General features: G+C 43.9%; 1 protein-coding gene and 1 pseudogene across 2 annotated transcripts; both read right to left on the bottom strand.

The window, feature by feature from the left end:
• Positions 1–151,220: 151,220 nt before the first annotated feature.
• On the bottom strand, positions 151,221–471,605 carry ADGRL4 (adhesion G protein-coupled receptor L4). Of its 2 annotated transcripts, XM_073593680.1 has the most exons (16): positions 471,505–471,605; positions 453,455–453,595; positions 346,994–347,143; positions 324,024–324,170; positions 298,813–298,883; positions 287,470–287,649; positions 284,681–284,864; positions 255,064–255,180; positions 237,301–237,503; positions 234,801–234,980; positions 230,481–230,684; positions 204,400–204,620; positions 204,243–204,309; positions 174,502–174,593; positions 166,327–166,495; positions 151,221–152,865 (listed from the first exon to the last, which is right to left on the bottom strand). In XM_073593680.1, exons 1-16 carry the CDS (start codon positions 471,524–471,526, stop codon positions 152,803–152,805), a joined length of 2,211 nt encoding a protein of 736 aa, XP_073449781.1. In that variant the 5' UTR covers positions 471,527–471,605; the 3' UTR covers positions 151,221–152,802. The 2 variants fall into 2 exon arrangements, with proteins under 2 accessions (XP_073449781.1, XP_073449782.1); XM_073593681.1 differs by lacking the exon at positions 151,221–152,865 and having other exon boundaries at positions 165,928–166,495.
• On the bottom strand, positions 437,034–437,138 carry LOC141103998 (U2 spliceosomal RNA; annotated as a pseudogene).
• Positions 471,606–576,716: the final 105,111 nt, after the last annotated feature.

Here is a 576,716-nt window from a genome sequence, read left to right as displayed (position 1 = left end):
AGGCAAATCTGGAGACCGGGAGGTCTTTGCTGGGAGGAAGCTCAGCTGAGCGAACGTGTTGTCTTTGCTGAGCCTAAACCGAGACCAAGTGTTCTCACTGTGTCTGTCAGGGCCTGAGGACTGAGCCACAGAGGGGTCACTTGCTGTGCCTTGGGACCAGAGCTGAGAGACCCGCTGTCGTGAGTGCCTACACCAGAGCTGTGGACACCACTGAGCCTTGTAAGGATCTGAGCAGAGAGACTGACTTTGTGGGACCTTTAAAGTATTACTAAAGGCAATTTTTTTTTGGATAGAGTGGAGAGGGATTAGAAAACCTGTCAGTTTCATTGCTGTCTGTTCCCCTGTTGAGGAGATTCACCCTCTCTGTTTGTCCTGTTTACTGTTATCATTGAAAGTAAAGGAAAATCCAAAATTTTGGATTGTCCCCAGAAAATCAACAGGGGGAAAATCTTTCAATTGGGACACAACACTGGTTCTGGTGACCTGGGGGGGGGGGCAAGGAATTCCCTTAATTTGCAGGGATTTCCTCTCAGTTCCTGTTTGGCAATGGGACAGGAAGTGAAATCTCCGCAATGGGACACAGATGGCAACAAATGAAACAACCTTTCTTTGTTCTATCTAAAATGAAAAAAAAGCTTTGCCTATTGTTCTGCTGCAAAGGGGCAACTTTACGTGCACCACCTGAAAAAGGGCCCCATCATAAGCCAGCCAATGCAGACAATCAGGCACCAGGTACTTTCAGGGGTACCCCTTAATCAGGAATGCTTATGCCCACCTGCTATTCGGGCTGTATGCATAGTGTGCACACGAGGATCTTTGAATTCTTGAATTAGTTGACACTATTACTTTAATCCTGTTGCACCGGTTATTAACTTTGTTCAACATTTCTATAGTTAGATCTACTGCCGGCTTATAGGTTTTTGCTTATTTACCTAGTACAGTATCTCTGAATCTGTTTATTTGAATGTTGATTGATTTGTGCATTGTTAATCTACATTTCATAGTTTAATAGTAGGTAAGGTGAATAAAGATAGTCCATCCAGTGCAACCTGTGTAGGTGTATATGTGTGTCAGTGTCAATAATCATTTCTCATATCCCTGTATGTTGTGTTCACTAAGATGCACGTACAAGAGTACTTTAAAAATATCAATACTCCTTGCTGACACCACCGATTGTGGAAGAGAGATCCACGTCCTTATTGCCCTGACAGTGAAAAACGCCTTACGCAGCTTAAGTTTAAACTGTATCTCCTGCAATCATTGTGTAGCCCCGTGTCCTCTTACACTCCCTGAGACTGAAAAGTTTTCTTCCTACGCTTGGATCACCTTTAGGTATTTTTGTATATTACTATCATATCTCCTCTTAAGCGTCTCTTCTCCAGGGAAAATGCATTTAGTGCTTGTAACCGTTCCTCATAATTGAAGTCTTCCAATCTCCATATTCATTTTGTTGCTGGACTCTCTCCAGTACACCCTTCCCGAAGACTGGTCACCAGAACTGGACGGAATACTCCAGATGTGGCCGAACCACATTTCTTCAATACATTTATGTAATCTACCACCAGTCTCTTGGCCTGTTTCCTATGTAATGTTATAGAGTGCAGCATACTAACACTTATGCTACATAGATGTGAGTGGCCTTCTACCTATAACCAGGTGTGTCATAGGGGAAGGAGCAGCTTCAAGAGTTGTGGCAGAACAGAGAACCCATCATCGCCAGCAGCTCCTGTGGGGATAAGCGCTACATAATGACTCTGTTCTGCCCTCACTATACGTGGCAGAGGTATAATTAGACAGACAGCTAACTCTCCTCCCATAACTGGGAAAAAAATGCAGGGCTAAGAAATATTAGGAAGTTAGGGTGTAGTGAAACAATTAGGTAAGAGATGCTGTACTGAACAGTAAAGCATATGTGCAAAAACCATAAGTGAAATGAAATGAACAAACACAGTATAAAGTGTCCACATATGGTAAATGGATGATTCCAAACTCAAATTAATAAGAGGAACTGGTATGGACCAAAAAATGATGTGAGACTGGAAATTAAAGTCAATGGTGCACGGTGTGGATCTGTGACTGTGAGTCAACAACGTGGTACAGAACTTCCGTAGCTGTAAACCAACATCTCGATATGGGGCATCACAATGAAAACATCAGGAAGTAAGATAAGATGGGTACTCTTACCAGATAACGTGGACTCCACTGTCATATGACATGGAGTCAATGGTGCATGGAGCCAAACCTAGGCTGGAAAACGATATCCGGAACGGTGGAACCTCTGTCTCACTTCTCGACTTCTCTGGTGGGGCGAAGAAACATCAGGAAGGGCCGCCAACTGGATATCAGCCAATAGACCTCAAGGATGTGTTCCAAGGAGAAGCCGGGGACAGATTTGATTCAGACCCCGTGATGGAAGTAGGGCTACTGGAAGGCAGTTTCTTGCATCGGGGTAATATGCAAATAAAAAATAAAAAGCTTCTGCATAGTGCAGGTAAACCAGGGATTTTTATTTCTAAAAATACCATAAAAAATGGATAAAAGTGATCACAATTGAAATAAAATCTAAGCAACGTAAGGAAGGGGAGATCGCCCGATGCGTTTCGACCAAGAGTGTCTTCAACAGGGGCATGAGCTTCCCCCTTCACGCTGCTCCTATATATTAATATCTAATCCAATAAGATAACCCCTATAGCCAATCACAGTGGAGCTACAAAGGTCAAGTAATCAGGAACTGGATCCTGTTGATCGCTAGGCCAATCAGAATCATGAATAAAACAGCCGGTGAGTGTAGGACCCAATAGCGCACTCTAATAGTGAGACTGACGCCTGGAGACCTCCCCACCGCATGGCAAACAATAGTGGACATCACTTCCTGGTAATGCATCATTTCCTGGTCATGTGATGTGGTGTGAAGGGGCGGTGTCCCGGCTCCCTGACCCAATCAACAACCACCAAAAGGTGCACAGGATGGGAGAGGGTAGTCACGGAAACCGAATCTCCTCAGCTCAAGTCCCGATCACATGATCGGATCTGGTGCTGTCACATTGCTAACATGGCTTTCCGTGACTACCCTCTCCCATCCTGTGCACCTTTTGGTGGTTGTTGATTGGGTCAGGGAGCCGGGACACCGCCCCTTCACACAGTTAACCCCTTGATCGCCCCCCTAGTGTTAATCCCTTCCCTGCCAGTGACATTTTTACAGTAATCAGTGCATTTTTATAGCACTGATTGCTGTATAAATGACAATGGTCCCAAAAATGTGTCAAAAGTGTCCGATGTGTCTGCCATAATGTCGCAGTCCTGATTTAAAAATGCAGATCACCGCCATTACTAGTTTTTTTTACAAAAAAAAAAAAAAATAATAATAATAAAAATGCTATAAATCTATCCCCTATTTTGTAGACACTATAACTTTTGCGCAAACCAATGAATATACTCTTATTGCAAAATATGTAGACGACTATATATCGACCTACACTGAGAAAATAATTCCTTAAAAAAAAAAAAAAAAAAAGGGAGGATATTTATTATAGCAAATAGTACAAAATATTGTGTTTTTTTCAAAATTGTCGCTGTTTTTTGTTTATAGCGCAAAAAATAAAAACTGCAGAGGTGAGCAAATACCCCCAAAAAAAAAACTCTGTGGGAAAAAAAGGACTTAAATTTTGTAATTTTGTTTGGGTGCAGCGTTGCACAACTGAGCACTTGTCAGTTAAAGCGATGCAGTGCCGAATAGCAAAAAATGGTCCGGTCATTCAGCAGCCAAATCTTCCGGGGCTGAAGTGGTTAAGCAACAATCTCTACCTACCTTCAGTAAATTATTCACAGATACAGTATAACCTGCGAGCATAATTCGATCCAGAAACATGCTTGTAATCCAAAGCACTTGTATATCAAAGCAAATTTCCCCATAAGAAATAATGGAAACTCAAATGATTCGTTCCACAACCATTTATTCAGAAGTCCTTCAGTCTTTAGTCCATATAAAAATATTATAGCAATGTGACCAGGTTGTGTAAGCATAAATGTCCATCCACAAATGGAAGCCTCCACAAGGGGATTAGAAGCAAAATCCAGCAGGAGCTCCAGAGTATAAAAGAGAAGAGAGGCGCCTCTAAGTGTAGCAATATGTTGCTAAATGTTGTAACTTCAATAAATGTAACCATATTGCTACACTTAGAGGCGCCTCTCTTCTCTTTAATACCCAGTTGTGACATGAATCTACTTGTATATCAAGACATCGCTTGTATATCAAGTCCAAATTTATAAAAAAAAATTTGCTTGCCGTGCAAAACGCTCTCAAACCAAGTTACTATCAAACCAAGGTTTTACTGTACTAAGTACGCAAAAGAACCACTAGATGGCGATAGTATAATTTATTTTACATACCATTAGCATATTCAACAATTAAACAAAGGAGCATAAGAAACATTTGCTGAAGGCATGAAAGACTCAAAATTTGTTCTCACTAAAAATGGTCTATACCTTATTTTATTTTTCTTCATAGTAAGTTGACTATACTTTATTTTGAAGTTAAAATTATGGGTCCGCTTTAAATCTCCAGCTAAAAACAGCTTTTGTACGAACCCTAAACCAGCGAAAAAATGATTACAGATATTTCAAAAGCTTGGCAACCAAAGTCAATGATTACTTACATTTTATCTTTTCCTTTTTTTAAAACTTGACCCCCTCCCCCCCCCCCCCCCCCTTTATGAAATTGACGTATTACAAGAAGGGACAAATGGTCTCAATTATATGGCATTGTGTTTGAAAATAGTTTTGACATTTTCTCCCCTCATACAGAGATACAACAAAATACAGGCTTGTCATTTTCAAATACATTTCAATATCAGCCCTCTAGATCCGACGTACTTATTTTCTCAAAAATGAATATGCCACTTCTGGCGTCGTCTTTGTGAATTATTCATGGACGACTCAAAAGGCAAGAGAATGAAAATCACACTAGCTAGTGTTTATCTTCCTGCGTGATTCTTTCTGACTCATATCTGCCGACGAACAGGCATCATATATGTGTTAATAATTAAATAAAGACCTCAAAGGGGGATTTCAGTTTTCTTCTCCTGTTTGAATTTACATGTGTAGACATACTCCCCAAAGAAAGGGTCTTTGCAGATGTTTCAATGTCTCCAGCGATTCCTATTGTTCATGAAGCAAATTTAGTGTTTACTTAAGTAACTACTTGACTTTTGTGTGTTCCATGGGCTCTTTTTTTTTAAATCATGCTTATGTTACATCTGCTATTCATTTGACTATTAATGGGGGTGGCATCCCTAGTGGGCTCAAGATGTTGGATTTTGATGCTGACATCACAGAAGTAAAATAGACGTGAAAATTAAACCAGACATGAATAAAATTTATTGTTGCATTAGTTCAGATGGCGGTAATTAGAAACAGTTATTAATATTTATTTTTTTCAATATCAAACAGCAGACAAAAACCATTAATAGAGGTCTAGCTTGAAATGCTGACCACTGGGCCTGTATAGTCTTCATAAAACAGAAAATCATATGCGATTGGTGTACCACGAAATTGCAATACTAGTACATATATTCGGAGTACAGGAGTATTAAAGCGCAGTCCCACCCATTTTTTTTCTCTTTGGCTGTGCTGCATGCCCTTAGCTCCTAGTTTTCACAATGGCCATTTTTTATTTATTTTTTTATGATAAATACCTATTTTTTTTTTGTATGTTAACATTACTTTCGCCTTGCGATCGCCTAGGTGATTGTGTCACTAGTTCATGGGATAGCGGCGTCATGTAGCTCCTGACTCCTTGAGAATCGCCTACTGCCGAAATCTCACGTATGCAGGGAGAGAGGAGCTGTCAGAATTCATCGGTGATGTCGGGGGTGGGCGGGACTGAGCAGCTATCGAAGACCAGCCAATAGGATGGGGTCAGGGCGGGCCGCTACGTGTATGCTGCTCCGCCCCCTTTCTTAAGAAGCCCAATAATTGGCTGGTGTTCGATTGCTGCTCGGTCCCGCCCACCCCCGACATCACCGATGAATTCTGACAGTTCCTCTCTGTCCCTGCACACAGTTACATTACAAGTCTGCTCAATGTTATACGGTCTCAGCGTGGGCTACACATTATCACTATATCAAGTATATATATATATATATATATATATATATATATATATATATATATATATATATAAATATAGACAGATGGGTAGACAGCCGCGCAGAAATCCAGGTAATTAACACGAGATGGCTTCAGATGCCCACAACTAAAATAGAACCTGCCTGCTTCCAAGATCAGTAAGTAACTATTTTAAAAGAAAGTAAAAGCACAAAAAATATGACATGTTAGAAATGTTCATTTACAGGTTGAGACAGTTACAGAGCAGTCTTTAAAAAAAAAATGTTTGGGGGACTGGAACTCCGCTTTAAAGTGTTTGTAAAGCCTTAAAGTCTTACTAAACCAACAACAGTAAAATCAGTCTGTATTTGTAGTAAAGCATGCTTGTTATACTCACTGTTGAACCAAAAGGGTTAATCCTCCTCATTGTGTAAAAAGGCTGTTTGATCCTGTCTGCTCTGATCCTTCCCTCCTTCCACTGTCCCCAATCCATCTCCTGATAGAAGCCTTGGGGGAACATGGTCAGTTTGGTGTGCATTGCTAGAGAGTGGGTTTTTTTTTTTTTTTTTTTGGGAGGGTGCATGTGATCAGCACAGGGCCAATCAGCACTGTCCAGACATAGGGTGAAGGGTCCTGCAGCCTCACAGGACAGTCAGAGGAGAATGAAAACTCCTCCTTTAAGCGTTAACTAGACACTGATAGAAGTCACAAGACTGCTATATTCGGCTGTTGAGAAAAGGTATTTAGCAGTTTATATTTACTAAAATAATTGCATTTCCATGTTCTGTGTACTGTGGGAAACCAGATATAGTGAATGCAGGGTCCTAGGTTTAGTAACAATTTAGGGTCTTTCACCTTAATGCATTCTATGCATTAAGGTGAAAAACCTTCTGTGCTGCCCCCCAGACTCCCCCTTTTTTTACCTGAGCCCTATCAGATCAAGCAATATGCACGAGTGCAGCGGCTCCAGCCACTGCCGCTCTTCTCATTGGCCAGATTGATAGCATCAGGAGCCATTGAGGGTTTTCTTTAATGTGGATACTTAACCCCATCTGTCACACTGGCTCTACCCACTTTGGTCGAGAGTGGGCGGTGTGATCTGTATTGATGGATATTTAAGGAAGGATGTGAGCCCTGCTTTGGTTTAGCTCTGAGGAAGGGAACTCTTCTCCCAAAACCTGTAGTCTGCCAATTGAATTGAGGGCTTGGTGACATTGCCCCACAGTTGGACCTTCTTCTAGTGTGAGTATTCATAATGCTCTTATATAAGTATTTTTGAGAGTATGTTTTTGGAGTTTTGAATTTTAATAAAGTGTCACTAGGACTTTGTGCCCTTCCTTTTTATTTTTACAGTTTCTGTTAAGATTTCCCAGTCTAGGGCAGCATTGGCAGAGTGTGTGACTTTTGAAGACGATACTGGAGATTACCTGGATTGCAGTCCAATTTTGTGATGTCTATGCTTTTGTTTTGTTTGTTTTTTTTCATTCTTTATTTTAAAAGCAACAGTGTTTCGATTCCACACAAAAGAAAAAAAGAAAACATAACATCTCACAATCATGACATGACATTTATCATGAAACTTGCCAATCCCATGGCTAACAAAATTTACTATTACAAATACTGCTATACTGCATTGTCATTAAATTGTGTAATATCTTAATGCGGTTACCTTGTAGACCACACCATTTCTCCTTTTATATTTTCCTTAACCAAGTAGCATCTTGGTTAAGACCCAAGAACAGGAAAACAAAAAAACCCATAAATAATTAAATAAATACAAAATAAAATATAGGGGAAAAAAAAAAGGCCCCAAACACAATCGCCCATCTGCCCCTCTATTCCCTGCTAGCTAAGCTCTACTGGGTATATCAGTAGTCTGCTACTATTAGTAGTAATTACTGCTGAGAGACTAGAGAGGTCAGTTCTATCTGTTCCTTATAGATAAAATAAGGAGTCCAATATATCTCCTCCTGCTCTTTCAGCATCATAGTAAAGGTTTTCCATTTGTTGGATTTCTGTTACCCTGGTAAGCCAATGTGATCTAGTTGGGGGGAGGGGGGTAGTGCTCTTCCACAATGCCGGTATGCATGCCCTTGCTGCCGTAAGGAGATGTTTTAGGAGTGAATTTTTGTATTTTTTTAATAGAGGGGTATCATGTAGTAAAAAAACTGACGAGTTTTCCCCAAGGGATACACCTGTAATTGTTTTAACCAATTCAGCAACCATTAACCAAAACTCTTTCAGCTTTGGACATTACCAAAATATGTGCAACGAGGTGCCCTCAGACTCAAGACATCGCCAACAAACGTTTGAAACCTGTGGAAACATCCGATGCAGTACAGCCGGTGTTCTATACCATCTAGTAAGGATTTTATACCCTCCCTCTGGATACCTACTCGCCAATGATGCCTTATGTGCGAACTGTAAGTTCCTGTGGGCCTTTGAAAATATAATGCCCAAATCCCTTTCCCACGATTGTAGGAAAGCAAGTTCTTGTGGTGCTTCCAGCCTAGTCAACGAAGCATAGAAATATGACAGCGAGTGTCTCAATGGTTCCCCCTTTAAGCATAATTGTTCAAACACAGAAGGTTTGCGTACTACAGTAAGTGTTGTTGGCAACGACTGGAGGAACATACTAAGCTGTGCCCGTCGAAGAAAGTCCAGGTCTGAGGAGCTACACTCCACCTCTTTACTCGTCACCAACCGATTTCCTAATGAAAAATATAAAAGTCTACTAAAGCCCTGCTGTAGCAGGGCTGCAAAGTAAGGGTCTACTAGGCACGGCTGGAAAGCTGGAGTACCCAGAATTGGAATTAGAGGGCACGGATATGGCGAACTAGTGGTAGTTTTAAAAATCTTTTTCGTAATCCGTACCCCGGCTCCCACAGTTGGATGCACCTTCACCGATCGTCGGATATCCACATCTGTAAGCCACGGGAGACCTTCCGAGGGCAAAGCAATTATCGCTTGCTCCATGTGGACCCAAGGCTTCCTATTTTGATGCACATACCAGTCAGTCACCCTTGCCAAATGCACAGCTTCGTGATATTTACAGTGGGGACGGAAAGTATTCAGACCCCCTTAAATTTTTTACTCTTAGTTATATTCCAGCCATTTGCTAAAATCATTTAAGTTCATTTTTTTCCTCATTAATGTACACACAGCACCCCATATTGACAGAAAAACACAGAATTGTTGACATTTTTGCAGATTTATTAAAAAAGAAAAACTGAAATATCACATGGTCCTAAGTATTCAGACCCTTTGCTCAGTATTTAGTAGAAGCACCCTTTTGATCTAATACAGCCATGAGTCTTTTTGGGAAAGATGCAACATGTTTTTCACACCTGGATTTGGGGATCCTCTGCCATTCCCCCTTGCAGATTCTCTCCAGTTCTGTCAGGCTGGATGGTAAACGTTGGTGGACAGCCATTTTTAGGTCTCTCCAGAGATGCTCAATTGGGTTTAAGTCAGGGCTCTGGCTAGGCCATTCAAGAACAGTCACGGAGTTGTTGTGAAGCCACTCCTTCGTTATTTTAGCTGTGTGCGTAGGGTCAATTTCTTGTTGGAAGGTAAACTTTCGGCCCAGTCTGAGGTCCTGAGCACTCTGGAGAATGTTTTCATCCAGGATATCCCTGTAATTGGCCGCCTTCATCTTTCCCTCGATTGCAACCAGTTGTCCTGTCCCTGCAGCTGAAAAACACCCCCACAGCATGATGCTGCCACCACCATGCTTCACTTTTGGGACTGTATTGGACAGGTGATGAGCAGTGCCTGGTTTTCTCCACACATACCGCTTAGAATTAAGGCCAAAAAGTTCTATCTTGGTCTCATCAGACCAAAGAATCTTATTTCTCACCATCTTGGAGTCCTTCAGGTGTTTTTTTAGCAAACTCCATGTGTCATGCACTGAGGAGAGGCTTCCGTCAGGCCACTCTGCCATAAAGCCCCGGCTGGTGGAGGGCTGCAGTGATGGTTGACTTTCTACAACTTTCTCCCATCTCCCAACTGCATCTCTAGAGCTCAGCCACAGTGATCTTTGGTTTCTTTTTTACCTCTCTCACCAAGGCTCTTCTCCACCAGTTTGCTCAGTTTGTCTGGATGGCCAGCTCTAGGAAGGGTTCTGGTCTTCCCAAATGTCTTCCATTAAGGGATTATGGAGGCCACTGTGCTCTTAGGAACCTTAAGTGCAGCAGAATTTTTTTGTGACCATGGATCTGTGCCTTGCCACAATTCTGTCTCTGAGCTCTTCAGGCAGTTCCTTTGACCTCATGATTCTCATTTGCTCTGACATGCACTGTGAGCTATAAGGTCTTATATAGACAGGTGTGTGGCTTTCCTAATCAAGTCCAATCAGTATAATCAAACACAGCTGGACTCAAATGAGTGTAGAACCATCTCAGGGATGATCAGAAGAAATGGACAGCACCTGAGTTAAATATATAAGTGTCACAGCAAAGGGTCTGAATACTTAGGACCATGTGATATTTCAGTTTTTCTTTTCTAATAAATCTGCAAAAATGTCAACAATTCTGTGTTTTTCTGTCAATATGGGGTGCTGTACATTAATGAGGAAAAAAAATGAACTTAAATGATTTTAGCAAATGGCTGCAATATAACAAATAGTGAAAAATGTATGGGGGTCTGAATACTTTCCGTCCCCTCTGTAACTGGGACGGGAAACCCAATCCCTCCATTTACCTTAGGGAGCGACAAAATCACCCTACGCACTCTTGGTGGTTTTCCAGCCCAGATAAATCTAAAGAGTCTTGGACAAAGTTCTCTCAGAAAACCTGGAGGAATTTTAATGGGCAAGGTCTGTAGTAAATATAAAAGTCTTGGCATCACATTCATCTTTATGATATTGGTCTATCAAAACATATAAAAACCTCCCTATCCCAGCTTTGAAAGTCAAGTTTGAACTGTCTTGCCATCGGGGCAAAATTAAGTTCAAATACCCTATTCAGTTTGTTTGGGATATTAGTTCCCAAGTATCCTATATGGGAATCTGTCCATTTAAATTTAGTCAGTTCCATAAATATTGGGACATCAACACAATTCTAATCTTTTTGGCTCTATACACCACCACAATGGATTTGAAATGAAACAAACAAGATGTGCTTTATCTGCAGACTTTCAGCTTTAATTTGAGGGTATTTACATCCAAATCAGGTGAACGGTGTAGGGATTACAACAGTTTGTATATGTGCCTCCCACTTTTTAACCGATTCCCGACCGATTATGGACCTGAATGTAAATTAGGTAACTATCTGATGTTGAAGGGTCATATTCAGCTCCACTCCCATTGCCTCAGTTTACTATAATACACCCTAAAATTGGAGAGAGCTCCATATGTGCGTAATTCTGAGAAAAGTGAAGGGAGGGACAAGAATAGGGAGGTTATAAAAAATATCAAATCGTCCGCATAAGCAGCGAGTTTCTGTTCCCCTCCTTTTGTTGGAATGTCCCAATATCTGAATGGGCGCGGATAGTTCTTAAGGGTTCCAATGTGAGAATAAAGATAATGGGCAATAATGTACAACCCTGGGGCGTCCCATTACATATGGGGAAGGCATGTGACATTATGTCATTAATCTTGACTCTAGCTGACGGAGCAGAATAAAAACTTGTAACCCAACTTTGCATCCCAGTTCCTAATCCTATATGTTGTAACATAGCTTTTAAAAATATCCAATCAACCCTGTCAAATGCTTTCTCTGCATTGGTGGATATAAGAACTAAGGGTTTATGATAGATTTGGGAGAAATGCATGGCACTCAGAACGCATTGCGTATTGTCTCTGCCTTCTCTATCAGAGTGAAGCCCACTTGATCTGGGTGCACTAAAGAGGGGATATGGCTCAACAGTCTGGTGGCTAGAATCTTTGTGAAAATTTTGAGATCCACATTGAGTAGCGAGATTGGGCGATAGCTAGGGCACAGGGATGGATCTTTCCCCTCTTTAGGGATTACTGTTATATGAGCTAGGAGCATGTCTGCCGGTATTGCCTGCTCATCGCGTAAAGAGTTAAAAGCCTCTATAAATCTCTGTGCCAATTTATCAGAATAGGTCTTATAATAAGACAGAGTATACCCATCAGGGCCAAGGGCTTTACCAGGTTTCAGTGATTTAAGGGCTCCTAGAAACTCGTCCACCATAAGTGGGGCATCTAAATGTCTATGCCTTTGGAGCGCTGGGTGCATGAACCTTTATCTATCCATTAGAATGCATGTGCTTCCACTGTAGAGACTCTCATAAATTTACATGAGTTAGGACTGCAGAAGTATTGGGGTGCCTTGGAATGGCTCTGCAGCTTACGCATGTATTTAAAAATGTGTGCTAACAAAACCCCTGTTTTTAATGCAAACTGTTATGCCCTGTACACACGGTCGGATTTTCCGACGGAAAATATGCGATCGGAGTGTGTTGTCGGAAATTCCGACCGTGTGGGGACTCCATCGGACTTTTTCCATCGGATTTTCCGACACACAAAGTCTGAGAGGAGGTTATAAAATTTTCCGACAACAAAATCCGTTGTCGGAATTTCCGATTGTGTGTACAAAAATCCGACGCACAAAGTGCCACACATGCTCAGAATAAATAAAGAGATGAAAGCTATTGGCTACTGCCCCGTTTATAGTCCCGACGTGTGTGTTTTACGTCACCACATTCAGAACGATCGGATATTCCGACAACTTTGTGTGACCGTGTGTATGCATGACAAGTTTGAGCCAACATCCGTCGGAAAAAATCCATGGATTTTGTTGTCGGAATGTCCGACCGTGTGTACGGGGAATTAGACAGGATAGTAGCTGACTGGTTGGTACGTTGAGCTGGGAGTTTTCTTTGGTTTTGTTTTGCATGTGCTACCCTTTCATGTGCTCCTTGCTGTAAAGGCCAGTTATAGGTGGGGGCAGGGGCCATTTGTTTGTTACTGATGTAATATTGGTGAGGGGACACACCTTTGCTGCCATTGTGCTTTGTGCTCGGTGCTCAGTCCTTGTGCCTTTAACTACCTCCCACCCGCCGTATGACGGCGAGCAGGATCTTCTCTCGTTCTGGGGCGATATCATATGGTGCCCGATGACGTGGCTCTTTACCCATGTGATCAGCTGTGTCCAATCACAGCTGATCACATGTAAACAAGGAAATGCAGTTTATCGGCTCTCTTCGCCTCACACTGACAGAGTGTGAGGACAGAAGAGCCGATCAGCAACATCTACAGTACTCACAGGGGAGATCTGTACAGATAATCAGGGCACTGATCATCAGGGCACTGATTATCTGTGCAGCCCCAACAGTGCCTAGCAGGGATGCCAGCCAGTGCCCATTGGTGATGCCAATCTGTGCCCATCCGTATTGTCAATATGTGCCCATCAGTAATGTCAATATGTGCCCATCAGTAATGTCAAATTTTGCCCATCAGTGATGTCAATTTGTGTTCAGCAGAAATGCCAGTCAGTGCTGCCTTTCAGTGCCCATCTGTGCCGCCCATCAGTGTCCATCAGTGCTGCCTATCCATGCCACCTATCATTGCCATTAATTGCCACTTATGAGTGCCCAGCAGTGCCACCTATCATGGCTCATCAGTGCTGCATATCAGTGCCATCTATCAGTGCCCATCAGTGCTGCATATTACTGCTTTCTCATCAGTGCCTTTCAGTGCTGTCTCATCAGTTCCCATCAATGCAGCCTATCAGTGCAGCCTCATCAGCGCACGAGAAAAATTTCTTATTTACAAAATTTTCTGACAGAAACTAAGAAACTTTTTTTTTTTTTCAAATTTTTTGCTTTTTTTAGAAAAAAACTTTCCTTTAGGTACAGGAGAAGGGAAGGCGAATGGCTAACCTAAGCTTAGGAGTGCCACATTCAATATTCAAGACAAAAGCAAAAGGGGGTTCCCCTAAGTGGACTTTTAAGGCACCTGATATTATCTTATGTAAAAGTCTACAAAAATATACAAGGTAATATAATAATAAACACATTTTATTAATGATTAAACAAGATTAAAAATGAAACAAAATATTGTTTAGTCTGAACAATCGATTTCTATCACCATAGAAAAGGGTATATATGAAGGGACCTCCTTACCCCCAACACGTTTCGGTTTACAGTTTAATCTTTCTTCAGGGTACAGTGTTGCATGACCGCGCAATTGTCATTCAAAGTGTGACAGCACTGAAAGCGGAAAATTGGCCTGGGCAGGAAGGGGTTAAAGTGCTGATATTGAAGCGTTTAAGGAGAGGTGGGCTACCTCCAGGCTCACCTGTCCTCTGTCTATCCATTAGAATGCATGTGCTTCTAATGTGTGCTAACCAAACCTCTGTTTTTAAAGCATACTGTTAGACAGGATAGTTTGGTTGGTAGCAGACTGGTTGGTAAGTTGAGATGGGAATTTTGTTTTGCATGACTGTACTACATTAACAGAAAGCCATACTTTGTTGAGTCATGATATCTGACATTTTGTACCTTAGACATGACTTTTTGTAAGTAACCTGTGTTATACTGCTATCATGTCTGTATCTTGTGCTCTAATAAAAACAGTTTGTAATAAAAAAAAAACATGAAGCCCAACCTAGATACCTTTGGTATGAATAGAACCTTGGATACTTGTATTGCACAGTAAGACTAATAAACACCAGCCAGAGGATGCTGGTATGTATAAAATACAGCAGCTCACATGGGGTAGCAATCCTTAATTCATACAGTTCACATTTCCGAATACAATAATGATTTACAAGTAATTTCACATCGTCAATGAATTGTGAATTTCTCCAAATAATACAGTGTGGTTTAGAATTACTAATTGAATTTTATTTTTATAAACTGCTAATAGCATCCACTCAGCTTGGCATCTGTTATTTCCCCTTTTACTTTAGGAACAGACTTGCTGACAAGAGGCTAAACCTCGCTGAGGACACCGTGCTGGTAATTTTCAGGCTGTGGAACATGCTATGGTACAGAGACTTTGGATATTACAGTGAGGACAATGTTTCCAAAATCCCATTCTAAAAAAGAAAAAAAGCTTTGATTAAAAAATGTAATAGTTCTAGTTTAACTGGAGTACAATTTCTCACCCTGTTAAGCAGGTAATGGGATTTATATAGATGTCCACACGCCAGTACTGAAAGCCTCTGCTTTGTATTAACGCATATTTACAAGGAAAATAAGCTTGAAATATAACTCTGGAAAAAAAACCTATGAACGTGTCCTTCTGCAATATTTTTGCATGTGGCATCTGCAGATGGTGGATGGTGGGTAGAGGTACTAAGTGGGGATTATGGGAGGAGAGAGTGGACATCCCTAGGGTGTTGCATAGCTAACAAGGTTGAAAATAGACTGATGTCCATCAAGTTAAACTTTTTCCAGCTCCTGCAGCTATACTCCAGAGGAAGGCAAAACAAACCTCCGAGGGGAAAGTCCTTATAGCCCAATTCCAGGCAACTAAAATATTAACCCTTGCTGTGGGGCTGTTCCTGCACTGCAAGGGTTTATTGCTCATTTAGGACTAGGGGAACAATTAAGGAAGATTTACTTACTCTCTGCTGCTGCGCTGCTAGATTGATCCCTGCAGCATCTTCCCCAGCATGCTCCAATGATCTAGGGCAGGGGTCTCCAAACTTTTGCCCTCCAGTTGTTCAGGAACTACAATTCCCATCATGTCTAGCCATGTCTGTTAATGCCAGAGTTTTACAATGCCTCATGGAACGTGTGGTTCCTCAACAGCTGGAGGACCGTAGTTTGGAGACCTCTAATCTAGGGTTTTGACGTCATCATGACCAATGCATGGTCCTTAGTGCTGGATGTGTTGAGGCTGAGGGGCAGTCTACCGCCAGATCGTCGGGGAGCACCATCTGCTGGGGGAGTGGAGGATCAGTAAGTAAAAGTGTTTCTCCCCTTCCCTAGAAAAAACAACAAAATGAGCATTTGACCCCTGCAGTGCAGATCAGGGATTTGGACTTTAATGACCTTGGATAACAGTTGACCCTGGTTTGCCACCACTGATCTCAGATAAGCACAAGAGGTCCTGGCAGTGATATACTTTGTCTCTACTCCTAACATAGTCACTTTCTGCTGAACATCTTGATTTGCATGTAAATCTGGAAAAAATATACATTTTAAATACCTCAAGCATCCCTCTCACCGAATCCAGTGCTATCTTTGAGTCATCTCAAATGCTATAACTTCCTAGATCTTATCTTCCTCTCAGGGAATTCCTGTTAGCCAGCTGGCTTATACATTTCTGCAAGTGCATAGCTCTGTGCGCAGCTCTGCATTTAGAGTGATGGCCAGGCGTACGTGTGCATATAGGAATGTGCACACACCACAGTGTGTGTGCAGGCATGTGGGTACGCCTTGATTCAACATTGGCACCAGTCGGCCTATTTAAGGTATGCTGTATCGCAGTTTGGGGGCTGACTGGTCTTCAGCATGTTCCTTGCTTCCTGACTCAGGTTCTGCATATGTTTTCTGTTATTGACCTAACTTCCTTCAAGCTTGAATTTTAATCCTGCTCTGTGCTATTGCTCAACCAATTTCTGACCTCGCTTTCGTCCCTGACCTTGATCCAGCCTTTAATTTGGTACAGCATTGCCCACTCATTGCTGACCTTGGTTTGATCTGCAACTTCAATTCTACTCCACACCATTGCCAAGTGCCTTACCCAATGTTCATATTTAGTTGTGACTTCTATGTATAGTCCTGCTACATGCCATTGATGAACTTTGCCATCCTAAACCCTCAGACAAGCCAGAGTTCTCCTTCTGACTCCACACCTGACACTCTTTCTCGCATGTTCTGCTGGATCTTCCTGGTCAGCAAGCATCTCCATTTTGGGGTTCTGCAATCTACATCATCCAGCACTCATATTCCTCCTGTCCCTTTGTACCCTCTGTTTCACTTTCAGGGGTGTTTGAGCAGGAGATACAAGAGAGGCTGCCCATGTCTCCAAATCCCCAATCAAGTACATCACACTTCTATTATCCATAGAGGATACCAACAAATCCCACGTATGTTCAGTATAACTGACATCATCCCGGCTAGGTTCTCTGTGAATCCTGGCATGGCAAAGATGCTGAGAATGCAGCAGAGACTGGATATGCACAGCTCTATATCATCAGCTATAATAAAGACAGCAAAACTGGAATGGTAAAGTTTTGGAGAGTATGGAAATTTTGCTTTGATGGTATCCAAAATGCATTCTGAGGGATTAAGTATAGCTTTGACATCATTTACCTAAGCTTCTACACACGTGCTGTCAATCTAAAGGGCTATGGGCCCTATGAGATAGGCGGGACTAGGAATGACTAGGCATGACTGTTCACTGATAGGGCTATCAAAGGGCTCAGTCACACAGGTGCTCATTCCTGTATAACGTGAGCCATGGCGAGCTGTAAGCAGGCATCCCAGAACAGCACGGACCTAGATACACAAGCTCTGCATCAGGGGCCAATGCCATGCACCCTTCCCTGCGTACTTGTCAGACTTGGCTGTACAGTTTGTCTGTACAGCTTCCGGCACCGGCTGATGTAAAGCTGAGATCATTTTTATTCTTTTTTTAATCTCAGGCTTTCTAGCCTAGAGGAGAGATCTGGGCACTTATAGACCCCACATCTCTTTATAAAGAGGACCTGCCATGCCATATTCCTATTACAAGGGATGTTTACATTTGTTGTAATAGGAAGAAAAGTGATAAAAAAAAATGTAAAGAGAAAGTGCAAAAATAAAAAAATTTAAATAAAATAAACAGTAACAAAAATTGCCCCCATCCCCACGTCATGCAGAAGCGAACGCATACGTAGGTCGCTTCTGCATATGTAAATGACGTTCAAACCACATATGTGAGGTATCGCCACAAACGAGCAAGTGCAATAATTCTAACACTAGACCTCCTCTGTACCTCTAAACTGGTAACATGTAAAAATTTTATACTGTCGCCTATGGAGATTTTTTAAGTACCGAAGTTTGGCGCCATCCTATGAGTGTGCGCAATTTTAAAGCATGCCATGTTAGGTATCTATTTACTCAGCATAACATCACCTTTCACATTATACAAAAAAACTGGCCTAACTTTAGTGTTTTTTTTTTTTTTTTTTAATTCAGGAAAATGTTTTTTTTTCCAAAAAAAAAAAACGCCTTTGAAAAATTGCGCAAATACCGTGTGACATAAAAAATTGCAACAAGGCCATTTTATTCCCTGGGGTCTCTGCTATAAAAGTATAGTAAAATGTTTGGGGGGTTCTGAGTAATTTTCTAGCAAAAAAATTATGATTTTTACATGTAGGAGAGGAATGCCAAAATTGGCCCGTTATGGAAGCGCTTAAAGTCTGTGCAAAACCAGACGGGTAGCCAGTGCAAGCACACCAGGATAAGGGTTATAAGATCACTTGTACCAGACCTAGTCAGGATTCTGGCTGCAGAATTTTGAACATATTGAAGTTGACTAATAGTGGATTTCGGCACACCAGTGGCATAGAGCATTGTAGTAGTCAAGTCAGGAGAACACAAACGTATGAACAGCTTTTCAGCTACAGTGTGTGATAGCATAGGAATCACCCGAGCAATGTTTCTCAAGTGGAAACAAGATGTTCTGACAACATTTTGTACATGTGGATCAAAGGTTAAATTAGCATCAAATATCACCCCTAGATTTTTCAATTTAGGAAAAGAGTTGTCACCCTATGAAAAAAGGTGCCTATCCAATGATCCTATAGGTAATATAAACATGAATTTACAAAATGTTCCAGTGGATGACTAGATAATTAGAGATACTGATCTAAGTCGTATGAGCAGTCTACAATGCATTTTTTATTTTATAGTTTGACTATAGCTCTACCTTAAAGAGATTGTAAAGTCAGAAGTTTTTTTTTATCTTAATGCATTCTATGCATTAAGATAATAAGCCTTCTGTGTGCAGCAGCCACCCTAATGCTTACCTGAGGTCCCTCTCTGTCCACGGGTGTCTCAGCTATCCAAAATTCTCCCTTCTGAGTGGCTGAGACACCGCAGCAGTGCCATTGGCTCCCGCTGCTGTCAGTCAAAGTCAGCTAGCCAATCAGGGGAGAGAGAGGGCGGGGCCCAGTCAAGGCTCTGTATCTGAATGGACCCAGGGAGCTGTGACTCGGCTTGGGTGCCCCCATAGCAAGCTGGCTGCTGTGGGGGCACTCAACAGGAGGGAGGGCCCAGGAGCACAGAAGAGGAGGATCTGGGTTGCTCTGTGTAAATCCATTACACAGAGCAGTTAATTATAACATGATTGTTATTTTTATAGGAAAAAACTTTACAATCACTTTAAATTGAAGATGAAACAATAAGAAGCCATCATAAGCGCCTACATTTACCACTACTTGAGAAGCTGGACTCTACTTTAAAGGGTGTCCCTGAACATACCCAGATAAACCCATTAAAGGAAAAAAAAGATGAGTCTCATCGGTTTCTGGCACCATTCTCCTGTTGCAGCCCTTTTATACTCTCATGTCACCCAGTTAATAAGCAGCTCGGAGAGAAAACTTAAAGCAGGAGACATGCAAATTCTCTCAATGAATTTCTCACTTTTTTGGCTTTACATCCATCCTGCAGCCTTCAATATTTCCCAGGAGACTCCTACACTGTATTACAAATCTTGCTGAGTTCAAGAGATAAAGAACTGGAATAAGCAACCCATAATTATATCCTGCTATTTGACTAGTTATTTCGATGGTTCCTGATTCTGCCATATGAGCCTCATAATGAAAAGAAAAATTGAAATGTGATTATAATATTAGAAAGAGTGGCTGGGAAGGTAACAAGATAAGATGATGTTCGGTGTATTTCTCTAAGATTTCAGAAGCTTTGCTTAAAAGAAGAGCCAGGCTGAAAAATTAAATAAATAGAGAAAATGTACTTAAGAAGGAGTAAAATAAATAACTTATTTTAGGAATTGAAATGATGATATGAAGGTATAAAGATTCAAGCTAACTGTAATGGTGTAGCTACAGATCATTAGGCATGATAGTCACCATTACTGCACAGATTGTGATGCATTGTATTATGGGATGATATAATTGTGTGTGATACAACAACATTATTAAAAACATAAGTACTGTAGGTTTTCCTGACAGTTGCTGTACTGGGCACATGACAATTTCAACCACTGTCTATCACTTTTTGATGGCAAGAATTACTGAATGACTAATAAAGATGCGCAATCCAAAAAAATCAAAGGAGGAGGCACATACAAAGTATGTGCCTCCTCCTTTGATTTTTTGGATTGCACATCTTTATTAGTTATACACGTTTATGGACTGAATATTTAGTTTTTTTTTATATGCAGCACCTTTTCTTTTATACATGTATTTGACATATTTATATATATATGCACTACAACCGTGCACTGCGGGCGCCACCCCCCCCCCATCCATGCACCCGGCCCCTTTCAGGACGCCGGACGCATGGACTTCTATGGCGGGGGGTGGTATTTTTTGAAGCACTTGATTAGAGCCAGAGGCTCTAATAGGCTTCAAAATAGGGAGAGAGTGCGCCCTGATCCCACCCAATTGTGTGACCATAGCAAATTAATTTTCGCTATTTTCACACTAACCTTCCTCCCCGCCAATCAGGAGGCAGGACGTCAGACCTTCTTCCTGATTGGCCAAAGCGCCAGGCCACCCTATTGGATGCCTGGCGCTTAGGAAGAGGAGCGAGGAGACCCATGCTGGAGCGGAGGTCGCCGCCGCTCTGAGAGGATCTGCTGCAGACAGTGCTGCGGTAAGTCCCCTCGGCTCTGTCAAAGTCACAGGGGAGGGGGGGTGCCAGAGCCGCGATCCGGGGGGGGGGGGGGGGTGGTGGTTGGCAGGGGATGCTGCCAGAGCCACAAACCCTGAGAGTGGGGGAGGGGTCGTGAGCACAGTGGCTGCATTTGATGGGCTCAGTGGCTGCATTTGATGGACAAGTGGCTGCATATAATGGGCACAGGTGGCTGCATTTGATGGGCACAGGTGGCTGCATATGATGGGCACAAGTGGCTGCATTTGATGGGCACAGGTGGCTGCATATGATGGGCACAAGTGGCTGAACTTGATGGGCACAGGTGGCTGCATATGATGGGCACAAGTGGCTGCACTTGATGGGCACAGGTGGCTGCATATGATGGGCACAAGTGGCTGCATTTGATGGGCACAGGTGGCTGCACTTGATGGGCACAGGTGGCTGCATATGATGGGCACAAGTGGCTGAACTTGATGGGCACAGGTGGCTGCATATGATGGGCACAAGTGGCTGCACTTGATGGGCACAGGTGGCTGCATATGATGGGCACAAGTGGCTGCATTTGATGGGCACAGGTGGCTGCACTTGATGGGCACAGGTGGCTGCATATGATGGGCACAAGTGGCTGCACTTGATGGGCACAGGTGGCTGCATATGATGGGCACAAGTGGTTGCATTTGATGGGCACAGGTGGCTGCATATGATGGGCACAAGTGGTTGCATTTGATGGGCACAGGTGGCTGCCTTTGATGGGCACAGGTGGCTGCATATGATGGGCAAAAGTGGCTGCATTTACTGTTGCCAACTATGCACTTTGCAAGTGAATATACAATTGTTTATGGAAAAGGATGCACTACAAGAATGTAAAATGCTTGATTTTCACCTTTTAAGCGTTTTAAGTTGCTAACAGAGTCTCTTTAAGAAGAGAAACTTTTAACATTTTCCATGGGAAGTATAATTACCAGGGACTACTTGTATCTAATGTCTACAGATCTGAACATATTCATCGGCACCGGAAAAAAAAAATCATTGCTCAGTTTCCATAGATTGCATTATGGAGAGTGCGTTCAATGCCTCCCGTTGGACGGGAATGGGCTGGTTGGGTGTAAATACAGGGTAGTAAGGATGGAAAAATGAATGGACAGGAAAGTAATTGGTTTATTCAGTGCACTGCAGGGACTTGTAGATATGGCGGAATGAAGTGCCTACTCTGACAGCCTATTACATCAAATGTATAATTAAGGAATCCATTAAATGAGGCTGGGTAAATACTGAGATGTCCTTCACAACTTAACAGACACACAACCGAATCTTCACAAGTAGAAAAGTTTAAATAATCAGCTTGACAAATTCCAAACTTTTTCTGCAAAGATTATACCTGTCAGACAAAAAAGGTATGTTCATTATCTGCCGTCATCCCGCGCCAAGGATTTATATAGGGGGTTAAAGATCGCTGTGGGGGAGGAAGTTTCAAATAAATTATTTAAATTAGTATATAAAGAGATGACAGGACCTCTTCACAGGTGGAGTGGTGATCAGGTCTGAAAGGGCTTACACTTGTAATTGGAGGGGGGGGGGGGGGGGGCAATAAAAAATGTTTGCTTAAAGTTGAAATAATCTAATCAATTTAATAGTTAAAAAAAAAATTCCCCACATGCCAGGGATGCTAACTGTCACATTTGCTTTTGCCTCAACCAGGCTGTCATACTGGTGTCATTACTGATGCATACTAGCACATTAGGACATTAACCAACAGGGGGGGGGGTTATTTTGCAACAGAGTTTACTACTGTATTAAAACAGACACTAAGGAGGAGGATTGCTCTTCAGAGGGCACTGCAAGTGTAAACAAGCCCTTAAAGTATTCTTTTATTCCATACACATAATGTACATAAATGCCCAGGACAGTATATAAATACACTGATAAAGGTCAAGAAACACTCCCCATGAAATCCTGTTAAAGCTGTATCCTCCTGCTTGCTTTGCTCCACTTCTAGCAATACACACTAAACTGAGCATGTGCAGAGTGCCCCCAAGGCTCTGTACTATAAGGAGATGGATTGGGGACAGTGGAAGAAGGGGAGGATCAGAGTAGACAGGATCAAACAGCCTTTTTACACAATGCAGAGGATTAGCCCTTTAGGTTCCACAGTGAGTATAACAATCATGCCTTCCTGCATATACTTTAAGGAAATGTCACTTGTGATATTTCAATGAAGTTCTAACAAAAAAAAAAAGGGATGGGCTCTTCAAGCATAGGCTTAAAGCGCATCAAAACTCAAGAACAAAACTGTGATATATTATAGCTTACTAGTCCTTACCTGTGATGCCTGCATTCCTTTTTCCTTTTTTTTTAAGACCTTTTTTTTCCTTTCCTTTCACCTGGTGATCCTGACAACCACTTCCTGTCCTCGTGTGGCAACGCTGCTCCTCCATAGACACAGTTTAGTAAAAAAGTGTTGTCACCCTAGGGCGGGAAACGTATTACTTGACTACAAAACACCTTCCCCTCTTCTCAGCTGTATAATACATAGGGAAGGTGTTCTTTAGTCCAGGGGTCGTCAACCACTTTCTGCAGCTGGGCCGCGGGCGGCTGACATGAGACTCCTGGGCGGGCGGCATGAAAGAGCCAGGAGGCCGATATAGCATGCTCTCAATCTTTTGCTGGCAAAAGACCGATGGAGCATACACACGGTCGCATTTTCCGATGAAAAACTCTCATCGGTCTTTTGCAGGCCGAAATTCCGATCGTGTGTACGCAGCATAATACGTCTCAGACCCTCTTCATTAGGCATGACAAAAGGAAGATACTAGGAGTTTATGACTTTCATTACCGTAGGTCCTTGAGCTATTTTACCCGCTTACTATACCCTGTAGCAAGAATCAAGCCAGGGAAACAGTTGCATTTTGCATATTGTATATCATACATATATTTGCTTACATCTTGTATGGCTTCACTATTTATATAAAAAAAAAAACGTATGTGACTTATAGGAAGATGGCAGCTAGCAAGGCAAATAATAAGAATGATGGATGGCGAGGGAAAATATTGCCAGGGGCAGCTTCCTAAGTAGGAAAGAATATAGCTATAGCTTCGAAGAAATCCCACCTTACGAGAGACTAAATGGCCAGTGTGGCATGGCGGGGGTAAAGGAAATGATGAAACCCCCTTGCAGTGGCCAAAGGTGGGCAGAGCTGGGAATTAAGGTGCTGAAGTCTTCAGCTGTCCTCGGCTTTAGCTGTCCTAAGATATCAAAAAGCCGCGCTGATGAAATAGTGATAATGAAAATTATTGATTATAAAAAATATTTTTACAATATTGATTAGATAGCGTAATAATAATATAGAGTGTCCACACAACAGTGGCGGCTGGTGTTTTTTTTGGGGGGGGGGGCAGTAAACGATTAAACGAATCAACCCACCACCAACAATCCCCCCTTCATACCGGTCGAATCGTGTCACGGGCGGCACCCACCACCCACCCAGGTTGGTCGATCAGCTGGGTCACAGGCAGCACCCCCCCCCAGGGTCGGTCAGTCAGTAGGTCGGGGCCCCGCACCCTACCCCATCTCGCGGGCAGCACTCTGGGCTGTTCTCTCCGGCTGCTTTCTCGCTGCTCCTGCATCTCCTCCCTCCTCCTCCTGGTGGATTGCCTTTCGGCCAATCGGGTGACGGGTCTCACGACCCGCTTTCTGATTGGCCCGCCCGGAGGAGAATCAGTGTTACAATAGAGAATATTAATTCGCTATTGTCACACAACTGAGTGGGCTCAGAGCGCAGTGCTATGCGCCCCGAGCCCATCCATTTTTGAAGCCTGGTAGAACCTCTAGCTCTAATCACATGCTTCAACCCCCCCCCCATTGGAATCCATGCTTCTGGCACCCTGCATGTAGATCAGTGGGCCGGACGCATTGACAGGGGTGGTGGCGCCCATGCGCCCCTAATAGACGGGCTGCCACTGCCATACAATTGTCTTTCTTTATGAAATAACCGTGCAAAATAAAGTCCAAAAACAAACAAAATATGGTTGGTAGTACCCTGCGAGGCACCTCCATCATTTTTTTCTTTCTAGCCACCATCCTGGCAAGCCAGGCTGGGTAGTTCTATTTGCCCGCTTTTCGATCTGTCTTGTTTTGCGCGGCCAGCCCATTTTGGATCCATTACCCCCAGCTCCCGGGTCAGACGTCTACAGTGGCTACTGGTGGGACTTTGGCATGCAGCATCCTGCATCTCTGTGAGTATGGATCCCTCAGTCTGATTCCCACATTTCAATCTACCTGATACATTTCCATGTTCATTACCATGTTATATCTTTTACCCTTTTCACTTTATAGATTATGCCTATGCATCAACCCCTGAAGAGTGAGACTGAACTCACAAAATGCGTTGGGCCACCATAGATGCTATGACATACTTACTATGGACTGTTTGATTACTTTATGTAACCATGTAATGGATCTGTATATTTGGGCCAACCGTTTGGCATTATGACACCTTTTTTCCAGTGTTATTGCTGGCATATACTCAATAAACCTGTACTTTGTTTTTATTACTGGCTGTGTGGCGCTTCATCTAAAGTCCCAATGGGCAAAACTCTGCATTTGAATATACAGAAATGTAATCCTCTTCAGAAATGTTCAATAATGACCATATTGATAGTGAACATCCATCACCATTAAAGAGCCCCAACCATGACACCGCCACCTCGATATGGAATGCAGGCTTATCAAATTTAGAGGACCCTCTATTGAAAGAGAGGTCAATAGAACATGTGGCCAAGCACCCAGGCCAGGGTATTCCCAAAGCTCTACTACAGGATCCACTCGAGGGCAGAAGTATGGTCTGTGTTGGTCACCTCAATAGTATCCCATTGGAAACATGATAAGGACATAAAAGGGAAAATTCCACATAGTGTAAAACCCTTAGTTCAGGGGTCTAAAACTGGCGGCCCTCCAGCTGTTGCGAAACTACAAGTCCCATGAGGCATTGCAAGACTGACAGTTACAAGCATGACTCCCACAGTCAGAGGCATAATGGGACTTGTAGTTTCGCAACAGCTGGAGCCCCGCCAGTTTGAGACCCCTGCCTTAGTTGCTTCATTAAAAAAATAAGGTTGCACTTACATCAACAAACATCATGTATCGTTTTTTAAAAATCTCGCCGGCCAGCTTACAGCAAGAAATGTCCCACACTTCCGGGAACACATGATGACATCAGCACATCGCCCCTCCCTATGTGTTCCGCCACATGTGACGTTGTCTGGGGCAAGGGTGCCATGCTGCACCATCGCTGCATATATACAGACTGCATAACCAAGCCTCGCTCTGAGCCAGAGGCTGGTCATTTGGAGCGGCAACCAAGCCTAAGCCCGGTTGCTGCAGACCAGTGTCAGAAACCATGAAATCAGGCCGAGACAGAAGTACAGTTAATTCACACTTGTTTAATAATAAAAGTAAAAAGAACAAACGTAGTCAAAACATAGCCAAAACTCAGTAACCGGAACAAATAGTCAGCCAAGCCAGAAGTCAGGGATCAATGTAGTGGAACAGCAAGCAGGATCTGGAGCCAGAAGGGATGTCAGCAAAGCAAGTCTTGAACAGGATCGCAGGAGAAAGTTTCTGTGATGCTGACCAAGGCGAAGGCAGAGATCCTCTCGACTGGATGGCTTAATTAGGCAGGACTGATGAGCAGGATATCATCAACAGCTGAGTAACTGTGGAGAGAGATGGGAGCTGGCAATTAGCCAACAGCTGAGCGGCCAGCTCAGAGAAGGAAGGGCTGAGCCCAGCCCTGACAACCAGGAAATAACCATAAACCAATTTGACCATACCTCAATATGAATGCCAAATCGTTATATAATTCACTAAAGACTTGAAGGGCACCAACATACCCTAATTAACTCAATTAGTGGAATGCAATTTCCCATCCACACCAGTAACAACACATAGAGAATCCTTTAAACTCCATTAGTGTAAATAGGTTTAAACCTTCATATGGAGACACCGGATGACATGATTGGATTGAGACCATCTAGTGGACAAAAATATAACCATTGCCAAAGTAAATATTGGTTTTAAAGTGGAAAATAATAGAAAGCCTGCTCACAAAAAAAGAGGAATAAAACCTGCCTTTAGGTCATAAATGCATCTCAGAGGGAGAATTGGTCACACTTTAAAATAATTCTAATGTAATAAATGCATAATAAAAACCTATGTGTTAAATTAGGTTACATAGCGACCCACATGTGTCACAATTCTAAAATCCTACCCATAATAACAAATAAATCTTAAAAAAGATAACTGTAAAACATCACAAATGTTGCATAAGACATAATTCATCCTCAAAAAAGGAGAACCTGCACAAAATAAATATAAAACCTACTAAAAAGATAAAAAGGGGAGGGAAAAAAGGATATGAGGAGAGAAGAAAGCCATGTCATATGAATTGTCAATAAAGGCATTTACATCTACATCCACGTTTAATCCATGTGGAGTAAGTGATCTGACCCTATGGATCCATTTCATCTCCAATTTGGAGATTTTCCTGACTAGAGAGCTCCCTCTCCAGTTCGGGGTATATTTTTCAATGTCCAAAAAAACATATTAGAAAGGTCTCTATTATTTTTGCTTGCATAATGTTTAGAGACAGAATGGTTCTTAAAGCCTTTCCTGATATTGCTTATATGTTCATTAAATCTAGCTTGCAGTGCCCACTTGGTCCTCCCCACGTACTGGAGACCACATGGACATTGGAGCATATAGACAACTCCAGTGGTGGAACATGTAATGAATGGTTTTATACTCAAAGTTTGTGAGGTACTAGTTGAAACAAAAGTATTAGTCCATCTATTTTTACACCCATTAATGGCACACACTTGGCATCTCCTACACTGATAATACCCAGAGATATTATGGAAGAAAGAAGTGGCATTTGATGGATTGAAAACATTTGGAGCAACCTTATCTCTCAGAGAGACTTCAGCTGTCCTACTTGTATATCCCCATGGAGCAGAACATTTTTTACATTTCCAATTTTTTTAAAATAATTTTTCAATAGTTTTATAATTCGTCAATTACATTACTTTAGATAAAAGTACTTCATAGCTTGTTTTTTTTTGTGTGGACTAACTAGGCTTTCTTTTGACAAGACTGTTTTGTAAAAAAATTATTTTCTAATTTGACAAGTGTTCATGTTATTAAAAAAAGTTGTTTTTCTGTAAAAAAAAAAAATGTATACATTTTATTCTAAACCTTTTTTATGTTAAAATGACAGTAAAATAATGTATCTAGTACAAAGCACAACAATGTTATTTGCAAATTAAAATATGCATTTTTTTAAAATGTATCATATTTTATGTTATGTGTATATTCTGTTTTCTGGTAATGTGTAGTGCTCACCCCCGAAAGGGCATGCAGACTTGCCCCAGGTTCCTTTCCCCAGTTGCTTTAGTGGCAGCCAGACACACAGCGACAGTCACTCTTTCTGGCTCAGTAAGCAGTGTTTTTTTATGCTTTATTACTAAATGAACGTTGGTAGGGTGACGGGAGCTGTGGTATACTCCAGCAACACTGTACAGTCATAAAAGGATATTCTTCTCTTCGTCAAACCATCTCAGTACAGTCCCTATAGTAGCTAAAGGAATGAGCAGCACAGAGACACCATGATAAATGCCATAGCCCAAGCAAGCACTGGCACTGATGCACAGGGGATAGTAGCAGCAAACAGTCACCAAGATCCTGCACTCAGGTCTGTACCCACAATGTCCCTGGATACTTGGATACCTCCTTCCAGAATCAGCCAAACATCTCTTCCATGAACTCTCCAGACCATATCCTCAGTAAAATCCCTAAGTTAGTTCCAGAAATTCTCAGCACCACAGGCCCCCAGCTCTGGCACAGCTGGGACCTTGATGAGCATATATATAACTTCAGCTGGGCTGCCTAGAAGGGCAGTAGCCCTTCAGGCTGGGAGCTTCTCCTCCCGGACAAGAACCAGGCTACCCCAGACCCAGCCATCTACTGGCCACTCTTCCCCAGGGAGACAACATAAAAAATCAGTCTATTCATTTGCCTCTTCCAGCCCACTACATTTCAGAATCCTCTAGATAGCCGGGGGAAGCAGTCGAACCTATAGCTATTTAAACCCAGAGCAGCCCAAAACAATCACAAACAGCTCCACTGATTATAGGGGAGCCAAAAAAAAATAAAATTTACCTAGCATATTCAGCAACTTACCTAGGAGGGTGCTACGAATGCAACACTAAAAAACGGTTATTGTTAATAAAAACAAATTTCAGAAAATTAATAGCTAAGGAGAGAAGGGTAAAAAGGTGTTGATTAGGGCAGATTATGGTTAAAGTGGACCTTCAGTCATTTTTTCAACTTTCCATCTAATAAATCTTCTGCCCTTGTTGTTTTTTTCTGCCAGTAAATACTGTACCTTATACAGCCCACTTCCTGTTTCTTGTCTGGTAAAAAGCCTAGGCTTATGACATCATTCACAGCTCTCTCTCTCACTCTCCTGAGAGTTTGCCAGGAAGGGAGGGGGGGTGAGTCATAAGAGGGACAATGAAAGCTGCAGAGCTGGAGGTGTGCCTCTGTGTGTCTGTGTAAATCCAGGAAGTGAACAGGCAGCAGCTTCAGCTGCCCACAGTTAAAATGGATGCAGCCAGACTCAGTGGAGGGAGATTTCTGCAGCATATTTGGCAAGTACAGAATCCCAGTATATATAAATAATATGCAAAGTGGTTGGAGGGAAGCTTCAGAACGGCAAAGATGTTTTTATTACAAATTGTGTGAGCCGACAACAGTTCATCTTTAACTGAGTGTTAACTGTTGGAAGAACAACAGCAAGTTGTCTATGCAGCAGGTGGCGCTGTAGTGTTATAGTGTAATGTGCATGTAAATCTATTGTATGATGCAATGAGAGGAAGTACTTTTCTCAGTGTTCTGTTGTGTTCCTGTTTCTATGCTGTTAAGATATACAGTAATTCCTCGGATTTACGTTTCGCAATACAAGCTGTTATTTTTTTTTAAATCCTGACTCGGATTTGCATCATTGCCTTGCAAAACCAGCAGGATTCGAGCCTCTGGGGTGTGCAGTACCACATTTTGCCAGAGGTGCGGGTGCGCCGGTGACACTCGGAGCCGCTCGGAAACACTCGGAAACACTCGGCTCCTGAGTGTTTCCGAGCCTCTCTGAGTGCATCCGATCGGCTCCGAGTGCTCTCCGAGTGTTTCCAAATGTCTCCGGCGCCCCGCCTCTGGTTACATGTGGTACTGCATACACTAGCAGTGCCACTGGAACTGATTATCTGAGTTTCTATTATTTCCTATGGGGAAACTCGCTTTGATATACGAGTGCTTTGGATTACAAGCATTCTTCTTGAATGAATTATGCTCATAATCCAAGGTACCGCTGTACTGCTATCCTCCATGCAAGTAAAGTTGTTTCATGTATTCAAGAAGCTTCCAGCGCATCATATTAATACTCAACCAACATTAACAGGGTGTTAAAAAGGAATACACTTTGTTTACATTTTTTTTTGTTACATGTAAATCTTCTTTAGGAGCCCTTGCACACTGGGGCGGTTTGCAGGCGCTATTGCGCTAATAATAGCGCCTGCAAACCGCCCCGAAAGTGCCGCTGCTGTGTATCCAGTGTGCAAGCCCCGAGGGCTTACACACTGGAGCGATGCGCTGGCAGGACGGTAAAAAAAGTCCTGCCAGCAGCATCTTCGGAGCGGTGAAGGAGCGGTGTGTATACCGCTCCCTTACCGCTCCTGCCCATTGAAATCAATGGGACGGCGCGGCTATACCGCCGGCAAAGCGCCTCTGCAGAGGCGCTTTGCGGTGGTATTTAACCCTTTCTCGGCCGCTTGCGGGGGGTAAAACCGCCCCGCTAGCGGCCGCATACCGACGGTAAAACGCCGCTAACAATAGCGGCGTTTTACCGCCGACGCCGCCCCCCGCTCCAGTGTGCAAGGGCTCTTATCAATGTCATCTCAGATCGAACCTTTTATCTACTTATGCAAGTTATGATAAATACAATAAAACCATATATCGTTACATTTTATTTACTCAATGACACTTGCAGACTGTCATTTTCCATAAGAACAGCTGTTCTTTTAGACAGTGGCTCATGCTGTACAAGTGACTGGAGAAAATAGCTGAACCGCAGTTCATGGACTTTATAGGCACAACCAAACAGAGTCGCTCATGCTTTGTAAGGCCTCATTCACATGGGCGCACTATACTGTACACCAGTTCAAGGGCAATGTTTACCTACATGCATACTTGCCAACATTGCAAAAAAAATTTGTGGGACACTTTTTTGGCTCTAGGCGGAGCATGCGTTTGTAGTCGTGGCATAGGAATGAAAAAGGAAACTGCACGCCGTGGCAAAAAATGGGTGTGGTTTATGAGAAATAGTGGGTGTGGCTTAAATGGGCATGGCTCAAAGGGGGTGTGGTTAGAGTCTGAGATGAATGAGGGATGGAGAGGGAAAGGGGGACAGAGGAATGGAGGGACAGCAGGCCCAGATCGTACACAACAATAGAAATATGTGTATTCTAGAAAGTTTAACAATCAGCAGATAAAGATACTCCAAACACCTGGTGTTAGCGCTTCAATCATCCCGGCACCATAGTTGTTATGGTGTCAGGATGATTGAAGTGCATTATTTCTATTATTACATTGTAATATAAAATGAAATCATTCAACTCACCATAATGCCGAATAAGTGGGATCCCTGAGCGTGTCACTAGCCACATCGCCTGCCACCAGCAGAGTCCTTCCTTGCATCAGGTGCCCCCAGCAGAGTCCGTCCTTGCATCAGGTGTCCTCAGCAGAGTCCGTCCTTGCACCAGGTGTCCCCAGCAGATCTGTCCTCGTATCAGGTGCCCCCGGCAGAGTCCCTCCTTGCATCAGGTGCCCCCAGCAGAGTCCCTCCTTGCATCAGGTGCCCCCAGCAGAGTCCCTCCTTGCATCAGGTGCCCCCAGCAGAGTCCTTCCTTGCATCAGGTGCCACCAGCAGAGTCAGTCTTTACACCAGTGCTCCCAGCCTCAGTCCTTAAATCAGTGTCCCAGGCAGAGCCATAGTTACCCCCCCACGTACATAGTTACCCCCTCCCCCTGTACATAGTTTCCCCTCTCCCCCTAGTTACCCCCCTGTACATAGTTACTCCCCTGTGCATAGTTACCCCCTCCTGTACATAGTATCCCCCCTGTACATAGTCCCCCCCCTGTACATAGTAACCCCTCCTGTACATAGTTAACCCCCCTCCTGTAAATAGTTAACCCCCTCCTGTAAATAGTTACCCCCCCTCCTGTATATAGTTAACCCCTCTCCTGTACATAGTTAACCCTCCCCCCTCCTGTATATAGTTAATCCCCCTCCTGTATATAGTTAACCCTCCCCTTCTGTATATAGTTAACCCTCCCCCTCCTGTATATAGTTAACCCCACTCCTCCTGTATATAGCTAACCCCCCTCCTGTATATACATAACCCCCCTCCTCCTGTATATAGTTACCCCCCCCTATACATTATAGTTAAATTGCTGCAGAGACAAGAGCCAGTGGCGTCACTACAGCTGGCGTCACCCGGTGCGGAAAAAAAATGGTGTCACCCCCCCCCACCAACTATGGCCCCCTTCAGTACTGACCCCCTCCCTCAGGAAAGACCCCCTCACTAAGTACAGACCGCCCCTCCAGCAGTATAGATCCTCCTCCCTCAGTACAGACCCCCCCACTAAGTACAGACCCCCTCCATCAGTTTAGACCCCCCTCAGTATAGACCCCCCTCATCAGTATAGACCCACTCAGTACAGACCCCTCTCCCTCAATACAGACCCCCCTCAGTGCGGTCCCCCATCTATCAGTATAGACCCCCTCAGTGCAAACCCCCCTCCATCAGTGCAGACCCCCTCAGTGCAGACCCCCCTCAGTGCAGACCCCCTCAGTGCAGACCCCCTCAGAGCAGACCCCCCTCCATCAGTGCAGACCCCCTCAGTGCAGACCCTCCTCAGTGCAGACCCCCCTCCATCAGTGCAGACCCCCTCAGTGCAGACCCCCCTCCATCAGTGCAGACCCCCTCAGTGCAGACCCCCCTCAGTGCAGACCCCCCTCCATCAGTTCAGACCCCCTCAGTGCAGATCCCCCTCCATCAGTGCAGACCCCCCTCAGTGCAGATCCCCTCAGTGCAGACCCCCTCAGTACAGACCCCCCTCCTTCAGTACAGACCCCCCTCAATGCAGATCCCCTCAGTGCAGACCCCCTCAGTGCAGACCCCCCTCCATCAGTGCAGACTCCCTCAGTGCAGACCCCCCTCCATCAGTACAGATCCCCTCAGTGCAGACCCCCTCAGTTCAGACCCCCCTTCATCAGTGCAGACCCCCCCTCTATCAGTGCCAGTGCAGACCCTCCCCTCCCATAATGCCCCCCCAGCACATGTCCATTAGAGCTGAATGGAGCACTATGTGATAATGAACCCAAAATTTGGTGTGTTAACACAGTGGAACTAGCACTACAACATATCCAAATGACAAGTGGCCCCAAGATATGGGGCCCCAAAGTCGGGTCGCAAAATGTCAAGCACTTGTGACATTTTGTGACCCGACTTTGGGGCCCCATATCTCAGGGCCACTTAGTGCTGGGAACCCCAAATTTGGATATGTTATAGTGTTAGCTAGAAGTGTCTGCAGAGCAGAGAATGACATTTTGTGACCCGACTTTGGGGCCCCATATCTCGGGGCCACTTGGTGCTAGGAATCCCAAATTTGGATATGCTATAGTGTGAGTCCAACTGTGTTGGGGTTCCTAGCACCAAAATGGCCCCGAGATATGGGGCCCCAAATTCAGGTTGTAAAAAACACTTATAAACGCAAACGCGGCTAAACGCGGTACCGACGTTTAGCCGCGTTTGGCGTCTGAAAAGTGGAAAACGTTTGCGTCTGAACCCATTTTTTTGCTTCTGGAAAAACGAGGTTAAACCAACTGCCTAAAAACGCTAAAAAACGAGACTGTGTACATGGACACATAGGATAACATTGAATGGGTTCAGGGGCAGTTGAAAAAAGTGTCCAACTGCCTCTGAACGCGAGTTTAACAGCGTCTCGTGTGCATGAGGCCTAAGGGCAACTGATTCATGTAGAATTTAGTTCCTGGGATCCATCTGCCTTTAGCTCAGGCATGCAGGCAGGAGGGTGTACTTAGCTGAGAAAGCCCCTTCTCCTCTGCTCCAATAAAGACTCCTGGGATGTAAGACATCATTTTGGCCTAGTCCAGAAACCAGGAAGCAACTGAAGACATGTAAAAAAAAAAAAAAAGGTTAAAATAAGTAAATATATTATATATCTTGCTATCTATTTATCAATGCTGGCAGCTAAAGAAAATAGGTAAATATAAATTAAAATTAAAATAGTTGATTGAGAAAGTGTAGTTCCTCTTTAACCAGCTTTCCTCAGTGGGGACATGCACATAATCAGTGCAATGATTATCAGTGCAACCCCATCAGTGATACCAAACAGTGCCCATCAGTGCTGCCTTTCAGTGCCCATCAGTAATGCCTGTCAGTGCCACCTATCAGTGCCCATTAGTACTGCCTATTAGTGCCCATCAGTGCCCATCACTGCTGCCTATCAGTACCCATCAGTACTGCATATCAGTGCCACCTCATCAGTGCCTCCTCCTCAGTGCTGCCTTATCAGTGCCCATCAGAGATGCCTGTCAGTGCCACCTGTCAGTGCCCATTAGTACTGCCTATTAGTGTCCATCAGTGCCCATCACTGCAGCCTATCAGCATAGCTCCCAACTGTCCCTGATTTCGAGGGACTGTTCCTGATTTGGGGCAATGTCCTTCTGTCCCTCTTTCCTCCTCATTTTTCCCTCATTTTGATCTGATCTATATAGATGTATATAAAATGCACTTTTTATCTATCAAAAAGTGTTTCCCAGTGCTAAACTTTGCATCCAAATTCTAAATGGCTGCATTTGTCAATTTTAAAAGCCAATATAAAGTAATATTGGTGGTAAAAAAAAAGCACTTGTGGATTTAACCCCCCTGGCGGTATTCCTGAGTGTGGCTCGCGGTGAGATTTCAGTACCATTAGCGGTAACCCTGAGCCACACTCGGAAGATCCTGGAAGAGGTTACTTACCTTGTCCCCGGGATCCCGCGATGTACGCCCGCTGTGTACGGCGGCCGCATCTTCCTCCTGATGCACTGTGTGCCCTATGTGCCCTGGCCTCCGTTCCCTGCGAGCGTTGCGATGCAGGGGGGTGGAACCAGCGGCAAATTCAAAATGTATAAAGCACAAACACACTGATACATTGTAATCCTATTGGATTACATCACTAAATAAAATTGAATTGAATTGACCTTAGTTTGCCCCCCAGTGCTTTGTCCAGTGCCCCTGCCTGCAGTTTTACTGTACTTTCTGTCTGGAAACTGCAGAACGACCATGGAATCAAAAAAGCGTGCCTCTACTTCAAAAGCGACATATGACCTGCTGGAAAACAGCGACAGCGATACAGAATCACTTGCAGAAGTGAGTGATAGCAATTTGTGGGGAAGTTCGTCATCAGGTATGGAAAGCGATTTCAGCGATGATCCTGCGACTGTGCCCAGTGATGTGCGGACTTGGTGCTCGATTGACTGCGTTACGGAGCACGCAGCTCCCCCAAGATTCCCGTTTACCGGAGCACCTGGTAACAAAGTGGAGGTTGAAGATGACAACCCATTGGCATACCTCCAATTCTTTTTGACTGATGAGGTTATAGAAAGAATTGTTATGGAGACAAATCGGTACCAGGAGCAACAAGCTTCTCATCAGAGGTTTTCAAGGAGCAGAAAGTGGGAACCAGTGACCAAAGAGGACATCTGGAAGTTTCTGGGCCTCATAATTCTTCAGGAAGTGGTGGGGAAACCCCTGCAGAAGTGGTATTGGACAACCAACAAATTACTAGCCACTCCTTTTTTTTGGCACCGTCATGTCGGAGTACAAATTTTCTCTCATAATGAAATATCTGCACTTTCAAAATAATGAAAAATTTGATGAGACTTCTCATCCAGCACCAAAACTGAAAAAGATTTGGGAGGTGTATCAAATTATTCAGAAAAATTTCCAGCAGACCTATGTACCAGATAGAGACATCAGTATCGATGAAAGTCTAATGGCCTACAAAGGAAGACTCAGCTGGATACAGTATATCGCGTCTAAGAGAGCACGATTTGGCATAAAATCATTCATGCTCTGTGAAACCAGCACTGGTTACATATGGAATTCGGTCCTTTACACCAGGAAAGGCACCAAATTCAATGAAAGATTCAGTAATTATAGAATGGCAGCCACTTCCGTTCTTACTTTGATTGAGCCATTGCTGAATCAGGGCTACTGTGTAACCACAGATAATTTTTACACTTCTCCAGAACTCTATGAGTTCCTTCTACAGCACAAGACGGATGCATATTGGACCGTTAGAGCTAACCGTCATGACATGCTGCTAACCTTTGGCAATAAAAAGCTCAAGGCAGGAGAAATAGTTGCCTGGCAGAAAGGCAAAATGATGGCACTGAGATGGCGCGACAAAAAAGATGTGTGCCTAATGAGTACTGTTCACAACACCTCTACTGTCATGGTACACACAAATGGTGGAAAAGACATAATGAAACCACAAGTCATGATGGACTACAACAACACCATGGGAGGTGTTGACAGAGCTGACCAGGCCATGACTTTTTATCCTGCTATGAGAAAGCAACAAAAAAAATATTACAAAAAAATCTTCAGGCATCTTTTTGAACAGTCCCTGTGCCTGTGAAATGCTTTTATTCCTCTAAAAAAAAAAAGAGTAACAAGCCTGTGGTTCATGCAGACTTTTTTTGGAAAGTTGCCGAACGTATATTTCTCAAGCACCAAACACCAACGACTGTAAATAGATCTGGACGTCGTGCTGCTGGTGTTGTGAACCCGGAACGCCTGACTGGTCGTCACTTTATGGACCACATTCCACCAACGGAAAAGAAGTCAGCACCCACAAGGATGTGTGTGGTTTGCTGCTCTAAACGTGACGACACTGGAAGGAAAATCAGAAAAGAAACCAGGTTTTATTGTCCTGATTGTGACGTCGACTTTGTGCTGTACCGTGTTTTAAAATTTTCCATACCTGAGACGTTTACTGAAGAAATATGACTACTAAAATTGCACCCTTGTTTGGCCAAAAAAAATGTCAGTGTTTTTGATTATTTACTAAAATGTACTGAATAAAAAGTATTATTACTATTATATTATTATTTGTTATTATTTATAGTTATTTATTATATTATAATTTATGATTTTGTGTTTCAAACTTTATCATACTCGGGATGTCTACTAGACTCTTGTTTGGACAGATTTCAGCGTACATAACGCTGGGGGCGGAGCATATGGATCCACCGTGGGTTTATCTGGGTGCATGGCACGGCTGCAGTTCGCATTCAATCTTTATTGGTCTGACGTTATGGTTATAGGTCTGGGAGTGCACCGTTCAGGTTGGGGTCGCTTTAATTCTCATCAGGTATTATTTTACTTTCCACACTCATTGTGTGGGTGACATTATTCCCTCACACTATATAGAGTTTGTCCATTCATTTTTTATTACCTACTCCCACACTCTCATTAACCTTTTTCATTTATTTTTAGTTCATTTTAATTTTTTTATTTTTTACTTTACCCCACAGCCTCCCTACCCACACCCCTTGCCAATCCTTTTGAGTTTTCACGTTACGGTTCAGACCAGTTTACCCCACATATATATATGTATATGTTTGAGACCTACATATCTCTATATACATCCTACTATATATTTTTTAGATACGCTTTTGGGCTATATCGTACATCTTTCATTGCATGTCCCATGCAGTCCTTGCCATGCATCTGGATCCTCCTCATTGTGGTTTCCGTTCGCTGGGCCCCTTCAGCTCCCAAGCTGGACTTCCCTTCATCACCGTCTTGACATCAACGTTCGGTGACCCAACCCAGTGGAGTGGTAAGTAGGAGGTCTCCTTTATCTCTGACCTCTTCTGCCAACTACCACACTCCCCCCACTCTTACTTTCTCATTTATCCATACATACCCATTTACCCTATCATATTTTGTTTCAGATATTATATTGATGCATCTGCCCCTGAAGAGCGAGCAGAGACTTGCGAAACGCGTAGGGCACTATCGATGCTCTTTATATGCTTTCTACTGCTGGGTTGTTGTTGTGTTGTTGGTATTATTACTCACACATTGCTCTATTCATGTATGTATAATTTACCCATCTCTCACTTTGTATGTTTACCAACTGATGCAGCAACTTACTATGTACTGTATTGTTGTCTTATAGATATGTATTGTGTGTAATGATTGATGTTTTGTTTTTGCTTTTGCTGATAACTTGGCCACTATGCCGGGTAACGCACACTCATTGCTATTCCCATTTGGTTATACAGCATTTTGTAATCAATAAAATGATTTTATTACACTTTTATGTATGTGTGCCTAATCTCTCCCACCTCACTCAAAGTCCCAGGGCGATCTCCCCCCCCTTTTTTCTGTGTATTTAGGGATGGAGGTGGTTGAGTGGTCACTCCAGACCTTAACCCTCTTCTTTTGGACATATTTCAGTGAGTTGTTCCTAAAAATGACAGGCCTGCAATATAAAACGCCAAATTTCCATGCAAAATAATGGTACCGCTTTCAGCACCTAAAATCTGAAATAATCATACCGCCAGGGAGGTTAATTAATCCTTTTTTTTGGATGTGTCCCCTTTAAAGTGCGTGGCAAGGGGGGCGTGCTCTATGCCCACATACGTTTGCTAGTAGGTGTCCCTCATTCCCATCTCAAAATGTTGGGAGGTATGCATCAGTGCCCATCAGTGCTGCATATCAGTACCTCCTCATCAGTGCCCATCAGTGAAGGAGAAAAATTACTTATTTACAAACTGTTATAACAGAAACTAAGAAAAAACTTTTTTAAAAAAAAAACATTTTGGTCTTTTTTCGTTTATTTAGCAAAAAATAAAAAACCCAGCGGTGATTAAATACCACCAAAAGAAAGTTCTACATGTCTCAAAAAAAATGATAAAAATGTTGTTCAGGTACAGCGTTGCATGACCACGCAATTGTCATTCAAAGCATGACAGAGCTGAAAAATGAACATTGGCCTGGGCAGGAAAGAGTATAAGTGCCTAGTAGGCAAGTGATTAAAAGAGGATGCCATAGACTTCGCAGCTAAACTCATTCCCCTCCTCCGTAGCTTCTGGGCAAACCAACACAATGATAATTCCAGATGAATAATCAGATACTTGTATGAGCATGACCGCTCCTCTTTTTTTATTGACAGGTTCATGGTAGGATTGGAGCAATGGTTAGATTTTATGTCCTCTGTGTGATTACACAACATATTTTACCTTTTTAAGCCCCTTCCCCATCCCTCCCTCAGATCTCCGAGATAAAAGGACGGATTTTAGTGAAAACTCAGAGTTCCTGTATGGGTAGTGCAGGTTTTTTTTTTGTCGGGGGTAAATGTGATTATAGTTTTGCTGATTTAAAAGCAGTTCAAGAGCTTAAGTCAATTCATTTTGACACACTGATGTTTGGAAGAACAGAGAGAGCCGGGATGATGTGTTTTGGGTCCGATCCATCCTGACAGGAGGACATGAAGACCTTGAAACGCACTGACACGATAACAGTATTCTGTGTGAAGGGGTACTCTCCTTCCCAGATCTTAATTGAAGGGTGGGAAAAAAATCTTTTTTTTTTTTTATTCAATATATTTCATTATTGTTTACAGTGTTTTTTTATTTATACACAAAAATGGTCCCTCTTTTAAGCTTAATTTGACCCCAAAAATTTAAATGGGGGTATTAAGGGGTTCATGGGCACCTGGGGTGCATTTATGCAAGTACTAGCATATTCTCGCATACAGCCGTGTACAGCCATTGATTTCCATGGGCGACAGCACCTGTGGTTGAGTAAATACGCCCAAATTTCATATCATGCGGTCCCAGACATCTGTGTACATGAAGCTCTATTGTGGGGGGGTTTAAGGCCTCGTTTACACTTGCGTTGCCCTCTGAATCGTGGTCTGCATTGTGTTTGTAGGCAGGTAGTGGTTAACGTTGTCCCAGAGTTAATTGTGTTTCTTAGTTCTTTTCTTGGTGGGCTTTCCTGAGTCCGAGCTGCGCCGTGAGCTATCGAAAGTCTAAGGTTGCTGCTGTTGCCGTTAACAGACTCCATCCTGTTGGCCTGTTGAAGATGCAGAGTCCGGGATGATAGATGATGCACATTTGCCCTCAGGACCCTGCTACTGTCTGAAGGAGCCGCTGGGACTTGCGGTCCAACCTGAAGATGCCAATCCTGGATACTTCCACTCTACCATAAAATGCTCTCTTTTCTGTGCAGGTATGCTGGGGCAGCCACAAGCCTGAGTTAGGGACTAGGGATGTTAGGAAAAGACTGTACTTTATGTTGAACTGCCACCCCTCTATCACTGCTCCCTCTCTCCTGCCACCCCTCTATCACCAATAGATAGATTGATGCATTGCATCAATCTATCTATGGCCACCGCTGCCACCCCATTTCGGGCGCGGGGCGCCTGAATCACAGTGGCGGGGGTTGTTTTTTGAAGCACCTGATTAGAGCCATAGGCTCTAATAGGCGTCAAAAAAGGTGACCGCGAGCGTCATGCTGGGCGCTCGCAGGTCACTCAGCTGTGTGAGAAAAGCGAATGAATATTTGCTTTCCTAACACTAAACCGTCTCTCAGCCAATCAGGTGCTCCGATCTGTTATGCGTCACCCGATTGGCTGAAACGACAGGCGCTGTGATTGGACAGCAGGCGTCCAATCATAGCAGAGGATGGGGAGAAGACATCGAGGAGCTGTCCCACCGAGACAGGTGAGTGCAGACGGCAGGCCGGCAGCGGGTACACTGGCAGCATTTGATATGGCACAGTGGCTGCGTTTGATGGGGCACAGAGGGAGCAATAGATGGGCACAGTGGCGGCAATTGATGAGCAAAAGTGGCTGCATATGGTGGGCACAAGTGGCTGCATATGAGGGGCACAAGTGGCTGTATTTGACGGGCACAAGTGGCTGCATTTGACGGCACAAGTGGCTGCATTTGACGGCACAAGTGGCTGCATTTGATGGGCACAAGTGGCTGCATTTGATGGGCATAGTGTCTGCGTTTGATGGGCACAATGGCTGCATATGATGGGCACAAGTGGCTGCATATGATGGGCACAAGTGGCTGCATATGATGGGCACAAGTGGCTGCATTTGACTGCACAAGTGGCTGCATTTGATGGGCACAAGACAAGTGGCTGCATATGATGGGCACAGTGGCTGCATATGATGGGCACATTGGCTGCAATTGATGGGCACAGTGGCTGCATTTGATGGGCACAGTGAGGCAGCAATTGATGGGGGTTTCAGTGCTTTTCAGTTTTTTTGCACCCCCCCCAAAAAAAAAAAATTTTGAGCACCAGCCGCCACTGACAGATACCCTATCCAAAGTGCCTAGCATAGCCCAGAAGAACACACCCTGGGGTAGGCCTCTCCTGTGACGCTTGCTTGGCACCCAACGAGGATGGAAACATGGAGTAGGTACCACCTGCTTACCCTACATGTTGCATCCTCACCACCTGTTTCAACTCCTTAAACCCTGCACCAGCACACGCGATTGTGGGATGGTTGTGGGGTGTCCCCATTAAGTTGAATGGGTTGCATTAAGTGGGTAAAACTGCCCACCAAACGTCACAATGGGGATAAGTTTTGCAAAGCAGCTTAAGGGGGAGTGGTTCGGGGCGGTAAACACACGTCCTGCAACCACAAGTGTAAAAAGAGTCCTAATAGAAAGGGCTACCTTGTCCTACGGACCTGCAGACTTCCTCCCTGCCAGTCCTGGTATTGATCCCTGAAGTTGCTCATCTTCTCTGGTTGAATCACCATCTATCTTGCTATATTTGTGGGCGAGAAGAAGACCAAAACGCAGGCTGCCATGGGACCACAAATTAAAATGTATTTAAACTCAAAGATAATATTTTAATTCATTGTGGCTTAGTCCTTAGATATGGTGGCTGCATTAGTTGCCCGTTTTTAGGCTTTTTTCCTTAATGTTCAGCTTGTGATCCTACCAGTAACCAACATCCTGTCCTAGGGAGACAACGTTCACTGTACTGTATCTAAGGTGTTGTCATCCTAAAACAGAAAGTGTCTAAGGACACGTTCTGCCTGAGCAAGGGGTCCTCAGTGACCTCAAATCATTGCTTTGTCTTATAGTGGGCAATAAGTGTTTTGTTTATTAATTGTTCTAATTCTATAATTCTTGTAGATGGTGTGCTAGTAAAACCTTTATGTACAGGCTTTGAATTTTTATGCCTTTCCCAACCATCAGAATACAATGATTAGTGCTGCTGGTTATAGTGGGCAGCATTGATTGTTCGGGATAAAACCATGAGGCTGATTGTACACAAGTCGACCGAGAGATTAATCTGTGTACAACCAGCCTGATCAAAATTCTTCTGGTTCCTTCTGAAGCCGGCTTTAGAGGAGGAGGACCTTGAGGCCTACTAAAGGAGGACCTTGTCTCCATTAGGTAGCAGGTTAACCACTTACGGACTGCCCGCCGCCATTATACGTCGGCAATTTGAAGAGGAATATGGTTGTTATGGAAGTAGATAGCTGCCATAACCCCGGTATCCTCTTCTTCAGCGGCCGGTCTGCTTTCAGATACAAGTGGTCTCTGCGGCAGATTCGCCACAAGATCACTTTCACCGGAGGCGGGAGAGGGCCCTCCCATCCCGTCGCACTCTGGGGGTCTCCGCCACTTACTGGACCTGCCGGTAGCAGCGGAGACAATCGTGTCCTCTCACAGTAACAGCCTGGAGCCAAGTGAGGGGAAGATGGCCCCCACTCAGCTTCATGGCATTGACTGGCGCCCAATGCTCTTAAAGGAGAATTTATTAATTTTTTTTTTCAAATTACATTTTTTAATTTTTTTTTTTAGTGCATTTTAGTGTAAATATGAGATGTGAGGTCTTTTTGACCCCAGATCTCATATTTTAAGAGGTCCTATCATGCTTTTTTTCTATTACTTCTGCCACAGTCCCCAATCCATCTCCTGATAGTACAGAGCCTTGGATGCACTCTGCACATGATCAGTTTGGTGTGTATTGCTAGAGAGTTTTTTTTTTCTTGGGAAGGTGCATGTGATCAGCACAAGGCCAATCAGCACTGTCCAGACAGAAGGTCAGGGGTCCTGCAGCCTCCTAGTACAGTCAGAGGAGAATGAAAACTCCTCCTACAAGCTTTAACCAGACACTGATAGAAGTCAAAAGACTGCTATATACTGCTGATGAGAAAAAGTATTTAGCAGTTTCTTCACTTCAGCCCCGGAAGATTTTACCCCCTTCCTGACCAGAGCACTTTTTACAATTTGGCACTGCGTCTCTTTAACTGACAATTACGCGGTCGTTCGACGCCGTACCCAAAAGAAATTTGCATACTTTTTTCCTCACAAATAGAGCTTTCTTTTGGTGGTATTTGATCACCTCTGCAGTTTTTATTTTTTGCGCTATAAACGAAAAAAGAGCGACAATTTTGAAATAAAAACAATATTTTTTAACTTCTTGCTATAATAAATTTCCCACAATTTAAAAAAAAAAACAGTTTAGGCCAATATATATTCTTCTACATATTTTTGGTTAAAAAAATTGTAATAAGCATATATTGATTGGTTTGCGCAAAAGTTATAGCGTCTGCAAACTATGGGAAATATTTATGGCCCTTTTATGGCAATTTTATATTTTTTCTTTTGTTTTTACTACTAATGGCGGTGATCTGCGATTTTTAGCGGTACTGCGACAGATCGGAGACCTTTGACACTTTTTTTGGGAAAATTGGCATTTATACAGCGATCAGTGCTATAAAAATTCACTGATTACTGTGTAAATGTCACTGGCAGGGAAGGGGTTAACACTATGGGGGCTATCAAGAGGTTAATTGTATGTTTCCTCAGCATGTTCTAACTGTGTGGGGATGTGAGTGACTAGGAGTGACTAGGAGACATATCGTTTTTCCTACTTAGCAGGAACAAACAATATGGCTCCTCTCCTGTGACAGTAAACACACAAATCCCCATGCTGGCGCTCGTGCATGCGATTGCGCATCGGATCCCTCGCTGCGCAGCGGGAGCACGCGGGCCCTCTGGTGGCTGAAAAAGGGTAGGACGTACCCATATGGGATTTCGCCCAGGAGAGCCATTGTGCCGCAGTATCTGCGTGACATGGTCGGGAACCCGTTAAAATAATTGCATTTCTATGTTCTGTGTACTGTGGGGGATCAGATTCAGTGAATGCAGGGTCCTGGGTTTAGTTACACTTTGAATCAATGGTGCAATTCTATTTACTCAAATAATTAGTGTTGTTGCTCATACTGTAATGTGTTTCCCACATTCACCAATATGCAGTGTATCAAATAGTGCCGTGCCGCATTATTTGATGCATTGCATATTAGGTAGGAGGTGATGGCTGTTAAACTGGAAGTCATCCAGTCATTGCAAAGGGAATATTTCCCTTTGGAGAAGCATCAGCAGGGTTCGGAGCTCTTTGTGTTGTTCCTTTCTTGGCCATTTCACTTGGAATAGTAGGTGTGAGAGCTCAATAAGTTCACCTCCAAAACGAAAGAATCAGGAGGTATGGGACAATCTGCAGGAAGGACTTTGTCTAGTCTTCGACTTTAGGCTAATGTGGCCACTTCTTGTGCGGTAGCAATACCGGTCATGAATGGTAGGCTGTTGTGCTGTGTGATAGATCTGATGTCACTACTATGGACCATGCCTATTATCAACAGCAAACAGCCTCAGATTTTGGACTTTCCTCAGAAAGCTTTGGAGGCCACCAGTAAGGTAGCTACTATCCCTGTGGTAGAGGTCACCTAATAAGCATTTAAGTGTCCAATCAGCGAAAGTGTCTCACTGAAGAAATTTCCAAATGACATAAGAAGCCACAGAAAAATGATTTCCACCAGGATCCACCAAAAACTTCAGTATCATTTTTGGATGGATTTAGCCTCTACATGCAGCGTTTATGATGATTTAGCCAGATCATTTTATTAGAGAAAAAAAAAGTTGTCTCCACTTCCTTCTTAATGGTTAGCCAACATTTGGAAGTAATTATTAAATTTTAAATGCCGTCTTCTGCATCCATATTATTGGAGAGACACTCCTACAGAGTCAATTGCTGTATTCACAGACGATTCATGAATGATACAAATAAGCTGCAATATGAGCCCGGGATCATGCCCCATCAGTAACCTTAGCCAACCCCCCTTAGCGGCGCGCTCGTGCCATCAATCATAATGTGAAAGCTGCTTCTAAAGAGGAGAAAGTGCGATGTATTATGTCTTTTGTTTATATATTTAGTGTGATGCCTTTTGGGAACCATGTCAGAAGTAGCCAGTTAATTTGCAACTTGACATGTGGAGCAATCTTTAGGATAATGAGGGGCTGCCGATTTGCCTTTGCCGCCTGCATTTTAATAAACTTCACTGAACAGAAAGGTTTCCAGGTAGCAAAATAAAGGAAAAGACAATCCGCTTGGCCTGTGATCTTGTGCTCCGTCCTAGCTGAAATATACAATTTGGTAAAGTTAAAGTCCAACTATAGGGTTAAACCTCAACTGTCCAACTATCCAACTATCTATTAACTGTCCAAATGGGTGGCTGTCCACCTATCTGTTCAGGTCATCACTATAAATCAAGAATCCAACCCCAAGGTGGAATGTCAGCCAACCTCACCACTGGTGGTACCTAATATGGATGAGCCCTGTTTTGTGTGGGTCAATCACCAATAGTATGTGTGTATGTGAGATACAGACTTTAGATTGTAAGCTCCTTGAGGGCAGGGACTGATGTGAACGTACAATATACATTATATTGTCAAAAGTATTGGGACGCTTGCCTTTACACGCACATAAACTTTAATGACATCCCAGTCTTAGTCCGTAGGGTTCAATATTGAGTCGGCCCACCCTTTTCAGCTATAACAGCTTCAACTCTTCTGGGAAGGCCGTCCACAAGGTTTAGGAGTGTGTCTATGGGAATGTTTGACCATTCTTCCAGAAGTGCATTTGTGAGGTCAGGCACTGTTGTTGGATGAGAAGGCCTGGCTCGCAGTCTCCACTCTAATTCATCCCAAAGGTGTTCTATCGGGTTGAGGTCAGGATTGTCCAGCAGTGCTCAGCCCAACTCAATCTTGTTCAGTGAGTGAGATGGGAAGTTCCAGTCCCGCTGCCTGAACACAGCACTGTATACTGCATGTAGCTGAGGCTATATACCATTTATACAATGCACACAGTGGGCACATCTAGTAAGGTAATAGCTCATTTGGACCAGCTTTGTCCAAACAAACTGATTAAATGTTACCAAAAGCTGGAGGTCAGCTTTAACCACTTCAATACTGTGCATTTTCACCCCCTTCCTGCCCAGGCCGATCGTCAGCTTTCAGTGCTATCGCTCTTTGAATGACAATTGCGTGGTCATGCAGCACCGAAACCCATATGAAATGTTTATAATTTGTCTGAGAAAGAACGTTTTTCATAGTTTCTGTTATACAATTTTGCAAATAAGTAATTTTTCATCTTCACTGATGGGCACTGATGAGGCTGCACTGATGAGACTGCACTGATGAGACTGCACTGATGAGGCTGCACTGATGGGCATTGATGAGGTGGCACTGATGGGCACCGATAAGTTGCACTGATGGGCACTGATAAGGCTGCACTGATGAGGCTGCACTGATGGGCATTGATGAGGCGGCACTGATAGACACTGATAAGCTGCACTGATTGGAAATCATGGGGCTGCACTGATCATCGGACACTGTCAGACTTGCTGGTTATTGATCTCCTTTCTTCATGCTGTGGACACAGCTGATCACATGGTAAAGGCCTGCTGTAATTGGCCCTTTACCCCGATCTGTGATCAGTTGTGTCTGAAGGACACAATGGTTAAAGATCGTGCCTGCTACACGGCGCAGGGGGCGAGGTTCTGGAAGGAGATCTATGGGCGCCATCCCAAAACTATAGTACCATGCTGTAGCCATCTTTTGGCTATAGCGTGGTACTGAAGTGGTTAAGCACCAGTATTCTGTTGCCTGGCCTTGCTTGTACTCTCAACCTAACTGCCAAGCCATCAAATGGCTGGTGTCATAACTGAGCAACACCAAAGCAATTGCAGACTAAACATAGCCCAAGATGGCAGCTATGATCTTAAAGGGACATTATTTTATTTATTTTTTTGAATGACAACATTTTTATTTATTTATTTTTTTTATTGCATTTTAGTATAAATATGAGATCTGAGGACTTTTTGACCCCATGTCTCATATTTAAGAGGTCCTGTCATGCTTTTTTTTCTATTACAAGGGATGTTTACATTTCTTGTAATAGGAATAAAAGTGACACTTTTTTTTTTTTTTTTTTAAGAACAGTGTAAAAATAAAAGGTAAAATAAATAATAAAAATTTTTTTTTAAGCGCGCCCTGTCCCGAAGAGCTCGCGTGCAGAAGCGAACGCATACGTGAGTAGCGCCCGCATATGAAAACGGTGTTCAAACCACACATGCGAGGTATCGCCGCAATCAGTAGAGCGAGAGCAATAATTCTAGCCCTAGACCTCCTCTATAATTCAAAACATGTAACCTATAGAATTTTTTAAACGTCGCCTATGGAGATTTTTAAGGGTAAAAATGTGTCGCTATTCCACGAGCGGGCGCAATTTTGTGTGACATGTTGGGTATCAATTTACTCGGTGTAACATTATCCATCACAATATAAAAAAAGAAAATTGGGCTAACTTTACTGTTGTTTTATTTTTTAATTCAAAAAAGTGTATTTTTTCCAAAAAAGTGCGATTGTAAGACCGCTGCGCAAATATGGTGCGACAGAAAGTATTGTAACGACCGCCATTTTATTCTCTAGGATGTTAGGAAAAAAAATGTATAACGTTTGGGGGTTCTAAGTAATTTTCTAGCAAAAAAAAACAACAAATCTCAGAAAGAGGCTTAAGTGGTTAAAGGAAGGAAGAAAGAAAGGAAAGAAGGAGGAAGAAAGGAAGCAAGGAAGAAAAAAGAAAGCAAAGCAAAGTGCAGAGAAAAGAACATTCTAATTATTATTATCATGTAGACAGGACAGGGGCATCTCAGCAATGATCTGCTCTGTGATAACTGAAGCAAGCAGTCTCTGTCATGATGATTGCCAACGATTTCATTAGCGTCTTGGTAATGAGCCAACATCTTCCCCTACATGCTAGGCACAGTGGTCCCTGGGAGGTGAAGGAAGGATGCCAGGCATTAGATGTGTCTCTCCTCACAGGTTTCCTAAGGCATAACAAGGCATCTCCAGTCAAGCAGCAGGTAAAAGGCACATACAGGAACTGTTTTACCTGCCAAAAGATTTGTGAAGCAACGCATGCACTCCGACGATCGGCCTAGCTGTACTGCACATTCCCATGTAGAGATAACACAGAGTGTGACAACACTTTGCTAAGCATACAGTTCTGCAGACTCTATGCCTGGTGATGAGCAGGTCAGCCCAAACCAGCATACACCTACAGACTGGACTGATTGTCGATGGATTGGATGAGCGATGGCAGCGATGTGACAGTAAGAGGGAGAGCACATGGTGCATGTGCGGCGAAGTGAAATACAGAGAATGTTCCTGCCTTTGATGTAGGGCTGCCACCTTTTCTTCAAGTCAAACCTGAACACTTTTGCGGCGCAAAAGCAATTTTTTTATAGTATAAACTATACATATATTTTGCTACTAAATAACATTTCTAATCTCTGCGAGTTCAGATGTAAAAGGGGAACTCTGTGGACTCTGATGTAAAGGGGGACTCTTGTAATTAACAAGAGTCCCCCTTTACATCAGAGTCCACAGAGTTCCCCTTTTACATCTGAACTGGCAGAGTTCCCTTTCACTGTAATGCCCCGTACACACGGCCGGACATTGATCGGAAAATCCGACAATAAAATCCATGGATTTTTTCCGACGGATGTTGGCTCAAACTTGTCTTGCATACAAACGGTTGCACAAAGTCGGAATTTCCAATCGTTCTGAACGCGGTGACGTAAAACACGTACGTCGGGACTATAAACGGGGCAGTAGCCAATAGCTTTCGTCTCTTAATTTTTTTTGAGCATGCGTGGCACTTTGTGCGTCGGATTTGTGTACACACAATCAGAATTTCCGACAACGGATTTTGTTGTCGGAAAATTTTATAGCCTGCTCTCAAACTTTGTGTGTCGGAAAATTTTATATCCTGCTCTCAAACTTTGTGTGTCGGAAATTCCGATGGAAAATGTGTGATGGAGCCTACACACGGTCGGAATTTCCGACAACAAGGTCCTATCACACATTTCGACAATCCGACCGTGTGTACAGGGCATAAGAGGGGACTCTGCAGACTCTGATGTAAGGGAGAATTCTGGGGACTCTGACGTAAGGGATGCTCTGGGAACCCTGATTTAAGGGGGAACACTGAGAGCTCTGATGTAAGGGGGAACACTGTGGCCTCTGATGTAAAGGGGAACTCTGATGTAAGGGGGGACACTGAGAGCTCTGATGTAAAGGGGAACTCTGATGTAAGGGGTGCTCTGAGAACCCTGATTTGCCTTGGTGTACTTACTCAGAGGCAGGAGAGAGAATGGGGAGACTTCAGTCACATATAGGGATGAATGGATGGTGAGCTCACTCACCCCTTGGCAGTCAGCACCTCTCATCTGTATCTGAGGCCGCTGGACTTCAAATTTCCGGCCCCAACTTTCCTTTTCTGAGGTACAGTGTTGGGGATTGGAGTGTGGGCAGACAAAGAGGGGTAGGGGAGGGGGGAAAAGGTGCAGATCGCGCCCTCTCTCCTCGCCTGTCTGTATGTTTTTTTCGGGGGGGGGGGTGGTTTGTTAGTGTTGGCTTTGGCCTGTGTGAAAAAGTGTAACAGACACACTCAGCTGAGACAACTGCAGCCAGCAACCCTGCTGGGAAGCCATAGTCCAGACTCCAGTCTGAATAATGTGTCCGGGTCTCAGACAGTCCGAAACCCGGACACATGATTCCAAACCTGAACTGTCCGGGTGAATCCTGGACAGGTGGCAACCCTACTTTGATGCTGGGGATGTACTGTACTTTACAGACCTCATGCCCTGGCTCCTATGTAGGGTAGGATAGATTACTTTGAATGGTTGTGTATGGCCAGGCTTCTGGAAGGCAGCACTAGGCCTAAAGGTTTGCAGACATCCCAACCTGCAAAAACTAATTTCAGGGAGGTGGCGCTTTGCGCCTGCAAACACCCCCCCGCGACAAAATATTTTTTAAATCACTTTCTCAATATTTTTTCACAGTGCTTCTGGGGAAGGGGGTGGGGTGGGTGGTATGTGGACAGTGTCAGTAGTTTTTTTATTTTTAATAATTGATGTTTTTACAATTTAATTTGTTTTTAATTTTTTTTTCACAATGCATTTTGGGGGGAGGGGGTTGGGGCAGTGGACAGTGTTGGTAAGACAGGGGAGAGTGGTGTCTGTAGTTTATTTTATTTATTTACACTGTTTAATTTTTTAGAATTTTTTTACAATATTTTTTTTATATTTTTGGGGGGCTTTGGTGAGATGTCAGGGGTCTAAACAGACCCCTAACATCTCCCCTTTGAGACAGACAAAGGGACTGAGGACACAGATTCCCCAGTCCCTTTCTCAGCACTAAAGATGAATGAACAGGAGGCAGAGGCTCCTCTTCATTCATAAACTGAGCAGAGTAAACACAGTTTACTCTGTTCAGTGATCACAGGACACAGGAGCGATCTCGCTCACTGTGTCCTATTACTAGTTCCCCCCACAGCTGGCGGGAGAGGAGAGGAGGGGAGCCGGTTTGCGGGGGACGAGGGGGGGGGGGGCGGAGAAGGACACAGAGAGGGATGGGGGAGGAGTACACAGAGCAGCTGGGGATGATCGGTGCGGCTGGAGGGACAGCTGTGATCACCGATCTCCCTGTATAGCTTTTTAGCCGTCAGCCGCGGGAGGGAGAGAAGGAGAAGTGGCTGTCAGCTAAAAATCTATACAAAGGAGATCGTGAACACAGCTGATCCCCGCCGCACCGATCAATCCGGGAGATCGGGAGGAGCTTGCGGGTGTGAGGGAGCCGCCGCAGAAATGCGAGAGTCTCCCGCACCTTCCCGGGAGACTTGAGATGTCTGGGTTTGTCATCTAAAGTAAGCTTAAATTGTCTAAAGCTGGTCATACACTGCAAGATTTAACTTGAAAACTCTGTCACTTCCCCCATCCTTGCTAAACAGTGTGGATGGAGGAATCTCCTCTGCCAACAATCAGCTAGTTCCAGTGGCTGTCAGAATACCTGAACAGTGCTAACTGGATGCATGTAGGCTGGTGCAGTCTGTAGACTCCACTGTAGGTGGTACTGGATCGCAGCGGCAATGCAGTGGGAGGAGGAAGTTGTGAGGGACTTGGTTCCTCTATGATTTCCTAAGTTACAGGGAGAGAGCTATCCGATTGGATGCTGACAGCCCATGTGACTTTGGTGGCCATCTTGGGTGAGGACAGAGCCTATTTAGGACCCTGGTTCCTTGCTTTGGTGTGCATTGTGCAAGTGGTCCCCATCTGTCAGGGACAGTGCAAAACGGCAGGGAGGGGTTCCAAAGGAGTAGGGAAAACCTCCCATTTGGGTGTGGACGGACCAGGTTGTGGTGGTTTCCCGTCAGGCGTGCCTTCCCACTGGGCCTGCTTGTACCATGCTGAACTTTTCTACAATATATTGCTTCAGCCTAGCTTGCAGTCTGTGTGTTTACTACCCGCCACACCAAGCTGCACCTAGCCCACATGCAGCCGCTGTTCAGCCAACAGTTTTTCCACCTAGCTCCTTCGATTTTCAGATAGATGGTGACATCAGGATTTTATTCCTTCATGAAAAGCTAACAAAAGGTCCACTTTAAAATGTCTCTTCAGGCAAAACTCAAAGCTCCATTGTGCCAAGTTACCATCATGCATGAACAATAAAAGTATTCTCTGTATAATTTTCCTTATGTAACCTCCCCAAATCACCTGCCAATCCCGCAGTTTTCATGGTTCTGGCACTATTTCCGTCTTTGTCCTAACAACGCTATGAAGCCTCATTACAAATGGCTTCTCCCCCCAGGGTTGTTAGGACCTGTAGTCAAGCATTCTCTGATTGAATGAGGTGGAGGGGCAGGGAGGTGAAGCCATGTTTTCCACCTTCTCCAATCAGAGAATGCTTTGCATGACCAGCCTCCTGTGTTCAGAGGGCTGAAGAAGAGGAGTAGTCCTCAAAACGCGCCCCGCGATCCCCAACATTTTACAGGAGACCAACGTCCACTGAGAGCTGTCCTTGGGATTGAAGGAACTGAGCAGGAGCAGCAGAGACTTCTGGCATCCAGCCCAGCTCTTCACTAGGGATGAGCCCGATGTTCAAGTCGAACGTAAGTTTAACTCGAACATCAGGTGTTCGCCTGTTCACTGAACAGCGAACATTATGCGGTGTTCGCAGCAAATTTGAAAGCTGCGGAACACCATTAAAGTCTATGGGACACTAACATGAAAAACCAAAAGTGCTAATTTTAAAGGCTTATATGCAAGTTATTGTCATAAAAAGTGTTTGGGGACCCGGGTCCTGCCCCAGGGGACATGGATCAATGCAAAAAAAGTTTTAAAAATGGCCGTTTTTTTCGGGAGCAGTGATTTTAATAATGCTTAAAGTGAAACAATAAAAATGAAATATTCCTTTAAATATTGTGCCTGCGTCCCCCCTCTTTTCCTGCGGCCTGCCAGGTTGCGTGCTTTGGATAAGGGTCTGGTATGGATTTTGGGGGGGACCCCTACGCCATTTTTAAAAAAAAAATTGCCACAGTGTTCCCTTTAATACCCATACCAGACCTGAAGGGCCTGGTATAGATTTTGGGGGGACCCCCACGCAATTTTTTTTTTTACATTTTGGTTCGAGGTTCCCCTTAATTTTCCTACCAGACCCAAAGGGCCTAGTAATGGCCCGAGGGGGAACCCATGCCTTTTTTTTTCCAATGAGTTTTAACTATATTGCCGAGACCCAACAATTCATTACAGCTGCAATCAGTTTTAAATGACTTCTTTCCTTTAGAAATGTCATTTTGCTGTGGTATTGTTCTAAACACGGGAAAACTGCGCCACTTTACAGGCATACTATATGAAGCTGAAATCAAAGGCCCTACTTAGAAATAGAATTGGGAACTGACTGTTTTTTTCTTAACAGGCAAATATGCATAAATGTATTCTCATTTCAAAGTGTTTAAAAAAGTGGAGACCTTAGCTGTTTCCACAGTCTGGTATTACTTCTTTTGAAAGGGGAACCAAACTGTATATGAGCACCACAAACTGAAAACGCCATTTCATTATTTTTTAATATTCAAAGCAAACTCACCCATCCATCCATGTCTCCATGCTTTACCTTGCTAAAAAATTCCTTTGAAAGACACCCACTAGCATTTCTAGCCGCAGCCATCTTGAGTAAGGGCAGATGATTCACATAGCTCCCAACTGTCCCTGATTTTGAGGGACTGTCCCTCATTCGGAAACAAAGGCCCTTTGTCCCTCTTTCCTCCTCATTTGTCCCTCATTTTAGTCTGATCTATATAGTTGTATATAAAATGCATTATTTATCTGTCAAAAAATAGTCTGTATTTAGAGTGCTAAACCTTTCATCTCATTTCTAAATTGCTGCATTTGTAAATTCCAAAAGCCAGTATAAAGGAATAGTAGTGGTCAGTGACCCGTCCATTAGGTGTGCAGGGGCGTTACCCCCCTAATCAAGGCGCCAGGTCTCTAATCTACATGCAGGGCGCCAGATGCATGGATTTCAATGGGTTTTTTCTTTTGTTTTTTTTTTAAGCACATGATTAGAGCCCGAAGCTCTAATTGGCTTCAAAAAATGGATGGGCTCAGGGCAAAAATATGTAGCAGAATACATATTGGCCTAAATTGATGAAGAAATTAGATTTTTTTTTAGTTTTTTTATTGGATATGTTTTATAGCAGATATTGTTTTTTTTTTGTTTTTTGTTTTTTTTTTTTTCAAAATTGTCATCCTTATTTTGTTTATAGTGCAAAAAATAAAAAACACAGAGGTGATCAAATTCCACCAAAAGAAAGCTCTATTTGTGGGAAAAAAGTACAAACATTTATTATGTACAGCATTGCATGACCGCACAATTTTCAGTTAAAGTAAACTAGTGCATGAAGGGGGGTAAATCTTCAAATCCTCCGGAGGTTAAGTGGTTAAAGGGAGAGGGAGTGTCCTATGCCTACATACTTTTGCTAATAGGTGTCCCTCATTCCCATCTCAGAAAGTTGTCAGCTATGGATTCATGTAGCATTTACTCCCTGAAATCCATCTGCCCTTATCTCAGGCACACAGTCAGGAAGGTTTGCTTAATTGAGAAAGTCCCTCCTTCCCTCCTGAAGTCTCCTGGGATGTATGACATCATTTTGGCCCAGGCCAGGAACCAAGAAGCAACAGAAGTACAAAAGTTTAAAACAAGTAAATATGATATACTTTCCTATCTATTAACCACATGCCGACCAGCACACGACGATGTACATTGGCACAATGGCACAGCTGTGCAAATGGGCTTACAGGTACGCCCCCTTTAAATCGCGGCATTATGGGCCCGCGCCGCGAACTCCGTGACCATGCCCGCGGGCCCCGCGGACTCGATGTCCGCTAGGGGCCCCCGATCGTGTCACGGAGCGGCAGAACAGGGAGATGCCTATGTAAACAAGGCATTTTCCTGTTCTGCCTAGTGACATGACATAGATCACTGCTCTCTGTCATTGGGAGCAGTGATCGCCGTCATGTCAGTGGTAGCCCATCCCCCCCACAGTTAGAATCACTCCCTAGGGCACACTTCACCCCTTCATCGCCCCCTAGTGTTTAACCCCTTCCCTGCCAGTGTCATTTACACAGTAATCAGTGCATTTTTATAGCACTGATCGCTGTATAAATGACAATGATCCCAAAATAGTGTCAAAAGTGTCCAATGTGTCCGCCATAATGTCACAGTCACAATAAAAATCGCAGATCGCCGCCATTACTAATAAAATAAAAAAAATAATAAAAATGCCATAAATCTACCCCCTATTTGGTTGACGTGATAACTTTTGCGCAAACCAATCAATATACGCTTATTGTGATTTTTTTTTTTTACCAAAAATATGTAGAAGAATACATATCGGCCTAAACTGAGAAATAATTTTTCTTTATATATATTTTTTGGGGATATTCATTATAGCTTATATTGCTTTTTTTTTTTTTTTAATTGTCGCTCTTGTTTTGTTTATAGTGCAAAAAAAAAAAAAAAACGCAGAGGTGATCAAATACCGCCAAAAGAAAGCTCTATTTGTGGGAAAAAAAAGGACATCAATTTTGTTTGGGTGCAACGTCGCACAACCGCGCAATTGTCAGTTAAATCAACGTGGTGCCGAATCGCAAAAAGTGCTCTGGTCAGAAAGGGGGTAAATCCTTCCGGGGCTGAAGTGGTTAACAATAGTCAATGATTGAGAGATTTTAGTTCCACTTTGGGATCCTCCTAACTTTTTGAGGTGGGAACGAGGGACACCTATTAGAAAAAAGCATGTAGGCATAGGACACACCCCCTGCCATGTCCCCTTAATAACTTAAGGATGGGAAGGATTTGCCCCCTTAAAGCGGTTGTATACCTGCACATGCATAGGTGTGCGCAGCCTATTGCATTAGGGTGTGCCCCCAAAGTTCAAACACACCACCTGCTGTCACAGGGAGGAGGCTCTGGTGGTCGGTGCCAGTTGATTAGGAGCATATTACACTACACCCTAAATACAGGTGTAACGTGTTCCTAAAGTCGAACCTAGCCTTTAATATAATGGGGGCATTTACGTGCCCACTGACACCCCCAACCACCCACCTGGCTGCCGCCTCTGGATAATGCTAATTCATATGGGGTGATTAGGGTGTGCCCAGGCACACCCGGCATACCCTGTGCGCACGCCTATGCGCACATGTAAAAAAAAAAACGAAAAAAGAAAACGGTAAGGCAAAGGCATGAAATACTTACCTTAGAACAAGGTCCCCATAACGCAGCCCGGTCCACACTGAGGAAGCTGACATTTTGTCACTCCCACGCATGCTCGCGGGAGTCTTCTTACCGGCAAGGTCCGGCAGCCAGGCATTTACAGCGCATACGCTGCTGACGTCAGTGGCTGCATGCAAACTGAATATCTCCTAAACCATACAGGTTTAGGAGATACTCATTTTACCTACAGGTAAGCCTTATTATAGGCGCCGCTATGCCTAAATATTTCCATTCTTACATAACAGGTATTGCAAGCCTGTTTTCTGATTTCAGCTAGGTTGTGGCAACTTATTATAGAATCAGCTTTCAGATAGTACCATCAGCTGAATTCAAAAGCTGATTTCGGGGCTTTCAAAAAAAAAGAAGAGAACTAAAAGACGTCGTTGTAGATTTGCCTGCGGTTATACTTTAGGAGGCTGGAAAAACAATTGCTCCCGTACGCCGCCGCTCGTAGCCCATCATGTCCCCTCTCCAGCGAAATACGTGAGTGTATTTGGCTGATGTTCACCTTGAACAGCTCTGTACACAGATAAAGCGCTGAATTTAAATATAACGCAATTAAGTAAACACACCTTACCCCGCGATTGTCCTGAGCACAGCGGAAAAAGCAAACAATCAATTTTGGCAAGAGAGACGGGTCAAAATGGCCTGTTGAAAGTTTGCTTTCAGCAAAGGTCACCGGCACAAGGCCCCTGTCTCCGATCAGCAGCAGCCCTGACTGATAGAGCTCGCAGACAATGAATGGAATCATTCAGATAGATGGCTGCTTGTCTGGTGCAGGCTCCAGCCTTTCACTGGGAGAAACCGATTATTGTGTTGCTATTATTTTAAAAAAGATCGGTGTGCAATATGTGTTTGCCTTGAATGATTCATGGGAATAATAAATCTACCTTGATATTCACAGCAGAGACAGCCAGGACCCAGCCAGAAGGATTTTTTTTTCTCTGCATAGTGAGACCCCCGTTTGTGTAATGCAACCATTGAAGTGAACCACAATATCATCAAATCTATAGGATTACCAGGGAGGGAGGAAGAAGGTGGGGGAGAAGGAGGGAAGAGACTGGATAGGAAAGAGAAAGGGAATGAGAGAGAGAGAGAGAGAGAGAGAGAGAGAGAGAGAGAGAGAGAGACGCAGAATCAGGGGAGAGAGATAGATGATAGATAGATAGATAGATAGATAGATAGATAGATAGATAGATAGATAGATAGATAGATAGATAGATAGATAGATAGATAGAAAAGGGAGAGGAGAGGAAGAGGAGGGGGAGGTGAGGAGAGGAAGGGGAGAGGTGAGGAGAGGAAAAGGGAGAGGAGGGGAAAGGGAGAGGAAGTGGTGAGGAGAGAAGAGGAGAGGAGAGGAAGGAGAGAGGAGAGGAGAGGAGAGGAGAGGAGAGAAGAGGATAGATGAGGAGAGGAAAGGGAGAGGATAGGAAGGGGAGAGAAAGGGAGAGGAGAGGAAAGGGAGAGGAGAGGAAAGGGAGAGGAGAGAAAATGGAGAGGAGAGTAAGGGGAGAGGAGAGTAAGGGGAGAGGAGAGGAGAGGAGAGGAAGGGGAGAGGGGAGGAAAAGGAGAGGAGAGGAGAGGAGAGGAAGGGGAGAGGAGATGATGAGGAGAGGAAAAGAAGAGGAGAGGAAGGGGAGGGGAGAGGAAGGGGAATGGAGAGGAAGGGGAGAGGAGAGGAGAAGAAGCGGAGAGAAGGGGAGAGGAAGGAGGAGGAGAGGAGATGGGAGGGAATGGGAAGGAAGGAATAAGTAGAGAAGGAGAGGAGAAGTGGAGTGGATGTGTTGGGGAGAGGTTGGGGAGAAGGGGGAGGGGAGGGAAGGAATGAGTAGACAAGGAGATGAGAGGAGAGGAGAGGAGAAGGGAATGGGAGAGAAGGAATAAGTAGACGAGGAGAGGGGTAAGGGAATGGATGTGTTGGGGAGAAGAGATGAGAGGGGTATAGGAGGAAAGGTATGAGTAGACCAGACAGATCACCAAAGAAGGAAAAAAAGTGTAGATTTTCTAAGAACAATTACAAATTCATAATCAAATGAGAAAGAAAAGAAGAAAAGAAAAAGAAAAAAAAAGAAAAAGAAAAAGATAGAAAGAGAATGAGAAAGAGAAACAAAGTAAGAAAGGGGGGTTGATAGATAGGAGAATCAGAAGGAGAGAAATAAAGAGATGAAGAAGGAGACAAAGACACACAGAAAGAGACACAAAGAGACCCAAAGAGAGGTAGAAGTAGAAAGTGGAAAGAGAGAGAAAAGGGAAACAAGAGAGATAGAGATAGCGAGAGGCAAAGAAAAAGAGAGACAGACTGACAAAGAATAAGCCTATTATATATATATATATATATATATATATATATATATATATATATATATATATATAAACACATAATTGTATAACCACAAAAGGTGAACAGAGAAAAACAGAGGGGTTGGGAAGAGGGGAGGGGAGGAAGAGGAGAAAGTGGAGAGGAAAGGAAAGGAAAGGAAGAAGAGAAGGGGAGAGGAAGGGAAGAGGATAGGAAAGGAAAGAATAGAAGAGGAGAGGAGAGGAGAAGAAGGGGAGAGGAAGGGAAGAGGATAGGAAAGGAAAGAATAGAAGAGGAGAAGAAAGAAAGAGGAGAAAGGGGAGAGAAAGAGAAGAGGAGAAGAAAGGGAGAGGAGATGAAGAGGAGAGAAGGGGAGAGGAAGGGAAGAGGATAGGTGTCAGGGAAATTGCCACAGGACTGGCAATGTCACCAATACTCATCATGGAATCACTAGGCAAACTTCCAGGCACGTTGGTGCACGTAGACACGCGATGACGCGAACTGGCGCACGCAGATGTGCGATGGTGCAAACGCGCATCTCATGACAGATGGCCTATATAAACCTGCTGCTGGGATCCCTGAATTGCTGGATTATTGTCAGCTCCCCAGTGTTCTCTGTTTTTCTGTATTCTGATCTTGGACTTTCTGTTACCGACCCGGCTTCCTTCACCTGCTTATCCTGATCTACTGGTTTGACCCCTCTCCTCTGCACTCTGACCTTCTTCTTCCTGCCTTAATGCTTGATCCCAGCTTGGCTCACCTACTCTACTTCTGCCTGCTCTTATCGTGAATAACCCCCGGCTTGTTTCAGTACTGCTGCCTGAATCCTCAATCAATCCTGCTATTGACTGATCTTCCGGTGTATGACCCCTGGCCTGGCTTCTGATTCTCCATCCGGACTACCTAGCCGCATGTTACCTCTGGAGCCTTCCAAGCATGATTGCCATACAGTGCATCCCACTTGTCCCAGCCGCCTCACAGTGATCAAGCCATCAAGCCAAGGCCACTGGCAAACCGTGCTTCTCTTGGCACCGCATTCCCTGTCCCACCTTCAGGGTTGCGCTGCACTTAGCTGCAAGGGGAGCCCTCTCAGCACCTTGGCCTACAACCAGACTCCTGACAACAGGAGAGGAAGGGGAGAGGAGATGAAGAGGAGAGAAGGGGAGAGGAAGGGAAGAGGATAGGGAAGAGGATAGGAGAAGGGGAGAGGAAGAGGAGAGCAAAGGAGAGGAGAGGAAGGATAGAGGAAGGGGAGAGGAGAGGAGAGGAGAGGAGAGGAGAGGAAAGGAAAAGGAGAGAAGAGATGAGGAAGAGGAGAGGAAGGGGAGATGATAGGATAGGAGAGGGGAGGGGAGGGTGGGGAATGGGAGGGAATGAATAAGTAGATGAGGAGGCAAGGAGAGGAGAAGGGGAGTGGATGTGTTGGGAAGAAGGAAAGAAGGGGGGAATGGGAGGAAAGGAATGAGTAGACAAGGAGAGGAGAGTAGAATGGGGAGGGAAGGAATAGGTAGACGAGGAGAGGGGAAGGGCAGTGGATGTGTTGGGGAGAGAGAGGGGAGAGGTTGGGGAGAAGAGATGAGAGGGAAATGGGAGGGATGGTATGAGTAGACCAAACAGAAAACCAAAGAAGGAAAAAAGTTTAGATTTTCTAAGAACAATTACAAATCCATAATCAAATGAGTAAGAAAGAAAGAAAAAGAAAGAAAGAAAGAAAGAAAGAAAGAAAGAAAGAAAGAAAGAAAGAAAGAAAGAAAGAAAGAAAGACAACAGGAGGACAGAAAGAAAGAAGAAAGGAAATGATAGAGCCATTATGACTATATCTGGTCAGAAATGACCATCAAAGTATTTAAATCAACTGACAAAATTCATGAGAAATTTAAACTTTTCTATCTAGATTGGCTACATTATTCCTGTAGAATTTCATAAAACAAGAATACTGTATTTATTGGCGCATAACACGCACCTTTTCACCATGAAAATCCGGTGCAAATAGCGCGTGCGTGTTATACGCCGATACTTCAATTTTAGCTGTCTTGGAGGGGACAGAGAGGGGGGGCGGGACGAGCGCCATCAGATTACATACAGTGAGAATCTCCTGTTTAATTGGCAGCCTCTGTAATAGGAAGTCCCGTCTTCTGGGCAGCCATTGGACCACTGTTCTGTCTATCATAGGAGATTCTCACTGTATGTAATCTGTCGGCGCTTGTCCTGTCCCCTCCCTGTCCCCTCTAGGCTGCAGATGGACATCGATCAGACTGCATTGATGGCAATGGTGAGGCTGCTGCACTGATGGCAATGGTGAGGCTGCTGCATTGATGGCAATGGTGAGGCTGCTGCATTGATGGCAATGGTGAGGCTGCATTGATGTGGACTGATGAGGCTGCATTGATGGCAATGGTGAGGCTGCAGATGGGCACTGACCCTTATTTTGCTTCAGAGCTCCTTATTTAAAATTTCAGTTTTTTTTCCTGAAACTCCCCTTTTAAAATGAATGTGCATGTTATACCCCTGTGCGTGTTATACACCGATAAATACGGGTAACTAAAATGAATTTAGGACCTGTGCATTGTCCTTTATCTTCCTTGTCATAGCTAAACCAGGTGAAAGAAAGAACCTTATCCTATTCTGCGTAGTGTAACACTGTCAGTCTATATAATGCATATATATATATATATATATATATATATATATATATATATACTGTATATATATAGATACATTGTATATATATTGAGTTTAGCAGTTTCTCATGTTAACAATATCTTGCTTTTGCATTAGAAGAATTAAACAGTTGATTTTCGATAACACACTTTAACACAAGCACCTTTAAACCAGAGTCTTGACACATAATTCAAACCATTACGCAATGGTCGTCATGACCCTTTTTGTAGCTTGTTCATTTTTGCTCTGTTTACGCGATTCATAATTCTGAATTTCCTGCAGAGAGATCACTGAAAGGACAACGCAGATTTACCGTTCCTGGCTCGGCTGGATTTAGCATTTGTATTCTTTTGAAACAAAAACATTTTATGTTATCGTAAAACTCTTGGAAAGGTTTAGTTGAGTTTAAGGTTCATATATAAAGATTTGGCAGGCGATATCTATGCGGTGCTCTTCGCGGCAGCTGACAGTAGATGGCAGTGTGGTGCAGCCCATGCTTTTAAGGATGCGGGCACGTTGCAAAAGAAAAAAATGAAAAAAAAAAAAAAAAGGCACAGTACAGAAAATGTGGATTATCTGAACAATGAAACGACAACATGGAGATAGCAGCTGAATTATTTTGCAGCTTTATTTCTCCCTAATAAAATAAAGGGGTGAAGAAATAAATAGTATTAAGAAAAATGAGGCTGTTGTTAGGAGTGGATCAGCCTCTGACATTTATGTAATGTTTCTGCAAAATATAAAAAAAATAAAGCCTTCTCAATCAGCGCAGACAAGCAGCTTGTGTTCCAGCAGGCAATGCTGCGAATGACCTTTCATACCAACACAATGGTAAAACAGGACAAAACACAAATGTGTATACATTCACTTAATCATAGTGTTCCACTTTCCTGAATAGCCATCATTCTCTACACTTTCTGGTTAGTCGTGTTCATCTGCAAAGACCAATGACAGAGTGCAAAGTGCAGTAACCCATACCAGCCAATCAGGTTTCGCCTTTCATGGCTATAGAGTATAGGCCGTTGGCCAGTGGTCCATGTACCCCGGGGGAGAAGAGACTTTGGTTTATTATTAAAAATTTATAACAGTTTTAAATATTGAGCCAAGTGTAAAACAGGTTTTGTTCAGAAATTATAGCTGCAGGAAGCAAATCTGAAGGGCTGTTTAGAAATAATTTTTAGGGGTGCTAGAAATAAATGCCTGCATGCAATGGCATAGCTCCCAACTGTCCCTGATTTTGAGGGACTGTCCCTGATTTGGAACAATGTCCCTCTGTCCCTCATTCCTCCTCATTTGTCCCTCATTCTGGTCTGATCTATATAGTTGTATATAAAATGCACTATTTATCTGTCAAAAAGTGTTTCCCAGCGCTAAACCTTTCATCCAATTTCAAAATTGCTACATTTGTAAATTCCACAAGCCAATATAAAGGAATAGTAGTGGTAAAAAAGTACTTGTGGGTTTAACCAATCTTGTTCTTTTGTACAATTCTCCTTTAAGGGGGTGTGGCAGGGGGCGTGTCCTATGCCTGCATACTTTTGCTAATCCCATCTCAAAAATTTGGGAGGTATGCAATGGAGATAAGAAAACCCACATTAAAGTGAGCATTTAGGCCAAGTTCACAGCAGCGGTTCAAGTGCGATTCAGGTCTGAATTTTTTCCTGAATTCGCACCTGAACTGGACCCATAGACAAACAGGACCCTTCTACAATCTGGACCGCTCCAGACATGCGTTAACCTGGCTCCATTCCCCGCATCCAATTCGCATACAGGCATACCCCACTTTTAAGTACACAATGGGGTTAATTTACTAAAGCTGGAAAGTGCAAAATCAGGCTCACTTTTGCATAGAAACCAATGAGCTTCCAGGTTTTATTACAAAAGCTTAATTGAACAAGCTGGGGTTAGAAACTCATTGGTTTCTATACAGAAGTGAGCCTGATTTTGCACTTTTCAGCATTAGTAAATAAACCCCATTGTGTACTTAAAAGGGGGTATGCCTGTATATGTGAACCTGGCCTTAATGGGACCCTGTTGCAATGCTGAATCTTTCAAGGAATGCTGCACCTGTTAAAGAGGAGAGGAAACATTTACCACTTTGATCCCAGTGCTGGTTCACACTTGTGCACTGCGAATTCGCAGAAAATTCAGTGTGGATACCGCTCCGCATCCAAATCACACCCCGTTCATGCGAACCGCTGCGGGTGTGCATGTTAATGACACCCAAAAATCAGTTGGATTTGCAGGATCAGATCTCATGAGTTTGAACACCCATGTGATCCAATTCTAGTGCGGCCAAAAAAAGGAGCGCATTTTTGGTGCCTATTCGCTGCAATTTGAGCCACACAAAATGATGGCTCAAATCCCACAGCTGGAGAATTGCATGTGATTTGAACAGGAATGCGGTGCGATTTCTGTTCAAAATCGCATGCGGTTCCCGCACCACATGGTGTGAATCAGCACTCAAATGTCTGCTGGGAAACAATACTTCCAGGAATGTCAATCTGCTGGTCTCTTCTCTCCTCCTGCTGACTTTCACATTAACAATGTCTCCTGTAATTTCTCTTTAATGCAAACTTGTCTTTTGACCATGCACGGTAAAGCAACAGGTTTGCTGTAGCCTCCCTGGCGGTTTTCCCGAGTGTGGCTCGGGGTTAAAATTCAGTACCATTAGCGGTAACCCCGAGCCACACTCGGGATCGCATTGCAGGATCCTGGGGCGGCGTTACTTACCTTGTCCCCGGGATCCTGCGATGTCCCCCGCAGTGTCCGAGGGCTCCGTCCTCCTCCGAAGCCTCTCCGTGCCAGGCTCCGTTCCCTGCAAGTGGCGCGACGCACGGGGGCGGAGCCTGGCGGCAAATTCAAAAAAAGCAAAAATCATAACACATACAGTACTGGAATCTTACAGATTCCAGTACTGTATGAAATGATTTCACATCCCTTTTGTCCCCAGTGCTTTGTCCCATACCCTGCATGCAGTTTTATATGATATACACTGTTCTTTCTGCCTGGAAACTGGAGATTGTCCATAGCAACCAAAAAGTGTCCCTTTACGTCAAAAGTGGCTTTAGACCAGCTAGAAAACAGCGATAGTAAATTAGAACACTTGCAGAATTGAGCGATAGTGAATTGTGGGGAAATTTATTTTATTACTATTTTTTTAATTTTTTTTTTAATTATTTATTTTTATTTATTATATTATAATTTATGTTTTTGTGTTTCAAACTTTATCATACCCGGGATATCTACTAGACTCTGGTTTGGACAGATTTAAGTGTGTTATTGTTAAGATTTACAGACCTACAATATAAAACGCCAAATTTCCATGCAAAATAATTGTACCGCTTTCAGCACCTAAAATCCGAAATAATCATACCGCCAGGGAGGTTAAAGGGTTTGTAAAGGTTCGTTGTTTGTTTTTTTTAAAAAAACAAATATGTCATACTTACCTGCTCTGTGCAAGGGTTTTGCACAAGGCGGCCCCGATCCTCCTTTTCTGGGGTGCCCCGGCGGCACTCCTGGCTCCTCCTCTTCATCGAGTGCCCCCACGGAAAGCCACTTTCGATGGGGGCACCCATGCGGGCGCACTTACAAGTCCAGCTGCTGCGTCCATTGACACAGGAAGCAGGATTTGGCCCCTCCCCTGGCTCCCGTGTCACTGGATTTGATTGACAGCGGGAGCCAATGCATCTATCCAATGAGGAGCTGAGACAGCAGCTGGAGTCACTGGGCTCATGCACATTGCTGGAACGATCGGATTCAGGTAAGAAAAAGGGGGGCTCTGGGGGCAGCCTCAGCAAAGAACGTTTTTCACCTCAATGCATAGAATGTATTAAGGTGGAAAACCATGAGACTTTACAGCTCCTTCAAAGCAGTATTAAAGGAGAAGTACAACCAAAGCTCATTTGGCTGTACTTCTCCTATGGATCACAGGAGTGCAGTTTGTTTTGCACTCTTGTGACCCAGTTTCAGCAGACAGCGGGCTGAAGTCTGCTGTCTGCTGATGTCACAGAGCCAGTCCTGGCTTGGGCAAGATCGTGACACTGGTTTCGGTATCCGCCCACATGCCTGGACCGGCACCCAGCTCGGCCTCTCACCGAGCCGCTGAGAGGCTGAGCCAGATGCCCCCACCCCCTCCACAGCCCAGCGCTCCAGTGAGCGAGCAGGGGGCGGGAGCAGAGAGCGGTGACTGACAGTCGGCAGATCTCTGTTCGGGGAGCTGTGAGATTCGAGAGATCTGTGGTGTTAGATCACTCAGTTCTCAGTGTTAGAGCCAGCGGGGGACGGATGCTGCATCTACCTAGGTAGGTTTAAATGTGCAATAACCCTGATTCCCATACTTCTCTTTCAAACCCAAAAGCCAACATTTATTATATTGCAGTTTACCAATTCTATGATGGCTGCATTCATATATATATATATATTTTGGCTTTCTGTTTTTAATTTTTACCTGGTGATCTGGCCAGTAAGTCGGTTGTTTTTCAAAAGAACAAGCTGTCCAGCAGAATGTATCAGTTACAGAGATGAGACACACCACTTAACACTGGCAGGGGTACTTAAAATGATCAGCTGTTATTTATTTATGTAAAACCTTTATCCCAAAAGGAAAAAAGCTGTTTGCCGTAATTTATCCACTTGCCGACCGACTCACGCACAGGCATATTAACGTACCTGTAAGTTGCCCTTTAAGACGCGGCATTGTGGGTGCGCGCGTGCCACGAGCACCGTGAGTGTGATTGCGGGTCCCGCGGACTCAATGTATCGATCGTCTCACAAAGAGGAAGAACAGGGAAATGCTGATGTAAACAAGCATTTCCCCATTCTTCCTAGAGACACTGACACTGATCACAGCTCCCTGTGATGGGGAGCGTTGACCAGTGTCATGACACACATAGACCCTCCCCCCCACAGTTAGAACACATCCCTAGGACCCATTTAACCCCTTCAGCTCCCCCTCCTGGTTAACCGCTCCACTGCCAGTCACATTTACACAGTAATCAATGCATTTTTAATCGCACTGATCACTGTATACGCAGCCACTGTGCCCATCAATTGCTGCCACTGTGCCATCAAACGCAGCCACTGTGCCCATCAATGGCCGCCACTGTACCATCAAACACAGCCACTGTGCCATCAACGCAGCCACTGTGCCCATCAATTGCCGCCACTGTACCATCAAACACAGCCACTGTGCCATCAAACGCAGCCACTGTGCCCATCAATTGCCGTCACTGTGCCATCAAACGCAGACATTGTGTCCATCAAACGCAAAAAACTGTGCCCATCAAACGCAGACACTGTGCCCATCAAATGCAGCCACTGTGCCATCAAATACAGCCACTGTGCCATATCAAATGTGCCCACTGTGCCATCAAATGCTGCCACTGTACCATCAAATGCTGCCACTATGCCCATCAAACACAACTACTGTGCCCATCAAATGCAGCCACTGTGCCCATCTTATGCAGCCACTGTGCCCCATCAAATGCAGCCTCACTGTGCCCATCATATGCAGCCTCACTGTGCCCCATCATCTACAACCTCACTGTGTCCCATCATATGCACCCTCACTGTGTCCCATCATATGCAGCCTCACTGTGCCCCATCATATGCAGCCTCACTGTGCCCCATCATATGCAGCCTCACTGTGCCCCATCATATGCAGCCTCACTGTGCCCCATCATATGCAGCCTCACTGTGCTCCATCATATGTAGCCTCGCATATGATGGGACGCTTTGGAATGCGCCGCAAAGCAGGTCAAAAGCCTGCAAATGAAGCACCTCCCCCCACAGTTAGAACACATCCCTAGGACATATTTAACCCCTTCAGCTCCCCCTCCTGGTTAACCCCTTCACTGACAGTCACATGTACACAGTAATCAATGCATTTTTAATCTGATCACTGTATACGCAGCCACTGTGCCCATCAATTGCTGCCACTGTGCCAATCAAACGCAGCCACTGTGCCAATCAAACGCAGCCACTGTGCCCATCATTGGCTGCCACTGTACCATCAAACACAGCCACTGTGCCATCAAACACAGCCACTGTGCCCATCAATTGCTGCCACTGTGCCATCAAACACAGACATTGTGCCCATCAAACGCAGACACTGTGCCCATCAAATGCAGCCACTGTGCCATCAAATGCAGCCACTGTGCCATATCAAATGCGCCCACTGTGCCATCAAATGCTGCCACTGTGCCATCTAATGCTGCCACTATGCCCCATCTAATACAACTACTGTGCCCATCAAATGCAACCACTGTGCCCATCAAATGCAGTCACTGTGCCCATCGTATGCAGCCACTGTGCCCCATCAAATGCAGCCACTGTGGCCCATCATATGCAGCCTCACTGTGCCCATCATATGCAGCCTCACTGTGCCCCATCATATGCAGCCTTACTGTGCCCCATCATCTACAGCCTCACTGTGCCCCATCATATGCAGCCTCAATGTGCCCCATCATATGCAGCCTTACTGTGCCCCATCATCTACAGCCTCACTGTGCCCCATCATATGCAGCCTCAATGTGCCCCATCATATGCAGGTCAAAAGCCTGTAAATGAAGCGCCTCTTCTGCAATCTCGGTATTGCATTGACGTAGTGCTTCCCATAGTGCACTGTGTCCGGCGCCCAAACACAGTGCACGTAAAGAACATTTTTTTCTATTTTTTTTTTTTAAAGGGGCCTTTGTAAAAAAAAAAAAAAAAAAAAAATATATATATATATATATATATATATATATATATATATATATATATATATATATATATATATATATATATATATATATATATATATATTTTGTGACTGCTGGCTGGGGGGGCGGCCGCCACTGCTGACAAGGGCAAGGGTACCCCTGACCCCATATACTCACCTTACTTGCACTCCCTTGCAGATCCTTGCTCCTCCACAGCTGGTGAGAGCATGTGACCTGCTCCCTTTTTCAGCACTGGTAAATGACCAGGGAAGTGACTGACACAGTTGACTGTGATCAATGGCCCATCCCTGGAGTGGGACACATGCTCCTCCATACTTGAAAGTCCTGGGTAATTCCTTTAAAGTCTGGTTCAAAACAAAGATGAACAAAGGTATGTGCAACACACAGTAAGAAGAAATGAGTAACAAAAGATGATAAGCAGTCCACTGTGTCATACAATTCTTTAATTCTATGTAGGGTTACCCCCCCGAAGGAGCTGAAAGTAATATTGAGTCCTCTACTCCTTCTCTGGCCCTAGGCGGAAGCTCCCTTCTGCTGACACTGCCAGAATTCCTTACCTGGGAGTTCTCAGCAGTCACACAAAGATGGCACACACTGACCGTTAGAATGTCAACAGATTGTATCGGCTGACCAAAGTAAGGTAAAAAAGTAAAAAAGATAACACAGCAGATCATTAGTTCAAGATTAACGTATGAGAAAACGAGTGCAATACAAATACAATGCAATTAACCCAGTTACATTTAAGGATAGATTTAGCATGTACTGCAGTACCAACGAGAGATTACACTCCAAGTGACTCTGAAGGACTAACAATAGGTACGACAGGCTAGCTCACTTGAGGGCTTTCAGACAAGAGGGGTTAAGCTTAGGCCTGTGAGTTTGATACACTACCAGCAACTCAGTTCTGCCCCCAGGTAAGTAACAAGTTCTGAGCAATCCTTGGATGTTAGCTTCTGCCGGCACAGCTGGGGCCCTTTAATGTTGAAATGTTGGCGCGCCAAAGCAATGTGATTTTTTTTTGAGAATGAAGTGCAAGAATAGTTAAATGAGGAGTCGGCTAGGTGAAAATAAACACGTTCAAAAGAAAGAGGAATGCAATGTTGTGAGCAGATTGGGAGGAGTTAACATTGGGGTATTATGCAGCAAGTAGTGGTGCACAAGGGGTAATCAAAGTCAGCAGTCTGCAGTAATGGCTGCTTTGATGACTGTCTCTGGTGTGATTAGCTGCTGCTGACAGAGGAAAGTGACAGCAAGTTAGTTTCTTTCTTTTTTTCTTTCTTTCTTTCTTTCTTTCTTTCTTTCTTTCTTTCTTTCTTTCTTTCTTTCTTTCTTTCTTTCTTTCTTTCTTTCCTTTCTTTCTTCCCTTCCTTCCTTTCCTTCCTTTCTTCCCTTCCTTTGCTTTTCTTTTCTTTTTTTTCTTTATTTCCTTTTTTCTTTCGTTTATTTCTTTTTTTTTTTCTTTTCTTTCTTTCTTTTTTTTTTCTTTCCTTTCTTACTTCCCTTCCTTCCTTTCCTTTCTTTCTTTCTTTCTTTCTTTCTTTCTTTCTTTCTTTCTTTCTTTCTTTCTTTCTTTCTTTCTTTCGCTTTTAAACAGGATCTCTGAGATAGAATATTTATACAACTCTAAGTGTTTAAAGCATTTGATTATGGATGTGTAATTGTTCCTAGAAAATCTACACGCTTCCTCTTGACTTCCAGCAATGGATTTTGTTCAAATGACATAAAGGATATCATATTCAGGTATTTATACATTGCGACAGAAATGGTGCCGGAGGCTTTAAATGAACCAGAAAACAAAGGCAAAATCGCTATAAGAAAGTCTTTGACTTCCAACTCAGCAGAAGAGATAGCTGGCCTTGAAGTGACCTTAGAATTTGTCAATTAGAGGAGATATCAGTTTGAAGTTGAATCTGAAGACAAACCGGTGTAATATGTGAAAAAGAAATTAAAATTCATTCCTTCTATACAGTATGGAAAGAAAGTGCTAAACGTGCTTCAAAGAGCACATACATTCCAGATATACTGTAGTAGGCGAACGGAGCAGGATGTTCTAATACTGAGACTTCGCTCAGCATAGGAAGGTAGGTGTTGTATTTAAAACCAAATACATAAATATTATATATTGTAGTTTTCCAGTCCTTAGTCCTTAGTTTATTGGCTAAGAACATTTTCAGCAAATACAGAAAATACTCGTTGATCCTGCCAAAAATGTGGTGTCCTTTAGATTTGTGTACGAAAATTTTTGTTCCGTTTCATTTTCATTCATAAAATACATAATTTCGTTCTGTTGTATTTGTTATGTTGCGTTAATTTGTTTTCGGATAATTCGTTATTTCTGTACAGTATAGATATTTGTAATAACAAATCCATTTGTTTTCTTGTTTAATTGTTTTATTTTAGGATAATTAGTTATCTATGTGTGTATATATATTCGTGATAATGATTCGTAATTCGGAAAGTGGTTGTTTATTAACATTGGAGCTACAATGGGGGACATTATTCATTTTTAATACAGGACTTGTCAAAAACCGTCTCATGTTTTTGTTATACTACACTGATTTTTGGGTGCGAATGGGTAGGGGTACAATGTACCCCATACTCATTCATATAGGGGGGGCCGGGATCCGGAGGCCCTCCTTCTTAAAGGGGGTTTCCAGATTCCCATAAGCTCCCTGCCCGCAGACCCCTACAACCATCGCCCATAAACATGGGGACAAGGTGCCACCCCTGCCCCAAAGCATCCTCTCCCATGTTGAGGGCATGTGGCTTGGTATGGTTCAGGAGGGGGGGGCGCTTGCTCGTCCCTTCCCTTTCCTGACCTGCTGGGCTGCATGTTTGGATAATGGTCGGGTATGGTCTTGGGGGGACCCCATGCTGTTTTTTAAAAATAAATTTTGGCCTTGGTTCCCCCTCAACATCCATACTCAAAGGGCCATTTATTTTTTGGATAAATTGACGTGAGGTTTTATCCATACCAGAACCAAAGGAATTGTTTTGATTGGTCAAAGGACAAGTCGTATTCATCTCAAAGTCGGATCAAACTCGCATGGAAGTCAGGCAAAAGTTGCAGGGCAAAGTCAGATCTAAAGTCACGCGAATTTCATGTCTGTGTGAACCGGGCCCAAGATTTACTCTGAGTCGACCTGCTGTTTCATTAGACCTTAAGGCTGCATTCACACCTGAGCGTTTCAAAGTTGCGCGTTTTAACTGCGTTTTACCGCGATTTTGTTCAGGTCACCCATGTTAAAGGCAGAAAAACACCTGTAATCTGCCCCAAAGAAGCTCATGTTCTTTTTTGAGATTAGGGCGTTTTTCTGGCGTTTTGCTTCAGGTGATAGAACGCTCAGATGTTTACAGGTGCTATTGAAATGAATGGGATTTTGGTTGTTGGGTGTTTTTCTGGCGTTTTTCCAGGCATTTTACAAGCGTTTTATGAGCTGAAAACGCTCAGGTGTGAATGCAGCCTTAATAAATTAACGAATCACGCCAAATTTATTCATTATTTTCTTTAAAATTTCTTTCGTTTTAGTTGAAATGTTGTTATTTTTTTCAACGGACGTTTAAATGCATTCGAATATCTGAAAGATGCAAAATGTGGCCGAATTTCGATTTGTTACAAAATAAATTGCACATGCCTAGTGTCCTTGACATTTCCTATGAGGTGAACTGAAAGCATAAAGAATCGTATCTTTATTGTGTCAATTACTAACTCAATCAATCCACCATATAATGGAGATGAGCAAAAGTAGATGTTTCTGAAGTCCAGCCTGTGGCTCATAAATTAAGCCAGTCCAGACCTTATCACCACTCTATCTGTAAAGAAGCCCTGTTATCTTATTATATATTCATTTAAATAAGGTTTGATTGGTTTATAGGGAGAGGTACTGTTAGTATTAGGATTAGTGTGTTAGTTTGAGGGTTAGGCCCCTTTCACACTGGGGCGGTGGGGGCGTCGGCGGTACAACAGCGCTATTTTTAGCGCTGCTGTACCGTCGTTCTTGCAGCGGTATTCGGCCGTTAGCGGTGCGGTTTTAACCCCCCGCTGGTGGCCGAAAAAGGGTTAAAAACCTCGTACAGCGCGGCTATAGCCGCGGTATTACCGCGGTATAGCCGCGCTGTCCCATTGATTTCAATGGGCAGGAGCGGTGAAGGAGCGGTGAATACACCGCTCCTTCCCCGCTCCAAAGAAGCGGTTTGCAGGAATTTTTTCACTGTCCTGCCACCGCACCGCTTCAGTGTGAAAGCCCTCAGGCTTTCACACTGAACAAACAGCGGCGGCTGTTTAGGGGCGGTTTTCAGGCGGTATTTTTAGCGCAATACCGCCTGAAAACCGCCCCAGTGTGAAAGGGGTCTTAATGTTAGGGTTACACAAAGGAACAGTGTAAGTGTTACTATCAGGAATATAGGAAGGGTTAGGGTAATGCCGCGTACACACGAGCGAACTTTTCGACCGGACTGGTCCGACGGACCGAGTCCTGCGGACAGTTCGACCGTGTGTGGGCTTCATCAGACCTACAGCTGACTTTTTCGGTCGAAAATCTGACGGACTTTAGATTTGGAACATGCTTCAAATCTTTACGTCGGAACTCTGCCGGACCCAGTTCCTATCGAGAAGTCCGCTCGTCTGTATGCTAGTCCGATGGACGAAAACCGAAGCTAGGGCAGCTATTGGCTACTGGCTATCAACTTCCTTATTGTCGTTTGTCATCATGTACAAATCCGTCTGACTTTGTTGTGATCGTGTGTAGGCAAGTCCGTTCATTCGGAAAGTCCATGTGAAGTCCGTCGGATAGACCGTCGGACCAGTCCGGATAAAAAGTCTGCTCGTGTGTACACGGCATTAGAGCAAGGGTCATTGTTAGCCATCATAGGGTTGGATAGTCCTAGGGGTACAGAGATAGTTTGTGTAGTTTTTGTAAGTGTAAGTGCTATGGTTGGTGTAAGGGTTAATGTGGGTTATAGGCTTAGTGTTAGGGTTCTAGGGAAAGTTTGTGTTAGGCTCCGTTCACATCTGTATCTTTCCTGGAAAACATGCAGAAGTACACTCTTCATACACGCGTTACCAGAATACATGAAATACGCATATCACACTAGCAGTGCTATCAATTATAAATGGCACCCCAAACATAGGAAACAGACATACATTTTGGCGTGCACAAGAACACGCAACAAATGTGGTATAACATGCTGTAAAAAACGCAAACATAGCAAAAAGCTCCATGGGCTACTTTGCCACAATTATTGCATGTAAGGAAGCCCACGGAAATCAATGACCAGCCCTATGCATAGTGTGTGAAAAACAAACAAACATGTGTTTCAAAATCACTAGATGTGAATGGGGCCTAAGGGTTAGTGTGGGTGATAGGGTTAGTGTTAGGGTTATAGTTAGTGCTTGTGTTAGGGTTAGTGTGAGTGGTAGGGTAAAGCCTCGTACACACGATTGGACTTTCCGATGGGAAATGTGTGATGACAGGCTGTTGGCGGTAAATCCAACCGTGTATATGCTCCATTGGACTTTCCGCCAACAAATGCTGGTTAGCATGTTTTCAAATTTTCTGCCAACAAATGTGTGTTGTCGGACTTTCCCATCGTGTGTACACAAGTCCGTCGGACAAAAGTCCAAAGTCCAAACACGCATGCTCGGAAGCAAGGACGAGCCAGAAGCGGTCGGTCTTGTAAACTAGCGCTCGTAATGAAGACTTAACATTTGTTACGTGGCAAATTATGAAATCTCGAAATGCAGCGCACAATTCTCTTCTTCTTTAATGGGATAATAATGAAGCTGCTTTGCTGGAGATTCTGATGGAGTTATTGCAAACAAATTTCCAAAGGCTTTTTTTTTTCTAGTGATATCAAGAATAATATTATTATGTTTTTTTTTTGTTTTTTTTTACCACAACACCATTATCCGTAGTTTTTAAGAACAAAGATACAACTATGTTGGTGTCTCTTGTCAATTTTACAATTTTCAATTTTTTGCATTTTTTAAAAATGTAACTGCCTACTCCCAAACTGTCAATTGAAGTAAAAGCCAAGTATTATTTTACACAATTTTTTTTATTGTGCTATTAAAAAAAAAAAAAAAAAAAATAGACATGTTATCTGCCATTAGAACTTAACAAAAAAGTGCATTCTATGCATCCAAAAATATAGAAAACATACCAAATCAAATCATTATTATTCAACCAAAAAAAATAAAAAATGTCAAAGCAATAACTCCAAGGCCAATAATAAATAACACGTTATCTCCTCCGATTCTTCAACATGTCTGGTTGACGAACGGCTGTTCAGAAACGAACTGAAAAGCACAAAATGAAAAGCGCAAAATGAAAAACACGAAAAGAAAAGCGCAAATCAACACTCACCAAACTTCTGCTAACACAAAATTAGCAGAAGGAGCCCAAAGGGTGGCGCTAAAGAGCTGAAAAATCACATAGTACGTCTAGTACGTCATTACATTCATAATTGTTGGCCAACATTTGTGTGAACGTGTGTATGCAAGACAAGTTACACAATTCCGAAGCACAAAGTTTCACGCATGCTCAGAATCAAGCAGAAGAGCCGCACTGGCTCGTCGTACGTGTTGTACGTCACCGTGTTCTTGACATTCGGAATTTCCGACAAGATTTGTGTGACCGTGTGTATGCAAGACAAGTTTGAGCCAACATCTGTCAGAAAAAAAACATGAGTAAAAGTAAAATATAGCTTAGAAGGCTTAGCCGTATGATAAAGATGGAACACAAAATCCCTTAGAAGAATTTTTGAGAAAAAACGAAAAATTCATGAATTATGAGTGAGGAGGACCTAAAAGAGCTGGAATTTGAAGATTAAAGGAGTTTACCAGGAGCCTTCGAGAGCTGCAGTGTCATAGAGAAAGAGAGGGAGATATTTGTAGCACAAAGTTCTCGGACTGTTTTTTGGAGTTGGTGCAGCCGCTAAATCAAATGCTTATTTATGTAGCTACAATTTGGTGGGACAGTAGATTCCTGCATAGGATCTCAGTGCTGGCATCCTAAGATGAAGATGGGTTATTCTTTGGCAAAGAAGATTCCAGGATAGGACAGATGAGTACGCAGGCAAAAAACAGATTAGTGTGGGAATTGGAGTTACAGGGATAATTAGTGCAAGGGTTGGTATTAGGAATACAAGGAGGGTTAAAGCTGCAAAAAAGCTACAAACACTGTAGCTTCTGACTTTTAATAAGGACACTTACCTGTCCAGGGAGCCTGTGATGTTGGCCCCCCGAGGCCGATCCATCCATCAGAAGGACATAAGGTCATAAGAACTAAGGTATGCGTGAGTCGCGCAGGGCTTCCTAAATGGCCCCTCATCTTGGGACGTACTAAGGCCCCAGAAGGAGGTGGGGGAGAAGAGGACGTGACGCACTGGGCCACGGTGATGCTGGGGAGGAAGTACACAAGGTACTTCATAAAAGGTAGGTAAGGAAAAAAATAATCCAAAATCAGGTGGTGAGGGGTTGTCATTCCTTTAAGATAAAGTTGTGGGTGGAACTTCACTTTAAGGTTAGTTTTATGGTTAGTGTTGGCCTCATAGGATGGGATAGAGTTAGGGGTACAGGGAGAGTTTATGTTAGGGTTAGTGTAAGTGTTAGAGTGGTTTTAGGGTTACAGGATTGATTAATGTGACGCTTAATAAATGAATAATTTTTTTGGCACAGGGTTCCCTTATATTCCATACCAGACCTGAGGGGCCTGGTATGGATTTTGGGGGGACCTCCGCGCTATTTTTTGTAAAAAAAAAAAAACTGGTGCGGGGCTCCCCTTCATGTCCATACCAGACCCAAAGGACCTGGTAATGGGCTGGGGGGGGGGGGGGAGAGATCCATGCTTTTTTTTTCAATGATTTTTATTTGTATTGCTTATATTAAATTTTTTCCTTTAGAAATGTCATTTTGCTGTGGTACTGTTCTAAACACGGGAAGGATGTGCTAATTTACAGGCAGACTAAGGGGACCCCCCTGGCACGATATTTAAAGGAACATTTCATTTTTATTGTTTCACTTTAAGCATTATTAAAATCAAATGCCCCTGAAAAAACGTCTGTTTTTAAAACTTTTTTTTGCATTAATACATGTCCCCTGGGGCAGGACCCGGGTCCCCAAACACTTTTTATGACAATAACTTGCATATAAGCCTTTAAAATGAGCAGTTTAAAGGTGTTCGCACAAATTTTTTGCCTGTTCGCAAGTTCTGCTGCAAACCAAACCGGGGAGTGTTCCTAATAGGCAGGGATGATTAGTGTGAGGGTTAAAGGAATGGTTAGTGATATAGTCATAGTCACATGACGGCGTCCCAGAACGGCCGCTCTCGAGCGCCCGCGGGGGCACGCAGCGCGGCCGCGCCGTGTTTCTAGGACACGGCGTGACCCACGATCTGTGTAAAGAACCATGTGATCGGCTGTGTCCAATCACAGCCGGTGACATGTAAACACAGAGATGCCGGCAATCGTGTGAGGAGAAGAGAGCCGATCAGCGGCATCTCCTCACAGGGGGACAACTAGGGTTGCAATCAGGGCACTGATCATCAGTGCCCTAATTACAATAAAGAAATAAAGTGTAACAATACAGTGCCCACCAATGCCAGCATACAGTGCCCACCAGTGGCAGCAATCAGTGCCCACCACTTCCCACAAGTGCCACAAATCAGTGCCCATTAACCATGCCAGTTAGTGCTGGCATCAGTGCCGCCTATCAGTTCTGCCCATCAATGCCCATCACTGCTGTCAATCAATGCCCATCAGTGTCGCCCCTCAGTGCCACCCATCAATGCCCATCAGTGCCCATCTGTACCGCCTATCCATGCCGCCTATCCGTGCCCACCAGTGCCGCCTATTAGTGTCCATCAGTACCGCCTATCAGTGCTCATCAGTGCCACATATCAGTGCCGCCTATCAGTGCCCATAAGTGCGCCATATTAGTGCCTCCTCATCAGTGCCACCTCATCAATGCCCACCAGTTCTGCCTATCAGTGCCCATCGGTGCCGCCTCATAAGCGCACATCAGTGAAGGCGGAAAAATTACTTAGTTACAAAATTTACTGACAGAAAAAAGTAAAAAACCTTTTTTTTTCCAAAATTTTTGTTTTTTTATTTTTTTTTGTAAAAAATAAAAAACTCAGAAGTGATTAAATACCACCAAAAGAAAGCTCTATTTGTATGAAGAAAATGATAAAAAATGTGTTTGGGTACAGTGTAGCATGACTGCGCAATTGTTATTTAAAGTGCGACAGCGCCGAAAGCTGAAAAATGGCCTGGGCAGGAAGGGGGTATAAGTGCCCAGTAGGCAAGTGGTCAAGTGTGATCTAACTGTACTTCTGTCTTGATCTGCTTTCATGGTTTCTGACAGGCTGTCACTGAAAATCATGGTGTCCACTGAATAGCGGATGTGGATGTACAACCTATACACAAGGATAATATTCCTCAACAGATAGAATATTTGTATGCACTGATAATAAGGTCTTGTAATCCTGCAGTACACAGCAATAGTCCTAATCACGGATCTATAGGAGACTGTGCGGTATCCCACATGTGAGCAGATGGAACACTGGAGCTGGGGGGAGAGAGAGAAAGACCATAGACCGCTGAATAAATGGGCTCATCAAAGCAATTCACACTGTCATTTTCTATCAGCACACCGGTCAGGTTGGAAAGAGACGTCACGTGACGCAGGTGACGTCAACGCGTTTCGCAAATGGATCACGTAGCTTCATCTGGACACTGGGGTGGGCCTCCAGCTGTTCCTTATCACAGCGTCATCGCCACGGCAGGTAACCACCCCCAATCTATTCATTAAAGGAACATTTCAATTTTTGTTTCTTGCAATGTATCTATTTCGGTTAGTCTCAATTTCATGACATTCTTTCCATAATGGATAAAGGGGAATCTTAGGGAATTGGAAAGATATATAGAAGAAGAATATGACACTTCTGAACAGGGATGGAATATTACAATGAAATCAAAACATCAAAAAATCCAAATTCAAATGTCCATTACAAACAAAGAGATAGAAGTGGGGAGTAAAGAATTTGAGAGAGAGAAAAAAAAAAGTGATAGGGTTACATGGATGATTAGTGTGAGGGTTAGTGATAGGGTTAAAGGAAAGATTAGTGTGAGGGTTAGTGGTATAATTACCAGGATGGCTAGCATAGCGGTAACAGATACGGTAAGTGTACTGGTAAGGTTACTAGGAGGGCTGATTTATCAAGTGGTATTGCCTACATGCAGTTAGAAAGGATTCAATGCTATGTCTGGAAAAGTTACCTGGATCACCAAACTAGCAGAACAGAATTAGAAATCTTATAGCTGGAAGAAAGTTCACATATTTGTATTTCAGCTGTGTATTTAGCTGTTGGCCCGGGTGCAGCTTTAACCACTTGCCGCCGGTGTCTTGCCGAGAAAGTTCCCCCGGGGATAAGGACCCCCCTGTACTGCGCAGGCGCAGCGCTTGCGCAGTACGAACGACTACGGAGCCGCCGAAAATAGCCGAAGCTGAAAACCTTGAGTCAGCTGTACACAGCGCCTGCGCCCTGAGTCCAGGTTCAAGCCCCACCATCCAGGTGGACATAGAGGTAGAATAAAAAAGTGCAGAGCGAAGCGAGGACTGCCCGAGGCACGGCGAGTGTAGCGAGCCCATGAGGGGCCCTGTTACAGGCGCCGTGTACAGCTGACTTACAGCTATTCAGCTTTGGCTATTTCCGGCGGCTCGTACTGCGCAAACGCCTGCGCAGTACAGGGGGGTCCTTATGCGCCGAGGGGAACTTTCTTGGCAGAACACCGGGCCGCCATCAAATGAAGGCTGGGCGGTGCGGTTCTCGTTCTGGGTGGACGTCATATAACGGCCTCCCAGAGCGACCGCTCTAGCGCGCCCGTGGGGGCGCGCAGCACAGCGATCTAGGCCGCAGCATGATGAGTCAGTGCTGCCCATCACTGCTGCCTATCAATGCCACCCATCAGTGCCCATCACACATAGGTTGGACTTGATGGACTTGGGTCTTTTTTTCAACCTCACCTACTATGTAACTATGTAGTGCTGCCCATCAGTGCCGCCTACCTGTGCCGCCTATCTGTGCCCACCAATGCCGCCTATCTGTGCCCACCGGTGCCACCTATCAGTGCCCATCAGTGCCACCCATCAGTGCCACCTATCAGTGTCCATAAGTGTGGCATATTAGTGCCTTCTCATTGTTGCCACCTAATCAGTGCCCATAAGTGCCGCCTCATCAGCGCCCATCAATGCTGCCTCATCAGCGCCCAACAGTGAAGGAGAAACATTACTTATTTACAAAATTATAGACAAAAACTAAAAAATAAATTTTTCATTTTTCAAAATTTTTTTTTTTTTTAGGAAAAAATAAAAAACCCAGAAGTGATTAAATGCCACCAAAAGAAAGCTCTATTTGTGTGAAGAAAATGATACAAAATTCACATGGTTACAATGTAGCATGGGCGCGCAATTGTCATTCAAAATGTGACAGCGCTGAAAGCTGAAAAAATGGCCTGGGCGGGAAGGGGGTGAATGTGCCCTGTATTCAGGTGGTTAACCAACAAGACACTTTTGCTGAAAAATAAATCTTTTCCAGATCCCAAACATCTCTAAAACAATACACTTTTCCAGTTAAAGGCCATTCAAATAATCACGTTTTTTTTTAAAAAAAAAAAGAAAAAATAGCTCTTTGGACATGTCGGTGGGTACTCAGCCCAGAAAATAATGGCTCACTTGTGCCACATCATTCTATTTTGTGCTTGAAAATGGATGTTAAATTATATGTTATAAGTATAGACACACATTCCCAAAACTGTCATAGACTGATAGCTGGCAAATCACACTTACTCAGTGTCCTGCTAGATTTACCATTAATTTCTTTCTTTGTCATAGACATATTACTGGTGCGTCCACTTGCTGCTGAAACACCGTGTGACCTGGCAATTCACACATATTAAATGTCATCTGCTGATCAGAGGTATATAAGTGAGAGAAATAAAAGGAAACAATAGAATGGAGTCTTAAATGGTCGCTATTGTCCAACCAATGAGCAATATATCTAAAATATAATATATACACAGCACCAAGGCCACCACATCTGCACTAATATAGGTCAGCGCAACTTGGTACATTTGTCATACAGCCTCGAAGACTGCATAACAACAAAATCATTTGTCACACGAGTGACAATGGGGGTTATTTACAAAAGAAAAATCCACTTTGCACTACAAGTGCACTTGGAAGTGCAGTCGCTGTAAATCTAAGGGGTAGATCTGAAATGAGTGGAAGCTCTGCTGATTTTATCATCCAGTCATGTGCAAGCTAAAATGCTGTTTTTTATTTTCCTTGCATGTCCCCCTCGGATCTACAGCGACTTTACTTCCAAGTGCACTTCCAGTGCAAAGTGGATTTTCCTTTAGTAAATAACCCCCAATGTGTCAGAAGAGGTTAAATGGCTCCAGATGTAATTTTTTGTGTGGACACTAGAGGGCTCTTTTTCCCCAAGAGAGGGGGCTGTGGAGGAACGGGTATGGGTGGATTTGGGTGCCGGAGAGCAAAATTTGTACCCATTCTTCTTTGCAAAATAGCTCAAGCTCTGTCAGATTGGATGGAGAGCGTCTGTGAACAGCAATTTTCAAGTCTTGCCACAGATTCTCAATTGGATTTAGGTCTGGACTTTGACTGGGCTGTTCCAGCACATGAATATGCTTTGATCTAAACCATTCCATTGTAGCTCTGGCTGTATGTTTAGGCCTCATGTACATTGCTGCTGGTAAACGGACGTTCAGAGGATGCTTTTTTCAGCTGCCCCTGAACTCGTCCAATGTTATCTTATGTGTACATGTACACAGGTTCGTTTAATGTCGTTTTTAGGCAGTTGAGTTTAGAGGCCTTTATTTGGAAAGCAAAAAAATAAGTTCAGATGCTGAGTTTAGAGGCATTTCCAAAGCCAAAAGCTTCTAAACGCGCTTGAACGTGGCTAAACGCGGTAACTCGTGTTTAGCCACATTTCGTTTACAGGCCTTTTTTATTTTTGGCTGTTTTGAAAAGAAACAAATATTTTTTTTTCAAGCGCTTCTAAACGCAAACACAGCTAAACGCGGCATGTAAATGCGGCAAAACTAACGTTTAAAACGTGGGTTACTATCTGTTAAGTTAAAGCATTCAGGAGAGGTTGTAAAAACATCCAGTGTACATTAAGCCTTAGGGTCGTTGTCCTGCTGGGAGGTGAACCTCCGCCCCAGTCTCAAGTAATTTGTAGAGTAATAGGTTTTCTTCTAAGATTGCCCTATATTTGGCTCCTTCCATCTTCCCTTTAACTCTGACCAGCTTCCCTGTCCCTGCTGAAGAAAAACATCCCCACAACATGATGCTGCCACCACCATGTTTCACGGTGGGGATGGTGTGTTCAGGGTGATGTGCAGTGTTAGTTTTCCTGCTATACAGTAGGTGACCGCGATATTGTGTCAATCTCGCCTCTGTTATCGGCGAGATTTGACACCTGCCAGCCCCGTCGCGGGAGGTAGCGCTGAGCTGGCTCGCTCATCAGGAAAAGAAAACTTTTTTTTCCTTTCACGATGAGCGACAGGCAGTGCTGACAGCTGTCTGGTATGAATCATGAGGGGGAACGCCGCACCATATTTTAAATTAAAAAACGGCATGGGTTCCCCCAGGGGCATACCAGGCCCTTAGGTCTGGTATGAATTTTTACCCATTCACCTGGGGGAAAAAGTGTCAAAGAAAACCCACACTAGACAGGTTTTTAAAGCAATTTATTAGGCAGCTCTGGGGGTCTTCTTCCGACTTCGGGGGTCTTCTTCTGACTTCGGGGGTCTTCTTCCGACTTCAGTGGTCTTCTTCCGACTTCTCCGCTCTGTCCGGCCTCTTCTCCCGGTGTCCCGTTCTTCTGCTGGGCTCCTCCGCTATCTTCTGCTCTTTTGCCGCTCTTTTGCTAGCAGTGGCCTGGTCTTCTCCGCCGTCTTGTTCCTTCTTCTCTTCTTCCGATGTTGACATGACGCTCTCTCCCACTGTAATGCTGTGTGAGCTGTGCGCAATGACTTATATAGGCATGGGCGTGGTCACCGGGTGCCCCTGCCCCCTTATGATGTCACAGTCCCGGGGCATGATGGGACTGTGACGACATTACGGGCGGGGTCACCGGGTGAACCAGCAGAAAAACCGGACACCGGGAGAAGAGGCTGGAGAGTGTGGAGAAGTCGGAAGAAGACCCCCGAAGTCAGAAGAAGACCCCCAAAGCTGCCTAAAAAATTACTTTAAAAATCTGTCTAGTGTGTTTTTTTTTTTAATTGACACTTTTTCCCCCAGGTGAAAGGGTAGGGGTACGATGTACCCCATACTCATTCACATAGGGTGGGGGGCCGGGATCTGGGGGCCCCATTATTAAAGGAGGCTCCCGGATTCTGATAAGCCCTCTGCCCGCAGACCCTGACAACCAACGGCCAGGGTTGTCGAGAAGAGGCCCTTGTCCTCATCAACATGGGGACAAGGTGCTTTGGGGTGGGGGCCGCAGGGCGCCCCCCTGCCCTAAAGCGCCCACCCCCCATGTTGAGGGCATGCGGCCTGGTACGGTTCAGGAGGGGGGGTGCTCGCTCATCCCCACCCCCTTTCCTGACCAGCCAGGCTGCGTGCTCGGTTAAGGGTCTGGTATGGATTTTGGGGGGACCCCCATGCCGCTTTTTCGGCGTAGGGGGTTCCCCTTAAAATCCATACCAGACCTAAGGGCCTGCTATGCCCCTGGGGGGGAACCCATGCCGGTTTTTTATTTAAAATTTGGTGCGGCGTTCCCCCTCATGATTCATACCAGACAGCTGTCAGCACTGCCTGTCACTCATTGGGAAAGGAAAAAAAGTTTTCCTTTCCCGATGAGCGAGCCAGCGCGACATGCACAGTACCCTGTCGCCGAGAACCAGCGTGATGGGATCGCGCTGGAAACACATTCTCGCGGTCAGGTACTGTACATAGCATTTTGCTTTTAGGCCAAAAAGTTCAATTTTGGTCTCATCTGACCAGAGCACCTTCTTCTACATGTTTGCTGTGTCCTCCACATGGCTTCTCACAAACTGCAAACTGAACTTCTTATGGCTTTCTTTCAACAATGGCTTTCTTCTTGTCACTCTTCCATAAAGGACAGATTTGTGGAGAACACGACTAATGGTTGTCCTGTGGACAGATTCTCCCACCTGAGCTGTGGATCTCTGCAGCTCCTCCAGAGTTACCATGGGCCTCTTGGCTGCTTCTCTGATGTATGCTCTCCTTGCCCCGGCCTGACAGTTTAGGTGGACGGCCATGTCTTGGTAGGTTTGCAGTTGTGCCATACTCTTTCCATTTTTGGATGATGGATTGAACAGTGCTCCATGAGATGTTCAAAGCTTGGGATATTTTTTTATAACCTAACCCTGCTTTAAACTTCTCCACAACTTTATCCCTGACAAGTCTGGTGTGTTCCTTGGCCTTCATGATGCTGTTTGTTCACTAAGGTTCTCTAACAAACCTCTGAGGGCTTCACAGAACAGCTGTATTTATACTGAGATTAAATTACACACAGGTGGACTCTATTTACTAATTAGGTAACTTCTGAAGGCAATTGGTTCCACTAGATTTTAGTTAGGGGTATCAGAGTAAAGGGGGCTGAATTCAAATACACGCCCCACTTTTCACATATTTATTTGTAAAAAATATTGAAAACCATTTATTATTTTCCTATCACACAAAATCCCAGTAAAATAGATTTACGTTTTTGATTGTAACATGAAAAAATGTGGAAAATGTCAAGGGGTATGAATACTTTTTCAAGGCACTGTACATATCTATCTATATATACATAGTTCATCCAGCATATGTATTATCTATCTATATGTACATATTTCATCACTCTTCCCTCTCTTTGTAGAAGCAGTGATTTCTCTTGAGAGGTCTGGCATACCCCCAATATTCTTTCCAATTAGTGTGAAGTATGATCCTTGCTGATTTAAGAGCTAAGGCCAGCAAAGAGGCATGCTGGACCTCTGCAGAGGGTCCACTGCTTCTACACAGAGAGAAAGAGTCCTTCTCTGCAGCTTGCTGGCAGGAAACAGGCTTTATTATTCAGTCTGTGGTTACTTTCTAAAGAAAACAAACTCTAAGACTTTGCAAACCTTTTGTTTTGTTGCACCTGGAATGCATTTAGCTGATTTAAGCTGAGAATTCAATTGGGCTCTAATCAGTGGCGTCGCTAGGGGGTGGCTACTGGGGCTATAGCCCCGAATCTGGGGCCCATAGCCCCGAGTCTCTTACCTAGGGTTGGCTCCAGGCTCCATCTGGTCAGCTGGTGCTAGGGGAGGAACATGACTAGTTAATGTTATCAGGCACAAGTTCTTATCTATATTCAGCAGTTCCAACAATTTAATCATTGTCCCGATGTCCACATCTGTACCAATCTGCCGGGCAATGTAAGGGAACCGCAGCCCTCTCCTGATGTAATGGGGGGCTCTCTGGGTACCCTGATGTATTGAGGGGGACTGTGATTTAAGTGGGGATCCACATTCAGATATGTAACAATATTTTATATATAATATATATCTATATATATCTATATCTATATATATCGATATAGATATATATATATATTTTTTTATATTTATATATATATATATATATATATATATATATATATATATATATATATATATATATATATATATAGATATATACACACACATGTATATTATATACATGTGTATGCCCGCCCAAGCATATGACTTTCTTTACTTCGCTGCTATGGGCTCTAGCCCCAGGTCTTTTGTAGACCTAGCAACGCCCCTGGCTCTAATAATAATAATAGCTCCCTGATTGACTCCAGTTGTTGCTTCTGTTCTGATGGACAAAAGATTGATTACAAGGCAATTTTTTGCTATACGATCTAAACGCACTGTGATTGATTCCAGAGCGGTGTAAAGAACTAATGTCCATGCTTCAGACGCCATGCATAGATTTGCCTGTCGATTAACCACTTACAGACCAGAAGATATGCCCCCTTAATGACCAGGCCATTTTTTGCGATACGGCACTGCTTCACTTAAAATGACAATTGCGCTGTCGTACGACGCTGTGCCCAAACAAAATTTATTTTGGTGGTATTTGATCACCTCTGTGGTTTTTATTTTTTGCGCTATAAACAAAAAAAGAGCGACAATTTTGAAAGAAAAACAATATTTTTTACTTTTTGCTATATATTGACTGGTATATTGATTGGTTTGCGCAAAAGTTATAGCATCTACAAACTATGAGAAAGATTTATGGCATTTATATGTATATATAGATATATATATTATATATACATTTATAAAAATGCACTGATTACTGTGTAAATGTCACTGGCAGGGAAGCCGTTAACACTAGGGGGCGATCAAGGGGCTAAAAGTGTTCCCTGGGAGGTGTTTCTTACTGTGGGGGGGGGATGGGACTGACTGGGGGGGGAGACATATTGCTGTTCCTTCTTACTAGAAACAAACAATCTGTCTCCTCTCCCCTGTCAGACCAGGGACTTGTGTGTTTACACACACAAATCCCCGTCCTGGCTCTCGTGCCCGCGATCACGGGTGGCCGTCGGCGATCGAGCCCGCAGGCCACGCACATCGGGCCCCCCCGCCGTGCAGCGCGCGAGCGTGCGCGCCTGATTTGGCTCTTAAAGGGTAAGACGTACCCATATGTAGTTTTGCGGGAACGCGCCACTTTGCCGACGTATATTAGCATGAGCCGGTTGGCAAATGGTTAAGCACTTGCTGACTGCTGCACGCCGATATACGTCGGCACAATGGCAGCGGTGGGCATACCTGTACGTCCCCTTTAGCAGGCGGGGCTAGCGGGCGCACGCCCGCCGCGTACAGCATATCCGTGCCCGCGATCGTGTCACAGAGCCGCAGAACAGGGAAGTGCAAACAAGGCATTTGGCCGTTCTGCCTTGTGACATGTAATAAGTAGTGGAGATTGTTTGGGACTTTAACTAAGCCATGGCCTGGTAACGTCATGTATTTCCATCCCAGGGGACTTTAAATGAAACCATGGCCTGGTGAGGTGATGTGTTTCCATCCCTATTGAGTTCAAAGAAAGGGAGCAAAGGGGAAAGGGGGGGCATTGGGACTTTACATGAAGCACGTGGTAGCTGAGCTGCCTGCCACGGCTCCTGGTTGGAGGTGCCTACAGATGGCTTGCAGCACCCACCCACCATACCACCAATACACTTACCTGAGTAAGTAAGCATGTACCAAGTGTGGGGTTTCTTTTTACCCCACCTCCATTCATGCCCTTTATTTATTTTACTTTTGATTATCATACAACTCCTTTATTATAGATTTATCACGTGCTTTGCTCCTGACGAGTGGTATAAAGGCCACGAAACGCGTAGAGCTATCAAATGCCGTGCTTCTATCAAATATACCCAGGCTTTCAAGCTATTATGTATTACCTTAACAGGAGCAAGAGGCCATGGTTCTGCAGGCATTATTTTGCTAATGTTTATATCCAATCATGCTTTGGTGAACCCTGGACTTTTATTATGATTCTACTATGTGATACTTATATTATTACCATGATTACTATGTTTCGCTATCCCCTTGCTTACCATTGCTACCAACATCTTATGTGATTATAACTGCAACAATCAATAAAATTCCTATCTGTTCATCATTTTATTCCTTTGCTACCACGTGCTTCATGTAAAGTCCCAATGCCCCCCCCCTTCCCCTTTGTTCCCTTTCTCTGCCTTGACATGACACAGATCAGTGCTCCCTGTCATCGGGAGCAGTGATCGCTGTCATGTGAGTTGAAGCCCATCCCCCCCCCACAGTTAGAATCACTCCCTAGGACACACTTAACCCCTTCATCGCCCCCTAGTGTTTAATCCCTTCCCTGACAGTGTCATTTACACAGTAATCAGTGCATTTTTATAGCACTGATCGCTATATAAATGACAATGGTCACAAAATAGTGTCAAAAGTGTCCGATGTGTCCGCCATAATGTCGCAGTCACGATAAAAATCGCAGATCGACGCCATTACTAGTAAAAAAAAAATAATAATAAAAATGCCATAAATCTATCCCCTATTTTGTAGACGCGATAACTTTTGCGCAAACCAATCAATATACGCTTGCGGTTTTTTTTAACCAAAAATATGTAGAAGAATACATATCGGCCTAAACTGAGGAAAAAAATGTTTTTTTATATATTTTTGGGGGATATACAATGGGGACGGAAAGTATTCAGACCCCCTTAAATTTTTCACTCTTTGTTATATTGCAGCCATTTGCTAAAATCATTTAAGTTCATTTTTTTTCCTCATTAATGTACACACAGCACCCCATATTGACAGAAAAACACAGAATTGTTGACATTTTTGCAGATTTATTAACCACTTCAGCCCCGGAAGGATTTACCCCCTTCCTGACCAGAGCACTTTTTACAATTTGGCACTGCGTCGCTTTAACTGCTAATTGCGCGGTCATGCAATGCTGTACCCAAACGAAATTTGCGTCCTTTTCTTCCCACAAATAGAGCTTTCTTTTGATGGTATTTGATCACCTCTGCCATTTTTATTTTTTGCGCTATAAACGGAAAAAGACCGAAAATTTTGAAAAAAAATGATATTTTCTACTTTTTGTTATAAAAAAAATCCAATAAACTCAATTTTAGTCATACATTTAGGCCAAAATGTATTCGGCCACATGTCTTTGGTAAAAAAAATGTCAATAAGTGTATATTTATTGGTTTGCGCAAAAGTTATAGCGTCTACAAACTAGGGTACATTTTCTGGAATTTACACAGCTTTTAGTTTATGACTGCCTATGTCATTTCTTGAGGTGCTAAAATGGCAGGGCAGTACAAAACCCCCCCCAAATGACCCCATTTTGGAAAGTAGACACCCCAAGGAAATTGCTGAGAGGCATGTTGAACCCATTGAATATTTATTTTTTTTGTCCCAGGTGATTGAATAACGACAAAAAAATAAAAAAAAAATAAAAAAAAAAAATTTACAAAAAGTTTCCACTAAATGATATATTGCTCACACAGGCCATGGGCATATGTGGAATTGCACCCCAAAATACATTCAGCTGCTTCTCCTGAGTATGGGGATACCACATGTGTGGGACTTTTTGGGAGCCTAGCCGCGTACGGGGCCCCGAAAACCCAGCACCGCCTTCAGGATTTCTAAGGGCATAAATTTTTGATTTCACTCCTCACTACCTATCACAGTTTTGAAGGCCATAAAATGCCAAGATAGCACAAAACCCCCCAAAATGACCCCATTTTGGAAAGTAGACACCCCAAGCTATTTGCTGAGAGGCATGTTGAGTCCATGGAATATTTTATTTTTTGACACAAGTTGCGGGAAAGTGAGAAATTTTTTTTTTTTGCACAAAGTTGTCACTAAATGATATATTGCTCACACAGGCCATGGGCATATGTGGAATTGCACCCCAAAATACATTCTGTTGATTCTCCTGAGTATGGGGATACCACATGTGTGGGACTTTTTGGGAGCCTAGCTGCGTACGGGGCCCCGAAAACCCAGCACCGCCTTCAGGATTTCTAAGGGCGTAAAGTTGTGATTTCACTCCTCACTACCTATCACAGTTTTGAAGGCCATAAAATGCCAAGGTGGCACAAAACCCCCCCAAATGACCCCTATTTGCTGAGAGGCATGGTGAGTATTTTGCAGCTCTCATTTGTTTTTTAAAATGAATTAAGACAAAAAAAAACGTATTTTTTTTCTTTTTTCAATTTTCAAAAAGTTTGTGACAAAAAGTGAGGTCTGCAAAATACTCACTATACCTCTCAGCAAATAGCTTTGGGTGTCTATTTTCCAAAATGGGGTCATTTGGGGGGGGTTTGTGCCATCTGAGCATTCCATGGCCTCCGAAACTGTGATAGGCAGTGAAGAGTGAAATCAAAAATTTACGCCCTTAGAAAGCCTGAAGGCGGGGCTTGGTTTTCGGGGTCCCGTACACGGCTAGGCTCCCAAAAAGTCTCACACATGTGGTATCCCCGTACTCAGGAGAAGCAACAGAATGTATTTTGGGGTGTAATTTCACATATTCTCATGGCATGTTTGAGTAATATATCATTTAGTGACAACTTTGTGCAAAAAAAAAAAAAAAAAAAAAATTTGTCTTTTTCCCGCAACTTGTGTCACAATATAAAATATTCCATGGACTCGACATGCCTCTCAGCAAATAGCTTGGGGTGTCTACTTTCCAAAATGGGGTCATTTGGGGGGATTTTGAACTGTCCTGGCATTTTATGCACAACATTTAGAAGCTTATGTCACACATCACCCACTCTTCTAACCACTTGAAGACAAAGCCCTTTCTGACACTTTTTGTTTACATGAAAAAATTATTTTTTTTTGCAAAAAAATTACTTTGAACCCCCAAACATTATATATTTTTTTAAAGCAAATGCCCTATAGATTAAAATGGTGGGTGTTTAATTTTTTTTTTTTCACACAGTATTTGCGCAGCGATTTTTCAAACACATTTTTTGGGGAAAAAACACACTTTTTTAAATTTTAATACACTAAAACACACTATCTTGTCAAAATATTTGATGAAATAAAAAAGATGATCTTAGGCCGAGTACATGGATACCAAACATGACATGCTTTAAAATTGCGCACAAACGTGCAGTGGCGACAAACTAAATACATTTTTAAAAGCCTTTAAAAGCCTTTACAGGTTACCACTTTAGATTTACAGAGGAGGTCTACTGCTAAAATTACTGCCCTCGATCTGTCCTTTGCGGTGATACCTCACATGCATGGTGCAATTGCTGTTTACATTTGACGCCAGACCGACGCTTGCGTTCGCCTTTGTGCGAGAGCAGGGGGGGCAGGGGTGCTTTTTTTTTTTTTTTTTTTTTATTATTTTTTTGCTTTTTTATCTTATTTTTAAACTGTTCCTTTCATTTTTATTTTTTTTTTAATCATTTTTATTGTTATCTCAGGGAATGTAAATATCCCATATGATAGCAATAGGTAGTGACAGGTACTCTTTTTAGAAAAAATTGGGGTCTATTAGACCCTAGATCTCTCCTCTGCCCTCAAAGCATCTGACCACACCAAGATCGGTGTGATAAAATGCTTTCCCAATTTCCCAATGGCGCTGTTTACATCCGGCGAAATCTAAGTCATGAAATGCTCGTAGCTTCCGGTTTCTTAGGCCATAGAGATGTTTGGAGCCATTCTGGTCTCTGATCAGCTCTATGGTCAGCTGGCTAAATCACCGGCTGCATTCTCAAGTTCCCTGTTGGGACAGGAGAGCCAGAGAAAAACATGGAAGACGGTGGGGGGGGGGGCATTCCCTCCCACTGCTTGTAAAAGCAGTCTAGAGGCTAATTAGCTGCTAGGATTGCTTTTACATGAAAGCCGACCACTGGCTGAAAAGAATGATACCAAGATGATACCTAAACCTGCAGGCATCATTCTGGTATAACCACTCAAAGTCCAGCAACATACCAGTACATTGCTGGTCCTTGTTGGGCATACATTGTAAACTTTTTTTTCATGCAGCCTGTGGGCTGAACGAAAAAAAGATATTGATCGGTGGGTATGCCCACCATTAGAATACCTCCCTTCATCCACCCACTTCTAATGATGGGCATACATGCACCGTATATATATGCCGAAGCATGGGGGCATCCTCCCGCAAAAGGCAGGAGCAAATCGCTCCTCCACCCACTGCTGCCCCCACGCTTCGGCATATATGCTGAAGTATGTAACTGTGGTGGTGAAATCACCTCCGACAGCGCTGGAGTCACGGCTTTATGTATCGTGGGAGCAAACGCTGTTGCTGTCAAGATAAATAAATCTGTGCTGCAACTGAATGGCGTACCTGCTAAGCAAATGATGGTTAACAAAAAAACAAAGTAACATTACAGTATAACAGTAATACTTACCATACCTGCAAAGCAAAATACAAAAAAACATAGTAAAAAATAAAACATTTAACGCAACCTGTGCCTACCTAAAATATATATATGCCGAAGCATGGGGGCATCCTCCCGCAAAAGGCAGGAGCAAATCGCTCCTCCACCCACTGCTGCCCCCACGCTTCGGCATATATGCTGAAGTATGTAACTGTGGTGGTGAAATCACCTCCGACAGCGCTGGAGTCACGGCTTTATGTATCGTGGGAGCAAACGCTGTTGCTGTCAAGATAAATAAATCCGCTCTGCAGCTGAATGGCGTACCTGAAAACAAAAAAGTGGTTAACAATAAAAAAACAAAGTATAAAAAAATTGCATACCTATAAAGCAAACATGATAAAAACATAACAATAAAACATTGCAGTATAGAATGCAGAACAATAGAGAGAGAATAGAGAGAGAACAATAAAACAACAACTATTTTTGTTTTTTTTACTTTATATATTTTTTTGTGTTTTTTTCTTTTTTTTTACTTTTTTTTGTTTTTTTTACACTTTTTTTTGTAACTTTAACTTTTTTAACTGGTACCAGGTTTGGGTCTCTCAAAATGCGACAGCATCTTGGGAGACCCTGTGAAAGTGTGTCCTAGTCTGTGCAGTGCTGTACCCTACGCTAATACCCCACTAGTGTATGGTAGCGTTCAAAACATTCAACAATGCAAAGACCAGGATTGCCAGGACAGAGGGGACAATAATACCGGGTGTCACGCCTAAATCCGCGCTTGCTGCAGACACGACATCTTTTTTGGGGGGTTTGTTGGGTAGGGGTACTCGGGAGGGCATAAAGAAAATGCCTCTCATGCAGCCGGCTTACTGCATTTGGTTGGGGATGGTGAGGTGGAGCACCGTCTGGATACAGAAGGGCTCTGACGATCTCTTCCTGGAATTTAAGGAAGGATCCAGTCCGTCCTGAAGCTCTGTATAGCACATAAGCATTCAGCAAAGCCAATTGAAATAAATAAACAGACACTTTTTTGTACCAGCGCCTGGCCTTACGGGCAATTAGTTACGGCGCCAACAACTGGTCGTTGAGGTCCACCCCTCCCATATTAAGGTTATATTCGTGGACACAGAGGGGTTTCTCCACAACACCAGTCGCCGTAGGAATTTGGACCATCGTGTCTGCATGAAGGGAGGTGAGAACGAAAACATTCTTCTTATCCCTCCACTTCATAGCGAGCAAGTTATTACACTTCAAGCAGGTTCTCTCCCCCAGCCTAAGACGGGAATCTACAAGCCGCTGGGGAAAGCCCCGGCGATTAGGTCGCACGGTGCCACATGCTCCAATCTGATGATCAAAAAGGTGGCTAAAAAGTGGCACGCTCGTATAATAATTGTCCACGTACAAGTGGTACCCCTTTCCGAATAAGGGTGACACCAAGTCCCACACTATCTTGCCAGCGCTTCCTATGTAGTCAGGGCAGTTTGTCGGCTCTACGTGACTATCTTTGCCCTCGTAAACCATAAAACTACATGTATAGTCTGTGGCCCTGTCACAGAGCTTATACATCTTGACCCCGTATCTGGCACGCTTGCTGGGAAGGTACTGTTTGAATGACAAGCGGCCAGAAAATTTAACCAGGGACTCATCAACGCAGACAACTTGATGGGGAGTAAACAAGTCTGCAAAACGTTGGTTGAAGTAGTTTACGAGGGGCCGAATTTTGTAGAGCCGATCGTATGCAGGGTCTCCACGAGGACGACAGAGTTCATTGTCGTTGAAGTGCATGAACCGCAAAATCTGCTCGTATTGTGCCCTGGCCATGGAGGCAGAGAACACGGGCATATGGTGAATTGGGTCAGTGGACCAATATGACCGCAACTCACTCTTTTTATGCAACCCCATGAGGAGGGAAAGGCCCAGAAAGATCTTAAATTCGGAAACCGTAATTGGTTTCCAATCTCTGGCAAGGGAGGACTGGGGAATAGTGGCGATGTGTTGACCAGCGTACAAATTGCTTTGGTCCACAATAGATCTATAGAGATCTTCGGTGAAAAACAGCGAATAAAAATCCAGTGGTGTAAAATCAACTGTTTCCACCTGAATTCCGGGTTGGCCAGTGAAAGGGGGAAGTACGGGTGCTGCAGAAGTGGTGGGTACCCAATTCGGATTGGCGAATGCAGCAGGAAGGTCACTATGGGCACGACGGTCCTGTGTTCGTCTTCTTGGTGGCAGCGGGACACTACTTGTGCTTGCCACCTCGCCAGCTTGAACTGCACTTATGGGACTTGCCACGTCACCAAGTGTTACTGCAGTGCTGGATGTACGACCAGGGTGTACTAGGCCGCTGGTGCTTGCCAGTTCACCAGAAGGAATAGCGGCACTAGTACTTTTCTGCTCCATACGAGAGCCCTGCGGTTCTTGCACTTCAAGGACAGAATAAGTTCGGGGTCTGGTACGCCTGACCTTAGCAGGGACCACAACTCCGTCGTCAGAGCTATCTGTCATGGAGCCGCTGTCCTCTACAGGATCGTATTCTGAGCCTGAATCTGACAGATGAGTGACTTCCTCTTCACTATCTGTCATGCTCAGAAACCTGTAGGCCTCTTCACTAGTGTACCTTCGATTTGCCATTTTGGGCTCTAAATTTAGGGGTACACTAGTGAGACTCACAGGCAAAAAAGCTCCTGACTGTCAGCGACTGATTCAAAACACTACCAAAAAACTATTAGCGATCGCAGGGATCAGGCTTGACTCTGCGAACGCTGCAGTTATGTGTGCTTAGTGTTTTGTAAGTGACAGTTATCGATCGATACTGCACTTGGGTGGGCTGGGCTGGGCTGGGCCGAGGAGCAAAACGCAGGTGCTAGCAGGTATCTGGGCTGATCCCGCTAACACTGCGTTTCAGGGAACCCTAAACTGCTGGGGAGTATAGATCTGATCGGATCAGATATCGATCCGTTTAGATACTATAGCACTAAGGGAGGTGTATGCTGCGTGCGTGGGTTTTAGCGGTACTGGCACTAACCTGACGCTGCCTGGGGCGACGCAGACCTTATCTGATCCTAAAAACTTAACTTCTATCACCGCCGGGCAATTAGGGGGTTAAACCTTTATAAGGTAATAAACGGCGGGTGCCCTAAAACTATAATAAACTATAATAAACTACAAAAAACAAACTATCTAACCAGCGTCACCCGTAACACTTATACGGTGATCGCTGGTGAAAGGGTTAACTAGGGGGCAATCAGGGGGTTAAAACCTTTAGCAGGTAGTATATGGGGGTCCCTGTCGCTATAAAACACTGACAGCGAACCTATATACTTACCTCCCTAAACTAGCGTCACCTGTGTCACTAATATAGCGATCAGAAAAACGATCGCTTAGCGACACTGGTGACGGGGGGTGATCACGGGGTTAACCTTTATTAGGGGGGGTTAGGGGGGTACCCTGGACCTAAAGGGGGGTACCCTAGACCTAAAGGGGGCTAACCTAACTGCCCTAACACTTATAACTGTCACAAAAACTGACACCAATGCAAAAAAAAAAAAACACTGCTATTGGTGTCAGAGTGACAGGGGGTACAGGGGGGTGATCGGGGGGTGATCGGGGGGTGACTGGGGGGTGAAAAGTGTGCCTGCGTGTTCTACTGGAAGTGTAGTGTTGGTGCACTTACTTGGATGTCTTCTCTCCTTGGCGCCGGATCAAAAAGACCGACTCGAGGAGGGATGACATCACTTCCTCTCCCTCTGTTTACATTACAGAGGGAGAAGAAGCATTTGATTCGCTGGGAGCGATTGGGAGGGGGTGGCCATCAATGGATGACCTCCCCCTGACCTCTCATCGCCCGCGAACAAGAGCCGACCGCCTACGGCACTGGGGGGGGTCCGATCGGACCCCCCGCCCGCGGGAAGGCATCACGTATCAGGTACGTGATTTTGCCTGCCCGTGCCGCTCTGTTGACGTATATAGACGTGAGGCGGTCGGCAAGTGGTTAAAAAAGAAAAACTGAAATATCACATGGTCCTAAGTATTCAGACCCTTTGCTGTGACACTCATATATTTAACTCAGGTACTGTCCATTTCTTCTGATCATCCTTGAGATGGTTCTACACCTTCATTTGAGTCCAGCTGTGTTTGATTATACTGATTGGACTTGATTAGGAAAGCCACACACCTGTCTATATAAGACCTTACAGCTCACAGTGCATGTCAGAGCAAATGAGAATCATGAGGTCAAAGGAACTGCCTGAAGAGCTCAGAGACAGAATTGTGGCAAGGCACAGATCTGGCCAAGGTTACAAAAATTCTGCTGCACTTAAAGAGGAGTTCCCATTAAAAAAAAAAAATTAAAAGTCAGCAGCTACAAATACTGCAGCTGCTGACTTTTAATTGGACACTTACCTGTCTCAGGGTCCAGCGATGTGGGGGATCGAAGCCCCGCTCGTCTCCCCCTCCGTTCGGCGGCGCCGGCATTGCAACTGTGGGCGGCGGGCTGTGGCTTCACAGCCGGGCACCCACTGCGCATGCGCAAATGGCGCCGCGCGCCGTGATTGGCCGCTCAGTCATCTGGGACCTGTAATGGGTCCCAGATGATTGACAAGAGGGAGGGAGCAGAGCTGAGCCCTTCCTGTGCCGATGGGAAGTGATGTCACCAGCCCAGGCACTGAAAGAGGCAGACTACGAGGGACCCCCTAGCAACAGGCATTTAGAGGTAAGTAAAAAAAAAAAATTCCAAATGTTTTTTTAAATTTTTTTTTAGGCACATTCCTCTTTTTTTTTTTAGGGTGGAACACCACTTTAAGGTGGCCTCCATAATCCTTAAATGGAAGACGTTTGGGATGACCAGAACCCTTCCTAGAGCTGACCGTCTGGCCAAACTGAGCTATCGGGGGAGAAGAGCCTTGGTGAGAGAGGTAAAGAAGAACCCAGAGATCACTGTGGCTGAGCTCCAGAGATGCAGTCGGGAGATGGGAGAAAGTTGTAGAAAGTCAACCATCACTGCAGCCCTCCACCAGTCGGGGCTTTATGGCAGAGTGCATAGTTGCCTACATTGAAAAAAAATATGTGGGGCACTCTTTTGGCTGTAGGCGGAGCCATGCAATAATTAGGGGGTGGGGCATTCGTTTGTAGGCGTGGCTTAGCAAAAATCTATAAGTGCGCCACGCAAAGCGCGCCGCAGCGAAAAATGGGTGTGGTTTGCTTGAAAAGTGGGTGTGGCTTACGTGAAAGTAGGCGTGACCTTCATGAAAGTGGGTGTGGCTTAAATGGGCGTGGTTCAAGAGGGTGTGGTTAGAGTCTGAGACGAATGAGGGATGGAGAGGGAAAGTGGGAGAAGGAAAGGGGGAGAAGGAAAGGTGGAGAGGGGAATGACGGGACAGCAGCCCCAGATCCTACACAATAGAAATATGTGTATTCTAGAAAGTTTAACAATCAGCAGATAAAGATACTCCAAATGCCTGGTGTTAACGCTTCAATCATCCCGGCACCATGGTTGTTATGGTGTCAGGATGATTGAAGCGCATTATTTCTATTATTACATTGTAATATAAAATTAAATCATTCAACTCACCATAATACCGAATCAGTGGGATCCCTGAGCGTGTCACTAGCCACGTCGCCTGCCACCAGCAGAGTCTGTCCTTGCATCAGGTGCCCCCGGCAGAGTCTGTCCTTGCATCAGGTGCCCCCGGCAGAGTCTGTCCTTGCAACAGATGCCCCCGGCAGAGTCTGTCCTTGCATCAGGTGCCCCCGGCAGAGTCTGTCCTTGCATCAGGTGCTCCCGCCAGAGTCTGTCCTTGCATCAGGTGCCCCCGCCAGAGTCTGTATAGACCCCCTCAGTGCAGACCCCCTCCATCAGTGCAGATCCCCTCCATCAGTGCAGATCCCCTCCATCAGTGCAGATCCCCTCCATCAGTGCAGATCCCCTCCATCAGTGCAGATTCCCTCCATCAGTGCAGACCCCCTCCATCAGTGCAGACCCCCTCCATCAGTGCAGACCCCCCTCTATTAGTGCAGACCCCCCTCAGTGCAGCCCTCTCTATTAGTGCAGACCCCCCTCAGTGCAGCCCCCCTCTATTAGTGCAGGCCCCCCTCAGTGCAGCCCCCCTCTATTAGTGCAGCCCCCCCCCTCAGTGCAGCCCCCCCTATTAGTGCAGACCCCCCCTCAGTGTAGCCCCCCTCTATTAGTGCAGCCCCCTCTCAGTGCAGCCCCCCTCTATAAGTGCAGCCCCCCTCTATTAGTGCAGCCCCCCCTCAGTGCAGTCCCCCTCTATTAGTGCAGCCCCCCCTCAGTGCAGTCCCCCTCTATTAGTGCAGACCCCCCCTCAGTGCAGTCCCCCTCTATTAGTGCAGACCCCCCCTCAGTGCAGCCCCCCCTATTAGTGCAGACCCCCCCTCAGTGCAGCCCCCCCTCTATTAGTGCAGACCCCCCCTCAATTAGTGCAGACCCCCCTCAGTGCAGCCCCCCTCTATTAGTGCAGACCCCCCTCAGTGCAGCCCCCCTCAGTTAGTGCAGCCCCCCCCTCAGTGCAGTCCCCCCTCAATGCAGCCCGGCCCCCGCTCAGTGCAGGAGCGGCCGGTGTTCTGCCGAGAAAATTGTCCTCGGCAATGGAGGACACCCTGTACTGCGCTGGTGCAGCGCTTGCGCAGTACGGGGCTGGGGAACTTTCAGCAAGACACGGCGACGGCGCCATGTCTTCTGCTTGTATCAGTGGAGAGGGAAGGGGCTGTGCAGCTAAAGAAGCCGCTTAATTGGCTGCACGGATCGAGCCCCCTTCCTCTCTCCACTCAACACTAGGGGAAGATAGAGCGGCGGCGCCGGCCGCCATTTTGCTGGAGCCCGCTGCTCCAAAAACAAAAAAAACAACATTCCCGATTTTCCTTATGGAAAATCCCAATTCAGGACAGCCTCCAATCGGGACGAGGGTCCCAAAATCGGGATTGTCCCGGGAAAATCGGGACTGTTGGCAACTATGAGAGTGGTCCGATGGAAGCCTCTCCTCAGTGCAAGACACATGAAAGCCCGCATGGAGTTTGCTAAAAAACACCTGAAGGACTCCAAGATGGTGAAAAATAAGATTCTTTGGTCTGATGAGACCAAGATAGAACTTTTTGGCCTTAATTCTAAGCGGTATGTGTGGAGAAAACCAGGCACTGCTCATCACCTGTCCAATACAGTCCCAACAGTGAAGCATGGTGGTGGCAGCATCATGCTGTGGGGGTGTTTTACAGCTGCAGGGACAGGACGACTGGTTGCAATCGAGGGAAAGATGAATGCGGCCAAGTACAGGGATATCCTGGATGAAAACCTTCTCCAGAGTGCTCAGGACCTCAGACTGGGCCGAAGGTTTACCTTCCAACAAGACAATGACCCTAAGCACACAGCTAAAATAACGATGGAGTGGCTTCACAACAACTCCGTGACTGTTCTTGAATGGCCCAGCCAGAGCCCTGACTTAAACCCAATTGAGCATCTCTGGAGAGACCTAAAAATGGCCGTCCACCAACGTTTACCATCCAACCTGACAGAACTGGAGAGGATCTGCAAGGAGGAATGGCAGAGGATCCCCAAATCCAGGTGTGAAAAACTTGTAGCATCTTTCCCAAAAAGACTCATGGCTGTATTAGATCAAAAGGGGGCTTCTACTAAATACTGAGCAAAGGGTCTGAATACTTAGGACCATGTGATATTTCAGTTTTTCTTTTTTAATAAATCTGCAAAAATGTCAACAATTCTGTGTTTTTCTGTCAATATGGGGTGCTGTGTGTACATTAATGAGGAAAAAAATGAACTTAAATGATTTTAGCAAATGGCTGCAATATAACAAAGAGTGAAAAATTTAGGAGGGTCTGAATACTTTCCGTCCCCACTGTATATTAGCAAAAAGTAAATTATATTGCTTTTTTTTCATAATTGTCGCTCTTTTTTTTTTTATAGCACAAAAAATAAAAAACGCAGAGGTGATCAAATACCACCAAAAAAAAGCTCTATTTGTGGGAAAAAAAAGGACGTCAATATTGTTTGGGAGCAACGTCGCACGACCGCGCAATTGTCAGTTAAAGCGACGCAGTGCCGAATCGCAAAAAGTGCTCTGGTCAGGAAGGGGGGTAGAATCTTCCGGGGCTGAAGTGGTTAAAGAGGTATCTGCACAACTGTGCTCCCAGCAAATGAGTTTTCAACAAAGGTTAAAGAGGAATTTGCAGGGACAATGTAAAAAAAGTGTTCGGGGAAGAATCTTGTGTGTGAAAACAGACTGATAAGTACTCTATGGCCTTGTACATAACTGTCATTGATGACTCTTATACAGCGAGCCATTATGTGGCACTGACATCGTGTTCTGCGGTGCTGCATTTTCCAAGTCAATTCAATTAAATCAAATCACTGTGTTATGTGAAAAGGACATTGAGTGGTACATGGCAAGCTATATATTAGTAACCCTATATGGAAGCGTTGCCTACCTCTTTCCCACTAACTCTAGCACATTACGTCCAATTACGTGTGCTATGTTTATTTCAGTGCAATAAATGTTTCCAGGTGGTGTATTAGAGAGATACATCGAAATAATGAAAATATAATAAAATAAACACCTACACAGGTCACCATTAAATGTATGTGACCTTACTGTACTGCTTAGTCTTCGGAACTTAATGTTCTCCATCAGATTACAACTTTATAATGTCATCCCACTTAGACACTGCTGTGAAAGTAGACTGTGAACCCTAAACGAACGACTAGTTTAATCTGCTACAGCACTGGGCTTAATAAACAATGGTTATTTTTATTTTATAGAAAATACTTGTTTTTACATATCCTGTTTCAAATGCCACTTTATGCATTGGCATGCCTTCTTAGAACCCAGTCTGTCCGGGCAGTACTGTTGCTTGCTGACTTGGCACCCTCCACAGGCAGGTTAATGCTTCAATAGGACACAGTAGTTGAACCCAACACAATTTTAGTTCAGATAATTGCAATGAACAGAGGAAGTTTTGTCTTTTGAAGTGTAACTTGACAGTGGGGTTGATTTACTAAAACTGGAGGGTGCAAAATCTGGTGCAGCTCTGCAAAGAAATCAATCAGCTTCCAGGTTTTTTTTGTCAAAGCTTAACCGCTTTCCGCCCGCCCACTGTCATATTACAGGCGGTGCGGCTCTCGTTCTGGGTGGACATCATATGACGGCCCTCCAGAACGACCGCCTTCGCACGCCCGTGGGGCAAGCATCATGGCGATTGGTGGTGCTACACCGATCTTGGTAAAGAGGCTCTTTACCACGTAATCAGCCGTGTCCGAATCACGACTGATCACAATGTAAACAGGAATAGCTGATGATCGGCTTTTCCTCACTCGCGTCTAACAGACGCTAGTAGAGAAGAGCCGATCAGCTGCACTCCTGACGGGGGGGGGGTGTCTGTGCTGATTGTTTATCAGCGCAACCCCCCCTTGGATGCCCACCCAGGACCACCTGGATGCCACCACACTGGACCACCAGGTATGCCACCCTAGACCACCAGGCAAATGCCAATCAATGCCCAGGCAGCTGCCAATCAGTGCTTATCCCTAATGCCTGCCAGTGCTAGTGCCATCAGTGATGCCTATCAATGCCATCTATCAGTGCCACAAATCAGTGCCCACGAGTGCTGCCTATCAGTGCCCAGCAGTGCCGCCTATCAATGCCACCCATAAGTGCCCATCAGTGCAGCCTTTCAGTGCTCATCGGTGTTGCCTATCAGTGCCCACCAGTGCCACCCATGAGTGCCGATCAGTGCCACCTATCAATGCCTTTCAGTGCTGCATATCAGTGCCACCCATCTGTGCCGCCTACCAGTGCCCATCAGTGCCGCCTATCAGTGCCCATCGTCAGTGCCCATCAGTGCAACCTCATCGGTGCCGCCTTATCAGTGCCCGTCAGTGCCGCCTTATCAGTGCCCATCAGTGAAGGAGAAAACTTATTTATTTACAAAATTTTATAACAAAACAAAAGAAAAACTTTTTTTTTTTCAAAATTTTCGGTGTTTAGCAAAAAAATAAAAACCACAGAGGTGATCAAATACCACCAAAAGCTCTATTTGTGGGAACAAAATTATAAAAAATCTGTTTGGGTACAGTGTAGCATGACCGCACAATTGCCATTTAAACAGCGACAGCGCTGAAAGCTGAAAATTGGCCTGGGCAGGAAGGGGGTGTAAATGCCTGGTATTGAAAAAGTTAAAGAGGTTGTAATCCCCCCTGTATTCGTTATACCTATAAGTAAACCTATAATAAGGCTTACCTATAGGTACTGTAAATATCTCCTAAATGTGTGCCGTTTAGGAGATATTTACTGTATACTGCGCCGATGATGTCATTGGCACATGTGTTCGGAAAAAACGGGCACCCGTGCCATTTCTTTAGAAGACAGTCCTGTGACCGGCGCCTCCCACTCACACGCGAGGGAGTGACGTCATGCGGCTCCGGCCAGTCACAGAGCTGGAGTCTGCGGCCCCGAAAGGAAGACGGGCAAAGATGGATGCGGCCTGCAGTAGGGACGACGCGGGTTTCGTTTGCAGGTAAGTTTACATAATGTGCTAGTATGCGATGCATACTAGCACATTATGCCTTTACTGTGCAGGGGAGGGAAAATATTTTTTTTTTTTCAAGAGTTTACTTCCTCTTTAATTGAACAAGCTGAAATTAGAAGCTGATTGGCTACCATGCAGAGCTGCACCAGATTTTGCACTTTTCAGTTTTAGTAAATTAACCACTTCCCGCCCGCCCTGTAGCGGATTAACGTCCGGGAAGTGGTTCTGTTATCCTGACTGGACGTCATATGACGTCCAGCAGGATAACATGCCGCAGCGCGCCCCCGGGGGCGCGCATCGCGGCGATCGGTGGAGCGGTGTGTCAGTCTGACACACCGCTACACTGATCTTGGTAAAAAGCCTCCGGCGGAGGCTCTTTACCACGTGATCAGCCGTGTCCAATCACGGCTGATCGCGCTGTCAATAGGAAGAGCCGTTGATCGGCTCTTCCTCACTCGCGTCTGACAGACGCAAGTAGAGGAGAGCCGATCGGCGGCTCTACTGGCAGGGGGGGTCTGCGCTGATTGTTTATCAGCGCAGCCCCCCCTCAGATCACCCCACTGGACCACCAGGGATGCCACTAGGACCAACAGGGAAGGGGCAACGTGGATGGCCAGGTATGTACCCCATGGCCATCCACATGTGCCCAATCTGTGCCAATCAGTGCCCCCAAATGGGCACTGATTGGCACTATTATGTCCATGATCTGCCCAGCAATGCCCAGATCTGCCCAGCAATGCTTTTTTCAGTGCCACCTGTCATTGCCCATCTGTGCCAACTGTCATTGCCCATCGGTGCCACCTGTCAGCGCCCATCTGTGCCCATCTGTGCCCATCAGTGCCCACCTATCAGTGCCCATCAGTGCCACACATCAGTGCCACACATAAGTACCCATCAGTGCCACCCATATATACCAATCAATGCCACCTACAAGTGCCCATCAGTGCCGCCTCATTAGTGCCACCTCATCGGTGCCCATCAGTGCCGCCGTATCAGTGCCCATCAGTGCAGCCATATCAGTGCCCATTATTGAAGGAGAAAGCGTACTCATTTACAAAAAAATTTAACAGAAACAAAGAAAAACTTGTTTTTTTTCGAAATTTTTGGTCTTTTTTTATTTGTTGCGCAAAAAATAAAAACCGCAGAGGTGATCAAATACCACCAAAAGAAAGCTCTATTTGTGGGAACAAAATGATAAAAAATTTGTTTGGGTACAGTGTAGCATGATCGCGCAATTGTCATTCAAATTGCAACAGCGCTGAAAGGTGAAAATTGGGCTGGGCGGGAAGGTGTCTAAGTGCCTGGTATTGAAGTGGTTAATTTACATTTCTGTATATGGATAAAGGCACTGTAATTATTTTAATTAAAAAAAAAAAGTACCTTTTTCCTAATCGATATACAGATGTTACATAATCCAGCTCTTTCTCAGCCTGTCTGCAGGGAAACATAAGTAGGAGGAGCTTATAGTCCTCTGCTGTTGGTCACATGTTCAAATAGAAAAAACAGCCTTTGAAATACAGAGTAAAAATAAATAATTAATATCAATAAACTGTTTTCAATTGTCATACAAATATATATTTTACATCAAATCTTTATTATTTTGTGGCAATAATATGGTGTGGGTGGATTTATGCCAGTCACAGGCTGTGTCACGCCCCTCCATGTCTTAGAATAAGAGGGAGGTGAAGCCTCCATTAATCTACATGTAATATCCCGCCCCCATTGTGTTTAGCTGGTTAGTGTGCATGGAGGAGGAGGGAGGGAGTGGGCTGTCATTTACCTCTGTGTATAAGCCCACATGTTCTATAGTCACATGGGCTGCTCAGATGTGATAGGGAGGAAATGCTCAGCAAAGAAACTCACTGAAAACTGAGCATGTGCAGAGCTGCCACCACAGCTGCAAAATCCCTAGCTAAATTGGGGACATGAACAAAAGGTGAAGATAGAGAGCAGCAGGATCAACCAGGTTTTTTGCAGAATACAGAAAACAAATCTCATAGTGACCCAGTGAGTATGAACAGCATGTAATACACCATTGGCTGATATTTTTTTATGATGTGGGTTTAGTGACACTGCTGCACCAGATTTTTCACTCTCCAATTTTAGCAAATCAACCTAAATGACTTTCCTGAGCACTTTTTCTAAGAATTACTAACACTGACTGAGGGAACATAAAATAAATGGGGAGGGTATAGCTAGGACAGAACTAACTATCACTAAACAGGGGGAAAGGCAGAGGCAGATATCATTACAGGTAGTAGTCAAGTTGCAATGGTCCAAAGCCACCACTAGATATCTTCATACTACAAAAAAATGATAACCTCATGCAGCTCAATAAATAGCATGTAAAATAAAAATAAATAAATAAATAATAAAAACATGTATGATAGTGGACATACCTCCCAACTTTTTGAGATGGGAATGAGGGACACCTATCAGCAAAAGTATGCAGGCATAGGACACACCCCTTGCCACGCCCCCTTAAAGGAGAATTGTACAAAAAAAACAAGATTGGTTAAACCCACAAGTGCTTTTTTTACCACTACTATTCCTTTATATTGGCTTTTGGAATTTGCAAATGCAGCAATTTAGGAATCAGATGAAAGGTTTAGCACTAGGAAATACTTTTTGATAGATAAAAAGTGCATTTTATATACATCTATAAAGATCAGACCAAAATGAGGGACAAATGAGGAGGAAAGAGGAACAGAGGGACATTGCTCCAAATCAGGGACAGTCCCTTGAAATCAGGGACAGTCCCTTGAAATCAGGGACAGTTGGAACTATTCAGTGGGGCACATTTTTAATCCTTTGTTAAATCTCATTGTTGATGCTCTCATTGTTGATGCTCTTCTGCAGCCTTTTGCAACCACTTCCCATCTACACCTGTGATGGCCGTATCATATTTCTCAGGGTGGCTTTTGAGATGGTGACACATTGGATCATGCCTGTGTAATGTGTGCTACAATGGCCACTCATATGCCCCGTACACACGGTCGGATTTTCCGATGGAAAATGTCCGATCGGAGCGTGTTGTCGGAAATTCCGACCGTGTGTAGGCTCCATCAGACATTTTCCATCGGATTTTCCGACACACAAAGTTGGAGAGCAGGAGATAAAATTTTCCGACAACAAAATCCGTTGTCGGAAATTCCGATCGTGTGTACACAAATCCGACGGACAAAGTGCCACGCATGCTCAGAATAAATAAAGAGATGAAAGCTATTGGCCACTGCCCCGTTTATAGTCCCGACGTACGTGTTTTACGTCACCGCGTTTAGAACAATCGGATTTTCTGACAACTTTGTGTGACCGTGTGTATGCAAGACAAGTTTGAGCCAACATCCGTCGGAAAAAATCCTAGGATTTTGTTGTCGGAATGTCCGAACAAAGTCCGACCGTGTGTACGCCCTATAAGTCTTCTTTTTGGAAGCCCGTGTGACAGGGTGACAATGCGGGAGCACAGATGGAGAAGAGTGATAGAGTTTTGTAACCATATCACAGAAAGTGCCTGAGCATGGACCTTCTTGGCGGGATCACCAGGTGTTATTTTAGGTCTCTATCACATGGGTGGCCAAGGAGGGTGGTAGAAACAGGCAGTTAAGCCATGGTTTTACCGGCCCCATCTAAAACATAAGCAGCATCCAGAAGGGACTGCACATATGCCACAGCCACAATGCTTTTGTCTTGAACTCAGCATGTGGAGTCTGACAGACAGCAACACCTGACAAACTCACCAATTAAAGTGGTTTTAAAGGCTCAAGGTTTTTTTTTTACCTTATTGAATTCTATGCATTAAAGTGGAGCTCCAGTCTGGGCAAAAATACAAAAAAACCAAAAACAAATACTGTAGATGCTGACTTTTAGACCCCTTGCACACTGGGGCTGCCCGTGCGTTAACGGTAAAGCGGCGTTTGTTTTAGGGGCGCTTTACCGCAGTTTAAGTGGGGCTTTTCGGCCGCTAGCGGAGCGCTTTTAACCTCCGCTAGCAACCGAAGAAGGGTTTAAAACTGCCCGTGTTGCAGGGCTTCGGAATTGCTTTTCAGGGGCAATGGGCAGGGCGTTTTGGGAACACTGTATAGAGCGCTCCCAAACCCCCCAAAGGATGCTGCTTGCAGGACTTTTTCTAACGCCCCGCAGGTGCACCATTTGGATGGCATGGGAGGCAGTTTTCAGTCGCTTTACAGGCGCTATTTCTATCGCTAAAACGCCTGAAAACTGCCTCAGTGTGGAAGGAGTCTCAATATAAGGACACTTACCTGTCCAGGGATCCAACGATGTGGGCGCTGATTCTTCTGTTTCAATAGTTTTTATTTGGTTTTAACAAATAGTGAACACAAAAGTTACGCCCACGCAGGGGCTGGCATTGAAGTGGTAACAAGAGTCACCTCACATGGAAGGCAAAAAAATGGGGTGATACATGAACAGAAGAAACAAGAGCTAACATAACAGCAATGAATAGGAGTGTTCATGGTCCCATGAGAACCAAGGGGTCCCGGAGAGGCTCCCAACAACTATGGGGTGTCCCCTAGGCCCTCCATAATCCAAAAGTTAATGCAATATTTAACCTAGACAGATTTAAAAGGGACTGGAAATCAGAAGAACGTTAGGCGGAAAGGTAAGGCTAGAAGGAAGGAGCTTGTAAACCAACCGAATAGGGAGCTAGACAAGAGAAAGAGGAGTCTAGGAGGGGGAGGGAGGCTAGAAGATTAGAGACCGGGAGATGGGGGGGGGGAGTTAAGGGCTTGGGAGCATTGGGATTGTCTGTCACAGGTGGTCCAAGCTGGCTGGGGGCAGGGTAGGAAAGGCATATGACAGCCATGGTGCCTAAATTTTGAGAAACTTGGCATGAGAGTCACTGCAGATGCTCAACATCTGTTCGTTGAGTATCAACCCAAGCCGATTCTTCAATCAGCTTCAGGTGCAGGCATTTTCAATAGGGGAAACCACTGTCTTATGGGACCTTTTGTGTGTCCCAGAATGTAGGGGGGGAGGGGCCGGAAATACTCAGAGATCGCCATGGCAATCTACGCCAGAAGTGGGATCGGAAGTTGAAACAGATACCCCCCAAGTGTCAAATGTGGCAGTGGAGGAGGAAGGGTGTAAACAAGCTTCCCTTTTGGGTGAAGCTCTTCTTTAAGGTAAAAAAACCTTCTGGGTAGGTGCAGCTCCTTCCCCCAGCCCCTGCTTATACTTACCTGAGCCCCATCTTGATCCAGTGATGTGCATGAGTGCAACGGCTCTCCAAGGTCTCTCCCTCCTCATTTGCTCCAACTGCTGTCAATCACAGCCAAGTGAGCTGAGCCAATGAGGAGAGAGCGGGGGGTGGAATGGACACCCAGAGCACGGCTCGAATGCCCCCTTAGCAAGCGGCTTGTTATTGGGGGCACTTGGTAGCAGAAAGGGGCCAGGATCGCTGGCGGGGGAACCAAAAAGAGGAGGATTAGGGCTGCTCTGTGCAAAACCATTACACAGAGCAGGGATAACATGTTTGTTATTAAAAAAAACTAACTAGTATTTCGTTTAGAATCACTTTAGGTGTATGGGTCCACAACTGATAGCTGAAAACCTCCTCACAAATTCTGGAAGTGGGAGGATCACCTCCTGAACGCATAGAAGACACTATTCTGCCATGGAGGATCGCTTTTCCGAGGGCAGTAGAAACTGCTACCTATGCAAAAGAGGCCCCAATGAAAGCTCAGGATTTAAAATAATTGAAAATTACTTTTAAAATCACATTAATGTGTTAAAGCTTTTTAAGTGATTAAGTGAAACTCATACTGAACTCCAGGAATTCAGCCACTTTTTAAAACATGCTGGATTACTAAGATTTGACCCAACAAGGTGTTTGCCACCTTGTGGACTTTTCTCTTGTATTTACGTGTTTTTTCTCAATGGGAATGCGGGGGAACACAGTTCCGGCTTCTCCAGTACTGAATGTATCTAATGGCAAGGGGTGCACTGGAGGGTCCATTGGTGCTGGCTGCTGGAGGATCTATTGTTGAGGGAGGGGCCTATTGTTGCTAGGGGGATCTTATGTTGCTGGCGGGGTCTTATGTTGGTGGGAGGGACCTAGTGTTGAGGGAGGGGTCTATTGTTGCTGACTGCTGAAGGGTCTATTAATGCATGGCTGTTGGGAGATCTGTTGTTGCTGGCTGGGGTCTATTGTTCCTGTAGTTGTTGTTGGGGGGTAGTTTGTTCCAGTGGATCTATTGTTACTAGGGGGACCATTGTTGCTGGAGGGATCTATTGTTTCGGGGGGGGGGGCTATTGTTGCTGGGGATGTATTTTATTGTTTTTTATTCTATCCAGTGGGCCAAACTGCTTCTGCATGAGAAAGCGGCATCTCTCCTGTTAGAGTGCCAGGAGTATAGCAATAGCTGTACTCCTGGCACTCATTATAACTTTCAGATTCAAATAAAAAAAGTTCACAAGCGAGCATGTGCCTTGTTGAACTTAATCCATAGTAAGCCAGAACATGTTATAAAGTGGAGGCAAATAGTGAGCTACTAAAGCTATCCAGAATACCTTGCAGCCTTACATCTGCACTGGTGTGATCACCTGCATCCACAAACACACACGGCTCCATGGAGGATTAGTAGTAGGAGACATAGGCGTGCGCAGGGGGTGTGCCAGGTGGGCCTGGGCACACCCTAATGTGTCATTAAAAAATTATTGCAGCGCTAAGGAAGTCTGAAGAGTGGGAGGAATCTGATCACCAGATGTAGTGTGAAGATGTAGAGAAGTCACTCGTCACCACGTGATAATGTAGTCTGCTTACCAGAAGGTAATAAGGATAAGGCATTCATGCCAGTGACATTACATTACAGTTTCACTCACTGAGCGGCTCTTACATGCCTAGCTGACTGCTCAATGGGAAACTTCCCCTCTCCTAGATCATTGCCAATCGGTGCCGCCTATCAATGCCCATCAGTGCCACCTATCATTACCAACCAATACCACCTATCAGTGCCGCCAATCAGTGCCACCTGTCAGTGCCCATTACTGCCACCTGTCTGTGCCCATCAGTGCCACATGTCAGTGCCAATCTGTGCCCACCAGTGCCACCTGTCAGTGCCAATCAGTGCCCACCAGTGCCACATGTCAGTGCCCATCAGTGCCCACCAGTGCCACCTGTCAGTTCCAATCATTGCTCATCAATTGCACCTGTCAGTGCCAATCAGTGCCCACCAGTGCCACCTGTCAGTGCCCATCAGTGCCACCTGTCAGTGCCAACCAATGCCACCTATCAGTGCCAATCAGTGCCCAACAGTGCTTCCAATCAGTGCCACCTATAAGTGCTGCCTATCAGTGCCCATCAGTGCTGTCTATCAGTACCCATCAGTTTTGCCTATCAGTGCCCATCAGTGCTGCCAATGAGTGCCCATAATTGCTGCCTATCAGTGCCACCTATCAGTGCCAACCAATGCCATAAATCAGTGCCCATCAGTGCTGCCTATCAGTGCCCACCTGTGCTGCCAATCAGAGAAGTCTATTAGTGCCAACCAATGCCACCTATCAGTGCCAATCAGTGCTGCCTATCAGTGCCAATCAGTGCTTCCAATCAGTGCTGCCTATCAGTGCTTCCAATCAGTGTCACCTATCAGTGCCCATTAGTGTTGCCTATCAGTGCCCATCAGTGCTGCCAAGCAGTGTCATCTATCAGTGACAATCAGTGCCCATCAGTGCTGCCTATTGTTTCAGCCTATCAAAGCCCATCAGTGCTGCCTATCAATGCCCATCAGTGCCACCTATCAGTGCTGCATATAAGTGCCCATCAGTGCCGCCCATCAGTGCTGCCTATCAATGCCAATCAGTGCTGCCAATTAGTGCCAATTAGTGCCACCTATCAGTGCCACCATGCAGTGCCTATCAGTGCTGCCAATCAGTGCTGCCAACCAGTACCACCTATCAGTGCTGCCAATCAGTGCTGCCTATCAGTGCCCATGAAAGCTGCCAATCAGTGTCACCTATCAGTGCCAATCAGTGCTGGCTATCAGTGCTGCCTATCAGTGCCTATGAGTGCTGCCTATCAGTGCTTCCAATCAGTGCCCATCAGTGCACTGAGTGCAGGGATGGGCAGTTGAACTCAGCAGCTAGGCACATTGTCTATGGGGGCTAGCCTGGTGGGGCACAACTGAAATCCGTCTGTTTATTAATGCCACATTCCGATCTTTAGTATAATACGTAATCACCACACTACTATTTACAATAAACTACTGGAGGTAAATTAAAAAAGTGTCAGTAAAAGGCCTGCCGCTAAGCACTGTTATGTGTTCCCACACCACAAAAAAAAAGTGCAGCGCTAACTTACTAATCAATACAGATAATTGCAATACAAACTAACTTCAAGTGCAACAACCGTTTAGTTGGGAGGTTCACACCATTATAGCACTTTGGAATTTTTATTCCCTTGCTCAGTCCATATCTTTATGGACCTTGCTTTGTGCACTGGTGTGCAGTCATGTTAGAACAGGAAGAGGCCATCCCCAAACTGTTCCCACAAAGTTGGGAGTATAAAATTATCCAAAATGTCTTCTTATGCAGATGTCTTAAGAGTTCCCTTCACTGGAACTAAGGGGCCAAGCCCAACCCCTGAAAAACAACCCCACACCATAATCCCTCCTCCACCAAATGATTTGGACCAGTGCACAAAGCAAAGTCCATAAAGATATGGATGAGCAAGTTTGGGGTGGAGGAACTTGACTGGCCTTCACATTAAAGTGGAGACTGCGAGCCAGGCCTTCTCATCCAACATCAGTGCCTGGCCTCACAAATGCACTTCTGGAAGAATGGTCAAACATTTCCATAGACACACTCCTAAACCTTGAGGACAGCCTTCCCAGAAGAGTTGAAACTGATATAGCTGCAAAGGGTGGGCCAACTCAATATTGAACCCTACGGACTAAGACTGGGATGCCATTAAAGTTCATGTGCGTGTAAAGGCAGGCGTCCCAATACTTCTGGTAATACAGTGTATATGTGTGTACATATATATTTTTATATATATATATATATATATATATATATATATATATATATATATATATATATACATGTGTGTTTGAGCTTTGGGGTGCACAGCCTAATGCAATAGGCTGCGCACACCTATGGTAGGAGAGTACTTCCCAATCACATCCAAAAAATTCAAAAAATTGAATACAGTTTCCATATATATGAGTTTATTCCCATGCATGAACACGTACATGTGCAAACAACTACAACTTTGCTGCCCCAAGGGAGCCGGCTTTAAACTCCCCATGGATCAAGGATCACGGCTTTCAGACCTTGATTGGTCCTGGTATATTCAACAAAACTCAATAGAATGAAACCTCTGTCTTGCTTGACTGTAGAATCTATTGTGATAATGTACAGACATGCATAGATAAACAGCCATCAAAGGGATTAAACACTTTGTGCGCAATGCGTCAAGGTTTCTTCTTTTGTGTCTGTGTGTCATTTGTGCATCTTTGTACATCATCATAATAAAACTTACAGACAAACAAGAGAAAGAAATATTTGTATTTTACTGCAATGTTGTTAAGTAATGTGTACGTTTAATACTTACAGGTATTTATTACTTCTCACCAGGACTTTTTTTCAGTGTCAACGGGGGAGGGGAAGCAGATCCCCTCCAGCACTGATTGCATGTAAAGGGAAGGGGTGCTGGGATGTGCTGCAGGGTCTATTGATACTGACTGCTGGGGGATCTAGTGTCACTGGAGGGGATCTGTTTTTGCAAGGGGGTCTATTGTTGCTGGGGGTGGATCTATTGTTCTTGGGGGTAGATCTTATATTGCCGGGGGTCAGTTGTTACTAGGAGGGATGGAGGGATCTACCGTTGAGGGAGGGGTTTATTGTTGCTGGCTGCTGGAGGGTCTATTGATGCTGGCTGCAGGGAGATTTGTTGTTGCTGCCGGGGGTCTATTGTTGCTGGGGGGTATATTGTTGTAAGCGGTTGATTGTTACTTGGGGGATCTGTTGTTGTCAGGGGGGGTCTATTGTTGCTGGCTGCAGCGGATCTATTTTACTGCTTTTCTTGTTCTCATATACAAATGTTACTTGGTTCTGTATTCTCTAAAAGGAGGGGTACTTGGAGGTGGGTAGGGGTTGGAACCAAGGGGCGGTGCTCGAAGGTGAGTAAGGGGCGGAGAAAAAAAAAAAGCACTGCCTCTCACAGAGATCACAGTAATTACCCTGAAATGGTTTTAATCTGCTTTTCTCTTCAGAAGATAATGCCACCTTTGTTCAGGCATTATCTGGGCTCACCTGGGCTTACAATCAACTTCATGGACGAAGATACAAGCTCAGAGATGACACAGTCATGTATTATGGAAATACCAATGCCTTGCAGTTCCACAGATCAGATGAGGAACAAGGAGACTGCAATTGCTATTTTTTATTCTACAAATGTTAGTTGTCTGGCTGTCTTGGTGGCCCTCAGTACTTTGAGTCATCAAACAGAGCAATGGCTAGTTGGGTCACTGTTGGGTCAACTATCTGTTTCTAATAGTTCCTAATAGTTCTGAAAGCAGCTCTCATGCAGATGGAGCCACCCAGAGCTGCTCTACACTTTTGGCTATGATGGACGTGCCCTTGACAATCCAACATAGTCATCAAATTATGGTGCATCTACCTTGGCGTAACTATAGAGATAGCAGAATATGCAGGTATTGCTGCTCTGTACGTTTGGCCATGATATACAGGTATGTGCACTTGGGAATCCAGTATGGTCATCAAATTATGGCAGAAGTGTCTTGACTTAATTATAGCCATAGCAGGCCACATGGTATTTGTTGTTCTATACTTTTAGCCCTAATACATGGGCCCTTGGGAATCCAACATGCGGTACAGCTGTCTTGGTGTATCTATAGCTATAGCAAAACATGCAGTTATTGGTGCTCTATAATTGTGGCCATGATTTATGTGCCCCTGGAAATCCAATATGGTCATTAAATTATGGTGCAACTGCCTTGGAATAATAGCTATAGTAGGCCATATGGCATTTGCTGCTCTACACTTTTGTGCCTGATATATGTGCCTTTGGAAAGCCAATATCTTCATCAAATTATGGTGCAAGAACCTTGGCTTAACTATAGCCATAGCAAAATATGCAGTTATTGGTGATCTATACTTGTGACCATGATACATGTGCCCTTGGAAATCCAATATAGTCATCAAATTTTTGTGCAACTGCCTTGGCGCGACTAAAGCCATAGTAGACTATACGGTGTTTGCTGCTCTACACTTTTGGACCTGTAACATACGCCCATGAAAGTCTAATATGGTCATCAAATCATGGTGCAAGTGCTGTGGTGTTACTTATCCATAATAGACCACATGGCATTTGCTGCTTCAAACTTTTGGCCCTGATACATGTGCCCTTGGGAATCCAACATGTTCATCAAATTGTGGTGCAGCTGCCTTGGTGTAATTAAAGCTATAGTAGATCATATTGCATTTTCTGTTCTACACTTTTGGCTCTGATACATGTGCCCTTGGAAATCCAATATGGTCATCAAATTAAGGTTCAAACGCCTTGGCGTAACTATAGCCATAGCAGACCATACATCTTTTGCTGCTCTATACTTTTGGCTATGAAATATGTGCCCTGGGGAATCCAATATGGTCATCAAATTATGGTGCAAGCGACTTGGCATAACTATAGTCATAGGAGATCATATGGTATTTGCTGCTCTACACTTTTGGACCTGATATACCCTTGGAAAGCCAATATGGTCATCGAGTTATGGTGCAAGTGCCTTAGTTTAACTATATCTATAACAGATAATGTGGCTGTTAACCAGAATCGGTTGGCTATACGGTGATTTGTACAGGTGACAATAAGTTAGGCTAAAATGGATGTATATATATTTTGGGAACCTCTATCCAATTATTGTGAGAACAATTAATCTTCTGTATCACTAGAGGAACTTTCTTTGGGATGGAAATTAGAGAGATGGGGCAAGTCCCCTAATAATTTTGATGGGGCCCCAGCCTGTATAATTACACCCCTTTGAACATGTACAGATTTTCTTCTCTAATTGAGAAAAACGGGCAACCCCTTTAACATTAAAACCTTTTCAGTTTTTTTTTTTTTTTTTACATGAATTGAAAATTCCTCAACAGTCATGTTCACCCCAGCTAGCATTTACAAAAACATATATTAACATCGGCCTGTGTGGAACATAAAGAAATTTACGGGAGACTATAGGAAAAGCAGAATTAAAAATGATTAATTAGTCAGGACCGCTGGCGAACATCGGACGTCCTTTGTGCAAAAAAACAAACAAAGTCTTCACTTCTCCTGCTAGTCTCATGATAACCAGCTCTTAATTGAAAGAATTAATAGGCAGCCTAGCAAATTGCCTTTCAGAAGAAAATTGAAGAATTGATAAAGCGGAAATGGCCTTTTCTAATTTTGATTCCGTGTTTGCTGAAACAGCAGGGTCCTTTTCCTCCCGCTAGGCGCTCATTTCGGGGAGCCTTGTCTGTAGTGCTCTACTAACTGCCTATATAACATTCAACATTTAGCTGACCTCAAACAAAGCTATTAAGGGCTTCAGTAAAGTACCGCGGGCTTCTCGGCAACTTCCTATAAACCATTTAAACAAGATACAAATAATCAGAAGATGTCTGATTTTTTTTTTTTTCATTATATATTTTTTTTTTTCCTACCACTGTGATAAATGTATAATTCATATTTCTCAAAAAAAAGGGGAATGGAAAATAAAACTATCTTCATTAACTAACATCCCGCTGTGGTCTTTTGTGAACTTGTGTTTTAGGAAGAATAATGGGTTACAATTAAAATCTTTGCCAGCTAATCTTTGAACAAAAAAAAAAAGGAGGAAAAGTTTTCATAAAAAAAAAGGATAAAACTAAACAAGTCATCAAAAATGTAGGAAGCACATATTTTCTTATTAAAGAGTTTTATGAAACATTTCGGTTCTCTGAGTTAAGTATTTTGCACATTCCTGCAGACTGCAAATTGCAGCGGCACTGTGTATTCTCCCAGCTAGATAATATACTCGGCGGGCCGGCGTGCATGATGGTAGCGATTGGACGAGATACATTATCAGAACCATATTACAAAAGAGTTTGTAAAATAGATGTAAATGGATGCAAGGGTGTAATATAATTTTCTCTTAATTTCCCTACAAGTATTGGAATAAGAAAAAAATTAATTATATTTTTGATATTAAATTATTCAAAATGATTCCCATAGTTTGGTAAAAAAACAAAAAAAAAACAAGTATAAAATATTCTGCTCATATGCATCAAATTCTAGGACACACTACACAGTAATCTATAATTAAAGAGTGTTTTTAAATTGAATGTCTTAAACTCACTGTTTTCTGCTGCTCATTACCATAATATGTAATATTTCCATTCATAAGCTTAAAGCTCAATTCCAAGTATTCAGCTCCTTTGTAAAAAAAAAATGAAGGTACACTGGGGTAGATTTACTAAAACTGGAGAACACAGAATCTTGTACAGCTTTGTATAGTAACCAAGCCGCTTCTCTGTTTTTATTGTCAAAGCTTAATTGAACAAGCTGTAAGTTGTTAGAAGCTGATTGGTTACTGTGCACAGCTGCATCAGATTCTCTGTGCACCAGTTTTAGTAAATCTCCCGCTATTGAGTTATGTCCAGTGAGGTGCATGACACCTTCTGGGCTTAGCTCTATTAATTATATTTGACAACTTTATAGTACTCCCGGAAGACAACTATAGCTGTAGTCCCAAGAGAGTGATGCTAATCTTTCTGAGCTATGCATGTTGAACAGGAGAGTCTTTGCAGCTGCTATGCCCACCCCTCCTCTCCTCCTGCCCATTCACAGAAGCCTTATGCCCCGTACACACATTCCGACAACAAAATTCTAGGATTTTTTCCGACGGATGTTGGCTCAAACTTGTCTTGCATACAAACGGTCACACAAAGTTGTCGGAAAATGCGATCGTTCTGAACGCGGTGACGTAAAACACGTATGTCGGGACTATAAACGGGGCAGTAGCCAATAGCTTTCGTCTCTTTATTTATTCTGAGCATGCGTGGCACTTTGTGCGTCGGATTTGTGTACACACGATCGGAATTTCCGACAACGTATTTTGTTGTCGGAAAATTTTATAGCAAGCTCTCAAACTTTGTGTGTCGGAAATTCCAATAGAAAATGTGTGATGGAGCCCACACACGGTTGGAATGTCTGACAACAAGGTCCTATCACACATTTTCCGTCGGAAAATCCAACAGTGTGTACAGGGCATTAGTGTTATTTGAACACATTTACAAAATACAGCAGAGGGGAGAGGTGGGCATAGCTGCTTTGTGTGCCTTTCTCCTCTCTCACAGCTCATAGTGTCTCATAGAGCAACAAAACGGTCAGATATAAATAATAGAGATAAGTTTCGGGCGTGCCATGCAGATTCTTGGACTTAATCCATGCCTTCACTTTTTACTAAGTGGCTTAATTGCTGGAATTTGGCTTTAAAGCGGTATTAAACCCAGTGGCGGCTGGTGCCCAATATTTTGGGGAGGGGGAGATGTGCCGTTACCCCCCCACACCCCCCATGGGAGATGGAAATGAAGGTAATGCAAAAATAAAAAAATCTGATTAGGCTCAACTATCCCTGTTAGTGAACAAAAAGCCACAGCCCGTTGTATATACCAATTAGCAAATATTTATTATGAGCAAAATGATGATATAAAAAAAAACACATTAAAATCATCATACAATCAATCGTGCATACTGATAAAACACCACGACCACCTCTTGAATCGTGTAGTTCAAGCCACACAATAGTCAGAAATTTGTGAATAAGATAATACCCTTACACCCACTTTGTTCATGTGGGAGAAGAGGGTATGGATTGTATATAAATATATATATATATATATATATATATATATATATATATATATATATATATATATATTATTTATGGTTGGAGCCCTATGTCCGATATGGACATAGATAACATTTATAGTTAACATAAGACTTACCATCAGAAATAGACCTGGAAGTATGGACTTACCATATGAAATGGACCTGAAAGTGTGCCTTGGTCTAATGGCCGGTATGCCAAAATAAGGGGGCATACCCTGGTTTAAGAAATGATTATTCTGTAAAGAGAAATGAATAGTTGAGAAATGCTGTGAAATGGGGATGGGAGGGTGGGTATCACGCACAGGAAACCGACAAGCACCACAGGTGAGCGGGCTGCTTAAATACCCCCCGGGCTCCTCCCATAAATTCAGGCCACCATACTGGCCTTCCTACTTATGGTTGGAGCCCTATGTCCGATATGGACATAGATAACATTTATAGTTAACATAAGACTTACCATCAGAAATAGACCTGGAAGTGTGGACTTACCATATGAAATGGACCTGAAAGTGTGCCTTGGTCTAATGGCCGGTATGCCAAAATAAGGGGGCAAAAACATTCAGGTAGGGGTATAATATTTTATTGGTTTTCAGTTATTCATTGAGCCAATTTTGAAAATGCCTGTGCCATCTCTACTTGAGGATTGGGGATATACCGGGCGAAGCAGGCTGATTTCCACCTGCCTAATCTTTTGATGACGTGGTCTGGGACCCCATGGCGGGATGCTGCGGAGGCTGCTCCGATACGAAAGGAGTGTCCGAAATACTGACTGGGGTTAAGGTGAAGATTGCGGAGAAGTATCCTTATGTGTTTCACAAACTGACAGGCACTTAAAGGTTTAACTGGGAATGGTAGAAGAGGACAGGTGTCCGGTTGTTCAGGCAGGAGTGACAGGAGACGGTTAAGTACGGTGACTGGACACCAGCTGTTATTGGTTTTGTAGAGGTGAATGTCTACTCCAGAGCCTGTTTGCTGGGTTTTAGAAACCTCGAGGTGAAGGATGAAATGGTCTTGGTAGCGAAGCAAGTGCCGTCTGCATAGTACTTGGTCTGTGGGGTTGTTACAGGTGAACTCGCCAGGTCGCAAGAACCCATAGTAAGCCAAATATATGGCTGCTTGTAGGACCATGCTGGGGAGCAGACCGAATGGAGAAGTAGCCAGAATAGTCGACATATCCCTGAAGATGGGCCCCGTAATGGGTAAGCGCTTGATGCTGATCACTGGTTGTTGTTTCTGAATGCCCCTTAGGATGGCTCGTATAGCGTGTGATGAGAACAGTGAAGATTTTGTGGGGTCTTCAAGAGTCAAGAAATGTTGTATGCCGGCTAGGTATAGCCGAATGGTATTGTAAGATAAGGCCAGCTGAGTGTGGCAGTATGAAGTGAAGGCCAGTACCTGTTTGACATCTGTTGGTCCTTTACAGCAGGATGTGAAGAATTTATTGAACGCCCTCCAAGCTGTCTGGTAGGCTTTGAGTGTGTTATGAGAGAGTGAGTGATTGACGAGCTGCGTTGCTCCTTGTAAATGTTGAGCTAGTCCAGGGTCAGCTGTGACCAGACAGGGATAGGGCCGACACTGGATCGGCTCTGGGAACCTGTTTGAAAAAGGAGGTGTAGTTAAAACGTGACAGTGTGTCAGCAGCTAAATTGTATCTGCCTGGAATAAATGCACAGTGAATGTTAAACTGATACTGTAAAGACAGTTGTACCAATCTGCGCAGGAAGGACATGACTGCTAGGGACTTGGACCTGCCTTTGTTGATGATGTCTGCCGTGGCCTGATTGTCAGTGGTGAAGACCACGGTTTGCCCTGTCCAATGGTGACCCCAGAGTTGTGCAGCTGCCACTATGGGATAGAGTTCGAAGAGGGAAGATGTTCGGGTAAAGCCGGGTATCAACAGTATCTGTTGAGGCCAGGGTCCTGAAAACCATTGGTGGCCAAAAATTGCCGCGAAACCTGTGGAAGCTGCAGCGTCTGTCACCACCTGAGGTGAAAGGGCCGAAACCATGGGTATAAATAGGGATATGCCATTCCAGGCGGACAGGAATTCCTCCCACATAGATAGGTCCGCTATTGCTGCGGAGTCTAGATTCAGGATCTGATCGGGGTCTTGTGTTTCTGACAGGAATCTCAGCAGACGTGACACGAAGGTGCGGCCTTGTGGAATAATTCGCATGGCGAAATTAAGCATTCCCAGGAGAGATTGCAACTGCTTTTTGGTACACCCTTTGGTGTGGGTGAATTTGTGAAGGACCGCCCTAATGCGGGTTAGTTTTTCGAGGGGGAGACTGGCTTGCATAGTGCAGGTGTCTAAGTTGACTCAGAGAAAGGTGATGTTGTGTGCTGGGCCGTCGACTTTGTGCTCGGCGATGGGAACATTGAGATTTCCGAATACCACTCTGAGTTTGTCGAAGTCTCCTGGGGGCTTGCTGGGAGGTTCTATTAGTAGGTAGTCGTCCAGGTAATGGATGACTTCTTGGCACTGAGCCTTGTGTACCAGTATCCAAGCGAGGGATTGAGCGAATGTGTCGAAGAGCCAAGGGCTACTCTTCGAACCAATCGTCAGTTTTGTGGCAAAATAATATGCCTCCTTCCACTTGATGCCATGCCAGCACCAAAGGGATGCGTGTATAGGCAGGAGTTTGAAGGCATCCGAGATGTCGGCTTTGGAAAGCCAGGCACCTGTACCTGCTTTGATGACTGCTTGGATTGCCATGTCCACGGAGGAATATTTTAGGGAGAATTCTTCGGAGGGGATCAGGGAATTGAGACTGGGGATGTGGGAAGAATGAAGCGCAGACAGGTCGTACACCAAACGTAATTTATTTGTGAATTTGCCCTTGACAAGCCCAATAGGGCTGACTCTCCAAGTGATGAAAGGGGGCTGAGTGAAGGGGCCTATGACATACTCTCGGTCTACTTCTGCATGTAAGAGCCGATCTATGGCTTGTTCGTCAATGGCCGCTGAACGAAGATTCCCACATTCGTAAGTACTGTGGGGTAGTGAAATGAGGCCGGTGTGAAACCCTACTGTGAACCCCTGGATAAGGTAGGTGGCCAGGGAGGGGGTGGGGTGTGAGGTGAGGTAGAGTCCTAGCCATATGACATTGATCCGGCTTAGTCATGCCCTCTTCTGTTGTTTGACTTCGCACAAGTTCCTTGGGTGCGCTCTTTGGCATAAGGTGCAGATGTGGAGTAGGCGGCACTGACTGAAGTTGCAGGACCCGTAATTGTAATTATTGCAGATGGCTGCCCCTCCCACGGTTCGGACTGGGCGTCCGAATTTGTCCACCTGAGGCGTTTGTTCAGGGACCGACTGACCCTGAAGTGCACCGGAGGTAGAGGGAAATTCGAAGGGACGTCTGATTGTCGCATTGGCGCACGAGGTGGCAGTGTGGGTGGAGGACTGGCAAATCGCACACAGGGGTGAGCGTAAGCCGGCAAAATGGCGGCAGAACAGCTCTGTGTCCATGAGACTCCAATTTGTTGTCGTTTGGAACTGTGTGAGTCTGGCTGCCGCCTTTGCGGAAAAGGAACGGTGGTAGTCGTAAAAAGAAAATCCTCCATACTTGTATCCCAGGTCTACTACCGTATGGAGGTACAGGTCCAGCTCTTCCCTTCTGCTGGGGGCGGCTGAGCATAGGACGTCTCTCATCATGCCAAAGGCCAAGGTGAACTCTGGGACAGATAACTTCCGGTTCAGTCTGGGGTCTTTGGCTTTAAGGACCACCGATATATCACCCCAGTTGTAGGCCTTATTTTCTGCCAGATCATGCACAGAAATAAGGAGAGAGGCCAGGTTGACGTCCCTGCCGTCCAAAATGTCCTTCCTGATGCTGGTTGGAACCAAATGGGAGGGGTAGACAATGGGGCTCCAGCCTGTGGTACCTGCAGGAAGGGGTGTTAAGGTTTGGGTTGCGGTTGGGTCGGGGGTAGCCGCGGCCGGTCGAGCCTCCAGGAGTGCCACCCTGGTTTGTACGTCTGTGACCGAGGTAGACAAGGAAGACACCATCGCGTGCAGTTGTGAGATGACTGAAGATATCGACTGGAGGGATGCCTGTTGGGTACTGGGTCCTGCTGCTGGTGGGGGGAAGAGGAGCTTGAACAACTCGCCTTTCCTCGCTGTGGCGGGGAAGGGAACGCCTCTGCGTCTTACAGTACCTGACCGCGAGATTGTGTTTCCAGCGCGATACCATCGCGCTGGTTCTCGGCGACAGGGTACTGTGAATGTCGTGCTGGCTCACTCATCGGGAAAGGAAAACTTTGTTTTCCTTTCCCGATGAGTGAAAGGCAGCGCTGACAGCTGTCTGGTATGAATCCTGAGGCGGGAACACCGCGCCAAATTTTAAATGAAAAAACCGGCGTGGGTTCCCCCCTAGGAGCATACCAGGCCCTTAGGTCTGGCATGGATTGTAAGGGGAACCCCCTATGCCGAAAAATCGGTGTGGGGGTCCCCCCCCAATCCATACCAGACCCTTATCCGAGCACGCAGCCCGGCCGGCCAGGAAAGGGGGTGGGGACGAGCGAGCGCCCCCCCCCCCTCCTGAGCCGTACCAGGCCGCATGCCCTCAACATGGGGGGGTGGGTGCCTTGGGGGAGGGGGGCGCCCTGCGGCCCCCCCACCCCAAAGCACCTTGTCCCCATGTTGATGAGGACAAGGGCCTCTTCCCGACAACCCTGGCCGTTGGTTGTCGGGGTCTGCGGGCGGGGGGCTTATCGGAATCCGGGGGCCCCCCTTAATAAGGGGGCCCCCAGATCCCGGCCCCCCACCCTGTGTGAATGAGTTTGGGGTACATGGTACCCCTACCCATTCACCTAGGCAAAAGTGTCAATATAAAAAAAACACATTACACAGGTTTCAAGAATAATTTATTAGTCAGCTCCGGGGTCTTCTTCCGACTTCGGGGGGTCTCCTTCCGACTTCTCCCGGTGTTCGGCCTCTTCTCCCGAGCCCCGCCGCTATCTTCTTCCAGCTCTATTGCCAGCGAGGGGCCCGGTCTGCTGCCGCTGTCTTGTCGCCGCTGTCTCGCCGCCGCTGTCTCGCCGCCGCTGTCTCGCCGCCGCTGTCTCGCCGCTTCTTCTCTTCTTTTCTTCTTCCCCGATGTTGACACGACGCTCTCTCCGGCTCGAATGCTGTGTGCGAGCTGCGGAGCCATTTATATAGGCGGTAACCCCGCCCCCTTACGACGTCATGGTCCCAGCATGCGCAGGGACTCTGGCGTCATAAGGGGGCGTGGCCCCAGAGTCCCTGCGCATGCTGGGACCATGACGTCGTAAGGGGGCGGGGTTACCGCCTATATAAATGGCTCCGCAGCTCGCACACAGCATTCGAGCCGGAGAGAGCGTCGTGTCAACATCGGGGAAGAAGAAAAGAAGAAAAGAAGAGAAGAAGCGGCGAGACAGCGGCGACAAGACAGCGGCAGCAGACCGGGCCCCTCGCTGGCAATAGAGCTGGAAGAAGATAGCGGCGGGGCCCGGGAGAAGAGGCCGAACACCGGGAGAAGTCGGAAGGAGACCCCCCGAAGTCGGAAGAAGACCCCGGAGCTGATTAATAAATTATTCTTAAAACCTGTGTAATGTGTTTTTTTTATATTGACACTTTTGCTTAGGTGAATGGGTAGGGGTACCATGTACCCCAAACTCATTCACACAGGGTGGGGGGCCGGGATCTGGGGGCCCCCTTATTAAGGGGGGCCCCCGGATTCCGATAAGCCCCCCGCCCGCAGACCCCGACAACCAACGGCCAGGGTTGTCGGGAAGAGGCCCTTGTCCTCATCAACATGGGGACAAGGTGCTTTGGGGTGGGGGGGCCGCAGGGCGCCCCCCTCCCCCAAGGCACCCACCCCCCCATGTTGAGGGCATGCGGCCTGGTACGGCTCAGGAGGGGGGGGGGGGCGCTCGCTCGTCCCCACCCCCTTTCCTGGCCGGCCGGGCTGCGTGCTCGGATAAGGGTCTGGTATGGATTGGGGGGGACCCCCACGCCGATTTTTCGGCATAGGGGGTTCCCTTTACAATCCATGCCAGACCTAAGGGCCTGGTATGCTCCTAGGGGGGAACCCACGCCGTTTTTTTCATTTAAAATTTGGCGCGGTGTTCCCGCCTCAGGATTCATACCAGACAGCTGTCAGCGCTGCCTGTCACTCATCGCGGAAGGAAAACAAAGTTTTCCTTTCCCGATGAGTGAGCCATCTCGGCGCTGGCTCCTGCGACGGGGCTCGTAGGTGTCAAATCTCGCCGAGAAGTGCGGCGAGATTGACACAATATCGCGGTCACCTACTGTAGCTCTGCCGTCAGTTTGGGGATGGTCCATCCCCTGAGGGACTGCACGCTGCCGCTCTCTGAGACCAGGGAAGGTGACAGAGGGGCCGTGAAGTCTTCGCTGCCGGCCTGAGACATGGTTGATCTGGTGAGGATATCCTGTCTTTGAGCTCGTATTTTTTGGTTGACTGTAACCTATTGAGGGTGACATGAATTTCAAGTTTTGGTTTGATTCCCTGAGTCATACTTACCCGACTTATTTTCCCCCATTATTTTTTTTTTATTTTTTTATTTTTTTTACCTGGGGGGATATCGTCCAACCTGGTGCAGGGTGGACCTACTGAACTTTGACTGACCTGGAGGAAAATGAAAGGTGACAATTCGTGAAGGTTTGCTGACTAACTAGAAGCAATGACTTGTATGGTGCTTGCAATCTTGTGACAATGAAATGATTTGAAATGTTTGCATTGATTATGAAATGAGTGAACTTCCTTGTCATGACAGACGTCCGGCTCGGTCGTGCCGTGACTGAGCCGACCGTGAACCGGGCTCTGGAGCATGTACTGAAATGAGGCAACTGAAAAACATTGGTGCACACCGGGACGAATCGGTGCATGTTTAATGCATCTGGATTCGAATCGGAGCGCAGTAAACAAAATGAGAGAAATGTTTTACCTTAACCGAGGCTCGAATTGGTTGTGCCGCATTTTGCGACTGGCAACGAACCGAGCTCTGGTATAGGTATGGATACGGCCGAAACAACTGAGGCATTCCGTGACGAATCGGTGCATCTCGGATGCGACTGGTTTCGAAACGGTGATGTCCTGTGGGAGTGAAATGGTAGCGATTCCCATGACAGAGATGCGGGCCGGTCGCCCGATATCTGCGACTAGCTATGATCCAGACTCTGGAGCATGTTTCAGAAATGAGGCCGAGCCCTGGGGCACGCCGTAACGAATCGGTGCATGGAAGATGCGACTGGATTCGAAGCGGAGCGCGGTAAGTGCAGGTGTAACATTTTGTTGCCATGACAGAGGCGCGAATCGGTCGTGCCGCTATAGTGACTGACTGCGAATCAGACTCTGGAGCATGTACTGAAATGTGGCAAATACCTGGGGCACGCCGAGACGAATCAGTGCATTTCCATGCGACTGAATTCGTATCGGAGCGTGGTACGTGGCAATGAAATGATAACCATGACAGAGGTACGACTCGATGAGTCGAAAGCGACTAAAATGACGTGACTCTGGAGCATGTACTGAAATGAGGCCGTAACTACTGGGGCACACCGGAGCGAATCGGTGCATCTTTAGGTGCGACTGGATTCGAATCGGAGCGCGGTATGTGACTGAAATGAGAAATGATTCGAAATGGTTTGAAATGTTAGAAATGTATTTAGAAACGTTCAGAAATGAGAAATGATTGGTATCGAACTGACGTGATTCGATAAGATTTGCAAATCGCTATGGCTGTCTACTGACACATGTTTAACAACTTAGACATGCCTGAAAGTCGTGGTGGTTTCTCAGATAACGCGAAATGGTAACATAACGATAGTACGAGTGATATACATTGCGGTACGTTCGTGAATTTTGCGAGTGATTCGTAAGTTTGATATCACGGTTTAGTGACATGATATCTATAATGCGTAAAAACAAAAGTCCGACGGGACCCTACCTGCGACAGCCAAGCCAGACGCGTGGTACGAACGTACGAATTGGTAAACACGGGCTTCGAAACTCTCGAGCAGGGAAATTGCGAATGCGGGAACTTTGCACGATAAGAACTTGCGGACGCTGGTATACGAATAGTCGGCCTAGTGACGTATATCGCGCACAGAAAACCGACAAGCACCACAGGTGAGCGGGCTGCTTAAATACCCCCCGGGCTCCTCCCATAAATTCAGGCCACCATACTGGCCTTCCTACATATATGTGTGTTTTTATGACACCATGAATTATAGCATTGTTCCTGCAGAGGAAATTAGATATGCATCAAGGATCCTATAAATGGATTGATTGGACAGTGGATTGTTGGGTTCCAAAAAGTACATGCAATCTGAGCAAGATGGAGGCCCAGGGGGGGAATTGGTGTGTAGCTGAATATGTTTAGAGTTGTAGCAGTGGTCCAGAGGAGGTACAGATGTCAGGGACAAGTTTGAAACAACATGAAATTCATGGTTCCACACAACCATCTGTAAAACAATCCATGTCCTGAGCTACCTCCCTCGCACTCTATCGTGAGTTCACAAGCAATGTCACAACAAAACACTACCAGTTGTAATCCCGTAGGCCAGTAGGGCCTTTTATAATCCAAGGTAGGGTAGTATGTAAGAAAACAGTTCCATATCCAAAAAAAGGAGGAGTTTGAAAAGTACTTGTAGTGTGGCATTGTCCTTAAAGGATTTCCTTGATAGGGTTTGCCATTTCTTTGGTGTCCTGACACCAAAGGAATGGCAACCCCTATCAAGGGGGAGACGGACGGACGGGAAGGTGGAGGGCCTCTCCTTACCTTAGATGACACTTTGATCTCCCCTCCCCCTTCCTTCACCGTCTGAGCCGGAGTGCTGGATGTGGCTGCGGATGAGCCGTCCATGGAGACCTCTCTCCGAGGCCGTTCCTTTTCCTCTGCGGCCACTTCCTGATATGCCGGGAGGAAAATCAGGAAGACAATAGCGAAGATTAATTTGCTATTGTCACGCAAGTGGGGGGGCTTGGGGCGCAGTGCTCTGGCATCCCACATGTAGATTAGGGGGCTAGATGCATGGATGGGGGGGGGGTGCCTCCGTTGCCCTGCATCACGGGCCGCCACTGATTAAACCCAAAAGCAAAAATTTATTATATTGCAGTTTACCAATTATTAGTTATCATGGCTGTATTTGTTTCCTTTATTAGGCTTTCTTCTATTTTCATCTGCTGATTCAGCCAGCAAATCTGTTGTTTTTCAAAAGTACAAGCCCTCCAGCAGAATGTATCAGTTTACATGGATGAGACAAACCACTTAGCACTAGCAGGGGGATTAAAATGATAAACTTTTAATGATTAGTGCAAAATCTTTATCCCAAAGGAAAAAATAACTGTTTGCTGTAACTGATTATAAAGTTTGAGCTGGAGTTAGGCTTCAATTTATTAGTGGTTCTAAATCTAATACATTTAACATTCCCCTCCCACCAGACTGAAAATGCTGCTCTCTGCTGTGCCCAGGGCAGCCGCCCCTCCTGCCCACCCCTTGTCCCAGCCCGGTGTGTGTTACTGGCCAGATCATCAGATGACAACAGAAGGAAAAAGCCTAAAAGAAGAAAGCTAATGCAGCCACCATATATGATGACTGGTAAGCTGCAATTTAATACATTTTTGGTTTTGGGTTTAATACCGCTTTAAAGTTTATGTCATAAGTTCATGTCATAGGGTTGCCACCTTTTTTTCAAGCCAAACCCAAACACTTTTGTGGTACAGGGCAAGTTTTAATTTATTTTTTTGCAGTCAACACTATAGGATTATAAAGGACCTGGGACACATTTGGGTGTTCAAGGAGAGTAGTAATGTAGCGCACAGAGCACGTCAGTGGGTGTGGCCAAAGTTCTCTTGCTGACATCATCACCCCACCCTTCAGTGATGCCAAATCTGCCCCCAAACAGCCGCCCACTGCGGCAACAGATTTGTGTATATATATATATATATATATATATATATATACACACACACACACATACACTATATTACCAAAAATTTGGGGACGTCTGCCTTTACACGCAAATGAACTTTAATGGCATCCCAAAATTAGTCCATAGGGTTCAATATTGAGTTGGCCCACCCTTTGCAGCTGTAACAGCTTCAACTCTTTTGGGAAGGCTGTCCACAAGGTTTAGGAGCGTGTCTATGGGAATGTTTTACCATTCTTCCAGAAGCGTGAAATCAGGCAATGATGTGGACAAGAAGGCCTGGCTCACAGTTTCCGCTCTAATTCATCTCAAAGGTTGATCAGGTTGAGTTCAGGACTCTGTGCAGGCCAGTCAAGTTTCTCCACTCCACTCATCCATGTTTTTATGGACTTTGCTTTGTGCGTTATTAATCCAATTTGGTGTGTCTAGTGTTCTTTGTATGTTTAGAGTTTATACCGCCTACCGTCTCATGTTACATCGCTTCTGCTTTCAACGGGAAACATGTCGTCACTTTCACACCTGCAAATCATGTAGTGTTTCCATATTTTTGTCCAACCCCTGTATATACTGAATTAGAGGGAAGAGGGCATATAGCACACAGTATCTGGGTTACAAAATATTTTATGTGTAGTACTAAACCATCAAGGATGTAATGTCAGGAAGAGACGCAAGAGGCTGGTGAACATGGGGACATGTTCTGCATTCCCTTCATGTAATGCTAAAGAATACTGAAAATCAGTGTCTACAAGTCTACAGTGTCCATTGGTTCTGGGCATGAAGAGGTTAATGCCCTAGGAACCAAAGTGTGGAGTGCTCCTATAATGGCTTGTGGTTACCTAGACTGCCTCTAGCATAACCAACTCCCTCAAACACCTTGTTACCTGTCTGTGACAGGGGTATTCTTCCCACTTAAAGCGGAGTTCCACCCTGAATTTTTTTTTTCCATTAACAGACTTCTTTTAACCTATAAAGAAACATTTGGAGGAAAACGCCCTGTTGCTATGTAGTCCTCCTAATCAGCCACTTCCTGGTCCGCCGAGCTCGTCGTCACTTCCTCCCTTGCCTATGCTCCTGGGATGTGATGTGTCATCATTTCCCAGGAGTCTGTGGGCAGTACAGTGATCAAAAATCACGTTATTTCCTGACAGGAAATGATGCAATTTAAGGCGGATCACAGCGCCATTTTTAAAAAGGAAAGTAAGCCCTTTGTCGCCATAACAACGGGGCGGGACCTTCCTTTGTCGCCACCCGTTATTATGGCAACTTTAGAAACTATCGGCGCTACGGCTGCCGGTGAATCGCGCATGTGCGAGATCGAGAGCTGCATGCTCGTTACCCAGCATGCACCTCTCCAACGCTTATCCAGGAAGAGATATCGATTGGGCTTCACATGCCCACAATCATGATGGCAAAAGCCACAACAGGAGGGAGAAACTTGTAAGTATTAAATTTATATTTTAGAAACATCCACAATTAACCTTGTATACTCATTTTTTTAAATTTAATTAATAATGCTTGGATCAATTAAAAAAATAATAATAATTTGGCCGGAACTCCGCTTTAATACCAATGAAGTTGGCATTTTTCCCTTTGACCCGCAATGTATCGGGGCATTCTTCTCTCCGACAACCACGGTAAGAGGGAACCTTTCCCACTGATCACCAAGGTAGGAGGGTACTTTCTCACTCACCACCAATGCAAAAGTCATATTTATGAGGGACATTCTTCCCTTTGGGCTACAATGCATGAAACACCTTCTCCCACTGATCCCTACCATTGACCACCAGTGTAAGGAGATTATTCTCAAACCAACCACCAGTGTAGTGGGGATTGTTCTCACCGATCACAGTGTAAGTGGGTTATTTTAACTGACCACCAATGTATAAGGTTGTTTTTTAACTTACCAACAACCTCAGGGCATTATTTTACTACTGACCACCAATGTATTGTGGCTTTCTTTCCACTAACTATTAATGTAAAGTGGTCTTTCTCACACTGAGCATTATGTAGGGAGGTTGGTCTCATACTGAACATTTATTCTACAACTGACCACCACAGTCTTGGGGCCATCTTCTTACTGACCACTAATGTAAGTGGGCACCTCTCCAACTGATCACCAATGTAAGGGACACTTTGTCACTGATCATCAATGCAAAGAGGCGCTACACTGTCTACCAATGTAATGGAACATTTCTCCACTAACCACTAATGTAAAGAGACACCACAATTTTCACTGCTCATTTCTTTTCTGGCCATTTATTATTATTAAATGTTTCATTTCATGATTATTACTGAAAATAATTTTGGCTGTGTAGAGCGTGGTTAAGTGGGACAAAACAATTATCCCCTATATACCTCAAATACCAGAGGAACATTACATTATATATTATTTTATCTATTATAATATACAAAACATACTAATCATTCTAATCTACTGTGAAATGTATATATAATATTTTTCTTAGCAGGGGGTTAATGGTAAAATTGTTAATAAAGGTCAGATTAACGTGAGGTATCAGCTCCTTCATACTGTAGAGATGTACAAGGGAGGTGAATCGTCAAGAGAAACAGACAGATTACCATAATGTTTCACAAGCTGTGCACTGACCTCATCCCTGCTCTAAAAAACCCTATTTTTACCGCAGTATAAAAATAAACTATAAACTTTTTTTTTAATATAGTTGGACTTTCTCTTTAAGGAATATTACATGTAGGTCATTTCAGTTCCAATGGATTTGTATTCTATTATGGAAATGATATTTTACTTTAATTTACAAATGTTAATGCTGAGTTTTTATCACAGTATGGTGCAAAGAATTACATTAACAACCACTGTAAAACATTCAAATAACCGTCCAACGTAATCTCCTCATCTGGACTGAGTTACTTAAGGAAAAGAGTCTCGTTCAAACAGTTTCATTGTGTCTGAACTCTGCGAATGATCACGGTCACTCTCCATTTATTAATTCCCATTTAATCTAAATGGTGATGGAGGGGCCATGCTAATGAGATCCATGTGCGGATGTAAAGTACAAAATAATAAAACTGCTGAAATTATGAATATATATATATATATATATATATATATATATATATATATATCAGTGGCGGCTAGTGAAGTTTTAGGATGGGGGGGCGCCAGACCCCGCACTTCCTTTTTGACCCCTCCCACTTGGTGAAAATAGGAGTGGTTTCAGCAAAATAGTGGGCGTGGCTCTAAGGTGGTGTGGTTAGCATCTGAGATGAATGAGGGATGGAGGGAGAGAGGGATGGAGGGACAGCAGGCCCAGATCCTACACAACAATAGAAATATGTGTATTCTAGAAAGTTTAACAATCAGCAGATAAAGATATTCCAAACACCTGGTGTTAGCACTTCAATCATCACGGCACCATGGTTGTTATTGTGTCAGGATAATTGAAGCGCATTAATTCTATTATTACATTGTAATATAAAACGAAATCATTCAACTCACCATAATGCAGAATCAGTGGGAGCCCTGAGCGTGTCACTAGCCACGTCGCCTGCCACCAGATGCCATCAGGTGTCCCCATTGGAGTCCGTCCTTACATGCAGCCTGTGTCACACAAAATGCAGCCTGTGTCCCACCAAATGCAGCCTGTGTCCCACCAAATGCAGCCTGTGTCCCACAAAATGCAGCCAGCCTGTGTCCCCCAAATGCAGTCTGTGTCTTACCAAATGCAGCCTGTGTCTCACCAAATGCAGACTGTGTCTCACCAAATGCAGACTGTGTCTCACCAAATGCAGACTGTGTCCCCCAATGCAGCCTTGCCTGTGTCCCCCAATGCAGCCTTGCCTGTGTCCCCCAATGCAGCATTGCCTGTGTCCCCCAATGCAGCATTGCCTGTGTTCCCCAATGCAGCCTTGCCTGTGTCCCACAATGCAGCCTTGCCTGTGTCCCCCAATGCAGCCTTGCCTGTGTCCCCCAATGCAGCCTTGCATGTGTCCCCCAATGCAGCCTGTGTCCACCAAATGCAGCCTGTATCCACCAAATGCAGCCTTGCCTGTGTCCCCCAATGCAGCATTGCCTGTGTCCTCAATGCAGCCTTGCATGTGTCCCCCAATGCAGCCTTGCCTGTGTCCCCCAATGCAGCCTTGCATGTGTCCCTCAATGCAGCTTTGCATGTGTCCCCCAATGCAGCCTTGCATGTGTCCCCCTATGCAGCCTGTGTCCACCAAATGCAGCCTGTGTCCACCAATGCAGCATTGCCTGTGTCCCACAATGCAGCCTTGCATGTGTCCCCCAATGCAGCCTGTGTCCACCAAATGCAGCCTGTATCCACCAAATGCAGCCTTGCCTGTGTCCCCCAATGCAGCATTGCCTGTGTCCCACAATGCAGCCTTGCATGCGTCCCCAATGCAGCCTTGCCTGTGTCCCCCAATGCAGCCTTGCATGTGTCCCCCAATGCAGCCTTGCATGTGTCCCCCAATGCAGCCTTGCATGTGTCCCCCAATGCAGTCTGTGTCCACCAAATGCAGCCTTGCCTGTGTCCCCCAATGCAGCATTGCCTGTGTCCCACAATGCAGCCTTGCATGTGTCCCCCTATGCAGCCTGTGTCCACCAAATGCAGCCTGTGTCCACCAATGCAGCATTGCCTGTGTCCCACAATGCAGCCTTGCATGTGTCCCCCAATGCAGCCTGTGTCCACCAAATGCAGCCTGTGTCCACCAAATGCAGCCTTGCCTGTGTCCCCCAATGCAGCATTGCCTGTGTCCCACAATGCAGCCTTGCATGCGTCCCCAATGCAGCCTTGCCTGTGTCCCCCAATGCAGCCTTGCATGTGTCCCCCAATGCAGCCTTGCATGTGTCCCCCAATGCAGCCTGTGTCCACCAAATGCAGCCTTGCCTGTGTCCCCCAATGCAGCATTGCCTGTGTCCCCAATGCAGCCTTGCCTGTGTCCCCAATGCAGCCTTGCATGTGTCCCCAATGCAGCCTTGCCTGTGTCCCCCAATGCAGCCTTGCCTGTGTCCCCAATGCAGCCTTGCCTGTGTCCCCAATGCAGCCTTGCATGTGTCCCCCAATGCAGCCTTGCATGTGTCCCCCAATGCAGCCTGTGCAGCCCCCCCTGTTCTCCACGGGAGCACAGCGGTAGTGTACTACTTACATTGCCGTTGTCCTCTCCAGCGGTGTCTTCTTCATACTTCCTGTTTCCTTTCTCAATGGGAGAATGAGAACAGGAAGTGACATCAAACTGAGATGTCAATCAAACCACCCGGCCGTAGTAACATATACTACGATCGCCGGGCGGAAGCTAATCGGCGCTTAGGAAAGCGCCGCAAGGTGGGCTCAACACCCGCAAATGCAGCGCCACGTCTGCAATCTCGTGATTGCATAGACGTGGCGCTTCCCCTTAGTGCAATGTGTCCGGCGTCGCACTGTGTCCAGCGTTCGCACACAGTGCACTAAAGGACCTTTTATTGTTTTTGTTTTTTTTTTAAAGGGCCAGTATTAAATTTTTTTTTTTTTTTTACTTTTTTTTTTTTTTTTGGTACTGCCTGGAGGGGGGGGGGGGGGGCGGCGCCCATGCGCCCCCTATGGACGGGCCGCCACTGATATACATATATATATATATATATATATATATATATATATATATATATATATATATATATATATGTTATTTGCATTTGATAGGCCTGTGAAGGTGCCCACAGACATCTGGTGTTCACCAGATCTAGAACTTTCTGGTTGAAACAAGGAACGTCTGTAGGCATTACCTCTCCATGGCAAATGCCATTTGCTTTTTGAATAAAAGCTGACCCCCGATGTATAACACAGTGCCAGCACATCTCAGTTTAAACCCCAGGCATGCTAAATAAATGCCAGAAAGACCAGAAGAGCTATATCACCCCTAAATGAGTTATTTTCGTTTACCTGAAAAATCTTTTTCTTGGAGTACATCACAGGACTTTATATTTATTACTGCTTGGGTTATGCTGCACCTTCAGGTGAATGAATGGACACATGGGCAGGAATTCCCCACCCAGACATAACCCCACCCAGCTTAGCTAAGCCTCAGTTTTGTAGCAAGCAATGAGGAACACAAAGACAAAGAGGGGAGAGATCCCTGTGTCCTGTGGTATACTCAAATAAAAGGCTTTTACAGGCAGACCATAATTCTTAATTTCTTAATCATACATCACAGGACATTTCATATTTATGACTACTTGGGATATCCCAAAGCAATGAACATGAGGAGTGGGCAACTCAACAGCAAAGCCAACATTTTGAATACCCAAAAGAGAATAAGGGAGAGCTTCACTGCAAGGCAGCCTACAAGACTGTTCACCCAAAACTGGCATCCTCAGAGGGGTGAACATCTACCTGTTAAAACCTTAAAACGTGTGAAGAGAAAAACAGATAGCAGCCAAACAGACTTGAACAACTGAAGCTTGATGTTGAATAGCTTAGGAAGCACAAACACTCCTGGTGGAATGGGCCTTGCTTGGAAAAAAGGAGGAACATTGCCCCAATACCTTTAACTAAGAAATCCACTTCAAAATAGTGGATTGAGAAATAGCCTAAACCTTGAACAGACATTTGAGTAAAACAAACATGAATTCAGACTGTCAAAATGAAGCAATGGTCTTCAAATAATTTTGAACAGCTCAAACAACATCCACCGAGTAAGGAGCATTCGCCTTAGAATATTTAGGATTAGGACAAAAAGATAGCAACATGATGTCCTAATTCAGGTGGAATGAAGAAACCACCTTAGGTAAAAAAGAGAACTCAAGTCTCAACACCATCTTGTCCTGATGGAGAACCAGGAAAGGCTTCTCGCAGAAAACCCCCTGGTTTGGTTTGCACCAAAATTCCTGAACACGTTAAAAGTCTATAGGACCCAAACTTGAAAAATCAAAAGTCCTAATTTTGAAGGCATATGTCAGGGTGCTAGCCGTAGGACGGGTAATTCTGCCAGTGTCCATCATGGTGGCGCCAGGCGAATCTCTGTGCGCACGTAGGTGCACGGTGACGGGCGCACACAGGTGTGCAACAGTGGGAGCGCGCAGACGCGCGCTAACGCACGCGCGTGCACATCACAGTAATCATTGGCACCCTTTTGCCTATTTAAGCCTGCTGCTGGTACACGCTGGTTGCTGGATTATCATCAGCTTCCTGTGTTCCTTGTGCCTGTTGTTATACCTGTTTCCTGTTACTACTTGGCTTGCCTGACTACTCCTGTGTTCCGCCTGCATTGACCCCGGCTTGTACCTGACTGATCTTCTGCTCCGCACCTGTACCTTGATCGTCCTCCTGTGTTTGACCCCCGACTCGGCTACCTTCTCCGTTCCTGATTATCCTGCTGTACCTTATACTGGACTGATTCCTGTGTTGCATGACCATTGGCCTGGCTCTGACTCCGCTCCTGGTTGCTCCACGTCTCCATACCTGGAATCTCTCCTTGCACGGTTGCCCTTTAACCTTACCGGCGCACCCCAGCATCTCCCTGCAATCAGCTACTCAGCAACAAAGCCTTGGCAACCCGTGCACCTTTGGGCACCATATTCCCTGTCTCACTCCCAGGGTTACGCTGCACTTAGCCGCAAGGGGCGCCCCTCTGCAATCCGGCCTCACATCCGGGACTCTGACAGTATAATCCAGCCATGACTGAGGCCGTTGGAGGTGCATCCCCAATAGAGACTTTGTGCCAACAGGCTACTACCCTTACACGAGTGGTCCAAAGTCTTCAGGAAGGATACCTCCAATTAGAAGGGAAATGCCAACATCTTATGCTACCATCTGCCTTTTTGGATCCTGGTCCTTCCTCCTCCAATCTCCCTGCTACAGCCTCTTCAGTACTGACTTTGCCCCCAGAACCACGGGTACCTACCCCTGAACGTTTCTCCGGAGACCGGCAGAAATTCAGATCTTTCAAAAATGCCTGCCTGTTATATTTGGCTCTGCAACCCCGGACCTTTTCCACTGAGACTGTCAAGGTTGGCTTCCTCATCTCCCTGCTGACCAATGAACCCCAGGCCTGGGCCCACAGGTTATGGGAACAGAAGGACCCCGCTACTAGTTCAGCGGAAATGTTCTTTACGGCTATGTGCAACTTTATGAAGACCCCCAATGCACAGCCACCGCTGAGGCCGCTCTGCATTCTCTTCAGCAGAAACAGCGCCCGGTGGAAGACTATACTGTGGACTTCCGCCGGTGGTCTGCAGATACAGACTGGAATGAGGCTGCGTTGAAATATCAGTTCTGCCTGGGGCTTTCTGAATCTCTCAAGGACGAGTTGGCCAGGATCGGCATCCCAACTACCCTTGAGGGGCTCATTCAACTATCCATCCAGTTGGATAGATGCCTTCGGGAGCGCCAAGCTGAACGTTCTCAGACTCCCAAGATGCTGGTACCAGAGATCGGCGCTATGCCCGTGGGTTTGGTGCAACCCGCACTGACTCCTGAGGAGAAACAGCATCGACGTCGAGCCAATCTCTGTCTCTATTGTGGCCAAAAAGGACACTTCCGGAGCAACTGCCCCATAAGGCCCAGCAAGTTACCCAAGAACTCTCCAGTGTACTTCCAGATGTCCGGAACCTCCTCTTCCCACCTTACCCTTTTCATCACGCTGCAGTTGGCTAACAAGGGGGTTCAGCTTCAGGCCATAGTTGACTCCGGGACATGCAGCTGTTTCTTGGACTTGGACTTAGCCGTAAAGCTTGGCCTGCCTCTGCTCCCAAAGAAACGTAGATTGGAAGTTCTCCTGGCTGATGGCACCCTGCCTAGTTCCGGTCCTGTGACACAAGAGACTGTTCCTCTTTTTGTTACTACTCCTGATGGTCATCAGGAATTTATACGTTTCGACATAAGCTCACCTATGTTCCCTGTCATCTTGGGTACCCCGTGGCTCCAAGCCCACAACCCCCAGATCAACTGGATCAAGAAAGAAATTTCATTTACTTCACCTTATTGCCTGCAGCACTGTCTTGCACCTGAATACAGCAATTCAACCAGTTGCCTGTCAGTTCAACCTGCACCTGTCAATAACCAGAATATTCCACCAGCCTACCAGGAGTTTTCAGATGTCTTTGACAAGAAAAAGTCTGATATTCTGCCACCACACCGGTCATACGATTGTCCAATCGAATTACTCCCAGGAGCCGAAATCCCATTCGGTCGCATTTTCCTCTCTCGGTGATGGAACTGGGGACATTGAGACAATACATTGATGAAAACCTGGAGAAAGGCTTCATCCGCTCCTCCTCCTCTCCTGCTGGAGCTGGAATCTTTTTTGTTGAAAAAAAGGACAAATCCCTAAGACCATGTGTGGATTACAGGGAGCTTAATAAAATCACTATAAAAAACCGCTACCCTCTCCCTCTAGTTCCGGAACTTTTCCAGAGACTCTGTACTGCCCGAATATTTACTAAGCTTGACCTTCGGGGAGCCTACAATCTGGTCCGCATCCGAGAGGGTGACGAATGGAAAACAGCATTTGGAACTCGCTTTGGACATTTCGAATACCTAGTGATGCCGTTTGGATTGTGCAACGCCCCGGCCACTTTCCAGCATTTCGTAAATGATATCTTCCGAGAATTTCTAGATTATTTTGTCATCATCTACCTGGATGATATCCTGATATTTTCAACTACCCTGGAGCTCCATCGTACACATGTAAAGACAGTTCTGCACAAACTACGGAAGCACAAACTTTATGTAAAAGCAGAAAAGTGTGATTTCGAAAAGGAGTCAATACAATTCCTGGGGCTAATTATCTCCATTGGTGGTGTTGCTATAAATCCACAAAAGGTGTAGGCAATCTTGGACTGGCCAACTCCATCAGATAAAAAGGGAGTACAAAGATTTGTGGGGTTCGCAAACTTTTATAGGAGGTTTATAAAGAACTTTTCCTCATTATCTCACCAATCACCCAAGTTATCCATTTGCATACTTGGTTCCTGTGGTCTCCGGAAGCCCAATCAGCTTTTGATAAGCTCAAATCTCTCTTTATCTCTGCACCCATCCTGCAACATCCTGACCCGGTCCTGCCGTACATCTTAGAGGTTGACGCCTCTGAAGTTGCCAGAGGGGCAGTCTTATCCCAACGTCAGGGTCCTAAGTCATTACTTCATCCTGTGGCCTTCTCCTCGCGGAAGATGAGTCCGTCTGAAAGAAATTATGACGTGGGTGATCGAGAGCTCTTGGCTATTAAAACTGCCCTGGAGGAATGGCGGTAACTCCTTGAAGGTGCTCAGCATCCCATCATGATATTCACGGATCACAGAAACCTGGAGTATCTTCGCACGGCTAAACGCTTAAGACCCCGACAAGCTCGATGGGCCTTGTTTTTTGCCAGATTTAATTTTCACATCTCCTTCCGTCCGGGGTCCCAGGGTTACGCTGCACTTAGCCACAAGGGGCGCAAGGGGTGCCCCCTCTGCAATCCAGCCTTACGTCCGGGACTCTGACAGCATATATGCAAGTTATTGGCCATATGGGGGCCCAGGTACTGCCCTGGGGGGACATGTATCATTGCAAATTTTGAAATGAAACAATAAAAATGAAAAATTCATTTAAATATAGTGCCTGGGGGTACCCTTAGTCTGCCTGTAAAGTGGCACATCTGTACCATATATAGAACCTGCTGCAGCTAAACTGACATTTATAAAGAGAAAAAAATGACATTTAAATTGTCAGCAATACAATACCATTGCCGGCAAAGCAAAAACTTTAAAAAAAACGCCAATTTAAAAAAAAACAGACCTTATCCGAGCATGCAGCCAGGCAGGTCCTGAACCACTATGTTTAAAAAATGTGGGTAACAAATCACCCAAAAAGAGGAATATGTAGCTCATTGACGCACACGTGAGGTATGGTCTGTGCCTAAGTGAAACACTGAGCATAAGAAAGAACACAGTTGTATAGTACAAACTGCAAAGTAGGCAATTAATGACCAAGCAGCGTAATCTAATCAAAATGTATTAGTAAAAGGTAATACGGAATGAAATCCTGAACTATACCAGGCTACATGCTCTCCTGGGGGTGGGGTGCTTTGGGGTGGGGGGGCTCTGCCCTCCCACCTTAAAGCACCTTGTCCCCATGTTGGTGGGGAGAAGGGCCTCTTCCCGACAACCCTGGGCTGTGGTTGTGGAGGTCTGTGGCCAGGGGGCTTATCAGAATCTGGAAACCCCCTTTAAGAAGAGGACCCCAGATCCCGGCCCCCCCATGTGAATGAGTATGGGGTACATTGTATGGGGTATGGGGTCACCTACCCAGTATGCACCGATCTGTGACATCATGCAGGGCGGTGCCACCAGGAGATGTTGCCAGGTGGCTCCGCCCCTTACCTATTTGAAAACTGTCAGATGGCAGAGCAGGCACACGGTGGTTAGCCTTCCTTGTGGGTGAAGCGTTTTCTTTTTTCAGGTCCAGCAGTGGCGGCAGGCATCATGATTGATGGTGGATCTACATCGGGGGACATTGTTCTTTTTTTTTTAATAAAGGAATTGTTAAAAACTGTCTCTGTGTTTTTTTTTTTTTGACACTTTTTTTGGTGAATGAGTAGGGGTACAATGTACCCCATACTCCTTCAAATGGGGGGGGGGTCGGGATAAGGAGGCCCCCATTGTTAAAGGGGGCTTCCAGATTCCGATAAGCCCCACTGCCCAAGGTTGTGGGGAAGAGGCCCTTCTCCCCCATTTCAGATAATTATTTGTAAAAAAATTTGAAAACCATTTATCATTTTCCTTCTACTTCACAATTAAGTGCCACTCTGTGTTGGTCTATCACATAAAATCCCAATAAAATACATTTATGTTTTTGGTTGTAACATTTCATCAAGGCACTTTACAACAGTACACCTTCTCCTGGAGGTCGACTTTCTTGCCTTGAGGAGAATAGGAATAACAGAGTCGGAAACACACCTAGCACTCAGGACATGGGATTCAACAGCCGTCAAAGCCAGCATGGAAGGTTGTAACCTGTGACAGCAAATCTTACTGATCTAAAAGATCACATGGCTCCTCTGTGAAGTGATCTACAATGCCTGCAAACTATGTTCTTTTTGGCCAAACACACAAATCTTCCAGCTATTTTTGAATCTGGATGCCAAGAGATTCATACCTGGCATCCCCCACCACATTCAAATCTCTGCAAACACCTCAGAGTTAAGGGCTCATTCTCTCAGATTCAGCTGTTGACTACCTGCCAATTTTCCATGCCGGTAATGTGCATGGTGGAAGGATTAGTACAAGATTAGGTCTGCCTTTGAGTATGACTTCTTATCCCTCTTTGGTGGTTAAAGTATACTAGCCATGGTATTGTCTGACTGCACCCTGACAGGTAGACCTTGAAGACAGACAGACCAGTGAAGGAGAGCCAATCAAATCACATGAAGCTCCAGGATGTTGACCCAAGAGATTCTCCAAAACACCCCAGCCTGACAGGCATCTGCTGTCAAGACCTTACAGTTTATGGGAATGAAAGATCTTAATGTACAGCTGTGGCCAAAAGTATTGAGAATGACACAAATATTAATTTTCACAAATTCTGCTGCCTCAGTTTTTATGATGGCAATTTGCATATACTCCAGAATTTTATGAAGAGTGATCAGATGAACTCCAATTAATTGCAAAGTCCCTCTTTGTCATGAAAATGAACTTAATCCCAAAAAAACATTTCCACTGCATTTTTCGAAGAAGGCTCCGGGGCACCCAAGAAAGTCCAGCAAGCACCAGCCAAGACCATCTCCTACAGTTGATTTATCTGCAGGATCATGGTACCACCAGTGCAGAGCTTGCTCAGGAATGGCAGCAGGCATTTTGCACACACAGTGAGGCAAAGTCTTTTGGAGGATGGTCTGGTGTCAAGAAGGGCAATAAAGAAGCCACTTGTCTCCAGGAAAAACATCAGGAATGGACTGCAAAAGGTACAGGGATTGGACTGCTAAGGACTGGGGTAAAGTCATTTTCTCTGATGTATCCCCTTTCCGATTGTTTGGGGCATCCGGAAAAAACCTTGTCTGCAGAAGAAAAGGTCAGCGCTACCATCAGTCCTGTGTCATGCCAACAGTAAAGCATTCTGAGACCATTTATGTGTGGGGTTCCTTCTCAGTCTCCGAGAGCAACCTCTCCCAACCATCCAAGAACAGTTTGGTGATGAACAATGCCTTTTCCAGCATGATGGAGCACCTTGCCATAAGGCAAAAGTGATAACTAAGTGGCTTGATGAACAAAACATCAAAATTTTGGGTCCATGGCCAGGAAACTCCCCAGACCTTAATCCCATTAAGAACTTGTGGTCAATCCTCAAGAGGCGGATGAACAAAAAAAACCCCACAAATTCTGACAAACTAAGCATTGATTATGCAAGAATGGGCTGCCATCAGTCGGTCACTGCAAATCTGGACTAATCTTGACTAAACTAATTGTAATTGTCAATAAAAGCCTTTGACACTTGTAAAATGCTTGAAATTATACTTCAATATACGATAGTAACATCTAACAAAAGAGATCTAAAAACTCTGAAGCGACAGACTTTGTGAAAATTAATATTTGTGTCATTCTCAAAACTTTTGGCCACAGCTGTATTTATCCAGTGTCTGTGTGGAGATTCATCATTCCAGAGCTGACCTGAGCTTGTGAATAATGCAATCCAAGGACTCCTGATGCTTGTCCTAAACCTACAGTATATTGAGTTGGAATGAAACTGGCTATATGACATTGTATTGAAGGTGGTTACCACCTCCCCAGCATCCCTATACAGAACCAAATTGACTAAAGGGCTTTTCCAAAGACCTCAAGGAGAAGACCTCTTTAAGAAGGCATCTAACTGCTTAACTGTGGAGTTTTTAAAGACATTGATCTCATCCACTGGGGCCATCAGGATATTATTCAAATAGAAAATGGCTGGGTCAACAGGTGGAAAATCCAATTTCTTGTAGAATTCTTCCTCAGTGAGGTAATGCTGCATGAAATTCTTAGGTGGTGAAAACACCTTCCCTGGGCGAGCCAATCAACATACTGTACATCACTTCCTGCAAGAAAGGCCACACAGAAAAAGATTTGGAATGTTTTGTTGGTCGCCAGGATCCAATGACCGGCCATTTTTTGCGATTCGGCACTGCGTCATTCTAACTGACAATTGCGCGGTCATGTGACGTTGTACCCAAACAAAATTGACGTCCTTTTTTTTCCCACAAATAGAGCTTTCTTTTGGTGGTATTTGATCGCCTCTGCAGTTTTTATTTTTTGGGCTATAAACAAAAAAAGAGCGACAATTTTGAAAAAAACACAATATTTTGTACTTTTTGCTAAAATAAATATCCCCATTTTTTTTTTTTTTAAAGCTATTTTTTTCTTAGTTTAGGCCGATGCGTATTCTTTTACATATTTTTGGTAAAAAAAATTGCAATAAGCGGATATTGATTGGTTTGCGCAAAAGTTATAGCGTCTACAAAATAGGGGATAGATTTATGGCATTTTTATTATTATTATTTTTTTTTACTAGTAATGGCGGCGATCTGCGATTTTTATTGTGACTGCGACATTATGGCAGTCCGATCGCTCATGGCCGGCAGTCATCACGACCGTCGGCAACATTCATCGGCACCCCTGCTGTGCAGTGTGCGTATGTGCGTGCCTGCTATCCCGATCCCGCAAGCCGACGTATAGCTACGACGGTTCGCGGGATTGTGCCGACCTGCCGCAGTAAAATGACGGCGACTGGTTGGTAAGCGGATAAGGAAACAGGACTCTGGGAGTGGTAACATCAAGTTCGTTTGCATCAAGCTCATCAGAAAGCCCACTATGGTCTTCTGTGTTTGACACATTCAGAATAGATTCCCATTCCTCCAGCTTTCGTCTCCATAAAAGGTGGGCAGGGAAAGGAGAGCATCCTTGATTGCATCTCAGACATTTCAAACCATTGAGAACTTCAGAGAGCTGGTCTCACAAACCAGAAACAGCTGCAGAAAACTCCTCACCTTGACACAAAGAAACCAGAGAATTTTGTCAATTTTTGCCAAATTAGGGCAGGAATTCAGAGCTAATCTAAACCTTAGGGGAGCCATAGCAAGCTAAAATATTATGGGGGACTCCCTACCTAGTAGAGGGTTATCGTTTTTTTCCCCACCTCTCTACGTGCTTAAAGCCATGGCTTGCTGGAGGTTCATAGGCCAAGGGAGCAGCCATACAGCTGAGAGTGGCAAGTCACCCCCGATTCAAATGCGTCCCAATACTTGCTGTGTCCTGGAGTATTGTATACATGCATTGCAGACAGAAACCAGCCCGTAATGCCCTAAAATGCACCATAGAACATATTTATGGGAAACTGCCTCATGCTCCTTCACAGAGGCACTTACCATTCCATGCTGCAGGGCCAGATGGCCCAATTTTCACCCCTCATGGTGGGTGTGCTCCACTGGGCCTTTAGGAACTAGACTCCCTCTAAAAGGTTCACTGCCCTGGACCTGTATAGATACCTGCCAGCCAATGAGGTCACAGATATATGGTACCCTGGAGATCGCTTCCAGCAGGATTTAGCACCAACCAGCAATATTACAGGACATTCCCGCTCTTGCATGAAGGGTCCAGGTACAGTCCTTCCTGACATCCTGGCTGTAGACAATTGATGTGGATAAAGTCTTTCCCTACCCCAGCAGGGGTGTTCAAAACAGGCCAAAATAGGAAACTAAAGGCCCCAAAAGTAGATATTCAAAGAGCCTTCTGTAAGCACATCCATCGCCTAAGGACACATAGCATAGTGCACTGCTAACCTGCTTTTTTTAGCCAGTGTCTATTCACCTAAAGGTGGCAACAGAACCTAAGTAGGCATAAGTATGAAGTGCCTTTTGTCCTCTGATGTATTATTCAGAAAGACTCATTGCTTATATGTACGGTGGTTTATCTTTTGCTCCCCCTAATATTGAGGAAGCAGAACTGAAGAGTTTGATCTAGGGTTTGTTTGCAATGCTTTACAGAAAAAAGGGTCTGATCTGAATGCTGATCCGCACAAATTTACATGCATAAGATTGTGTTAGTGTTTTGACTTTTTACCACTTTTTTATATATATACTCAGTTTTATTGTTTTGTTATATGTTAAAGTAAAAAGATGACAAATATGAAATATGCATTTAGGAAATGTCACGGTACAATATAAACAGGTAGACATAACATATAAGGAAACAGTGTCATGGATCTCAAAATACAAAATCCATTGTTCATAGAATCTGGCACATGAACATCCGTGTTCTTAGTAAGTTATTACCTCAAAATGGCTGTGTGCTCAATCCAACCCTATTTTAGCCTACATGGAAGAGTATTATAACCAGGGCTTTTTTTCTCAGAGAAAAGGTGCAGGAACTCCTCCTTTTCTCCACCCCTACCCACCCCCGAGCACCGTTTCTTGGTTCGCCCCCTAAACACCTCCCATACTGCCCTTTTAGAGAATACAGAACCAAGTATTTTGTGCTGATCAGTAATTTGTATGGAATGTGTTAATGATAACAAAAAAAAAAAAAAAGCAGTAAAATAGGTCCACTGTAGTCAGTAACAATAGAGCCCCCTCCAGCAACAATAGCCCCCCCCCCCCCCCAACAAAAATGGACCACCTGAAACAGAATGCCCCCCAGCAGCAACAACAGATCTCCCCACAGCCAGCATCAATAGACTCTCCAGTGGCCAGCAATAATAGACCCATCCCTTAACAGTGGATCTCTCCCAGCAATAACTGACCCCCTAGTAATATAAGATCCAGCCCCAGCAACAATAGGTCCTCCCCAGCAACAATAGACTCCCCTGCAAAAATAGATCCCCTCCATCTAGAATAGATCCCCCAGCAACCAGCATCAGTAGCCCCTCCTTTACACCCCAGCACCCCTTCTATTGCATACACTCAGTGCTGGAGGTGCCGAAACTACGTTCCCCCACGTTCCTGCTGAAAAAAAGCCCTGCTTATATCTACGTTGACATTTCTAGACTATTATCTATCACCATAGTTTAGTACAAAATAGTTAAAAGTAAAGAAAGAAACATAGGGTAAAGGGACGGAAGAGTTTAAGAGATTTTTTTATGTGACAGTAAATTGCATACAAAAGTTCGAGCCTAAGGACCCCAGTGACTTGAGTTCCGTAGAACCACATAGGGTGAAACTTTGGGTAATTTGCTGACCTATCCACAACGGCCTGGTGATATGCTTGTCTGCATTTTTATTTCTGTCTGTTGCTATTGGAGAGTACCCAGCAAGACAGAAAGTGAGGGGAAATCGCTCCATGAAAGCCTTGGATAGCAGTAGAAGCTATCTCCACTCTACCCAAAACTAAACTAGCTAAAAAGGCACTTTAAAGCAGAACTTTACCAAAAGGGGGAGTTCCGCTTGTTTGCCTCCTCCCCCCTCCTCTTAAATTTTGGCAGTTTGTGTTTTGGGGGAGCAGGTACCTGGTTTTGACAGGTACCTACTCCCACTTCTGGCGGTGATCCAATCGGAATTTCGCCCCACTCCTTCCCCCTGTCACAGGGGGAAGGAGGGTCACAGGTCCCAGAAAGCTGGGGGACCATTCACAGAGCATGTACAGTGGGAAGTCAGCTGTGAAGCCGCAAGTAGTCACAGCCGGCTTCCCAAAGTAAACACGTCGGTGCCGGGGACCCGAAGACAGCCAAAGAGCTGGCTCGGGTGAGGACTACGCTGGATCCTTGGACAGGTAAGTGTCCCATTCCCATTATTGAAAGTTAGCAGCTACAGAATTTGTAGCTGCTGACTTTAAATTTGTTTCTAGTTAAAGAAACGCTTTAGGAAAAGCTCTATTTCCCACTTGTCTACATTGAAGATGAAGGACTGCACCAGATTAAAGGTGGCACAGATTGTCGCTGAAATTTGCTTTGAAAAATCTTCTTTATAAGCTGGCAAAATCATGGATCAAAATATTTTTCTGGACTAATTTTTTTATAGTTGAAGTTATTGCAAAATTGAATTGACACGTTGCCCTGAAGAGCTTTGCAAACAGTCAAGACTGTCAAATTCTATATTTGCTACAAAAAAAGGCTAAATATATCATTTCGACCTTTAATAAATAGGCCCCTTAGTGTATGGAATCTGACTTTATAACTGTCATGTTACAGAAGCATGATGCATGGAGGTCCCTGGATGGTCCATTTCTATGGTAACCCAGTTGTACATTTTACTTTTCTGTTAAGATGAGCTTAGAAGTGTTCCTTTCTGCTGTACCACAAAAGGCAGCTGACAAGCTTGTGTAACTTCATCCAGGATATTTCATCATATTTAAAATTTGGACAGAGTGAAGAATTGTGTTAGGCTCCATTCACACTTGTGCGACTAGTCATGCAACTCTGGACATCAAAGTTGCATGACAAGTCATCCCCCATGTTTTCCAATGCTAGCCATTCATATATATGCTATATGACTTAAAGTTGCAGCAACTTCAAAGTAGTCCATGCACTACTTTGGTCCGACTTTCATGCAACTTGAGGGCCATAGACCTTAATGTTAACCCTCAGAAGTTGCATGAAAGTCGTACCTGAATGTTATACAATGTAACACTTGTCCATTTTCAATGGTCAAAGCCAAAGTCATATCCAAGTTGCACCCATCCAAAGTTGCATCAAAGTTGCACCAAAGTTGTACTCCAAAGTCGGCGCAAATTTGGAGTTGTACAAGGGTGAATGGAGCCTTAGTTTCCATTGGAGAGACTTATTTACTGACTGACACCTAGAGAAGTGTTTCTCAACTCCAGTCCTCAAGGCGCCCCAACAGGTCATGTTTTCAGGCTCTCCATTATTTTGCACGGGTGATTTGATAAGTTTCACTGCCTTAGTAATTACCACAGCTGGTACGTTTGAGGGAAATCCTGAAAACATGACCTGTTGGGACGCCTTGAGGACTGGAGTTGATAAACACTGACCATGAGGATCTAACCAGGATAGGACTGGGAACTTTTGGTTCATGGGACGTAAATGTAACCAAACAAACCTTTCATGGTAAGATCACATTTCTGCATGCTAAACTTGGACCACGCAAAGTGTGGCATCATGGTGCTCTTGGTAAAAGGTGGGTTACTGAAACATACCTTTTCACAAACATAGGTTAAACATGGGGGGGTGCTTTGTGTGATAAAAAGAGGACTGTTCTCCTACCTCCCAGCTCTCCCCCAGCCCTAGACCTTCCCTATCCTATCCAGAACCAAGCACAAATGTTTTTTTGTCTCGAGCTCGGCTTTAAGCCTTTTCCTCTAGCTAATGTGGCCAAAGCCACTTGTGTGAAGGTTTTCCAGTGGGTCTGTCTAACAGGGAGGGCTACACACAGATTGAAATGCGGCAGGTTCTAGCTGAACCAGCCAAATTTCGGTCCATCTGCTGCTCTCACATATTTTGCTCTATATTGGATTTCCCCCTTAAATAAAACCACAATACAAAATGAGAAAGTATTTATTGTAACATTAAATGCCAACAGTACAGTACATCCAAATGGTACATAAAAGCTCAAAAGACTCAATATAAGTAACAGAATATATACACGCACACAGTAAAAATATAATTACAATACAGTGTTTAATTGCCAAAATGCAATAATCTGTTTTATTCAATAATATTTTAACTTGTAAAGCGTAAATTTAACCATGCCAATATTTGGTAAAACAAGGGTAACTACAATACATTTACTAAGGTGCAAACAGTGAATTACTTTTACAATTGTATAGTAAATTAATGACATAATTTACATGCAGTGTTTGTATTAAATCACACAAATAAAACACTTTTACACCACTCTGTTTTACACCACCCAGTGGGGTATAACTGTTTTATTTAAATCAGAACTAAACCTATTGATTTACTGGTTTAAAAAAAAAACATTCCAGACATGCCAGAATTTGCATGTGCTCTCAACCAAACTGTCAAACCATCAAATGGCTGGAGTCTTAACTGATCACATGTGCAGCATCATAGCAGTTGCAGATCAAGCAAAACTAAGATGACAGCTTCCTTGGCTGAAAAGGATAGGAGGGTTTAGTTATGCTTTTAAGTGGTTGTAAACCTCAGACATGAAATATGAACAAAGCATATCCCTCTATAGTGTGTGCTTGACCTCAATCCAAAGTGTCATTTCTCTCTGCTGTCTCTTTCCTCTGCTATAAGCGTGAGTCACATTGAATTTTCCTGACACCAGAGAAAAATGGTGACAGGGGAAGGGAGCTCCAGCAGACGGACAGCCTCAGCTCTGTTCCCATGTGCTGTGTAAAAAGGGGGCGTGTCACTTCTCTCCAATCAGCTCTCAGAGCTCTCCTTACTGATGTAGCTTCAGCTCTCCACCCCCTTCTTTTTAGAGCTGAGAGATCCTGTGGAAATTCTGCAGTTTAAATAGATGTAGGGGACAGACCGCTATAGATAAACAGGTACAACTTATGCAGGAGGATTTGTTTAATCTCTGTTCATCACTTGAGGCCAGTCACTTCACTGAGTATATGTAAGGGTTTGCAACCACTTTAAGTGACTTGTTTTTGTATCTCAAATGTTGAAACCAGTTTGTTCTTTATCATTGATCACATTCAGTCTATCAAGGCAGGTTGGATCTTGTTGCTGGCTGTGAGAGTTTTCTTAATTATAGCATTTTTTACATCGGCCCTCTGTGTATGGGATAGAGTAAGGATTTTGTCCCAGCATCACTAGTAGGTGTGTTCCAGGATCACCAGACTACCAACAAAAGGATAGAGTGGTGGCCTAATGCTGTACAGCAATGCAGGACAAAAAAAATTCTCAGCAAAAAGCATGTCCTCCCTGTATACATCTCAAGGTTTCATTTTTCAGTTTTAATCTGAGTGTACCTGTAATTTTGTGTTTAGACTGCAGTTCTCTTAGACAAAGCCCTAAATAATGGTTTGAAATCCATCAATATATATGTTTTTTCCAAAGATCTGCAAATGTAAACATATACAATTCATATATACACTATATGGCCAAAAGTATGTGGACAACCCATTTTTTAATTCAGGTGTTAGTGAAGCATACTGTTCATGCTATAGTATGCAAAGACATTTTAGACAATTGTGCTCTTTTAGCCTTTTTTGAAATAGTTTGGAGAAATCCCTTTTTTATTCCAGGATAACCTTGCCCCTGTGCAAAAGGTCAGCCCCATAAAGAGATCTTTTCATCCGACTGGTGTGGAGGAACTTCAAGTGTTACTAAACCCAGTAATATGAAAGGAGTTCATCCACCGCCCCACCCCCACCCCCCACAGTGCCCACAGCTTATAAATCTTCTTTTTACATTAAAATACTGCCACTAAATACCTTGGATGGTCTGTATACCACGGTTTCATGATAAACTGCACAGTTTCTCCAGTGCTGAGAGTTCAGGGAGGAGGAGATTTCCACTATAGCCTGTATACACGGCCACATGTGTGATGTCGATATCATGTGACCTGGCTAGCTCTGATCAACAAGTAAATGTTCTCTCCAGCATAAAAGACACAACTGAGCATGTGCAGGTCGGCTACTCTACCTGTGTTAGCTGGCCTTCCCCACATAGACAGTGCAGGAGGGGAGGATCTGTGCATACAGGATAAAACAGCCTTTTTTACACAATGCAGAGGATTAACCCCTTAAGTTCCACTGTGAGTATAACAAGCATACTATGCTGCAAATACAGACAGATTTTACTGTTGTGGGTTTAGTAACACTTTAAGTGACCTGCAGAGATCCCTGACCTCAACCCTGTTAATGCTAAAGCATACAAAGACATTTTTGACATTTGTGCTCTTCCAAACTTTTAGCAAGAGTTTGGGGAAGGCCCTTTTTTGTTCTAGCTTGCCAGTGCCCAGCTTTGTAGCATATCCATTCTCAGCTCCAAATATGGTTTGAGGAGTCTGATGTTGGGGAACTGGTGTGGCCTGCACAGAGCTCTGACCTCAACCTTATTGAATAGTTTTGGAATGAACTGAAATGGCAATTGTAAGCCAGGTCTTCTCGTCCAACACCAATACCTGACGCCACAAATTCTGTTTTGGCTGAATGGGCACAAGTTCCTATAGCCACACTCCAAAATCTTGTGGAAAGACTTCCCAGAAGAGTGGAAGCAGTCATAGCCACAATAGTGGGACCAATTCTATATTGATGCCCAGAGTTTTGGAAAGGGATTTCTCATATAGGTTTGATGGTCAGATGTCTACATACTTTTGGCCCTTGGTGTATATTTAGCTAAATGTTTGAAACTTCCTATTGCTGTTACGGCTTGTACAGCAAAAGGTCATTCCAAAATCACTTGTCTAAAGAACCGGGACCCTTTGTCTGGGCTATTTTATAGAATACCTCTACGTGCCATGCCTTGTATTAAATGCCAGTCCTTTCTCCACCCAAGCATATAAACAGCTTTGTGAGTTATATAATGCATTTGATCAAATTAACATAGATTATCACTGTATCGCTTAAGGTTCCCTTCTGCTAATACTTAATGCACATCTGTCATAAACAGACCCGCTCATTGATATTCCAAGAGAGCATGTGACATCATTATGTTGTAAATATCTTCAGAAATTGTAGCTGCGGATGATATGCAAATTTGCAGGTTTTCAGCTGTCAATTACATGTAAATTCTAGTCAACTATAGAAAATAATACAATGCGACTGCAAAATAACTATTAAAATATATTCTTCTTATAAATAAAATCTATATAAAAAAAAAACAGAAATGTTGGTTTCACAATTCAATGGCCTATTCTGGGGAGAATGGAACATGGGAATGATGTACATGTAAATGCAGCAAACATATTGATAATTGAAGTTATTATGATATGACATGTGTAAGCTTGCTCTGAATGGGAATATGGCAAAGGTTGCTCATGCAGTCACCAAACATTTAATTTATTAGCTGAATTAAAATGCAGTGACCTACTTGAAAATGTTCGAATAGTTTAAATACATTTTTACACGGCTGTTAATGGCTGCTTTCATTTATCTATAAATTTATCTCCCAATTATTCGTAAAAAATATAAAGATGACAATTTCTCCAGGTTTTACTGGGCTACATTAGACTTGATTTAGTAGTCCAGAGAAGTTTAGCAAGAGTGTGAGGGCCCACCTAACTGGATATATATTGAATGGATTATTTCACCAGGCCCTTGAGCTACAAAGTTCTTGATAAAAGTATCTGATATAAAGTTATCTGATATACCTCCAGCAAAAACACAAAAACATTTTTTTTTTTTATGGACAGAGTTGGAAAGGGTTCGAGTTTTTATGGTTATCTGAGGTCTTGTTGAGGAAGTTTTCCTTTCGATTTCTATCCTGGGGACAATGTTGTCACCAGAACAGGAAGTGGTGGAACATCTCTGGAAGGGACAACTGTAATAAGCCTTACCCTAAGAGTTTTTAGAGTTGATTTACTAAAACTGGAGAGTACAAAATCTTGTGCACCTCTGCATAGAAACCAACCAGCTTCCAGGTTTGTTTATCAAAGCTTAAAGCGGAGGTACGCCCACAGCTACAAAAATCTAAAGCCAGCAGCTGCACATACTGCAGCTGCTGACTTTTAATAATCGAACACTTACCTGTACTGGAGTCCAGCGATGTCGGCATCGCAGCTGTTTCCATCAGCTGTCGGGTGCTGCCACCTCCATTACCAGTAAGGGCACCCAGCAGTGAACATGTTATACTTACCTGCTCTGTACAGTGGTTTTGCACAGAGCAGCCCGGATCCTCCTCTTTTTTGGGTCCCACGATGGCGCTCCTGGCCCCTTCCTCCTGCCGGGAGCCCCCACAGCAAGCAGCTTGCCCTGGGGGCACCCAAGCAGGTGCGCTCCTGACCTGCGGCTCTGTGTGTCCACTCAAACATGGAGTTGTGGCTTGGTCAGGCCCTCCGTTTCCTGATTAGCTCACTGGCTATGATTGACAGCAGCGGGAGCCAATGGCTCCTGCTGCTGCCAAAAGCCAATCAGGAGTTTAGGTCCCCAGGGAGGCAAGGCTCTTGTGGACATCACTGGATCGAGAGGGGGCTCAGGTAAGTATTAGAGGGGGCTGGGAGGCTGCTGTACACAGAAGGTTTTTTTACCTTCATGCATAGAATGCATGAAGGTTAAAAAACCTTGTGCTCATACAACCACTTTAATTGAACAAGCTTTGGTCAGAAACTAATAATTTAATGAATAATGTGGTTCTTACTCAATGTGTAATATGATGTATCTTCAAACACCGTAATATGTCAAATAAACAAATATGCTAATACTTAATGTGCAACTATACACAAACAGTAAATTAATAAATGGAGTTTTCTTCACACACAATAAAGTGCAATAAATCCAAAGTGACAATGCAGTGAATAAATGTGATGAACGTGACTAATCTCAAAGTTCATAAATATAGTGCTTGTGCAAAAATGGAATTCAGTAAATCCAAATGCTTCCACCATCCGTAGTGCTCCAGTGGTTTGCCCGAGCCTCTCATATTAGACAAAGACTCCTACAGGTCAAGTAAAGCCTTTGTATAAACGTGACTCCAAGCTCCAAGGCAGTGAAATCTTTTCTCCAGGGACATCCAGCCAGATAGACAATACGGCTTCCACTGGTGGTGATAATCTCTTTGTAGATCCTTACTTCCCATCATATGCAGTTTACATGCAACAAAGAAAGGTCTCCATGGTGTAGTAATCCAATATAAAATGTATTAAACAAAGCAGTAACTTACAGTTTAAAATAGCAATGTTCAGCTTAACAAACAGGACTTCCAGTCTCGGCCGCGACCGGAAGTGACGTCACCCGGCTCTTTCCGACGAGTTGTGTCACAGATCACGTGACTTCATCAAGGGTAAGTGATAGCTTTGATGAAGTCCCGTAATCTGTGACGCAACGTGTCGGGAGGAGCCGGATGTCTATCTGGCTGGATGTCCCTGGAGAAAAGATTTCACTGCCTTGGAGCTTGGAGTCACAATTATACAAAGGCTTTACTTGACCTGTAGGGGGTCTTTGTCTAAGGTGAGAGGCTGGGACAAACCACTGGCACATTACGGATGGTGGAAACATTTGGATTTACTGGATTCCATTTTTGCACAAGCACTTTATTTATGAACTTTGAGATTAGGCACGTTCATCACATTTTTTCACTGCATTGTCACTTTATTGCACTTTATTCTGTGTGATGAAAACGCCATTTATTAATTTACTATTTGTGTATAGTTGCACATTAAGTATTAGCATTTTTGTTTATTTGACATATTACTGTGTTTGAAGATACATCACATTACACATTGAGTAAGCTCCACGTTATTCATTTTATTATTAGCACTGTGTGGGAACACAATCTATGTTGGCAGCTGCTTAGTTTATTATTTATTTTGGTTTGTGCATTAGTACGTTCACTTGATATAGTCAGAAGCTGATTGGATACAATACACTATTGGACTTTTTCTGTCCTGGTGACAACATTCTGACTGGTAAATTAAGTGATGGAAAGTCTCCCCAACATGGTCCCAGGGATCAGTAAAACTGTATTGGTGACAACATTGTCACTAGTACAATAAGTGATGGGAAGTTGCCCCAACATGGCCCCAGGATCATAAAAAAAAACTGTCCTGGCGACAACATTCTCAACGATACAATAGCTGAAGGGAAGTCTCCCCAACATGGCCCAGGGTTCACTAAAATCTACCCTTGTGACAACATTGTCCCTGGTGCAATAAATAATAGGAAGTATCCCCAACATGGCCCCAGGGATTAGTAAAAACTATCCTGGTAGCAACTTTCTCACTAGTGCAGTAAGTGGTGGGAAGTCTCCTAAACATGGCCACAGGGCCCAGTAAAAATTGTCTTTGTGACAACATTTTCAATGATAAAATAGCTGATGGAAAGTCTCCCCAACATGGCCATGGGGATCAGTAAAACCTACCCTGGTGACAACATTCTCATTGGTGTAATAACCAATAGAAAGTCTCCCCAATGTGGCTCCAGGGATCAATAAAAACTATTCTGGTAACAACTTTCCCACTAGTGCAATAAGTGGTGGGAATTCTCACCAAAATGGCCACAGGGATTAGTAATAGGTGTTCTGGTGACAGTCAGTAAAACTGAGAGGTTTTAACTCTTTTCCTTTCTATCCAGAACTAGAAAAAATTGGTTGGGAATATACTTTAGCAATTCAACTCTAAGGACAACCTAACTGGTATGTGGCTAGTTTTACTTTCTTGGGTGCAAACTTTATTCCTTGTATAAATCAAGACCCTCTAACACATAGAAGGCAACTGAGGATCTGTTTGGTTACTATCAACAGAAACAACCTCCTTCACACACTTTGATAACTGAGGTCCAAATAAGTTTTCCAGTATTTCTGGGGCAAAATGTTGGCTTTATGAGCTTTTTCTTATTAAAAATATTGGCAACAAGGCACATTTTACCGGGTAGGTGTAAACGTAAGGTCAATAGACCACATGCAAAAAGATTTCTAAAAGAAGGAACTGCTCTTGTTGTTCATAGTAACCAGGCTAGCCATTCTTCAACTTTGCACTCGAACATGGAAGATAGGAACTGAATGGTTGGTATGAGCAATAAGATCCAAACCTTCTCTAGGCATACTATCATGAGGTTCAGCTGATCAATAATTGATTGCTCTAGGGGAAAACAGACCACTCATATTTTAGACACTTTTATAGACTTTGATGCTGGGTCAATATTGGAAAAATTGGTTTAGGGCATTTAACAGAAAGACACATGCTGTAACCTTAAGTATCCAAAATACCGCTATGGTCATTGTGCAATTGAATGGCGCCTCTACTTCACGATGTGGTTATTGCTTTACTGCGCTGTTACAAACGTTTGCTGTGAATTATAATTCTACCTTCTGTTTATCTCAGACACATAAGACAACACGGCACATTCTTGAATAGCCTGCGGTATTCTTCCTGTATCTGAAAAAAGTGAAGACAATGTGTGAAACATGTGTCATCCTACAGGAAAATTATCTAAAACCAATTATTTACAGAGTAAATCATTTTCAACACACATTGAGATGCGATAATTCACCATGTTTCTGAAAAGGAAAGCAGGAGCTTTTTCTGTTTCGGAACACATACAAGTAGGTACATTTGTTTAGATTCAGTGACTATCCTTGAGGACCCTCCAGCCTGACCCAATCCATAAGATACAAAGTACGTTGCTCATGAACTCCTGTCCATAGACTTTTGTTTAAAGTTGAAATCCAGGCTGGATTGTAATTGGCATCTTGTAATTACCTGTATTGCCAAGTTCAGACTGGAAGTGGTAGGGTTAGCCCAAGAAGCCATTTACAGAACTCATGTGATAACAGAGGCCATGACATTAGGAGGAGAGAGCAGAGTGACAAGGGGATGAGCTCATTATTCGGCTGCTTCTCCTTTCACTGTCCAGTTACAGGCTGAGGGAAGAGACAAAACTTGTGTTGCCTACCTTGAATCAGCAACAGTGCTGTGCTGGGTGCCAGAGCTGTTTAAATCTCAAAACTGAATGGAACAAAATACAAAACATTTTGGCAGATAAACTAGCTTGCATATATTATTGATATACACGCTATATTGCCAAAAATATTGGGGCGCCTGCCTTTACATGCACATGAACTTTGATGGCATCCCAGTCTTACGCCGTGTACACACAGGTGGACTTTTCGGCATCAAAGGTCCGACGGTCTTTCCGACGGAGTTATGACGGACTTTCAACGGACTTTCTAATGAACGGACTTGCCTACACACGATCACACCAAAGTCCGACGGATTCGTACGTAATGAAGTACGACAGGACTGAAATAAGGAAGTTCATAGCCAGTAGCCAATAGCTGCCCTAGCGTCGGTTTTTGTCCGTCGGACTAGCATACAGATGAGCGGATTTCTCTATAGGAACTGGGTCTGGCGGAGTTCCGGCGGAAAGAATGGAAACATGTTCCAAATCTAAAGTCTGTCTGATTTTCAACAGAAAAAGTCAGCTGAAGGTCCGATGAAGCCCACACATGGTCGGATTGTCCGACGGATTGGTTCCGTCGGACCAGTCCGGTCGAAAAGTCCACCCGTGTGTACACGGCATTAGTCCATAGGGTTCAATATTGAGTTGGCCCACCCTTTACAGCTATAACAGCTTCAACTCTTCTGGGAAAGTTGTCTACAAGGTTTAGGAGTGTGGAAGAATGATAAAACATTCCCATAGACACACTGTTACAGCTGCAAAGGGTGGGCCAACTCAATATTGAACCCTACAGACTAATGCCCCGTACACACGGTCGGACATTGATCGGACATTCCGACAACGAAATTCTAGGATTTTTTCCGACGGATGTTGGCACAAACTTGTCTTGCATACACACGGTCACACAAAGATGTTGGAAAATCCGATCGTTCTAAACGCGGTGACGTAAAACACGTACGTCGGGACTATAAACGGGGCAGTGGCCAATAGCTTTCATCTCTTTATTTATTCTGAGCATGCGTGGCACTTTGTCCGTCGGATTTGTGTACACACGATCGGAATTTCCGACAACGGATTTTGTTGTCGGAAAATTTTATCTCCTGCTCTCAAACTTTGTGTGTCGGAAAATCCGATGGAAAATGTGTGATGGAGCCTACACATGGTCAGAATTTCCGACAACAAGGTCCTATCACACATTTTCCATCGGAAAATCCGACCGTGTGTACAGGGCATAAGACTGGGATGCAATTAAAGTTCATGTGCGTGTAAAGGCAGGTGTCTCAATACTTTTGACAACATAGTGTATTATTTATACCTTTATATTTAGCTTTGACTGGTGTTCATATAAAAATATATATGCTCTGATATATATATATATATATATATATATATATATATATATATATATATATATATGTATATGTATATATATACACAGATCACGTGACTTCATATACATATATACACAGTTGTGCTCATATGTTTACATACCCTGGCAGAATTTATGATTTCTTGGCCATTTTTTAATCGATATGAATGATAACACAAAAACATTTCTTTCACTCATAGTTAGTGTTTGGCTGTAGCCATTTAGTGTCAATCAACTGTGTTTACTCTTTTTAAATCATAATGACCAAAGAAACTACCCAAATGATCCTGATCAAAAGTTTACATACCCTGGTGATTTTGGCCAAACGGGTTTGAATGGCTATTAACCTCCCTGGCGGTATGATTATTTCGGATTTTAGGTGCTGAAAGAGGTACAATTATTTTGCATGGAAATTTGGCGTTTTATATGGTAGGTCTGTAAATCTTAACAATAACACACTTAAATCTGTCCAAATCAGAGTCTAGTAGATATCCCGGGTATGATAAAGTTTGAAACACAAAAACATAAATTATAATATAATAAATAAAAATAAATAATTTAAAAAAATAAAAATAAATAGTAATAAAATAAATTTCCCCACAATTCACTATCGCTCAATTCTGCAAGTGTTCTAATTTACTATCGCTGTTTTCTAGCTGGTCTAAAGCCACTTTTGACGTAAAGGGACACTTTTTGGTTGCTATGGACAATCTTCAGTTTCCAGGCAGAAAGAACAGTATATATCATATAGAACTGCATGCAGGGCATAGGACAAAGCACTGGGGACAAAAGGGATGTGAAATCATTTCATACAGTACTGTAATCTATAAGATTACTGTACTGTATGTGTTATGATTTTTACTTTTCTTTAAAATGCCGCCAGGCTCCGCCCCCGTGCGTCGCGACGCTCGCAGGGAACGGAGCCTGGCAAGGAGAGGCTTCGGAGGAGGATGGAGCCCGCAGACACAGCGGGGGACATCGCAGGAACCCGGGGACAAGGTAAGTAAGGAGGCACCAGGATCCTGCGATGTAATCCCGAGTGTGGATCGGGGTTACCGCTAATGGTCCTGAATTTTAACCCCGAGCCACACTCGGGAAAACCGCCAGGGAGGTTAAAGGTAACCATGCTCACCTGCGATCTGTTTGCTTGTAATTAGTGTGTGTGTATAAAAGGTCAATTTCTGGACTCCTGACAGACCCTTGCATCTTTCATCCAGTGCTACACTGACTGATTCTGAGTCATGGGGAAAGCAAAAGGATTGTCAAAGGATCTGCGGGAAAAGGTAGTTGAACTGTATAAAACAGGAAAGGGATATACAAAGATATCCAAGGAATTGAGAATGCCAATCGGCAATGTTCAAACTCTAATCAAGAAGTGGAAAATGAGGGGTTCTATTGAAACCAGATCACGGTCAGATAGACCAACTAAAATTTCAGCCACAACTGCCAGGGAAATTTTTCGGGATGCAAAGAAAAACCCACAAATAACTTCAGGTGAAATACAGGACTCTGAAAACATGTGGTGTGGCTGTTTCAAGATGGACAATAAGGAGGCACTTGAAGAAAGATGGGCTGCATGGTCGAGTCGCCAGAAGAAAGCCATTACTACGCAAATGCCACAAAGTATCCCGCTTACAATACGCCAAACAGCACAGAGACAAGCCTCAAACCTTTTGGCACAATGTCATTTGGAGTGATGAGACCAAAATTAAGCATTTTGGCCACAACCATAAACACCACATTTGGAGAAGAGTCACCAAGGCCTATGATGAAAGGTACACCATTCCTACTGTGAAACAAGTAGGTGGATCGCTGATGTTTTGTGGATGTGTGAGCTACAAAGGCACAGGAAATTTGATCAAAATTGATGGCAAGATGAATGCAGTATGTTATCAAAAAATACTGGAGGAACATTTGCATTCATCAGCCAGGAAGCTGCACATGGGACGTACTTGGACATTCCAACATGACAATGATCCAAAACACAAGGCCAAGTCGACCTGTCATTGGCTACAGCAGAATAAAGTGAAGGTTCTGGAGTAGCCATCTCAGTCTCCTGACCTCAATATCATTGAGCCACTCTGGGGAGATCTGAAACGTGCAGTTCATGCAAGACAGCCCAAGAATTTACAGGAACTGGAGGCTTTTTTCCAAGAGGAATGGGCAGCTTTACCATCTGAGAAGATAAAGCGCCTCATCCACAAATACCACCAAATACTTCAAGCTGTCATTGATGTTAAATTGTGCAATACACGGTATTAAGAACTGGGGTATGTAAACTTTTGATCAGGGCAATTTGGGTAGTTTCTGTTGCAATTTCAATTTTAAAAGAGTAAACACAGCTGATTGATAATAAATGGCTTCAGTCAAACACTAACCATGAGTGATAGAAAAGTTTGTGTTATCATTCATATTCTCTGAAAAATGGCCAAGAAATCATAAATTCTGCCAGGGTATGTAAACTTATGAGCACAACTGTGTATATATATTATTCATCACAGAGTTTATTGAGAGCTACTTGCCCTTATATCCCTTGCCACATGCTCAGGCTTCACCCAATGCTATTAGGCTACACACCCAGCATTGCATTGTGACACTGTGAGCATGGTGAGAGCAGTGACAGTAATATAAATAGGAAAAAGCTTTTTTTCTTGAGCAATTAATCTAATGATTCCCTGTATTTTCTATAAACCCAAGATGGCAAGTTCCTTGAGAAATTTTACTTAAAGTGTTTTATGTTCTTTTCACTTCTTTAGGCATGTACTTATTCTTTCAAAGAGGCTGTATTTAAGAAATGTGTTTTTTTTTTTTTTTTTTTTGAGTGAGTATGTTATCTGAATAGGAATAAAAATAGAGTTTGAATGACTATAATTGTTATTTTTTTTATTTATTCTAGATCCTTGCTTCTAATTGTAATATGATTTTCCATGGTATCCCCTACAGCCCTCCGCAAGCACATGGAATGTGTTATGCACATATTGTGACAATTATTATTGATCAATCATTTATTATTATTGACTGTACTGCTTGATGCACACATGTAAGTCATATTGATTAATTTGTATATACACCTAATGATAATGATGCCTCTATATCATTTTAGATCATCTACAGTACCTCATGCTATTTCCTGAAGAAGTGGACAATTGGTCTAAGAAATGTGTAGTTACATATCATGTCTTCCCATTATACATTATGTTTTTATCAAATACCTTGAACCATATATAATATATTATTGATGTAAAACTTTGATCTTTGCATGATGTGCGACTGTAAGGATAAGCTGGTGGGTTACTGAAAAATTACTTTGTTTCATAGGAAAACAATTATCACCACGTTTTTTTAATTACTTTTTTTTTGTATGATTTCAGTTTGTGTTGGACCTTTGCATATTACTGCGAAAGTCCCATTCTCTCCTTATCTTTTTGGAATAATATTTATCAGCAGATGGAAGTTCATTATTATTTTTTTTGCCATTCTCCATCCTGAATACCCTTGCAGCAATCCTGGACTTAAAGAGAAGCCAGGTGAGAACTAGCATTAGGAGACGGCAATGCTTTCATTCTACGTGGAAGTTATCAGGTGACTTTACAACCTCCCAAACTACTTTTACTAAGTACAGGAAAACCAGCAGATTAATAAAAAAAATGTAAACCCTTGCATGGCCTATTACAGTGGGAGAGTCACAAGCTTCAAATAATCTCACGGCCTCAAAATCAGGCATAACTTTTTTTTATGTACTGTGTATAAATTGAAAACATTTTTTGGGGTTTTGGATAGAATAGGTAGTTTACATTTTCATGTTGGTTTCCAATTGGGGAGCTTTCTGTTCACTTCCTGTCCTAGAGATACAACAGGAAGTGACAGAAAATCTCTATGAGGGGAATTCAGTTCTTAGACAGAGTAACCAGAACAGATGTCCCTGATCCTCACCTCTTGTTCTGTTGACAGCTGTACAATTTTGGATTTCTCATTTCTGTCTTGGTGAAAATAATCATTTGGTTTAAATAGAGACCGACCCAGTGGGGACAAAGACAACAATACAAACTTGACATGGGGTCTAAGGCTGACCATAGATGGATCACTTTTTTGGAACAGATTCACCCATCCCCAATTACCAAGATGAAATCCTCCCCGCTGTGCTACTGTATTGTGACAGTGGGGACTTCCCCGCTCTCAGAATACACAGATGAGCACTACAGCCTATTGGCTGCAGCTGATGGTCAAATTAAAATTTCCAACAATCCAGTTTAACAGTAGTCAATTATTATCCCCTGTACACACGGTCGGACTTTGTTTGGACATTCCGACAACAAAATCCATGGATTTTTTCTGACGGATGTTGGCTCAAACTTGTCTTGCATACACACGGTCGCACAAAGTTGTTGGAAAATCCGATCGTTCTGAACGCGGTGATGTAAAACACGTACGTCAGGACTATAAACGGGGCAGTAGCCAATAGCTTTCAGCTCTTAATTTATTCTAAGCATGCGTGGCACTTTGTGCGTCGGAATTGTCCACACACGGTCGGAATTTACGCGAACGGATTTTGTTGTCGGAAAGTTTTATAGCCTGCTCTCAAACTTTGTGTGACGGAAATTCCGATGGAAAAAGTCCGATGGAGCCCACACACGGTCGGAATTTCCGACAACAAGCTCCGATCGCACATATTCCGTCGGAAAGTCCGACCGTGTGTACAGGGCATTAGATGGACTTCTGGTGAGCAGGAACAACCATAGATTCAAGTAGAAGTCCACCCTAGGACCCCTTTCACACTGGGGCGTTTTTCATGCGCTTTAGCGTTAAAAAAAGCGCCTGTAAAGCGCCTGAAAGAAGCCTCATCTGCAATCCCAATGTGAAAGCCTGAGTGCTTTCACACTGCCAGCGCCCGATAAACTCTGGTAAAGCGCCGCTTAAGACCCTTTTCACACTGGGGCGTTTTTCAGGCGTTTTTCGGGCGCTAGCAGTTGGAAAGGGCTCGGGCCATCAGCGTACCCAGCCCGGTGGCAAAAACACGAAAGCGCTGCAAAGAAGCTGCTTGCAGGACTTTTTTTGACGCCCTGCCAGCGCAGCGCCCCAGTGTGAAAGCACTCGGGCTTTCACATTGGGATTGCAGATGAGGCTTCTTTCAGGTGCTTTTTTTAGCGCTAAAGCGCATGAAAAACGCCCCAGTGTGAAAGGGGTCTCGGTGTGAAAGCACTCGGGCTTTTACATTGGGATTGCAGATGGGGCTTCTTTCAGGTGCTTTACAGGTGCTTTTTTTAATGCTAAAGCGCCTGAAAAACGCCTGAAAAACGCCCCAGTGTGAAAGGGGTCTAACACTAAAATCCCTGCATCTACAGACATCCACAATCTAAAACTAACCTATCTAGCCCTGTAAAGAAGAAATCAGTATACGCACCTTTTTTGAAGCTGATCCGATCCGGTCTCCAGAGGCGGAAGCTCTGCAGAGGACAGAGATGACAACGGCTGTGAAATGCATGGGGAGTGATGTCACCCATAGAGTTACTATGGGGCTTCTGTTGTCGGACGTGTCCTCTGCATCCGCAGCTGACAGCTCAGAGTGGGATCGGGTCAGATCGGCTTCAGAAAAGGTATGTTTAGCGATTTCTTCTTTACAGGGATGTCTAGGTTAGTGTTAGATCATGGGTGTCTGTAGAGGCAGGCATTTTAGTGTTAGGGTGGACTTCTACTTTAATCAAAATTTGATTGGCCCCTGCTGAACCAGCTGAATTTTGATCCATTTATGGCTATCTTTATGCTTTCCTTGCTTTTGGTTTTATATACACTTTAAGCATTTGACTATCCCATGGTAATAGAGTGTGCACACTCCCCCTTCTCCCACATGGCATTGATCAGGCTTTGTGATTGGCTGTCCAGGCAATAAGCCCTGCATCAGGGGACAGACAGGAAGGGCATCACATTTTGCTCCATGCTTCGGAAGGGGGTCAAGTAGACAGGGAGCAAAAAAAAAAGGCTAGTAACTCTTGCTTCAGGTCTCTACAAAAAAAGTGAACCTGGTACTTCACCCCCTAAGGGCAATGTACAGGTTCCCCTTAAGTTTTGAAAACCCTTCAGCCTTCATTTTTTTTCTTTGTTGAAATATCCTAAAGCTTGCTTTTCTACCCCCAGAAGAATGCTTTTAGTTGTTTAGTAAATAGGCTCCAGTGAGTTTACAGAGCTCCATAAAGCCAAAGTCTTTAACATGCCTGTGCTCCCCAGCCTTTTGGAATTACCCAGTCATTTTCAGAGATAATGTATGGAAATATTCAGAGAGCACAGGAAGTGCTTTGCATACGAATGATCTCTCGTGCGGTAATTGATATGCAGCTATAACATGAGGCCAAGAAAACAAACAAACAAATAAACAAGCAATGTAATGGCAAGCGCGGACTTTGCTCTATCAGACGGCTTTATGTTGCCATAAGTAGCAAAGTTACAGCATAGTTACTATTTATTAAAAGTTCTCGACAAACACATATCCCAGGCCTTAAAAAACGTGTTACCAGTAAGGATTACTAACAACAGCAGGCTTCATCATCTTCCAGAAAGGCTTGGTATAAGTAAATAGAGCTTATATTGATTTAAATCACAGGTAATGGTTCACCAATTACCGTACAGCAAACCTATTATAGCTGTTGGGTGCTGCTAACTGGCTTTGAAAATCATCATTTTTGCTATTGATGAGAAAAGTTCTGTAGTTTGCCTATAAACTGAGAACAGCTGGATGATTTTGCCTGAATAGCCACGGCGCTATAACACCGGCTGCATGATTCCGATAAAAAGAAAGAAACTGAAAGCTAGCCAATCACCAAAATGGTTCAGCAGCCCAAGGGCTATTACAATCTTTCATATTGGCTGAACTCAATGGACGTATCTTTTTTCAACTTGGCTATGTAACTATGTAGCATCTGGATACATGAATGTATTTTAATATTGTTATATGCTGTCTTATCACATGCATTTTTTTTTTTATTCAAATACACATAGGGGTTGATTTACTAAAGGCAAATAGACTGTGCACCTTACAAAGTGCAGTTGCCCTCTACAAGAGCAGTTGCTCCAGAGCTCAGTAAATGAGCAGAAGCTCTGCTGACTTCCATCATCCAATCATGTGCAAGCAAAAATGCTGCTTTTTTTTTTTTCTTTCCTTGCATGTGATTGGGTACTCTTTGCAAAGTGAACCTTCATCTCACTTACTAAGCTTTGGAGCAATTGCACTTTCAGAGTGCAACTGCACTTTGCAAAGTGCACAGTCTATTTGCCTTTAGTAAATCAACTCCAATGGGTTGTATGGTGGAGTATTAGGAAGATTCCAGCCACATCTACTCTGGTACACCAGCAAGACCACAGACCCACAATAAAAAAGCCCCATCTGACCTTCTTTTTAGTTAACCACTTTAATACCCGGCCATAGTAAAATGACGTCCTTGACTTTTAGGGGGGATCTCTGAATGATGCCTGCAGCTAGTGGCATAATTCAGATATCATTCTTTGCAGCCAGCGATTCTGTGCACGATAAGAAGGATCATAGCGGCCCCTCCCGTCTTATAGGCAATGGAAGGGGACGTCCCGCTGCCATCCGGTGCTTCTCCGGGCTCTCCCGTGCCATCGGGGGGCCCAGAGAATTTATCGGCCGGCGCCGGATGAGGACGATAGAGCTTTCCGGTGACCACATGGTAACCAGTCATCTCTATGACTGTCGGGGGCCCGGGCGCGACGTTATGACGTCACGCCCGGGTACCCGGAAATAAACAAAGCCGCGATCAGGGCTGTCAACACGAGATCGGTGAATTTTTTTTTCCCGATCTCATGCTTTCCAGCCTGGAGGAGAGATGTGGTGTCTTATTGACCCCATATATCTCCATAAAGAGGACCTGTCACATAGATTCCTATTACAAGGGATGTTTACATTAAAAAAAAAGTGTAAAAATAAAAAAAATTAAGTAAAATAAAATTTAAAAAAATTTAAAACGCCACTGTCCCCAGTAGCTCGTTCTCAGAAGTGAACGCACACATATGTAAACGCCGCTCAAACCACACATGGTATCGCCGCGTGCGTTAGAGCGCGTACAACAATTCTAGCACTAGACCTCCTCTGTAACTCTAAACTGGTAAAAAATTTTAAAGTGTTGCCTATGGAGATTTTTAAGTAATGAAGTTTGGCGCTATTCCATGATTGTGCACAATTTTGAAGAGTGACATATTAGGAATCTATTTACTCGGCGTAACATCATCTTTCACATTATACAAAAAAATTGTGCTAACTTTACTGTTTTGTTACTTTTTAATTCATGAAACCGTCTTTTTTTCCAAAAAAAGCGTTTGAAAAATTATTGCCCAAATACCGTGTGAGATAAAAAGTTGCAATGACCGGCATTTTATTCCCTAGGGTGTCTGCTAAAAAAAAATATAATGTTTGGGGGTTCTGAGTAATTTTCTAGCAAAAAAATGATGATTTTTTGATGAAGTGCCAGAATAGGCCCGGTATTGAAGTGGTTAAAGAGATCATGGTGGTCTGGTGAGTAGGAATTTCACTCACATCCACCGGGTGTTTTCTCAACAAGTTGTTGCCATTGGTGATGGTGTAAAGATTGAAGTTGCATCACAAAAGATTTATGGACTTTTGTTTTTTGGTTTTTAATGAAATAATTGTTTTTGAGTAAATATTTGAAATCACTGTTATTTCAACACTGGATTAATAATTAATCATTAATTAGCATCTAGTTGACCACCATGCACTTTATTTGTATATGCACAAAATTTTGTATAATTTATTAAGTTCATAGCGCCCCCTATTATTACACACCCTAAATCAGACAAGGCGAGCACTATTGCACTTTGAGGTGAGCAGCTTATATAAATTCACAATTATCTAGTTTATTTAGCTATTCCATAGAGCGAGGTTCTTCTATTTTTCACTTAAATAGACTCTGCTTGACCAAAGATGGCTGCCAGGGTCACGTTCATCCAACTGGTTCACTGTCCGAGTGACCGAGGAAATCATATAGAAACACAACTTCTCATAACTTCCTCACACATCTGCATTGCCCCTGCGGATGAACGCCACCTGCAGCGGAGAATATAGACTGCAGCTGCCTACATGCCTTTCTTCAGCCTGTAGTGAGAGGTTCAAACTTCATGCTGAGCAATCACTGGCCACGATGTGAGCGGTTCTCCCACTTCAGCAAGATTGGGCCGTATTTAAGGCGCTTCTAGTTATATGGAATATGTAACCATAAGGGCTCATTTACATTTGCTTCAACTTCAACACACATTAAAGTGCCTACCGCTTCAACATGCTTTTTTGATGTGTTTTTGATGCTTCTGTGGCACTTCAATGATGCTTTGCTGGTGCTTTTCTCATACCTGCAATACCCTCAAAACAAAGCAAAGCTGAATAAAAGCCTTCAAAAGCTGCAGGTGCTTTAACCCGTTCCGGACCGCCGCACGCCGATATACGTCCTTACTTTGAAGGGGGATGTTGCTATGGCAGCAGCCAGCTGCCATAACCCTGGTATCTTCTTGTTCAGTGGGTGGCTTGGTTTCCGATAATAGTGGTCTCTGCAGCGGATTCGCTGTGGCGGGAGAGGGCCCCCTCTCCCGCCGTGCTCCGGTGCCCTCCGCTGCTTACTGGAGCCGTCGGCAGCGGCGGAGGCGATCGATTCTTCACCCTTGCTGGACATGGAGACGAGTGAGGGGAAGATGGCCCCCACTCATCTCCATAACAATGCAGGGCGGAAGCGACGCCATAACCTCACTTCCGCCCATAGCTCTTAAAGGGACATTTTTTTAATTTTTTTTTTTAATTGACAATTTTTTTATTTTTTATTTTTATTTTTTATTGCATTTAAGTGTAAATATGAGATGTGAGGTCTTTTTGACCCCAGATCTCATATTTAAGAGGTCCTGTCATGCTTTTTTTCTATTACAATGGATGCTTACATTCCTTATAATAGGAATAGAAGTGACACAATTTTATTTATTTTTTGAAAAAACAGTGTAAAAAGAAAAGGTAAAATAAATAAGAAAAAAAAAAATATTTTAAACGCGCCCCGTTCCGCCGAGCTCGCGTGCAGAACCGAAGGCATACGCAAGTAGCGCCCGCATATGAAAACAGTGTTTAAACCACACATGTGAGGTATCGCTGCGATCGGTAGAGTGAGTGCAATAATTCTAGCCCTAGACCTCCTCTGTAACTCAAAACATGCAACCTGTAGAATTTTTTAAACATCGCCTATGAAGATTTTTAAGGGTAAAAGTTTGTCGCCATTCCACGAGAGGGCGCAATTTTGAAGCGTGACATGTTGGGTATCAATTTACTCGGCGTAACATTACCTTTCACAACTTTACTGTTGTCTTATTTTTTTAGTTAAAAAAAGTGAATTGTTTTAAAAAAAAAGTGCGCTTGTAAGGTTCTATAAGTGCAAAAAATACCTGTTGATTCTGCCCAAAATTTAACAAATACCTGTTGATTCTGTCAGAAATCCAGTGAGCTCCTAATTTCCTGTGTATGATGCATTGTTATCTCAATCAGTGTTATCAGCCCTGTCTTGTTCACTTCTGTGTGTAAGCAGGTGCAGACTTACTTTCTCCACTGCAGGTGGCGCTCTTGCACAGCAGCACTGTTGTTGGAGAGGAAGTCAAGAGGAAGATGGTTTCTATGGTTTCCTGAGTCACTGGGGAATTATCCTATTGGATGCTGCCACCCCATGTGACTTTAGCAGCCACCTTGGGTCAGGCAGAGCTTATTTAAGGCCCCTGGCTCCCAGGTTTGGTGCACATTTTTCTAATTGGTAGAGTAGAGACTGATACGCCGCCTTTAAGGGTCAGAACTAGTGGTAGGGAAAGGTTCCTGACGAGGAGGGGAAGTGTAGGATTGCATCTCCTTGGACACCGTACTGTTTGGGCACAAGACAGCCAGACTGCGCGCTGATTTCTTCGCAGATGCTGTTAATTACTGGAAACCGTGAGTGCACCCGGTTGGGCAGCCTTCCCACCAGGTTTGTTGTGAACTGTTGCTGTGCTTATACAATAGTTCATTGCACCTGACTGTGTGAATTATTGCTGCCGCACAATGCGATGTGGACTATGGAACACCCCTCTATGTTTTTAGAGATGAGAAGGGGGTGTTCTGTAGTCCCAACTCACATCCTGTCCTATGGTGGCAACTATGCTCCCCCAGAGATGCAGTGCATAGAATGAATTGTCACACTTGGACGGGAAGTGTGTTATTGGCAGATTTACCAGGTGAAAATAAAGGAAACAAAGCTGAAAAAGAAAACAAAGGCAGCCATCGCATCTGGTAACCTACAATATATATTTTTTGTTTTGGGGTTTAGATAAACTTTATAAAACTAGTCCACTTTCCTGCTTTATTTTTTGGTTGCCATCCTATGATAAAATGTATTTTTCTCCCAACCTTACCGACTAGAAAAGTGCATCTAACTGTAAATATTTAATATTTCTCTTTTGGCTGTCAGCATTATTTGTTTATTGGTATTTAGCTGGTAATGCTGTTATCATTTTTCTTTTTTTTTTATTACTGTATTGTTATTTTTTGATTTACCTTCTTGGATAACACACATAGGAAGATGAAGATAAACATTCCCTGGAAGGCATTGGCGAAGGTGAAGAGGTAAGCTGTAACCAGTGAGCCATTTACAACATGGAGGACACCAAACATCCAGGTGGCACCGAGGAGGAACAGAAGAGCAAGGGCACCCCGAGCACAGGACCTGCAACAACAGCCATGCAATATTATGTTATATACATACAAATAATAAAACACATGTTAACGGCAAGGTATAGACAGAACACAACTCAGAGAACAAAGATGCAAAGAGAAGGTGCAAAAGACCTCAAGAAACCAATGTATTTATTATAAAAAACAAAACAAAAACAAAAAAAACATATTTTTAATAATATTTATAAAACTCCTATTTTTAATAATAAATATATTGCTGTTAATTCATGAAGTCTTTTTGCAGCCCTCTCTTTTCTAGTTTATTTTCACAGCTGTAGATCTTTGTTTGCCATTAGCAACAGCAAGACCTTGGGGGTTATTAACAAAAGGCAAATCCCCTTTGCACTACAAATGCAAACTACAAGTGCAAAGTTCACTTGAAATTGCACTGAAAGTGCACTTGGAAGTGCAGTCGCTGTAAATCTGAGGGGTAGATCTGAAATGAGGGGAAGCTCTACTGATTTTATTATCCAATCATGTACAAGCTAAAATGCTGTTTTTTTATTTTCCTTGCATGTCCCCCTCAGATCTACAGCGACTGCAATTCCAAGTGCACTTTCAGTGCAATTTCAAGTGCACTTTGCACTTGTAGTTTGCACTTGTAGTGCAAAGTGGATTTGCCTTTCGTAAATAACCCCCCTTAAATAATTGGGTGGGGAAGCTTGTGAAAAAAAGAAAAAAATGAGCTGCACAATCCCCAGGAAATCAATTATGAAAATGACAGGGTGTTGTCCCCGAGTTTCCCATTAGGGGGTATGTCGGGGATTTAAAAAAAAACATTGAAACAAGTATACTGACAAACTTGGCACTTAAATAATTCTTGTTTCCATGTTTTTAGATCATACTTCCAGATTTTAAACTATGAATACTAAATATTCCAGCTTTTAATACATAATAAATTTTTTCCTGTATACAGTATTACGTCTGTCAGGCACATGAAATCCACTACCAGGGGCGGGGCCCATCCATTTAGGGTGCACGCCCCCCCCCCGTCTATCCCATTATCCCAAGCCCTGTTTTTTTGAAGCACCCATTTAGTAGACATCAATTTAGGATGGGCTCGGGTCGCAGAGAGTGCGCTCCGATCCCACCCAGGTGTGTTAGAACAGCAAATGAATATTCGCTGTAGTAACACTGATCCTCCTCCCAGCCAATCAGGAAGCTGGTTTTGACACTGGTCACCCAATTGGCTGAAAGGACAGGCGATCCTATTGGATGCCTAGGAGTTGGAGGGGAGGAGCTGGAAGCTACCATAGAGGAGAGGACACGGAGCTGTTGCACCAGGCTGCCTGCCACACTCCACCCACCCGCTGCCGATGGGGAACGTGCTGGATCGACCAGCAAACAGCAGGCCGGGGTCCCCACCACTGTCCCCTACATACCCGTGTCTCCCCGCAACAAGCTGAAGTGAGAAGCTGGTTGGCTCTCATGCACATCAGATTCTGAGTGCTTCAGTTTTTAGTAAACTCACCCCACTGCTCCAGCACAGCTAGAGAACTGACAACGCTGTGCTCTCCTGCTTAGTGTGGTCAGTCTTAAAAGCAGAGGGACTGGCAGAAACACCGGGGAATTCACACAAATGAAGCAATACAAAGAGAACAGGATACTTTCTCATACAAGTACATGGTACAGCAGGCACATATCAGGAATATGAAGTTTTGGGGTAACAAATGCTTTAACCACTTGCCGCCCGCCATATAGCAGAATGACGGCGGCAAAGTGGTTTCAATATCCTGACTGGACGTCATATGACGTCCGCAGGATATTGAGCCGCTGCGCGCCCCCAGGCGCGCGCATCGCGGCGATCGTTGTTGCGGGGTGTCAGTCTGACACCCCGCAACACTGATCTAGGTAAAGAGTCTCTGACGGAGACTCTTTACCACGTGATCAGCCATGTCCAATCACGGCTGATCACGATGTAAATAGGAAGAGCCGGTGATCGGCTTTTCCTCACTTGCATCTGACAGACGCGAGTAGAGGAGAGCCGATCGGCTGCTCTCCTAACAGGGGGGGTCTGTGTTGATTGTTTATCAGCACAGCCCACCCTCGGATCCCACCCAGGACCACCAAGGAAGCCGCCCAGGACCACCAGGGAAGCCAGCCACACTGGACCACCAGGTATGCCCCCTAGACCCCCAGGGAAAAACTAATCAGTGCAAAGGCAGCTGCCAATCAGTGCCCACTCCAATGCCTACCACTGCCAGTGCCACCAGGGATCAGTGCCGCGTATCAGTGCCGCGTATCACTGCCCATCAGTGCCACGTATCAGTGCCCATCAGTGTCACATATCAGTGCCTATCAGTGCCCAGCAGTGCCGCCTATCAGTGCCCATCAGTGCCACCCATAAGAACCCATCTTTGCAGCCTTTCAGTGCCCATCAGTGTCGCCTATCAGTGCCCATCAGTGCCGCCTATCAATGCTGCATATCAGTGCCACCCATCAGTGCCGCCTACCAGTGCCCATCAGTGCCGCATATCAGTGCCCATCGTCAGTGCCCACTCATCGCTGCTGCCTTATTAGTGCCCATCAGTGAAAGAGAAAACTTACTTATTTACAAAATTTTTAAACAAAAACAAAAGCAAAACTTTTATTTTTTTCAAAATTTTCGGTCTTTTTTTATTTGTTTCGCAAAAAATAAAAACCGCAGAGGTGATCAAATACCACCAAAAGAAAGCTCTATTTGTGGGAACAAAATGATAAAAATTTAGTTTGGGTACAGTGTAGCATGACCGCGCAATTGTCATTCAAAGTGTGACAGCGCTGAAAGCTGAAAATTGGTCTGGGCAGGAAGGTGTATAAGTGCCCTGTATTGAAGTGGTTAAATGTGCTTTTCAGAACAATAGAGTACCAACCCTAACGCTCAAGCACACTAACCTGCTAGTACTGACATGGCAACAGTCTAGGAACATGGACACACACAATCATTAAGGCTGGGTTCACCCTGCCGCACGGCGCGGCTCACAGCAGGGGTCTGGTGCGTCCCTGATCACTGTTTCAGTCCAAATTTTTGGCTGAATTTGGACCTGAAATGGACCAGAAGACGCACAGGACTCCTGTGCAATTCGGATCGGATCCGCTCCCGAGATGTGTGAACCGGTTCCATAGAGAGTCGGTCACAATCTCCTGACATGCGAATTGGATGCGGTGAAACCCACATCCAATTCACAATAGTGTGATCCCAGACTAAATGTAATACTTTTGAATACCCAAAAAATCCTCAACTCTGGAAATGCCAAGCACGCTGTCTACCTCCTAGCCCTCCTCTATCGCAGCATTATGGTGATTGCACAGATGTAATCTAAAATAAAAATCTTTAGTAAATATGGACTTCCCCAGAGACTGGCAAGCCTGGCAGTGCCATATGATTCATTTTTAATCTACTCCGAAGAATTCCCTTTAGGAAACGTCTGTCTTCAATAACGCGAAAGTTGGTACAGCTTAGAAAATCAGCGTTTCCCTGTGCCTGACTACCATTTTATTTTTAGAACAGAAATAATTAAAGCATGTATATTGGTTTTATGCATAACTTCACCTCTTTACACCTTCTGAGAAATGTAATGCTGTGAGACAGGGCAGTGAAGTAATAAACTTTACAAATAGAAGCTATTACCTATTTTTCATCCTTTTAGTGGAACAGGCACTTAAAGTGGTTGTAAAGTTTAAACCCTAAAAAAAAAAAAAAAAAAAGAAACCTGCAAGTCAAAGACATAATGAGCTAGTACGCATAGCATACTAGCTCATTATGAATTACTTACCTAAGATTGAAGCCCCCGCAGTGGTCCTCGTTCACTGCTCCGGCGGCCGACATCGCTCCCGGATTTACTTCCGGGTATCGCGGGCTCCGGCGCTGTGATTGGCCGGAGCCGTGATGACGTCACTCCCGCTCAACCGCGTGATGACGTCATCACATGCAATTACAGGGGATATCTTCTAAACCGTGCAGGTTTAGGAGATGTCCAGTGTAGCTACAGGTAAGCCTAATTATAGGCTTACCTATAGCAAAAAGTGGTTGTAAAGGGTTTACAACCACTTTAAAGCTGAAGTTTAGTTATGGCAAATTTTACATAGTTACATTGTTTCAGCTTGGACCATCGAAAGTCTGTATGTGCCATAGCGTTGAGATCCCAGAGGAAGCTGGAAATCATTGAAGTATTTACCTCTACTACAGTCATAGCCATAGGCAACCGCAGAACATTTTCGGTGGGGGGCATCATTTTAAGGTCAACCATGCTCTTCCCCTTTTTAATAATGTAATGAAGGGGAGGGGCTTAGTCATCATATAAAGCGCAGGCATGCAAAGGTTTGAGAAACCTTATGCAAAAGCTTAATAGAAGGATCAAGCTGCCCTTGTCTGATTAGCCATTTCTAATCTGTTTTTATGTTTACAGAGGTTTCCACTACTGACTTTCCTTTCTGAAAATGCCACCACCATGGCTCTGTTGTTCCAATATTTATATTCATTAACCTGGGGGAGGTATGCAGATTACATTTCCTTAATCTTTTCTGATGTGCATACAGGCTCTGGCTTAGAAAGCATTCAGTCCCACGGGTCATCATTACAGCCAGGTAAAAAGCATTTTTAGAAGGTTAGCAATGATATCTCCCGCATATCTATCATGAAATAATTAATTTAACACCTTGACCGCATTTATACAAGTAATGCTGTTAGATGAGCTCCAGAACATGGACGCAGGCTGCCTCACCCCAGCCAGGTGCTGGTGCAGGTGGACAGCTCACACTCAGCTCTTCAGACGTGCTCCCTTCCTTCTCTCAGGATCTGAGCCGTGCTGCCCGGAGAAGATGGAGGAGGTGTGTGGAGCAAAAACTGACCAGGTGCGAAGGAGGAAGACGTTCCTCCTCCGCTCTGAATGCTGGGACCTCGCCTCGGCCTCATGACGTGACGTCACTGGTTGCTAGATGCCGGATGGTGCAATAAGAGAGTCTAGGGAGTCAGGGTGGCGCCGCTGCTGCTGAATGTAACAGTATGTGACTGCTACAGCTTTGGCGCCCCCCCCTTTGTGGCAGCTTGCAGTGCCTGGGCGAGGTGCACCCTGGGCACCTGCTCAGGATCAGCCCTGAGTGTCCGTGTGCGGACACCTTACTCCGGGGGGGGGGCACTTGCCCCCCCATGCGGATGCCCATGGTTATAGCTGCTAGCTCCTGGGTCTAGTGTTGAATGGCTGTCCTACTGCATTGTGAACACAAGAGCTTGCTCTGTCAATATGGGAGCCATTCAGAGAACATTTTGCTTTTTCTCAATGAATGCAAAACAATATCTGATTGGACAAGGTGGAGAGGCGTGGCAAGGACATCACAATCTCCCCCTTGTCCAAGCAGAAAAAACAATGGGGTTGATATAGTAAAGGCAAATAGACTGTGCACTTTGCAAAGTGCAGTTGCACTCCAGCAGTTGTTCCAGAGCTTAGTAAATGAGAAGAAGCTCTGCTGACCATCATCCAATCATGTGCAAGCAAGAATGCTGTCTTTTTTTATTTTCCTTGCATGTTATTGGGTATTCTTTGCAAAGTGAAGCTTTACCTTATTTACTAAGCTCTGGGGCAACTGCTCTTGCAGAGTGCAACTGTCCTTTTCAAAGTGCACAGTCTATTTTCCTTTAGTAAATCAACCCCTATGCATTCATGGGACATTGCAAAGTGTTCTCTGAATGCCCCTGTGTTAAGTAGGTAGCAGGGCATCTGCTTGGCACAGGACCCATGGAAGCTAGCAATGATCACTGTAGCAAGGGTGCCTACTACAGTGATTTTCAGCCTCCATGGGGATCCCATAGGTATGGCACATGCATGCTTATATTAGTCCAAGCTGGACCAATTGAACTGAATGTAAAATGTGCTATACCTAAATTTCAGATTTGAAGTATCCCTTCTAGCATTAAACTGGACCTATACTCGAAAGTTTTCCTTTAAACCCAACGTTTCATATTCCTGCTGTGTGCCTGCTGTTCCATGTACTTGTATGGAAAATGATCCTGTTCTCTTTGTATTGCTTGCTTTGTGTGACATACCTGGTGTTCCCACCAGTCCCTCTGCGTTCCTATTAAAAACTGACCACACCAAGCAGGATAATACACCATGGTCAGTTCTCTAGCTATGCTGGGAACTCAATTTGCTCTACTTTAAGGATCAGACTTGTCCTGACATGCCCCCCCCCCCCCCCCCACCCTGCACAGCATCTCACTGGAAAGACCAGTGTGCTGCTATTTCTCCTCCCCTAGCTCTCATGCAGTTGGGAACAGAGGGAATGTGATCACTTATAAAAACAGAGAAAAAGGGTATTTATAATGTTTTTTTTTATATATATATCTATATGCAAATGGTTTTTCTTTTATTTATATTTTAAACTGAATGGGTTGTTTTACAAGGTGAGGGTTTACAATCATGTTAAATCATTCTTACTCTCCCCCTCTGTAACATAAAATATATAATAATCTTTTCTTTTTTTTTTGTTGGTACAACAGTCCAGTCTACCCCCATTATTGCCTAGGCAAGAATGACAACATCCTTGCATCTGCAGCCTCCTGGAATATCCGCGTTGGATATCCTAGGAGGTATTAGTGGCATAGACACCGTGCTAAAAGGGGAGGAGCTTGCGATGCGTCATAATATGGGGCTGGCTGTAAAAATTCAGATGAGAGAGACGGCTCCTGATGATGAAGAAAAAGAAGATGACAATGCAGGATGTAGTGTGCAGCAGCAGAATGGCGGAGCCCTACGGAACAGCGTTAGATTTGTTGGCCAGGTAAGTACAGGCATACCCCACTTTTAAGTACACAATGGGGTTAATTTACTAAAGCTGGAAAGTGCAAAATCAGGCTCACTTCTGCATAGAAACCAATGAGCTTCCAGGTTTTATTACAAAAGCTTAATTGAACAAGCTGGGATTAGAAGCTTATTGGTTTCTATGCAGAAGTGAGCCTGATTTTGCACTTTCCAGCTTTAGTAAATAAACCCCATTGTGTACTTAAAAGTGGGGTATGCCTGTATGTTTCTTGAGCACAACCCAGCATAAAAGATGGAATGGGACAGAAGAATGGGTGACGATCCTCTTTTAGATTGAATTTGCACCCAATTTTACCTGAATGTCAAACATTTCAATTTGTAAATTCTGATTGAATTTGTGGTTGATAAATTTTGGTGCAAAACCATAGAGCTCTTCACATCCTTTGAGGCCTGTCTTCAGTCAAATGAAAAATAAAGTTTTTTTCTCGAAAATCAGAAAAAGGAGGGCTTCTGCTGATCATACAGGTTGGACTTTGCTTGATGAATACACATGTTAATACCAAAACTATCAGAAAAAAAATTTACTTTGACAGGAGTTATTTAAATCATCGTAGATCTGCTGCTGTTCTCTAAACACAGCTAATTGCACAAAACAAAAAAATGTAAATTTAAGGAATGAATACAGTACACTTAAATTTAAGTGCATTTCCCATGTCATCCTTGAGGTACTATGGAATGCCAGGTAGACCTGAGAAATACACAAATACACATTTTTGTGACAATAGGTTGTCTAGCAGCCCTGAAAAGAGCCACCAGTGACCATTGAAAATGGCCCTTCACTAACTTCAATGCAATTCAAATTCGAAACTTAAAAAATGAATGTTGAGTAAAATTTTGGATTTACTCATCACTAATTCATTATTGGATTTCATATTTGTTCTACTGTTGCTGATAGGAATTGTAGGCACAAAGGAATAACATCTCTGTGGATATTCCACAACCAGCTGTAGACAACTTTAGACACATCCCCATGGCGAGAAGCAATTTGAATATATCCCACTGGGCACAAGGGATACTACAAATAAACGAGGAGTAACATTGTAAGAAAGGTAATAAATATTGTTTATTGCTTCACTGTGCTGTCAAATGTGTCATAAATATGGTGTATTCCTTGAAGCACAGTTGCACCGGTTTTTATTAATACTCTTCCCCATTTGAGATGCTCCTGTATACGGCCGCTTTAGAATTTCTGATTACTCACCTTATGTTTTCATAGCAACTACCTTCTGGTTTTAACATTGCAGTGTGCCGAAAAACTTTGTAAATAATCACACCGAACGCCATCAAATTAACCTGCAAAATAAAAGAAGGAAATATAAATGGCATATAAAGAAAACACTGTGGATCATTCCTAATACAAGCTGTGGAGAAAGTCTTATAAGGGATTTACTGTTTAATGAATCATTTTGTTTTAAGGCAGAGATCTTGGCACCATGAAATATTAGCAATGCTCTTGTAAGGATTGGTGTAGGGTGCTACTGCCACTGAAGGCCTCGAGAATTGGTTAGAGTGGTTGTAAACCCTTATGTCGCGTACACATGACCGGACTTTACGGCATACTTGGTCTGGCGAACCGGAGTCCGTCGGACAATTCGATCGTGTGTGGGCTCCAGTGGACTTTTTTTCCCCAAAAGTTTGACGGAAGTAGAAATGAAACATGTTTCAAATCTTTTTGACGGACTCGAGTCCGGTCGAAAAGTCTGCTCGTCTGTATGCTAGTCCGATGGACAAAAAACGATGCTAGGGCAGCTATTGGCTACTGGCTATGAACTTCCTTGTTTTAGTCCGGTCGTACGTTATCAGGTACGAATCCGTCTGACTTTGGTTGATCATGTGTAGGCAAGTCCATTCATTCAGAAAGTCCGTCGTAAAGTCTGTTGAAAAGTCTGCAGGACAAAGTATGCCGTAAAGTCCGGTCGTGTGTACGCGGCATTACACACCACTTTTACCTACAGGTAAGCCTATAATAAGACTTACCTGTAGGTAACGTGAATACCTCCTAAACTTGCACCGTTTAGGAGATAATCCCTGTATCAGCATGTGCCGACGTCATCGGCACATGTGCACTGAAGAAATGCCTCGCTCGTGCAGTTTCTATAGCTGCTGTGCCATTACTGGCGGCTCCCACACGCATGTGCTGGAGTGACGTCATCGCGGCTCCGGCCAATCACAGAGACGGAGCCCACAATACCCAGAAATAACTCCGGGAGACATTTCCCCCGCCACATCGGTGTGTCAGCACCGGCTTCGATCAAAGGTATTTCATAATGAGCTAGTATGCTATGCACACTAGCTCCTTATGCCTTTGTCTTGCAGGTTGTTTTTTTTTTCGTGGGTTTACAACCACTTGTGTTCCTAATGCCGCGTACACACAGCCGAACTTCCTGACAGAAAAAGTTTTCTGTCGGTATTTTCGACAGACTCAGATATAGAACATGTTCTAAATCTTTCCGTCGGAAATGCAGATGGAGTTTAGCCCATTGGCAAGTCCGCTCGTGTGTACGCGGCATAAGGGATCTCAGCATAGATGAATTAAAGCAAGGGTGTCCAACTGCTGGCCCGCTGCCCACATGTGACCCGCCGAGCCCTCTAATGTGGCCCACAACCTCCTGCTCTGCGATGGCGAGTTGGCAAGCCCAGATCACAGGTTCTTGACCCGCAATCCCAGAGCATCAGTGTTCTAAATGGAGCCGGCACTAGAGGAAGCAGAGCTGTGGAGGGAGCAGAACCGCATAACGCAATGCTTCCTGTATAGCGCCGACTCCTGTCACAGGCGGAGTGATACCAACTGTGACAGCAACAACCGGCAATACTTGCAGCAAGGGAGATACCTGAATGGAAGATTATTATTAAAGGTCAGTTTTTATTCTAAAATCACATTGTATATACAGTACAGTAAAACCTTGGTTTGAGAGTAACTTGGTTTGAGAGCGTTTTGCAAGACAAGCAATTTTTTTTACAAAATTGTGACTTGATATACAAGCGATGTCTTGATATAAGAGTATCAAGAGTATAAAAGAGAAGAGAGGCGCCTCTAAGTGTAGCAATATGGTTACATTTAATGAAGGTACAACACTTATAAACTCACATGGTTGATGATTAAAACAGATATCCGAGGTAAAGCTGTCCACAGACCATCCTCCGCACTGCCATAGATGTCGTCCCTTCCACGCTCCGCTCCACGAGCGATTCAAGCCTCATCTTTAGATCGCTTTACTGCAGGGTAGTCTTCCCGCTCACGATTGCAGACTGACAGCAGTGAGAGCCAGTCTATGTGAACCGCTTTACCCCAGATCCTTGTATTTTTAGATGTGCCTCTTTTAATCAGCAACCATGTGAGTTGCTAAATGTTGTACCTTTGTTAAATGTAACCATATTGCTACACTTAGAGGCGCCTCTCTTCTCTTTTATACTCTGGAGCTCCTGCTGGATTTTGCTTCTAATCCCCTTGTGGAGGCTTCCATTTGTGGATGAACATTTTGTGGTTACACAACCTTTCACATTGCTATAATCTTTTTTATGGACTATAAACTGAAGGACTTCTGAATAAATAGTTGTGGAACGAATCCTCTGAGTTTCCATTATTTCTTATGGGGAGATTCTCTTTAATATACAAGTGCTTTGGATTACAAGCATGTTTCGGGAACGGATTATGCTTGCAATCCAAGGTTTTATTGTATGGGCATATCTCTTCTGCAGTGGTTACTGAGCTGCTCTCAAACTGATTTGCAGGTGCACCTCAGCGTACCTGTGGGTTACCTGCACTGAGCCATAGACTTCTGTTATTACCTGCGGGTTTGGTGTGCTTTCTGAAAGTGCACCACACCTGCAGGATATAATAGAGGTCTATGGCCAAGTGCAGCTAATCTGCAGGAAAGTCACAGGTGCGTAAACCACAGGGCATCAGTGTGAAAGCATCCTTAGGCCTTTCACACAATTGATCTGATCGTGTCCGCCTGTCGTTTTTCAGACTAACCCAATTGGACCCTCTATTCACCTCTATGGAGCGGCAAATGTAAACGGACTTTTGTCCTTTTACACTCGCCTACCTCCAATCTGATGCGCTAAAAAAAAAAAAAAACAGGAGGGTATCCATCCCCATCTGTCTTGGCGGATCGGAGGGCCCATAGAGTAGAGTGGGCTGTGTCGGTGTCTGCCCTGCATATGCAGAGTGGACACAGACCTGTCATTTGTCCGCTGCACTCATTTTTGCCCACTCTTCAAAAGGTTGGGTACCCCTGAATTAAAGGGATAGGCTGGGGGGTGAAGAACTAACGAAGTGAGGGGAGATCTCTCCAACAGGGAGACAGACAGTATTTAAAACTTAAAATAGAAAAGAGAGTAAGCACTCTACTAATCAACCTCAGGATTCTAACCACTTCAATACCGGGCACTTCCCCCCTTCCTGCCCAGGACAATTTTCAGCTTTCAGCGTTGTCACATTTTGAATGACAATTGCGTGGTCATGCAACCAAACTAAATTTTTTATAATTTTCTTCCTGCAAATAGAAATTTCTTATGGTGGTATTTGGTCACCTCTAGGGTTTTTATTTTTTGCTAAACAAACAAAAAAAGACCGAAATTTTTGAAAAAAAAAAAAGGTTTTTCTTAGTTTCTGTTATACAATTTTGTTTTCTCCTTCACTATCGGGCACTGATGAGTTGGCACTTATAAGGTGACACTAATGGGCACTGATGAGGAGGCACTAATATGTAAAATTGATGGGCACTGATAGGCGGCACTGATATGCAGCACTGATGGGCACTGACAGGTGGCACTGATGGGCACTGGCAGGCGGCACTGAAGGGCACTAATAGATGGCACTGATGGGCAGCATTGGTGATGAGGTACTGACAGTCATTACTGATGGGCACTAATTGGCACTTTGATGGGCATTGATTAGCACTTTTTTGGGCATTGACTGGCAGCTGATGGGCAGTGATTGGCAGATGTAGTGGGCACCTCTGATGGGGGCTGAGCTGATAATAAATGGACTGATTATCGGTGCAGACCCCCCCCCCAGACAGGAGAGCCGCCAATCTGCTCTCCTGTCAGCGCGAACCAAGGAAAGCCGTTTACCGGCACTTCCTGGTTACACGCTGTGATCAGCTGTGATTGGTCACAGCTGATCACGTGGTAAAGAGCCCACGTCATAGGCTCTTTACCACGATTGGAGTTGCAGTGTGTCAGAGTGATAAGCGCGATCGCAGCTTATCCTCCTCATATGATGTCTAGTCAGGATAACCACTTTGCGCACGTCATTCTGTTATATGGCGGGGGCAGGATGTGGTTAATGAGGTCATTGTGCAAGAACAATACACAAACCAAAACACACTGATATTGCGGGGCCACAGTGGATCCATTTTTCAAGGTGGTAGCCCCCAAAATGTTGGTGTATTACTGTTTACTCTGCATTTTTGTATATTGCTCTTGCACTTAAAATCTCGAGGTCGATAGGTTGAGTACTGGCTCTCTCTTCCATGTGTTGTTGACGGTGTCACCGTTATCTGTGTACTCTTGACAAAGGAAACAAAAGGTTATGGTGCTAGATGGATTTGTTACAAAGCATTTAAAATTTGTCAGAGGTTCAAATTTTTGTCTGCTCTATCCAAAAGAATATATAATGCTTTGGCTGGAGTTGACCTTTGCCTTTACCCTTTTAAGCTAGAAAGGCTGCCTATGTATGTCTCTTTGATTTAGTATTATTTCACTTTATCTTCCTTCCAGTTGCTATCACCATGTTCAATGAAACAGCCTCCACAACAATTAGGGGCACTTTCATGAGAAAAAATGGCAGTCAACTTACCCAAAACAGAGATGGCAACTACAGTTACATTTGGCATAGAATATTTCACATTTAACATGGGACTGGTAGTTGTGGGCACTGTTACTTTGCTCCACTAAGGTTAAAGTATAACTAAAGGCAAAACTTTTTTTTTAGTTTTGGATAGAGTGGAGAAGGATTTGAATCCCTGGCACTTTTTATTGCTGTCTGTGCCCCCGTTAGGAAAATTTACCCTCTCTATTTGTCCTGTTTACCATTATCATTGAAAGTGAAAGTAAAGGGAAAATCCCAAATTTTGGGTTGTCCCCAGAAACGCAATGGAGGGGAAATAATCCAATGGGGACACTCATTCTGGTGACCTGGGGGTCCCCAATAGATTCCTTAAATTTGCAGGGATTTCCTCTAACTCCCTGTTTGGCTATGGTACAAGAAGTGAAGGGAAATCTCCCCAATGGGGCAATGATGGCAAAACTAAACTTTATAGGGATTATAACCCTTCTTTACTCTATCCAAAAAAAGAAAATGCTTATAGTTCTACTTTAAGTCTGTCTGTTGAGATGCTGAGGTTAGGGTTAAAGGTTAGCATTTAGATTAGAGAGGTTTTTTCTCTAACTTTGAAAGCTAAAAACCCAACGCCAAATGATACCGGTGCTTTCTCTTTGGCATTGAAATCTAGTGTAGGTAGTGGAATATGACTTTAATATAGACATGAAATGGCTTAACGCTGTGCTTAAAGAGACTTTGTCACTTTGACCACTTCTAGTCACAGGTTCCCTTGTAAGAAACCCTCAAATAATTTATACTTATCTTCTCAGTACTCCCTCACTGAATGTTGGTCCATCGAAGCACTGTGTCCTAACCCTGTGTAAGCACCATGTTAAAAGGTGTTCTGTTAACGTCTTCCTTGTTATGGATAGGTGAGAGTGTTTGAACCTAGCAATCACCCACTCAGATCAAACACTACATCCTGGGAGAAGGCCATATGCTTCTCCATTCTTGGAAGGAGTAGGTATTTATCAAACCCTCTGAACCAACATTGCAGTTGCAAGGTTGTATGCGGAAGGTAGTACTAGCTACTGGTGGGTATTGTGTTGACAGAAGTTGTCCCACTTCAACCCAATGTTCAGGTGCTATACAGCAGGTCACATACCACTATCTTGTTCCTCTTCAGCTGGCTGCCTATTCCGGGGGTAGGCAACCAGCTCTGATGACGTGCTGGATTGGCCCACCCACCACATTCTCTGTGTACTAATCGTACAACCTTCTGGGAGATGTGATGTAAGTTTCTCAAAAGGCTGCAGGACCAGGTTCACCCCATTCTAGCCTAGGTCGGAATGGTGATGGGAAGCAGGGCTATAAATAAAAAGTTTTTTTTTAAAAAAAACTCCCTTTTGGGAGTTAAGTTCCGCTTTAGGCTGTGAAATGCCAGAACTTCGGTGAGCAGTAGAAGTATCTGAGCGTTGTGGTGGCTGGGAATAATAGGGTGGGTGCTAAGAGGGTACAGACCATATTCTCTACTTGAGTAGAAGTAGACGTCCCATGTACAGCCCAGGTGTAGGATCTAAGGGGGCTCCCTGGAAGAGACACTTTCCTGTACCACAAATCCCCACATTTTTAGGACTGTTGTGAACACAATAAAAGCTTTAGGCTGGTCAAGATCACTTTAAGAGCCTCTTTTGAAAGAGTAAATAAATCCAGCTCACTTGGCTGCCCCGGAGTACACACCAGATGCAACCATAAAGCTCAGGATGAGTTTTTAAAACTAATGTGTCCCCAAAGATTTAACAAACTGATAAAAGGGAAAAAGATTTTTCCAGAAAAGCCTTCTGTGCTAGAGTTTGAATTTCGTCTCATTTATTCGTGTGAAATAGCCAGCTCCCATCTAATGCTACAATTTGGGTTAAAAATAGCCGTGATGATTACAGGGTACCGCAGAATTTGTGAAACATGAAGATGACAGTGTAATCTTCCACAATGTCCGATCACCAATAACAGGTGATACGAAGCAATATTTGAACTATCAGATTATCAGACTGTTGACACCGTTTTCTTCTTCAACCTCCTGCTGGGTTTTTCCAACGTACGGCTGACATTTCAAACTTTATTTTTGAACTTTCAAAGTTTCAGGAACAATTTAGATGTTTAGAGTCACTTCTGGAGAAAAATATTAAAGGCTGCAAAGGCTTGGCAGGAAAACATGTTTGACTTGGTGTACTTTGAAGTGGAGTTAAAGGAATGGTATATGAAAAAAAAATAGTTTATGTAAAATACAGTAGTTAGTGGTAATAGTTGCAAATTTTATGTTTGTAAAATTCCAAACACTTGTACTGAAAGTTAAAATCTTCCACGTACAGTGAGGGAAAAAAGTATTTGATCCCCTGCTGATTTTGCACGTTTGCCCACTGATAAAAAAATGATCAGCTATAATTTTAATGGTAGGCTTATTTTAACAGTGAAAGACAGAATAACAACAAAAAAATCCAGAAAAATGCATTTCAAAAAAAGTTATAAATAGATTTGCATTTTAATGAGTGAAAAAAGTATTGGACCCCTTTGCAAAACATGACTTAGTACTTGGTGGCCAAACCCTTGTTGGCAATCACAGAGGTCAGACGTTTCTTGTAGTTGGCCACCAGGTTTGCACACATCTCAGGAGGGATTTTGTCCCACTCCTCTTTGCAGATCCTCTCCAAGTCATTAAGGTTTTCAGGCTGACATTTGGTAACTCGAACCTTCAGCTTCCTCCACATATTTTCTATGGGATTAAGGTCTGGAGGACCTCCAGGACCTTAATGTGCTTCTACTTGAGCCATGCCTTTGTTGCCTTGGCCATGTGTTTTTTGGTCATTGTCATGCTGGAATACCCATCCATGACCCATTTTCAATGCCCTGGCTGAGGGAAGGAGGTTCTCACCCAAGATTTGATGGTACATGGCCCCACCCATCACCCATTTGATGCGGTGAAGTTGTCCTGTCCCCTAAGCAAAAAAACAACCCCAAAGCATAATGTTTCCATCTCCATGTTTGACAGTGGGGATAGTGTTCTTGGGGACATAGGCAGCGTTGCTCCTCCTCCAAACACAGTGAGTTCAGTTGATGCCAAAGAGCTCGATTTTGGTCTCAACTGACCACAACACTTTCACCCAGTTCTCTTCTGAAGCATTCAGACGTTCATTAGCAAACTTCAGATGGGCCTGTACATGTGCTTCCTCGAGCAGGGAGACCTTGTGTAGGTCTACAATCTTGTCCCTGACATCCATAAACAGTTCTTTGGTCTTGGCCATGGTTGAGAGAATGGAATTTGATTGATTGCTTCTGTGCACAAGTGTCTTTTATACAGGTAACAAGCTGAGATTAGGAGCACTCCCTTTAAGAGAGTTCTCCTAATCTCAGCTCATTACCTGTATAGAAGACACCTGAGAGCCAGAAATCTTGCTGATTGATAGGGGATCAAATATTTATTTCACTCATTAAAATGCAAATCAATTTATACCTTTTGTGAAATGCGTTTTTCTGGATATTTTTGTTGTTATTCTGTCTCTCACTGTTAAAATAAACCTACCATTAAAATGATAGACCGATCATTTCTTTGTCAGTGGGCAAACATATAAAAACAGCAGGGGATCAAATAGTTTTTTTCCCTCACTGTAGGTAATGCTATGTTGCTCTAGGTTAGCTGACATTTTGTGCTAATTGAGGCTTACAAGTAAGGATTAGCGTAGCTGAGACATTTTGGCAAAATTTAAGGTGGTTTTTAAGGGTGCAATGGGCTGTGAATGGCCCTCTCAGTGTTCCAGAAGCTCATTTAAAAAGACCCCTGTAAAGGTCAATAAATCAAAACAACGCTCCCCTGCAATAGAAGGATGCCTGTGTACATGGAAAATCGGGAATGTTGTTTTTTTTTTGTTTTTTTGGAGCAGCGGGCTCCAGCAAAATGGCGGCCGGCGCCGCCGCTCTATCTGCCTCTAGTGTTGAGTGGAGAGGGGAAGGGGGCTCGATCCGTGCAGCCAATGAAGCGGCTTCTTTGGCTGCACGGCCCCTCCCCTCTCCACTGAAGCGAGCAGAAGACACGGCGCCGGCGCCGTGTCTTCCTGAAAGTTCCCCAGCCCCGTACTGCGCAAGCGCTGCGCCTGCCCAGTACAGGGGGTCCGCCATTGCCGAGGGGAACTTTCTCGGCAGAACACCGGCCGATTGAAGCGTTAACACCAGGTGTTTGGAGTATCTTTATCTGCTGATTGTTAAACTTTCTAGAATACACATATTTCTATTGTTGTGTAGGATCTGGGGCTGCTGTCCCGTCATTCCTCTCTCCCCCTCTCCCCCTTTCCCTCTCCCTCTCCATCCCTCATTCATCTCAGACTCTAACCACACCCTCTTGAGCCACGCCAATTTAAGCCACGTCCACTTTCATGCAAGCCACACCCACTTTTCATGCAAGCCACGCCCACTTTCCGCGTAAGCCACGCCCATTTTTCGCCGCCGCACGCTTCGCGCAACGCAACTATTATTTTTTACTAGACCACACCTACAAACGAATGCCCCGCCTCCTAATTATTGATCAGCTCCGCCTACAGCCAAAAAAGTGTCCCACATATTTTTTTTTCAATGTTGGCAACTATGGAGATGTTAGTGTAATACCTCTTCTATTGCAAGAAACTGACATTTTGAACAGTGCAGTCTGGAGCCAGTCAGTTAACTTTAAAGTAAGTAGGATTTTCTTTACATGTATATTTTATTGTTTTTTCTTTTTCTTTTAATATGATGATAGAGCACACAAAAATTGTACATTTTTAACATTTAGGGTTTCAAGTTTGTCAAATAGAAATGAACAAATAAGAGAAGCATATGCATGTAGTCAGCAAGACATTCTAAAGGCTAATGCCGCCAGTGAATATGAAGGATATGATTATTTCAGCCACTAAAATCATATATTCTTTAACATGTTCATGTAGTTCTAAAGCTTTTTTTCAATCCTTTTATATCTGCAGCATTCGTTAATTACCTGAGGATCCTGCCATGAAAGTCCTTGTTCGGACACTTTCCGCTATGGGGTGACATGGGGTTAATGAGTGAAAATAGCTGTCTTCAAAATGTGCTCCTGTAGTGTTACCCTAACTAATGAGTGCTCAACCTGTGGCCCTCTAGTTGTTGCAGAACTACAAGTCCCATCATGCCTCTAGAAGTCATGCTTGTAACTGTCAGCCTTGCAATGCCGCTTGGGACTTGTAGTTCAGCAACAGCTGAAGGACCACAGATTGAGCACCCATGCCCTAACCAATATCCTTGTATTGGAGAGTATATGTGTAATCAGGTGCTTAATAAGGTAGTGTGTTGCCTGTGTTAATTATCTTTCTGAGTTAAAGAGGTTCCAAATCCTCAAGGTTATTCTATGCATTAAGGTAAGAAACCTTCTGTGCTGCAGGATCCCCCCCCCCCCTTATTCTTACCTGAGCTTGATCTGATTCCGCAATGTGCATGAGAGCAGTGGCTTCTGCCGCTTTCTCCCTCCTCACTGGGCAAGATGATAGTAGCGGGAGCCATTGGCTCCTCCCAATGCTGTAAATCAAATGCTGTGACAAGGAAGCGGGGGGCGGGGCCAAGCCGCTTGCTCTGTGTCAATAAAGGCAGACAGGGCTGTTTTGGGAGTGAGCCTGCATGGGTGCCCCCATGGAATGAGGCTTTCCATGGGGGCACTCACCGAAGAGGAGGAACCTGGAGCGCCGGTGGGAGACCCCAAAAGAAGAGAATCAGTAGGTATGTTTGTTATTTTAATTAAAAAATTAAGGTTTAATGTCACTTTAACAGCTTCAGCCCCGGAAGATTTTACCCCCTTCCTGACCAGAGCGTTTTTTGCGATTCGGCACTGCGTCGCTTTAACTGACAATTGCGCGGTCGTGCGGCGTGGCACCCAAACAAAATTGACGTCCTTTTTTTCCCACAAATAGAGCTTTCTTTTGGTGGTATTTGATCACCTCTGCGATTTTTATTTTTTGCGCTATAAACAATATAAGAGCGACAATTTTGAAAAAAACGCATTATTTTTTACATTTTGCTATAATAAATATCCCCTAAAAATATATATAAAAAAAAAATGTTTTCCTCAGTTTAGGCCGATCGTATTCTTCTACATATTTTTGGTAAAAAAAAATCGCAATAAGCGTTGATTGATTGGTTTGCGCAAAAGTTATAGCATTTACTAAATAGGGGGATAGTTTTATAGCATTTTTATTAAAATTTTTTTTTTACTAGTAATGGCGGCGATCAGCGATTTTTATTGTGACTGCGACGCTTTGGCGGACATGTCGGACATTTTTGACACATTTTTAGGACCATTGTCATTTATACAGCGATCAATGCGATTAAAAATGCATTGATTAATGTGTAAATGACACTGACAGTGAAGGGGTTAACCACTAGGGGACGGGGAGGGGTTAAGTGTGTCCTAGGGGAGTGATTTCTAACTGTCAGGGGGATGGGCTGGTGTGTGATGTCACTGATCTCTGCTCTGATGACAGGGAGCAGAGATCGAGTGACACTTGTCACTAGGCAGAACGGGGAGATGCTGTTTACTTCAGCATCTCCCTGTTCGTCCTCTCCGTGAGGCAATCGCGGGTATCCCCACGATCGAGTCCGCGGGACCCGCGACCCGACTCACGGAGCTCCCGCGCCGCCGGTGGCGTGCACGCAATGGCACGGCGGGGAATTCAAATGGAAGTACAGGTACGCCCATTTGTCCAGCCGTGCCATTCTGCTGACGTACATTGGCGTGCGGTTAAGTGTATTTTCTGCTGTGTTAATTCCACCATTGAGTTAATGTTGCCCAGTAGAATTGGTGCTGCCTGAGAGGTAAGGGTTAAAGGGGTTGTAAAGTCTCGTTTTTAAAAAAACAAAAAAACAAACGTCATACTTACTCCACTGTGCAGTTCATTTTGCACAGAGTGGCCCCGATTCTCTTGTTCTGGGGTCCCTCAGTGGTGCTGGTGGCTCCTCCCCGCATCGAGTGTCCACGTTGGAGGAGCGCTCTCCTTAGTGGACACTCACGCGCCGCACTCCTGGGTCCCGCATCTGTGTCCATCCACACAAAATGCAGGACACAGCCCCACCCCCGGTGCCATGTCACTGGATTTGATTGACAGCAGTGGGGCTGCACTGCTATCAGTCTATCCAATCAGGACAAGAGACACCAGCTAGTGTCAGTGCGCTCGTTCCCGGCTGGAGAAAGATCAGGGTCAGGTAAGTAATACAGGGGCTCGGGAGGGCTGCAGCACCACAGAAGGATTTTCACCTTAATGCATAGATTGCATTAAGGTGAAAACCATGAGGGTTTACAACCCCTTTAACACTGCTGGCCTGGGCCTTTCTGACAAGTACTGCCCCCTGCAGGACAAAACTTTTAAAAAGGGAAACTGTATTTAGGTCAAGGTTCTTGGGGTTCTCTGGTTTGCTCGCTGCATGGGAAGAGAAGGAAAGTGCTTCTGAGAATGTGGAAGCCACTTTGCCACTTTACCATATCTCGTGAGAACCCAGTTGAGGTTCCAAGGGTATGGACTTATGCTGCTGATTGGACTAATGGTCTAAAAGACACTTTCACTTAATTAAGATATAACTATCTCCTGGGGCAAAAGGGAGCACCAAGGACACAACAAAGGGGCACTTTGAGGACTTTGTACAAGAATGTGTATGGAGGAAGTCTTTGACAACTGCTCATTTGTTACAATTAACTATTTCAATAAAAATAACTTTGTTGTTATTTAAATTGCCTCATCTGAAGTCACTAAAGGGGTGCATACATGGCAAATCCAAAGAACTGGGCTTGACAAGGGATGGAGATTAGTTAGTGGGGATGCGGTACAGAGGTCTAACGAGCAGAGAAGCTATTCAAAGGAGGCTATATTTCCATTGCTAATGATGACAGTACTAGTGTTGTGTGCATAAGCAGCCAGCCAATCAGGAAGCAATATGACATGGCAAGGGTGACGGAGGCCATGCTAGTGAAGGAGCTTGGTGCTTAGGCTCCTTCCCTAGCAACTGGTTCCCCACATACTGGGACTGACCTCGTGGCACGGGGCTTCCTAGGGACCTAGCCTGGGAGTCACGGAGGAAGATGTATTGAGGCCTCGGGAGAAGAATAAGCACGGGTTATGTACAAGTGTGCTTCCTAGTATCCAAGTGAAATATGCAGATCAAGGTCACTAGGAGTGAGGTGACAGGTCACTGGATTGGTGGAGACCGGTACAAACTCAGTTGTATCAGCTCAGAAATGCTGCACAACAACAAGTGAGAGACGTATTCTAAAGAGTAGTGAGGAACTATGTCCGTAGTGAGCAATGTGAAGTTGGCCACGGATTACAAAGAGTTAAATATGTTCTCGAGAAGGAGCCCCGCTTTTAAGTTGGAGTGCCACATCAGAATGAAAGTCGGCCTCAGCCCTCCTCTGGGGGGCATTAGTAAGAGCTCGTTCTGAGTCCCGCACTTGGGCGCAGTATGCCCTGACCACATGTGGTCATGCTGCCAAACTTTGCGCAGTCATGGCCCTAGGTTGCCACCATTAGGAAGCCAGTCTAGTGCAATGATGTGCAGCTGAAGCTGGAGCAAGTACATGTAGACATGAAGTAATTTAAAAGCTGGGGGAGATCAGCAGATCTGATATGCAAAAAGGGGTGAAAAGTTGTATTGTAAGGACAGTCGCTTATAAAAAAAAAAAATAGTTGGTAAAACACATTTGTGAAACCTAACAATCTTTTTTTGATTTAGATGTAGTTTAATGTTGGCAATGTACATGGTAATTTCAAATAATGATTTGTAGTGTAATTAGTAGCTTTAGTGTCAAGAGCTCTCAAATCCTTTCAGCTTTCTGCTGCAAGGTCCAAGATTTACATAAAAGGAGCCCAAACCTCTGATGATTTTAACTTTTGATTTCTTAGCAAAAAGTTACCATTTGTTACAGTTTTCATTATTAATCCCATCTCCAGCTTGAGTCCTACAAAAGCCATTTTTCCTAAGATATGGATTTTTAAAAATTAATTTTAGCAGTTATTAGTTTAGTATTGCATAGCATATTTTTTAAATTAATTTTTTTAATAATTATTATTTATCATCATTTATTATTATTACTTTTTTATTTGCATGGTCATCGCAGGGCCTTTTTTCTCAGAGAATAGGTGCAGGTACTCCCTCCTTCCAAGTCACCTCTTGTCTTTGCCCTTTACCCACCTCTGAGCACCATCCTTTGGTTCCACCCCCTAACCACCTCCCAGTACCGCCCCTTTTAGAGAATGCAGAATCAAGTGTCATTTTGTGGTGCTAAATACTTTGTATGGAATGTGTTAATGATAGCAAGAAAAACTGTAAAATACTAGACATGTGCACAACAAAAAAATTTGTTTTGTTTTGTTTCTTTACGTTTCCAGTGATTCATAACGATCCCTGATTTCGCAAGACGCGAGTTTTCATATTCGGACTCGTTAGTATTTTTGTAACAGTTTTATTTTCGTTGACATGAAACGATTCGTAATTCCATTAGTCTAATCTTCTTTGATTCGAAATTCGTAATTTTATTAGATAATAATTTTTGTTTATTTAGTACACTACTCGTAATTTAGTAATTGTTACTTTTGTGAGATTGTCTTTTTCGTTGATTCGTAATTTCAAAGGAAATAAAGAATAATAATCCTATGCCTGCTTTTCTAATAAGTCCTGTACTTACTCCAGTCCACTCCCTCAGTCACCAGACCGGACTCCGTCTCCTCCTCAACTGAATCTAAAAAGATTCAGCAATGCAGTGTGACTCAGACACAAAAGGGATAAGCTGATTGGCTAGATATTAAGTAAGATACATCGCTCACTAATACACTACCAATTCGAAGGAACGATTCAAGAACACGAAATTACGAACATACATATTAAGATACACTTATGCCGCGTACACACGGTCGGACTTTTCGTCTACAAAAGTCCGACAGCCTGTCCGACATACTTCCGACGTACCTTCGGCGGACTTGCGGCAGACTTTCTTACGAACGGACTTGCCTACACACGACCACACAAAAGTCCGACGGATTCGTACGTGATGACGTACACCGGACTAAAATAAGGAAGTTCATAGCCAGTAGCCAATAGCTGCCCTAGCATGGGTTTTTGTCCGTCGGACTAGCACACAGACGAGCGGATTTCGGGGTCCGTCGTACTTACGACGTAAAGATTTGAAGCATGTTTCAAATCTAAAGTCCGTCGGATTTGAGGCTAAAAAAGTCCGTTGAAAGTCCGGAGAAGCCCACACACGATCGGATTACCAGCCAGCTTTAGTCCGTCAGCGTCCGTTGGACTTTTGTAGACGAAAAGTCCGACCGTGTGTACGCGGCATTACACTGTCCATTCAAAAGAACGATTCAAGAACACGAACAAACGCAATTACGAACAGAGTAAGAAACTAAATTAGGAACACACAAATGAAAATACGAACATACGAAATTATGAACAAAGGATTGAAAATATGAAATGTAAATCATTCGTTATAGATGTCATTTTCTTTCTTTTACTGTTGTGGAGTTTCGTATTTTCATAAGTTTGTCCATTTGTAAGTTCGTATTTTCGCGTGTTCGTTATTGTGCTTATTCTTAATTTCGGAATTTTCATATTTTGGTTCTTTCAGCTATTTGGATTTTCGAATTGATCCGATTGTACGAATACTAACAAATTCGTCCGAAAATCTATTCTTTACAAACTGAATCGCACATGTCTATAAAATACATCCCTTGCAGTCAGCAAAAATGGACACCCCAGCAACAATAGATATCATAACAAGAATAAACCCTCCCTGCAACAAATATCCTCCCCAGCAACGATAGATCCCGCTAGCAACAATAGACTTTCCATCAATCAGCATCAATAGACCTTCCAGCGGCCAGCAACAATAGAACTCTCCCTCAACAAAAGATGCCTCCCGGCAACAATTAACCCCCCCAACAATAATTGACCTCTCAGGTGACATAAGATCCCCCAGCAACAATTGATCCCCTCCAACAACTATAGGCCATTCCCACAGCAATAGATCCCCCAGTGACAATAGATTCCCCCACTGCCTGTGACACTAGATCATCCAGCAGCAAGCAACAACAACCCCCTTAATACAGCCCAGCACCCCTTCCCATTACATACATTCATGCTGGAACTGTGTTCTCCCCAGTGGCAGCCCCTCCATTAGGGGTGCAAGGGTGCCTCCCTATTCCATACCCCCTGGCCACTACTCTGAATGCAGGGCGCTGGACACATGGATTTCAATGTTTTGTTTTTTTTTTTACACACATGATTAGAGCTTGAGGCTCTAATTGGCTTAAAAAAAGGGTGGGCTCAGGGCGCAGAGCACTGGGTGGTTTGGGTGGTGGGTGGTTTGTTTGCGGCCCCCCCCAAAAAAAAAAGAAAATGGAGCACCAGCCATCACTGGTTCTCCTGCGTTCCCACAGAAAAAAGCCCTGGCCATCACTATCTTATTGTTTTTATATATTTTTCATATGACATTGCAGCCCTAATGAAGGGGTGAAGCCCCTGAATCACATTGGATATTGAGTTCACTACATGATTTGGGATAAAAAGTTCCATTTGGATTTGAACATTTTGGTGTGCTGCACCTACTTTTTGGTCCAACCTTTATACTACCCAAGGTTTTCTGCAGAGATCCCTTGGTGTATGGAAGCAGCCTACACATTACCCATATGTCCCATTGGGATAAAGCCGCATACACATGAGCGGAATGTCCGACAGAAAAAGTCTGACGGAAGCTTTTCATCGTCTATTCCCATTGTGTGTATGCCTCATCGGAATTTGTTTTTAGAAAATTCTGATGGACCTAGAAATAGAACATGTTCTAAATATTTCCGATGGAACCAATTCCTATCGGGAAAACTGCTCGTCTGTATGCTGTTCCGATGGACCAAAAGCAACGCATGCTCTGAAGCAAGTACGAGACGGAAGCTATTGGCTACTGGCTATTGAACTTCATTTTTCTAGTCCCGTCGTAAGTGTTGTACGTCACCACGTTCTTGATGGTCGGACTTTGGTCGGACTTTGGGTTGACCGTGTGTAGGCAAGATCGATTGAATAGAATTCCATCGGAGAAACCTTCGGAGTTTATTCCGACGGTAAAACCGGTCGCGTGTACAGAGCATTAGAGTAGTAGAGTATTGTGACTTTACCAATCATAGGTACAGAGTAAAGTCCACCTTTCAAAGGGTTCAAATACCATTTAATCTATAATCCAAACGATTCGATATTTTGACATTAAATTACATTTTAAAAATGCCAATTTTAAGGATTAAAAAAAAATGTAACTGATCTCTAATTATTCTTATAAATGTAGCTCAGATCCCAATGGCTGATTGGTTCCCCTATAAAGCTTTTATCCTTATTTGTACAGCAACAGGAATTGCTGTGATCAAACTGGAGTCCTCTTAACATTATCTGTATCATCATCACTATTGACTAACAATCTGCGGCAGCTGGCACTTGTAAGAAGCCGAATGATTCTTGTTATGTGTCATCAACTACCACTAACCCAAGGATTCAATAAAAAAAATGAGCAAACTTGAAGCTGAAGATCGGCGTGAGCTCAGTTCAATAATGATTAGCAATTACTTTCAAAATTATCGACTTCTAAATAGCTTCTTTAAAACTTGGCAAAATGCAGCAGCTAATTCTAGAGATTCACAGATTGGCTGCTAGGGGGGATCTTTAACTTTGAAAATTCTACAATGCAAGAACTTGAAGTACAAATAAGGGGTATCCTGTCTTGTGCTTGCACTTGCATAACTATCACTTAAAATACAGCTATTACAAACAATATTGCATTATGATAACTCTAAGGGTTAATACATGCAAGGATAGTATTATTATTATGATTATACAGGATTTATATAGCGGCAACAGGTTACGCAGTGCTTTACAATAAAAAGGGAGACAATACAGTTACAATACAATAAAATACAAGAGGGTAAGAGGGCCCTGCTCGTAAGAGCTTACAATCTAATAGGGTGGAGCAAGTGCTACAGAAGGTTGTAACTGTGGGGATGAGCTGATGGAAGTGTTTAAAAATTAGTTGGAGGCACTGACGGCTGGTGCTGTATATTTGGGGGGGGGGGGGGCTAAAATATATAAAGATTGCTTATGTTTTAGTTTTATTTTGGTTTGGTTGCTGATTGTGGGTATGTGGTCTGTGCAATACCAAAGCTGAGTCTCACACCTCATTTATTGATATATTGGAACCTATAGCTATCCACACTCACACTGAACCCTTAGGATATACCCATTTAAATGTGTTAAATGCTTCTTCTCCATAGGTCTTTCAGTGAAGTGGGTTGGTCTTTCCAGGAAGTAGACAGCGCCACTGATCCAAGCTCATATAACCAACCTTGCTCAAACTGAACTCCTAGGATATAACCAGGCATCTTCTAAACTGTCACTACTAGTAGGAAGTAGTAAAGTAGGAACAAGAGTTCCCATTTCTTTTGCACAGGTATAAGAAAAAGGAGAACAGTTGGGACTTTATATGAGGCGGTGACCTGGTAAGGTCAATTGCCTCCAACCCTATTTATATGTCAAAAAAAGAGGGGAAAAGGGTTTGGAACTTTGAATGAAGCACGTAAGTATACAGAATTCAGTTTATTGTATAAATTAACATACGAACGCATAATCATGAGTAAGTGTATATCCAATACAATTATAACAACTGGTACAATTCATAAAAATGTATATCTATACATACAATGTAGACGGGTTGCCACATGATTATAAACGATTCATATCAAAAACTATACCTACTGAAAGATATCAATTGAATCATAGGGATGCGGCATATAATAGCTATATGCATTTCGTGGATTGATCCACTCTTCAGGAGCATGAGCATGAGTTCAATAAAATATAATAGAAGGAGTTGCTGTATGGTCTGATTCTACCCAAGGAAAAAAAAAATCATAAAGAATAAATTAAAATAAAACCGAGTATAAAAACCTACTCTCTACCATACTTACAAGGTTGACTATATAATAAAAGTGTGGCACTGTAGATCGGGGACCCCCAAAGGGGGGCATCTCCAATGGGAGCTGAGGTGGTGTGAGTGGCCTGCTGTCCAGCAAGAAAATCATCCAGGGGAGACAGATTTCAAGAAGTTGAAGTAGTCAGAGTGACCATAAGTGCTGAGACCATCAATGAAGGACTTCTGAAAAAATATATATGTATATATATATTTTTTATGTAGTTATAGTATGACACGTGCAAGGTGTCCTGTGCTCGGTAAAGAACAGGGGGATTGAAGTACTAAAAGGTATTGGTGGTAGCCAAGGTGTAAGAAGTGAAAAGTGATGAGAATATAAACACATCACCAGAAGAGGTTGAATAGAAAGGCTTAAGAAATGATACATAAAATACATAAAATACATATATATTTTTTCAGAAGTCCTTCATTGATGGTCTCAGCACTTATGGTCACTCTGACTACTTTAACTTCTTGAAATCTGTCTTCCCTGGATGATTTTTTTGCTGGACAGCAGGCCACTCACACCACCTCAGCTCCCGTTGGAGATGCCCTCCTTTGGGGGTCCCCGATCTACAGTGCCACACTTTTATTATATAGTCAACCTTGTAAGTATGGTAGAGAGTAGGTTTTTATACTGGGTTTTATTTTATTTTATTCTTTATGATTTTTCTTTTTTCCTTGGGTAGGATCAGACCATACAGCAACTCCTTCTATTATATTTTATTGAACTCACGCTCATTCTCCTGAAGAGTGGATCAATCCACGAAATGCATAGAGCTATTATATGCCGTGTCCCTATGATTCAATTGATATCTGTCAGTATGTATAGTTTTTGAGATTAATCGTTTATAATCATGTGGCAACCCGTCTAGATTTTATGTATAGATATAATTTTTTTGAACTGTATCAGTTATTATAATTGTATTGGATATACACTTACTCATGATTATGCATTTGTATGTTAATTTATACAATAAGCTGAATTCTTTATACCTACGTGCTTCATTCAAAGTCCCAAACCCCCTTCCCCTCTTTTTCTGCACAGGTATATCATAGTGAGATGGATTGGTCTTGCCAGCAAGAGGACAGATGCCACTGACTCAAGGTTGTATAGCCAACCACAATTAAACTGAACTCTTTGCATATAACCAAGCAAATGTGTAAACTGTCACCACAAATAGGAAGTAATGAAGAACAAGAATTTCAACTTCTGCCTCACAGGTATGTCATAGTGATGCAGGTTGGCCTTGCCAGAAAGGCTTTAGGGGCGCCACTGACCCAAGTTCTTATAGCCAAACATACTCAAATTGAACTATTAGGATATAACCAGGCAAATGTGTAAACTGTCACTACTAGTAGAGAGTAATGAAGTAGGAGTTTCTACTTCTGCCCCACAAATATGTCATCGCATTTAGTGGTTTAGCTAGGAAGAGGACAGGGCACTACTGCCCCAACATCCTACAGCCAACCATGCTCAAACTGAACCCTTAGTTTATAATCAGGCAAAATGTGTAAATTGTCACTACTAGTAGAAAGTAAAGAAGTAGCAGTTTCTACTTCTGCCTCACAGATAGTATGTCATAGCGACATGGTGGGGGGGGGGGGGGTCTTGCCAGGAAGGGGATAAGGTATCACTGACCCAAAGTCCTATAGCAAACCACACTCAAACTGAACTCCTAGGATATAACCATTTATATGTGTAAATTGTCACTACTAGTATGAAGTAGTAACGTAGGAATAGGGATGAGCCGAACACCCCCCGGTTCGGTTCGCACCAGAACCCGCGAACGGACCGAAAGTTCGCACGAACGTTAGAACCCCATTGACGTCTATGGGACTCGAACGTTCGAAATCAAAAGTGCTCATTTTAAAGACTAATTTGCATGGTATTGTCCTAAAAAGGGTTTGGGGACCCGGGTCCTACCCCAGGGGACATGTATCAATGCAAAAAAAACTTTTAAAAACGGCCGTTTTTTCGGGAGCAGTGATTTTAATGATGCTTAAAGTAAAAAAAAAAAAGTGAAATATTCCTTTAAATATCGTACCTGGGGGGTGTCTATAGTATGCCTGTAAAGTGACGCGTGTTTCCCATGTTTAGAACAGTCCCTGCACCAAATGTCATTTTTAAAGGAAAAAATCTCATTTAAAACTGCTTGCGGGTTTAATGTCATGTCGGGTCATGGCAATATGGATGAAAATCAGTGAGACAAACGGCATGGGTACCCCCCAGTCCATTACCAGTCCCTTTGGGTCTTGTATGGATATTAAGGGGAACCCCGCACCCAAATTAAAATAAGGAAAGGTGTGGGGCCACCAGGCCCTATATACTCTGAACAGCAGTATACAGGCGGTGCAAACAAGACAGGGACTGTAGGTTTGTTGTTAAGTAGAATCTGTTTGTAATTTTGAACATTTTTAACGTGTTTAGCTCCAGCCAAAAAATCTTTTCTAAGCTTTTTGGAAAACATAGGGAAGGGTTATCACCCCTGTGACATTTGTTTTGCTGTCTTTCCTCCTCTTCAGAAGATTTCACCTCACTTTTTTGTCCCAATGAAAAATGTTTTTTGAAAATTTGGGTTTTTTTGTGGAACAAGGATTGGAAAGCATCAGTGGAAAGGAGAACTTGTTTTCCCATATTAACTCTTACAGGAGAGAATTTCCCTTCCTAGGGGTAGATTTCATCTCACTTCCTGTTGTCTCCTTCCGTTTGCAAGTAGGAGTCGTTTGTAAGTTAGATGTTTGAAAGTAGGGTCCTGCCCTATATACTCAGCAGAAATTTGGGCCTTAGGTGTTGCTGTGGCCACAACACTGTAAGCCCTCACAGGGCCCTGCTGTGAAATATTAGATCAAGAATTGTAATTACATGCCCCTGTTGAACAGGAGCTGAAAAATTAGGCCTTAGGCACTGGTGCTGGTGCCACAACACTGCAACCCCTCACAGACACTCTAGTTGGAACGCAGGAACGAGCCCTGCTGCAAATTATTGCTTCAAAAATTGTAATTACACGCCCCTGTTAGACAGGGGCAGAAAAATTGGGCCTTAGGCACTGGTGCTGGTGCCACAACACTGCAACCCCTCACAGACACTCTAGTTGGAACGCAGGAACGAGCCCTGCTGCAAATTATTGCTTCAAAAATTGTAATTACACGCCCCTGTTAGACAGGGGCAGAAAAATTGGGCCTTAGGCACTGGTGCTGGTGCCACAACACTGCAACCCCTCACAGACACTCTAGTTGGAACGCAGGAACGAGCCCTGCTGCAAAGTATTGCATCAAAAATTGTAATTACACGCCCCTGTTAGACAGGGGCAGAAAAATTGGGCCTTAGGCACTGGTGCTGGTGCCACAACACTGCAACAAGCTATCAGCGTGATGATTGAGGAGGAAGAGGATAATTACTCAGGGATAGTCACTCAGCATCAGCATAGGCAGTCTTTGAAGGGATCTGAGATTTCAAAAAAAATTATTCGGTTACATCAGCATCAGGTGCTTGGTAGCTGGTGGTGATCCAAGACTCATTCATTTTTATGAAGGTCAGCCGATCGACCGAGTCGGTGGACAGACGCACCCTGTGATCGGTTACCACGCCTCCAGCAGCACTGAATGTGCGTTCCGAAAGAACGCTGGATGCAGGACAGGCCAGTAGCTCAATTGCATACTGTGCAAGCTCTGGCCAGTGATCCATCCTCAAGACCCAGTAACCCAGAGGATTTTCGGTGGGAAAGGTGTCCAAGTCTGATCTTGCCCCTAGGTATTCCTGCACCATGTAAAACAGACGCTGGCGATGGTTGCTGGAACCGATCATACCTTGGGGCTGCGGACCAAAAAATTGTCTGAACGCATCGGTCAGACGGCCACCTTCTCCACCGCTCCTTCTTTGACTGACCGAAGCCTCAGCAACACGTTGTCCAGAAACAGGAGTTTGTAAACTCCCAGTCTCTGGGAACGCGTTGCACAGACCTTTCTGCAAGGCCTCCCGAAGATGTTTCATCCTCTGCTCCCTCTGCGATGGCAAGATAAGGTCCGCAACCTTACCCTTGTAACGTGGATCAAGGAGGGTTGCCAGCCAGTATTGGTCCTTCTCCTTGATACCACGAATACGAGGATCCTTACGCAGGCTTTGCAGGATCAGGGAGGCCATGCAGCGTAGGTTTGCTGAGGCATTCGGTCCGGAGTCCTCTGGGTCACTAAGAACGACATGGTCCGCAGCCACCTCCTCCCAGCCACGTACAAGTCCATGTGTTTCTTGGGACTGATCCCTTAAAGACTGCTGCTGATGCTGAGTGCCAGGCTCCACCTCCATACTGACACAATCTTCCTCCTCCTCCTCTTCCTCCTCGTCCTCTTCCTGTGTGATCGGCGGGCACACAGGAACACTGTCTGGATAAAGGGGGCCTTGAGAGCTAAGGAAGTCCTCCTCTTCCTGCCTCTGTTCTGCCTCAAGTGCCCTGTCCATTATTCCACGCAGCGTGTGCTCCAACAGGTGGACAAGGGGGACAGTGTCACTGATGCATGCACTGTCACTGCTCACCATCCTCGTGGCCTCCTCGAATGGTGACAGGACAGTGCATGCATCCCTGATCATGGCCCACTGGCGTGGGGAAAAAAAACCAAGCTCCCCTGACCCTGTCCTGGTGCCATAGTCGCACAGGTACTCATTTATGGCCCTCTGCTGCGTGTGCAGCCGCTGCAGCATGGCCAACGTTGAGTTCCACCTGGTGGGCATGTCACAGATTAGGCGGTTCTTGGGCAGGTTAAACTCCTTTTGGAGGTCCGTCAGCCGAGCACTGGCATTATATGACCGGCGGAAATGCACACAGACTTTCCTGGCCTGCCTCAGGACATCCTGTAAGCCCGGGTACCTGCCCAAGAACCGCTGCACCACCAAGTTAAGGACGTGAGCCAAACAGGGCACATGGGTCATTTGTCCCTGTCGGAGGGCAGAGAGGAGGTTGGTGCCATTGTCGCAAACCACCATTCCTGCCTTAAGTTGGCGTGGCGTCAACCACCTCTGAACCTGCCCCTGCAGAGCTGACAGAACCTCTGCCCCAGTGTGGCTCCTGTCCCCCAAGCACACCAGCTCAAGCACCGCATGGCATCTTTTGGCCTGCGTACTTGCGTAGCCCCTTGAACGCCTACGGAGCACCGCTGGTTCCGAGGAAGAGGCCATGGAGGAAGAAGAAGAGGAGGGGGTGGAGGAGAGAGGTGTGTCACAATCAGCATTTTGGAGGCGTGGTGGCGGAACAACCTCCAACACTACTGCACCTTGTCCTGCATCCTTCCCAGCTGCCAGCAGAGTCACCCAATGCGCCGTGAAACTTAGGTAACGTCCCTGTCCATGCCTGCTGGACCATGAGTCAGCGGTAATATGCACCTTACCGCTGACCGCCCTGTCCAGCGAGGCATGGACATTGCCTTCCACATGCCGGTAGAGAGCCGGAATCGCCTTCCGTGAGAAAAAGTGGCGTTTGGGTACCTGCCACTGAGGAACCGCACATTCCACAAACTCACGGAAGGGGGCAGAGTCTACCAACTGAAAAGGCAGCAGTTGAAGTGCTAGCAATTTTGCCAAGCTAGCATTCAACTGCTGGGCATGTGGATGGCTGGGAGCAAACTTCTTTCGGCGGTGCAGCAGCTGGGGCAGGGAAATTTGCCTGGTACAATCTGACGTCGGTGTACCAAAAGCAGATTGCCCACAAGTACTTGGCTGTGACACACCTAATTCTACACCTTCATTCCTCTCACTGCAGGTCTCAGAGAGGACTGAAGGTCTAGTGGGGTTGGAAATCTCAGCTGATGAGGAGCAAGGAGAGATCCTCTTTGTTCTTTGGTGTGGGTCTTTTAGATACGCTTGCCAACGAACTGCATGGCAGGTCAACATATGTCTGGTCAAGCATGTGGTACCCAAGCGGGAGATATTTTGGCCACGCGAGATACGCTTGAGACATATGTTGCAAATAGCAGCGGTGCGATCTGATGCACTCGTCTCAAAAAAGGCCCACACCAAAGAACTTTTTGAATAACGCGCAGAGACTGCAGCGCCCTGCACATGTGGAGCTTTGGGGTGTGATGCAGTCAATGTGCTGCCCTTAGGCTGGCCCCTGGAGGGCATCCTGCCTCGTTGGTGATGTGCTGCCGCCTCCTCCTCCTCCTCCTCCTCCTCCTCCTCCTCCTCCTCCTCTCTCCTATCAGGCACCCACGTTGAGTCAGTGACCTCATCATCCCCTCCCTCCTCATCACTGGAGCAAACCTGGCAGTATGCTGCAGCAGGGGGAGCATGACTGCCAGATTGCTGTCCTTCTTGGGCACCCCCTCTGTCCGCGCTCATGTTACTGCCTTCATCGAGCTCAGTATCGTCATCAGAGCCTTCCAAACGCTGGGCATCCTCCTGGAGCATGTACCCAACACTGTGGTCAAACAGTTCGAGGGAATCCTCATGAGGACATGGTGGAGCTAGGGAAGGAGTCACTGATGACATTGAGCTGAGGGAAGAGGCCGCTGCTTTGCCAGACAAAGCACCCTGGGCATGGGTGAGAGAGGATGAGGAGGATGAGGACGGCTTGGTCATCCACTCGACCAAGTCTTCCGCATGTTGCGGCTCAACATGGCCAGCTGCCGAAAAAAAGGCCAAGCGTGTCCCATGGCCACGTGCTGATGAGGATGCACCGTCTCCACGACCAGCACTAGACACAGAGCCTGCTTGCCCTCTCTTATTGGCTTGTGACTGTCTGCCTCTCCTTCTTGGCCTTCCAGACATACTAATGGCCTGTAGCTGCACTAAGCTGGGATAGAACACCTGTAATTTTCTTCAAGTAGCTTTATATACTGTAACCAGACAAGCCTGCCTGTCAGTAGGAAGATAAGAGGAACGGATCTAGCTGAACACTGTGAGCAGGACGCACTGTACTAAATGTAAATAGTCTAGCTGCCTGACCGTGGTACTAATAGGATCAAATAGAACACCTGTAATTTTCTTCAGGTAGCTTTATATACTGTAACCAGACAAGCCTGCCTGTCAGTAGGAAGATAACAGGAACGGATCTAGCTGTACACTGTGAGCAGGACGCACTGTACTAAATGTAAATAGTCTAGCTGCCTGACCGTGGTACTAATAGGATCAAATAGAACACCTGTAATTTTCTTCAGGTAGCTTTATATACTGTAACCAGACAAGCCTGCCTGTCAGTAGGAAGATAACAGGAACGGATCTAGCTGTACACTGTGAGCAGGACGCACTGTACTAAATGTAAATAGTCTAGCTGCCTGACCGTGGTACTAATAGGATCAAATAGAACACCTGTAATTTTCTTCAGGTAGCTTTATATACTGTAACCAGACAAGCCTGCCTGTCAGTAGGAAGATAACAGGAACGGATCTAGCTGAACACTGTGAGCAGGACGCACTGTACTAAATGTAAATAGTCTAGCTGCCTGACCGTGGTACTAATAGGATCAAATAGAACACCTGTAATTTTCTTCAGGTAGCTTTATATACTGTAACCAGACAAGCCTGCCGGTCAGTAGGAATTTAACAGGAACGGATCTAGCTGAACACTGTGAGCAGGACGCACTGCATTAAATGTAAATAGTCTAGATAGAAGATAACAGGAACAGATCTAGCTAAACTGAATACAGTGTATATATATATATGCAACACCTGGGATGCATATATATACACAATACACTGTAAGTGCAGCTAACTGACTGACTGTTCTGCCTAATCTATCTAACTCAAATCAAATGACACTGTCTCTCTCTCTCTCTATCTCTCAGCACACCGGAACACACACTACACAGGGCCGCCGTGCAGGCGGCCTTATATAGTGTGGGGTGTGTACTAAATCCCCTGAGCCATAATTGGCCAAAGCCACCCTGGCTTTGGCCAATTACAGCTCTCTCTACTGACAGCGCTGTGATTGGCCAAGCATGCGGGTCATAGTGCATGCTTGGCCAATCATCAGCCAGCAATGCACTGCGATGCCGCAGTGAATTATGGGCCGTGACGCGCCACACGAATTTAGCGCGAACGGCCCATAACGTTCGCAATTCGGCGAACGATCGAACAGCCGATGTTCGAGTCGAACATGGGTTCGACTCGAACACGAAGCTCATCCCTACGTAGGAACAAGAATTTCAAATTCTTCCCCACGGGTCTGTCATAGGGAGGTGAATTGGTCTTGCCATGAAGGAGACAGTGCCACTGACTCAAGATGCTATAGCCAACCATGCGCAAACTGAACTCCAAGGATAAAACCAGGAAAACGTGTAAACTGTCACTGCTAGTAGGATGTAGTAAAGTAAGAACAAGAGTTTTCACTACTTCCACACAAGTATGTCATAGTGAGATGGGTTGGTCTTGCCAGGAAGGGGACAGGTGTCACTAACTCAAGGTTGTATAGCCTACCATGATCAACAGGCAAATGTGAAAACTGCAACTGCAAGCAGGAAGTGATGAAGCAAGAACAAGGGGTTTCTACTTCTGCTTCACAGGTATGTCATAGTGATATGGGTTGGTCTTGCTAGAAAATGGATGAGGTGCCACTGACATTAGTTCCTGCAGCCAACCACATTCAAATTGAACTCTTAGGATATAACCAGGTAAATACGTAATATGTCACTACTAGTAGAAAGTGAAATGAAGTAGGAGTTACTACTTTTGCCTCACAGATATTTCATAGCAAAGTGGGTTGGTCTTGCCAGGAAGGGGACGGGGCACCACTGACACAAGGTCCTATAGCCAACCATCCTCAAACTGAACTCTTAGAATATAACCAGGCAAATGTGTAAAATGCCACTACTAGTAGGAAGTAGTAATGTAGGAACAAGAATCTCTACTTTCATAGTGAGGTGAGTTGGTCTTGCCAGGAAGCGGACAGCGCCACTGACCCAAGGTCATATAGCCAAGCATGCTCAAACTGAACTCCTAGAATATACTCAGACAAACGTGTGAACTGTCACTACTACGAGGCAAACGTGTAAACTGTCACTACTAGGATGAAGTAATGAAACAAGAACAAGAGTTTCTACTTCTCTCACAGGTAAGTCATAGTGATGTGGGTTGGTCTTGCTAGGAAGGGGATGACCCAAGTTCCTTTGGCCAACCACACTCAAGTTGGTCTCTTAGGATATAACCAGGCAATATATGTAAACTGTCACTACTAGTAGAAAGTAATGAATGTCTACTTTTGCCTACAGATATGTCATGGCGATGTGGGTTGGTTTTGCCAGGAAAGGGGCAGGGAACCACTGACCCAAGGTCCTGTAGACAACCATCCTCAAACTGAACTCTAATGCTGCGTACACACGGCCGGACTTCCCGGCAGGAAAAGTCCGATGGGAGCTTTCGGTCAGATATTCCGACTGTGTGTATGCCCCATTGGACTTTTTCTGTCGGCATTTCCGACGGACTCAGATATAGAACATGTTCTAAATCTTTCCGTCGGAAATGCCGACGGAGTTTAGCCCATTGGCAAGTCCGCCCGTGTGTATGCAGCATTAGAATTTAACCAGGCAAATGTGTAAACTGTAGCTAATATTAATGGGAATTAGCAAGGGTTTGTATTTCTGCCCCACCAGAATGTCATAATAAGGTGGATTGCTCTTACCAGGAAGGGGACTGGGTGCTGGTGCCACAATGTCCACTCTTTTCAATACTTATTTGTTTGTCAAAGCGGCTGTCTGTACTGAAGATGCATCTATAAAAACTTTTCTATATCAGTCCTTACCTGTTCCAGCCCATCTAAGCTATGTATAATAAAAAAAAAAAGGGAATGTAACTGCGCTGTAGACCAAATAAACAATAAATCGTTGAAAAGCTGCAATCCTGACAATAAACATCAATTGTGGGAAAACATAAAAAATAAAAAGAATTGAGCTAATACATGTGCAAAGTAACATAAACAAGTGTAGTAATAAGTGCAAAAGTGGAAAAATTAAATGTGAATAACAGTTAATACAAATCCACCATAATGTCCCAATGAAGTAAGAGCTCAATATAGTATGTAGAGAGCTCCAATTCGCCCAAAAAGTGCAAAAACCAAAAGTCCAAGTGATAATGCGATTAGTGACATCAGAGGAGGGTCCACCACCCGGGATAGAAGGGGTTGCTCCTTACCAAATGGCCATGACTCCCCACTACAGAGAGTCACAGCAAGCAGATAAGATCGTAACACAGAGGTTAGAGACTTCTATCAGCATCCACCAGGGGTCGCCTCACCGCCAGTCACTCCAGCAAAGCCAATGGCAAAGGTACACCATAGAATGAAAAAGGGGGCTCACATAGTGTAAAACCATCGAGAATTTATTTAAAACAAGTAGCAAAATGAACACTTACAAAACGTCTGTAGATAAAAAGCCTTAAGTCCGGTTCCTTGGCCACAGGAGCACGGACAAACCCGTCCTACTGGAATACAACACTGTATGGGGGTGACGTCAGCGCTGGCGTCACCCCCATACAGTGTTGTATTCCAGTAGGACGGGTTTGTCCGTGCTCCTGTGGCCAAGGAACCGGACTTAAGGCTTTTTATCTACAGACGTTTTGTAAGTGTTCATTTTGCTACTTGTTTTAAATAAATTCTCGATGGTTTTACACTATGTGAGCCCCCTTTTTCATTCTATGGTGTACCTTTGCCATTGGCTTTGCTGGAGTGACTGGCGGTGAGGCGACCCCTGGTGGATGCTGATAGAAGTCTCTAACCTCTGTGTTACGATCTTATCTGCTTGCTGTGACTCTCTGTAGTGGGGAGTCATGGCCATTTGGTAAGGAGCAACCCCTTCTATCCCGGGTGGTGGACCCTCCTCTGATGTCACTAATCGCATTATCACTTGGACTTTTGGTTTTTGCACTTTTTGGGCGAATTGGAGCTCTCTACATACTATATTGAGCTCTTACTTCATTGGGACATTATGGTGGATTTGTATTAACTGTTATTCACATTTAATTTTTCCACTTTTGCACTTATTACTACACTTGTTTATGTTACTTTGCACATGTATTAGCCCAATTCTTTTTATTTTTTACATCTAAGCTATGTGCATAGTGTAGTTAAACCAGCCTTCAAATCTTACTTAATGCAAAAAAAGACAATAAACACTGGTGAATATTAATAAAACACAAACTCCGTACTCACAAGAATGATGAGACAGGCCGGTCCAATAAAACTCCATATAAAATTGTTCTCCGTGCTCAGCCAACATCTTCAAGATAAATAAAATATTATTGCATAAATAATTCATTTATTTGAGAAAATATTTTTAAACGCAGAGCCTTCGCTTTAGCATACTCACACTTTATCCGTGCCATAATACTTGTATCCCAGAATAGCAGAGATGCCAACCACCACAGCCGGACTGCAGTAACCGAAAATGTAGAAGTTTTTATGCAAGAAACCACGGTTATAGATGACACCAACGACGATGAGATATAGATGGATTCCTTCAATGCACATCCAGGCAAACGCTGCAAGGAAGAAGTAATGTAGCATTCCAGCGATGACGGCACACAAAAGCTAAAAATGAAAAAGGAGCTATTTTAATTTAATTTAATTAATTCTAAACATTTCTTTTGTTTAATTCAAAGCCAACTTGTCATAAATAAAAACAAGGCAATATAATATTGGTTTCCAAGAGTGAGGACTACGCATACCCTTCATTTTGAGAAACCTTCTATGGCATATTCTCGGAGACCCAAACTGAGACCTTTTTTTAATTATGTAGCACCCTGATGTTTAGGCAGGATTGCTCCTAAGTGTACCTGTCAGGTGTAGTTACCTTGGCTCATTGTTAGGGATCAATTGAGTTCACCCTATGTCTGGAATTGCTGCACTTCTCTCTTCTGCTACTGGGTGGCTGGGTACCTGGTGACATTAGATAAGAGAAGGGCAAGGCAAGAACAGATTAGGAGTATATGGGGTATCTCAGCCAATAGGCAGGGTTTTTTTTTAAATCCTTTGGCCTGCTAGGATATCCTATATATTTGGGTGGAGTCAGGTGATCAGTGTTCTGTGCCACTGGGACGGCTGTCTGGGTGGACATGTGTTGTACTGCCCAGGCTGCTGGGACGGAGTTTGGGTCTATCCCAGGCAAATCTGGCTGCTATGCTGTCTGATGGCCTATCCAGAACCAAGAGAGCAGTGCAGGGTTGGGATTGCAGCGTGCAGTCCAACCAGAAGTGACAGTTCTGCCGGCCAGAGAACCTTTAGTTGTCGGAGGTAGGGGGGAGGCTGTGGCCACTAAGGGACCATACACCTTATTACCAGGGACCCCAGTGAGTAGCTGAAGCAAGTACCGGAGCAGTATTCTCACCAAACGGGGATGGTGAAGAATCAGCAGGTGTCAAGCCAGGGACCCAGTCAGCGGAGGTGACGCTTGCAAAGCAGCCTTGTGTGTCAAGCCAGGGACTGAGCAGGCCAGTGGCGTGAAGCTTGAGAAGTATCTGGAGTGCCAAGCTAGGGACCCAGCAGAGAAGCAAGGGTGACGCTTGAGGAAGATACTTAAGTGAAGATTGGAAGAGCTCAAAGGATTCGGTGGCAGTGAATCACCAAGTCCAGTGAGAGAGACTGGGAGCTCAATGGGTTGAGAACCTACAATAAGTGACTGTATAAGAGTAAAGGAGTTCATTACAACTTGTGTTAGGAACTGTTTTAACCACTTCAATACAGGACACTTATACACCTTCCTGCCCAGACCAATTTTCAGCTTTCAGTGCTGTCGCACTTTGAATGACAATTGCACGGTCATGCTACACCGTACCCAAACTAAATTTTTATCATTCTGCTCCCACAAATATAGCTTTCTTTTGGTGGTATTTAATCACCTCTGTGCGTTTTATTTTCTGCTAAACAAATTAAAAAAGACCGAAAAAATTTTTTTAAAAAGTTTTTTTTGTTTCTGTTACAAAACTTTGTATATAAGTAAGTTTTCTCCTTCACTAATGGGCACTGATGGGGCTGCACTGACGGGCACTGATAAGGTGGCACTGATGGGTACTGATGAGGTGGCATCAATGAGGTGGCACTGATGAGGTGGCACTGATGAGCACTGATGATGGGCACTAATATGCGGCACTGATGGGGCACTGATAGGCGGCATTGATGGGCACAGATATGTGGAACAGATATGCAGCACTGATGGGTACACATAGGTGGCACTGATGGGCACTGAAAGGCGGCTAGGATGTGCACTGAAACGCGGCACGGATGGGCATGGATGGGCACTGATAGGTGGCACTGATGTACACTAATAAATGGTACTGATGGATTCCAATCAGTGCCAAACAATAATGCCTGCCAATCAGTGATGCCCATTGTGGACACTGATTGGCATCCATTGTGGGCACTGATTGGCATCCATTTTGGGCACTGATTGGCATCTCTGGTGGTCTAGGGTGGCATACCTGGTGGTGACAGGTAATCAGATTAAAAAAGGCTCATTGTTGATGCAGCGACTGAACACGATAAAGGCCGGGCTGGGTTTGTCAGTTGGTACCATATGTCCAGCTCCCTTTATTGTAAGGAAGGGCAGGTTGAAAAATTCCTTTACAAATCAACCAATTTGCTGCTGCTCTCCATCATTGAGAAGGCACGGGCGGCGCTGTACCAGCAACTTCTGTTGTAGGGAATCCACAAACCACTGGTCACCCAAGAAGTTGCAGGCCATGTCTACATCTCCATTATATACTAGGATCCAGTGTGGGCATCCTCGGGGGGGGGGGCTGCGCTGATAATCAATCGGCACAGACCCCCCTGTCAGAGGAGCAGCCGACTACTACTCGCTGACAGACGCAAGTGAGGAAAAGTCAATCAATGTCTTTTCCTGTTTACACTGTGATCAGCCGTGATTGGACACACTCTGACGGAGACTCTTTACCTATATCAGTGTTGCGGCGTGTCAGACCGACACACCGCAACAACGATCACCGCTATGCGTGCCCCCTGGGGGCGCAGCGGCTTGATATCAGGATATCGAACCCACTTTGCCGCCGTCATTTTGCTATATGGCGAGCGGCAAGTGGTTAAGACTGTTGCCATAGGAGAGAACGCTTCTACGCATGCAGATGTGGTGTCTTGCTGGATGTCTTTCCATGCATGGCTGTCTAACTGTAGAAGTCTCGGAGACTGCCAATTCACATTGCGACTATCTAAGGGTGTCCTGGCCCTAACCCTCTCTCCCACAGTTCTGTTCAAGAGAAATAAAATCTCTTTGCATTCAAGAAGTGTCTGGTGCCCATTAATCTATCTTGTACTACACCCACTATGCCCTATAACCCACGCTATACAGAAGGATGTCAGCAGCTCTTGGCTCTGGAGGTTCTCATTAGACTAAAGGAGGCCTGGGATCTTGCTACTATTATAAACTGTGATAAAAGGGTATTTTTTTTTATTTAAACAAAAAGATGCTCTATTTACCTGCTCTATGCAGCAATACTGCACAAAGGGGGTTCCTTACCTCCGCTTTAGGTGGTCCCTCTCCAGCGCTGTATGTTTCTTCTTTGTAGTTCCCCTTCAGCAAGATAGATGCTAAGGGGCAACCATGCACAGGCACTCCTGAGCTGGGCTGTGTGAATCCATAGACATGCACAATGATCGCAAGCCACACCTCCACTCCCTCCTCACAGGAGTTTGACTGACAGCAGCAGGAGCTCATGGCTACTGCTGCTCTCTGTGTCTCCTATGAGACCAGAAAGAGAGGAGAGTGGTGCTGCAGCTGGGACAGTGCTGGAGCGGTGAAAGAGGTCAGGTAAGTGTTTAGTGATTGGGGGGGGGGGTGTATAACAGATAGTGGAGAGGTTTTTTTTACCTTAATGCAGAGATTCCTATAGCAGAAAGTCTCTTGAAATGTCTATGCAGCTTATGGCTGTCTTTAAGTCATTACATAGGGATGCCCTATCTCCACATATTAAGTGGCAATGACTGTGTTTATAATAGGTCCTTAAGACAGGGGTGCCCAACTTTTTTTTTACCATTACTGACCCCCAATAGATTGCCCAAAATGTCCCCAAACCCCCTTCACATGAATGTCAAAAACATCATCATCGCCAATCCTATTAGATACCATTATAACTTCAAAAGATGTCAATATACTATATATTTAGATAACAAGGAACAGAACAGCTGAAATAAACCATAAGGATTTCAAGATTTTATCAAATTCATTTAAATAAAAACGGTGAATCATGACTACACAAGCTAGCTATAACTATTGAGATTTTTGTTGTTTGCTGTTTTTGTGCAATCGAAACATGGAATCAATGTCCAGATATTGACAATGTTACTCACATAATATTGCGAAGAATCCTCTTTAAGGATTCGTTCACATGTGCGTCACGGACCGTTGACAGGCGGTGAGGAATCATGGTATCACCTCCTTATCACCTGCTTTAACTCCTTGGACCCACACTAAGTTGTGAGGTGCTTGCAAAGTTGCCCCATTCACTTGAATGTACCGTAATCGGCAGGTGGTAGTGCCCACCAAAAGCAACAGAGGGTAAAATTCCTGCTGTGGACACAAAGCCAAAAATTTGCAGCTTAGGCATGTGTATGTCCCCAGCTGCAGCTGCTGCCGCTGCTGCTAAAGAAGTAGCGGTTGGGGGCACTAAAACCCTGGTTCAACTGTCGGTTTTTATTGCCTCCTGTCCCAACTGAGACAAGAACCCCTATACTAAAGCCTTGCGTTGCATGATTGCATTGTGAAAAGCAGGGTGTCTGCAAACAAACTTGAAACTTTCATGGACTCAGTGGTGTCTCCGGGGACACTATGGATCATATCATCATGCCTTCTCTACAATTCAAACACTGGTTTATACTGTTTTTTTTTACCTATGCAAACAATAGTTCTTTAATTACTTTAAATGTATCCTTTGTAGAGATTCCTCTCACTTCCTGTCCCTGTGACCATACAGAAAGTCAGTAAATTCTTCCCATTGGAGTCATAAACTGCCTGCAGTAAATGACTGATAAAGTCTGTAAACCAACAAAACCAATGAAAAAATAATGTAGTGGGACTTTAAGGCCCTAAAGTCTTGATTGGTAACTGCTGGTATAAAGGGCACACCAGCCTCACAGGGCTGCAAGTGCTGGCATCTGTTGGACGGAGTTTCCATACTATCAGGGGGTTGGCATAGAAAATACTGGCACTGGACAGTGATATGGGCCCACCCAACAGCACTCAATGGAAGACCTCAGCACTGCCTCCCATGCCCTATGGTGCCAACCTAGGTCATCCTGCACTAGGGTAGGGGCCTCCAAACTTTTTAGTAGGAGGGGCGCAACAAATATATTACAAATAATCACGGACCTAAAAAAAATTCCCATCAAGGACCCCTTAAGAGTCCTGCCTTATATTATGGTCCCCATCAAAGCCACCTTAGTCTGCCTTAGGAGTCCCACCTTACATAAGAAGCAAACATCACAGCCAGCCTCTGTTGACCTTAATCCTTAATCAGTAGACACTGGGGGAGATGTACAGTACTAAAACTGGTGCACTCGGAATCTGGTGCAGCTGTGCATGGTAGCCAATCAGCTTCTAACTTCAGATTTTTCAATTAAGCTTTGACAATAAAACCAGGAAGCTGATTGATTTAAGTTCAGAGCTGCACCAGATTTTGCACGCTCCAGTTTTAGTAAATCTCCCCCCCATTGAGAATATTCCACAGACCCTAACCTGTGGCTGGAAAAAATCTTGTAGTGGCTGGATGTGTCCCATGGGCCATAGTGTGGAGACCCCTGCACTAGGAAGTGCAGAAAGGAACCAATTCACTACCCAAATGGAACCAATTGGCAAACAAAACCGTAGGGTTGTTCCAAAGATGTACCAATTTTTGGCAGAAAGTTGAAATAATCATTAAAAAACCAGGCCATGCCAATCTCTGCATTTTCCTCTAAATTTCCTCTGTTACCTATTCAGAGCAGATTGCATATGCTCTTAGAGGATTAGACTGTAATACAATCACTGTTAGTCTGGTTTTCTAGCAGTTTGAGGACAATATTATTACAAAAATTGAAAAGGGAATTAGAGGCCCCGGTTTCATAAGATGTACATGATAAACAGGTTAGGCTGCGAGTACGTGCCGCCTGATGTTAAAGAGGCAATCTGATTCTCTTGTTTTCTCAGACGGCCACAAAACACTATTCACATTCTGCAGATACATGATAAAAGGTGATTTTTACTAAACAGAAACCAGATTACAACCCATCAGATAGATGTTGGCTTGATGGCTTCCATTAGAATGAAGAGCAGATGTTGACACTTATCAGAGTTTAGTAAACCAGGCAGTAGCGTGACTAATGTAATATTTGGACTTCTCTCTCTTCGCTGCTCCTGGTTATTATATTGTGATCTCCAGGCCTGAATTCCACTTCATATTTATAGGTCTCTAGCTAAATCTCCAGTGCTTTTTATTCTTATTCTATAACCATTCATCCACAAACAACTTGTTACGTCAATTTCCTGTCCTCTATTACTTCTGTCAGTAGCTTGAGGTTTAGTCTTCCCAATAATATGACTAATAAGGCCCCATTCACATACGGGCGTGTTTTGCCATGATTTGGGAACCTCTGCAGTACAATCCGCTCCCGTTGCTCTGGGAGACAGACCGCTGGCAGAAGGAGTGCCGACAACATCTCCCTCGCTGCTAGAGGCTGTGCCACCTAGAACAGGTACACGCTATCCACAGGCTGCTTGTTATGTTTCCATGTTTTAATACTTTACTTAGAAAAAGTGCAAGGCATTCCACAGTCCAACAAGCCAGGCATTTTTCATTCCTAATTTCCTAACTATAACTACAGGCTGAGTGCTGTTCCGGCATACCTGAAGAAGTGTAGACCCACAATCATACTCGTTCATAGGCTCTCTCATGCAAGTGTAAGTTCTTTGGAGGTGTACACCAGTGCTGGTGTCTTCAGGGCAAACCACAAGTTAAAAGTCTCTACATATGGACAGTGGCACACAACAGCCTTCTGGGCAGGGGCGTTGCTAGGTCTACAAAAGATCTGGAGCTAGAGCTCATAGCAGTGTAGTAAAGAAAGTCATAAGCTTGGGTGGGCATACACATGTATATACAGTAATATACATGTGTGTGTGTGCATATATCCCCGGAGAGCCCCCCCCCACTTACATCAGGGTCCCCAGAGAGCCCCCCACTTACATCAGGGTCATCAGGGTCCCCAGAAAGGCCCCCACTTACATCAGGGTCCCCGAGAGCCCCCCCTTTACATCAGGGTCCCCCAGAGAGCCCTCCCTTTACATCAGGGTCCCCAGAGAGCCCCCCCTTTACATCAGGATCCCCCGAGAGCCCCCCTTAGATCAGGGTCCCCAGAGAGCCCCCCTTTACATTAGGGTCCCCAGAGAGCCTCCCCCTTACATCAGGGTCCTCAGAAAGACTCCCCCTTAAATTCAGGGTCCCCAGAGAGCCTCCCCCTTAGCATCAGGGTCCCCAGAGAGCCTTCCCTCCCCTTGGGGACTCCTGCAGAGACTCGGGGCTATGGGCCCCAGATTCGGGGCTATAACCCCAAAAGCCACCCCCTAGCAACACCCCTGCTTCTGGGTCTCATCTTCCATCTCAATCCCTTACATGTCCCACAACCCACAGCTGTGCTGAAACTCTCTAGACTCACTCACCTCTCTCCCCAAACTTTAATACAATACCAATACCAATTTAGAAAACACTGGACAAGTGGGCTGGACCCAGACAGGAACACATCGATAATACCAAGAAACCAGGCATGACATTAGCTCTTACTCTCCCGGCCGGGACAGCATCTAACTGTTTTAACCTGCCCACACCTGGCAAAACGCAAGAGCGAAATTGGTCCCTGAGCTTCTTTGGAGCGTCAATCGCGCATAGGGCAGCCCATTCGCTATGAGTAGTGTGAGCAAGACCTTAATGTGTAATTTGATGCAAAGGAAAGGGGTAACAAGTGGAAAACACTTTCACTTGGAGGGTTGCCTGCAAAGCTTTGGGCCCCCAACCTTAGGCTTATACTCAGCTCTTTTTTTTGTTAATGGAACATATCATGTTTTTTTTTTTTAAGTGAAACTAAACTCTGCCTTTAAAAAAAAAATCTATTCAAGTATGTATTCTTAATTGGAAAAAAAGTGTGTTGTCACATGAAAAGATATAATAAAATATTTACAAAAATGTGAAGGGTGTTCTCACTTTTGTGAGATACTGTATGACCTTTCAGCAATATGTATGTATATATGTAATATATGTTTATTGATTACCATTTTTAGTTACACTTTTATTATTATTAATGTTTTTTTTTTTTTTTTTTTTTTTTTTTTTTTTTTTTTTATAGCACAGCTCTGTCTATTATTGAAAATTAGTTTACACCACTTTATTTCACGGGATTGCGCAGATTGATATTAACTTTATGATCAATGTACATTGCAAGGATTTTAATAAACTTTATTGGGGATTCCTGCCTGGTTCTGCTCTGAAGAAGAAGCTGTTTGTTGTGTGCTGAGTGATTCTGAATAGTGACTTGTGACTATTTCATTATTATTCAGTTGATGTTTGTTGCATGAGATGTGTAAAATCTGACTTGTATCTTAGTGCAGACTCTTGGGGAAATCAGTGAGCCAATCACACAAGCAGGAAATAACATTTTAGTGGAAGTTCTGTACTCCAATAGTGTACGGAACACCTCCAGGCTGCCATATTGCATTGAATTTTAAATAAAATTACAGTGGCTGCAGATTGAAAAGGAAAGGGCTCTGGGAGCCCGGAGCCGTATATGTGAGTTAAAGCGGAGTTCTAGTCATTTGTTTGTTTATTAAAAGTCAGCAGCTACAAAAAAGCTGCTGACTGACTTTTAATAAACAGCCACTCACCTGTCCCACAGTCCAGCGGTGTACTCACCACAGCTGTGTTCTCCCCATATCCTCCCTTGGTGGCGCCCACATCTCTACTATGGGCACCCGGCTGTGACAGCTTGCGGTTTCACAGCCGGGTGCCCACTGCGCATGTGCAAGTGGCACTGCAGTCTGTGACTGGTCCCGAAGTCTTCTAGGACCTGTCATATGTCCCAGAAGCAATGTTGCCAACCGTCAGTATTTTTACTGGCAATTTTCTCCTGACAGTAAATGCCAGTAAAAGTAAAAGGTTGCCAGTAAAAAATATGGCTGTGATGCCATCCGAGTGCCTTCTACAGTGTGATCGGGTGGCTCAGGCGGAGGCGGTGCAATGGAGCCAAGCAGAGTGGCCAGAGCCTCATGTGTGCATAGTTGCCAACAGTCCCGATTTTCCCGGGACAATCCCGATTTTGGGACCCTTGTCCCTATTGGAGGCTGTCCCGAATCGGGATTTCCATCAGGAAAATTGGGAATGTTGTTTTTTTAATTTTTGGAGCAGCTGGCTCCAGAAAAATGGCCGCCGGCGCCGCCGCACGATCTTCCCCCTAGTGTTCAGTGGAGAGAGGAAGGGGGCTCGATCCGTACAGCCAATGAATCGGCTTTTTTAGCTGCACGGATCGGCCCCTCCCCTCTCCACTGAACACACGGCGCCGGTGTCTTGCCGAAAAGTTCTCCAGCTCGGCTATTTCTGCCAGCTCGTACTGCGCAAGCACTGCGCCTGCGCAGTACAGGGGGGTCCTTACTTGCCGAGGGGAACTTTCTTGGCAGAACACCGGCTGCTCCTGGATGTGTGGTGGGGGGCGTTATGGGAGGGTCTGCACTGAGGGGGGTCTGCACTAATAGAGGGGGGTCTGCACTGAGGGGGGATCTGCACTAATAGAGGGGGGGGGTCTGCACTGAGTGGGGTCTGCACTAATAGAGGGGGGGCTGCACTGAGGGGGGTCTGCACTAATAAAGGGGGGGCTGCACTGAGGGGGGTCTGCATGAATAGAGGGGGGTCTGCACTGAGGGTGGTCTGCACTAATAGAGGGGGGCTGCACTGAGGGGGGTCTGCACTAATAGAGGGGGGGTTTGCACTGAGGGGGGTCTGCACTAATAGAGGGGGATCTGCACTAATAGAGGGGGGGCTGCACTGAGGGGGGTCTGCACTAACAGAGGGGGGCTGCACTAATTGAGGGGGTTCTGCACTAATAGAGGGGGGATCTGCAATGAGGAGGTCTGCACTGATGGAGGGGGATCTGCACTGATGGAGGGGGGTCTGCACTGATGGAGGGGGGTCTGCACTGATGGAGGGGGTCTGCCCTGGGGGGGGTCTGCACTGATGGAGGGGGTCTGCACTGAGGGGGTCTGCACTGATGGAGGGGGTCTGCACTGAGGGGGTCTGCACTGATGGAGGGGGTCTGCACTGATGGAGGGGGCTCTGCACTGAGGGGGTCTATACTGACTCTGCTGGGGGCACCTGATGCAAGGAGGGACTCTGCCGGGGGCACCTGATACGAGGACAGACTCTGTTGGGGACACCTGATGCAAGGGCGGACTCTGCTAGGGGCACCTGATGCAAGGACAGACTCTGCTGGGGACACCTGATGCAAGGACGGACTCTGCTAGGGGCACCTGATGCGAGGACAGACTGCTGGGGAACCTGATACGAGGACAGACTCTGCTGGGGACACCTGATGCAAGGACAGACTCTGCTAGGGGCACCTGATGTGAGGACAGACTCTTCTGGGGACACCTGATGCAAGGACGGACTCTGCTAGGGACATCTGATGCAAGGAAGGACTCTGCTGGTGGCAGGCGACGTGGCAGGTGACACGCTCAGGGATCCCACTGATTCGGCATTATGGTGAGTTGAATGATTTAATTTTATATTACAATGTAATAATAGAAATAATGCGCTTCAATCATCCTGACACCATAACAATCATGGTGCCGGGATGATTGAAGCGTTAACACCAGGTGTTTGGAGTATCTTTATCTGCTGATTGTTAAACTTTCTAGAATACACATATTTCTATTGTTGTGTAGGATCTGGGGCTGCTGTCCCGTCATTTCCCTCTCCCCCTTTCCCTCTCCCCCTTTCCCTCTTCTCCTTTCCCTCTCCATCGCTCATTCATCTCAGACTCTAACCACACCCTCTTGAGCCACACCCATTTAAGACATGCCCACTATTTCACGTAAACCACGCCCATTTTTCGCAGAGGCGCACTTTGCGCGCCGCACTTGTATTTTTTATTGCTAAGCCACACCTACAAACGAATGCCCACCCCCTAATTATTGTACGGCTCCGCCTACAGCCAAAAAAGTGTCCCACATATTTTTTTTTTCAATGTTGGCAACTACGTGTGTGGGTCTGTGGTATGGGAGCAAGACAGGCTGGGACCGTCAGTGCTGTTTAGACTGGAGTGGACTGAAGGGACCACTTGGCTTGGAGAGAGAATGTCACTGTGACTCAAGAGGGGACGTGTTGTGTCAGTCAGGTCTCATCCTCATCTGGGCTGCTGCACACTGCTGTCACTGTGAGAGTCAATTTCATGTGAGTGTGCGCCCATTCTAATTTCTTGCCCACCTGAGTCCTGTCCCTGAGCTACTTACTTACTATATCGAAAATAAAATAAGAAATATGTTACCTTAAATCATATTGCTAATTGCATATTGTATATGTTTGTAGCGTAAATACTCTAAATTTCACTTAAAATTGTAATTTTGTAACTTTTGGAAATGCCAGTAAAAACGTGGCTGTGCCAGTAAATTTTGGGTGTTGTGTCAGTAAATTTCAATCTGGTAGGTTGGCAACACTGCCCAGAAGACTTCGAGAGGGAGAGCTTCTGAACGGAAGTGGGAGCAGGTACCTGTCCGATTCGGGTGCCTGCTTCCCCCTCCTCCCCAAAAGCTCAGTTTCACAAACAGGAGCCGGGGAGGAGGCCTTAAAGCGGAGGTTTCACTTTTGGGGGAACTCTGCTTTAAAGCCCACACTTTTGCTGCCACACATACACTATCTTGCCAAAAGTATTGGGGCGCCTGCCTTTATACGCACATGAACTTTAATGGCATCCCAGTCTTAGTCCGTAGGGTTCAATATTGAGTTGGCCCACCCTTTGAAGCTATAACATCTTCAACTCTTCTGGGAAGGCTGTCCACAAGGTTTAGGAGTGTGTCTTTGGGAATGTTTGACCATTCTTCCAGAAGTGCATTTGTGATGTCAGGCACTGATGTTGGACAAGAAGGCCTGGCTTGCAGTCTCCGCTCTAATTCATCCCAAAGGTGTTCTATGAGGTTGAGGTGCAGGCCAGTCAAGTTCCTCCACCATAAAATCGCTCATCCATGTCCTTATGGACCTTCCTTTGTGCACTGGTTCAAATCATTTGGCGGAGGGGGGGGGGGGGGTTATGGTGTGCTGTTATTTTTCAGGGGTTGGGTTTGACCCCTTAGTTCCAGTGAAGGGAACTCTTAAGGTGTCAGCATACCAAGTCATTTTGGACAATTTCATGCTCCCAACTTTGTGGGAACAGTTTGGGGATGACCCCTCCCTGTACCAACATGACTGCACACCAGTGCACAAAGCAAGGTCCATAAAGACATGGATGAGCGAGTTTGGGGTGGAGGAACTTGACTCGCATGCACAGAGTCCTGACCTCAACCCGATAGAACACCTTCGGGATGAATTAGAGTGGACACTACGAGCCAGGCCTTCTTGTCCACATCAGTCCCTGACCTCACAAATGCGCTTCTGGAAGAATGGTCAAACATTCCCATAGACACACTCCTAAACCTTGTGTACAGTCTTCCCAGAAGAGTTGAAGCTGTTATAGCTGCAAAGGGTGGGCCAACTCAATATTGAACCCTACGGACTAAGACTGGAATGCCATTAAATTTCATGTGCGTGTAAAGGCAGGTGTCCCAATACTTTTGGCAATATGGTGTTGGGTAGTCACAAAGAAGTTAAACGAGGATGCTGATCCCATTCTCTGGTATACTGATGACTGTTAGTAATAGAAAGCTTACAAACAATAAAACGAGCGATTAGCGAGAAAACAAAAACGCCATTCTTGTTAAAGTTTACTCTCAGGTAAATGTTCCAAATCGGCCTTAAAATGTACATTGAAGAGATAAAATACTATAAATAATGCCTTTAATATTAATAGTAATAATAATTATAATAATAATAATTAAAATGTCAGGCTTGCTATCTTTCTTTTGGGATTATTAATTTGGATACATACATTTTTTTCCTTGCTATAACGACATCTGGGTACCTATTAGAAGATTATCGTAAAAAAACGCGCCTATTATTCTGCATTATTGTTAGGAATAAAGCCATCTTAGCAAGCGATACATTTCAGCTAACATTAGACCCAGACTGTGTTTGGGTGCATTCAGAGTTTAATTACTGCATTGAAAGAGAACATTAATAGACTCGATGTTTCTCCAGAGATAAGTACAGGAACACGGCACAGCTTCACTCTTTCCACAGGTAAAAAAACAAAACAAAAACAAGATCATGGTAAGTGAAAAGAGGTATGACAAACTGGCGGTTATGTAATCTCTTCTCCCCCCTGAGCAGAATGAAAATAAAACAAGATAGATGATGCTGTTAGCTATTAAAACTTGTTCAGTCACCGAGATCTCATACTAAGCTGCAAACAAAGGAAAAGGTTTGGAACAAAAGCAAAGAAAAGAAAAAAATATAAATAACAAAAAAAAAATGTTTCTTTTTTTTAAATGGAAACAGAACAAAGAAAAGTAACCCGAGCAAGTTTTTCAAAACTATTTTGTGGGTGCACGCTTACAGCTGAACCCTGGGCAGAAACTTTTTTTTTTGCATGTCAACCTCTTCCCAATGCCTTTTGATGGTCATTTAAAAGCAAAATTCCAGGAATTCAGCAACTTTGCAAAAAGTTGAGTTAAAAAGTGTTACTAAACCCACAACAGTAAAATCAGTCTGTATATGCAGTAAAGCATGCTTGTTATTCTCACTGTGGAATCTAAGGGGTTAATCCTCCTCATTGTGTAAAAAAGGCTGTCTGATCCTGTCTTCTGATCCTCCCTTTTTCCCACAGTCCCCAATCCATCTCCTGATAGTACAGAAACTTGGGGGCAAGCTGCACATGCTCAGTTTGGTGTGTATTGCTAGAGAGTTTTTTTTCTTTTCTTGGGGGAGTGCATGTGATCGGCACAGGGCCAACCAGCACTGTCCAGACAGAGGGTCAGGGGTCCTGCAGCCTCATAGGACAGTCAGAGGAGAATGAAAACTCCACCTACAAGCCTTAATTTGGCTGGACACTGATAGAAGTCACAAGACTGCTATACACTGCTGATGAGAAAAGGTATCTAGCAGATTATATTTACTAAAACGATTGCATTTCCGTGTTCTGTGTACTGTGGGAGACCAGATATAGTAAATGCAGGGTTCTGGGTGTAGTAAAACTTTAAGTGCAATTTGCATGTCACTTTCAGGACTTTTGTCTATTACTTATATGTGACAGGTTTAATGCACTCTGGTTGTGAGAGGAGAGAAGCACACAGAGCGGCTATTCCTGCCTCTCCCTTCTGCTGCCCATTCACAGAAGCCTTTGTGTTTGTGAATGAGTTCATATAATAGAAAGGCTTCTGTGAAGGAGGGGAGGGGAGGGCATGGCAGTTCCAGTGGCTCTGCTCTTGAAGAAACTGAAACCACAGTGAAAAGCCTTGGAGCTCTAGAAGTTATCTTCCTGGAGCACATTAAACCTGCCACACGTAAATAATAGAGATACCGGTAAGTCTTAACTTAATCTTAATATTGAGGGGAAAGGGAAAAGGGAAAATGTGGGACTTTATATGAGATACATACAATCATACATCTCCGTCCCAAAATCAGTATAGAAAGGAAAACACTTTCCAGCGTTTTCCATACTGCAGCACCACATGCTCCTATACCCTAGCCCCAAGTGAGTATCTAGGGCTCGGCATAGTCTTTTCCCTTATGTATACCTTTTTGATATTTTAGTTAGAGTATATTGATATTTATATTTTTATACAGACCTTTGGATGCATCAGCTTCCGATGAACTGTTTTCACCCACAAAACATGTTGGGCACCAGGACGCTGCCATATTTTAGGTTTATAAATTTGTACTTTCATTTTAGAACATATGTTCAGTACTTTTACAAATTTTACCATATGGAGCATTTTTACCCTGCCCATCGGTTACTGCAATGTGCTGTTTATCTATCCATGTATCTGTCTGAATACCAGTCACTGCCTACTGTCACTACCGTCACCGCCTACTAATATATATATATATATATATATATATATATATATATATATGAATACTTATTATTACTATGTGCTGTTTATCTACCTACGTATCTAAAATATGTATTGTAACATTTTATGAATTTATTTGTGTTATATTATGTTCACATATGCTTAAAATTGCAATGTGACATGGCATACAGTATGTATATATCAATAAAAGTGCTAACTTGATTATCACTCAGTTCTTATTACATGATGCCTCATATAAAGTCCCAACTTTTTTCCTTTCTTAACTTAATCTAATGCCGCGTACACACGATCGGACTTTCCGCCAACAAGTTCACATAGCAGCCATTGGCTCCCGCTGCTGTCAATCAAATCCAATGATCAGGGCACCGGGGGGCGGGGCCGAGTCATACATTCAGCTTCTATGGACGCCGAATGAATGATTTGGGAGCGCGCCCGCAAGGTAACCCCCTCGGGAGAGCGCTTCTCCTAGGGGGTTATCTAATGCGGGGAGGAGCCGCGAGAGCCGCCGGGGGACCCCAGAAGAGGATGTTTGGAGTCACTCTGTGCAAAACGAGCTGTACAGTGGAGGTAAGTATGATATGTTTGTTATTTTAAAAAAAATCAAAGCTTTAGTATCACTTTAACCCATGGTATGCCTGCAGTTTTTAGAAAGCAGCAGAATTCAGCTTTAAAGTTTGATTCACACCTACACCCTTCGTCTTCGCACTTTTTTTGTGCATTCCTGTGTGTCGCGTGTGAGGCAACCTTTTAATTTTAATGAACTGCCCTACAAGCAAGGAACACAAAAAAGAAGCCCCTGAGGCTTGGTTTACAGCTACAGGTGCGACCAAGAGCGTGTGTGATGTTGTGTGCTTTTGGCGCACTCCTGCGTATCATGTGTAGGTCAGCCAATTTTATTTCAATGGGCTGCCCTACGAGCAAGAAACACAGAAAAGAAGCCTGTGACTCTTTTTCTAAAACACACCGAACTGCATGATGCTTGAGCACCACGTGGTTTGGCACGTAGTTTGAAGATGTGGGGGGGTGCTATCAACAATTAATGGCACTGCTGCATATCTGCTATATTGCAGCACATTTCTGTGCACGTCGAGAAAGTGTGGGATATTGCACATGCTCCCGACACCCATAGATATGAACTTAGCTAGACTCTTTTCCAAAAATGCGCCACACTGAACTGCACAGTGCTACGGAACCATGCAGATTGGCGTATGCAAAACCGCACAAGTTTGTAGATGCATGGGGGTGCTGTTAACAATTACTGCTAATCGAGTCTGCTAAATGGCAGCACATTTCTGTGGATGTCAGGAAAGCAAACGATTTTGTGCTTGTTCCCGACACGCGTAGATGTGTCCAAGGCTTGAGTGGGTTTTAACACTGGACCGTGGAGCGCGGTTTCCCGAATACATGACTGGCTCTTACAGTGATTGGGAACCTGTTGGACTACTTTTCATAAGAGACTGAGACCAGTTAAGGATGTAGTGGTCAGTTTCCCAGCCTGCTTCTTAGCATGTCAAAGGCATGTGGCCTGGTATGGTCCAGTAGGAGAGGGGGCGCTCACTCCTCCCCTCCCTTTTTCCTGACCTACATGCTCGGATAAGGGTCTGGTATGGATTTTGGGGCGGACCCACGCCATTTAAAAAAAAAAAAATTGGCATGGTGTTCCCCTCCAAATCCATACCAGAACCGAAGGGCCTGGTATGGATTTGGGGGGGACCCCATGCCATTTTTTTTTTGCCGGCTACCCTGCTGACAGCTGATGACTCGTCGGTTTTTAAGGACGTGGTGGCCAGCTTCCCGACCCGCACCTTAGCAACCAACTATATACAGTGTCTTTAAAGAGAAAAAAAAGCGCAAAATGCAAAATGCATGAAAACTGCATGCAAAAACACATCAAAAACGCGGGTTTAAAAATGCTAAACGCTCCTGAAACCCTAATCAATTGCATAGATGTTAAACTAGACTTATTGCCATATACAAAATATTTTCCTACCCTATCTCCCTTTTTTGTGGCATGTGTCTATTATCATTTATCTATTATCACGTATCACTAATTTACTATCAGATATATCAGTTTGGATGTCACACCACTTCCTCAAACTCAATCTATCCAAAACTGAACGTATAATTTTTCCTCCCCCATATGCCCCTTTCCCTTCCACTGATCTCTCTGTCAAAATCAATGGCACAACTATAAGCCCATCCCGCACGCCAAGGTTCTAGGTGTAGTCCTGGACTCTGAACTCTCCTTTAAGTACCACACCCAATCACTGTCCAAATATTGCCACCTCAACCTCTGCAACATCTCCAAAATATGCCCCTTTCTAACCAATGACACAACAAAGCTCTTAATTCACTCGCTGGTCATCTCTCGTCTCGACTACTGCAACTCCCTTCTCATTGGCTTACTTCTACTAGTCTATCACCTCTTCAATCCATTATGAATGCTGCTACCAGACTCATCCACCTTACCAATCGCTCTGTGTCTGCTACTCCTCTCTGTCAATCCCACCACTGGCTTCCACTCAGCCAAAGAATTAAATTCAAAATACTAACAACTACTTACAAAGCCGTCCACAATTTAGCCCCCAGCTACATCACTAGCTTAGTCTCTAAATACCAACCTACTAGTTCTCTTCGTTCCTCTCAAGACCTCCTGCTCTCTAGCTCCCTCCTCACCTCCTCCCATGCTCGCCTCCAGGACTTTTCCAAAGCCTCTCCAATCCTATGGAATGCCCTACCCCAATCTGTCCGCTTATCTCCTACTTTCTTAGCTTTTAGAAGATCCCTGAAAACCCTCCTCTTCAGAGAAGCCTACCCTACCCACACCTAACAACTGTATTTTCATTTTTTCCATCAGCTCATCCCCCACAGTTATCACCTTTTGTCCACTTGACCCTCCCTTCTAGATTGTAAGCTCTAAAGAGAAGGGCCCTCTGATCCCTCCTGTATTGATTTGTATTGTAAGTGTACTGTCTGCCCCATGTTGTAAAGCGCTGCGCAAAATGTCAGAGCGATATACATCCTGTATAATAATAAATAATAATAATACACACACCTTAAACATTTTTAATCAACAAAATGTATTGTTCCCTAGAAAAGAGAAAAAATACTCAGCTGTGAATCTTTAGGGAAAAAGAAGTCATTTGCTTTACAACTTCCATAAACTCAAACTGAACTTTTCAAAGAGTCTTGGTTAGTGTCTGCTGCACGGCAAAACTCCAAACATTACATGGAAGTTTCTGCAGAAATGTGAGATATAAGGAGGGCTATAGAGAAGCTCAATGAGAGTCCCTCAAGGGGGAATAAACATTACTTATTGCCATCTTGTGCCTAGTGAATATTACCACCTCCCAATATTTAAACAATAAAATAAAAGCAATTATTCCGGTGTGCGTCGCTTCCTGAGCATTCAGTGTCACACAGAGGAATTGATTTCCCCTGACAGAAGCTTCTTTAAATACATATATACATGCTAGGAAAAGTTATTGCTTTCTGCATTATGACTTCAGTCAGCAAGACAACAATCTGAAGTTATTTCACAATGGCAATCTAATGATGGCGAATGAGAAATAGGAAGGAGGCTCTTTGTTTGGTAGTAAAGTGCTATATGCTTAGGAATCATTGCTCAGCTGATTAATGGCTCAGCCAATTTCTCTCTTCTTTTTTTTTTTAACAAAAGTTTTACAGGAAACCTGTGCTGGGTTTAAAGCATTAGTAAGACATCTTGAATATGCCGTTCAGTTTTGGGCAGGGATTTTCTCAGAGAATAGGTGTAGGAGCTCCCCTTTTCCAAGTCACCACTTGTCTCCTCCCCCTACCCACCCCTGAGCACCGTTCCTGGGTTCTACCCCCTACCCACCTCCCAAGACCACCCCTTTTAGAGAATACAGAAACATTTGTAGTACTAACTAATTTGTACAGAACTTGTTAAGCACTTACCGCCCGCCATCATTATACGGTGGCTGTTTGAAGAGGCGTACCGGGGTTATGGCAGCAGATAGCTGCCATAACCCCAGTATCCTCTTCTTCAGAGGGTGGTCTGCTTTCAGATAAAAGTGGTCTCTGTGATTCGCCGCAAGATCACTTTTATCAGGGGCGGGAGAGGGCTCCCCCGTTCTACCACTCTCTGGTAGTCTCCGCCGCTTACCTGAGCCATCGGTAGCGGCTGAGACGATCAGGTCCTCTTCCCTCACAGGCTGGATGTCACGTGAGGGAAAGATGGTCCCCGCTCGGCTCCACACCATTGGATGGTGGAAGCAACGTCAAACGTCACTTCCGCCCAATCCTCCTAAAAGGGAAATTTTTTTTTTTTTTTTTTGTAAAAAAAAAAAAAACAATGACACTTAATTTTTTAATTTTTTTTTTTTTAATTGTATTTTAATGTAAATATTAGATCTGAGGTCTTTTTGTCATGCTTTTTTTCTATTACCAGGGATGTTTACATTCCTTGCAATAGGAATAAAAGTGACTCAACATTTTTTTTTAAAAAGACAGTGTAAAAATAAAAAAAATTAAAAAATTGAAAGCGCCCCGACCCACCAAGATCGTGCGCAGAAGCGAACTCATACGTAAGTTGTACCTGCATATGAAAACGGTGTTCAAACCACACATGTGAGGTATCGCCGCGATCGGGAGAGCGAGAGCAATAATTCTAGCACTAGACCTCCCCTGTAACTCAAAACTGGTAGAAAATGTTAAACGTCGCCTATGGAGAATTTTCAGGGTCAAAGTTTGTCGTCATTCCACAAGCAGGCGCAATTTTGAAGCGTGACATGATGGGTATCAATTTACTCGGCGTAACATTATCTTTCACAGTAAAAAATAAATTGGGCTAACTTTACTGTTGTCTTATTTTTTAATTCAAAAAAGTGTGACAAAGTATTGCAACAACTGCCATTTTATTCTCTAGGGTATGTGAAAAAAAAAATATATATATACAGTGGGGACGGAAAGTATTCAGACCCCCTTAAATTTTTCACTCTTTGTTATATTGCAGCCATTTGCTAAAATCATTTAAGTTCATTTTTTTCCTCATTAATGTACACACAGCACCCCATATTGGCAGAAAAACACAGAATTGTTGACATTTTTGCAGGTTTATTAAAAAAAGAAAAACTGAAATATCACATGGTCCTAAGTATTGAGACCCTTTGCTCAGTATTTGGTAGAAGCACCCTTTTGATCTAATACAGCCATGAGTCTTTTTGGGAAAGATGCAACACGTTTTTCACACCTGGATTTGGGGATCCTCTGCCATTCCTCCTTGCAGGTCCTCTCCAGTTCTGTCAGGTTGGATGGTAAACGTTGATAGACAGCCATTTTTAGGTCTCTCCAGAGATGCTAAATTGGGTTTAAGTCAGGGCTCTGGCTGGGCCATTCAAGAACAGTCACTGAGTTGTGAAGCCACTCCTTCGTTATTTTAGCTGTGTGCTTAGAGTCATTGTCTTGTTGGAAGGTAAACCTTCGGCCCAGTCTGAGGTCCTGAGCACTCTGGAGAAGGTTTTCGTCCAGGATATCCCTGTACTTGGCTTCATTCATCTTTCCCTCTATTGCAACCAATCGTACTGTCCCTGCAGCTGAAAAACACCCCCACAGCATAATGCTGCCACCACCATGCTTCACTGTTGGGACTGTATTGGACAGGTGATGAGCAGTGCCTGGCTTTCTCCACACATACCGCTTAGAATTAAGGCCAAAAAGTTCTATCTTGGTCTCATCAGACCAGAGAATCTTATTTCTCACCATCTTGGAGTCCTTCAGGTGTTTTTTTTAGCAAACTCCATGCGGGCTTTCATATGTCTTGCACTGAGGAGAGGCTTCCGTCAGGCCACTCTGCCATAAAGCACCGACTGGTGGAGGGCTGCAGTGATGGTTGACTTTCTACAACTTTCTCCCATCTTACGACTGCATCTTTGGAGCTCAGCCACAGTGATCTTTGGGTTCTTCTTTACCTCTCTCACCAAGGCTCTTCTCCCCCGATAGCTCAGTTTGGCCAGACGGCCAGCTCTAGGAAGGGTTCTGGTCGTCCCAAAAGTCTTCCATTTAAGGATTATGGAGGCCACTGTGTTATTAGGAACCTTTAGTGCAGCAGAAATTTTTTTGTAACCTTGGCCAGATCTGTGCCTTGCCACAATTCTGTCTCTGAGCTCTTCAGGCAGTTCCTTTGACCTCATGATTCTCATTTTCTCTGACATGCACTGTGAGCTGTAAGGTCTTATATAGACAGGTGTGTGGCTTTCCTAATCAAGTCCAATCAGTATAATCAATCACAGCTGGACTCAAATGAAGGTGTAGAACCATCTCAAGGATGATCAGAAGAAATGGACAGCACCTGAGTTAAATATATGAGTGTCACAGCAAAGGGTCTGAATACTTAGGACCATGTGATATTTCAGTTTTTCTTTTTTAATAAATCTGCAAAAATGTCAACAATTCTGTGTTTTTCTGTCAATATGGGGTGCTGTGTGTACATTAATGAGGAAAAAAATGACCTTAAATGATTTTAGCAAATGGCTGCAATATAACAAAGAGTGAAAAATTTAGGGGGTTTGAATACTTTCTGTCTCCACTGTGTATATATATATATATAAAATGTTTTGGGGGTTCTAAGTAATTTTCTAGGGAAAAAATGATTTTAACTTGTAAACACCAAATCTCAAGAGGTTTGGTCCTTAAGTGGTTAATTATAGCAAGAAAAGAGGTAAATCCCCTGCAGCCAACAACAATAGATCTCCCCAGCAACAATGAACTATCCACAACAAAATCCCCCCCAGCAACAATAGACCCCCTGCAGCAACAACAGATATCCTTGCAGCAAGCATCGGTAGACCCCCAGCAACAACTGATCCCCACCAGCAACAATGGACTACCTACAAGAAAATACCACCTCCTCCCTCAGCATCAATAGACTCCCTGCAGCAACACCAGATATCCTCGCAGCAAGCATCGATAGATCCCCAGCAACAACTGATCCCCACCAGCAACAATGGACTACCTACAAGAAATACTGCCCCTCCCTCAACAATATACCCCCTGTAGCAACAACAGATCTTCCACCAGCCAGAAACAATAAGCCCCTCCCTCAACAATAGATTCCTCCTAGCAACATAAGACCACCCCCAGCAACAGTAGTTCCCTTGCCAGCAACAACAGACCTCCCCAGCAACAACAGACTCCCGCCTGCAAAAATAAATCCCCTCCAGTGACAATAGATCCCTCAGCAGCCAGCAGAAACAGACCCTGCAGCACACCCCAGCACCCCTTGTCATTACATACATGCTGAAAAAGAAAAGCCCTGGTTTTGGGTACCATTTTGTGCTGAGAGACTGTCATGTTAGCTCCAGCTTCCCGCACAGAGCTTGTGGTTGTTAAGACGCCGCCAGGTGCTGTCTTCCTAGCAACCAAAGACTTATTCAGCTGCCAGCTGGGAGATTCCCCAATTAAAGCTGAAGGAACTAGTCTCAGAGTTCCCCATCAGAGTCCAGCCACCCAAATGTATGCCTGCAGCACTGTCAATTAAAAGCAAGGTGGACCTGATAGACAATTAGTCTTTCAGTTCCCCATCAGGCTCCGCTCACCCTGCAACTCAGCTCCTCGTCCATGTGACTGCCATTGTCACAGGCTCTGTGGCTGGGGAGGGAATTCACTAATGCTGAGTTGGAACTTCTGGCCTTAGTTCCGTCGCCTCTTAAAATGTACCTACCCCAACAGGTACATGCTTCTGTCGCAAACACCGACAATTTTCTTGTTTATACTTGAATTGTTTCTTGATCAACTGTGATCGCTTTTAATGGAAGTGGCGTTTAGGAGGCAGTGTGCCTCCTGAATGTTTTTTGTTTTTTTTTAACGACCGCCGAAAGACCTTTTTCAAACCAAATGCAATGTAAATAGGTTGCATTCGGCACTACTGCTAAACAAACTTGTCTGGGGATTATTTGCTGTGCCGAAATGCAAAGCATTACAGCATGTGTATACCCCATATGGCTCGGGGGGGAGGGAGGTGGTTGGTAAAAGGTAAAAATGCAGCTCAACCACCCCCCCCCCCCCCAACACAAATGTAAACTAGGCCTGTAAGAATTCTCCTTTTATGCTTTTGGTTGCGTGTTTCACAAAGCTCAACCCCACTTCTGCTGTTTTTTAATCCGTTACTGTTTACCCAGTGTCAGGACAAAGTCATCTAGCTCCCAGGAGTAACATGCCAAACTGTGACCCCCCCACCTCACATGATACCACAGCCACCCCTGCTGCCCGCCCCCTGTCCTGGTCCTGCATTTACCCCTAACTCACCCTTTGACCTGCTAGTGTAAAAATCCATCAAAGCCACACAAGCCAGCCCCTCTGCAACCCTTCACCCTGTGAACTGCCAGAGTAATTGTCCATCACACTCACACAACTCAGTCTCTTTGCTCCCTCTAACTCAGTGCCCGTCCTCTCATCTGGGATACAGCCAGGAAAGTCATCCCTGTGTCCATCCTTTGATTACCTATTCTGTATCTGTTTGACAGCTCCATTCATCCATTGGGATAAATTGAGTCTGGTGTTCATACAGTAAAGCAATGGTGGCCTGTCCTGCGTCTGCACATCGACGCCACGCCTTGCCCGCCGAGCGCATGACTTCACTTCGTGACGCCGTGCGTCGGCGTGCTGATTTTCCATCTGCATCTCTACGAGGGAGGTTTGAGCGCCAACTGCCTTACGCGATCGGCTGTTTGGGCGTCAGTGCCGCCTCTCCTCTGACTTTGCAGCGTGACGTTGGCGGTACCCTGCGGCCATCTACCGCTACTTTAGTACACGCTTGTTTAGCTTTTCCCTGCACTTTGGAGCTCACATCCACATTGGTTGCTACGCACTTACCTCCAGTTAGGTAATTTTAGGTCGTCTCTTTTGCTCATTTCTTTTCCCTTTGTTTCACTTCCCACACTGGTCCTATCCTTGCCATTATGTCCTTATTGTGTTCACTTGGTTTAGCCATTTGGCTTCCTCTATTCACTTATCTATTTTCTTTACTCTACACCCCTAGGCTGTACTTCATTTATCTGCCCTTGTGCAGACATGTCTACATACTTATATTATACATATTATATCTTTACACAGCTGTTCCTCTGAACACGCCATACATGATACCCTGGAGTTTACAGCCCCCTAGATGTGTTACCCCCAAGCTACTGTGGCGGTTTGTGGCCAAGGATACTTTTGCCTCAGCTCCGGTGGAGACTCATGTCATATGGTGCCCTCAATTGTCTACATTTTACCTTTTATTACCAGTCCTGTTATAGGTAAGAATATTTGGGGAAGTGATTTTCTTCTTCTTCCCCTCTTTGCCTCTGTGCTATCCTGGCTGACCCCCCTCTATTTATTTGTCCTTTTATAGATATTTTACCCTTGGAATTGCTCCTGATGAGTGGATGTTACTCCACGAAATGCGTAGAGCACTTACATGCTACCACTTGCAAGCACATGTCTGAAGTCTCCCTGGATTTTGTTATCCCATTTACAATATTTTATTCCTTAATTAATTTAAGATCTATGTTATTTTCCTTAAATATGTACCTCATGTCAATATGCCTATTACCCATAGACTATGTTGTAATGAATGCGTGTACATATATGAAATACAAGTTATCTAACCATTATTGTTACTGTGTACCTCATGTCAATATATCCATTACCCATGGACTATGTTGTAATAAATGTGTGTATATATATATGAAATATAAGTTATTTAACTACTATGGTTATTATTTTTTACAATAGCTACATTTTTTACCCCCAATCTTGTATGTAGAAAAAGAACTATCAGACATATCCTTGCATATTTATTTTGCAGTTATGCTTCAATTAAAGTCCCACTTTGCTTTAATATATACAGTACTAGGGATGGAGGCAGATGAACCTACACATTCATCGCCTCATTTAAAGTCCCATAATTCCCCTCCCCCTCTCTCTTTTCAATGTCCATTTGGGGCACCCGGACCCCGCCACGGTCCCTGCATAGCATGTATCTATCCATGGCCGCTGCGGCCACCCCTATTCAGGCATCCAACCCCATTTAGAATGGCGGGCGCTTGCATTACAGCGGCAGGGGTGTTTTTTTTGAAGCACCTCATTAGAGCCACAGGCTCTAATAGGCTTCAAAATAGGGTGGACTCGTGGCGCAGAGCATTGCGCTCAGAGCCCACCGAGGTGTGTTAGAAAAACAAATGAATATTCGCTTTTGTAACACTAAAGGTGACGGTCTGATACCCGTCACCTGATTGGCTGAAAGGACAGGCGCTTCTGTTGGACGCCTAGCAGGAGTAAAAGCATGAAGGAAACATGGAGGACACAGGAGCCGCTGCCTGTCCCACAGCTCACCGCCGTTATCTGCTACCTGATTTGCCACCAAGATGGGGTAAGGGCCAGCCAGACAGTGAGCGGACAGGGGGTGCTGGGCTGGTAAATGCCATGGGGGGGGTCACAGTGGCTGCAATTGATGGCTCAGTGGCTGCATTTGATGGGCACAGTGGCTGCAATTGATGGCACAGTGGCTGCAATTAATGGGCACGGTGGCTGCAATTGATGGCACATTGGCTGCATTTGATGGGCACAGTGGCTGCATTTGATGGGCACAGTGGCTGCAATTGATGGCACAGTGGCTGCATTTGATAGCCACAGTGACTGCAATTGATGGCACAGTGGCTGCAATTAATGGGCACAGTGGCTGCAATTGATGGCACAGTGGCTGCATTTGATGGGCACAGTGGCTGCAATTGATGGCACAGTGGCTGCAATTGATGGCACAGTGGCTGCATTTGATGGGCACAGTGGCTGCATTTGATGGGCACAGTGGCTGCATTTGATGGCACAGTGGCTGCATTTGATGGGCACAGTGGCTGCATTTGATGGCACAGTGGCTGCATTTGATGGGCACGGTGGCTGCATTTGATATGTACAGTGGCTGCAATTGACGGCACACTGGCTGCAATTAATGGGCATAGTGGCTGTAATTGATGGCACAGTGGCTGCAATTGATGGCACAGTGGCTGCATTTGATGGGCACAGTGAGGCTGCAATTGATGGGCGTTTTTTTTCAGTATTTTTCAGTATGTTTGCGCCCCCCCAAAATTTTTGAGCACCAGCCATCACTGCAGTGAAGCTCATCCACTTGCTGTGAAAGTGATTTCAACTTCAACTGGTTTGTACCTGGCTTGTACCTTGTTCTCACCATGTGATTTTGGCTTTATTGAACTCTCAAAAAAGTTACCCACCTGATTTTTGGTCATATTGATGCCGACGAGGAAAAGCAGCTCAGCCAGGAATAAAGCACAGCAGAGATTTTTATGAATGGTTGTCCTGGTGCTCTGGATTTCACTAAAGAAGAAGAATGTGAAGATACACATGGAGAGACAGATCAGGGAGATGATGATCCCTAGCTGAGTGATCCTGGTCAGGACGCTGTGATGAATGGACACCTAAAGGAAGCAAGCACAGCCCATAAATATCAGGATACAGACACAGGAGGCCATGGTCACAACATATCAGTGTTTATTTTGACGTCAATTGATTTAGTTTAAGGCCTGATTGACACCTATGCGTTTTTAGTGCTTTTTGCATATTTGCACTACAGAACGTGTTCCATAGGAAACCATGTTAAATGTACTGTAGTTGCAAATCTGCAAAATGCAAAAAGTGCTAAAAATGCATAGGTGTGAATCAGGCCTAAGTCATAGTCTTTTGACTAAGATACCATTAAAGTTTTAGTCGTATTTTAGTTATCTGAATTGATTTTGTTTTAGTCGTATTTTAGTCAACTAAAATTTCCAGTACATTTTAGTCGACTAAAATCAAATGGGCTTAGTTACATTGTAATGCATTATTTAAGCATTTCTCTAGAATTGCCAAATTCATTATATACTCCTGGAGTAAAAATCGAATAACATGTTATTATTTATGGTATTAACCACTTGACCTCCGGAAGATTTCCCCCCTTCCTGACCAGGCCATTTTTTTACGACACTGCGTTATTTTGACTGACGGTTGTGTGGATGTGCAACGCCGTACACAAATACAATTTATGTCCTTTTTTTTCCCCACAAATAGAGCTTTCTTTTGGTGGTATTTGATCACCTCTGCGGTTTTTATTTTTTGCACTATAAACAACAACAATTTTGAAAAAAAAGCAATATTTTTTACTTTTTGCTATAATAAATAACCCCCAAAAATATATAAAAAATGATTTTTCCTCAGTTTAGGATGATATGTATTCTTCTACATATTTTTAATAAAAAAATCACAATAAGCGTATATAGATTGATTTGCGCAAAAGTTATAGTGTCTACAAAATAGGGGATAGTTTTATTGCATTTTTATTATAAATTTTTTTTTACTAGTAATGGCGGCGATCTGCGAATTTTATCATGACTGCGACATTATGGCGGACACATCAGTCACTTTTGACACTATTTTGGGACCATTGTCATTTATACAGCGATCAGTGCTATAAAAATGCACTGATTACTGTGTAAATGACACTGGCAGGGAAAGGGTTAAACACTAGGGGGCGATGAAGGGGTTAAGTGTGTCCTAGGGAGTGATTCTAACTGTGGGGGGATGGGCTACCACTCACATGACAGCGATCACTGCCCCCGATGACAGGGAGCAGTGATCTCATGTCACTAGGCAGAACAGGGAAATGCCTTGTTCACATAGGCACTTCCCCGTTCTGCGGCTCCGTGACACGATCGCCAGGAGACCGGCGGACATCGAGTCCCGCAGGCATGCGTGCCCGCTAGCCCTGCCAATTAAAGGGGACGTACAGGTACGCCCGTTTGCCCAACCCTGCCATTGTGCCGACGTATATCGGCGTGCAGCGGCTGGCAAGTGGTTAAACATACTTTCATTGTTTTCTTCCTAAGTTGATCTTACAGAGAACATGTTTGTTGTGTAATTGCAATAATAGGTAACATTAGAATGCAAGCTGCTCAGGGGTGGGAACTGATTTCCTTACCCAAAAGAATCTACCGTGTAATTATGGGGCTTTAACTATTCCCTGCTCCATTTAAAAGATACAATTTTTTGGCTTTAAATATACTTTTAACTGTTTTCTGCTTATGGCGATCCTACAGAGAACGAGTTTGCTGTATGATTGCAATAGGTGGCATTACATTGCAAGTTGCTCAGGGGCGGGAACTGATATGCCTACCCAAAAGATTTTATAGTCTAATGAACCTCCCATGGCACTCCCCTGAGGATCTTACAGTTTCGGTAAAATGCTAGCATATATACATATTGGAAATAAATCAAGCTCTTACAAACTTATTAGCATTATTGTTATTAATAATATAAATAATAACAACAATACTACTACTACTATTAATGGTAACGACAACAACAACAATAATAATATTATCTACTCCTTATTAGTCTCTGCGAGAAAATAGATGAGCAGGTTGATGTAAAATTGAAAAAGATGCAATATGGGGACGGTGAGCATGAGCAAGACCAAGGACAGATTAAAACTCATTTTCTCTGCTGAGTTATCCATTAAGCACAAAGTAATTCTCTCCTGAAAGCAATGAGAAAATAATATGAAGTCTGTGATTGGGTTTTACCTGATCGATAATTAGAAAACTTGAGGAACCATTATTTATTTAAAGCTCGGTACACAGAGTCAGATGAGGCCTGAGCTGCTATCAGTTGCCTTCTGTGAACCTTGCAAGAACTGTAAATTCATCTTGTGTTGATGTTCTTGTGTCAAAATACCTTCTTATTTTTATATGTGTGTACATGTACTTTGTATGCTCGTTGAATAGGGTATTGTGCAGAATCTCAGTGGGAAAGCATTACTCACAAAGGACCCAAGATCACCTTTAGCATTCCAGTACAGGCAGACATTATATATTTTAATGAAAAAGGTATTTTTAATGTCAAACATAAAAATTATCTTTTGTATATGAAAAAGCGGAACCAAAAGCTCTAAAAACACCCTCCAGATATACTGATAATTCTGCTCATTAAATTTATGAACATGCCTTTATAAAGACTTAAAGGGACCCTGCCACCTGCTTAAAAATGCAGATAAAAGGAAAGAAACATCAAGTATTTTGCTTCATTTGCAGTGTTTTTCCTTTACATAATTGTTTCTTTATTCACTTGCAATGTGCCTTTGAACTTGTTAGAACATTTTACTTCTCCAAAAGAGTCAATTCTCTGGCACAGCCCCCTCCCTACTTGCATCATGCATGTCTTAGCCCTTTCCATCTTCTGGGAAAGTCAAATTACTATTTGTGTTGACCCAGCACTTTTGCCCTTCATCTTACCTCTCTATATAGCTATAGCAGCCATTCTCAACCAGGGTTCCGCTGAACCCTAGGGTTCCTCCAAAAGTTGCTAGGGGTTCTTTGAGCTGTGGCTAACTGACTTCCCATCTGATGGTGCCTGCATATTTCCAGGTCCACTGCCACTTGGCAGAGCCAGTGGCATGGCTGCAAGGGTGATTCTGACCACCCGCCGTAGGCAGAGCCACCCGCCGTAGGTAGAGCATTCTTCCTACTTACCACCAACTAATGTAAGCAACATTTTCCCAATGACCTTAATAAGATAATTTTACCAGGGATTCCCAGAGATCTGAAAATTATTTTAAGGGTTCCCCTGGGCTACAAAGGTTGAGAAAGGCTGCTGTAGAGTATCACTTGAGTGTCAGCTTACAGTCTGCTGGGGCTGCTGACATTACATCCAAGAAGGCAGCACCCAGCAGCAGTCCCGGGGCTTTTGAATGTCTACACAGCAAAAGCTTTTACAGGTAAATAGTCCAGCAAAAGGGTCTCTATAAGACCCAAAAGGAAGACAGATCATTCTGGAGAAATATTATCCATGCAGTTGCCACTAGTTGATATTAGCTTGATGGCACACAATAATAATAATAATAATTAAAGCTCAGGGACATTGGTCACATGATCTTTCCCCCAAGCCAAAACACCATTATGACTTTCATTCCAAATAATGTAATTTAAAGAGACTTTGTAAGGCTTTTTTTCTATCCTTTGTTTGGATAGAGTATAGAATGGTGAGGACTTAAGGGTTAAGATTATTTTTTTTTTTTTTGCTGCCAGTGTTGCATTGGGGAGATTTCCCTTCACTTCTTATCTTGGAGACAAAAGAGGAAGTGAGAGAACATATCTCCAAAAGGTGGAGAACCTCATTAAAGATTCCTTCTCTTTAAAATGTTGGGTTATCCATCATTTTCTAGCCTGGTGCCATATCCCCTTACCAGCTGTGCAGAATATTAGCGGAGGCTAATGCAAGATTGATTCAAGTTCTTCTATGTTATGATGTAACAATTGCTCAAATGACTACAAACTGTAACTAGATGAAACAGTGTTTTTTAATATCTTCCCACAATTTAAGTTTTAGCTCGTTTTTTTACCGTTTTGAAAACTGAGCCCAACATTGCAAAGTCCAAGTGCTAACTATGACGGTACTGTGTTGCCCATTGGTTAGACATTGTCGTAATTCCACTTTGCCAAGAATATAGCTAGGATGTAGAAAGGTAACCAACATCTCTGGATGGTAGTCCCCCTTACACTTACTTGGTTATGACTGGATGATGTCATCAGTATAGCAAAATGAGTGAGATGGTTACACTTGCATGATGTGTGGCTAACATTGGTGTAGTCTACTTCACAACCTTCAGTAGACCATTCCCCCTGAAGAGTTTCCACACGGTATTTCCAAAATGCACATTTTGAAGTTTCAGGCTCCATGGACAGCTGTAAAGAGTTGTTTTTAAGATTATAAATGAAAATGTTCAAACCTAAAACTAACAAACAAATTACATTGAGAGCTAAACATTACCTTGGAGAGCATGTACCAAAGCAAAAAAACCTTTTATAGAATTTTTTTTGGTAGGGAGCAGCAGCTTTAATAATGTTTAAAGTGGTTGTAAAGGTAAACGTTATTTTTTACCTTAATGCATCCTCTGCAGTTAAAAAGTAAAAAAAAAAAAATTTCAGTAGTAGCTCCCTCCGCCCCAGCACCTCCTAAATATGTACCTGATCATAATGCAGAAATGTGCATGTCTGCAGCAGCTCTTCTCTCCTCTCCCCACAGGCTTGGCTGAGAGCAGTGAGAGCCATTGGCTACATCTGCGGTCAGTCAAAAGCTGTGAGCAGAGAGCAGGGGGTGGGGCTGAGCCGCACTGTGTGTCTGAATAGATGCACACAGCCCAGTTTGGGATTGAGCCCATATGAGTGCCCCTATAGCAAACGGCTTACTATGGGGGTACTCAGAAGGGAGGAGGAGCCCAGAGTGCTGGCAGGGGACCCCAGAAGAGGAGGTTCAGAGCCACTCTCTGCAAAACCATTGCATGGCAACAATAAAAAAATAATAATAATTGTAATTCCTTTAAATGACATGCCTTTAGGATGTCCTGAACCTGCCTGTGAAGTGGAGCAAACGTATGAAGTGTACAATCTACTGAAAAACTGAAATGATCAAATCTGGTAAATGACAGTTCCCTACTGCTTACTTCTACATGAGGGTCTGGTATAGATGTTAATGGGGGACTCCATTCCAAATAAAAGATGTGTAGTTCCTCCTAAAAATACATACCAGACCCTTATCCTTGGGCCCTTGGAAACTGCTGGCTTTTCTAACAATCAGCCAGACAGGAAGCTGTCATATTGAGGCCTCATGCACATTGGGAGTTGAGCCCCAGTGCATGGGACTCTGGCATTTATCTGCAGACAGAGGACAAGGGTGCACTGTCCACTGTCCAGGGTGGAAACGTTGCACACCGGAACCCAGCCACGATATAGAGAGGTGAAGATACGATTTCAGCCTGAACTCTGCCGGGCTATGCTCCTATGACATGTTTCACCCCTCCTCTGGGTACTAATCATAGATATGATTGACCCCCATAAGCGGGGTGAAACATGTCATAGGAGCATAGCCCAGCGGGGTTCACCCTAAAGCCGTATATAGAGGCTGGGTTCCGGTGTGTAGCATTTCCACTTTGTTTTCTGATCTGTTGCTGCTAGCCTGGATAAATGTCTGCACCTGATCTGTGCTTAGGAGTGCAGGGGGAAGTTTTGCGATGGGTGCTTTGAGCAGTGCACCATGTTTTTGAACACTCTATCTTTTTTATTTTATTTTCTTAATTCTTTTCTTCTTCTTCTTATGCATTTATTATTATTATTATTATTATTATTATTTATTATTGTTTTATTCTTTATTATTTTATGTATTTACTTATTTATTTATTCTATATTTTTCCAGTAAGCCTTTTTGGGTGAAGCACATGAACATTTTTCTGGACTTTTTGCTTCTGATGCATCTATTTATTATGGTGGAATCTTATTATTTTATATGTATTCACGTTTGATAACTATTTACATAGCATGTACGATATCTAGCTGATTTCATTGATTTCATTTTGATGTATATTCATTTTTTTTATTTTTGATTAGTGCAGCACTTTTTAGTATTTAATAACCTATAGCAGCCAGTGAGTTAATATTTTGCCTAAAGTAGATAATTGAAGACTGGATTCTGACCCCTGTAATTGGCAGTCATACCTGGCACATGATTTTTGTTTCCATATTGAATATGCCTGTATTTCAAGTGCTGTACTTAACACACTTGACCATGCACGTGGCTTTTATCCCATATTAATAAGCCTGTATTTCAAGTTTTGCACATAATACATTTGATTTGACCATGAAACAGAAACAGTTACAGAAGGACAGACTATTGGAAAAAATATATTCTATTTTATATGTAGAAAATGCCAGCACATTCTCTCATTGTACTATCTATGAGGTCAATGAAGAGCTTTCCTCTTCCAGACTCAAACTTTTAAATTCTTAAGTCCAGTTTCCATAGCAACCATCCAATAAAAAAAAGACAGACATCTCACTTTTAATTTCTGACTTAAATAGGAAACACAAAGTTTTGAAGAAACTTGGGTGTGGTGGCATGCAAACTTTGTTCTCCTCGGCCTGTAGTTGACCCCAGGAGGGTGTGACGATAAACCCCTACTGGATTGCTGCAGAACACGTCAACACAAAAGGATCAGTAATAACCACTTACCTCTAAATGTCTCAGCGTGAACGTGACTTTTTCTAGTTGGTAGTAGGTAGGAGGATTTGAATTGATTGCTGCCGCAATAATTGGTGAGTTTACCAGGTCACCAAATTCCAGTGAATTATTATCTTCTGCCAGGGCACGGTTTTCTGGAGGTTCAAGGAGTGCGCCAATACTGTCATATCGCAGGAACACAATGCTCACTGTGCCTGGGGAAAACAAGAGGGCATTTTTAAAGATACAGAATATAAAAGACCACACCAGACTTTAAACACCAACTATACTTTAATAAAGTTATTCCTAATTGACCCCTCTACACAAACAAACTGTACCCTATGGAACACTAACCCAACACTAACCACACTTTGTAAAGCCAACACTATTCTAGCCTGTAACCCTCAACCAACTGTCCCTATAACCCTTTTAATAACCCTCCCTGTAAACTTTACACTAACCCTCCCTAAAACCCTCATTGTAAGCTTTACATTAACCTTCCCTGTAATCTCACCACTAAACTTCCCTTTAACTCTCACGCTAATCCTCCCTTTGATCCTAACACAATCTCTACCCATAACCATAATGCCCCGTACACACGAGTGGAATTTCCGTCTGAAAAATCTTGGATAGTTTTTCCGACAGAATTCCGCTCAAGCTTGGCTTGCATACACAAGGGGGGTTATTTACTAAAGGAAAATCCACTTTGCACTGAAAGTGCACTTGAAAGTAAAGTAATTGTAGATCCGAGGGGGACATGCAAGGAAAATAAAAAACAGCATTTTAGCTTGCACATGATTCATGATAAAATCAGCAGAGCTTCCACTCATTTCAGATCTACCCCTTAGATTTAGAGCGACTGCACTTCCAAGTGCACTTTCAGTGCACTTTCAAGTGCATTTGCAGTGCAAAGTGATTTTGCCTTTTCGTAAATAACCCCCACGGTCACACAAAAGTTCTCTGAACTTTCGACCGTCAAGAACGCGGTGACGTACAACACTACGACGAGCCGAGAAAAAGAAGTTCAATGCTTCCGAGCATGTATCAAATTGTTTCCGAGCATACGTAGGAATTTTGCGCGTCTGAATTGGTACAGGCAATCGGAATTTCCGATCGGAACTTTTTCTGACCGAAAAATAGAGAACCCGCTCTCAATCTTTTGCTGGTGGAAATTCCGCCAGCAAAAGTCCGATGGAGCATACACACGGTTGGAATTTCCGACCAAAGACTCACCATTGGACTTTTGCTGGCGGAATGTCCGCTCATGTGTATGGGGCATAACCCTCCATCTAACCTAACACTTAGCCTTCATGTATCACTAACATTAACCTTTCATGTAATTCAAACCCTACCCACAACCATAACACTAACCCTCCCTGTATATCTAACACTAATCTTCCCTGTAACTCTAATATTAGCTCACAACAGTGCAACCACCCAAGCTAGGATTGCTATACATTGCCTGAATTTTAAGGATCCTGGGGAGCACTGGAGATGATTTGAGAATTCAAGGAGACACCTAGAGGTCCCTATAGATCAAGGCTGCTTTAGGAGGTGACAACCCCCCCCCCCACCTCCCTTCAGGTTTGCTTTAAGCCCAATTTGGCAGCACACATCCTTATTTGCCCCCCCCCCCCCATAGCCCCTTTGGAAAACTTCCTCTGGCTCTTTTTTTTTTTTTTTTTTTTTAATGGTGTATCCATAGCCTTTTCTCTAGTCTGGTCTAGTGGCAGGTCCTCTTCACCCTCTTCTTTCCTTAAAGCTGGGCAGATCCTAAATGCTGCAGAGGGTGACACCACATAATAACATAGCGCCACTCTCTGCAGCATTCTCCTCTGAATCCATTAAAGACGGGGGTTCTTGACACCCTGAGCTCATACGGAGTCGCTTGAATAACGCTGGATGTCATTCAGTCCAGAAGACAAGCAACAATGGATTGGTGAGTGGCTAAATATGCTTTGGACAGTGCTAGATAGGAGGTGAATATGGCAACAGGAACTATTTTTTTATTTTTTAGCAGCTGCTAGGGGTTTCATGTGTTTAGTATTTTGCCCCAACTGCAACTGGGCTTCAGGCTACACCAGGGGTCTCCAAACTTTCTAAAGAAAAGGCCAGTTTACTGTCTTTCAGACTTTAGGAGACTGTGCCCAGTGGGATTTAACGATGCTCGAACTTTGGTATTAGGGGAAGAAATAGTTGCTGTCAGTGCAGAATAGTGCCCCATTTTTATTGTCAATGGAAGGAATTATGCCCCATCGTTGGTGTAAATGGAAGGAATAATGCCCCATTGTTGGTGTCAGTGGCAGGAATAATGCCTCAGGGGTTGGATAAAGTCAAGCAAAGGGCCGCAGTTTGGAGAGTGGAGACCACTAGGCTAGCCAAATGCTTACAGTGCAGTCTACTATATTAAGGTTGCAAGGTACAGAAATTACAATTATTTTAAGATCAATATATTCGAAAAACTAATCGAACATTTCTAAAATTGCACTGACCTCTTTCCGGTCCACCCAATCAATCTCTTTCCGGTCCACCCAATCAATGCTTTATATAACCTTATCCAAATGTTATGAATGCAAAGGATCTCATGTGAACCTACAAATGTGAACACCCATAGATTTCCATCAGAAATCAGATGGTAGGATGTGCGGCTTGCCTATAAAATATATTGCTCCTAGATACACATAGCAAGCTTTTGTTTATCAGGCATGATTAGCGGCGTTCATCTTTGCCACACCGCCATTGGTTTTTTTTTGTCGTCTGCATTCACCAAGCTCCTTCTCCTGCCTTTTCATCCTCGCTCACTGTAAATACATGTATATTTCCTGTAAATAAACGGACAATGGTTGTTTGCCTAATTGCGCCTAGATTAATACTAGAGGAGGCGATTTGACAAATGCTGTCAGGTCTAGCATTGCATTGTGCTCATTTATTCAGCTAATACTATTTTAATGAGCTGTGGCACATTTCTTTGATTAAATCGTTCTTTAAAGTCATTTGCTCTGGCTATTAAGGGCTGCGAAAGCAGTGTTATTCACCTCCATTGTCATTGGTATTCACAGCCAGGTTCCCGGTATCTAAACAGCCGAGGAATAATCACACATGACTGTGTGCGCCTAGACCGGGGCAGATATATACCTGCTGTACATCCATACAATTACATCCTTACATACGAGTATGCGAGAATGCACACATTATATACACCTGAAAAATTATAATTATCCTGTATTTATAAAATGTCATCACATTACCTACTGCCTTGCATGAGATACATACTATATGTTCTGGCAGAGCTTGTTAGTTGCTAGGTTCATGTTGAAGTATAAAAGGAATCTATAGAGTTTTAATGTATTTTCTTTATAGGATCAGTACACAAAGGGGACTTTCTTTAAGTTTACTGCAAGGAAATCCTCCCCCTCCACTTTTTAAAAAGCTTAAAAAGCTGACCTTCCTATTTATTTATTTATTTATTATTTTTTTTAAGTTACATTAGCTTATTTTTTTTTATTTTTTAGTTTGCTGTTTAATTTTTTTTTTTTTTTTAGTTTGCTTTTTAATTAGTTTTTATTTTTTTTTGTCTGTCCCCATCTCCCACCTAATCGAGAATGACATCCCATTCACTTCTTGCCTCCTACTGAAACATAAGATATCCCAGGAGACATAACCTTCCATTTATGTACCAGGTACTAGATATTGCACATGAGCAAAGATCTGATGCTGCGTCACTGGCTGGACAGCTTCAGGAACCAGGAAACAATGGAGAGGGCAGCTTGGGACGGGCCCTGGAGTAGTGGATAGGGTTGCCACCTCGTCCCTGAACACATAACAATTACACAGGTTCTATGGCTGATTAAGGTGGTAATTAAACTCACTTAGTCGCTTATCTTCAATAAATTAGCCTCAGAACTAAAGAAAGGGCCATTTTACTGCCTTTCAGACTTTAGGGGGGCTGGACTGTGCCCAGTGGGAGTAAACAATTCCCAAGATTTTGGTATTAGGGGGAGAAATAGTTGGTTTCAGTGGGAGGAATATTGCCCCATTTTTGTTGCCTGTGAAAGGAATTATGCCCCATCATTGGTGTCAGTGGCAGAAATTAGGCCCCATTGTTGGTGTCAGTGGCAGGAATAATGCCTCAGGGCCTGGATAAGGCAAGCAAAGGAATGGCGTTTGGAGACCACCATACTAGCCAAACACTTACAATGCGATTGTGCAATCTACTATATTAAAGTGGAGTTCCACCCCCAAAAAAAAAAATTATTAATGTGTTTAAAAAATAAAAAAAAAAACATTTGGGAAATTTTTTTTTTACTCACCTCTAAATGCCTGTTGCTAGGGGGTACCTCGTAGTCTGCCTCCTTCGGTGCCTGGGCTCCTGACGTCACTTCCCTCGGCGCAGGAAGGGAGATCGCCTCTCCACCCTCCCTCTTGTCAATCATCTGGGACATGTGACCGGTCCCAAATGATTGCAGGGCCATTGACAGCACGCGGCACGGCTCGCGCATGCACAGTGGGTGCCCGGCTGTGAAGCCACAGCCGATCGCGCACGGTTAAAATGCCGGCACCACTGAGCGGAGGGGGGGACGAGCGGGACTTCGATCCCCCACATCGCTGGACCCTGGGATAGGTAAATGTCAGATTAAAAGTCAGCAGCTGCAGTATTTGTAGCTGCTGACTTTTATTTATTTATTTTTTTTAAATGGGAACATTAAGGTTGAAAGGCACAGAAATCACAATTATATTAAAATCAAAATCTTAGAAAAATTGATCAAACATTTCTAAAACTGCATTGACCTCTCTCCGGTCCACCCAATCAGAACTGTGTAATTAATATGTGTTCCATGTTAAAGAAATGAGCTGGCAACCCTAGTAGGGGAGCAGGTTGCAAGAAGAGGATCTGTTGAGCTAGCTTGCTCCCCTAACCTTGTTAGCAAGTCATGGGTGGTGAAACGCGTAGAGGAAGGTTGGCTTCCAGGTAGAGACATTGTTGTATGCAGTCAGTTTTTTGACACCTAATAAATACGGCAAGAGGAGCTAAGAGTGAAGTGCGGCTGATACATTTTTTCATATTTCTGATGGGGAGTGTAGAAAGACTACAATGGCCAGCACCCAAGAAGTTCACGTACAGGGGAGGCGAGCCTGGAATGAAGCTTTGGTTTTAGATTGATAGGTTGACAGTACATTTGCCAATGTGATTGATCTCCTGCATACTGGAAAATCTTCCTCTATAACCCATTTACTATTCCTTGTCAGTCAAATTGCCCTTGATATGGGAACTCATAGGATTGTGTAGCTGCTAAGAGCCATGTCCTATGAAAATGCAGTTAATTTGTTTCAAGCAGCCCCATGTATTATCACCATCACCCTCCACACTACGCCCATCTGAAAAGATTTAAAAGGAATACAGACTCAATTCAAAGTAGTTCTGCATCAAACAAAATTCATTGTAATTTGGGCTGCTCATTGCACATAATAAGCTTTGGCTCGGCAACTGTTTGCGGCATAAAAAATAGCAATGGATCATTTAATTCACACATTTGCTGAAACTTGAAAATGTAAATCCAAATTCAGCAGAATGGTTTTATTCATAATTGGCAAATTAAAAGCTCATACATAAACAATGTTCTACATTCAGTAATACATTGTCTGAATCCTTAAAGAGAGGGAGAGCGATGCATTTTTTAACTTTTTACCAGCCTGCTGTATATTGGTGAGCCCAGATCAGGGATTTAGTTATATCTTCACCTAACATGAAGGCTAGAATTGGCCACCGTTTTGGATGGAACATTAGCTCTAGTTGCATTACCTTAGATAGAAGGTTTTAGGCTCTAATAATGGTACTATGTTTCCCAACTAAAGAACAGTTAGGCGCTATGGTGGACAGGCCATATATATATATATATCGAGACTTACTCAATGTATAATGATTCGCTATTATATTCAGAAAATCTAGATATAGGTGTAGCCTAATAGTCATACATCTGCAGTGAGAGTTCATATAAGGGAGATGTCTCCAAACTAAAGCCCATGGATCACATGTGGCCCACTACTAGATTTTACTGGGCCCACAGCTTGGACCAGTGGCATATCCTCTACGGAGGATTCAGGTCAACAGAGGCATCTTTCTATCCCCAACAGCAAGCTGGGGGGAACTGTGGGAGGCTAATGGATCTCAGGGGACCTGGAGACACTGTGGGACACTATGAGACGTTGGAGGCACTATGGGAGCTGGGAGGCACTGTGGGAGATTAAAGAATCAGCAGCTGGCTGGGAGCCCGGGAGAAGGGAGACAATGGGCCATGGCCCAGTAGTTGAGCACTACTGATTTAAAGCACGGCTGCCTCTGACAACTGCCATTTTTCCAACATTTGGTGTAGAACTTATTGATGTCACTACTGTGCTGCTCACTGTTGTCCTTGCTGGAGAAGAAACTGTACTTGAGGACCTGATGAAAGGAAATCCAATGTGCTAACACTTTGATTAGATTACTAGCTGATTGTATGATTTAATTTTTAGCAGCTACTCACATACTATGCCTTGAAAAAGTATTCATACCCCCTGAAATGTTCATATTACAGCCAAAAACTTAAATGTATTTTATTGGGATTTTATGTGATAGACCAACACAAAGTGGCACATAATTGTGAAGTGATTTAGGCTGGGTTCACACTAGTGCTAATTGGATGCAGGTTTCCCCGCTTCCAATTTGCATGACAGGAGATTGTGACTGGCTCTCTATGGGGCCGGTTCACATATCTTTGTGGCGACTATGGAGCGGCTTGCACAGAGGCCCTGTGTGTCTTTGGCTCAGTTTCAGGGCCAAACTCAGGCAAAAATTCATCTCTGATTCGTCCCTGAAACGGTGAACAGGGACGCACCGGACCCCCTGCTATGAGCCACCTCCGTCTTAGATGTGAACCCAGCCAAAAGGTTTTCAATTATTTTTTTTACAAATGAATATGTTAAAAGTTTTTTGCGCATTTGTATTCAGCCCCCCTGGGTCAATACTTTATATAACCACCTTTCGCTGCAATTACAACTGCAAGTCTTTTTGGGGATGTCTCTACCAGCTTTGCAAATCTAGAGAGTGAAATTTTTGCCCATTCTTCTTTGCAAAACAGCTCAAGCTCTGTCAGATTGGATGGAGAGCGTCTGTGAACAGCAATTTTCAAATCTTGTCACAGATTCTCAATTGGATTTAGGTCTGGACTTTGACTGGGCCATTCTAACAATGAATGATCTAAACCATTCCATTGTAGCTCTGGCTGTATTTTTAGGGTTGTTGTCCTGCTGGAAGGTTCTTGACGGTCGGACTTTGGTCGGACTTTGGTTTGACCGTGTGTAGGCAAGACCGTTTGAATGGAATTCCTTCGGAGTTCCGTCGGAGAAACCTTCGGAGTTTATTCCGACGGCAAAACCGGCTGTGTGTACAAGGCATAACAGGTTTTTTTCTAAGATTGAAAAGTTTTGGCTTCATCCATCTTCCCATCAACTCTGACCAGCTTCCCTGTCCCTGCTAAAGAAAAGCACCCCCACAACTGCTGCCACCACCATGTTTCACGGTGGCTTTCAGGGTGATGTGCAGTGTTAGTTTTCCGCCACACATAGCGTTTTGCTTTTAGGCCAAAAAGTTCAGTTTTGGTCTCATCTGACCAGAGCACCTTCTTCCACATGTTTGCTGTGTCCTCCCACATGGCTTCTCGCAAACTGCCAGCGGGACTTCTTATGGCTTTCTTTCAACAATATCTTTCTTCTTGCCACTCTTCCATAAAGGCCAGATTTGTGGAGTACACGACTAATAGTTGTCCTGTTGACAGATTCTCCCACCTGAGCTGTGGATCTCTGCAGCTCCTCCAGAATTACCATGGGCCTCTTGGCTGCTTCTCTGATTAATGCTCTCCTTGCCCGGCCTGTCAGTTTAGGTGGACGGCCATGTCTTGGTAGATTTGCAGTTGTGCCATACTCTTTCCATTTTCGGATGATGGATTGAACAGTGCTCCGTGAGATTTTTAAAGATTGGGATTTTTTTTATAACTTAACCCTGCTTTAAACTTCTCCACAACTTTATCCCTGACCTGTTTGATGTGTTCCTTGGCCTTCATTATGCTATTTGTTCACTAAGGTTCTCTAACAAACCTCTGAGGGCTTCACAGAACAGCTATATGTATACTGAGATTAAATTACACACAGGTGGACTCTATTTACTAATTACAGTAGGTGACTTCTGAAGGCAATTGGTTCCACTAGATTTTAGTTAGGGGTAGCAGAGTAGAGGGGGCTGAATACAAATGCACGCCTCACTTTTTAGATATTTGTTTGTAAAAAATGTTTAAAACCATTTATCATTTTCCTTCCACTTCACAATTATGTGCCACTTTGTGTTGGTCTATCACATAAAATCCCAATAAAATACATTCATGTTTTGGTTGTAACATAACAAAATGTGGAAAATGTCAAGGGGTAAGAATACTTTTTCAAGGCACTGAATGTTTCATGTGTCTCCCCACATACGCAATTAAAAGTTGTGTATTTTAAAGGTGGCGCTTCGAAGCGAAGCGCCACCTTTAAAATACACAATTTGTACTTGAGGACCTGTAGTGCAAGTATCTCCCTGCTTCTGGTTAATAATTTCTGTGGATGTGTGCTATCTTCACTTTTCCTGCTGCTTATTGATCACTACCCCACCAGCCATCAGATCACCAGCAGAAATGAGCCGATGTCTGAAAAGGTCAATCAGTTGTGGTTCAGCTGAACATTTTAAAGATTTGCAAACCTCCAAAATCCTGAATTTCACAGTTTAAAGTTCCTCTGAAGTCAATGGAAATCCAAACCAGCCTCCAAAAAAGTGCATATTGCAGAGCATCAAATAAGACAAAATGTTGCAGGATGGTTTGGGAAGCTCCTGGCAGTTCTACTGGATTATGTAATGGGGTCAAAAAACAACCTAAACCACTTAAAAAAAAATAAATAAATACAAATCTGCCAGCAATACTAGAATAGAAGAGTGGGGCCTGGTGTCACTCACTGGCAGTCAAGCTACAGGTGCCCAGGCAACAGCAGAACAGATATAAGGCAGAAGCACTCTTTGGACCATCCTTGATCAATTTCTCCCCTTATTCCGTGTACACACTACCGGACTTCTCGACAGCAAAGGTCCGACGGAACAAATCCGCCAGACAATTCGATCGTGTGTGTGGGCTTCATCGTACCTTTGCTGTTGAAAAATCAGACGGACTTTAGAAATAGAACAGGTTTCAAATCTTTCCGACGGACTCGAGTCCTATCGAAAAATCCATTCGTCTGTATGCTAGTCCGACGGACGAACAACGACGCTAGGGCAGCTATTGGCTACTGGCTATCAACTTCCTTATTCTAGTCCAGTCGTACGTCATCACATTCAAATCAGTCGGACTTTGGTGTGATCGTGTGTAGGCAAGTCCGTTTCGTCGGAACTCCTTCGAAAAGTCCTTCGGAGTTCAGTCCATCGAAAAGTCCGGCTGTGTGTACATGGCATAAGCCTTTTTGCTAATGCAATCGTTTAACAAAAAAAACAAAAAAATGGATTAAACTCAGAACATCTAAATTTGTAAAATTTTATGTACCGTATATACTCGAGTATAAGCCGAGTTTTTCAGCCCATTTTTTAGGCTAACACCCCCCCCCCCCCCCCCCCCGCCTCGGCTTATACTTGAGTGAGCTGTACAGCAGCTGTACCTTTGACTACTAAAACACCGGGTGTCTCCCGCTGTGTCATGCAGTCTGTTTGGTGGCCATCCATTGTAACAAAGCCCCGCCTCCTCCTCGTCCGTGATAGAAGAACACTGATACAACACTGGGAAACTGTATCAGTATTCCGTCTATCACACATGAAGAGGAGGCGGGGCTTTGTTACAATGGACGGCCGCCGAACAGACTGCATAACACAGCGGGAGACACCCGCTGTTTTAGTAATCAAAGGTACGGCTGCAGATGGGCACAGTGAGGCTGCAAATGGGCACAGTGAGGCTGCAAATGGGCACAGTGAGGCAGAAAATAGGAACAGTGAGGCTGCAAATGGGCAGAGTGAGGCTGCAAATGGGCACAATGAGGCTGCAAATGGGCATAGTGAGGCTGCAGAAGGGCACATTGAGGCTGCAAATGGGCACATTGAGGCTGCAAATGGGCACAATGAGGCTGCAAATGGGCACAGTGAGGCTGTAAATGGTCACAGTGAGGCTTCTAATGGGCACAGTGAGGCTGCAAATGGGCACAATGAGGCTGCAGATGGGCACAGTGAGGCTGCAGATGGGCCTTGTTTACCCAGTAGCTGCTGCATTTTCCCACCCTAGGCTTATACTCGAGTCAATATGTTTTCCAAGTTTTTTTGTGGTAAATTTAGGTGCCTCAGCTTATATTCGGGTCGGCCTATACTCGAGTATACTGAATTTCAAGACTACCAGTCTTCAGGGGTGCAAGGAAGGATCTTTGTTCAGACACCATACAAGGTCATTATCCACCTGGACTGAAATACTGGCTTAGAGATGACCCACAAATCATGTAAACCTTGCTGCCTGGCTGTATGATCATTAAACTGGAGCTTAGGCACTGCTTTTTAAAGATAAAAGGTGAAGAATTTTTGAAAAAGAAATCTGTTGCTGTAGATTGTGACCTATCAGCAATGTACACATGCAAATTTTTAAAGATAACTGAAAGTCCCCCTTTAAAGTGGGGTTCCATCCAAAAAAACAAAAATACCTGAAAAATTCTAAAAAAAAAACCCAAAAAAATATTTGGATATTTTTTTTTTTTTTACTTACCTCTAAACGCCTGTTGCTAGGTGGTCTCTCATAGTCTGCCTCTTCCTTTGCCTGGGCTGGTGACATCACTTCCCCCTCGGCACAGGAAGGGCTCGGCTCTGCTCCCTCCCTCCTGTCAATCATCTGGGACCCATTACAGGTCCCAGGTGATTGAGCGGCCAATCACGGCGCCGCTCGTGCATGCGCAGTGGGTGCCAGGCTGTGAAGCCACAGCCCGGCGCCCACAGTTGAAATGCCGGCGCCGACGAGCGGAGGGGGAGATGAGCGGGGCTTCGATCCCCCGCATCGCTGGACCCTGGGACAGGTAAGTGTCCAATTAAAAGTCAGCAGCTGCAGTATTTGTAGCTGCTGACTTTTTTTTTTTTTTAATGGACTCCCTGTGTGGAACTCCTCTTTAACTTTCTCAACAGGCGCTACTACTGCAAGCCTGATTTCAACTAACTGTCTTGTCTCACCTCGGTATCAAGGAATATTTCTCATAAGAGCACTCGCTGAAATAAAAAATCATTTCAATAGCTTGTGAATGCATGAGCCAACTGGAGAGTATTAGTAAATGTTTGTCTGAAGCCGTTTTGTTACTGCGTCGTTACTTTACTTACAGACAGCAGATTTAAAGTACATACGGCAACTCAAAATGTATTTCTTTTTTTTTTTTCTAATAAGCCAAAATAGGGTTTAATTAAATGTAATTTTGCAGAGCCAGGCATCCTTATGAACAATTTCATGTATTGATGGTTGTTCCCCTTTAATTACTGTATGTTAATATGCCGTTATTTCATTGTTTGGCTGCATCTGCATACAAATATTTGTATCGTTAGTCTTTTCAGAGGCGTAGTATTTTCAAGCAGCTCTTCCAAAGCAGTTTATTCAAACGAATTACTAAATACTAAATACACGGATGACATACATACAATACACTATATTACCAAAAGTATTGGAACACCTCCCTTTACACGCACATGAACTCTAATGGCATCCCAGTCTTAGTCCGTGGGGTTCAATATTGAGTTGGCCCACCCTTTCCAAATATAACAGCTTCACCTCTTCTGGGAAGGCTGTCCACAAGGTTTAGGAGTGTGTCTATGGGAATGTTTGACCATTCTTCTAGAAGCGCATTTGTGAGGTCAGGCACTGATGTTGGACGAGAAGGCCTGGCTCGCAGTCTCCCCTCTAAATCATCCCAAAGGTGTTCTATCGGGAACTCTGCTCAGGCCAATCAATTTCCTCCACCCCAAACTCACTCATCCATGTCTTTATGGACTTTGCTTTGTGCACTGCTGTGCGGTCATGTTAGAACAGGAAGGGGCCATCCCCAAACTGTTCCCACAAAGTTGGGAGCATGAAATTGTCCAAAATGTCTTGGTATGCTGACTGGAACTAAGGGGCCAAGCCCAACCCCTGAAAAACAACCCCACACCATAATCCCCCCTCCACCAAATGATTTGGACCAGTGCACAAAGCAAGGTCCAGAAAGACATGGATGAGCAAGTTTGGGGTAGAGGAACTTGACTGGCCTGCACCTCAACCCGATAGAACACCTTTGGGATGAATTAGATTGGAGAGTGTGAGCCAGGCCTTCTCATCCACATCAGTGCCTGACCTCACAAATGCGCTTCTGGAAGAATGGTCAAACATTCCCATAGACACACTCCTAAACCTTGTGGACAGCCTTCCCAGAAGAGTTGAAGCTGTTATAGCTGCAAAGGGTGGGCCAACTCAATATTGAACCCTACGGATTAAGGCTCTATTCACACTAGCGCGTTTTTTGATGCATTTTGCAGAAATGCATGGGAATTTTTTAACATGGGTTCCTATGGAACATGTTCACATCAATGCATTTTTGTGTCTCTGCGTTTTTGGAAAGGGTGGAGGACTTTTTTTCATGCAAAATGCAGCGTTTTGCATGTAATAGAATGCAATGGACCAGCATCCAAAACGCAAGTACTGCGTTTTTACAGCGTTTTTACCACATTTTTGCCGCATTTTGCGTTTTTTTCTTTCTTTTTTTTTACACTGTATACAGTATAAAAAAGGCTCGATTCACATCTATGCATGTTGCTTTTGAGCTGAAAAATAGAGAGCCAGCTCTCAATCTTTTGCTGGCAGAAATTCAGACAGAAAAAGTTGGATGGAGCATACACACGGTCGGAATATCCAACCAAAAGCTCCCATCACACTTTCTTGACGGAAATTCCGACTGTATGTATGCAGCATTACAGATCTATTCCACATCCCCAGCCTGTGACTGGACAGTGAAAGGAGAAGTGGCAGACTGATGAGCTCATCTCTCTGTCACTTTGTTCTCCCCTCCTGTCAGCATGCTCTGTAGCACAAGTAATTAGCTCCCAGCCTGAGCTCTCTTGTACAGGTTTTGCAAGAAGCTAAAATTCAAGTACACTGCTTGTGTTTAATAAATGTTTTTAAAGTGTATGTAAAACCTAAATCTATGTTTCAGTATGTTTGCCATCATTTCTCTGTATATTCTTAAAGTGGAAGTAAAGACAAAACCTAACTAATGCCGCGTACACACGGTTGGACTTTTCGTCTACAAAAGTCCGACGGACGCCGACGGACTAAAGCCGGCTGACAATCCGATCGTGTGTGGGCTTCCCCGGACTTTCAGCGGACTTTTCCAGCCACAAATCTTTACGTCGTAACTCTGCCAGACCCAGAAATCCGCTCGTCTGTATGCTAGTCCGACGGACAAAAACCCACGCTAGGGCAGCTATTGGCTACTGGCTATCAACTTCCTTACTTTAGTCCGGTGTACGTCATCACGTACGAATCCGTCGGACTTTTGTGTGATCGTATGTAGGCAAGTCCGTTCGTACGAAAGTCTGCCGCAAGTCTGCCAAAAGTACACCAAATGTCCGTCGAAAGTCTGTCGGACGGGCTGTCGGACTTTTGTAGCCAAAAAGTCTGACCGTGTGTACGCGGCATAACTCTAAACATACTCCCACCCACATTCTAAGCCTATCCAACCCTGTAAAGAAAAGATTGCTATACTTACCAATTCTGACCTCTGCGTTCAGGAGAAAGCAGACAACGGCTGGGAAATGCCTGGGGATGTCACCCATAGACTTTATATTGGGCTTCCGCTGTCGGCTGCCTCTCCTACACACTGAAGCCACCACTGACAGCTCAGCGTGGGACCGGACCAGAGCAGCTGCGAATAGGTAAGTATAGCTATCTTTTCTTTACAGGGTTAAATAGATTAGGCTTAGAATGTGTATGGGAGTAAATTTAGAGTTAGGCAGTGGGAGCTGATGGTGACTGGAGCCCCGAGCGGGTCCCCCAAAAAGCCCCAGGTCTCAGGCATGCACAGTTCTATTATTAGCCCAGAGCACCGCCGAGCGGGGACCAATCTGACCCGAGCGCAGCCGAGTGACATACCAGGTCCTGCCTTCTGGAGCCTGCAGCACCTATGATGGACGTCCCACTGGTCCAATGCCGGGACCGCGGGACGTGAGACGTCCATCATAGGTGCTGCAGGCTCCAGAAGGCAGGAGTTACAATGTGGCCGCTGGTAGGTCAGTGTATGTCAGGTAGGTCAGTGTGGGTCAGGTAGGACAGTGTGGGTCAGGTAGGTCAGTGCAGGTAAATGTATGTCAGATAGGTCAATGTGTGTCAGGTAGGTCAGTGCGTGTCAATGTATGTCAGGTAGGTCAGTGTGTGTCAGGTAGGTCAGTGTGGGTCAGGTAGGTCAGTGTATGTCAGGTAGGTCAGTGTGGGTCAGGTAGGTCAGTGCAGGTCAGTGTATGTCAGGTAGGTCAATGTGTGCCAGGTAGGTCAGTGTGGGTAAGGTAGGTCAGTGTATGTCAGGTAGGTCAGTGTGGGTCAGGTAGGTCAGTGCAGGTCAGTGTATGTCAGGTAGGTCAGTGTGTGTCAGGTAGGTCAGTGTGGGTCAGGTAGGTCAGTGTATGTCAGGTAGGTCAATGTGGATCAGGTAGGTCAGTGCGGGTCAGTGTATGTCAGGTAGGTCAATGTGTGTGTCAGGTAGGTCAGTGCGGGTCAGTGTATGTCAGGTGGGTCAGTGTATGTCAGGTAGGTCAGTGTGGGTGAGTGTGTCAGGTAGGTCAGTGTGGGTCAGGTAGGTCAGTGTGTGTCAGGTAGGTCAGTGTGGGTCAGTGTATGTTAGGTAGGTCAGTGTATGTTAGGTAGGTCAGTGTGTGTCAGGTAGGTCAGTGTATGTCAGGTAGGTCAGTGTGGGTCAGTGTATGTCAGGTAGGTCAGTGTATGTCAGGTAGGTCAGTGTGGGTCAGTGTATGTCAGGTAGGTCAGTGTGTGCCAGGTAGGTCCTAGTATGGATTTTGGGGGGGACCCCCAAGTAATTTTAATGAATAATAATATTCATACCAGACCCAAAGGGCCTGGTGATGGACTCGGGGGGGGGGGACCCATGCCGTTTTTTTCAATGAGTTTTATCTATATTGCCGGGACCCGACAATTCATTACAGCCATGATCAGTTTTAAATGAAATTTTTTCCTTTAGAAATGTCATTTTGCTGTGGTACTGTTATAAACATGGGAAAGATGTGCTACTTTACAGGCAGTCTAAGGAGACCCCCCATTTAAAGGAATATTTCATTTTTATTGTTTCACTTTAAGGATTGTTAAAATCACTGATCCTGAAAAAACTTCAATTTTTTAAAACTTTTTTTTGCATTGGTAAATGTCCTTGGGGCGGTATCCGGGTCCCCAAACACTTTTTATGGAAATAACTTGCATATAAGCCTTTAAAATTAGCACTTTTGATTTTTGATTTGATTTTTCACGTTTGTGTCTTATAGATTTTACCGGTGTTCGCACAAATTTTTTGCCTGTTCGCATGTTCAGAATATAAAATAACAGAAAAAAAAAGAAAAAGAAAAGAAGAATAGAAGAAAAGAAAATTTTAAACAAGGGATAGAATATAGAATAAAAGAATAGAGTAAAACAGAACAAAATAGAATAGAAAAATAAAGGCATGGAATAGAAAAGAAAAGCATATAATTGAATATAATAGAACATAAAAAAATTGAATATAATAGAGTAAAACTGAACAGAATATAAAATAACAGAAAAAAAAGAAAAAGAAAAGAAGAATAGAAGAAAAGAAAATAGAAAAAAGGGATAGAATATGAAATAAAAGAATAGAGTAAAACAGAACAAAATAGAATATAAAATAAAGGAATGGAATAGAAAAGAAAAGCATATCACTGAATATAATAGAACATAAAATAATTGAATATAATAGAGTTAAACTGAACAGAATATAAAATAACAGAAAAAGAAAAGAAGAATAGAAGAAAAGACTATAGAAAAACAGGGATAGAATATAAAATAAAAGAATAGAGTAAAACAGAACAAAATAGAATAGAAAATAAAATAACAGAATAGAATAAAATAGAAAGAACATAACCGCCTTCTGAAATTCGAATTTCAAATAGAATAAATTAAAATTTGAATAGAATAGAAAAGAATAGAATAGAAAATAAAATAATATAATAGAAGAGAACAGAATAGACTAAACAATAGAAAAAAATAAAAATAAAATAGAAAGAATATAACAATATAACCGTTCTCTGAAATTGAAATTTCGAATAGAATAAATTCAAATTTCGAATAAAATAAATTAAAATTTGAATAGAATAGAAAACAATATAATAGAAAAGAAAAGAACATAATCGAAAAAAAAAATAGAATAGAAAAAAACAATAGAATAGAAAGAGTATGTGACAGACCTAGCCGGGAGAGAGACTTTTGGAGGGGACTGAATGCTAGCCTCTTGCCGATCGATCGTGGGCCCTGGCATTTGGGGGAACGGTGCTCTTTGTGAGCTGTATGCCTGGGGACCCTTGAGGTGGTACTACTCTGGAATCGGGTCCTGGTCCCCCAGGACACACAGACTCTGGGGACCCTGGATTTGCCATATTAGAAATAGTGGCTGATTCATAATGCTGGGACAAATACTGTTAGGAGATGCTGATGTAAATTCCAGCCACCTGTCTGTCTGTTGCCTGCTAGAATGTGTATTGTAAATAAGTCTCTAGTATGGGATCTAAGAGTCATTAGATCCTCATTGTTGTTAGTGTTAATTAACTCTGCCATTGTGATAATGTTGATTGGGTTTTCTGAGCTACAAGATGACCAGTCTGGCCTAAAGGTCATGTCTCAGTCATCTAGGCTGTCTAAAGCCATTAGTTAATTAGCCCATGCTAATTAGGTTTATTAGGTTACAGGTGTATTGTTAGAGTAATATGAGCCGGAGGTATGCACCTCCACTTTTAGTGTATAAAAGAGCCTGTATTTTCCAATAAAGGAGATTCCTGGTTGAACTTACATACAGCCTACCTGGTGTTTGTTCTGAGCTATCACAACTGGGTTAGAACGGCACATAGCTGTAGTTCTAGTCCTGGAGCATCGGATGACCGAACAATCAGATGTTGCGATCTGCAATCTGATTCTATAGCTTCAGAGGAGTGTCGGGAGAGTGGAACCGAGCGAGCAAGGGGCTCGTTACAGAGTATAACCTCTTCTAAAATTCTAATTTCAAATAGAATAAATTCGATTTTGAATAGAATTACATTCAAATGCCATTTAAATGACATTAGAAAAATTTGAATCGGTTCGACTTTGAATAAACAAAACACAGTCTAAAAACAAATTAAACAAATTTATGTAAATAACAGATCAAAACAAAACAAATCAAATGTTTTCGTTCTGCACATGTCTAATTTCCAGCCATTGTCGGAGCGCTCTCTCCTCTCCCCTGTAACCGGCGCCGGCTGACACAGGGGAGATCACGTGACCTGACTGGAACGGCCTGAGAATAGGTAAGTATATTGATCTTTCTTTTACAGGTAAGTCAGAATAGGTGTTAGAAGGGGGTAGGGAGCATTTCTAAGATTAGTTAGTTATATCCCGCAATTCTATTTTCGCCCACCAAAACTCAGCAGCAAATTGCTGTGACCTTTCCCACCTTGCCGGAGACGTGGATCCTTACCATTAGGCGATGAAGTTTCCTTTTTCTTCGGAGAAATCTTGATGTAATCGCCCTCCATATAGGCGTGCGGGTGAATGTGTTTCATGTGGTTAGAGTCAAAGGTAAACAGTTTGAGAGCTGGTGGAAGAAACAGTAAAGAAATTATGCATGTTGACCTGCCGCTCTGACGGAAATAATTGCTACAAAACATATACGTATACACTTTCTCAAAATAGACACCGAAAAGGAAAGCTTCACCAACGCAGGCGCGTGTCATCTTTCTTTCAAGGTGAAATGCTTTGTAAACTTGGTAGACAAAGAAACACACGTGTGATTTCAGGATGTAGGAGAAGAAGTCACAACATTGAAACAATACCTGCTCTGTTATTTCCAGGCATTGAAGAGAGGATCTGGCCTTTGTATTTAATTCTATAGCACCGTACATTCCGTATAAAGCTTATTGAAACTCAAGAACTATAATATGATATATTGCAGCTTATCAGTATGCAGATGACTGCAATTTTTTTTTTTTTTTAGGTGTTCTTCCCTCAAATTTTACCTGATGATCCCGCCAGTGATCCCAATAATAGTAATCCTTGCTGTCTTAGAGTCAAGGGCGTCCCATCCATGGGGAGAGCATGAGCAGAGCCCCCCCCATCCATGCGTCCGGCCCCCTAATCTACATGCAGGATGCCAGACGCATGGATTTCAATAGGGGTTTGTTTTTTTAAGCACATGATTAGAGCCTGAGGCTCTAATTAGCTTCAAAAAAGGGTGGGCTCAGGGCGCAGAGAACTACGCCCTGAGCCCACTCAGTTGTGTGAGGATAGAGAATTAATATTTGCTATTGTCTTCCTGATTCTCCTCCCGGCCAATCAGGAAGCAGTTCCTGAGACCCGATTGGCCACGGAGTCTTAGGACTCCCAGTCAATCGGGTCTCAGTCAGGACCCACTTCCTGTTCAGCCTGGAGGAGAAGCAATGGCCACAGAGCGAGGAGCTGCAGCCCGGATCCATGTCTGCCTGATCGGCCTCCTTCTTAAGGTAAGGAGGCCTCTGATCGCTGCCACATTCCCATCCGTCTCCCGCGGGGGAGGGATCGACGCATTCTCGTCTGTCTCCCGTGGGGGGCATTGCCGCATTCCCATTTTTCGCCCGTGGGGGGATCGCCGCATTCCCATCTGTCTCCCGTGGGGGGGGGGGGGGTCACGGCAGTCCCATCCATCTCCCGTGCATGGTGGGTAGCCACATTCCTCTCCGACTCCCGGGGGGTGGGGATTGCCATTGGTTTGTCGCCCCCCCCTCAAAAAAAAAATATTGAGCATCAGCTGCTACTGCTTACAGTGACAACGCTCCATCTCTGTGCTGTATCTATGGAGCACCATTGTCGCCTAGGCAGTTTTAAAGCAGAACCTAAAACCTCTACTTTAACACAACCTCCCCCAATTTTGGAGGCTGTTTTTTTTGGGGGGTGGGGAGTGGGTACAGAGTTTTAGCAGGTAGCCACTCCAACTTCTGCCCTGACTGCCTAGGACACATATGTAGCGTACTCCTGAACTCTTTACTCTGGATGTAGCGTACTCCTGAACCCTGCACTCTGGATGTAGCACACTCCTAAACCCTGTAGTCTGTATGTAGCGCACTCCTGAGCCCTGCAATCTGTTTATAGCGCACTTCTGAACCCTATATCCTGTATGTAGCGCACTATTGAACCCTGCACTCCGTATGTAGCACACGACTGAACCCTGCACTCGATATGTAACAGACTTCTGAGTCCTGCACTCTGTATGTAGCTCACTCCTGAACCCTGCACTCTGTACATAGCACACTCCTGAACCCTGCACTCTGTATGTAGCGCACTTCTGAACCCCACACTCTGCATGTAGCGCACCCCTGAACCCTGCACTCTGCATGTAGCGCACTCCTGAACCCCACATTTTGTATGTAGCGCACTCCTGAGCCCTGCAATCTGTATATAGCGCACTTCTGAACCCTATATCCTGTATGTAGCGCACTATTGAACCCTGCACTCCGTATGTAGCACACGACTGAACCCTGCACTCTGTATGTAGCACACTTCTGAACCTTGCACTCTGTATGTAGCACACTCCTAAACCCTGTATTCTGTATGTAGCGCACTCCTGAACCCTGCACTCTGTATGTAGCGCACTCTTGAACCCTGCACTCTGTACATAGCGCACTCCTGAACCCTGCACTCTGTACACAGCACACTCATGAACCCTGCACTCGATATGTAACAGACTTCTTAGTCCTGCACTCTGTATGTAGCTCACTCCTGAACCCTGCACTCTGTACATAGCACACTCCTGAACCCTGCACTCTGTATGTAGCGCACTTCTGAACCCCGCACTCTGCATGTAGCGCACCCCTGAACCCTGCACTCTGCATGTAGCGCACTCCTGAACCCCACATTTTGTATGTAGCGCACTCCTGAGCCCTGCAATCTGTATATAGCGCACTTCTGAACCCTATATCCTGTATGTAGCGCACTATTGAACCCTGCACTCTGTATGTAGCACACTACTGAACCCTGCACTCTGTATGTAGCACACTTCTGAACCTTGCACTCTGTATGTAGTACACTCCTAAACCCTGTATTCTGTATGTAGCGCACTCCTGAACCCTGCACTCTGTATGTAGCGCACTCTTGAACCCTGCACTCTGTACGTAGCACACTCCTGAACCCTGCACTCTATACGTAGCGCACTCCTGAACCCTGCACTCTGTACATAACACACTTCTGAACCCTGCACTCTGTATGTATAGCGTTCCTGAACCCTGCACTCTGTATGTAGCACACTCCTGAACCCTGCACTCTGTATGTAACACACTCCTGAACCCGGAACTCTGTATGTAGCACACTCCTGAGCCCTGTACTCTGTATGCAGTGCACTACTGAACCCTGCACTCTGTATGTAGCGCACTCCTGAACCCTGCACTCTGTATGTAGCACACTCCTGAACCCTGCACCCTGTACGTAGCACACTCCTGAACCCTGCACTCTGTATGTAGCGCACTCCTGAACCCTGTATTCTGTATATAGCACACTCCTGAGCCCTGCGATCTGTATGTAGTGAAACTAAGTTTGACACCCCTGTCACCGAAGGCTGTGGGTCTATTCAGAAAGCACAGCACGCAGCATGAACAGTGGGAAGCAGCTGTGAAGCTGCAAGAAGTCACAGCTGGTAATAAAACTTTGTTACAGAGGGGCTGGCAAACCGCTGTTATAGTACTAGTGACAGGCCGTAACATATATGCCATTTGTGTTTTTCCCCAGAGTTCCACTTTAGCTTCCTATTTAAGCTATAGTTGTTATTTAAGCTGCTACTTTAACTGTTGTCAGTCACTAAGCTAAAGCCAACTGCCGCTGGCAGCATGCTGGTAAATGGAAAAAGGAGGTTTTAATCCGTTATTGTGCGTGGATGAGCTACTGGAGCCATAACTGTTACAATGCTGGTTAAGTTGTGCCTGGAGTTCTGCTTTAAATATACTATAGAAGGGATTTAAAAAAAGCAATTTAATAATTAGCTCAACAGGATCTCACAAAAATAAAAAGGAATTATATCACTCTCACTAGTCATCATGAGCATCAAAATAGATTATATTTTCCAACACAGTGAATATTTTTAAACCAACTGTACTAAACATTAATTAAAACAATTGGTAAATTAAAAACTTGACTACAAGCCGTGCCCTGTATGACACTCTCTACATATGTCCTGACATAATTGACAGACGGAGTGATATGAACACTTTATAGTATTATGGGGTTTTATTTTAGGATCACATTCTATATATCAATCATGTAGTACTAATTGTGTTTTTAATTGCTACCATATTGTATGGTGATATGCAGTTAATTATTTACAAGTGACATGCAGGGACCAGATGCAACATACTTAATTTACTGTTGGTTGTTCTATATTTTTTTATAAAACTGCATATCTCAGTATATTTAGCATATTGGACAGATGTTTAGATCAGGTGACCTCTGCTGCTGTATGCTACATTTTAGCAGCTGCCTTTTAGGTATGCGTTATGTGTACAGTACAGAATTTCGGTGCCCCAGGAAATTAAACATTGTATTATCTGCTCTTAGTATGAAGACCATTCCCCAGAGCAGATGCACTAGAAAACGTGGTATTCAGGAAGGCTGAGTTTCAGTGCTATTGCTAGGAGCATGTTGTCCTGCTCCTAGCACAAATTCCCCCAAATCCCCCCCATCTAGCAAAAATCCTCCATCTCACATAAATCCCCCCCGATCCCCTCTCCTAGCACAAATCCCCCCCCCCCCCTCCTTGCACGAATCCCTCAATTCCCTCTCCAAGCACAAATCCCCCCTCCTCGCACAATTTGCCCCAATCTCCTCTCCTCGCACATATCCCCCGAATCCCCTCTCCTCGTGCACCCCCCCCCCCCCTAATCCCCTCTCCTAGCAAAAATCCCCCTGCTCGCAGAAATCCCTCTCCTCGCACAAATCCCCTCAATCCCCTCTTCTAGCACAAATCCCTCCAATTCCCACATGGATTTTTGTGAGAAGGGGGATTTTTGGTAGGAGAGGGGATTGGGGGGATTTGTGCGAGTAGGGGGACTTGTGCAAGGAGAGGGGATTGGGGGATTTGTGTGAGAAGGGGGGATTTGTGCTAGGAGAGGGGATTGGGGGGATTTGTGCAAGTAGGGGGACTTGTGCAAGGAGAGGGGATTGGGGGATTTGTGCAAGAAGGGGGGGATTTGTGCTAGGAGAGGGGATTGGGGGGATTTGGGCTAGGAGAGGGGATTGGGGGGGGATGTGTGAGGAGGGCGAATTTGTACTAGGAGAGGGGATTGAGCCGATTTATGTGAGTAGGGGGACTTGTGCAAGGAGAGGGGATGGGGGGGGGATTGTGCGAGGAGGGCGGATTTGCACTAGGAGAGGGGATTGAGGGGATTTGTGCTAGGAGGGGGATTTTTGCTAAGAGTGGGGATTGGGTTGATTTGTGTGAGAAAGGGGGATTTGTGCTAGGAGAGGGGATTAGGGGGATTTGCGCGAGGAGGGGGGATTTGTGCTAGGAGAGGGGATTTGTGAAAGGAGAGGGGATATGTGCTTGGAGACGGGAGTGGGGGGATTTGTGCTAGGTGAGGGGATTGGGGGGGAATTTGTGCTAGGAGAAGCGGCAGGACAACATGGTGTCACCATGTTTTACCACACCAGGTGACACCAACCCTAGTGACGCCACTGCTGAGTTTGATACAAAACAGGCTGACACACAGCATTAGAAATGATACAAGACACTATCACAGATAAGTCAGAGGTCACGATCAGATGAGCAGATTGTTAGCAAAGGAGCAAATGATGGTTGGGAACCGAGCCAGTGGTCAACTATAAAAGGGATTAAAAAACGGACAGGTCAGCGGTCTGGAGAAGAGGGTCAGGATGGATGGAGAGTAACCAGGAACTAGGAACCAGAAGAGCATGGAGGAAGGATGGAGATGGAGGAACTTGGCAACAATTTTGTTGACTACAGAAATTGGAAAAACACCTGGATTGCAGGAGGAGAAGTAGGTAAATGCAACTGCAATACATGGACAAGAGGACAAGAGGATCCAGGGAGGAAAGGAGAACAAAAGAAAGTCCTGCAGCAAGGATGCAATACAATTTGTAAGACTCAGGAAGGATAAGAGGAACATCAACAAGCACCAACTGAGAAGAAGGGCACCAAAGGGTTGATGCCGGAAAATTTTGTTTTAGTTGTGGGTGCATTCGTTAGGTTGAAATTTTGTTTCTTCATATTCGTTGTGTTGGTCCATTTTGTTTTCGGGATTTGTTTCAATGCTTGGGGATTTGTTCTGTAAATTTGTCATACTGGGTTGATTCATAAGAGTTTTCCAAAATTCTCGTCTATTGTCGGATGGATCCAACGGGGCAGCGGGCAGCCGCTGCGTCCTTAACAGCCCATGACTCAACTGCTGTCAGCGGGATTCCCTTCTTCCTCACAACCCTGGCTCGGTGATTGTGGAGGGTGCGGAGGGGTGACTTATCTGCAGGAGGCAGATCCCAGCCTACACCCATGTGAATGAGTATGGGATATGAAGTACTCCTACTTATTCACCCAAAAAATGTAAAAAGTAAATAAAAACACCAATACAGTCCTTTATTTAAAAAAAAATAAAGAATAAAGAATTATATATACCGTATATATATATATATATATATATATATATATATATAAACATGGAATCTTTATGTAAATCCAGCGTCAATCACGATGAATGCCGACCAGCACCAAAAAAGTAAAAACCTGTGTCCTGTCAAAACATGGGGCGGGGTCACCCAGTTCATTAAAACATTACTGAACCACCTAAAAGCAGGTAAATAAAAAATATTGTATATTAATATTTCATGCCTACTACATACATCTGACAAGCTCTAGCTGACAGCACGGTTTTCTGAAGAATAATTAAAGTAGTTGTAAACCTTTACATATACTCAGTGAAGTGACTGGCCTCAGATAATACACGGAGATGAAACAAATCCTCCTACAAAAATTGTATCTGTTGATCTGCTAGACATGTGCAATATGTTTCAGTCTGAATGTAAATTCGAACAAATTTTTGGTTACATCCGAATCCCCAAATAAAATAGTAATGAATTTTGTTGAAATTCGTTTAGTCGTTTTCAAATGAATTCCAATTTACCGGAACGATTCAAATTCGGATCAGTCGAAAAAATGATTGACGGATTCAAATTCTGTGTGAAGAATAGCTGGTTGTTAGGGAGCGGGACGAGGCCGGGGCATCCTGGGTCACAAGGGCGGGGTCACCCGCTAACATCATCGGGTGACTCCTCCTCTAAGCTTTTTAAGAAATGTCAGAGGGAGGAGCGGGCAGTCGACGGGAACGTTCTACGAGACCGGCGGTTCCTTTTTATCCCTTTTTTTCGTGTCCGGCGGTGCGACGGGTGGCATGATTAAAGATGGATCTACATCAGGGGACATTGTTTTTGATTTTTTTAATAAAGGAATTGTTAAAAACTTGTGTAGTGTTTTTATTCACTTTTTTACTTACTTTTTTGGTAAATGGGTAGGGGTACTCATTCACATGGGGGAGGCGGAATCTGGAGGCCCCCTTGTTAAAGTGCTTGTAAACTCTGTACAACCATTTTTACCTACAGGTAAGCTTATATTAAGGATTACCTGTAGGTGCTGGAAATATTTCCTAAACCTACACGGTTTAGAAGTTATTTACAATGTATGCGCGCGCCGACGTCATCGTGCCCTTTCTAGAGGGGTCATGCCGTGACTGGCGGCTCCCGTGCGCATATACGAGGGTGACCTCATGCGACTCCAGGCAGTCACAGAGCCGGAGTCCGCAGCCCCAGAAGGAAGAGGGGTGAAGATGGATGCTTCCAGCCAGAGGGGGACAGCGGTGACATTGCAGGCTTCTTTTTCAGGTAGGTGACACATAATGGGCTAATACTAATATGCAAAGTAGCCCATTATGCTTTACCTTTGCAGGGAAATAAAGAGGAAGTAAAACCCATCAGTGTTTACTTCCTCTTTAAAGGGGGCTTTCAGATTCCGATAAGCCCCCCCCCCGCAGACCCCCACAATCCCTGCCCAGGGTTGTGGGGAAGAGACCCTTGTCCCCATCAACATGGGGACAAGAGCCCACACGCTCCAAAACACCCCCCATGTTGAGGGCATGTGGCCTGGTATGGTTCGGGGGGGGGCAACAGCAGGAGAGATTAGTGTCTCGGCCATCTCCCTTGTTTTTGCATTTTTGCATTTGTGCCTTTCCCCTCCCTCTCCTTCCTTTCTCCTCATCCTCCTTTTTTGGGCGATACCCTGGTGGCACGGGGGGCCCTGCATCTGACATGACACTTCATTGCTTTCTTTGTGGGCATTCCTGTTTTCCTTCTCTTGTTTTGAGCATTTGATCTCCGGTGCGTTAAGCGTTTAACACATGAGATCAGTACTGATATCAATACATGTATATTTGTATAGATTTAGTCGCTGTATTTTGTATAAATGCATAGTATTGTGTGTATAATCATGATCTTTGTATCAATCTTATGGATTGTTCATAGTTTTGTGGAAGTCTTTCAGCCCTTTGCCCTTAAGAAAACCCTCACCCCAGTTGGTTTGGGCCTCTTCCATTTTTTTTATGTTTCGATCCCATGTGCTGATCATTTCAGTTTTATCATGTGCACCAATATTTAAGAAGGGCCCAAAAAACATCCCTGGGAATTACAGACCAGTTAGCCTAACATCAATAGTATGTAAACTCTTGGAGGGGATGATAAGGGACTATATACAAGATTTTAGTAATAAGAATGATATCATTAGCAGTAATCAGCATGGATTCATGAAGAATCGTTCTTGCCAAACCAATCTATTAACCTTCTATGAGGAGGTGAGTTGCCATCTAGATAAAGGAAGGCCCGTAGACGTGGTGTATCTGGATTTTGCAAAAGCATTTGACACAGTTCCCCATAAACGTTTACTGTACAAAATAAGGTGCGTTGGCATGGACCATAGGGTGAGTACATGGATTGAAAACTGGCTACAAGGGCGTGTTCAGAGGGTGGTGATAAATGGGGAGTACTCAGAATGGTCAGGGGTGGGTAGTGGGGTCCCCCAGGGTTCTGTGCTGGGACCAATCCTATTTAATTTGTTCATAAACGACCTGGAGGATGGGATAAACAGTTCCATCTCTGTATTTGCAGACGATACTAAGCTAAGCAGGGCAATAACTTCTCCGCAGGATTTGGAAATCTTGCAAAAAGACCTGAACAAATTAATGGGGTGGGCGACTACATGGCAAATGAGGTTCAATGTAGAAAAATGTAAAATAATGCATTTGGGTGTCAAAAATATGAATGCAATCTATACACTGGGGGGAGAACCTCTGGGGGAATCTAGGATGGAAAAGGACTTGGGGGTCCTAGTGGATGATAGGCTCAGCAATGGCATGCAATGCCAAGCTGCTGCTAATAAAGCAAACAGAATATTGGCATGCATTAAAAGGGGGATCAACTGCAGAGATAAAACGATAATTCTCCCGCTCTACAAGACTCTCGTACGGCCGCACCTGGAGTATGCTGTCCAGTTCTGTGCACCAGTCCTCAGGAGGGACGTACTGGAAATGGAGCGAGTACAAAGAAGGGCAACAAAGCTAATAAAGGGTCTGGAGGATATTAGTTATGAGGAAAGGTTGCGAGCACTGAACTTATTCTCTCTGGAGAAGAGACGCTTGAGAGGGGATATGATTTCAATTTACAAATACTGTACTGGTGACCCCACAATAGGGATAAAACTTTTTCGCAGAAGAGAGTTTAATAAGACTCGTGGCCACTCATTACAATTAGAAGAAAAGAGGTTTAATCTTAAACTACGTAGAGGGTTCTTTACTGTAAGAGCGGCAAGGATGTGGAATTCCCTTCCACAGGCGGTGGTCTCAGCGGGGAGCATTGATAGCTTCAAGAAACTATTAGATAATCACCTGAATGACCGCAATATACAGGGATATGTAATGTAATACTGACACATAATCACACACATAGGTTGGACTTGATGGACTTGTGTCTTTTTTCAACCTCACCTACTATGTAACTATATATGTAACTATGTGTTTTAGCTTTTTGATATATGATGTAAATTATTTGTTGTAATAAACTTTCTATTTTATAAACGTATTTTCTTTTTGAGTGTTCATGGTCCTTTAACCTCTTCCCAACCGCCTCACACAGATATACCGCGGCAGAAGGGCACGTACAGGCAGATTAACGTACCTGTACGTTGCCCTTTACGAGGCGGCTCGCCCGCCGGGGGCTCTGTGACTGCGATTGTGGGTCCCACGGACCCGATGTCCACGGGGATACCCGCGATCGTCTCACGGTGAGGAAGAACGGGGAGATGCTAATGTTAACAAGCATCTCCTCGTTCTGCCTAGTGACACTGTCACTGATCAGCTCTCCCTGTAATCGGGAGCGGTGATCAGTGATGTGTCACACACAGCCCCTCCCCCCCACAGTTAGAATCACTCCCTAGGACACACTTAACCCCTACAGTGCCACCTAGTGGTTAACCCATGCGCTGCCAGTGACATTTACAGTAATCAATTCCATTTTTTAGCATTGATCGATTTTTAATGCCAATGGTCCCAAAAATGTGTCAAAATTGTCTGATGTGTCCGCCATAATGTCACAGTCATGATAAAAAAATCGCTGATCGCTGCCATTACTAATTAAAAAAAATTATCAATAAAAATGCCATAAAACTGTCCCCTATTTTGTAGACGCTATAACTTTTGCGCAAACCAATCAATAAACGCTTATTGCGATTTTTTTTTTACCAAAAAGATGTAGAAGAATACGTATCGGCCTAAACTGAGGAAAGAATAAAATATTTAAATATTTTTTGGGGATATTTATTATAGCAAAAAGTAAAAAAATAATGTTTTTTTTTTCAAAATTGTCGCTATTTTTTTTGTTTATAGCGCAAAAAATAAAAACCGCAGAGGTGATCAAGTACCACCAAAAGAAAGGTCTATTTGTGGGAAAAAAAGGACGTCAATTTTGTGTGGGAGCCACGTCGCACGACCGCGCAATTGTCAGTTAAAGTGACGCAGTGCCGAATAGCAAAAAGTGCTCTGGTCAGGAAGGGGGTAAATTCTTCCGGGGCTGAAGTGGTTAAAGTCCCGTTTTTTGAGGAAATTTTCTTTTGCAGGAGAGATTAGATTACATTATACAACGTAATCTGAACTGTGGGAAAGAAGCGCCTAAGGAAATGCTTCCTTTTGGTGACACCATCTTAAATGCCAATTAACTGGAGCTTACTGATTGCTTTTTAGGGATAAAAGGTTTGATTTATTTGTATTTATTTTAATTTATTTTGATATTATTTTGATAAATGTATTCTCTTGCTGTACATTGTGCCATGCTGGAACTGTTCATTTTGAGGTGACCACGGGTTCACTTTAACATCTGCTGTTATTGTTGCTGCTAATAAATTCATTGCGCAAAATGTCGGTAGCTGCTTATCTGCTAATAACTGCAGATATCATTAACTCTTATTAGTAAGTCCATCACATAATGAATTCCGAGGGCTGTTTTTATTTTTAGCATTAATGCATGTTGTTGCGGACAATTTAATCCTTATCACGCGATGCCTGTCTTCCAGCCCAAGTACAGAGTAAAAGTGAACTGATTGCATCAGTTTGCAGGGAAATCAAGAACAGAGCAGATTTAAACCTAGCTGAGTCCACCTTGTTTCCATGTCTTGCCATAGCAACACTCAACCATGACATTCGACTTTTTACTTTTAGCTTTCATAAAGTTTATTCTCCCATATGGAGATCCAATCTGTAGCTATGGTGATACAGAAGGACATGAGGGAAAAAAAAAACTTTGAAAAGGCTAAATAAGTTTTGTATCTGTGCAGGAAAAACTATTACAAACTGAGGTAAGAATTGACAAGGCAAACTTTTACAATTTATTTAGTAATGCTTGCAACCTATAAATGCACCTATTACTACAAACCACTGCCTGAAAACTTCTCATATTGAAAACCCAACATAGGACAATTCAAATAAACAAGGGCTGGACTGAAAGTAATGCAACATGAGCATATATTTTTTATTAACTTACATAGGTCATTCAAATTTCACATGTTGTAGAGTAACTCTTCCTCTATAGTAACGCTTCTTCTTTTTCATTGCAGGTAAATAATAGATTCCAAGCAGAAGCAATGCGCTGTCATTGACTTCTTGATGAACGAGGGGTGCAGGCTGTCTGACATCCACAGAAGGCTATGTTTAGGAGATTACACCATTGGCAAGAACTATACCTTGTCGTTGGTGACTCTTCTCAGTGGTATAATCTCAGTAAACATTCTGTGGTCTTCTGTGGATTCAAGATAGACTGCACCGCTCCATCGTCATGAACTCAATGATGGCAAGTTGCTTCTGCTTGGAATCCATTATTTACCTGCAAAGAACAAGAAGAAGGGTTACTATAGGAAGAGTTACTCTATAACATGTGACATTTGAACAACCTATGTAGGTTAATAATACAGTTATGCCCACTTTTGCATTACCGGTACTTTTCTATTACTTTTTTATATATATATGGATAAAAACCTATCTCCCTGCTCCCGTTTGTCTCCATGCTTCTTGAACGCCTTGTCCACAACCGTATAAGCTTCTAATTCCCTGACAACAACCTTCTCGATCCCCTACAGTTTGGCTTCCACCCACAACATTTCACTGAAACTGCCCTACTAAAACTCACCAACGACTTACTAACTGCTAAAACCAGCGGCCAGTATGCCATACTCATACTCTTGGACCTGTCTGCTGCCTTTGACACAGTTGACCACCCACTGCTCCTCAACAAACTCCACTCCCTTGGCCTATGTGATTCTGCTCTTTCCTGGTTCTCCTCCTACCTATCTCAGCACACTTTCAGTGTCACTTACAACACCATCTCCTCCGCTCCCTCTTCCTCTTTCTGTTGGGTACCCCAACGCTCCGTCCTTGGGCCCCTCCTATTTGTTCTATATACCCCTTCTTTGGGCCACTTGATAACATCCCATGGCTTCCAATACCGCTTCTATGCTGACGACACCCAGATCTGTCTCTCCACTCCTCAACTCACCTCCTTCCTCAATATCCTCAAGTATCACAAACTTACTGAGCGACATATCAGTATGGATGTCACACCACTGCCTCAAACTCAATCTTTCTAAAACTAAGCTTGTAATATTTCCTACTCCCTGATCCCCTCCCCATGACTTTACCATTGTGATCAACAGCACAACCATTGGTCCCTTCACACATGCCAAGGTGCTGGGTGTAATCCTTGACTCTGACCTCTCCTTCAGCCCCCACATCCAATCACTGGGTACATCTTTCTACCTTAACCTCTGCAACATTTCCAGAATTTGCCCCTTCCTGACTAATGACACCACAAAACAACTTAATCACTCCTTGATTGACTACTTGGTTGACTACAGCACCCCCCTCCTCAACGGCCTACCCTTACACAGGATATCCCCCCTTCAGTCTATTATGAATGCTGCTACTAGACTAATATATCTTACTAACCAATCTGTGACTGCTGCTTCCCTCTGCCAATCCCTTCACTGGCTTCCCCTTCCCCACCGTATAAAATTCTAAATACTAACCACAACATACAAGGCCATCCACAACATCACCCCCAGCTACATCACCAACCTCATCTGCAGATATTGCCCAAATCGTTCACATCACTCCTCCAAAAACCTCCTGCTCTCTAGCTCCCTTGTTACCTCCTCTAATGCTCGCCTCCAGGACTTCTCCAGAGCCTCTCCCACCCTCTGGAACTCCCTGCCCCAGTATGTCCGGTCAGCCCCTACCCTGTCCGCCTTTAGGTGATCCCTGAAAACTCACTTATTAAGGGAAGCCTACCCCACCTCCACCTAAGAACTGTACCTGGGTCACCTCCATCACATCGTCCCCTGCAGCTATTACCTTTTGTACCACCTCTCCCTCCCTTTAGATTGTAAGCTCCATGAGCAGCGCCCTCCTATTCCTTCTGTATTGAACTGTATTGTATTTGTACTGTCCGCCCTCTACATTGTAAAGCACTGCGCAAACTGTTGCCACTATATAAATCCTGTATAATAAAAATAATATAATAATAATAAATATATTCAAAACCTTTTGCCAGAGCAAGCAACTATCTCTTTTAAAAGAGTGGTCCTACAAATTTGTGTCCCCTAAAATACACCTTGTATTAAAATTTGATCAACTGCATTGAAATTAATTTTCTTCTGTATGAAAGGCCTAACTAGGAGTCACGCAGACACTGAGGGTACAGAGAATGGGGCAATATATTTCCCAGGAAGAAAGAAGAAAGTCTGGCTTCTTTTTCCCCAAAGAGATTTGGCAGCATGACTGGAAATCCCTGCATTTCAATAAATGATGCACAGGCTCAAAAGCTCTTACTGTCATCATTTTATAACTCCTAGCAATTTCTAACAATTTTTTTTTTCAGTTTTGTATAACATAAGGAAGGATTAAAACTTTTATTAGATTTATATTGCTGTATGAGGCCTTGCTAGAGTTATTTCTCTTCTCTTCTTATCAGTGGAGGACATTGTCATCAAAGGGTCCATGTTTAAGAAGAATTTTTAAAGTCCAAGTACAAATATTTATTCCCTCTGTATATACTGTATGTGTAGATAGATATAGACATACACAGAGGCAAAGAGCAGCCTTTTTGATATCCTGAACTTTCTTATGGTCTATTATGCTGAACCGGGGACTGACAATGAGCACCACCACCAAGATCCCATCTCCCGTCTGTCCTATATATGCTCTAAAATACCTCCTAACTCCCAGAGGGTACTTGTGCAGCTGCACGGTCTACAAAAATGATATGTCCATTCTGATTTCTATCTGGTCCTATCACCTGGACAAGAGGAGAGGGAATATTTTGAACCTAAACACAAACAGCCATTTAAAAAAGTGCACGCCCTCCCTTCTCCTCCTCTTTGCAGGACATCTTTAGTTTCAAAAGTAAAAATTTTTTTTTTTAAGAAGTCGATGGGTAATTAATGAATCTACAGACAGGAGAGGTAAAAAAGCAGTCTTTTCCTGTACAGCTATTGGTTATACACAATGGGAACGCGGGGGAACACAGTTCCAGCACCTCCAGCATGAATGTTTGTAATGGGAAGGGGTGCTGGGGTGTGCTGAGGGGGTCTACTGATGCTGGCTGGGTGATCCATTGTCACGGGGGAGGGTCTATTGTTATAGGGGGGTCTGTTGTTGTTGGGGAGTTCTATAGTTGCTGGTGGGGGGTCTGTTGATGTTGGGGAGTTCTATAGTTGCTTTTGGGGCATCTATTGTTACTGAGGGGTCTTAAGTTGCCTGAGGGTTCAATTTTTGCTGGTGGGTTTAAATGTTGCTGGTAGGGACCTATTGTTGAGGAAGGGGTCTATTTTTGTTGGCTGCTGGAGGGTCTACTGATGCTAGCTAATGGTAAATCTATTGTTGCTGGGGGGAATTTGTTGCAGGGAGAGTCTATTGTTGTTGTAAAGATCTATTGTTGCTGAATGGATCATTGTTGTCGATTGCAGGGGATGTATTTTACTTCTTGTCTTGTTATCATTACAGTGGGAGTAAACTCCCATGGTTGACATTTACCTATAGGTAAGCCCATATTAAGGCGTACCTATAGGTACAGTAAATATCTCCTAAACGTGCACTGTTTAGGAGATATTTACTTGTGAATGGGCCAGTGACGTCACCGGGGCATTCGCTCTGAAGGAACGGCATACCCTGGGCTGTGAATAGCGGCTCCTACGCGCATGAACAAGAGAGTGAAGTCATTGCAGCGCGGCCAATCAGATGACCAGAGGACCCCGAACACTGAAGGAAGATCGGGTGAAGATGAAAGCCTTGTCAGAGGTGACAGTGCGTCGCTGGAGGGCTTCGTTTTAAGGTAAGTTTCACATAATGTACTAGTATGCGATGCATACTAGCACATTATAACTTTACCTTGCAGGTTTAAAAAAAAAAAATTGCTGCGGTTTACTACCGCTTTAACAAATTCCATACAAATGACTTAGCACCACAAAACAATACTTGGTTTTTATTCTTTAAAAGGGGGAATTACTGGGAGGTGGGTAGGGGGTGGAACCAAGGAACGGCGCTTGAAGGCGGGTAGCGAGTGAAGACAAGAGAGGGGCATACCTGCACATATTCTTTGAGAAAAAAAGCTCTGGTTATACTTACTGTATATATACTCTCATCAGCCATTTAATGTAAGCTTATTTATGCAATATGAGAAAATAGCCACAACGGTCAGAAAAAGTGAACAGTCGCAGTCCAGTATATACCAAGCACATGTTTTTATTCTGCAAAGAGTTCAGCAAACATCTTGCTGTCACTCCACACGATCTGACGAGTTAACACCATTCATTGCACACCCAACTATCCTCTGGTACCGGTGTGGGGTAGATTCATCTTCAGGTTATTCACTGTCACAATATTCTGAGCAAAGTTAGGCCAAGTAAAAGTTGAAAATATAAAAGTTGGGATCATGGTAAATTAATTTTCTTTTAGGAACCAAATGTCATATACCTAGCACTGCCACTGATGGAAATTTGGTTCTGACCTAGTGGGATTAGAAACACCACATTTTAACTTTTCCTTTAAAACTACCTACTAAAAACACAAACATTCTAGCTTGTCACTGAAAATAAATCTTTAAGTATTGAATCCAGTTCCCTGCTTACGCACATCATTTACTTGAGACTAAGGCGTAGCTAATTGTGACTGATGTGCTATCTATATCTGTGGACAGCCATAGAGACAAATTACTGAGATGGCATATATTTTCCGTTATAGCTTTCTTTCAGAAGATAGAGAAAAGTCACTGCTAAATGGCAAAAGACAAATTTGCAGATTGTAACATTGCCAAGTGCGGGAAACTCTAGATTCTGTTATCTGAAGAGCTGGCCTCACACCTGACAGTTTTCAGTCGATGACAACCAGTTTTGAACCTTTTGGAATTGCATTTAACCCCTTGACGCCGGCACCTCCTGGCCCTTTAAGGGGTTGCTGATGTGAGGAACCCCTTGACACCGACACCTCCCTGCCCTTTAAGGGGTTGCTGATGCCGGGAGTTGGGGTTTATGAACATGTGACCGCCGTGATTGGCTGGCACAGCGGTCATATGATTGGAAAGACCCCAATCGCAAGTAGCGATTGGGAGTTTTCTGTTATGCACCTTTAACTGCGCCGGGAGCGCGCTCTTGGCACAGGTTTGTTTACATTTTGGTACGCAAATATACAGCCTCTGGGCATCAAGGGATCTGTGCAATGAGTATCTCAGGAGGCTTTAGGTGGATGGACGTCTAGGCAAGAAATGTGGAATTATAGGCTGCATGAAGGCAGACAGGTGGGCCCTACAGGGGTAGAGAGGTTGTTTGTCACGTCCTCCATGTTTTCCCATTAACTCGTTTGGGTGCCAAGCACTGGGTCACATGAGAGGCCTACCTTTTGTATCGTCTTCATCAATGCCACAGGACAAGGCTGAGGCCACTGTGGGGGAATACTCAACCTTAAGGCAGACCTCTACTGTTAGACCTCTACATGTACACTTTCACTACAACTCTTCTCTAGTTAATCCTCAGTTCCCCATGACAATGTACACTTCTCCGTAATCTGCATTTAGGAGGGAACCCTGTCCAGATCCACCTGTCCAGCGTTTTCCACTACTATTCCCCAGTAGCGGAGTGGGCCCCGCTGTGCACTCTGCACTAGCTCCACATGTGCACTTAACTTTACTCTTAAACTTCTGTACCTCTATACAGGATGAGAACCTCTGTGGCACAAATCCACACCCGTTGTTTTGGGAGACAGATCACTGGTGGAAGGAGTTCCGACAACATCTCCCTCACTGCTAGAGGCCGTTCCACCTATAACAGGTACATGTTATCGACAGGCTGCTGTTTAAACTTCCGTTACTCGAGGTAACCACTTTTATCTTCACACTACTCCACTCCACACCGATGTCTTCATACCCCAAAGTGTTTAAGACCCACTTGATGTTGAACTAAGTGTGTGCCGGTTACATACATCACACCCCTTTCAGTAACTTCAGACCAGGCAAGGACAAAGTTTCAAACACTTTACCTAAGAAGGGTGTAGTCCAACAGATAAAGGCATTATTATTTCCTATTCCCTAACTCTACCTACAGGCCTGAGTGCTGCCCTGGTATACCTGCTAAGGTGTAGTCAAAGCAAAGATAAGTCCTTTATAGGCATCTTCATGTAGATACAAGCCCTGCTGAGGCACAGACCAGTGCTGGTGTCTTCAGGGCAAACCCCAGGTTCCAGAAGTTCTACTTCTGGATGGCGATGGATAGCATCCTTCTCCCCTCCCTAGCTCAGACCACAGTTCCTTTTATATCACACAGGACTAGTGGGTTGGGCCCAGAGAAGTACCCACCAAAACCAAAGAACCAGGACAGGCATTAACTCCCACCCAGCCGGAACAGCACCTAACAACCTGCTTACATGCGCTCCACAAAAAAAAGGCACCCCACCTATAAAAAACAAATGTGGATAATTGCAAAAAGGGGAGGGGGGAGGAAGAAGACATTTAAAAAAATTATAATCAGTTAGTGATGTTTTGCTTTAAGGGTTAGAATTCCTGTTTAGTAGGGCTGCAATTCCAGCTTGTGACTAGTGTACACTGGCAGCCAATCATAAACCTGCGCTAAGCACCTTGCCCTTTGGACAGCATTCGGGGTGTCATACCAGGGCAAGTATGATCTGTTCCCATGATGCTATAGAAACTCCCTTTGGTGAGGGTACAATATCTTCCACGGTATCAGATCCTGGATCTCTTCTCTCCCATTGCAGGAAAAGGGAGGTAAAGGCATACACCATCTATATTCCATAGCAATACCAGCTGTCAGTTTTAAAACAATATCATTTTATTTTACATTGGATGGAGAATCGCCTGGAGTTCTTCAAAGTAATGAGAGTGAACTGCGAGAAATTTAATTAAATTTATTTTGCCATTTTATGGCATCAACCAATCAGTGCTCAGCAATGATTTAATCAGAAGGTGTGTCCCCAAGGAATGAAGCTGATTGCATCAGCACAGTTATTAAATTTTGACAGACTCAATACTATTACAATTTGGCTAGCGATGAGGTTTCATTAGAAAAAAGAGTTTGATGGGAACGGGGATACCGGGCGGTCCTGCCAGTTTATCATAGGTCATTTAAATGCTTTGCATCTTCAGATAAAGTCTAAAGAGGTATAATGCCCAACAGCCAGAATCATACATGGGCTTCTGCACAGGGGATGGATGGATGAATGGATAGAAGGGTTTGTGGATGGATGCATGGATTAATGGGTGGGTGGTTGGGTTTGTGGATGTATGGATGGATTAATGGATGGATGAAAGAATGGATGGTTGGGTTTGTGGATGAATGGATGGATGAATAGATGGATGATTGGGTTTGTGGATGAATAGATGGATGGATTAAGGGATGGATGGTTGGGTTTGTGGATGAATGGATGGATGGGTTGGTTGGATGGATGGGATGGATGGGATGGGATGCATGGATGGTTGGATAATACTAGACTTAGATAGACTTAGATAACTCTCTTTAAGATTACTTTTTCTTTCAATCTTTCATTGAAATGAGAGGTTCGTTGGTGTCCAGCAACAAGTAAAATGCTAAACACGCTTTGTTTTATACATGTGCATTTGTTTTTTTTTAAGGAGCAATGTGGCTGCAATGTGGACCTTGACATCACCTAAAGGCTACACATTATATTTGGTATATGTAATGCTATAGAAAACAGTCAGAGGCTGCAGAAATGCTACAGAAGATGGTCAGAGACTGTAGGCATGCTACAGAAGATGGTCAGAGACTGTAGGCATGCTACAGAAGATGGTCAGAGACTGTAGGCGTGCTACAGAAGGTGGTCAGAGACTGCAGACATGCTATAGGACATGGTAAGAGCCGGGGCGGACAGACCATTCGGGCACTGCCCGAGGACCCTGGGTTAGGGGGGCCCCATGAGCGGCTCAGTCTGCCCCTGGATGTGCTCACAGCTTATCATGCAGGATAGGGGAAATTTATGCACCGCGGAGGAGGTGAGCTATGTCATCCCTGCCTACAGTTGATGAGGCTATATGAGAGGACTGCTGGCCAGGATTACAGAGCGATCACGGACCATGAGGATGATAGCAGTGACAGGCGCTCCGGCCACCTCTCCTCCTGGGGAATTCAGCAGAGGCGCGGGGCCACAGTATACATCCATGCAGCGGGGAAAGCCAGTGAGAGAGCTGGAATGAGGACAAAATGCAGTCATGTCGGAGATGACAGCCACCTGACCTGCCTTGTGTGCAGCAGCAGGTCAGTATGTAATCGCTGCAGTTTTTTGTGTATCTATAATCACCAGCCAGGCTGACTGAGTGTTCCTTCTTCCCCAGTGCCCATCTACAAGGTGCTAGTCCCTGGTACACTGATATCCGTACACTGAGTGCCCCTCAGTGTACAGATATATCAGTGTTGTATATAAGGAATAGCACTCAGTATACAGATATCAGTGTTAGGGAAAAGCACTCAGTGTATAGATGCCAGTTATATATAGGAAATAGCACTTAGTGATCCCTATGTGTTACACTGACATCTATACACGGAGTGCTTTTCCCTAACACTGATATCTGTATACTGAGTGCTATTCCTTATATACAACACTGATATATGTACACTTCAGCGGAAAGAACACCCCTTACATTGGTGGTCAGTGAGAATAATGTCCATAACATTAGTGGTCAGCAGAAAGCATGTTCCTATATTGGTGGTCAGTGGGAAGAATGTTCCTTACATTGGAGGTTATTGGGAAGAATGTTCCTTACATTGGAGGTCAGTGGGAAGAATGTTGCTTACATTGGAGGTCATTGGGAAGAATGTTCCTTACATTGGTGGTCAGTGGGAAGAATGTTCCTTACATTGGAGGTCAGTGGGAAGAATGTTCCTTACATTGGAGGTCAGTGGGAAGAATGTTCCTTACATTGGAGGTCAGTGGGAAGAATGTTCCTTACATTGGTGGTCGGTGGGAAGAATGTTTCTTACATTGGTGGTCGGTGGGAAGAATGTTTCTTACATTGGTGGTCAGTGGGAAGAATGTTTCTTACATTGGTGGTCAGTGGGAAGAATGTTCCTTACATTGGAAGTCATTGGGAAGAATGTTCCTTACATTGGTGGTCGGTGGGAAGAATGTTTCTTACATTGGTGGTCGGTGGGAAGAATGTTTCTTACATTGGTGGTCGGTGGGAAGAATGTTTCTTACATTGGTGGTCGGTGGGAAGAATGTTTCTTACATTGGTGGTCGGTGGGAAGAATGCTCCTTACATTGGTGGTCCGTGGGAAGAATGCCCCTTACATTGGCGGTCAGTTAAAATGTTATAAAGTAAATAATTATTTTTAAAAAAATGTAAAGCACACCCATGACCCCCGCACACGTTCTCTATGAAAAGCTTTATGTAGGACAAGCACATGAATGTAATAATGGCGCCACACATGTATGGTATCGTCAGGAACGTTGGAGTAAGAGCAATTCTAGGGCCATCATTTTGTAACATGCTGCACAGAGCTTTTTATTTTTTGTATATTTTTTATCAAACTGTTCAGCTATGAAGACATTGGTTACACCTGTTATATTGTTTTAATTTATGAAATCCTTAATTTTGGAAATGTACCATTTTTGCACTTTCTTTAATGTAAGTTTAGTTTTCTTTTCTATTCTTTAATAAACATTTATTTTGAACATAGTGTAGAGAAATTCTGTGACGAACGCATGTAGTGTGGGCAGTGCAATATGTAGATGGGGTTTTGTGTGGGTGTGGCTTGAGTGTGAGTGGCATTACATGGGCAGGGACAGGGGCCCGGGATCTCCTATTGCCTGGGGGCCCCATGAGTTGTCAGTCTGCCCCTGGGTCAGAGATTGCAACCATGCTACAGGAGGTGGTCAGAGATTGCAACCATGCTACAGGAGATGGTCAGAGACTTCTATCATGGTACAGGAGATGGCCAGAGACTTCTATCATGGTACAGGAGATGGTCAGAGACTTCTATCATGGTACAGGAGATGGTCAGAGATTCTATCATGGTACAGGAGATGGTCAGAGACTTCTATCATGGTACAGGAGATGGTCAGAGACTTCTATTATGGTACAGGAGATGGTCAGAGACTTCTATCATGGTACAGGAGATGGTCAGAGACTTCTATCATGATACAGGAGATGGTCAGAGACTTCTATCATGGTACAGGAGATGGTCAGAGACTTCTATCATGGTACAGGAGATGGTCAGAGACTTCTATCATGGTACAGGAGATGGTCAGAGACTTCTATCATGCTACAGGAGATGGTCAGAGACTTCTATCATGCTACAGGAGATGGTCAGAGACTTCTATCATGCTACAAGAGATGGTCAGAGACTTCTATCATGGTACAGGAGATGGTCAGAGACTTCTATCATGGTACAGGAGATGGTCAGAGACGTCTATCATGGTACAGGAGATGGTCAGAGACTTCTAATATGGTACAGGAGATGGTCAGAGACTTCTATCATGGTACAGGAGATGGTCAGAGACTTCTATCATGGTACATGAGATGGTCAGAGACTTCTATCATGGTACAGGAGATGGTCAGAGACTTCTATCATGGTACAGGAGATGGTCAGAGACTTCTATCACGGTACAGGAGATGGTCAGAGACTTCTATCATGGTACAGGAGATGGTCAGAGACTTCTATCACGGTACAGGAGATGGTCAGAGACTTCTATCATGGTACAGGAGATGGTCAGAGACTTCTATCACGGTACAGGAGATGGTCAGAGACTTCTATCATGGTACAGGAGATGGTCAGAAACTTCTATCATGGTACAGGAGATGGTCAGAGACTTCTATCACGGTACAGGAGATGGTCAGAAACTTCTATCATGGTACAGGAGATGGTCAGAGACTTCTATCATGGTACAGGAGATGGTAAGAGACTGCAGATATGTTGCAGGAGATGGTCAGAGGCCACAACTATTCTACAGGGGATCGACAGAGATTACAGCCATGCTTTAGGACATGGTATTCGGCTGCAGCCATGCCACAGGAGATGGTCAGAGTCTGCAGTCATGCTACAGGAGAGGGTCAAAGATTGAAGACATATTATAGTAGTGGTTGGAGACTGGAGACATGCTGCTGTTTAAAACTCAGAACAAGTAACAGGAGACTGCTAGAGATTACTACTATTACAGTCCTTTTCTAAATCAGTGTTTTCCCAATTGTGCTCCCTACAGTCTATAAAAAAAATATTGTTGGCACATGCATTGTTTCTTTTAGCAACATTCATTATAAAAGATTGGAGAAAAATATGTGATTAGAGAAAAGGGAATGGGCAGCACGGAAAAAATAAGAAAGTGTAAGTAATACAACAAATCATTTATAGAGAAGTCTAGTATATGTGAACCGTCACCTTGTAATACAACCCATTGAGTTCAAAATAGAAATACAAGGCAAAAAGCATATAGTGATCACATAACCTCTGTTCTCAGCTGCATAACAGTTATGGGTGGAGACTGCAGGGCGGGGTGTCAGCAGGTGGCAAGGAGAAAGCAGTACACTGATCTTCCCAGTGAATGGCTTGTAAGAGATGTTTCAGCACAAATCTTGGTCATTGGAGGACAGGCAGAAAACTGACCACACTAGGATGGAAGTGCTCTCATGCCTAGTCTGGTAAGTTTGAAATAGGAAAGCAGGGGGACTGGCAGGATCACCAGATATTTTACACAAAGAAAGCAATACAAATTAAACAGGCTACTTTTTAACACAAGTACCTGGTACAGCAGGCATACATCAGAAATATGAAATGTTGGGATAACAAACACTTTAATATTAACATCAATGGCCATGAGCAAGCACCCTAGCAAAGAAAAATACTAATATGGATTAATTCACCTGCACTTTAGATACATAACATACACGTAGTAAAAGCGGCTAGCACAATTTGCAGGTAACAAATATTAAACTGTATTAAAAAAGTATGTCTATGGTTCTCATGCGTGGTGACATCACGCCTGGAGCTACAACATGTGACGTCATCACGCACGAGCACCGCGGCCATCTTGCTGGTTTGAAACGTTTCCACTTTTTGATGACATGCTCGTTTAATTGTGAACAATGTGAGTATTTTGGAGTTTTAATAAATGTTGAAGTGTTCTTTATTACTACACCATGAGGCGGTTCTGTTCTCCTTTTTGATTAGTATGGGTTGGTGGCCTGAGTTTTGGAGTGACTATCTGAGAGAGAAGAAGCTGTACAAGCCATAGACCCTACATAATTTGCCTAAATTTGATGGTGTCCAGTGGTTACTTGAGCGCTGATTGACCGCTTATATCTTAGGAGGTCCACAATTCATGGTAAGAGACTCTTTGTGCTGAGGTGATGGTGGAGGACCTCCCTTTCTTTATGCCCCTATCCTGTGATGTTTTATATACACCTGAGGTGCCTTCTCTGTTCCTGGTTTCAATAGACAAAGTGGCACATAATTGTGAAGTGGAAGGAAAATGATAAATAGTTTTCAAAATTTTTTACAAATAAATATCTGAAAAGAGTGTCTTGCAAAGCCCCATTTACTCTGATACCCCTAACTTAAATCTAGTGGAACCAATTGCCTTCAGAAGTCACCTAATTAGTAAAGAGTCCACCTGTGTGTAATTTAATCTCAGTTTAAATACAGCTGTTCTGTGAACCCCTCAGATGTTTGTTAAAGAACCTTAGTGAACAAACAGCATCATGAAGGTCAAGGAACACACCAGACAGGTCAGGGATAAAGTTGTGGAGAAGTTTAAAGCAGGGTTAGGTTATAAAAAAAATATCACAAGCTTTGAACATCTCACAGAGCACTGTTCAATCCATCATCCAAAAATGGAAAGAGTATGGCACAACTGCACCTAAACTGACAGGCCGGGCAAGGAGAGCATTAATCAGAGAAGCAGCCAAGAGGTCCATGGTAACTCTGGAGGAGCTGCAGAGATCCACAGCTCAGGTGTGAGAATCTGTCCACAGGACAACTATTAGTCGTGAACTCCACAAATCTGGTCTTTATGGAAGAGGCAAGAAGAAAGCCATTGTTGAAAGAAAGCCATACAAAGTCCCATTTTCAGTTTGCAAGAAACCAAATGGGGGACACAGCAAACATGTGGAAGAAGGGGCTCTGGCCAGATGAGACCAAAATTAGCCTTTTGCTTTTAGGCAAAAAAGGTCATGTGTGGTGGAAAACTAACACTGCACGTCACTCTGAACACACCATACCCACCGTGAAACATGATGGTGGCAGCATCATATTGTGGGGATGCTTTTCTTCAGCAGAGACAGGGAAGCTGGTCAGAGTTAATGGGAAGATGGATGGAGCCAAATACAGGGCAATCTTAGAAAAAAAACCTGTTAGAGTCTGCAAAAGACTTGAGACTGGGGCGGGGGTTCACCTTCCAGCAGGACAACGACCCTAAACATACAGCCAGAACTACAATGGAATGGTTTAAATCAAAGCATATTCATGTGTTAGAATGGCCCAGTCAAAGTCCAGACTTAAATCCGATTGAGAATTTGTGGCAAGACTTGAATATTGCTGTTCACAGATGCTCTCCATCCAATCTGACAGAGCTTGAACTATTTTGCAAAGAAGAATGGGCAAAAATTGTCACTCTATACAGTGGGGACAGAAAGTATTCAGACCCCCTTACATTTTTCACTCTTTGTTATATTGCAGCCATTTGCAAAAATCATTTAAGTTCATTTTTTTCCTCATTAATGTACACACAGCACCCCATATTGACAGAAAAACACAGAATTGTTGACATTTTTGCAGATTTATTAAAAAGAAAAACTGAAATATCACATGGTCCTACAGTACCTGACCGCGAGATTGTGTTTCCAGCGCGATACCATCGCGCTGGTTCTCGGCGACAGGGTACTGTGAATGTCGCGCTGGCTCGCTCATCGGGAAAGGAAAACTTTGTTTTCCTCACGCGATGAGTGACAGGAAGCGCTGACAGCTGTCTAGTATGAATCCTGAGGCGGGAACACCGCGCCAAATTTTAAATGAAAAAACCGGCGTGGGTTCCCCCCTCGGAGGCATACCAGGCCCTTAGGTCTGGCATGGATTGTAAGGGGAACCCCCTATGCCGAAAAATCGGCGTGGGGGTCCCCCCCAAATCCATACCAGACCCTTATCCGAGCATGCAGCCCGGCCGGCCAGGAAAGGGGGTGGGGACGAGCGAGCGGCCCCCCCCCTCCTGAGCCGTACCAGGCCGCATGCCCTCAACATGGGGGGGTGGGTGCCTTGGGGGAGGGGGGCGCCCTGCGGCCCCCCCACCCCAAAGCACCTTGTCCCCATGTTGATGAGGACAAGGGCCTCTTCCCGACAACCCTGGCCGTTGGTTGTCGGGGTCTGCGGGCGGGGGGCTTATCGGAATCCGGGAGCCCCCCTTAATAAGGGGGCCCCCAGATCCCGGCCCCCCACCCTGTGTGAATGAGTTTGGGGTACATGGTACCCCTACCCATTCACCTAGGGAAAAGTGTCAATATAAAAAACACACACTACACAGGTTTTAAGAGTAATTTATTAGTCAGCTCCGGGGGTCTTCTTCCGACTTCGGGGGGTCCCCTTCCGACTTCTCCCGGTGTTCGGCCTCTTCTCCCGGGCCCCACCGCTATCTTCTTCCAGCTCTATTGCCAGCGAGGGGCCCGGTCTGCTGCCGCTGTCTTTTCGCCGCTGTCTTGCCGCCGCTGTCTCGCCGCCACTGTCTTGCCGCTTCTTCTCTTCTTTTCTTCTTCCCCGATGTTGACACGACGCTCTCTCCGACTCGAATGCTGTGTGCGAGCTGCGGAGCCATTTATATAGGCGGTAACCCCGCCCCCTTACGACGTCATGGTCCCAGCATGCGCAGGGACTCTGGGGTCACGCCCCCTTATGACGCCAGAGTCCCTGCGCATGCTGGGACCATGACGTCGTAAGGGGGCGGGGTTACCGCCTATATAAATGGCTCCGCAGCTCGCACACAGCATTCGAGTCGGAGAGAGCGTCGTGTCAACATCGGGGAAGAAGAAAAGAAGAGAAGAAACGGCAAGACAGCGGCGGCGAGACAGCGGCGGCAAGACAGCGGCGACAAGACAGCGGCAGCAGACCGGGCCCCTCGCTGGCAATAGAGCTGGAAGAAGATAGCGGTGGGGCCCGGGAGAAGAGGCCGAACACCGGGAGAAGAGGCCGAACACCGGGAGAAGTCGGAAGGAGACCCCCCGAAGTCGGAAGAAGACCCCTGGAGCTGACTAATAAATTACTCTTAAAACCTGTGTACTGTGTGTTTTTTATATTGACACTTTTCCCTAGGTGAATGGGTAGGGGTACCATGTACCCCAAACTCATTCACACAGGGTGGGGGGCCGGGATCTGGGGGCCCCCTTATTAAGGGGGGCTCCCGGATTCCGATAAGCCCCCCGCCCGCAGACCCCGACAACCAACGGCCAGGGTTGTCGGGAAGAGGCCCTTGTCCTCATCAACATGGGGACAAGGTGCTTTGGGGTGGGGGGGCCGCAGGGCGCCCCCCTCCCCCAAGGCACCCACCCCCCATGTTGAGGGCATGCGGCCTGGTACGGCTCAGGAGGGGGGGGGCGCTCGCTCGTCCCCACCCCCCTTCCTGGCCGGCCGGGCTGCATGCTCGGATAAGGGTCTGGTATGGATTTGGGGGGGACCCCCACGCCGATTTTTCGGCATAGGGGGTTCCCCTTACAATCCATGCCAGACCTAAGGGCCTGGTATGCCTCCGAGGGGGGAACCCACGCCGGCTTTTTCATTTAAAATTTGGCGCGGTGTTCCCGCCTCAGGATTCATACCAGACAGCTGTCAGCACTGCCTGTCACTCATCGCGGAAGGAAAACAAAGTTTTCCTTTCGCGATGAGTGAGCCATCTCGGCGCTGGCCCCCGCGACGGGGCTCGTAGGTGTCAAATCTCGCCGAGAAGTGCGGCGAGATTGACACAATATCGCGGTCACCTACTGTAAGTATTCAGACCCTTTGCTCAGTATTTAGTAGAAGCACCCTTTTGATCTAATACAGCCATGAGTCTTTTTGGGAAAGATGCAACAAGTTTTTCACATCTGGATTTGGGGATCCTCTGCCATTCCTCCTTGCAGATCCTCTCCAGTTCTGTCAGGTTGGATGATAAACGTTGGTGGACAGCCATTTTTAGGTCTCTCCAGAGATGCTCAATTGGGTTTAAGTCAGGGCTCTGGCTGGGCCATTCAAGAACAGTCACGGAGTTGTTGTGAAGCCACTCCTTAGTTATTTTAGCTGTGTGCTTAGGGTCATTGTCTTGTTGGAAGGTAAACCATCGGCCTCGTCTGAGGTCCTGAGCACTCTGGAGAAGGTTTTCATCCAGGATATCCCTATACTTGGTTGCATTCATCTTTCCCTCGATTGCAACCAGTCGTCCTGTCCCTGCAGCTGAAAAACACCCCCACAGCATGATGCTGCCACCACCATGCTTCACTGTTGGGACTGTATTGGACAGGTCATGAGCAGTGCCTAGTTTTCTCCACACATACGCTTAGAATTAAGGCCAAAAAGTTCTATCTTGGTCTCATCAGACCAGAGAATCTTATTTCTCACCATCTTGGAGTCCTTCAGGTGTTTTTTAGCAAACTCCTTGAGTGCTTTCGTGTGTCTTGCACTGAGGAGAGGCTTCCGTCGGGCCACTCTGCCATAAAGCCCCGACTGGTGGAGGGCTGCAGTGATGGTTGACTTTCTACAACTTTCTCCCATCTCCCGACTGCATCTCTGGAGCTCAGCTACAGTGATCTTTGAGTTCTTCTTTACCTCTCTCACCAAGGTTCTTCTCCCCCGATAGCTCAGTTTGGCCGGACGGCCAGCCCTAGGAAGGGTTCTGGTCGTCCCAAACGTCTTCCATTTAAGGATTATGGAGGCCACTGTGCTCTTAGGAACCTTCAGTGCAGCAGAAATTTTTTTGTAACCTTGGCCAGATCTGTGCCTTGCCACAATTCTGTCTCTGAGCTCTTCAGGCAGTTCCTTTGACCTCATGATTCTCATTTGCTCTGACATGCACTGTGAGCTGTAAAGTCTTATATAGACAGGTGTGTGGCTTTCCTAATCAAGTCCATTCAGTATAATCAAACACAGCTGGACTCAAATGAAGGTGTAGAACCATCTCAAGGATGATCAGAAGAAATGGACAACACCTGAGTTAAATATATGAGTGTCACAGCAAAGGGTCTGAATACTTAGGACCATGTGATATTTCAGTTTTTCTTTTTTAATAAATCTGCAAAAATGTCAACAATTCTGTGTTTTTCTGTCAATATGGGGTGCTGTGTGTACATTAATGAGGAAAAAAATGAACTTAAATGATTTTAGCAAATGGTTGCAATATAACAAAGAATGAAAAATTTAAGAGGGTCTGAATACTTTCCATCCCCACTGTAGATATGCAAAGCTGGTAGAGACATCCCCAAAAATACTTTTAGCTGTAATTGCAGTGAAAGGTGGTTCTACAAAGTATTGACTCCGGGGGGGCTGAATACAAATGACACGCCACATTTCACATATTTATTTGTAAAAAAAAAATTTGAAAACATTTATAATTTTCCTTCCCCTTCACAATTATGTGCCACTTTGTGTTGGTCTATCACATAAAATCCCAATAAAATACATTTACATTTTTGGTTGTAACATGACAAAATGTGGAAAATTTCAAGGGGTATAAATACTTTAAGACATTGTGAATAAAGAAAAACATTGCATGCCAGCTGCTGGTATCTGAGGGGTGCACAATGGGTACCAGAAGGGGCACAGGTTCTGAACCCGGGGCCTATTATATAAACTTTCTGCAAATCTTAACTTGAAACTAATAGTTTATTTCCACAACTGTGGTGTATCTGAACTTCTGCACTTCCATTACCAATTTACAGGTTACAACTTACATCCATCAAAGAGAGGAAAAACTTTTTTTTCGAAAAGAAAGAACAATTTCACACAGTCATATCCTCACCCATATCGCTGGCATCAACATCCAGTTGGGTTGTTTTCTTGAAATTCTGTGACATATCCAGAGCCAATTGTTCTGTGGTGTGCAGGAGTTTCGTGATACTTTTTCTCCGGCTCTCGTCTGTTAGCTTTTTCCAAACTGTAATTTTATCCTTTTCAACAAAGTTGTTCACAGTGTTAACAAAACTCTGCCGATACATAGAGAAAGACGTTATGGTGGTATACTTTGCCCTCTTGCTGTTCTCACTTTAAAGTGAATTTGTCACATTGGAAGAAAGATTACAGCATCAGCGAACTGATTGAAAGAATAAAGGAAATGTGTTCTCATTTTAAAATTCATATGGGTGACCCAAAGTGGAAAATCTACGGTTTATAAACTTTCTACTTAAAGGAAAACAAAATTATATTTTAATTGGCAATTAGCCATTATTGCCAAAGTTTATTTAGTTACATTTACCGGTGTGCTACCGCAATGTGCGGTAAGGGCTGGTTCACATTTGCGGGTTGGGGTAAAAACATGCAGCTGATCCAAATTTTTACCTCCCCTCAACCACAACCTTAACCACTTCAATACCAGGCACTTAGACACCTTCCTGCCCAGACCAATTTTCAGCTTTCAGCACTGTCGCAGTTTGAATGACAATTGCGCGGTCATGCTTCACTGTGCCCAAACTAAATTTTTATCATTTTGTTCCCACAAATAGAGCTTTCTTTTGTTGGTATTTGATCACCTCTACGGTTTTTATTTTTTGCTAAACAAAGAAAAAAAGACCGAAAATTTTGAAAAAAATAAAGTTTTGCTTTTGTTTCTGTTAAAAAAAATTGTAAATAAGTAAGTTTTCTCTTTCACTGATGGGCACTGATAAGGCGGCACTGACAGGCAGTGATAAGGCGGCACCGATGAGGTAGCACCAATGAGTGGGCATTGACGGGCACTGACGATGGGCACTGATATGCAGCACTGATGGGCACTGGTAGGTGGCACTGATATGCAGCACTGATGGGCATTGATAGGCGGCACTGATGGGCACTGATGGGTGGCACTGGTTGGCACTGGTTGGCACTGATGGGCAACACTGATGGGCAATGAAAGGCGGCACTGCTGGGCACTGATAGGGTGGCGCTGATAGGCGGCACTGATAGGCGGCACTGCTGGGCACTGATGGGCACTGATAGGCGGCACTGCTGGGCACTGATGGGCACTGATACGTGGCACTGATGGGCACTGATATACGCGGCACTGATATGAGGCACTGATGGGCATCCCTGGTGGCACTGGCAGTGGTAGGCATTGAAGTGGGCACTGACTGGCAGCTGCCTGGGCACACAGTGGCATTTCCCTAATGGTCTAGGGGCATACCAGGTGGTCCAGTGTGGATCGCTTCCCTGGTGGTGGAAAAGCCGATCACCGGCTCTTTCTATTTACATCGTGATCAGCCGTGATTGGACACGGCTGATCATGTGGTAAAGAGTCTCCGTCGGAGACTCTTTACCTAGATCGGTGTTGCAGGCTGTCATATGACGTCCGATCAGGAATATCAAACCACTTTGCCGCCGTCATTCTGTAATAGGGCGGGCGGCAAGTGGTTAAACTGGTTGTAAAGCCTCAAGGTTTTTCACCTTAATGCATTCTATGCATTAAGGTGGCAAACCTTCTGTGTTGCAGCTCCCCGCTTTTTTCTTACCTGCACCCGATCTGATCCAGCGATGTGCACGAGCACAGCGGCTCCAGCCACTGTCTCTCTCCTCATTTGACAGATTGATAGCAGCAGGAGCTGTGTCAATGGACTCAGCAGCAGGACTCAGGAGCGAGCCCGCACAGGTGCCCCCAGGGAAAGCAGCGTTCAGTGGGTGCACCAGATGAAGAGGAGGAGCCAAGAGCAGGGGCAACCCCAGAGGGAGAGGATCGGGGCTGCTCTGTGAAAAACGATTGCACAGAGCAAGTAAGTATATGCACGTTTGATTTTTTTGTTTGAAAAAAAAGAGGGGTTAAAACCCTTTTAACCACTTGAGCTCCAGAATATTTTACCCCCTTTGTGTCTTTATGGACCTTGCTTTGTGCACTGGTCCAAATCGTTTGGTAGAGGGGGGATTATAGATTATGGTGTGGGGTTGTTTTTCAGGGGTTGGACTTGGCCTCTTAGTTCCAGTGAAGGGAACTCTTAAGGTGTAGGCATACCAAGACATTTTGGACAATTTCATGCTCGTAACTTTGTGGGAACAGTTTGGGGATGACCCCTTCTTGTTCCAACATGACTGTGCACCAGTACACAAAGCAAGATCCATAAAGACATGGATGAGCGAGGTTAGGGTGGAGGAACTTGATTGGCCTGCACAGAGTCCTGACCTCAACCTGATAGAACACCTTTAGGATGAATTAGAGAGGAGACTGTGAGCCAGGCCTTCTCGTCCAACATCAGTGCCTGACATCACAAATGCACTTCTGGAAGAATGATCAAACGTTCCCATAGACACACTCCTAAACCTTGTGGACAGCCTTCCCAGAAGAGTTGAAGCTGTTATAGCTGCAAAGGGAGGGCCAACTCAATATTGAACCCTACGGACTAAGACTGGGATGCCATTAAAGTTCACGTGCGTGTATAGGCACGCGTCCCAATACTTTTGGTAATATAGTGTATATTTTTATAGGAGGGCAGAATTGGAGTTTGGCTTACGTTATACAAATATAGTATTCTTAATTATCTGACTTCATACAAACTATCTAATTAGTGGACAACAGCTTGTAGTACTCTTTCTTTGATGACAAGCTTACATAAAACCTTAATTACGTACCGTAAGGGTGGCATTTGTCAAAGATTCCGGATTCAGCGCTGTCTTATTTAATGTGCTTAGTTGCGGAGAGGAGGCTGCAAGTACTTCAACGTAGGTAATTACATCCACAGGTAGAATATCTTTCATCGTGCTCCTCTGAATTTCTTTAAGTATAGCAATCGGCTCTTTGATAGTGCTGACCTAAATGACAATGATGAAGAAAAGTGGTATAACATTTGGTGCACTTAACAATTGCTACTGTGTTTGTTAAAGACATGTCATACCAATGTATATCATTATTATTAATCCAGCAATCACACAATTTTCACAAAATTCACACAAGTTTCACCCATGATTTTATATATATATATATATATATATATATATATATATATATATATGCATACACACACACAATATATATATATATATATATATACACACACACACAATATACAATATATATATATATATATATATATATATATATATATATATATACTTTCCGTCCCCACTGTATATATACATACATACATAAATATAATGTAAATATTTTATTATATTTTTCATGTGACAACACTGAAGAAATGACACTTTGCTACAATGTAAAGTAGTGAGTGTACAGCTTGTATAACAGTGTAAATTTTATGTCCCCTCAAAATAACTCAACACACAGCCATTAATGTCTAAACCGCTGGCAACAAAAGTGAGTACACCCCTAAGTGAAAATGTCCAAATTGGCCCAAAGTGTCAATATTTTGTGTGGCCACCATTATTTTCCAGCACTGCCTTAACCCTCTTGGGCATGGAGATCACCAGAGCTTCACAGGTTGTCACTGGAGTCCTCTTCCACTCCTCCATGACAACATCACAGAGCTGGTGGATGTTAGAGACCTTGCGCTCCTCCACCTTCCATTTGAGGATGCCCCACAGATGCTCAATAGGGTTTAGGTCTGGAGAAATGCTTGACCAGTCCATCACCTTTACCATCAGCTTCCTTAGCAAGGCAGTGCTCGTCTTGGAGGTGAGTTTGGGGTCGTTATCATGTTGGAATACTGCCCTGCGTTCCAGTCTCCGACGGGAGGGGATCGTGCTCTGCTTTAGTATGTCACAGTACATGTTGGCATTCATGGTTCCCTCAATGAACTGTAGCTCCCCAGTTCCGGCAGCACTCATGCAGCCCCAGACCATGACACTCCCACCACCATGCTTGACTGTAGGCAAAACACACTTATCTTTGTACTCACCTGGTTGCCGCCACACATGATTGACACCATCTGAACCAAATAAGTTTATCTTGGTCTTATCAGACCACAGGACATGGTTCCAGTAATCCATGTCCTTAGTCTGCTTGTCTTCACCAAACTGTTTGCGGGCTTTCTTGTGTATCATCTTAAGAAGAGGCTTCCTTCTGGGACGACAACCATGCAGACCAATTTGATGCAGTGTGCGGCGTATGGTCTGAGCACTGACAGGCTGACCCCCCACCCCTTCAACCTCTGCAGCAATGCTGGCAGCACTCATACATCTATTTCCAAAAGACAACCTCTGGATATGACGCTGAGCACGTGCACTCAACTTCTTTGGTCGACCATGCCGAGGCCTGTTCTGAGTGGAACCTGTCCTGTTAAACCGCTGTATGGTCTTGGCCACCGTGCTGCAGCTCAGTTTCAGGGTCTTGCCAATCTTCTTATAGCCTAGGCCATCTTTATGTAGAGCAACAATTCTTTTTTTCAGATCCTCAGAGAGTTCTTCGCCATGAGGTGCCATGTTGAACTTCCAGTGACCAGTATGAGAGAGTGAGAGCGATAACACCAAATTTAACACACCTGCTCCCCATTCACACCTGAGACCTTGTAACACTAACGAGTCACATGACACCGGGGAGGGAAAATGGCTAATTGGACCCAATTTGGACATTTTCACTTAGGGGTGTACTGACTTTTGTTGCCAGCGGTTTAGACATGAATTGCTGTGTGTTGAGTTATTTTGAGGGGACAGCAAATTTACACTGTTATACAAGCTGTACACTCACTACTTTACATTGTAGCAAAGTGTAATTTCTTCAGTGTTGTCACATGAAAAGATAGAATAAAATATTTACAAAAATGTGAGGGGTGTACTCACTTTTGTGAGATACTGTGTGTGTGTGTGTGTGTGTGTGTGTGTGTATATATATATATATATATATATATATATATATATATATATATACAGTATATAATTTTTTTTTTCAGTATTTACTTGTTGTAGGGTTCTAATTTCTATTACACATAGAGGAGAAAAGCTGTTCTCTTGACAAGAAAATATTTCCGTATAGTTGGCAGAAAAACTCACACCTCTGCTCTTGAAAATTGCGGAGCAGAGTTCAGCCTCTGTTTTTAAAAGCGCTCTTAGCACAGAGGAAGGTGTCCTTCAAACACATTATGGACAATGTGCTGAAACAGCAACATGTAGGGGTTATTTTTTTTTTAAGCACTGCACATGCAGTACAGCTGTCTGTAATGTTCAACTTTAACCCTTTCATGGGCAGCAGATTTAAATACCAATAACTTTTTCTATTTATATGCTTTCTGTATTTTCAGGAAAAATACACATTTTATTGAGATAATTGTGGCTTTTCCGAACAAGGTTAAAAGCATTTTCGTATACAGCGAGCCTTCCTTGAAAATAGAAGATTTGTTTTATTGACCCCCCACTCAACAAATACGAAAACCTTGTCAAAAATAAAGCTTTTGCAAAAAAATAAAAAAATTGTCCCTGACACTTCCCAAAAACGTGGACCACTTCCCCATTCCTCACTGCTGCCTTCCAAAAAAGATAGATGCTTGAAATCCCATGCGAATGTGCTCTTGTAATGTCCTTGCAGAATTTTGAGCGTTTAGCTTTGCCAGGATGTAGTGGAGAGGCACAGTGATGACATCATCCATGTCTACAGGAGGCATTGGTAGTTGAGGCCAAGGTCAGTATTATTTTGTAAAACTTTATTTAAACGTTTTTGCTTTTTAAAGCAATATGTATATAGCAATATTTTGTAAAACTTTATTTAAACTGTATTGCTTTCATTTATTTATTTGTTAAGCGTTATTGTTTTTATCTATTATTTCTTTTTTATTTAAACATTATTGCTTTTTAAAATACAGAGAGCGTTTTGCAAGACAAGCAAAAATTTTCAATAAATTGTGACTTGATAAACAAGCGATGTCTTGATATACAAATAGCGTCATGTCACAACTGAGTATAAAAGAGAAGAGAGGCGCCTCTAATTGTAGCAATATTGTTGTATTTAAAATGGGGTTCCACCCAAAAAAAAAAAAAACTACATGAAAAATTTAAAAAAAGAATACAAAAAAAACATTTGGATATTTTTTTTTTTTTTTTTTACTTACCTCTAAATGCCTGTTGCTAGGTGGTCCCTCGTAGTCTGCCTCTTCCCATGCCTGGGCTGGTGACATCACTTCCTCCTCGGCACAGGAAGGGCTCAGCTCTGCTCCCTCCCTCCTGTCAATCATCTGGGACCCATTACAGGTCCCAGGTGACTGAGCGGCCAATCACGGCGCGCGGCGCCGCTCGCGCATGCGCAGTGGGCGCCAGGCTGTGAAGCCGCAATGCCGGCGCCGCTGAACGGAGGGGGAGATGAGCGGGGCTTCGATCCCCCGCATCGCTGGACCCTGAGACAGGTAAGTGTCCAATTAAAAGTCAGCAGCTGCAGTATTTGTAGCTGCTGACTTTTAATTTTTTTTTTTTTTTTTACTGGACCTCAGGTGGAACACCTCTTTAATGAAGGTACAACATTTAGCAACTCATATGGGTGATGATTAAAACAGGCACATCTAAGTATGCAGGCATCCGGGGTAAAGCTGTCCACATAGACCGCCCTCCGCACCGCCATCAACGTCATCCCTTCCACGCTGCGCTCCATGAGTGTTTCAAGCCTCGCTTTCAGGTCGCTCTACTGCAGGGTAGTCTTCCCAGTCACAATTGCAGACTGACAGCGGTGAGAGACGGCGGTGCGGAGGATGGTCTATGTGGACAGCTTTACCCCGGATGCCTGCATACTTAGATGGGCCTCTTTTAATCATCAACCATGTGAGTTGCTAAATGTTGTATCTTCAATAAATGTAACCATATTGCTACACTAATGTCGTGTACACATGGGCGGACTTTTCAACAGCAAAGGTCCGATGGAACGAATCCGCCGGACAATTCGATCGTGTGTGGGCTTCATCGGACCTTTGCTGTCGAAAAATCAGACGGACTTTAGATTTGGAACAAGTTTCAAATCTTTCCAACGGACTCGAGTCCGGTCAAAAAAAGCTGTTCGTCTGTATGCTAGTCCGACGGACAAAAAACAACGCTAGGGCAGCTATTGGCTACTGGCTATCAACTTCCTTATTCTAGTCCCTTCGTACGTCATCACGTACAAACCAACGGACTTTCGAACAGACTTTAGTCCGTTCGTGTGTGGGCAAGTCCGGTCATTCGAAAGTCCATCGAAAAGACCATCGGACCTTTGATGCTGAAAAGTCCGCCCGTGTGTACACGGCATTAGAGGCGCCTCTCTTCTCTTTTATACTCTGGAGCTCCTGCTGGATTTTGCTTCTAATTCACTTGTGGAGGCTTCCATTTGTGGATTGACATTTTTACATTGCTATAATCTTTTTATATGGACTATAAACTGAAGGATCTATGAATAAATGGTTGTGGGACGAATCATCTGAGTTTCCCATTATTTCTTATGGGGAAATTAGCTTTGATATACAAGTACTTTGAATTACAAGCATGTTTCTGGAACGAATTATGCTCACAATCCAAGGTTTTACTGCAATATATATTTAGGGGGTGGAGAGCTATCAGTAAAGTAAACCTTCCATTTTAAGTTTGTTATGCATGCATAAAACTGAAAAAAATGTGAACAAAGAAATGATTTCCTTCAGTTTTTCCTGTATAATTTGGCAGCCACTTTTGTTTCAGATACAACTTTGAGCATGTTTTTCTGTATGTCCTGGATATAGACATACCATAAATGTATATACTTTTTTTTTTTAACCCTAAATCCCAGCTTGATACCCAGTAGCAGCCCAAAGGCTGGCCTTATATAAGTCATGGGAATTAAAAAAATGGCAATTTTCAAAATCGTTCAGATATCTCAACTGCAGACATTTCTATCCTGGCTTCTTGCAATCAAAATCACGTCTTTATGTCATCAGTTGCTTTGCGATTTAGACAAAATTCTTTATAGAATGCTCTCTCAAATTGCTAATGTATGGCCAGCTTTCCACTAGCACTAATCCTTACCGTAGCCCTTATACTATCATTAGCATTCTAGTCCTAGTCATAATTCTAGCCCCAAACCTAGCCCTAACTATAGTATGGGTATAAGGCTTGGGATCAAATCTCTAAAAATGTATTTATGCATTTTAAAAATGTGTTCAATTAAAATAACATTATTCCTTAGATTGGAACATTTCCCATTTGTTACTGTTCGGGGGGGGGACCAAAATGTGGGATTTTCTTTCCCATGTTAAATATGACAAATGGAGAGGGTGAATCTCCTTTACAGGAACACAGAAAGCAATAAAAACATGATAGGTGTTTTAATCCCTCTCAGCTCTATTTAAAGCGTAAAAAAAAAAAAAAACTTTACATCTTCTAAACTGTCACTAGACACAAAAGGTGGACACTGAAAGAACTTCAAGAAACCCTCAAAATCTAGGATAGTCTAAAAAAAAAAAAAAATCAAGATTTTGGTCTGCCCCCTCTTGCAGCTCAGTATTGGTCAATGAGGCAATCTATCTTTGACAGGGACTAATAGTGAAGCATTAGAGGCTAGTGTTTGTGGGACTGAGCACAGGCATCGGACAGAATTTGAAAAGAATAGCACCTCAAGTTTTAGCCCTCCTGGGGTACTCTACAAGGTATGTCAGTATGCTCTTAGACACCTCTGAATGGGTGATTCCAGCACCCATTATGTCTATACCTAGGTGCTTCCTTGTATTTTTTTGTCACTGATTACAAGGCTTCCTCTGCATAGTCGAGGTGGAGAGGTGGGTGGATGACGTGACAATCTCTATCTTGCTTAGTAAGAGGAAACCTTGTATTCATTGACGAATTGCAAGTCTTCTCCTGAGTGGTGGAGATACTATAAGAGCAACTCTCTTTATATCCAGCAGCAGTGAGGAAGGGTCTCATACATACCTCCCAACTGTCCCCAATTTCGAGGGACTGTCCCTGATTTGGAGGGACTGTCCCTGATTCAGAACAATATCCCTCTGTCCCTCTTTCCTTCTCATTTGTCCCTCATTTTGGTCTGATCTATATAGATGTAAATAAAATGCACTTCTTATCTATAAAAAACATTTCCAAGTGCTGAACCTTTCATCTAAATTATAAATGGCTGCAAAATAAAGTAGTGGTAAAAAAGCACTTGAAAGTTTAACCAAACTTTTTTTGTACAATTCTCCTTTGGGGGGGGGGGGGGGGGGTTGTGGCAAGGGGGCGTGTCCTATGCCTACATACAGTACTTTTGCTAATAGGTGTCCCTCATTCCCATTTCATAAAGTTGAGAGGTATGCTCATAATGGAACACAGCGCCACTTAGGCCCCATTCACACCTGAGCGTTTTATAGCTTGAAGCCAGAAGCTCCAAAACACCTGAAGCTCAGACAAGTTCTGGAACTTTTTTTTTTAGGCAGATTTGGGCATTTTTCTGCTCACCTTTTGACCTGTACAAAATCGCGGTAAAAACGTGGCAAAAATGCAGCCAAAAAACGCTGCAAAAATTGCGGTAAAATCAAGCGACTTTCTGCCTAAAAATGCTACGCTCATGTGTGAATGGGGCCTTACCGTATGGAAACTACAGGCCATTTAAAGCGGTTGTATACCCCGCTTTGTGATTTTTACCTACAGGTAACCCTATAATAAGGCTTACCTGTAGGTAAAATGAATATCTCCTAAACGTACACCATCTGGGAGATATTCACCCTGCATGCAGCCGCTGATATCAGCGGTGCATGTGCTCTGAAGGGCCAGTGTATCATGCCAGAACCGAGGGCTCCCGCATGCATGGGCGGGAGCGACATCATCGCGGCTCCGGCCACTCGCAGCGACAGAGCCCACAAGCCCGGAAGAAACGCTGGGGGAACATGTCGGCCCCCTCAGCGGTGACCGGGCGCCACTGCGGGGGCTTCGTTCTAAGGTAAGTATTTCATAATGTGCTAGTATGCCATTGCCTTGCAGGTTTTTTGGCTGTTTTTTTTTTCCAGTGGTTTACTACCGCTTTAACAGCGACACCGTGCAACCCATGGTGTTGCTTAGCCCCCTCATGGTATCTAGGCCTTTGACAACATCAGGAAACGGAGGAAACATTTCATATTCAACGTCTGTAATTAGAAGACATACAACATCAAATTCCAAAAAAGTTGGGGCGCTGTGTAAAACCTACATAAAAACAGAATTCCAATGATTTCCAAATCTCATAAACCCATTTTTTTTTTCACAATAAAAAATAGAAAACATATCAAATGTTTAACCACTTCCGGACCACCCCACGTACATTTAATGCGGCAGGGCAGCCCAAGTGCGCAAAATCACATACCTGTATGTAATTATGTGCACGCGGTTTAGGGGGTGCGCCGCTCCCTCTGTGATTAGACACAGTGGGAGCCAATCAGCTGGTCCGGGTGCCGCGATGGCCACCGAGACCCACCAATCATTCACAGGAGAGATGGATCAGCCATCTGCCTGTGTAAACAAGGCAAACGGCGGATCTGTTCAGGAGGAAAGGAGAGATCTTGTGATTCAGCTAAGCTAAATCACGGATCTCTCTTTTCCTTCAGTGTGACACTGCCCCACACACAGTTAGTAAACACCTCCCCAGGGAACATTTAACCCTTTGATCACCCCTGATGTTAACCCCTTCCCTGCCAGTGTCATTTATATACTAATCAGTGCATTTTTATAGCACTGATCACTGTATTGGTGTCACTGGTAACCAAAAAGTGTCACTCAGTGTCAGATTTCTCCACTGCAAGATCGCAGTCCCGCTAAAAATCGCAGATCACCGCCATTACTAGTAAAAAAGTCCCTAAATTGTTCCCGTAGTTTGTAGACGCTATAACTTTTGCGCAAACCAATCAATATACGTTTATTGGGATTTGTTTTACTAAAAATGTAGAAGAATACATATTGGCCTAAATTGTTGAAGAAATTCGTTTTTTTTTGGGGGGGGATATGTAATATATCAGAAAGTAAAAAATATTGTATTTTTTTTAAATTGTCTGTCTTTTTTTATTTATAGTTCAAAAAATAAAAAGCGCAGAGGCAATCAAATACTAACAAAAGAAAGCTCTATTTGTTGGAAAAAAAGGATATCAATTTTATTTGGGTGCAGCATCGCACGACCGCGCAATTGTCAATTAAAGTGACGCAGTGCTGTATCGCAAAAAATGGCCTGGTCATGAAGGGGGTAATACGAGCTGAAGTGGTTAAACTGAGAAAATGTACCATTTTAAGAAAAATATAAGGTCATTTTGAAATGTCTCCAAAGCTTTGGAACAGGACCATGTTTGCCACGTTGTAGCATCCCCTCTTCTTCAATGCTCTGTAAATGTCTGGGAACCGAGGAGACCAGTTGCTGGAGTTTTGAGAGAGGAATGTTGTCCTGTCCTTGCCTGATATAGGATTCTAATTGCTCAACAGTCCGGGGTCTTCTTTGTCATATTTGCTTGTTTTAGGATGAAACAAATATTTTTTTCAATTGGTGAAAGGTCTGGACTGCAGGCAGGCAAGTTAAGCACCCGCACTCTCTACTATGAAGCCTTGCTGTTGTCATAGATGCAGTATGCGGCTTAGCTTTGTCCTTCTGAAATATGAAAGGTCTTCCCTTAAAAAGACATCTTCTGGAAAGGAGCATATGCTGCTCTAAAACCTGGATATTTCAGCATCGATAGTCCCTTTCCAGATGTACAAGCTGCTCATTCCATACACACTAATGCACTCCCATACCATCAGAGATGCAGTCTTTTAGAAGGTCCCTTTCATCTTTAATTTAGAGGACTTGCACCCATGGTTGCCTAAAAAATATTCTGCTTCGTCTGACCACAAAACAGTTTCCCACTTTAATTGTAAAGTATTGGTGTCACTGGTCCACAAAAAGTGTCACACAGGGTCAGATTTGTCCGCCGCAATGTGGCAGTCCCACTAAAAATCGCTGTTTGCCGCCATTACCAGTAAAAACAATAAAAAAAAATTAAAAGTCCAAAAATCTATCCCATAGTTTGTAAACACTATAACTTTTGCGCAAACCAATCAATATACGCCTTTTGGGATTTTTTTTTCATATCGGCCTAAACTGATGAAGAATTTTTTTTTTTTTTTTTACATTTTTTTGGGATATGTTTTATAGCAGAAAGTAAAAAAAATATATATATATTTTCATAATTGTCATTTTTTTTGTTTATAGCACAAAAAATAAAACCGCAGAGGTGATCAAACACCACCAAAAGAAAGGTGCCCCTCCCACTGCTTTCTTGTCATTTCCCCGATTACCGGAGCCGTCGTTAAAGGAGAAAAGGATCCCATACCCTGGAGCAATGGGCAGGAAGTCGAGTGAGGGCAAGATGGCCCCCACTCGACTCAATGCCCTTGGAGAACCGGCGCAACGTCAAGCATCACTTCCACCCTCCAGCCGTAAATGCCGTTTTTTTTTTTTTTTAATGTCTTTATGACCCCAGATCTTGCATTAAAGAGATTAAAGAGGCCCTGTCCTGCTTATTTCTGTTACAAGGGATGTTTACATTCCTTGTAATAGGAATAACAGTGATCATTTTTTTTTTTTTAAAGAGACAGTGTAAAAATAAAAAATAAGTAAAATACATAAGAAAAAAAAATACAAACTAAAAGCGCCCCGTCCCTCCGAGCTTGCATGCAAAAGTGAACGCATACGCAAGTCGCACCCACATATGTAAACAGTGTTCAAACCACACATGTGAGGTATCACCGTGAACGTTAGAGCGAGAGCAAAAAATTCTAGCACTAGATCTCCTCTGTAACTCTAAACAGGTAACCTGTAAAAAAATTCAAGCGTCGCCTATGGAGATGTTTTAGTACCGTAGTTTGTCGCCATTCCATGAGCGTGCGCAATTTTAAAGTGTAACATCATCTTGGCATAACATCATCTTTCACATCATACAAAAAATAGGGCTAACTTTACTGTTTTCTCATTTTGGAATTCAAAAAAGTGTATTTTTTCCCCAAAAATTGCGTTTGTAGGACCATTGCGCAAACACGTTGTGACAGAAAGTATTGCAACAATCTCCTTTTTTTTTTTTAATTATCATTCTTTTTTGAAAGTATTTTTGTACATAGCAACAGTCAAGATATATCTCTGGATACATAATGCCAGCGGTCACCAATAGGAGATTGGATCTAGCAAGGGGAGGCATTAAATTACCAACATATGGAATATGGGGTGGGGTGGTAAGGTGAGGGAGAATATAGAACGAGGATGGGGGGGATGAAATAGTGATGAAGGAAAGAGGCATATATACTTTATATATCTATATATATAGATATATACCAACAACATGAATAAACAGTACCGTTAAGCATTGTATTAAGTCTGCATCTTGGTCGTAGAGATATGTGACACAATGTAGAGGGAACATAAGAATGGCTAGTCCCATGTAGCAACAATTTCCCTTTCATTCTCTAGGGGTCTCTGCTAAAAAAAAATATATAATATTTGGGGGTTCTAAGTAATTTTCTAGCAAAAAATACCGATTTTAACTTGTAAACAACAAATGTCAGGAATAGGCTTGGTCCTTAAGTGGTTAAACATTTGATATATTTCCTATTTTCTATTGTGAATTAAATATGAGATTTGCAAATCTTTGCATTCTGTTTTTATGTAGATTTCACACAGCATTCCAACCACTTTTTTGGAATTGGGGTTGTAGATAGCATGGGAAGAGCGACATCATGAGTTGCATGGTGTTGCAGGTAAATGGCTGCCAGGTTCCAATGCTGATTGATGGACAACTGGAGCACAAATGGAAGTCAAACATAGTGCTATTTCTTGGGGGAACTTCCACTTTATATAAAGACGGGTTAAAAAATAAATAAATAAATAAAAATCATGTACATGTTAAAAAAAAAATGTAAATGTGAACCTGATCTTTCAAATGCAATAAAAAGAACATGCCTATGACATAAACGACGTCAATTATCCTGTTTTGTTTTCCTCGTAATTTAAATGATGAAATAATGTAACCATTAAGTCATCTCCCAGCATATGGGTTCTTATTTTTAAACAGTGATAACACATCGGCCACAGGAAACACAGGACTCTCAAAAACCACTTACCTTGATAATTGTCTGATTAATGTTTGCTGATACACAGTTATTATCCAAATGGCATTTAATCTTTATGTTCTCTGAAAAGAAAAAAAAAAAAAGAAACATCCACAATGCACATCTGTGATTGTCATTACCGTTCCTTTCAAGAGGTTCACTTGTCATAGTGGCTTACAGCAAATAATAGCTGAAATAAATGTGCATCTATGGGTGCACAGGCGATAAGCAAATGAATGTAATTTCCTCAGAAGAACAATGCGCGGTTCTTTTAGCTGATGTACAAAACATAACGGCAGCATCAACATTACTCTGAGTTGCCATGTGATAAAAGAACATTTATATTGTTTCGCTGGGGTTATCTTGACAAACATAACAATTGACAATGTTGATGGGGCAAACAATAGTCCCAGTCAAGAGCGGTAGGCTGTCAGCTCACAATGGGAATGGTGGCTGGGTTGACTGTAAAGCTGGGTGTATAAGTAGGAATTTTCAGGCAATTTCGGCTAGCTTTTAATTTCTGAAACAATTGAAAGTGAACATAAGAACAAAGACAAGCTACCATTAAAGCGAAAGTGTGGTCAAAACTTGTTTCTAATGCCGTGTACACACAGGCGGACTTTTCGAGCAGACTGGTCCAACGGAACGAATCCGTCGGACAATCCGACCGTGTGTGGGCTTCATCGGACCTGCAGCGGGCTTTTTCAGTCGAAAATGAGACAGACTTTAGATTTGAAACATGTTTCAAATCTTTCCGCCGGAACTCCGCCGGACCCAGTTCCTATCCGACGCTAGGGCAGCTTTTGGCTACTGGCTATGAACTTCCTTATTTTAGTCCGGCCGTACGTCGTTACGTACGAATCCGTCGGACTTTGGTGTGATCGTGTGTAGCCAAGTCCGAGTCGTTCGAAAGTCCGTCGGAAGTCCGTCGAAAGTCCGTCGGACCTTTGATGCCAAAAAGTCCGTCCGTGTGTACACGGCATTAGATTTGGATAGAATACAGAACAATTAAAACTCTAATCAGGTTGCTTTTTTTTTTTTTGCTGTCTGTTCCCTAACAGGGAGATCACTCTTCACTTCCTGTTGTAAAGACACAACAGGAAGTGACATGAACCTGTTCTATCCTACCTATGCGTGTTTTTTTCTGTTGCATTAAACGGTTTTAGGTTACTAATGTTTGAGGTATGCGGATATCTGGGGGGGGGGGTTGGGCAAGTACAAATTGCTTACTTGTCTGATTTAGTATCTCCCTCTGCCCCTCCCACCTGGTAGATCTTCTACCCACGCCCACCCTGGAATTGTATAGTTAGAGGCAAAGCAGTAAATTGATAAGCTTGTTGTTCTGCTCTCTCCTTCTAACTGCCTCATTGTACTGCTTTACTCTTCCCGATGGTGGCACCAAGGGAATGCTTGGATGTACTGTAGCACCCCCAAAATGCCTTTAAAGCAGAGTTCCACCCATAAAAAAATATCATTACTGTGCAGCAAATTATATAATAAATTACATTTGGAGAATTTTTTTTTTTTTACCTTTTCATACCTGTTGCTATGAGTTCCCTTCAAGTCTTCCCCTTCCTTACGTCACTTCGCTTGGCGCCTCCGCTCGCTACTGCTCCTGGGAGATGTGTGTAATCATTTCCCAGGGGTCAGTGGGCAACGCCGAGGGCTTGGTTGCCATCACAATGGGGCGGGCACTTCCGACGACGACGCCCGTTGTGATGGCAACCTGAGAAGTTGATGGCGCTGTGATACTGTCAAAATGCGCGTGCGTGAGAACGGGCGGTGCATGCTGGTCGCTCAGCTGCATCATATCCCAGAACATTATGCTTGTGGGCTTCACATGCCCACAAGCAATATGGGAATTTTGGGCTTTTTGGTGGACATGGAGCTGGCCCTCATTTGAGGTGATCATTTACCCTATAAATACCCAGTGGCTGCAGTGGACCAGCACCCCAGAAGATGCCTTATTAGGACAAAACGTTGGGACGGGCTCTGCTGATGCCACTGCGTTGCCTTGATTTTATCCAATGCTTTTGATGTCTTCTAAAATGTGAGTGACCATTTTATCATTTTTCAATAAATGATTTATATTTAATGGTATTACACTATGTGGCCCTATTCTTTCTCCTTTTGCCATATGTCATATTGAGAGGAATCGCTCACGAAGTCCGGTCACTATTCCTATGGTAGACAGCTACTGATGTCAAAAACGGTCACGGATCCCTATCTGGTTTGGTCTATTTTGGAAGTCGTGGTTGCTGTACCTCCTTGGGTGTTACACCAAAAGCTTGGTTGACTCATCAGGCATTTGCCTTGTTGGGTTCTACCTGTCTGGTAAGCCCCTTTCCTTACGGTGGTGGATTATCTACAGACAACCAGTTTACACAGATTCACAGTCACTATATTTGATGTCATATATGGACTTTATGCACTTTATATGCACTGACACTGTTAGTTTATACTATTTTATCATTATCGTTGTGATATTCTATTGCTGTGTATTTTTGTTTTGAATATTCATTTATCATATTCACTTTATATTGGTATAATTTTATTGCTTATTTCATCTTCATCAGCGCTGCAGAATATTACTTTATAAGCAATATGGGAACGGCCTGGAAGCAATTTTATAAGTTGATTTTTTATATTAAACCGGACAAATTTTTCTAAAGACATGAGTGTTAAATGTCTATGTTATGACCTTAAGAAATGTTTTAAATGTTTCCCTCTCCCTATGCTGATCTTTTCCCTGTTCTCTCTTCTTTCTCTCCCCCTGCTCTTTCTCCTCCTCTGCTCTATCCTTATCCCCTCTCTCCCCCACGGCTCTATCTCTCTCCCTTTGCTCTCTCCTCTCTTCCTCCACCCTGCTCTCTCTCCCCATCTGTTCTCTTTTCTCTCCCTCCTCAGCTCTTTCTCTCTCTTCTGCTCTCTCCACTAGGGATGAGCTTCGGGTTCAAGTCGAACCCATGTTCGACTCGAACATCGGCTGTTCGCCCGTTCGCCAAATTGCGAACGATATGGGCCGTTCGCGCTAAATTCGTGTGGCGCGTCACGGCCCATAATTCACTGCGGCATCGCAGTGCATTGCTGGCTGATGATTGGCCAAGCATGCACTATGACCCGCATGCTTGGCCAATCACAGCGCCGTCAGTAGAGAGAGCTGTAATTGGCCAAAGCCAGGGTGGCTTTGGCCAATTATGGCTCAGGGGATTTAGTACACACCCCACACTATATAAGGCCGCCTGCACGGCGGCCCTGTGTAGTGTGTGTTCCGGTGTGCTGAGAGATAGAGAGAGAGAGAGACAGTGTCATTTGATTTGAGTTAGATAGATTAGGCAGAACAGTCAGTCAGTTAGCTGCACTTACAGTGTATTGTGTATATATATGCATCCCAGGTGTTGCATATATATATATACACTGTATTCAGTTTAGCTAGATCCGTTCCTGTTATCTTCTATCTAGACTATTTACATTTAATGCAGTGCGTCCTGCTCACAGTGTTCAGCTAGATCCGTTCCTGCTATTTACATTTAGTGCAGTGCGTCCTGCTCACAGTGTTCAGCTAGATCCGTTCCTGTTATCTTCTAGACTATTTACATTTAGTGCAGTGCGTCCTGCTCACAGTGTTCAGCTAGATCCGTTCCTGCAATTTACATTTAGTGCAGTGCGTCCTGCTCACAGTGTTCAGCTAGATCCGTTCCTGCTATTTACATTTAGTGCAGTGCGTCCTGCTCACAGTGTTCAGCTAGATCCGTTCCTGTTATTTACATTTAGTGCAGTGCGTCCTGCTCACAGTGTTCAGCTAGATCCGTTCCTGCTATTTACATTTAGTGCAGTGCGTCCTGCTCACAGTGTTCAGCTAGATCCGTTCCTGCTATTTACATTTAGTGCAGTGCGTCCTGCTCACAGTGTTCAGCTAGATCCGTTCCTGCTATTTACATTTAGTGCAGTGCGTCCTGCTCACAGTGTTCAGCTAGATCCGTTCCTGCTATTTACATTTAGTGCAGTGCGTCCTGCTCACAGTGTTCAGCTAGATCCGTTCCTGTTATTTACATTTAGTGCAGTGCGTCCTGCTCACAGTGTTCAGCTAGATCCGTTCCTGCTATTTACATTTAGTGCAGTGCGTCCTGCTCACAGTGTTCAGCTAGAGCCGTTCCTGCTATTTACATTTAGTGCAGTGCGTCCTGCTCACAGTGTTCAGCTAGATCCGTTCCTGTTATCTTCTAGACTATTTACATTTAGTGCAGTGCGTCCTGCTCACAGTGTTCAGCTAGATCCGTTCCTGTTATCTTCTAGACTATTTACATTTAGTGCAGTGCGTCCTGCTCACAGTGTTCAGCTAGATCCGTTCCTGTTATCTTCTAGACTATTTACATTTAGTGCAGTGCGTCCTGCTCACAGTGTTCAGCTAGATCCGTTCCTGTTATCTTCTAGACTATTTACATTTAGTGCAGTGCGTCCTGCTCACAGTGTTCAGCTAGATCCGTTCCTGTTATCTTCTAGACTATTTACATTTAGTGCAGTGCGTCCTGCTCACAGTGTTCAGCTAGATCCGTTCCTGTTATCTTCCTACTGACAGGCAGGCTTGTCTGGTTACAGTATATAAAGCTACCTGAAGAAAATTACAGGTGTTCTATTTGATCCTATTAGTACCACGGTCAGGCAGCTAGACTATTTACATTTAGTACAGTGCGTCCTGCTCACAGTGTTCAGCTAGATCCGTTCCTGTTATCTTCCTACTGACAGGCAGGCTTGTCTGGTTACAGTATATAAAGCTACCTGAAGAAAATTACAGGTGTTCTATCCCAGCTTAGTGCAGCTACAGGCCATTAGTATGTCTGGAAGGCCAAGAAGGAGAGGCAGACAGTCACAAGCCAATAAGAGAGGGCAAGCAGGCTCTGTGTCTAGTGCTGGTCGTGGAGACGGTGCATCCTCATCAGCACGTGGCCATGGGACACGCTTGGCCTTTTTTTCGGCAGCTGGCCGTGTTGAGCCGCAACATGCGGAAGACTTGGTCGAGTGGATGACCAAGCCGTCCTCATCCTCCTCATCCTCTCTCACCCATGCCCAGGGTGCTTTGTCTGGCAAAGCAGCGGCCTCTTCCCTCAGCTCAATGTCATCAGTGACTTCCCTAGCTCCACCATGTCCTCATGAGGATTCCCTCGAACTGTTTGACCACAGTGTTGGGTACATGCTCCAGGAGGATGCCCAGCGTTTGGAAGGCTCTGATGACGATACTGAGCTCGATGAAGGCAGTAACATGAGCACGGACAGAGGGGGTGCCCAAGAAGGACAGCAATCTGGCAGTCATGCTCCCCCTGCTGCAGCATACTGCCAGGTTTGCTCCAGTGATGAGGAGGGAGGGGATGATGAGGTCACTGACTCAACGTGGGTGCCTGATAGGAGAGAGGAGGAGGAGGAGGAGGCGGCGGCACATCACCAACGAGGCAGGATGCCCTCCAGGGGCCAGCCTAAGGGCAGCACATTGACTGCATCACACCCCAAAGCTCCACATGTGCAGGGCGCTGCAGTCTCTGCGTGTTATTCAAAAAGTTCTTTGGTGTGGGCCTTTTTTGAGACGAGTGCATCAGATCGCACCGCTGCTATTTGCAACATATGTCTCAAGCGTATCTCGCGTGGCCAAAACATCTCCCGCTTGGGTACCACATGCTTGACCAGACATATGTTGACCTGCCATGCAGTTCGTTGGCAAGCGTATCTAAAAGACCCACACCAAAGAACAAAGAGGATCTCTCCTTGCTCCTCATCAGCTGAGATTTCCAACCCCACTAGACCTTCAGTCCTCTCTGAGACCTGCAGTGAGAGGAATGAAGGTGTAGAATTAGGTGTGTCACAGCCAAGTACTTGTGGGCAATCTGCTTTTGGTACACCGACGTCAGATTGTACCAGGCAAATTTCCCTGCCCCAGCTGCTGCACCGCCGAAAGAAGTTTGCTCCCAGCCATCCACATGCCCAGCGGTTGAATGCTAGCTTGGCAAAATTGCTAGCACTTCAACTGCTGCCTTTTCAGTTGGTAGACTCTGCCCCCTTCCGTGAGTTTGTGGAATGTGCGGTTCCTCAGTGGCAGGTACCCAAACGCCACTTTTTCTCACGGAAGGCGATTCCGGCTCTCTACCGGCATGTGGAAGGCAATGTCCATGCCTCGCTGGACAGGGCGGTCAGCGGTAAGGTGCATATTACCGCTGACTCATGGTCCAGCAGGCATGGACAGGGACGTTACCTAAGTTTCACGGCGCATTGGGTGACTCTGCTGGCAGCTGGGAAGGATGCAGGACAAGGTGCAGTAGTGTTGGAGGTTGTTCCGCCACCACGCCTCCAAAATGCTGATTGTGACACACCTCTCTCCTCCACCCCCTCCTCTTCTTCTTCCTCCATGGCCTCTTCCTCGGAACCAGCGGTGCTCCGTAGGCGTTCAAGGGGCTACGCAAGTACGCAGGCCAAAAGATGCCATGCGGTGCTTGAGCTGGTGTGCTTGGGGGACAGGAGCCACACTGGGGCAGAGGTTCTGTCAGCTCTGCAGGGGCAGGTTCAGAGGTGGTTGACGCCACGCCAACTTAAGGCAGGAATGGTGGTTTGCGACAATGGCACCAACCTCCTCTCTGCCCTCCGACAGGGACAAATGACCCATGTGCCCTGTTTGGCTCACGTCCTTAACTTGGTGGTGCAGCGGTTCTTGGGCAGGTACCCGGGCTTACAGGATGTCCTGAGGCAGGCCAGGAAAGTCTGTGTGCATTTCCGCCGGTCATATAATGCCAGTGCTCGGCTGACGGACCTCCAAAAGGAGTTTAACCTGCCCAAGAACCGCCTAATCTGTGACATGCCCACCAGGTGGAACTCAACGTTGGCCATGCTGCAGCGGCTGCACACGCAGCAGAGGGCCATCAATGAGTACCTGTGCGACTATGGCACCAGGACAGGGTCAGGGGAGCTTGGTTTTTTTTCCCCACGCCAGTGGGCCATGATCAGGGATGCATGCACTGTCCTGTCACCATTCGAGGAGGCCACGAGGATGGTGAGCACTGACAGTGCATGCATCAGTGACACTGTCCCCCTTGTCCACCTGTTGGAGCACACGCTGCGTGGAATAATGGACAGGGCACTTGAGGCAGAACAGAGGCAGGAAGAGGAGGACTTCCTTAGCTCTCAAGGCCCCCTTTATCCAGACAGTGTTCCTGCGTGCCCGCCGATCACACAGGAAGAGGACGAGGAGGAGGAGGAGGAGGAGGAAGATTGTGTCAGTATGGAGGTGGAGCCTGGCACTCAGCATCAGCAGCAGTCTTTAAGGGATCAGTCCCAAGGAACACATGGACTTGTACGTGGCTGGGAGGAGGTGGCTGCGGACGTTGTTGTCCTTAGTGACCCAGAGGACTCCGGACCAAATGCCTCAGCAAACCTACGCTGCATGGCCTCCCTGATCCTGCAAAGCCTGCGTAAGGATCCTCGTATTCGTGGTATCAAGGAGAAGGACCAATACTGGCTGGCAACCCTCCTTGATCCACGTTACAAGGGTAAGGTTGCGGACCTTATCTTGCCATCGCAGAGGGAGCAGAGGATGAAACATCTTCGGGAGGCCTTGCAGAAAGGTCTGTGCAACGCGTTCCCAGAGACTGGGAGGTTACAAACTCCTGTTTCTGGACAACGTGTTGCTGAGGCTTCGGTCAGTCAAAGAAGGAGCGGTGGAGAAGGTGGCCGTCTGACCGATGCGTTCAGACAATTTTTTGGTCCGCAGCCCCAAGGTATGATCGGTTCCAGCAACCATCGCCAGCGTCTGTTTTACATGGTGCAGGAATACCTAGGGGCAAGATCAGACTTGGACACCTTTCCCACCGAAAATCCTCTGGGTTACTGGGTCTTGAGGATGGATCACTGGCCAGAGCTTGCACAGTATGCAATTGAGCTACTGGCCTGTCCTGCATCCAGCGTTCTTTCGGAACGCACATTCAGTGCTGCTGGAGGCGTGGTAACCGATCACAGGGTGCGTCTGTCCACCGACTCGGTCGATCGGCTGACCTTCATAAAAATGAATGAGTCTTGGATCACCACCAGCTACCAAGCACCTGATGCTGATGTAACCGAATATTTTTTTTTGAAATCTCAGATCCCTTCAAAGACTGCCTATGCTGATGCTGAGTGACTATCCCTGAGTAATTATCCTCTTCCTCCTCAATCATCACGCTGATAGCTTGTAAGAACATTTTTGGTTCTGGGCGCCACCACCAGTGCCTAAGGCACAATTTTTCAGCCCCTGTTTAACAGGGGCGTGTAATTACAATTTTTGATGTAATACTTTGCAGCAGGGCTCGTTCCTGCATTCCAACTAGAGTGTCTGTGAGGGGTTGCAGTGTTGTGGCACCAGCACCAGTGCCTAAGGCCCAATTTTTCTGCCCCTGTCTAACAGGGGCGTGTAATTACAATTTTTGATGCAATACTTTGCAGCAGGGCTCGTTCCTGCGTTCCAACTAGAGTGTCTGTGAGGGGTTGCAGTGTTGTGGCACCAGCACCAGTGCCTAAGGCCCAATTTTTCTGCCCCTGTCTAACAGGGGCGTGTAATTACAATTTTTGAAGCAATACTTTGCAGCAGGGCTCGTTCCTGCGTTCCAACTAGAGTGTCTGTGAGGGGTTGCAGTGTTGTGGCACCAGCACCAGTGCCTAAGGCCTAATTTTTCAGCTCCTGTTCAACAGGGGCATGTAATTACAATTCTTGATCTAATATTTCACAGCAGGGCCCTGTGAGGGCTTACAGTGTTGTGGCCACAGCAACACCTAAGGCCCAAATTTCTGCTGAGTATATAGGGCAGGACCCTACTTTCAAACATCTAACTTACAAACGACTCCTACTTGCAAACGGAAGGAGACAACAGGAAGTGAGATGAAATCTACCCCTAGGAAGGGAAATTCTCTCCTGTAAGAGTTAATATGGGAAAACAATTTCTCCTTTCCACTGATGCTTTCCAATCCTTGTTCCACAAAAAAACCCAAATTTTCAAAAAACATTTTTCATTGGGACAAAAAAGTGAGGTGAAATCTTCTGAAGAGGAGGAAAGACAGCAAAACAAATGTCACAGGGGTGATAACCCTTCCCTATGTTTTCCAAAAAGCTTAGAAAAGATTTTTTGGCTGGAGCTAAACACGTTAAAAATGTTCAAAATTACAAACAGATTCTACTTAACAACAAACCTACAGTCCCTGTCTTGTTTGCACCGCCTGTATACTGCTGTTCAGAGTATATAGGGCCTGGTGGCCCCACACCTTTCCTTATTTTAATTTGGGTGCGGGGTTCCCCTTAATATCCATACAAGACCCAAAGGGCCTGGTAATGGACTGGGGGGTACCCATGCCGTTTGTCTCACTGATTTTCATCCATATTGCCATGACCCGACATGACATTAAACCCGCAAGCAGTTTTAAATGAGATTTTTTCCTTTAAAAATGACATTTGGTGCAGGGACTGTTCTAAACATGGGAAACACGCGTCACTTTACAGGCATACTATAGACACCCCCCAGGTACGATATTTAAAGGAATATTTCACTTTTTTTTTTTTACTTTAAGCATCATTAAAATCACTGCTCCCGAAAAAACGGCCATTTTTAAAAGTTTTTTTTGCATTGATACATGTCCCCTGGGGTAGGACCCGGGTCCCCAAACCCTTTTTAGGACAATACCATGCAAATTAGCCTTTAAAATGAGCACTTTTGATTTCGAACGTTCGAGTCCCATAGACGTCAATGGGGTTCTAACGTTCGTGCGAACTTTCGGTCCGTTCGCGGGTTCTGGTGCGAACCGAACCGGGGGGTGTTCGGCTCATCCCTACTCTCCACCCATTTCTCTGCCCTTCCTATCCTCTCTCCCTCTCATCACCCTGTCTCCTATAATGCTGGGGGTGGCTATTGTGCTGGTGACTATTGTTGTGCTGGGGTTTATCATTGCTGGAGGTTATTGCTGGAGGTTTTTATTGCTGGCCCTGACAAATGCCACTGACACCAACAATAGGGTATATTTCACCCAACAATGGGGTATATCTCATAGAGTATGTTTCACCACAGGTACCCCCAGGCAGGGGCGTCGCTAGGGGGTGGCTTTTGGGGCTATAGCCCCGAATCTGGGGCCAATAGCCCCGAGTCTCTGCAGGGGTCCCCAAGGGAAGGGGAGACTCTCTGGGGACCCTTATGTAAGTGGGGGGCTCTCTGGGGACCCTGATGCAAGAGAGAGGCTCTCTGAGGACACTAATGTAAGGGGGGGGCTCTCTGGGGACACTGATGTAAGGGAGGCCCTCTGGGTACCCTCATAAAAGGGGGAGGCTCTCTGAGGACTCTGATGTAAGGAGGAGGCTCTCTGGGGAACCTGATATAAGGGGGGGCTCTCTAGGGACCCTGATGTAAGTAGGGGGCTCTCTGGGGATATATATACACACACGCGCATATTACTGTATATACATGTGTATGCTCGCCCAAGCGTATGACTTTCTTTACTTTCTTTACTACGCTGCTATGGGCTCTAGTCCCAGATCTTTTGTAGACCTAGCAACGCCCCTGCCCCCAGGCCCTATTTTTGGGGAAAGGTGGCACACTACAAATCATACACCATAAAATAATAACCACGTTATTGACCATGTCTATTTTGTAACCACACAGCATCTTTTTTCAATCCCTTCACGGTGTGTAGCGGGCAGTCCACAATAAAGCACACAACTTTTTTTTTCTCAATCCCTTTAAGGCGTCATTCCTAACTCATTTTCAATGTTGGCAGCTATGTTTTTTTTCCCCCACTGACACCAATTATGGAACTCATTTTTGCAATGGCTGACCAGCAAAGTACTTCCAAATACTGCACTCTGTACATTCCAATGTTCATAACCCCTGTGTGCCTAAGGGTAAAACAACGCTTAATAACTAAGCACAATTTTTCAACTTTGACCTGTGTTGGTAAAACTGTACATATCATCACAACTACTTTGTGCATCCAGGTGGATTATACTGTGTTTTTTCAGGACAAATTTCATGGTAAATACTAATGGATATCTCCTGATTTTTTTTTTATAATCAATGGAAAACTGTCCCAAATTAGTAAAAAAATATTTTTATGTTATGTAACTGTATATTTCTTGCTAATACCATAACCTTCCACCAAAGAACAACCCAAAATAAATTTTCCTGCTCCTCCTGATGATCACAGCGATATCACATATGTGTATGTTAGTTGTTGTATGTATCCGTAATACAACCCAAAAACAATAGTGCACATTTCGCTTTTTTTTAATCCTACCTAAAACACAATGGGAGTTATTTACAAAAGGAAAATCCACTTTGCACTGCAAGTGCACTTGGAAGTGCAGTCGCTCTAAATCTAAGGGGTAGATCTGAAATGAGGGGAAGCTCTGCTGATTTTATCATCCAATCATGTGCAAGCTAAAATGCTGTTTTTTATTTTCCTTGCATGTCCCCCTCGGATCTACAGCGACTTTACTTCCAAGTACACTTGCAGTGCAAAGTGGATTTTCCTTTAGTAAAAAACCCCCACTGACACTTGCTGTCACTGATAATGATTAAAAAAAATAAAAAATCCTACCCCAAAAAATACTGACCCTGACCTTGACTCAAACTCTACCCTGGCACTGACCTAGATCCCACCTTGATCTAGGCATTTTTTTGTATTTTTTATTTTATTATTATTATTATTATTAATATTATTTTTACACACACTTTTTTTTCTCCGCAAGGAGAGAGAGATGCAATGGGGGTTATTTACTAAAGGCAAATCCACTTTGCACTGCAAGTGCACTTGAAAGTGCACTGAAAATACACTTGGAAGTCCAGTCGCTGTAGATCCGAGGGGGACATGCAAGGAAAATAAAAAACAGCATTTTAGCTTGCACATGATTGGATGAAAAAATCAGCTGAGCTTCCTTTTATTTCAGATCTACCCCTTATGCCGCGTACACACGGTCGGACTTTTCGTCTACAAAAGTCCGACAGCCTGTCCGACATACTTCCGACGTACCTTCGGCGGACTTGCGGCAGACTTTCTTACGAACGGACTTGCCTACACACGACCACACAAAAGTCCGACGGATTCGTACGTGATGACGTACACCGGACTAAAATAAGGAAGTTCATAGCCAGTAGCCAATAGCTGCCCTAGCGTGGGTTTTTGTCCGTCGGACTAGCACACAGACGAGCGGATTTCGGGGTCCGTCGTACTTACGACGTAAAGATTTGAAGCATGTTTCAAATCTAAAGTCCGTCGGATTTGAGGCTAAAAAAGTCAGTTGAAAGTCCGGAGAAGCCCACACACGATCGGATTACCAGCCAGCTTTAGTCCGTCGGCGTCCGTTGGACTTTTGTAGACGAAAAGTCCGACCGTGTGTACGCGGCATTAGATTTAGAGCGACTGCACTTCCAAGGGCACTTGCAGTGCAAAGTGGATTTGCCTTTCATAAATAACTCCCAATGTGGGGGCGAGCTTCACAGTGACTGATCACTGTGCTAGCCAATCAGAAGCTAACACAGTGATCAGGTGACCTGGAATTGGGAATTTCAGGTCCCAATCTTTAGTACGGGCCCAGGGCTCACGATGAGACCCTTGTCTCTGTGCTGGGAGTGCACTGTACGGCATGCTCCCAGCACAAAGGGAGACATGCAAACGGAAAAAAGCCGAGTCTAGAGGGACCGCATATTTGTTATAGGTCGGAGTGAAGGGAATAAAAGTGGCTAGATTCTATGTTCTTATTACACTGTGGATGGTTTCTATAATATAACATTACATATTTCATTTTATGATTGAGTCACAATGTTATGTTTGATTTTATTATAACACGGGATTCAGGGTCAGGGACTTCGTTTGCCCACCTATACTGCCAGCACCAGCACAGCACTCCCCCAAAAAATTGTATGGAGCCGTACGGTCCCTTTTCTTGTCTGTGCTCTGCTGTATAGTGGATTGCAAGAGGCTGATACAAGGTCAAATAAAAGAAAATTGTATGATATTTTAAATATAACAGGGCTGCACTCATTTGCTTTTATATGCCTGGAGCTCAACTTTAAATGAATAAATAGCATGTAAACATTTTGAAGGGTTTGTCAGCATTGCTTAGCAAAGGTCGTCAATAAACTTAGAAGGCCAACATCTGATTGGTTACTGAAGGAAACACTTCTATGTTTTGCTTCCTCTGGTTTATAGATCAGCTCCATTGTTCTCTCAGTAGAGCACCAGAGAGTCAGCTTGGCTCTGAACTGAGGCTTAGTTGGCATACCGCCAGCGTCTTTTTGATTCCTCCTTCCCTGGGCCATTCTCCAGAGTCCATGTGAGCTTTGCTGTCATCCTTTTTGCTCTATGCCGTCCAAATCATGTTTACACTGAAGAGAGCCTTCTGGAATAATGTCAAGACAATCTCGGAGGAGATACGCTGGCCGTTTTCCAAGTCACAGACATGCCTGCAGATACGCTCAACCATGTTTAGCTAAGTGAGGCCCTGGGTGCCATTTTGTGCTTTGGAAGCCTTCCTTGGTATGATATAATTTACAAGGCTCTTAAGAGCCTTTATGTAAACGCTGGAGCAAAGGAAAAAAGAGAGGTTTTGGCTTTCACTTCATACGTTTGGGGCTCATTCAGATGGATCTCATCTTCTGCAGAGCTGCTGGCAGAAACGTGTGCATCCACCTTGGAGCTGCATGCTGGCTACCCGTAGAAGTGGATGCACATGCAGTGGCGGCACAGACATAATCGCATGTCAAAGTTTGACATATGGACAGAAGCAGGTACACAGATCCAAATGCACAGTGTCTGCATTTGGATCCGTGCACCCGCTCCTGTCCGCAAGTCAAACTTTCACATCCCAAATAAAAAGCAATTGTGCTGCAAGTTTGAAAATTACTTGCTAAGCTATTGCTAGACTTGCCAGGCTTCACAAGTTTGTTGTACAATTGCAGCAAGTCTGCATTGCATCACTCCAGATCAACTTTCTTTGCAAGCAATCTGCAAGTCTGCTGCAAGTTTTGGTTCAGTTATGTTGTGCAATACTTATCCCACCACAGGGGTCACTGTGGCTGAAATTGCATGCTGTAGACTTGTAGCACTCTTGCTGTAGACTCACCACTGCAACTTTGTTCTTGCTAGAGACTCAACAAATATGCTACAAATTGGAAAAGTGTCAACTAGAACTTGCTAGAACACTGCTAGAACACTGCTATGGGTTGCCAGCATGCAGCTCCAAGGTGGATGCACATGCACCTGCCAGTGGCTCTGCATGGAGGACAGGATTAATCGCCCGTCTGAATGAACCCTTAAAGTTGTTGTAAAGGGGGGGTTGTTGTGACGGGATGTGAATCACGGCAGACATTTTTGTGAGGAGCTGCTGGCATCCTGACCTCCATGCTCCTTCATCTGAGTGCCTACAAACCTGGGGACAAAGATTTTTTTTACCAGCAGCTCCTATGCTCTTCCCTAACTCCTTCCCCGTTATCATTTCTCAGCTGGCCAGTTCAGTGCAGGAGATTGGTGGCCTACAGCCTCATCAAGCGGCCCGTCACCATATTCGACAGAATCCGGTGCCACCTGCGCACCTTGGGACCAACAGCTCCTCATCCTGCTTAATAGAGCCGCTCTACTCTCTGCCCTTGTCTGCAGCAGACCTGGGAAGTCTTTCTTTGCAGCGGGCCTGAGCCGCGATTCGCCATCCTCCTTAGTGCAGAGACCCACCGCCATTTTGCCGGCGTGGATGGCCCCATCCTTCTGCAGCTGGACAGGTGTCAGTGCTCTTGCACCCGGGGGGTGGGGCTCCCCGCTTCCAGCCTCGGTTCTGGTGCCCTTGGAGCTGTCCTGTGCAGTGGGCCTGGTACAGACCACCATCCCTCACAGTCCTGCAGCCAGCTGCCATCTTGTATGAGCACAGAGCCTTCCTTGGGTCCTGGATTCGGTGAGTGCATCCTCCAACCCAGCAGCACCCCATACTATGGTGCCATCATCTCAGGATGGTACAGCTGTGATCCTAGCTACCATTGAACATAGCAAGACTTCCTTGCTTGTGCGCATAGATCGCCTCGCAGAAGAATGCAATCTAATCAGGAATGACCTTGACAAGATCAGAGATTGGCTGACAGAAACAGAATCCAGACTATCTACTATTGAAGACATCACAGCTGCCCATACCACCATCATGACAGATCTGTAAAGTACGGTAAAAGCGCTTGTCACTAAATCATATGACGCTGATAATAGGTTAAGGCACAATAACGTGCAAGTCCTTGGGCTCCCAGAGGGTGAAGAAGGTGACAAACCAGCTGAATTTGTGGAAGGGTTCTTCAAGAACCTGCTGGGTCTCATGGATGTCTCCCCAACCTATGTCGTTGAACAAGCACATCGTGTACCCACAGGTCGTGCTATCCCTGGAACCATACCCCCACCCTTTTTTGGTTCGCTTCCTCAACTACTGTGACTGAGAAAAGATCCTCTCAGAAGCTCGCAAACATCCCACGCGTCATTATGGCAATACATCTATCCTACTATATCCGGATTTCTCCGCTGCTCTACAGCGCAAGAGGAAAACCTTCAATGAAGTCTGTAAGAATCTTCATGAAAGAAATAATAAATATAGCATGTTGTAGCCTAGCCTTCTCAGGGTCCCATATGAGGGCTCAGTCCGTTTCTTTGACTTTTTGACTGATGCAGATGAATGGCTAAATACCCTGCGATAAGCACTTTCTCCTGTACTGGACACATGGTTTGTTCCTACCCAATGCACTAGGGGATGCCACTAATCTCCAGATCCTTCATTTATGTCTCCTACCAAGATTGACATGGCACCAGAGGGCTGTTCAGGGCTATCATGGAATCCGCATTCCTGTGGTTGTCTTTATCACATTACCCTACTTGTGGCTTACTCCATATTGTCCTGGGGCACATGTTGTTACAATGGTCCTATACACCATTTTTTAATCTTAATCCTTACCTTACTAGAACTACCTCGAACATTTGTTGACTGTTCTCTACACTTACCCCCCAAAGTTTCTGCCTTCTTGAAGAGGCCTTGGAAGTTCTGCCATTGCCACTACTTAGGAAGACTTCAAGCAAGACAGACATTCCTAGATTTATGGGCATTAAACTGACTGGCGTAGTTGTTGGTGTTGCTAGTCGGTAGGGGTTTTTACTTTTTTTTCTTTTTTCTTTCCTCTTTTTAGAATTATGTTCATTAAAGTGATTGTTAACCCACCAACGTAACTTTACATTTTCCTCTCAGTTTTTTTACTGTAATGGCCCCCTGTGACTGTGCTTTATAAAAATAATGCTGTATACACCTTGTTTACAGAGCGCTGATCTGCACTCATTGACCCCCCGCCTATCTCCTCTATCGGCCCAACAGATGCAGAAGGCGGGGCTGCCTCTCTCCTCTCCTCCTCCCCTCCTCACTGACGTCAACGGGGGAACCCCAGGCCTGCTTGCTGCATCTTTCGTGCCGAGAGAGATGATAGGCAGCGGGTCAATGAGCGCAGATCAGCACTCTGTAAACATGGTATATACAGCACTATTTTTATACAGCACAATCACAGGGGGCCATTACAGTAAAAAACAGAGATTGTATTACAAATAAACAGTAATTTGAGCAGCAGGCCATTTTCCCCTGGCATACTTTATACCATCCAGGAGAAACCGCTACAGATTGCTAGAGTCATATGGGCTGGGGATTTGAATTCTGTCCTGCAGGCAGATTTGGACTCATCTAATCCTCAGGGAGCGTCTAGTGTGGACCTTGGGTCCTGGGCTTAGACCTTTGATTTGGCCGAAATATGGATATTTAAGTTCCCACTAGACCATTTCTATTCGCATTACTCCGCCTCACATAAATCTGTTTCCCGTATTGATTTAGCATTCAGCTCTGGACTGATGTTATCGGCTTTAAGGGTGGCTTCCTACCTGCCTGCAGGCATTTCAGACCATTCTCCCTTGGAACTTACCATAGTTGTAGGGGGCAGTAAATCCTCGGGCAGCTGGCATTTGGACTCTAAATGGCTTAATAATGAGAGGGTGCCAAAAGAGACAAATGAATCCTCTGCATCTCCCCAGGTGGTGTGGGATGCCTTTAAAACATATACTCGAGCGCAATATGTTTCGGGCATCAAATCAGCTAGAGTCGAACATAATGCCCAGTTGTCCTTGCTTGAGCGGACGGAAACAGAGGCAGCTTGTACTTTTGCTTCCTCATCCACATGGGAAAACTATTCTATCCTGGCAAAGGCCCGCAGAGATCTAGAGCTTCATCTCAGAGACAGTTGTCTCTGAACTTATTTCAGAGGCTGGGGAATCTATCACTGACCCCTCTTGTATTCTACAGGAGTTTCAGCATTTTTAGTCTCTCTCTAGCTTTCTTATCCAATGAAGTAGCCAAATCCCTAGATCAAGAGATTTCCATCTCTGAAATAGAAGGGGCAGTGAACTCATTCCCCCCAACAAAACTCCTGGGCCTGATGGATTACCAGGGGAATGGTATAAACTACATATAAGATATGGCCCCAAGGCTCTGCAAAGTATTTGAGGAGAGTTACGAGTCACAGTCCTTACCCCCATCAATGTACAAAGCACACATTATACTATTACCTAAGCCAGGGAAAGATCCCAAATTCTGTGGGTATTATAGAAATATCTGTCTTCTGAACTATGATTTAAAGGTCCTAACTAGGTCTTGGCTATGAGACTGATGAAACATTTACCATCCTTGGTTAGTATTGACCAAACTGGTTTTATACCAGGAAATTCAACTGACATTAACCTGCGCATGGTCCTGACACACCTGCAGCTCTCCCCAAATGAGTCAGTTTCCCAGGTTCTGGTTATGCTAGATGTAGCCAAAGCTTTTGACTCAGTTGATTGGGTCTACATGTCTGCTGTGTTGGAGGTGCTGGGTTTTGGGCCACGTTTCCGTAATTGGATTAAAATACTTCATAAAGCTCCCTTAGAGCAAATTAAATTGGGAGGTGGGTTGCCGGCTGTCCCCAGCGTTATTTGCTCTAATGATGGAACCCATTGCCCAAGCCATACTCATCTCCCCGCATATTAAAGGTATACCAGTTGGCTCTATTGTTAAAAAAGTGATGTTATACGCCGACAACATGATTATTTTTTTGAACAACCCAGGCCCTTCCCTTAAGGAAGTTCTGGCCTTGATTTCATCCTATTCCCCTTTAACAGGTTTAAAGGTCAACTGGGACAAGTCCTTCGTTTTACCCATTGATCAAGAGGCGGGGGGTTTGGCTGACCCAGAATTGCCATTGCGGTGGACTATTACTGCCAAATACTTGGGGGTGGTGATCTCCTCCGATGCATAAGGCCAAACTCGCTCATCCATAACGACATGGATGAGCGAGTTTGGGGTGGAGGAACTTGACTGGCCTGCACAGAGTCCTGACCTCAACCCGACAGAACACCTTTGGGATGAATTTGAGCGGAAACTGTGAGCCAGGCCTTCTCCTTCAACATCAGTGCCTGACCTCACAAATGTGCTTCTGGAAGAATGGTCAAGCGTTCCCATAGACACACTCCTAAACCTTGTGGACAGACTTCCCAGAAGAGTTGAAGCTGTTATAGCTGCAAAGGTTGGGCCAACTCAATATTGAACCCTATGGACTAAGGCTGGTATTCCATTAAAGTTCATGTGCATGTAAAGGCAGGTGTCCCAATACTTTTGGTAATATAGTTTAGGCAAGTATACAGTTTGTTGTTACACAGGTTAGTTATAACAGGTGTTAGGAGTGGGAAGGAAGCATTTTTAAGAGTAGTTGGGGTTTGCCTACAAATCTACTGTAACTGCAGTAGAAGTAAGCTAGGTTCTCTGGATGCCTGTAGAGTTTTGCAGAGCTGGATAAGTCCCAGGAATGGATGGACAGATCCTTTGGCAGGTAAAACAGCTCTCATATACCGTATGTACTGTATTTTAGCTGTTTGCCTGGAGTTCAGCTTTAAAAAGAAGGATAACTGAAATCTTCTGATTGGTAGCAACACATAACTCTGCTCTGAACTTTTTATCTGTGGATTTGTTCCATCTGGTAGAATACTGTTATTTTCTTGTATTATTTTAGCAATGCTATTATAATTTAAATAATAAGAATTATAGTCACACGGGGCCTATGTTGGGAAATTGTATGGGGCAGCTAACGGCACATTATTTTATTTGCTTGTTACATACTGTTTATTTCATATATATGTACGCAGGGGTAAACCTCTAAGATAATTATTCTAGCTACTTGGAGAATGTAATTATTATCATTATTATTATAGAGCAGGATTTATATTTTTTATTTAGATTTTGTTTTGTGAAACAGGCAAAAAGTCCTTAGGGCCATGTCACATGGGCAATGCTGATTCTGTTGACACTTTGTTAGCGGCAGAATCACTGAAATGAAACTTTATTTCTCATTGCTAGAATTAATTTGGTCGCTGCCTGCAATGCTATTGAAGCTCAATGGCTAATGAGAGAGCAGTGACTAGGAGACATACCAATAGTTCGGTAAATTATGAAATGTCTCTTTAGGATCAATTGAATGGGGAGGGAGGAGAGCCCAGTGTGCGGAATAATGCTAAATGATGGGAGAATAGAGTCGTTTATTGAAAGTATAAAAAACATACAGATGGAGCCAATGTGTTGCGGGGGAATTGTCTCTATGTGCAGAAGGTGGGTGAGGAGGTAATAATGGTGGACTAACTTGTTGGAGATGGGTGGGCTCCGTGGACGTACCAACATTTTGGTAGAGAAAATAAGTGCAATATCACATACTATGGGGTTGATTTACTAAAACTGGGGAGTGCAAAATCTGGTGCAGCTCTGCATAGAAACCAACTTCCAGATTTTTTTGTCAAAGCTTAAATTAAATAAGCCGAAGTTAGATGCTGATTGGCTACCATGCACAGCTGCACCAGATTTTGCACTCTCCAGTTTTAGTGGATCAACTCCACAGTGTGTTTAGATACAACAAGTTGCAGAACCGCTAATCCCCTAAGGTGAGCGGTGGTATTTGGAGAGGGGGGTCTCTCCACCACCCAACCACCCACCCACCCATTATTCCGGACACTGGTCGCTCCTCCCTTCCTCCGCATTCAAGTATCATTTCTGCTCAAGTCATGACACTGTTGTACCAGACCTCCAAAAAACAAAAATGGGGACCAGCACCACCATTCACTTGCAGGACCATCAAATAACTACCAGTAACCATTTAAATCTGTCCAGCATGGTCTCCAGGTTAAACTAGTCTTTAGGATTACATAACTGCAGACATTCAATAGTCCACCACTTTCCAGCCCTTTGCGAATAGACTGCCTCCTGCTGCAGCAAAATATTTCAAATTTTGACTCATCAGTCCAAAGGACCTGCTGCCCATTTTTCTGCACCCCAGTTCCTATGTCTTTTGTACATAGTTAAGTTGCTTAGCTTTGTTTCTATGTCCTCTGAATGAAAGCATGGGTACTGAGGTGCAGTAAAAAATGGCAGAAGATGCTCTGAGCTGATGAGACAAAACTTGAAATACTTGACTGTAGCAGGAGGCAGTTTGTTCTCAAAGGTCTGGAGAGCCATTACAATAATGAGTGTCTGCAGGCAACAGTGAAGCATGGTGGAGGTTCCTTGCAAGTTTGAGGCTGCACTTCTGCAAACTGAGTTTGAGATTTGGTCAGAATCAATGTTGTCCTTAATGCTGAGAAATACAGGCAGATATTTGTCCATCATGCCATACTATCAGGGAGGAGTGTGATTGGCCCCAAATTTATCATGCATCAGGACAACGACCCAAAACATAAACTCAATGCCATTAAGAACTATCCTCAGTGTAAAGAAGAACAAGGAGTCCTGGAAGTAATGGTTTGGTCTCCACTCCATCATTGAGTCAGTCTGGGATTACATGAAGCGACAGAAGAATTTGAGACAGCCTACATCCACAGAAGAATTGTGGTTAGTTCGTCAAGATGTTTGGAACAACCTACCTGCCAAGTTCCTTCAAAAACGGAGTTAAAGCGATGTCCCCCCCCCCCCTCCAAAAATTAAAAGTCAGCAGCTACACATACTGTAACTACTGACTTTTAATAAAAGAACACTTACCTGGAATCCAGCGATGTCAGCATCTCAGCCGATATTTCCATCGGCTGTCGGTTGCTGCTGTTGCCATTGTCGGTAAGGGGACCATGCAGTGAAGCCTTGCGGTTTCACAGCCAGGTCCCTACTGCGCACATGTGAAGCACGCTGCGCTCTCTTACTGGCCCAGCAGCAGGGGAAGGAGGAAGGGGATGAACTTCTGACGGACCTCCCTGTGGCGAGGTCCAACGGAAGTGGGAACAGGGTACCAAAGGTGGCCAAAGAGGGGGGGGGGATCAGATAAGCAAAAGTTTGACTTTTGGGTGGAACTCTGCTTTAAAGTGTACCTAGAAGAATTGATGCTGTTTTGAAGACAAATGATTTAGATTTTATTTCTGTTCATTTAGTTTTTTTTTTTGTTAATTAATAAAAATAAACTATTAACACTTCTATTTCTGAACGCATTACTATATTACACACTATATTACCAAAAGTATTGGGACACCTGTTTTTTTATTAGTAATGGCGGTTATCTAAGATATTTATCGTGACTACGACATTGCGGCAGACACATTGGACACTATTTTGGGACCAGTGACATTTATACAGCGATCAGTGCTATAAAAATCAAGGGGTTAACTGTGTTCCCTCAGTGTGTTCTAACTGTAGGGGGGGATGGCATTCCAGTCTTAGTCCGTAGGGTTCTATATTGAGTTGGCCCACCCTTTGCAGTTATAACAGCTTCAACTCTTCTGGGAAGGCCGTCCACAAGGTTTAGGAGTGTGTCTATGGGAATGTTTGACCATTCTGCCAAAAGCGCAATTGTGAGGTCAGGCACTGACGTGGATGAGAAGGCCTGGCTCCCAGTCTCTGCTCTAATTAATCCCAAAGGTGTTCTATCAGGCTGAGGTCAGGACTCTGTGCATGCCAGTCAAGTTCCTCCACCCCAAATACGTTCATCCATGTCTTTATGGACCTTGCTTTGTGCACTGGTGCGCAGTCATGTTGGAACAGGAAGGGGCCGTCCCCAAACTGTTCCCACAAAGTTGGGAGCATGAAATTGTAGACATGTGCGATTAGTTTCGTATGAATCGAAAATTCGTATGAATTTCCGTAAATTCGTACATTCGGGAGGATCCGAAATACAAATTGCTATTCTTCCGAATTTTGTACGAAATACGAAATTTAGTTTACGAATTTCGGATCCAAATTCCTAATGAACATTCGTAATTGTTACGAAAAGTTAACAAACCTAAAAGTTAAAAACCCAGGAAGTCAGCACAGCACAGGGATGGTGGGAGCCATCATCAATTCTTAATTGTTAAGAAAAGTTAATGAACCTAACGAAAATTCATATTTTGTACGAAATTTCGGACACGAATTACGAAATACGAATTAATTCTAATATGAAATGGAACGGAACAAAACAAAACAAATTTATTGACGGCGCACATGTCTATGAAATTGTCTAAAATGTCTTGGTATGCTGAGGCCAACTCAATATTGAACCCTACGGACTAAGACTTGGATACCATTAACCACTTCAGCCCCGGAAGAATTTACCCCCTTCCTGACCAGAGCACTTTTTGCGATTCGGCACTGCGTCGCTTAAACTGACAATTGCGCGGTCGTGCGATGTTGCTCCCAAACAAAATTGACGTCCTTTTTTTCCCACAAACAGAGCTTTATTTTGGTGGTATTTGATCACCTTCAGCGGTTTTTATTTTTGGCGCTGTAAACAAAAAATGAGTGACAATTTTGAAAAAAACGCATTATTTTTTACTTTTTTACCAAAAAATATATACATAAAAAACATTTTTTTTTCCTCAGTTTAGGCCAATATGTATTCTTCTACATATTTTTGGTTAAAAAAATCGCAATAAGCGTATATTGATTGGTTTCCGCAAAAGTTATAGTGTCTACAAAATAGGGGATAGATTTATGGCATTTTTATTGATTATTTTTTTTTTTTACTAGTAATGGCAGTGATCTGCAATTTTTATCGTGACTGCAACATTATGGCGGACACATCGGACAATTTTGACACATTTTTGGGACCATTGGCATTAATAAAGCGATCAATGCTATAAAATTTCATTGATTACTGTAAAAATGTCACTGGCAGTGAAGGGGTTAACCACTAGGTGGCTCTGTAGGGGTTAAGTGTGTCCTAGGGTGTGATTCTAACTGCGGGGGGGAGGGGCTGTGTGTTACACATCACTGACACCGCTCTCGATTACAGGGAGCAGAGATCAGTGTCAGTGTCATTAGGCAGAACGGAGGAATGCTTGTTTACATTAGCATCTCCCCGTTCTTCCTCACCGTGACATCGAGTCAGCGGGACCCGCGATCCCGGTCACGGAGCTCCCGGCAGGCGCATGCCTGCAAACCGCCTCTTAAAGGGCAACATACAGGTACGTTAATCTGCCTGTATGTGCCCTTCTGCTGCAGTATATCTGCATGAGGCGGTCAGGAATCGGTTAAAGTTCATGTGCATGTAAAGGAAGGTGCCCCAATACTTTTGGTAATATAGTGTGTATATATATATATATATATATATATATATATATATATATATATATATATACACACTGTATATATACAGTATACACTGTAGATATATAAATCATTTTTATGTAATTATTTTATTAAATTATTTAATGTAATTTTGTAAGACTTTTTTATCAACAGCTAAAATTATCTTGTACTCTTTTATTCAATTTTGGTCTGGCGCTCCTTTCTGTATTTCTATGGTTTGAGTGATTGTTGAAGATCCATCAAGGGAAGCCTTGCTGTGTGGGAGACGCCTTTCCAAATCTAATGAACTTGTTTGAGATTTTCCTGCGTCTGACTACACTTGTAAGTCTTAAGCCTCGTACACAAGATCGGATTTTCCGCGGATAAAGCGTCAGACTTTTGTCCGAAAGGCGTTGGCCAGGAACTTGTCTTGCAGACAAACAGCACACAATTGTTGGCCAACAAACACGAACATAGTGAAGTACTACATGGTTTTTCATAGCTTTAGCGCCACCCTTTGGGTACCTTCTGCTAATGTTGTGTTTGGTGAGCATTGATTCCGAGCATGTGTGTTTGTACTTTGGACTTTTTGTCCGACGGACTTGTGTACACACGCTCGGAAAATCCGACAACACACCGTTGTCCGCGGAAAATTTATAAACCTGCCATCCAACATTTGTCCATGGAAAGTTGGCCAACAATTGTCTGATGGAGCGTACAAACGGTCGGATTTTCCGCCAACACATTCATCATACAATTCCCGTCGGAAAATCAGATCGTGTGTACGAGGCTTAAAAGTTCTCAGCGCCCCTATTAGTATGTTTGTCTTGAGTAAACTCTAATGCCGTGTACACACGGGCGGACTTTTCGGCATCAAAGGTCCGACTGTGTTTCCGACGGACTTTCAACGGACTTTTGACGTACTTCCGATGGACTTTCGAACGAACGGACTTGCCTACACACGATCACACCAAAGTCCAACGGATTCGTACATGATGACGTACGACCAGACTAAAATAAGGAAGTTGATAGCCAGTAGCCAATAGCTGCCCTAGCGTCGGTTTTCGTCCGTCGGACTAGCATACAGACGAGTGGATTTTTCGACCGGACTCGAGTCTGTTGGAAAGATTTGAAACATGTTTCAAATCTAAAGTCCGTCTGATTTTCAACCGAAAAAGTCGGCTGCAGGTCCGATGAAGCCCACACACGGTCGGATTGTCCAATGGATTCGTCCCGTCAGACCAGTCCGGTCGAAAAGTCCTCCTGTGTGTACACGGCATAAAATGTTGGATTTTCCATCATTTCCTGCCTTGGTGATGGTCTCCGAAGCAAATAGTGAGACTGAATGTACGCAATAGGGCCAGAGACAGCAACAAAAACCTGATTAGAGTTCTAATCCTTCCTTACTCTTTCGAAAATTAAAAAAAAAGTACATTCACCACTTTTTTCCACAAAAAAAAAAAATGTTGAAAGTAATTAAAACTATATCGGAAACTGCAATAATACCTTTTTGTCATCCATTATATTTTTAATAAATGTAATTATGCTGAATATTACCTGGAGGCAAAATCTCTCCTTTGTAAAGCCATTATAATTAAAGAACACAAAAAGGTGTAATAATGGCACCGCAACTTACCTTGACAGTAAGTCCCGTCGTCTGGCTGAAAGTACAGGCTTTCTGAGGACGACTGATAACCTTCAAGGCACGAGCAGCTGAACCCTCCGGCAGTATTTTCACACCGCGCGTGGTCTCCACACTTGTTTTGATGGCATTCATCTATATCTGCAAACACCATGTCAAATCGGAGTTTAATGACATACTTACAGAATGTAAACTTTTCCCCCTTGTTACTAAGCTTTCCAGTGGTAAAGACCCAAAATTGCAATTAAATGAGGAATACAAAAAAAAAAGAAATGTTATTCTCACAATAATTTCGTGTCAATGAGATATAGAATATTAAAAAAAAAGAAAAAAAAAAGAAAAAAAAAAGAAAAAAAAAAAAGGAAAAAGTAGAATCATTTCCCACATCAGAAATTCCTGTTTCAATTGGATAAGGAACATTGTGAAACATATTTAGATATCTCTGTATTCAGCTGCAGAAAAACTAATATTCTGCTCTCATAAATTACCTGAAAATGTCTCTACTTAGTCATGTTTGTAATTAGAATTATGAAAATCCATAACTTAGGCTAAGTAGGGAGTTTTTCAAATGAACTGCCACATACTGTTAACGCCGTTTAGTTGTATATTTGGCTGGCAGATCAGTCATAAACAAGGAGGCAGAGGAATTAAGAAGATAGATTGTATTTATGAGTTTAATACATACCAAAGATTTATTTATGTGAAGCTAGCTGACAAAAATGGCACTTGTTTTGCTAAGTTTACAGCGTGTCTTGTGGGTTGCTAAAGAATGTACTTTTTTAGACTTAAAGATGAACTCCAGGTAAACCGCTAATTACATAAGCAATACATATAAGGGATTTGTTGATAGGAGGAGAGAGCGAGAGGGGATGAACTCATCATTCTTCTGCTTCCCCTTTCACTGACAATTCACAGGCTGGGATCGGGGGGGAGGGGGGTGTTCAAGACCTGTGGGGCTCATTTACTAAAACTGGAGTACAAAATATCTGGTGCAGCTCTTCATAGGCGGGCGACACATGGGGTGCAAGGTGTGCCTTGGCTGCAGAGAAAGAGACTGGGGAATATCTGTCCTCAGCACCTTTCTCTGTCTCACAAGTGAGACATTAGGGGCCCGTTTAGATCTATGATATTTCACCAAAGCACCCCCACGGAGCTTCTAAAGAAATTGTAAAAAAATAAATAAATAAATAAATATATTGTAAAAAATAATACAAAAGTATTGGGACACCTGCCTTTACACACACATGAACTTTTGTGGCATCCCAGTTTTAGTCCGTAGGGTTCAATATTGAGTTGGCCCTCCCTTTACAGCTATAACAGCTTCAACTCTTCTGGGAAGGCTGTCCACAAGGTTTAGGAGTGTGTCTATGGGAATGTTTGACCATTCTTCCAGAAGTGCATTTGTGATGTCAGGCACTGATGTGGACGAGAAGGCCTGGCTCGCAGTCTCCTCTCTAATGCCCCGTACACACGGTCGGACATTGATCGGACATTCCGACAACAAAATCCTAGGATTTTTTCCGACGGATGTTGGCTCAAGCTTGTCTTGCATACACACGGTCACACAAAGTTGTCGGAAAATCCGATCATTCTGAACGCGGTGACGTAAAACGCGTACGTCAGGACTATAAACGGGGCAGTAGCCAATAGCTTTCATCTCTTTATTTATTCTCAGCATGAGTGGCACTTTGTGCGTCGGATTTGTGTACACACGATCGGAAATTCCGACAACGGATTTTGTTGTCGGAAAATTTTATAGTCTGCTCTCAAACTTTGTGTGTCGGAAAATCCTATGGAAAATGTGTGATGGAGCCTACACACGGTCGGAATTTCCGACAACAAGGTCCTATCACACATTTTCCATCGGAAAATCCGCCTGTGTGTACGGGGCATAATTCATCCCAAAGGTGTTCTATTGGGTTGAGGTCAGGACTCTGTGCAGGCAAGCCAAGTTCCTCCACCCCAAACTCACTCATCCATGTCTTTATGGACCTGGTTTGTGCACTGGTGTGCAGTGATGTTGAAACATAAAGGGGCCATCCAAAATGTCTTGGTATGCTGTCTTAAGAGTTCTCTTCACTGGAACTAAGGGGCCAGGCCAACCCCTGGAAAACAACCCCACACCGTAATCCCCCCTCCACCAAATGATTTGGACCAGTGCACAAACAAGGTCCATAAAGATATGGATGAGCGAGTTTAGGGTGAAGGAACTTGACTGGCCTGCACAGAGTCCTGCCCTCAACCCAATAGGACACCTTTGAGATGAATTAGAGTGAAGACTGCGAGTCAGGCCTTCTTGACCAACATCAGTGCCTGATCTCACAAATGCACTTCTGGAAGAATGGTCAAACATTCCCATAGACACACTCCTAAACCTTGTGGACAGCCTTCCCAGAAGAGTTGAAGCTGTTATAGCTGCAAAGGGTGGGCCAGCTCAATATTGAACCCTACGGACTAAGACTGGGATGCCATTAAAGTTCATGTAAAGGCAGGTGTCCCAATACTTTTGGTAATATATATACACGCATGTGTGTTTGAGCATTGGGGTGCACACCCTAATGCAGGGGTCTTCAAGCTACAGCTCTCCAGTTGTCCAGGAACTACAATTCCCATCATGCCTAGTCATGTCTGTGAATGTCAGAGTTTTACAATACCTCATGGGACGTGTAGTTCCGCAACAGCTGGAGAGCCATAGTTTGAATATTCCTGCCCTAATGCAATGGGCTGCACATGCCTATGCAGCTGTGCATGGTAGCCAATCAGCTTCTAACCTTAGCTTGTTCATTTAGGCTTTAACAATAAAACCTGGAAGCTGATTGGTTTCTATGCAGAGCTGCACCAGATATTTCACGCTCCAGTTTTAGTAAATAACCCCCACTGTACTTTTTTTTGAAGCATGTGATTAGAGCCAGAGGCTTTAATAGGCTTCAAAAAAGGGTGGGCTCGGGACTAGAGCACTGCACTCCGAGCCCACCCAGTTGTGTGACAATAGTGACCGAGGGGAGGGTGGTGGTTTGCTGCCCCTCCCCCCAACCCCCCCCCAAAAAAAAAACACCAGCCGCCACTGGTATGGATGGTCCTCCTTTATATATTGGGCTTACGTTTCAAACAACAGGGCCACTATAAGTAACATAGCGGTTGACTACTAAAACTGGAGAGTGCAAAATCTGTTGCAGCTCTGCATAAAAACCATCAGCTTCCAGATTTTTTGCCAAAGCTTAAAGTGAATGTAAAGGAAGAAGTTTTTTTTTTTCTTAAATTGGATGTAAACCCGAATTTTTTTTTTTTTTTTTTTTTTTTATGTCATAATGTAGAGTATAAGATTTCCTATCATTTGAGCCCAGTCTTGCCACACAGAGTTAATAAAGCTCTGAGCAATCCTCTTCTATTGTTCAGTGAGATAAAACTTGACAAACAGAGAAAAACTTTGTCAAATCCTCCCCCTTGCTGTGAGTGACAGGTGATTTACATATCTCGTGTACTAGCCTAAGACATGCATTATTTTTTAATTCCCTCCCCCACTCCTTTCTTCAGCAGCTCTGCAAGGATTGGCTGTTCCACACCTCAGCATGATTTGGCATGCTGAAGTCATGTGGTTACTTTCCTGTCTTTTCACTGGATGTTAGAGATCATAGCAGAAGTTCAGTGTAAGAAATACACAGGAGAAAATGTATATTGACAAGGGGAGTGTAGAGGTGGGCGGGGAGTCTACTGACATCACGACTCCACCCACCGAGCTCCAGACAACAGACCCGCCCACAGAATCTGCAGTTTTTTGGGTCTAATAACAGACAGAGGGGAGACATTTGACAGGTAAAGATTCATGCAGGAGGCATGTATATCCTGATAGATAACCCCTATGGCAGTAGTTTAGAAAGGATGACATTGGGTTTACATCCACTTTAATGCAGTCCTTGCATTAAGATAAAAAAAAACCTTCTGTGTGCAGCAGCCCCCCTAATACTTACCTGAGCCCCATTTCGATCCAGCGATATCGGCTGTCCGGGACTCTCCCTCCTCATTGGCTGAGACTGGTGCCATTGCAGCCCACTGCTGTCAATCAAAGTCAGTCAATGAGCTGCGGCTCCATATCTGAATGGACAGACAAGCAGCTTGCTGTGGGGGCAGGAGGGAGGGGAATGGAGCACTAATAGGGGACCCAAGAAGAGGAGGATTGGGGCCACTATGTGCAGAACTACTGCACAGAGAAGGTAAGTAACACATTTGTTATTTTTAAACAAAAAAACAAAACTTTAATATCACTTTAATTGAACAAGCTGAAGTTAGATGCTGATTGGCTACCATGCACAGCTGCACCAGATTTTTCACTTTCTAGTTTTAGTAAATCAACCCCACAGGTCTTGACCATCCCCCCCCCCTACGCAGCCTGTGACTGGTCAATGAAAGGGGAAGCAGCAGAATGATAAGTTCACCTCCCCCCCTGTCACTCTGCCCTCTCCTCCTATCAACATATCCCTTGTTAGCACTGAAGCACAACTGATTGGCTTCTTGTGCTGCTTATTTCTCTCCAAGGCTGGGCTGTGCTGTACAGGGAATGCAAAAGGCTGACACCAAGACAAATCCAAGTACTTATACTGCTTGCGTTTAAAAATATACATGTATGTAAATGTATATCAAATTGCATTATTTGTGTCTTTTATTTCTGCCTGGCGTTCAGCTTTAAAAGAATATGGTTATAATTCATATAAATAATATAAGTGGAACAGCACACAAATAGAGTCAATGTCATTTAATGTATGAAGCATAGAAGCAGCTCTATGGAACATATAACAACACGGGCCTGCTTGTTAACCCAACCAATGACCTGTTGGTATAAGAAGGTGTATACAGTTATATTATTATCAAATATTATATTTAAAAAAAAAATCCCCAAGTATCATTACCGATTTAGTTTTCATGTTATTATTTGGAGACTATAGCAATGGTGAAATTAAGACAGGAATATTTTTAGGTTGAGCTGAAGGAATGTCAGTAATTTGGGGACTTCCTCTGTCAGGAAGTTGTGTATACAGTGAGTCACATAGAATTACAATAAGCTCAGCTTTACCGGCAAACGCCATTAACACAAGCTATTTATTCAAATTTTCCAGCCATACTGCATTAAAACAGCCAAGGAACGAAAATAACAGTCTGGGTAATTTAATTTTTATTTTTCTATGAGTTAAGTACGGGGATAGAACTAACTTATTTTCTTGCCAATTCTGCAAATGATATAATGGAGAGGGACGCACAAAAAAAAAAAAAAAGCACTGAGAGTGCTATCAGGAACAGTTCTCAAAAAACGTGAAATGACATCTCTCAAACCAAGAGCGTACGCTGAGAAATTGATAAGCAGAGAGGCGAGCGGTCGTTACATTTTTGGAGAATGTTTAGTGTTTAAAATCGGTCCCTGAAAAGTTTTATATCTGAAAATGTCTCTGGCTTTCAGATTTGGGCAAATTTACCCAAAAAACATCAGTTTTCTGCAGTATAAATTCATATCCAGGGGCGGACTGACCATTCGGGCACTTGGGCACTGCCCGAGGGCCTCATGCCACTAAGGGGCCCCATCAGGGTTGCCAGCCTCAATAAAACCAGGGACACTATGTAAAAATCTGTGTTTTTTTAAAAAATCCCAAGATTATAGCTGCCCTGCCTCTCCAGTACCTCTTCAATGTGTGTATTTGTATTCTGTGTGTGTGTATACTGTGTGTGTATATTGTGTGTCTTTGTGTGTATACTTTATGTGTGTGTGTGTATACTGTGTAACACCATAATCTATTGCCTGGGGGCCCTATAATCTCCTATTGCCTGGGGGGCCCCATAATCTCCTATTGCCCGGGGCCCCATAATCTTCTCCTATTGCCCGGGGGCCCCATAATCTCCTATTGCCTGGGGGCCCCATAATCTTCTCCTATTTCCCGGGGGCCCCATAATCTCCTATTGCCCGGGGGCCCCATGAGTTGTCAGTCCATCCCTGTTCATGTCATGTATTCTGCCGCGTACACACGACCGGACTTTCCGGCAGAAAAGGTCAGACGGAATCATTTCATCGGATATTCCGATCGTGTGTGGGCTTCATCTGACTTCTTTTTTCGAAAATTCTGACAGACCTAGAAATAGAACATGTTTTAAATCTTTCCGATGGAATCAATACCTATTGGGAAAACCGTTTGTTTGTTTGCTATTCCGACGGACCAAAAATGACGCAAGGGCAGCTATTGGCTACTGGCTATTTAACTTCCTTTTTCTAGTCCCGTCGTACATGTTGTACGTCACTGCATTCTAAACGATCGGACTTTGGTGTGATCGTGTGTACGCAAGTCAGCGGAACTCCGTCTTAACCCCGTCAGAAAAAACTTCAGAGTTCATTCTGACGGAAAAAATGGACATGTGTACGCGGCATTACAGTAGATACAGAGAAGGGTACTTTTAAGGCTGTTTCCAACTATTATGCGCTTTCAATCTTGTGACAACAGTTTGGGGAAGGTCCTTCTCTGTTCCAGTATGGCTATGCCCCATGTACAAACCCAACACCATACAGGTTCTGTTAGACCTTTTTTTTTTTTTTTTTTTTTTTTTTTAGTATCTCAAGTGGCCTGCAAAAAGCCCTGACCTCAACCCTACTGAACACACTTGGGATGAATTTCAAACCTGATTGTGAGCCAGGTCTTCTTGTCCATCATCAGTACCTGACCTCGCAAATGATCTTTTGGCTGAATGGGCGCAAATTTCCACCGACACACTGTGAAATATTGTTGAAAGCCTTCCCAAAAAAAATGGAGCCTGTCCAACAAGTTCATATTCAGAGTTGGGTGGGGATCACAGTGGACCATGTCTGCATCTTGTGCATTGAAAAGGCCTCTTGTAGTCTCCATTGGGGGCAAGTGTGTCATGGTGACAATACAGGAGAACAATTGGAACACAGGGACAGATCACTAACGTAACTATCCCATGTTTGGAGTGGCTAGTTCTCTTTTGGAACCAAATCTTATTCCTCCTCACATATTTCTCCTTTACCTCTGGTGAAAAATATAGAAATAAATGCACTCTTTAACTGTTAAAGTTATGTATATTTTACTAAAACCTCCCATCCATCTTTCAGATTATTGCATTGGTTCATTTTAAATCCTAATATAAAATAAAAGTACATGCGAAAAGAAGCCCCATTGGGTTAAAATGATGATCACTCTTGTGCTTTAATTGGTGATGGTCCCCTTGACTTAAGGGATGGTATATGTGTATTTTAAAGAAAAATTCTAAATATTCATGGTCCCCTCTTTTTCAACACAGACGGTTGGGTTGTCACTCAATACCAGGAGGTGCCTGAACAATTATTAAAGCGGAGTTCCACCCTAAAGTGGAACTTCTGCTCATCGGATTCTTCCCCCCCTCCGGTGCCTCAATTGGCACCTTTCAGGGGGGAGGGGGTTACAGATACCTGTATAATACAGGTATCTGCACCCACTTCCGGGAATAGCTAGCCACACAGTTCCCACAACACAACGGGGGCCAGTGTGGATGCGCAGCGTGACTCGCGCATGCGCAGTGGGGAACCGGGCAGTGAAGCCGCAACGCTTCACTTCCTGATTCCCTGACCGAGGATGGCGGTGGGGGCAGCCGAGAGACGAGCGATCGATCGGCTTCGGCTGCCGACATCGCTGGACCCTGGGACAGGTAAGTGTCCATTTATTAAAAGTCAGCAGCTGCAGTATTTGTAGCTGCTGGCTTTTAATATTTTTTGTTTAAGGTGGAGCTCCCTCTTTAAGTTAAAGCTTGAGATTTTAGTAATCGGATTTACATATACTAAAGCCTGGGCATTTTTATTTCTCAAAATTTTTATTTTCAGTGTAAGATATAACATACATTTACCAATTGGACATCAGTATACTGATAACAGAGTTTTGTGTTACAGTGTAGGAGTAACTCCGAGGGAGCGAACAATAATGCCACGTACACACGGGCAGACTTTTCGATGGACTAGGTCGGGTGGACTTTTCGACGGACTTTTCAATGGACTTTCCGATAGATTTTCGAATGAATGGACTTGCCTACACATGATCAACCAAAGTCCGACGGATTCGTACGTGATGACGTACACCGGACTAAAATAAGGAAGTTCACAACCAGTAGCCAATAGCTGCCCTTGCGACGGTTTTTGTCTGTCGGACTAGCATACAGACGAGCGGACTTTTCGACCGGACTCCATCGGAAAGATTTGAAACATGTTTCATTTCTAGGTCCATCGAACTTTTGGGGAAAAAAAGTCCGCTGGAGCCCACACACGATCAAATTATCCGACGGAGTCTGGTCCGCCGGACCAAGTCTGCCGTAAAGTCCGCTCGTGTGTACGCGACATTACTCAGCAAACTGAATACAAAAACATATCGCAGAACAATAGGCAAATTGTATAGTCATACGGCATGTGTCTGAACCCAGGGCATGACCCAAAAAAAAATTTCAGGAGACTATGTCGGGTCTCTGGGTGTCGTATAGGCAAAATCAGATATAGAGAGATCAGGACGGGCCAGGGTAGAACCCTTTACACCCGGCACCCCCATGGGGATCAAGCTGTGCCGGGCAGGGCCCAAAACCCCCAAATCCATCCCCCATTCCACCAGGTGTCTGAAATTGCAACCAGTATTATGGCTGGCCTTATGTGCAACTGAGGAACAAAACGTCTAACTTTCAGTTAAAAAAGAAAAACTTTCTGACATCCCACATATTTGAGGAATATCGAGAGAGAGCAATAGGATAGCGAAATAAAAGTAAAGAGAGAGAAAGAAGGAGAAAGAGAACATACAAGAAGATTGAACTTGTCTATCAACCTGGGTATTTTTAAACATACAGTACACTTTGGTCACATTGCTCTTAAAGTGGAGGGCCAGCTGAAAATTTTTTTTTTTTAAAGTCAGCAGCTACAAACACTGTAGCTGCTGACTTTTAATAAGCACACTTACCTGTCCAGGGTGCCCGCGATGTCCGCCGCCCAAGGCTGACCCGTCCCTCGACTCCGCCATTCGAACTAAGGAAAACAGGCACTGTCCGTTTCCTACTGCGCATGCGTGAGTCGCACAGTGCTTTGTGAATGGGGCGGGCTGTGTTGTGGGACACACACAGTTCCCAGAACACACTGCGCCCATTCCCCAGAAGACAACGCGAGGAGGAGAAGACTGAAGATCACTGCGGTGTAGGAAGTGGCAGATTAGGACGATCTGCCTAGCAACAGCCATTTCTGGTAAGTTAAAATGTTTTATTTTTTTTCTCCAAATTTTTAGGAACATTTTCATGTAATTTTTTTTTTTAGGGTGGCCCTCCACTTTAAATAACATTATGTGTCCCTGTGCTGTATAAAAAAAATGCAGATTATACCTTATATCAGAGCGTCTCCCGACGCTCACATGACTCCTCGGCTCTCTCCTCTCCCAGGCTGACAGCTATTGTGGGCGGGGCCAAGAACTCCCACTGATGTCAGCCGGGGAGGAGAGGGGAGAGAGAGAGCCGAGGAGTCATGTGAGTGCCAGGAGACACTGTGATATAAGGTATATTCTGCATTTTTTTTAATACAGCACAGGCACAGGGACACATAATGTTGTTTAACAGAGCGATGGCATGCTAATACTATAATAATATAGTATAATAATATATAAGAATACTAATGATTGCAGCAGGAGGAGAGGATTGTGAAGTAGACGGAGCTGACAGCAAGGGAGGGTAGGGGGGAGGAGGACACAGGAGAGCAGAGAGGAGAGCTGCGGATGACGGGGGCATGTAAACTGATCATGGTGTCAGGGCTCAGCAGCCATTATATACCGTGGTCATTTTACAGGCGAGAGGGCAGAACCAGGAAGGATCAGCCAGGTTTTTTTAGGTGATTGAAGGGGCCAAATGACACAGCACAAGCACTGTGCTGTTATTCATGCTTTAAAGGGGTTGTAAACCCTCGCCGTTTTGCACCTTAATGCATTCTATGCATTAAGGTGAAAAACATTTTTTAATGCAGCAGCACCCCCGTGCCCCCCTTATACTTACCTGAACCCCGAAATTTGCGTGACGGGAACGAGCACACCAGCTCCGGCTGGTGTCTTGTTTCCTGATTGGCTAGATTGATAGCAACACAGACATTGGCTCCCGCTGCTGTCAATCAAATGCAATGACACGGGTGCTGGGGGACGCAAATGCTGGACTCGGGAGCTCGCTCAAAAGGTGACCCCCTTGGGAGAGTGCTTCTCCTAGACTAACTTTGTAATATAGTGGTTCCTGGGCATGTAAGCACCGTGTCAGCTAGGACATGCAAGTTAACTTACTAGAATTGAAGCGTGCAAAATCTGGCACAGCTGTGCATGGTAGCCAATCGGCATCTAACTTCAGCTTGTCCAATTAAGCTTTGACAAAAAAAAAAAAAAACTGGAAGCTGATTGGTTTCTACGTAGAGCTGCTCCAGATTTTGCACTCTCCAGTTTTAGTTAACCAACACCACAGTGTTCACATGCAGGCTGGAGGCTTCATTGTTAAAGGGCAAGTTCACCTTTGTTCAACTTTTTTTTTTTTTCTAAATTCCAGCTCCCCTATGCACCAATATAGCATTCTTGTACTTTTTTTGCAAAAATATCAAAGCTTTCCATAAAATTTACAGACACGTACCTTACTGCCCTCCATCCATGTTTTCAAACGTATCTATTGCTTCTGTATTACTTCCTTACAGACTTTAGGTCATGACACAGGAAGGAGTTGACCAGCTGACCTCACTAGTACACACCCTGCATCATCCACCCCACCCATTCCCAGGTGCACGTTTTTTAAATGAAATGCAATCAATCAGTGATCACCCCTCTCACTAAATATATACAATCAGATTGCATAGTGTATGGCCATCTTTATACAAGTACATAGAAGGGAGTGGACAGAAACACTGAGCTGTCAAGCCCCGTTCACATCGTTGCATAGCGGGAACTCGCATTCCCACATGCGTTTTTTTTTTTTTTTTGCGAGTGGGGGGAGCTGTTTTGGAGCATTTTCACTCATCACACATAGGGCAGCCCATTCACCTGAATGGGCTTCCCTACACACAGCGATTGCCCCAAAGAAGGTTTAGAACTTTTTTTAGAGCGAAGCTTGGTGCGTTTTTTAACTGAAATTTTTGGTGCAGCGCATTTCTGAAATGCAAGGAAACGCACAGATGTGAATGGAGCCTCCTTATTCTTGTGTTATCACACCAATTTCTCTTTCAGGCCCCATTCACATCTAGCATAGTCAGAGGCTTCTTACCACATGATCAGCTGTGACCAATCACAGCTGATTATTGCGTGAACCAGGTAAGTGCCGGTAAAAGACATTCCTCAGTTCACGCTGACAGGGAAAGCCGATCGGCGGCTCTCCCTGTCGGGGGGGGGGGTCTGTGCTGATAATCAGCACATTGATTATCAGCACAGACCCCTCAAATGTAACAATCACCTGCCAATCAGTGTCCAGAAGTGCCACAACAAAAAAGTGTGCCAGTGCCCACCACAGTGCCAATCACTGCCCACCACAGTGCCAATCACTGCCCAGCAGTAACACCTGTCAGTACTTCTCAGTACCTAATCATTAATTCTGCCCATCAGTGCCACCTGTCAGTGCCAATCAATACCGCCTATCAGTGCCGCCTGTCAGTGCCCATCACAGCCGGCTGTCAGTGCCCATCAGTGCCGTCTGTCAGTGCCCATCAGTGACGCCTGTCAGTGCCCATCAGTGCCCATCAGTGCCACCTATCAGTGCCCATCAGTGCTGCATATCAGTGCTGCCTATTGGTGCCCATCAGTGCTGCATATCAGTGCCGCCTATCAGTGTCCATCAATTCTACATATCAGTGCCTACTCATCAGTGCCCCCACATCAGTGCTGCCTCATCACTGCCCGTCAGTGAAGGGGAAAACAAACTTTTATGAAAGAAACTAAAAAAAAAAATCTTTTTTTTTTCCCAAAAATTTTGGTCTTTTTTAGTTTGTTTAGCAAAAAATAAAAACCCCAGAGGTGATCAAATACCACCAAAAGAAAGCTCTATTTGTGGGAAAAATATGATAAAAATTTTGTTTGGGTACAGTGTTGCATGACCGTGCAATTGTCATTCAAAGTGTGACAGCGCTGAAAGCTGAACATTGTCCTGGGCAGGAAGGGGCGTAAGGGCCTGGTTTTGAAGTGGTTAAAAAATGTGCATCAGGGAACGGGTGGGTGGATGATGCAGGGTGTGTGCTAATGAGGTCAGCTGGTCAACTCCTTCCTGTGTCATCATAACCTAAAGTCTGTAAGGAAGTAAGACAGAAGCAATAGATATGTTTGGAAACATGGATGGAGGACAGTAAGGTAATTGTCTGTAAATTTTATGGAAAGCTTTGATATTTTTGCAAAAAAAAGTACATGAATGCTATATTGGTACAAAGGGGGGCTGGAATTTAGAAAAAAAAAAAAGGTGAACTTATCCTTTAAAGTAAAACACTCGACCTGCAAATGCTAGTGGAGCCTGATGGTGGTAATGTTCATCTGTTTAATATTGTTACTGTCTGATACAATTACAGTATTAAAAAATAATATATTAATTTAAAAAAAAACAATAACTCCTTTTTAACATGTTTAAACATTTGTTAGCCGTTAATAAAAAAAATAGGGTTTCCTTAAATTATTGTGCCTTAATTCTCCTTTAAGAAAAAAGGATCTAAATGATTTTCTTATGATATCTTTGCACTGCTAAATGTTGGCCTGGCCATTTAGTCATTGCTGTATTCTGGCCGAGAAAGTGTTAATCTTACTTTTATCCAGAGTTTATGAAAGAGTCAAGGATGAGAAAGGTAAAATTTTATTTAGTTATTGTCCACTCAAAATAATATCTGAAGTAAAATCCTGACTTATTTTGCAGAAGGGAAGTACACAAAGCATAGAAAACAATACACCATACAATGTAGAAAGCACTGCAGATAATTGCGGGCGTGCTAAGCTTAGCTGAGACAATATCCTGCAATTACTATATATTGCAAAGCTTTATTGTCCTCCTAGATGTTTAAAATACCTCTATATGAGCTGTCCTGGAAATTGAGCCTAGCCTTCTAGCAACATATTGGATTTTGATTAAACTTGGACCTGGACCCATGCGACATAAATTCACATCAAACAGCATCTATAAAGACATCCTACACAATTACAGGAACCATTCTCCTATATGTCATAGTTTTTTTTTCTAGTTTTTTTTCTTCCTTACTGCCAAATAAGCCAACTTTTTCAGTCTCATGACATTCTAAATGAAAAGATTTTTTTTTAATGTTATCTTTTTTTTTGCATGGCTATTAAATAAAATGTTCAAATAACAATGATCTGACCACGGGGGTATCCATAGGTATTGTTAATGCCTGAATTATTGAATAAAGTCTCGGTTTTATAAAATATGTAGCTTGGTCTTCTTTTGATGTGAAATGCGTTAGTTTGAGATCAACATGCCAACACTTCCAGACAGCAGTCTTAGCACATTAGCAAAATATAACATATCATGTAATAATAAGGATAACATATGCATTCCAGATGGCCTGATAATTCACACTTCAAAGGCATCCACTGTAAAACAGTATAAAAGAAAAACTGGCAATATATGACGGTGTCAGTTGCTAACGCTTTTCACGTGTAACTCTGCGACGGCATTGATGCAAAAGGCAGGGGGGTTTATCAAAGACACCACGAGCACCACAATAGAGAGCTTGCCTGGATTATATTAAAAAGGCTAATAAATCTAAATTACAACTCGGTTTGTATGAAAGAAAACTTAAAGGTAAATTAAAGGTATTTTTTAAAATAGATTTACGAGTTCATTTTTATATATAGTTGAATGTCATCCATTTACTTAAATATGATTTTTATCATCAAGGGGTATTTTTTTCCATAAAACTTTTTTTTACTGTATTGAATGATCAACATATTTATTTGTTTCAAGTATTTTTATACAATTTACACAGCTTTTTTACATATTGTACATTCACATCAGTCGCTGTCCTCAAGGAGATTACCATTTATGGTCACTATCTCACATACATACACACAATGTACACAAGTGCCAATCAACCTACCAGCAAAAGTGTGGGAGGAAACCCAAGCATGCACAGAAGGAACATGCAAACTCCATGCAGACAGTGTCTTAACAGGAATTAAAATCACAGACCCTAGTGCTGCCAGGTAGAATTGCTAGCCCTCAAGCCACGGTACCCATTCATAGTATATATATATATATATATATATATATATACACTAATATATATATACACTAATATATATATATATATATATATATATATATATAGTATATATACATACATACATAAATATAATGTAAATATTTTATTCTATCTTTTCATGTGAAAACACTGAAGAAATGACAATTTGCTACAATGTAAAGTAGTGAGTGTACAGCTTGTATAACAGTGTAAATTTGCTGTCCCCTCAAAATAACTCAACACACAGCCATTAATGTCTAAACTGCTGGCAACAAAAAAGAGTATACCCCTAAGTGAAAAAGTCCAAATTGGGCCCAAAGTGTCAATATTTTGTGTGCCCACCATTATTTTCCAGCACTGCCTTAACCCTCTTGGGCATGGAGTTCACCAGAGCTTCACGGGTTACCACTGGAGTCCTCTTCCACTCCTCCATGATGATATCACGGAGCTGGTGGATGTTAGAAACCTTCCGCTCCTTCACCTTCCATAGTTACATAGTAGGTGAGGTTGAAAAAAGACCATGAAGTCCAACCTATGTGTGTGATTATATGTCAGTATTACATTGTATATCCCTGTATGTTGCGGTTGTTCAGGTGCTTATCTAATAGTTTCTTGAAACTATCAATGCCCCCCGCTGAGACCACCACCTGTGGAATGGAATTCCACATCCTGGTCGCTCTTACAGTAAAGAACCCTCTACGTTGTTTAAATAGGAGTACCACCCAGGGGCTCCATTAAAAAAAAAAAAAAATTGAAAGTCAGAAGCTACAAATACTGCAGCTGCTGACTTTTAATTGGACACTTACCTGTCCCTGGGTCCAGCGATGCGGGGGATCGAAGCCCCGCTCGTCCCCCCCCCTCCGCTTGTCGGCGCCGGCATTTCAACTGTGGGCGCCGGGCTGTGGCTTCACAGCCTGGCACCCACTGCGCATGCGCGAGCGGCGCCGTGCGCCGTGATTGGCCACTCAGTCACCTGGGACCTGTAATGGGTCCCAGATGATTGACAGGAGGGAGGGAGCAGAGCCGAGCCCTTCCTGTGCCTGGGGGGAAGTGATGTCACCAGCCCAGGCAAAGGAAGAGGCAGACTACGAGGGACCACCTAGCAACAGGCATTTAAAGGTAAGTAAAAAAAAAAAAAAATATTCAAATGTTTTTTTGTTTTTTTGTTTACAATTTTTCAGGTATTTTTGTTTTTTTGGGTGGAACCCCACTTTAAGGTTAAACCTCTTTTCTTCTAATTTTAATGAGCGGCCACGAGTCTTGTTAAACTCCCTTCATCCTCAAACCTTCCGTTTGAGGATGCCCCACAGATGCTCAATAGGGTTTAGGTCTGGAGAAATGCTTGGCCAGTCCATCACCTTTACCCTCAGCTTCTTTAGCAAGGCAGTGGTCATCTTGGAGGTGTGTTTTGAGTCGTTATCATGTTGGAATACTGCCCTGCGGCCCAGTCTCTGAAGGGAGGGGATCATGCTCTGCTTCAGTATGTCACAGTACATGTTGGCATTCATTATTCCCTCAATGAACTGTAGCTCCCTAGTGCCGGCAGCACTCATGCAGCCCCAGACCATGACACTCCCACCACCATGCTTGACTGTAGGCAAAACACACTTGTCTTTGTACTCCTCACCTGGTTGCCGCCACACATGATTGACACCATCTGAACCAAATAAGTTTATCTTGGTCTCATCAGACCACAGGACATGGTTCCAGTAATCCATGTCCTTAGTCTGCTTGTCTTCACCAAACTGTTTGTGGGCTTTCTTATGCATCATATTTAGAAGAGGCTTTCTTCTTAGACGACAGCCATGCAGACCAATTTGATGCAGTGTGCGGCGTATGGTCTGAGCACTGACAGGGTGACCCCCCCTCTGCAGCAATGCTGGCAGCAATCATACGTCTATTTCCCAAAGACAATCTCTGGATATGACGCTGAGCACGTGCTCTCAACTTCTTTGGTCGACCATGGCGAGGCCTGTTGTGAGTGGAACCTGTCCTGTTAAACTGCTGTATGGTCTTGGCCACTGTGCTACAGCTCAGTTTCAGGGTCTTGACAATCTTCTTATAGCCTAGGCCATCTTTATGTAAAACAACAAATCTTTTTTTCAGATCCTCAGAGAGTTATTTGCCATGCTGAACTTCCAATGACCAGTATGAGAGAGTGAGAGCGATAACACCAAATTTAACACACCTGCTCCCCATTCACACCTGAGACCTTGTAACACTAACGAGCCACATGACACCAGGGAGGGAAAATGGCTAATTGGGCCCAATTTGGACATTTTCACTTAGGGGTGTACTCACTTTTGTTGCCAGCAGTTTAGACATTAATGGCTGTGTGTTGAGTTATTTTGAGGGGGACAGAAAATTTGCACTGTTATACAAGCTGTACACTCACTACTAATATATACTATATTATCAAAAGTATTGGGACGCCTGCCTTTACACGCACATGAACTTTAATGGCATCCTGGTCTAAAGCCGGATACACACTATACAATTTTTTTTAGCTTTTTTCCTTTAGATTTACCAAAACCATATTATAAGAGGTTAAACTTAAACACGTTCAATTTGTATGTAATCAGGCAGGCCCTTGGACTACATAGTTAAAGGTAAAACTAAAGGAAATTGAACAACAAAAGTTAAAAGTGTGTATCCAGTCTTATGCCCCGTACACACGGTCGGACTTTGTTCGGACATTCCGACAACAAAATCCTAAGATTTTTTCCGACGGATGTTGGTTCAAACTTGTCTTGCATACACACGGTCACACAAAGTTGTCGAAAAATCCGATTGTTCTGAACGCGGTGACGTAAAACACGTACGTCGGGACTATAAACGGGGCAGTAGCCAATAGCTTTCATCTCTTTATTTATTCTGAGCATGCGTGGCACTTTGTCCGTCGGATTTGTGTACACACAATCGGAATTTCCGACAACGGATTTTGTTGTCGGAAAATTTTATCTCCTGGTCTCCAACTTTGTGTGTCGGAAATTCTGATGGAAAATGTCCGATGGAGCCCACACACGGTCGGAATTTCCGACAACACGCTCCGATCGGACATTTTCCATCGGAAAATCCGACCATGTGTACGGGGCATAAGTCTGTAGGGTTCAATATTGAGTTGACCCACCCTTTGCAGCTATAACAGCTTCAACTCTTCTGAGAAGGTCGTCCACAAGATTTAGGAGTTTGTCTATGGGAATGTTTGACTATTCTTCCAGAAGTGCATTGTAGATATGTGCACGTTTATCGGATCATTCGTTATGATCAGCATTCGTTACTTTAGATCATTCGTAACTTCGGATGCATTCATATTCGTTTAGTTCCATTAGTTTAGATGTGGCATTCATTCATTCGGACATTGGTTGTATTCCTAACCTTCATTAGTTTGGATTTTTTCATTTTATTAGTTATTTTGGAGTTGGCGCGTGGCGCTGGGATTAATTTAGTAGGCCTCAGACAGCTACTAGCACATGTATTTAAAGAACACAAATGCATTCATTATTTCTTTATATTCAGCGATAATGAATAGTCGGAAAGGATAACAATACAAAAAAACTCATAGGTTGAATAATTTTTTTGTTCTTTCAGGTTTTTTTTTTTTTGTTCTTTCGTATTTTCGTTCTTTTTGACAATTCGTTTTTGTACGCATTCGTCAAAGTTCATTCAGCCTTTCGTTCATTCGGAAACAACAAATATGCCAAATTATGTTCGAAAACGAATTTGTAATGTAACAAATTGCAAATGTCTATTATATAGGGTTGAGGTCAGGACTCTGTACAGGTCAGTCAAGTTCCTCCACCCCAAACTCGCTCATCCATGTCTTTGTGGAACTTGCTTTGTGCACTGGTCCAAATCATTTGGTGGAGGGGGATTATGGTGTGGGGTTGTTTTTCAGGGGTTGGGCTTGGCACCTTAGTTCTAGTGAAGGGAACACTTAAGGCGTCAGCATATCAAGACATTTTGGACAATTTTATGCTCCCAACTTTGTGGGAACAGTTTGAGGTTGGGCCTTTCTGTTCTAACATGACTGCGCACCAGTGCACAAAGCAAGGTCCATAAAGACATGGATGAGTGAGTTTGGGTGGAGGAATTTGACTGGCCTGCACAGAGTCCTGACCTCAACCCAACAGAACAGCTTTGGGATGAATTAGAGTGGAGACTATGAGCCAGGCCTTCTCGTCCAACATCAGTGCCTGGCCTCACAAATGCACTTCTGGAAGAATGGTCAAACATTCCCATAGACACACTCCTAAACCTTGTGGACGGCCTTCCCAGAAGAGTTGAAGCTGTTATAGTTGGAAAGGGTGGGCCAACTCAATATTGAACCCTACGAACTAAGACTGGGATGCCATGTCCTTTTTGTCCACTATTATGGATTTTCAATAAATGTTATGTACAGCAATCCCTGTTTGGATTTTTGCTATGTATGACCAGTGGGATGGTCTGCTTGTTTTGCATGTTATCTATATTCAATGTTCTGTATACCACACATGTAAATTTATGTGTGTAAAATTTGCTCACCACATATACAGGGCTGATTCCTATTCAACTTGGTACAGTGACCTCAGTGGTCTCAATCTATGGGATAAATTTGACCTGACAAAAACGATAACTCTATAACATTAAAATTATCTCCAAAGTCATTAATCACTTGCCGTCCAGTGCACGACGATATACGTCGGCACAATGGCAGGGCTGCGCAAATGGGTGTACCTGTACGTCCCCTTTAAATTGCAGGCTAGTGGGCGCGTGCACGCCCGCCGCATGAGCATGCCCACGGGTCCTGTGGACTTGATGTCCATCGGTGGCCCGCGATCGTGACACGGAGCGGCAGAACGGGGAGATGTAAACAAGGCATTTCCCTGTTCTGCCTAGCAACATGACAGGGATCTAATGCTCCCTGTCATCGGGAGCAGTGATCTCCGTCATGTTCTAGTGAGACAATCCCCCCCACAGTTAGAACACACTGAGGGAACACAGTTAACCCCTTGATCGCCCCCTGGGTGTTTAACCCCTTCCCTGCTAGTGTCATTTACACAGTAATTAGTGCATTTTTATAGCATTGATCGCTGTATAAATGACACTGATCCCAAAAATGTGTCAAAAGTATGCAATGTTTTTGCCGCAATGTCGCAGTCGCAATAAAAATCGCAGATCGCCGCCATTACTAATAAGATAAAAAGTATAATAAAAATGCTATAAATCTATCCCCTATTTTGTAGACGCTATAACTTTTGCGCAAACCAATCAATATACGCTTATTGTGATTTTTTTTAGCAAAAATATGTAGAAGAATACATATCGGCCTAAACTGAGGAAGAAATTAGTTTTTTTATAATTTTTTTGGGATATTTATTATCGCAAAAAGTAAAAAATATTGCTTTTTTTTTCCCAAATTGTTGCTCTTTTTTTGTTTATAGTGCAAAAAATAAAAAAAAGCAGAGGTAATCAAATACAACCAAAAGAAAGCTCTATTTGTGGGGGGAAAAAGGACATCAATTTTGTGTGGGTGCAACGTCGTAGGACCGCGCAATTGTCAGTTAAAGCGACGCAGTGCCATATCGCAAAAAGTGCTCTGGTCAGGAAGGGGGTAAATCCTTCCGGGGCTGAAGTGGTTAAAGTGCCTGGCATCACATTAAAAATGAAAAAAAAAAGTGTTTCCTGTTAAGAAAAAGAGCCACTGAGAATCTACTTTTGATAATCTTCACTCTCTTAAAGTACTACAGTGGCTGAAGAAACTGCAGCATCCATCACACTTCTGGGACTCAGATGCCTAGTTCCCCACTGCACGCTGTGGTTTCATCTGCTAAATCCTACATCACTATTGTGTACTATAGTAATATAGGGGTTGGTGGACAGAACCACAGCGTGCAGCAGGGGGGACAAGAATACAACATACCAGGTAGTTTTTCAGATGCTAAGGCCACCAAAGTTCGGCAGTGAAGTTCGGACCCACCAACCAAAGAGAGGGAAAGTAATCAGTCTGCTTTGCAGGGAAGTTTTTTTGTTTTTTGTTTTTTTTAGAATTTTTTCTTTATTTAAAGCAACAAAGTTGTTTTAGGCCGGGTTTACACTAGCTGGGGGTCCGATGCATCCCTGTTCTCCGTTTCAGGTGCGAATCAGGTCGGAATTTTTGCCTGAATTCGGACCTGAAATAGACCAGAAGACGCACAAGACCCTTTTCCAGTGTGCTCCGCAGCCGACCCGGAGGTGTGTGAAACCCGCATCCAATTCGCATAAGTGTAAACCCAGCCTTAGTCATGGTAAGTTCAATAGGTAACAGTTGGTGATATTTCATTAAGTTTTATCAATGAATTGCATTGCATTGTGCCTTTTTTTTAGTGCACACCACTCCAATGAGGAGGGGTGAACTGGCCTGATAGAAGACAAGGCATTTTCTTGTTTTGCGGTGGGACTGTGCTGGGCAAGACTGCCCAGTACAGTCCCACTGCACCTGTGCACCATTAGGAACCTGTCCTTTTTTTTTTTTTTACAACCCCAGCAATCAACCATGTACAGCCGAATGTAGGCAGGTCCAGTCTACTCCTCTCTGCAGGACCAAACCAGCAATATAGGAGGAGAAGGATGTTGCAAGAAACTATGATTTTCTGCCTTCACAGGGGTCAGGTAGAGTCTACTTAAGACTCTGGCTCCCAGGTTTGGCGTGTTTTATGCGTGTGGCTAGTGTAGGGTCAGGTTCCCCGTCTGGCAGGGACAGAGCTTGGAGGTAGGTTACACCTATTGTTGTAAGTATTATCAGCAACCAGATTTTGGGTAAATCTATACCACCACTAGATTTATGTTCACATCACATATATTTGCTTATGTACAGACTTCTAGATGAAAATAACTGACTGTTACATATCTATTTTAAGAAGCAAATATACCCCATCCCCCGAGGAAGGACTATACGTCCGAAAACATGTTGGGTTGACCAATATAATTCACCTAGGCTGACCTAAAGTTGCAGATAGGTGGCTCTGTGGATGGATTAGAAGGTCTATAATGGTATCTTTGTATATGTAGCCATTAGACATGTATATTTGTATGTGTTTTTTTTTTCACTATGTCATTTTATAGGGTATGTTTCCCTTTTTACTTCACTAAACGTTATCTCTGCCTCCAAAGTCCATGAGGGGTTTCTGGATGTACTAAATGCAACCTAATTATTGATGTTCTATTTTTGGATGTTGGCAGATCACATTGCACCCACCCTTAGCCCCTAGTGCTTAGAGGTAAGGGAAGTTTCCAGAGGAAGCCTTCCCTTTGGGTGTGGAACAGCCAGGCCACAATCTGAACCTTGTTATAGATGCGGTCGATATCTTCAAGTCTTCAGATCTCTGTCTCAGTACGTAAGTTGGGTGTGCCTATCTGCTGGGTCTAAATAAGTTGTGTTAAACCTTTCTACAATATAACTTTATTGCCTAACGGGGACTCTGTGTGTTCACAGCCTGCCACACAAGGCTGCCCTTTGCTCACACTCATCTTCTAATTCATCTCAGTGGGCGGCTGTATGTGGCAGCTGCGGGTCCTAGGAAAATGATTATGAAAGCTCTGCACCAGTGGCGTCGGGAGGGGGGGGGGGCTGACGGGGGCTGGAGCCCCAACTGTGCCCCCAAAAAGCCCTGGGTCTCAAAATCCCGAAATACATCATTAGCCCTACAATATTAGCTCCTATGATGGACATCACACTCGTTCAATGCTGAGACGTGTGGCATCCATCATAGGCGCTGCTGGGTCCAGGGGGAGGCGGGAATGACACTATGGCCACGCTGGGCACTGGGAGATCCCCACTGAGCCACTCGCTCTGTGTAAATAGACGGGTGGCTCTTCTATCCTGATTCTTGGCTCTGGCTGCCTGGTGCCTGCAGGGCTATCTGGTGAATGCCGGGGCCCGGGATGAGTGTACTCCGACACAGGTAAGGCTGAGCAGCAACAATCTGTGTATGTCAGATAGGTCAGTCATGTATGTCAGGTAGGTCAGGTAGGTCAGTCATGTCAGTCATGTATGTCAGTCAGGTCAGTTATGTATGTCAGTCAGGTCAGTTATGTATGTCAGGTAGGTCAGTCATGTCAGTCAGGTAGGTCAGTCATGTCAGTCATGTACGTCAGTCATGTATGTCAGGTAGGTCAGTCATGTATGTCAGGTAGGTCAGTGTATGTCAGATAGGTCAGTGTTAAGCAAATGAGCCTATCACCCTCCCCGAGCCTGTCCCCGACCACCCCACTTCACTCCCCCCCCTCACCTCTGGCTGAAGCCCCTGGTCTTTTTCCCACCTAGAAACACCCCTGCTCTGCACATTGCATAGCCATGTAAATGAAGCCTTATAGCTCTTTGAGCAAATAAAAGACCACTTTTCTATGTATATGATCTATGGATTTAGCTTATTCTCCAGAGTTCAGCTTTAATGTCCATCACCAGCCAAAACGTAACCCCCTCCCTTCCTATACTATAGGTAATTTTTATTTTCTATAGAATGATTAGTTAGAGGAGGGTGAGGTTGGTATTTTTGCAGTAGCCTCGAGAGTAGCTTTAATCAAACGCCTTAACAGGGATTGCAGAGGTTGAGTAATAGATCTCATGTGCCCATTTGTTCCCGGAGTGCAAACATAAAACTGGAATGGACAATATTAATAATCATATTAATGCAGATGAATAATTGATTAGCTGGAATATAGATTAGAAAGGACAAACGTACTGGTAAATTATGAGTCATGCACCATGACTTACCCTTGCAGTACGTCCCATCATTGGTCATAAATCTCACCAGGCCGCTTGAAACATAGCCAGGGGCACACATGCAGTAATAGCTTCCATTGGTGTTTGTGCAGTTGGCATGATCTCCACAGATGTAGGTGGCGTTTTGGCATTCGTTGTCATCTGCAAAATAATGTTTAGTGTGAGTTATAGAAACAGTCCATTAAGCACTATCTGTATCTACAACGGCCATGGAAAATAGACCAATGAAATATCAAGAAATCCTTCTAAAAAATCTGGTTGACATTGGACTTTAGCTAGGCTAGCTTTACACTTATAGTTGGGAGGCGGTAAAAACATGTGGCTGAGCTGTGTTTTTATTGCCTTCCAACTGCTCCCCCTTAAGCTGCAAAGAGAGTGGATGGGAGTGTACACGTGCCAAGGCTGTGATGCTTTACAAAGGGGCACATCAAAAATTATCCCCCATCCATGTTCAGTACTGCAATGTTTCTCAGCTCCAGTCCTCATGTACCCCCAATAGGTCATGTTTTCAGGCTTTCCATTATTTTGCACAGGTGATTTGATCAGTTTCACTGCCTTAGTAATTACCACAACCATTTCATCTGAGGGAAATCCTGAAAACATGTCCTGTTGGGGATACATGAGGACTGGAGTTGAGAAACATTGCAGTACTGCAACTGAAAGGGGCTTCACAGCAACCACATGCAATGCATGCAGTTGCAGCGTGGTGGTGGGGGTTTTTAGGGGTTAAAACAGGCAGTGATGAGGCAACATAATGTCTGGGCTGCCAGCACACCAAAATGGACCAAAAAGTGGATGTGCACCATTTTTCCAACTCAATTCACTACAATGAGCGGTAATGCATTACTGAAAGGCTGCTAGTAAGGATTAGGCAAATGTAGTTCTTGTGGCTCTGCTGTAATCAGCAGAGCAGCATGTTATTGCTTTGGTCTGCACTGGGCTCTGCAGGCCGCAAGTATGATTGCTTCCCATTGCCTTCTGGAGACTTCCAGATTATAGTCAGCCAATCCTTGGGGGGAAGGTGCCCAGATGGTGGCTGGGAGAGTGTATAAATAGTCTGAAACCTGGGAGAGCACTGTTTTTCCCCAGGAGGTGAGGTTCTCAGCCAGAAGGGACAAAAAGGGATGGAATATGGCACAAATTATGATCACTTTGGGAAAATGACATATGTTAAAAAATGAAATGGGTAAAAACAACATAAAAGCAAGTCCATCCAGGCATGAGGGTAGGAGGATAGAAATGTCAGCAACTCATGGCAAGCCTCTTGTGGGGAGCAGAAGTGATCTCCAAAGTGCATGCAAAAAAAAGGAGAACACAGAAGTGCCTATAAATGCAGACTCTCAGTAGTTTATTAAAACAAAGATATGTAAGAACAACTCACATTTAGCGAGATAAGAACAGGCACATTAAAGTCCATCAATGGTAGAATGGGGGTCGTCACCCACGCTGTAGATGCCTACACTAATGCTCATCTGGATCCAGAAGCCAGCTGTATATGGATCAGAGCCAGGAGTGAGGGCTGGAGTGCTCGTGAAACACAGCTTCGAGTGTGATGACATCACCAGGTGTGTTGCGTTGTGTTTCTGAGCTTGACAAAGGAGCGTGCCTGACAGGTCATTGTCAGTGCGCATGCTCAGCAACGCATTTCAACACGCCCTGTGACGTCATCATGCCATGAGCGCTTGAGCCCTCTCTCCAGGCACTTCTCCATACACAGCGCGCTTCCGGATCCAGATCAGTGGTAGTATAGGTAAGCATCTACAATGCAGATGATGAATCCCATTCCACTGGAGATGGACTTTGAGGTGCCTGTTTTTATCTTGCTAAATGTGAGTTGTTCTTACATATTTTTGTTTTAATAAACTACTGGCAGTCTGCACTTAGAGGTGCTTCTGTGTTCTCTTTCTCTTCCCAGCAAGAAAGGCTGCTACCCTTCCTGGCAGTTCAGCTTAAAATCCTGCTAGTTTCATTGAGGTCCCAGCTGTGCATAGCCGGGGGCCTATTCTGCTGCAAGTTCCTAGAGAGCTAAAAGAGGGGTTTCACAGAGGATCCAGTCTAGGGGTTAACTGTCAAGGCTGTCTACCTGAGTCTGGAGGGAGACATCTAGGTTCCAGGGACACTGTGAGTCCACCCCCTGGTGCACTAGTTTTAAGGCTTGTCTGGCCTGCAACATTGCTTATGGTGTTTCAGTGCTGTCCACTTCATGTTCTACTGCTCAAGGGACTGTTCTGAGAAGTAGCTACAAAGGGAAGCCCCAAATAGTAAAAAAAACTTTTTGTTGAAATTTAGCTGACCATGACCCGAACCCTGATACTGACATAGATGAAGCCCTGATCTAGCATTGTTATCTTTATTTTACACCCCTTTTTTATATATATACTTCTCTTGCACTGAGAAAAAGATACAGTAGTTTTTTCTCCATTCGATAGGAGAAAGAGTACAGGGTCAGGCTGTACAGTTACTGATCACTGTAACAGCCAATCACAAGCTATCACAGTGATCATGTGATCGAGAACCGGTCCTCACAACTCCTGATCGTTAGTACAAGACCCAAAGATGACAAACACAGGTATGCACGTATGCTGCCTCACAGAAGAAGACCATGAGATCACATATGTGCATAGGCTCGACGGGAAGGAGTTAAAGCAGATCTCCAGGCAGCGGGATTTTTTTACATTTCTGGCGCATCAACCAAAGTTGGCTCTGATGAGGTGTATGCTGTGTCAGGATCACTTTACTGTCCTTTGAAATACACACATTTGTTTGCACCAGATGTTACAGCTATCGCTGTACATCTGGCAACCATGGATATTATAGCTGTGGCTCTCATACATTGAAGAGCTATTTTAATTGCCTTCCACCCCTTGGCCATTTACCTACACCATGTCAATGGTATAATAATGAAAAAAAATCCTTCTGCCTTGAGTTCTACTTTAAAGAATAATTCCAGGCATCTCCATATTAAGGAGGGGTGGGCTCCCTCCAGGCTCTCCTGCTCTCTGCCTATCTATTATAATGCATGTGCTTTTACTATGGAGGCTCCTAAAATTTAGAGTTATGACTGCAAATAATACTGGAGTGACGTGAACTGTTAGACAGGATAAATGAGTTGGTTGCAGGCTGGTTGGTAAGTTGAGCTGGGAATTTTCTTTGGTTTTGTTTGACATGCGCCACCCTTCCATGTGCTCTTTGCTGCTAAGGCCAGTTATGAATGAAGGCAGTGGCCATTTGTTTGTGCTGTTGGAATACTGGTGAGGGGATGCACTGGACACCTTTGCTGCCATTGTGCTATATGCTGGGTGTCTAGTGTGCCCCTATACCTTTAAGGAGGGGTGGGCTGCCTCCAGGCTCACCTGCCCTCTGCCTATCTATTATAATGCATGTGCTTCTACTATGGAGGCTCGGAAAATTTAGAGTTAGGACTGCAGATAATACTGGGGTGCTGTGAAGTGGCTCTGTAGCTTACGCATGTTTTTGCAAATGTGTGCAAACTAAACCCCTGTTTTTAACGTATACTGTTAGATAGGATAATTCAGTTGGTTGCAGGTTGGTTGGTAAGTTGAGCTGGGAATTTTCTTTGTTTTTTTGTTTTTTTATCTCCATATTATACAAAATTACATTGTCCAGCTTGGACAAAGTAACTAGGTATATACCATACCTGGCTGATGTCCCCAAAAGCTGGAAATCACGGGTCAAGCGATGAGCAGTTGGCCTGATACATGGAGGTCAGCCGCTCAGCATGGGCAACATTCGGAGTATGCAAAGTATTCTTTGATTGGACAAGGTGGAGAGCATGATGTCCCTGCTCCAACTGTAAGAGCGGCAAGAATGTGGAATTCCCTTCCACAGGCGGTGGTCTCAGCGGGGAGCATCGATAGTTTTAAGAAACTATTAGGTAAGCACCTCAACGACCACAACATACAGGGATATACAATGTAATACTGACATATAATCACACATAGGTTGGACTTGATGGCCTTGTGTCTTTTTTCGACCTCGCCTACTATGTAACTATGTAACTCTCCACCTGATTCAATCAGAGAACACTTTGCATTCATTTAGAAAATGCAAAGCATTATTTGAATGGTGCCCATGCCGAGCAAGCAACTTCCTATGTTTACAATGCAGAAAAGCAGCCGGGGGACCTGGAAGCAAGTGGAGATCATTGGAGTAGGAGTGTCTATTTCAGCGATTTCCAGCTTCCAGTGGCCTTGGCCAGGTATGTCATATACTGTACATTTACATCGATCCAAGCTGGCCGATACCTGCAATTATTCTTTAAACTTTGCATGGAGATTGGAAAGTGGTTGAAATAAATAAAACAAGCTATAAAGAAGATACGCAACATAAAAAGATAATCATTTCCTCATGAAAGGGGCAATCGGTTCCAATTGAGCCAAAACAGAACTCACAGGAAGTCAAGCTCTCTACAGACATAAAGTCATGACAAACACATAAAAAGTCCTTTAATGATCACTGTCGCTAATTGCGGCACATATGTTTTGCTCACATGCACCAATAACTTTTAAATTATATTATTTTAATGCAATAAAACTAAATAACAATGACCATATGTCAGTTTTGCTGTCACCATATGCTCAATAATTTCCGTACATGGGAAGATCTGTAAATTAATTCTTGACATAAAATAGAATTTTATAGCTTTGGCGACTGTAATATACATTTCTTTGTACTCAGAGAGAAGTCATCATTTCATATTGCTATTTCTAACAAAACAATAATTACAATGACGGAACGGTAAATTAAAATAGACTGTGCTGGATCCAAGAGGATAAAAAAGCAACCAAAGAAAAGTTAGATGAAAAAATTTAAAAGGTTTTTCCACTTTGCCTGTGGATATATTTCATCCCTTTTCTTTCTCTTAGCAGCTGACCTTCCACTAAAAATGCTAGTTGCCTGGCTGTCTATGGCTTTAAAACTTTCCTATTCACCGATCCAAAACTATAATAATTAGGTAAGGGTGATGGTAGAGAGCAGGGGCGGACTGACAACTCATGGGGCCCCCGGGCAATAGGAGATTATGGGGCCCCCCAGGCAATAGGAGATTATAGGGCCCCCAGGCAATAGATTATGGTGTTACACACACACACATAAAGTATACACACAAAGACACACAATATACACAGACAGTATACACACACAGAATACAAATACACACATTGAAGAGGTATTGGAGAGGTGGGGCAGCTATAATCTTGGGATTTTTAAAAAAACACAGATTTTTACATAGTGTCCCTGGTTTTATTGCGGCTGGCAACCCTGATGGGGCCCCTTAGTGGCATGGGGCCCTCGGCAGTGCCCAAGTGCCCGAATGGTCAGTCCGTCCCTGGTAGAGAGTGATAGGTATCCCGGAAGCCGCACATCAAGTCAAAGCCTGCTGTAATATAGTGAATGGCAGTCTCAGCCTGGACCCCCACCAGGCCACGCCCCCAACACATTCACCCCACCCACTGGAGTTTACCCATGAGTAAACTCCAGTGGGAGGAGTGAAATATGTTGGGGGCGTGGCCTGGCGGGGGGTCCAGGCTGAGACTTCCATTCACTATCTTACAGCAGGCTTTGACTTGATGTGCAGCTTCCAGGAGACCTGTCACTCTCTACCATCACCCTTATCTAATTATTTTAGTTTTGGATCGGTGAATCGGAAAGTTTTAAAGCCAGCACTCACAGTGGTGGGCACAGGACTTCATTCTCATGCAGCCTGAGTGGCTCACACACATATCTTGGTTCTTAGGAATGGGTAATGCCATAACACCTCAATGTTTAAAGTACTAAAGCCATTGGATCATATTAACAGACAGGAAGGTGAACAAAGGTACAGTAGCTTCCATACTTATTTAAAGGAGAAGCATGGGATTTAATAAAAAATAAACATACATGCCCGTCACCATGTTGCAGCATCTGCGTGATTCTGCATATGTCCCACATGGATTCTAAGACTGAGAACAGAGCAATCACATCACTGCTGATTACTCAGTTCTCGGTCTGCTCCAAGTGGAGAGCAGTGACTGTCAGTCATTGCTCCATGCTCTACGCCTCCAGTGCTCACTGGAGTGTGGGGCTTGGGAGGTGGGGGGGTGGAGCCAGCTGACAATCAGGTAGCAGGGTGGATCCCAACAATATTGTTGGGATGCTTCCTGAGCCTGGAGGGGCTCAGCTCCCTCAGCTGATAGTAAGCAATAGTTGATAGTGGGTAACTGTACTCCACAGCTCTTTTAAAGCCCAACTCTTGGCTATTTTTTTTTTTTTGTGTGTCCCCAGGACATTTAAAGGATAAGATCACCTTTTGTAACATGTTACACCAATATTCAGGGTGTAACATCTAACATGTTACAGATGCACCAGGCCCCGCGCCACCCTTATCACCTGTTTTGGCAGCGAGCATTTTTTTTTAAAATGCGTACCCACAGACTTTGTGGCTGTCGTCTTGTAGTTCTTAATGAACTCCCAAAACCTGACAGCTCAGGTCAGAACCGCTGCACTAACTATCTGATGTTAGTACAATGATCTATTGTTCTATTGTGTTCTGACAGGGGGATGACCCCAAAACACTCTAGTCAGTGGTCTCAGTCATTTGCTGAGAGTGCTGAAAGGGAGCCGGTCAGCTGACCTTTTTTGGTCATGACCCTTCAGCCTACTGGCCAGCTTCTGTTGGACCGGCTGCCGTACACATGGGCTGAATATTGGCCGGTTTCTGTTGAACCAGCCAGTGCCACCTGACATTTGGCCCGGGTGCAAATTGCAATTGTAAAAAAAAAAAAAAAAAAATTGTAAAAAGTAATAACAAAATAAAATAATAAAAACAAAAAACTACAGACAACAATCCCATCCCTACTGACACCATCCGTACATGTGTGTTTGAACTTTGAGGTGCACACCCTAATGCAAAAGGCTGCACACACCTATGTCTATAGATACACCCCTGGTGTGAACCAAGCTTACAAGTGTAGCTTATTTAAGCCCTGGCTGAATTTTTTGGGGCCTAAAGGGAAGGAGTTAATCACATGACCCAGTTCATTTCTTGCCCTCTGCACCATCCAGGTTAGCAGTTGATAGTGGAGGAAGACATTGGCGGCAGTGTGCCTTTATTTGACAGCGATAGAGGGTGTTCATATCCTTCTGTGCAACACTCTGAAAAAAATCAGCTTTCCTTATGATAAAACAACCATCAAGATACATTAAAGAAAAAGCTGAAGCAGCAGAAAATGTCTATTTTATTGCACGCATTATAACTTTCTGGTCAGTCACCTTTACTAGGCTGGACGCAGTCACCGAAACAATTGCCCAGTCAACTATTTTCTTTTGTGTATTACATTTGGTTGGGCAGTGTCGTTTTTCAAATGAACCAGACAAGGCTGAGTTTATCAATTACCCCTCAAAGTGTGCAAAGCAAACACAATTTCTATACATACAAATCTTCTTTTGTGCATTAGTTGCTTATTTTTAATTGTTCAAAAACAGAAAAATAAAATTATTTAGTCGTTGTTGGCATTGTCAAGCAGCAATATGCTATTTACATTCATAAACATCTGCCTGAACCCACATGAGATACTCAGTGGACTGTTGGATCGGCTTCTCACAGAGGAACCATCAAGTTTAGGGATGAGCCCATAGATTAAATTGATTTTCCACCAAAATTGCCAATTTTGACATCAGTGGCATGTCACTGAACAAATAACTTTCATTTTGCATATTGAGCTGCCTTACAGAATTTGGTTTGAAAAAGAATATTTTATTTCTGTATTTAGAGAGTTTTTTGGTTGCAAACTTCCTGCAGACGTAGTGAGCCAGACAACAGTAAATGGCTTCAAACACGTTTGGGACAAACATAGATTTATACTCAGACTGAAAAGGTAACAAAAAAAGAAAAAAAAAACTAAAATAATGGACAGACTCCATGGACTACTCTTTCTGCCAATTCTCTTCTCTGTTTCTATGTATGTAGAGTAGTTAAATTTCTCCCCTAAGGGGAAACCAAATGAATAAGGCCCAACTGCCTACGTGTTGAACTTATCCACCCACCCACAGAGGCAACCAGTAATCACTTTCCTCGTGGCAACTAACCCATGAAGCTTTTTGCCTTCCTAATTCACCCCTACCCAGGGTTCCCCTCTCCCAGGAGGGGCAGGCTGTCATAAAACCTTTACAACTCTTGAGTCTCTCTGATCTAAGGGTACATCTATTGACTTAATAGGGGCCACCTCTGTGCCCTACCCTGCAGAACTAGTAGTTTACACAATTAAAGTAGAAGTTCAGCCTAAAACTAAAATCTCTAAATCTACTTGCAGCCACAATCTAAGACTAACCTATCTAGCCCTGTAAAGCAAAAATCGCTATACCTACCTTTTCTGAAGCTGTTCCGGTCCCGCGCTGAGCTGTCAGCGGCGGCTTCTCTGTGTAGGTGGGTGCAGAAGAGGCAGTCTACAATGGAAGCCCCCTAGGAACTCTATGGGTGATGTCAATTCCCAGATATTTCCCAGCCGTTGTCGGCTGTCTCTTGCACAGAGCTTCCGCCGCTGGAGACCGCACCTTAGCGGCTTCAGAAAAGGTATGTATAGCTATTTTTGCTTTACAGGGCTAGATAGGTTAGTCTTAGATTGTGGTCGTCAGTAGATTTAGAGATTTTAGTTTTAGGCTGAACTTCCACTTCCAAATTGCAAGCATACAGCATTTCTGACAAGATCCACAGGTATTTCTTATACTTGCTGAAACTGTGCTTATCCAGAAAGAGGAAAATGAATGCAGCCACCACACCTAAGGACTTCTAAGCTGCAATATATTCAATATTTGTTTTTTTGTGTTTAGATACGGTTTAACCTAGTTAATTTGTTTTTTAATGGCAACTTTTAATGAGATGCATTATTTGTTTTAATTAAGTTTAATTGTGAGCCAAACAACAAACATATAATGGGAACAAGTATTACATTAATAATGAACACGCAGACGTGTTTCACACAGATGCACGGCATGTGATATATCTGGTATGTCACCGGGTTGTATTGTCACTGGGTGCAAAGGAACAAGGTGTCTTCTCATACTATGACAAAGAAGTAATGTATGCATTCTGGCAACTTTCTCATTTATTCCTGATTACTGAAGTGACATTATTAATTAACAGTAACTAATTATAGTTTAATTAAAAACTCACATAAAGAAAAAGGCAAATTCCAAATGCTAATGACATGGTTTGCAGGTTATTATTTCCTGCTCTTGTCTGGTATAAAAATGAACATATTACCTATGACTTTATTACTAAAGTTCCCACTCCATGGTAAATGGTAGAGGTATCACAAGATGGCTGCTAGTCCATTATGGATAGGAGAGGACTGCGATTGTTTGGCTTTGAGGGGAAAATACAACAAAGTGGCTATTTCATGACTGGTACAGGTTCACATTTGTTAGAGCCGGCTTCCTTTGCAGCTCTTGGCATTTGATGACATGACATCCCGGAACTGGATAGGAAGCAAGAAGACTTTTCTTTTGGCAGATGTTGTGTCAGACTCAGGGGCGGACTGACCATTCGGGCACTCGGGCACTGCCCGAGGGCCCCATGCCACTAAGGGGCCCCATCAGGGTTGCCAGCCTCAATAAAACCAGGGACAGTATGTAAAAATCAGTTTTTTTTTTAAAATCCCAAGATTATAGCTGCCCCGCCTCTCCAGTACCTTTTTAATGTGTGTATGTGTATTCTGTGTGTATATACTGTGTGTGTATATTGTGTGTCTGTGTGTGTATACTGTATGGGTGTATGTGTATACTGTGTGGCCCCATAATCTCTTATTGCCTGGGGGCCCCATAATCTCTTATTGCCTGGGGGCTCCATAATCTCCTATTGCCTGGGGGCCCCATAATCTCCTATTGCCTGGGGGCCCCATAATCTCTTATTGCCTGCGGGACCCATAATCTCCTATTGCCGGGAGGCCCCATAATCTTCTCCTATTGCCCAGGGGCCCCATAATCTCCTATTGCCCGGGGGCCCCATGAGTTGTCAGTCCGCCCCTGGTCAGATTAGTGAGGAATCTCAAATTAGGGCCAACAGCCCAACATACCTTATTAAGACTAACCCATGAGGACAAATGCCCCCAAAGCCTGGTTCTTCCCTGATTATAGGGGCTGTACAAATCTGTAATCCCTCCCAAAAGCTGCTGAGCAGAGATGATTTACCCACAGGCACAGCGGAACTGCATGATAGCCTTGTTTTTGGTAACTTTATCAGTTGTGTCTCAGAACCAGTTTCATTATACTACCATGCACATGAATGCCAGGGATGACTTATATGGAAAAACTACACAGAAGATTTGAATCTCATGCTTCTGAGTTACTTAAAGAAGAAGTTTGGGGTGTGTAAAAAAACAAACATATATACTCGCCTACTTGCATCTGTCCCTAACGGCTCTAAGCCCAAGAAGTGAGTAATCACAAGATCAACGATCGCTGAGATCTCAATCATCTCTGAGCAAAGAGCAGTGAGTGTCAGTCAATGCTCTCTGCCCCTCGGGTGCTCAATGGAGCACCGGGCTTGGAAGTGGGTGGGAACAGCTGTTTTTTTTGGTCATACTTTTCTTGTGGGTCACAGGAGTAACCCAGAATCAGCCAACATAATGAACACATAAACCATCATACTCCTTTAAGGAAGGTTTCCCTTTGTCATTCCAACAACAAGTAAATTAATTACTGCAAATCTGACACCTCATAAACTACAATCTGATTATACAAGCAAACAAAATTTTGGCAGTGATTTATAAAGTGTGAGAAGAAGTCAAATCTAATTGATGTCCTCTGAGTTAAAACTGTTTACAGACTGATTTGTAGATTAACCACAGAGAGGAGGGAGGGGAACATTGGCACACTAACCAGCAAGAGGGACATATTTAAAGAGTAACTCTTGCTAAACTGCTCAATATACAGTTGAAACATGGAACGGATGGATTAGGCAGCAACCATGACTGCTGAGAAAATATAAGCAAAATATAGAAATAGAACACAAATTTCAAGCAGATTTCCAGTTAAGAATATTTTTACATAGTTACATTGAACCAGGTTGGATCAATGTAACTATGTATGTACCATACCTGTGTGATCCTCTAGAATTTAGAGGTGCCCAACCTGCAGCCATTTGGTATATGATTTACGGTCCTTGAACCAGTATGCAGTGGGAACATTGATTAGGGTAATAGCATTGATCTCTACTAGCTTCATTTAACATGTTCCCAGTTTCGTATTGTCTTCTGCAGCATATCCTCAGCTAAGAGTGTAAAATTCTCCGACCCTCATTTCCTCTATTAGGTCTAAAGTTTATGACAGTCCTCTCAGGCATTACATACAGTCAGGTCCATAAATATTGGGACATTGACATAATTCTAATCTTTTTGGCTCTATACACCACCACAATGGATTTGAAATGAAACGAACAAGATGTTCTTTAACTGCAGACTTTCAGCTTTAATTTGAGGGTATTTACACCAAATCAGGTGAACGGTGTAGGAATTACAACAGTTTGTATATGTGCCTCCCACTTTTTAAGGGACCAAAAGTAATGGGACAGATTAACAATCATCCATCAAACTTTCACTTTTTAATACTTGGTTGCAAAACCTTTGCAGTCAATTACAGCCTGAAGTCTGGAACGCATAGACATCTCCAGACGCTGGGTTTCATCCCTGGTGATGCTCTGCCAGGCCTCTACTGCAACTGTCTTCAGTTCCTGCTTGTTCTTGGGGCATTTTCCCTTCAGTTCTGTCTTCAGCAAGTGAAATGCATGCTCAATCGGATTCAGGTCAGGTGATTGACTTGGCCATTGCATAACATTCCACTTCTTTCCCTTAAAAAACTCTTTGGTTGATTTTGCAGTATGCTTCGGGTCAGTAAGAAGGGTCGCTGGTTCGAATCCCAATCCACGAAACTACCTGCCTGGAGTTTGCATGTTCTCCCTGTGCCTGCGTGGGTTTCCTCCAGGATGCATTGAGGCCCCCCTCCCCCGTTAGCTCAAAAGTCGACAACTAGTGCTCTAGATGCTGGAAATCATTGTAGTAAGTGCACCACAACTCCAGTGATCTCCACTGGCTTCTGGGTCGTGTGGCGAGCGGCTTCCCTGTGGCATTCTGAATACAGGAGGTTGGCCACTGGGAAGGGAAGCTATTCAGAGAATGCTTTGCATTTGCACAATTCCTTGATTGGACAAGGTGGAGAGGCAAGAAAGTGAAGGGAGATCTCATCTTAGACAGTTGACAAAACAATTGTCTTCATTGGAAGATTTCCCCTTACCTCTTGCTCTCTTGACAATACAAACATTTGAATTTTAGACTTTTGTTCCTGACTTAGGCCTCATTTAGACTTGCGGTTGGAGGGCGGCCGAAATGTGAGGTTGAGTTGTGTTTTCGTCGCCTGCCAACTGCCCCCTCCTCCTTAAGCTGCAATTAATAACACGGGGGTGTTTACATGCCACGGCTGTGATGCTTCACTCCTGTGGCAAAGTTGACCCGACTTGTAGTGATTGACAGGTGGCAAGCCCTCCGAACTGTACACATTCAAGTCAATGGGGAAGCGCCGCAAATGACCCGCAATCACGTGCAATGCGCGTTTATCGGAAAAATTTGGGTTAAAGTAGGCAGCGAGGAGGCGTCGCATTACTTCCTCACTTCCTGTCAGTATCCTCTGGAGCGTGATCCAAGAGCGGACTGGGCTTCAGAGCCAAAGGAGATTTAGAAGTGATAACAGTCACCAGGACAAACAAAGAGGATATATCTACCTACTGAGGGCACAGGCAGCAATAAAAATTCTTCACAGAGTCTAACCCTACCTCACACTGTCAAAAAGTTTTTGTTTATTGTTGTTTTTTGCTGTCACCACCCCATGGTCCTTTAAGTGTATCTCAAAGCCAGGAGCAGGAGTTCCTGATTGCATGACCACTGTGACTTGCTTTCACAATGGTCACATGATGGGGCGCTTGTCCCACTGGTTCCTAATCATAAAAGGTGATGGGGAGCTATTGGTGACAGTTTGGTCAGTGTGCTGGAATCTCAGAGCACACAGCAGCAGAGCCCCATAGATCAGTGGTTGTCAACTCATGAGCTAAAAGGGGCCTCAAATGCCATTCCTGACCTGACTGAAGGTCTGCAGATAAACTGCAGACCTAATAGAGGAAATGAAGGTCAGAGAGTGTAGACATGCTACATTTTTGTCTGGAGATATGGTGCAGAAGACAATACGAAAATGGGAACATGTAATATGAGGCTAGTAGAGATCAACGCTATAACCCTAATCAATGTTCCCACTACAAACTGCTGAGGTCCAAGGGCCACACATCATATACCAAAGGGCCATAGGTTGGGCACCAGGGCCATAGATGCTTATACTGTATATGGCACCTAAACAAACCACCCTCCTCCTCCATAGATGCATGCTGTATTTACCTTGATCTGACTTACCTGGTTCTGCTGTTTTTTACATCCAACAGTACAAGTTTTCACTCCCCTGTGTCTGCCTTTTCATTAGTGCCCTATACACTACTATGGGGATGTGTCCCAAGGCTAGAGATAATCAGAAATGATCCCATAGACTTCTATGGGGCTGTAATGTGCAGGTGCGTCCAGGACGGTAAGGACTTGCAGCACTGGATGTAAACAAACAGCAGAACTGCAGCCATGGGATCGAGGTAAATATACATCTGTTGGAGGGGTTGGGTTGGTTTGGTTAGGTGAGTTGAAGGGGCAAGACATATATGTGCACTTTGTTTTAAAGTGCACTTATCCTTTAGGAACTAGTCCTAGAGAGTATATTTATTAGGGTCCCCTGTTCCCATTGCAGCTTAATTAGTATAATTTGTTCGCTTCTGAAAGATCCACAGTCACTCAGCCCTTTAATATCGCCACAGTGCACCACCAGAGAAACTTTGAACAAAGACCGCCATTTTCTCAAGCATAAAAATGAATTTGCCTTAAAAAGGATCATGAATTATTTTTAAAATAGATATGGAGTTTTAATATCTGGAGTGGCTGTGATTTACTGAATGGCAGGTCTGTCCGCCAGAGTATTTATTATCGAACGCTCAGTTTTATGGCATTTTGTCTCAGCCGAACGAGTTAGCTTAAAAATCACAATGGGAGGAAGGTATGAATAATTAATGAGATATTTACAGAAACCGTGTGTTAGTTCTTAGGCAGTAGGGTAAATCTTCCTACTCTTATTCTACAGAAGAATTAAAAAGACAAGGAGTGCCGAGCTTCTGCGCTTCAATATATAGAATGCAATCAGAATATTAACTATAGGAAAAAAAAAATAGAAATGTTAATTGTGACTTCGGAAATCTTAAACTAATGCTCCAATCTTCTACAGGTAGCGAATAAAATCCGTCAGAAATTTGCTACTGTTTTCCAACAAAAGGGGCAACTGAGCTTAAACTCCAGGTTAGTATATAAATCAAAACAGTATTTTACCCCAAAACAAAAATGTAATATATTAAAGCTTACTAATCCTCAAAGCGTAATTAAACCAAAAACCAAAAATCAAATGTACTGTAGCTTACCAATCATTGGGTGTGGTGGCTGCATTTATTTTCTTTTTTTCAGGGTTTGTTTCCTGTACTTTCATGTGATGATTGACCTGTAACACACCTCCTATATTAGGGTGGCTACATTCACGCCTGCACTGTAACTAAGGAGGGGCAACGTAGCCACCCTTGGACAGCAGCAATGTCAATCAGTGGAGAGGGTAGTTGTTAAACGGACTAGCAGATTTGGATGAACTTGGCTATCAAATTAAAGCTGAACTCCAGCCTAACCCTTTTAAACAGATTTTTTTTTAACTTTTGAGATAAAAATGTAACATAAATTAATAAAAGCTGACCCTTGTAAGCACCCCTGTCAGTGGTAAATAGTTTGCCTCAAACCCTTAACTGCCACTTTTGCTGGACAGCTAGGTCTGTTAAAGAAGTTGAAAAATAATAGATTTACTGGCTGAATCACCAGGTGAAAATAATATGGTAGGTTGCAATATAATAAATGTTTTTGGGTTTAATACCACTTTAGTCTTACCTTCAGTCATTTATTTTTCAAAATAATCACTGAATGTATTTTTTAAACACAGTTAGTATGAAAGACTGGAGACCATCCAGATACTTACCTGTAATTCTAGGCCCTGATCAAAGGGCCCTTTAACCACTTCCTAACCACGCCATATCCGAAATACAGCTACATTGCGACTCTCCATAGATGTCCTTCCGAAACCATATCCCTCACAGGCTCATCAGTGCTGCCTATCAGTACCTATCAGTGCAGCCTATCAGTGCTCATCAGTGCAGCCTATCTGTGCTCATCAATGCTCATCAGTGCAGCCTATCAGTGCTCATCAGTGCAGCCTATCAGTGCTCATCAGTGCAGCCTATCAGTGCAGCCTATAAATGCTCATCAGTGCAGCCTATAAGTGCTCATCAGTGCAGCCTATCTGTGCTCATCAGTGCTCATCAGTGGAGCCTATCAGTACCCATCAGTGCAGCCTATCAGTGCTCATCGGTGCAGCCTATCAGTGCAGCCTATCTGTGCTCATCAGTGCAGCCTATCTGTGCTCATCAGTGCAGCCTATCTGTGCTCATCAGTGCAGCCTATCAGTGCAGCCTATCTTTGCTCATCAGTGCAGCCTATCAGTGCAGCCTATCTTTGTTCATCAGTGCAGCCTATCTTTGTTCATCAGTGCAGCCTATCTTTGCTCATCAGTGCAGCCTATCTGTGCTCATCAGTGCAGCCTATCTGTGCTCATCAGTGCCGCCTATCAGTGCAGCCTATCTGTGCTCATCAGTGCCGCCTATCAGTGCTCATCAGTGCAGCCTATCAGTGCTCATCAGTGCAGCCTATCCGTGCTCATCAGTGCAGCCTATAAGTGCTCATCAGTGCAGCCTATAAGTGCTCATCAGTGCAGCCTATCTGTGCTCATCAGTGCAGCCTATCTGTGCTCATCAGTGCTCATCAGTGCAGCCTATCAGTACCCATCAGTGCAGCCTATTAGTGCTCATCGGTGCAGCCTATCAGTGCAGCCTATCTGTGCTCATCAGTGCAGCCTATCAGTGCTCATCAGTGCAGCCTATCTGTGCTCATCGGTGCAGCCTATCAGTGCAGCCTATCTTTGCTCATCAGTGCAGCCTATCTTTGCTCATCAGTGCAGCCTATCTTTGCTCATCAGTGCAGCCTATCAGTGCAGCCTATCTGTGCTCATCGGTGCAGCCTATCAGTGCAGCCTATCTTTGCTCATCAGTGCAGCCTATCAGTGCAGCCTATCTTTGCTCATCAGTGCAGCCTATCAGTGCAGCCTATCTTTGTTCATCAGTGCAGCCTATCTTTGCTCATCAGTGCAGCCTATCTTTGCTCATCAGTGCAGCCTATCTTTGCTCATCAGTGCAGCCTATCTGTGCTCATCAGTGCCGCCTATCAGTGCAGCCTATCTGTGCTCATCAGTGCCGCCTATCAGTGCTCATCAGTGCAGCCTATCTGTGCTCATCAGTGCCGCCTATCAGTGCTCATCAGTGCAGCCTATCAGTGCTCATCAGTGCAGCCTATCCGTGCTGATCATTACAGCCTACAGTACCCATCAGTGCTGCCTATCAGTGCTCATCAGTACAGCCTACCAGTACCCATCATTGCTGCCTTTCCGTGCTCATCAGTGCAGCCTATCAGTGCCCATCAGTACATCCTATCAGTGCCCATCAGCACAGTCTCTTCGGCGGACGTAATTGAAGGAGAGAGATTACTTATTTGCAAAATTTTATAACAGAAACTAAGAAAAAGTCTTTATTTTCAAAATGTTCTGTCTTTTTTCGTTTGTTTAACAAATAATTTAAAAAAAACAGCGGTGAATAAATACCACCAAAATAAAGCTCTAGCTGTCCCAAAAAATGTATAAAAATTTCATATGTAGAGTTGCATGGCAACATGTCATTCAAAGTGCAACAGCACTGAAAGCTAAAAATTGACCTGGTCAGGAAGGGGGTATAAGTGTCCAGTGAGCAAGTGGTTAAAATCTCCAAAAGAAGCCTTTGGGTGTTTAATGATAAAATAAACTCTTCATGATGTCTCAACCTTTTGGTCTGGCACTCCTGTTATTTTTAAATCTTCTATCTTGTCTGGTGAGATTTTGTAACACCATTACTGTGGTGCTCACTGTTCTCCTTGCTGGAGGCTCTGACATGAGGAAGCAAAGCCCTGCCTCTACCAAGATGGCCACCTCCACACAGAGACACAGTGCAGGACAAGGCATGGGAAGTCAGTAATGGAAAAAGTTTGGTTGCATGGAGACCAAAGGCAATACCAGTGATTACTCCTTTTCTCTCTGCTTGCATTTTTTTTCGGCACGGCTTCCAGAGTCCAGTTTCTTTTTAAATGACAAGTGTATAAGGTAATACATAGCTGGCAGTTATTGTGCACAATTAAATTCAAGAGAACATGTGCGGAAAAGGCATTTCCTTGTGATCAAAGCAAGGAATGTAACAGCTCGCCGCAAACTTTCCTAGACAAGTATAATACTCTTCCTCCATGCTTTCTATAAAGATCTAAAGACTCACACTCCAAGGATTATTAAAAGCTAAGACGTTAGCCTTTGTATAGGCTCCATCTACACCAGTGCATCTAAAGCCTAAGTTTAGTTAAACTTAAAAAAAAAAGATCAGGGACAGTAAAAAAAAAAAGGGGGCAATACTTACACAAGAGAGACGTGTCCATTGTGCTAGTGGTTGCTGTCCTAGTTGAAATTCTCCATCCCCTGCTCCCCCCTATGCCCCCATCCCCCTATACTCCCACAGTGGTCTTCCAGTGATGCGGGGGTTATTACAGATGTTGGACCTGTCATAGGCACTTGTCAAGAGTGCAGACTATGCCAATCTTTTTGTCCCCGTCTTCCATTCATAGAATCCATACTATAGCTTCCATGATTGAAAAATGCTTCTTGAATGGAATACAAGTGAATGAATGAAAGGTCTGCCTTTGACAAAAGGAGGCTTTAAAAACAGAGGTGGTGTGTGATTCTCATATCTTTTTCTACATGTGTATTAACCACTTCAGCCCCGGACAGGGTTGCCAACCTCCCGCAGCATTTTTTACTGACAAAACATGGAAAATTTACTGGCGGAGCACATTTTTTTACTGGCAACCTGACAAATTACAGAACTCATTTTGAAAACTAACACAGTGAATATTTGAACAATATAAACATGATATGGAAACACTGACAATACCTATAACAAAGTAATTTTCTTGATTTACACTTAAAAAGTCAACACAGCATGAAATTATCAGCCCCCGATATTTACTGGCAGTTGTAAAAAAAATCACAGATTTTTAAAACTGTCAGTAAATTTACTGGCGGTTGGCAACCCTGGCCCCGGAAGGATTTGCCCCCTTCCTGACCAGAGCAATTTTTGTGATACGGCACTGCGTTGCTTTAAATGACAATTGCGCGGTCGTGCGACGTTGCACCCAAACAAAATTGACATCCTTTTTTCCCCACAAATAGAGCTTTCTTTTGGTGGTATTTGATCACCTCTACGTTTTTTATTTATTGCGCTATAAACAAAAAAAGAGCGACAATTTTGAAAAAAAAGCAATATTTTTTACTTTGTGCTATAATAAATATCCCCCAAAAATATATAAAAAAGCAAATGTTTTTCCTCAGTTTAGGCCGATACGTATTCTACATATTTTTGGTAAAAAAAAAATTAGCAATAAGCGTATGTTGATTGGTTTGCGCAAAATTTATAGCGTCTACAAAATAAGGGATAGATTTATGCCATTTTTATTATTAATTATTTTTTATTAGTAGTGGTGGCGTTCTGCGATTTTTATCATGACTGTGACATTATGGTGGACACATTGGACACTTTTGACACTATTTTGGGACCAGTGTCATTTATACAGCGATCAGTGCTATAAAAATGCATTGATTACTGTGTAAATGACACTGGCAGGGAAGGGGTTAACCGCTAGGGGGCAATGAAGGGGTTAAGTGTGTCCTAGGGAGTGATTCTAACTGTAGGGAGGATGGCTTCAAGTCACATGACAGCGATCACTGCTCCCGATGACAGGGAGCAGTGATCTCTGTCATATCACTAGGCAAACAGGGAAATGCTTTGTTTACAAAGGCATCTCCCCGTTCTACCTCTCCGTGACACGATTGCGGGCACCCGGCGGACATCGAGTCCCCGGGACCCGCGGTCACGGAGAATGCGGCGGGCGCACCCGCAGTGTGGTTTCTTAAAGGGGACGTACCTGTACGCCCCTTTGCCCACCCGTGCCATTCTGCCGACTGATATATACGTCGTGCAGCTGTCGGGAAGCAGTTAAAGAGATATTAACCACTTCAGCCTCAGATCATTTGCCTGCCCAAAGACCAGAGCACTTTTTGCAATTCGGCACTGCGTCGCTTTAACTGACAATTGCGCGGTCGTGCGACGATGCTCACAAACAAAATTGACGTCCTTTTTTCCCACAAATAGAGCTTTCTTTTGGTGGTATTTGATCACCTCTGTGTTTTTTATTTTTTGCGCTATAAACAAAAAAATGCGACAATTTTGAAAAAAACGCATTATTTTTTACTTTTTGCTCTAATAAATATCCCCAAAAAATATATAAAAAAACATTTTTTTCCTCAGTTTAGGCCGATACGTATTCTTCTACATATTTTTGGTAAAAAAAAAAAATCGCAAGCGTTTATTGATTGGTTTGCACAAAAGTTATAGCGTCTACAAAATAGGGGAGGGATAGTTTTATAGCATTTTTATCAATAATTTTTTTTTACTAGTAATGGCGGCGATCAGCAATTTTTATCGTGACTGCAACATTATGGCGGACACATCGGACACTTTTGGCGCGATTTTCGGACCATTCACATTTATACAGCGATCAGTGCAATTAAAAATGCATTGATTACTGTGTAAATGTGACTGGCAGTGAAGGGGTTAACCACTAGGTGGCGCTGTAGGGGTTAAGTGTGTCCTAGGGAGTGATTCTAACTGTGGAGGGGATGGGCTATGTGTAAATCGACACTGATCACCGTTCCTGATTACAGGGAGCTGTGATCAGTGTCCTGTCACTAGGCAGAACGGGGAAATGCTTGTTTACATCAGCATTTCCCCGTTCTTCCTCTTCGTGAGACGATCGCGGGTATCCCCGAGTCCGAGGGACCCGCGATCAGGCTCACGGAGGTCACGCGCGCGCCTGCAAACCGCTTCTTAAAGGGCAATGTACAGGTACATTAATCTGCCTGTACGTGCCCTTCTGCCGACGTATATCGGCATGAGACAGTCGGCAAGCGTTGAAAGTGTGTGCATAGCCAAACTTTTTTTTTTTTTTCAACAGAAAGGGAATGGAAATCTATGAGAAGTGTCCTCATTGAAATATTCACCTCTCGTTCTGGTGACAACTGTAAAATAACACATTTTTCATAATTTTCAGGCTCAGTGGCAATGGTCTCCAGGACACACAGAAAGGGTGAATGTACTCAGTGGTAACGTAGATGACCTTAAAAATCAGTCAGGGGTTCTAATCCTTCCCTATTCTATTCAAAGCAAGCAGAAAAAAAGTTTTGACTATCCATACACTTTAAAACAATACCCAGTGTTGATGCTGCCATGCCCCAGTCTCCCAGTTGTGCTCCTGTATTATCACCCTGTCCAACAGACTTCTGATGGAGATGACAAGTGCCTACTACACAAGCATGGTCAACTGTTGTCACCACTAAGGAAACCTGGCCTGCAAAATGGCATGATGTGCAGAAAGTGCAGGAAATCAGTGGATGCCACAAAGGGTGAAAAATGTGAAAACAAGTATTTTACTATAAACAGAAATTGCTGTTTTTTTATGGTACAGAAAAAAGATTTAGTTAGGATTTACAGCTACTTAGAAACAAGGATAAAATTAAGCTGGACTTTTTTGAAAGTATTGTTTAGAGCCCTTGCACACTGGGGCGGCGTCGGTGGTAAAACGCCGCTATTACTAGCGGCGTTTTACCGTCGGTATGTGGCCGCTAGCGGGGCGGTTTTACCCCCCGCTAGCGGCCGAGAAAGGGTTAAATACCACCGCAAAGCGCCTCTGCAGAGGCGCTTTGCCGGCGGTATAGCCGCGCCGTCCCATTGATTTCAATGGGCAGGAGCGGTAAAGGAGCGGTATACACTCCGCTCCTTCACCGTTTCGAAGATGCTGCTAGCAGGACTTTTTTTACCGTCCTGCCAGCGCATCGCTCCAGTGTGCAAGCCCTCGGGGCTTTCACACTGGAATGAAAGCAGCGGCACTTTCGGGGCGGTTTGCAGGCGCTATTATTAGCGCAATAGCGCCTGCAAACCGCCCCAGTGTGCAAGGGCTCTAAGAGATTTACCATGTTGAGAGCGGCAGAGTTTGGAGCTGATTTACTAAAAGCAAATACTGTAGGCTGTAGATTTTAAGTCTGTCCTGTATTTGATTGGTCCTAAATATATATGAATATGAAATTAGAACTTTGGTCAAGGTTTCATAGTTTCAATCAAGAAGAAAAGCCATGGAAACAATTTTGTAGTACCAAAAAAAAAAAGTTTTGAAGTTGAGCTTCCAACTTCCTCCATGGAGTTTCAGGAGAAAATACAGCGTTAAAAGGGATATCCTTACTTTTCTATTGGGAGGTAAGATTCTATTATTATTATTATACAGGATTTATATCACGCCAACAATTTGCAGCACTTTACAACACGAGGGCAGACAGTACAGTTACAATACAATTCAATACAGAGGGATCAGAGGGCCCTGCTCGTTAGAGCTTACAATCTAGAAGGGAGGGTCAAGTGATACAAAAGGTAATAACTGTGTGGGATGATCAGATGGAGAAAATGAAAATACAGTTGTTAGATGTGGGTAGGATAGGCTTCTCTGAAGAGGAGGGTTTTCAGGGATCCTCATGCCGAAAAGAGCATATTATCTGATGATTCTTGGTTGATTGCTAATTACTTTGTGTCTAAAACTATTACTTAAAGTATAACAAAAGCCAAAACTTTTTTTTTTTAGATTTGGATAGAATGGTGAGGGGTTAGAACCACCGCCAGGTTTGTATTGCTGTCTGTGCCCTGATTATGGAGGCTCACTCTTTCTAACTGCCCGATCACCAGTACCACAGGAAATGAAAGTGAGGGTACGTTCAAAATTTTGAGATGCCACCAGAGCAGGAAAAGATGAGTAATCTTCCAATCAGGACACTTTTTTCTGACTGCTCTTCAACTGACATCCTCTCACTACCTGTCCACAGGAGCAGAAGTGAAGAGAAATGTCCTTAACCTCCCTGGCGGTATGATTATTTCAGATTTTTGCGTCTCAAAGCGGTACAATTATTTTGCATAGAAATTTGGCGTTTTATATTGTAGGCCTGTAATTCTTAGCAATAACACACTTATATCTGTCCACCAAGAGTCTAGTAGACATCCCGGGTATGATGAAGTTTGAAACACAAAATCATAAATTATAATATAATAAATAAATAATTATAAAAAATAATAATATAATAATAATAAAATTAATTTCCCCATGATTCACTATCGCTCAATTCTGCAAGTGTTCTAATTTACTATCGCTGTTTTCTAGCTGGTCTAAAACCACTTTTGATGTAACTTTTTGGTTGCTATGGACAATCTTCAGTTTCCAGGCAGAAAGAATAGTATATATCATATAAAACTACATGCAGGGCATTGGACAAAGAACTAGGGACAAAGGGGATGTGAAATGATTTCATACAGTGTAATCTGTAAGATTACAGTGTACTGTATGTGTTATGAATTTTCATTTTTTAAAATTTGCTGCCAGGCTCCACCCCCGTGCGTTGCGACACTTGCAAGGAACAGAGCCCAGCACACAGGACATCGGGGCGGAGGACAGAGCCCATGGACACAGCGGGGGGACATCGCAGGATCCTGGGGACAAGGTAAGTAACCTCTTCCAGGATCCTGCAATGCAATACCGAGTGTGGCTCGGGGTTACCGCTAATGGTACTGAAATTTAACCCCGAGCCACACTCGGGAATACTGTCATGGAGGCTAACACCTTCCTGCCCGGCCAATAGCAAATTAAAGGCCAGGAAGGGTTCAGTTATCCTGACTGGGCGTCATATGATGTCCTGTCATGATGCGCCGATCGTGCAGCCGTGGGACCATGCAGCGGCACGAATTGTCACTGGCAGCATCCACGGGACACAGCCCATGACCGAACCAAGTACCAGCTCGCTGCCGGTACCATGTGATCGCTGTAACGTATCACAGCAGGTCACATGACAGTTGTAAACAACAGATGGCTTCCTTTCATGCCATCCATTGAAGACAACTGTGTTTCTAGCTGTGATTGATCAGTGTGATCACATGGTACAGACAGGGCCAATCACAGCCCATTTGTACCACGTGATTAGCTCTGGCCAATCACAGCTGATCAAAACAGACTGAACGAATCAGTTTCATTCGGTAAAATGCTTGCTTATAGCAATGCAATCTTAATGTAAGAAAAAAAAATCTCGATAGGCAGTTAGTATATCAGGATTGATCAATTTTCAGATATATCCCATAGTTTGTAGACTCTATTACTTTGCTATAGACTAAATAATCCACACCGATTTGAGTTATTTTCACCAAAGAAATGTAGCAGAATACACTTTGGCCTGAATTTATCACTCAAGTTTATTTTTTATTTGCAAAATTTTATAACAGAAACGAAGAAAAACACTTTTTTTCTAAAAGAAATTCAATCTTTTATCGTTTATTTAGCAAAAAGTAAAAAACCCAGAGGTGATTAAATACCACCAAAAGAAAGCTGTGTGAACAAAATGATAAAAATTTTATTTGGGTACAGTGTTACATGAAAGCTGAAAATTGGCCTGTTCAAGAAGGGGGTAAAAGTGTCCAGTATTGAAGTGGTTAATAAATCGCAAGAAAAACTGACAGTGGTTTACACCCACCCTCATCTATTGCAAAACATTTTTTTATACATAGTTACATTGGCCCAGTTTGGACCAGTCCAAGTATGTATGTGCCATACCTGTGAAATACCGATGGAAGCTGGAAATCTCTGTAGAAGGCACCAGTGATTGTCATTAGCTTCTAGGACCCGTGCCAAACAAAGTGGAGATCATGATGTCACTGCATTGCTTTTTCACCTCGTACAATCGAGAAAGGTTTGCAATCACTGAAACATGCACAGTGTTCTCTGTATGGGACCCGTGCTGAGCAAGCAATGTCCTGTGCTCACAATGCAGCAGAGCAGGACAACCACTTGGCATAGGCACTATTCAGGAAACGTGTGGCATTTACTCAGTGGCTGAAAAGCCTTCTCTGATTGGACAAGGTGGAGAGGCAGTGCAGTAACGTAGCAGTCTCCCCCTCGTCCAAAGAGTGCTTTGCATTATATGACCTAGATCTTTAACTATACTTAAGCAAATTTAAAATATAACCTCTTTTTTTTATTTCTTACTGACTTATTGCCATTCTGTGAAAGCTATACCGGAGTTATCAATAATCCTCTATTAGTTCAAATTTTCTTCAGTTCCTTGAGAAACTGGTGGGGAGACACTGGGCTATGGTAAAGGTCAATGTGTAATAATATAGAAAGCATCATGGCATCCCTTTAGGTGTTCGTGGCACCTACTACTGCTACCCATTAGATTACAGGTATGAGCAAGAAATGTATACATTTTAAATGACGCAAAAGGTTGGCCTCTTCATTTCCAGCCTTTCCTCTCCCAGTTCTCCCAGTTTCCTTTTGTTTATGCTTCCAGACGGTTTACGGAGGATGTATGCTGTTTAGAAATAATGACTCAAAACCCAACTGACCTCTTAGCAGAAAACATTTTTTCAAAGGAGGCTACAGAAAAAGTTTGACTTATAAATGTCTTGTTCTTTATAATAGAAATCCATCACCGGCTGAAACTTCTCTTCCCTGTGCTGCTAGCTTCAGAAAAGGGCCATTGCTCTCTGTGTGGAAGCAGCAATCTCTAGGCAATGGGAAGGTGCACCCTTGCCAGAAAAGTTTACGGTCCTGCTTACTGCTGATCTCTAACTGTTACTTAGAAGGTAGCCTGTTGGACCTCTACCAAAAGAGAGCAGTGGTGCGTCTCTGAAGCCTGTAGCCTGTGGTAGAGTCATTTCGGTTGGCTCTGGGGTTCTATTATAAAGATCAAGACATATATAAGTCATTTTTATGCAGAAATAATCGAAATAAATATTTTTGTTGAGCGTTCAATTTGGTTTTAAATTTAAGGAACAACATTAATATAACAATTAAAGGAAGTATTTTAAAAAGGAGTTAAAAAGGAGTTAAATAAAAGTAACACATTTGCATGCATTATAAGTTTGGTCCATTGTTCTAAATTAGAGGGATGTGTTAAGCCTAATCATTAAGTTTAAAGTAGCCGTTAACACTTTTCTCTAGCTGTCTCTAACCTTACCAAAATGCTCTTCTCAAGACCTTTTCTCAAGGTTCTTTGAGCAATAAGCAATATCTGCCTCTCAGATAAGTTCCCACCTGACGCCACTGATCTTTTTAGCTATCTGTAAAGAGGTAATTCTTCCCAATGACCACCAGTGTAATGCCACACACGATTAGACATTATGGCAGACTTGGTCCGGAGGACTGGAGTCCGTCGGATAATTCGATCGTGTGTGGGCTCCAGCTGACTTTTTTTCCCCAAAAGTTCGACGGATCTAGAAATGAAACATGTTTCAAATCTTTCCGACGGACTCGAGTCTGGTCGAAATGTCCGCCAGACCTAGTCTGTCGAAAAGTCCGCCCGTGTGCATGCGGCATAAGGAACATTCTTCCCACTGACCATCACATTAATGTATGTGTCATGAGTTATAAGTATAGAAATTTTTTGCAGGGGTTCCCTAAGACCGGAACATTATTACAAGGGTTCCACTGTGTATAGAAAGGCTGCTCTAGTCCATACGGCTGCTGCAGAGAATGCCAGCCCACAGGTTGTCCAAAAGGTAATGCCACTTCAATTGTAGATATTGGTTTCAACTATCCCTGTTAAACAGTATATTACAATTTTTTGCCAACCCACAGATCTTGGAACACCATCAGATTATAACAACTATCTCCCTCCTCCCTATATAAGCCAGCCCTGGACAATATTCAGCATTTTGTGCCTCCTCCTTTCTCCCACAGCCTAAATAAGAACTCTTATGCTACTCAAGAATTCATATTTTAGTCTGAAGCTGTGCCAGAAGAAATTGTGAGATGGTCAAATTGAGCTTGCATTATTGACTATTCTCTGATTTCTAGTGATAGCTTTATTATAGAGGAATAAGGGGTAGAAATTAGAAGAAAGGAAAGAGGTAAGATATATACAGGTGGGCATGGTGACAAGGCATCCCTTCTCAAAGAGTGGAAGTGAAAGTAGGTTTGAAGCGAATAAAATAGGTGTTATATGCTTGTCTGAGAAACTGGGTTTTATGGGTACCTTAAAAGGAAGGTGAATGCTAAAGGAAAAGAAATCTGATGTGTGTATTATACCACTGGACTGATAAAAGTGAAACTTGGTTCTGATGGATGTACAGTAAAATGTGTTTTTTTTTTCAAAGAAGCAGACGAACCATGATGAAAATACTGTATATTGTGGGTGATACTTGTTCTGATCCTAGGCTGCTACCTCTTTTATCGTGATAAGGCAAGTGCTCAGCAGACTGTAGGTCCTTGGATGTGTACTGAGCAGTGCCTTGTGCAATGGTTTATTACACCTAAAGGTCTTCTTGAAATTTTAAACAGCATCAAATACAAATATTGTTTTTTAGGGAAAAAGATTCCCCTCAGGAAAAGGAGAAGGAGGAGAAGGGGGAGAAGGAGGAGAAGGTGGAGAAGGAGGAGAAGGGGGAGAAGAAGGGGGAGAAGTAGAAGGAGAAGGAGGAGAAGGGGGAGAAGGAGGAGAAGGGGGAGAAGTAGAAGGAGAAGGAGGAGAAGGGGGAGAAGGAGGAGAAGGGGGAGAAGTAGAAGGAGAAGGAGGAGAAGGGGGAGGAGGAGAAGGAAAAGGAGGAAAAGGAGGAGAAGGGGAAGAAGGAGGAGAAGAAGGAGAAGGAGGAGGAAAAGGAGGAGAAGGAAAGGGAGGAAAAGGAGGAGAAGGAAAAGGAGGAAAAGGAGGAGAAGGAAAAGGAGGAAAATGAAAAGGAGAAAAAGGAGGAGAAGGAGAAGGAAAGAGAAAAGGAAAAGGAGAAGGAAAAGGAAAAAGAAAAGGAAAAAAGAGATAACAAGTGTTGAGAAAAGGAAAGAAGAGATAACAAGTGTTGAGAAAAGGAAAAGGAAAGAAGAGATAACAAGTGTTCAGAAGAGGTAAAGGAAAGAAGAGATAACAAGTGTTGAGAAGAGGAAAAGGAAAGAAGCGATAACAAGTGTTCAGAAGAGGAAAAGGAAAGAAGAGATAACAAGTGTTACATAGTAGGTGAGGTTGAAAAAAGACACAAGTCCATCAAGTCCAACCTATGTTGAGAAGAGGAAAAGGAAAAGGAAAGAAGAGATAACAAGTGTTGAGAAGAGGAAAAGGAAAAGCAAAGAAGAGATAACAAGTGTTACATAGTAGGTGAGGTTGAAAAAAGACACAAATCCATTAAGTCCAACCTATGTTGAGAAGAGGAAAAGGAAAAGGAAAGAAGAGATAATAAGTGTTGAGAAGAGGAAAAGGAAAGTAGAGATAACAAGTGTTGAGAAGAGGAAAAGGAAAGAAAAGATTTCAAGTGTTGAGAAGAGGAAAAGGAAAAGGAGAAGGGAAGTGAAAGAAGAGATAACAAGTGTTGAGAAGAGGAAAAGGAAAGGGTGAAGAAGGGAAGTCAATGAAGAGAAGAAAATGGTAACAGTATTGTGGATTGTATTGTAAACTGTGAATCGTATCCTGTTACCCCAACCAAGAAAAAGAAAAATCATATTTAGTCTTCATACAGACAAATGAAAGAAGAATGTTTTAATAACATACAAAAAAAATGATCAATGTATCAACTGAAAAGCCTGTTGTTCCTTTGTGCTTATTGCTCCTTAATATGGAGTTGTGTGAGTAATCGTCGTCATCAACATGGGGAAATTAACCATTCTTCAAAACAAGGGCTGTATTGAAAGTTACAAAAAAAACCATGACAGGTTTCCTTAACTAGTACATTAGGAAAGCGCGTTTTGAAACCTTTACAGTCATAATGAGTTTTTAATTGCCACACAAGAACACATTCCATCATGACACAAGGAACAGCGATTATTTAAACTTCCTGTACTGTAGAAAGGAACATTGTTGTTCGTTTGCTCAGGAGCAATTGATTATAGCAATGATTTGCAGGGAAAGAAAAACATTACTTTAAATGACTTTGTTGCCATTTAAACTCAACTAGATACATGGCCCGATATTTCAATTAATGTCCGCTGAATCCATTTCTTATCGCTGTCAACACACAAACTGTAAATTTCATTTTCAAATTGCAATCTTTAAATTAAATCAGGAAGCCTGACTTGAAAATAAAATAAAAAAGTCAGGTAAGAAACCAATTCCTTTTTTTCCTTCTTTTCTTCCTCGGCCTTATTTTCTATATTGGATGGGTAATGTGTGGCTAGATCCTAATCATGCCAGAAATTAGATCTATTTGAAGGCATAGGTCTCAAATATCTATTTCCTTTTAATGCATCCCAGGAAAAATACAGTTTAAATAGATTTAGTTATGGATCAGGAACCAGAAGTTGGAGCTTGGCAAGTTCAGCAAATAATTAAGAAATATAAGGAAAATTATCACACAATGACCATATAGGCTGCATATCCTGTTATCAAAGATGGAAATATTTGAAATTGAAGAAAAGAAGATTTCTGAAAAAAAGGAACCTTTGCTGGGCACATTGGGATGATTTGCTAAAGGCAAATAGGTGGATTCACTGGTTAAGAATACCCAATCACGGGACACTTCAACTTGTTCACTAAACTAAGAGAAAATTCCCTTACAAAGTGATAATTCTCTTGCACAGTGAACAGCCTATTTGCCTTTAAAAAATCAACCCCGTTTTCTCTCTTTTTTTTCTTTATATATATATATATATATATATATATATATATATATATATATATATATAACATATACAGTTTTAAGCAAGCCATGTTGTATTTTCATTTATTAAAAAATACCTTTTATTTTCAATCTGCAGTGCTGTAAGTTTCTGCAAAATTCAGTGCAATATGGCAACCTGAAGGTATTCTGCACACAGTTGATGTGCGGAGCACCCCCATAAATGCCATTTACTGCTTGTGTGGTTGGCTCAGTCATTTTCCCAAAAGTCTGCACTAAGTTTAAAGTCATATTTTAGGCATCCATTAAAAAAAGATAACTCCCCAAGGGTTAAAGATTAAGTTCAACTTTACAGAAAATCTATAAGGTGATCTTACACTGGACCTAATCCCCCCCCCCCCCCGGTCCTGCCGTGATCCCCCCGCTGTCAACCACCAGGACGCCACATCACCGGTCTGGGTATTTGAAACCCCCTTGGCTTAACCTTCTATCTGTCATAATCCATCTAGCTCGTTCTATTAGCGCTGCAAAGAGTGGAAGGGGGGATTTCCAAGCAGTGGGGGAGCAGTGTTCCGATCTTTGACAGAGCAGGAATGTGGGACTACAGTACAGCAGGACCCGGGGGGTGGGGAGGAAGTCCAGTGTAAGGTCACCTTACAGATTTTCTGTAAAAGTGAACCTAACCTTTAATCACTTCTATAGGTATGCGGACATTGAATCTTTTCTCATTAGAACACCAAAAGTGCCAAAAGCATGGATAGGCAGGACTAATACAGGTTGAGCCTTGGCACTGGAGGCTTTGAACAAGGTATAAGGGTATAACTGTACAATGCTGGTTCTGGCAGCATAGTGAAAATTGCCACAATCTAGTTTTATTTATTTAGTACACAAGAACAGAAAATGACCTGCTGATCTTGTTAGAAGTCCTGTATCCTTGTAACTTCCTGTCTACTGAACTGAAAAACAGTTCCATCAGCTGTCTAAAGTAACTTCTCTGATTATACAAACTTTCCTTTAAAAGTATTGGAGATGAGAAGATGAAGAGAGGTTTGTAGTCCAAATCAAGAGAACCCAAAGGGCCTAGGGTGGCAATGCTTTTCCTCCATAGATACAGTATGGTAGGTGAGCATTGTCACCCTAGGGCAGGAAATAAGTAACAATAAAGAAAACAAATTAAAAAGAAAACATACACCGCATCTAAAGACTGGTAAGTTGCAATAAATTACATTTTTGTTTTTGGGTTTAGATATGCCTGAAAGTGAAACTAAACAATGTACTTATTCTTCAGAAATAATCATCATCCACTACATAAAGGTTATTTTTCATAAAATAGTTTTACTGAGTTTTTCTGCCTCCTTGTTCCTTGGGATAAGCAGTTTACGTTCGTTGTGATCATGTGCACTGCTCTATGTACACTACAAATCTCATAGTCGGCAGTCCATCTCTGGAGTGAGCAAGGAGGGTGGCTGCATTCCTTCATACAGTGGGATCATGGAGAACGAATGAAGCCACCCTCTATACTAAGGTGATCGGGTTTTCAAAATTAAATCTGGTAACACTTTACTCAATATGCTTTTATTGAGGTGAAACGGGGGGGGGGGGGGGGGGAGATAATAAAAAGTGCACCACAGCAAATGTTTGGTGTACCGTGTAGGCAAATTGTCTAACAGTGGGAGGGGCTTAAAGGGGTATAGGTTATTAATAACTGAGCCTACCTATTCTGGGTCAAGAGTGCAGGCCTAGTCGTCAACTGCAAGTCACTATCACAGGCAAGGGTAAGGCAACAAATGATCCACATCCCTAACTCCCGCAAGAAAATCTGCACAAGCCAAGGTGAGGGACTAAGAAGACAACGTTATATCGACATGTGACATCTTTAATAACCCTGGACACAGCCAGGAGTAGGCACACGCCTTCTCCCTTCTGCTTCAGGCCAGTCACCAAAATGTTGCTAAGATCGTTCACCCTGTAGCCGCCTAAGCTGGAAACACCATAAATAAAACTGAAAAAAAAAATATTTTAACTAGGGATGAATTTGGGACTTTTTTTTTTTTTTTTACCAGAAACATCCCCCTATAGTCAGGGACTGTCCCCAGAAACATCTGATCACCCTACTCTAAGAGGAACTAGAGCACCAAAAAGAAAAAGAGATTTGGAGGACTAGAAGGGATTTTTATGAGTTGAAGTGGTTACAAACCTTTACACTATTCTGTACTCCTACTCTTGGAACTCTCTGCTGCCTTTGATACGGTTGACCACCCCCTCCTCCTCAAAAAAACTACACGCCTTTGGTCTCCGTGACTGTACACTTCTCTGGTTCCCTTCCTACTTATCCAACCGCACCTTTAGTGTTTCTTACAACTCTACTTCCTCCTCTCCTCTTCCTTACTCTGTTGGGGTCCCCCAGGGTTCTGTTCTTGGACCTCTCCTATTTTCAATCTACCTCGCCTCCCTGGGTCAACTGATAGCCTCCCATGGCTTCCAATACCACCTCTATGCTGACGACACCCAAATCTATTTCTCTACCCCTCAGCTCACTCCCACTGTCTCCTCATGTATCACTAATTTTACGATCAGATATATCAGTCTGGATGTCACACCACTTCCTCAAACTCAATCTATCCAAAACCAAACTTATAATTTTTCCTCCCCCATAGGCCCCTTCCCCTGATCTCTCTGTCAAAATCTGTGGCACAACTATAAGCCCATCCCGACATGTCAAGGTTCTAGGTGTAGTCCTAGACTCTGAACTCTCCTTCAAGTGACACATCCAATCACTGTCCAAATCTTGCCGCCTCAACCTCCGCAACATCTCCAAAATACGCCCCTTTCTAACCAATGACACAACAAAGCTCTTAATTCACTCCCTGGTCATCTTTCGCCTCGACTACTGCAACTCCCTTCTCATTGGCTTACCTCTACATAGTCTATCACCTCTTCAATCCATTATGAATGCTGCTTCCAGACTCATCCACCTTACCAATCGCTCTGTGTCTGCCACTCCTCTCTGTCAATCCCTCCACTGGCTTCCGCTCGGCCAAAGAATTAAATTCAAAATTCTAACAACTACGTACAAAGCCATCCACAATTTTGCCCCCAGCTACATCACTTGCTTAGTCTCTAAATACCAACCTACTCGTTCTCTTCATTCCTCTCAAGACCTCCTGCTCTCTAGCTCCCTCGTCACCTCCTCCCATGCTCGCCTCCAGGCCTTTTCCAAAGCCTCTCCAATCCTATGGAATGCCTTACCCCAATCTGTCCGCTTATCTCCTACTTTATTAGCTTTTAGACAATCCCTGAAAACCCTTCTCTTCAGAGAAGCCTACCCTACCCACACCTAACAACTGTATTTTCATTTTCTCCATCAGCTCATCCCACACAGTTATTACCTTTTCTTTCCACTTGACCCTCCCTTCTAGATTGTAAGCTCTAACGAGCAGTGCCCCCTGATCCCTCCTGTATTGATTTGTATTGTAAGTGTACTGTCTGCCCTCATGTTATAAAGCGCTGCGCAAACTGTTGGCGCTATATAAATCCTGTATAATAATAATAATAACATATACCCAGTGAAGTGACTGGCCTCAGAGATTAAATAAATTATCTTACATAAGTTGTACTTGTCTCTCTGCAGCCATCTTTTCTCTACATCCGTTCAAAGTGCTGAATTTATAAAGCTTTTTTGAGAGTTAAAAAAAAGGGGGTGCAGAGAACTGAGGTTATACTCTGCAGAGCTGAGTGAGGAGAGCTCTGAGAGCTGATTGGAGGGAAGTGACACACCCCCTTTCACACAGCACACAGGATTAGAGATGAGGCTGTCAATCTGTGGTCCCTCCCCTGCCTCTATTTTTCCTTTGGTGTCAGGAAAACTTGTCAGAAGTGATTTATGCTAATAGCAGTGGAACAAAGCAGAAGACACAAATGATACTTAGTGCTCTGGATTGAGACATGTACACACTATAAAGAGCTATGCTTTGTTCGCATTTCATGTCTGAGGTTTACAACAACTTTAAGGCTACTTTCACACTGAGGCACTTTACAGGCGCTATTGTGCTAAAAATAGTGCCTGCAAAGCGCCTGTAGAGCCCCTCTTTTGAAAGCTCGAGAGCTAGATAGTGCTAATTTCCGTAGGTGTACATCGTTCCGTGCATGTGATATAGCAGTCCGCCACAATGTGGCAGTCCCGCTAAAAATCGCAGTTCGCTGCCATTACCAGTAAAAACAATAAAAAAATAAATAAAAGTCCCTAAATCTATCCCATAGTTTGTAGATGTGATAACTTTTGCTCAAACCAATCAATATACGACTATTGCGATTTTTTGTACCAAAAATATGTAGATGAATATATATCGGCCTAAACTGATAAAAAAAATTGTTTTTCTATATTTTTTTTGGGATATATATATATATATATACTGTATATATAAAGAAAAAAAATATAATTTATTTTTTCAAAATTGTCACTCTTTTCTTTGTTTATAGCGCAAAAAATAAAAACTGCAGAGGTGATCAGATACCACCAAAAGAAAGCTGTGGGGAAAAAAAGGACTTCAATTTTGTATGGGTACAGCGTTGCATGACGGCGCAATTGTCAGTTAAATCAATGCAGTGTCGTATAGCAAAAAATGGCCTGGTCGGGAAATGGGTAAATCCTTCCGGGGCTGAAGTGGTTAAGCAGCAGTGTGGGAGGTTCATAAATCAAGCTGTGATTATATTGCCTCGCTGCTTATGTTTGCACCTCCTCACTGTGCAACAAAGTTGATGAATCTCTCCTACAGCTGAGTACATCATTAGTAGTTCTTTTACATAATAAATTCATTGGAAGTTTTTTTTTTTTTTTTTGCTGTCAGTGCTGTGGACCTTAAAATGTGCTAAAATTAACTCCACTGTTTAATGATGTCAGAGAGTGGCCCTTCTAAGGGTTCTTGTCTACTAAAACTTATGGTTAGTGATATTTTAATTAGTAGCTGGTAGCGAGGTAAAATATGTGTAAGCCGCAGTATCTCTATGACTTAATAAAAAGATGTTGAACTTTAGGAATAGTGTGTTGTCAGCAAAAATACATATCGCAAGTGACATCAAATGCTGGGCTGATGGTACGGTCCCTGATAACACGTTCTCTAAGTTTAGTTTGAAGATGTCACATTCTCCGGTGAAACTACAAACAATACCAGATGTTCTCAGAGAATTCTGTAACCAATTCAAACTCCTCACTGGAACTTGTCAGGACTTTCTGTTCTGATTCAGCTTTCTGCATTGATGGCATTGAAATTCCAGCTAATAAGTATGGCAAACCAGTAAAGTGAGCCATACAAGGACAATCGGAATCTAACCCCTGGCACCTAGGTAGGGTTCAAAGGAAACTGTGATTACTTGTGATCAATTTTATTTTTACTTTTTTTCAAGTGTTTTTACGTTTTTAATACATTTATAGCTGAACTGCGGCAGCCTAAGTCTTCTTATAGACAGGTGGTTTTTAATTTAATTTCCCCCTCCTAGCACAAACCCCCCCCAACATATTACCCCTCCTAGAACAACCCCCCAAATTCCTCCCCCTAGCACAAACTCACCTATCCCCACTCCCAGCGCAAACCCCCCCCCCCCGATCCAAATTCCCCTCTCCTAGCACAAACACGGCTCTAACCCCCCCATCCCCTCTCCCAGCACAATCCCCTCAACCCCCCCACCCAATCCCCCATCTTAGCACAACCCCCCTGATCCCAAATCCCCACTCCTAGCACAGTCACTGCTCTAACCCTCGAAAAACAGACAAGCAGCGCCAATCTAAGTGCAGCAATATTGTAACATATTTAATTAGTGTCACTTACAACTCCATCTCCTCTACTCCTCTTCATCTCTCTGTTGGGGTACCCCAAGGCTCTGTCCTTGGGTCCCTCCTATTCTCGTTCTATACCTCTTCCCTGGGCCAGTTGATAACCCCCCATGGCTTCCAATAACATCTCTGTGCCAATAACACCCAGATCTATCTCTCCACTCCTGAACTCACCCCCTCGATCTCCTCACCGATCTCAAACTTACTGAATGACATCTCGGTATGGATGTCACACCACTTTCTCAAACTTAATCTTTCTAAAACTGAGCTTGTAATATTTCCTCCTTCCCAGTCCCCCCCCCCCATGACTTTACCATTAAGATCGACAGCACAACCATTGGTCCCTCCACACATGCCAGGGTGCTGGGTGTAATCCTTGACTCTGACCTCTCCTTCAGCCCCCACATCCAATCACTGGCTAAATCATGCCGCTTTAACCTCCGCAACATCTCCAGAATTCGACCCTTCCTGACTAATGACACCACAAAGCAACTTATTCTCTCCTTGATTATTTCCCGCCTTGACTACTGCAACTCTCTCCTTAATGGCCTACCCTTACACAGGATATCCCCCCTTCAGTCTATTATGAATGCTGCTGCTAGACTAATACACCTCACTAACTGATCCATGGCCTGCTGCTCCTCTCTGCCAATCCCTTCACTGCCTTCCCCTACCCCACCGTATAAAATTCAAAATGCTAACTACAACATACAAGGCCATCAACAACAACGCCCGCAGCTACATCACCAACCTCATCTGCAGATATCGCCCAAATTGCCCCCTCTGCTCCTCCCTGGATCTCCTGCTCTCTAGCTCCTTTGTTACCTCCTCTCATGCTTGTCTTCAGGACTTCTCCAGAGCCTCGCCCATCTTCTGGAAATCCCTGCCCCGGTATATCCGATCAGCCCCTAACCTGTCCACCTTTAGGAGATCCCTGAAAACTCACTTATTCAGGGAAGCCTATCCCACACCCACCTAACAACCCCATCAAATCATTCCCCGCACCTATTACCTTTTGTACCACCACCCCCTCCCTTTAGAATGTAAGCTCTACGAGCAGGGCCCTCCTGTCCCTTCTGTATTGAACTGTACTGTAATTGTGCTGTCCTCCCCTCTACATTGTAAAGCGCTGCAAAAACTGTTGGTGCTAAATAAATCGTGAATAATAATATTAATAATAATAATAATTAAATAGTAATGCATTCATTGAAAACAGATAAAAGCAGGCACATCATGGTAAATGTCAGATGGACAGCAGGGTTCCAGAACGATAATCCAAGCAGCGCTGTGGTGTCTTGCTCGGCTTGCTCCAATCCCCCCATCCCTTCTCCCAGCACAATTCCCTCAACCCCTCCCCGACCTAATCCCCCCTCTTAGCACAACCCCCCCCCGAATCCCCCCACCTAGCACAAACACTACTCCAACCCCCATCCCTTTTCCCAGCACAATCCCCTCAAACCCCCCCACCCAATCCCCCCCCTCTTAGCACAACCCCCCCAAAATCCCCCTCTTAGCACACACACTGCTTCAACCCCCCCATCCCTTCTCCCAGCACAATCCCCTTAAACCACCCCCCACCACCCAATCCCCCCCCCTCTTAGCACAAACACTGCTTCAACTCCCCCCATTCCTTCTCCCAACACAATCCTCTCAAACCCCCTCCCCCACTCAATCCCCCCTCGTAGAACAACCCCCTAAAACCCCCCTCCTAACATAAATGTGGGCTGTGCTCTTTGCCCATTGTACCCCCTCCTCCCAACTCCTCTCCCTCCTTAACATGGATTGGTCTCAGATCCATTACCTGCCCCCACCCACAATTTCTGTTGCCTGTAAAGGAGCAGTGTGGGGAGGAGATAAGGGCAGTACTCTAATCCTGCCAATTGGGATGAGAGCGCTACTCTGTATTAACTCTCTTCCGTGCACTGGGACTCTGCAAGAAGAGAGAGAGAGAGAGCAAAACTTTCTCCTCCTCCCTGCAGCTATGTGTACCATTACTGGTTAAACAGAAAGCTGTAGTGCCGCCCGACATGTCCTTAACAACTGATGACATCACCGTTTGGTAGGGGGCAGGCGGGCGGCCCGCACAGCTTCCTGCTTTGCTAGCAATAGTACACATAGCTGCAGGGAGAAGAGAGCTGTGTGGGCTCTCTTCTGGCAGAGTCGCACTGCACAGGAGTTAACACCGAATAGCGCTCAGACCGGGATATGGCTGCAGAACCCCTGTTGAAATACCCTGGGTCAATGAGCTCACCCCTCTCACTCTGCTTTCTACTCCTTTTCTCTGCTTCCTGGCATTTTCAGAGAGGTCATTTATCACATCCTAATGATTGCTTTCAGAATAGATTTTCTTTCTAATAACAGGTATAATTAGGTGATAATTTCTATATAATACATGTCTTCTATAGTGTGTGAAAATATGTGTTAAAAAACCATAAAACAAAGAGAAGTTGCAGAAAGCAAGAATAGATATTAAAACATGGCTTAGGAGTTGGAGATTAGTGTAAGGTCTGTAGGTCATCATTTAAACCCCTTCCTGTTTTGGTACCCTGTTACATATACAGCACACACTATCATGTAGCTTAGCAAAAGTTTCTCTAATGTCAAATTTGTTTTGAGTTTGACTTCCTTTACACTAATTGGCCAAAATGAGCTTTGCTGAGTGATTTTGTCATTTAGCCATACTGGAGTCCAGCCTGGATTTTTTTCTTTCTAAGTAGATGAAAGAAAAAAATCCAATTTACTTACAGGTGCAATGAAAATCTTTGTACGTAGCGCGAATAAGAGAAGTTTTATAGCGGAAAAGTAAATAAAGCCGCCGAGATATGTTTCTGCTAAGTTCTTGTCACGTTATAAAATATTCTCGTCTCCTAATTATTCCATTTGGACTCAGAATGAGCATTAAGTTCACATCTGATCTGGGAACAGGAATTAAGTGAATACATATATCTCTGAAATGCACAGAGAAAGCATCTAATTTGTTTACAACTTTCCCGATTCGTTCTGCAAATCCTTCAGCCACAAATCAAAATGAAAAACTCGGGCAGGTGCGAATACAAGCCATTGCTTTTTTCAAGATTTGAATCAAGTTAAATGGGACTTTGGGAATTTGGAAACTTTAAGTCCCACTTTTAATGCTGCTCTAGGGAAAAGAAAAAAAAAGTATTCAAAAGGTTGGTCTGCCAAAAGGTGATAGTTAAGTTATTAGTGGAACCTGGAGAGGTGAGCCAGCCACTAGATGTGAGTGAAGTACACGCTTATGAGCTCTACATAAGAGTGGAAAACCCATACTTAAAGGAATTTGTTTAGGTGTTAGGTATAAGTGGAACCTAAAGAGGTAAGACAGTCAGTTGATTCTTACAGTATATGTGAGTGAATGTACAAGGTCATGACTACTCAATGCTAACAAGAGGGGCAAGCCCATATCAAAAAGGTGTTAGTTTAGGTGATAATTTAGGTATAAGTGGAACCTCTGGAGAGTTAAACCAGCCATGGGATTCTTATATTTTATTGAAAGTACAAGGTCATGAACGTTCCGTTCTAAAAGGACAGCAAGCCCATATTTAACCAAGTTAGTTTTGGTTATAGTTTAGTTATAAATAGAACCTGGAGAGCTAAGCCAGCCATAGGATTATTACATGTGAGTGAAAGTATAAGGTCTTGAGGGCTCTATTCTATTAAGAGGGGCAAGCCAATGTCCAACATTAGTTTCAGTGAAAAGTAGTTTTGGTGTTAGTTTTGGTGATAGTTTATTTAGAAATGGAAGCTGGTAAACCAGCCACTGTATTCTTGTATGTAAGTTAAAGTACAAGGTCATAACTGCTCCACTCTAACAAAAAGAGCAAGCCCATAATCAAAGGAGTTAATTTTGGTGATAGTTAAAAATTGGACCTGGAGATCTAAGCCAGGCAACAGGAAGAAGTTTTGGTGATAATTTAGTTAGAAATGGAAGCCAGTAAAGCAGCCACTGTATTCTTGTTTGTAAGTGAAAGTAGAAGGTCATGATTGCTCCATGCTAACAAGAGGGGCAAGCCCATTTACCAAGGAATTACAGGAAAGCCCTGGGCTTGTGATACTTTAAGTGGAACTAAACCATCATGTTCAGCCAAGGAAGCAGCCATCTTGGCCTCTGTTTGATCTTCAAATGCCATGATGCTGCACATGTGATCATTTTTTACACCAGCTATTGATGGTTTAACAGTTTGGTTGAGAGCACAACCAATGGCACATTCTGAGAAAAATATTTTTTTAAATTGTTAAATCGATGGGTTTAGTTCTGCTTTAAATAAAATGGTAGAAAGCACATAGCCAACCAGGGAGTAGAATCAGAGGTAGGGATGTGTGGCCATAGATCAATCAGTGCTATGCCGGGCTAAGCAGCCTGTTGCCTAACAACCTATATATTTAAACTGCACGACATGTGTATTTCATTACTTTGTTATGGAAAGCTTGTACAATAAAATAGAGCTCTCTGCTATGTATTGTAACCTATTTATGAAGTATAAAAAAGTAAAGAATTTCCAAAAAAAATGTAAAAAGTCCATTTGCAACTATGATCAGTATATTGTGAGTGCAATGCACAGGCACCTGCAGACTCTTCCTGTAGGCCCTGGTCCATAGGGAAGTACGGACCTTCAGTTATGTCGCTGAAGCAAGTAAACAATGGACTACAAATGTATTTGCCTTACTGCACTTGTGCTCCATTCATGAAAAATATGAGTCCTTCTGTCACAGTAGAAGTTGGGACTTGTAGTCTTCCATTCAGAGAAAAAAGTCTTCCATACAGAGAAAAAAAAAAAAAACTACCGTATGCAACTATGTAGATCTGTGTGAATGGATCTATTAAAGGATGATGTGGCTGTACAGACAGCATGACGCACAGCTGCTCCAAATGAAAAAATATAATAAACGGGATTTCCCAGAGCTGGATGGAGAAGACCGGGAAGAGATGTGAGAGTGTTCCTTTCTTCAGTTAGTGTCTGCCAGAGATAGGCTGATAGAATTAAAAATTCTACACAGGATCTATCTTACCCCATGACGTTACACAGGATATACTCTACTGTCCCTTCTGACTGTTGGAGGTGTGTGGTGGTCTCAGTTGACTACATCCATATTTTTTGGCGGTGTCCTCTCATTCAGAGTTGTATATATTCAAAATGTATAATGCGCTAATATTAATCTCCCAATATAACACAGTGTGATCCTCTCATTCAGACTTTCTGGGAGGCTGTATCATCTTTTATTACCTCTATATCCACTGTACAGATTCCGCTGACCGTGGATGTGTGTCTGCTGGGCCTGATGGACCTTCTGGCTTTTTATAGAGCATCTAGAACCCTCCTGGGCTTATTATTGTTTTACACTAGAAAAGCATTTATACCTAAATGGAAATCCCCCAAGGCTCCCTCCCTGAATTTTTGGAAACGGCTGGCTAACTTGGCCCTCCCACTATATAAAGCCACCTATTTGTCAAGAGGTTGAACCAAAAATTCCATAAGGTGTGGGATATATAGGTAGACTCTCCATCCACAAAAGTTGACCCTGACACCTCTAATTAACCCCTTTATCAACTATGGGTATGTATAGATATGGGCTCAGCAATCATTGCTTGAGTTGTTGATGGTCCTTCTAGTGGTGTGTAACATGGAGAGTGCCTTTCCTTCTTTAGCGTTATATGGAATGAGAGCCCAATGTATTGTGGCTTGTATTTTTGGGACTACTCAAGCTTGGTGGTATGAGCACACTTTACGTAAGGTATTATGTTAGGATTTTGCATAGATAAATTTTACCTTCATATTTGTATTGTTGTAATTGACTTGAGCCTGGAAATGCCCGCAAGGCTCTATGTTGCACTCTAACCTTGAAATGAATAAACAAAGCACCCCACGATTCAGGTGTGGGGGGGGGGGGAGTTTGAGGTTGGTGAGCTGCCCAATGGCACCATATTTCATGCTATATCCTATACAGTATATTCTGTCATATGAAACAATGTCAAAAAAGTAGAATCATGCTGCGTACACACGAGTGGACTTCTCGTCGGACTGAACTCCGAAGGACTTTTCGACGAAGTTCCAACGCACCGGACTTGCCTACACACGATCACACCAAAGTCCGATCGTTTCGAACGCGATGACGTACGACGGGACTAGAATAAGGAAGTTCATAGCCAGTAGCCAATAGCTGCCCTTGCATCGTTTGCATCGATTAGCATACAGATAAAAAAATTTTCGATAGGAATCGAGTCCGTCAGAAAGATTTGAAACTTGTTCTATTTCTAAGATCCGTCAGATTTTTGAGACGGAAAAGGTCCGATGAATCCCACACACGATCGAATGGTCCGACGGATTAGTTCCGTCGGACCTTTGATGCCGAAAAGTCCGTTCGTGTGTACGCGGCTTCAGCCTATATTTTTTTTCAGCAAACTTCCATCTTATTAAAATCTTAGCAGCATTATTATAACTTTCGAAGCTTTGCAAATATGTTTTAAGGCAGATCAGATTTTAATAAGCTAGACGCTTGTTAAAATAATCATCATGCAGTATTTGGAGACACATATAATACATTGTGATCGATTTTGATTTGAGAACTTTCAGCTTATTAAAATCTGAACCTCCTTATTTGTAAAGACTTTCATATACATATATCAATCAGTTCAGATTTTAATAAGCTGGAATTTTGATAACAGTCATAATAAAATATATGTGTTTTTTGTGCAGAAAATAGCCGATAATGACACCTTTCATGAGCCGAATTGTTACTAGACCTCAATGAAATGTCTGTTTCTGAAAAGCACAAATATTGCATCGTGATTAATTTATCAAAACCCCAGCTTATTAAGAAGTGACTATATGAAATTTAAGAAAATCACAATAACATATTTCAGAACTTAATAAGCTAGAAGGGTGGTTAAAATAATCATAATTCGGTATATGATGTTTTAGAGCAAACTGAAGTCTCACCAAAATGTAATATTGATGCCTCTTAAAGTGGTATTAAACCCTAAAACTAAAATGTTATATATTGCAGCTTACCAATCTATAAATGTTGTGGCTGCATTCGTTTTATCTTTTAGGCTTTTTTCCCTTTATTTTCACCTGGTGATCCTGCCAGCAGGTCTGTTGTTTTTCAAGTTCATTTAACCACTTGCCGATTGCCCCACGTACATATACTGTGGGGCGGTTGCTCTCCTGCATGAAATCACATACCTGTAAGTGATTTCGCTCTCCCGGGTCTGTGGCACACATGCGCGCCTCCGGTGACCAGCTCTCGCTGTGATTGGACACAGCGGGAGACAATCACCAGGACTCGCCGATCGTTCCCGAGAGAGTCAGAATGGCAGTCTGACTACGTAAACAAGGCAGATCGCCGTTCTGTGACAAGGGAAGACAGAGATCATGTGAAACACGGATCTCTGTCTTTTCACAGTTAAAGCACCCCACACACACTTAGAAAGCGCTCCCTAGTGACACATTTAACCCTTTGATCCCCCCTGATGTTAACCCCTTCCTGGGATGGGGGGGGAGATTCGTGCCAGCATATTTTTTAGCACTGATCACTGTATTAGTGTCACTGGTCCCCAAAAAAGTGTCAGAAGTGTCTAATTTGTCCTTCGCAATGTCGCAGTCCCACAATAAGTAGTTTATCCCCGTCATTACTAGTAAAGAAGGGTCGGGACAAGGGGTGGGCAGGAGGGATGGCTGCCCTGGGCACTGTAGCATCCTGTGAGGCGGAGGCACCACAAGGAGATGGGGATGGAGGGGATTTGTGTTGGATGTAGGAATTTGGGGGGGGCAACAGGGGGTAATAATTGTTCTAGGTGGAGAAATTTGGTGCTAGGAAAGGTAATCTGGAGGAAATTGTGTTGGAAGGGGGGGGGTGGAGAAGAGGATTTGTGCTAGAAGAAGAGATATGGTAGAGGGGATTTGTGCTCGGATGGGGGGGGGGTTGTGCTAGTAGTTAGAACAGTGACAGTGCATATTTTTTAGCACTGATCACTGTATTAGTGTCACCGGTCCCCAAAAAAGTGTCAAAAGTGTCTCATTTGTCCGCCACAATGTCGCAGTCCCAAAATAAGTCGCTGATCGCCGTAAAGAAATAAAAATTCCATAAAAATATCCCCTAGTTTGTAGACACTATAACTTTTGTGCAAACCAATCAATATACGCTTATTGGGATTTTTTTTTACCAAAAATATGTAGCAGAGTACATATTGGCCTAAATTGATGATGAAAATAGATTTTTTACATTTTTTTATTGGATATGTTTTATAGCAGAAAGTAAAAAATATATATTTTTTTTTTCAAAATTGTTGTTTTTTTTGTTTATAGCGCAAAAAATAAAAACGCAGAGGTGATCAAATAGCACTACTACGTTTTTTTTTAAATAACATTTTTTCCTTAACAATCACTTTAATTGAACAAGCTGAAGTTAGAAGCCGATTGGCTACTATGCAGAGCTGCACCAGATTTTGCACTCTGCAGTTTTAGACACTTGGTCTCTTTAAATCGATTTGCTATTGTTTTCCTTACATTTATAAGTGCCCAATATGTATACAAAAATAGCATAAGTTGCTGCGCTAAACAATCAAAATAATAAAAAAAAGTGAAAACATGTATACAAACATCTCATAGTAGTCTCCAAACACAAAAAACAATGTAAGTGAACACAGTCTCTTGAAGTGAATATCCCACGTGAGTGAACAAATAATTTGAGAAATTTTCACCCAGGTGGCACCTCCACCTTGAATCATGTGAAATGCTTGCTTACCAGATGTCAGGAAAGATTGGCTGGGAACAGTGGTCCCTCACCTGCTTGTGCGCGCCTGCGGGCGCCTGGGCGTTCTGTGAGTTCTTATAGTATTATTTTTCATTTAATAAAATATCATACAGTTTTACAATATGTGGACCATTTTTCTTTTCCTTATGGTTCGTGAGTTGGAGCGATTTTTATTGTCAGCCATGACACTTTCCTATTCAGCCTAAACAGAGGGAACCGAATAGACATTCTGTGTATCACTCACACTTGTCTATACTCTTATCATTTGGAGTCTAGATCTCTGGTAAGAAAGCACTTTACATGATTCAAGGTGGAGGTGCACCTGGGTGAAAATTCCACAAATGATTTGTTAATTCACATTGGAGATACCCACGGGTATCTACGCCATTTACGTAACCGGGTGACCCCGCCCCCCTCTGACACCATGGGAAAGCCATAGGGAAGTCCCCGTGGCGTCAGAGGGGGTGGGGTCACTGGGTGGCTCCGCCCTCAGTTATATAAGAACTGTCACAAGCACAGAAGCGTCACACGGCGGGAGCCTCCCATTGAGGCGGATCGTCCGGAGGACGAAGCGGGGAAGAAGAAGCCAGAGGAGGATGGAGGAAGAAGCAGGGGAAGAAGATGGAGGAAGAAGGAGAAAACCGAAGGAAGACCAGAAGAAGATGTAGGATGAAGCGGTGGAAAGAAGACATTATTAATAAAGCAATTGTTAAAAACCAGCTATTATTGTCTTTTTTACCATTTTGACACTTTTTTTGTGAAATGGTAGGGGTACATCGTACCCCATTACCAATTCACACAGGGGGGAGGCCGGGATCTGGGGGTCCCCTTGTTAAAGGGGGCTTCCAGATTCTGATAAGCCCCCCGCCCGCATAACCCCACACCCACCGGGCAAGGGTTGTGAGGATGAGGCCCTTGTCCCCATCAACATGGGGACAAGGTGCTTTGGGGGGCTACCCCAAAGCACCCTCCACATGTTGAGGGCATGTGGCCTGGTATGGTTCAGGAGGGGGGGGGTGCTCTCTCGTCCCCCCCTCTTTTCCTGTGGCCTGCCAGGTTGCGTGCTCAGATAAGGGTCTGGTATGGATTTTGAGGGGGACCCCTACACCATTTTTGTTTTAAATTTGGTGCAGGGTTCCCTTTAATTTCCATATCAGACCTGAAGGGCCTGGTATGGATTTTAGGGGGACCCCCACGCAATTTTTTAAAAAAATTTTGGTTTGGGGTTCCCCTTAATATTCACACCAGACCCAAAGGGCCTGGTAATGGACTGGGGGGGGGTCCCATGCTCTTTTTTTCAATGATTTTTATCTATATTGCCGAGACCCGACAATTCATTATAGCCGCGATCAGTTTTGAATGGCAATTTTTCCTTTAGAAATGTCATTTTGCTGTAGTACTGTTCTAAACACAGGAAAACTGCGCCACTTTACAGACATACTATAGACATCCCCCAGGCACAATATTTAAAGGAATATTTAATTTTTATTGTTTCACTTTAAGCATTAAAAAAAAAAAATCACTGCTCCCGAAAAAACGTCCGTTTTTAAAATTTTTTTTTTCATTGATACATGTCCCCTGGGGCAGGACCCGGGTCCCCAAACACTTTTTATGACAATAACTTGCATATAAGCCTTTAAAATGAACACTTTTGATTTTTCATGTTAATGTCTCATAGACTTTAACGGCGTTCCGGCGGCTTTCGAATTTGCCCCGAACACTGCATATTGTTTAGTGTTCGCAGAACATCCGAACAACCAAAGTTCGGCCCAAACTCATGCTCGGGCCGAACCGTTTGCCCATCCCTAGTCTCTAATAGAATCTACTTCAATAGCCCAATCACCAAGGGAAGGCATATCTGTCGACTTCCAGTGTCGGGGGATCACTGTCCGGGCCGCAGCAAGGAAGTGGTGCAGCACATCTTTTTTAACAGATTTTAGAGGGCCTGGAATTATAGATAGGAGAGATACCTCTGATGGCAATTTATGTTATATTTGTTTCTATTACCGTCTTTCCTGTTGTGTTGTTGCCAGTAGCTGATATTCATTTTTTGATTTCATTATTCATTTTCTACGTGGGCAATCATTTTCTTTTTTACAGTATATTGTACCCAATATGTATACCCCTCGCAGTGCTCATACAACCCATAACTAGTATTTAATCACTGAATCTATATAGTGGTACGGTGCTTGATCTCAGAATGCCGTAATCAGATTTTGACAAGGTCTACACTTGCTTGTCACTGTTGATCCTAAATTAATTTGCAACGACTTCAAGGACTAATTATATATGTATTTTACGTCTCTTAACATAGTAGCAGTAAAATAACACATACGCAAAATAAAAAAGAATGAACACTAACATTTACTTTAACTAAGAACAGATGGCAGGCTACAAAAATAGCAATCTCAGGTCCTAATCTCAGGTTCTGTTCATCTCAGCGAGAGGGCCAAACCTGCATACATCACTGCAGGCCTCTGAGTTTCGATGGTCTAACAGCCCTCTAAACCTGGCAGGGTGTGAAGCTAGCTGCTACTTTTATTTCTCTGTAATATGCAAGACTTTTTTTCTGTGAATTTTATTCCTGAAATTAATGTAATTCACGATAATAAATTTATATTTATTAATATAGCAAAATGAATCATTATTCTAGCAGTACAATCTAGTAAAGTGATGATAACATGTCATTATAGTTCCCATAAGCTGTCATTATTAGAAATGGCTCTATTCTGTAAAATATATTAAATTAGTTAACACAACTGTAGGTCTTCTAACTTGCCCTATACCACCCCGGCTTGCCCTGTGCCACCCTAACTTGCCCTATACCACCCCAACCTGCCCTATACCACCCCAACCTGCCCTATACCACCCCAACCTGCCCTGTACCACTCTAAACTGTCCTTTACCACCTCAACCTGCCCTGTACCACCTCAACCTGCCCTGTACCACTCTAAACTGTCCTGTACCACCTCAACCTGCCCTGTACCACCCCAACCTACCCTATACCACCTAAACCTGCCCTGTGCCACCCTAACCTGCCCTATACCACCCTAACCTGCCCTGTACCACTCTACACTTCCCTGTACCACCCCAACCTGCCCTATACCACCCTAACCTGCCCTTTACCACCTTACTCTGTCGTGTATCACCCTAACCTGCCCTGTACCAGTCTACACTGCCCTGTACCACCTCAACCTGCTCTGTACCACAATCCCTGGACCTGTACCACCATATCCTGCCCTGTACCACCCCAACCTGCCCTGTGCCACCCCAACCTGCGCTATACTACCTTAACCTGCCCTATACGACCCTAACCTGCCCTGTACCACCCCAACCAGCCCTGTACCACCCCAACCTGCCCTGTACCACTCCACACTGCCCTGTACCACCCCAACCTGCCCTGTACCACCCTGCCCTGTACCACCCCAACCTGCCCTGTACCACCCCAACCTGCCATATACAACCCCAACCTTTTATATACCACCCCACTACATACAGGAGGTTTTCATGCATTTTAAACCTTGTGCCTCTACAACCACTTGAAGGTCTACTGCCCTTCAGGCAGTCCAACTGAACATTTGCCTATGTTCACCAAGGTCCCAGATTTTGCTAAGCTAGGGGGGCTACTTATTGAGACTGGCTGCAACTATACAAGAGAGTTTTCTTCTGAGGATCTAGTCTAGAATGTTCACTAAGGGAAAGTCTTTGGATATTGGAAGGTGGCATCCAAGTATTCAGGGACACTGTGAGTACGGACCTGTATACAGGATCCTAGTGCTTGCTGCTGATGGTGCAACCCCTTGTGTACTAAGGTTAAAGTTTGCCTGGCCTGGGACATCGCATATGGTGTGGTGTGTCAGTGCTGTCCATAGCTAGGACTACCACTGAAGGGACTGGTACAGGAGTAGCTACAGAGTAAAAAGAGTGTTCTTTTTGCTACTACTTAGGGTTCTGGAGTATGCCACAGCTCACTATATCCTATCCCAGTTATTCAAGAATAAATTTAAAAGAAAAGCAACCCCTAGACCGTTTTTCAAGCCTTAGTGACTGTTGCCATGTGCCTGGCTCTACCGCCCTGAACTGGAAACTGGAACTGGAAAAGGAACCCAGGGCAAATCAGTGGCCCTTTCAGGGGCATTGCACTAATTACTACACAACACTATAGAGGGACTTTTAAAATAGTTCTAGCTCTCGTTAGACTAGGTTATGTGATGTAACTGCCCGCCCTTAGATTTGGACATACACTATATTACCAAAAGTATTGGGACACTTGCCTTTACACGCACATGAACTTTAATAGAATCCCAATCTTAGTCCCAGTCTTAGTCCATAGGGTTCAATATTGAGTTGGCCCACCCTTTGCAGCCATAACAGCTTCAACTCTTCTGGGAAGGCTGTCCACAAGGTTTAGGAGTTTGTCAATGGGAAGGTTTGACCATTCTTCCAAAAGCGCATTTGTGAGGTCATTGCATTGATGTGGACTAGAAGGCCTGGCTCACAGTCTCCGCTCTAATTCATCCCAAAGGTGTTTTATATGGTTGAGGTCAGGACTGCATGCAAGTCAAGTTCCTCCACCCCAAACTCGCTCATCCATGTCTTTATTTACCGTGCTTTGTGCGCTGGTCCAAATCATTTGGTGGTGGGGGGATTATGGTGTGGGGTTGTTTTTCAGGGGATGGGCTTGGCCCCTTAGTTCCAGTGAAGGGAATTCTTAAGGTGTCAGCATACCAAGACATTTTGGACAATTTAATGCTCCCAACTTTGTGGGAACATCTTGGGGATGGACCCTTCCTGTTCCAACATGACTGAGCACCAGTGCACAAAGCAAGGTCCATAAAGACATGGATGAGCGAGTTTAGGGTGGAGGATTTTGACTGGCCCGCACAGACTCCTGACCTCAACCTGGTAGAACACCTTTGGGATGAATTAGAGTGGAGACTGTGAGCCAGGCCTTCTCGTCCAACATCAGTGCCTGACCTCACAAATGCGCTTCTGGAAGAATGGTCAAACATTCCCATAGACATACTCCTAAACCTTGTGGACAGCCTTCCTAGAAGAGTTGAAGCTGTAATACCTATATCTCCTGTAGTCTGTCCGCAGTCTCTGGTTATCTCCTGTAGTCTGACCGCGGTCTCTGGTTATCTCCTGTAATCCACCCGCAGTCTCTGGTTATCTCCTGTAGTCTGTCCGCAGTCTTTGGTTATCTCCAAAGACATGCTGGTAGGTTAATCAGATCCTGTCTAAATTGTCCCTAGTATGTATGAATGTGAGTTAGGGACCTTAGATTGTAAGCTCCTTGAGGGTAGGGACTGATGTGAATGTACAATGTATATGTAAAGCGCTGCATAAATTGACGGCGCTATATAAGTACCTGAAATAAATAAAAAAATAAAATAAAATAATATCTCCTGTAATCCATCTGCGGTCTGTATTAGAGCGCCCTCACTCTGGATGAAGGAGCACAATGGGTACCTTTGGACTGCAGCATTTTCAGTCGGGGGGGAGGGGAGTGTTAGATGGACTAGCAGATTTAGATATAAAAACACTTTATAAGGTGTAGCGAACAGATTAAATAAAAGCTGATCATTGTAAGCACCCCTGTAAGTGGTAAATCGTTTGTCTCAACACACTAACTGCTACATCTGCAGAACAGTTTTTTCTTTTGAAAAACAACAGATGTACTGGCTGGATCATCATGTGAAAATAGAAGAAAGCCTAAAAAAGAAAGAAAAAGAAAACAAATGCAGCCATCACATTTGGACTCTATTTAACCATGCTTCTTTAAGTCACCTTAATATTAAGCACATTTTAGCCATGCCCATTTTTGTCGCGGTGTACTTCGCATGTCTTTTCCATCTCTAGATGTCCCTCATTCCCAAGTTCCAAAGTTGGGAGGTGTGGTCTGTGTACATGTGTGTGTGAATATGTGTGACATATATATTTCCTTAGTGTGTGTGTACATGTCTGTCTGTGTGTGAGGGGGGGCTGCGAGCATATAGGTGTGAGGAGGGGCTGAGGGTGTACAGGTGTGAGGGGGGCTGAGAGCATACAGGGGTGAGGGGGGCTGAGAGCATACAGGGGTGAGGGGGGCTGAGAGCATACAGGTGTGAGGGGGGCTGAGAGCATACAGGTGTGAGGGGGGCTGAGAGCATACAGGTGTGAGGGGGCCTGAGAGCATACAGGTGTGAGGGGGCCTGAGAGCATACAGGTGTGAGGGGGCCTGAGAGCATACAGGTGTGAGGGGGGCTGAGGGCATACAGGTGTGAGGAGGGGCTGAGAGCGTACAGGTGTGAGGAGGGGCAGAGAGCATACAGGTGTGAGGGGGGCTGAGAGCGTACAGGTGTGAGGAGAGGCTGAGAGCATACAGGTGTGAGGGGGCTGAGAGCGTACAGGTGTGAGGAGAGGCTGAGAGCATACAGATGTGAGGAGGGGCTGAGGGCGTACAGGTGTGAGGGGGGCTGAGGGCATACAGGTGTGAGGAGAGGCTGAGAGCATACAGGTGTGAGGGGGGCTGAGAGCGTACAGGTGTGAGGAGAGGCTGAGAGCATACAGATGTGAGGAGGGGCTGAGGGCGTACAGGTGTGAGGGGGGCTGAGGGCATACAGGTGTGAGGAGAGGCTGAGAGCATACAGGTGTGAGGAGGGGCTGAGAGCGTACAGGTGTGAGGGGGGCTGAGAGCGTACAGGTGTGAGGGGGACTGAGAGCGTACAGGTGTGAGGTGTGGTCTGTGTACATGTGTGTGTGAATATGTGTGACATATATATTTCCTTAGTGTGTGTGTACATGTCTGTCTGTGTGTGAGGGGGGCTGCGAGCATATAGGTGTGAGGAGGGGCTGAGGGTGTACAGGTGTGAGGGGGGCTGAGAGCATACAGGGGTGAGGGGGGCTGAGAGCATACAGGGGTGAGGGGGGCTGAGAGCATACAGGTGTGAGGGGGGCTGAGAGCATACAGGTGTGAGGGGGGCTGAGAGCATACAGGTGTGAGGGGGCCTGAGAGCATACAGGTGTGAGGGGGCCTGAGAGCATACAGGTGTGAGGGGGCCTGAGAGCATACAGGTGTGAGGGGGCCTGAGAGCATACAGGTGTGAGGGGGCCTGAGAGCATACAGGTGTGAGGGGGGCTGAGGGCATACAGGTGTGAGGAGGGGCTGAGAGCGTACAGGTGTGAGGAGGGGCAGAGAGCATACAGGTGTGAGGGGGGCTGAGAGCGTACAGGTGTGAGGAGAGGCTGAGAGCATACAGGTGTGAGGGGGCTGAGAGCGTACAGGTGTGAGGAGAGGCTGAGAGCATACAGGTGTGAGGGGGGCTGAGAGCGTACAGGTGTGAGGAGAGGCTGAGAGCATACAGGTGTGAGGAGGGGCTGAGGGCGTACAGGTGTGAGGGGGGCTGAGGGCATACAGGTGTGAGGAGAGGCTGAGAGCATACAGGTGTGAGGAGGGGCTGAGAGCGTACAGGTGTGAGGGGGGCTGAGAGCGTACAGGTGTGAGGGGGGCTGAGAGCGTACAGGTGTGAGGGGGGCTGAGAGCGTACAGGTGTGAGGGGGGCTGAGAGCGTACCGGTGTGTGGGGATGGATTGGGATGTCTCTTTTAGGCAAAGTATAATTAAACCTTAAAAGTACTGACTTATAATACACTGTGCATTTTCATATGACATTGTATGAGTGTAAAAGTGGTTGTATACCCACAAAAAAAACCCCTGCAAGACAAAGGCATAATGAGCTACTATGCACATCACTCCCGGAGTTGCTTTCGGGTATCGCGGGCTCTGGCGCTGTGATTGGCTGGAGCCGTGATGACGTCACTTCCATGCACCGGCGGTAACGGCACACTAGCTGAAGCAACGGCACGAAAGAGCCATTGGTTCAGTGCGTATTTGCTGAATACGTCGGCACATGCTGATAGAGGAGATATCTACTAAACCATGCAGGTTTAGGAGATATTCAGGGTAGCTACAGTTAAGCCCAGGGGCGGACTGACAACTCATGGGGCCCCCAGGCAATAGGAGATCCTGGGGCCCCCTGTCCCCGCCCATGTGTTCCCATGACATACATACCTCCACTGTGCAGTTAGTTTTGCAGTGGCCAGTGATTTGGTAAGTCAGAGATAGCATTTTTGTACATCAATTGCCGCCACTGTGCCATCAAACGCCGCCACTGTGCCATCAAACACAGCCACTTTGCCATCAAGCGCCACCACTGTGCCATCAAGCGCCGCCACTGTGCCCAACAATTGTCGCCACTGTGCCCATCAATTGTCGCCACTGTGCCCATCAATTGCCGCCTTTGTGCCATCAAACGTAGCCACTGTGCCCATCAAACGCAGCCACTGTGCCCATCAAACGCAGTCACTATGCCATATCAAATGCTCCCACTGTACCATCAAATGCTGCCCCCGTGCCATATCAATGCTCCCACTGTGCCCCGCCGCCCGACCGCTCGCCGTCTGCCCGGCATTTACCCTGTTTCTGGGTGGGGCATTTTATTCATTTGTAACTTATGTGTTAAATAAATATTTTGCACTGTATATTACAGATTGTTTTTGTGATTAATCACTACGCTTTAAGATGTTAAATTTGTAGGAATGAAAATACATCCTGCATATCAGATATTTATATTTCGATTCATAACAGTCGCAAAATTACAGCAATGAAATGACCAGCTAAAATAATTTTACTGTTAGGGGTCCCCACAACTTGGGAAATTTTATCAAGGGGTTACGGCACTAGAAGGTTGAAAACCACTGCACTAGGAAAAGCGCTCTCCCATGGAGGTTACCTTGCGGGTGCACTCCTGAGTCCAGCATTTGCGTCTATAGACACATGTTTACATACATGTGCTCGTCCTACATAAAACTTTTCATATAGAGCGTGTGCGGGGGTCATGGGTGTGCTTTACTTTTTTTTTTTATAATTTTTATTTACTTTATATAATTTTCACTGATTACCAATGTAAGGAAAATTATACCCACTGACCACCAATGTAAGGAAATTTTTTTTCTGCTGACCACCAATGTAAGGAACATTCTTCCCACTGACCACCAATGTAAGGAACATTCTTCTCACTGATCACCAATGTAAGAAACATTCTTCCCACTGACCACCAATGTAAGGAACATTCTTCCCAATTTTTCTTTATTAAAAGTCTTGCAATCAATAAGCATAAAAACAATATATATATATATATATATATATATATATATATAAATATATAAAATATACATAAAGTATATACATATTTACATACAAATGAAAATAAATATAGCAAATCTGCTCACAAACAAAGAAAGACTTTGCAGCCAAAGCATAAAAAACTCAAATAATAATGTCATTACTGGGGAAGATAAATCTTACTACAACTCACACCACTACACCAGACAAACCTGCGAGGTCAAGAAACAAACCCGCACCCATTATGCATGCCGCCCTTCTTCAAAATGAAGATACTAACCAACAAAAGCTAAGAGAGTGAAAGAAACAGAAAAAGAAAAAGAGCTCCTCACCCAGAGATGGGCAGTTCACCAAAGGCAGGTCTGATATTCCTCCACGCCCTTTTCCAGATCACCCGAGGCTCCCTGCCATTCTCAAGACCCCGAATTTTCCCAACCTCACCCAGAATATCATGCACTACCACAACAGAGAGGACTTTCTTCCGCAGGGTAATCTAGCACCGTGCATTCCATGTGAAGTAATGGACAACTATACTAACTAGAAAAAAGTGCATAAAAATCAAAATCCCAGCGAGTCGGGAATGCCCCATACACCCACTCCGCATAACTCATGCGCTAGAAAAAGAGGATGCCTAGGGCCCTCCCCACCCTTTTATACACCTCTATGTTAAAGGGACACTGCAGCAAAAAGTGGTCCATAGACTCCACTTTACCAACACGCTAGCTCTAGGACAATCCCGATCATCCACAGGGCGATGCTTCAAGTTCCCTCTCACATAGAGCCTTCCATGGAAAGCGAGCCAGGCTTGATCCCTAAACTTCAAAGGGATTCTTTCTAAATTGATTAAACGCAACCCCTCCTTCATTACAGAGCATGGGCAATCCCTTAAGGCCAGTGACACAATGAAAGCAGAGCTCAAAATCCTCTTCTCCAGAAGCTTCCTGGGGAGGGACTTGATATCCTCTACTGTCACCTGCCACTGCCGAAGTATTTTCAGACACAGGGCAACATAAGCCGGGAGCTTGCCATGTCGGACTCTCAGACTTTTCTGGCCATCTTCCCAGCATCACAGAAAAGGCCTAAAACAAGATTGAAATATACCCACCCATCCCGGCGGGTTCTCTGCTAGCATGTTACCAAGATTGTACTTTAAAAAGAGCAGAGAAAAGAAAACTATTGGGTTGACCATTCCTAGGCCACCCTCCTACCTAGACAGGTAAGTTACATTGCGTTTGATCAGGTTCAGCCTATTTCCCCATAACAGTTGGAAAAAACAGCTGTACACCCTTGCATAGAGAGATGCTGACAAGATACAGATGAAGTTGACATATAAAAAGATTGGGACCAGGTACGTTTTGATCAAGTCAACCCTCTCCCTCAAGGAAAGCTTCCATTTCTTCCAGTTTGCTACTTAGGCATTGGCACACACCAACCTGCTTTCCCAATTTCGATGACCATAGTCACCAGGACCAAATTTGACGCCCAACACTTTAATTTCCTGCTGGGGCTCTGGGAAAGCATCCAGAAGTTCGAAGCTTTCACCCTCCTCACCCATCCAGAAAACTTCACTCTTTTCATGGTTGACTTTACAACCAGAAGCCTCTATGTACTGCTCTATCATAGAGACCACCTCCTGCGCCTCCTCTGTTCCAGAGACAATAACAGACACATCATCGGCATAGGCCACGACCTTCAAAGTCGGAACACCAGCAATGCCCAAAGGCACCCCGCACAAAGATCCACTCTCTAGCCTTCTTATGAAGGGGTCAATTACAAATACATATAACAGGGAGCTCAGAGGACACACACCTCCACACACTCCCTGGTGCACACCAAAGCCAACCTTAAAAGACCGTCCAACCCAACCATTAACCAGTGGGAAGCTCTCAGCCCTTCTATATGTCTTCAGCCAATCTATAAACTTCCCCTGCAGGCCGTATCTACCAAGTAGCAAACACAGGTACTCATGATTGACTCTATAAAAAGCCTTCGCCTGATCCAATGCCAGCAAGTACTTTCTCCATCCAGCAGCCCTGCATCATTCCAGAGCCTCCCGGACAGCTAAAATCGATGGAAAGTTACTTCTACCTTGGACCGAGCAGTGCTGATGACTGGACAACAAATCGCCTGCTACTAACGACAAATGCCAAAAAAGAATCTTCACCAAGATCTTTCTATCAACATTGAGAAGACTGATAGGGCGCCAGTTCTCAATCACTGAGGGGTCTTTACCTTTTGACAAAAGAATCACAGCGAATTGCCTCATGGAGGGAGGGAGCGAACCCTCTTCTAGACAGCTGTTATAAACCTCTGCTAAAAAGGGAGTCAGAATGGACTAAAAAAAACTCGTAGAATTCAGCTGTAAACCCATCTGGCCCAGGCGATTTTTTGGTAGCCAGCTTCTCTATAGCATGAACTACCTCATCCACTGTCAAATCCATCAAAGGCAACGTACCATTTCCCAATCCTGGAGTAGAATCCAGAAAGCTTTCTATCCTGAAAGCTTTCTATCCCGACAAAGGTCCTTTCTTCTCAGAGGGTCTGCGTAATATGATCTGAAGATCTCCAGGATCCCTGATCTGGACTTCACCAGGGAACCCGTACTATCCCTCAGGCCTATGACAGTCTTAACTGCTATGCCTTGCTTACGGTTCTGGTAAGGATCAGGCAAGTAATATTTTCCATAATCCCTCTCCAGAACCAAGGTGGCTTGCCGGTCATATTGACACCTCCTAAGGAGAAACTTCACCTCAGAGATCTCCCCTGGATCTCCTCTCTACGAGACAAGATGATCAAGCTTCCTCCGCAAATGCTGGTAGACAATGTACATACCAAGCTGCTTCTTCTTACTTATGACCTTGAAAAGTCCAATTGCCCTTTGTTTTACAAGTTCCCACCACTCTGGCTTACTGCTGCCAAAGTCCAGAATAGAAACCTGTGCCTAAAAAAAATCCTCAAAGGATTATCTTACCTCTACATCTTCCAGGAGTGTCAAATTCAGTTTCCGGGCACCCCTTCCCCTGGGTGGAGTGTCCGAGGCATTCATAGTCACAGACAGCATACAGTGGTCAGAGAACTCCACCGCCCTCAACTCAGGAGTCGAGAAAGCAGAGTTCTCCTTTAAAAAAAAAACCCTATCTATCCTAATCTGACTATTTTCTCTCTGAAATGTGAATCCCTTGCCGAGCGGGGGTCCACCTAGCTATGCTTTTTTTTTTTTTTAGTTCATTCACAAACTTTTCTTCTCAGCATTACATACTCACATATTGTGTGTAATATGTCCGCCTGTGTCAGATTTCGTTGGAAAGAATAACTTATATTATTCACTGCAGGCGGTTTCCATCTTCATTGTGGGCATTTGAAGCCCACAAGCATTTATTTCCTGGATGTGGTGAATGTTGTGCTCCCAGCATACGCTGCTCGTTCCCGCACATGCTCAGTGGCATCCTGGGAAGCTTGAGACTAGCTCCCAGGAGTCTGGGAGAGGCTAGAAACACGCCTACTCCCACGGGAGGAGAACCAGGAAGTGTAAAGAAGAATAGAAAAATAAAAGGTAATTACGGCGATTTAAATTTTTTTAAACGGCATGTCAGTATCTAGGCAAGGAAGAGAATACATACAGATATTGTTCAAAATTTGGGTGGAACTCCGCTTTATATGCACATCTACCAGGCCGGCTTGTCTCACTAAGACATCTCTAAGAAAAACACTATTGTAACCCAGAGTGTCTATGGAGCCTCTCCTGTCCTCAGGCCTAATTATGGTGTTAAAGGCACCTCCAAAGACAACCTGCCTGGACATAAAAAGGAAGGGCTTGATCTCTGTGAGGAGGCATGTCCTGCCCCATTTTGACTGCGGTCCATAGATACTGATAAGGCGCAGGACCTGCCCCCTAACAGAGACGTCTAAGAACATATATCTCCCCATTTCTACCTCAATTACACGGCACGTTACCATGTCGGTTTTAAAAAGGACTGCAACTCCGCTGCAGGGCTTAGCCGCAAGAGACCATAAGGAGGGACCGCATCTCCACTCCCTAACATTTACAAAATTCCCTCCACCCTCCTTGGTGCGACTTCCCAGAGCAGACGCATAACTCCCTGTATTCCTCCCTGCAGAGGATCCATCTGTGCGATTAGAAAGATCTAAAACAACTTTGGCAGATAACGATTGCACAGATTCGAGATTGGATTGCACACCTGATGAATCTTTCCTCTGCTGAGCAGGAGAAATGTAATTTTTACCTATAGCAGCCACATTAACCCCTTCACCACCACCCACCATCTACACATCCATCCTCAGTATTATTACTGTCATTATTTTCTGGCACATTCATAGTTCCTGCCGTGTCCTCACTCACTGCTGTCCCCATACACACTTCACCTCCAGGCAGACTCTTCTCCTCCATCAGGACAGGACTATCATTGCAAGAGACTTCCATGGCAGTCTCCACTTCACATGCTGCACTGGGCTGATCCCCTCCCCCACCTGCATCAATCAGCCCAGGTGAAGGTGAAACAGGCTCTTTGGAGTTGGCAGCCATCTTGCTTATAGAACTACAGGTCTCAGCAGGAGCAGCAAAATCCATGTCCGGAGTGTATGATGCAGATCCATCCACATTGCTCTGGTGGTCTGATGACACCTCTGTCAGGGGTTTTCCCTCCATGTCTGCAGAGGGTTTCTCCACAGCAGAAACTCCAACAGGCAGCTGTTTGCAGAGTTCCTTCAGTTCCTTCCCTTTCTGTTCTTCAGCTGCGACACCATCCACCACAGCCAGGACACCATTCACCACAGCCGGGACACCATTCACCACAGCTGGGACACCATTCACCACAGCCGGGACACCATTCACCACAGCCGGAACACCATCCACCACAGCCAGGACACCATTCACCACAGCCGGGACACCATTCACCACAGCCGGGACACCATTCACCACAGCTGGGACACCATTCACCACAGCCGGGACACCATTCACCACAGCTGGGACACCATTCACTACAGCCGGGACACCATCTACTACAGCCGGGACACCATCTACTACAGCCAGGACACCATTCACCACAGCTGGGACACCATTCACCACAGCTGGGACACCATTCACCACAGCTGTGACACCATTCACCACAGCCGGGACACCATCCACCACAGCCGGTGGGGCAGACATATTGGAAGGAGGCAGTACAGCGTACTGGGATTTCTCCACCAGTACTGGCTTTGCCGGTCTGTAACCCCTCTGCTCATCCTCAGGGACTTCTGATGCTTCATCAACAGACCTGTCTGCCCTTAGGGGTGACTCCATCTGCTGGATGAACTTTAGTGTGCCATGTTCACGCTCAACCCCCTGGCGATTCCCCGGCCTGACATGGGTGGAGAGGTGTCTTAGGTGCGCCCCTCTTCCTGTGCTCGAGCTGGACTTCTATTGGTCAATGGAAAAACTCTCTGACCGGTCGGGTAATCAAGACACCATACACAGTGTGTGGATAATCAAGAATACAATGGTTTATTCCAGCTTCACAGAATATATGCAAAACACAATCGTAATTACACAAGGGGGAAGGCCCCTTGAGTCACCAGTCACAGACAAACAATATGGTATACAATCAATAGTAAGCTAAGAGATATTCATGGTTTTTCTGCCTAGAGACAAACTCAGCGTCATCATTCTAAGAGTATTTGACCTTATCTATATTGGCTTCAGGCCAATGTTCTTAACACGCACTGTATGTTCTTAGCATGCAATAGCTAAATGTCAACTCTAACCACAGAGGTATCAGCGTACCAGGGACTAGCACCTGGTAGATGGGCACTGGGGAAGAAGGAACACTCAGTCAACCTGGCTGGTGATCATAGACATGCAGTGATTACACACTGACCTGCTGCTGCACACAAGGCAGGTCAGGCGGCTGTCATCTCCGACATGGTGACTCCACTCTGTCTTCATTCGGCAGCCTCCAGCTCTCTCACTGGCTTTCCCCCGCGGCATGGATGTATACTGTGGCCCCGCGCCTCTGCTGAGTTCCTCAGGAGGAGAGGTGGCCAGAACGCTTGTCACTGCTATCATCCTCATGGTCCATGATCGCTCTGTAATCCAGGCCAGCACCCGAATCCTCTCATATAGCCTCACCAACTGCAGGCAGGGATGAAATCGCTCACTACCTCCATGGTGCATAAATTTCCCCAATCCTTCATAATAAGCTGTGGGCACATCCAGGGGCAGACTGAGCTGCTCATGGGGGCCCCCCTGACCCCGGGCCCTCGGTTGGTGAGCGAGTGCCCAAATGGTCAGTCCACCCCTGGTTAAACCTTATTATAGGCTTACCTGTAGTGAAAAGTGGATTGTAAGGGTTTACAACCACTTTAAAATAAAACTTTGTGAACTAAAGGACTTTTTTGGCATAACTAGTGGGCGGATTTGGTGGGACGGCCAGTGGGCAGGCCCTGGAGAATGTTGGTGGTCAGGTCCGGGGGGGCCCAGCCTAAAGCTGTCTAAGGGCCCCCACAATTTCTGATGGCTGCCCTGACACTACTGATCAACTTTGAGATGATTTCTAATGCCGATTGTAGGCCAGAAGTTCTCTTTCCAGTATACAGTAAGCACCTGATCTCACAAATGCTGGCTGAATGGACGCAACACACAGACATATCCAAAAATGTAAGGAGTGGAGGCTGTTATATCCACCAAGTGGGGACTCCATAATAATGGCTATGGCTTTGGAATGGGATGTTCAACAAGCTCATGTATTGTATGTGTCAATTGTCCAAAAACTTTTGGCCATATAGTGTTTATAAAGTTTGATATTTCCTTTACTTTCCTTAAAAAAACATGATATCGTGATCTGAATATAATGGATTCAGACTCTCCATGAAATATTTTTCATTTTTAGGGAAAGAAAAGTTTTAGTAGACTGTTGAAGTTTTGTATTATGCAGCTTTTCGGAAAGGTGACTCCTGTGGCTCCCGCTCCCGAGACTTTATCTCAAATATTCTTGTTAGTGTTGTATTGACCCTGCAGAAATGTCCGAAGTACTGTTCTTGCATTATTTTGGTATTAAAATGCATTAATAATGGACGTGAGTTAAATATTTTATATCTTGCTGTAAGTCTATAACCCCTTTTCCTGATCCCAATACTGAGCAGGTATCAGTATTATATATGTGGCATCTTTGGACCTCCTGAGTTGACTGAAGCATGGCTGACACCTACACCAGACCTTTTTCTATTTTGTGAAAAAAAAATTCCAGACTTTTTGGGAAATATTATGAGTTTGATTCACTTAAAAATGACAAAAAAAGTGTTATGTGTGAATATTCACTTTTTAATTATCCCACCATTCCCCATTCCAAATCAGTTTGTTTACTCACATGTGAACACATAAGAAAATAAGTAATGCCTCATTCAATCTTACTATTAAAATGTATCTAAATACAAAACTCTTTTTTAGTTTTGTATAAATTTGAAAGGGAAGGAATCTCTGTAAGGTTTGTATTCCCAATTGGGAGATTTATCCTAAAGTGAGCAAATTATCAAAACATTTGAGTTGTCAACGGGTAGGATAAGAAGTATTTCTTCCAATGGAGACTTTTGTTTTGGTGACCACTGTCTATGTCTCTTCTCCGCAACGTTAAAAGTAGTATCGGCTTTAGATACTGTCAGAGCTGGACTGGGACAAAAATTTGGCCCTGGACTTCATCATGAACGGCCCACTTTAATTTTGAGTGTCCCCAACAGCGTCCAACTTACATCAGAGTCCCCATCAGAAGCCACCTTCACATTAGAGAGTCTCCATCAGAATCCCCCTTCACATCAGAGAGTCCCCATCTGAAGCCCCCTTCACATCAGAGAGTCCCCATCAGAAGCCCCCTTCACATCAGAGAGTCCCCATCAGAAACCCCCTTCACATCAGAGAGTCCCCATCAGAAGCTCCCTTCACATCAGAGTCCACACCAGCAGCCCCCTTCACATCAGAGAGTCCCCACCAGCAGCCCCCTTCACATCAGAGAGTCCCCATCAGAAGCCCCTTCACATCAGATAATCCCCACAAGAAGCCCCCTTCACATCAGAGAGCCACATCAGAAGCACCCTTCACATCAGGGAGTCCCCATCAGCAGCCCCCCTCACATCAGAGAGTCCCCATCAAAAGCCCCCTTCACATCAGAGTCCCCACCAGCAGCCCCCTTCACATCAGAGAGTCCGCATCAAAAGCCCCCTTCACATCAGAGAGTCCCCATCAGAAGCCCCCTTTACATCACAGAGTCCCCATCAGAAGCTCCCTTCACATCAGAGAGCCCCATCAGAAGCCCCCTTCACATCACAAAGTCCCCATCAGCAGCCCCCTTCACATCAGGGAGTCCCCATCAGAAGCCCCCTTCACATCAGAGAGTCCCCATCAGCAGCCCCCTTCACATCAGAGAGTCCCCATCAGCAGCCCCCTTCACATCAGAGTCCCCATCAGCAGTCCCCTTCATATCAGAGAGTCCCCATCAGAAGCCCCCTTCACATCAGAGAGCCCCATCAGAAGCCCCTTTCACATCACAGAGTCCCCATCAGCAGCCCCTTCACATTAGAGAGTCCCCATCAAAAGCCCCCTTCACATCAGAGAGCCCTATCAGAAGCCCCCTTCACATCACAAAGTCCCCATCAGCAGCCCTCTTCACATCAGAGAGTCCCCATCAGAAGCCCCCTTCACATCAGAGTCCCCACCAGCAGCCCCCTTCACCTCAGAGTATCCTCCCTCTCCTCCCCCTCCCACATGTACTCACAGTTTTGAAGGCAGCTTCTTGTTCCTCTCTCCAGTCATTATATAACAAGTTATAAGGGGAGAGAAGAAGGAAAGTCTGCCGGCTGTCCATCTCCCCCTGCAGGCTGGAGGGAGCAGAAAGCCTAATGGTCTCTCCAGTAAGTGATGGAAGCTGCTCCTCCTGACAGGAGTGAAATCGCGATCACTCACTGTCAGAGAGGAACGGCTCCAGGACTGCACATGACCTGCCCACTGAGCCATCGGCCCACCGGGAAACTCCCGGTAGTCCCGATGGCCAGTACATGCCCGGATACTGTGTACTGTGTTTAAGTCAATATTGGCTCCAAATGAATAGGAAAAAAAGGAATATTATGCATCTGTAGATTACATGTGAAGTGTATCTAAAGCTATTTATCTATTAATTATTTTTTTGTAGCTTTGGATAGATAGGTGAGGGGTTAGAACCTGTATCTGCTGTTGTTTTTTTTTTACCTGTATTCTCATTGGGAAGATTTGTTCTCTTTATTTGTCTTGCTAACCATGACACAAAAGGAAATTCCATAGAGGAAATCACCCAGTGGGGACACTTGTTCCCCAACTTTATAATGTATTCATTCTCATTTTCTGACTGATGTTTTAAGCATTCACACCCAAATTTTAAAGAAAAGTTTTGGCTTTACATCTACTTTAAAGGATACAGTATCTTACAAAAGTGAGTACACTCCTCACATTTTTGTAAATATTTAATTCTATCTTTTCATGTGACAACACTGAAGAAATGACACTTTGCTACAATGTAAAGTAGTGAGTGTACAGCTTGTATAACAGTGTAAATTTGCTGTCCCCTCAAAATAACTCAACACACAGCCTTTAATGTCTAAACCGCTGGCAACAAAGGTGAGTACACCCCTAAGTGAATATGTCCAAATTGGGCCCAAAGTGTCAATATTTTGTGTGGCCACCATAATTTTCCAGCACTACCTTAACTCTCTTGGGCATGGAGTTCACCAGAACTTCACAGGTTGCCACTGGAGTCCTCTTCCACTCCTCCATGACGACATCATGAAGCTGGTGAATGTTAGAGACCTTGCGCTCCTCCACCTTCCATTTGAGGATGCCCCACAGATCCTCAATAGGGTTTAGGTCTGGAGACATGCTTGGCCAGTCCATCACCTTTACCCTCAGCTTCTTTAGCAAGGCAGTGGTCATCTTGGAGGTGTTTGGGGTCGTTATCATGTTGGAATACTGCCCTGCAGCCCAGTCTCCTAAGGGAGAGGATCATGCTCTGCTTCAGTATGTCACAGTACATGTTGGCATTCATGGTTCCCTCAATGAACTGTAGATCCCCAGTGCCGGCAGCACTCATGTAGCCCCAGACCATGACACTCCCACCACCATGCTTGACTGTGGGAAAGACACGCTTGTCTTTGTACTCCTCACTAGACATGTGCACAGCCAAAAAAATTCGTTCATTTTCGTTTATTATTTTTTTCGTTTTTCGGGTCATTCGTTATGATTGCGATTCGTAAATTCGTTCATTCGTAAATTCGTAAATGCGTTCATTCGTACATTCGTAATTCGAACATTCGTAATTCGAACATTCGTTCATTCGTACATTCGTACATTTTTACATTTGTACATTTGTACATTCGTAAATTCGTACATTCGTAAAATCGTACATTTGTAAATTAGAAAATTTGGAAATTTGTAAATTCGAAGGTTGAAAAACCAAAAACCCCGAAAATTCAAAAATCTGAAATAGTAACTAACTATTAAATTATAGGTATTGTAATTTCCTTTCAAACTTGACTGTCAGTGAACGTAACAAATACAAATTTATCCGAAGTTACGAATTATCCAAAATTAAGGCTGCATTTAAACAAATGGAACGGAACAAATTAATAATAAATAATAATAATAAAACATTGTTATTATTATTATTGTTATTTATTAATATTAATTCATTACGTTCCATTCCGTTTTTTCGGATCATTCATAACTTCGGATAAATTTGTATGTGTTACGTTCACTAACAGCCAAACTTAAAAGGAAATTACAATACCTATAAATCCAAAGTTACTAGTAATTACTAATAGTTAAGTTATTATTAGTTAACTATTATTTCAGATTTCCGAATTTACAAATTTACGAATTCACTAATTTACTAATGTACGAATGTACGAATGTACGAATGTACGAATGTAAATTGCGAATGTACGAATGTACGAATTTACTAATGTAAATTGCGAATGTACGAATGTTCGAATGTACGAATGTACGAATGTAAATTGCGAATGTACGAATGTTCGAATGCCCGAATTTACGAATGTCCAATTTTATCGAATTTACGAATATTCGGAAAAAATTCGTTAAACGGGTTTTCGTTAATTCGGATATTCCCGAATTAACGAATTTGTCGAAATTCGTTAAAAAACGAATTCGTAACGAAACGAATTGCACATGCCTACTCCTCACCTGGTTGCCGCCACACACGCTTGACACCATCTGAACCAAATAAGTTTATCTTGGTCACATCAGACCACAGGACATGGTTCCAGTAATCCATGTCCTTAGTTTGCTTGTCTTCAGCAAACTGTTTGCGGGGTTTCTTGTGCATCATCTTTAGAAGAGGCTTCCTTCTGGGATGACAGCCATGCAGACCAATTTGATGCAGTGTGCGGCGTATGGTCTGAGCACTGACAGGCTGAACCTCACCCCTTCAACCTCTGCAGCAATGCTGGCAGCACTCATACGTCTATTTCCCAAAGACAACCTCTGGATATGACGCTGAGCACGTGCACTCAACCTCTTTGGATGACCATGGTGAGGACTGTTCTGAGTGGAACCTGTCCTGTTATGGTCTTGGCCACTGTGCTGCAGCTCAGTTTTAGGGTCTTGGCAATCTTCTTATATCCTAGGTCATCTTTATGTAGAGCAACAATTCTTTTTTTCAGATCCTCAGAGAGTTCTTTGGCATGAGGTGCCATGTTGAACTTCCAGTGACCAGTATGAGAGAGTGAGAGCGATAACACCAAATTTAACAAACCTGCTCCCCATTCACACCTGAGACCTTGTAACACTAACAAGTCACATGACACCGGGGAGGGAAAATGGCTAATTGGACCCAATTTGGTCACTTAGGGGTGTACTCACTTTTGTTGCCAGCGGTTTAGACATTAATGGCTGTGTGTTGAGTTATTTTGAGGGGACAGCAAATTTACACTGTTATACAAGCTGTACACTCACTACTTTACATTGTAGCAAAGTGTCATTTCTTCAGTGTTGTCACATGAAAAGATAGAATAAAATATTTACAAAAATGTTAGTGTTGCAGATTATGACAGCAAGTGGGGTGGTGGGGGGGGGAGAAAATCCCCCACTAGTTGTCAGCATGAGGGATCGGGGGAGCGGGGGCTGGTGCATCTGTAATCTGTTGTAACTGAATATGGGTGTAACATGTACCATGTCACAAAAGGTGAACTTATCCTTTAGGGCCAGTTCACACCATAGAAACGCAGTCCGGATGCACTCCAGATGCTTTTTTGCATGCACGTTTTTGATGCGTTTTTGGTGCGTTTTTGATGCGTTTTTGGTGCGTTTTTGATGCAGTCCAGTGCATTTTTCCCCCTTTTTTTTTCTTAACCTTAAATAAGAACATGGGTGTTCCAGTGCGTTTTTGGTGCGTTTAGGTGCGTTCCGGTGTGTTCCTGTGAGTTTTTGATGCTTTTAACAGCGTTCCAGTACAGTCCAGTGCAGGATAAAATGCAGCATGTTCTACTTTTTTTTCTGGAACTGGAACGCACTGGAACTGCAAGCACTGGTGTGAACTATGCCATTGAAAACCATATAACCTACTTTCTATGCATTTTTGATGCAGAAAAAAAAACGCACTGGACTGCATGTGGTGTGAACTGGCCCTTAAAGTGTAGTTTCCTTTATTTGTTGAGAAAAAACAAAGTCTCTCTGGATGATTTATGTTAGTTTCAGGAAATGTAACAAAGTTTGTAGCAATTTCTTGCCTTTTTCTGCTCCAAAGAAATAGCTGTTTGAGCATGACCTTTGCAGACTGATTCTGAATGACAGGTTCTTGTTCTTTATAATGACCTGGTGAACTCTCGGTGTTCTGATGAGAAAATATTCAGTGTCAGCATTAGGGATGAGCCGAACACCCCCCGGTTCGGTTCGCACCAGAACCCGCGAACGGACCGAAAGTTCGCACGAACGTTAGAACCCCATTGACGTCTATGGGACTCGAACGTTCGAAATCAAAAGTGCTCATTTTAAAGGCTAATTTGCATGGTATTGTCCTAAAAAGGGTTTGGGGACCCGGGTCCTACCCCAGGGGACATGTATCAATGCAAAAAAAACTTTTAAAAACGGCCGTTTTTTCGGGAGCAGTGATTTTAATGATGCTTAAAGTAAAAAAAAAAAAAAGTGAAATATTCCTTTAAATATCGTACCTGGGGGGTGTCTATAGTATGCCTGTAAAGTGACGCGTGTTTCCCATGTTTAGAACAGTCCCTGCACCAAATGTCATTTTTAAAGGAAAAAATCTCATTTAAAACTGCTTGCGGGTTTAATGTCATGTCGGGTCATGGCAATATGGATGAAAATCAGTGAGACAAACGGCATGGGTACCCCCCAGTCCATTACCAGGCCCTTTGGGTCTTGTATGGATATTAAGGGGAACCCCGCACCCAAATTAAAATAAGGAATGGTGTGGGGCCACCAGGCCCTATATACTCTGAACAGCAGTATACAGGCGGTGCAAACAAGACAGGGACTGTAGGTTTGTTGTTAAGTAGAATCTGTTTGTAATTTTGAACATTTTTAACGTGTTTAGCTCCAGCCAAAAAATCTTTTCTAAGCTTTTTGGAAAACATAGGGAAGGGTTATCACCCCTGTGACATTTGTTTTGCTGTCTTTCCTCCTCTTCAGAAGATTTCACCTCACTTTTTTGTCCCAATGAAAAATGTTTTTTGAAAATTTGGGTTTTTTTGTGGAACAAGGATTGGAAAGCATCAGTGGAAAGGAGAAATTGTTTTCCCATATTAACTCTTACAGGAGAGAATTTCCCTTCCTAGGGGTAGATTTCATCTCACTTCCTGTTGTCTCCTTCCGTTTGCAAGTAGGAGTCGTTTGTAAGTTAGATGTTTGAAAGTAGGGTCCTGCCCTATATACTCAGCAGAAATTTGGGCCTTAGGTGTTGCTGTGGCCACAACACTGTAAGCCCTCACAGGGCCCTGCTGTGAAATATTAGATCAAGAATTGTAATTACATGCCCCTGTTGAACAGGAGCTGAAAAATTAGGCCTTAGGCACTGGTGCTGGTGCCACAACACTGCAACCCCTCACAGACACTCTAGTTGGAACGCAGGAACGAGCCCTGCTGCAAAGTATTGCTTCAAAAATTGTAATTACACGCCCCTGTTAGACAGGGGCAGAAAAATTGGGCCTTAGGCACTGGTGCTGGTGCCACAACACTGCAACCCCTCACAGACACTCTAGTTGGAACGCAGGAACGAGCCCTGCTGCAAAGTATTGCATCAAAAATTGTAATTACACGCCCCTGTTAGACAGGGGCAGAAAAATTGGGCCTTAGGCACTGGTGCTGGTGCCACAACACTGCAACCCCTCACAGACACTCTAGTTGGAATGCAGGAACGAGCCCTGCTGCAAAGTATTACATCAAAAATTGTAATTACACGCCCCTGTTAAACAGGGGCTGAAAAATTGTGCCTTAGGCACTGGTGGTGGCGCCCAGAACCAAAAATGTTCTTACAACCTATCAGCGTGATGATTGAGGAGGAAGAGGATAATTACTCAGGGATAGTCACTCAGCATCAGCATAGGCAGTCTTTGAAGGGATCTGAGATTTCAAAAAAAATTATTCGGTTACATCAGCATCAGGTGCTTGGTAGCTGGTGGTGATCCAAGACTCATTCATTTTTATGAAGGTCAGCCGATCGACCGAGTCGGTGGACAGACGCACCCTGTGATCGGTTACCACGCCTCCAGCAGCACTGAATGTGCGTTCCGAAAGAACGCTGGATGCAGGACAGGCCAGTAGCTCAATTGCATACTGTGCAAGCTCTGGCCAGTGATTCATCCTCAAGACCCAGTAACCCAGAGGATTTTCAGGGGGAAAGGTGTCCAAGTCTGATCTTGCCCCTAGGTATTCCTGCACCATGTAAAACAGACGCTGGCGATGGTTGCTGGAACCGATCATACCTTGGGGCTGCGGACCAAAAAATTGTCTGAACGCATCGGTCAGACGGCCACCTTCTCCACCGCTCCTTCTTTGACTGACCGAAGCCTCAGCAACACGTTGTCCAGAAACAGGAGTTTGTAACCTCCCAATCTCTGGGAACGCGTTGCACAGACCTTTCTGCAAGGCCTCCCGAAGATGTTTCATCCTCTGCTCCCTCTGCGATGGCAAGATAAGGTCCGCAACCTTACCCTTGTAACGTGGATCAAGGAGGGTTGCCAGCCAGTATTGGTCCTTCTCCTTGATACCACGAATACGAGGATCCTTACGCAGGCTTTGCAGGATCAGGGAGGCCATGCAGCGTAGGTTTGCTGAGGCATTCGGTCCGGAGTCCTCTGGGTCACTAAGAACGACATGGTCCGCAGCCACCTCCTCCCAGCCACTTACAAGTCCATGTGTTTCTTGGGACTGATCCCTTAAAGACTGCTGCTGATGCTGAGTGCCAGGCTCCACCTCCATACTGACACAATCTTCCTCCTCCTCCTCTTCCTCCTCCTCCTCTTCCTGTGTGATCGGCGGGCACGCAGGAACACTGTCTGGATAAAGGGGGCCTTGAGAGCTAAGGAAGTCCTCCTCTTCCTGCCTCTGTTCTGCCTCAAGTGCCCTGTCCATTATTCCACGCAGCGTGTGCTCCAACAGGTGGACAAGGGGGACAGTGTCACTGATGCATGCACTGTCAGTGCTCACCATCCTCGTGGCCTCCTCGAATGGTGACAGGACAGTGCATGCATCCCTGATCATGGCCCACTGGCGTGGGGAAAAAAAACCAAGCTCCCCTGACCCTGTCCTGGTGCCATAGTCGCACAGGTACTCATTGATGGCCCTCTGCTGCGTGTGCAGCCGCTGCAGCATGGCCAACGTTGAGTTCCACCTGGTGGGCATGTCACAGATTAGGCGGTTCTTGGGCAGGTTAAACTCGTTTTGGAGGTCCGTCAGCCGAGCACTGGCATTATATGACCGGCGGAAATGCACACAGACTTTCCTGGCCTGCCTCAGGACATCCTGTAAGCCCGGGTACCTGCCCAAGAACCGCTGCACCACCAAGTTAAGGACGTGAGCCAAACAGGGCACATGGGTCATTTGTCCCTGTCGGAGGGCAGAGAGGAGGTTGGTGCCATTGTCGCAAACCACCATTCCTGCCTTAAGTTGGCGTGGCGTCAACCACCTCTGAACCTGCCCCTGCAGAGCTGACAGAACCTCTGCCCCAGTGTAATATGCACCTTACCGCTGACCGCCCTGTCCAGCGAGGCATGGACATTGCCTTCCACATGCCGGTAGAGAGCCGGAATCGCCTTCCGTGAGAAAAAGTGGCGTTTGGGTACCTGCCACTGAGGAACCGCACATTCCACAAACTCACGGAAGGGGGCAGAGTCTTACAACTGAAAAGGCAGCAGTTGAAGTGCTAGCAATTTTGCCAAGCTAGCATTCAACCGCTGGGCATGTGGATGGCTGGGAGCAAACTTCTTTCGGCTGTGCAGCAGCTGGGGCAGGGAAATTTGCCTGGTACAATCTGACGTCAGTGTACCAAAAGCAGATTGCCCACAAGTACTTGGCTGTGACACACCTAATTCTACACCTTCATTCCTCTCACTGCAGGTCTCAGAGAGGACTGAAGGTCTAGTGGGGTTGGAAATCTCAGCTGATGAGGAGCAAGGAGAGATCCTCTTTGTTCTTTGGTGTGGGTCTTTTAGATACGCTTGCCAACGAACTGCATGGCAGGTCAACATATGTCTGGTCAAGCATGTGGTACCCAAGCGGGAGATGTTTTGGCCACGCGAGATACGCTTGAGACTTATGTTGCAAATAGCAGCGGTGCGATCTGATGCACTCGTCTCAAAAAAGGCCCACACCAAAGAACTTTTTGAATAACGCGCAGAGACTGCAGCGCCCTGCACATGTGGAGCTTTGGGGTGTGATGCAGTCAATGTGCTGCCCTTAGGCTGGCCCCTGGAGGGCATCCTGCCTCGTTGGTGATGTGCCGCCGCCTCCTCCTCCTCCTCCTCCTCTCTCCTATCAGGCACCCACGTTGAGTCAGTGACCTCATCATCCCCTCCCTCCTCATCACTGGAGCAAACCTGGCAGTATGCTGCAGCAGGGGGAGCATGACTGCCAGATTGCTGTCCTTCTTGGGCACCCCCTCTGTCCGTGCTCATGTTACTGCCTTCATCGAGCTCAGTATCGTCATCAGAGCCTTCCAAACGCTGGGCATCCTCCTGGAGCATGTACCCAACACTGTGGTCAAACAGTTCGAGGGAATCCTCATGAGGACATGGTGGAGCTAGGGAAGGAGTCACTGATGACATTGAGCTGAGGGAAGAGGCCGCTGCTTTGCCAGACAAAGCACCCTGGGCATGGGTGAGAGAGGATGAGGAGGATGAGGACGGCTTGGTCATCCACTCGACCAAGTCTTCCGCATGTTGCGGCTCAACACGGCCAGCTGCCGAAAAAAAGGCCAAGCGTGTCCCATGGCCACGTGCTGATGAGGATGCACCGTCTCCACGACCAGCACTAGACACAGAGCCTGCTTGCCCTCTCTTATTGGCTTGTGACTGTCTGCCTCTCCTTCTTGGCCTTCCAGACATACTAATGGCCTGTAGCTGCACTAAGCTGGGATAGAACACCTGTAATTTTCTTCAAGTAGCTTTATATACTGTAACCAGACAAGCCTGCCTGTCAGTAGGAAGATAACAGGAACGGATCTAGCTGAACACTGTGAGCAGGACGCACTGTACTAAATGTAAATAGTCTAGCTGCCTGACCGTGGTACTAATAGGATCAAATAGAACACCTGTAATTTTCTTCAGGTAGCTTTATATACTGTAACCAGACAAGCCTGCCTGTCAGTAGGAAGATAACAGGAACGGATCTAGCTGTACACTGTGAGCAGGACGCACTGCACTAAATGTAAATAGTCTAGCTGCCTGACCGTGGTACTAATAGGATCAAATAGAACACCTGTAATTTTCTTCAGGTAGCTTTATATACTGTAACCAGACAAGCCTGCCTGTCAGTAGGAAGATAACAGGAACGGATCTAGCTGAACACTGTGAGCAGGACGCACTGTACTAAATGTAAATAGTCTAGCTGCCTGACCGTGGTACTAATAGGATCAAATAGAACACCTGTAATTTTCTTCAGGTAGCTTTATATACTGTAACCAGACAAGCCTGCCTGTCAGTAGTAATTTAACAGGAACGGATCTAGCTGAACACTGTGAGCAGGACGCACTGCACTAAATGTAAATAGTCTAGAAGATAACAGGAACGGATCTAGCTGAACACTGTGAGCAGGATGCACTGCACTAAATGTAAATAGCAGGAACGGATCTAGCTGAACACTGTGAGCAGGACGCACTGCACTAAATGTAAATAGTCTAGAAGATAACAGGAACGGATCTAGCTGAACACTGTGAGCAGGACGCACTGCACTAAATGTAAATAGCAGGAACGGCTCTAGCTGAACACTGTGAGCAGGACGCACTGCACTAAATGTAAATAGCAGGAACGGATCTAGCTGAACACTGTGAGCAGGACGCACTGCACTAAATGTAAATAGTCTAGAAGATAACAGGAACGGATCTAGCTGAACACCGTGAGCAGGACGCACTGCACTAAATGTAAATAGCAGGAACGGATCTAGCTGAACACTGTGAGCAGGACGCACTGCACTAAATGTAAATAGCAGGAACGGATCTAGCTGAACACTGTGAGCAGGACGCACTGCACTAAATGTAAATAGCAGGAACGGATCTAGCTGAACACTGTGAGCAGGACGCACTGCACTAAATGTAAATTGCAGGAACGGATCTAGCTGAACACTGTGAGCAGGACGCACTGCACTAAATGTAAATAGTCCAGAAGATAACAGGAACGGATCTAGCTGAACACTGTGAGCAGGACGCACTGCACTAAATGTAAATAGCAGGAACGGATCTAGCTGAACAATGTGAGCAGGACGCACTGCATTAAATGTAAATAGTCTAGATAGAAGATAACAGGAACGGATCTAGCTAAACTGAATACAGTGTATATATATATATGCAACACCTGGGATGCATATATATACACAATACACTGTAAGTGCAGCTAACTGACTGACTGTTCTGCCTAATCTATCTAACTCAAATCAAATGACACTGTCTCTCTCTCTCTCTCTATCTCTCAGCACACCGGAACACACACTACACAGGGCCGCCGTGCAGGCGGCCTTATATAGTGTGGGGTGTGTACTAAATCCCCTGAGCCATAATTGGCCAAAGCCAATTACAGCTCTCTCTACTGACGGCGCTGTGATTGGCCAAGCATGCGGGTCATAGTGCATGCTTGGCCAATCATCAGCCAGCAATGCACTGCGATGCCGCAGTGAATTATGGGCCGTGACGCGCCACACGAATTTAGCGCGAACGGCCCATAACGTTCGCAATTCGGCGAACGATCGAACAGCCGATGTTCGAGTCGAACATGGGTTCGACTCGAACACGAAGCTCATCCCTAGTCAGCATTCCTTTGGACATATTTAAGCCTTGGGGATTTTTTAACCAATCCAAATTTCCTATTGCGAGGGTGCCTAAATTGCGAATTGTATCTTAGCTCAACTTCTGAGAAAAATCACGGAGCCAATTACACAAGAAGAAAATGACATTTCTGGGGGTGTTCCGCACACCACCGGTGTACAGAACTTCTCCAAGTAGCCATATTGCTTTGAATTTCACAGAAAATGACAGCGAATGGAGGTTGGAACGGTAATTTTTAATAACATTGTTTGCCCCCCCCCTTTAAGTTTTGGAACAGTTTTTTTATTTTTTATTTTTTTTGGGGGGGGGGGGGCTGTTTTTGACGATCTGAGCAGAAGAGTTTGCCCTCTTCTTCCGCACAGCCTTCTGGGACACATCACAGGCCCAAGAAAGCAGCAGGATCATTTATAAAGTGCAATGTGGCTTGGACATGCACAGTGGGAAGCCGCTAGCAGTCACAGCAAGCTTTCCAAAGTAAACATGCCGGCACCTGGACTTAAAGACAGCCAAAGAACCGCCTCAGGTGAATGCAGCACTGGATCCCTGGACAGGTGACTGTCCTATTATTAAAGGACTGTAGCTGCTGACTTCTCATTTTTTGTTTCTAGGGTGAAGAACCGCTTTAGATTACAATATGGCTTGTATAGCTAATGTACACTATATTGGCAAAAGTATTGGGACGCCTGCCTTTACACGCACATGAAATTCAATGGCATCCCAGTCTTAGTCCGTAGGGTTCAATATTGAGTTGGCCCACCCTTTGCAGCTATAACAGCTTCAACTCTTCTGGGAAGGCTGTCCACAAGGTTTAGGAGTGTGTCTATGGGAATGTTTGACCATTCCTCCAGAAGCCCATTTGTGAGGTCAGGCACTGATGTTGGACAAGAAGACACCTTATAAAGTGTTTTTATATCTAAATCTGCTAGTCCATCTAACACTCCCCCCCCCCCCACTGAAAATGCTGCTGTCCAAAGGTGCCCCCTGTGCTCCTTCATCCAGAGTGGGGGCGCTCTAATACAGACTGCGGATGGACTACAGGAAATAACCAGAGACTGCGGACAGACTACAGGAGATATAGCTACAACAGCTTCAACTCTTCTGGGAAGGCTGTCCACAAGGTTTAGGAGTGTGTCTATGGGAATGTTTGACCATTCTTCCAGAAGAGCATTTGTGAGGTCAGGCACTGATATTGGATGAGAAGGCCTGGCTCATAGTCTCCGCCCTAATTCATCCCAAAGGTGTTCTATCAAGTTGAGGTCAGGACTCACTCACCCATGTCTTTATAGACCTTGCTTTGTGCACTTTGTGCAGTCACGTTGGAACAGAAAGGGGTCAACCCCAAACTGTTTGGGATTGGGGGCATGAAAAATGTCCAAAATGTCTTTGAATGCTGAAGCCTTAAGAGTTCCCTTCACTGGAACTAAGGGGCCAAACCCAACCCCTTAAATACAACCCCACACCATAATCGCCCCTCCACCAAATGATTTGGACCAGTGCACAAAGCAAGGTCCATAAAGACATGGATGAGCGAGTTTGGGGTGGAGGAACTTGACTGGCCTGCACAGAGTCCTGACCTCAACCTGATAGAACACCTTTGGGATGAATTAGAGTGGAGACTGCGAGCCAGGCCTTCTTATATTTTTGTTTTTATTCATAGAATAAAATGAAGTGCAAAAATATAAATACTAAACACACAAACACGCTAGCTTTGAGAGAGCTTGGCAAATGTTTCTAGATCGATCTTGTTGATATATTAAAGAGAAAGCAGAAAATAATGTAGGCTACAAGCGTGTTAGTTATTATTATTGTATTTACACAATAAATTAGGTAGCACATAATAGAGTAGGAAGGCCAATCACATCTAATCACAAGCCCCCCCCTTAAACTACAGAGCACTGGGTTACAGCCTATTGGTCTGTACAAAAATGCAAGCTTCACAAAAGCTTTTTTAAGTACGGAAGTAACTGCACTGATATCCATGCATGTTTTACATTTCATCATAACATATTTGCACGGGAGCGTAAGGACATGAATAAAGTATAAGTGCGGCCTCTGCGATGTAGATGTGTCAGTGATAAATGGTAGCGGCGTGCAGAGATAAATCACATGTGACTGGAAGAACAAGACCTCTGCTTAGAAAACTCAACCTGGATCCACAGCGAAATTTCATTGTCTCCCTCTAACAAACACTCAACAACTTCTAATTAAGGGGAAGCCGTGACAACCTCTGCACCAAAGTGAATTTGTCATGCAAAATTAGCTATTAATGCAAATGAAATCAATAAATATGTGAAGCCAGAGCCATCTCACCCAGTCCTTTTATCAGTCGAAGCTTGTCATGTCGCATAGATGCAAATGAAGTGTAAAAAAAAAATTATATATATATATATATATATATATATATATATATATATAAATGTTAAACACATATGCATAGCGAGTGCTCGGCGAGCATTTCTTGATCTAACATGTTAATAAATTATAGGGTAGTGGAAAATTTTTAGTGTACAAGCTAGTTTATTATTATTACTACAGTTTTTTTTAACTTCTGTATTTACTCAATGACATCCAATTAACTACTTGCCGTAAAATCAGCATTGATGTGGTGCAATCACTGTTTTCATATGCATGCCGGACTTACTATGCACTTCCATGTATCTGTATGCACAGGGGAACAGGGCTGCTTTTCATTTTTTTACTTATTTTTAGTCATGTTACTTTTTAACACATTTATATATTTATGTATATATATATATATATATATATATATATATATATATATATATATATATCAATATAAATATATATATATATATATATATATATATATATATATATATATATATATATATATATATATATTTATATATATATATATACATACAGGGGGTCCCCTAGTTACAAACATCCGAATTACAAACGACTCCTACTTACAAACGGAAGGAGACAACAGGAAGTGAGATGAAATCTACCCCTAGGAAGGGAAATTCACTCCTGTAAGAGCTATTATGGGGAAAAGGTACCTCACCTGATGCTTTATCACCAAGGCTTGTTTGCACAACAACCCAAAATTTTCAAAATCCAATTGTCATTGGGACAGAAAGTGAGGTGAAATCTTCTGAACAGGGGCACAGACAGCAAAACAAATGTTACAGAGGTGATAACCTTTCCCTATGTTATCCAAAAAGCTTAAAAATATTTTTTTTGGCTGGAGCTACACTTAAAAAATGTACCTGTTCCGACTTACAAACAGATTCAACTTAAGAACAAACCTACAGTCCCTAACTTGTTTGTAACCCGGGGACCCCCTGTATATATAAAATCTTTATTGCTGTCACAAGGAGACTAACATGCCCCCCTGCCATACCCTTGAGCAGTGAGAGGTCCTCTTTGAAGGAGACACCAGGTCTATTAGACCCCTGATGTCTCCCCTCCCCTTCCCTCCAAAGCAACTAACCAAGCACTGATCAAGCTTGATTACCTGCTTCCCAGCCAGGAAATGACAACTCTGAAACCCGAAGAGATTAAAGTGTCATTAATATGGAACTTCAGTTATTTTTTCATCTTTCTGCCCTTGTTGTTTAACTTTGGATAGGAAAACCTTTTTTTGCCCATAAATACCTTATACAGCCCACTTCCTGTTTCTTGTCTGGAAAAAAGCATAGGCGTATGACATCATGCACAGCTCTCTCTCTCTCTCTCTTGTGAGCGTTTGCCAGGAACTTTAATCAATGACTGGATGACCGCTAGCTCCCTCAAACTTAACGAATCAAAAACAGAACTTCTTCTCCTGCAAGCCAACAAAAATTCCAAAATTAAGACTCCGTGGACACCACCCCCCATCCTCGGACAGACCATCTCGCCCAGCACCAAAGTCAAGAGTCTCGGAGTCATCTTTGACTCAGGAATGACAATGGATGCACAAATAGGATCGGTGGTGAGCGGATCCCACCACCTCCTCCGCCTGCTTCGCAGACTCATCCCCTTCATCCCAGAAGAGGACAAAGCGGCAGTTGTGGGAACGATCATCAATTCCCGACTCGACTACGCAAATTCCCTCTACGTAGGTCTACCCCAATATCAGCTTGCGCGCTTGCAACTCATGCAGAACACGGCGGCAAGACTGTTAACAGGAAAAAAGCCCTGGGAATCCATCTCCCCATCCCTAAAAAGCCTACATTGGCTAACTGTGAAGAACCGGATCATATTCAAGACCCTCTGCCTCACCCATAAATGCATACAAGGAAACGCTCCGCAATATCTCCGGGAAAAAATAAAACACTACACACCGATTCGCAGTCTTCGATCAGCTAACCAAAACCTCCTCCTCATTCCCAAATACCGCTACAAAGCAAAGGGAGAACGTAGATTTGCAGTCCAAGGACCTCGCCTATGGAATGCTCTCCCAACCAACCTCCGCATGGAAGAAAACCACCAGGCCTTCAGGAAAAAACTAAAGACCTTCCTTTTCTAGAAGCTGGCTACAGAGAATACATCTAGCGCCTTGAGGCGATTCAGTTCGCAATTGCAGCGCTCTACAAATCATTCATTCATTCATTCATTCAGGAAGGAAGGGGGGGGGATGAGTCATAAGAGAGCCAATGAGAGCTGCAGAGCTGGAGGTGTGCCTCTGCGTGTCTGTGTAAATCCAGGAAGTGAACAGGCAGCAGCTTCAGCTGCCCACAGTTAAAATGATTGCAGACTCAGTGGAGGGAGATTTCTGCAGCATATTTGACAAGTACAGAATCACAGTATATATAAAATAATATGCAAAGTGGTTGGAGGGAAGCTTCAGAATGGCAAAGATGTTTTTAGTACAAATTATGTGAGCAGACTGCAGTTCCTCTTTAACCCCACATCATTAAGAACTATCAATAAAGGGTGTAGTACATGCTGTTCATACTCACTCAGTCACTATGAGATTTATTTTCTTTATTCTGCAAAACAACTGGTTGATCCTGCTGTTTCTCCTCCTCATGTCCATGTCCCCACTGTAGTTGTGGATTTTGCAGAGCAGTGTTGGCAACTCTGCTCATGCTCAGTTTTCAGTGTTTTTTCTATGCTGAACATTTCCTCCTTATCCTTATCTGAGCAGCCCATGTGACTACAGAGTCACACATGTGGGGTGTATACACAGTGGTAAATGACAGCCCACTCCCTTCCTCCTCCTTTATGCCCACTAACCAGCTAAACATAATGGGGGCGGGATATTACAGCTCGATTGATGGAGGCTTCACCTCCCTGTTATTCTAATACACAGACGGGAGGAGCGTGACACAGCCTGTGACTGGCAGAAATCCGCCCACATCATGTTATTGCCAAAACATAATAAAGAAATTAGTTTAAATACTGTATAAAAAATTTAAAACAGTTGAATTCTACTATTAATATTTTTTTACTATTTTTTTTTTTACATGTGACCAGTAGCAGAGGCCTAGAAGCTCCCACTGCCACTGTTTCCCTAGAGACAAGCTGGGAAAGAGCTGTGTCGTGTGACATCTGTATATAGATAAGGAAAAAAGGTACTTAGATATTTTTATTGTATTAAAATTAGAGTGCCATCATCCACATACAGAAAGAGAATGGATTTTGTAAATTAAACTGTGTGTGTTTAGCATCACTTTAAATGATGCCTGTAGTGGCCTTTCGAGCTACATGAATATGCTAATGAACACTAATGAGAATACCACTCAAGAGGAAATAGTGCAGCAACTCAGGAGTGTGCGGCCACTTTTATTGGAATAATTATAAATATTGTTATAAACCTTGTGTGCGTGGATGAGAAGATGTACAGCTCTGAAGGCATGTTGTCGTAAATTAGAATATAAGACTATAGTTATTGATGAAACTAAGTGGATTATTTGGAACAGTCTCCTAAATTGCTACATTCAACGTAAATTGCGAGGGCCGTACTGAAAGTTTTGCAAAAGTGGGCATAACTGTTTTATTAGAAGTATAAGAACCAACACCGCGCTTAGCTTGTGCAAATTAGTAGACATGTGCACAGCCAAAAAAATTCGTTCATTTTCGTTTTCGTTTCATTAGTTTAATATTTTTTTCGTTTTTCGGGTCATTCGTTATGATTGCGATTCGTAAATTCGTTCATTCGTAAATTCGTAAATGCGTTCATTCGTACATTCGTACATTCGTAATTCGAACATTCGTAATTCGAACATTCGTAATTCAAACATTCGTTCATTCGTACATTTTTACATTTGTACATTTGTACATTCGTAAATTCGTACATTCGTAAAATCGTACATTTGTAAATTAGAAAATTCGGAAATTTGTAAATTCGAAGTTTGAAAAACCAAAAACCCCGAAAATTCAAAAATCTGAAATAGTAACTAACTATTAAATTATAGGTATTGTAATTTCCTTTCAAACTTGACTGTCAGTGAACGTAACAAATACAAATTTATCCGAAGTTACGAATTATCCAAAATGAAGGCTGCATTTAAACAAATGGAACGGAACAAATTAATAATAAATAATAATAATAAAACGTTGTTATTATTATTATTGTTATTTATTATTATTAATTCATTACGTTCCATTCCGTTTTTTCGGATCATTCATAACTTCGGATAAATTTGTATGTGTTACGTTCACTAACAGCCAAATTTAAAAGGAAATTACAATACCTATAAATCCAAAGTTACTAGTAATTACTAATAGTTAAGTTATTATTAGTTAACTATTATTTCAGATTTCCGAATTTTCGAATTTACAAATTTACGAATTCACTAATTTACTAATGTACGAATGCACGAATGTACGAATGTAAATTGCGAATGTACGAATGTTCGAATGTACGAATGTACGAATGTAAATTACGAATGTTCGAATGCCCGAATTTACGAATGTCCAATTTTATCGAATTTACGAATATTCGGAAAAAATTAGTTAAATGGGTTTTCGTTAATTCTGATATTCCCGAATTAACGAATTTGTCGAAATTCGTTAAAAAACGAATTCGTAACGAAACGAATTGCACATGCCTACAAATTAGTATATCATAAAAAAAAGTATCAAACATGAAATTAAATATAAAATTGGATATGAAAAGTCCCACAGTTGTGAAAAAAAAGTGTTTGTGTTCCAATTCCAAATATAAAGATCGGTGCTCCACTGCTTAGTGTTCAGACAGAGTGCTCCATATGGATGTAAACTCACCCTGGATGTTGACCACCTATCTCTAGTGGGTTGGAGCATGAGCACTTTTTTTCACAACTTTTGGACTTTTCATATCCAATTTTATATTTAATTTCATGTTTGATACATTACATAGTTACATAGTTAGTCAGGTTGAAAAAAGACACAAGTCCATCCAGTCCAACCATAAAAAAAAAAAAAAAAAAACAATATTCCCAATACTATACCCACAGTTGATCCAGAGGAAGGCAAAAAACCCCAGCAGAGCATGCTCCAATTTGCTACAGCAGGGGAAAAAATTCCTTCCTGATCCCAGAGAGGCAATCGGATTATCCCTGGATCAACTTTACCTATAAATGTCAGTACCCAGTTAAATGTTACATATCATATTTTTTTATGATTTACTAATTTGCACAAGCTAAGCGCGGTGTTTGCTCTTATACTTCTGATTTGCGGTGCCGCTGGTTGAGCTCTCATTTACACTGCTGCTGGCAATTTTTGTTGCTTATATTTGTATTTTTTTTTTTTGGGCGCTAAGTTATTCTGTTTTTTTCAATAACTGTTTTATTAACTTACATAAGTTGTTCAAATTTTACATGTTGGTGGAGTAATGCTCTGTACACACAGTCGGATTTTCCGACGGAAAAAGTGCGATCAGATTGTGTAGTCAGAAATTCCGATCTTGTGTGGGCTCCATCGGACTTTTTCCGTCGGAATTTCCGACACACAAAGTTTGAGAGCAGGATATAAAATTTTCCGTCAGCAAAATCCGATCGTTTAAATTCCGATCGTGTGTACACAAATCTGACGCACAAAGTGCCACGCAAGCTCGGAATAAAATAAGAGACGAAAGCTATTGGCTACTGCCCCGTTTATAGTCCCGACGTACTTGTTTTACGTCACCGTGTTCAGAGCGATTGGATTTTCCGACAACTTTGTGCGACCGTGTGTATGCAAGACAAGTTTGAGCCAACATCCATCGGAAAAAATCAGATGGATTTTGTTGTCGGAATGTCCGATCAATGTCCGATTGTGTGTACGGGGCATAACTCTTCTTCTATTTCATTGCAGGTAAATAATGGATTCCAAGCAAAAGCAATGCGCCGTCACTGAGTTCTTGATGAAGGAGGAGAGCAGGCTATCCATCATCCACAGTAGGCTACAAAATGTTTATGGAGATGACACCATTGACAAGAGGAATGGCTTTTCACTAAAAAGTCTAGATATGCAGCGCTAATCAAATGTATATAAGACAACATTCAAATCAAAATAGGATAACAAGTAAAGTCCATGTAATTGGGATGGAGAAAGCAGATGAGAGCTCCACACCAACTTCAGGGCAGCAGGAAATGCACACAACACCACCGTGCTTCAAGCAAATCTCCTTACCAGAAAGGTTGGACCCTCACGTTATAGAGTGGTCACAGATCGTCACTGAGCATCTGGTGGAGCGGTTCCAATATTCTTCACAGGACTGTACTTATAGGCTCACAATCGTACATAAACCTCCCAATCACGTAAGGCTCACCGGGATAATAAGCAAAAAAACTCTGATGTATCGTGCCACCCACCACCCCATATAATTTACTGACCCAACCAACCAACCAAATCCCTAAGAAACAAAAAGTGTTATCAGCGATGTTGCATGTAGGGAATGTAATTTCAGTCCACAACATGTGCTTCAGGAATGATGGCTGGTTCCTTCTCCCTCCTAAAATGTTCATGAACATAACACTTTTTGTTTCTTCTGGATTAGGTTGGTTGGGTCAGTAAATTATCTGGGGTGGTGGGAGGCACAATACAATACAAAAAGTTTTTTTGCTTATTATCCCGGTGAGCCTTACGTGATTGTGAGGTTTATGTATGATTGTGAGCCTACAAGTACAGTCCCGTGAAGGATATTGGAGATGCTCCTCTGGATGCTCAGTGACGATCTGTTACCACTCTCTAATTTGAGGGTCCAACCTCTCTGGTAAGGAGACTTGCTGGAAACATGGTGGTATTGTGTGCATTTTCCTGCTGCACTGAAGATGGTGTGGGGCTCTCATCTGCTTTCTCCATCCCAATTACATGGACTTTACAGTAAAACCTTGGATTGCAAGCATAGTTCGTTCCAGAAACATGTTTGTAATCCAAAGCACTTGTATATCAAAACAAATTTCCCCATAAGAAATAATGGAAACTCAAATGATTCATTCCACAACCATGTATTCATAAGTCCTTCAGTTTATAGTCCATATAAAAAGATTATAGCAATGTGATAGGTTGTGTAACAATAAAATGTCCATCCACAAATGGAAGCCTCCACAAGGGGATTAGAAGAAAAATCCAGCAGGAGCTACAGAGTATTAAAGAGAAGAGAGGCGCCTCTAAGTGTAGCAATATGTTGCTAAATGTTGTACCTTCATTAAATGTAACCGTATTGCTCCACTTAGAGGTGCCTCTCTTCTCTCTTATACCCAGATGTGACATGACGCTACTTGTATATCAAGACATCGCTTGTATATCAAGTCACAATGTATTTAAACATTTTGCTTGTCTTGCAAAACACTCTCAAACCAAGTTACTCTCAAACCAAGGTTTTCCTCTACTTGTTATCCTAAATTGATTTGAATGTTGTCCTATACATTTCATTAGCGCTGCATACCTCAACTCGCTGTGTATGTGTGTAGTTTGGATATGTGGATGGGGCAACATTGAGTTTTTTAATTTATTGGTGGTAGTTTAAGTTGGTACTTTTTTTGCTATATAAGACTTTTACTAAAACATTTTAAATGTAGTAATATTTTAAACTTAATAAAAAAGTTGTACATTTTGCACCGTGGCAATGATTTCTGTCTTTATTTTTCTGAAGATATACCGGTAATAAGGTCTCAGTATTAGCATATATTTTTCATGGACTTATTCAAGAGGGGTTGCTTTTAATGTAAATCCAGAATAATATTTAATTTACAAAGCCAGCAATATGAAATCTAAATTACATACAGCTTTGTGTGGCTAAGTCAGACGTTCTCTCTCAAATCTATTGATTAAATTAATATTATTTCCTGCCAGCTTGTAAGAGCACGGCAAATGCTGTCACCCTCTCCAGTCTGCGAGGGACTTTAATTAGTTTAATTAAATGACTGACCGCCTAAAAGCTGGAGAGTTTACGAGATCTAAAGTGGCAGCGTGAGGATGTTAAGTGAAGTTTTCGTGTCACACATCAGACTATCCATCCTGTGAGCAAGGATGTGGCTAAGACAGCTTTGGCAGCCTAAAGAATGCCTTCAGTCACCACATCTTGTTCTGTATATAGTATAAAGTGAAAGAGCTGCTATCCTTTTTTTTTTTCTTAAAAGGAAACCTATCATGAGAGAAACAGGAATCCTATTATGTCTCCAACATAAAAATGAAGGCAAAAGCACATAAAAGTGAAAGTATTTTAAATGCTTTAAATGCCTTTGAGCAATTTTGACCAGTCCGGGAAGAGTCCATTCCCTAACTTAGCCTTCTCCCTACTTGCACATCACAGCTCTTGCCTCCTTTGTCTAGATACTCTCTGTGTTGGCCCAGCTCCTCTGGCCTTCCTCTCACCTCCCTATGTGACTTTTTATGTAGCTATTAGAGGAGGAGTGAAGAGGGATAGTATAGAACTTGACTTGAGTGCCAGCTCTGAGTCTGCTAGGGCTACTGACAAAACATCCAAAATGGCAGCACCTAGCAAGAGTCCCTGGGCATTGTGATGTCTACATAAGAGAGCCTTTTACAGGTTAAAAAAAATGACAAAAATACATTAAATATACTTATAATCTTATGGCAAAATTGTTGTTAAAATAAGCGTTCTGGCAACTGGGTTTCTTCAAGCAAGGGTCTCCAAAATGTTTAAACAGAGGGCCAGTATGGTCAGTATGAGTAAAAGAATGCTCCAGCATTGAAGGTCTTTGGGAGTAAAAATACCCCTGCTTCAGTGGACAATGGGAGTAAAACAAGCCCCTGTTTCAGTGGTAAGTGGGAGAAGAACATTTACTGGTGTCATTGGGCAGTGGGAATAAAAAAAATCCTAAAAGTAAAACATACCCCTGCATCAATGTGAGGAATGGTTCACCTGTGTCAGAGGGAGGAATGGTACCCCTGTGTTGGTGGCAAATATCCCCCTCAGTACAGCTCCTTTCGTTTAATGCATGCTGGGCCTTCTCATTGCAGGGACTGGTCTACGGCAAGCAGCTGGCCCATGGGCTGCAGTTCAGGGACCATTACCATAGAGTGCAACTTCAATGACAGCTCTGAGTGCTGAGTATCTTATCTTGCCGAGTAGCTTACCTCACATCCAAGATGGTGGGGCACAGCAACAGTCTCTGAGCTTTTGGATGTTTACATAAGGAAGGGTTTTAAAGGTCAACAACATGCCTAAAATGCAATAAATACAGGACCAGCTGGTCCTGTGTTGTAGGTGATGATACTACCAGAGAAGAAGAGTGTCTTCAGGGGACCAATTGTCAATAATGGAAGTGGTGGGGAGGAAGTCTACAGGCAAGTGCATTAACATAAGTATTATGCCTCATACACACGAGCGGATTTTTCGACCAGACTGGTCCGACGGGCCAAGTCCGGCGGACAAATCCGACCGTGTGTGAGCTTCATCGACCTTAAGCTGACTTTTTCTGTCGAAAATCTGACGGACTTTAGATTTGGAACATGTTTCAAATCTTTCCGATGGACTCGAGTCCGGTCGAAAAATCCTCTCATCTGTATGCTAGTCCGGTGAATGAAAACCGACGCTAGGGCAGCTATTGGCTACTGGCTATCAACTTCCTTATTTAAGTCCGGTTGTACGTCATCACGTACGAATCCATCAGACTTTGGTGTGATCGTGTGTAGTAGGCAAGTCCATTCGTTAGAAAGTCCGTCGAAAGTCCGTCGGAAAGACCGTCAGACCTTTGCTGCCGAAACGTCCGCCGGTGTGTACACAGCATTACTCTCTGTTAGGTCTCCCTAGACAACACGATCATTATATTCTCATGGTTCCAAACTTTTCCTCATTTAGAGAGACTGTCCCCCTTTTAGGATCAAATCTCACTTTCTCAGTTGTCCTCAGATGTGTAGACCTCTATAAAAAAAAAAAGTGTTGTTTTTTCCTTAGCAGAAATGTTATACTATGTTATACCTTTTATTCAGCCTCCCTGTAAATTATGACACCTGTGATTTTGAAAAGCTAGAATAAGGACAAAAAAAACCTAATCATTTTTGCATAACAATTCTTTATGTGTATCGTTCTTTTATACTCGGACAAAGAAATCTCCCCAAAAAAAATTAAATAGAAAAGAAAAATAAGAGGGATTTGGATCTTCTACATGTGGTGTGGTTCACTAGAGGGATTTGGATTGCCTGCAGGTCCAAATTTCGTCGAGCTTCTCCAGCTTTGCCCCTAACCTCCTGCCTTTTTTCCCCACTCTGCCTGACAGCTTTACACACCGCATGGTTCTCCCCTGGAAACTTAAATCCTTGTTCCAAGTTGGCAATCTTGCGGATGTACACACTAAAACATTCCTTTCTTTTGATATAGTAAAAGACAGATACAACCTGCCCTCAAAGGTCTAGTTTCTGAAATATATAAAATTTTAATGATTCCAGGACCTGATACCTTGAACTAAACACGCTTACATTGTGAAATAAGAGCAGAATTTGAATAGGGAATTTACAAAAGAGGAATGGGGCAAAATCTGGAATAATGCACGAAGATTCCATCTGTATGATTCAGTATAAAATGTTTTATTACTGTACAATACTCCTTCCCTCCCACACTCTCTCACTCACCATTCCGGACTATTCTTGGAGATGCCTACAATGCCCATCAATTCATTGTCCTGTGATTTAGCCTTTTGTGGCTAGAAGTCTAAGGCCTTTTGCATGCTCTTCTACAAGTAACAGTTTTGCTCAATCTGCCCATATTCTTGCTGGGTTTTCTTCCACTCAGTATGCTTAAGGATGTCAAAAGATTAATTCTACATGTGTTATCAGCTGCAAGATGTCTCATAGCTTTTACACTAGAGTTCCATTCCTGTATTCGAGAGATTAAACTCATGGAGTTCCTCATGTGATTTCTACTACACCTTTTCTGGTGTTCCCTCGCTACCTACCCCTTATTCTCCCCTCTATCTTACTGCATCTCTTCTTCTCCTCTATTTTCTTTCTCTTTGCATTTTTTGATTTTTTCTTTTTACTTTTCTGTTCTTGTTGTGATTGGTTTACTTGGAGTAATTACAGCCTCTGGTTTATGGTCTGCAGTGGTATTTCACAGATTACTGCTACCATCTTTATTATATTGTGATTTTCATGGGCTGCCTTCTACAAATATATATTCAGAATTTGAGGGGGGAGGTTTTGGGATATCCGCAGCTGGCCCAAAACCTAAAATACAGAAATCTGTTTCCTTATTTTTTGTGGGCTCACTTGTGAGATACTCCTAACATTCCGTGTGTTCATTGAGGCAGGAAGTGAAGAGAAATCTATGTTGGAAACATAGACATCTATAAAATCAGAAGGTATTCTAACCATTTCCTTTAGCAGACTTGTCATTATTTTGTTCATAATTATTTATATCAAAAATGAAAAAACACCAATATACAAGCTAGCTACAACCTATTAGAGTTTTGTTGTTGTTTTTGTGCGAGCAAAACATGGAATGGAGATACAATCAATGACAGTGTTACTCAAATGTAGGGATGAGCCGAACACCCCCCGGTTCGGTTCGCAGCAGAACATGCGAACAGGCAAAAAATTTGTGCGAACACCGTTAAAGTCTATGGGACACGAACATGAATAATCAAAAGTGCTCATTTTAAAGGCTTATATGCAAGTTATTGTCATAAAAAGTGTTTGGGGACCTGAGTCCTGCCCCAGGGGACATGGATCAATGCAAAAAAAAGTTTTAAAAATACAGATAAAAGTTGGTATTGGGGCCCCCCTCAAAACCCATACCAGACCCTTCAGGGTAAAAATTACCATTTTGACACTTTTTTTTTTCTTTTTCGGTCCGTCGGCAGAGCAAGAGAAGAAGAAGAAGGCTTTGTGGGACATTTTCATTTTTTAATTTTTTCATAAAGGACTTGTCCCAAGCCGTGTCTTGTCATTTTTACCAATTTGACACTTTTTTGGGACAATCTGCAAATGGTGGCAAGTGACGTGGCAAGTGACAATCTGCAAATGGTGGCAAGTGATGTGGCAAGTGACAATCTGCAAATGGTGGCAAGTGATGTGGCAAGTGACAATCTGCAAATGGTGGCAAGTGACAATCTGCAAATGGTGGCAAGTGACATGGCAAGTGACAATCTGCAAATAGTGGCAAGTGACGTGGCACGTGACAATTTTCAAATGGTGGCAAGTGACAATCTGCAAATGGTGGCAAGTGATGTGGCAAGTGACAATCTGTAAATGGTGGCAGGTGACGTGGCAAGTGACAATCTGCAAATGGTGGCAGGTGACGTGGCAAGTGATAATCCACATCTAGTGGCAGGTGATGGTGGCAAATTAAAAAGCTGCATCTGGTGACAGGCGACGGTGGCAAATGACACGCCTGTAACAATAGAAACAATGCGCTTCGATCACCCTGACACCATATCAACCATTGTGCCATGATGACTGAAACGCCAACACCAGCATTCCTTTGCCCGCAAAAAATTGCTTACCACCGGCGTGCCCCCCCCCCCCCCCCCCAGGTTGGTGACCACTGCTATGGGCTCTAGCCCTAGATCTTTTGCAGACATAGCACCGCCCCTGGTTATTTTTATTTAAAAAAAAAAACTTAAAGGTTTAGTATCACTTTAATTTCTACTTCAATAATGCACAGAATCCCGTTTTAATTGATTGTTAATGCAACACATGGGAACAAATTTTCAAACCAGTGAATATGTTTTTCACATTTACTGGTGGTGAACCAATCACTGCCATAGAAAACACATGCACAAGGAAGATTTACCTGCAGTGAATGTTTGTTGAATGTTAGAATCACTGCATTCTAAGTATACCTTTATGTGTAAATGTGTGAAAATTTGAAAAGGTTGACAGGTTCTCTTTCAGTCATCCTCCCTCTTGTCCTGTTTGTGAATCCTCATAACATAAGAAGAAATGTGCATAGAATTTATCTAGGTTGTGAGTTTTCGACATTCCCTGGTAGAGTTGGGACTGGACCCTGGAGAACGCTGTATATTAGTTTACCATGTTTAATAATGCAAATGATACTTCATCGACACTGCTAAATTCAGCTGTAATTTCTGGCACTGTGAGATGATATGAGCCCATCAATCTCCAATATGAGCCACTGACATCAAGCCCCAAAAGATGTTTCCACGGCACCAAGAGACCTGCACATATATGAGACAACAACAATATGCCTTCCTAGACTAATCTAAAAGCTTAGCCTTATTTCTCAAGCCAGAGGTTGATAAATATGTTAATATATTTATACCGAGGACCCCTTCGGTCTCTGTGCATTAACAGATCCCAGTGTCTTCTTTTAAGTCCGCTATATGTTATTATATTATTTGCCTATATAATTAGTTCCCGTCATTTATTGCAACATGATCATTTCCCTTCTGATTACCAAAATCAACTACAAAATTAGAATAAAATGCAGGAAATTGGTTAAAAAAAAGTTGTAAAAATCTAAAATAGAAAAGGATTTAATATTCAAGCCCAATATCTGACCCATTGACAAATAACGGTTGGAACCCACCTGCTCTATTAAAGGCATTATAAACTCTCCTGTTTGCACCTGCATAAGATGTGCATTGATCATGTAGTTTCATGGTGTTATGTGTTGCCCTGCATGCACAGCCTATAGGAATATAAATCTTAACATTCCGGTGTCAGACATTTCTGTTTGTGTTCAAACATGCGGCATGGCACTGCATAGGTTATTGCATGACCTCTGTCTGTAGTCTAAGAACTGACACTTCCTGTGAAGAAACTAAATATCCTACAACCATGAGTCTAGTGTTCTGCAGGGGAGAGCTACATTGTCATTAGAATTGATACAGACAAAAGTAGGCAGAACAGTGAAGGGATGAGATGTGTTTTCATCACATTAGCACGCCCACATTTCTGATGCAGCACAGAGGAAATGGAGAGGCATGGATTGGACACTGTGTGGACCTGAACAAGAAGCTGCCTGTCCCTTTAGTGAATAGGGTCAAGCTCAGTGAATAAATACATGAACATAGGGGAATTCATCAGCCATGACTCTACAACTGTAGCCACAATATACAAGCCCATTATTACAAGGCAAGGCAAGCGACACAGGAAATGTAACTGCACTAATACCTAGTTAAAACAACAAAAACATTTAATTAAGTGTACAATGTGTTTAAGCTTGGGATTGGCACTCATGTAATAGCAGAAGTGGAATAGTTTCCATTGCATTATGGAGGTTGATCATGATTAGGTCTGCTCATATACAAACTCCAAGAAAGAGCCATGAGCAAGAACAGGAGCAAAAAAACGAAAATGGATATGCAGTTGGCTAAAGCATAGATACCAGAGTAAGGTTGTAAATAGGGTTCAGAACAGAAAGCAGTTACTAGTGGTGTACCACAAGGCTCTGTACTGGGTCCTGTGCAAAAACGTGCAATGGGTGCTACACGGTCCTCCCTAGGAAGGACCTTACCCTGATCCCCTGGAGCGTTAGGCTCCAACGGGGACTGAGGTACTTCACTTGGGTCCGTCTGGCCGAAACCAGACAGACCCACCCAGTTCCTCGGTGGGACTCCCCCGAAGGGAGACCCCATGAAAGAGGGCGAACCAAGCCAAAAGGCCTATGTCCACACCCTCTCAAGACTTTCAGGGCAAGTCCGAGGACCCGCACCCTACTCATCACACAGTGACAAATGTGTAACACATCAAACAAAAAAATACAAAAAAAATGACAAACACGGGGTGAAATAAATAGGAAAGTGGGGAGAAGGAAGTAAGAGAAGTGAAATAGTGACCATTGTGCAATACAATGGCCAGGCCCTTCGGCCAGGAATAAAAATTTACCCTGGTTCTAGCCAAAAGGCTCGGCCCTAGAGACAGGTGTGAAAAAAGTGTGTTAGTGAAGTGACCATGGTGCCATAAATCAATGTGACTCTCACTCACAGTGATTGTCTGGCACCCCTGAACTGTCACTTCAGGGGCACATTTACCACAGGCTTTTCGTCACAACCCTGACCAACAACCCAGACCAGCGTAGCCCCCACTCCACACAGGAAGGCCTGAAGTTCTGGGAGCTAAGGGAGAGCCCTGCATGAAGACTCAACCGTCATTCCCATCCCTCCTACCTAATTACATTCAGGAGATACTAACCACTCTCCCCCCTCTAAAGGAGGAGCCGGTGTTCTCTCCCGAATAACTGTCCGGAGCTAGGACTACACTAATCCAGGCCAGAAGGCCAGGGACCCGACCCTCTGGCCAGACCCAATGCAGCACCCATCCTCACCAGAAGCACCCTTCCAGACGGCTCAGGCGCAAACCAGTGGTCAGCCCCCAGTAATCTGTTGGGCAGCTCGACATAATCCCTGCTGAAACCGCCCTTCCAGGCACAATTACGCCATTGGATTTGCCAGCCCTCCCCTATGGGAGCAGCACAGAGCCTCCTCTGGCAACTGATAAAAACAGAGACTACACTTGATCTTAGCCAAAAGGCCGAGAAGCAAACAGTGTGACTAGGCAGTGGGAAAAGTGACAAGAAATTCTAGGATGCATCACTAGAGGGATCTCCAGCAGGAGGAAGGAGGTCCCGATTCCCCTATATAGATCTTTAGTGAAACCTCATTTAGTATACTATGGGGGTTATTTACGAAAGGCAAATCCACTTTGCACTACAAGTGCACTGCAAGTGCACTTGAAAGTGCACTGAAAGTGCACTTGGAAGTGCAGTCGCTGTAAATGTGAGGGGTAGATCTGAAATGAGGGGAAGCTCTGCTGATTTTATCATCCAATCATGTGCAAGCTAAAATGCTGTTTTTTATTTTCCTTGCATGCCCCCCTTGGATCTACAGTGACTGCACTTCCAAGTGCACTTGAAAGTGCAAAGTGGATTTGCCTTTAGTAAATAACCCCCTATGTCCAGTTCTGGAGACCTCACTCACAGAAATATATTGATAAAATAGAACAAGTCCAGAGACGGGTAACAAAAATGGTGAAAGGTCTGAGGGATAAAACATATTGAGTGCGACTTCAGGAACCTAATATGTACAGTCTGGAGAAGAAGGGAAAGGGGAGACATAATTGAAACCTTTAAATACATCAAGGGGGTGAATAGGGTTCAGGAGGGCAGTTTTTTCAACATGAAACCAAAATCAAGAACAAGGGGACATGACCTCAGACTAACTAAAGGAAAGTGAGGCCCGGAATGATGGAAAGAAGAGGAATAGTGCAGGGCCGGGCATGACAGTGTGTCTAGTGACACACATAGGGTTAATGTTTCAAGGAAAAGTGTGGGAGGAGATAACAGGAAAGTAAGGAGGAGTGGCCATATAAAAGAGGAGAGGAGCAAAAACGGAACAGTGTGCTGGGAAGGAGACACGAGGAGGCAGAATTTCTCTGCTCCTCAGACACAATGGCGGACGTTGAGGTGATTTTGGCGCGGTTGCGGCAGGCGGCGGCGGCGAATGGATCCGACTGGCTTCGCAGCCAGGTCGCAGCGATGCTCGGGGGAGAAGCAAGCCATGCAGTGGGAGAAGGTGAGCTGTCTGCGCGTGCGCGGAGATCGCGGCCTCCGGCGCGCTATTCACCTGGGTCAGCACACGGAGTGGGTCGCCTGACACGGAGCCCGAGGGGGAGCAATCGACACCGCCGGCCAAGAGGACCCATACAGTTGAGTCGGCGGGGCCCGGGCGGGTTACACGCCGCGGTCACGGAGCGGTGGGCGGGGCCACGGGCCAGCATGGCGCCGCTTCCCCGCACGCTGGCACTGCACGGAGGATTTCAAACAGCCCCTCAGTATCTCTGCACGAGTGTGAGCGGGTGGACAGAAGGGGGAGAACGGCGCCGAGAGCAGCAACGTCCGGGTCGCGTGGATCGAGCGGCACCACGGGTGGGCGGAGCTTACCGGGCGGGGGGGACGTGTCCCAAGATGGCAATGGAAACAGTGCCCAGGCTGGCCCGGTAGCCGGCAGTTCAGGGCAGCGTGGATCAGCAGTGACTCATCGCACAGTGCAGGCCTCACACCAGCGAGGGCTTCCAGCCTCCAGGAGGGCTTCTCCTGGGGGGCTACCTCTGACGCTAGTCCCAGTGCAAGGGGAACAGTCCGAAGACGAGGTGTCCAATGAGGAAGATGGGCTACAGCAGCCGAAACCAGCAAGGGAGAGCAGCACAGCGGCTGTTGTGAGGAATCCTGGTCAGCCCGGTAAGTCTAGTGATAACTTTTCCTTTACTAATGCTTTGCAGGGTTTGCTGGGGGGGATAGCAACGACTGCAGGAGGGATGGTGACACCTTCGCAGAGCGGGGGGGGTCAGGCTACTGACCAACAACTGGCGAGTACTGCACCCGCCAGTTCGGGGTCAGGGGGACAGCTCCAGGAGCTATTGGAGGGTTTAAGGGTCCTGGTTGGTCGCTTTGGAGAGGGACCAGGGCAGGCTCCGCAAAGGGATGCACAAAGGGGGACAGGGGGGGCTGCGGTTACAGAGGTGCCAGCTACCACATTGCCAGAGAAGGTGGCAGACAAGGAAACAGCAGGTGAGAAGGGGGCTGCAGAAACAAAAGGCAGGACTGATGTGGTTAGGCTGGCAGATGCTGCAAAATGCGAGATATATGTTTGTTTCGAAGGCCCGTTAGGGGCACACTTGAAACCTGAAGTGAGAGAAAAAATTCATAAAGGTGAGTACGTGGAAATTTTCTCCTTGTTGCCATTGGAAAAGTTTAACCTGGATAGGGTTAAATCCGACGATTCCAAGAAGGAGGATGAGGAGAAGAGGAGATATAGATTGATACCGCGGACGTTTGTGAACTGGTTGCAAGCGTTCGCTATCATGGCTAGTGTCATTGGCGAAAAGAACCCTGAACATTGTTCGGGGTTGTTTTGTTATATGGATGCTATAGGTGAGGCACATAGAGTGTACGGGGGAACTGCGTGGTTACGTTACGATGAGCAGTTTCGTCAACGCAGAGCGGTGCGTCCGGCTCTGCGTTGGGACCATAAGGATATTAGCCTATGGATGAAACTGATGTCGTCGGCTAGGACCCCGCCTCAGTTATTTCAAGGGGGGGCCGGGGGTACTAACTCCTCAGGACTACCGGCCGGCAGAAAATGGGGGGTATGCTGGCAGTATAATGAAGGATCCTGTAAGTTTGGGGGGTCCTGCAAGTTCAAGCATGAGTGTTCAGGCTGTGGGGGAGCCCACACCCTGTCTCGGTGTTTCAAAAAAGGAAAACGTACCGGGGAGTTTGCTCACAAGAGGGATGACACCGGTGAAGGTGGAAAGGATGCAACCTTTCCTAAGTAAGTATCCGGATAGGAAAGCGGAGTTACTGATCACTGAGGGTTTTAGAGAGGGGTTCAAAATTCCATGTTCATTGTCGGTGGTTCCTCCAGTAGCACGGAATTTAAAATCTGCGTTGCAACACCCGGGGGTGGTGGGGGAGAAATTGGAAAAGGAAGTGGCTTTAGGACGGATGGGGGGGCCGTTTGAGGCAAAACCATTGAATGACTTGGTGGTGTCCCCTCTGGGGGTGGTGCCAAAGAAAGAGCCGAATAAGTTTCGGCTAATTCACCACTTATCATTTCCAAAAGGGGGTTCGGTTAACGATTTCATTGACCCGGACGTCTGCACCGTGTCATACACTTCGTTTGATGCGGCGGTTCGATGGGTCAGGCGCTATGGAAAAGGGGCACTGATGGCAAAAGCTGATATTGAGGCGGCGTTTAGGCTGCTTCCAGTACACCCGGACAGCTTTTGGCTGTTGGGTTGCCAATGGCAGGAAAAATTTTATGTGGACAAATGCTTACCTATGGGTTGCTCCATTTCCTGCGTCATGTTTGAAGTTTTCAGTTCCTTTTTGGAGTGGGTGGTAAGAGAGGTGCTAGGCCTTGAATCTATGATACACTATTTAGATGAATTCTTATGCATAGGCCCACCTTCTTCCAGTGTGTGTGCGATTTTATTGTCAACATTGCAACACATTGCAGAACGGTTTGGAGTTCCCCTGGCCGCTGACAAAACTGAGGGCCCCACCTGCAGAGATTAGCTTTTTGGGCATTGTTATTGACTCAATGGCAATGGAATGTAGGTTACCGCAAGAAAAGTTAGTGGATCTGCAGACAGAAATAAGGCGGATCCATGGGATGAAGAAAATACAGCTGAGGGATCTCCAATCTTTGCTTGGTAAGTTGAACTTTGCTTGTAGAATCATACCCATGGGTAGGGTCTTTTGCCGACGGCTGTCAGCAGCTACAGCTGGGGTAAAAGCACCGGCCCATTTCATTAGGCTTACTAAGGATCATCGTGAGGACCTAAAAATATGGTATCAATTTTTGTCGGAATACAACGGGAGGTCAGTGTGGATGTCTGGTCCGGTAAGTAACTTCGATGTAGAATTGGTTACTGACGCGGCGGGATCTACTGGATATGGGGTGTTCTTTAAGGGTCAATGGAGCGCGGAACCATGGCCAAAATCCTGGGTTGAAGCAGGTTTCCTTCGTAACTTGGTACTACTGGAATTGTTTCCAGTAGTTCTGGCTATGGAATTATGGGGCAAAGCTTGTCAGAATTTAAAGTTGCGGCTGAACTGTGATAATATGGGAGTGGTGCAGATAGTCAATCGCTTGTGAGCGTCTTCTCAACCTGTCATAAGACTATTGCGACAGTTGGTATTACGGTGCTTGCAATTGAATATTTTCATATATGCTGTGCATATACCTGGGATTGAAAACACGCTGGCTGATTCACTGTCTCGCTTTCAGTGGGACAGGTTCAGGGAATTAGCTCCGGCTGCAGAGAAGGAAGGGATTCCTTGCCCGGGTTGGATCTGGGAGCTGGCATTGGAGTCGCCGCAGGATGGATACAACAGTCTGTGAGTGAGTCCACATGGTCGGCCTATGTGAAGGTATGGCGAGAATGGTTGGGACTTGTACGGGAATCCGGAGCAGAGGATGACGGGGGAGAGTTGAGATTATTGGTCCTTTATTTTGTGTCCAGGAACATGGAAAATGGGGTGGGGGTATCGTCTATTGGTAAGAAGTTGGTGGCGCTGTCATTTCTGTTTAAGTTACAGGGGATGGAGGATTGGACGAAGGAATTTTGGGTACGGCAGGCATTAAAAGGGTACCGGAAGGGGCACAAGAAAAAAGATAACCGTAGACCGGTCACTTTTGCCAACCTGTTGGCAATTTGTGATCAGCTAGGGTTGGTGTGCAGCTCAAGTTATGAATGTTTACTGTTTACAGCGGCTTTTTCGCTGGCGCTTTTTGGGGCGTTTCGGGTAGGGGAGTTGGTCAGCCCGTCCAAAAAGGAAGCGGGGGGTATTTTGGTGCGGGCATGCACGGGGAGGGTGTGTTTGCGGCTGAGGAGGTCGAAAACAGACCAGTTGGGAAAAGGCATAGATGTGTGGCTGCATGCATTACCGGGATCGCCAGTATGTCCGGTGAGGACGGTTGGTGAATTTGGGAAGATTAGACCGGTAGGTGAGGGTCCATTTTTATGTCATGAGAATGGTGCTTACCTTTCAAAGTTTCAATTCGTGGCGGTGTTTCGAAAATGCTTATCGATGATAGGTTTGGATGAGAAGGCATACGCCTCACACTCCTTCCGCATTGGGGCGGCCACAGAAGCTGCCAGATGCGGGTTGGATGAGGCAGCGGTACGGAGGATTGGTAGATGGGAATCAAAGAGATTCTGTTCATACATTCGCCCTCAATTAGCAGTGGAATAATAATAAAAAAATAAATAAATAAATAAAAAAAATAAAATAAATAAATAAATAAATGAAAAGATAAATAAAACCCGTACGTTGTATAATTTTGGTTTTCACATATAGGTAGTGGGTGTTTTTTGTTTGTTGCGTTGGTGATATCACCCTGCCTTGTTGTCTTTTCATTTCAGATGGAGTGTCTCCACGCCTCGTCTGGAAACTGGGACACTCCTACGTTTGTTGGGGGGCAAGGAGAGGTGATGCGAGACCAGATGGGCGCCAGTTAGGCATATCGAGAAGGGAGGCTTTTATCAAGTGGCTGGGGAGACCAGGAATGATGTGGGGCAGAGTGGTTTCAGAGGTGGAACGATTTGCCTGGCTAGATAGACCTCCGGATGTGTTGGTCATACACGCTGGAGGTAACGATTTGGGGGTGAGGACGGTCAGGGAACTGATAGAGGATGTAAAAGCGGATTTGTTGCACTTGCACACTACTTATCCGAACACTTTGCTACTATGGTCTGATATTGTGGCACGAACTTCGTGGCGCAAGGCTAGGTCTGTGGCAAGGATTAACAAGGCTCGTATACGTGTCAACAAGGTGGTGGGGAGGTTTTTGGTTCAACAAGGGGGCATGGTGATTCGGCACAGAGAGCTTGAGATAAATGTAGGCCTCTATTTGAGGAGGGATGGGGTTCACCTCACAGATGTGGGGACGGATCTTTGGACCATGGGTTTGCAGGAATGAATACAACGGGCCTTGAGGGTGTGGAGGGGCCCTTAAGGATAAGGTTTCATCCTTTCGGGCTGTGGCTGGTTTGTTGTTGTTGGTCGGTGACGGTAGCGGTAAATAAAAGGTTAAAAGGGGTGGAGGGTCAGCAATAGTATGGCCCCTCCTGTGTATTCCTGAAAGGAATACCGGTATGTTGCACTGCGGGAGGGGGTTGTCTCCGAGCGGTACAGCTGGAGGCCTTATCAGTTTTTGAAACATGTTCCTGCAGTGCCCTCTGGTGGATATGTGGTAAACTGGGGTAGCTCCGTCATTGACCAACAGATTGTTTAAAACATGTTGTTTTATCTGAGTTTATATGTTATTCATATTGAAGTTAATATTGGAGGTATTTTTATACAGTTGTTTAATAAAAGGCTGTTATGGCCATTTATACTCCAGATGAAAGGTGTGGTCTCGTTATTTAAGTTGGTAAGAGGGTGGAGTATGGGTGGCTAACAGTATGGGTAAAAATGGGGTACATCTGGACTACACTAGTCAAGTTCAAAACTAATATTAGAAAGTATTATTTTACTGAAAGGTTAGTTGATGCTTTGAATAAACTTCCAGCAGAGGTAGTGAGACAGTCAAGAGTAAATGGCTTCAAACATGCTTGGGACAAACATAGATCTAACAACAACGGGACAACAAAGTTAACAAAAAAAACACAACAAAAAACAAATAAAAAGTAGGCAGACTCGATGGACTGCTCTGTCTTTTTCTGCTATCACTTTTCTATGTTTCTATGAAAACTTCCTGTGCACATACTTCATGTATATGTTTCCTGTGTTGGGTTGACCATGCTGCTTCTCTATAGATACGGTACAGTGACTTGGCATTGTCCCCCTAGAACAGAATGGTTGTTACTGGAGAATAACACTCCCAGAAGTGTTGGTTTAAAAGAGACTTCAGGTGACAATTCCTCTAAATTAGGGTCACATATGGCAAGACGAGCAGTGGGGAGGTAAGTATTACTGTCTTCTTAACAGGGAAAACTAAAATCAAATGGTGGGTTGCGGCACCGCAATCTAAATGACGAAAAAAGAGAAAGAAAAAGATGGATTTTTCTGTGGTCAGGACACAGGTGGATCAAACCTAAAATGTATTTCAAAATATTTTATTAACAAAGTCAAATAAAAACAGTATTCATTTAAAAATCTATTGCTGGAGCATATGCAATACCCCCCTTTAAATTATTGCCCGTATGGGTCAAAATCCCCATTCCTGGATTAAAACCCCCACAATTTCAAACAGTACTTTAAAACACTTCTATGCTTGCAGGGGAGGCTTCCATCATGGGCTGCATGCCTCAACGCATTTTGTGGTTAACCCCGCTTCTTCAGGAGGAAAAGGGGGCTCTTTAAAAACAACACACTCCGAGGGTCCAATCCAACCCATTTGTACCAAAACACAAATGGATAATCATAGGTGTGAGCAGCCTATTGCATTAGGGTGTGCACCCCAACACTCAAACACACATGCGCATGTGTGTGCATGTATACATATCTGTCAGTAGGGCAGTGGACGTTGTCAGTAGAGCAGAGGTTGGTGTCAGTACTACAATGGACGTTGACAGTAGTTTTTTTATGTTTATCATTTTTTTTGTAATTATTATTATTTACAATTTAATTTTTTATTATTTTTTACAAAATGAGTTATTATTATTTTTAGGAGCCCCATTGGGGGGCTTTGGTGAAATATCAGAGGTCTAAACAGACCCCTAATATCTCACTTTTGAGGACAGAGATTCCTCACTCCCTCTCTCTGCAGCCTCAGCTGCAATGGGCAAAGAATGAATGGAAAGTGCTCTGTGATGAGCGGCTTCCTGTTCATTCATAAACTGAAGCATAGAAAAGGCATCTTACTATGCTTCAGTTATCAATGAACACAGTAAGTGGTATCAATCACTTACTGCATTCATTCAGAAAAGAAAGGGGCCGGTAAATTACATATTTACCGGTCCCTTCCCCGCTCTTCATCCTGAAACATCTCCTTGTGTGCCCACAGCAGCTGGCAGAAGAGGAGGGACGCTGGCAGAGATGCTGGGGTGGGGTGGGGGGGTGAACGAGGATGGAGCCCAGTCAGTAGGGGGAATCTGCACTTCATGGGGGATTAGGGTGTGCCCAGGCATATCAGGCACACCCCGTGCGCACACATATATCAATAAAATAAAAAATATCTATGGCCACTATACCACCATAAAAACGGGGGGCAGGGGTGATGCCCACCCCCCCATGCACTTAAAGCAAACTTGATGACCAGAAAAGTCTTGTAGAGATGATGACTTTATTTACTCCTTTACTGCCCGCCCAATCGACAAGCTGGGAGCGGGGAGGTGACCTCAATGTATTCCTTAGCTCAAAAAGAGAAAATGGTGTCAACGCTCCTGACTGTACTGTGTGGCAGAGGGGTATGAATTATGAATCACACAAAGATTTTGTCCAATCAGATAGTTCACATTTGTGTATTTTATATGCAACTATAGCTGTTTGCCTGGAGTGCCACTTTAAGGAGCAATCTTGCCCCCAAAACCACTAAAACCTATGTCCATGCAGCGCCAAGTCCATCACTTACCTCCCCTCTACTCCGCCCTCCCAGCATCATATTTACCAATAAATTAGAGATTTTTTTTAAAATTGGCGTATCAGTGTCACTCGCAACCTCCAATAAGTATCTGATTTGTGCAGAAAAGTGCGTAGGCGCTACTTTGGTTAGAGGACACGGTCTGCCATTTCAAAGACATTTGCCTTTCGTCTCACCGAGTAACATAAAAAACTCTGATAAGAGTGTGAAGGAACAAACTGACATTTCTCTCCCTAGAGAGTCAAATTATTTGTTTGCCTTTTGTTTCCACCTATCTCGCTCACTTTTGGTCTGCAAGATTCTATTGTGTAATAGTCTTTTTTGATCATAGCTGTTATCGTGGTTGATTCTGTCAGCGCTGTCGCACTGGCTAGCCTGACATGTCTGCTATTGCTGGTGTCAACATGCATTGCCATCTCACTTCTTTTTTCCTTTTCTCGGAGGAGACTTGTATTCCCTTTTTTAGTGGCTATAATTATCCGAATCTCTTTTCCCAACAGAAGCAAATAAATAAATAAATAATACGAAATAAAAAAATAAAAAAAAGTACTAGAGGGTTTGACAGGGGAGCATGAAATCACTAGAGACAAAAGAAATCAAAGCTCATGGGAACATAATGGCTTTTAAAATGTGTATTTCTTATTTACTAGCAAATTCAAAGAATAACTTCAGGCAACAAGTAAACTGTTCAGTCACCTTCTAATTCTATCCAAAAAACAATGAAAATGGGCTAAACCTACAAAGTCCAAATAGTCTACCTTTAGGCTCCCTTCATACCTATGTGCTGCGTGTAGTAAAACATGTATTTTATATTAATTTAAAATTGCACCCTAATGCACAACTACAGTTGCGGGTAATGCTCCCGAGTCGCAGCACATAAGTGAGTACACCCCTCGCATTTTTGTAAATATTTTATTCTATCTTTTCATGTGACAACACTGCAGAAATGACACTTTGCTACAATGTAAAGTAGTGAGTGTACAGCTTGTATAACAGTGTAAATTTGCTGTCCCCTCAAAATAACTCAACACACAGCCATTAATGTCTAAACGGCTGGCAGTAAAAGTGAGTACACCCCTAAGTGAAAATGTCCAAATTGGGCCCAAAGTGTCAATATTTTGTGTGGCCACCATTATTTTCCAGCACTGCCTTAACCCTACTGGGCATGGAGGTCACCAGAGCTTCACAGGTTGCCACTGGAGTCCTCTTCCACTCCTCCATGACGACATCACAGGGCTGGTGGATGTTAGAGACCTTGCGATCCTCCACCTTCTGTTTGAGGATGCCCCACAGATGCTCAATAGGGTTTAGGTCTGGAGACATGCTTGGCCAGTCCATCACCTTTTCCCTCAGCTTCTTTAGCAAGGCTGTGGTAGTCTTGGAGGTGTGTTTGGGGTCATTATCATGTTGGAATACTGCCCTGCGGCCCAGTATCCGAAGGGAGGGGATCATGCTCTGCTTCAGTATGTAACAGTACATGTTGGCATTCATGGTTCCCTCAATGAACTGTAGCTCCCCAGTGCCGGCAGCACTCATGCAGCCCCAGACCATGACACTCCCACCACCATGCTTGACTGTAGGCAAGACACACTAGTCTTTGTACTCCTCACCTGGTTGATGCCACACACGCTTGACACCATCTGAACCAAATAACTTTATCTTGGTCTCATCAGACCACAGGACATGGTTCCAGTAATCCTTGTCCTTAGTCTGCTTATCTTCAGCCAACTGTTTGCGGGCTTTCTTGTGCATCATCTTTTGAAGAGGCTTCCTTCTGGGATGACAGCCATGCAGACCAATTTGATGCAGTGTGCGGCGTATGGTCTGAGCACTGACAGGCTGACCCCCACACCCCTTCAATCTTTGCGGCAATGCTGGCAGCACTCATACGTCTATTTCCCAAAGATAACCTCTGGATATGACGCTGAGCACCTGCACTCAACTTCTTTGGTCGACCATGGCGAGGCCTGTTCTGAGTGGAACCTGTCCTGTTAAGCCGCTTTATGGTCTTGGCCACCGTGTTACAGCTCAGTTTCAGGGTCTTGGCACTTTTCTTATAGCCTAGGCCATCTTTATGTAGAGCAACAATTCTTTTTTTCAGATCCTCAGAGAGTTCTTTGCCATGAGGTGCCATGTTGAACTTCCAGTGACCAGTATGAGAGAGTGAGAGCGATAACACCCAAATTTAACACACCTGCTCCCCATTCACACCTGAGACCTTATAACACTAACGAGTCACATGACACCGGGGAGGGAAAATGGCTAATTGGGTCCAATTTGGACATTTTCACTTAGGAGTGTACTCACTTTTGTTGCCAGCGGTTTAGACATTAATGGCTGTGTGTTGAGATATTTTGAGGGAACAGCAAATTTACACTGTTATACAAGCTGTACACTCACTACTTTACATTGTAGCAAAATGTCATTTCTTCAGTGTTGTCACATGAAAAGATAGAATAAAATATTTCTAAAAATGTGAGGGGTGTACTCACTTTTGTGAGATACTGTATATATTATACCAAAGTGTACGCTGCTAGGTCACTCAAATAATCTAATATGATGTAATAAACGAATGCCCAGAGAATTATTTACATACTTATATCCAACTTATATTGATGAGCATTATATTCCACCATTAGTGTCCATAACTAGTGTCTATTATATTTAACTAAACAAGTGCTCCACCAGTTCCGTGTCTCTTTAAATGCCAAAGAAAGTGCTCTGTGTTTTTAATTTTGTCCCCTTCCCCTGTGCACACTGAGACTCACTGGATTCTTTGCCCCTATGAACATATGGGTCAAATAGCTGTAACAAAGCCTCTATTTCCAGTGCCATGCCATATCTTTTTTCACGGTCTCCAGGCTCTACAATGCTCAAAAAAGGAATGAAAGTACAACAGACAACATTTATTTACATGCCCCAATATGCACACCATATCACATACAGTATATGAGACTCACTTGGTCCAGTGCCAAGACCGGCACCCAGTGTAATCCAGCAAGACTGTATAAGTCGGGCTTCCAACGGACGGAAGTGACATCACAGTGGGGTCCTAATTCGCCACCTCAAGGTGTTTTACCCTACTCGGCGTCTTCAGGTATTATTACAGATTAACCAACTTAGTCATCCATGGACTGTGAAGTTGCATTCACTGTGGGCCCAAATGCGATGTGCAACCTGGTAGGCCCTGTAGTCACAAGATGGTGACTAGTTCCCTAGTTGTATATGAGAAGATTCCCTTGTCTCACAATCTACAGTAGACCCCCTGGAGCAGGGACTGGCTTATCAACCACTGCTAGGGGGGGTACAAGGTTGCCATGCTGTATATGAGAAGCAAATAGCTTTTTAAATCAGATAGCTCCTCCGAGTTCTCCAGTTGTATATGAGAAGCAGATAGCCTGAATTCTCTTGTCCCACGATCTACAGTAGACCCCCTGGAGCAGGACCTAGCTTATCAACCACTACTAGGGGGAACTACAAGGTTACCCAGTTGTATATGAGAAGCAGATAGCTCCTCCGAATTCCCCAATTGTATATGAGAAGCAGATAGCCCAAATTCTCTTGTCTCATGATCTACAGTAGACCCCCTGGAGAAGGAACTGGCTTATTTAACCACTGCTAGGGGGGCTACAAGGTTTCCTAGTTGTATATGAGAAGCAGATAGCCAAAATTCTCTTGTCTCATGATCTACAGTAGACCCCCTAGAGCAGGACCTGGCTTATCAACCACTACTAGGGGGAGCTACAAGGTTACCCAGCTGTATATGAGAAACAGATAGCTCCTCTGAATTCCCCAATTGTATATGAGAAGCAGATAGCCCAAATTCTCTTGTCTCATGATCTACAGTAGACCCCCTGGAGCAGGAACTGGCTTATTTAAAGACTGCTAGGGGGGCTACAAGGTTGCCCAGTTGTATATGAGAAGCAGATAGCCCAAATTCTCTTGACTCACGATCTACAGTAGACCCACTGGAGCAGGAACTGGCTTATCAACAACTACTAAGGGGAGTTAAAAGTTTGCCCAGTTGTATATGAGAAGCAGATAGCTTCTCCGGGTTTACCAGTTGTATATGAGAAGGAGATAGCTTCTCTGGGTTTCCCAGTTGTATATGAGAAGCAGATAGCTTCTCTGGGTTTCCCAGTTGTATATGAGAAGCAGATAGCTTCTCTGGGTTTCCCAGTTGTATATGAGAAGGAGATAGATTCTCCGGATTTACCAGTTGTATATGAGAAGGAGATAGCTTCTCTGAGTTTCCCAGTTGTATATGAGAAGCAGATAGCTTCTCTGGGGGTCCCAGTTGTATACAGTATGAGAGGCAGATAGCGCTAATTCTCTTGTCTTATGATCTACAGTAGACCCCCTGGTGCAGGAACTGGCTTATCAACCACTGCTAGGGGGGCTACAAGGTTGGATTGACATTGTTCTAAGTGCATTTTCATGCATTTATTACATGCAGCAGCAATCATTCATTTTCATGCTCTGTGGCTGTCATCAATAAATCCTATAATGCTCCTTCATGCATCAAACATTGGACAACACCTATCAACAAAGAAAAACAAAAAAAAAAAATCTTCCACATTTTAAAACTCCCTTTCCTTGTGCCCGTATCCAGATTATCATAAGAACAGCATTCCTATTTGAAATACATTTTTAATTTCGTTTGTTCCCATTTGGTACAACAAATGCACAAATATTTTTTTTTTTTTCTGCTGTCGAAAAGTAAATGTTTACAACATTTGGCAGATCATACTGCAAAGCATGGTTGGTAGTCTGTCTAACCCTCACTTTGTATTTCTCTTTATTGTTATATCTCAGAATAATTGCTTACAATGAACAGGCACGCTTCCTAAGAAAGAAAGCGAGGCGTAGGAGTTTTGCTTCATAACAAGCTGCTTCAATGGCTGAATTGCAGGGTTATACTGTGCTGTGAGACATGCATATATACTAATGTATTCTATTCACCTTCTCTCGGTCCCTCACAGCAGGCTGTCGGCCTACACCTGCTGTAATCTGCTGCTTACTCTCGCAGCAAGTGGTGTCCTAGTGTGGCAGGTCCGCTTAAGATTGGGGTTGTGGTAGGAGGATTGACACCATCAGATCGTTAAAGGGGACCTTTCACTAGCTAAATGTGCATGAATACATTCCTGACATGTCCCAATATAGAATGGAAGTTACACTTTTCAAATTTGCTGTGTCTTAGTCATTTAAAAAATGATTCTTGAGCTCCAGACAATGCAGAGCTTTAGCAGCCAATCCTCAGGCTCTGTCACCACGCCCAATGGGGGCAGGGAGAGTATCCTTAACCTTGTGTAACCTTTGACCAGGGTGACTTGGAGTCAGGGGCGGACTGATAATTCATGGGGCTCCCAGGCAATAGGAGATTATGGGGCCCCCAGGCAATCAGAGATTATGGGGCCACACAGTATACACACACACAATATACAATCACACAGTATACACAGACAGATGTAAAAAAAACACAGATTTATACATACTGTCCCTGGTTTTACTGAGGCTGGCAACCCTGATGGGGCCCCCTAGTGGCCCAGGGCCCTCGGGCAGTGCCCGAGTGGCTCAATGGTCAGTCCGCCCCTGCTTGGAGCCCATACATATCTTCCTCTCCTCACTCCACTTCCGAACAAGCAACAATGATTTGTACCTGGGTGCAAGAGTTTTGCTCCCATTCACTCCACAATACTGTTATGGATGCCTTAGTGGCCAATCATCGGGACCCATCACCATGCCCCATGGGGGCAGGGAAAGAATCCTAAGCATTGTATAACCTTTGACCAGGCTGATTTGGAGCCCATACATATCTTACTCTTCTCACTCCACTTCTGAACAAGCAACATTGATTTGTACCTGGGGGGAAAGAGTTTTCCTCCCATTCACTCCACAATACTGTTATGGATGCCTTAGTGGCTAATCACCAGGACCCATCACTGTTACCTGAGGGCAGAGAGAGAATCTTCAGCCTGGTGTAAACTTTCACCAGGGTGACTTGGTGCCTATACATATCTTCCTCTTCTCACTTCGCTTTCAGAAAAACAACAATGATTTGTACCTGGGATACAATGGTTTTATTCCCATTCACTCCACAACAATGCTTTGGGTGCCTTAGTGGCCAATCATCAAGTCCCATCAATGATACTTGGGCGCAGGGAGAGAATCCTTAGCCTTGTGTAAACTTTGACCAGATTGACTTGGCGCCCAAGCATATCTTCCTCCCCTCACTGCACTTCCAAAAAAGCAACAATGATTTGTACCTAGAGTATAGGGTTTTGCTCCCATTCACTCCATAATGTGACTATGGATGCTTTATTTGCCAATCACCAGGCCCCATCATTGTTATGTAGTGGGGGGGTGGGGGGGTCTAGAGAGTCCTGAGCCTTGTGTACACTTTGACCAGGGTGACTTGGAGCCTAAACATGCCTTCCTCTCATGATTCCATCTTTAGATGCAATTTTCTATTTTTGTTGGTGACGTAATTGGGGAGACTTTTCCTTACTTCCTGCTCCTGTGAGACATGGAAAGAGCGATTGTCACCAGTAAAGGAAGATACAAAACAGCTGTAAAAACATTTTCAGAAGTCCCAAGCTTTTAAAAGCTAGTAAAATGCATTTATGTGTCTCCATTGGAAGCATTTCCTATTACCTCCGGTCCTGAAGGACACAAAAGCTCCAATTTTATACACTATATGGCCAAAGAGACATCCTTGTGGCAACAGTCTGGAGGAGGTCATTTTCTATTCCACCATGACTATGCCCCTGTGCACAAACAAAGAAAGAGCTGCTCGCAAGCCTTAAATTGGGTCGCTTTCCCAAAAACTGAGTGCTGGACGCTAGTAGGGGCTCATCTTGTACCCAATGAAGATGCAGTAATTCCGGAAAGAAGGAGGCCGGCCCGGCTGTGCTCTGTAAAGGATTCAAATGCTGTCAATCTTTTTGATCCAGAAAAAGCAAATTGAGGGTCCCTGCATGCTCGAAGTTCCAGGCAGGGACTCTCTTTTCACTTTGTCAAGATCAATAAAGATTGAATTCTTTACGGAGTGCCATCCTTCCTACTATTCTCAATAAAGACATGGTTTCATGAGTTTGGGGTGAAGTGAATTGAATTGCATGCACTACAACCCTACTGAACACTTTTGGGAGGAATCAGAATGCCAAATGAGAGCTAGGCTTTCTTAGCCAACATCTGTACCTGACCTCACACATAACCTTTGGGCTGAATGGACACAAATTTCCACAGACACACTCCAAAGTCTTATGGAAAGCCTTCCCACCTTCCCTTCTTCCAATAAAAGTGGAAGCTGTTATAGCTGTAGAGACTCCATATCCATAGGCATGCGCACAGAGTGTGCCGGGTGTGCCCAGGCACACCCTAATCCCCCCATGCGCATTAGTGTTATCGTTCTGTGAGCAACAGGAACATGGGAAAGATCTTCCTCTTACCGGCTCTGCCATAAGAGAAGTGTTTATCCTTTTCTCTTTCACTGTGCCAGCAGGAAGATCAATGTGCAGGGGTCATATATATGTAGATACATACACATGCATGTATGTTTGAGCTTAAGGGTGCACACCCTAATGCATTAGGCTGCGCACACCTATGTCCATATCCATCCCCCATGGGTTCAATCCAGCAAGCTCATATAGGTGTGATGGTCAAGTGCTCCCATAGGTTTGCTATGCTGTAGTTTTGTTAGGCCAAAGTGCACAAGAGAGCTAAAAAAAAACATTTTACAGGGAAAAAGTAAAAACTTTTTTTCCTTACCTTCACAGAATTTAATACCATCTCCTGTGTATCCCATATTGCAGAAACATCCTCGAATTCCTTTCTCCGTTTTACACTCCGCATTTGTATGGCACGTGTGTAAACACTGCTGGCCATTGTGCAGCAGCAGGAATAAACACTCTACAAAACAAAGTCACAGGCGGTTCAAACAGCATATAGCCAAAGTAAAAAATAAAACAAACTAATAATAGCACATAACACAGATTTGTTAAAGTAATACTAAACTCTGGTTTAAAAAGAAAAAAAAAATTATGCGAGTTTGCATTCTTAACCACATGCCGACCAGCGCACGACGATGAACGTCGGCACAATGGCACGGCTGGGCAAATGGGCGTACAGGTATGTCCCCTTTAAATCGCGGAATTGTGGGCGTACTCTGTGACCGTGCCCACGTGTTCCGCGGACTTGATGTCTGCGGGGGGCCCGCGATTGCGTCAGGGAGCGGCAGAACGGGGAGATGCCTATGTAAATAAGGCATTTCCCTGTTCTGCCTAGCAACATGACAGAGATCTACTGCTCTCTGTCATCGGGAGCAGTGATAGATAATAATCAGTGCAGCGCTGGACAAGAGCAAAGTGAATAATAGTAAAAATAAATATTACCAAAAAATAAATAGCAACAATAAAGTGATAATGTAGGTACTATAAACAATCCATAATATTGAAAAACCATCAATGTGTAAATATTCATCTATAACAGTTCATTGTAATAGAGGAATGGTGAAAAAGAGAATGGTGAAAAAAAAGGGGAGAAAAATAAGTCCAAACTAGGTGAAAAAAGTCCAAAGATATATTGGTGCAAAATCAATCCAGCGATGTGATCAACAGTGACATCCACCACCAGAGAGCAATAAAGGCTTACCAGAAAGCCTGCGACCGCCCTTATTCAGGAGGGTCAAAACAGGCTTAGTAGATCAACGTTGGTATCCTGTTGAAACCGCAATCAATGTCCTGTTGATCGCTCTCCGCATTAATTTCCCATCAGCAGTAAATGATACCAAGGGAAGATGGAATGGTTCCAGGAAGGACCATATGGCCAGTGTCCAAACAAGGAAAAACCATGAAATGAGAGAAGGGGACTCCAGTAGTGCAGATAACCAGGAACGTTTTAATAAAAATTAAATTGAAAATAAAAATACATTGCACCAGTTCGTACATAAAGTGCATGTAAATTACAAATAAAGTGCATAAAAATGACAGATGCACTGCAATACATCAAATATACGTGCACAAGATAAAGTGATGTATGCAGGAAGATGCCTATGGGCACCAGCAGTGAGACTGTCACGACCAGCGAGACAGAAAAACTTCACCACCGTTTAAATTAAAATCGCGCATGCGCGAAGCAAGTTCACGTTGTGACCCTACGGCCGTTTCGCCACAACTGACGTCATCAGGGGTACGTGATCGCGCACGCGCATGCGTATTAAATAGCCAAACAGCGCTTCAGAAAGCCGCGCTATTGGCTAGCTCAGACCAAGCTGGATACTGCGATTGGTTAACTGGGATATCCCACACAGGAGGCAATGAAACAGACCTGAGAATAATAGCAGTAAACACCTGGGACATTTACAAAACAAATAAGATAGAACGAATTAACCAAACTAATGCCATCTAGTGGACATATATAAAATCCCTAGAAATTCATTTCGTGCAATCATTTAATGAAAAAAAGAGAAAAACTAACAAAAATTTATCTACATGCTATTATGCCAACTCAATGCCACTTAATAAGCAGCAAGAGATGGAGTCAGAGGTCCAATGTGAAAATTAAAGGAACATTAGTCCCATATTTTAAACCACTGAAAATAACCAACATTTCAACAAGGATAGGTGCTATTGCAAATAATCCTACTTCATGATATTCAAGGGGTCTCTTCACACCATCATCATAAAGATAATTTTGTATTGGCATGGTTATAACAAGCAAATATTAATAGAGGAAAGAGCAGTGATCTTTGTCATGTTCTAGTGAGGCAATCCCCCCTAGAGTTAGAATCACTCCCTTGGACACACTTAACCCCTTGATTGCCCCCTAGTGTTTAACCCCTTCACTGCTAGTGTCATTTACACAGTAATCAATGCATTTTTATAGCACTGATCGCTGTATAAATGACAATGGTCCCAAAATAGTGTCAAAAGAGTCCGAGGGGTCCAACATAATGTCGCAGTCACGATAAAAATCGCAGATCGCCGCCATTACTAATAAAAAAAATAATTATAAAAATGCCATAAAACTATCCCCTATTTTGTAGATGCTATAACTTTTGAGCAAACTAATCAATATAAGCTTATTGCAATTTTTTTTACCAAAAATATGTAGAAGAATACATATGGGCCTAAACTGAGAAAGAAAAGTGTTTTTTTATATATTTTTGGGGGATATTTATTATAGCAAAAAGTAAAAAATATTACTTTTTTTTTCAAAATTGTCTTTTTTTGTTTATAGCGCAAAAATAAAAACTATTCTCTATTTGTGGTAGAAAAAGGACGTCAATTTTGTTTGCGTGCAATGTCGCACGGCCGCGCAATTGTCAGTTAAAGTGACGCAGTCCGTATCTCAAAAAGTGCTCTGGTCAGGAAGGAGGTAAATCCTTCCAGGGCTGAAGTGATTAAAGTGTTACTAAACCCACAACAGTAAAATCAGTCTGTATATGCAGTAAAGCATGCTTGTTATAATCCAGATTAACAAATGCATTGTGTAAAAAGGCAGTTTGATCCTGTCTTGTCTGATCCCCCCCCCCTTCTTCCACTGTCCCCAATCTATGTGCTGATAGAACAGAGCCTTGGGGCAAGCTGCACATGCTCAGTTTGGTGTGTATTGCTAGAGAGTTTTTTTTTTTTTTTTTGGGAGAGTGCATGTGATCAGTAATCCAGAAACCAATTAGGGGAGTATGAAAACTCCTCCTACAAGCTTTAACCAGACACTGATAGAAGTCACAAGACTGCTCTAATTGCTGATGAGAAAAGGTATTTAGCATTTCTATATTTACTAAAATAATTGCATTTTCATGTTCTGTGTACTGTGGGAGACCAGATGTATTGAATGCAGGGTCCTAGGTTTAGTAACACTTTAAGTTAAAGTACCTTTTATTGCTCGCAGCCACCTCTAAAACGTAAAATTCCTCTGTTTTTGCTGCTGTGATATAACTTCCTGTTAAAGGGTGGCTACATTCTTTCCCTATGGCACCACTGTATGTAAGAACATAGCCACAATCTCTTGCTCGCTGGACTAGTGACCTATTGATTTTGGTCGCCTTCCCCTCCACTATTCACAGGAGACTTTGTTTTATGTGAATGATAACACATAACACAAAGCACTCTGTGATAGGGCAAGGGGAGAGCAGAGGAGGGTCAGGCACAGCAGCTGTGAGTGACTTTGCAGCTGCAGAGACCAGAAGGTTCAATGTTGGAGTGCTGGAAGTATAGCGAAGGCTATGCTTCGGTAGACCCAGGGGCAGACTGACCATTGAGTCACTCGGGCACTGCCCGAGGGCCCTGGGCCACTAGGGGGCCCCATCAGGGTTGCCAGCCTCAGTAAAACCAGGGACAGTATGTATAAATCTGTGTTTTTTTTACATCTGTCTGTGTATACTGTGTGTACATGTATGTGTATACTGTGTGATTGTATACTGTGTGCGTGTATACTGTGTGGCCCCATAATCTCTGATTGCCTGGGGGGCCCATAATCTCCTATCTCCCGGGGGCCCCATGAGTTATCAGTCTGCCCCTGGGTAGACCTGTAAAAATGTAAGTTAAAGATTAAAAAAAATCCATGAGGTGGCATGCACCTCATTGAACTTAACCCCCAGTAAGCCATAACTTTGTACACAGTGGATGAAATCCTGTAATTCAGCTTTAAAAATAATGTTTATAGCAAAAAAAGTAATACGTAAGCCAATTTAGCCAAATGTATTTTTCCTTTTAGTTTCACTTAGCATGGGAATACATTAGAACTTTTATTTACCGTTTTCTGCTATCTAGAGCTCTGATTTTCTTTCCCTTCCTGTGCTGGTGGTTAGATTTTCACCAAACAGGAAGTGAGATAAATCTGGTAAATCAGCAAAAGCAACACAAAAGAAAATTAAAAAAAAAAAAATGTATTTTGCAGAGAATGGAAAGGCAAGTCAGATATACAACTTTATATTTCTGTATGTGTCCTTATGACAAATTTCGCCTCACTGTAGGGTAACACCATTACCACCTGGGAAGGAAATGAGAACGTTCAAATGAAGCCCTGGATAGCAGTCTATAACACCCTATCCTAAGCGAAAAAAAGATAGACACAAACGTTAAAGTGGTAGTAAACTCTGTACTATCACTTGTACCTACAGCCAGGGCTTTTTTTTCTCAAACAATAGGCGCTGGAATTCAACCACGACCCCCCAAAACCCCTCCCCCCACACACACCCTCCAAATCACATCAAATAGTGGGTGTGGTCAGCCAAATTTCACGAACAGTAGAAGGGTCTTAAAGGGGCATTAAATACCAGGATTGCATTATATACAGAGTGCAGAGTTCATGGGGGTTACACACAGAGTGCAGAGCTGTCACTTCTAAACACAGAAACTGGACTTCTGTGTTTACAAGTGATTGTGGTGAGCAGCCCCCCCCCCCAAGGGTCTGAGCCCCCCTGAAAAAAAGTTCCCCCTGAAAAAAAGCCCTGCCTACAGCTAAGCCTGTAATAAGGCTTACCTGTAGGTACTGTGAATATCTCCTAAATTTGCACAGTTTAGGAGATATTCAGAGTGCATGCAGCCGATGACATCATCAGTGCATGCGCTCCGTAGCACTGGCTTATAGTGCCGGACCTTCAGAGCCTGTGCTGGAATCGGCGGCTCGCATTCATGGGAGTGATGTCATTGCATCCCTGGCCACTCATGTAGCCGGAGGCTGCAAAACCAAAAGAAAGACCGGGGGGGGGGGGAGAGACGTCAGCTGTCGCAGCAGTGACATTGTGGCGCTGGAGGGCTTTGCTCTAAGGTAAGTTTCTCATAATGTGCTAGTATACCATGCATACTAGCACATTATAGCATTGCCTTGCAGGAATATTTTTTTTTTTATTTAACCACTAGCGGTTTACTAACGTTTTAACATCTATGCGATTATACAGTAAAGGGTTCCTATATTTAAAGTGGAACTAAACCCTCCTATCCTCTAAAGCCAAGAAAGCTGTCATCTTAGCCTCTATTTGATCTGCAGTTAACATGGTGCTGCACATGTGGTCAGTTCAGACAAGCAACTGTGACAGTTATCGGCCATGCATGCCTTGAATGTAACTGTTTTGGGTAAATCGATGGATTTAGTTCCACTTTAAATTCTATTTCTTAAAGTGGAACTAAACCTTCCTATCCTTTTCACCAAGGAAGCTGCCATCTTTAGCCTTTGTTTGATTTGCAAATGGCATGATGCCGCACATGTGATCAGTTATGACACCAGAAATTTGACAGTTTGGTTGAGAGCACAACCAACATGACAGTTAACATTCCCGGCATGTGAGGAATTTAACCGTTTTTTTTAAACCATTAACCTCTTTCTGTCAGCGCTGTAGCCAAATAACGGCTACAGCACGGGCTTCCAGTCCTTCGGACTTGGCTGATCACAGAACAGGGTAAAGGGCCTATCACAGCGGACCCTTTACCACGTGATCAGCTGTCAGCCAATGATAGCTGATCAGGAAGTTAACAGGAGTCGGTTACTGGATTTTTTCTCCTCACGATCAGCGTGAGGAGAAAAGAATAAAGCCGGTAACCGGCTTCTGTTACAGGGACATCGGTCCCGATCTGTGCTACCCATCAGTGCCCACAAGTGCTGCTAATCAGTGCCCATGAGTGCCATTTATCAGTGCCCACCAGTGCCACCTTTCAGTGCCAATCAGTACCCACACGTGCTGCTAATCAGTGCCCATGAGTGCCATTTATCAGTGCCCACCAGTGCCACCTTTCAGTGCCAATCATTGCCACCTTTCAGTGCCATCAGCCATGCCCATCAGTGCCACCTATCACTGCTGCCAATCGGTGCCTCATCATCAGTGTCATCTACCTGCCTATCAGTGCCCATCAGTGCCACATAACGGTGCCAATCAGTGCCACCTATCAGTGCTCATCAGTAACTCCTATCAGTGCTCATCAGTGCAGCCTCATCGGTGCAGCTTCATCGGTCAATATGTATTCTTCTACATATTTTTGGTAAAAAAAAAAAAAAATCGCAATAAGCCTAAATTGATTGGTTTGTACAAAAGTTATAGCATCTACAAAATAGGGGATATATTTATACCATTTTTATTATTATTATTTTTTTACTAGTAATGGCGGTGATCAGCGGTTTTTAGCAAGACTGCTGGACATTGCAGCGGACAGATCGGACACTTTTGACACTTTTTTGGGACCAGAGACATTATTACAGTGATCAGAGCTAAAAATAGCCACTGATCACTGTATAAATGACACTGGCAGGGAAGGGGTTAACACTAGGGGGCGATCAAGGGCTTAAGTGTTCCCTAGGGAGGTATTTCTAACTGTGGGGGGAGGAGACTGACAGGAGGAGGAGAGAGATCGTTGTTCCTGATCACTAGGAACGGACGATCTCTTGCTACTCCCCTATCAGAACGGGGATCTCTTTGTTTATATTGACAGATCCCCGTCCTGGCTCTCTCTGGAGCGATCGCAGATGACCGCCAGCCACGCGCATCGGCTCCGGTGACACGCGCCTGCTATAGCTTTTAAAGGGCCCGACGTACAGCTATGGCGATTTGCGATAACTGCGGCGGCTGGTCGGCAAGCGGTTAAGCAAAAAATAAAAAACCCAGTGGTGATTAAATACCACCAAAAGAAAGCTCTATTTGTGTGAAAAAAAATGATAAAAACTTTGGCATTCACCATTTACAAATTTAACCACTTGCCGACCGCTGCATGCCAATATACGCTGGCAAAATGGCAACGGTGGGCAAATGGGCGTACCTGTACGTCCCCTTTAATTGTCATGGTTAGCGGGCGCACGCCCGCCGCATACAGCGTGACCGTGCCCGTGGGACCCGCGGACTCCATGTCCGCCAGCCCTTTGGCGATCGTGTTACGGAGCCGCAGAACGAGGAAGTGCCTGTGTAAACAAGGCATTTCCCTGTTCTGCCTAGCACCATGACAAAGATTATTGCTTCCTGTCATCGGGAGCAGTGATCGCTGCCATGTGAGTTGTAGCCCATCCCCCACACAGTTAGAATCACTTCTTAGGGCACACTTAACCCCTTGATCGCCCCCTAGTGTTTAACCCCTTCCCTGCCAGTGTCATTTACACAGTAATCAGTGCATTTTTATAGCACTGATCGCTGTATAAATGACAATGGTCCCAAAATAATGTCAAAAGTGTCCGATGTGTCCGCCACAATGTCGCAGTCATGATAAAAATCACAGATCGCCGCCATTACTAATCCAAAAAAAAAAATAACAAAAATGCCATAAAACTATCCCCTATTTTGTAAACATGTTAACTTTTGCGCAAACTAATCAATATACACTTACTGTGATTTTTTTTACCAAAAATATGTAGAAGAATACATATCAGTCTAAACTGAAAAAAAAAATAGTTTTTTTTATATATTTTTGGGGGATATTTATTATAGCAAAATGTAAAAAATATTGCTTTTTTTTTCAAAATTGTCACTCTTTTTTTGTTTATAGCGCAAAAAAGAAAAATCGCAGATGTGATCAAATACCACCAAAAGAAAGCTCTGCTTGTGGGAAAAAAAAGGATGTCAATTTTGTTTGGGTGCAACGTCGCACGACCGCGCAATTGTCAGTTAAAGCGTCGCAGTGCTGAATTGCAAAAAGTGCTCTGGTCAGGAAGTAGATCTTCCAGGGCTGCAGCTTTTAAATTGCTCAGAGCAATTTCTGATTGATTACTATGGGTTTCTGCACTTAAAGTGATAATAAAGTCTTGTTTTTGTCGTTTAAAAATAACAAACAGAAAGGTGGGTATAAAATGTAGTGGATGATTGCCTACATGACCAGGTCCTTCAACCAGCAGAGCAGCTGCATGCTCGCTCCCTGTGAAAACTAGGCCTGCCTGGGTCCCCCTTAGTGCCGGTTCACATAGGGGCGACTTGTCAGGCGACCTAGTCGCCTGACAAGTCGCCTCCCGTTCTGTGCTACGGAACCGTTCTAATAGGAGCGACGCAAGTCGCTCCGACTTAGAAAAAGGTTCCTGTACTACTTTGGGGGCGACTTGGGGCGACTTGCATAGACTTCTATACAGAAGTCGTTTTGCAAGTCGCCTCAGAAGTCGTTTGCAGGTCGCCTCGCTGAGGCGACCTGCAAGTCGTGCCGCCCCTGTGTGAACCGGCACTTAGGGAGACATTCGGCTACCTATCCACCTTTAATTATTTACACCTGTGAAACTAATCTCTTCAGCTGATGCACTTAATCTCAGGATTAAAATTGAATTTGGAATTATCTCCCTATAGAGACCTACAGTGCCTTGCAAACGTTTTCACCCCCCTTGGCTTTTTACCTATTTTGTTACATTATGGCCTTTGGTTCAATATTTTTTTAATCTGAATTGTATGTGATAGATCAGAACATAATAGTCTAAGTTGGTAAAGTAAAATTTGAAAAATTAATACATAAAACTATTTTTCAGAAATAAAAAACTGATAATTGGCATGTGCGTATGTATTCACCCCTTTGTTATGAAGCCCATAAAAAGTTCCGGTGCAACCAATTACCTTCAGAAGTCACATAATTAGTGAAATGATGTCCACCTGTGTGCAATCTAAGTGTCACATGATCTGTCATTACATATACACACCTTTTTGAAAGGCCCCAGAGGCTGCAACACCTAAGCAAGAGGCACCACTAACCAAACACTGCCATGAAGACCGAGGAACTCTCCAAACAAGTAAGGGACAATGTTTTTGAGAAGTACAAGTCAGGGTTAGGTTATAAATAAAATATCCAAATCTTTGATGATCCCTAGGAGCACCATCAAATCTATCAAAACAAATGGAAAGAACATGGCACAACAGCAAACCTGCCAAGAGACGGCCGCACACCAAAACTCACGGACCGGGCAAGGAGGGCATTAATCAGAGAGGAGCACAGAGACCTAAGGTAACCCTGGAGGAGCTGCAGAGTTCCACAGCAGAGACTGGAGTATCTGTACATAGGACGACAATAAGCCGTACGCTCCATAGAGTTGGGCTTTATGGCAGAGTGGGCAGAAGAAAGCCATTACTTTCAGCAAAAAACAAAATGGCACATTTTGAGGTTGTGAAAAGGCATGTGGGAGACTCCTAAAATGTATGGAGGAAGGCAGTGGCGGAATTATAGGGGTGGCTGAGGTTGCCATGGCGACCGGGCCCCTTGCTGCAGGGGGCCCTTGAGGGCCCTCTGTATACACTACTTTGATAGGGGAGCGGAGACAAGCTCCCCGATTCTAAGCCGAACTGTATTCGGCACTGTGCAGGGAGCTGCTCACATTGATTACAAAGTGAAAGCAGTGTGTGCTGTGCTCTTTGTCTCCCCCTACAGTGCAGTACCCGACAGGAAGAGCTAAGGTAAAGTTCTGCCGTTTTTTATCTACTGTATGTGTGTGTGTATGTGCATGTGTGTGTGCATCTATGTATATGTGCATATGTGTGTATGTATGTAGTAGCGGTGCGTCCATAGGGGCGCATGGGCGCCGCCCCCTCCCTCCAGGCACCCCTCTATCACAAATAGATAGATTCATGCATAGTGTGAATCTATCTATGGCCACCACTGCCCCCCCTATTCAGACGCCTGGCCCCTTTTTGGACGCCGGGCGCCTGAATTACACCGGCAGGGGTGTTTTTAAAGCACTAATAGGCTTCAAAATAGGTGAACTGCGAGTGCCATGCTTGGCACTCACAGTCCACCCAGGTGTGTTAGAAAAGCGAATAAATATTCGCTTTCCTAACACTGAACCGCCTCTCCACCAATCAGGTGCTTGGGTCTGTTACACGTCACCTGATTGGCTGAAACGACAGTCGCCGCTATTGGATGCCTATCAGGAGGAGGGGATGGGAGGAGACCCATGGAGGACCCCGCTCGTCGACGTCACCCGCTGCCCCACCGAGACAGGGTAAGTGCCGGGCAGACTGCGAACGGGCAGGGGGGTCACAGTGGCAGCATTTGATGGCACAGTGGCTGCGTTTCAGGGCACAGTGGCTGCGTTTGATGGGCACAGTGGCTGCGTTTCATAGGCACAGTGGTGGCAATTGATAGGCACAGTGGCTGCGTTTGATGGGCACAGTGGCTGCATATGAGGGGCACAGTGGTGGCAATTGATAGGCACAGTGGCTGCGTTTGATGGGCACAGTGGCTGCGTTTGATGGGCACAGTGGCTGCGTTTGATGGGCACAGTGGCTGCATATGAGGGGCACAGTGGTGGCAATTGATGTGCACAGTGGCTGCGTTTGATGAGCACAGTGAGGCTGCAATTGATGCGTTTTTTAAAGAATTTTTCAGTTTGCTTGCGCCCCCCAAAAAATTTTGAGCACCATCTGCCACTGGTTTATATGTGTGTGTATTTATGTATGTGTGTGTGTGTGTGTGTGTGTGTGTGTGTGTGTGTGTATGTATGTGTGTTTACATGTATATATGCACATTTTATGTATGCGCTTTTAATCCTGACCCCCTATATGTGTCCCATTGGAACCAATTTTTTTTTTTTTTTGCTTGTTCATAGTACCAGCAAAAAAAAAATGCTGTTCCTCTGAAAAGTGATCCATGCTCAGATCGCTTTTCAGAGGCATTTGACAGCCGGTAAAGAGGCAATATGTTGCCTCCTGACCGCCTGTTTTAACCCCTTAAATGCATCATCACTATGCTGCAACTGCATGCAATGCACACAGTTGCAGGGTGGTTGCAGTGCAGCCACTTCAAGGGTGCCCTGACTGGAAAAAGATTGAGAAACACCGATGGGTTCCTCATAGAGGAACCCATCTCTCCATTTTCCTCCTGCAGCCACTGAATGCATGTGGGAGGGAGAGGAGGAGAAGCGGGGGGGGGGGGAGAAATCTATTCCTTTACATGCAGCCACCCACTTGCGACCGGACCCTGGTGTTCCGCCATCGGGCTCGGAGAAAAGAGCCCTGTCCGGGGGTCAGGGGGGCCCTTAATGGTTTCTTGCATCGGGGCCCTGAAGATTCTAGTTACGCCTCTGGAGGAAGGTGCTCTGGTCTGATGAGACTAAAATTGAACTTTTTTGCCATCAAAGAAAATGCTATGTCTGGCGCAAACCCAACACATCAGCCAAAGAACACCATCCCCACAGTGAAACATGGTGGTGGCAGTATCATGCTATGGGGATGTTTTCAGCAGTCAGGACTGGTTAACTGGTCAGAGTTGAGGGAAAGATGGATGGTGCTAAATAGTGGGATATTCTTGAGCAAAACCTGTACCACTCTGTGTGTGATTTGAGGCTAGGACGGAGGTTCACCTTCCAGGAGGACAATTACCCAAAACGCACTGCTAAAGTAACACTTGAGTGGTTTAAGGGGAAACATGTAAATGTGTTGGAATGGCCTAGTCAAAGCCCAGACCTCAAACCAATAGAAAATCTGTGGTCAGACTTAAAGATTGCTGTTCACAAGCGCAAACCATCCAACTTGAAGGAGCTGGAGCAGTTTTGCAAGGAGGAATGGGCAAAAATCCCAGTAGTAAGATGTGGCAAGCTCATAGAGACTTATCCAAAGCTACTTGGAGCTGTGATAGCCGCAAAAGGTGGCTCTACAAAGTATTGACTTTAGTGGGGTGAATAGTTATGCACATTGACTTTTTCTGTTATTTTGTCCTATTTGTTGTTTGCTTCACAATAAAAAAAACAAAACAAAAAAACATCTTCAAAGTTGTGGGCATGTTCTGTAAATTAAATGATGCAAATCCTCAAACAATCCATGTTAATTGCAGGTTGTGAGGCAACAAAACACAAAAAATGTAAAGGGGGTGAATACTTTTGCAAGGCACTGTATATGCCCCGTTGTCAACTACATATGCTTTATAAGATGCGGCATTTACCTTAACACACCTGCTGCTACAACATTAACTCTTCTCAACACCTCTTTTTCACTCTCATCTGTATTGGTTGTATTGATGGAGCTCAGGCTGATTGCCCTGGCCTCTGTGCCCCCTACTGGTAATTGGAGGACATTACCTATGCTTTCTTATGTTTAAATTGTGGCTATTTCTTCAACCCCTAACCACCTCTAAACAGAACAGTTTAGAGGTGGTCATACAAGGTGCAGGGGTGCCGCCCCCTAATCCATGTGCCCGGCCCCTAATTTACATGCAGGGCACCGGACGCATAGATTTCAATGTTTTTTTTTTATTTTTTTAAGTACATGAATAGAGCCTGAGGCTCTATTTGGCTTAAAAAAGGGTGGGCTCGGGGCGCAGAGCATTGCGCCCCGAGCCCACCCGGTTGTGTGACATTAATATTCACTAATCTTCCTGTTTATGCTCCTGGCCAATCAGGAAGCGGGTCCTGAGACTGATTGGGAGTCCTAAGAACCGATTGGCCTTGAGTCCTAAGTCCTGATTGGCTGGGAGGAGAAGTGACTTCTGGGACTCGGGAGGAGATGCAAGCGGGGAGGCTGCCAAAGCCGCAACCTGGATGGGGTGAGTGCGGGGCTGGTGGGGGGGCCTGGCAGGCGACAGGTGATCTAAGCACAATCAGTCAATCGAGTGATGGGGGATGGAGGAGCGGCAATCGATCGAACGCGGGGGGTGGTTGGCTGGCTGGGGGGTGGTTGGATGGCTGGGGGGGTTCCGTGGGCCACCCCCCTCCCCCAAGAGAATTGAGCAGTAGCCACCACTGAAACAGAATATTGCTTCTTGCTTCCATATAGATCCCTGAAGAAGATTATGAAAGTATTTTTGAAACGCGTTGGTTATGCATTGTATGAGGCACTCTGTTTGTTGTTTTCAAGTGGGAAGTACATATATATGTCTGACTAGCCATTCTAATGCCCCGTACACACGGTCGGACTTTGTTCGGACATTCCGACAACAAAATCCTAGGATTTTTTCCAACGGATGTTGGCTCAAACTTGTCTTGCATACACACGGTCACACAAAGTTGTCGGAAAATCCGATCGTTCTGAACGCGGTGACGTAAAACACGTACGTCGGGATTGTAAACGGGGCAGTGGCCAATAGCTTTCATCTCTTTATTTATTCTGAGCATGCGTGGCACATTGTCCGTCGGATTTGTGTACACACGATCGGAATTTCCGACAACGGATTTTGTTGTCGGAAAATTTTATATCCTGCTCTCAAACTTTGTGTGTCGGAAAATCCGATGGAAAATGTCCGATGGAGCCCACACACGGTCGGAATTTCCGACAACACGCTCCGATCGGACCTTTTCCATCGGAAAATCCGACCGTGTGTACGGGGCATAACTGTAATATATGTTTTTTTTTTTTACGTTGTGATATAAATGAAGTGTTTTGTAAAAAACATTTAAACAATACACTCTATATTGCAACAAATTTGGGTAATATTAACTGTTGCCTAAAGTGCCATGTAAAGTCCCATTCTTGAGGGTTCTTTGTTCCATGTACAAAAATAAAAAACATGTTATACTTACCTGCTCTATGCAGTGGTTTTGCACAGAGCAGCCCAGAGCTTCCTCTTCTCGGGTGCACCGCCAGTATTCCTGGCCCCTCCCTCCTGTTGAGTGGCCCCACAGCAAACAGGTTGCTATCAGGGGTATCCGTGCTCTGTGCGTCCATTCAGACACGGAGCCGAGTCTTGGCCCTGCCCCCTCCTTCTCCTCATTGGCTCACTGACTTGGATTGACAGCAGGGGGAGCCAATAGGACCTGCTGCTGATTCTCATTAAACGAGGAGGGAGAGTCCCAGATAGCCGAGGCTCTCATGCAACATCACTGGATGGAGATGGGGCTCAGGTAATTATTAAGGGGACTGAGGGGGGGGCTGATGCACACATCGAATGCATTAAGATTAAAAAAACCTTCTGCCTTTAGAGCCACTTTAAAGCAGAACTAAACTCTCCTATCCTTTACAGCCGAAGAAGCTGCCATCTTAGCCTCTGTCTGATCTGCAGTTGCCATAGTGCTGCACATCTGATCACTCATGACACCAGACATTTGATGGCCTGACAGGTCAGTTTAGAGCACAAGCAACTGTGACAATCATCATTGATGGCATGCTCTCAATGTAACTGGTGGGTTTAGTTCCGCTTTAAGACTCAAAATGACTCACAGCCCAGTAAAATCTCCAGTTCCAGGTTCATTTCACTCATCCTTTCTTGTTTTGTTGGCTTCTGAGATGATATTTACTGGAAAAAAAACGTTTACATGCAAAATAGTATTACATACGCCAACTTAGCACAGGTGTCACTACTTATAAAATTATTTCCAGGCCACTTTGATGTTGAGATGATGTTTTTAACCTTATCACAACCCAATCTTGTCATACAGGATGGTGGAGGGAAGCGTCACCATCCGGGACTTAAAGATGAATGCCTAATGATTTCTGCAGAAAGTGCTAAAGACCTTATCTGTCCAAGGGGGATAACATTAAGGCTAGAAAGGCTAGAAATCGGGTCTAGTGAAGAATATTGGAGTTTTTTTACCCTCTCAGGAACCACAGGTGAGGTACATTCGGCAATAGGAGTGAAACGGTCTAAAGTAGGGTACACGCCCTTGGCCCCATCAACATGGAGACAAGGTGCTTTGGGGTGGGGGGGCGTTTGCTCGTCCCCCACTTTTCCTAGCCTGTCAGGCTGCATGCTCGAATAAGGGTCTGGTATGGATTTTTTTTGGGGGGGAGGGGCCCACACTGTTTTTTTTTTTTTTTTTTTATTTTGGCGTGGGGTTCCCCTTCAAATCCATACCAGACCTGGAGGTTATGGATTGTGGGGACTCCTTGCGATTTTGTTTTTCACTTTTTTATTGCCAACAATAATTTTTTTATTTTTTTATTTAGCTATCAGTGGGGAAGCACATTGACAGCTGATGACTCATCGGTTGCTAAGGACAAGGAGGCCGGCTTTCTGGCCCCACTCCTTAACAACCAGCTATTCACTACACCCAATTGGGCAAAGCTTTGCACAATCAGGGCTTAAAATGCACTGTGCCGCGTGCAGTGCATTGCCGGGAGTTCAGTGGGGCAAACACCCGCCGAACGCCTTGCAAATTCGGGTGTCCACCGAACGGCGAACAGGCGAGTTTCGGGCCGAACTTTTGCTCGGTTCGAACCATTCGCCCAAGTCTACCCACTACCTGTTCTACCCTGCCATCCCTAAACACTTGCCTGGTTCCATTGCACCACTTCAGCACTGTCTCCAGCTATCCCACTGCTCCCTTCACTTCCTGCTTTCACAGGCAAAACTGAGGCAGCAAAGCCATAGGCTCCTGCTGCTGTCAGTCAAACTCCTGTTGAGCAAGGAGCAGGGGCATGGCTTACCAAGGCTGTGTGTGGACTCTATGGACACACACAATCTGGCTCAGGACTCAACGGGATCACACACACGTACGGGTGCCTCCTTAACAGAAGAGGAGGAAAGCAACCTGTCTGTGCAATTTTATTGCACAGAGCATGTAAGCGTAACCTCTTTTTTATTTTAAAAATTGCCTAAAGTATCACTTTAACCGCTTTTTTCCCACAAATAGAGCTTTCTTTTGGTGGTATTTGACCACCTCTGCGTTTTTTGCGCTATAAACAAAAAAAGAGCGTCAATTTTGAAAAAAGCAATATTTTTTTACTTTTTGCCATAATAAATATCCCCAAAAAATATATAAAAAAACTAAATTTTTCCTCAGTTTAGGCCGATATGTATTCTTCTACATATTTTTGGTAATAAAAAAAAAAAATTGCGCAATAAGCGTATATTGATTGGTTTGCACAAAAGTTATGGTGTCTACAAAATAGGGGATATATTTATGGCATTTTTATTATAAAATTTTTTTTTTATTAGTAATGGCGGCGATCTGCAATTTTTAGCGTGACACGACATTATGGCAGACACATTGGACACTTTTGACACTATTTTGGGACCGTTGTCATTTATACAGCGATCAGTGCTATAAAAATGCATTGATTATTGTGTAAATGACACTGGCAGGGAAGGGGTTAAAAACTAGGGGGCGATCAAGGGGTTTGGGGTGTCCTAGGCAGTGATTCTAACTGTAGGGGGGATGGGCTACCACTGACATGACAGTGATCACTGCTCCCGTGGGCACGGTCACGCTGTACGTGGCAGGCGTGCGCGCACGCGCCCACTCGCCCCACCAATTAAAGGGGACGTAGAGGTATGCCCATTTGCCCTTCTTCAGAGAGAATAAGTTCAGTGCTCGCAACCTTTCCTCATAACTAATATCCTCCAGATCCTTTATTAGCTTAGCTGCCCTTCTCTGTACTCGCTCCATTTCCAGCACATCCTTCCTGAGGACTGGTGCCCAGAACTGGACAGCATAATCCAGGTGCGGCCGGACCAGAGTCTTGTAGAGTGGGAGAATTATCGTTTTATCTCTGGAGTTGATCCCCTTTTTAATGCATGCCAATATTCTGTTTGCTTTATTAGCAGCAGCTTGGCATTGCATGCCGTTGCTGAGCCTATCATCTACTAGATCTTTAGTTATCACTAGAGGGGTCACCTGCAAGAGGAATGAAGCCCTGATTCCCCTATATCAGTGGTTCTCAACCTGGGGGTCGGGACCCCCTCGGGTTCGAATAATGATTTGCCAGGGGTCACGAATGCTGGGCTGTTCCTGAAGCCTGCACCGCTCTCTCAGACTTTTTGCGGCTGCCCAGTTGGGCTGTCCCTGTCGCCCACCCAGCCTCTTCGCAGCCGCCCATTCAGTTCACGGCATGGATGGGGGTCAGAGACTAGAAGTCAGCTGAATGGTGAAGAATGTGAAGTGGGAGGGGCTGGAGGTACTATCTCCTGATTTCGGCATAGGTGTCACGAGACACCAGAAAGTCGGAGACACAGTGAGTAACACTACCTGTGATTATAGTTGCCATTAAAAGTCCCCACTACAGTTCTCAGATCAGCAGATGACCTTCATCAAGAGCACCTAAGTTGGATGATCAAAACTCCCCCTGCCAGCACTGCCACTGATCCCACCCCCCACCAGCACTGCCACTCATCCCAACTCCCAATCAGCATTGCCACTCATCCCAACTCCCCACCAGCATTGCCACTGATCCCACCCCCCACCAGCACTGCCACGCATCCCAACTCCCCATCAGCATTGCCACTTATCCCAACTCCCACCCAGCATTGCCACTGGAATAAACATACATCTATACTTAGGTTAAAATAATAATAATACATGTAATAAATAAATCACAAATATAATAAATACATATATGAAAAATTAAAATAAAAAAATAAATGTAAAAAATATATCACAAATTAAAAAAATAAATAAATACATGTACAAATAAAATAATAAATATAAAAAATAAAATAAATAAATGTAAAAAAAAATTACAAATGAAAACAAATAATTAATTGTAAAAATAAAATAATAAATAATACATGTAAAAATAAATATATCAATGTAAAAATAAAATAATACATGTAAAAAATATAATAAACAAATAAAAAAATAAATAAACAACTGTAAAAATAAATAAACAAATCACAAATGTAAAAAAAAAAAAAAAAAGAGCAGACTTAATAGATTTTTTTTTCTGCTGTAACTCTAGTATGTTTCTATGTTTCACATCTCTTGTGCCAATATCATGCATGCATGGTCGATATTCCAGCTCAGCATCAAAAGGCCCCTACTCATTCTTTTATTAATGTTGGCAGCTCTATGGATGAACAATCTGAACTATCTCCTGAACCTGGCAGAAGTTCCCCCTAGAGGCACGGGTATTGCTACAAACTGCAACATGCAAGATCTGCTGTCAAGTCTTCTAATCCCCCATATCGTCTATCACATGAAGACAAACAGAAATCAAACAAGAGAGCAGGTTTGGTACTTCCTAGTACCCATCACCAAATAAGAAAAGTACCTTTTGTTGGATTTCTTACCTAATAAATAGAATATTTTCATTTGAAGTGGACGATCAGAACTCCACAGCTGAAGTTGTAGATCCAAGAGGCTTGGGAATCGCTGCCCTGTGACGTAGGCAGCTTCCTTTGGAGATTTTCCTGTTTCTTTGTTTGCTCAGGGCTTCTACTTCCTACACTTTCATCATTTCCAACAAGGAGTTCACTTCTGGAAGTGTTCAGTGTGCCAAGCTCACTGTATCGTACGCCACTGCCATTCTCCTTACTAAATTTCAACCTTTGATGTCTAATTAAAAAGACATTTTGCATTCTAAACTGCCATATAAAACTTTAATCCACTTCAAGGAAAGCATCCATTACTGTTCACGTGGCCCCCAAAAAGGTGGCTCTGGGTATCCTTCTCTATCAGCATGCCATGCAGGTTCATGCTTGTTCCCCTGACAATGCCTTCGTCTGCTATCCTCCAGGGTCACCATCTACAGATGATGTCTCAGAGATCACAGTCATGACAGACCAGTGCGCTCACCTTGTGTATTTGCTACAAAGATACAATGTACAGTCTGATCACTGGAGGAGAAGAGAATGAGGAAATGCTTAACTTTGCCTGTGTAGCGACACATATGGCGACCCATCACATTTCGCTACACGCTGTAGTGTGCATGCGCGACGCCGCCATATGTGTTCCATCACTTTTACGACAAAACTCCACACCCCTCGTAGGCTTGCTTAGGCTCACCATGCTTCGGGCACAGCCTCGCTTCGCTCTGCATAATTATAATCTAACTCTATGTCCATTGGATGGTGGGGCATACGCACTCCAGCGGGTAGCAAAATGTGATGAGTCGCCATGTGTGACGCTACACCTGCAGCAGGCTGATTACATCTAGTCTAGGCAAAGTCTCTGGCTTGAAGTTTAAATGTGGATTTTTATTTATTAAAAGGTATAAAACAACTATACTGTTGCTGTACATTGTGACACGTCAGTTTTTTATTTATTTACATTAAATATTAACAGGTCCACTTAAAGAGCAACTGCAGTCTGCTTACATAATTTGTAATAAAAACATCTTTGCCATTCTGAAGCTTCCCTCCAACCTCTTTGCATATTTTGTTATTTATACTGTGATTCTAATAATGACCAACGGTCATTATTCCATACTTGTACTCTTGGACCTCTCCGCTGCCTTTGATACAGTTGATCACCCCCTCCTCCTCAAAAAACTCAATTTGCTTGGAATCCATCGCTGTGCTCTCCGTTGGTTCGAATCTTACCTATCTCATCGCACCTTCAGTGTCACTTACAACTCCACTTCCTCCTCTCCAACACCTCTTACCATTGGGGCCCCCCCCCCAAGGTTCTGTCCTTGGACCTCTACTATTCTTGATCTACACATCCTCCCTGGGTCAGCTGATAGCCTCCCATGGCTTCCACTACCACTTATATGCTGATGACGCCCCTCAGCCCCTCAGCTCACCCCATCAGTCCCCTCACACATCATTGATCTACTAACAGACATATCAGCCTGGATATCACACCACTTCCTCAAACGGAATCTATCTAAAACCAAGCTCATAATATTTCCTCCTCCCCTTGCCCCTTCCCCTGACTTCTCTGTCAAGATCAATGGCACATCTATCAGTCCGTCCCCACATGCCAAGGTGCTAGGGGTAACCCTAGACTCTGAACTGTCCTTTCAGGCCCACATCCAATCCCTGTCCAAATCATGCCGCCTCAACCTCCACAACATCTCTAGAATACGCCCCTTTTTAACCAATGACACCACCAAGCTTCTGATTCACTCCCTGGTCATCTCTCGCCTCGACTACTGCAACTCCCTTCTCATTGGATTACCTTTACATAGACTATCCTCTCTTCAGTCCATCATGGATGCTGCTGCAAGACTCATCCACCTTACAAACCGTTCAGTGCCCTCCACCCCTCTCTGCCAATCCCTCCACTGGCTTCCACTCACCCAACGAATAAAATTCAAAGTACTAACAATAATTTACAAAGCCATCCATAACTCTGCCCCCAGCTATATCACTAACCTAGTCCCAAAATACCAACCAAGCCGCTCTCTTCGGTCCTCCCAAGACCTCCTGCTCTCTAGCTCCCTTGTCACCTCCTCCCAAGCTCGCCTCCAGGAGTTCTCCAGAGCTTCTCCCATCCTTTGGAATTCCCTACCCCAATCTGTCCGACTGTCCCCTAATCTATCCATCTTTAGATGATCCCTGAAAACCCTTCTCTTTAAAGGAGCCTATCCTGCTTCTAACTAACACTGTTTTACTTCTTCCATCAGCTCATCCCCCCCACAGCTATTAACTTTTGTATCAATTGACCCTTCCTCCTAGATTGTAAGCTTTGGCGAGCAGGGCCCTCTGATTCCTCTTGTACCAAATTGTAATGTAACTGTAATGTCTGCCCTCATTTTGTTAAGCGCTGCGCAAACTGTTGGCGCTATATAAATCCTGTATAATAATAATGATAATTCTGTACTTGTCAAAATATGCTGCAGAAATCTTCCTCCACTGAGTCTGGCTGCATCCATTGTAACTGTGGGCAGCTGAAGCTGATGCCTGTTCACTTCCTGGATTTATTCAGACACACAAAGGCACACCTCCAGCTCTGCAGCCCTTTTTAGCAGAAAGTAAAAAATATTGTTTTTTTTTCAAAATTGTCGCTCTTTTTTTGTTTATAAGGCAAAAAATAAAAACCGCAAGGTGATCAAATCCCACCACAAGAAAGCTCTATTTGTGGTGAAAAAAAGACATCAATTTTCTACATCGGCACAATGACAGCAATGGGCAAATGGGCATACCTCTACGTCCCCTTTAATCGGTGCGGCAAGTGGGCGTGTCCGCGCACGCCTGCCACGTACAGCGTGACCATGCCCGCGGGAGCAGTGATCATCGGGAACAGTGATCGCTGTCATGTCAGTGGTAGCCCATCCCCCCTACAGTTAATTTCACTCCCTAGGACACCCCAAACCCCTTGATCGCCCCCTAGTGTTTAACCCCTTCTCTGCCAGTGTCATTTACACAGTAATCAATGCATTTTTATAACACTGATCGCTGTATAAATGACAATGATCCCAAAATAGTGTCAAAAGTGTCCGATGTGTCTACCATAATGTCGCAGTCATGATAATAAATCGCAGATCGCCGCCATTACTAATAAAAAAAATGAATAATAAAAATGCCATAAATCTATCCCCTATTTTGTAGACGCTATAACTTTTGCGCAAACCAATCAATATACGCTTATTGCGATTTTTTTGTTTATAGCGCAAAAAATAAAAACCGCAGAGGTGATCAAATACCACCAAAAGAAAACTCTATTTATGGGGAAAAAGGACGTCAATTCTGTTTGAGTGCAATGTCGCACGGCCGCGCAATTGTCAGTTAAAGCGGGATTCGGGCCAGCTAAAAAAAAAAATTAAAGTCAGCAGCTACAAACACTGTAGCTGCTGACTTTAAATAAGTAGACTTACCTGTCCTGGGTGCCCGCGATGTCGGCCGCCCGAAGCCGACCCGTCCCTCGGCTCTCGGGTCCCGGCACCGCCATCCTATGTAAGGGAAACAGGCAGTGGAGCCTTGCGGCTTCACTGCCAGTTTCCTACTGCGCACGCGCGAGCGGTGTGGCGATCTGTGAATGGCCCCATGGTGTACTGGGAACACACACAGTTCCCAGAAGACAACGGGGCCCCTCACCGAGGAGAAGAACATGCTGCGGAATAGGAAGAGGCAGATTAGGAAGACTGCCTAGCAACAAAGGTTTAGGTAAGTATAACATTTTTTTTTTTTTTTTTTTTTTTTACAAATGTTTTTTTTTTATTTTTTTAGGATTTTTGGTAGAATTTTTTTTTCCAGGGTGGCCCTCCACTTTAAAGTGACGCATTGCAGAATCCCAAAAAGTGCTCTGGTCAGGAAGGGGGTTAAACTATTTAGTCATTCAAATATGTTCAAAAAAATTACTTTTTTGTTTTTGTTTCAACAGTAAGGAAACTTTTTCTGTTTAATATGTATGTGTTTATATATTTTATTTATATATTATATGGTGTATATAAAATGATGTTTATGCAATGTTTCTTAACACAAGGGGACTTTTTTTTCACCATTGTTGGAAGCTTCTGCATGGGAATGAATCAGCACTGATTAGTCCATCAGGAGATTCCCTGACATTCGTGAGCACATTCTGTTTGCCTCATTCCGGCTTCAGGAAGTGTTAATGATTGTCAGCAATGTTTTCCAGGAGATTATAGACACAACAGTGGCCACATTCTAAGTAAATCTTAATGGAGATCAGTAAGACAAAGGAGTGACATCACAGATCCTGCCTCCTCCCTCAGCACAGGAACCATAAAAGTCTTTGCCGGTGATTTATCACTTAACTGACAATAAATAAATAACGAAACATTTATAAAAACAAATAAAAATGTAATCAATTCTGAAAAACCTGAGATTTAGGCTTAATGCACACGGGACGTTTTTACAACCTCTCCTGAACGATTTAACTGCTTCAGATCTGCTTTGCCGGGAGTACGTCTATTGATGTCCTTCGCTTTGCAGTCTTGCCATGCCCCATGAAGGGCACGCACGGCACGCGCTGTGATCACCCGAGTCAATGAGACTCGGGTGATCACAGATCCGAGTAAGGGGCCAATCCTGGCCCCTTACCACGTGATCAGCTGTCAGCCAATGACAGCTGATCACATGATGTAAACAGAAGATCGGTAATCATTTTTTTTTTTTTCTTCTCACGCTGACAGCGTGAGGAGGAAAGAAAGCCGATCACCGGCTTCTGTTTGAAGGGACATCGGTCCCAAAGGGAAAGAGCCTCATATGTGCCCACCAGTACCGCCTGCCAGTGCCACCTGCCAGTGCCAGCAATCAGTGCCCACAGTAAGTTCCAGCAATCAGTGCCACCTATCAGTGCCCACAAGTACCACCTATCAATGCCCACCAGTGGTGCCAATCAGTGCCTCATCAGTGCCACCTAGCAGCGCTGCCTATGAGTGTCACCTACCAGTGCCAATCAGTGCCCATCACTGCCACCCATCAGTGCCCATCACTGCCAGCTATCAGTGCCACCTATTAGTGCCCTTCAGTGCCACCTATCAATGCCCTTCAGTGCCGCCCATCACTGCCACCTCTCAGTGCCCACCAATGCCACCTATCAGTGCCCACCAGTGCCACCTCATTAGTCGATTAATGGTTTCCTACCTGTATGTTATGTACTTCTAAGTTTAAACAAGACGTACAGGTATCAAATGGTGATATCCTCAAAAGATATTTCACAACGTTGAACAGAGTATGAAAAATAAAAATATAAAAGTGTCAGACTCCATACATAGTGTTGCTGTGTAAATCATATATTTCAAATGGCACGTAGTGAACGTGCATAAGGTTGATCAGGGGCAGGTGGGGGAAAAAAAAAAGGGGGGGGGGGGAGTGGAGGGAGGAAGGGAGAGGGAAAGGGGAGTGGAAGGACAAACGGTGGTGGAAAGAACTAATAAGTACCCAAAAAACAGTCTTGGTAAAGTGCAAACGTGCTCTCAAGTTCATAAAAAGTCCTTATTGTGCAGTAAACGTGCTATCAAGTTCATAAAAAGTCCTTATTTGTGCAATAACTTGGTGCATATGGTGTTTGTGATTATAATCCTTCTGCTGTTCAAGGATCCGTACTCTAAATGTGCAGCCACTCACCAGCTCACTTCACCCCTACAGGGGTATCGGGCAGTTACAGTTTAAGCCACTGTACGGCAATCTCTGGCAGACTCAGGATCGTGGTATGTCATGTAAAAAGAGAGAAGGGGTGCCCATAGTGTAAAATCGTTTTTAAAAATGTATTTAAACAAGTGGAGAGGTACTCACAATGTAAAAGTATGAATCAGGTAAAATAGACAAAAGTCACGGTTAACCTTCAGCTGTTGCAAGCAGGTAGTGTTGGCAAGCATAGATTAGGCCACGCCCTACGCGTTTCATCACCAGGACGTCTACGGGAGCGTTCCCCCCCCCCCTCGCCCCTGATCAATGTTATGCACGTTCACTACGTGCCATTTGAAATATATGATTTACACAGCAACACTATGTATGGAGTCTGACACTTTTATATTTTTATTTTTCATACTCTGTTCAACGTTGTGAAATATCTTTTGAGGATATCACCATTTGATACCTGTACGTCTTGTTTAAACTTAGAAGTACATAACATACAGGTAGGAAAGGAACAGCGCCATACCCTTCCATCATATTAATCAACTCAGCTGTCCCCATTTATGGTGACTGCACGTTGGGCGGCAGCAGTTCCAAAGTGTTCACTAACATATCTGCACTATTTCCACTGCGCGGGTCCACTACTCTTTCCACCTCCTTAGTGCCCACCAGTGCCGCCTTATCAGTGCCCATCAGTGTTGCCTTATCAGTGCCCATCAGTGCAGCCTATCAGTGCCCATCAGTGTAGCCTCATCAGCGTACATCAATGAAGGAGAAAAATTACCTGTTTGCAAAATTTATCAACTATATTTTATTAAATATAAAGCGGTTTTGTATTTTTTTTTTTTTAAATTGTTTTTTTTAATTTTTTTAACAAAAATTAAAAAACCCAGAGGTTATCAAATACCACCAAAAGAAAGCTCTATTTGTGGGAAAAAAAATGATAAAAATTTCATTTGGGTACAGTGTTGCATGACCGCGCAATTGTCGTTCAAAGATTGACAGCGCTAAAAGCTGAAAATTGGTCTGGGCAGGAAGGGGGTTTAGGTGCCCAGTAAGCAAGTGATTAACGTGACAGATAGTAACCCATGTTTACAACGTCCGTTTTGCCGCGTTTACATGCCGCGTTTGCGTTTAGAAGCATTTGAAAAAAAGTGTATTTATTTATTTTTTTAATAGCCAAAAATGAAAAATGCCTGTAAATGAAACACGGCTAAATGCGAGTTACCTCATTTAGCTGCGTTTAGAAGCGTTTGGCACTTGAAATGCTTCTAAACTCAGCGTCTGAACTCATTTTGTTGCTTTTGAAAAAAGGCCTCTGAGCCCATTGAAACCCTCACCCTTGTGCGCTCTGTTAACACACTCATGTTAAGGCACAATTTGTTGGCATATTTAGGCTGGGTTTAAGCTTGTGCGATGCGGGAACCAGCGCAATTCCAGTGCCAGTTCCAGCATCGCATGTCACTCGCAGGCAGTTTACACTGCCCTCTGCAAACCGCTGCAGATGTAAAGTTAATGACACCCCCAGATCAGTTCGCGTATCGCAGTGTGAACTGTGAAATGGTGCAGGAATCGGATTATATAGGTGTGAACATTCATGCGATCTGATTCCAGTGCGGACCAAAAAAAGGGTCCTGCACCATTTTGGTCTGAATGCGATGCGCCTTCAGCCATACAATCTGTATGACTGAATTTGCATTGCACAGACATTGCATGTGATCTGCACAGCAATGTCTGTGTTCGCACCAGTTGTGAACCCAGCCTAAAGTGGAACTTTACCAATAACAACTTGTAAAATAATGTTCTTTACCAAGGAACATACATTATACGTGAATAATCATGTTACCAAATTTAGCGTGTGCGGAAAATTGCCTCCAGTATTGCTCGTGTTTCTTCTTGCCGGAGGCTGCCATTTTTCTGAAGCCCAGAGCCCCTGAGTAGCAGTAAATCTTTAGGCTGTCAGCAGATCAGTGGTTCTGATTTTCGACACAATGCCAAAAATGGAGAGCAACTGAGCAGGGAGAGAATACGGGGGGAGATTAAATAATGCCCAGTACACACCATGAGATTATCGGATGAATGATCATCCGTTTTTTTTTTTCATGCTAATCTCAGATCGAATCTGATGAGTTTACTAAAGTCCCGAAAATTCTACTAAGACAGAATAAAAATTCGGAAGTGATGATATTCCAATTAGAAAACTGTTTGAAATTGATTTGAAATAGGAATAGTGCTTGACAGGTCCTCTTTGCACTGAGATCTGGGGTCAGTAAGTCCCCACATCTCACCTCTAGGCTGGGAAGCCTGAAGTAATGCAAAAAAAACGATCCTGGCTTCCCAGCCGATGATTGTCCCTATGGTGAAGGGAATAGCCGTCTCTAAAAGAAGATATCTGAATGATGCCTGTAGCTGCAGGCATTATTAAGATATCACCGCACAAAGTCTGCAATGTCACAAGACGTTACGCGAGCGGAAAATGGTTAAAGCGGAAGTAGACCCATCCAAAAAACAAGTGCCGGAAATGTAACACTCTCATTGGTTGTGCTCTCAACCAAACTGTCAAACCTTCCAATGCCTGGTGTCATAACTGATCACATGTGCAGCATTATGTCAGTTGTAGAATAAATAGAGGTAAAGATGGCAGCTTCCTGAAAAGGATAGGGGGGTTTACTTACACTTTAAGACTCTCCATTCTTGGGTTGGAGTTAGGGTCTATTCACACCAGGTGCTGTAGGACAGTGTTGGGCGGCTATTCCAGCACAGTTCCACCACAAGACAAGGAAAAGTGCTTTGTCTCCTACCTGACCAGTCCACAACTCCATGTTGTGGTGGGGTGCACGGTAAAAGGTACAGAATGCCATGCTTCTATTCAGAACAGGGCAGTGTGACACCACCCACCACACTATGGCCAACAAAACTAAAAGTATACAGTATGACGCACCTCAATTGGCACATCGACACGGCTGTCATCCTACTGCACACCAATGGGGTACTTACCTTATTCCTACCTCCTGTAGGCTCTTGCTCTTCATGCACCCAGTCCCCCGTAGCTGCTTCTCTTTGGTGCTCTGATGGGTGGTCTGTTGGTCACACTCTGATTCCTCAAATACCATGGAGGACTGGCAGTAGACATGTGCACTGACAAAAAATGTGTTCGTTTTGTTTTCATTTCATTCGTTTTTTTACTTTTTTCGGAAATTTGGAAATTCGAAAATTCGGAATTTTCAAATTTCCAAATTTTCGAATTCTGAATTTCCGAATTTTCAAATTCCGAATTTCCGAATTTTCAAATTTTCAAATTTCCGAATTTTTAAATTTTCAAATTTCCGAATTTTTAAATTTTCAAATTTCCGAATTTTTAAATTTTCAAATTTCCGAATTTTTAAATTTTCAAATTTCCGAATTTTCGATTTTCCGAATTTCGAATTTTCGGATTTGCGAATTCCCGAATTTTCAAATTTCCAAACTTTCGAATTTCCAAATTTTCTAATTATCAAAATTGCAAATTTCCGAATTGCGAATTTCCGAATTTCCAAATTTTCTAATTTCCGAATCTTCTAATTTCCAAATTTTTGAATTTCCGAATCTAATATCCGAAATTCGGATATTAGAAATTCGGATATTAGAAATTCGGATATTAGAAACTCGGATATTCGAAATTCGGATATTCGAAATTCCGAATTTTGAATTTCCGAATTTCCAAAATTCGAAATTCAGAAATTTGAAATTTGGAATTTCGATAATTGAAAAATTCAGAAATTCAGAAATGAATGAATTTGTCAAAATGTGTTAAAAAAATCATTCGGAACAAAACGAATTGCACATATCTAACTGGCAGTCCTGCATTTTAGGCGAAGATGTCTTGGGCCCACTCATCATAACGTGGAGCATAAGAAGAAAGGACAGCTCATTCTCTTCACATTCCATGCGAGAAAGCTAAACGTTGTATTACTACTAATAGAAATATTTGCATATGACCCATTTTGCAATGCTTGTTTTTGCTCACAACCTATTTGGACATTTTAAAGGAGTTGTAAAGTCAGAAGTTATTTTTATCTTAATACATTCTATGCATTAAGATAAAAAGCCTTCCGTGTGCATCAGCCCCCCTAATACTTACCTGAGCCCCTTCTCTGTCCAGTGAGGTTCATGAGTGTCTCAGCCGACCGTGATTCTCCTTCCGGATTAACTAAGACACAGCAGTGGCGCCATTGGCTCCCACTGCTACCAATCATACTCAGCTAGCCAATCAGGGGAGAGAGGGGGTGGGACTGGGTCAGAGCAATTCAAAATTATTCCATTGTGGATATGACATATGATAACTATAAAGTGCAAATGTGCAAAAATAGCTGTAACTACAATACAATAATAATTTCATGTGTGATCAACACAATACATAGATACAAACGTTATGCTGTCAAGTGCAATAACATATAGAGTGCTAAATAATAAATCATTCAACAGTGCAAATGTGAAAAGTTCATTAATGGCTGGAATTCAATGAGAAAGATTCCACGGAGCGTGGATCAAATACTTAACCACGTGATACCCATCACCACATTGAGGTAAAAGGCTTACCGGAAAGCCAGCGACCACCCTAATTCAGGGGGGTCACAAAGTACATGTTGGATCAGGGATCCACTGAAAGGATGTCCAGATGTCCTGAGCGTCTCCCACCAGAAGCCTCCACAGACACCGGGCGATGATCAGATCAGATATCCCCAATACCAGAAAGTGCAGATATGCAAAGAAAAAATAGTGCAATATTGTCTCTTTTAGGTATTTTAATGGTAAGTATTGCAGTGCTGCATACAAATATTCAGGCTCAAAAGCGAGTCTCCAATAGTGTTGCCAACCCCCCGAAGTGAAATTTACTGTCAAGACACCAAAATTGACAAACGACACCAATTTTTTTACTGGCAAAGATTAATGAAATTTACTGACAGAGCCACATGTTTTTACTGTCACTGCAAAAAAGTACCTAAAATGCAAGTTTTCAAATATAAACATGTAGCTAGTGCTATTAGCAATGTGTTAAACAAAAGTCAAAAAACATATTTCTCCATTTACATGGTACAGGGGTCAGAGGCTGTGTGAACATGGTACAGGGGTCAGAGGCTGTGTGAACATGGTACAGGGGTCAGAGGCTGTGCGGACATGATACAGGGGTCAGAGGCTGTGTGGTGATGGTACAGGGGTCAGAGGCTGTGTGAACATGGTACAGGGGTCAGAGGCTGTGTGGTGATGGTACAGGGGTCAGAGGCTGTGTGGTGATGGTACAGGGGTCAGAGGCTGTGTGAACATGGTACAGGGGTCAGAGGCTGTGCGGACATGGTACAGGGGTCAGAGGCTGTGTGGTGATGGTACAGGGGTCAGAGGCTGTGTGTACATGGTAGTACAGGGGTCAGAGGCTGTGTGGTGATGGTACAGGGGTCAGAGGCTGTGTGAACATGGTACAGGGGTCAGAGGCTGTGCGGACATGGTACAAGGGTCAGAGGCTGTGTGGTGATGGTACAGGGGTCAGAGGCTGTGTGAACATGATACAGGGGTCAGAGGCTGTGCGGACATGGTACAGGGGTCAGAGGCTGTGTGGTGATGGTACAGGGGTCAGAGGCTGTGTGGTGATGGTACAGGGGTCAGAGGCTGTACGGACAAGGTACAGGGGTCAGAGGCTGTGTGGACATAGTTCAGGCGTCAGAGGCTGTGTGGTGATAGTACAGGGGTCAGAGGCTGTGTGGACATGGTACAGGGGTCAGAGGCTGTGTGGACATGGTACAGGGGTCAGAGGCTGTGTGGTGATGGTACAGGGGTCAGAGGCTGTGTGGACATGGTACAGGGGTCAGAGGCTGTGTGGACATGGTAGTACAGGGGTCAGAGGCTGTGTGGACATGGTACAGGGGTCAGAGGCTGTGTGGACATGGTACAGGGGTCAGAGGCTGTGTGGTGATGGTACAGGGGTCAGAGGCTGTGTGGACATGGTAGTACAGGGGTCAGAGGCTGTGTGGACATGGTACAGGGGTGAGAGGCTGTGTGGACATGGTACAGGGGCAGCGCATGAGCAGTTGTGCTGTCGACCCGCAGCCATCTTTTTAACAGGCACTTACGGGCAGCCCGAAAATTAGCTGAAATTTACGGGCTGCCTGTAAATTAACTAGCGGTTAGCAACGCTGGTCTCCAGTACAAAATGGATACAAAGGAATTTCTTGCAAGTAAAAAGTCCACAAATGTGTATAAGCGATCGCGCATGCGCAGAGCGTGTGAGCATAGCGTACCCAGGTAAGTATGATATGTTTGTTATTTTTATTGGAAAAAAAAACAAGACTTTACAATCACTTTAATTGTATCCTTATTATTTCTGATCATTTTATAGAATGTGCATCAAGCTCAATATTATTTCATCGTGCTTATATGTCTTAAACTTTGAATAAACATATTAAAAAAAAAAAACACACCAATTAAAGGTTTTTTTTTTTTTATAAATGTCTATACTTACCTGCACTGTACAGTCGTTTTGCACAGAGCAGCCCCAATCCTCCTCTTCTGGGGTGCCCTGCCGGCGCTCCATGCCCCTCCTCAACATTGGGAGCCCCCCACGAAAACCCGCTTTCCCTGGGGGCACCTGTGCTGGCTCACTCCCGGGTCCCGCTGCTGCTTCCCTTGTCACTGAATTTGATCGACAGCAGGGGGAGCCAATAGCTCCTGCTGCTATCAATCTGTCCAATGAGGAGAGAGACAGTGTCTGCAGCTGCTGCGCTCGTGCACATCACTGGATCGGATTGGGCTCAGGTAAGAAAAAGGGAGGTCTGGCGGGAGCTGCAGCACAGAAGGTTTCAATTGAATGCATACAATGAATTAAGGTGAAAAACCTTGAGGCTTTTTAACCAATTTAACCTCTGCCCGCCCAAGGTACGTCATATGATGTCCTTGATTTTGAGCGGGTATATCTGAATGATCCCTGCAGCTACAGGCATCATTCAGATATCGGCTTTTTCAGCCGGCGATTCCCTACACCATAAGAACAATCATAGTGGCCGTCCTGCCGCTTGATCATTCTTGGGGAGACCCCCCCTCCTGCCACCCTCCGGTGCTTCTACCAAATCACCGCTTCCATCGGTAAGTCAGAGACAGGACCCGCCGGCCCCGGATGGTGACGATAGAGATTTCCGGCGGACCAGATGGTCACCGGAGTCTCTATGATCATTTGGAGGTCGGGCACGATGTTATGACATCACATCCGGCCTCTGCATTCAAACAAATGGCGCCGCCTAGGCTGGGAAGCCGAGATCGTTTTATTTATTTTTTTTATTTCAGGCTTTCCAGCCTAGAGGTGAGATGTGGGGTCTTATTGACTCCAGATCTCACTGTAAAGAGGACCTGTCATGCCATAAAAAAATGATGACTTTTACATGTAGGAGAGAAATGTCAGAATTGGCCTGGATGGGAAGTGGTTAAGCATCATAAAGCAACATTTATCCATCAGGCTGGTTGTACATAAGTAAAAAAAAAAACGTCTGGCAGCAAAAGGGCTAAGCTATATGAATTAATGCTGATCATTGAAAGCACCCTTGGAAGTGTTAATAGATTGTCCCAACCTCTGTAAATGTCCACTTTTGCCTGACAACTTCTACTAACAGGAAGTGGAAAAAAAACATGTATCTACTGGCAGGATCAACAGGTAATAAAATGGTAACCTCTGTGTACTTGACACACAGCGGTTTTCCTTTAAATCTATCTTTCTATACATGACTTTGAAATGTGATAGATGTATTGTATGGTTGCTTGCTATCCTGGGAAGAATAACCCTGGCCGGTAATCGCTGCTCACAGTAGGTTTATGGTAATCCTCTAAAAGTCTGCTGGATATTTGACAAGCAAATAATAGTCCTAAACTGGTATTGATTGCTCTTGAATATTAGCAGTGATTCCCACGACTGTGGCTGACAGAAGAAGTGAGGCTGTTTATAAGTTGTAATTGGTTTTCTGACATATAGGCCTGTAGATACACCTATGAGTCTTTGCCATAAATGATATTAATAATCAGGTACGTGACGTCTCATTGCCAGCACATATCTCTGTGCTCCCTTTTCTCTGTAATTCTTCATTCATTTCCACTTTGATGACCTTTAGTGGTATTCTTATAGAAAGCGTCTCATATATTTGCTGTCATGTATACATGAATGTGATTTGAAAACCTCAAGGAAATCTAGCCAGTTCCTCTCACGTTGAAGATGTTTTTACATAAGTGCTTCTAAAATACGACTTTTAAAGGAGAGCTCCGGGAAATATAACTGGAAAGGACAGGATAAATACAATACAAAACCAGAAAGCAAAGTAAATACAAAATATCTGGGAAGGTTCTCCTTCATCCAGTTCATGGTATAGGAATAAAATAGAAGTGGGACTTTATATGAGCCGTGACCATCCAGTACACAGGACTCCATCCCTAATTATTACATGTCAAAAGGAGGGGGTTTGGGACTTTATATGAAACAACACACTTGGGTAGATTAAATCAATCAATATGGTAAAAAATATTATTATTTTAATGGCAGCATGGAAGGAGACAGTACAGTGGATAACATTAATAGTAAAACAATATATGATAAGTCCAATAGAAAGGCATGATAAAATCATAGCACAATACAATTCATAGTACAGTAGCATAGTTGCATTTATATAATGAACCATCAGTACACTCCAACGTAACTATACACTATTAGCCAAAAAAATATTTTGATTGATGATTTATGATTTAAACAATTCAAACCCATGGTAGAATCATGATTAATCTGGCATAGCATCCTGATAAAAAGCTTGACGCGTTTCGTGGATCGTTTCCACTCATCAGGAGCAGCTATACATATGGGGTACCTATGATAGACAATGAATTAATAATCAATGGTAATTGATTATAATAGGAAGAGAGGGAGCATATGTCAATGGTCCTACCAACTCTTACCTAAGGTTTGCATTAAAGTAAATAATGATGTTGAAGGTATATAGTAGAAGGCATATGGAGGTGAGAGGTCATCCCCCCGGGAGCTGAGGTAATGCACAAGACCGGTGGCAGGCCAGGAGGTAGGGTAGCACGTGTTGGGTGGGGGTCACCTTGCCAGAACTGGTGTAATGGGGGTGAGCCCAGAAAACTGGTGAAAAATATAACAAAAACAAAAAAATGGTTGAAGTGATATTGATGGGATCTAACATAGAACAGAGCTGGATAGTGGAGGAAATGAAGAAGGAAATTGGATAGGTGAGGACCTGGGATAAACCCAAGATGAAAACCTGAGAGTGAAAGTGAAAAAAAGAAATATTATAGTGACACCAAGGTGGACCACCAAAAGTACCAATGGATAGGGTGAGAGTCTGTGAAAAAAAATTACCTGAAACTACACAATAGAATGTGTAGTGAAGGAGTGACGTAGGTGATGGAACAACAATGGAGTGAAGACAGATAATAATTGCCGGAGGGGATAGTGGTGAGAGCAGCCTGCAACACAGTCGAATGAGTCCACCAACGTCACGCTGAAGAGTGCGCAGCTAGAGGGGGAAGAGAGCAGCCACGTCCGAGCGACTGGCGCTCATATGTAGGCGCCCGGCATCCCACGCTGTGAGCACTTGGACAAAGCAAACACGTGGGCGTGCGGCGTCACTAATGACGCCGGACGTCGAACGTGTGGACGTGGAGCCGACGCACAGCGGGAGCGAGCCGCCAACCCCATGATCATTCGGCCAGGGGATTGGAGGATAGCCACGGTGTGCGTCGCAGCTCCCGGAAATGGATGGAATCCCACCCCCCTGGGGGTAATAGTCCTAATAAAAAATATAGGTGACCACAGGAATAATGCCAATATAGCATAACCTAAACTGGCTGCATGGAATGGATGTTGTTCCATCACCTACGTCACTCCTTCACTATACATTCTATTGTGTAGTTTCAGGTAATTTTTTTTCACAGACTCTCACCCTATCCATTGGTACTTTTGGTGGTCCACCTTGGTGTCACTATAATATTTATTTTTTTCACTTTCACTCTCAGGTTTTCATCTTGGGTTTATCCCAGGTCCTCACCTATCCAATTTCCTTCTTCATTTCCTCCACTATCCAGCTCTGTTCTATGTTAGATCCCATCAATATCACTTCAACCATTTTTTTGTTTTTGTTATATTTTTCACCAGTTTTCTGGGCTCACCCCCATTACACCAGTTCTGGCAAGGTGACCCCCACCCAACACGTGCTACCCTACCTCCTGGCCTGCCACCGGTCTTGTGCGTTACCTCAGCTCCCGGGGGGATGACCTCTCACCTCCATATGCCTTCTACTATATACCTTCAACATCATTATTTACCTTCATGCAAACCTTAGGTAAGAGTTGGTAGGACCATTGACATATGCTTCCTCTCTTCCTATTATAATCAATTACCATTGATTATTAATTCATTGTCTATCATAGGTACCCCATATGTATAGCTGCTCCTGATGAGTGGAAACGATCCACGAAATGCGTCGAGCTTTTTATCATTGGATGCTATGCCAGATTAATCATGATTCTACCATGGGTTTGAATTGTTTAAATCATCAATCAAAATATTTTTTTGGCTAATAGTGTATAGTTACGTTGGAGTGTACTGATGGTTCATTATATAAATGCAACTATGCTACTGTACTATGAATTGTATTGTGCTATGATTTTATCATGCCTTTCTATTGGACTTATCATATATTGTTTTACTATTAATGTTATCCACTGTACTGTCTCCTTCCATGCTGCCATTAAAATAATAATATTTTTTACCATATTGATTGATTTAATCTACCCAAGTGTGTTGTTTCATATAAAGTCCCAAACCCCCTCCTTTTGACACAGTTCATGGTATAGCTATAAGTAGTTAGCACATATTTCTGTTATTGTTCTATAGTATTGAAGAGATTTTTTTTTTTTTAATGGGAATTAAGTGTATGGGACTGCCAACATCCTTAAAAACATGAAGAGAGGAAACCTGCGACAAGTGCAGCAGGGGCCGCCCCCTTGGACTTTAATGGCAGAAATAGGAGTAATGGTGTAGGTAAAAGGCAGCAGAGTGCCACTTTTATTGAGTAAACAATATGTAATACATTTTATAGACATGAACAGTGACATTAAAATATACAAAATATACCAATGAACCAGTTAATACATAGATACATATATCAAACCCGAAGCTAGTTTGCCAGAGTCAAGCTGAGGCCAGTCCATTTGTAGCATACAGCCCAACATGTTTCGGACATTTATTGGTATATATTTTTCCTTCATCATGGTAGCTTTACATTTGGGTGACTTTATCTTTATCTGCAACATAGATACAGTTACATAGTATTTGTACTACATATACATAAAAGGCAAGTAGTTTTACATAGTGAGCTAAACGTTTTTTTAGGCTTAAAGGTACTTACATACAGAGTTCATTGAAGGACATGGGGAAATGGTAAAAACAACCGCATGGGCAACATGGGTGGACAGGCATGCAATTCCGGGCCAGCCACTGATTCACATCCACAGGAGACACCCTGATGGCTACACCAGAAGAGAGATAATACTGTCTAGAGGACCATAAAAGTGAAAGGAAGTCAATCAGGGTTTTAGAATTAATAACAAAAAGCAATCTCCTGCGCTTGGGTGCCCAGTCAGCTAAGTAAGTGGCGCAGCCAGCCCCTTTGGCAAAGTCAGTGGAATTTTGTAGGTCTTGCTACCCTCCTCAGAATAATGGGTATCCTTTCTGCTCACTACTGCTGGAGTACTGATAAGCCTTGTTTTAAAACTCGTTTGTGAGTATATTTCTTGTTATTTTATGAACAAATTTGATCTTTGGTAATGCACAAGGTCGGTGCGCCCCCCCCCTGTTCTTTTTGTATGTTTTAGAATTAATACAGACACAACCAGTGTGCATGTGGCAGCAAAACAAAGGCATATATTGCCCAGAATTCCCTGTAATTGAATGGTACATTACCTTTCAGTATAGTGGTGGAAGCGTAGACATCAGAGCGGCCGTGCTCAGACCGAGACATGCCTGCTATGTGTGAGCGCTGATATATAGGAAATCACCTGATGAGGGAGCCAATTCTCACAAGGGGTGGTGCTGGTTGTCTGGCCTCATTTGCTGTATGAGAAACAGCTGAGGCCGGATTCAGAGTGTCTCCCTGACGTGAAGGCACGCAATGATGTCACGCGCCGGCGCGTCACTGGCGAAAGGAAGTCTCCGTCTGTGTCAGGCAGGTAGGAGCTCCTCCCCGCACATATGCCTGTATGGAGACAGGAGAATCCCTGTCATCCACCAGCCATGCGCAGGTGGAGCCTACCCACCAGGTGGTGTGAAAGAACAAGGCATCTCAGAGAGCACATCATAATGCGCCACCCAGTGGACCGGACGGAAAATGACAGCCAATGTGTTTACAATGCCAAAACATCATAATCACAAAGAACAGAGAAAAACCAAGAAATACATAACTGAATGAATGAAAATAATAGAAATAAAGATAAGATTGTTCTATAATATTGAAGTTGTTTTGCTGTTCCCCCAAGCAGATTCCTCAACTCTAATAACCATTGGGAACTAGTGATGAGCATGTTGGACCGAACCGGAGCTATGCTGTCATTTTCGGCCAAACGTAGTTCTGGGACCGGGTTCTAGCCTTCCCATACTCTACTAGGTAAGCACTTTACTTCTGTCTACGTTGCTAGCAGAAATTTTGCTTCACTGGAGAAACCGTTGTCAACGGGACAGGAAGAGAACCAAAACCCCCCTAACTAAGCATCTGAACTAAAAACATTATTTACTGCATGCAGACTTTACTGGCCTTGTATTCATGTGCACCCCCGTAAAGACCGGGCCCCAACACTAGCCAGCTAAAAAATAGGGCTAAAGACAGTTTATTCAGAAAGCTGCTTCACCAGAACTTTGTCTGTTTTCCATACTAAGAGGTAGCTCTTTAGGGAGTTTTAAATTTCATCACTGCCATTCTTGTAGAGTGCATTTTAAAGTGGATAGAGCCTACTGTTTACAGAGGAATTTTTGCAGTATTAATTATCATTGCTGTTACTTTTTCTAATGCTATTACTTATTGCTGATTTTGTGGATTACCATATTTAACTCTTAGCCTATTGAACATATTGTTTAACCACTTGTAGCCCGCCCACCGTCACTGGGGTGGGACATCACAGGGACGATGCGGCTCTCGTTCTGGGTGGATATCATATGATGGCTCACCGGAATGGCTGTACCCGCAGGGGCGCGCAGCTTGGCGACCGCGGGTGCACCGTGTTGCTAGGGCACACAGAGTGTGCGGCAAGGAGAGCAGATCAGCGGCATATCCTCGCAGGGGACAGCAAAACAGGTAATCAGGACACTGATCATCAGTGCCCTGATTACAATGAAGTGCCAGCAGTGCCAGCAATCAGTGCCCACTAGTGCCAGCAATCAGTGCCCATTAGTGATGCCAGTCAGCCAGTCAGTCAGCTGGCATTCAGTGTCCATCAGTGCCACCTATCAGTGCTGCCCATTAATGCCCATCAGTGCTGCCCATCAGTTCCGCCTATCTATGCCTCCTATCAGTGCCCACTAGTGCCATCTATCAGTGCCCATCAGTGCCACCTATCAGTGCCCACCAGTGCCACCTATCAGTGCCACCCACCCTATTAGTGCTCATCAGTGCCACATACAGTATCTCACAAAAGTGAGTACACCTCTCACATTTTTGTAAATATTTTATTATTTCTTTTCATGTGACAACACTGAAGAAATGACACTTTGCTACAATGTAAAGTAGTGAGTGTACAGCTTGTATAACAGTGTAAATTTTCTGTCCCCTCAGAATAACTCAACACACAGCCATTAATGTCTAAACCACTGGCAACAAAAGTGAGTACACCCCTAAGTCAAAACGTTCAAATTGGGCCCAAAGTGTCAATATTTTGTGTGGCCACCATTATTTTCCAGCACTGCCTTAACCCTCTTGGGCATGGAGTTCCCAAGAGCTTCACAGGTTGCCACTGGAATCCTCTTCCACTCCTTTCATGATGACATCATAGAGCTGGTGAATGTTAGAGACCTTGCGCTCCTTCACCTTCCGTTTGAGGATGCCCCACAGGAGACATGCTTGGCCAGTCCATCAATTTTACCCCCAGATTCTTTAGCAAGGCAGTGGTCGTCTTGGGGGTGTGTTTGGGGTCGTTACCATGTTGGAATACTGCCCTGCGACCCAGTCTCCAAAGGGAGAGGATCATGCTTGGCTTCAGTATGTCACAGTACATGTTGGCTTTTATGGTTCCCTCAATGAACTGTAGATCCCCAGTGCCAGCACCACTCATGCAGGCCCAGACCATGACAATCCCACCACCATGCTTGACTGTCTTTGTACTCCTTACCTGGTTGCCGCCACACACGCTTGACACCATCTGAACAAAATAAGTTTATCTTGTTCTCATCAGACCACAGGACATGGTTCCAGTAATCCATGTCCTTAGTCTGCTTGTCTTCGATAAACTGTAGGTTTTGGCCACCGTGCTGCAGCTCAGTTTCAGGGTCTTGGCAATCTTCTTATAGCCTAGGCCATCTTTATGTAGAGCAGCCATCTTTATGTAGAGCAACAATTCTTTTTTTCCGATCCTCAGAGAGTTCTTTGCCATGAAGTACCATGCTGAACTTCCAGTGACCAGTATGAGAGAGTGAGAACGATAACCCCAAATTTAACACACCTGCTTCCCATTCACACCTGAGACCTTGTAACACTAACGAGTCACATGACACCATGGAGGGAAAATGGCTAATCAGCACCAAATTGGACATTTTCACTTCGGGGTATACTCACTTTTGTTGCCAGCGGTTTAGACATTAATGGCTGTGTGTTGAGTTATTTTGAAGAGACAGCAAATTTACACTGTTATACAAGCTGTACACTCACTACTTTACATTGTAGCAAAGTGTTATTTCTTCAGTGTTGTCACATGAAAAGGTATAATAAAATATTTACAAATATGTGAGGGGTGTACTCACTTTTGTGAGATACTGTATCAGTGCCACCTATCAGTGCCCATAAGTGCAGCATATTAGTGCCTCCTCATCAGTGCCACCTAATCAGTGCCCATAAGTGCAGCCTCATCAGCGCACATCGGTGAAGGAGAAAAATTCCTTATCTACAAAGTTATTACAGAAACTAAGAAAACCTTTTTTTTTTCAAAATTTCTGGTCTTTTTTTTTTTTTTTGTAAAAATAAAAAAACCCAGCAGTGATTAAATATCACCAAAAGAAAGCTCTATTGGTGTGAAGAAAATGATAACAATTTCACATAGTTACAGTGTAGCATGGCCGCGCAAGTGTCTTTCAAATTGTGACAGCTCTGAAAGCTGAAAAATGGCCTGGGCAGGAAGGGGGTGAAAGTGCCCTGTATTGAGGTGATTCAACCAATAAAAGGGAAAAAAATATTCAACAATTGATCAGAGGAAGGCAAAGATCCCCAGCAAAGCATGGTCCAATTTGCTCCAGAAGGGAAAAAAATGTATTCCTGATCCCTCAAGAGGCAATCGGATATTTCTGGGAACAACTTTACCTATACATGTTAGTATCCAGTTATATTATGTACATTTAGTAAATAATTCAGGCCTTTTATAAAAGTCTACTGAGCTAGCTGGAACCAGCTCCTAAGGGAGTCTATTCCACATTTTTACAGCTCTTATTGTTAAGAAACCTTTCCATGTTTGGCGATTAAATCTCTTTTCCTCCAGACGTAAAGAGTGTCCCCTGGTCCTCTGTGATGACCTTAAAGTGAATAACTCAACACCATGTTCACTATATGAACCACTTATGTATTTGTACATGTTGATCATATCCCCCCTTAATCTCCTCTTCTCAAGAGAAAATAAATTCAATTCCTCTAATCTTTCCTCATAGCTGAGCTCCTCCATGCCTCTTATCAGTTTGGTTGCCCTTCTCTGCACTTTCTCCAGTTCCCCGATATCCTTTTTGTGAATTGGTGCCCAAAACTGAACTGCATATTCCAGATGAGGTCTTACTGATGATTTGTACAGGGGCAAAATGATATATTTCTCTCTGGAGTCTATACCTCTCTTAATTCTCTTAATACAAGAAAGGATTTTGCTTGGGAAACTATAAGCTTGGCATTGCATGCTATTATTACACCCAAATCCTTCTCCACTATGGAGTCCCCCAGTTGTATTTCCCCTAGTATGTATGATGCATGAATATTCTTAGCCCCCAAGTGCATAACATTACATTTATTGACATTATATCTCATTTGCCACAGTTGCCCTAATCCTTTACATACTCGTTTATGTGCATACTGCTATTTACTGCAACCCCCATGAATATTTTAGATAAATTAAGCACTAACAAGTCTGATTTTTGCTTTTTGATACTGAACCTTAAAGTGGTATTCCGGCCAAAATTATACTTTTTAAATAAAAATACCCCTATAATACACAAGCTTAATGTATTCTAGTAACGTTAGTCTGTAAACTAAGGTCTGTTTTGTTCGTTTATAGCAGCAGTTTGTTATTTTATAAACTTACAGCAGGCCGTGGCCATCTTAAGTGTGGGCTTCTGAAGCCAGACTATTTCTTCCTGGATCTCAGCCTTGCAGATCTCGCACATGCTCAGTGCAGCACAAGCAGTGTAATAGGTTTCAGGTCAGGTTTCCATAGCAACGGCAGTGTCAGAGGAAGTTGCCGCCCCTTCCCAGAAGCCATTGCAAACAGGAAATGATGCGATGAGCCACGGCTAGGGAGGAGGAAGTGAAAAATGAATACAGCAGATATACAGTAGGTGCTGAGAAAAAAAATTAAAAAAATATCCAATTCATTTGCAGTGCACAGTTTAGTGAGGGATGCTGAAGAGTTGTAAAAGTGGGTGGAACTCCACTTTAATAGTCTGCAGTTTATTTTTTGTATGAAGATGCATGAGTGTACAGTGTTGATTACATGTAACTCCTTTCTGTTTTTTTCCTAGATATGGCTGTCTGAAAAGTTTCTCGAAGTCCAACAGTATTGTTCTACTCTGTATGTTCCCTATGTTTTAGTCCCTGCTATATTAAAGTTTTAGTATCGTCAGAGACACTTGACCCCCTAAAGTCATCCCCACACCTCTGTGACTGCTCTATTCTTTAAAAAATGAAGTTAAATGAATGAAATGAAATGAAATAAAATATTTAGCTAATACTATGGTCATGTGACACTCTGTCTTCCGAATGTTCTTGCTTTTTGTAGAGTGAGAGGGTCCTTCTTCAGGCACCCACGTCACTGCATTGTGGTGCAGTCACTTTCCATTTGGCCCATAAGCAGGGTCTTCACAGGAATCTGAAAAATCTATTGGTGGCATGGTTATGTCAGGACAAGATGCGTGAACAAGCCAGGCAATGTTCTTTCTAACCCCGGTCCGCAGTGCTGGCAGAAAAAAGTGGCTGCATGGATCTGGCTGTCAGTTTCATTGTTTCTGTTGCTCTCCCTGCTTGTGTCTTCAGAGGGATAGGCACAGCTGTAATTTGAGACAGAGTATGACAGAGCTTGTGTAGCCTGTTAAGTTCGTCCACCATATAGAGGAAGAGGATATGGACTACTTAAACTTCTGTGAATGCGGGAAGGAACAGAGGATCGTGGGAAAGGTAGTTCCAGATTAACTAAGTTAGCTTTGTGCACTGAGCAAAAGAACTACAGATCCCAGAGTCATTGGAGCTCTGGGGAGAGGAACAGGAGCAGGTTTTTCCTGGGCTGAGGGAGATGCAAGGAGTACATTAAGGCAGAGACTGTGTGCATCTGGACACTGGCAAGAAGCAATGGCGACCCTAGGGGGGGGCCAGAGGGGGCCCTGACCCCCCCAACATTATGCTGTGCCCCACCATGTGCCCCCCCAAAAAAAAAAAATTTTTTTTTTTTTTTTTACAAAAAATCAATGTCTAAGAGGGAGAGAGTCCCCAGTCAGCTCCTGCGGGTGATTCCTCCCCCCTCCCCTGCTCGTTGACACTGCATAATGTGAGCGTTCACACAACCATGGCCGCCTGATCTGCTCCTTCACCTGCATCCTCATTGGCAGGGAGAAGAGCGAGTTGCAGGAAGGACTCCACCAGGACTTTCAGTTACTGAAAAAACAGACTGATTTCTCCCGTCCTTAGGACAGGAGGACCAGCCTGTAAATTCCAAGAAATGCCAGACCAGCGCTGTCAATAGCAGGGGCAGGACAGCAAGAGGAGGCTGGGGAACCCCACAGTGGCAGAACACCAGGGCCCGGAGGCAAGACAACCTTTGCAACCCTGATAATTCTCCCACTGCTTTAGATCCTTATATTTTCTTGATATGCTGGTGACATATATCTCTTGTTTTCTGCCACCCTGGGGGACCCCAATACAGTAGGAAGGGAGCTCACTGCAGAACATGTGAAAGGGCCCGTTGTGGGGTCGTAGTAAAGGGCCCCAGGATATATATATATATATATATATATATATATATATATATATATATATGCATTTTATAGTTGCCCCCCTACTTTTGTCCCTGTCCCCCCATGTGCCCCCCCTAAATTTGAAAGCTGCAGACGCCACTGGCAAGAAGCTCACCACCACATTTGGGATGGAGAGCTCGCAGCAGAAGATGCTCCTTGGTACCTGAGAGGGCCACAGTAGCTGACTAAGCCATCTTATCGAAGAGTATGCTGTTGATGCTAAACGCCCAAATCTGCCTAAAAAAAAAGTTCCAGAACTTGTTTGAGCTTCAGGCGTTTTGGAGCTTCTGGCTATAGGCGTTTTGGAGTGGAGATGTGAGCCATCTCCATAGAGAATAATTGATTTTTTTTCCCCTCCAGCGTTTTGTAGCTTCAGGCTTCAAGCTACAAAACGCTCAGGTGTGAATGGGGCCTAAGTGCTATATTCACAAACTACAAGTGACTAGAGCGAGGTATGATTTACAGTCATAGAGAACGATGACCATCTGGGGCAAGCATCGCTCACTTGTCTGCAGTTTTGGAACCCAGCTGACCATTTGTAAATGGATTAGCAGTGTGGGAGGCAGTGCAGACAATTGTACTTTATGTGATGAAAAAAAGATTATACAAAGTCTCTATGACAATAGGGTCTGTTTTTTCACAGGTGGCTTTCTTGGAAGTAGCAACAACAAAAATTCAGTTGGGAGAGCCTCTGTACACACACCTTTCTGGCAGCTTCGGGTTTATTTTACCTCCAGTAAATTGAAGCCCATCTGCCTTTCTCCACATCTTCACAAGGGAGTAGCCATTCACTACTCACCTTATGGCACAGTATTTCAGTCTCTCTCAATGTAGAGTCCCTCCTCAGCTCTACTGCCAACCGCAACAACCTAGGGACCCCAAATACCTAGAGGTAACAACTAAGACAGACAATGAGGGCTGCAGGACCCATTCATCCCCCTGTGATAAGGGGCCCTACACCCGAGCGCACGCAATGTAATGCATTTTTAAACTTGTGCCATAGTGCAATGAGTTTTTTAACACACAAGTGGTCTTAATACTCTCTATATGGCTATCCCAGCAAGAAGGTTTAAATACAAGTAAAGGTTCACTCCTCTTTTGTTACTGTATAAAATTGATATATCCTAATTTGTAATTCATGTTCCCTCTACAAATGTATGATTTTTTATGATTTTCCAAAGCTTGAAAAAAAATTAAAAGATCAAGTAGGGGAATTTTGTAAAAGGAGAAGGGAAGTGATGATACAAAGCTTTTAATTCTTCCAAACTGAAAGAGGCACTATGTTTTGTTTTTTTTTCCCATAGGAAGGGGGGTTGTTTCTCTGAAACCAAATGAAATAAAAGTAAGTAAAGGAATTGACAAGTCGCACTTATTTCTAACTTGTACAGCAACTTTTTCCTTTAGTCTTGTTTTTTTTTTTTCTCCTTGCTGTATTATTAAAGTTATTTTCTCCCTTTCTATTTTATTATCTGAATGCCTGAAATGTGCCTGAGATCTTCTTGTTAAATTTTCCCGATGGTGTTGGCTGTGAAAGGCGTGGAGACCATGAAAGGACGATGGCTACTGCAAGTGATATAATGAAAGTATCAAGGCAGGGTACACTGCTGATTCACTCCGAGGGATCCATATGAATGCACTTAGCTTTATTTCAAGGCATTTTGAAAATATCACCATCTTTGAAAAACATCTAGCCTGTAAAGGACTAGAGAGAATTTCATGAAATGCGTCAGACACAATGGCGGATGTCTGCTTCATTCAGGGAGAAAAAACTCCCACAGACACTACTGTTCTGTCATCTATTAGCGAGGCATTTCAGAGAGAGATAGGCTCTCTTTCTGATATTTGTTGTGTTGTACAGAGAGCATTGCAAGAATAAAGCCAGAAATATTCAACAATTTTACAGAACCTGTGTTCTCGGCAGATGTATGAGTTAAAGGAAAACCCCACTTTAAATAAAATTGGCCAGTATGCTACCATAATACCCTCAGAAAGCATGTGTACTTTATTTTACTTTACTCTATTTTAATTATATTTAATTATTTCTTTCTTTCTTTTTTTTTTTCATCAAGGTGGAATGGCTGTAACTGAAGTAATCAACAATAGTCAATCTAAACAAGGAATAGCGCCCATGAGCTCGCAAACTCTACAACAATCTTAAAGTAGAACAAGTTTCCTTTACAAAGTAAACCCGATCAATCCTGATACATGGATGTTGACCATGCCCATCGTGGTCAACAAGCATATCTGATTTCACAAAAGGAATGCTGGCGCTTGTGTGTGTGGACAGAGGAAGGAGAACCAAGAAAAGGACCAGGAATCACAGCACTAAAAAAAAAAAAAAAAAGCAAAAACCTCCAGAAGGGTAAGCTACCAAGGACCAACCCACAGTTGATTATCTGATGCCTGACTGTACTCCACCAACTACATGACCAAATGAACTCCCTGTTAACAATTTTATTATTTAAACTCATGTGATTCCACTTTTCTACTTTAGGTTGATTGAATTATCTAGCATTCGCTATTTTTCTTTCATTTATTTATTTTTAAGAACCCTAGGAGAACCCTAGGCTGTAACCATATACATAATACATTTTTTTTTCCATTCTTTAAGCTTATTGTCATTTAAATTAGACCAGGATGATTTAAATAGTCCTAATCCCCTCTTTAATGCTGTTTAATGCTAAAGTAACTTGCCTCGCTACTTCTTAATGTCTTTTAGAACTATTATTTAAACTTTAATTTGCTGATGTTTTCAGATGCTTCGAAAAATTCAATATCTGCCCGCTGACTTCAATAACAACTTTTTAAAACTATCATAAGAAAAGAAAAAAGATTAAATTTATAAAAATAAAAATAATCAGTCCACATTATTCTCAGCATCCTTGTCTATTGACTCACTGTCAAAGTAAGTAAAAGAGGGCTATTGTTTAGAAGCTTATGAATTCAATAAAATAAAGTCATATTAAACCCTCTGTGCTGTATTTAGTTTACCTATTAGGTCCAACCAAGGAAGTGAAAGTATAAAGTATTTTGCCTCAATTTGCTCAAAAACACTTACTTTTTGATTTTCCAAAAGCTCATTGTTCAGCCTGTGGGCTGGACCCCCGACTCTTTTTTCCACTTGGCCGTTTCATGCAGCTGGGTGTTCATCTTATCATACCAATTACAGGACATCACAGACTACTCTAATGTGCACAGATGTTGGTCCTAGACCACCTCTTTGTTGGTGTACCACAAAGCTCTGTACTGGGTTCTGTTCTATTTGATCTCTATGTAAGTGATATAACGAAAGCTTTTTGGGAAAGGTATCTCTTTTTGCTGATAATACAAAGGTGTGTAATAGGGTTTATATCCCTGGAAGCGTCTGTAACATGGAATATGATTTGGCATTGCTGTAAGATTGGTCAAAGCAGTGGAAACTGTAGTTCAATGTTTTTTAAATGTAAAATAATGCACCTAGGGAAAAATAATCCCTTGAGCGAGTACAAAATTGGGGGACAGTTTCGGTCACCACTACAGAGGAAAAAGATTTGGGGGTACTTATTTGAGATGATTGCAAATTGAGCAAACAGTGTGACTAGGCAGTGGGAAAAGTGACTAGAATTCTAGGATGCATCGCTAGAGGGATCTCCAGCAGGAGGAAGGAGGTTCTGATTCCCCTATATAGATCTTTATATCACTGGAGGGGTCACCAGCAGGAGGAAGGAGGTTCTGATTCCCCTATATGGATCTTTATATCACTGGAGGGGTCACCAGCAGGAGGAAGGAGGTTCTGATTTCCCTATATATATCTTTATATCACTGGAGGGGTCACCAGCAGGAGGAAGGAGGTTCTGATTCCCCTATATATATCTTTATATCACTGGAGGGGTCACCAGAAGGAGGAAGGAGGTTCTGATTCCCCTATATAGATCTTTAGTGAGACCTCATTTAGAATGTGTCCGGTTCTGGAGACCTCACTTACAGAAAGAGTCCAGAGACAGGTAAGAAAATGGTGAAAGGTCTGGGTGATAAAACACATTGAGCACAACTTTAGGAACTTCATATGTACTGTCTCGAGGAAAGAAGGGAAAGGGGAGACATGACTGAAATCTTTAAATACATCAAGGGGATGAATACGGTTCAGTAGGGCAATCTTTTTAATATGAAACCAAAATCAAGAACAATGGGATATGACCTCAAAGTAACTGGAGGAAAGTTTAAGACTAATTTTAGAAAGTATTATTTTACTGAAAGGTTGGTTGATGCTTGGAATAAACTTCTAGCAGAGGTAGTGAGACAGTCAACAGTAAATGGCTTCAAACATGCTTGGGACAAACAGAGATCTATGTTTGGGCAGACTCGATGGACTACTCATTTTTTTTCTGCCGTCACGTCTGAGAAGATCTCTGTCCCAACCCCTCTCTCTCTCTGTTTTCAGTCCTTTTAATTCTCCCTTCTCTAGCTTGGTAGAGACAAACCCTCTCCAACCCCAGGGGAGAGCACAATCACACTTGTCAGCTCCTTTCCTCACTCTGGAAGTAAAAGCTCCACTCACCATATATAGGGACATTCCACCAGTAGGAGGAGCAACCTTTAAGGGGAAACTCTACCTGCCAACAGGCAGGTACTCCTCTCTGATCAACAGAGTGATTTTGTAAAAATCAGACAGCCATGTCCCAACAACACAAAATCACTCTGTGGCTGTGACATGTACTTGCATTTATTTTTGCAAGATGTAAGTGTTCCTCTATATTTTCTATATTTTCTTCATATACCTGTACTCAGATATGTTTTTAAATAACTAATGGCTGTATATTCTGCATACATGTATATATACATGTTTTTCTGTACATGTTATTTATTACCATTTTTGTCTGTTTCTAAAGATAGAAACAAAATTGCTCTCCACACCCCTGAAGGAGTTTCCTGAAACGCATTGGGTGTGGCCTGTGCAACTTGCCATGGTGACCCTATCATGGTAGTCCCTGGACCGCTCTAGAGTTTTGTTCTTCTGTTTTTTGCCATATCTATGTAATTCAGATGTCTATAGCCACCCATTGGTTCAAATTTTAATTGTTTATATTTCAATAAATTTTGTATACTCCTTTTGTATACTCTTTGTGTACTACTACTTGGGCCATTAAAGTCCCATAATGGGGAGTTCCTTCTCCACTCTACTGTCTTGTTGGTATGTAGGCCCAGCCCATCGGTCAACCATACCACTCCTCTCCACTTTGTACTCTGATCAACAGAAGCCAGTCTAATGATCGGCCTGTGACAGAAGTCACTTTGGGCGGGGGGGCTTTTGGAACCCAGCTTACCTTAGAGAGGTCAGAAAACTCCTTGTCCAGCTCCCCCTGCCCCTCTTATGTGTAAGTAACCCTGTGTCTATTAGGGACACAGGGTGACTGAGAACCCTGGGTCTGCACTAACCAGACTCCCAGTACAACCACACCGGACTCAGCATTTTATTTTACCCCTGTTATCCAGGGTTCTATATGTGTGAATTGTGTTGAAGGAATGAAGGGGCTCTTCCACTTGGGACAGTAATATTTCTGAACAATATCCCTCAAGAAATATATGAAGATAAATAATTCCACCTTTCAGACTGCATTTATTTCTAGAGGCACAATTTTCCAACATAGAAAGGAAAAGTTACAATCTTTCTGTAGCGCTACCCCCACTGTTTCCCAAAACAGTGCAAAGGCAGCCAGGCAGACAGCAACAGTCCATTCACTCCAGTTCAGTAAGCAGTCTAAGGCAGTGTCTTTTTAGCATTTATTGCTGAAGAAACTTCGAAACAGGAGGAGGACAGAGAGGAATGGTATACCCAAAAACACTTGAGTACAATTCTACAGAGGACACTTCTCTCTCAAAGCTGTAACACAGTTTTTCACTCTTAGCTGGAGACTATGAGAGAAAGTTCATCACAAACAATGATGAACTGAAACAGTCTTAGTCCTTGCAACTGGGGGCCACAAGCTAAATTGGTAGCACAAAGAAGCAGACTGGAACAGTCCAAGTCCTTACAACTGGGGACCTTAAGGTAAATTTGTAGAACAAGTAGACAAACTGGAACAGTCCACACATCCACTACTGAGGACCATGAATAATCTGTGGCACAGGGATTACTGTCAGGGAAATGCCAGAATCAGGGCCTGTCAATATAGGCATTTCCCCATGCGCCTGCGTGGTAGAATTGCACATCGGCACGTACCATTTCACAGTCGGCGGGTACGAGCGCGTGTTCCGATCGGATCCGCTCACGTGGGTGCACAACGCAGCGCATCGTTACGAACGCGTGCACGCACATCGGGACGTCCCCCTGGCGGGCCTATATAAGACGGCCATGGCCTGTGTTTTGTTGCTGGTTTGTCTTTTCAGCTCCTGTAACCTGCTCCTGAATCTGTGTACCTGTGCCTACCCGTTGTGACCCGGACCAACCCCGACTCTGCTTGAACCTCTCTTGTGCTTGACCCTCGGCTGCCTTCTGGACTTCGCTACCTGCCTGACTACCTGTGTTTGACCCTCGGCCTGCTCCTGGACTTGCTTCTGCCTTACCCCACTGTGGATTATCTGCCTGCCTGATTACCTGTGTTTGACCCTCGGCCTGTTCCTGGACTTGCTTCTGCCTCACCCTACTGTGGATTATCTGCCTGCCTGGCCACCTGTGTTTGACCCCCGGCCTGTTCTTGGACTTTGTCTCAACCTTATCCAGTGTTGGACTTTTGCCTACTTGCATACCGGTGTTTGACCCTCGGCCTACTTCCAGACGTCTGCCTTGTGGTTGACCCTCAGTACCCGGCTCAGCTACCCAGCACAGATCTCTTCCCTGCCTGAAGAATCGCCCAGCTCCTCTAATACCTGCTGGCGACCCGTGCTTCTTCGTGCCCAATACCCGCTGTGCCACTTCCAGAGGGTATCGTGCGCCCAGCTGCAGGGGGAGCCTCTCTCAGCAACTCGGCCTTGGTGAGTACCTGACAGTACAAACCAGCCATGAGCGAGGCCGACAGAGCTGGCTCTCCCCTTGAGGCACTCTGCCAGCAAGTCACAGCCCTCACCCAGGCTGTCCAGAGACTCCAAGACGGCTACTTTCAGATTGAGGGTCGTCTGCAACATCTAACCACATTTCCTAACCCCTCGGACGCATCAGCATCTGCTAGTGGAACATCTCCTTCTCGGGATCAAGCCAACCCGGCTTCTGCAGCAGTAATGGCCTTACCTGAACCCAGGGTTCCCATTCCGGAACGATTCTCCGGTAACCGGAAGAAGTACAGGGCATTTAGAAACGCTTGTCTACTATACTTTGCCCTTCAACCCAGGACTTTTTATTCTGAGACTGTGAAAGTGGGGTTCATTATCTCTTTGCTTTCTGATGAACCGCAATCCTGGGCTCACAACCTCCTTGAGCAGAAGAGTCCCCTCCTTGACTCTGCAGATGCATTTTTTGTTTCCATGGCCCAGCTATACGACGATCCTCAGCGTACAGCCACAGCTGAGTCCGTCCTGCATACCCTGACCCAGGGAAAGAGACCAGTGGAAGATTACACTGTGGAATTTCGAAAATGGTCAGGGGACACCAGCTGGAACGAAGCTGCATTAAAATATCAGTATCGCCAGGGACTCTCTGAGATCCTAAAGGATGAACTGGCTCGAGTGGACACCCCGGCCTCTCTAGAAGACCTGATCCAGCTCGCTACTAAACTGGACAGACGCCTCCGGGAACGTCGCAGTGAGCGTTTCCAGTCTCCAAGGCCCACTTGGATGATGCCACGGGTACCACCTGTTCCTGCACCCCCTACAACTTCTTCATCATCCTCTCATGGTGAGCCCATGCAACTGGGTCTAGTTCGACCCCCACTCTCTCCTGATGAAAAGCTCCGCCGGCGCCAGGCCAACCTTTGTCTTTATTGTGGAGGAGCCGGTCACTTCCTAAACAACTGCCCTGTGAGACCCAGTAAGTACCGCACTCGGTCTGCCACCAACTTTCAAGTCGCTAATTCAAGCCAGTCTCATCTTGTCCTCATGATCTCATTACAGGTGGCGGAAGAGAAGGTCCGGTTGCCAGCCATCGTTGACTCAGGAGCCTGCAGTTGCTTCTTGGATGCATCTTTGGCCCAAAATCTGCACATCCCTCTCCGAGTTAAGGAGCAACAGCTACAAATCCATCTGGCAGATGGATCCCTACCTTGTTCTGGCCCTGTCACACAGGAAACGAAGCCTATCCTCACTCATATAGACTCAGATCACTCCGAATTTCTTTGCTTTGACATTATAAGTTCACCGATGTTTCCCATCATTTTGGGGTTTCCATGGTTGCAGGCCCATGATCCTCAGATAAACTGGAGCAAGAAAGAAGTCCTCTTCTCTTCCATATACTGCTCTCAACACTGCTTTTCACCAAAAAACGACAGAACGGTTCCATGTCTGACGTTACAACCAGTACCGGATAATCTCCAACATGTCCCAGCAGCATACCATGAATTCCTGGACATCTTTGATAAGAAGAAAGCTGACAGTCTACCTCCACACCGACCCTATGATTGCCCCATCGACCTCCTACCCGGTTCTGAGATTCCCTTCGGCCGCATTTTCCCTCTATCAGAAATCGAGCTAGAAGCTCTTCGCTCCTACATCGATGAAAATCTTGAAAAGGGATTCATCCGGGCTTCTTCTTCTCCAGCTGGAGCGGGAATCTTTTTTGTGGAGAAAAAGGATGGATCCTTGAGGCCTTGTGTGGACTATAGGGAGCTTAACAAAGTTACCATCAAGAACAGGTACCCGCTCCCTCTTATTCCTGAACTGTTCCAGCGTCTCCGAACCGCCCAGATCTTTACTAAATTAGATCTCCGGGGGGCGTACAATTTGGTTCGGATACGAGAAGGAGATGAATGGAAGACAGCTTTCCGGTCCAGATTCGGGCATTTCGAATATTTGGTGATGCCTTTTGGTCTCTGCAATGCCCCGGCTACATTTCAACATCTAGTCAATGACATCTTCCGTGAGTATCTAGATAACTTTGTAATTGTTTATCTCGATGACATCCTGATCTTTTCCACCACTTTAGAAGCACATCGTACCCATGTGAAGAAAGTACTCTCGGTCCTCAGAAGACATGGCCTATACTTAAAGGGGGAAAAATGTGACTTCGAGAAAACCACCATCCAGTTCCTCGGATTCATTATTTCAGTAGGAGGGGTCGCAATGGATCCGCAGAAAGTTAGGGCCATCCAGGAATGGCCAGCTCCCATAGATAAAAAGGGAATTCAGCGATTCGTTGGCTTCGCCAATTTCTATCGCAGATTTATTAAGGGTTTCTCCTCTATCATCTCCCCTATTACTCAACTAACTCGCCAGCAGACTAGGTTCCAATGGACCCCAGATGCTCAAGAAGCCTTCGATGAACTAAAGAGACTGTTTACATCGGCTCCCGTCCTCCAACATCCCAACCCAGTCCTACCCTATGTGCTTGAAGTGGACGCTTCGGAGTCTGCAATAGGGGCAATCCTGTCTCAGAGAAGTGGCCAAAAAGCCTTGCTCCATCCGGTGGCCTTTGCCTCTCGCAAGCTCACCCCTCCTGAGAAGAATTATGATGTCGGGGATCGGGAATTACTTGCTATAAAGTTTGCCTTAGAAGAGTGGAGATATCTGCTGGAAGGGGCTTCCCAACCCATCATGATCTTCACTGACCACCGTAACCTAGAATATCTTCGAACAGCTAAACGCCTCCGACCTCGTCAGGCCCGTTGGGCCTTATTCTTCTCCAGGTTTAACTTCCATATTACCTTTCGACCTGGCTCCAAGAACGGGAAGGCGGACGCACTTTCCCGTATGTTCCCAGAAACCAGTGGACCGGAAGAACCCGGAACCATCCTAGCTCCTCACCACTTTCTCAGCCTGGTTCAGCCCAACCTTAGGTCAATTATCATACAGGCTTCCAGTCAATGTACAGAACCTGAAGTATCCGCCCTAGAAAAGAAGGATGGTCTACTTTGGGCCCAGGACAAGGTATTTGTGCCACTACCAGTAAGACTTCAGATTCTTCAAACCTTCCACGATCACAAGTTGGCAGGACATTTTGGTATACAAAAGACCTCCGAACTAATTAATCGCTCGTTCTGGTGGCCGGGGTGGAGACAAGACTGCAGAAGATATATACAATCTTGCATCATTTGCCAACGCAATAAGGGATCTAATGCCAAGTCGTGGGGACTTTTAAAATCTTTATCTATACCAGAACGTCCCTGGACAGAGGTCTCTATGGACTTTATTGTCGATCTGCCTCCTTCCGAGAAGTTTACTACCATCTTAGTGGTTGTTGACCGCCTTTCAAAGATGGCCCACTTCCTGCCATTAGTAGGTACCCCCTCTGCTTCCACAACCGCAGAGGTTTTTATAAAAGAAGTAGTGAGACTCCATGGCGTTCCCCACAACATTGTATCAGATAGGGGGATTCAGTTCACGTCAAGATTCTGGAAGGATATGTGCAAGTCTTTAGAAATCAAGACATCCCTTTCTTCCGCCTATCACCCACAAAGTAATGGCCAGACAGAAAGAACAAATCAATCCTTAGAGCAATACCTTCGATGTTTCTGCTCCTGGTCCCAGGACAACTGGTCTTCCCTCTTACCGTGCGCAGAGTTCGCCTACAACAATTCGGTACATTCCTCCATCAACCAAACACCTTTCTGGGCAAACTATGGTTTTCACCCTTCCTTTCTCCCGGATTCTATTCCCGAAATCACTACTCCCGCAGTACAAGACCGTATACGTGCCATTCAAACAAATTTTCTGCAAATTCAGGAAACGATGAAGAAAGCTCAAGAAAGTTATGAAAAATTCTATAACAGGGGAAGAAGAAGTAACCCAAGTTTCAAGGTTGGAGATAAAGTTTGGCTATCAGCCATCAACCTCAAATTGCCTTGCCCATCACGCAAATTAGGGCCAAAATTCATTGGTCCTTTTGAAATTAAGAGAGTTGTAAACCCCGTGGCTTTTGAACTGACCTTACCTGGTTCTTATCGGATACATCCGGTGTTCCATGCCTCCTTATTAAAACCGGTCACTCCTAACTCTTTTCCAGGACGGGAAGAACTACCTCCTCCACCAATCCGGATTGAAGGGGAGGAAGAATTCGAAGTGGAGGCAATAGTAGATCACAAATGGAGGGGGGGGCAGGAACAGTATCTAGTTAAATGGAAAGGGTACCCCCCGGAGGACAATTCCTGGGAGCCCGCCAGCAATATTCATGCCCCTCGTCTTGTGCGAGAGTTTCACAGAGGACATCCTGGGATCCGAGCTAGGTTGGGCACCCGGAGGTTGCCCCTTGGGGGGGGGCACTGTCAGGGAAATGCCAGAATCAGGGCCTGTCAATATAGGCATTTCCCCATGCGCCTGCGTGGTAGAATTGCACATCGGCACGTACCATTTCACAGTCGGCGGGTACGAGCGCGTGTTCCGATCGGATCCGCTCACGTGGGTGCACAACGCAGCGCATCGTTACGAACGCGTGCACGCACATCGGGACGTCCCCCTGGCGGGCCTATATAAGACGGCCATGGCCTGTGTTTTGTTGCTGGTTTGTCTTTTCAGCTCCTGTAACCTGCTCCTGAATCTGTGTACCTGTGCCTACCCGTTGTGACCCGGACCAACCCCGACTCTGCTTGAACCTCTCTTGTGCTTGACCCTCGGCTGCCTTCTGGACTTCGCTACCTGCCTGACTACCTGTGTTTGACCCTCGGCCTGCTCCTGGACTTGCTTCTGCCTTACCCCACTGTGGATTATCTGCCTGCCTGATTACCTGTGTTTGACCCTCGGCCTGTTCCTGGACTTGCTTCTGCCTCACCCTACTGTGGATTATCTGCCTGCCTGGCCACCTGTGTTTGACCCCCGGCCTGTTCTTGGACTTTGTCTCAACCTTATCCAGTGTTGGACTTTTGCCTACTTGCATACCGGTGTTTGACCCTCGGCCTACTTCCAGACGTCTGCCTTGTGGTTGACCCTCAGTACCCGGCTCAGCTACCCAGCACAGATCTCTTCCCTGCCTGAAGAATCGCCCAGCTCCTCTAATACCTGCTGGCGACCCGTGCTTCTTCGTGCCCAATACCCGCTGTGCCACTTCCAGAGGGTATCGTGCGCCCAGCTGCAGGGGGAGCCTCTCTCAGCAACTCGGCCTTGGTGAGTACCTGACAATTACACTCTACTCATAGATACCAGAGCAGGACAAGTCCATAGCCCCTGTCCATAGGAGAGCAGTCCAGCAGCCAGTCCAGGAGTGCTCCAGGGGCAAATAGCCCCTGGAGATCACTGTTCAGTTCCCTCTGGACGAAAGACCACCTGACCAGGGCTCCAGCCAATTTACCACCTCTCTGACCACCTACTGAGCACACCACCCCAGGGATTGGCTAGAGCATGCCAAATATCCAGCCTAGGATTTCATGGCTTGAGCTCTGGAATTTTTTATCACAAAGGCAGGGGAAACAATCAAATCCACAGGCTGTGGAGCTATGAACAGACCTGACCAATTAATTTCAGCTCTTCTGATTACAGAGCAAGACAATAACTAAATTTGCCTAGCATCCTATCCTAGTAGGGTGCTACATCTCTTTATACATACAAGAGGAAGGAGATTTACATGTCTTTCAGGCCCCTGGTCAGGGCTGACACATATGCTGTGAAAAAACTTGGAAAGAAGCTAAGCCAACATACATTACATAGACATAGTTCACTACTGTCATCAGAAAGCCAGTCTGGAATCATAATGTTTAGTTGATGCATGTACACAGGAAGTGAATAAAAAACACAAAACTATTTTTATCATATTTAGTACTTTAGAAAATTTTATTTTATCAAGTCGAAGTCATCATGAATAATATATAGATAGATGGGATTCCTGAGGAAAACACTACCATTTAACCTAAATTATCTAGCGTGACTAAACATTATTTCTCCACAGATCAGTAGACCAGACACATCTAATGCCATTTACTGGTGCTCATAGGCAAGGGGAGTTGTTGCCTGATTTACCCTGAACCATCTAGGTCAGGGTAGGAAACCTCAGCACCCCAGCGGTGGTAAAACTACTAATCCCATCATGCCTCTGGTAGCCATGCCTGTGACCGTCAGAGTCTTGCAAAGTCTCATGGAATTTGTTGTTTCACCACCAACTGGAGTACCAGTGCCATCATCTCATGCATACAGGTACCTTTTCAGTAACTTTAAACCTGTTTATGAACAAGGGAATAAAATTGGAGTTTTCCTTTAATACTAAAAAAAAAATAAAAAAATCAAAATCAATTGTAACTACATAGAAACTATCTGAGATCTTAGCAACAAGAAATCAATTACTAAATCGTATTTTATGCATTAGCTGTTGATCATTTCAGTGCTGCAATTTTCCCTCTGGTTTTGCAGGTGTGGATCATCAAGCTATAAAATCAGACTGTAAACAAAGAAAGTATGAATTTTCCATTAGACAAAAAAGGAAAAAAAAGAAAAAAAGCTCTCCATTGGAGGTGGTGGTGGTGGGGTATCACAGAAGGTTCTGCAGATGTAGTTCATATTCTAATTATATGCCATTTTCTCTTAACTGTAACTCCTGATCTGCATATGGCCAATTAACAATTGTAATGTAATTTATTCTCTTCTAACCCACATATGTAAACTCTAGCTCTCACCTGTCGAGGGCTTAAATGTAATAAATGTGTTTCTGTGAAATGGCAATTTATGTTACTTACCAATGTATGATGTGCACCATACATGCTAATTATGTAAGAATATGTGTGCTAATTATGTACTTTGGAAGCATTAACACAGAAAGTTTTTTTTTTTTTTTTTTTTTTTTTTTTTATGCATTCCATATTAACAAATAATTTTCTTTCCTATCTTCCTTACTTCCTCTTTCCATTTCCATTCCTGTTACATTCCTAACATATCTAACACCTGAGGCTGTTCATTTTTTAAAACTGCCCCCCCCCCCCACCCCCCCACCCCACAAAAAAAAATAGAAGTAATGAGGCGGAATTGTGGATGTGACCAAATTGCACTAACAGCGGGAGTGGCTTAAAGGGGCATAGTTACATAAAACCTGAACTTATTGTATACACAGCACACATATACCACCATCCTTGTACCCACAAAAGATGCTTTGATTATTGTGTCACTCACAAGCAAGAGCCTATTAGACACATATAAACCTCAGCATATGCTTTTCATATGCTTTTACATATGCTTTTACATATACTTTTCTGCATACAGCCAACCTTTCAAAGAACTTCAGGAGTATATAATGTACTTCAAGTGCATTGGTCAGGAATATGTCATATAGAGCCCAGTACACAGAGTGCAGTAGTCAGGGGTATGAAATTTAGAACAGTAGAGAGCACAAGGTTTATAAAGAACATTAGGCATGGGTTGCATGAATCAGGATTGGGTAATACAAAAAGAGCAGGGCTCAACAGTGTTTAATGTAGAGCGTGCAGGGTTTAGGAGTGTGTAATGCAGAGGGTGCATGGCTGAAAGGTGCTTAAGACACAGGGTTTGGGAGTGGGCAATGCAGAGAGAGCAGAGGGCACAGGGCACAGAGGTGCATAAAAGAAAGGGTACAGGGGTCAGAAATGGGTAATGAACAGAGAGCAGGGCTCAGAAGTGTATAATGCAGAGGGTGCATGGCTCAGAAGTGCATAAAACACAGGATGCAGAGGTGAGAAGTGGGTAATGAAGAGAGAGCAGTGCTCAAGAGTGTGTAATGTAGAGCATGCAGGGTTCAGAAGTGTGTAATGCAGAGAGTACAAAGATCACAAATGTGTAATGCAGAGGGTGCAGGACTCAGAAGTGCAAAAGTCACAGGGTACAGGAATCAGGAGTGGGTAATGCAGAGAAAACAGGACTCAACAGTCTGTAATGCAGGGTTTAGGAATGTGCATTATAGAGAGTGCAGGGCTCAGAAGTGCATAAGACACAGGGTGCAGGGCTCAGAAGTAGGTATTGCAGAGAGAGCACGGCTCATGAGTCTGTAATACTCCTGCAGGGCTCAGGAGTGTGTAATGCAGAGAGTACAAAGCTCAGAAATGTGTAATGCAGAGTGTACAAGGCTCAAGAAAGTGTAATGCAGAGGGCACAGGGCTCAGAAGTGCAAAAGTCACAGGGTACGGGGATCAGGAGTGGGTAATGCAAAGAAAACAAAGAAAACTCAAAAGTGTGTAATGCAGGGAATGCAAGGCTCAGGATTGTGCAATGCAGGGAGTGCAGGGATAAGGAGTGTGCAATGTAGAGTGCAGGGCTCAGGAGATGGCAATACGGGGAGTGCAGGGCTTAAGAGTGTTCAATGTAGAGAGTGCAGGGCTCCGAAGTGCATAAGACACAGGATGCAGGGCTCAGAAGTGGGTATTGCAGAGAGAGCAGGGCTCAGAGGTGGGTATTGCAGAGAGAGCAGGGCTCAGAAGTATGTAATACAGAGGGTGCAGGGCTCAGAAGTGAGTAACACACAGAATGAATAGGTCAAAACACAGTGTGGTGGAATAGAAGTACTGTGGGAAATAGCCCGGGATTTAATTTTTTAATTTATTTTTTACCTTCTAATGGGCTGTTTTTTTGTTGTTGTTTTTTTTGTTTAAAGTTCTGCTTTAAATATATTATCTTTCTTCTCACCTTCCCTCCCTTGATGTATTGTATTTCCATTTTGAAATAATATTGTAAAGTTTACCCTTGTATCCTTTAAAGTTCACATTTCATTCACATATTCCTGGTTGCTCTGTCTACTGTCTATTTGTATATTGGGGAATGTAATCAGTTGCAAATCTGTGTAATCTGATGCCCACTGCTGTGAGAAAATCACAACAAGATAGACAACCTAGAGACATAAGTAAATTTAATTTTGACCAGGTTTCTCTAGGTCCATTAGTAAAATGACCAAGCAGTAAATCACAATAAATGTTCTGCACTAATAAGGAATAGGGAACAGTGAAAATAAGAGGTTTAATTTCTCTAAAATGTTGGCAAAAAACTGGAGATTTTTGCAAAATGTTATCATTTTGACAAAACGCATTGGAGTCAATAAAGAGGGCAGTTTTAAGGGTGCATTTAGCATTAAATGGCTACTGATGACTACAAAAACTCAGTTATTGTTGGATGTATTCTTCCAATTAAAATATTATCTTCACTAGCCTCTATTTTTTTTTTTTTTTTACTTTTATTTTATTTTTATTGAAAAACTGTGAAAAGGTAAATAAAACAGAAATACAAAAATATTCAATGAAATAAAGTAAGCCACTCTAAACAAACACAAGCAAAACTAAATAAATAAACACATATTTCTAGATAAAGAAAAAAATGATATTTTCTGTTTTAAGCCAATTCCACTTAAACACCCCAAGGAGCAAAACGGAAAGCTCGCACTTTTGTGAAATGTTGCCGTCAGCAAAATGGGTGCTTATCCATTCTAAACAGGAAGCACATCATGCCCCCCCCCCCCCCCCGATAGCTATATCATTACAAATTATTAATAGAAGAAGTTTAAAAAAGTTAGTTATGGGGGCATGGCTGGCATGTGGATGAGATGGCCACGTAGTGTGTAGTCTGCCTGCTCCTCTATGGCTCTTTTTCCAATACCAATGGGCCACACCTGCTAAAATGCTAATCGGATACAATGGTACCAAGCATATTGTGACATCACTTCAAGATGGCCTGCATCTTCTAAAAAGATGGGGCACCATCCCTGACTCCTCCACTTCCACACCAATCTCTAAGTACGGGAGAGGATCTTCAGGCTCACCCAATGCCTCAACGCACCAATAGATCTTGGCCTCACTAACGAGCTGTAGTGAGTATGGCCACAAGCTTGCCAACAAGTCTGGTGAGTGGCCACATTCAGCCTTTGGAACACTTTTCCCCATTTCACTTCCTACCCCTGGCACTGAGAGTGGCAAATACTCAGGAAGCCTCATTTGTTTTTGTGACAGGAGTCACTTTGGGTGGGGGTTTGTGCAACTCAGCTTACCTTGGAGAGCTTTGGAAACTCTGTGTCCAGCTTCCCCGGACCCTCTTATGTCTAAATCACCCTGTGTCCATTAGGGGCACAGGGTGCCTGAGAACCCCACTATGATCTGTGCTAGTCAGACTCAATGTTGTATATATGTATATATTGTGTGTTGCCTCATGCTGTTTGACTCTTTTGCTGAGATCGTTTGGGATGTGGTTGTATTTCATTGTTTTATTGTCTCTGTCTGCCCTGGCTGTGGGGGGGGGGGGTTCCTCCAACAGCTCTCCATGTTGATAAGACTGTTTACTGATGAGAAGTTTGAATACACTTGACCTGTGTGTCTATTGTGATTGGACAGTTTACCCCGTCCTGAATCCAAGGGTGGGGGGAAGTGTCTCGGAGTTGTATATCTGTGGTAACATGTGCTGAAATAAAGGAGTTTAGATGTTGTTGTTCACCCTACACTGTGTTACGGCTGGTGACTGGGTGAGCTAAGGGGTCTTGGATAGTGCTGGTTCTGGACAGAGGAAGCATTTACGGCAGACATAGACCTGTTGAGGACAAGGGTTCGTCACAGTTTTATTTTTATTTTTTGTGTTTTTGTTTGTTGTTTTGGCGTCAACCCAGGTGCGTTCAGTTCTATCTCAGCAACCCTCAAAGTTTTCACCCTCTATTTGATTACCTACTGCTTTGTTATCGCTCTACCTCAGGGCCGGCGCTACCACTAGGCGGACTAGGCAACCGCCTAGGGCGCACTGCCGCCTAGAGCGCAGCCAGGACCGCTGGTTTCCCTACTTTTCGCTGGGAGCTTGTCAGTGCCTCGTTCTTCATAGTCCAGCATGCGGAGGGCGCGCCCACGGTGACAGCACACTACCACGGCCGCCGGCCGCCTAAGCTTCATTCTCACACACACAGAGAGAGCGGCATGTTTGTGGGCGGTCCGCTCCGCCCCCAGTCTGCCTTCACTTCCTGGGCCGTTTGTCACTGCTTCCACACTGTCACTGTCAGTGTGGAAATCCCTGCCCAATAAAGGGGAGGCCGTCCCGCCCCGGGGCGGGAACAGTTGACAAGTGACCATACGGAGGCCGTCCTCCTGCCTCTACTCGACGCTCACTTGAGCCCCAAGACAGAACAACACACAGATAGCGATTGGCCATGCTCACCACCACACGGAACACCCATCTCTGCTATCAATTGGCCGTGGCACCACAAGCACACACATGATTGGCTGCTCTGATGGGCTGTTTATTGCTGACATAGGATTCCATACAACGTGCCTGCCTGAGCTCTCTCCTTCTTGTTTTTAAGGGCAGCCCTGAGAAGCTGGCACTAACGGCCAACACAGTGAGTGAAGTTCTTGCACCTGTCACACTCTCCACCACCTGCCACACTGGCCCCCCACTTGTCACCCTGCCCCCCCACCTATCACCCCCCCACCTGTCATATTGGCCCCCCCACCTGCCACACTGCCCCCCCAACCTGTTACACACTGCCCCCCACCTGCCACACTGCCCCCCCAACCTGTTACACACTGTACACACTTCCCCCCACCTATCACCCCCCACCTGTCACACTGCCCCCCCACCTGTTACACACTGTATACACTGCCCCCACCTATCACCCCCCCACCTGTCACATTGGCCCCCCCACCTGTCATACTGGCCCCCCACTTGTCCCACTGCCCCCACCTGTTACACACTGCCCCCCACCTGCCACACTGCCCCCCCAACCTGTTACACACTGTACACACTGCCCTCCACCTATCACCCCCTCACCTGTCAAACTGACCCCCCACCTGTTACACACTGTACACACTGCCCCCCACCTATCACCCCCTCACCTGTCACACTGGCCCCCCACCTGTTACACACTGTACACACTGCCCCCCACCTATCACCCCCTCACCTGTCACACTGGCCCCCCACCTGTTACACACTGTACACACTGCCTCCCACTTGTCACATTGCCCCCCCCACCTGTCATACTGGCCCCCACCTATCATATTGCCCCCCACCTGCCACACTGCCCCCCCAACCTGTTACACACTGTACACACTGCCCCCCACCTATCACCCCCCCACCTGTTACACACTGCCCCCCACCTGTTACACACTGTACACACTGCCCCCCACCTATCACATTGGCCCCCCCACCTGTCACACTGGCCCCCCACTTGTCACACTGCCCCCCCACCTGTTACACACTGTACACAGTGCCCCCCACCTATCACCCCCCCACCTGTTACACACTGCCCCCCACCTGTTACACACTGTACACACTGCCCCCCACCTATCACATTGGCCCCCCCACCTGTCACACTGGCCCCCCACTTGTCACACTGCCCCCCCACCTGTTACACACTGTCCCCCACCTATCACCCCCCCCACCTGTCACGCTCTCCCCCGCCTATCACACTGCCCCTTCCCCACCTGCCACACTGCTGGATTTGGATGTCTCTTTGCTAGACAGGGCTGTCTCTTTGCTGGATTTGGCTGTCTCTGCTGGATTGGGCTGTTTTCTTCTTTTTTTTTCCGCTGGATTGGGCTGTTTCTTTGACATCTTATGGCATGAATTTTTGCAAATGAAAAGAAATTTAGCAGTTTCATATTTAGATGTTTTAATATTTTCTACTGTTTTTAAAATGGTAGTTTTAATTTTTCCTTTTTTTTTGGGGGGGGGGCGCAAGTAGCAGGTCTTGCCTAGGGTGCAAAATAGTCTAGCACCGGCCCTGCTCTATCTTACTGGTACTTTTCAACAAGCCTTCAAATTCAACAGCTCAAGCGCCCCCCCCCCCCCCCATAGCGACAATCTTATGCATATCTCTGTCTAAGTGACCCTTTGAGAACCTTATAGCATACATGGTCCCCTTCCATTGACCGTGCACCATAATGACCATCAAGATTATATCCATCAACGCCAAAGATCCTAACCATCCGGCCAAAAGATCGTCACTATGAAAACTAGCCACACAAACTCTCTGCAATATCCTATGCTTGCAGGAGACCCACTTTGAAAGCAGCTAACCCACATTCCTGCACTAATAAGAATTTCACCAACATATTCACAGCCAACGCTTCAAAAAAAGAAAAAGGGCATTCTGGTTGCCATCAACAAATCTCACTCATTCCAACTTCATGAATGCAAATAGATATATAGAGGTTGAGTACAGCGCTGCGCTAGAAATGACAAACAGCAGCCAACACACCCGTAGACTCAGGATCAAACTAACAGTAAAAAATTCAAAAGTGTGGCGCTATGAGCTACGTGAAAAAGTGGTGAATAAATAATTCAAATAAATCTTAAATGTTCAGTGACTTCAAAGCAAATATTTCGGTATGAACCAGAAAACTGCTACGTGAATGAATGTAATAGTGAATAAAATGGTAACACTCAAATACATGTATTAGACCAAGTGTAAAAAAACACAAAATAATATTAAATGCAAAGTCCAAATAGGTGAACAAACAAAAGCAAAAAGTCTGTGATAACAGTGAAAAAAATTATGATGAACAGGTATCTCCTGGGCATGCAGGGGGATTGTTCCGAACCGGCAACCTGGTAGGTAAATGAACCGTAGGGAGACCAGAAGTGCACAGAAGATTGAAATCTGTGCCAGGACCATCACCAGAAACCAAGGAGGCTTACCAGAAGTTGTGGCCTGAAATGGCATATGCCATACAGGTCAAAAAGGCTTGATGACCAACGGGTCTAGGTATAATATCTGGTCGGATGTCATCACACAGATAGGGGGAAGAAATCAGCACGGCTTCCTCATCAATGGGTACACCATGAGCCAAGCGAATAATTTATATTACATGTGAGGGATAAACACACTCACATAGCGTGATAACGTTTGAACTTGGATTTATTTAAAATAAAGAGAAAATAAACTCACATTTTCAGAAGATAAAAATAGCATGTAATCTTGTAGCGGTAGTCATGAGGGGTCCACCCGACATGTTTCAACTAAAAAGTCATCATCTGGGGTCAACTTCATGAATGCATCAAAGATCCTGAAGGGCACTATCTTATTCTTTTGTGCTCTATCAAAAATGCTCCCTACACTATTATTACAGTTTATGCACAAAACATCCATCAACTACGGTTCCTACGCAAACTTCATAAGAAAGTCATTGCAACACAACAGGGATCAATAGGGTGATGTGGGGACTTCAATGTTGCCCTTGATCCTCATATAGACTCCTCATAAATTCCCAAAAGATGCAAACTTGCCTTGAACCCTCTTTTATCATCCTTTCACCTTTATGATGTGTGGAGGTGTCATCATGCGGAGAAGCGAGACTACACATGCTTTTCCCCTTGTCATAACTCTTACTCCCGCATCGACCTCTTTCTTCTTCATAGAAGACAGTATAAACCCTTCTCTCATCTACCATCTACCAATAGAGAATCAATACCAGGATTCTGCAATCTGACCCATATGTGGATACCCTCCACAAGCATCTTGAAAATGTTTTTTTCATTGAATAAGGACTCTGTCTCTGACCCGAGTGATGTGTGGGCTGCGTATAAAGCATTTATGTGTGGCATATTTATCCAATTTGGGGCCAGGGACAAAAAAAGCAGTGCATCGATAACCTCCTAACAGATATTCAGACCACTGATTCAATTAACAAGAAACAGCCTTGTACCAATCTTAAAAACAGATTGCTTCAACTAGAATTAAGGTCCCTCCTATAAGAACATTTTGACAAATCACAGAATTGACTTAAAATGCAATTTTATATTGCTGGAAACAAAGAAGGGAAACTTTTGGCCCACCAAATCAAAGGCTCTCAAGCCAAAACTCGCATTCCCTTTCTTTACCACCTTACTACAAACAAAAAACTGTTTAACCCGCAAGCCATAGCGGATGCATTTAGCACCTATTACAGTACTCTTTATACCCTAAAAGACAAAACTTCTGTAGTACAACCTGATAGCTACTCCATCCAGTCCTTTTTAGACTCGGTACACCTCCCGAGTTTAACCCCTGAACAACTAGTGGCCCTCAATGCCCCTTTCACCATTTTGGAAATAGGAGAAGCTATCGACTCACTCCCAAAAAACAAAGCCACAGGCCCTGATGGTTTTGTAGGGTAATATTACAAACAGTTAAACCTACCCTGGTCGAACATATTGCTCACTTTTTCAATGCTGCTGCTTCTTCGTCCTCCCTCCCTCAGGAGATGTTGAAAGCACTGGTTATAACCTTATCAAAGCCAGGGAAGGAGCCTACTGCTCCCCAAAATTTCCACCCTATTTCCTTACTCAACCACGACACAAAAGTGTATGCAAAAGTAATTGCAAACAGACTGATTGACCTTCTTCCGACCCTCATCCACCCCGACCAATCTGGGTTCACGAAAGGGCTCCAGACATCAGACGCCACCCGACAGATGATCAATATTATCCATCATGCTGAAAGCCACGGAGTGCCTTCTCTGCTTCTATACTTGGATGCAGAAAAGGCTTTTGAGAGAGTTAATTGTCAGTACTTAGATATGACATTGCAAAAGTTTGGGTTTCAGGGCCACATTCTTTCAGCTATAATGGCACTATATTCTTGCCCTTCCGCACAAGTATATTGCTCCTTCATGTTGTCTGCACCCTTTGCCATATCCAATGGCACAAGACAGGAATGTCCACTGTCGCAGATGATCTCATCCTTATGCTGACTGATCCTGCCCCTTCCATGGCTTCAGTACAACAGATACTGGATGAATTCAGCTATATCTCTATTATAAGGTGAACGCCTCCAAATCATTTATCCTGCCTCTAGAATTAATGCAAACACAACAACATACACTTAGAAATGACTATCGCTATGTATGGGCCACAGACTATATTAATTATTTGGGGATTAAACTCACTAAATCAGTATCCTCTCTTTACTAATCTAACTACACTCCTTTTTTTGGGTACTCTACCTAAGGATCTAGAGAGTGTCTCCAAGATGACACTTTCCTGGTCAGGCAGACTGGAAACATTTAAAATGCTCAAATTACCTCAGTTTTTATATCTATTTAGATCGCTTCCCATTCCAGTCCCTATATCCTTTTTCACCTCCTTACCGGCAATCTTGGGGCGGTATGTGTGGCATAATTTGAAGGCTAGAAGTTCTCAGTCCATCTTAATGAAACACAGGTCTGTGGGTGGAACATGTTATATCAACTTCAGAGATTACTATAATTCTACTATATTAGCACAGCTCAAAGCCTGGTTTATACCTACTTGTCTTTGGCACGACATTGAATCCCTCCAAGTTCCAGGTCACAACGTGTTTGGCTCCTTAGCGCACCTCAAATGAACATGGGTAATCTGGCCATTTCCTCCACCATAACAGCCACAGTGACAACCTTTACCTATTTTATTACCAATGCCTCCAAAGGAAACAAGCCCTGTAAATTATCCCTTCCAATTTCCATACTTCCTTTACTTATCCCTAACCTATCCTTATGAAGATGGCAGGCATAGCACAGATCTCAAATCTACTGTATACTCCAATATCCTCCTGAAACCATTTACACTGTTACAAAAGACCTTTTATCAACCAAACACAGATTACTATAAGTACTGTATATTCAAGTAACCCATTGTCTATTACACAACCCCCAACTCAATAAATATATTCATGGCATGGAAGAAAGAAATGGCATGGAAATACTTCTCAAATGCTTCTGTTGCTACCAAGGGTATCACTCTATTTTATAATCTGTTGCAGGGCAAAACATCCTTTAGTAAACTACCACCTATGTTGAAATGGGAACGCGACCTAGGCTGCTCCTTCAGTGACTCTCAATGGCTAACAGCTCTGAATTCTAACTTCAAAGTAACCCACTCATCTAACCTATGGGAACTTACATTCAAATATAATCTTCGCTGGTATATTACCCCGTCCCAGATCTATATTTATGCCCCATCCACTTCGCCTAACTGCTGGAGAATCTGTGCGAAATCAGGGACCTTATATCACATTTTATGGGAATGCAACAAGATATCACCCTTTTGGGAAGAAGTATTCCAACTTATAACTGAAGTCATTCAAATCCACATAATTCCATCTCCAGAACCGGCTCTATTGAATATTGGAATTGGCAATATCCCCTACCAGCTCATAAACAACAGCATTCTTCTGGCAGCAAGGTTAGCTATCATTCACCACTGGGAAACTCCTGACTACATTCCAAGAAGCGAAGTGATATCATTAGTGCATACTCACTGCTCATATTTGCTATACATGAAGGGCGTATGCCCTCTGCCAAGATAAAATTATCACAATAGTTTGATTGGTATCAAGGAGTGTTCTAAAACCCAAGCTGATTCAACTCAAGGGTTCTGTCATTTACTTTCTTCCTATACTTTCATGTCAAATGACATTGTTCTTTGTTTATGCACTAATATTGATTTCTATGTATATGGCAATCATAGATGTGTGCCTAACAGCTTGAATCTTTCTTTTTTTATCTCTCTGTTTGTCTGGTGATGTAATGTTTAAATCGTCAATAAAAATGTTTTGAAAGTAAAAAAGTTAGTTATATTTAAATTATTTAGATTACTTTAGCAGACTGCTTTGGCATAAGTAAAAAATGCATTAAAAAGTAAATAAATAGACTAAAGGAAGAAAAAACATGTTTGCAACAAAAGCAAGCACTCCCCTTAGTAACCAATCAGATATTTTTCTTTCTTAGATAATAAAAGTTTAAATATGAGTGGTCACCATGGACTTGTGCTCTGAAATTGAGGTGAATGTTCTTTTCTCCAGGTTTAGTCCCGACTCCCTAGCTGTTGTTGTCTGGTCCTTTCTTTATCTCAGTAAAATTGGCAACATCACCTACCTTTTTATTGACCGTAGCAAATGGAAAGACCTGGAAGTTTCATGAAAACTACATATAGCTATAACTACTAATATTTATAAGAAATCACTTCATAGAAAGTTGATCCAGCGTTATCCAGGTGAATCTGTGGACCATAAAGAAAATTTATGGCAGTTAAAGGAAATTTCACCAAGATTTCTAAGGGCTTAATGCCTTCCCCTAGGACAACTTGTGGGTTTAAGGGTTGGAGTAGGGATGAATGAAATTTTGAGCTTTAGCTTTGCCAAAATTTTGGTGAAAAATCTGTACTTTTAAGTGAAATTTGCCATTTTGGAGAAATGCTTTGGAGTTAGTGAGGAAAGTAAAGAAAATCCTTTAAACAGGTTCTATCCTGGTTGTGTTCTTGTGCCAAAAATGGCCCCTCATTAGCTTAGAACATGATGCGGTAGAGGAAAAAAAAAAAAAAAGTTTTTAAACTATAGGTATTATTTGACATTTGGTGTTGTCTTCTTTCAGCAGCTGGTGCTTTCATATCAACGTAGCCATGTAATAACCATCTTGGCAGTGACAGTGATACACAGACATCCATTTCAGCAATGACATACTAATTATATTGCTATCAGTGATATACAAGGCCAGCCAGTCCAGTGTTGACATCAAATTACTTTGTTAAAAAGAAAAACAAAAAAGCCCTGCAATTTTTTTTTCAAGCATTGCCTACCATGCAGAGCCAATTTGGGGTGGTTCCTGATGAATCAGACAAAATTCAAGCCATTGATTGCACTTTCAATATCCTCTTGCCTGACATCCCTCAATCTGAAATTTGAGGGAAGTGGTCAGAAAAATGTTGACCAAACAGCGGCTGCATCTGATCAGATGCAGCCACTATTTAGGTATTCTGACAGCTATGGGTGCCACTGTCAGAAAATAGAGATATTCCTCTATCCACACTGTTTAGCATGTATTACAGTGTATGATCAGCTAAATTGTGGTTTTCCAGACCTATAACAATGTCACCTTGATGGGGCCCTAGAAGGACTACATCTTCCATTTTCAGCTTTTCTATATCCAGATTGATATATTTTCTGCTTCAGATGCTTGGGTCTTCACATACACAGGCAAATCAATGGCAGAAAAGGTCTACAAAGAACTCCTTGGCCAATAATGAGCCATTCATGGGAGCCATTAGAGCTAAGGAACGGAATACATTCTAACCTAGTATATGGCCATAACTTTTTCTTGTTTTGCATTTTACAAAAGAAAAATATCATACATTTCTTTAGGCAGACCTTTCCTGTACCATATGTTTGTTCTCCTAAATTCATTTTTCTCTCTGAATTAAATTGTACATTTATATGATGAACCAGTCATTTTCCTGTTCCCCTGAACACCTCAATGTTCATGTAAAACCGTATTAATCCAGGCTGCCTCTCTATTGAGTTGGATGATAAATGGAATGACAGTTTTATAATTTCTCTTGTAAAATCATTAGCTTCCCTTTCCTTAAATTAAATGATCCCCTTCCATTTATTTCAGTCTATTTATTGCCTCCGCAACTCGGCTTATCTCGCTCTTTCTGTCCTAGATTGTATTTGGTTTGGATATTTTATAACCTTATCTAATATAGTTTCTGTTTAGACATCAATCAGTCCAAAAACACTGCAAATTAACTTCTCACTCTAGCTGCCCTTTAGCCGAGGACGTCTTTAGTTAATTATAAAGTTTTGGGACGTTTTTATGACTCCAAAATAAATTCGGGAGTTAAAGCTGAAGTTGTATTTGCCTATATTTTGCCTTGCTTAGGTTTCTCTTTTTCTCTTTTTCTCCTCATCAACATACTAATGAAAATTTGAAATAAAACTTTTCCATTTTCATTAACTACCTAGCTTTATACCCAGTGACATATCTGGTTTCTGTGCCTCTCTATGTGATGCAGGCAGATCATGGCTGGTTGGAGGGGCCAACAGAGACCTGTACATAGCTTCCAGAACACACTGCATTACCCTTTTTTAGTACTCCTCTCAAAAGCCCTCAGCCCTTATGTAAGCAGTGAGCTGCCTCTTGGTAGGAATTTTGAAAAGATCAAAATGCCCTGATGGGGTGGAGATCAGTTTGGAGAAGTGGGCTTTCCTAGTCAGACTGCACATATCAATATGAATTTCACACTAATCCGCGACAAGGAAGATGACTACGATGTCTTGTGGGACAATAGGTCATAGCAGTCCCTCAGTAGAGCTCTATGAAGGCTACTCTCCCTCTGGGTGGATGGTTGCTGGCTGAAAAGCCTTATATCTTTAGCTGTCAGCCTCTCTTTCTTCCAATGTGGCTGGAACAAATTAGGGGTGAGCCTTCCCCCTTCCTTAATATGCACAGGGAGGAGGTCAAAAACCGGGAACTGAATAAACCCTTCCTTTAATTGGGCAGATTATCTAGTTTCAAAGCTACACAAGCACCTGCTTACATGCCAATTCCTCCATTGGCTTCCGCTCACTCAACAAATAAGATTAAAAATACTAACAACAACCTAAAATGCCATGCACAACTCTGCTCCCAGCTACATCATTAACCTTATCTCAAAATGCTACCAGACTGTCCTCTTCACTCTTTACAAGACTTCCTGCTCTCTAGATCCCTTGTGACCTCCCATTCTTGCCTTCGGGACTTCTCCAGAGCCTCTCCCATCCTCCAGAACTCCTTACCTCAACCTGTCTGACTATCTCCTACTTGATCCACCTTTAGGCGATCCCTGAAAATCTATTTTAAGAAGTCAATCCTTCTTCAAACTATTAAAATATTTCTTTACTTTCTCCATCAGCTCACCCCTCCAATTATTATTTTTTGTGTCACTTGACCCTCTCTATTAGATTGCAAGTTCTAGTAAGTAGGGTCTTCTTGATTCCTCCTGTATTGAGTTGTATTGCAACTGTACTGTCTGCCTTCATTTTGTAAAGTCCTGAACAAACTGCTGACACTATATAAATCCTGTATAATAATATGAATATGCTGTATGCTGGGCCACCCTAGGTAATGTCCACGTGTGATGCTGAGCCTCAACAGTTAAAAAAAAATAATTTAAATCCAATTAATGAAAGGGGTACGCTGGGAACTATCAAGCTGGGAAGTATAGAACTGAATGAAGCTGGACATCCTCCAGCCAGGAAATGAGACAGGCTCTATTTGACCGACTATTAAATGCCACAAATGAATACTGAAAACTGGACAAACAGCTTAAAACATAGATTAAATATGAGGCCTGTACCAAACGTAGTGCAAAAGTGGGCATAACTTTTCTTTACTTTTCTTACATTGGTGGTTCAAATTTCACATGTTGGTAGAGTAACCCTTCCTCTATAGAAACTCTTTTTCTTCTTCTTTATATTTGCAGGTACAGTGCCTTGAAAAAGTATTCATACCCCTTGAAATTTTCCACATTTTGTCATGTTACAACCAAAACGTAAATGTATTTTATTGTGATTTTATGATAGACCAACACAAAGTGGCACATAATTGTGAAGTGGAAGGAAAATGATAAATGGTTTTCAACATTTTTTACAAATAAATATCTGACACAAATAAATATCCCCCCCCCCTCCCCCCCCAATACTTTGTAGAATCACCTTTCGCTGCAATTACATCTGCAAGTCTTTTTGGGGATGTCTCTACCAGTTTTTCACATCTAGAGTGATATTTTTGCCCATTCTTCTTTGCAAAATAGCTCAAGCTCTCTCAGATTGGATGGTGAGCGTCTGTGAACAGCAAATCTTTCAAATCTTGACACAGATTCTCAATTGGATTTAAGTCTGAACTTTGACTGAGCCATTCTAACAAATGAATATGCTCTAAACCAGTGGTCTCCAAACTATCCAGTTGTTCAGTTGTTCAGGAACTACAATTCCCATCATGCCTAGTCATGTCTGTGAATGTCAGAGTTACAATTACTCATGGGATGTGTAGTACTGCAACAGCTGGAGGTCTGTAGTTTGGAGATCTGCTCCCTAAACCATTCCATTGTAGCTCTGGCTGTATGTTTAGGGTTGTTGTCCTGCTGGAAGGTGAACCTCCGCCCCACTCTCAAATCTTTTGCAGACTCTAACAGGTTCTCTTCTAAGATTGCCCTGTATTTGGCTCCATTCATCTTCCCATCAACTCTGACCAGCTTCCCTGTCCCTGCTGAAGAAAAGCATCCCCACAACATGATGCTGCCACCACCATGTTTCACAGTGAGGATGGTGTTCTCAGGGTGATGTGCAGTGTTAGTTTTCCACCACAGAACGTTTTTCTTTTAGGCCAAAAAGTTCAATTTAGGTCTCATCTGACCAGAGCACCTTCTTCCACATGTTTGCTGTGTCCCCCACATGGCTTCTCGCAAACTGAAAATGGCACTTCTTATGGCTTTCTTTCAACAATGGCTTTCTTCTTGCCACTCTTCCATAAAGGCCAGATTTGTGGAGAGCACAACTAATAGTTGTCCTGTGGACAGATTCTCCCACCTGAGCTGTGGATCTCTGCAGCTCCTCCAGAATTACCATGGGCCTCTTGGCTGCCTCTCTGATTAATGCTCTCCAGTTTAGGTGAATGGCCATGTCTTGGTAGGTTTGCAGTTGTGCCATACTATTTCTATTTTCAGATGATGGATTGAACAGTGCTCCGTGAGATGTTCAAAGCTTGGGATATTTTATTATAACCTAACCCTGCTTTAAACTTTTCCACAACTTTATCCCTGACCTGTCTGGTGTGTTCCTTGGCCTTCATGATACTGTTTGTTCACTAAGGTTCTCTAACAAACCTCTGAGGGCTTCACAGAATAGCTATATTTATACTGAGAATACATTGCACACAGGTGGACTCTCTTTACTAATTAGGTGACTTCTTAAGCCAATTGGTTCTACTAGATTTTAGTTAGCAATATCAGAATAAAGGGGGCTGAATACAAATGCATGCCACGCATTTCACATATTTATTTGTAAACAAATTTGAAAACCATTTATCATTTTCCTTCCACTTCACCATTATATGCCACTTTGTGTTGGTCTATCACATAAAATCCCAATAAAATACATTTATGTTTTTGGTTGTAACATGATGTGGAAAATTTCAAGGGGTATGAATACTTTTTCAAGGCACTGTAAATAATGGATTCCCAGCAGAAGCAATATATTGTCATTGGGTTCTTAATGAAGGAGGGCTGAAGGCTGTCCAACATCCACAGCAGGCTACAGAATGTTTGCAGAGGTGACATCAGTGACAAGAGTCACCAATATCAGCACATTGCTCTTGTCAATGATGTCATCTCCATAAACATTCTGTAGCTTTGACAAAGGAGGGGTGCAGGCTGTCTGACATTCACAGAAGGTTAGAGAATGTTTATGAAGATGACACCTTTGGCAAGAGTAATATCTTGTTATTGGTGATTTTTGAATGGTGTCACGTCTGTAAACATTTTGTAGAGAGGGAGAAAAGAACAGCGCCTTTTAAGTGTATATGTGTGACCCGTTTTATTAAAATGATTAAAAGATACTCACAAACAAAGATAAAAAGCAGTAATATAGCCCTCAACCATCATCGCTGCATACTGCCGTGGGTTGACGTGAAGCCAGGCCCCAGAGTGTATGGGGCGCGGTTGGTGAGCGGTGCTTCCTGGATTTGCTGGAATGCAAGCATGTGATATCATTAACCGAAAGTGATGCGAGGAATAGGACAGCGACGGATTTGCGAAGCATGAGCTCCTTCTTCAGGCCTTCATCAGTGCTCCATACACTCTGGACCCAGCTACACACCAACCCACAGTTGTATCCAGCGATGATGCTTGAGGACTATATGTCTGCTTTTTATCTCCATTTGTATTTCATAATTTTAATAAAACGTGTCACACATCTACACTTAGGTCTCATGTACACTGGTGCTGGTAAACGAACGTTCAGAGGCAGTTGGCTGCTTTTTTCAGCTGCCCCTGACCTCATCTTATGTGTACATGTACACAGGTTCGTTTAATGTCGTTTTTAGGCAGTTGCCTTTAGAGGCTTTTCTTTGAAGGCAAAAAAATTAATCAGAAGTTTTCGATGTTTCAGACGCTAAACGCGGCTAAGCGCGGTACCGGCATTTAGCCTCGTTTCGTTTATAGGTGTTTTTCATTTTTGGCTATTTTGAAAAACATTTTTTTTCAAATGATTTTAAACGCAAACGCAGCAAAACGCGGTATGTAAGCGAGGCAAAAAATGGCCATTTTAAACGTGGGTTTTTATCTGTCAAGTTAAATTGTTCAGGAGAGGTTGTAGAAAAAGGCCGTGTACATTAAGCCTTAGAAGACGATTGTCTTTTCTCCCTCTCTGCATCCTTAGAGGCGCCTCTTGCTTTTGGTATAGCAGCCACTACAGTGACTATATGTGCCGGACACCACCATTATGGACATACAACAATATGGACCTTATTGATTTTTATCATTCTGAGACTCATTCACCAGAAGTCCTCCCATTGTCTCCTGCATTGAGCCATTTACCACCGTCTTTTGCTAAACATTGTGTAGCCTCTTATGGATGTCGGACAGCCTGCACTCTTTCATCAATAACTCAATGATGGCGCATTGCTTCTGCTTGGAATTCATTATTTACCTGCAATGAAAAAGAAGAAGAGTTACTATAGAGGAAGAGTTACTATACCAACTTGTGAAATTTGAGTGTCCTATGTAAGTTAAAGTTTTTTTGAAGTTATTTTTGAATGTGGCAATTCAGGAGACTACTACAAATAATCCACTTTGTTTCTTCAATAATCACATTCTTACAATCTAATTTAAAACATCCCTTCAGAGCTGTACATCTTTTGATTCATTCACACAAGGTATATAACAATAATTATAAGTGCCCACACACTCCTGAGTTGCTGCACTATTTTCTTGAGTGGTATGGTCTTTAGTATTCATTAGCTAATGCGTGTATTATATCGGACAGCCTGCACCCCTCTTTCTTCAAGAACTCAGTGAGGGCACATTGCTTCTGCTTGGAATCCAATATATACCTGCAAAGATTAAAAAGAGGAAGAGTTACCACGGAGGAAGAGTTATTTTACCAAAATGTGAAATTTGAATGACCTATGTAAGTTAATAAAAAAGTTATGCCAACTTTTTAGTTTCAGTGAAGGGAACTCTTAAAGCTTTGAGGTCAGGACTCTGTGCAGTCCAGTCAAGTTCCTCCACCCCAAATTTGATCATCCATGTCTTTATGGACCTTGCTTTGTGCACTGGTGGGACCATCCCCAAACTGTTCCCACAAAGTTGGGAGCATGAAATTGTCCAAAATGTCTTGGTATGCTGACTCTATAGGAGTTCCCTTCACTGAAACTAAGGGGCCAATCCCAACCCCTGAAAAACAACCCCACACCATAAACCCCCCTCCACCAAATGATCTGGAACAGTGCACTAAGCAAGGTTCATAAAGACATGGATGAGCAAGTTTGGAGCGGAGAAACTCAACTGACCTACACAGAGTCCTGACCTCAACACAATAGAATACCTTTGGGATGAATTAGAGTGGAGACTGCGAGCCAGGCCTTCTCGTCCACATCAGTGCCTGACCTCACAAATGCGCTTCTGGAAGAATGGTCAAACATTCCCATAGACACACTCCTAAACCTTGTGGACAGCTTTCCCAGAAGAGTTGAAGCTGTTATAAATATAGCAAAGGGTGGGCCAACTCAATATTGAACCCTACAGACTAATGCCCCGTACACACGGTCGGACTTTGTTCGGACATTCCGACAACAAAATCCTAGGATTTTTTCCGACGGATGTTGGCTCAAACTTGTCTTGCATACACACGGTCACACAAAGTTGTCGGAAAATCCGATCGTTCCAAACGGGTGACGTAAAACACGTACATCGGGACTATAAACGGGGCAGTGGCCAAAAGCTTTCATCTCTTTATTTATTCTGAGCATGCGTGGCACTTTGTTCGTCGGATTTGTGTACACACGATCGGAATTTCCGACAATGGATTTTGTTGTCGGAAAATTTTATAGCAAGCTCTCAAACTTTGTGTGCCAGAAATTCCGATGGAAAATGTGTGATGGAGCCTACACACGGTCGGAATTTCCGACAACAAGGTCCTATCACACATTTTCTGTCGGAAAATCCGACCGTGTGTACGGGGCATTAGACTGGCATGCCATTAGAGTTCATGTGTGTGTAAAGGCAGGTGTCCCAATACTTTTGAAAATATAGTTTAGGCTGGGTTAGACTGAAATCTACCCATCAAGACATGTTATATTTGCATAACTCCTCCCAAGAGTCAGCTCCCTGCTTGCATGATTGTTGAGGGCTGCTGAGAATAGAACTAAAGCATGGTTTGATGTCCTCAGGAAGCTGTACAGCACCTTGCCAACCCTTTCCACCAGCCATGATCTGCCTAAATTGCTTACAGAAGCACAGAGACCCAGGGATAATGTCAGTGGGTCCAAAAAAAGAGGTGTTTTTAAAAAAGTTTTATAAGAAAGTTTTTTTTTTTTTTCCAGGTTTTAGTAGCATGTGGATAAGAGAGGAAAAAAAGAACCAGGGGAAGTAAAAAAATAAGTATATTTAACTTCAGCGTTTAAATTTTTTTCTATGCATCCATGGTTGAATAACAGAGGAGAGTTCAGAAAAGGACTTTATGGTCCCACAGGACCCAACTAAGTATTGCTACTTTGAATTCTCCAAGATGAGGGTGTTTCCATTATGTAATTTTTGCCCGTGTTAAAAATAAACTGAAATACAAAGAATACATTGTATCAGTAGCAGAATGCCACATCTTTTGTTCAGATAAGTTTACAGTTTCTCATAAGCGGGGCGTGAAGAGTAGTTCAGCCTAGAGGAAATGACTTATTCATCCAGTTCACCCTCCGTAAAACACTGGAGAGAAAGTACGTATTCAAAACAAAAAAAATAGTATATTTTGTATGGTTTTTATTTTTCTGTGAGCTGTTTTCTGTATGTTTTCCTAGTGTTGTGCTATTATCTTTTCAGTTCCCATTATTATTATATTCAAAGCATGAGCTAGACTTGAGCAAGCCTCCCACACTTCAGGAAATGTTAACCCTCTAGCGTAGCACAGGGGATGTTAAATCAATTCATCTTTAAAGATACACTCCAAACAAAACGAAAAACTTACATGTAATTTTCAATTAACAGAAATAATAAACATTTAATAAAAATAGACATTTCTTCAGAAAAATAAAGGGTGTGCCATTGCTGACCTTCTGAAAATTCTTGTCGCCAGACTGGTATGCTGATCCCCTGGATTCAATGGTTGTGTCATCTACCTGAAATGAATATTCAGAATAGAAACGTCACCAATCGTTATTTGCATTTTTGTTCTGGGTCAACAGTTTAAAGTTATGAAGCAAGAAGGTCCCCATTACAACCAAGACCTGGAAGCTGTTTGGTTTCTAAGAATGGGCTCAGGTGTGTTTGGATCAAACCCGCCAGGGAACCGTCACTGCACACCGCCAATCATAGGCAGTGAGGCATTTTCTGCCCAGCAGCTACACATAGTATGATTGGAGGTGTGCAGTGATCGGAACACGCCCGAGCCCATTAGAAACCAAACAGGTTCCAGGTTGTTTGTCAAAGCTTAATTGAACATAAAAACATAGAAATCGCCCTGGGACTTTGAGTGAGGTGAGAGAGGTTAGCCAATATTCATAACAACAGTAAAAGAATCTCAATTTATTGCACAATATCATGCATATATAAGCAACAGCAATAAATATAAATTTGCCAAGCTGATAGGTGTACATACACAGTAAAAGAATAACAAAAGAATAACAATCCACATGTAAAAAAAGCAAGATACAAGCATCAATGATTCCCTACGCGTTTCACGAGAGCACGTTCACTTCTTCAGGGGTGGCTGCATAATTATAGTATCTGCAATATAGGTAATAAGATCAAAAGTATATGTTAACAGTGGAGGCATATGGGGTGAATGGTCAAACAGGTCTCCAGAGTATCCAGACGGTGGTAGCAACAAACATCCAGCACGAGAGCTGAGGAGGCGGAGCAAACAAAGGCCACATAGGGGGACATCCGGAAGACCACCATGGCACGCTCTCGCGCCACACCACCCGTACATGACGTTGGGGGCAGAGCATCTGGGCTCTTCTGGGGGGCATAAAATGGAGGCCAGGCATGGCTGGGATCCTTTCACTCTTATGCCGCGTACACACGGTCGGACTTTTCATCTACAAAAGTCCAACGGACGCCGACGGACTAAAGCTGGCTGGTAATCCGATCGTGTGTGGGCTTCTCCGGACTTTCAGCAGACTTTTTCAGCCTCAAATCCGACGGACTTTAGATTTGAAACATGCTTCAAATCTTTACGTCGTAACTACGACGGACCCCGAAATCCGCTCGTCTGTGTGCTAGTCCGACGGACAAAAACCCATGCTAGGGCAGCTATTGGCTACTGGCTATGAACTTCCTTATTTTAGTCCGGTGTACGTCATCACGTACGAATCCGTCGGACTTTTGTGTGGTCGTGTGTAGGCAAGTCCGTTCGTTAGAAAGTCTGCTGCAAGTCCGCCGAAAGTCCGCCGGAAGTCCGCCGGAAGTCTGTCGGACAGGCTGTCGGACTTTTGTAGACGAAAAGTCCGACCGCATTAGTTTGGCGTTCCTACACAGCAGCCTCATTTTTTGACGGGGAGACCACATGTACTTGGTTTCTTCCACTCAGGTAACATCGCACACATCCCATGCACAATGCTTTTTGTTTTTTTCACCGTTCTTACATTTTCAGCTTTAATTTGAGGATATTTACATCCAAATCAGGTGAACGGTGTAGGAATTACAACAGTTTGTATATGTGCCTCCCACTTTTTAAGGGAAAAAAAGTAATGGGACAATTGGCTGCTCAGCCAAAGAAAGAACGCACCGGTGAGCTCAGCAACACCAAAAGACCCGGAAGACCACGGAAAACAACTGTGGTGGATGACCGAAGATTTCTTTCCCTGGTGAAGAAAACACTCTTCACAACAGTTGGCCAGATCAGGAACACTCTCCAGGAGGTAGGTGTATGTGTGTCAAATGGCGCTACCCTATATGGCAAAAAGTGTTTAATTGTGAAATAAAAATAATGAATAAATTCCCAGCGTACGTAACCATATAAATCTATAAAGAGTGTGCAGGTCTTACCAATAAATATATGAGTTATATGAATATTGTGAGTATATGTAAATGGGCAAGGGTGCACCACAGCTCCACAGAATAGCGTATGCCCTCACCCATCCACCCCACTAATCAACTAACACAAATTGTGGAACAATCTAGTTCCCAAAAAGCTAGCATAAACAATAAACCGTAATCCTATAAATACAGATATCTCCACTTCTTAGTGCATGTGAACTTAAGTGATATACCAATCAGCAAACCATATATATTGATCCACATCAAAAAATTAATATGTGAGTGTTCGGTCATATAGTCTGAATCCCTGAGCAAAAGGTATGGACATTAATGTGAAAAAACTTCTTTCAAAAATAAAAATATATATAAACAGTGATCAAATAAAGCGTATTCTCATGTTCCAAGCAGGAATTCCAGTGACTTCTGTGCACAGCAGGTATGGTGACTTAGGTGCTCCCCCAAAGTGTCCCCACTCACCAAAGGTAGTCACCCCTACAGGGGCAATAGGCATAGAGTGGGCAGCTATAAGTAGATCATTCCCTTTGATAGCCGTATTTGGTCCTCTGCACCTCTGTCAGCCCGTTCCTTTAATCCAGAGGCTCCCAGCACATATTCCAAATCAGGTTTCTCAGATTCTTACACTGCAGCAAGCGGCCTGATCCTCACAGGAAAACACAAGGGGCTCCCATAGTGTAGTATAAATGATTTATTTAAAAATAATTCAGATAAAAACCTTGCGCCGATATCCAGTACAGCAAGGACACATGCAGTGGTATAAGCCGGAACCTAGTCCGTAGCGTGCGGACTGGAACGCAGTTGGCACGCACGCTATGGACTAGGTTCCGGCTTATACCACTGCATGTGTCCTTGCTGTACTGGATATCGGCGCAAGTTTTTTATCTGAATTATTTTTAAATAAATCGTTTATACTACACTATGGGAGCCCCTTGTGTTTTCATGTGAGGATCAGGCCGCTTGCTGCGGTGTAAGAATCTGAGAAACCTGATTCGGAATATGTGCTGGGAGCCTCTGGATTAAAGGAACGGGCTGACGGAGGTGCAGAGGACCAAATACGGCTATCAAAGGGAATGATCTACTTATAGCTGCCCACTCTATGCCTATTGCCCCTGTAGGGGTGACTACCTTTGGTGAGTGGGGACACTTTGGGGGAGCACCTAAGTCACCATACCTGCTGTGCACAGAAGTCACTGGAATTCCTGCTTGGAACATGAGACTACGCTTAAATTGATCACTGTTTATATATATTTTTATTTTTGAAAGAAGTTTTTTCACATTAATGTCCACACCTTTTGCTCAGGGATTCGGACTATTTGACTGAACACTCACATATTAATTTTTTGATGTGGATCAATATATATGGTTTGCTGATTGGTATATCACCTAAGTTCACATGCACTAAGAAGTGGAGATATCTGCATTTATAGGATTACGGTTTATTGTTTATGCTAGCTTTTTGGGAACTAGATTGTTCCACAATTTGTGTTAGTTGATTAGTGGGGTGGATGGGTGAGGGCATACGCTATTCTGTGGAGCTGTGGTGCACCCTTGCCCATTTACATATACTCACAATATTCATATAACTCATGTATTTATTGGTAAGACCTGCACACTCTTTATAGATTTATATGGTTACGTACACTGGGAATTTATTCATTATTTTTATTTCACAATTAAACACTTTTTGCCATATAGGGTAGCGCCATTTCCCCATTCTCCTGTACATACTCTTATAGGTCCCTTTGGGAACTAATTAGGGGAGGCTGCAACCCTTTCTCCTAAGCGCGGATTTTTATTATATCATGTATGTGTGTCAAAGTCAACAATCAAGAGAAGACTTCAACAGAGTGAATACAGAGGGTTTACCACAAGATGTAAACCATTGGTGAGCCTCAAAACAGGAAGGCCAGATTAGAGTTTGCCAAACAACATCTAAAAAAGCCTTCACAGTTCTGGAACAACATGCTATGGACAGATGAGACCAAGATCAACTTGTACCAGAGTGATGGGAAGAGTAAAGTATGGAGAAGGAAAGGAACTGCTCATGATCCAAAGCATACCACTTCATCAGTGAAGCATGGTAGTGGTAGTGTCATGGCATGGGCATGTATGGCTGCCAATGGAACTGGTTCTCTTGTATTTATTGATGATGTGACTACTGACAAAAGCAGCAGGATGAATTCTGAAGTGTTTCGGGCAATATTATCTGCTCATATTCAGCAAAATGCTTCAGAACTCATTGGACGGCGCTTCACAGTGCAGATAGACAATGACCCAAAGCATACTGCGAAAGCAACCAAAGAGTTTTTTAAGGGAAAGAAGTGGAATGTTATGCAATGGCCAAGTCAATCACCTGACCTGAATCCGATTGAGCCTGCATTTCACTTGCTGAAGACAAAACTGAAGGGAAAATGCCCCAAGAACAAGCAGGAACTGAAGACAGTTGCAGTAGAGGCCTGGCAGAGCATTACCAGGAATAAAACCCAGCGTCTGGTGATGTCTATGCGTTCCAGACTTCAAGGTGTAATTGACAACAAAGGATTTGCAACCAAATATTAAAAAGTGAAAGTTTGATGGATGATTGTTAATCTATCCCATTACTTTTGGTCCCTTAAAAAGTGGGAGGCACATATACAAACTGTTGTAATTCCTACAGCATTCACCTGATTTGAATGTACATACCCTCAATATAAAGCTGAAAGTCTGCAGTTAAAGCACATCTTGTTTGTTTTATTTCAAATCCATTGTGGTGGTGTATAGAGCCAAAAAGATTAGAATTGTGTCGATGTGCCGATATTTATGGACCTCACTGTATATATATATATATATATATATATATATATATATATATATATATTGCACACTATGTTTACATCTTTACCATTCCTACACTGTCCCATAGTCTCCCTGTCTGCACCAGCCTCTCAACCATGCTGGTTCATGTATATTATACTATATAAATGTAATCATAATAATTTACTGCATTAAGCTTAATTTAGCATTGAAGTGCTTCTGACACATATGTGTATATACAATTTTATTTACACAAATCTATTGCATTAAGCTTTATTTGCAATTACTGTGTCTTCTGACACGTATACATTTACATATATTTTGTAGTGGTCATCCAATGTGGACAAGTTGGGACCATAGGGACACACACCACCACCCATGCCATGTTGGTCCTCCGGATGTCCTCTGTTGTGGCCTTTGTTTGCTCCTCCTCCTCAGCTCCCGTGCTGGATGTTTGTTGCTACTGCTGTTTGGATATTCAGCGACTGGCAATTTGGCTCAGCCCATTGGCGAGTATGAGGTCTTTTTTGTAGACCTCTCTGACCATTCACCCCATATTCCTCCACTGCTACCATATACTTATTGATCTTATTACCTATATTGCAGATACTATAATTATGCATCCACCCCTGAAGAAGTGAGCGTGGTCTCGCGAAACGCATAGGGTATCTTGCTTTCTTTCCATTTTTGTACAACTGTATGTAGATTGTTATTCTTGTACTGTGTATGTACCTATCACAGTACACCTATCGGCTTGGCAAATTGATATTTTGCAATAAATTGAGATTCTTTTACTCTTGTTGTGAATATTGGCTAACCTCTCCCACCTCACTCAAAGTCCCAGGGCGATTTCTGTTTTTATGTATTGTATCAGGGATGGAGGTGTTATAGGGGTAACATCAGACCTTATTATTATTAAGCTTAACTGAACAAGCTGAAGTTAGAAGCTCATTGGCTACCCTGCACAGCTGCACCAGATTTTGCACTATCCAGTTTTAGTAAATTGACCCCATTGTATCTACAGAATAAGAGGCCAGTAGTTTGTATGTTTCTCTGGGAAAATGTTCATGTAAACAAGCTTCTGACTTTATAATACCTTACCAAAAACACCTAACACATTCAAAATCAAATTAAAGCAGACCTTCTAAGGTAAAGAGCAGGAACACTTTTTTGCCAGCCACTCAACCCGAATGGTTTTAAAAATTAATTTGTAAACAAACCATTCACCCAAACAAAAGAAAATACACACCTTGACCCAACCTTTGATGTCCTGAAAGGCATAAGTGACATCACTGTGCCTCTTCCCAAAGTTGGAGATTCCATTATAATCTACAATAGCCCACTGCAAGAGTACATTCTCATGGGATTTTGACCCTTGAAGTGCCCCTCCCCAACACACACACACACACACACACTGTAAGAGGTAAATGCTTGTTTAGTCTGGGGGGGGGGGGGGGGTATTGGAATAAGCAGGATACTGTTGTGTTGTAGAGGAGTGCATTGATTCTTTGCCCAAGTCTTGCCTGGACATAGATGCAGTGATCTCAATATACCAGTGAACCATTAATATGGAGCCCCCAGGGTGACTAGCAAAACTCTGCCTTTCTGGGGAAAGATGGTGGGGTAACCCCTCTTGGCCTAGCCAATACCTGAAGATAGTCCTCTATACACCTGTTTCAGGCATTACACCAATGGATCCCGCTCTGTCCCTCTGAACACAAGTTTAGTTTCTAGGAGACATCTCCATAGGTTATATGATGGAGGGGTCCAAACATAGAATGCCTTTTAAACTTTTAAATTTACTAAATTAATAAAGGCAAGGGTATTTACCCACTTCATACATCCCTTGGAAGTGGCAGTGCACAGCTTAAGTTTACAAATGGTTTGTATTAGTTTAGAGAGATGTGGAATGAAAGTAGAGACAAGAGACCTGTTTACTATGAGAGGGGTGTCCCAGAGTCCAGCATCCCATGACGGGGATGCAAGTAGTCCCAAAAATGTAAAAGTCCTTACAATGCTTCAGGAAAAGCAGGCGAAGGGGAAGCTAACTGCTAAGGCCCAGCTAGCTACATGTTGGTCCATCTTCAGAGAAACTCTCTCAGTGACAAATACTCTCTCAGTGACAAAATCCCTCTCAGCTTCCCTGGAAAACCATTTATATATGTTCTACTTCCCATGGTGCCCCTCTACTGGCAGACAAGGGCTGATATTTAATCCCAATGTCTCCAAAGCCTCCTCTGACTTACAGATATGTGTACCTCCAATGACCTAAGTGTGAATTACAATGGGCCACCTACATGCTCTACCCTACAATACATAGATTTTTCCTTGCTTTCCAGTTGGCACTCTTCTCTATTCTTTGACAATCCTGAGATGTGAGAAGACCTTTACCATCCTTATGTACAATGCTGGACTAGTTTTGGGTAGTTTTATTTCCTGCTGCCGAGATTTGTGCTTTAACACAGAGGACCCCTTCTCATCTTTGTTTTGGACACTGGAGTGGGTGTAAGTGATATCATTAGCTTTCACTGACTGTATACAAACATCTTGGAGCCATAGGGCTGCCCAGCTCTGAAACTACATTTACTGCAATCAACTAAATAAATAAATGCATATACGAAAAAGTAAAACAAATTAAATAGATAAAAACAGTAAAACATAATGGAGACAATAATTGAGACAAAACTTAAAGCAGTATTAATTACTTCAATGCCAGGCACTTTTACCCCTTCCTGCCCAGGCCAACTATCAGCTTTCAGTGCTGTCACACTTTGAATGACAAGTGCGCTGTCATACAACACTTTCCCCAAATGAAATTTTTATCATTTTGTTCCCACGACTAGAGCTTTCTTTTGGTGGCATTTAATCACCACTGTTTTTTTTTTTTTTTTGATAAATAAATGAAAAAATACTGAAAATTGTAAAAAAAAGCAATATGTTGTTCTTCATTTCTGTTAGAACATTTGCAAATAAATAATTTTTCTTCATAAATTTAGCTCAAAATGTATTCTGCTACATTTCTTTGGTGAAAATAACCCAAATCTGTATATTTTATTTATTCTGTAAGAAAGTTATGGAGTCTACAAACTATGGTGTATATCTGAAAATAGATCAATCCTCATGTACTGACAGATTATTTCATTTCACAAGGTCCTAAAATGCCAGGACAGTACAGATATCCCCCAAATGACCCCTTTTTGGTAAGTAGACAGTTCAAGGTATTTAGCAAGAGGTATGGCAAGTTTTTTTAAGTCATTATTTTTTGAAAAATTAAGCAACTAAATACGCTTTTATTACATTTTTTAATTCTTTTTTTACGATTTATTTTTAACACACTGTGACCAGAGCAATATAATGTTACCATAGTAACATTGTACTGCTCTGGGGAAGTGATCAGGATTTTTTTTTACACATTATGATTGCTTAACGCAGGTAATTCCATTGCTATAAGCAAGCATTTTACGGAATGAAACCGATTCATTCAGTTTGTTTTGTTGTGATTAGCTGTGATTGGTCAAAGCTAATAACATGGTACAGAATGGCTGTGATTGGCCCTGTCTGTACCATGTGATCACATTGAGGAATCATAGCTAGCAACACAATGGATGGCATGGAAGGAAGCCATCCATTGTTTACAACTATCATTTGACCTGGTGTGATTGGTCACAGCAGTCACATGGTACCGGCATAGTCCGATGGACATAGCCAGTGTCAAATCACACGGCCCCGCAGTGGCATGGGCGGCACTTTTCTGGGAGGCCATCATATGGCGGCAGAGCGGTAAAGCCACCGCCTGGCCGTCGGTGTTAAACCCAAAAGCAAACTTTTATTATATTTTAATGTTCAATATTCTTTATTGAGTTTTCAAGTACAAAACATTGGGTTACATGTGAAAACTTGGCTGATGTTCCAACTGGACGTATATGTGTTCTACATCTGGAGGTAGTGGTGGAAGAGGGGGGAGGGGGGTGGGGAAATGGAAGGGGTGAGTGATAAGGGGGGGGTAGAGGGGGGAGGGAAGATGAGGAGGGGAGAGGTACCAGCATCTTACTCAGGGGAGTACATTACGACAAGCATTCAACTAGGGACATGAAACTTGTACATTCAACAAAGGTATTAAGTTTTTGCATTCCACGTAAATTATCAAACTTGTACAGTATATCTGGGGTGGGACAACCAAGAGGACCATTTGTAGAGGAATTTGTGCATAATAAGATTTTTCCTAGCAACTATTTTTTCCATTTCACATTGCAGGTTAAGGTCTGCTAGCGTTGATTTAAGAGAGGGGGGTTCTGTAGTTCTCCATTGTCTGGTGATGTTCATTTTTGCTCCCAGTAAAAGGTGTATGATTACATCTCTGGATCTGGGGGGGGGGATTTTTCTATGCCCAAGTGGAGTAAAGCTAGTGGTGGGGAGGGCGCTGTAGAGGTCTGTGTAATGGAGGAGATTACGGAGAAGGTTTGTCTCCATAAGGAGCTGAGGGATCTGCAAAGCCAGAGGAGGTGTGCAATGGTGCCTGTACTGCTGTATACTGCTGTAGGTCCTCCAGCAAGTAGAGGGAGAGTTTGGGAATATTTTGGACAGCTTATAGGGTGTTAGATACCATCTGTGCAGGGTTTTTAGGTAAGTTTCCCAATGATTGGGGCAGCGGGATGCTGCGTAGGTGTATTTGAAGGCCTCCTGCCACTTGGGAGGAGTTGCAGTGATGTTAAATTCTGTTTCCCATTTCGATAGAGTCTTAATTTGGGGAAGGGGCCATTGGTTCACTAGGGCTGCATATATTGTAGATATTCCATACTTAGGATATGAGGGTTGGGAGTAAAATCTGTAGAGTGTTTCAGAAATAGAGGCTGCCACTGGAAGTTTGGAACGTTTAAGGAAATGGTTGATCCTTACATATGTGTAGGCTTCAGATTCTGGGAGATGGTATTCATTTTGAAGGGTCTTGAAGGTTTTCAGTGTTTTTTAAGATGTGAGGTCTATTAGGGAGTTGATTCCATAGGCATGCCAATGTTGGATTCTGAGATCTGGGATTTGGCCCATTAGTGTTCTAAAAGGGATGGAGTGGCTATGCGCGGGTTGGTTAGAGGGTTTTTATTATATTTAAACCTACCAATCCTTAGATGTGGTGGCTGCAGTAGTTATTTTCCATTAGCAGGGCCATTAAGAGAATCTACATTCTTGTCTGGGTATTTCTCATTGCAGAGCCAAAATGTACACATATTTCATAAAGCCTGATCTGATAAAATTACATAAATAGTAAGAATATATCCAAACTTTAAAAAGAACTCTGAGATTAAATATGAGCAGGTTATATAATACAGAAGGTGTGTTCATCACAATGTATCTCCTAAGGAGAATACACATAAGAATATTATGATGTTTAGCCTTATTTAGCTCATGAGAGCAAGATTCATGAAAAATATGGGTTACTAGATTGAGGCATTCGGTAAAATTGAAATATAACCATATTTAGAAAATTGACATTGTGGGAGGCTCTGTTGGAATAATATAAAACATTTGAAAACATTTCAGTACTCCCTACTTCCTAGCCCTTAACCCTTGTGATTAGTTGGGGGAGAGCTTAGTGATGCCCTCAAGTAGCAAGATGTTGCAACTGCAGCTTAGCTTGGCAGCTTTGTCCTGGAAATAAATGCACCTGGCAAAAGTCATTTTTGAGGGCCAATGCCTCTGAAAACCCAAATCAACTTTATACTGAAACTGTAAGGCCCCTTTCACACGGGGCTGTCCGTTTTTACTACTCCGCTTGCTCAGTGGGGATCGCTCTGTTGATCCCCGGCGGATGACAAGTCTGTCCCTGCACTCTGTGAGAGAGTCCACTCTCCCCTATGGGGGTATCGAATGATTACGGACCGCCCGTCCGTTTTCATCCGATCCGCCAGACGGATGGAAAATAGGACATCTATCCATCTGTATTTTGCGGAGCGGAGCGGATCGGATTGGGGTGGATCAGATGTCAGCGGACACCGCTGACATCCGACACACCATAGAGCTGTACGGAGCGACCGTTCACATCCGTCTGAAAAAACTGACAGGCAGATCTGAATGGTTCGCATGTGTGAAAGGGGCCTAAGAACCCAGGACATTGTTAATTCCTAATAATTTTTGATTTGCTGTTGTATTATTGTATCGTTCTGTTGTAATATCATTTGTTGTAAATATTTTTCTGTACTGTTTTTTTTTATTTTTTTATTAAAAGATATATAAAAAATCTTAAGCTTATCTCTAATGCACTAAACCAGAATTTAAGGTATAATTACCGGCTAAACATAACTAGTCCATTATGCTTTTACTTTGCAGGGTTTCCAGAGAACAAAAGAGGAATTAAAACCAATCAGGGTTTACTTCCTCTTTAAAGAAACGAAAAAATAAAAATTCTACTAACAGGATCAACAGGTAATAAAGCTACTTTATGGGGGGGGGGGGGGGACTCAGAAAAACATAAACTGCTCTTAATAGACTGAATTATATTTATCACTCTTGATTTGCCCTCACTTTTATTCTTAATTTATAGAGTAATAACCGCAATGCTGATGTATTTCTCTAATAAGTATCAGCAGGAATATGTACTATCTTAAAAAAACTATATAAATCTGTTCACAGAAAAAAAAGAACTATGCGTGCTAACCCTGACTATGTCTGTATTGATATATACATACTGATATACAGTATGTTTAAATATACTCCCTTATCTTCTATCTGTAGAGATACCATTTTCTGATGCTTAATGTGTTTGTTCTATATAACAGAGAGTGGACTTTATATTAATATTTTGCAAGTAAAATCCTCACAGCTGGAAAAGCATTGACTATCGCCATGGCGATCACTGACAATGCAAAGGCATCTGGAAACCCAACTGCTCCCCATCTGTTCATCCCTACCTGCTGATTCCTCCAAAGCAGAATCTGCTAACAATGAAGGTTGGATTTCAATGCAATATAGTTTCAGTGGATTGTTCCCATCACAATGCACCTTCAGTCTGGGCAGAGGGAAGGAGAGAAGAAAAGGGACCTCCGCGGAAAAAGTTAAGCTAATATTTTCATAATGCACGAGTTATAATGTCCCTCCTATCGCTCCTTGCCATCGAAGCAGCTGTTTTATTTTGTGCCAGTATTCGTGGAATTCATTTGAGTCTGTTTGCCAAAGAAACACCAACGCTTGTTTCCCACACAATGGGATGTTAGGAGCGTGATTCAGATGGTGTTGCAGACGTGTTATTTGTTATTTTTAGGTCCTATCTACAAAAATGCAAGCCTGATAGTGAAATATAGGATGGTTTTTAAGGTCATAAAAATATATGACCTTGAAGTTTAATCTGCATTTTTTCTCCCTCTAATGCTAATTAAATTTTTTAAAGAGTTAAAAATGTAAATAAAACATTTACATTACACACTTTATTTGATCAATAGGTGCTTATCCATGCAATGCAGGCAGATAATGGCTGGTGGGAGGGGTCAGCAGGGTGCTGTACATGACCTTCTAAAAGCGAGGCTGAGTTCACACTATTGCAAATTGGATGTGGGTTTCCCCGGATCCAATTCGCATGTCAGGAGAGTGTGACCAGCTCTCTATGGAGCCGGTTCACACATCTCTGGGATGGCTGTGGAGTGAATTGAACAGGAGTCCTGTGCATCTTCTGGTTCATTTCAGGTCCGAATTAAGCCAAAAATTCAGACAGAAGTCAGACCTGAAACATTGAACAAGGATGCACCGGACCCCTGCTGAGAGCTGCTCCACACGGCAGTGTGAACCCCGCCTAAACTATATTGTCAAAAGTATTGGGACACCAGCCTTTAAACACACATGAACTGTAAATGGCATCCCAGTCTTATGCCCCGTACACACGGTCGGACATTGATCGGACATTCCGACAACAAAATCCTCGGATTTTTTCCTACGGATGTTGGCTCAAACTTGTTTTGCCTACACACGGTCGCACAAAGTTGTCGGAATTTCCGATCGCCAAGAACGCGGTGACGTCAAGCACGTACGACGAGACTAGAAAAGGCCGGTTCAGAACCAAGCGCAGCACCCTTTGGGCTCCTTTTGCTAATCTCGTGTTAGTAAAAGTTTGGTGAGAGACAATTCGCGCTTTTTCAGACTCATGGCTTTCAGATCGTTTTCTGCCGTTCAGTTTGTGCTTGTGGGTTTGTATCTGCTCTTCAGTGCGTGCAAGCAAGTTCCGCGTGACTTTAGTCACTGTATTCTTGTTCGTTCGTTACTGGTTTTCAGGTCGCTCTTCACAGGCCTTGCTGTTCTTCAGTGCGTTCTGTTACTTCGTTCTGAGCAGCCGACCGTTTTATAGCCATGTTTCGTATGCGTACTCCTCGTAGAGTTCGTGCTGTGCGGGGGCTTGGTGTTGGGGTCCTGACCTTGACACAAGTCCAGTCCATGAACAGGGTGGGGAGGAGTTCATGGACCAAGAATTGGTTGCTTCAGCGTGACCAGTTCTGTCATATGCCTTTGCTCCGTGAGATCCGTGAGAATAATCCTGATGATTTCAGGAACTTTCTCCGGATGACGGACCCCGTGTTTCACCGTTTGTTGGCTTCGCTGACCCCCTATATCAGCAGGCAGGATACCTGCATGAGGCAAGCCATCACTCCGGAGCAGAGGTTGGTCGCTACCTTGCGGTATTTGGCCACAGGGAGAAGCCTGCAGGACCTCAAGTTCTCGACAGGCATCTCCCCCCAGGCTCTGGGGATCATTATCCCAGAGACCTGTTCTGCCATCATACAGGTCCTGCAGAAGGAGTATATGAAGGTAAGATTTTTTTCCTTTTATATCACATTTTATTGTATTGAATGTTTGCTAATATATTGTATTTCTTTCCTCATTCCCTAATTACCATGATTGTAATATGCTGTGAATGTCCCCTTTGTCCTCATGCATGCTGGATTTTTATGTAATTATTATTTTATGTCCTTCATACATATTTGCCCTTCAATAACCTCTCCAGCATGGTGTCTCCTGCCCCTATATTCACCTCATGTAGTCACTTAACAATGTATTTTATCAGCTCCATAGTAGTGCTTTACCCCAAACACCCCCTAAAATGTTTGGAAATGTTATTTTGGATTTAAATTCAGGCAGAGGGCCAGAGGCTTTTTTTTGTGGTGTCCCCAAATTTTTGGTAACCCTCCCTCCCCCCAACTGCTAAGTCAGCTGATCCCAATTCTCTATCCTCAATCATCTATCTGCTGACTTTGCCAAACCCATACACACTATACCCATCTCTTTACTGGTCAGATTTATGGATGAACTCCCCAAAGCATGTAGTGCAAGGGCCTGCCTGTATACTTTCCAATGGTACTGTTTAAAGTTCTTGTATCCTATTATGATCTTGATAGGTAATAGCAGAATGTCCAAATGTGCTCAAATGTGTACAGTGTGTATTTATATCTTTGTATTATGACACTTCTTACCTGTCCAGTGGGCTGCCAATAGTGTAACAAAGGAGGGGCTGTTCCAAGTAATACCCTGTATTTAGGCATTCATCTCTCAATGAAGTGAAGAGGGTTACCTGTCCAAGAGTCCCCCCCCCCTATAATGTTAGAAATGGCCCATGAGAGGGGGGGAGGGGGAATATGATAGGTGTACCTTATACTTTGTTGTTGTTAAATTCCCCTTAATAAATGCTATCTGGAGGTTGACCCATAATGTTTGTGTCTAATCTGCTTGCCAGGTTTCTGTGAAAAAATAGTAATGTTTTTTTTTTTTTCCTCAACAGTTTCCTTCCACGCCACAGGAATGGCAGACTGTGGCCTCCCACTTTGCCCAGCGGTGGGACTTTCCTAACTGCGGAGGGGCAATTGATGGGAAACACGTCCACATCGTCCCACCACCCAACTCGGGGTCGTACTATTATAACTACAAGGGGTTTAATAGTATAGTGATGTTGGCATTGGTGTCGGCTAATTACGAGTTCTTGTATGTGGACGTGGGGAAGAATGGCCGGATGTCCGATGGTGGAGTCATCGCCCAGACGGAGTTCTACAAGCGTCTCCAGAATGGCAGTTTGGACTTGCCACCTCCAGAGGACAATGTTGAAGGTCTCCCATTTGTGTTCGTTGCTGATGAAGCATTTGCGCTGGGGGACCACCTGATGCGGCCATTCCCGATGAGGACCCTCATCCCGGAACAGAGGGTTTTTAATTACCGGCTGGCCAGAGCCCGAAGAGTGGTGGAGAACACATTTGGAATCCTGGCCAGCCGGTTCCGACTATTTCTGACACCCATCCATATGGCGGAGTATAAACTGAACCATATTATACTGGCGTGCTGTGTTCTCCATAATTTTTTAAGAAAACATTCAGCCAACTATGCTGGCTCAGTTGGGCCTGAGGCCGGAATACCAAATACATCAACAATGACGGCACTTGAAAGCGGCCGTCCTGGCTTGCCCTCCCTGAATGCCCGTGATGTCCGGTTACGATATCTGGAGTTCTTTGTGGGTAGGGGGGCTATCAATATGCCAGACAATATGTGACACCTTTTTTAAATAAAAAACAACCAAAAGCAATTCTTGGTGGACATTTACTGCTTGTGTTTGTTTTACCTGACCCTGACAGAAATGTGTTGAGTGCAGAAAATGTCGTGATTGGGTAACCTTATAAAAAACAGTGTTGGCTGGTACTTCCTAAATGCAAAAACACATTTCACTTCAAGTGCACTTGCAACTGCACTGAACCTGCACTTGTAGTGCAAAGTGTATTTGCCCTTAGGAAATAACCCCCATTTGTGCATAAAACAACAATTACATCACCCCAAAAGTGTTGTTGTAGTGTTGAGACAATAATCCACACATTCTTGAGTAAGGCACTTTTTTATACCTGCACAATCAAAATGTGCATTTACCAAAGGTTTTTAAAACAAACCAACATGTTTGTAGTATAAAATGTTTGCAGTAGCATTATGAATAATCAAAATATCCATTTCAGATAAAACAGGCCTGTGTAAAACCAACAAGAAAGCCAAAAAACTAGAACTTACAAAGTTCACATTAGGTAAAACCTGAAGGCTATATCAGACATCAGTATTTAGGAACTGGGTTTGATATAGCGTTCAGATGGGGGGAACTCACCCCTGGAAAAGCCAAATTTGGAAGATGCACACCAATTTACGAATGTCAACATGTGCTATCTGCCATCAGGGGGGATCAAGGGACGTGTTTTGGGGGAGCAAGCCCTTCCTCAACGCTACTTTATAATTGAGGAAGGGGTTGCCCCCCCAAAACGCGTCCATTGATCTCCCGTGATGGCAGATAGCACATGTTGGCACACTGTGTGCATCCTCCAAATTTGGCTTTTCAAAACATTGTTAAAATTGAAAATACTGAAAACCGGTCATTTTGTGGGGTTTAAATTCGCCCCAAAACATCAATGATGTTATTATTTTTTGTAATAACATCACGTATTTGTTGCTGGATGTTTTGCAATTGGAGATTACACCCCATGATCTCCCCTATCAGTATCTGGGCACTTTCAGAAGTAAAGCGTTCTGGATCCACAACATCACGATCACCTAAAAAGAGATAAAGAACAAAAAAAAAGGTCTCAAAAATCTGCCACCAGCCATCTCTTTTACCTGAGTCTGTGGTCGCAGACACTCACCTCTTGTGGTGCCAATCTCCACTACATCTTCTTCTTCCTCCTGCTCAGCATCTTGGGTTTGGGGTAGTTCCCCTTCTTCCAGAGGGGGGGGGTCTGTGTTCTCCTGGGATGAGGGGTGTCCGAGTCTTTTCTCCCCTATGTAAAACAAAAATGGTATACTTAGCACACAGATATTTGATGGCAGAACTATAGAAATAGGAAACATTGCTTGGAAGTGGGGTACAATTGTCTATTTTAGCCGAGTTCAAAGATGTCTTTTTTTTATTGCCCTTTGTCAAGCTGCAATACTTTACCTGTTTGGTACAAGCTTCACAGATGTAGCCCCCCCCTATAGTATACACTGGAGCACCTGTGTGGCCCCCCTAATAAAAATGGTGTTCTTGTGTCCCACACTAGTGCTCCAGTGTCCAGATGTGAAAACAGCTGCTCAGTGTCCTCTCCTTACACACAATCTAGTTTGCATTTCATTCTAGTAACAAACCCATCTACCTAAACAAATATTTGGCATCCAAGTAGGCCCCAAAAAAATGTGGGAAAATGCATATGGCCTAAACAATGGTGTTCTAGAGGCCGAACGAAAAATGTTTGATACGAACGAATAATGGGCCCATGAACATTAAAGTTGACCTTTTTAAACGTTACAATTAATAAAAGCATATGGAGCAGAACGAACGGAATAAAGCCAGAAAGAATATAAACACAGCACAACTACTTACTTTTTTGCAGCACTCTCCGGATCTTTCGGTACTGCTCTGGCTCTCTCAACTTCAGGTCCGACCACCGCTTCCTGAGATGATCTTTTGATCTTCGGACCCCGAAATTCCGCTCGAGACTCCTGACCACTTTCGCCATGATCTTGGCCTTTCGGATGTTCGGGTTGGGGTAAGGCCCATATTTGCCATCATAGTCGGACTTCTTCATGATGTCGACCATCTCCAACATCTCCCCAAACGACATATTTGTGGCCTTAAAACGTCTTCTTCTGGATCGGGACGTGCCTGGATCCGGGCTTTCCTCCTCCTCCTCGTTGCTACAATTAGCACGCACCTGGTGTGACTCCGCCATCATGCTCTTCCCCCACTGCGCCGAACGAAAAGGGGCGGGGAATAGAATAGAAAGAACGTCAGGGGCGGGCGGAGTTACACACATGCGCAGTGTCTATAAAGCGTAACACGCGTGCGTATTACGTACGATCTGTGAGCGGAGGAAAGAGCATTGGACGCGCCGATCGTAAGAACGAAGGTAAGAGACAAACTTGGGCCTATACTGCTTCTAGATTGAGGACTATATTGTAACAAGATTAGGAGAGTTTTGTCTGACATTAGGCTTTGTCTTGTGTTGTGTCTTGCAGTGAACATGGATATCTTAATGAGAGATACTGACTTCATGGCACTATTCATTGATATGCTAAGTGAGCTGCCCTGTCTGTGGGAGATTACCCACCCCCATTTCAAGAACCAAGCAAAGAGGAAGGCAGCACTGGTGCAATTGTGTGAAATTGTGAAGCAGGTGATCCCCACGGCAGACATCACCTATTTAAAGATCTTAATTGGTTGCCTGAGGAGCACATATCTGAGGGAGCGCAAGAAAGTCCAGGATTCACAGAGATCCGGAGCAGCAGATGACATCTATGTCCCCAGGATGTTGTACTACGACAGGCTGCACTTTCTGGCAGGCCAGACTGAACCCAGGCCATCCCTCTCCAGTCTTCCTTCCACACTTCCTTCCCCCCCGGCTGAGGCTTCTGACGCCCAACCTGGGCCTTCCAGGCCACATGTGGAGGAGCCCAGATTGAGCCAGGTATAGCATTCCTCTAAATTAGGGATGAGCCGAACACCCCCCTGTTCGGTTCGCACCAGAACATGCGAACAGGAAAAAAGTTCGTTCGAACACGCTAACACCGTTAAAGTCTATGGGACACGAACATGAATAAACAAAAGTGCTAATTTTAAAGGCTTATATGCAAGTTATTGTCATAAAAAGTGTTTGGGGACCTGGGTCCTGCCCCAGGGGACATGGATCAATGCAAAAAAAAGTTTTAAAAACGGCCGTTTTTTCAGGAGCAGTGATTTTAATAATGCTTAAAGTCAATCAATAAAAGTGTAATATCCCTTTAAATTTCGTACCTGGGGGGTGTCTATAGTATGCCTGTAAAGGGGCGCATGTTTCCTGTGTTTAGAACAGTCTAACAGCAAAATGACATTTTGAAGGAAAAAACTTATTTAAAACTACCCACGGCTATTGCATTGCCGACAATACACATAGAAGTTCATTGATAAAAACGGCATGGGAATTCCCCAAAGGGGAACCCCAAACCAAAATTAAAAAAAAAAAATGACGTGGGAGTCCTCCTAAATTCCATACCAGGCCCTTCAGGTCTGGTATGGATATTAAGGGGAACCCCGGCCAAAATTAAAAAAAAAAAATGACGTGGGGTTCCCCCTAAATTCCATACCAGACCCTTCAGGTCTGGTATGGATTTTAAGGGGAACCCCGCGCCAAAAAAAAAAAAAAAAACGGCGTGGGGTCCCCCCAAAAATCCATACCAGACCCTTATCCGAGCACGCAACCTGGCAGGCCGCAGGAAAAGAGGGGGGGGCGAGAGTGCGGCCCCCCCTCCCTCCTGAACCGTACCAGGCCACATGCCCTCAACATTGGGAGGGTGCTTTGGGGTAGCCCCCCAAAACACCTTGTCCCCATGTTGATGAGGACAAGGGCCTCATCCCCACAACCCTGGCCGGTGGTTGTGGGGGTCTGCGGGCGGGGGGCTTATCGGAATCTGGAAGCCCCCTTTAACAAGGTGACCCCCAGATCCCGGCCCCCCCCCCTGTGTGAAATGGTAAGGGGGTACATAAGTACCCCTACCATTTCACGAAAAAAGTGTCAAAAATGTTAAAAATGACAAGAGACAGTTTTTGACAATTCCTTTATTTAAATGCTTCTTCTTTCTTCTATCTTCCTTCATCTTCTGGTTCTTCTGGTTCTTCTGGCTCTTCTGGTTCTTCCTCCGGCGTTCTCGTCCAGCATCTCCTCCTCGGCGTCTTCTATCTTCTTCTCCTCGGGCCGCTCTGCACCCATGGCATGGGGGGGAGGCTCCCGCTCCTCTCTTCTTCTTTTCTTCTCTTCTTCTCTTCTTCATTTTCTTCTCCGGGCCGCTCCGCAATCCATGCTGGCATGGAGGGAGGCTCCCGCTGTGTGACGGCGCTCCTCGTTTGACAGTTCTTAAATAATGGAGGGGGCGGGGCCACCCGGTGACCCCGCCCCACTCTGACGCACGGTGACTTGACGGGACTTCCCTGTGACGTCACGGGGAATGCCACAGGGAAGTCCCGTCATGTCCCGTGCGTCAGAGGGGGGCGGGGTCACCGGGTGGCCCCGCCCCCCGTTATTTAAGAACTGTCAGACGAGGAGCGCCGTCACACAGCGGGAGCCTCCCTCCATGCCAGCATGGATGTGGAGTGGCCCGGAGAAGAAAATGAAGAAGAGAAGAAGAGAAGAAAAGAAGAAGAGAAGAGCGGGAGCCTCCCCCCCATGCCATGGGTGCGGAGCGGCCAGAGGAGAAGAAGATAGAAGACGCCGCGGAGGAGATGCTGGACGAGAACGCCGGAGGAAGAACCAGAAGAGCCAGAAGAACCAGAAGATGAAGGAAGATAGAAGAAAGAAGAAGCATTTAAATAAAGGAATTGTCAAAAACTGTCTCTTGTCATTTTTAACATTTTTGACACTTTTTTTTCGTGAAATGGTAGGGGTATAAGTACCCCCTTACCATTTCACACAGGGGGGGGCCGGGATCTGGGGGTCACCTTGTTAAAGGGGGCTTCCAGATTCCGATAAGCCCCCCGCCCGCAGACCCCCACAACCACCGGCCAGGGTTGTGGGGATGAGGCCCTTGTCCTCATCAACATGGGGACAAGGTGTTTTGGGGGCTACCCCAAAGCACCCTCCCAATGTTGAGGGCATGTGGCCTGGTACGGTTCAGGAGGGAGGGGGGGCCGCACTCTCGTCCCCCCCTCTTTTCCTGCGGCCTGCCAGGTTGCGTGCTCGGATAAGGGTCTGGTATGGATTTTTGGGGGGACCCCACGCCGTTTTTTTTTTTTTTTTTTGGCGCGGGGTTCCCCTTAAAATCCATACCAGACCTGAAGGGTCTGGTATGGAATTTAGGGGGAACCCCACGTCATTTTTTTTTTTTATTTTGGCCGGGGTTCCCCTTAATATCCATATCAGACCTGAAGGGCCTGGTATGGAATTTAGGGGGACTCCCACGTCATTTTTTTTTTAAAATTTTGGTTCGGGGTTCCCCTTTGGGGAATTCCCATGCCGTTTTTATCAATGAACTTCTATGTGTATTGTCGGCAATGCAATAGCCGCGGGTAGTTTTAAATGAGTTTTTTCCTTCGAAATGTCATTTTGCTGTCAGATTGTTCTAAACACAGGAAACATGCGCCCCTTTACAGGCATACTATAGACACCCCCCAGGTACGAAATTTAAAGGGATATTACACTTTTATTGATTGACTTTAAGCATTATTAAAATCACTGCTCCTGAAAAAACGTCCGTTTTTAAAACTTTTTTTTGCATTGATCCATGTCCCCTGGGGCAGGACCCTGGTCCCCAAACACTTTTTATGACAATAACTTGCATATTAGCCTTTAAAATTAGCACTTTTGATTTCTCCCATAGACTTTTAAAGGGTGTTCCGCGGCATTCGAATTTGCCGCGAACACCCCAAATTGTTCGCTGTTCGGCGAACTTGCGAACAGCCAATGTTCGAGTCGAACATGAGTTCGACTCGAACTCGAAGCTCATCCCTACTCTAAATATTTCTGCTTGTCCAATCAATGATGTGAACTAGATGTTAGTTGGGAGTACTAATTTAGGATTGTGATTGATGATGCAAAAACTAAAACCATGTCCCTTTTTCATACACAGGGAAGTCTCAGCCAGGAGGTGGCCGGGCCGAGCCGGCTGGCTGATCTGCAGGTCCCTCCACCCACCCTGAAAACAGAAAGTGGCAGCAGGAGGAGTAGCCTAGAGGAGGCGGCTATCAGATTTTTTTGGAGGGCTACAGAGGTCCTGGGAGCACCACACACCAGGCAGGAGAACCTTGCGGCATTCATTGCCTATAAAATGCAGAGGATGGAGGAGGGCCAACAAGCCAGGTGTCAGGCCCTCATTTCAGAGGCTCTGGAGAAAGGTGTGAGGGGACAACTTACACCTCACACACAGCTTTGGGATGGTCCTCCTCCTCCTCCTCCCTCTCCTCCAGGTCCTCCCAGTCCTCCTCCAGGTCCTCCCAGTCCTCCTCCTCCTCCAGGTCCTCCCAGTCCTCCTCCTCCTCCAGGTCCTACTCCTCCTCCTGCCACATCTCCTACTGCACAGCCACAGCCCGGAAGGAAGTGTGAAAGGAAGACCAGAGAGTGATTGCCCTGGATCCAGTCTGGTCGGCCAAAAGATGCAGCCTCTTGTGGTACCACAGCCTGGGGACATAGATGTCATCTGCTGCTATCCGAGTCTCTGTGAATCCCGGACCAGACTGCCCTCCCTTATATATGGACTCCTCAGGCCACCAATTTTGATGTTGAAGAATTGATGTCTGCCGTGGGGGTCCCAGGCTTCACTAATTTCTGCTGTTGATCCAGTGTTGCCTTCCTCTTTGTTTGGTTCTGATACCTTAATAAAGGATTTTTGTTTTGAATTCTACTCTCCTATGTGTTTTACTTCAAAAATGACAGTTGGTTTGTGAGGATTCAGGTACATTGCAAATATACAATGTGAAATGAACAAGGGACACCAACAACAAAAAATCTCCTGGAGATTAAATAATAAAAGATATCAATGGTGTTGGGGTAACTTGACACACAAAACACACACAAAAATATTCGGGAGTAAAAATAAAAATAACATTGAACAAAGATCAGCCTTGGAGAAAATCCAAACATTAAAGAAAAAAAAAGGCTTAAAAAACAAAAAAAATATATAAAAAAAATATAAAACTGTCAGATGTGACAACTAATAACAATATATTGAGGGAATCCCACTAAAAAACACAAATCAAACTTTGTGAGAAGTGTGTGTGAATATGAGCAGCAAAACCACTTAATTCTTGTCACATTATAAAGAAGAAGAGAGTGCGCTGTATTAAACCATTTTTTACATTGCAGCGTGACGAAAGTGCTGTATCCATTGCGAACGCTAAGTTTACCAGAACGAGCTGTCCCGTGTCGGAATTTCTTCTGAGCATGCGTGGCACTTTGTGCGTCGGAACAGGCCACACACGGTTGGAATTGACGCGATCGGATTTTGTTGTCGGAAAATTTTATCTCCTGCTGTCCAACTTTGTGTGTCGGAAAATCCGATGGAAAATGTCCGATGGCGCCCACACACGGTCGGAATTTCCGACAACACGCTCCGATCGGATATTGTCCATCGGAAAATCCGACCGTGTGTACGGGGCATTAGTCCGTAGGATTTAATATTGATTTGGCCCACCCTTTGCAGCTATAACAGCTTTAACTCTTCTGGGAAAGCTGTCCACAAGATTTAGGAGTGTGTCTATGGGAATGTGTGACCATTCTTCCAGAAGCGCATTTGTGAGGTAAGGAACCGATGTTGGATGAGAAGGCCTGGCCTGCAGTCTCTGTGTCACATACCTTACAGCGGAGTCTGAATGCTGAGGGAGGCCTCTCGCACGGTTCCGGTCCCAACACCCCTGTTAGTGAGGACAGGGATTGCTGGAGCACGGAAGGGTGCAGGTGCCTGCAGCTGGAAGCTCGAACTTGGAGATTCAGGATCCTCTTGGAGAAGATGAGAAGAGTGATCACCAGAACTGTTTAGTAGAAGCCAGGCAGGTAGGTATGGATTCAAGGACAACTGCAACGTCAGGACAGGCAAGGGTTGGCAACAAGGTATCTACACAGCAGGCAGGTTCGTGGTCAAGGTCAGGCAGAGGTTGGCAACGGGCGGGCAGCGAGGTACAAAGTCCGGAAGCAGAGCCGTAGTAGAGAGTCCAAGCCGGGGTCAGTATAATCAGCAAAGGTTGGTAGCAGGCAAGGGAGATCCAAGAGAGTAGTCAGGAAGCCGGGTAGTCAGGAGCAAGGTAACAGGTCACACAGGAATCAAGAACTCAGGAACTAGCTGAAGACGATCCAGCACTAGTGTCAGGCAAGGACCTTGTTTATATGTGGCGCTGAGCGCCAGGATTGGTGGGAGTGAATGTGCGAGCGTGAGACCGTACACCCGCTCATATGGGTGTGCGGGTGCGTGCATATGTTCATACGGTTGCGTGAGTGTGCACGTTCGATCCGGAACTCGCTCGCCTCTGTCGGGGACACCGCGCATGGCCGTTAGTCACTGCTGCACGGTGACGGGAGCTAGTGCTGTGAGTTCTCTGACACTCTGCTCTAATTCATCCCAAAGCTGTTCTATTGGGTTGAGGTCAGGATTCTGTGCAGGCCAGTCAGGTTCCTCCATCCAAAACTCGCTCATCCATGTCTTTATGGACCTTGCTTTATGCACTGGTCCAAATCATTTGGTGGAGGGGGGATTATGGTGTGGGTTTTTTTTTTTTCCAGGGGTTGGGCTTGGCCCCTTAGTTCCAGTGAAGGGAACTCTTAAGGCATCTGCATACCAAGACATTTTGGACAATTTCATGCTCCCAACTTTGTGGGAACAGTTTAGGGATGGCCCCTTCCAGTTCCAACATGATTGCGCACCAGGGGGAGACAGCCCATCACAGTGGTTATGTGATCAGCAGTTCTTTCTGCCCCAGCTAGGCATAAATACCCAGTTAAAGGGATGCCAGGCCTAGATGGGAAGGGGTTATATAAATACAGGTCTATACTCAGACAAAAAGTTTAAAAAACCCGAAAATAAATGAAAAAAAAACAAAGGTCAAAAGAACAGACTTGATGGACCAATTAATCTTTTACAGCTACCAAATTTCTATGTTTCCAAAATTCCATTTGTAATGGGTCTGTGATTCACGAAGTGGGAAAACTCAAAGGTCAGCATAGCAGCCAATCAAATAGCATTTTCAGGATTGGGTAAGCAATGGCAGTCCCCCATGTTTCTGCCATGACAGATTTACGTGTGTGTGATGTGAGAACTTACAGGGAGGCTATAAGGAAATGGATTAGTCATGGAACTTTAGCTCAGTAGGATCTGATTATGCTTCTCCCTCCAAAACAACAAAATATTACAGGAGGGAGACTGAGAAATCTCAGCATTTTATAAGAGATGTTTAGCTGAGCTGCTGCTTGCAAAGGAAACAACTATAATTAGCAGAGAACAGCTCATTGTTTTTATAGAAAGCTAAAACGCCAGTACAAGGTGTCTATCTGCTCTGCCTAAATTCCACAGGATGCATGACTGAAGGCAAGAATTATTATCCACTGCTGAGAGCAGCAGGACCAAAATTCAAGCACTCCCATTTAAGTCGTATTTATTGGTGCAACAAGCTTTGGCAGTAGCATATAAATAAGAATTACATTACTCCCAACTTTAGAACTTGAGAGTGAGGGACACTTCAAAATGACCGACCTGTGGCAGTGAAGAGTGGGTGTGTTTAAATTATGAGTGTGGCCAAACTGTTAACTATGAAATTAAGGGGCACGGTTAAAAAAAATCCAGGCTTCCTTGTACCTATAAAACATGCCTTTATTGCTGTGCCACAAGCAAGAGTTTCATAGACACACATAAACCTCAGCACAATCAGTACACAAATGGGACTCTTCCATTATTTGTGATTTTGCACACACTGAAAATAGACAGAGTTAAAGTGTCTGTAAAGGCACAAGGTTTTTTACCTTCATGCATTTTATGCAAGGTTGTGTAAGGCACAGTGTAGGGAGCAGCAGAGTGCAAAATACCCCACACAAGCAATACTCTGCCCCACTTCACCCTTTCACCAAAAAGCCCCCCTGTTCAGATCAGATCTCCCTCTTACATCATTAATTCCCATCAGAATCCCCCTTACATCAGAGTCCCCTTCTACATCAGAGCCCTCCCACCCTTACATCAGGTTCCCCAGAGTCCACCAGAATCCTCCCCTAACATCAGAGTCTCCAGAGTCCCTCCTTACATCAGGGTCCCCAGAGCCACCCCCTTTGCATCAGGGTCCCCAGAGTTACACCCCCCTTACATTAGGGTTCTAACAGTCACCCCCTTACATCAGGGTACCTGGTGTGGTCCCCCCACTGGCTTGGATGTCAGATACCTACAGCGGCTGGGAATCAGCAACAAAGTGCAATATTATCACATGGGCCACCAGAAAGGTAAGTATATAGCATAGTCTTTCACAGCCTGTCTTGATTTTAAGGTCATCGCAGAAGACAAGGGGGCACTTTTTGCTCCAGGAGGATAGAAGTTTAAAGCAGAACTAAACTTTCAAAAAATATATCAAGTTAAAATGTTGCTGTCTTTGACCTCAATAGCTGGCTTGCTGGTCTATTTTGCAAAACTTTTGCACCCTCCTAGTTAGGCTGCTAGTTTTTTTTTTTGGTTAGACAAATTTAGTTTTGCTCTCCTTTACTCAGCAGAGCTGTGTGTGATTGCTTTGGGCTGCTCTGGGCTCTGCAGCCTGCAAGCCTGCCTGCTTCCCCCTGTTTTTCCAGAACATAGTGGGTGAGAACGTCAGATGAGTTGTCTGAATATTTATGTAACTCCAGCCAGTTCCTGGGTGGTGTTCCTCAGAAGGTGGTCGGGGAGAGTGCATACATGGTTTGGAGGCCTAGATGGTCAATATAAGTAAAGTGTTCAAGCCAACTTTGAGACAACTAACACTCTACCTTGAATCCTGATTAAAGCATCAAAAATGCTCACTGGTATATCCAGATTAGTCAAAAATGACCACTGCTCCATAGGTTGCTTACATTCATAGTCATTGTTTCCATGACAAACATCTCCTATGATCTTGGGTGCAGCTATTGTCTCTTCTACAACAATATTATTAATTTTTTGTTGGAAAAACGACATTTTATGGCTAAAAAAAGATGTAAAGGGATAGACACAAGTCTAATAAGAAAGCTGATAAAAAGGGTATTCATGTTTCTTTACTTAGCAGGCTAAAAGGCTAGGGTTCCTTGTCTGTTCCAATGTTTAATGGCATGATTGCCATCTAATGCAGCCCTTCTACTTATCCTGAGTTATGACCGTGCTAGACACACCATATTTTTACGAGCTGGTAATAGTCTTTTAGCAGCGGCCCTCTTGGAGATCAGTACAATGTGAAATTATTAAATGACAGGCCTAAGTGAAACATTACGTATCTAACAAGGTAAACCGCATGCCATATCAGTGAGAAAAAAAAAAAAACACAGACACAAGATGCTAGTAATCGTTCTTACATAATGTCATTTCTCATAGGAAATTTTTTTATTGTATTTTTTATTTTTGTTTGTTCAATAGCCTTAAAAGCCCTGTTCGTAAATTTAACCCAGCGTTCGATAAAGTTTTGACAGGTAAAATAAACTGTGATAGCAAGTTTAAGTGATAAAATATGTCTAATAAAAGACATTAAAGCGTTACTACACCCAGGACCCTGCATTCACTATATCTGGTCTCCCACAGTACACAGAACATGGAAATGCAATTATTTTAGTAAATATAAACGGCTAAATACCTTTTCTCATCAGCAGTATATAGCAGTTTTGTGACTTCAATCAGTGTCTGGTTAAAGCTTTTTCATTCTCCTCTGATTGTCCTATGAGGCTGCAGGACTCCTCGCCCTCTGTCTGGAGAGTGCTGATTGGCCCTGTGCTGATCACATGCATCCTCCCAAGAAAAAAAAAAAAAACTCTTTAGCAATAAACACCAAACTGAGCATGTGCAGATTGCCCTCAAGGCTCTGTACAATCAGCAGATAGATTGGGGACGAAGGGGAGGTTATGAGAAGACAGGATCAAACAACTTTTTTACACAATGCAGAGGATTAACCCCTTAGGTTCCACAGTGAGTATAACAAGCATGCTTTACTGCATATACAGACTGATTTTACTGTCGTGGGATTAGTACCACTTTAACCGCTTCCGGAACTCCCCGCACATTTACTGCGGCAGGGCGGCCCTGCTGCGCGAAACAACGTACCTTTACATTGTTGTCTCTCCCTGGGTCTGCGGCACGCCACAGGCAGCCCGCTCCCGCTGTGATTGGACACAGTGGAAGCCAATCAGCGGTCCAGTTAACAGGAGAGGCAGAACAGCACTCTGCCTATGTAAACGAGGCAGGCCGCCATTCTGTCAGAGAAGAAAAAAAGATCTTGTGTTTCTACTAAGCAGGAACACAGATCTCTCTCTTCCTCCAGTTAAGCCATCCCCCACACAGTTAGAAAGGACTTCCTAGGAGCACACTTAATCCTTTGTTCCCCCCTGATGTTAACCCCTTCCCTGCTAGTGTGATTATTACAGTGACAGTGCATATTTTTAGTACTGATCACTGTATGATTGTCACTGGTCCCCTATTTCCTATTTGTCCGCCCCAATGTCGCAATCCCGCTAAAAATCGCTGATCGCCGCCATTACTAGTAAAAATAAAAATGTCATTAAAAAAATCCCATAGATTGTAGAAACCAATCAATATATGCTTATTGGGATTTTTTTTTTACCAAAAAAATATGTAGTAGAATACATATTGAAAACTGAGGATGACCAGGAGAAAATGTAAATTGGTGCCCACATCTGTCCTTCCACCACTGCGCCTAGGATAGTTAAAAACACCTGTAAGCTGCCACTTAAACTGAAGATACTTGTAAGCCTGAAAAACATCCTGTGGATGAATAGTGGCGCTATATGCCTAATGAATAAAATTAAAGGGCCAATCAATACAATCTTGCTAAAGAGTGCAGAACTGGTTTAACAGAGTCCAGTTTACCTATAACCATATATTACTCTGGCGTATACAGTGATGAACCACAATACACTTCCCTAGTGTGGTGTAACCTCCACTTGGGACACTGTGAATCTAAAGTGCTATAAATGTATGTACAGCAAATTATCAAAAAATAAATAACATTAAATAATGCATTTTACACGATCATTTTACACAGTGACAATCATTAACATGGTGAAAAAATGATCAGCATTAGTGAATAAGCTCCAACATATTAAAAACAAAAAGCCAGAAAAAAATAATAATAAAAAAATGTGATATACATAAAAAATGTTGGTGAAAAGTCCAATGTATTCGTGCCAAACAACGCAAAAGAGAAGAGATTCCAAGAAGTGAGTGTCTCTATTTCATAATCCTGTGCTGCACTGTCCACCACACCTCAGTGACATATATCCACACCCTTACGGATGGCAAACTCACCAGCTGTTGAGGCCTTACACTCGCGTGTTTGGCCCGACAAGGCTTTAACCCACTAACATGGGGGTTACCATGTGAGCACAGTCATCCACTGCTCAGGCCTGAAGACCTGCGGGTCACCTCACCGGTTCTCTGCTATCTCTGCTATCGCTTCCTGGCTGCTCACAAACGAACTCCGCTCACTCCACCGACTCTTCTCACTCAAATGTTAGTAAGGGATTGCCGAGTAGCCACGCCCCGACATGTTTCGTCATACGGACTTAGTCATGGGGCAACCCAATGGTGTTCGGCACATTGAGCAGTGGATGACTGTGCTCACATGGTAACCCCCATGTTAGTGGGTTAAAGCCTTGTCGGGCCAAACACGCGAGTGTAAGGCCTCAACAGCTGGTGAGTTTGCCATCCGTAAGGGTGTGGATATATGTCACTGAGGTGTGGTGGACAGTGCAGCACAGGATTATGAAATAGAGACACTCACTTCTTGGAATCTCTTCTCTTTTGCGTTGTTTGGCACGAATACATTGGACTTTTCACCAACATTTTTTATGTATATCACATTTTTTTATTATTATTTTTTTCTGGCTTTTTGTTTTTAATATGTTGGAGCTTATTCACTAATGCTGATCATTTTTTCACCATGTTAATGATTGTCACTGTGTAAAATGATCGTGTAAAATGCATTATTTAATGTTATTTATTTTTTGATAATTTGCTGTACATACATTTATAGCACTTTAGATTCACAGTGTCCCAAGTGGAGGTTACACCACACTAGGGAAGTGTATTGTGGTTCATCACTGTATACACCAGAGTAATATATGGTTATAGGTAAACTGGACTCTGTTAAACCAGTTCTGCACTCTTTAGCAAGATTGTATTGATTGGCCCTTGAATTTTATTCATTAGGCATATAGAATACATATTGGCCCAAATTTAAAAAGACATTTGATTTAGTAAATTTTTTTATTGGGTATGTTTGATAGCAATCTTTTTTTTTTTCGACCTAAACATTTCGTCAACTGCAGGACAATCGGTGTGATTTATTTGTTGTACTGTGAATGTGGCTGCTTTTATGTTGGCAAAACCAAGTTACAATTTTGGAGGCGTGGGGGGGGGGACGACACTGGAACAAAGTCCTTCTCCAAATGGAACTGCGGTGGATTCATAATCTAAAAGCTACATGCTCACCAGGCCTCAATGAAGCAATATGCTTTAAACCCTTTTTAGAGGGCTTTTCATCTGGAGGTATGGAGAAATAGGGACTTGGTCCCATATTACCATATGACAATCCTCCTGTCTATGCCTTCTACCCCTGCCTCTACTATGCTCATTTGTTTTCTATCTCTGGTATATTACCTGTAAAAAACTATTACATGCTAGTCATACAGTATATACAATATGTGTCTGCTCTGCATATATTAACCTCTGTACATTTTTAAAATTTATTTTTTCATTTTGTATTGTAGTTCTTACGACGTCCTCTAGGGGGCAATGAATTGTTCCGATGTTTGGACACACAATGTATAATGGAGGTATTTATCTATAATGTGCAGTGTATTTTGCAGCCCCATACAACATTGAGTCGCCAGTCATGGCGGGTCTACTCCTCCCCCCTTTTTTGTTTTCCTCTTCTAGGCGGGCATGCAATCACCCGGCACACGAAGCCGCCTGGGTTTCCCAACCCATGGCGCATATTTGGAGTACAGGGGCTATCCGCTCGGCTGTCCTCCATCTTGCTACTCCAGCGAAAATGCACAGTCCGCTGGTCAGGCATTGTGTGTCAGTGGGCTGCGCACGCAGCTCGGCGTTCCGCCACACTAGTGTCGCGCATGCGCAGTTGGGGCGGTGCGGTGCACGTGCGGCTCAGGAGGCCAAGAGAAGGCGGACCTGTAATGTGGCACAGCTGACGGCAGTCAGCTGTGCTAATTACACAATCATCCACTAGTTATAACGCGCACGGCAGCGCAGTCATGGCAACCGCTCTCTGGCTGTCAGGACGCTGTGTGCTAATGATTCAACTTAAACCTTTGAACTAATGTTTCAGGAAATATAGGAAGTCTGTCTGTATACATTGATTACTAAAGGCATACTCTAGATTATATCTAGTTGCTATATGAGTGTAGATGTTTACTTGAGTCAATCCTTGTTTATTATATAGATATTGGAAGCCTATATGACCTGTAGGAACACTTTTGTAGGAAGGAAAAATCCTGGATGCCCGCACACCGCTGAAGGCATCTTTATTGAAAGAGTAAAATCCAAAAACAGTCATATCTTATGCATAGAAAACGGGGGAGAACATCTAACGCTTTTCACATCACAACAGATGCTTAGTCATAGCTACATTTTTATTGTATTACTTTCTTTTTTGTAGGACTTCAGGGAGATTTACATGCATTATAAACCTTCCTACCTGCACCTTGTGTTTTTCACCTGCAAAAGATAAGGATTGATTGTGTAGTTACATGGTGTAATTTCTTGCTCTATACACACAGCCTAAAATAGAGCAAATCTACACATTCTGGTGTCACCAATTTCTGTTTGTGTTCAAACAGGGCATGGTACTGCACAGTTTAATGCATGACCTCTGTCTATAGTCTAAGAACTGACACTTTCTGTGAAGAAAATATATATCCCAGAACCCCCAGGTCTCTCAGTGGAGTGCTCTGCAGGTGAGAGCTACATGGTAATGATGTATGACACAGACACAAACAGGCAGAGCAATTAACAGAGAAATCGCCATGGTCACAAATACAATATCTCCTGCGCTTGGCAAAGTGCCCGCTCCAGATGAGAAGGCTATATCTTCATCCTGGTTCTGCATGGATAGGTCACATCTTGCTGCCCTCTAGACATGTGCAATGTGTAAGAAATTTTTCAGAATATTCGTAAATTTGAATATTCGAAAGCTCCTAAATTTGTAAATTCCAAAATTCATAAATTCCAAAATTCGTAAATTCGAAATTCGATAATCCGAAAACCCGAAAATGTGAAAATCTGAAATAATAACTAACCAATAATAACTTAACTATTGCTCCTTTCAAATTTGGCTGTTAGTGATTAGTAACGTAATGAATAGGGATGAGCTTCGTGTTCGAGTCGAACCCATGTTCGACTCGAACATCGGCTGTTCGATCGTTCGCCGAATTGCGAACGATATGGGCCGTTCGCGCCAAATTCGTGTGGCGCGTCACGGCCCTTAATTCACTGCGGCATCGCAGTGCATTGTTTGCTGATGATTGGCCAAGCATGCACTATGATCCGCATGCTTGGCCAATCACAGCGCCGCCTTAACAGAGAGCCATAATTGGCCAAAGCCAAGGAGGCTTTGGCCAATTATGGCTCAGGGGATTTAGTACACGCCCCACACTATATAAGGCCGCCTGCACGGCGGCCCTGTGCAGTGTGTTCCGGTGTGCTTAGAGAGAGAGAGAGACAGTGTCATTTCATTTGAGTTAGCTAGATTAGGCAGGACAGTCAGTCAGTTAGCTGCACTTAAAGTGTATTGTGTATATATATATATATATGCATCCCAGGTGTTGCATATATATATATATACACTGTATTCAGTTTAGCTAGATCCGTTCCTGTTATCTTCTAGACTATTTACATTTAGTGCAGTGCGTCCTGCTCACAGTGTTCAGCTAGATCCGTTCCTGTTATATTCCTACTGACAGGCAGGCTTGTCTTGTTACAGTATTTTGAAGAAAATTACTGGTGTTCTTTTGATTCTATTAGTACCACAGTCAGGCAGCTAGACTATTTACATTTAGTGCAGTGCGTCCTGCTCACAGTGTTCAGCTAGATCCGTTCCTGTTATCTTCTTACTGACAGGCAGGCTTGTCTTGTTACAGTATTTTAAAGAAAATTACTGGTGTTCTTTTCATCCTATTAGTACCACAGTCAGGCAGCTAGATTATTTACAGTTAGTGCAGTGCGTCCTGCTCACAGTGTTCAGCTAAACCTACAAGTTAGTGGGGTGCGTCCACCTCACAGTGTTCAGCTAAACCTACAAGCTAGTGGGGTGCGTCCTGCTCACAGTGTTCAGCTAGATCCGTTTCTGTTATCTTCTTACTGACAGGCAGGCTTGTCTTGTTACAGTAAATACAGCTACCTGAAGAAAATTGCTGGTGTTCTTTTGATCCTATTAGTACCACAGTCAGGCAGCTAGACTATTTACAGTTAGTGCAGTGCGTCCTGCTCACAGTGTTCTGCTAAACCTACAAGTTAGTGGGGTGCGTCCTGCTCACAGTGTTCAGCTAAACCTACAAGTTAGTGGGGTGCGTCCACCTCACAGTGTTCAGCTAAACCTACAAGCTAGTGGGGTGCGTCCTGCTCACAGTGTTCAGCTAGATCCGTTCCTGTTATCTTCTTACTGACAGGCAGGCTTGTCTTGTTACAGTAAATACAGCTACGTGAAGAAAATTTCTGGTGTTCTTCTGATCCTATTAGTACCACAGTCAGGCAGCTAGACTATTTACAGTTAGTGCAGTGCGTCCTGCTCACAGTGTTCTGCTAAACCTACAAGTTAGTGGGATGCGTCCTGCTCACAGTGTTCAGCTAAACCTGCAAGTTAGTGGGGTGCGTCCACCTCACAGTGTTCAGCTAAACCTACAAGCTAGTGGGGTGCGTCCTGCTCACAGTGTTCAGCTAGATCCGTTCCTGTTATCTTCTTACTGACAGGCAGGCTTGTCTTGTTACAGTATTTTAAAGAAAATTGCTGGTGTTCTTTTGATCCTATTAGTACCACAGTCAGGCAGCTAGACTATTTACAGTTAGTGCAGTGCGTCCTGCTCACAGTGTTCTGCTAAACCTACAAGTTAGTGGGGTGCGTCCTGCTCACAGTGTTCAACTAAACCTACAAGTTAGTGGGGTGCGTCCACCTCACAGTGTTCAGCTAAACCTACAAGCTAGTGGGGTGCGTCCTGCTCACAGTGTTCAGCTAGATCCGTTCCTGTTATCTTCTTACTGACAGGCAGGCTTGTCTTGTTACAGTATTTTAAAGAAAATTACTGATGTTCTTTTGATCCTATTAGTACCACAGTCAGACAGCTAGACTATTTACAGTTAGTGCAGTGCGTCCTGCTCACAGTGTTCTGCTAAACCTACAAGTTAGTGGGGTGCGTCCTGCTCACAGTGTTTAGCTAAACCTACAAGTTAGTGGGGTGCGTCCACCTCACAGTGTTCAGCTAAACCTACAAGCTAGTGGGGTGCGTCCTGCTCACAGTGTTCAGCTAGATCCGTTTCTGTTATCTTCTTACTGACAGGCAGGCTTGTCTTGTTACAGTAAATACAGCTACCTGAAGAAAATTGCTGGTGTTCTTTTGATCCTATTAGTACCACAATCAGGCAGCTAGACTATTTACAGTTAGTGCAGTGCGTCCTGCTCACAGTGTTCTGCTAAACCTACAAGTTAGTGGGGTGCGTCCACCTCACAGTGTTCAGCTAAAGCTACCTGTAGAAGGTTGGTGGTGTTCTCATACTACAGGCAGGCAGTTGATTTTGCTAGCTGCAGTATCAGTACATATATATATATATATATATATATATATATATATATATATATATATATCCCAGCTTAGTGCAGCTACAGGCCATTAGTATGTCTGGAAGGCCAAGAAGGAGAGGCAGACAGTCACAAGCCAATAAGAGAGGGCAAGCAGGCTCTGTGTCTAGTGCTGGTCGTGGAGACGGTGCATCCTCATCAGCACGTGGCCATGGGATACGCTTGGCCTTTTTTTCGGCAGCTGGCCATGTTGAGCCGCAACATGCGGAAGACTTGGTCGAGTGGATGACCAAGCCGTCCTCATCCTCCTCATCCTCTCTCACCCATGCCCTCTCTCACCCATGCGGCCTCTTCCCTCGGCTCAATGTCATCAGTGACTCCTTCCCTAGCCCCACCATGTCCTCCTGAGGAGTCCCTCGAACTGTTTGACCACAGTGTTGGGTACATGCTCCAGGAGGATGCCCAGCGTTTGGAAGGCTCTGATGATGATACTGAGCTCGATGAAGGCAGTAACACGAGCACAGACAGAGGGGGTGCCCAAGAAGGACAGCAATCTGGCAGTCATGCTCCCCCTGCTGCAGCATACTGCCAGGTTTGCTCCAGTGATGAGGAGGGAGGGGATGATGAGGTCACTGACTCAACGTGGGTGCCTGATAGGAGAGAGGAGGAGGAGGAGGAGGAGGCGGCACATCACCAACGAGGCAGGATGCCCTCCAGGGGCCAGCCTAAGGGCAGCACATTGACTGCATCACACCCCAAAGCTCCACATGTGCAGGGCGCTGCAGTCTCTGCACGTTATTCAAAAAGTTCTTTGGTGTGGGCCTTTTTTGAGACGAGTGCATCAGATCGCACCGCTGCTATTTGCAACATATGTCTCAAGCGTATCTCGCGTGGCCAAAACATCTCCCGCTTGGGTACCACATGCTTGACCAGACATATGTTGACCTGCCATGCAGTTCGTTGACAAGCATATCTAAAAGACCCACATCAAAGAACAAAGAGGACCTCTGCTTGCTCCTCATCAGCTGAGATTTCCAACCCCACTAGACCTTCAGTCCTCTCTGAGACCTGCACTGAGAGGAATGAAGGTGTAGAATTAGGTGTGTCACAGCCACGTACTTGTGGGCAATCTGATTTTGGTACACCGACGTCAGATTGTACCAGGCAAATTTCCCTGCCCCAGCTGCTGCACCGCCGAAAGAAGTTTGCTCCCAGCCATCCACATGCCCAACGGTTGAATGCTAGCTTGGCAAAATTGCTAGCACTTCAACTGCTGCCTTTTCAGTTGGTAGACTCTGCCCCCTTCCGTGAGTTTGTGGAATGTGCGGTTCCTCAGTGGCAGGTACCCAAACGCCACTTTTTCTCACGGAAGGCGATTCCGGCTCTCTACCAGCATGTGGAAGGCAATGTCCATGCCTCGCTGGACAGGGCGGTCAGCGGTAAGGTGCATATTACCGCTGACTCATGGTCCAGCAGGCATGGACAGGGACGTTACCTAAGTTTCACGGCGCATTGGGTGACTCTGCTGGCAGCTGGGAAGGATGCAGGACAAGGTGCAGTAGTGTTGGAGGTTGTTCCGCCACCACGCCTCCAAAATGCTAATGATTGTGACACACCTCTCTCCTCCACCCCCTCCTCTTCTTCTTCCTCCATGGCCTCTTCCTCGGAACCAGCGGTGCTCCGTAGTCGTTCAAGGGGCTACGCAAGTACGCAGGCCAAAAGATGCCATGCGGTGCTTGAGCTGGTGTGCTTGGGGGACAGGAGCCACACTGGGGCAGAGGTTCTGTCAGCTCTGCAGGGGCAGGTTCAGAGGTGGTTGACACCACGCCAACTTAAGGCAGGAATGGTGGTTTGCGACAATGGCACCAACCTCCTCTCTGCCCTCCGACAGGGACAAATGACCCATGTGCCCTGTTTGGCTCACGTTCTTAACTTGGTGGTGCAGCGGTTCTTGGGCAGGTACCCGGGCTTACAGGATGTCCTGAGGCAGGCCAGGAAAGTCTGTGTGCATTTCCGCCGGTCATATAATGCCAGTGCTCGGCTGACGGACCTCCAAAAGGAGTTTAACCTGCCCAAGAACCGCCTAATCTGTGACATGCCCACCAGGTGGAACTCAACGTTGGCCATGCTGCAGCGGCTGCACACGCAGCAGAGGGCCATCAATGAGTACCTGTGCGACTATGGCACCAGGACAGGGTAAGGGGAGCTTGGTTTTTTTTCCCCACGCCAGTGGGCCATGATCAGGGATGCATGCACTGTCCTGTCACCATTTGAGGAGGCCACGAGGATGGTGAGCAGTGACAGTGCATGCATCAGTGACACTGTCCCCCTTGTCCACCTGTTGGAGCACACGCTGCGTGGAATAATGGACAGGGCACTTGAGGCAGAACAGAGGCAGGAAGAGGAGGACTTCCTTAGCTCTCAAGGCCCCCTTTATCCAGAAAGTGTTCCTGCGTGCCCGCAAGGATCCTCGTATTCGTGATATCAAGGAGAAGGACCAATACTGGCTGGCAACCCTCCTTGATCCACGTTACAAGGGTAAGGTTGCGGACCTTATCTTGCCATCGCAGAGGGAGCAGAGGATGAAACATCTTCGGGAGGCCTTGCAGAAAGGTCTGTGCAACGCGTTCCCAGAGACTGGGAGGTTACAAACTCCTGTTTCTGGACAACGTGTTGCTGAGGCTTCGGTCAGTCAAAGAAGGAGCGGTGGAGAAGGTGGCCGTCTGACCGATGCGTTCAGACAATTTTTTGGTCCGCAGCCCCAAGGTATGATCGGTTCCAGCAACCATCGCCAGCGTCTGTTTTACATGGTGCAGGAATACCTAGGGGCAAGATCAGACTTGGACACCTTTCCCACCGAAAATCCTCTGGGTTACTGGGTCTTGAGGATGGATCACTGGCCAGAGCTTGCACAGTATGCAATTGAGCTACTGGCCTGTCCTGCATCCAGCGTTCTTTCGGAACGCACATTCAGTGCTGCTGGAGGCGTGGTAACCAATCACAGGGTGCGTCTGTCCACTGACTCGGTCGATCGACTGACCTTCATAAAAATGAATGAGTCTTGGATCACCACCAGCTACCAAACACCTGATGCTGATGTAACCGAATAATTTTTTTTGAAATCTCAGATCCCTTCAAAGACTGCCTATGCTGATGCTGAGTGACTATCCCTGAGTAATTATCCTCTTCCTCCTCAATCATCACGCTGATAGCTTGTAAGAACATTTTTGGTTCTGGGTGCCACCACCAGTGCCTAAGGCACAATTTTTCAGCCCCTGTTTAACAGGGGCGTGTAATTACGATTTTTGATGTAATACTTTGCAGCAGGGCTCGTTCCTGCATTCCAACTAGAGTGTCTGTGAGGGGTTGCAGTGTTGTGGCACCAGCACCAGTGCCTAAGGCCCAATTTTTCAGCCCTTGTTTAACAGGGGCATGTAATTACAATTTTTGATGCAATACTTTGCAGCAGGGCTCGTTCCTGCATTCCAACTAGAGTGTCTGTGAGGGGTTGCAGTGTTGTGGCACCAGCACCAGTGCCTAAGGCCTAATTTTTCAGCTCCTGTTCAACAGGGGCATGTAATTACAATTCTTGATCTAATATTTCACAGCAGAGCCCTGTGAGGGCTTACAGTGTTGTGGCCACAGCAACACCTAAGGCCCAAATTTCTGCTGAGTATATAGGGCAGGACCCTACTTTCAAACAACTAACTTACAAACGACTCCTACTTGCAAACGGAAGGAGACAACAGGAAGTGAGAATAAATCTACCCCTAGGAAGGGAAATTCTCTCCTGTAAGAGTTAATATGGGAAAAACATTTCTCCTTTCCACTGATGCTTTCCAATCCATTGGGACAAAAAGTGAGGTGAAATCTTCTGAAGAGGAGGAAAGACAGCAAAACAAATGTCACAGGGGTGATAACCCTTCCCTATGTTTTCCAAAAAGCTTAAAAAAGATTTTTTGGCTGGAGCTAAACACGTTAAAAATGTACTTGTTCTAAATTACAAAGAGATTCTACTTAACAACAAACCTACAGCCTGTATACTGCTGTTCAGAGTATATAGGGCCTGGTGGCCCCACAGCTTTCCTTATTTTAATTTGGGTGCGGAGTTCCCCTTAATATCCATACAAGACCCAAAGGGCCTGGTAATGGACTGGGGGGTACCCATGCCGTTTGTCTCACTGATTTTCATCCATATTGCCAGGACCCGACATTACATTAAACCCGCAAGCAGTTTTAAATGAGATTTTTTCCTTTAAAAATGACATTTGGTGCAGGGACTGTTCTAAACACGGGAAACACGCGTCACTTTACAGGCATACTATAGACACCCCTCAGGTACGATATTTAAAGGAATATTTCACTTTTTTTTTTTTTACTTTAAGCATCATTAAAATCACTGCTCCCGAAAAAACGGCCGTTTTTAAAACTTTTTTTTGCATTGATACATGTCCCCTGGGGTAGGACCCGGGTCCCCAATCCCTTTTTAGGACAATACCATGCAAATTAGCCTTTAAAATGAGCACTTTTGATTTTGAACGTTCGAGTCCCATAGACGTCAATGGGGTTCTAACGTTCGTGCGAACTTTCGGTCCGTTCGCAGGTTCTGGTGCGAACCGAACCGGGGGTGTTCGGCTCATCCCTAGTAATGAATATGAATTCATCCAAAGTTACGAATTACCTGAAATAATGAATGCCGTATCTAAGCGAATGGAACGTAACAAATTAATAATAATAAATAACAATAATAATACAAACTTTTTATTATTATTATTTATTATAAATGTTTTCCGTTCCATTAGTTTAGATGTGGCATTCGTTATTTTGGATAATTCGTAACTTCGGATACATTTGTATTCGTTACATTCACTAACAGCCAAATTTGAAAGGAAATTCCAATACCTAAAATTGAATAGTTAGTTATTATTAGTTAGTTAGTTACAGTAGTTAGTTTAGTTAGTTATTCTTTCAAATTTTCTGATTTTCTTTCTTATTTTCGGATTTTCGAATGAGAGATGTGATCATAACGAATAACCAAAAACAAAAAAAAAAAAGAAGAGGATAGTCCTCCAAACGCATCAGTCTATTGGATCTTCACCTTCTGTCGCACAAGTTGATGTATTATGGACTGAACGATGCTGAATTATGTGATGAGCTTTGATGAAGTAGCCATTTTGTGAGTATAATACTTACTACTTTTTACTGTAATAAAATCTTGGTCTTAGGATAATGCACTAGGTCGGTGCTCCCTTTAGTTCTTTTGTGAGGTTTCAGAGAAATCGACTTGCAGTCTTTCTTCACATTAGCACTCCCACATTTGTGATACAACACAGAGGAGCTGGGTAGGCATGGATTGGACGCTGTGTGACCCAGAACAAGAAGTCTCCAGTCCCTTTAGTGAACTGGGACAAGCTAGGTGAATTTCAGGTAATTCGTTATGATCGAAATTTGCTGTTTCGAAAAAATTCGTAAACTCGAAAATTCTAAAATTTGGAAATTTGAAAATTTGGAAATTTGAAAATTCGTAAATTCGAAATACGAAAATTCAGAAATTAAAAAATTTAAAAGTCCGAAAATACTAATTTGGAAATTCAGAAATTTGGAAATTCAAAAATAAAAAAAGAAAATCCAAAAATTCTAAAGAACGAAAATCCAAACATAAGAACGAAAATCCGAAATAATAACTAACTAATAATAAATAACTATTAAATTATAGGTATTGGAATTTCCTTTCAAATTTGACTGTTAGTGAACATAACGAATACGAATTTATCTGAAGTTAAGAAATATCCAAAATAACAAATGTCGCATCTAAACTAATAGAATGTAACAAATTAATAATGATAAATAATAAAACATTTTTATTATTATTATTAATTCATTAGGTTCCACTTGTTTAGATTCGGCAGTCGTTATTTCGGATAATTCATAACTTCATATAGATTCGTATTTGTTACGTTCACTAACAGCCAAATTTGAAAGGAAATTCCAATGCCTATAATTTAATAGTTAGTATTAGTTATTATTAGTTAGTTAGTTATTATTTCAGATTTTCGAATATTTGGGTTTTCTAATTTTCAGATTTTCATTCTAATTTTTTGATTTTTGTTCTTATTTTCAGACTTTTGAATTTTCGAATTTCCGAATTTCCAAACTTCAGAATTTTCGATTTTCAGATTTTCGTAGTTCCGAATTTTCAAATTTTGTCCAAAAATGAATTTGGAACAAAACGAATTGCACATGTCTAATTACAAACTGCAGCCACACTATGCAAGCCCATCATTACAAGGTAACACAGGGACTATAGCTACATTAATACCTAGTTAAAACAACAAAAACATTTAAAAGTGTGCAATACCAGGGCACGGCCTGACAGCGAATGGAGTAGGACGATTTCACGAGGAGCTCCGTCCATTACTCCTGTTTTGAAGTTATACTGTGCCCATAGACGATTCTACACACGTCTGCCGGCTTCCCTCTCGTACACCCTGAGGACCTGACCACAATGTCTCCCTCGAAGGCGCAGAAATCCGCGATGGCAGCGAAGCTAGCTCAGTACCGCCGGCAGGAGGGAGAGGAGACGGAGGAAGATGGTGCCGCAGAGAAGCCCGAGGGGGAACGAACGGCGGGAGACACAGAGCGGCTCCTTGAAGCAATCACCTTCTGCCGGACCTCACTCACGGCTCAAATAGAGGAGGTTAAGGTAGATATATCCCTCATTAGGCAGGATATGCACAAACTCCAGGACCGGGTAAAAACAGCAGAGACCAGACTCAGCAACGTGGAGGACGCCATCCCACCCCTGCAGGAGGGAACAGACCGCATGCAGCGCCAGATCCAGCAACTGTTCTCCAAACAGAATGATATGGAGAACAGGCTGAGGAGATGCAACCTGTGACTCATCAGCCTCCCTGAAGGTGCAGAGGGTAAGGACCCTACCACGTTCCTGGAGCAGTTGCTCATTACCACCTATGGCAGGGAGGCCTTTTCCCCCATGCTGAACGTGGAAAGGGCCCACCGCATGCCTGCTAGACCATCCCCGCAGGGAGCACCCCCACGCACCTTCATAGCCAAGCTCCTCAATTACAAGGACCGGGATGCAGCCCTGAGAATGGCCAGAGAAAAGGGCAATATCCAGCTGGGAAACAACAAAATTGCCATCTTCCCGGATTTCTCGACAGAGGTCCAACGCCGCAGACAAGGGTTCATGGAGGCTAAATGCAGGCTGAGAATACATCACATCAAATATGCCATGCTGTTCCCGGCCCGTCTCAGAGTGGAACAAGATGTCCGAGTCTTTTTCTTTGAGGACCCTGAAGAGGTGATAACCTGGATGGAACGCCGAGCAGCCCCAGAGAGAGCTGACTGATGCCGCTGTAAGTACATTTATTGATACACCTTTTCACGAACACTACAGCGTGCAACATTTACTGCCTGTTACATGACTGTTTAGGGCAGGGATCCTCAAACTACGGCCCTCCAGCTGTTGCAGAACTACACGTCCCATGAGGCATTGTAAGGCTCTTACATTCACAGACATGACTAGGCATGGTGGGAATTGTAGTTCCTGAACAACTGGAGGGCCGTAGTTTGAAGACCCCTGGTTTAGGGCCTCTACGCCATATCTTGAGCGTTGAATTGGGCACACACAGATCCAAACCTTCTATTCAAGGGCCCTTCATATTAGCCCACTGTGTTGTAGAACATGCCTGAAGATGGAGCGGATAAGAATCTCAGACACAACTAACCTGCTACGAGACGGAGCCTTGGGACTGGTACGGTCCTACTTCCTAAATGCAAAGTGCAGCGAGACTTTCCCCCACCTAACACCAGAGAACACTGTTGTGAAGATGGGTGCTACTGCAAAGCACAAACACGTGCCACTTACTTAATGCGGAGCTTGCTCCAACACTGCTCTGCAATGCAGTGGCTCCAAATATTCACTCTTTATTGGACTTACTTTTTTTCTCTTGTTAGGGGTTTTCAAATGGTTTGGGGATGATGCCCGCAACAGTTGGAGGGGTTGCAGGGCGGGGTGGGGGGTGGTGGGAGGGGTAGTTTATTCGTTGAATAGATTTGTATATGATGTATTCCGATTACATACAAAGCAATATAACTTAATACTGGTTCAGGTATTAAATAATGCACTTCACTTAACATTGTGTATGCTGATCATGTTATATGGGTTCTTGCGAGCCTTAACCAAGGGAGCTGACAGGCCTAGGGTAGCTAGAGCACGTTATCGTATGGGGGAAAACCCATGGTGTCCTTGAAATTCCTTACCTGGAATGTGGGAGGTCTGCGCGAGAGGGTAAAGCGCTTGGCAGCTCTTGCATTCCTCAAAAAACAACATGCTGACATTATAGTCTTAATAGAGATTACAGATGGCCCTCCGTCGCCCTTGGGTAGGATGGGCATTTCACTCGACCTACACGTCCCACGCGCAAGGAGTATCTGTACTGGTGGCCAAATCTGTACAATTTGAACTCAGTGAGGTCTCCACAGACCCACAGGGACAATATGTCTTTCTATCTGCTAAATTATATGGGGAACCTTTCCTCATATTGGCCTTCTATATTCCCCCCCCATTCTCCATACCTATAATCCTAGAGGGATTCACATTTATGGCAAGATACCCCACAGTCCAAGCAGTTTGGCTGGGGGATTTCAATACTACACTAGATAGGCTTCAACCCTCAAATCCAACTTCGGGAACCGACAGGGACACTAAATTCTCCAAACTGATCTCCTCCTTCCACCTTGTGGATTCTTGGAGACATAACTTCCCCCACAAGCGAACATACTCTTGTTTCTCCTCTGCTCATAATTCTATGTCTAGAATTGATCTCATACTGATATCACAAAGCCTTACACCATGACTGCTAGAGACAGTATTCTCTCCAAGGTTGTTATCTGACCATAGTCCATACTGGATCACAATAAGTGTACCCACAGACAAACCAATGCGGACCTGGCGATTAAATCCATTCTGGCTCTTGCTACTCCCCGAGGACGATGAACTTACCAATGAATGGAAGTTATACTTCAGAGACAATGATCATTCTGCCCCCACGGCGACAATCTGGGAGTCTTTTAAATCACATGTTCGCATGACACTCACATCCCACATCAACAGAATCAAATTAGACTCTGCTGGAGAGTTTGACAGAGCAGTGGTGGAATAGTGAATGATCCCTCTCCTATAAACGCGAGCACACGTAAGCTCCAGACTAGAGCAGTGACTCAACTTCAATATGAGAAAGCAAGGCAAAAAATGTTTTTCGCCAAACAAAAGTTGTTCGAGCATGGGGAGAAGGCTGGCAAGCTCCTGGCATACCTGGTCCATTGCAAGGATAAACCCCCAGTGGTAATTTCCCTACATGGCCCTGATGGACAATATATCACTGACCCCCGTACGGTGACCTCTATGTTTAGAGACTTTTTCATTGACCTCTATACATCTAAAAGTCCTGAGGACATGGGCCCGATTTACTCCTTTTTAGAGGAGACAATACTTCCTCAATTGACTGAAGACCAGGTCAACCTCCTCGAGGCACCTCTCACCGAGGAGAAAATAGCAGAGGCTATTGCCGAATTTGCCAGATCCAGGTCCCCAGGCTCGGACGGCTTACCTATAGAATTGTACTCCCAATACAGTGAAATTTTGATTCCCAAACTGTTAGCCTTATATAACCACCTATTCGAGACATTCACACTTCCCACCTCTATGAGGGAGGCGACAATAGTCCTCATACCCAAATCGGGAAAAGATCCTGGATCTCCCAAATCCTATCTCCCCATCTCCCTACTACAGGTGGACATTAAAATATTAGCCAAAGTCCTTTCTCTCTGACTCAATCAAGTTATACTCTCATTGATTCACACAGACCAGGCAGGGTTTATGCCAGGTCGCAATACCTCATTCAATCTGCGGAAATTATTTATTAATCTACAGGCCACACATGAAAACGTAGGATCCTGGGTGATTGTGACGCTGGACACGGCAAAGGCATTTGATTCAGTGGAGTGGCGATACCTGTGGAGGTGCCTGGAAAGCTATGGTTTTGGCCCCAGGTTCAGTTACTCTACCAGGCTCCTACAGATAAAGTGGTGGCGAATGGATGGCCGTCTTAGGTGTTTGACCTCAGCAGAGGCAGGAGGCAAGGCTGTCCTCTCTCCCCACTTCTTTATGCCCTAGCCACAGAACCTTTGGCCGTGTCCATCCGTACAAATACTGAGATCGTGGGTCTACAGATGGGACCCCTAATCGAAAAAATTAGTCTATATGCAGACAATACATTATTGTATCTTGCTGACTCAGGCCCTTCCCTCCAGGCTGCACTCCAGTTGATTGAACATTTCGGAACGTTTTATGGATTGAAGATCAATTTGGAAAAGTCCCAAATTCTTCCAATAGATAGTTTTCCACCACCAGAGTCCCAGACAGAAATCCCACTCCAAAGAGTAAACACCATCAAGTACCTAAGAATTCACATTTCTAGGAACCCAGCCGACTACATCTCCCTCAATATTGAGCCCTTCTTTTCACTAGTCACTAGACATGTAAAGTGGTGTCTCCAAGACTTTCAGATAGATTATCCCAGATTTACATAACACATAGGATATACCTCACCCCTATTCGGGTAGCCAGATATAAACGTAATCAGTCCACCCTTTGCCTACTATGTGGGCAAGAAACGGGCATGTTCTACCATTTAATATGGACCTGCACAAAAATTCAACAGCTTTGGAAACAAGTTGTAACCTTTTTACATGACACCATGGGTTCTCCCATAGCGCTAACCAAAACAATGTCTTCTAGGGATATTCCCAGATACAGTAGACAAATTCACTAAAATATTCCTCCACGAAACTTTGTTCTCTGTCAGGAAAATAATTGCAAGAAAGTAGATGAGACCATCTCCCCCTAGTTTCGCGGAGTGGAGGACAGAAGTCAACACAGCCTTGCCATACAAAAAATACGTATATATTAATAGAGGCTGCTCGGCCAAATACAATAAGATCTGGGATCGTTGGTTACAGGAACCAGAAACTTGCAGTTGACTATGAATCTGATCAGTAATATCAAATTTAGATACTTACAATTAGTCTTTATTCCTACTGTATCTAGTGAATGCACATATCAAAATGTAAACCAGCATATACCATTCCACAATAATTGTTATACCTGTATTGAATGTAATATTCATTCAATGGACCTTAACATGCGCTGTATGTATACAAATGCTACGTTACTCATATATACATCATCTGTATTCAAATAAATACCTTTGTTCAACGAAAAAAAAAAAAAATCTAAGAAAAATAAAATACAATTTAGCAATGAAAAAAAAAAAAAGTGTGCAATACCATTAAGGCCCCCTTTCACACTTCTGCGACTTTAAAGTTGTGAGATTTTGTCGCGATTTTACCGCTATTTTGCGGCCGCGATTTTGCCACAATTTCAGGGAATGCCTGTATAAACTTGAGGTCCATGGACCTCAACTTGCATCAAAGTCGGACCAAAGTAGTACAGGAACTATGTTGAAGTCGGTGCGACTTGAAGTCGCACAGATATGAATGGTACTCGTTGGAAATCAAGGGGTACGACTTGTCATGTGACTTTGCAGTCCCAAGTCGCAGGACAAATCTCACAAGTGTTAAAGGGGCCTAAGATGAGCTTCCAGTGCTGTTTGCTAAATAGATGTTTTTTCCTTTAGGGGGAAGAGTCTACTTTAAAGGTGCTTTCACACCGCCGCCCTGCGATTTGGCCACAGCGCAGGTTTAGCGCTTTCGTGTGGGTTTTGTTGAGTTTTCTGAAGGTGCACCAAAAATTCTGCATGCTGCATCTTTGGTCTGTGTAAAAGACCCGCACGAAAACAGCGTCTGCACCCACACCGCGGCCAAACTGCAGCGCAGTAGTGTGCCCTATAACTAAAACTGGTGCACACAGAATTCGGTGCAGCTGTCCATAATAACCAATCAGCTTCCAACTTCAGCTTGTTCAATTAAGCTTTGATAATAAAACCTAGAAGCTGATTGGTTACTATGCATAGCTGCACCAGATTCTGTGTGCGCCAGCTTTAGTAAATATCCCCTTTGCATTTAGCTGCTTCCCGACCAGCCGCCGTGGTTATACTGTGGCAGGTTAGCTCCACTGCGCGAGCCATCTTGGCTATATGTTGGCTCGCGGGGCCGGGATAGTAGGCGGCACAGGCGGCCCGCGCACGCCTGCTGCACAGTGGGGGTCCCGATGCTCGTGGCCAACGGTCACGATGACCGCCGGCCACGAGTGATCGCGAGGGACAGAACAGGGAAGTGTTTGTGTAAACACAAATCCCTGTTCTATTCTGAGAGGAGTGACAGATCATGTGCCCCTATTAGCTAGGAACCACGATCCATCACTTCCTCTAGTCAGTGCCCTCCCCCTTCAGTTAGAATCACCTCCCAGGGAACACAGTTAACCCCTTGATCGCCCCCTAGTGTTAACGCCTTCACTGCCAGTGAAATTTTTTACAGTAATAAATGCATTTTTATAGCACTGATCACTGTATAAATGCCAATGGTCCCAAAAATGTGTCAAAATTGTCCGATGTATCCGCCATAATGTCGCAGTAACAATAAAAATTGCATCACCATTACTAGTAAAAAAAAAAAAAAATAATAAAAATGCTATAAATCTATCCCCTATTTTGTAGACGCTATAACTTGTGCAAACCAATCAATATACGCTTATTGTGATTTTTTTTTTTTTTTACCAAAAATATGTAGAAGAATACATATCGGCCTAAACTGAGAAAAAATTAGCTTTTTTTTTAAAAAAAATGGGGATATTTATTATAGCAAAAAGTACAAAATATT

The sequence above is a fragment of the Aquarana catesbeiana genome, linkage group LG07, assembly GCF_042186555.1.
Source record: "Aquarana catesbeiana isolate 2022-GZ linkage group LG07, ASM4218655v1, whole genome shotgun sequence".
In the NCBI taxonomy this organism is placed as follows: Eukaryota; Metazoa; Chordata; class Amphibia; order Anura; family Ranidae; genus Aquarana; species Aquarana catesbeiana.
Note: the sequence above shows the minus strand (reverse complement) of the source record. Positions and strands in the feature narration are given on the sequence as shown.

Bases quoted from the DNA above. Each gene is read 5' to 3' on its own strand.
- ADGRL4 (XM_073593680.1), bottom strand. From the start codon at position 471,526: ATGAAAATATTCTATTTATTAG. The intron at 453,596-471,504 runs GTAAGAAATCCA...TTTGTTTTGTAG, and splicing joins GAAAATATTCTATTTATTAG to AGTGTTTATTCCTGCTGCTG. The intron at 234,981-237,300 runs GTAAGTGGTTAT...AACTCTTTACAG, and splicing joins TCACGCTGAGACATTTAGAG to CTGTCCATGGAGCCTGAAAC.